This window comes from Microcaecilia unicolor, chromosome 3 (genome assembly GCF_901765095.1).
Source record: "Microcaecilia unicolor chromosome 3, aMicUni1.1, whole genome shotgun sequence".
Classification (NCBI taxonomy): Eukaryota; Metazoa; Chordata; class Amphibia; order Gymnophiona; family Siphonopidae; genus Microcaecilia; species Microcaecilia unicolor.
The window spans coordinates 244,597,883-245,160,672 of NC_044033.1; the positions used below are offsets into that span (position 1 = coordinate 244,597,883).

At 44.6% G+C, this 562,790-nt stretch overlaps 7 protein-coding genes, 2 long non-coding RNA genes and 1 pseudogene across 9 annotated transcripts; 1 reads left to right on the forward strand and 9 right to left on the reverse strand.

Annotated features, from left to right (window-relative positions):
- Nucleotides 1–1,033: 1,033 nt before the first annotated feature.
- On the reverse strand, nucleotides 1,034–75,645 carry LOC115464539 (vomeronasal type-2 receptor 116-like). The gene is made up of 6 exons (XM_030194905.1): nucleotides 75,241–75,645; nucleotides 45,941–46,107; nucleotides 36,334–36,625; nucleotides 34,158–34,952; nucleotides 15,965–16,091; nucleotides 1,034–3,318 (listed from the first exon to the last, which is right to left on the reverse strand). Exons 1-6 carry the CDS (start codon nucleotides 75,643–75,645, stop codon nucleotides 2,420–2,422), a joined length of 2,685 nt encoding a protein of 894 aa, XP_030050765.1. The 3' UTR covers nucleotides 1,034–2,419.
- A 6,482-nt stretch (nucleotides 75,646–82,127) lies between these two features.
- Nucleotides 82,128–97,612, reverse strand: LOC115466408 (gastrula zinc finger protein XlCGF57.1-like). The gene is made up of 6 exons (XM_030197611.1): nucleotides 97,586–97,612; nucleotides 96,804–96,806; nucleotides 90,793–90,906; nucleotides 86,580–86,687; nucleotides 85,037–85,144; nucleotides 82,128–84,067 (listed from the first exon to the last, which is right to left on the reverse strand). The coding sequence occupies exons 3-6, from the start codon at nucleotides 90,821–90,823 to the stop codon at nucleotides 82,617–82,619; spliced, it is 1,698 nt and encodes a 565-aa protein (XP_030053471.1). The 5' UTR covers nucleotides 90,824–90,906; nucleotides 96,804–96,806; nucleotides 97,586–97,612; the 3' UTR covers nucleotides 82,128–82,616.
- A 66,487-nt stretch (nucleotides 97,613–164,099) lies between these two features.
- Nucleotides 164,100–382,940, reverse strand: LOC115466391 (zinc finger protein 585A-like). Its single transcript, XM_030197588.1, has 8 exons — nucleotides 382,905–382,940; nucleotides 381,907–381,942; nucleotides 371,694–371,820; nucleotides 367,928–368,041; nucleotides 187,140–187,253; nucleotides 181,104–181,211; nucleotides 169,165–169,272; nucleotides 164,100–167,310 (listed from the first exon to the last, which is right to left on the reverse strand). The coding sequence occupies exons 3-8, from the start codon at nucleotides 371,701–371,703 to the stop codon at nucleotides 164,405–164,407; spliced, it is 3,360 nt and encodes a 1,119-aa protein (XP_030053448.1). The 5' UTR covers nucleotides 371,704–371,820; nucleotides 381,907–381,942; nucleotides 382,905–382,940; the 3' UTR covers nucleotides 164,100–164,404.
- LOC115466396 lies at nucleotides 242,595–248,713 on the forward strand (annotated as a pseudogene).
- LOC115466433 lies at nucleotides 281,551–284,359 on the reverse strand. The gene is made up of 3 exons (XR_003941550.1): nucleotides 284,325–284,359; nucleotides 284,122–284,235; nucleotides 281,551–281,944 (listed from the first exon to the last, which is right to left on the reverse strand). It is a non-coding gene; the product is annotated as an uncharacterized LOC115466433 (long non-coding RNA).
- LOC115466431 lies at nucleotides 306,022–310,398 on the reverse strand. The gene is made up of 2 exons (XR_003941548.1): nucleotides 310,136–310,398; nucleotides 306,022–306,105 (listed from the first exon to the last, which is right to left on the reverse strand). It is a non-coding gene; the product is annotated as an uncharacterized LOC115466431 (long non-coding RNA).
- A 102,781-nt stretch (nucleotides 382,941–485,721) lies between the features above and the next one.
- Nucleotides 485,722–498,729, reverse strand: LOC115464540 (zinc finger protein 398-like). Its single transcript, XM_030194906.1, has 5 exons — nucleotides 498,664–498,729; nucleotides 494,840–494,979; nucleotides 486,747–486,873; nucleotides 486,005–486,115; nucleotides 485,722–485,870 (listed from the first exon to the last, which is right to left on the reverse strand). The coding sequence occupies exons 1-5, from the start codon at nucleotides 498,713–498,715 to the stop codon at nucleotides 485,722–485,724; spliced, it is 579 nt and encodes a 192-aa protein (XP_030050766.1). The 5' UTR covers nucleotides 498,716–498,729.
- A 9,268-nt stretch (nucleotides 498,730–507,997) lies between these two features.
- Nucleotides 507,998–515,822, reverse strand: LOC115464541 (zinc finger protein 493-like). Its single transcript, XM_030194907.1, has 4 exons — nucleotides 515,804–515,822; nucleotides 515,556–515,669; nucleotides 513,629–513,757; nucleotides 507,998–509,328 (listed from the first exon to the last, which is right to left on the reverse strand). Exons 1-4 carry the CDS (start codon nucleotides 515,820–515,822, stop codon nucleotides 508,529–508,531), a joined length of 1,062 nt encoding a protein of 353 aa, XP_030050767.1. The 3' UTR covers nucleotides 507,998–508,528.
- Nucleotides 515,823–543,087: 27,265 nt separating this feature from the next.
- LOC115464542 (gastrula zinc finger protein XlCGF71.1-like) lies at nucleotides 543,088–543,591 on the reverse strand. The gene has a single exon (XM_030194908.1). The coding sequence runs from the start codon at nucleotides 543,589–543,591 to the stop codon at nucleotides 543,088–543,090; it is 504 nt and encodes a 167-aa protein (XP_030050768.1).
- A 416-nt stretch (nucleotides 543,592–544,007) lies between these two features.
- LOC115464544 (gastrula zinc finger protein XlCGF7.1-like) lies at nucleotides 544,008–544,913 on the reverse strand. The gene has a single exon (XM_030194909.1). It carries the CDS (start codon nucleotides 544,911–544,913, stop codon nucleotides 544,008–544,010), a length of 906 nt encoding a protein of 301 aa, XP_030050769.1.
- Between the last annotated feature and the right edge of the window lie 17,877 nt (nucleotides 544,914–562,790).

The window sequence follows — 562,790 nt, forward strand, 5'->3', positions numbered from 1 at the left end:
TGATATAACTGAATAAAAAAACAGATCTGCTAATTCAGGAAAAGGACAATTTGTTTTATAGAAGTATTACCCATCGCCATATACAAACACGCTCATGTATTCGCTCTAGTACTCTTGCGACTCAGAACTTTTGCAGATTTTGTTTTCCAGTCTAAGATAAGTAAGCTCTTACATACTATTCCCCCCATGGAGCCTGCAGAAGTTACTGTTGGTTCAGATGCAGATGATATTTTGAATAATGTCCCTGTAGATCGTTCTTGGACTTTTTTTTTAATATGATAGACGTGAAGGATGTAAAGATCTTTGTAAATCAATTTGAAGGAGGGCATTGCTCTCTAGATCCATGTGCGGCAGATTTATTGAAATCTTCGCTAGACCAGATATATTGTTGGCTCACAAATTTGGTGAACTCTTTAAAGGAAAGGTGACTATTTGGAACAGCCATTTCCAACCCAGTCCTCGGGTCACACCTAGTCCTATCGTGTTTTCAGGATATCCACAGTGAATATGTATGAGAGAGATTTGTATGCACTGTCTCAATTGCATGCAAATCTAACTCATGAATATTCATTGTGGATATCCTGAAAACACAATGGGACTAGGTGTTCCCAGAGGACTGAGTTGGGAATGGCTGATTTGGAAGATATGGGACTTTTCACTCTTAAATCTGGAACTTAACTGCCCCGGTCACCTTTTTCCCCTTCCCATCTTCCTCATTACTTGTGTGAATGGTTTTTTACTGCCCTATCCGACATTGTAATTCCTTTCCTTTTTCAAAGCTCTTGTTTTTAAACTAGTATGTACACTGCTCTGCTCTGCCTGTTGTTAGAACGGCCTAGCAAATACAATTAAACTATAAATGGAAGACAAATTAGATATGTACAGTACTTGCAGAAGTGCTGATCATACACTTAGCTAGACTGTCAGCTAAACCATAGTATAGAACATCACCATGAAGACTCAGAACTCTTGAATCAAAACTTCTTTAATGCAAATCAAACAAAGGAAATATGACTTACAGTTTGTAGTGATACACAAGAGTCTCTGCCCTACAGGATTGGGAGTCTGTCCTCTACCAGCTTACCCTGTAACCAGGGAAGCCAGGAAACCTCAGCAGTGTCTTTTGAGCAGTTCCTGGAGGGAGACTGTAAGCCAGTCCTGGATTTCTGATAGCTTCATCATGGTGCATTATGGGACCTACTGCACTGATTTCAGTGGGTAGAATCAGGAGCTACAAATCCTATATTGCTTTAGGATGTAAGTTTAAATCCAGGACTGGTCAAAAGTCTCCCTCCAGGAACTGGGTAAGTTGGAAGCTCTGTTTAAGCTTCTGTGGGCACTCATACTTATTATTATTATTATTATTAGCATTTGTATAGCGCTACCAGACGCACGCAGCGCTGAACACCTGACACAGAGAGACAGTCCTTATGACCGAGTCAGTCTATCAGTACCTTTATTTTGGCTGATACATTTTGTCTCAAAAACACCTAGCTAGGAGAGGGGGTAGAAGGGAGAAGTTACTAGACAGGTACTCCCAAGGCTTGAATACTAGACAAGAAATATACAAAAATTACAATTGTTCAAGGTAAGTTTAATGTCACTGTGCCCCCAAGAAGTGCATCCAACACAAAAGGGCAAAACAAGGATTACTGAAAATGAAGAGCTTGAAAAGAAACTGGAATCATGAGGCATCAGGAAGCAAGGAAAAAAACAGGAACCAAATGTATGGTTGGACAAGTAAATGAGACTGAAGCGTCCAGAGGAGGAGCAGGAATGATCTCTGCTGGGCCAATCAGGAAACAGAAACTAAGATTACTAGAAATTCAAGATACAGCTAGGAATGGGCTAGCTATGGGTAGATCCCCAGGAAGCAAAACACCTCCTTCTGGAACACAGGTTCTTTTTAACCCAAGTGTTGTTACTGATCTGAGGCTAGCTCATTCCTAGCAGTTATTAACAAAACTGAGGAGGAAAAAACCCTGAAATTTAACAATACTGGAAAAAAAATTGAGATTTCAGAGTTTTTGTCATCTTGGGTTAGAAATAACATGAAACATGTGAAATGTTGTTTATATTTCCTATGTCCTTTCAAATGAATGCATATCCTTAGTAAATAGCCCCCAAATTCTTCTGCACGGTTTCCTCATTGACAATGAACTGAGAATAACTCTGAACAGCTTGTCATTTGTATAACGTTATACCAGTACAAAAGGATCACTGACAACTTCTCTGTTGACCCATATATCTATTTTAATTTTATGTTTAAATAGTGTACAAAAACTCATTTTAACTATAATTTTTAAAAAAATGTGAAATTGAGAATGGCCACAACCAACAATTCGGTCTCATTCAACTTGGATTGGTCCAGCAAATTATAACGTTGATATTTGTATGAATGATGGATTAATTTAATAATCTATCCAGTTTTTGTTAGGTATTTTCTACTGTTCCTGTCAGGTCTCAGCAAAATAATGTAGCATTTAGGGAGAAAGATACAGCCCAGAAGTCCAGCACTGGAGGCCAGGATAGCAAATATCTCCACTGCCACCATGTACTTGCCCTTGGTGCTCAGGTACGTTGGGATGAAGGAGATCCAGACGCTGCAGAACATCAACATGCTGAAGGTGATGTACTTGGCCTCATTGAAACTGTCAGGCAGATTTCTTGCCAAGAAAGCTATAATTAAGCTGATAGCAGCAAGAAATCCTAGGTAACCCAGAACACAGTAAAATGCAACTACTGACCCTTCATTACATTCAATTAGTATTGTTCCAGCCTCTGATTGCATGTTAAAATATGGAAATGGGGGAGCAGTGAACAACCAGACAAGGCAAAGAAGAACTTGAAGAAGGGAACAGGAAAGAACTACAGAGTTAGAGACTCTGGAACCCATCCATTTCCGGAGCTTGCTCCCAGGCATGGTTGCTTGAAAGGCCATAACCACAGTGATGGTTTTTGCCAGTATAGAGGAAATCGAAATGGAGAAAGTGATGCCAAAGGCGGTCTGTCGGAGAATACAGGTCACCTTTTCAGGATGGCCAATGAACACCAACGAGCAGAGGAAGCAGAGCATAAGTGAGATAAGGAGAATGTAGCTGAGATCCCGGTTGTTGGCTTTCACTATGGGACTGTATTGGTAACGAGTGAAGATTCCTAGAATGGCAGCATTAATAAGAAATAACAAAGTACAGATGCAAGTCAGAGCTCTCCCCAAAGGCTCTTCATAAGATAAGAAGGTTATCACTTTTGGGATGCAGGCATCTCTCTTCTGGTTGGGCCATTGGTCCTCTGGGCATGTCATACAGGTATCTGTATCTGAGAGTGAAAAATATTATCTCACAAATAGCATCACTTAATTATTAGACTGCAAATTAATGATTTTCCTTTATAGTAAGGCTTGTTTCAAAATTTAATTCTAGGACAAACAGTAAGGGTAAGGGTAATGCAATTGATATACACTACAGCCTTTCTGTGGTACATCCAAAGTGGTTTACATATTATATACAGGTAACAAACATTAAACTAGTAACTGATGATGAGCTTACTGTTCATCATCAGTTAAAGCATACGTTATTTTTTTAATTTAATTTTTTCTCATTACTTATCTACATTAAACTTAGGCAGATTACAATAAAAACATACAATCTAAAAACAGATTAAAAAACATAAAAATCAACCTCCTCCACCACAGTATCAGCAATTTGTCCTTTTTATTTACTGGCTTACCCAAAGGCCTGCATGAAAAGATATGTTTTTAGCTGTTTCTTAAACCTAGAATTGTCACTGGTATGAAGAAGGAGATAAGGGAACAGAGGGGGGGGGGGGGGTTACCGGTGGAGGAGAAGATAAGGCCCAGAGGAGGGGACAACCCAGATTCTTAGCTCAAGGAGTTCCACATGTCAGGAGAAGGCATAGATCATTTCCCCCAGAGGGCTGGAGGCAGGGTAAAAACTATGATTCCCAGCAGCCCTTGAGGAGGTCTTACAACAGAATCAAAGACTTCCTATCCCAGCAGCCCCCAGTGGAGCCCAAGGGAAAGGCAGGTAAAGGTAAAACCCAAGACACAGTCGGGAGGCCAGGAATGGAGGGGGAGCCTCTAAGCAGAACTAATCAGGGGGAGGAGGATCAGCTGGAGAATGAGTGGGGTGAGGAATCCATGGAATGGAAGGGGGAAGAAAGGGAGGAGGAAGTGAGGCAAGAGGAACCAATGGATATTGCAGCTCTGGCAAGATCCAAAGGTGGAAAGTTCAAACAGCAGGTAACCACTTGGTGCAGGGTCTTGGTAAAAAAAGGAAGGCAGTGGCCTGCAAATTGGTGGGAAAATGTGGGATACAAATGCTACTACTACTACTACTAATAATAATAATAATCTTGGAGGAGCCAGGAAGTGACGGGGTCAAGTGGGAGGAAGCCAGGAGATAGAGCTGGCCAGAGAAGGGTGGGACCCCTGGAGGCTCTCTCCCTCTGAACTGCTGGTGGGATTTTTAAACTGCTTGTTTTTGAACTGCCTGTTTGGAAGTGCTTGTTTTCTTTGAACTGCTTGTTTTTTGGAACTGCTTATTTTGAATTGCATCATTGTGACTGCTGAGATTCATGCCCTGTTTGTTTTTGGAACTGCAGTATTGAAGCTGTTGAGATTCCTGAACTGTTTTGCTTTTGGAACTGCAGTATTGAAACTGCTGGAGTTATTTTCCTGACTGTATATTTTGGGAGCTGTGCTGAAATAGTGCTGCTGACGTACCCCAGGTCGGAGGGCACATCTGCGGATTACAGGGTGTTGTATCCCGGTGGATTATCATATATAAAACTTGAACCAGAGGCCAAAGTTTCCCTTAAAGGAGCAGAGGGATCCTTCATACTGGTCAAATACAAATACCCGGGCAGCTTATTCCACAGCAAAGGACTCATGATTTGGGTTTCTGCCAGGTACTTGTGACCTGGCTTGGCCACTGTTTGGAAAACAGGATACTGGGATAGATAGATCATTGGTCTGACCCAATATGACTACTCTTATGTTTGTTTCACAATGGAGAAGGCATCTTTCCTCGTATTGCAAAGTGTAACCTCACCAAAGATGAGAGTGAAAGCTGTCGTACCCCATCCTACTTCAATGCCTCAGAGGACTGGTAGATTTTCAATACTAGTTAGAAACATATTGTAAATCCCTCCCCTACTCCTGGGTTAAGCTGGAATTACCAACTTGTTCTGGTTTAGGTTGCAAATGAAGTCTGGACCGGATGGTATCACCCAGAAGCGGAGAAGAGGTACAAATAAAACTAGTGAGATGGAACTAGTAAAAAAAAAAAATTATTTAAGACAATCAATAATACTTCCAATTGAACCCCTATGTATACCCTGTTACATTCTTTTCTATAACAACAACTTAATAAACATTTAGAAGAGATACAAAATTAGTAATTATGTTTCTATTTCCCGGATATTACTTTGTTAACATTAGCAAACCCTTGTACTTTTCCTTCCCTTGTTTCTAGACAGAATCACCCACACGCAACAGAAGCTTCTCCCCAGTATCAGATACATATTCTTCGGTTATAATACTTATTAATAACACCCCTTTCCTCTTCTCCTTTCCAAAGAATTTGATTCTTTGTGTTCACTTGCATTTCATGGTTACTTAGCTGTGGTCAAGTAAATTATTCTCCAGATGAAAGCTGAGGTGTAGAACTCTTTCTTGCGTGGGGGCCCAACAGAATTTATCTTCTATTTCAGGTAGAGGCTCACAATTCTCTCCTTCTTTTCCTTGTAGATCTGCTCCCTAAACCTATCTTAACCAAATTAAATTTGGAGAGAAAACCCTATCTTCCTGTCACTGTTCCAGGAACTGTGCTAGGTGTCATTAAATGAATATACAAACACTGTGGCCAATCAAACTAGTGAAAATAAAAGTAATTGAAAAATTCCTTCACTTCCCGGCAGGCTACCTTTACTTTACTTTCCCTAAACTAAAATGGGCAGAAGCAATGACATATACCACCACTCTGAAACACAGCCAACACTCCAACCAAAACTCTAAGTTACATACCTCACTGCTAGTCCCACCATCACTTTCTCCACAAAGATACAGAGACACTCCCAATGGTACACCCCTTACACACTTCCCAAATTTGGCCAGCGTACTTTTACACTTTTTCTATCAAGCTTCACTCACCTAATCACTCACACACCAATTAAATCAGCATACAGTCTCTCTCTAACTGAGAGCTGTTCATCAGGGGAAACACCAACACTTGTTACAAAGTTATTATTTCCCTGTTTAACCTTTGAATTTCCTTTCAAATACTCCTTAAATACCTCCACTTTTATTTCAGCCACAGACACACTCACTGGGCTTCTCTCCTCAGCTGCCTCTGCCCTTTCCTCAACTGCCCAGCAAGCTGTTGTCAAGGCAACCAGGTCTCTGCTTGCTCAGCTGTTGTCCCAGAGTGATGTCACTGAATAGAACCCTTATTTTTTTTTCCTTCTGGAGGAGCTCAGGTAAGATTATTTTAACCCCTAGGGTTACAATATCTTCTAAGGGATACCATATTTCTTGCACAATGTGGGGTGATTAGTTTTGCTGACAAGTGGGCAGCTGCTAGTCGTGGATTAGACATAGGGAATTCCATGAAAGTACCTCATGAATGATTCCAGAGAAAACTGGAAAGTCATGGGATTGGAGGTAGTGTTCTATCGTGGATTAAAAACTGGTGAAAAGATAGAGAGTACGGCTGAATGGTCAGTATTCTCAATGGAGAAGGATAGATAGTGGGGTTCCACAGGGGTTTTTACCGGGACCACTACTTTTTAACATATTTATAAATGATCTAGAGATGGGAGTAACTACTGAGGTAATTAAATTTGCTGATGACACAAAGTTATTAAATTGCAAGAGGAAGATTTCAGTGTATTATCTACAACAACATCCCGATCCTATAGGATGTTATAGGATAGGGTGTAGGACAGATGCTCGTGTTACTCCTAATTACTGGCAATTAAGTGTCAAACAACTATAATTAAATCCAATAATTGATTGTTAGTGTGTCCAAATTTGGGCAGTCGACCTTGGGTGACCTAGATAGAATCTGGGGGATAGTTCATAAAATAAAAATCTACTTGTGTATTGCCCTTCAAAATGCTTATTCTAACTTTATCCAGACAGTGGACTGAATATCACCACTATCCATATAACAGAGCTGGTCACTCCTGAATCAGGATATTAAGCACCTGCCCAGGGGCAACCACTACTACTAATACTACTTAGCATTTCTATAGCGCTACAAGGGTTACGCAGCGCTGTACAAGTTAAAACATGGGGAAGGACAGTCCCTGCTCAAGAGAGCTTACAATCTAAAGGCAGGAATAAGATGCCCCCTTTCCCTCGCCCGGTCTACCTTATATTTTTTTTCAGAAAAGGTGGCATTGGCTGTGATTCCCATAGGCTTCCCTGCCGCCAGCACCAGCCTCTTCGCTACTACGTCCCACCTCTGAGGAAATAGGAAGTTACCTGAAGAGGTGGGCCACAGTAGGAGAAGAGGTTGGTGCCGGCGGCAGGACAACCTATGGGAATCGCTGCCACTGCTGTCTTTTTGGAAATGAAACAAATAAGGTAAAGGGTTGAGGAGGAAGGGGAGGGTGTCACTCCTGGAACAAAGCCGCCTGAGGTCCTCACCTCAGGTGGCCTAATGGTAGGGCCACCACTGCACCTACCACTATGTGGATTCTAGCGCTAAATAACTGGGTCGGCATTAAAAAAAAAACCACACATTGAATGGTAAGACTGAATATGTGCCTGATAGTGAATACGAAGAATGGAGTAGCCCAGTCAACAGAACTCTTCCAGAAAAAAAAGCCACGTGGGCGACAATGAAGTGTCAAATTCAAGTTTATTGCATAAAAGGACTCAACATGGCACCGTGTTTCGGCTAGTGTGCCTGCATCAGGAGTCTCATATACTTGTAAGTAATTATGGAGTAGCTTGTAATTCTGAACATGAGCTTCTCTTAAGCGAGCTTTAGAAAGACTCTAGAAGTTAAAGATGCTCCAAATTGGAGCATCTTTAACTTCTAGAGTCTTTCTAAAGCCTGCTTAAGAGAAGCTTATGTTCAGAATTACAAGCTACTTTACAATTACCTAAAAGCGTATTTTTTTCTGAAAGTTCTGTTGACTGTGCTACTCCATTTCTTTTGGTCCACTGTTCGTAGCAGTTCACGTTCTTCCACTTTGTGGTTGTGCTGATAGTGAATAACTTCCACAGTATAGCTGTATATGCCATCCTATGCTTGGCCTATGCCTAAGGCCTGTACTGTCAGTTTGGTTCTCACAAGTTAGCCTACTAACTCAGCATCTTGTGTAACAATCATTGCTTTCTTAGGAGCTGAGAACTGACACTTCATAACATTTGTTTGCAGCTGAGTATGTTTTTGATATAAGGTGGATGTAACCTTGATAGTTGCTAAGGGACTGAGGACACAGTGAAGCCTACCAGTATGTTGCATTTGTGGAGAGAGACAGAGAGAGGACACAAGGGTATTGTTCTGACTGTGCACGCAGAACAGATAATTGACTAGCCAATAAGTATCGATTTTGCACGTGAACTCCCATCAGGAGAGACTGATAGAATACAGGAACAATCCATATATGGTAGAAAGCAACCTAATGGTGCTAGTTTATGGGAAATCACATGATTTATGAGAAATGGAATTTGCAACAGTATATATGTGATGTCCGGGAGGTGTTAGGGGGGGCAGTTTGTTTTTCAGGACTGACAACCTACTCCAAGAGAGAGAACTATTATTTGTATTTTTTTGGCTCTGTGACAAGCTAATAAAGGTAATTTCCTGACTGCACCTAATGGAGTCTAAGTTCTCTTTCTTATCTGTGTTTTCCCTCCATGGGGGGGGGGGGGGGGGCTAAGAGATAGAAATACACATTTTTGGTGCTCTCGAACAGGGGCTGATTACCCTGTGTAATTTGCTTTAATAGCCCTCTAAACTAATCAAAGGAAAAGAAAAAAAAGGGAAAAAGAGAAAAAAAAAAGTCTGAGCTATTTCTGCAGCTGGACTGTGGAAAGTTTTGTTTTTTACTCCGGAGTTCAGTTGAGTTAAGAGCCTGCAGGGTTGAGAAATCTCACTGCACAGGGCAAAGTGGTGGCTGCGGTCTCTAGCATAAGTGCAGGTGAGCTGGGTGTGGACGCGTCGGCTGCACAAGGGTGCATGTCTGGAATTTTGATAGACGTCTGTAAGTATATATATATATATTTTTTTTAATGTTGATTTTGAGTTCTCAAATACTTTCATGGAGGGTAGGAAATAGATTGTGTCTTTTAAAATAGTGTGCGCCACTGATTCCTTAGTGCAGAAAGTCCTTGTAAGTAATTGTTAATGTTGGAGCAGGATAACAACTCAGTATCTGTAGTTTGCTTTGTTTTGGAATGCAGTGAAAAGAACAAAAAAGTGTTGGAGTGGTTTTCCAGTGAGACTTTCTCATGTAGTAGAAAAAAAAAGAGGATTTTATTTTAGTTGCAGTCGAATTTCTCATTGTAGCCCTGTTTACTTACTGTTTCTTAGGATAACTGTTTTGTGTCCTTACACTTTTGGTTAAACATAGCTGTATTTTTTTTTTCTCCTCCCTAAAGTTGTGGCAGAGGTTGTGCTGTTATTTCAAGCAACGTTTCCTCTTTCTGTTGCTGTCTGTCATCAATGTGTGTGTGCGTGAATGCAGACTGGCCAGTTTGTGTGGGAATGTGTGCATAACATTTTTTTTCCAGGAAAAATTCAGCTGCTTGTAACTTTATTGTACGCAGATTAATTGTGTTTCCTGCCTTTCTGCTACGTTATTTTCACTGTGCAGAGTCATTTGCCACCATTAATTATGTCCTGTTTACTTTACTCAAGTCTTACGGCTGTCGTTAATTGCATTTTATCTTTCAGCTGCGTTATGGTTCAAGGGCCCTGATTCATAGGGCAGACAAATATTTAAAATGCAATACAATTTGGTATGTTTCTTCGCTAGCTAACAAGCTCATGCCAGCAGACTGCTGTTCCCAAGGTCTACCTTTAAAAAAAAACAACCTTTACAGTTTATGAACATTGTACTCCTTGTATGACTGGGTTTGACTTGAAAAAGTTTATGATTATCTTAAAAGTCATGTGTTATCTCACATAACCCTTATGGTCGGCAATAAAGAAATTACTTTCCTGTGTAATGCATTTGATGAGGCAAAATTAATTTCTTTATCCTCTGACACTATTATATAGCAAAGAATGCAGATGCTGCTATATTACAAGAGCCATTGTAAAATCATGCCCACTATTGCATTTCTATAGCATAATCTAAATTATAACCTCTTAATTCCTTGACTTTCAATTCTTCATCTGTCTCTATGCGGTTCTTTTTTTTTCCTCGCAGGAGAACCGATAAATATTTAGGTGCTCTCCATTTCACTTACACTGCTATTTGGCAGCACATATACTAAAATTGGAACCCTAATTTTTGTGATGTTCTCTTATTTCTGTATACTAAAATTTGACTGTAAGGCGTATATCAAAACAAAACCAGGAATTGTTGTTGTTAAGCTTTTTTATATACCTTACAGTACAGTATTTCATGCTCTTACAGTGCTTTTCTAGGCAACTGCCTAAGTTTGCTCTTATTTGTTTAACTTACCCTCATAAGTTATTGTTTTAAACTTTTTCCCCTTCCTTACAAATAGCCACATGTCATTAATGAGCAAAACAAAAGGGAATAATAGTCACATCAGTATTCGATTTTCAAACGTGCAAATTAATGACATGTGTCTGTCTAATGATTTTTAAGCAGCAGCTTGTTGGTAACATAGCTCATTACCCAGTTAAGCAATTGTGCACACATTATGTGAATTGTTACTTGGGGCCTAGACAGAGGCCCTCATTGTCCTACTCTGTTTAATTGATTTTTTGTTTGCAGTTTTTTTTTTCCAGGTTCGTAAAATTGTCCTTTCACCTTCATTGACACCTTCCAGTACAAGTAGGACATTACATCATTTGAACCCTGACTATGTGACCACTGCTCGTACTAGTCTTCGCTGAAATTATGTCCTGATGTTTTTTTTCCCGTTTATGTTTTCTTTTAGGGAACATATTTAGCCATGTTCTTCTGATAATTGCCTTGTTTTCATTAATTCTTTTCAATCCTCCATGGTATGTGGCGCATATGTAATACAGGCTGTAAAATCATTCATTTATTTCTATAGTCTGGATCCAATTCCAAATGGCCCATCTTATTGTACCACATACTATACTCATACATTAAAGCCTGATTCTTTGTATGGGACAGCATTCTTAAAGCTGAAACAGTGTCGGATACCTATTTTGAAAATGTATTGGGATGACAAAGGGTTTTGTGCAGCCCTGTCTAAATTGATACCATCGATCATGGTGGTGCCGCCCACAGTATACCTGACAGAGTTTGCATGTTGCTAATTCATATTTCTGATGGCATGCTAATTTTTGTAATGCAGTTTTCTTATTTCCAGCTGGTTTCATTCCTCCTACTAACATTGTACGCAACTGCCTTTAACTTTCTTACATTGGTTTCAAAACTTAACATTCACTGTTGGATTTTGATTTACAAGGATACATTTAGGATAAATTTTACATTCACTGGGAGATTTACTGTAAAGTTCCTCCCTGTTTTTTTTTTTTCTTTCTCTGTTGTGTCCACATACTAAATGCTTTAAAACTTTGTCCTGCAGTTCCTGTTTTACTTAAAGTGTTTAGTTCATTAATATTTGTATCACTGTACCTTAAGTAGCTCAGATTCAAGAGAAACTGCTTCACAGGCCCAGTAAATCTAGATGAATGTTTAGATCAAGAAGAAGTTAACATATTTTGTGTACCCTGCAACTTGAAATGTTTTGTACTGCCCCAGAACAAGGACAGCACCTAATTTGCCCCAATTGGTTTAAATTCCCTTCTCTTTACATTTTGTTACAATACATGTCTGTCAACTGCAATATTAAATGTGTTTAATTCTCATGATAGTGTTATGCCTATGTATGTTCTGTATCCTAGGTCGCTGAGGTTTCACAGACATCCCTCCCAGGAATATTGGACCTAAACGAGCATTTACATCATGACGTTGTTTAGTTTTTTATGTACCTTGCCTGAAACTAATTTGTGCTGCTCTTATTTGCCTTCTATTTCACTGCATAATAGATAACCTGTTACCATTAATTGCACACTTTCCCACTTTGTTTTATATTATTTGAATTTGAAAACTTTTTCTCCTACTTGTGACTGGACAGAATTACTTTCCTCCCCTGAGAAATCGCTAGAGGAATTAAAGAATGATACTTTTTAAAATTTGCAATTCCTATATGATGATCTATTACGATTGTGTATTGTGGCAGATAAAGTATGAGTGGCCCATTTTTAAAGGGATTTTTTTTTGTTGAAATCAAGAACATATTGTGAATCACAACAAGTAGTTTAAGCCACCCGATACTCATGTCAAAAATGGTATGTTGGGGTAACTAAACATAAGATTAAATATCGAATTGCTCAACATTTAAGCAATCTTAGAGTTCAGCACTTTGAGACCACCCTTGGTAGACAGACCACTGGATCATGGCTAACCATCAAGATGAAGATCTTAGGTTTATAGTGATATTGCAGATCAATAATCCCAGGAGAGGCAATGTTAAGAAACTATTAGTAGCTAAAGAGTACTGTTTTCCTACTTATTTTAGCCACCAGAGGGAGCTACCATAATAATGATTTACAGTTATGTTTTGCATTGCAGGAAGTTTAATTGCGATATCGATGGATGAAAATTTCCCATTGCTTTTTGGGTAATTCTGTGAAAGCTTATAGGGATGTTCCACTTAATAATGAATGAGACATGGTTAAAGTTGTTTGCTGCCAGTTGAATGTATTGTTAGAAAGCCACCTGGCAGCATATCTCGAAAGAACACTGTACGTTGTTTAAGAAAGTCTGAGTTAAGTGCATAAATGTGTGGACGTATGTTTTCACCAGGGAAATGTACTTGAACTGGTATGCTCTGTTACAATACAATAGGTTACAGATTTATTCTTCCAAATTAACTTCAACTAGATTTGCATTTAGTATCAAACCTTGTGCTAATGCTATTTTCTGCTAATGTCATTATTGTTTAAGAACTGCCCAGATCTTCAGTAAATTGTTTCACTTGTTAGGAACTGTGCCTTTATCATCTCATGTCTATAAACTTCTATTAAGTTGTAAGTGCTCTGCTCTGTTTACTTGGTTTATTGTCTTCCTTCAAAGCACCCTTATTTACTCTACGTTGGCATCCTTCTGAAGCATGCTGTGAGACTAGTCTGAAAACAGTGACACCTACAGCTGCTTTGCTGGATGGAAAATTTCATTGGACTCATTAGTGTAATTTCATACCTGCTCTAATTTGTTTTTATCTGGAACTTGATCTACTGCATGAACTGTTGACCTCTACCCCAGTGATTTCTGTTCCATTTTTAGTTATAATGCTTACTAGCTGTACACTCATATGTTTCCACATGTTTTTGTTTCTCATTTTCTGTATATGCCTTCTTATCCTTCAACTACTGGCTGCTATGACAGTCTTTTGCAGATAGATAAAGAAGTACCCTTCCTGGATCTGGCACTCCACAAGAGGGATGGTAACAAGAATATTCACAGCATACGAGTTTTCCCAATACTGTATTTTCCCAATACTGTAAATTAAAGAAGTTTCTTTGTCTAATGTCATTCCAGATCAGCTTAAAGATCCTACACACACATAACTTGGAAGCAAATTGAGGCCTTGCCATCCACAGCTGTAAAGCTGCAAAATCATACTTCCTGATTCAGGTATCTGAAATCTACTACAAAACTTGACTCAGCCATACTCCATAGTGGATGATTGGGGACTTATGGTTCTAGAGTTTTCATTTATTTCATTGTTTGTCATTATTCTCACTGCCTTGTTTGCAACAGTTTTATTGATCAAAAGAGGATTTACATTCTGTATTACTCCACTATTTGTGAAAGACCTGTTATAACATTTTAACCCTCTCGTGTCTGTTTTGAGTTAGGATCCTGGTCAAAATGATAACGCTGCCTGGAGTCCTTACCTCAGGTTTTCTATATTGTGTGAACCTTTACTTGACAGGTGGACTACAGGCCCAGGGACTTTTATTTTAGAAACAATTGACCTCTGTGGGACTGTCCTACTTAAACTTGACCTACACCTACCACTGGAGAATTGGTACACTTTTGGCTGATCTCGTATAAGATCCCAGATAGAGAGTGGCACCCTTGGTTCTTCTTTAGGCAAAGGGGAGATAGTTTTGAGCTGCTTGAAATTGTACACACACAAACCCACTGGGGGGGCCATCCTTTTACTGCCTCCATCCTGTTTTTCATTTTCTGTTGTTGGTCACTAGTATCCACAGATCCTGAACCTATTGAGCTCGGCAAGGTCCACGCAGGAGACTGGGTCCTTATCCAGGTTATCAAGAGGGAAAATTGCGCTTCGCCTCTCTGGCAAGGTCCATACCAATTACTCCTGAGTACCCCCACAGCTGTAAATCACACTACAAGAAGGTAGCAGACCCAGGTGCTGACATTAAGCAACCAGATTTGACCAACTTCTCGCCAGGGTAAGCCCGGCTGCACAGGGGAGGTGCTTCAATAGGAAGAATAACCCAAGCGAGAATTTAGGGTCTAATCCACATGACACTGCTCTTGTCTAATCAGGACTCTTACCCCAACATCATCTTTCCTTGGAGGAGATTCTTCCTGGAACCATCTATCTGATCTTCGCCCTTCACCTACTGTTTTGTCTGAAACTTGAGAAGGATTTGTTAATTTTGGACTTTGCGTTCTGGACTTTTACCATAATGAAGTATTTACCATAATGATGACTTTGGTTTTTTTTTTATTCTTCCAACTCTTTGTTGTTCTATTCTTGTTGCTCACTCCCCACCCTTTGTTTCTCTTCTTAATCTGTCTGCTTGGTTTCATATGGTTTCTGCTGCTACTATGCATGTTAACTATTTATTTTAATTCCATTTGTACTGTTTTTTTTCCTTTTGTGGATCTTTCCTGGCACTGTTCCACATACTTATAACTATATGTTCCTGGGACTACTTCTGATATCTGAACACTTGCCCACTTGATTTTCTATGCCTGCTTGATTTTCTATTTCTGTTGAAATTTTGTTTATTTTCTAACACTGATCTTGCTGCAGTTTCTTTTTCACTCTTAGTTTGCAGGCCGCTACTTATGCTAAGTGGCTTTAGAAATTTTGATATTACATGTTGCAATTTATAATTTAGTGTATATCTGCTCATCCTGTTGTTTTTTTCTGTTGATGATTGTTTTTCAGGTTTCTGTCCTGGTGTAAGACATATGCCACCATAGTTTTAATGGTTAATGGCCCATTTTTACTCAAGATACTATACCATTGCTTTATGTTTCCCTTTACACATATCATTCTCTCCTGGACCCCATTTTTGTCCTTAAATTCTATTTTTGTTTTAATTATTAGTTGTTTTTTTTAGCACAATCATCCCTTGTGACCTTTTCTCTCTGAGGCACTTCCAGTATTGGCTCTGAAGAACCCAGTCCTTCATATTTACCACCACTATCTGTGCTCCTTGTGTGTGAAAGGCTTCATGCTTCTCGCTATTCAGCCTTTCAAGAGGGAAATGTGTATGTGAACATGAGCTTCTCTTAAGCGAGCTTTAGAAAGACGCTAGAAGTTAAAGATGCTTCTAGAGTCTTTCTAAAGCCCACTTAAGAGAAGCTCATGTTCAGAATTACAAGCTACTTTACAATTACCTAAAAGCATGTTTTTTTTCTGAAAGTTCTGTTTGTGCTACTCCATTTCTTTTGGTTCACTGTTCGTAGCAGTTCATGTTCTTCCACTTTGTGGTTGTGCTGATAGTGAATAACTTCCACAGTATAGCGTTATATTACTTACCAGTCTGGTTTGAGAACTCTCCCTCTGGACAGGGAATACAGTCATAGCAGCAGATGGGTTCTCTTTCCCTGGTTAATTTCCTGAAGCCTGGAAGACAGCTTGCACTGCATTTGGACTGTGGAGGGATCTACATATTGAAGAAAAAAATCTGAATACTTTTGAGGTAACACCGGGCTATGACTTTTTTCAAATGCAGCATTACATTTCTGTGTAAATATGTGCCATTTCAGTCCATTTTTGCCCTTAGCACACCCTTACGCAAGTTTTTCTTGTGTGCTAGGGCCCTTTATACCACAGCTGTCAAATGGACAATTTTCCTTTTTTTTTTTTTGTATTGGAACATAAGAGTAGCCATACTAGGTCAGACCAGTGGTCCATCAAGCCCAGTATCCTGTTTTCCAAACAGTGGCCAAGCCAGGTCACAAGTACCTGGCAGAAACCTAAGTCGTGGCAACCCCAAAGAATAGCAAGATTCCGGAATCCTAAAGAGTGACAAGATTCTATGTAGAACCTGGCAGAAACCCAAATTGTGTCAATCGCAGGGCAAGCAGTTGTTTCCCATGTCTGTCTCAATAGCAGACTATGAACTTTTCCTCCAGGAATTTGTCCAAACCTTCTTTAAACCCGATACACTAATCGCTGTTACCACATCCTCCAGAAAAGAATTCCAGAGCTTAACTTTTTTGAGTGAAAAAATATTTCGTCCTATTTGTTTTAAAAGTATTTCCATGTAACTTCCTCAAGTGTCCCCTAGTCTTTGTACTTTTGGAACGAGTAAAAAAATCGATTTAATTCTACTCACTTTACATCACTCAGGATTTTGTAGACCTCAATCATATCTCCCCTCATCCATCTCTTTTCCAAGCTGAAGAGCCCTAACCTCTTTAGCCTTTCCTCATACGAGAGGAGTTTCTTTCCCTTTATCATTTTGGTCGCTCTTCTTTGAACCTTTTCGAATTCTGCTAGATCTTTTCTGAGATACGGCAACCAGAACTGAACACAGTGCTCAAGGTGCGGATGCACCATGGAGCGATACAAAGGCATTATAGTATTTTTGGTCTTATTCACCATCCCTTTCCTAAGAATTCCTGGCCGCCACTACACACTGAGCAGAAGATTTCAGTGTATTATCTACAACGACACCCAGATCTGTTTCTTGAGTACTGATACCCATGCGCTAATGTTGTCAATGCATAGTCACCCATTTTATAGGCAGTAAGGGCTTGTGTGGTATTCCTGTGCTAACTGGTTAGCGTGTGGTAATGAAGCTGCACGCCCCTCAAAAAATAAAAATATTATTTAGCATGCGTTTTGCGCACGCTAATTTGGCAGTTACGGTAGGAAGTGTGAGCGAATCCCCACAGTATGCCACTTTAATGCATCTTAATAAAAGGGAGTGGAGGAGTCGCCTAGTGATTACTGCACCAGGCTTTGATCCTGGGGAACTGGGTTCTAACTCCTTTTACTCTCTTGCCTATCTATATGTTCCGTCTTTGCTTATACCCTACACTGTTCTCCCCCGAGTTTGTGCTTATTTTACATAAAGCCTTCATGCTGAAAAGAGCTCTGCCGCAGGTGTCTGACACTGTGTTGCTACCTGGTCCCCCTCCGACTGATGATGGCCCAGGGCTGATGTCAGACGTGGATTCCCCTGAGTGTTGGATGCATAGACGGGTAAATTCCCCATCAGAGAGTGGCGCACCCCCCCTTCCCCCCCCCTGTGGTCGGGCTGTGGGGACTCTGAGGGATCTGGCAGGCCTTTGTGGTCTGAGGAGCCAGAGGAAGGTGCCAGTTTGCCACTGGATCTGGATGATCCCAATGCGGTTCGGATAGTCCACCGCGATGAGCTGCCAGCACTTATCTCTGATACCTTACAGGCCCTCTCTATTGATGATCCTGTTAAAGGTGAGGCCTCCTCTGGTAATCTGAGGATGGCGAGTACTAAGAAGAAAATGGAGAAGGGAACCGACTGAAGACAATAAGATAAAGCATAAGGAATGTCAAGCCAAATGCAAAAAGGAGATACGGAGGGCTAAGAAGGCCTTTGAAAAAATGTTAGCATTAGAAGCGAAAACACATAGCAAAAATTGTTTTAGGTAAAGGGGTGATCAGGGAAGACAAAGCTGTAGCAGAGAAATTAAATGAATTCTTTGCTTTGGTCTTCACCGAGGAGGATTTGGGAGGGATACCGGTGCCGGAAAAGGTATTTGAAGCGGACAAGTCAGAAAGACTAAATGATTTCTCTGTAAACTTGGAGAATGTAATGGGACAGTTCTGCAAACTAAAAAGTAGTAAATCACCGGGACTGGATGGTATTCATCCCAGAGTATTAATAGAGCTGAAAAACGAACTTGTGGAGCTACTGTTAGTAATATGCAATTTATCCCTAAAATCAGATGTGGTACCGGAAGATTGGAGGGTGGCCAATATAACGCCGATTTTTAAAAAGGGTTCCAAAGGAGATCCGGGAAATTATAGACTGGTGAGTCTGACGTCGGTGCCGGAAAAAATGGTGGAGGCTATTATTAAGAATAAAATTACAGAGCACATACAAAAGCATGGGCTACTGAGACAAAGTCAGCACGGATTTAGTGAAGGGAAGTCTTGCCTCACAAATCTACTGCATTTTTTCGAGGGGGTGAACAAACATGTGGACAAAGGGGAGCCGGTCGATATTGTATATCTAGATTTTCAGAAGGCGTTTGACAAAGTGCCTCATGAAAGACTCCAAAGGAAACTGGAGAGTCATGGGATCAGAGGCAGTGTATTATTATGGATTAAGAGCTGGTTAAAAGATAGGAAGCAGAGAGTAGGGTTGAATGGTCATTATTCTCGATGGAGAAGGGTAGTTAGTGGGGTCCCTCAGGGGTCTGTGCTGGGATCGCTGCTTTTTAACATATTTATAAATGACCTTGAGATGGGAGTAACTAGTGAGGTAATTACATTCGCAGATGACACAAAGTTATCCAGGGTCGTCTCGTCGCGGGAGGAGTGTGAAAGATTACAAGAGGACCTCGTGAGACTGGGGGGTTGGGCATCCAAATGGCAGATGAAGTTCAACGTTGACAAGTGCAAAGTGATGCACGTGGGAAGAAGGAACCCGAATTACAGCTATGTCATGCAAGGTTCAGCTTTAGGAGTTACGGACCAAGAAAGGGATCTGGGAGTCATCGTGGATAGGACATTGAAATCTTCCGCTCAATGTGCTGCGGCAGCCAAGAAGGCGAACAGAATGTTGAGTATTATTAGAAAAGGGATGGAAACCAAGCATGAGGATGTTATAATGCCGTTATATCGCTCCATGGTGTGACCGCGCCTGAAGTATTGTGTTCAGTTCTGGTCGCCTCATCTCAAAAAAGATATAAAGGAATTGGAGAAGGTGCAGTGAAGGGCGACGAAAATGATAAAAGGGATGGGACGACTACCTTATGAGGAGAGATTAAGAAAGCTAGGACTCTTTAGCCTGGAGAAAAGGCGGCTGAGGGGTGATATGATAGAGGTGTACAAAATAATGAGTGGGGTAGAGCAGACAGATGTGAAGCGTTTGTTTACGCTTTCTAACAATAATAGAACCAGGGGACACAAGATGAAATTAGAATGTGGTAGGTTTAAAACAAATTGGAGAAAGTTTTTCTTTACTCAGCACATGGTTAGACTCTGGAACTCATTGCCGGAGAAGGTAGTGACGGCAGCTGGCCTTGCTAAGTTTAAAGGGGGTCTGGACAGATTCCTGAAGGAAAAGTCCATTGATCGTTATTAAATTTTTGGGTTTTGCCAGGTTCTTGGGGCCTGGATTGGCCGCTGTCGGAGACGGAGTGCTCGGCTTGATGGACCTTTGGTCTTTTCCCAGCGTGGCAGTGCTTATGTACTTATGCTCGAGCCTTTCCTTTGCATGACTCCATCCAAGAGCTTATTTCTGCTCAATGGGTTGACACTGAGGGCCCTTGAAAGTGGCCAGGGCGATGGGGAATCTTTACCCTCTGAGTGAGGAGCTCTTGGCCCGTTTTGGGATGCCTAAAGTGGATGCCTTAGTCACGGCGGTGACAAAAAAGACCACCCTCCCAATAAAGAGAGGGGTCACCCTGAAGGACATTCAGGACCGGCGGCTGGAATCAGCGCTAAAATGGTCCTTTGAGATTTCGGGCCTAGCCTTAAGGGCATCTGTTTGCAGTTCCTATGTTGCTCGAGCCTGCCTCTCTTGGTTACAACAGGCAGTGGAACAGCCCGTGGATGGTGCGGAGTCCCTCGCTGAGGTTGCACCGCAAATGGAGTCGGCCTTGTCATTTTTAGTTGACGCCCTCTATGATCTGGTCAGAGCTTCGGCTAAACAGATGTCTGTGGCGGTGTCCGCCCGCCGCCTTCTATGGCTACGGCATTGGGCGGCTGACATGGCCTCTAAGCAAAGGCTGGTGAAGTTGCCCTTTCAGGGCCTTCTGTTATTTGGAGAGGAGTTGGAGAAGATTGTTAAAGACCTGGGGGATGCTAAACCCCAGAGGTTACCTGAGGATAGGACCAAGATTACCTCAGATCAGTGGGTCCTGACCTGATCAGAGAAGGTTACCGATTGGAATTCGGTGCCCCGGTGAGAGACGTGTTTGTGGAGTCCTGATGCGGCACTGCCGTCAAACGGGCGGCGGTAGTGGAGACCTTACAAGTCTTGTTGCACCTTGGAGTGGTGATCCCTGTGCCTCCCGCCGAACACGGCTACGGTCGTTACTCCATTTATTTTGTGTTGCCGCGAAAAGGCGGGTCTTATCAGCCCATTCTCGACTTAAAGAAAATCACCGAGTCACTAAGAGTGTGGCATTTTCACATGGAAACCCTGCGCTCCGTCATTGCGGCGGTTCAGCCAGGAGAGTTCCTCACATCTCTGGACCTGAAAGAAGCTTACTTGCACATTCCTATATGGCCCCCGCACCAACGGTTCCTCCAGTTTGCGGTGTTGGGAAAAACATTTCCAGTTTCGGGCCTTGCCTTTTGGCCTTGCCACAGCTCCCTGAACCTTTTCCAAGGTAATGGTGGTAGTAGCTGCCTTTCTCAGGTGAGAGGGTATCCGGGTTCACCCGTACCTCGGCGACTGGCTCATCAGAGCGGACTCTGCAGAAGAGAGTCGTTATGTAACCGTCAGAGTGGTCTCAGTACTGCAATCTCTGGGCTGGGTCGTCAATATACCTAAAAGTCACCTGACCCCCTCTCAATCTCTAGAATATTTGGGGGTCCGGTTCGACACGGCCTTGGGGTTTGTCTTTCTACCTGACCAAAGGCGGTGCAAGCTTCAGAATCAGGTCCGTCTGCTCCTGTGGATGCCTCGCCCACGAGCTTGGGACTTTGTTCAGCTGTTGGGGTCGATGACAGCCACCTTGGAAGTGGTGCCATGGGCAAGAGCACACATGAGACCTCTGCAGATTGCCCTGCTTCAACGATGGTCTCCTATGTCTCAGGATTATTAACGCAGACTCACATGGCTCCCTGCGGCCTGACTCAGTATGGAGTGGTGGTTCTCAGACAGCATGCTGCGGCGAGGAATGCCGCTAGCGCTTCCCGATTGGTGCCTGGTGGTAACGGATGCCAGCCTGAAAGGCTGGAGAGCATATTGCCAGGGAAGCTATGCCCAGGGTCTGTGGACACCCGAGGAAACGGGGTGGTCCATCAATCGCTTGGAACTGAGAGCGATATTCCAGGCTCTTCTGGCCTTTCACAAGACTCTGGAGGGTCTGGCTGTCAGAGTTCTGTCGGACAACATGACAGCAATGGCCTACATAAATCGTCAAGGAGGCACTCAGTGCCAAGCACTGGCCGCAGAGGCCGCTCAGATATGCTACTGGGCCGAGCTACATCTGCAGCTTCTGTCAGCAGCTCACATAGCAGGTCAGAGGAACGTGCAAGTCGATTTTCTAAGCAGGTATCAAATCGACCCTGCGGAGTGGGAACTGGCAGACGAAGTGTTCCTTCAGATCTGTGCCAAATGTGGAACGCCCGTAGCGGATCTTATGGCCTCAAGCACAAATGCCAAAGTCCCGCGCTTTTTCAGCAGACGGAGAGATCCTCGCTCGGCGGGGTTGGATGCCTTGGCTCAACCCTGGCCTCCGGGCCTCCTGTATGTGTTCCCTCCTTGGCCCTTAATAGGGTGACTCCTCCTGCGAATTCGGCTGCATCAAGGAGTGGTGATCCTCATTGCCCCGGATTGGCCCAGGCGGCCATGGTATGCGGACCTCCGGCGGATGCTGGTGGAGGCTCCCCTTCCCTTGCCTCTGGTACTGAACCTGTTGACGCAGAGCCCGGTGACCATGGAGGATCCATGCCGCTTTGGTCTTACGGCATGGCTATTGAGAGGGCGCAATTGAGAGACAAAGGCTATTCTAACAAGGTCATCTCCACTCTCTTGCAGGCCCGCAAGCGTTCCACTTCCGTGACCTATGCTCAGATCTGGCGCCAGTTTGAGGCTTGGTGTGCTTCTAAAGTGATCACACCCATGCGGGCTACAGTCTCGCCGATACTTGACTTTTTGCAGGCAGGGCCACCAAGAGGGGGGGACAGGGGGACAAAAGTCCCCGGGCCCGGGCCTCCGGGGGGGCCCAGCGCCGCTGCAGCCCGGCCCGCCCTCCGTAGCTCCCGAAACCAACCTGAAGCGCCTTCACGTTCGCATCGCAGCAAGCAGCAGCAGCAGCAGGGCGGGCCACTCCTTCCTTCCGTGTCCCACCCTCACCTGATGTAACGTCTGTGAGGGCGGGGCACAGAAGGAAGGAGAGGTCTGCCCTGCTGATGCTGCTGCTGCTTGCTGCAATGCAAACGTGAAGGCGCTTCAGGTTAGTTCGGAGGGCCCGGCAGCAGGTGGAGGGGGGCCCAGCAACTTCGGGTGGGGAGGGGCGCGACGCGACCTCGGGTGGAGGGGGGCCCGGCGACTTCAGGTGGGGGGGCGGGGCGTGACGCAACCTCGGGTGGGGGGGCCCGGGGGCGGTCTTGTCCCGGGCCCGGCCACGGCTCTCGGCGGCCCTGTTTGCAGGATGGTGTACAAAAAGGCTTGGCCTATAATTCCCTGCCTGTTCAAGTGGCAGCGTTGGCATGTTTTCAGGGGAAGGTCTTGGGCCTCTCCCTGGCTGCGCATCAGGGGTGCTTCGGCTCCGGCCTCCCGTGCAGGCCCCTTGTCCGACTTGGAACCTGGGGCTAGTATTAAAGGCTCTTCAGTGTTCGTCCTTCGAGCCACTGAGGCGAGCTTCGGAGAAGGATGTGACTCTAAAGACAGTCTTTTTGGTGGCCATTACATCGGCGAGATGGGTGTCTGAGCTCCAGGCGCTGTTCTGTTGAGACCCATTTCTGCAATTCTCAGAGTCCGGAGTTACGGTTCGGACCGTGCCTTCCTTCCTGCCTAAGGTGGTTTCAGCGTTTCACCTAAACCAGCCTATTTTTCTGCCCTCCTTTACTAGGGAGGAGTTTCCAGAATCTTTTGGGCAGGTGCACCTTCTGGATGTGCGCAGGGCTCTGTTGCAGTATCTGCAAATGTCAAATGCTTTCAGGACCTCTGATCATCTTTTTGTATTGTTGTCAGGTCCTCGCAGAGGGTCTCCAGCGTCTAAAGCCACTATAGCCCGTTGGCTTAAGGAAGCCATTTTTTCTGCATATCTGCTATCTGGCCGGCCTCCGCCTGACGCTTTTAAGGCACATTCCACAAGAGCGATTTCCTCCTCTTTGGCTGAGATAGGAGCACTCTCTCTTCAAGAGATCTGTAGTGCAGCTACTTGGGCTTCTAAGCTCTCTTTTGCCCATCATTACAGGCTGGATGTGGCTGCCAGGAGGGACGTGCTTTTTGGAGCACAAGTGCTTGCACGTGGTGTGGCTTGTTCCCGCCCTATCTAGAGATTGCTTTGATACATCCCATTCGTAATGGATTCATCTGCTGCTGATGACAAGGAAGGGAAAATTAGGTTCTTACCTTGGTAATTTTCTTTCCTTTAGTCACAGCAGATGAATCCATGATCCCTCCCCGATTGACTCTGTTTTGTGTTCAGTTTTTCCTGCAGACATGTTCCCTCATTGGGAGAAGTTGGAAAACAGTCTTCAGGATTTCTGTTCCACTACAGGAGGTTGAGTTCGTCCCTCCTTTGTGTTATTGCTCCTGTTCTGGGGTGTTCGTTCGCTGTGAGGAAAGTTCATGTTATGTTACTTTGCGGTTTAACACTGCTTTGGAAGCTTGAAAATACTGAGAGGCAGATGGAGCTAGCTGTCCTAGAGGCACTATGGTTTTCAGTGTTCTCTATCTCTCCCTGCTGATAGGTGGACACAACCCATTCGTAATGGATTCATTTGCTGTGACTAAAGGAAAGAAAATTACCAAGGTAAGAACCTAATTTTCCCTTTCTCCTAACTGCGCTAACAGTAAGCCACATAGACACAAACTTCTTTTTGGTTAATTGTGGGATATAAGAATGAATAAATAAATTGATTAACAAGCCAGTTAGCACCAATAATTGGGTGCAAATAATTCTATGTTCTAATTGGTATTAAAATTTAGGCGCACATTTTTAGTTAGCAGGATCCACATACGGCTCCAGAAAGGGGGCTCAGCCATGGGAGGGTCATGGACAGATAAGGGGCATTTCTACAATTTATGGGGTCCCCTTACCAAGCTGCAGGAAAAAGGGCCCTATGCTAGCGGTAGAAGCTGTTTCTCCTGCACGCCAGGGCCATTTGTTTTCTACAGCCGGTAAAAGCCATGAAAAATAAAATGGCCATGCAGTGAGAGAACTCTTACCACATGGCCATACAGTGGGGAGCCCTTACTGCCACCCATTGAGGTGGCAATAAGGGCTTCTGTGCTAACCCGGCGGTAACCGGGCAGCACGATACTCGATTACCACCGGGTTAGCGCCGTGCAAGCTGTTTCCAGGGGTTTTCTTTACCCCTCGGAAATATGTGTGCTCAGGGCAAGGGGTTTAGTTGGTCTACATCCCTTTGTGTAAAGATAGGCGCCGATCCCTGCACTAATCGCATTCTATAAACAACACCTAACTTTCAGCGCTGTTTATAGAATAGCGCTTAGAATGTTTTTTTTTTTTTGCACCGATCTTTCGGTGCTATTTATAGAATTTGGTACAATGCCCTGGATTCAATATTGCGTGCCTAGAGATCCACGCCGAAATCCAAGCATATTCTATAACAACGCGCATAACTTATTCATTTTATTTATTTATTTATTTATAGCATTTGTATCCCACATTTTCCCACCAATTTGCAGGCTCAATGTGGCTAACATTTGCCGTAATGGTGATTGCCATTTCCGATTAACAGAATTACAAATGGTATTGCATTAAGGTGCGTACATACATGGTAAAGAATAATACATTATGGTATTGCATATAGGTTCCTGAGTGGTAGATTGGATTGTAACATATGTTAAGCCATCAATTATAGAAAGATTGTTTTCGACATAAGGATTAAAGTGGTATTACATAAGGTGCGTACATACATGGTAAAGTAGAATACATTATGGTATTGCATATAAGTTCCTGAGTAATAGATTGGATTGTAACATATGTTAAGTCATCAGTTATAGAGAAAACATTTTAGACATTAGGATTAAAGTGGTAGCGCTTGCTCATTAATAGCAGTGAGGTTAGTCAGTCAAGTGATGAGTACTGTTCTGTCTAGTTCGTGATCAGTCTTGTTCAGGGGCGTAGCCAGCCTTCCGTGGGGGAGGGGTCCAGAGCCCGGGGGGAGGGGGCACATTTTAGCCCTCCCCCCGGTGCCGCCCCCCCACCGCCGACATTGCCCCCCCCCCCGCCGCGAACCCGCCGCCGCTGCAGCTTACCTTTACTTTTGCTGGCGGGGGATTCCACTCCCCGCCAGCCGACGTCTTCTTCTCAGTCGCTTCCTGCTCTTCAATTTGTTTGCTGATGTCCTGGGGATCCCACTCCCCGCCATTCTTCTCAGTCGCTTCCTGCTCTTCAATTTGTTTGCTGACGTCCTGCACGTTGTACGTGCAGGACGTCAGACTCAGAGAACTTCTGAGTCTGACATCCTGCACGTACAATTACTTGCAGGACGTCAGCAAACAAATTGAAGAGCAGGAAGGACTGAGAAGACGTCGGCTGGCGGGGAGTGGGATCCCCCGCCAGCAAAAGTAAAGGTAGGCGGGGGCGGGTTCGCCTGGAGGGGGGTCCTGGGGTGAATCTGCAGGGGCCCCGGCCCCCTCAGGCCCCACGTAGCTACGCCACTGGTCTTGTTATTTAGAAATTAGGATGGTTGTTTATGGTATGCCTTCTTGAACTGGTCAGTTTTCAGTAGCCTTCGGAAGATAGCTAGGTCTTGCGTTGTTTTTATGGCTTTCGGTAGTCCGTTCCATAGTTGTGTGCAGATGTAGGAGAAACTGGTTGCGTACGTGGACTTGTATTTTAGTCCTTTACAGTTGGGGTAGTGCAGATTGATTGGCTTAACAAGCTAATCGGCGTTGATAACAGCTCTTAACATGCAATAATGAGCCCTAATCAGCAGTAATTAGAATTTACGCACACAACTTACTAAGCACATTCTGTACTGCAGTGCACCTCACTTCTAATGTGTGCAGGCAAAAGTGGGCATGGTTATAGGCGGGAAAATGAGCATTTCATGGGCGGTCCAAAATTTACATGCATAGTTATAGAATATGGCCCAGTGCGCCTAGATCTACGCATCAGGATTTATGACACAGTTTCGTTGGTGTAAATGGAGGTGCATAGATTTAGGCACTGATAAATCAACTAAGCGTATTCTATATACTGTGCCTGTCACAACTGTGAGAAATGTTCTGGAGTAGTGAGCCCTTGGGCCGCTACCGAGGACCGGCAGCAGCAGGTGAATCACCCAAGCAGGAAGCAAGGATAAACACCAACAGGCTGGTACAAGATTCAGGACTCTCAAACAGACTTGGCTGGACAGAATTCTGGAATGGACTTAGCTTGGCTTGACTGGAGCCAGGTGCTGGAACGGACTTGGCTTGGCTTGGCTGGAAGCGGATGCAGGAACGGACTTGGCTTGGCTGGAACCAGATGCTGGAACGGGCTTGGCTGGAACCGGATTCTGGAACGGGCTTGGCTGGAACCGGATGCTGGAATGGACTTTGCTTGGCTGGAATCGGATTCAGGATACTGGAACCGGATTCAGGATACTGGAACAGGCTAGGCTGGAATGAAAGCTGAAAGCAAACAGGGCAGAAACAAGCAGGAAGGGAACTGAAGCTGAAGACAAACAGGGCAAGAACTAGCAGGGCAGGAACTTCAACAAGGACACACAGATGAAAACTCATCTGAAGACCTCTGTTGCAAAAGCAAGTCTGAAAGTTCCCAGGTGCTTAATAAAGGCAAGTACAGATGAGGTCACAGGTGAGGCTTGGCAGGAGAAACACCAGGGCAAGTCTGGAGTGCTGGAACATCAGGACTGGAATGAACTCTGGAACATGTCTGGGAAACAGGAAGAAGACAGTCCACAGCAGCCATAGGCCTGGTCACCCGGAGACGAGGTGAGTGTAGGCATGGAATACAGTCACAATTGTGACAGTGGCTAAATCTAGGCACTACTTATAGAATACGCTTAGTCAGTATTGCACTGATTATTTTTTTTAGGCACCATATATAGAATCTTCCCCCCCCCCCCCCCCCCCATTATGTGCATAGTTCAGTGTCTTCCATCTTGTTTTTCTATGTATCTGACCTGGATGAACATGTTCCCCCATATGATTTCCTTTTCATGGATGGTAAAATCCTTCCCCGGCTGTGCATAAGGGTTATAACTTCCAACAATTTCATTATTCCGAGTCCCATCGGGGAGATAGGCTGTATTAATAATATCGTATCCAATGGTAAGATCACCATTCTCGTCGAAATAAATCTCCTCTCCCAGAATGTTCTTAAAGTGGAGGTTCTTCAGGTAACGATGAAGCTAATTATAAAGCAAAACATTTTTATTACTGAAACTAACTACAGGAATACACTCTAGGTATAAAACCTGGAAGCTCAGAGCAGTCAATAAAGCCTTCACCTTTACATGGTTTAATTTTTTTGTCTTGCTAACCATATTGGGTTTAGCAAACCATTTACCTTTGCTGTTTCCTTGAAGTTCTGGAAGAGAAGGGAAAGTTGGAGAATTTGTGGGGTCTCAGTCACTGCATAAATTGAAAGGAGCTCTTACAGTATTTTACTATTTAAGAGCGCGACAGTTTCGTAAATTGCAGTACATGCTTCCATGGGAAGAAGATTTAGGAGAAGAATTGAGTGTTGCACAGTGAAGAAGGATTTGTGAAGACAATACGACTGTGTCCCCTTGTGTTTTCATCAAAGAAAATGCATATAAGGTTCTTACTCCACTTAAAGTAGTCAAATTCCTAGAGGAAAAGTTCATAGTCTGCTATTGAGATAGACATGGGAAGCAACTGCTTGCCCTGGGATTTGTAGTATGGAATGTTGCTACTCTTTGAGATTGTGCAAGGAATCTTGTCACTCTTTAGGATTCCAGAATCTCGCTATTCTTTGGGGTTCTACATGGAATGTTGCCACGATTTGGGTTTCTGTCAGGAAACTTGTGACCTGGCCTGGCCACTTTTTGGAAAACAGGATACAGGGCTAGATGGACCATTGGTCTGACCCAGTATGGCTACTCTTATGTTCTAAGAATTTTTAAGGGTGGGAGCCAAAAACCATAACAAACCCAAAAGCCCAACACTCCCTAAAAATAAAATTATAGAGGCAAGTTCTCAATATCCCTCCACGATGAACATTAATACTGGGGATACAGTACATTTTTACACGGAAGATGTCTAAAAAGACAAGCCATTTTCCAAAATGAAACGTCCAATTTATGAATGATGGGTCCAATTTAAAGATTGAAATATATTTTATGTAAGTTGGATTGAAAGAACAACATTTTGTATGAAGAATAAAATTTTACATAGTAGCATAGTAAATGACGGCAGATAAAGACCTGTACGGTCCATCTAGTCTGCCCAACAAGATAAACTCATTTTACATGGTATGCGATACTTTATTTGTATACCCGAGTTTGATTTGTCCTTGCCATTCTCAGGGTACAGACCGTAGAAGTCTGCCCAGCACTCTTCTTGTACTAAAAGTTCTGAAGCTAATGTTGAAGCCCCTTAAAATTTACACTCCAACCCATCCATATCTATTCAGTCACAATCAGGGCATAGACCGTAGAAGTCTGCCCAGCACTGGTTTTGCTTCCCAATTACCGATGTTACCACCCATTGGAGCCGACTCTGTGGGTGCTGTGGGTGCTTGAGCACCCCCAATATTGAGAAAATTCCTTGTATGTGTCCAGGGAGGGGTCATTTCCATTGGGCTTAGCACCCCCAATAATTTTGAAAAGTTGGCTCCTATGTTACCACCCAATCCCTGCTAAGATTCCATGGATTCATTCCTTCTAAACAGGATTCCTGTTTGAAATACATTACCGTTTTCATCTCCACCACCTCCTGCGGGAGGGCATTCCACGTATCCACCAGCCTCTCCATGAAAAAATACTACCTGACATTACTCCTGAGTCTGCCCCCCTTCAACCTCAATTCATGTCCTCTAGTTCTACCGCCTTCCCGTCTCCAGAAAAGGTTCATTTGTGATTAATACCTTTCCACCACCTCCTGCGGGAGGGCATTCCACGTATCCACCAGCCTCTCCGTGAAAAAATACTACCTGACATTACTCCTGAGTCTGCCCCCCTTCAACCTCAATTCATGTCCTCTAGTTCTACCGCCTTCCCGTCTCCAGAAAAGGTTCGTTTGTGATTAATACCTTTCAAATATTTGAAAGTCTGTATCGTATCACCCCTGTTTTTCCTTTCCTCCAAGGTACATATTCAGGTCAGCAAGTCTTTCCTTGTACGGTTTGCAACGCAAATCCCATACCATTTTCGTAGCTTTTATTTGCACCGCTTCCTGTCTTTTTTATGAGGAACTACATTGAATCCCCTGTATTAATGCTAATCATGGAGGGTTATTGAGAACTTGCCTCCACAATTCTATTTTTGTGGAGTGTTGGGCTTTTGGGTTTGTTATAAGGTTCTTACTAACATCAGAATGGTTAAAATGGTTATACCCGGAGATGTCCCCAGAATGCTGGAGGCAGTGTGGGTAAGTAGGTACTTTTGTTTTACATATTTAATGGATCTGCCCCTAAGGTTCAATGGTTTTAGAGGCAAGTGATTGATATTATGAAATATTGGGAGGGGGAGAGTAGTTTTGGATGAAAATCCCCTGCCTACTGGGTTGGATAAGGGGGGGGGGGGAAACAAAAGTGGGAACAATGTACACTGAGATTGGGAATAGCCCAGGAAATTTCTGCACATTGGAAGGAGAGCGAGAGTGTGGTGGTACCTGATGGAATAAACAGATTGCAGATGCTCGGAGAGACGGAGGTCCCAATATTCAGCAGGCAGAAGAGGCTTCTGATACTAAGTGTCGATATTCAGCAGACAGTGTGGCTGAATATGACCACAGACCACCCCTGCACTGTCCAGTTAGTGCTAGGGTGGTCTGTGGGCAGAACTTGGGCAGATCATGGCAGGAGCCGAGACCTCTGTTAGCAGCCATATTCAGACTACTAACCAGTTAGGTAAGTGATTAAATTTAGGACAGCAAAAAGGCTGTCCTAACTTAGCTACAAAGCTAACCAGGAACCAATCTGAATATTGGCCGATGCCTGGTTAGCTTCCATGTTCCTGTAACTAGCTGTCCTGCTGCCCCCTCCCTCCCCCATGACCCTGATCCCCCGTCTCTCCCATTCCACACATCTTAAGGCAAAAAAGGACAACGTTTTTATCTAGACTGGTGCTATGACTGACCAGTTGACCACTGGTAAGGGAAGATGATGGCTGGGGTGGAAGGAAGATGGCACCCGGCATCCCCGCCCTCTGGTAAGGTGGAGGGAGTCTCTTAACTGCATTCCCCTCCCCCCAATCCGTTTGTTCTTCACCAGCAGTGAGCAGGGACTGCTACCCATTGCTCGCATCAGCTCAAGCCTTCCCTCTGGTCCAACAAACAGGAAGTTACATCAGAAGGCGGGCTTGGGACTGGCAGCAGTGGCTAGGAGTCCCTTCTCATTGTTGACAAAGAATAGGAGGATTTAAAAGGTACTGGGGGGGGGAGGAGAGTGCAGTTAAGAACACCCCACCCATCACAGGGAGGAAGGAGGGAGAGAGAAGAGATGGGGGTAGTGTTTCCAATATTCAGGTGGGTGCCCACCCATGTAATAGTGATCATCACACCGTATGGTTTGAAATAAGAGCGACGGCGGAATGCGGACGCACAAAACTCAAAGTACTGTATTTCAGACGTACTGATTTTGATAAAATGGGGGAATACCTGAAGAAGGAGCTGTTGGCTTGGGAAGGCGCAGAAGATGTGGAAAAACAGTGGTCCAAGCTAAAGGCTGCTCTAAATATGGTGACTGATCTTTTCGTGAGGAAAGTAAACAAAAACAAGAGATATATGGTTCTCCAAACATGTTGCTGAAAAAATAAGAGCAAAAGAGGCTTTGTTTAAGAAATATGAAAGAACGCAACGAGACTACGAGAGGATCACGGAAAAGATTATCGGATTAAACTCAAAGAAGCGAAGAGGGAAATAAGGCTAGCGTAAGTGCGAGCGGAAATGGCTAAAGATGTAAAGAGAGGTGACAAGACCTTTTTCAGATATACTGGATAAAGGAGAAGAGATAGGAATGGAATTGCGAAACTGAATGATAATGAGAATGACTATGTGGAGAGTGATAAAGATAAAGCGAACATGCTAAACAATTACTTCTCTTCGATGTTCACAGAGGAAAATCCTGAAGAAGGACCGCTGTCAGCTGCCGAGGGAACGTCTGGGAACGGAGTGGATACTGCACCGCTTATGGAAGAAAGAGTTTATAAACAGCTTGAGAATCTGAAGGTGGACAAAGCTATGGGGTTGGATGGGATACATCCCAGCATACTGAGGGAGCTCAGGCAGGTCCTGGCGGGACCTCTTAAAGATTTATTTAATAGATCGTTAAAGACGGGAGAGGTTCCATGGGATTGGAGACGAGCAGATGTGGTCACAAAAGTGGAAATAGGGAAGAAGTGGGAAACTACAGACCGGTAAGTCTCACATCGGTGGTAGGAAAAATAATGGAGTCACTGCTGAAAGAAAGGATAGTTAACTTTCTAGAAGCCAACGGGTTACAGGACCCGAGGCAACATGGCTTTACCAAAGGAAAATCCTACCAAACAAATCTTATTGACTTCTTTGACTGGGTGACCAAAGAACTGGATGAAGGACGTGCGCTAGATGTAATCTACTTGGACTTCAGCAAAGGCTTTGATACAGTCCCCCACAGAAGACGCATGAATAAGCTGAAAGGGTTGAACTTAGGACCGAAAGTGGTGAACTGGATAAGAAACTGGTTGACCGACAGGTGGCAGAGGGTGGTAGTACATGGAATCCACTCGGAGGAAAGGAAGGTGAGCAGTGGAGTTCCTCATGGGTTGGTGCTGGGGCCTATTCTGTTTAATATATTTGTGGGAGATATTGCTGAAGGGTTGGAAGGAAAGGTTTGCCTTTTTGCGGATGACACAAAAATAGCCAATAGAGTGGATACCCTGGAGGGAGTAGAAACAATGAGAAGGGATCTCCGAACCTTAGAAGAATGGTCAAGGGTCTGGCAGTTAAAACAATGCCAAGAAGTGTAGAGTGATGCACTTGGGGTGCAGAAACCCGAAAGAGAGATACTGAATAGGAGGGGAGAGATTAGTAAGCTTGACTCAGGAGAGAGACCTTGGGGTGTTGGTGTCTGAGGATCTAAAGGTGAAGAAACAATGCAACAAGGTGATGGCCGTGGCCAGAAGGATGCTAGGCTGCGTAGAGAGGGGCATAACCAGCAGAAGAAAGGAGGTGTTGATGCCCCTGTACAAGTCGTTGGTGAGGCCCCACTTGGAGTATTGTGTTCAGTTTTGGAGGCCGTATCTTGCTAAAGATGTAAAAAGACTGGAAGCGGTGCAAAGAAAAGCTACAAAAATGGTATAGGATTTGCGTTGCAAATTGTACGAGGAGAGACTTGCTGACCTGAATATGTATACCTTAGAGGAAAGGAGAAACAGGGATGACATGATACAGATGGTCAAATATTTGAAAGGTATTAATCCACAAATGAACCTTTTTCAGAGACGGGAAGGCGGTAGAACTAGAGGACATGAATTGAGGTTGAAGGGACTAATGTCAGGAAGCATTTATTATTATTATTATTTATTGCATTTGTACCCGACATTATCCCACCTTTTTGCAGGCTCAATGTGGCTTACAGAGTGTTGTTATGATGCAGTCATTACATGATCTTAGATCTTTTTCATGGAGAGGGTGGTGGATATGTGGAATGCCCTCCTGCGGGAGGTGGTGGATATGAAAGCGGTAATGGAATTCAAACATGCGTGGGATAAACACAAAGGAATCCTGTTTAGAAGGAATGGTTCTGCGGAATCTTAGTGGAAATTGGGTGGCGATGCTGATAATTGGGAAACAAAATGGGAGCTGGGCAGACTTCTACGGTCTATGCCTTGATTGCGACTGAATAGATAGGGATGGGCTGGAGTGTAAATTTTAAGGGGCTTCGACGTTAGCTTCAGAACTTAGTACAAGAACAGTGCTGGGTAGACTTCTACGGTCTGTGCCCTGAGAAAGGCAAGGACAAATCAAACTCGGGTATACATATAAAGTATCACATACCATACAAATGAGTTTATCTTGTTGTACCATACAGGTCTTTATCTGCTGTCATTTACTATGTTATGTTACTATACTGGGAGTCTTCAGCTGGTGGGGCTTGGGAGATCCCCGCCAGCCACGTCACTGCTATGCTGCTGCTGCTGGATGGTATCCCTACTAAGACAGCACACGGGGTGCTCCGTTCTCCAACTTCCTCCCTTAATACTCTACTGAGACTGACGTTCTTGTTCCTGGCTTTTGGTGTTCATAAATTGGATGCTTCATTTTGGAAAATGGCTCGTCTTTTTAGACATCTTCTGTGTAAAAATGTACATCTTTTAGCTATTTTCAAAAGGGAAACAGATGCACATTTTGTTTTTTGACACAATGAGAAAAATGGCCATATTTGGACTTAGACAACTTATGGAAGATGCCCCTCCACATATCATCATCTCTTTTTGAAAATAACATTCTTCTAACAAATGATATTACCTCCCATGGCACAAAATCCAATAACCTCTGACTTTTTCCATTATGCACTGTGGAATTTCCAGAACCAGAAGTGACCAATCCGTGCAACGCGTGTGCCAGGGCATACACTGCGTTGTATACACTATAGCTGCTGCCAAAGTTTATGATGTCACAGTGTAAACGATAGGTAAATATTTCATTACTGCTGCAGGATCTTTGAATGCTCTTGAGGCACTGGTGGTTACACAGGTCACTCCACCACATCTCTGTGAATGAATCGTTTGGAAACAAGGCAGGATTCACATCCTGGACAAATCTGTGAAAGCTCAGAATAGTCTTCTTTACCACAGTGAAGGCCAAGGTATTTTTCGTAACGCCATCGTCCGAGGGATAGTGCGAGACAAATTCCCGGTCACCAGTGATGATCCAGATCTTCCCAGTTTCCTGCCAACTCTTTGATTGTTTTAGAACCTCCGTGTAATCTGTATTACAGTAGAAAATAATCACTTTAGTTGAAGATGCGTGGATGATCTTGGAAATGATAACCACATCTTGAAGGACGATAAAACTGGAGTGACTGAATGTTTCTATGAATTCAATGCAACCTCCGCTCTTCTCAATTCCTTCTCTCAGGATCTGCACGGCCCTCAAGCTGTTTTCCTCATCGGATGCAATGATACCGACCCAGGTCCAGCCAAAATGCTTCAGTAGCTTGACTATCCCAGCGCAGAGGTGCAGTTCGCTGGGGACAGTCCGGTAGAAATAAGGAAACTTAACTGTGTTGCTCATGATGAGATTCCCTGAGATGTAACTGATCTGTTGAAAGTAAAATATTGAAATCATAACATCTTTATCAAGATGAGATTACATTTCATTCATATTTCAAATATTTAGAACATAATTATGCTGTAATTATGCACATTATAAGCAGGTACTTTCTCTGTCCCTAGAGGGCTCACAATATTGGTTTTTGTACCTGAGGCAATGAAGGGTTAAAACACGCTCACGTTTTCAGTGAGCGTGCTAAATGTTAGAGACACCCATAGGAATGCATTGGCGTCTTTAACATTTAGCGCACCCACAATTTTAGCGCACGCTAAAAACGTGAGCGTGCCTTAGTAAAAGACGCCCTAAGTGTCGTCGTCATCGTCGATAATACACTGAAACCTTCTGCTCAGTGTGCTGCTGCGGCTAGGAAAGCGAATAGAATGTTGGGTATTAGGAAAGGTTTGGAAAACAGGTGTGAGGACGTTATAATGCCATTGTATCGCTCCATGGTGCGACCACACCTTGAGTATTGTGTTCAATTCTGGTCGCCGCATCTCAAGAAAGATATAGTAGAATTGGAAAAGGTGCAGCGAAGGGCGACTAAAATGATAGCGGGGGTGGGACGACTTCCCTATGAAGAAAGACTAAGCAGGCTAGGGCTTTTCAGCTTGGAGAAGAGACGGCTGAGGGGAGACATGATAGAGGTATATAAAATAATGAGTGGAGTGGAACAGGTGGATGTGAAGTGTCTGTTCATGCTTTCCAAAAATACTAGGACTAGGGGGCATGCCATGAAACTACAGTGTAGTAAATGTAAAACAAATCGGAGAAAACTTTTCTTCACCCAACGCATAATTAAACTCTGGAATTCGTTGTCAGAGAACGTGGTGAAGGTGGTTAGCTTGGCAGAGTTTAAAAAGGGGTTAGACGGTTTCCTAAAGGACAAGTCCATAAACCACTACTAAATGGACTTGGGAAAAATCCACAATTCCAGGAATAACATGTATAGAATGTTTGTACGTTTGGGAAGCTTTCCAGGTGCCCTTGGCCTGGATTGGCCGCTGTCATGGACAGGATGCTGGGCTCGATGGACCCTTGGTCTTTTCCCAGTATGGTATTACTTATGTACTTAAGTGACTTGCCCAGGGTCACAAGGAGCTGCAGTGGGAATTGAACCCAGGACGACAGGATCAAAGCCTGTAAAGTGACTTATTCAGTGTTCAAGGAACGGCAAGAGGGGAAGCTGGATTTGAACCCTCTGTACAGTTCACTGCTCTAACGACTAAATATTTGTCCAATTCTTTTTAGAATCAGTTTTCTCCATGTCATCATTTAAATCCTGCAGTTTGTCACAGTTAAGTGTGAGTGGTTAATAATTTGTTTCCATCTGTCTGCATGTAAAGAAAAGTAAAATCAAGATGCCTCTGACCTGTGGGGAGCGGTATAAACTGGCCAGGCTGGAAAGCTGACTCGATTGCTCAGTTGGAAGGCCTTCAATGATGGCAGCCAGTGGTCCAGAGGTTTTGCATCTGTAGTTTGGGATCCAGGTGTCCATTCTTGAAAATATTTTCATGGCCGCTCTATACATTAAGAATAAATTGGTGTAAGGATCATAAATGTGGAATCCCAGTGTGAGGTTCGGTAAGAGCTCCGAGCTGTTGTTAATCTCATTCACCGCAGAAACGAAGGCCAGGAAGTTGTAATAGTTCATTGGTACAGCTCTTTAAAAATAATAAATATCAGATAATATGAAATTAGCACCAAGCTAAAAGATACAGAAACATAGACATTGGTAGTAAACTTGAGTGCAGGGCCGGTCTTAGCAATTGCGGGGCCCTGTGCAAACCAGTTCAGTGGGCCCTGCGCCTGCACCCGCCCGCCACCATAAGCCATAATTTTTCAGTTTAAAAGGAGGTTTAGAGCTCTCGGAACCCCACCTCACCCCATACCTTGATATGCATCCACCACGTTCCAGTAGAGAGTGGCAGACAGCGGCAGCAATTTTCATATCCCGTCAGCTGCCGAGCCCAGAGCCTCCTTGCTGCTGCATCCCGCCCTTGTGGCAGCAGGAAGTGACATCAAAAGGGGGCAGGACGCAGCAGCAAGGAGGCTCTGGGCTCGACAGCTGACTGCCCAGAGCCTTCTCGCTGCTGCATCCCGCCCTTGCAGAAGCAGGAAGTGACATCAAAAGGGGGCAGGACGCAGCAGCAAGGAGGCTCTGGGCTTGGCAGCTGACTGCCCAGAGCCTCCTCGCTGCTGCATCCCGCCCTTGCGGAAGCAGGAAGTGACATCAAAAGGGGGCAGGATACTGCAGCAAGGAGGCTCTGGGCTCGGCAACTGACTGCCCAGAGCCTCCTCGCTGCTGCATCCCGCCCTTGCGGAAGCAGGAAGTGACATCAAAAGAGGGCGGGACGCAGCAGCAAGAAGACTCTGGGCTCAGCAGCTGATGGGATATGAAAATCGCTGCCGCTGCCTGATGCTCTCTACTGAAATGTGGATGCACATGAAGGTATTGAGCAGGGAGTTGTTCCGAGACAGGAGGACAGATGTGCCAGAGATGCGAGGCCCCTAGGAGCGCAGGGCCCTGTGCGACCGCCCCTGTTGCCCCTGCCTAAGGCTGACCCTGCTTGAGTGAAATGGATAGAGCCTGTTACAAACACCTTATACTGAGGAAAGTGCATAAACAGGCCTAAAATTTACATTAACAACCCTTTTGTTAAATCGTAGTGTACAAGAAGAAAATACCTCAGTAACAGCATGAGCTCTAACAAGCAGTGGCTCAACACACCTTACAAGTTTTAATCATCAGTCCAAAAAACTGCCTCATAGCACTACCATTTTTATTTAACGTTAAACGAATCATTTTTGGTTTTCTTTTTCAACCTTTTAAACCAAATAAATATTATTGTGAAACATCCTTATCAAACCATCAGGGCACAGATAATTGACTCAGGAACTTATATTATCACTGGCTGTACGGAGCCGCTCGTTTCACTCCAAAACAGCTCCTTCAGGACTTGGTTCCCGTCCCACAACTAATGTCGCACTTAGGGCCTCTTTTACAAAGGCACGCTAGCATTTTTAGTGCACGCTAAAAATCAGCGTGCGCGCTAAGATGCCACATTCTGATGGGCATCTTAGTATTTAGTACACGTGAATTTTTAGCACATGCTAAAAACACTAGCGCACCTTTGTAAAAGACCCCCTTAATGTGCTCTCGTATGTTCAAAAACCTCTTGCCCTGTGGATGTCCATGGGGCAAGAGGTTTTTGCTATATGTGAGTACGTTAAGGGCCTCTTTCACAAAGGCGCACTAACGTTTTTAACTCATGCTAAATAGTAGAATTTGTTAAATGCTAAGATGCCCATTATATTTCTATGGGCATCTTAGCATTGAGGGGGAGATTCAATATATGGCGCCTAAAAAATCAGTGCGGAAATCAATGCCGACTAAGCGTATTCTACAAGCAGTGCCTAGAGGTGCGCTATATAGAATATGCATAATTGATATGTCAGCGCCTAAATCTACTCATCTCTGTTTACATAAATGAAAATGTGGTGTAAATCCTGGTGTGTAGATTTAGGTGCACTGGGCTAAATTCTATGTGCATGTATTTATTTTATTTATTTGGATTTTGCTCACACTACTACTACTACTACTTAACATTTCTAAAGCGCTACTAGGGTTACGCAGCGCTGTACAATTTAACATAGAAGGACAATCCCTGCTCAAAGAGCTTACAATCTAAAGGACACATGAACAGTCAGTCTGATAGGGGCAGTCAAATTGGGGCAGTCTGGAATTCCTGAAAGGTAAGAGTTAGGTGCCGAACGCAGCATTGAAGAGGTGGGCTTTAAGCAGAGACTTGAAGATGGGCAGGGAGGGGGCTTGGCGTAAGGACTCGGGAAGGTTGTTCCAAGCATAGGGTGAGGTGAGGCAGAATGAGCGGAGCCTGGAGTTGGCGGTGGTGGAGAAGGGTAATGAGAGGAGGGATTTGTCCTGTGAACGGAGATTTCGGGCGGGAACATAAGGGGAGAGGAGGGTAGAGCAGGGGCGTAGCCACGGGTGGGCCTGGATGGGCCCAGGCCCACCCACTTTCCCTACAGGCCCACCCATCCACATTCTTCCTCGCTGGCTGCCTTTTCTCCCCAGGCTCCACTTCGCTGCATCGCTCTGCATTCTTCTTCTCACCTGTCACGCTGCACGCAGCGCTGCCATTCACACAGGCAGCTGCGCTCCCCCCTACCGCGTCTATCCGGCCCTAACAGGAAGTGCATCAGAGGACCAGATGGACGCGGCAAAGGGGAGCGCTGCTGCCTGTGTGAATGGCAGCGCTGCGTGCAGCGTGAAAGGCGAGAAGAAGAATGCAGGGAGCGACGATCATGCAGTGAAGCGGAGCCTGGGGAGAAGTGTGCATATCTACATTTTGGGCTCAGCCAAGGTACCGGGCAGAAGCGGAGCAGAGGGAGAAATCAGTTGTATATTGTGGGAGGAGAGGGAGAGGGGGATAGGGACAAGAGATATGGGGTGGATGGTGAAGGAGAAATGTTGCTTGGAGGGGGAGGGAGAACACAGGGAGAAATGTTGGACACAGAGGTGAAGGGGAGGGAGAGATGGTGCATGAGGGTGGAGGGGAGGAAGGGAGAGAGAGACAAAGGGGTAGAGGGGGGAAGAAAGGGAGAAATCTTGTATATGGGGGTGGAGGGGAGGGAGAGATGGTGCACGGAGAAGAGAGGGAGAAATGTTGGGCATGACAGTGGAGGGAGAGATGCTGTATGGGAGGAGGAGAAAGAGATATTGGACCTGGGGCACAAGGGAGGCGGAGACAGAGATGGTGGACAGTGGGACAGAGGCAGAAATGTTGGACAAGGTGCAGGAAGGAAGAGAATGCTGCATGGGAGGGAGGGGGAAGACAGATATTGGATCTGGGGTACAAGGGAGGGGGAAAGAAGGATGTGGACAATGGGAGAGAAGGGGAGATGTAGGACATGGGGTTGGATGAGAGGCAGAGGAGATTCATGGGAGAGAGGGAGATATTGGATCCAGGAGCAAATGAGAATGATGGAGAGATGCCAGACAATGGGAGTGAAGGAAGAGAGAGGGAGAAATGCTGGACCATGGGGGACAGGGGAGGAGAGAAGAGAAAGGACAGGTAGATGTTGGGCTACGAGAGCAGGGAGGGAAGAAAGAGGGAGTAGATACTGAGCTAGAAGGGTGGATGGAGGAAGATGCTGGGAATGGTGGAACCATGTGGAAGAGGGTGGCAAGAAAATGGATGAGAGGATAGTGATTACAGAGGATAGAAATATAGTAATGGGGAGTAGATTAAAGATGAAAGGGAATGGCTGGAGAAGGAGTGAGTTGGGTAATGGGAGAGGTAGTGGGTGAGAGAAGAAGATGACGATCTGATAGGCAGCTGTAAATTAAAAAGAAGGAGAAAGAGAGTAAAATTTGAGTTGACAGAGAGGCAGAAAATAAAAAAAATAAAAAAAAGAGGAAAGAGCTAAAAAGGAATGATCAGTATGTCAGAGGTAGATGTAGTGAGGGAATAGACAGTAGAGAGGAGAAAAGACAAATGGACAGCAGTCACTTGAAGGAGAATTAGTAGACGACAGACAGGAAATTAGAAGCAACATAATGGAAAAATAAAATGTCCAGACATCAAAGGTAGAAAAAAAGCATTTTATTTTGAATGTTTAAATGGAATATGTTAGCTTTGTGAAAAGTGCATAGCAAATGTCTTTGCATTGTGTTCAGTAGAAAGGAAATGCATTTTTGTTTTTATTTCTCCAGAGTTGTAGTATATGTTAATTTTAACTTCTTGGGGTTCTCAATTCAATTTTTGTGTAAATATTTTTATTTCTAACTTGTGATCCCTTGTTCTGTTTTTGGTGAGGGTCTGTCAGTGTGATAGTAATGGCAGGTACAGAAATCGGAAGGGAGGCAGGGAAGAGAGGGGATTGGAGAGAGTGCCCTCCTTTATTTTCTGACCTGGGCCAGAGCATGTCTAACACTGGCCCTTACCCTTGCTTTATAGCTGGTGGGGCTCCCCAAGCATCCCAGCTGAGGACCTCCTCCAAAGGCAGTCAGAACTCCCTTCTACCAAGCTCTGCAGTTGGCAACAGCATCTTTGAGTTACTGACAACTAAGGATGCAAGGGGTGCCAGCTTCGGTCGCTTAGGGATGTTGCTACTGCCTGCCAAGCTTGGTAAAAGGAAGTTCTGGCCACTTTCAGAGGAAGTCTTCAGCTGACAGAGTTTGAGGATCCTCATTAGCTAAAGTATTTATATTTTGAGTTGAAGGTAGGGCGAGGCAGAGAAACTTTTGTGCCACCCACTTTGGGCTCAGGCCCACCCAAAATTGGTTTTCTGGCTACGCCACTGGGGTAGAGAGTTAGTGAGGGGCAGCAGACTGAGTGCATTTGTAGGTAAGAAAGAGAAGCTTGAACTGAATGCAGTATCTGATTGGAAGCCAGTGAAGTGACCTGAGGAGAGGGGTGATATGAGTATATCGGTTCTGGTGGAATTTTTCAGTAGTAGCTCAATGTGAGTTACATTCAGCTACTCTGGATATTTCTCTGTCCCAGGAGGGCTCACAATCTAAGCTTGTACCTGAGACAATGGATGGTTAAGTGACTTGCCCAAGATCACAAGGAGCAGGAGCTGAACTGGCCACCTCTGGATTGCAAGACCAGTGCTCTAACCACTAGGCCACTCCTCCACTCCACTCCACTCATACAATGTGCTTAGCGAGTTCAGTGTGTAAATTCTAATTATTGTCAATTAGTGCTGCTTATTGCTTGTTAAGAGCTGTTTTCAATGCTGATTAGCTTCTTAAGCAAATTAAGTTACACGAGTCGTTATAGAATGTGCTTGCATTTCAGTGCTGATCTTTAAGCACGCTATATAGAATCCGGGGGTTAGCACACATGAATTTTTAGCACAAGCTAAAAACGCTAGTGTGCCTTTGTAAATGATCCCCTAAGTGCGACATCGGTTCTGAAATGGGAACCAGCTCCTGAAGGAGCTCCTTTTCAGTGAAACGGCCGCTCCGTACAGCCAGTGATAAGTTCCCGAGTCTAATATTTGTGTCCCGATAGTTTTGATAAGGATGTTTCCCACTAATATTTAATTTGCTTTAAAAAGGTTGGATAAGAAAAAGATAAATTTAATGTTAAATAAAATTGGTAGGTGCTAGGAGGAGGTTTTTTTAAACTGATGGTTGCAACTTGCAAGGTGTGCTGAGCCTTTGCTTGTTTGAGTTCATACCAACTCTGAAGTCTTTTCCTCTATGTCCACTATGATTTGACAAAAAGCATTGTTAATGTACGTTTGAGGCATGTTAAATAACTAGGGGGTCAGCCCAGTGGTAGCTCCCACCCCTAGCGCGCGTCCTATCCGGCGCTATAAAAATTGTTTTATTTTTATAGAGCCGGTGTCTACCTGGCGGTAATTGGACAGTGCCGTGGCAAAGAAGACATGTGTATGGCAGACATTGGTTCCCAGTTTGTTCATATAATGGCTTTACTCAATGAGAACAATTCTTTGGTGAAAGATATTCCCAGCGAATGGACAGATTTAATCATTTTGATGTATGAATGGAAGAGGCAGAAGATCAATGGTAGGTACACACAAACTTTATTCGTTGAGTAACAGTGTATTGCAATACACTGTTTGTTACTCAACGAATAAAGTTTGTGTGTACATAAGTATGGACATACTGGGACAGACCAAAGGTCCATCAAGCCCAGCATCCTGTTTCCAACAGTGGCCAATCCAGGTCACAAATACCTGGCAAGATCCCAGAAAACTCAATACATTTTATGCTGCTTATCCCAGAAATAAGCAGTGGATTTTCTCCAAGTCAATTTAATAATGGTCTATAGACTTTTCCTTTAGGAAGCCATCCAGACCCTTTTTAAACCCCGCTAAGCTAATCACCTTTACCACCATTGATCTGATCTTTTGATTTCCACATTGGAATTTGTGGATCGCCTGCCTTGTTGTTCACTGCCTCAGCACTCCATATCCTCTATCACTCCCTAGGACTCTTATGCCTTGACTATTGTAATGCCCTACTTCATGGACTCCCCAAAAAGGACATCCAGTGACTTCAACTAGTCCAAAATGCAGCAATACATCTTCTGTGTAGTGCATCATGCTACGATCATGTCACCCCTTCCCCTTCGTGAATAGCAGTGGTTACCTGTCTCTCGAACTTCCTGTAAGTTACTCCTTTTGGTGCACAAAGTCTACCACTCGGGTCAACCTTTTACACGACTCAAAACCTTCTCCCCTTCCACCCTTTGTGGGTCCTTCGCTCTTCTCGAGCTCACTTGCTCCACGTCCCCCCCCCCCCCCCGGCAAATCCATCTTCTGTGCGTAATCGTATACTTAGCGTAGCTGGACTTCGGCTCTGGAATTTTTCTTCGCTCAACGTGTAATTAAACTCTAGAATTTGTTGCCAGAGAATGTGGTAAAGGTGGTTAGCTTAGCGGAGTTAAAAAAAGGTTTGGGCGGCTTCCTAAAGGAGAAGTCCATAGACCATTATTAAATGGCTTGGGGAAAATCCACTACTTGTTGCCAGAGAATGTGGTAAAGGCGGTTAGCTTAGCAGAGTTTTAAAAAGGTTTGGATGGCTTCCTAAAGGAAAAGTCAATAGACCATTATTAAATGGACTTGGGGAAAATCCACTATTTCTGGGATAAGCAGTATAACATGTTTTATATTTTTTGGGGATCTTGTCAAGTATTTGTGACCTGGATTAGCCACTGTTGGAAACAGGATGCTGGGCTTGATGGACCTTTGGTCTGTCCCAGTATGGCAATACTTATGTACTTATGAATGCCGTTCCTCTAGTCCTTTGGCTCGAAACCTCTCTGCTGACTTTTTAAAGCCTAGCTCAAGACTCACAAAAACTGTCTGCTTTAAACTTTATACTTTTCATGACCAGCTAGCCTATGTTAGCGCGAGCCTTGATTTGTATCTGAGAAACAAAAAGAGCACAGAAATAACACTTTGCACCAGCTGCACTCAGAAAAAAAGACTGAGCCGATGAACGAAGTGCTATGCCACCCATCAGTGGTGGGTGTGGAAATTTCTGAGGGCACGCTTTTCTATACATGTGAATAATTTAGTATTAGCGTAGTACCTTTATCCTGGTTTTAGAGAAGGTCTGTTTCAGAATTTACCAGTGATAATCGGGATTTTTGCTTTGTTTAGTATTGTTAAACAATGTGTTGGCAGGGGAAGGAGTGTGGGTTTATTGCTAAGGTGATAATCACAATCTGAATATTTTTGTATGGTGAGCTTTTGGGGAATATGCAGTTTGTGATACAGAACTGGGGCTTCAGGGCTTATACTGATAATCTGACCAGTTCTGTAGAGAATCCACACTCCTCGGCATACAATAATTTATGGAATGATGCTGTACTTAAGTACATAAGTATTGCCATACTGGGACAGACCAAAAGGTTCATCAAGCCCAGCATCCTGTTTCCAACAGTGGCCAATCCAGGTCACAAGATCCCCCAAAAAGTACAAAAACATTTTATACTGCTTATCCCAGAAATAGTGGATTTTCCCCAAGTCCAGTTTAATAATGGTCTATGGACTTTTCCTTTAGGAAGCCGACCAAACCTTTTTTTAAACTCTGCTAAGCTAACCACCTTTACCACATTCTCTGGCAACGGATTCCAGAGTTTAATTACATGTTGAGTGAAGAAAAATTTTCTCTGATTTGTTTTAAATTTACTACTTTGTAGCTTCATCGCATGCCCCCTAGTCCTAGTATTTTTGGAAAGCGTAAACAGATGCTTCACATCTACCCTATCAGTTATAACAATGGTTTTATCAGCGCTGCGTATGTCTAGTAGCGCTTTAGAAATGATAAGTAGTAGTAGTAGCTGAATTTGGCTGGAGGGAGGATGGTTTCTGTGTGCATAGAAAGCCTTGGTGTCTTATATTTAAAAGTGGGAGGAAGGAGAAATATGATGTGTGGAAATGTTGCCACCCCAAATACTTTTGTCTAGTGATACCACTGCTCTCACTCCACCAACCCCCACTCTCTCCTGCAGGTCCAGAATCTTTCACTCTCCCCTTCCGCAGTTCAGCATTGCCCACCTCCCCTACCCCCTTCAAACTTGCTGGCTGGATGGTGGACCATCTCCCACCTCTTCTGATGCAACTGCCCGTTTCCAGCAGTGCAGAAGGTGGCAAAGGGAAGGCCACGAGCTGGTCAGTGGGAGGGTTGGCCACATAAAGCAAGCTTGGAGGACAGGAAGGGTGACCAATGCCAGACTGCGAGAGAGGGGAGTAAGAGATTCTGGGCCACTATTGCACAGAGCACAAAAGCTCATTACAAATGGTATTTTCAACAGAAAAAAAAAAAGATAGACATTTTGCATTTTGAAAATGGACATGTTTTCTATTCATATTTGGGACATTTAGCACAAAACATCCAAAGTCTGACGTCATATCGAAAATGCTCCTCTGCATATCTGGGGCAGTCTTTCATTTTTTTTACCTGGGCGGTGATGTCTTTTAATGATAAGTCATTTATTCACTGAGGACAAAGAACTCTCAAAGAATCATAACAAGATAATGTGATATTTCAAGTACACTTCCTACATCCAAAGAGTCCTCTCACAGAAATTCAAGATGAGCTCCTGTCTTTAACGACATGGAACAGCCTTTCCTGTGATAATACTCTCCCTTCCCTCTGTAAGTATTAAACTTGGACATTATGGAAGATGCTCTATGGATCTGATGAACTTATCTGAATATTTAAATTATTCAGTATTAAACTGCACTGAAATAGACCTCTGTATTCACACCCAAGGACAACGAATGGGTTCGATTCCCACTGCAGGCACAGGCAGCTCCTTGTGACTCTGGGCAAGTCACTTAACCCTCCATTGCCCCAGGTACAAATCAGTACCTGTATATAATATGTAAGCTGCATTGAACCTGCTATGAGTGGGAAAGCACGGGGTACAAATGTAATAAAAATACAATAAAAAAATGATGCTACTTACCCACTATATCCTTCAAATGAGGGAAGAGTCGTGAAGGTTGGTTCCAGATACGGGTAAAAGTTTTTCACGGGTAAGAGTCCCCCAATCACGATGTCCCCATCCTTGTGGAATCCTGGTTGCTGCTGTTTCCACGGATAGTTTCTAAGCGTACACTGACAGTCGGCAGTCTTTCCCAGAAGGTCACAAAGCGTGAATAAAATTGGAACTAGATGCGTTCTCATCGTTAATGTTGTGGAACAGTTCGTCTGCTGATACTTCTCCCCCTTCCCTCGCCACATATTAAACTCAGACACTGTGAGAGATGCTATATGGATTCCGGTGGTCTTACCCCGTTAAATATTTGAATGATGGTTCAGAAAATATTTGGTATTATTGCACTGAAGTAGACCTCTGCCTTCATACAGAAAGACAGTGAAATTGTAATGCTGAGAGTGAAGCGACAGCTTTATTTCTAGCTGTGAGGACACCACAGAGGTTCAGCCTTAAGGGATATCCACTCTTGACACTTGCACTTTCTATGAAATATAGGTTTCTTTTAAATATAACCTTATGGATCCCATGCCTTCATTAACACAGAGACAAATATTAATTTGTTTGGAATTGGTCAGAGACATGATATAGTAACGTAGCATTGCATCATAGGAAAGAGTGGTGGATGCAAGGAATGGCCTCCCAGTGGAGGTGGTGGAGACAGGAACCGTGCTGCTGATTTTCGGCAGACGGCCAACTCAGCATGGTTTAACCAGCAGGAAAAGAAGAAACAGCCCAACCACTTTGCACAGATTTTTTTTCTTTCCATACTGCCTTGGATACATCTGTGATTCCGCTCAGAGTACGACAGATGAAAAATATCTCCCCAGGAGTGTGAATGATGAAAAGTATCTCTCCTTCATATATTATTTCCTGTCCTTGGTAATCCATCAACTTGGCTAGTGTGGGATAAACACAAAGGAATCCTGTTTAGAAGGAATGGATCCACGGAATCTTAGCGGAGATTGGGTGGCAACACTAGTAATTGGGAAACAAAACCAGTGCTGGACAGACTTCGATGGTCTGTGCCCTGAGAAAGGCAAGGACAAATCAAACTCGGGTATAAAGTATCACATATCATGTAAAATGAGTATCTTGTTGGGAGACTGGATGGACCGTACAGGTCTCTATCTGCCATCATTTACAATGTTACTATGTAGCAGAACACATCTAATCCCCCCCTTAATTTAATACTGCACCCCATATTTCTTATGTCCAGCCACAAGGCTTTATAATTAGTATAATAAATGAGCAGGTTCAGTGCTGATTACAGTATAACGCCAATTATCCAGACTATTCTCTGCAGGGTGTGGTCTGGATAATCATAAATCCAGATAATTGGAAAAAAACCTTTGGAATATTAAAATTGCTCACCAGAAGGATGCGGCACTGTCTGTAGCTGCATTGAAAGAAGTCCCTACAGAGCACTGCCAAGTAGCACAAGCGTCATACTGATGCTCATGCATGTATATATGACCACGCAGGATTCGCGATACAGTGGAGCTTCGCGGGGGCTTCTTTCTATCCACCTCCGGATGCTTCCACATCCTTCTGGTGAGCAAGTTTTTAAAAACTTTTTCAACTATCTCTGGGATTGGAGACTGGGGGGGGGTGACAATTGGCCACCCGGATGATCAGCATTCAGATAATTGGCATTCTACTGTGTCAATATTGATAGTAGTGCTGAATGTACAGATTAAGTTAAAGGCCAGCACCAGCTTTTACCATAAGCCAGTCATCACCCCACTTGAATATTGACCCCAGGGGCCACACGACCATTAGGGCACCTGAGGTGGGGGCCTCAGGCGGCACTCTTCAGGAGCGGCATCTCCCCCTTCATGGCGTTCTACCTCATGGTGACATTTCAAACCCAGCAGCGATTCCCATACACTGCCCTGCTGTCGCCAGCACCCGCCTCTTCCCTTTACTGGAGCCACCTCTCTGATGTAACTTCCTGTTTCATCAGATGCTCAGGCAGCCGCAGTAAAGGGAAAAGATGGGTGCCGGCGACGGCAGGGCAGTGTATGGAAATCACTGCCAGGTTTGGAACATGATTAGGTAAATGTCGCCTGGGGGAGGGGTGGCATGCTAACTCTGCCTCAGGCAGCATCTTGCCTTGGGCCTTGACCCCATCTAAGTTTTAAAAGAGATAATGATGCAATGGTCAGGCTGCTTCTTTACCTTACCCCTATATCCACTGGGGACCTAGGGTCTGTCATTCTCCCCCCTTTCTCCCTCAGTTTCTTCATCTTTTATCATCTTTCTTGATTCCTCCAGCCATTGGCATTTCTTACCACATCTTCTTAGCTTGTATCGAAGGTATTCTAAAGTTCTGACTAATATCAGTAGGAGTCATGAGTAAAAATACCTCAACACTGGGAAGAACTATAGAATTTTTCCATCATATTGACTTCTGTCTGCTACTCGTGCGTCCCATATTTTCAAATCCAAATGATCCCATAAAGCAGCTTATACTAAAATTTCCCCATTAGTGCATGGCCATTAGCACGCAAGCAGTAACTGTTTTCTAGGTGAGAAGGGTTCACTGCTAATCATGCACTAATCCTTAGTTAATAGGAAAGTTATCTGGACACCACTTCTGAATATTGCATTGCACAGGTAACTCCAGGCTTTACCCGGACTAAACCGCTGGACCACCCCGGCAGTAACAGGACAGGGCTACAGTGCTCTTCCCAGATTCTGAGCAGAAATATCCAGGTATGGGCTGCTGAAAATACTGGTATAATTCAGTCAGCACTAAATCTTACAGAAACCCCCTCAGAAGCTTAGCAGAGATTGGGTGGTGTATATAATTGGCAATACAAAATGGAGAGAAAGAAAAGAAAATGGTTGCTGGAAAAGCAAGCTACAATTATAACTGACCTTGTACAGAAGGTGCAGGGCATGCAGAATGAACATGTGAGCATGACTCATAAAGAAAGAATTAACAGAGAACAGAGATTGGCAAGAGAACTAAATTTGTGGTTGTAACTTTAGCAGATAAGGGAAAAAGGAGTGAAAGGAAACTAGACGCCAGATGGCTTTTGTAAGATTCATGATTCACATAAAGAATAATGCATTGTGTGCAAAGAAGGAGAGGAGGAGAAGAGAAAAAAAAAAAAGAGTGTGTATATAAACCAGAGGAGAATTGTATTAGCAAGCAACTTTATCTCTGTACTGGATGAGATTGTTCTTTTATACTTGCTTCCTATGTAATATTCTTGCATAGCTCTGTCATGGCATTGGCAGTTGAATAAAAAGAAAAAAATTCTACAATTTTTGTTTCTCTGTATATACATTTATTGGGACTTATAACTTTATTGGGATTTGTTGAAAGATTTCAACATTGGTGCCCCATGTGAGGAGTCAGCGGCGGGACTGCTGACAAGTTATCTGTTTTTGGTTGATTGATCAACGGTGCATTGGTCTTACGATACTGGCCAGCTCGTGAGAGGTGCTCTGCAATCTTCTGATTCGTAGACGGGGACTGCTTGGTTTTTGTGAGTATTATTTTTTTTTTTTTTTACGTCATTCTCTCTTCTGTATTATATTTCATTACGCTGCTTGCAATCCTTCTTTTTTATTTTTTATTTTTTCTTGCACTTTTTGTTCTTTGCTATTATTTGCAATACTATTGTATTATATGTAAAATGGCTAATATTAATATTGATATTGAGGTTCCTATCTCTTCTACAGCAGACGGTGCAAGCTTTGTATATGCAGCACCAGGATTTCGTTGCTGGGGATAATGTTGTTTATCTTTCTTGAATCTGGTTGTTAAAAAGGGTATGACAATTCATGCTTTTCTTTAAGTCTTATGGGTATAGTATTACGGAGGTTAAATATAAAGCCTCCCTTCAGGAATGCAGCCTTGATTTTCCTCCAGCTGTTTTTGTCACGCTATGTTAAATTTCAACTTTGTGATTTACTGAAAGGTGCATGACGGCATTTTCTGAGGTTTAAAATAAATAAATAAATAAATAGGAATTATTTAGCTGAGTTTTGGATTGTGTAGTTATTACAAATTTTATATACCTTGTATACCAGGATTTTGTGCTATCCCAGTGCCCTTCTAGGCAACTGCCTGGGTTGCCTCACTTTGTTTCTCTTTTATTACATTAGATTTAATATTTGTATTCTTATAGCTCCATGCTGCACTTGGGTTCAAAGCACGGTGCATCTGTTGTAATTTACTGTGAGATTTATGGTATCGTGTTCATTTACTGACCATAGTCCCTAAAGAATGTAAAGAAAACCACAGAAGGTATCCCACACCCCAAAAGCTAAAACATTGGATTTTAAAACTCAGATTTGTAGCTTATGTCAAAGTTACCGAGACAGCTTGTTGCAGCTTGTTTCCTCCCCGCTTCTGCACAGATACATTAAACAAACCCTGCATTCGGAAAAAAAAAAAGGGGTCCAGTTTGTGCTTTTCTTCAGGGACATATCAGCTGCCTGTAGTCATGATTCATTTGCCTTTTATGCAAACCTTATGAGTCTCGTAGGCAGTGCAAATCACAGCTTAATTGTATTGCACTAAATTTGTTTTCCTCCACTGCAGGGGAGGGATGCAAATTCCTAAGTTATTCATGAGACTTGCAAACTATTTCTTGCCTATTCTCTGTACCTACCTCAGTAGGATTTGTACAATAAATGTCTAGTGAAATATCCCACGTGTATGTTCTGTACCCCAGGTAATTGAGATTTCAGAGAGATAAATTTTAGGTTTCATATGGATTTTCGTTGTTTCAGTGTTCAGTTGTTTGCTTATGATGTCACTCTTCTTTCTTTTATTGATGACTTGCTCCCTCTGCTGATCTTTGTGTGTATTACATGCACAAGTTGCTTTGGGAAAGAAAGAAAGAAGAAAAAAGAGACAGTCCCTGCCCAAAGGAGCTTGCGGTCTAAACCAGGGCAGACAGACAAGACTCACAATTACAGACTTTTGTTTTAATAATGTGATTTATGCAAGGAGCCGTTTGTCTACTAAACTACTTAATGTGTTTAATTCATCATGCTTGTGATAAATATATATCTGTGTTACTTTACCTTGGGCAATTGGGACTCCAGAGATATTGCCCCCTCCAGGGTAAAGGAATTTAGCTGAATGTTCAGATTAAGAAGTTGTTAATGTACCTTGAATGAGAATGCTTTGTGCTGCTATAGAACATTTCCTGGTTGTCCAGAGAGGTGAGGTGTACCATGATAAAGATCTAAATGTAAGTTTTAAATCATAGGGAATCACATTATGAAGAAGATGGAAGCAAGTTCCCATTCATTGAAAGGTTACTGAGATGTTTGAAGCTTGTAAAAGATATACTGCCAATGTGCAAGTTGTGTGAATAGTGTGAATAACCACATGGCAGGAGTACATGATTATGTGCTACGAAAGTACACTTGTAAGTTAGATAGAAGGGCTGTGAAAGTGGATATATGTGGAAGTGTTTGAACAGGACTATACTCTTTGGGACTATTTACACAGATAGCTCTTATGTTGTCAGTTCTTTACAGTATCATTTGTTAAAATGGAAAAGAAGGGGATTTCTTACTGCAGATGGAAAGCCTCTGCAACATGCCAAACTATGGGAACACTTGTTACATCTTTTGAGTGAAAGAGAAGGTAGAAGGTAGCCATAGTTTGGACACCTGCCCATACGGGCCAAAATTCATTTGAAGCAAGAGGAAATGATTTGGCAGATAGAGCAGCTAAAGAGGTATTACAGGTAATGATTAATACACGAGCACAAAGTCAACAGTGTGGTGACACACCCTATCCACCAGATGTCACTCAGACAAGGGAAAAACCTACTGAATCTGAAGAAATAAAATGGAAAAATTTGGAATGTAAAATGGATGCAGGAAAAACTAAATGGATACACCCGAGTGGAAAGATATGTATTTCTACTTCTGAATTGATAAATAATTTTTATAATTGGCATGTGACATTACATTTACCAGCCTCTGACATGAGTAAAGCTATGGAGGTCTCATTTTGGCATCCTAATATGCTTTCTTATGCCATGAGAATTGTACTAAACTGTTTAGTTTGTTCCAAAAATATAGTACATCGAGGACCAGTTATTTCTCCTGGATCCATTCCTATTCCAACAGGACCTGGAGTAGAATGGCATGTGGATTTCACGGATATGGTAACACTGGTAAAAGGTAAAAGGTATCTTTTAGTGTGGGTTGACGCATTTACAAAATGGGTGGAAGCATTTCCGTGTTCAAAGGAAACTGCTCAGGTAGTAATAGACACTTTTCTGAAGTACATACTACCTGCACATGGGTGCCCACAGAAATTGGTGACAGATAATGGAAGTCATTTTGTTAATTCCTTGGTTAAGGATATGACTGACCTGTGTGGAATACTGCATAGACGTGTGTCTGTTTATCGTCCTACTTCTAATGGCCTAGTGGAACGCTATAATGGCCTATTGAAAACTAGACTTAGAATTTTATTGGCCTCTTTGAATCAGGGCGAAAGAAAGAAATATACTTGGTTAGACTTATTGCCATTGGCTGTATTACAACTAAGATGTCATCCAAGTACAAAATTACAGATCACACCTTTTCAACTTCATACAGGGTGAGATCCCAGAGGGATACCTGTAAAAGAAATTGATACTGGCCATGATGGCATAACAAATTATTGGAAACAAATAAATCCAATAATAAATTTGACCAGAGATATGGCAATTTGTAAATCAAAGGAAGTTCCTAATATGACTTTTTCTTCATCTTTTTCAGTGGGTCAAAAGGTCCTTCGAAAGAACTTCACACATAAGACCTGGAAGGACCCAATTTACGTGGGACCATTTGAGATAAAAGAACTGACTCATACAGCAGCACGACTTGCTGATCACACAACATGGGTGCATTTATCAGATATACGTTCTCTAATAAAAGGATAATAATTAGACATGCCATGCAAAAGGTGAAAGATATGGCAAAATTATCAAGTAAAGATTATGAAAGTATATTGGATACCTCATGGTGGGACTCAGTAAAAGGATGGTTTGGAGGACTGGGCCCATGGTTAAAAGGTCTTGTAACATTTGCAATTGTTTTTATAATAGTTTTATTGCTACTGGCTTGTCTAATTCCTTGCTGTATGAAAATGTGTGGAAATATATTGACAAAAGTAACAACCACAACCATGATCTCACAAAAACAAAATGTAAATATAACCCAGATCAATCAGGAATTGATTGAGAAAAAAAGAAATACACAATTTGTATGCTAAAGTATCTGCAATGAGAAAACAGCACTTGACAGAAACTGTTTCCTAGTGACGACGGCCTTGTGAAAAAGAATAATGTGACATTCTATATCTTAAGCAAGCTCAAACATGCTAGTGAAACTATTAGTGCATAATATTGTGAACACTGTCAATAGTGTTCAAGGGGGGTTTGTATATAATTGGCAATACAAAATGGAGAGAAAGAAAAGAAAATGGTTGCTGGAAAAGCAAGCTACAATTATAACTGACCTTGTACAGAAGGTGCAGGGCATGCAGAATGAACATGTGAGCATGACTCATAAAGAAAGAATTAACAGAGAACAGAGATTGGCAAGAGAACTAAATTTGTGGTTGTAACTTTAGCAGATAAGGGAAAAAGGAGTGAAAGGAAACTAGACGCCAGATGGCTTTTGTAAGATTCATGATTCACATAAAGAATAATGCATTGTGTGCAAAGAAGGAGAGGAGGAGAAGAGAAAAAAAAAAAAGAGTGTGTATATAAACCAGAGGAGAATTGTATTAGCAAGCAACTTTATCTCTGTACTGGATGAGATTGTTCTTTTATACTTGCTTCCTATGTAATATTCTTGCATAGCTCTGTCATGGCATTGGCAGTTGAATAAAAAGAAAAAATTCTACAATTTTTGTTTCTCTGTATATACATTTATTGAGACTTATAACTTTATTGGGATTTGTTGAAAGATTTCAACAGTGGCAGTACCGGTGGTTGGGAGGTGGGGCACGTACTGGGCAGACTTCTACGGTCTATGCCCCGAAAATGGTAAGGATAAATCAAGGTCAGGTATACGTATAAAGTAGCACATATGAATTTATCTTGTTGGGCAGACTGGATGGACTGTACAGGTCTTTATCTGCCATCATCTACTATGTTACTATGTAGTTAGCACTGAATATTGGACTGCTAGTTTATATAATACATATCTATGTGAATGCTATATTTATCTGGATATGGGTTATCAATACTTAGATTTTTTTTTATAGTCATGGCCGCCAGTATTTTTAAACAGCGCTGCCTGCAAAGGCTGGATACAGGCTCAATGATGAATAACCAGTGCCCAGTGACATGTCTCAATATAAAATAATCACTCACCAGTTTGGTTGGAGATCTCGTCTTCTGAGCAGCAAATACAGTCATAACAGCAGATGGGCTTTCCTTCCCTGGTTAATTTCCAGAATCCAGGAAGGCAGCTCGGGCTGCATCCAGACTGCGGTGGTGCCTGAGGGTTGAGAAAATAATTTGAGAAAGTACAGATAATACCGGATTATGATTTTTCAGATGCAGTGATTTTTCGTCCTTTAAGTTTTTTTTCGTCAAGCTATTCGGTAGATTACGGGTTACGTATGAGCACTATTTTGATTGTAAATGTAGATAAATTATGAAACGTTTGACCTGGATCCAGTCATTCAGATTCACTGGGGAATACATTGAGGAATGTTCTTTTGCTGGTCACCCTTAATTAATATCTTGATTAAACAATATAATGAAATTCCTCTGTTTCCGCAATTAACTTTGAAAATTCTCTCTGCTCATAAGACTCAGACAGATAAGCTCTTTGTTTAAACTTGTTGCCTCATCAAATGGATCCATTTTGACCATATAAGTCAACATATATCTGAATAAGAGAGCAAGGTTGTTCCAGGAGCAGGTGTAAAATTCTATAGATAAAAACAATACTTATCTACTACCCATATAACTCTCCATATATAGCAAATTATACAGCAGGTCTAACTTTATATGGATAACTTATCTGTAGAAAGTTAGGTCAACCTATTCAGCAGACTTACCTGTATGGATATTACCACTGAATACAGCATGAAGATACTCAGATAAACGATCAGTCATTAAGAACATAAGAACTGCCCGAGCCCAATATCCTTTTCTAATAGTGGGCAATCCGGGCCAAAAGTACCTGGCAGGATCCCAAAACACAGCAAGATTCCATGCTATGTAAAAACAGGGTGTGAGTCCCCGAGCGGGGGTTGGGCGTGGCCAGAGGAAATAACAGCTGGACAGAAAGGGTGAAATGCAAAACTAAGTATTTATTTATTAGGATTTATTTATCGCCTTTTTGAAGGAATTCACTCAAGGCGGTGTACAGTAAGAACAGATCAAACATGAGCAATAGGCAATTAGAGCAGTAAAATATTCAAACAACAATACAAAGTATGGTATGGTATACAAGCAATGACAACACAATATGTACTAGAACATTATAATTGGTAGTGAAGGGTAAGGCAAAGTTGTAACATATAGATGAGTAAGAAAGTAGGAAGAATTAGAAAGTAAGGTGATTGATTTGAAGAAAGTTGCAAGTGAGGTCAGAGAGATGGTTAAATATTATGTCAGCTAGAGTAGGAGTGGATAAACATGTCCCGCTGCAGTATGTGCAGCCCGAGTCAATCCTTGTGTGTGAGTGAGACTAACAAGTTAGTTACTTCTTCCATTAAAGGCTCGGTTGAAGAGCCAAGCTTTCACCTGCTTCCTAAAGTAGAGGTATTTACAAGAACAGGAATCCCCAGGCCTGTTTCTTCACAGGGCCTGAGTCACAGCGAAGGAAACCTCTGTGGTTCAAGAACATTTAAAAATTCCTCCCCCCCCCCCCCCCAAAAGACATAAAATTGCTTGAAAATTTTTTTTATCTTAGACAACAGGTAAATGAAAACTAACTACTGTCTGCCCCCCAGTTCCTAATCCAAACTATAACTCGAGAAGACCTGGTTAAAGTTAGGAGCTGAAATTATGGGTGGCCTTGGGGGTGAATTTAATACGAAGAAAAAACAATTAGGAGCATAGCATGGAATTTCACCACAAAGTATCCAACTTGAGGGCAAAAATCTAGGCAAGTGAATAGTGGTCAAAATTATCTTAATATTGATTGCAGCTGATGTTGGTTTCTTGCCCTGGCCAGTATATTTCACTGAACCCATAGTACCTTGGGGCCACTTCTGATTATTCCCTCAAAAACACTTCTCAAAGTTGACAATGAAACTAAAGTCATGTAACAACCTGATCTGTCTCATGGTGCGTTGTTGTAATACATTATTTTATTATGTATGTAATTATGTTCCTCACTTACCGTTTTCATCTCCACCACCTCCCGAGGGAGGGCATTCCACATATCCACCACCCTCTCCATGAAAAAATACTTCCTGGCATTACTCCTGAGTCTGCCCCCCTTCAACCTCAATTCATGTCCTCTAGTTCTACCACCTTCCTGTCTCTGGAAAAGGTTTGTTTGCGGATTAATACCTTTCAAATATTTGAACGTCTGTATCATGTCACCCCTGCTTCTCCTTTCCTCCAAGGTATACATGTTCAGGTCGGCAAGTCTCTACTCGTACAGTTTGCAACACAAATCCCATACCATTTTTGTAGCTTTTCTTTGCACCACTTCCAGTCTTTTTTTTCATGTGCACACTGAGCTCAGTATTCCAGCAAAGGGCACATTTCTCCTTGCCAGTCTGGTCATCCATAATGCTCATCAGACGACATAGCACAAGAGCCCGATAATGTTGTTTGAAATTGGCTATTATGCCCTGATCCATAGGTTGGATCTGAGAGTTAGTGTTTGGTGGCAGGAAGACCACCTTGACATTAGACAGCCTGACATTATCGCTGCGTGCAGCACAATTATCACAAAGCAACAAAATCTGACGCTTTTGTGCCCGCATTCTAGTGTCTAACTTCTTTAGCCACTGCTTCCAAATTTCCCCAGTCATCCATGAATTTGCGTTAGCCTCATATGACACAGGAAGTCGCTTAACATTCTTGAAGCAACGGGGCTGTTTGCTCTTTCCAATGATGAGTGGTTCCAACTTCTCACTCCCATCCATATTGCAGCAAAGGAGGACCATCAGTCAGTCCTTCGACGTTTTACCTCCTGTAGTTTCGGCTTGTTTGAATGCAAGTGTTCCATCAGGAATCGCTCAACAGTAGAGACCATTTTCGTCAGCTTTGAAAATGTCATGAGGTGGAAACTCATTCAAGATGGTAGGAAGAACTGAAACAACCCAATTTTCAGCACCAAAGTCATCAGCGTCTTGTTTTTCACCATGCTGTTTCTTGAATTTTATGTTGTTCCTCTCCTTCCATCTTTCCAACCATCCAACAGTGGCTTTGAATTCAGTTAGTCCAAGACTATCAGCTAGCTGATTAGCTTTCTCCATAAGCAGTGGACCACTGACAGGAAACTGTCTGCTCCTGACTCGAGAAAACCATCGAAGAAGAGCATCTTCTACCTTCTCAGCTTTTCCCGCCCATTTTCGTTTCCATTGTGGATTTGTATTGTTTTGCCAGTCTTCCAGAAGCTGGTCTTTCTGCTTCAAGATACGTGAAATTTGACTGGGATTGACACCATATTCTTTAGCAATAGATGCTTGACTTTGTTTGTTTTCTAATTTTTTAAGAACTTCTATTCATTCAGCCAATGTTAAAGTCTTACAGTTGCGCAATGACGACTCCAACTCCAGTGTACACTCTAACAACATTCTTTTACTTATTCTGCCTGTGGCAGTTAAATAGGAGGTAAATTTGAAATCTCGTTGGTTGTCACGTGCCAATCGGCTTCCATATTCCATGCGAGCACTTATGCAGATTCTTTCCTGCAGAGGAGCGATCTTAAACCATGCATATAAGCGAATCTTGTACATATCAGTGGTGCGCTAAACCAAAGTTTGTCCCCATAGAAATTGATGGCGCCAAAAACGGGACTGAAGTACGGCATGCAGTTAAACAGAGCATGTGCTTATCCAACGTGCACTTAAATGGAGTGCACTGTATCCGTCTTGATCTGTCCTTGACAAATCTATAAGCTGAAAATTCCACCATATTTATATACCTCTTATTTTAAATTCAATTCAATATAATGTTCAACTTCTTTGAACAGTGAAGGTCCGTCTAGGCTGAGAAACACTGAGATCCCATGGAAAGAATACAGAGAGACAAAGGGAGTGAGAAATAGATCAGGCTGACCAGGAGCAAACGAGGAGACTTCTTTTTCAACTGTAGCAGAGAGGGCTCATTTCACGCCGGATTTCCAGTTTTCCAACAAAGGTCTTTCTCGAGACAACATTTTTACATCTGCTTGTACCAACGTTATTTATCCTTTGAAGGTCTAACATATGTCACATAAAGACTCCTGAAGCAGGCTTTATGCCGAAACACAGTGCTGTGTCGAGTCTTTACCAATAAACGCTTTATTACTACTACTACTACTACTAATAGCATTTATATAGTGCTACACGACGCACGCAGCACTGAACACTTGACATAGAGAGACAGTCCCTGCTCAAAGAGCTTACAATCTAGGTAAAACAGACAGACAAGACATTACAGGCAAGGGAATTACAGGGTAGAGAGGAACAGGGAGGAGGAGAGCAAATGAGTAGCAGTTAGGAGCCAAAGGCAGTAGTGAAAAGGTGAGCTTTCAGCATAGATTTAAAAACAGGTAAAGAAGGAGCTAGATGTATGGGTTCGGGAAGACAGTTCCAGGCATAAGGTGCCGCAAGACAAAAGGAACAAAGTCTGGAGTTAGCGGTGGAGGAGAAGGGGGACAACAAGAGAGATTTGTTCAGAGAGCAGAGGTCACAGGGAGGAATGTAGGGAGAGATGAGAGAGGAGAGGTAGTGAGGGGTCATAGAGTGGATGCATTTAAAGGTCAGCAAGAAGAGTTTGAACTGTATACGGAAGCGGACAGGGAGCCAATGAAGTGACTTGAGGAGTGGGCTAGTGTGGGCATAACGATTCTGGAGGAAAATAAGTTGAGCTGCAGCATTCTGGACAGATTGGAGAGGAGAAAGATGATTGAGGGAAAGACCAGTGAGAAGTAAATTGCAATACTCTAGGCGAGAAGTAATAAGGGTGTGAATAAGAGTTTTGGTGGCGTGTTCAGAAAGGAAGGGGCGAATTTTGCTAATGTTGAAGATAAAAAGCGACAGGTTTTGGCGATTTGTTGAATAAGAGCAGCGAAGGAGAGAGAGGAGTTGAAGATGACACCAAGGTTACGAGCTGAGGAGACAGGGAGGATATGAGAGCCATTAACACAGATAGAGAATGGGGGAAGAGGGTAGGAGGGTTTAGGGGGGGGGAAATGAGAAGTTCAGTTTTAGCCATATTTAATTTGAGATGGCGTTGAGACATCCAGGCAGCAATGTCAGACAAGCAGGCAGAGATTTTGTCCTGGATTAAGGTTGAGATTTAAGGGGTGGAGATGTAAATCTGAGAGTCATCAGCATAAAGATGGTAATGAAAACCATCGGATGAGATCAGGGCACCAAGGGAGGAGGTATAGATGGAGAAAAGGAGTGGTCCAAGGACAGAACCCTGAGGCACACCTACTGAAAGTGGGAGGGAAGTTGAAGAGGATCCACCAGAGTGAACACTGAAAGTACGGAGTGAGTGGTAGGAAGAAAACCAGGAAAGAACAGGGCCTTGGAATCCAAGCGAGGACAGCATATCGAGGAGTAGGGTGTGGTCAACAGTGTCGAAAGCAGCAGATAGGTCAAGAAGGATGAGGATGGAATAGAGATCTTTGGATTTAGCCAGAAGCAGATCATTAGAGACTTTAGTAAGTGCAGTTTCAGTAGAGTGAAGAGGGCGAAATCCGGATGATGGTAATCATTTGAAGTCTCCTTGTTTGTTCCTGGTCAATTTCCCACTCCCTTTGTCTCCAAGTTTTTTTTTTAGAACATCATAACTATTGGAAGAAAAAGACCTCAAATGTCTCGGCTTGGCAGCTAGTATAATATCTTAGTGCCAGCTTTTACTGGATTCCAGTCTTCTCATCGGTCTAAAAAAAACCTCCAAGTAGTAAATTTGCACTCTAACTTCTCCAAGTATCTTCAAACTTTGTAATTCAAGTGCTCATATAATATTGATTTGCCAATTCTTCATAAACTATTGCAATTTTAAGCAGTGAGGCACTTAGCTTAATTCTTGTGCCCAACGGGGATCTCTGTTTCACTATTTGATCAAACTTCATCAGGGGACTAAGTGCTCAAATCATTTCACCTAGAAAATATATAGCAACCTTTTAGTGCCTTCGATATACATTTCCAATAATAATCACATTTACTGTGCTGTAGTCCATACCAAACTTCAAACATGGCACTTGCTGGCTACAGGACGCCGACCTTTTCCTTAACCGGAAGCGGAGCTGAACCCTTTAAATAGCTTTTGACTTTCTGTCTTATCATGTTTAAATGTATTGCTCGATGAGCATTAGCCAAAAGGCAAAAGATATCATCCACAAAGTCCAAAGAGTACTGTTGATTTCAATCAACCAGAAGAGATCAGATAAAAGCTGTCCATTCAATTTGTGAATTTTGATCTGTCCTTTCAATTTCAGGGCACAGACCATAAAAGTCTGCCTGGCACTGTTCTTGTACTAAACTTTCTGAAGTTAACATCGAAGCCCCTTAACAGTTACACTCCAGCCCATCCCTATCTATTCAGTCATAATCAGGGCACAGACCGTAGAAGTCTGCCCAGCACTGGCTTTCCTTCCCAGTTACCAGTGTTGCCGCCCAATCTCCATTAAGATTCCATAGATCCATTCCTTCTAAATAGGATTCCTTTGTGCTTATCCCATGCATTTTTGAATTCCTTTACCATTTTTATCTCCACCACCTCCCGCGGGAGAGCATTCCAAGCATCTACCACCCTCTCCTTGAAAAAATACTTCCTGACATTATTCCTAAGTCTGCCTCCTTCAACCTCAATTCATGTCCTCTTCTACCGCCTTCTCGTCTTCCTTTCCCTGCTAGTGACCCACTTACTCGATTGCTACTTATTGGCTAGACCAATTGCCTTGACAGGTCTGCATCATCCTTCTGCCTCTCTTCCCCACCCCTCAACCATCCAGCATTGTCTCATCTCTCCCCCTTCTCCCAAATATGACCACCCTATTTGTCTCCCTTTTCTCTCCCCCTTCCCCCAAATATCAACACCCTGTCAATTTCCCTTTTCTCTCCCCCCTTCTCCCAAATATCACCACCCTATCTGTCTCCCTTTTCTCTCCCCCTTCTCCCAAATATCACCACCCTGTCAATCTCACTTTTCTCTCCCCCTTCTCCCAAATATCACCACCCTGTCAGTCTCCCTTTTCTCTCCCCCCTTCTCCCAAATATCAACACCCTATCTGTCTCTCTTTTCTCTCACCCTCCTACTTACTCACTTATTGGTCAACTGGACTGCAGCTTCCTGAGGTCAGCACAGCAGCAACAGCAACTGAAAACAGAAGGCAAGTATAGGGACATTGCCCTGTATGTGCCATTGATGGTCCCAGAAACAGCAAGTTACTTCAGAGCTGATGTAACTTCCTGTAGCTGTGGTGCACACAGCAGTAGTTTGCTTACAAATTCATAAAGCAACTCATTAACTTTCCTGAATGAAACAAACCAAAGTATCAGCTCAATTTAAACTTCCTGGAAACAAAGGTGAATTCCTCTAACTGAACCCAAGCCAAAAAGAGAATAAAATAAACAGCCATACAACCTTTACTGGCAAACAAGACATAGTAACATAGTAACATAGAAGATGAAGACACTCATTGTGAGAGGACTTTTTTGGATCCACTGTGTGTTTTGCCTTTCATTGGTTTTCCTGTGGAGAGTTCACCTTCTGTGGGTGTTTGCTTCGGCAGAAAAAGACCTGCATGGTCCATCCAGTCTGCCCAAGATAAACTTATGTGTATACCTTACCTTGATTTGTACCTGTCTTTCTCAGGGCACAGACCATATAAGTCTGCCCAGCAGTTTTTCCCGCCTCCCAACCACCTGTCCCGCCTCCCATCACCGGCTCTGGCACAGACCATATAAGTCTGCCCTTCCCTATTCTCGCCTCCAAACCACCAACCCCTCTTCCCCCCACCTGCTCCGCCACCCAATTTTAGCTAAGCTTCTGAGGATCCATTCCTTCTGCACAGGATTCCTTTATGCATATCCCACGCATGTTTGAATTCCGTTACCGTTTTCATCTCCACCACCTCCCGCGGGAGGGCATTCCAAGCATCCACCACCCTCTCCGTGAAAAAATACTTCCTGACATCTTTCCTGAGTCTGACCCCCTTCAATCTCATTTCATGTCCTCTCGTTCTACCATTTTCCCATCTCCGGAAAAGATTCGTTTGCGGATTAATACCTTTCAAATATTTAAACGTCTGTATCATATCACCCCTGTTCCTCCTTTCCTCCAGGGTATACATGTTCAGGTCAGCAAGTCTCTCTTCATACGTCTTGGAACGCAAATCCCATACCATTCTCGTAGCTTTTCTTTGCACTGCTTCCATTTTTTTGACATCCTTCGCAAGGTACGGCCTCCAAAACTGAACACAATACTCCAGGTGGGGCCTCACCAATGTCTTATACAGGGGCATTAAAACCTGCTTTCTTCTGCTGGTCACACCTCTCCCTATACAGCCTAGCAATCTTCTCGCTACGGCCACCGCCTTGTCGCACTGTTGGAATAGCTTTAATCAATTTTAAGAAATTCACCCCTTTCAGTTCATACCTAAGGTCCCTACTCCAAGCTTCCCTAAGAGGACCATACTTTCATGGAGGGAGAAGAGAAACCAAAGCTCTATGCAAACCTGATACAGAAATCTGTCCAAAAGCATCACCTTGTTAAAAATTTAGAAGTTTCTGTCCTAGCTTTGTTTGTACAGCCTCTTTATTTAAGCTAGTATAATAGCTGCCGATAAGCAAAGTAATGGTCGATATTGTATATCTGGATTTTCAAAGGCGTTTGAAAAAGTACCCCATGAAAGACTCCAGAGGAAACTGAAAAGTCATGGGATAGGAGGTAGTGTCCTATTGTGGATTAAAAACTGGTTAAAAGATAGAAAGCAGAGAGTAGGGTTAAATGGCCAGTATTCTCAATGGAGAAAGGTAGTTAGTGAGGTTCCCCAGGGGTCTGTGCTGGGATTGCTGCTTTTTAACATATTTATAAGTGATCTAGAGATGGGAGTAACTAGTGAGGTAATTAAATTTGCTGATGACACAAAGTTATTCAAAGTTGTTAAATTGCAAGAGGATTGTGAAAAATTAGAAGAGGACATTATGAGACTGGGCATCCAAATGGCAAATGATGTTTAATGTGAGCAAGTACAAAGTGATGCATGTGGGAAAGAGGAACCCGAACTATAGCTACAGTATGTAATGCAAGGTTCCACGTTAGAAGTCACTGACCAGGAAGGGATCTAGGTGTCATTGATGATACATTGAAACCCTCTGCTCAGTGTGCGGTGGCAGATAAGAAAGCAAATAAAATTATTATTAGGAAAGGAACGGAAAACAAAAATGAGGACATTATAATGCTTTTGTATCGCTCCATGGTGCGACCACACCTCGAATATTGTGTGCAGTTCTGGTCACTGCATCTCAAAAAAGATATGGTGGAATTAGAAAAAGTACAGAGAAGGGCAACGAAAATTATAAAGGGGATGTGATGACTTCCCTATGAGAAAAGGCTAAAGCAGCCAGGGCTCTTCAGCTTGGAGAAAAGATGGCTGAGGGGAGATATGACAGATATAAAATCTATAAAATAATGAGTGGAAAGAAACGGGTAGACTCGAATTGATTGTTCTCACTTTCCAAAAAAACTAGGACTAAGGGGCACGCAATGAAGCTACAAAGTAGTACATTTAAAATGAATCTGAGAAAGTATTTCTTCATTCAATGTGTAATTAGACTTTGGAATTCATTGCCAGAGAATGTAGTAAAAGCAGTTAGTTTAGCGGGGTCTAAAAAAAGGTTTGGCTAGATACCTAAAAGAGAAGTCTATAAGCCATTATTAAAATGGACATGGGGACAATCCACTGCTTATTTCCAGGATAAGCAGCATAAAATGTATTGTACTGTTTTGGGATCTTGCCAGATACTTGACTGTCCAGTGGATCCAGCTTCTTCCTATTTTCTCCATCCATGTGCAGTTTTTCTCCTCTCTTCCTTTTCTCTCATCTCCTTCCTCTCTCTTCCCTCCATGTCCAGCATTTCTCCTTTCTCCCCTCCATTCATGTTCACCTCCCTTCCTCTCTCTTCCCTCCCCTCCATCCAGCATTTCTTTCTCTCCCTTCCCCTCCATCCATGTGCATTCCTTCCTGTCTTCCCTCCCCTCCATCTATGTCCTGAAACTCTCCTCTCTCCCCTGCCCCCCCTCCATCCATCTATGTCCAGCGATCTCTCCCCATGCCCTCCCCTCCATCCATCCATGTCCAGCAATCTCTTCTCTCCCCATGCCCTCCCCTCCATCCATCCATGTCCAGCAATCTCTTCTCTCCCCATGCCCACCCCTCCATCCATCCATGTCCAGCAATCTCTTCTCACCCCCTGCCCTCCCCTCCATCCATGTCCAGCGATCTCTTCTCTCCCCATGCCCTCCGCTGCATCCATCCATGGCCAGCAATTCTCCTCTCTCCCCTGCCCTCCTCTCCATCTATCCATGGCCAGCAATTCTCCTCTCTCCCCTGCCTCCCCTCCTCTCCAGTGATCTGTTCTCTCCCCATGCCCTCCTCTCCATGTCCAGCGATCTGTTCTCTCCCCCTGCCCTCCCCTCCTCCCCAGCGATCTCTTCTCTTCTCTCCCCCCTGCCCTCCCCTCCATGTCCAGCGATTCTCCCTGCCCTCCCTCAGCTCCCTGACAAACCTCCTCTCCATTCCTTCCTGCCCCCCCCCAAGCATTTAACCCTTTTACTGTCCATGGCAGCGACATCAGTAAAGAAGGCACAGCAGGCTCGCCTCCAGCTTCTCCCTTCCCTCTTCAAACAGTGTCCCGCCCTCGTGGAAACAGGAAATGCATCATTGGAGAAGGCAGGACACTGTGTGAAGAGGGAAGGGAGAAGCTGGAGCAGGAGGCGAGCCTGCAGTGCCTTCTTCCTCACTGATGTCGCTGCCATGGAAGGTAAAACATGCGCGGGGGTGAATGGAGCTGAATCGGGCAGTCGGGGGGGGGGGAGGAATGGAGCTGAGTCAGGCTGCCGGTCGGGGAGCTGAGTTGGGAAGGAAGGAGCCCTGTGCTTGTGGGGGCAGCAGGGGAAGGTCACGGTTGGGCTCCCCAAGCCTCTTATACGGGGCGCCTATGACTGCCGGGTTGCGCCGCCCCTGGCTGAGCCGGCTTGCCTGCCAGAACAACCGGCTCGCAAGAGCTTTAAAAATTTAACAACCGGCTCTTGCGAGCCGGCTCCAGCACACCACTGTTTATATGTATACCTGAATTTGATTTGTCCTTGCCATTCTCAGGGTACAGATCGTAGAAGTCTGCCCAGCTCTCTTGTACTAAGTTCTGAAGCTAACGTCAAAGCCCCTTAAAATTTACACTCCAGTCCATCCCTATCTATTCAGTCACAATCAGGGAACAGACCGTAGAAGTCTGCCCAGCTCCCATATTGTTTCCCAATTACCGGCATCGACACCCAATCTTCGCTAAGATTCCACAGAACCATTCCTTCTAAACAGGATTCCTTTGTGTTTATCCCACACACATTTGAATTCCATTACCATTTTCATCTCCACCACCTCCCGCAGGAGGGTACTCCACATATCCATCACCCTCTCCGTGAAAAAATACTTCCTGACAATTGTCCTGAGTATGCCCCCCTTCAACCTGAATTCATGTCCTCTACCGCCTTCCTGTCTCCGAAAAAGGTTCATTTGTGGATTAATACCTTTCGAATATTTGAACGTCTGTATCATGTCACCCCTGTTTCTCCTTTCCTCCAAGGTATACATGTTCAGGTCAGCAAGTCTCTCCTTGTATGGTTTGCAACGCAAATCCCATACCATTTTTGTAGCTTTTGTTTTCACCGTTTCCAGTCTTAAGATACAGTCTCCAAAACTGAACACAATACTTCAAGTGGGGCCTCACCAACGACTTGTAGAAGGGCATCAACCGGATAAGTTATAAAGTACAGGCCTACCCACAGACTTCAGCCACAAACATTTCTACCAGCTTCTGAGAAGGTATATAAATATATGATGTCATATTATACCCACAATTCTAGCAGCTTTCATTCTGCTGTTTTATAAAGACATGTGGAGGGGCATTTTTGATAGTGTGTCTAAGTCGGACTTTGGATATTTTGCACTAAATGTACCAAATCCGATTAGGAAATATACCCATTTAAAAAAAAAAAAGCAAAACTTTTTTTCCAAAAATACCATTACGAACAAGGCTTTGTGATCTTTTGAGGCCATTTTTAAAAAAAGAACTGCACAAGTTAAAAACACACAAAATCAACCCGTTGAGGTGTAGGAGGGACCAGCATTTTTAGCAGACTGGTCCCCCATACACCCTAGGAGAGCAGTGGGGCACCCTAGGGGGCACTGCTGTGGACTTCATATAAATGCTCCTAGGTACATACCTCACCATTGCTCCCTTTTCTTGTCTGCTGAGTCCTCCAAAACCCACTATCCCCAACTGCACACCACAACAATAGCCCTTATGGGTGAAGGGGGCACCCATATGTGGGTACAGTAGGGTTTGGGTGAGTTTTGAAGGGCTCACAGTTTCCACCATAATTGTAACAGGTAGGGGGAGGTATGGGCCTGGGTCCACTTGTCTACAGTATACTGCACCCACCACTAGACTACTACAGGGACCTACATGATGCTTAATGGACCTGTCTATCACATATCAGGCTGTCATAGAGGTTGGTACTATTTTTATTCACATTTGTGAGGGGGTCAGTGACCACTGAGGGAGTAAGGGGGGAGTCATCTGGTCATTTATGGCACTTTTTTGTGTCTTATTCCTTAGAAAACAGGTCTAGACCAAAACATTGAAGATGTTGCCCTAGATGTTTTGGTTATGCTCCATTATGGCAGAAAAACATCTTAAGTGTTAGACATGCCCTAATCCTGCCTTCAAAAAGCCCACAGCACACCTGTTACAAAACACCTAGCCACCCACCTGGGGTTACCCTGTGGCCAATAAGTGGGTCTATCCCCAGCACAGTTCAGGTCCACCTGCACCTGCCGCTTGTGCTCTACACTAGCACCCTCCTCCCACTGTCTGGGTCACAACCACCTCTGGGTAAGTCTCCCGCTCTCAAATTATCCCCAGTGATTTCTAGGCTACTGGGGCCACACTCCCAGTAGTCCCACAGTTCCCAGAAAGCACTCAAAGACCTAACACACAAACCACCATGATTCTTTATCAGTTCAGACAGCAGAGTCAACAAACTGAAAATTTATTGTCTTAAAAATTGAACAGTGAAACATAAAAAGTGCAATCAGCAAACAATAACAGGTAGTTTTTTTTGTTCCAATATTTTTATTGTGTTTTGTAGTCAATAACAAATGGCTAAAATAAAAGTAAATAACCAGTATAACAGATTAACAATAACAAAGCATCAGCATACATGTTCAGACTAAGATTATACAAGAATTATTGCTATAACAAGTCATGATCATACATAAATTCAACTCTAAGAGAGGTTATTATGTAGTTGATCTAGTAAAGAAGTCCATATTTTATTGTATTTAACAAGTGAGTTATGTTTTTCAGCCGCAGCATATTCATATTTAGCTAATATACACACAGAATTCCACCAAGTTAAATACGTTACTTTGGTAAGGTCTTTCCAACAAAAGAAAAGGGTTCTTAAGGCTTGATGTATCATTATGTCTAATAATTGTGCTTGATATTTGTCTAGTGGTGATTGTATCATTAGGGATCCAAATATGACTTTGTTATATGTTAAAATATCTTGAATATTCAAGGTAGATGATATTGTGTTCCATACAGAGTTCCAATAATCTTGAACAAATGAACAAGAATAAATAATATGTTTGAGATTTCCAACATCCTTTTCACATGTCCAACATTTATTCATATTATTTTTGTTTTTTGTCGTATTCATTTTGGCAAGTTTAGCTGGAGTCCATAGGGCCCTGTGTGCTAGGTAGAACATGGATTGTGAAATGGACGTTGATTTGGTGGTATGAGTAGTTTTGAACCAGAATTTTTCCCATTGTTGTTCATTTATTTGGGTGTTTAGATCATGTTCCCATGATTGCATGGTACTAGTTGGTGAGCTGAATTTAGCTAATTGAAGTATTTTGTACCATGTAGATGCAACTTTTTTGGAAGATATAAATGATTTGCAGAGTTTCCAGCAAGTGGGGAACTCAGTAGTTAATTTACTTATATCTAATGTATTAGTTACACAATGTTTGAGTTGGATCCATTTATAGTGTTGAGAATTTGTGAGGCCAAATTTTATACATAATTGGGAAAAGGGAAGCCAAGAGTGATCTTTTATGACATCATTAAGGGACCAAATGCCAGCTCTTTTCCAAGCAGTCCAATTAATACAAGAGTTGTTAATTTTGAACTTTGGATTATTCCAGATTGGGATGTATATGGTATATGTTAAGGGGTGTGTAAGAACTGAATCAAGTTCTTTGAAAACTGTTTTAAGAGTTTTAAACAAAACATTGGAAGAGATTTTAGTCTGTTGAGACCAAGGAAAGAAATGTGTTGGTGTATCTGGTTGCTTTAGTAGTTCAAGATGGGACCATGGTGAAGTGATGTGTTGTTCCTTATCATACATATAAGCTAAGTTTTGTTTTAAAAGCAAGGATATGTGGTATTCATAAAAACTAGGGAAATTGACACCACCTTTTAGTGAGCAAGCTTTCAATTTTTTAACAGAAATTCTAGGTGTTTTATTACTCCATAAAAATTGTATTAGTTTAGCTTCAATTTTCTTATATGTTGAAGGATTCAGTAATACAGGGAGCATACTAAGAATGTAATTAATTTTTGGCACTATCATCATCTTTATAGTTTCTAGTCTACCCCACCAGTTGAGCCTTAAAGGGGACCACTTTTGAGTTAATGTTTCAGTGATTTTAATTATATTATCAGAATTATATTTAATAGTATCTTCAATAGTGGGGCCAAAAAGAACTCCCAGGTACTTAATTTGATTTTCATTCCATTGAAAATTATATTGTTTAATAACATGTTTCAAATGTACACAGTTTATAGGCAGAAGTTCAGTTTTTGTGGTATTTAATTTATAACCAGATATTTCAGCAAATTTAGAGATTAAACACAGGATGTGAGGTATTGAGGAAGGAGAAGTAAATAATAGAACATCGTCCGCGTATGCTGCTAATTTAATATTTTGTTGACCAATTTTAGCACCGTGTATAAGGGGATGTTGACGAATAGCTGTTAGTAATGGTTCTAGAGCTAAATTAAATAATAATGGTGACAATGGGCAACCCTGTCTAGTGCCTCTTGTTGGAGTGAAAGGTTTAAAGATTACATCATTTATTTGAATACTAGTAAAAATGGCCCGTTTCTGACACAAATGAAACGGGCGCTAGCAAGGTTTTCCTCGGAGTGTGTGTGAGAGTGACTGTGTGAGAGAGAGTGAATATGCGAGTGTGTGTGTGTGACAGAGAGAGTGCGACTGGGTGCGAGTGTGTCTGTGAGAGAGAGACTGTGTGTGTGAGAATGAGAGTGTGTGCCATGGGCCCCCCTCCCTCCCTCCCTTCCTCCCAGTTCCAGAGTCCCCCCTCCCTCCCTCCGAGTTCCAGGGTCATCCCCCCTCCCGCCCTCTCTCCCTCCGAGTTCCAGGGTCGTCCGTCCCCTCCCTCTCTCCGAGCTCCAGGGTCATCCCCTCCCTCCCTCTCTCTGAGTTCCAGGGTCATTCCCTCCCTCCCTCTGAGTTCCTGGGTCATCCCCTCCCTCCCTCTGAGTTCCAGGGTCAACCCCTCCCTCCCTCCCTCCGAGTTCCAGGGTCATCCCCTCCCTCCGAGTTTCAGGGTCCCCCCTCCCTCCCTCTCTCTGAGTTTCAGGGTCCCCCTCCCTCCTGGTTCCAGGATCCCCCCTCCCTCCCAGTTCCAGGGTTGTCATCCCTCCCTTTCTCCCTCCCTCCCTGCCAGTTCCAGCACCCCTCCCTACGAATTTTAGAAGTCATCTTCACTTACGAAGTCGAGGTTATGGCAGCCGTCAGCAGCGGTAAAAGGCGTGCAGGCTCGGCCCTTTTCTCTCTCTCAGCTCTGGTCCTACCCTCATTTCCTGTTTCCACAAGGGCGGGACCAGAGCTGAGAGAGAGAAAAGGGCCGAGCCTGCTCGCCTTTTACCACTGCTGCCGGCCGCTGTAAACCCGACTTGGTAAGTGAAGATGACTTTTAAAATTTGGAGGGAGGGGGCCTGGAACTGGAAGGGAGGGAGGGAGGGACGACGACACCCCCATGCGTGTGACGTCGCATTCCGTTGCCTGGCAACTCTGCAGCGTTCCCTTCGAGTTATTGGTCACTGCTGTTTGTGACGAACCTGGAAGTACGTGATGTCAATTCAGGAGATGGATACAGCAGGAGCACGAATGCTTCAAGGCTTCACTTTCACGGAGTCAGCTTCAGAATGTTGGAGGTGCTTTTTATTATATAGGATATGTAGTTGGGGAAGTATACAAGACCTTTATTATATTAATTGATTCATCAGATAAACCATACCATTTCAGTACTTTGAACAGATATGGCCATTCCACACGATCAAAAGCTTTTTCAGCATCAAGTCCTATTGCAACCAAAGGATCTGCGGTTTCTTGACCATGTATTAATATATTAGAGAAAATTCTTGTGTTATCTGAAGAGGATCTCCCATTCATAAAACCAGTTTGATCTGGGTGAATGAGTTTGGGTAAAAAATGTTGTATTCTCTCTGTAAGAATTTTGGCAAATATTTTGGCATCTAAGTTTATTAAAGATAATGGCCTATTATTTTGCACTAAACTGAGATCCTTATTAGGTTTCAGTAATACTATAATATTGGCTTCAGTGAAAGAGCCCTTGATGTTACCAGTTTCTATCATGTAGTTGAAATAATCACATAAAATTGGGGATAATATGGATTTGAACGCTGCATAAAATTCAATCGGTAATCCGTCTGGTCCAGGTGCCTTTTTTATCGCCATGCTTTGAATAGCAAGATTAATCTCATTAACTGTGATCTTTTTTGAGAACATCTCATTATCTTCTTCTGAAACAGTGGGATGATCTAATTTTTCTAAGAAATCGTAATTTAATGACTCAGCATCAATGTCTGAGGTATATAAATCTTTGTAGAAAGATTGGAATCTATTTGCTATGTTTATATTATTTGTTAAGGGGACATTGTTCTCATCTTTGATTAAAGAGATGGTGTTTTTCCTCTTTACGGGCTTTCAAATAATTGGCTAGAAGATGTCCAGCTTTATTGCCTTCATAGTAATATAATGCATTGTTTTTGAAAATATCCTTGTTAGCTTTAGTTCCTAATAGAGTATTATATTTGAGTTTGGATGCTTTAAGTTTTTCTAGTGTAAATAAATTGCTAGTATCACTTATATGTGCTAGTTCTAAAGATTTTATTGTATTTTCTAATTCCAATATTTCTTTGTTTAATTCTTTATTTTTAGAGGCTATAAATGTTATTATTTTCCCTCTGATAAATGCCTTAAAAGCATCCCAAAAATTATACCAAGAGGTATGACTTGGCAAGTTAAAGCTAAGATATTCACGCATCGCATTAGAGATATTTTCTATAAAACTAGGATTAGTTAACAGTGTAGAATTAAATCTCCATCGAGGATTATATATTGATGCTTGGGTTATGTTGAGCTGTAGTGTAATATGTGCGTGATCAGATAATAAAATATTACCAATATCAGTTTTAAGGACGTCAGGAATCAAAGATGTCGATATTAAAAAGTAATCTATCCTGGAGTATGAATTATGGGGATTTGCATAAAAGGTATAATCCTGTTCTGTCATGTGTGTTGCTCTCCATATATCACAAAGTTTAAATTGTGTTATTAAATCAAGAAGATTTTGTGTTGTTTTGGGTGGTTTATAATTATATTTAGATTTTCTATCAATAGAGGAATTTAATATGAGATTAAAGTCACCCCCTATAATATAAGGTGTGTCACCTACAGCTGCTAACATATCTGCTAGAGACAGAAAAAATTCAGGTGAATCTAAAGTTGGTGCGTAAATATTAACTAACGATATTATTTTGTTGCATATTTTTATATTAATGTTAGTCCATCTGCCCATGTTATCATTTTTATGGGAGAGTATCACTAAATCCTTATGGTTTTTTTATTAAAGTCATGACACCATTTTTGTTCCCAATTGCTGATGAAAAGATAGGAGGAAGGAAATTTTTTTATGGAAATCTTATTAGCTTCAGTATCTGATAGGTGGGTTTCTTGTAGCATAATTATATCAGGGTTTAATTTGGTGATATAGTTCAGGATTTTTTTTTCTTAATAGGATTTTTTAGACTCTTTACATTAAAAGAGATTATTTTAATTACCATAGAAATTATTTATGTAATATTCTCGACGACTTAGTCTGATGTAAACTCCTTGAGTTGTAAAGAAAGAGCGAGCAATATTTGATAATTGTGAGATAAAATAGTCTGAACATGTAATGATGCTAATCTTGTGCAAAAATAACAAGAATATAAGCTCAAGTGTAATGAAAAAGGATGATAAGCACATATTAAGGTGAGAGAAAGAATGTTACACCTATGAGACTCCCACCATTTGAAAAAGAGCATATTAATATGTAAAATAGTAATATTGGCGGTAAATATGTCTTTTTATCATATCTGATATCAGAGATTGTAGATAGGTCTACAATCTAGCCTGCCCCAATTTGACTGCCCTACTCTGCTGTTAAGGATGAATTAGGCAGTAAAATACCATTTAGCTGATCAGTACTGTATTTGTGTCTTATTGATAAAGTGTCATTAGCTCTGTATGTGATCTTAACAGCAAGTCCTGTTAAACAAGAAGGCAAGTTGGTAAGAGATAACATCTAGCTCAGATGATTAGCAAACAATTCTAGTTCCATTCATATGGAGACAGAGCAGAAAAAGGATTGTTAAATAATAGTTTTGTACTTGCTGTTGCGTTGTAAATCATCTGAGTTAATCTCTATTAAAGTTCTTTCTCTGAGGCTTAATAGCAATGTAGAGAGTGCAATAGAAAGTTAAACCACGTCTTTGAAGTTGTAATTGTTTTTGACTCAATTAGCAAAATCTTATATTTTAACAATTCACAGATAAGTTTGCACGCTATGTCATTTACTCAGCACAGAGAGAGGGAAAACTCCATTACCCATGCTGTTAAATTTGGTGAGATCTGTGATTATAATAGCAATAGTGTGATTTTTAGATCTAATATGGCAGTGCGGAAAGAAAAAAAAAAGCCGCCTAATGGCTGACTGTATAACACCACAAGCACTGTCCTCAAAGTGTAATTAAACCGCAAAAATAACGTTCTAATATAACATTACCTAGATCACATCTGATCTTAGACGAATCCTAGGTTTGTTTTGTATTGCAAACATCTTAATAATACACAGTGTAGTCCCAGTTTTCCATATAACACATTGTTGAATTTGATAGGCGCTGCAGTGCTAGAAAACAGCTCATTAGAAAAGATTTATAATATTATAAGCATTGCTATCAGAGGAAAGTGATTTTGACATCATAACACTTGTTCCTAATAACATGTAATATTCTCTGGCATGAGCACAAGCGCATGTTATTCAGGTTTAATAAGCACTGTATCTGTGTTAATATTAATATGAGTATGCTACCCTAAGCAATAGCGCGGGAAGAAATACCAAAAAAAAAATTATGATCCAAATAACACCATAAACTCTGTTAACAGGGTTTAAGTGAAACATTAAAGATAGCATATTAATACAGCATTACCTTATTCTCATCTAATTAGAAACATAGCATGTGCTTGTTTAGTATTGTGATCATTTACTGTAAATAAAGCGTAGTACAGTCTCAGTTCTTCAGATATCATGGCGATAGGTTTAACAATCGCTGCTGTGCTAGAGAGCAGCGTGGTAGCAGAATGTCATACTATTATGTACACAGCAACCAGAAAATATGATTTTGGCAGCATAGAAAACTGTCCCTAATAGCGTGTATTCTTCACTGGCAAGGACATAAATACTAGACTATTCGGTTTTGGTGAGCGCTTTAGATGTGTTAATATTTGTATGAATTCATGCTTCTTCAAAGAATAGCGCGGGAAAAGAGAGAAGAGTGCCGCCATGTTGTGGACTGCATAGTCCTGCTTGCACTGCCATCTTAGATCGTTACATTAAAATAAACAATAAACCTGGCATTACAACTTTTAAGTTTATGATAAATACATTTGACTTACAAATATATCGTCACTGAGTTGTGATTATATTTAAATCTCTTTATTAAATTCAAATTTAAACAAAGATACATCTCTTTGATTTGATACATCCATTTCAAACATCTAAATGAAACATATAAAGAACATTATTACAAAAATGTTAACCTTGAGAAATGGAATTATAGTCCACAAATAAATGGGAGATTCAAGATGGTATATAAGCCAAAGGAAGTTAGCATAACAATAAGTAGGTTAAAGGAATACAAGCAGCGGTTCCTAAATCTTTTCGGGATTCACCATTTGGACTAAAGCCTGGTTCTTCTTCTTATCAAGGAAGGACCGCAATTGTTCAGGTTCAAAAAATATATATTTTTCCTCCTTGAATATCAACATGCATTTACACGGAAATCGTAGCTGGAAAACCGCCCCAATAGCAAGAGATTCCTGTTTCATGTCCAGGAATTTTTTTCGCCTCTGCTGCGTCCATCTTGCAATATCTGGAAATATAGAGACCTTGCTTCCTTTGAAATCCGGATGGATGTTTTTAAAATAAAGTCTCATTAAAGATTCTTTATCTTGTAAGAAAACAAATGTTACTATCAAGGTTGCTCTAGTCTCTGTATTATCCATTGATTGCTCCAATAGGTTAGTTAAGTCCAACTTCTCAGATGAATTAACTTTAGAAATATCCTGTTGTGGGGTAGTTTTTATTTCCAGATAATGAATTTTTTGTAGTGGGGGTAAAGATTGTTCTGGGTATTTAAATACCTCTTTCAAGAATTTTGCAAACATATCTTTGGGAGAGACAAATTTAGACTTTGGAAAATTTAACAATCTTACATTCAGGTTTCTTGATTGATTTTCAAGGTTCTCTAGTTTCCTATGGATTAATAATCGATCCCCTGAAGTTAAGGCTTGATGTTGAGAAATTTTTCCTATTTGTCCTTCCAAGTCAGTTTGCTTTCTCAACAGCCCTTCAGTCTGAGTTTTTAAAGAGTTTATCTGCGTTGCATTATTCAGGGAGACGGTAATAAATGAGGTACAAACCTTGTGGAGAGATTCCAGGGCCGTCCATATCGTCTCCAGTGAAACCTCTTGGGGCTTAACCAGGGGCTGCATCGCCAAAACACAAGAAGTAATTTCCTCTTGTGTAGTTGTTAATGGCGGTTCCTCCACGGTTTCCCCCACTGTTGTTCCGGGCATTCGCTGGGTTCCCTGAGCCAGCCCTAAGAGTGTATCAGGCATCGCGATTACCCCGGGAGCACACCACTCCTTCGATTCCGCTCTACCTTCGGCGGTCGGAACAGTGCTTCCGGGTACACACGGTGGCATCGGGGTCAATGGTCCCAGTGGGCTGAGTGAGAGATCGCTCTCCTGAGCGGGGCTCTTCCTTTACCCGCTAGTAGAAATGCCCGCAGTTGGAGTGGAAGCCAAAAATGCTGACAGAGACTGCTGCCCGGGCAAGGAAGGGATCTGCTTCGGAAGGGGTGGTCCCCTCGGCTTCCCTTTCCTTTTCGGCATGGTTCCAGTGGAAAAAGGTACATTGCAAAAGTAAACCTCGGGAGCGTCTTAGTCGCACATCCTGCTAGATCGCCATCTTGAAAAGAGCCTGAGTTGTGATTATATGTAAATTTGTTTCCAAGAACCATGTAAGCAACCTCAAAGAAAATTTAAACAGCAATGCTGTTCTATTAAGTATAGTAGTAGACAATTCTAACTACAAATAAATGAAGGCAGAGCGGAGATAGAGTTGTTAGATAACAACTTGTCAGGATACTCATCCAGATAATTAGCCAGGTCTTCAGCTTCTTTGTGTTACTCTCAAAGTGAAAGATTTAGTTTGAAACCTGACTCCAAGAAAAAGTAAATCTTGTAAACATCGTTAACAGGAGCTCTATTCATTTAAACTGATCTGAAGTGTGAGAAAAACAACTGGCCCACGGCTCTGACTCTGTTCACATGTAAGCAGGGGAGAAGGATTGAAACTTGATTAACAACTTATCAAGATGCATCAATCTTGCTTGGGGATATTTCATCCAGGAAATTGGCCAGATTGTCAGCTTCTGTGAAATCCTTGGTTTTGTTATTGATCGTGACTCTCATACGTGCAGGATAAAAAATGCCAAATCTAGCATTTAACTCTTTCAGCTTGGGATGAAAGGCCAAGAGGGATTTTCTTTGCTTGATGGTGTTCTTGCTGAGGTCTGGAAGGAAATGCAAGGTCGATCCTTCATATTTTATAGGAGCTTTGATTTTTGCTTGTTGCATTATCTCAGATACTTGATTATATCTGAGAACTTTGAGCACTACTTGCCTCGGGTATCTGTCATGAGGGCTCCGGTAAGTCGGCACTCTATGTGCTCTTTCAATTTCAAAGTCTTTATTGAATTTTATATTTAGTATTTCAGGTATAAATTTTTCCAGGAACAAAGACATATTAGAACCTTCAATTGTTTCAGGTAAACCAAGTATACGAATATTATTTCGTCTTGCTCTGTTATTACCATCTTCCAGTTCACGTTCTAATACAGTGATTCTCTTGTATTGACGCTGAAGTGTTTTGATGTTCTCTTCAGCTGCTTTAGCTTTGTTTTCAAGAATTTTGACTCCATTGTTGAATCTCAGTAATTCCAATTTAAGGGTGGAAACATCCTCTTTAATTTCTGTGACATCACCTTTGGTTTCACACTTGAGTTCTTTTAAGAAGCGTATTTCTTCCAGTATAGCTGCTGCATTTTCATCAGAATCAATGGCGGTATTCTTTTGTGGAGATGCAGGCTCTGTTCTGTTCCTTTTACCTGCTTTATTTGAAGTCATCTTTTATAATCACACTATCAGTGTTGATTATTGTACAGTATTGTACAGAATAAGAAAGAAAAAATAGAGTTCCTTTTTCTTTTTTTATTTTCTTCAGTTATATTGACTTAGGTGGGAGCTCGGTTAACACACGTCCTTCTCACATGGTGCTCAGCAGCGCCCCCCCTAACAGGTAGTTTTATAATTGACCCATATTTCAATTATCTAAATATTTATTTACTTTCTAAAAATTACCTGAGAAGATCAGGAATATAACTGTTTACAGAGCCTCAGCAAAGAGATCCTACACTCTTTTCTTCCTGGCAAAGACTGGGAAAAAAGTCAGTAAAATCCAAATGAAATGAGCTCCTGGGCCAATAAGAGCCCAGAACAGCAATCTTTGAAAGTATACTGCAGACTGCCTTTCCAAAAGGCTTAAACAAATAAAAATAGCCTTAGGGGGTCTTTTATGTAGGCCCACTGCCGTTTTTAGTGCGCATTAAAAATAGGCATGCGCTAAACACTAAAGACACCCATAGGAATACATAGGCGTCTTTAGCGTTTAGTGCATGCCTATTTTTAATGCGCACTAAAAATGCCAGCGTGCCTACGTAAAAGACCTCCTTAGTTCTGCAGCAGCTTCAAAACATAAACATGCACCACCTGCTGGCCAAACTAGAGAAATACACCAGGAAATAAGGCAATTTATAGGCTTAAAACAAACTGTTCTGTCACAACTTCCTCCTCAAGAGAGAGACCCTGGACTGCGGCCTCCACAGACCATTGATTGGGTCTTGATAGTCCTGTGTCAGGGTGCTTCTGGCTCTTCCTTTCTGGACAGGCCATCAGCGTTACCATGTTCATTGCCCTTCTGGTGCTTATAACTGAAGCTTTTACCACACTCGGTACATGTTAAGTTTTAATCTTGCATGCTTCATTTTGTGAATAGTGAGGAGTATCTTCTGAGAAAAGCTTTTACCACATTCAGCAGATATGAATGGTTTTACTCCTGTGTGGATTCTCTAGTGCTTTCTTAGCTGTAATTTATGAATAAAGCTTTTTCTACATTCAGTGCACGTAAACGGTTTCATTCCTGAATAGATTCTATGCTGCTTTGACAATAATTTCCCTCAACTGAAACTTTTCTTACACTCTGTACTTGAAATTGGCCTCTCTCCTGGGTGAAATTTTGCATTTCTTGTGGAGCTTTCGTCCCTGGTTGAAGCTACTGTCATTATTAGGACATGAAGATATTCTATTATCAGTGTTTTTCTGATATTCTGTAATGTTTGCTTTATTGATACAGCTTTTCCCATATTCTATACTTGTATGTAATCCAGTTTCTTTACTATTTTTCAAGTGCTGCATTAGATCCTTTTCTATACTAAAATCTTTCTCACGCTTACAGCATGTAAAACAGGGGCGTAGCTACGGGTGGGCCTGGGTGGGCCCAGGCCCACCCATTCTCAGCTCAGGCCCGCCCATTTGGTTGTCCTCCAATCGGAGGCGGGGGGGCTGTACGGGGGTTTGGCCGGCGTGGCCTACATGCTCTACGGCCTCAGCCTGCACCTGTTCTTCGCTCCCCGCCACTCGCGCCACCTGCACGCCGCCTCCTGGAAGTCCTGTTGCGAGCGGCCGACGTCAAGCCCGAGACCCGTGCCGCCTTCCTGCTGGGCAGGGCCGGCGTGTGCACGGTGGCAGCGCTGGTGCACACGGCGCTGGAGCAACCTTACCAGAGGTGGCCGAGCTGGCCCTTGAGCGCTTCCGGCAGCTGGGCCCCGTCTGCGCACCCTCCTCAGATCTACTCCGCGGCTCCGACAAGCTCTTCGTGGGCCGTAGTGGGTATCTGTGCGCCGCCCTGGAGCTGAAGCAGAGGCTGGGACAGGAGGTAGGATGGTGTGGAAGAGGGGAACGGTTAGTGCTGCACGGCAGGTGAATGAATGGGGAGAGAGGGAGAAAGAAACAGGTGCTGGGTTGGGTCTTGCTGTTGCTGGAGGCAAGGGGAGAGAGCAACAGGGCAAGGATGGGAGAGGCAGTGGGTCCGGGGAAGGATTCGATTGGGACTGGGGAGGCCTTTATTCAGGGCCGGACTCAACTAATCTGGGATTGGGCCCTGCCTCACCACCAATCACCACCACCCTCAGCCCAAAGTCTCCTCAGGTAAAACAAATGTGTCATTGTGGGCTTTTGGGTGAGGGTGGGCTCTTTGCTACAGTGCCGGGGGGGAGGGGGGCAGGTGTGGAGGTATGTTAGTGGGTTAGGTTTGGAGGTATGTTGGTGGGTTTCTGGGCAGGGATGGGTTCAGTGCCCAGGTTAAAATAATAATTTTAAAAAGGTGTTTTATGTTGGCTTTTGGGTGGGGGTCGTGTCTGCAGTGCCCAAGCATGAAAAATTAAAATGTTTTACATTTAATGCTGATTGCTGATGAGCTTAAGGGTGGAGGGAGGGGGAGATTGGGAAGAATAGGGGAGATGCCAGACTATGGGGGGGGGGGGGGGGGGGGACAGGTAGACAGTAGTACAGGGCTGATGCTAGGCTACAGGGAGGGTGGGGGGAGCTAGGGTAGAAGTGATGCCTAGCTGCGGGATAGATGATGGGGAAGGGATGGATAGGGCTAATGCTGGGCTATGGGGATGGATGAGGGTTAAAAAAGGGAAGGGCAGGGAAGGGCTGATGCCGGGCTACAGGACAGTTTGTAATTTTTGGTCCTCTATTCTGTAATTCATGAAGGTTGGTATGTGTTCTGCATGTGACCAAGGTGAGAGAATCTGCTGGCATGTGGTTTGTGTGGTGTCCTTACAGTGTTATGAGCCTGACTTGCCTGAATTTTCCAATGGAATGCAAATTCCTGCTATGTATATTCACTGCTGTCTTTATAAAAGTACTGTTGTTGGTATTCGTGTTCAGAATTGGTGTTAAGAAGCTTCTTTGCAGGCTTTAGTGTTACTTCACAAAGCACCTGGCAGTGAAGAAATTTTGTATTGCTATTATTGAGGTGCCACCAGAATCTGAATATATTTTTCCTATGTAATTATATTGCAGAATCCTGCCATGTGTGTTGAGAAGTTTGCCGTTGTAATAGACATACGTATGATCAATTGTAAGGTATGGGATAATGTAATTATATTAAAAAATATCAATTTTTCCATTAAGTATGTATGTGGTTATACTGATGCAGGGCAGCTATTGGGCAGACTACTTAGAAATCCATCATCAAGTGAATTCTAAGGCATTATTTTGTAGGATCCCAACAGACACTACTCATACGTATATACACAGTGTGTGCCCACCCATATTAGGTCTGGGCCCACCCAAAATCTCAGTTCTGGCTACGCTACTGATGTAAAATGCGTGTCTTTTATACGTTTCCTGTTTCCTTGTGGTTCTCCCTTTTGACTGAAGAGCTTTCCACAATCTGTACATTTAGATTGTCTCTCTTTAGTGTCAGATCGCTCTGGTAATGTCTAAGAGGTCAGGTATGGGATCACTATCCTGACATGCCTGGTGAGCTGCACACAGCTAACACTATAGCTATACGGTCTGCATAGGCCTTTAACATATTTACATGAAAGGTATGCTGCTTTCTGTCTTGAGAGTCCATAAATATAACATAATTTGTATAATTCAGGCAACTTATAACCTAAGTCCTGCCCAAATAACCTGAAGTTTATTCTGACGTACGGGAACTAAAACAAGTACCTGCTGGCCCGTATAAAACTCTCTATTTTGGGCCTTACAATCATAACAGGTCTTTTGCTTAGTCTGAGCTGCCTGCAAGTTACCTCTGACAAAGCCCACAAGTTATTCTAGTCTCTGTCGCATATTAACTACATATTTAATTACAGGGGTGTCGGAGGTATCAACTTTTCCCTCCCAATTTTCTCGCATTAGGTCAAGAGGCCCTCTCACCCTCCAGCCATAAAACAACTCAAATGGGGAGAACCCTGTAGACTCCTGAGGTACTTCTCTGTATGCAAACAGTAGGTAGGGAAAGTATTTCTCCCATGCTGGGGCGACGGAACCTGCTTTGAGGAGGAGCGCTGACTCAATTTCCAGCATTCAATAAATGTGGTTGGTCCATCTGTAATCATGGGTCAAAAAAACCTCCCTCGAAAAGTTAATGTTTAGTGGATCAAAAACAATTTTCAATTTTATTATGCAATTCACCTCCACTAAATCGAACAAAAAGGTTTTTGAACTTAGCTTAATTTGAAGTGCACAGCTGATTTTCCATACGGCTGAGGTCCAACAGGGACCCGTTTCGCAGCAGCTTCTTCTTGAGACTCAAGTCAAGAAATGTCTAATGCTATGCGTTCATGTTATGGCAAGCTTTCAGCAACCCTTGAGTCAGCAAAGTGTGTGGGTTTGGGGCATTATGAGGTCTTTTCCACCCTATTTTTTAATGGATTGTACTCTGGAGAAACAGTTCTTTTGAAATTAGACTTGGTTCCTGCAATTGTGCAATAAAAGTATATTATCTATATTGATACCATTGGCAAATTTAGACAGGTTCTACTTAATTTTTCACAGACTATGACAGTAAAAAAACGTCACTCTAAAACCAGGGTATATGGTGTACGATTTCAGTCTCTCAAATTTACTGCAAACCCCAAGATGTAATACTTGCATCATGCCAAACAGAGCTTCTTTCTCAAGTTCATACAATGTAGCTTGGGCTTCATTTCGATTACAATTTTTAATTGCAATTAATCAAACAACTAAAGATATTTTATTTATTTATTTATTTATTTATCATTGCAGCTCCTTGTGACTCTGGGCAAATCACTTAACCCTCCATTGCCCCATGGACAAAATAAGTAGCCGTATATAATACATAAACCGCTTTGACTATAGATTGTAAGCTCTTTTGAGCAGGGACTGTCTTTTCTTCATGTTCAATTGTGAAGCACTGCGTACGACTGGCAGCACTGTAGAAATGATTTGTAGTAGTAGTAGTAGTAGACTGTAACCACAGAAAGGCAGTATATCAAATCCCATCTTCATTCCCTTCCCTAAAAGATTGATAATCTCCCTCTCTCAGATCCCTAGCCGCTATAGAAATGCTAAGTAGTAGTAGTAGTAGATCCAACATCTCTCCCTTTCTCTTCCTTCCCTCCATCTCCTCTTTCCCCAGGTCCGTTATCTCTTTCTTTCCTGGGGTTCATTCTCTCTCTCTCTCTCTCCTCTTCCCCCCACTCTAACACAGGAGTTCGGCAAATGCCTCTCTCCTCAATCCCCTCCTTCTAGCGCTGGTCCACATCAAAGTTGGTCTTATATTGATCCCCAGCAGTGGTATTGTTGCAAATACGCTGCTTGCAGCATGCTCTGAAGCTTTCCCTGTGTCCCATCTGTGCATTATTTCATAAATTATGAGGATATTTTACTGACTGAAGCTTTTACGACATTTCAGAACATTTATATTATCCAGTGTGGATTCTTTCACGAATTAAACGTTTCTCTCTAGTGTGGATTCTTTCGTGAATTCTGAGGTGATAGTTTTGAGTAAAGCATTTATCACAATCAGAACATTTAAAAGGTTTCTCTCCAGTGTGGATTCTTTCATGAATTCTGAGGTTATCTTTTCGAGTGAAGCTTTTATCACATTCAGAACATTTAAACCTGTTTTCTCCAGTGTGGATTTTTTCATGAATTTTGAGGTTGTCTTTTCGAGTGAAGCTTTTATCACATTCAGAACATTTAAATCCTTTTTCTCTAGTGTGGATTTTTTCATGAATTCTGAGGTTATCTTTTCGATTGAAGTTTTTACCACATTCAGAACATTTAAAACCTTTTTCTCCAGTGTGGACTCTTTCATGAATACTGAGCTTATGTTTTCGATTGAAGCTTTTATCACATTCAGAACATTTAAAACCATTTTCTCCAGTGTGGAGGTTATCTTTTTGATGGACACTTCTACCACATTCAGAATATGTAAATCCTTTTTCTCTGGTGTGGGTTCTTTCATGAGTGTTCAGGTGATCTTTTCGATTGAAATTTTTATCACATTCAGAGCATTTAAATGGTTTCTCTGCAGTGTGGACTCTTTCATGCCTTCTCAGCTTTGATTTGGCATAAAAACATTTATCACACTCAGAACATTTAAAATATTTCTCTCCACTGTGGATTATTTCATGAATTCTGAGGTAACTATTTTGAGTGAAGCTTTTATCACACTGAGAACATTTAAAAGGTCTATCACCAGTGTGGATTCTTTCATGCTTTCTTAGATCTGATTTGGAAGGGAAACATTTATCACATTCAGCACATTTAAAGGGTTTTTCTCCAGTGTGGATTCTTTCATGAATTGTGAGTGCATATTTTTGATGGAATCTTTTATCACATTCAGAACATTTATATAGTTTCCCTCTAGTGTGGTTTCTTTCATGTATTCTAAGCTTATTGTTTTGACTGAAATTTTTATCACATACTGAACAGATGAATAGCTCCACGCCCTTGAAGTTCATTTTATGTATTTCCTTCTTTCTTGTGTTGATTAATTCATATTTTCTCCGTTCAGATATCTGACTATCATGTACAGAACAGACTTGCTTGTCTTCTCTGTGAATTTTCTTTTGTTCTGTCGTGTTTGTCTTCCCAATGAACCTTTCCTCAAATACACTGCTCTGAAGAAGTGTCTCTCCACTGATTCTTTGATTTTGCTTGAGAATTGCGCAGTGGGTGGAATTCCTTTCTTGTTCAATGCATACATCGGTTCTCTCTCCTTTTAGGGCACTTTCTTTCATGCTAGGAGGTATTAGCTTATCAGTCCCTTCCAGACGATCAGCTGAAGGATCTGGGCTGTCCTTGTGTTTCCATTCTTCCCTCTGCTGTTCATCGAACTCTCTCATTATCTTGTTCCCAAACCCATCATCTATAGGATAAAAATGAAAGTATGTATATAAATTATACAGCCACTGAGTAAAACATATATATATGCCATTTGCTCGGCTAAAGCTTATGTCACATGACAGGAAAAGGTGTTTCTTGTAGACAGGTGCAAATGGGATTGACACAAACAGGCAGAAACAGACAATCCTGATGTCATCTGCTGGCTCTGGACATCTCATCCTCACTTCAGTCTCTGTAGTGATTCCCTTTAATTATATTCACCCACTAAAAACACCCTGCTGGAGACACAAATCTCACACACCTGGTAGCTTAAAAGAAGCTGAATTCTAATTACTAAGAAATAAAAATGTAACTGAAAATCACTAGTAACCTTCACCATCTATGTGAAAATCAGAGCCTGACAATGTGAATCTGCATCCAAAAATGATGGCTCTGTTGTGGCTGAAGCTGAAGTCCAAAATGAAAATAGCCTTGCCCCTCCCATCAAGAAAAAGCCTCCTTCCCAGAACTGTCGGCTGCAGCCCCTCTTTTGGGCCTGCTGAATTGTTCTTGGCTAGAGGGGGCAGAAGGCTAGGCACAGTTCCTGTATCAAAATGGTTGCCGAGACCTAATTTCCTCCTGCCTGTGTAAGCTCAAAATGGTTGCCGGGATCTCATTTCCCCCTGCCCGTGTTGGCTTCAATCTCAAAATGACTGCCTCTGGAGGTCCCGGCAGCCATTTTGATGCAGAAGCCGGTGTGGGCAGGAGCAAGCGGAGACCACTCTGCTGATGGCAGAATCAGGGAGGGGAATCTTTCTGGTTGGGAGGAGGGAGGAGGGATTTGGGGCTGGGCAGTACCTGTATTTTCATCTGAAACTGACACATGGCTAAACACAAATTTCAGGCTGGTTTTGACATTGAAACAGAAACCAAAATGTGGTTGGCCTCTAGTGAAAATGCAGAAATTCTCCACAGCACATAGGATTTTATTATAAACTAATTTTTGGCTCACTGCTCCTGGTATCCGTATCATCCTCGCCATTTTCCAGCTGGTCACTGACGGTATCCTCTTCAATTTTCAGGATCTCAACTGTGGGCTCAGTAGTGTAACTTTGGCTGCCTGTAAGAAGAGTAGAAAAATAACTTCAGGTTTTAAAGGGAAGCTTAAGCTCCAAGAAAAGCAACACTTGGCTAAAACTGATGAGAATGTTATGAGCTTTGAAAATATAAGTATCCTGCTGGAAGGACCCTCTGTAGTTCTGAAAAGAAACCATGACCTTCAAATGATATGTACTCTGGTAATAGAAACTGCTGCATAATATGTCATTTGTTATAGAATCTCACCTCTCACCTCTCTCCAACCTGGTGCCACCAATGTGAGTCTTCCTGTCTTCCTCCCCCTTCAACTGCCAGTGGGTGGGTTACTCAACCTTCCTCTCTCCTAATATGGATACAGGTGGTCACCTTCCTTTTCCCCTCCTGCTCCTTCCTCTGGGGGTCTAACTGCTTCTATCCCTTGCTTCCATTGAAGGGGGTGGGGGGGGGGGGGGTCACTTGGCTTTCCCCTTCTTCTATTCCTTTCTTCATCCATCCATCCTGCTCATGTCATGTTAAGCCATTCTGCCTCACTCCCACCTCCTACTCCTTCCTCATTCTTCCTGCTGATCCCAGTGGAGGTGGTTTTTCCTCCTTTCCTCCAGCTTCTTCTAGTAAAACCATCCTGCTTGCCTCTCTCCATCTAGCTGCACTTTGTGGTGCACAGAGAATAAAACCCACAACCTGCTGGGTGGGAGGAAGGTTCAGCAGCTTGGAGCACCACTGAGAGAGGTTAGAAATAGTGAAAGATTATTAAAACTGATAATGAATTAGAAACAGTAGGTGTTGAAAAAAAGAAGGGAAGAGACAGAGAGGCATGGGGAACTGGTGGATGAAAATAAGAGAAAGAGAAGAAATGAAAGGCTAAAAATGCAGAGCAGATCATGAAAGGAGAAAAGAAGAAATAAGGGAAATGGAACAAACATTATGTATTTATTTGTTACATTTGTATCCCGCATTTTCCCCACCTATTTGCAGGCTCAATGTGGCTTACATAATATCGTAAAGGCGATCGCCAAGCCCGGTATGGAAACAAACACACTTTGATATTAGGGTTGGGTATATTCAAGTACATAGGGATCGAAGACAGGAAGGAAAATATAGTGTCCAATACAATCTATGGTTTTGCTGGAATGCACTGCCAAAGAGTTGAGGCATCTAAATTATGTCGGTGGGGAATGCTTTTCTGAATAAGTAGGTCTTTAATGATCTCCTAAAGTTTAGATGGTCATAGATTGTTTTCACAGTCTTTGGCAGTGCATTCCACAATTATGTGCCTATGTAGGAGAAGTTGGATGCACAGGTTGGAAAACAAAGGTTAGAAGCAGCAGCCGCAACTATAACACCTAATTTTCACTGTGCCTGATCCAGAGGAGTCCTTTTTCATGTAAGAAAAGTTTGTATCACCTCATTACAAGCTTTAATTCAAGCTACATCACATGCTTCATGCAGTTCCTCACATGTGCCTGCAGTGGTCAGATTTCCTCTTTCCTCGGATCCTTGAGGTTCAGTCCCAAATCCCTTTTTCTCAAATCGGATTAAAACATCAGGCTTGATATTGTAGAAGCCTGTTATAGGAAAAAGACAGTACAATATCTTTAAAACAAGTTACCAAAGAACCTGTGTAAGTGATCAGAATTATGCTGTTTTCATAGGCACTGCACCAGAATAGAGCAAGAGGGGTGCTGCTGTCCTGATCATCATCAGAAATATAGTCTAGCAATATCATGAACATATTCCTCAAGAGCTACAAACAGCTCCGTGGTGGATACTGCTACTGCGAAAATATAATGGATATCTCTCTCAGCAGGAGGGGGCATTTATTGATGGATCCTCTTAATTCTTTAGGAGCACTGCTGGATAGTTTTTCTGAATATAGAGATGTTGCGGGCTTTAGGCTAAATTTACAGAAATTGGTGGCATTTACCATCTGACGTCACAGTTCGGAGACTCTGGGGGCCACAGTTTCCTCTTCGTTGGGCAACTGGTACATTTCGCTATCTAGGTATACAGTTGGGAATAGATTCTCAGGATCTGTATTCAGTCAATGTCATAAAATGTTTGGAGGAGACGCAATGCCAACTGGAGGCTTGGTGCACGTTGCCTTTGTCCTTAATAGGCAGGATAAGTACATAAGTATTGCCACACTAGGACAGACCAAAGGTCCACCAAGCCCAGCATCCTGTTTCCACCAACGGCCAATCCAGGTCAGAAATACCTGGCAAGATCCCAAAAAAGTTCAATAATTTTATGCTGCTTATGCTAGAAATAGGAGGTAGATTTTCCCCACGTCAATTTAATAATGGTCTATGGACTTTTCCTTCAGGAAGCCAGCCAGGCCTATTTTAAACCCCACTAAGCTAACCGCGTCCGGCAATGAATTCCAGAGTTTAATTACACATTGAGTGAAGACAACTTTTCTCCGATTCGTATTAAAGTGAAGATGATCTTGTTTCCTAAATGGCGCTATCTACTTCAAACTCTTACTTTGCGTTTATTAATAAAGGATCTCGCGCTAAACTTTGGTATATTTCTGAAATGGAAAAACTTTGGGCAATACGTTGTCATGCCCAGGTTCAATGGGAAGCTATCTGGGAACCGTTCTTGAAGCACTGTTCTTGTTAATGGTTTTTGGCCTTAGAGGGTCCTATCGGGAGTGTTCTTATTTTGACTAAGGGTGGGTGGGAGGGAGAGGGGGCAGGGGTTTTTTTTGTTTTAATTCTTCAGGTGGGGTAGGTTTTGAGAGTGCCTTAGAGAGGGCAGGAGGTGTATTAAAGGGAGGGGAAAATCTTTTCAAAAATGTTAAGACATATACACTCTGTTGTGTTATAATTAACACTGAGAATACTTACACTTTGTCATAGGAACAGTGAATTCATGTACTGGTATTACTTATTATTATTTTGATATGGGCTTTCCTAAATGTAGTCACAAACAGAAGGAAAATACTCTACTAAAAGGGGGCACCAAAAAATGGATAAAGTAGAGTAACAAAAACTCCTCACAGTTGATGTTCCAACAAAATTTATTCAGAGTTCTTCTAAAACATGGACAACCCGACACAACTCATGTTTCGGCCTAAATGTAAACTCTTGGTTTGTTATGTTTCTCAAATTTCAATAAAGACTTCTAAAAAATTTTTAAAAATCTCACTCGTTTGAATAGGTTAATGGCCAGATTCTGTTGGGCCGGAAAGAAGACAAAAATCCGCCTTCCCTGGTTGATAGGTGGCTGGAGGATGGGTGGCCTAGGTTTACCTAACAATAGGCTTTATAATATAGCATGTCTTTTACGCCATCTAAATGACTGGATCTCTGGTAGTGAAGATTAAATGCCTATTTCCTATGAAATGGCTCTGTTTTCCCCTTATCATTTTCTCTCCCTACTCCATGCTTCGTATCGGACTCTCCCAAGGCCTTGGGGCTCCAGTGTGCTTTTTCGCCCCATACGAGATGCTAGGAAGTTTTTGGTTGCACTCCTGGGAGGGAACCCATTAGAAACAGATCAATTGTAATGGCGGAATATCAAGATCTAACTCTAAATTTATTTATTTTTTTAAGAAAATCACAAAGCTTGTAAATTTGGATTGTTCTTAGATGAACATAAAGATCTACAGGGAAGATCTGAGTCCCCTGATTTACAATCCACTGAACTAACCCCTAGGCCTACTCCCTCTGTTCTGCAGGGATGTCTGTGTGGCCATTTTAATAAGAATAATGTCAGACAAACGTACCTGTGCCTTGTTTTCCCGTTTATAATTTAAAAGTTTCAGTTTGCAAGATGGCTGTTCAGGATGGACATCTCCAGCATAACGTTTTCCTGTTTGAAAATGGCTGTGAGATGGTCGTTTTTACTAGATATTATGAGGACATCTCAGTTCTGACTTGTTGTTTCAAAAATGCCCCCACCATGAGCCAGAGTGGAAGAAGTCTCGGCCCCCACTAGAGGGCACCGAAGACAAAGCATTCTTAGAAGGGGGAGGACAACTACAATGCAACAAAAAGCACCGCCACCCCCCCCCCCCCCCCCCACGCACACAGCAGTGAGAGAAGGAGCCTCCTACTCAGGGTACAAGAAGGTATTGTCCATTTACCCCCTATGTCTGTGACCTCCATTCAATGCCCATGAGTGAGTGTCAGGTCCTATGAACACCTAGGGTGCGCATCTTTGTCATAGTGAGTTTTCTGTTATTTTGGAGTCTCTGGGGATCATTAGGAAGATGAAAGCCAGAGATCTCTTTGCAGGAGAAGAGACGCTGGGGATCTGCTGGATGGATTGTTAAGGTGTTATGGCCTGAACGCTGCAGAAAGAGCTCAGGGTGTCTACAGTCACGCCAATTAAATTCCGATTGAATCCAGTAGTTTTGCTTCCAGTCAAAACCAAATTCACGTCTGACATTTGCTGCTCAGTTTCGGCTGGAACCAGAACCGTGGTCCCGCCTGCTGCTGCAAGCCCATTCCCCCGACCGAAAACCCATTCCCCGATTAGCAAAACTTTAATGAGCTAAGCTAAATGCAAAACGATACATCACTGCAAACTACATTATGTACAGTGATTTGCACTAACCCATGGCTAAGTCATAGAGCATTCATCCATCCTGTTTCCCCCTTCCCCCTGGAACAACAGAGATGCCTCTCCACTCCCACCAGCCCTTTAGAACAATACAGATTTCTCAACGCCATGAAACTTTAGGATGAAAGGTTTCACAAGCCTGATTCTAATCCCCAGGACACCCACCTCCAGCAGGTGCCTCACAGTCTACTCTATCCGAAGTAGAAAACAGACAGTGGAAGGAGGAGGAGAGACGCAGGAGCGTAGCCAAGGGTGGGCCCGCGTGGGCCTAGGTCCACCCAGTAGCAGCCTATGATGTGACTGGCAGGGATCCCCAAGCCCCTCCAGCTGAAAACTCCCAACAACTGTCCCTCCTGCATACCTTGTAAATAACAGATCTTCACCTGCAGCGAGCAGCGACTGATACATACTGTTCACACCGGCCCCTCTGATGTATTCCCATTTATGCGGAAACAGGAAGTTGCATCAGAGGGAAGGCTGTGGGGCCAACATGAGCAGTGTATATTAGTTGCTGCTCGATGCCAGTGAAAATCTACTCTTTAAAAGGTAAGTGGGGGAGGGGGATGTTTGACAGACCATATGGCATGCAGGCGAGAGGGGGAGAGACCACATCACTTGTGGGACAGGGCGGAGTTCTTTTGCCCACCCATATTGGGCCCAGGCCCCTGGGAGAGAGGGTGGCGGCCTATACTTCACTCAGACCACTTTGGCGGACCCCAGAAGTATATCATGTGACTTTAGATTTTCAACATTAGCTTTGTTTCTTGCATTAAAAACCAGAAAACATTTTCTCTCTTTATACTTGACCTTGGAAACATCATCTCATTACACCATAAGCCTCTTGACGCAGGTGTTTTGCCGCCGAAACACAGCAGCTGTGTCGACTCGTTTGGTACTTTTCAATAAAGATGTGGAATTGTACAAAGGTCTCCCTCGCAGCTTACCCTACTCCTTTTTTTCTCTCTTGATTGACTCTCGTAGGGATTGAGTGCACCTCCGCTTTTTGTGGGTTCTCTTTTCCTCTTATCCCACCACACCTGAATTCCTGAATGCTCCCGGCTGACCTTGGTAAAGATGTGCAGAAATAATTTGTTTACTTACTTGTTAAAGAAGGGAGGGTCTGTTCAGACATCTCTGATTCAGGATGATCCACGAAGGGGAGATCTTCCTCTCGTTTAACACTCAGTGAGAACACAGATGTTACAACTGGAAGGCCTATTAGGAAAAAGCATGTTTAAAAGGATTCGCCAATGATCAGATAATATTAAATTACTAACTCTACTATACTCTGCTACTAAGGTTTTGCATCCTACTAAATCCCATTACTTCAGGTTCAGAGCTGGTTTACAGCAAGAAAAAACTTACATACAGTACATTAATATAATACATGTTTTATCATATGTCTCCTATAATTATTTACTTATAACATTTATACCCCACATTTTCCCACCTACCAGCAGGCTCAATGTGGCTAACATCAGACCATAAAGGCAATCGCCAATCCGGTAAGCAAACAAACGAAGTAAAGTAAGGTGAACAGCAAGGATTGTAATTACAAGGGATGAGGGAAAAGAGGGGGAGGGTAATAGAGTCCATGAGGTCCATAAATTAATTGTTCTAGGAATTATGGATTTAAGACAGGCCCATTAAGGTAAGCCTTTCCACATAAGCTGGTCATAAGAGGTTTTTTGAAGTTCAGATGATCATGAATAGTTGTTACAGATTTGGGTTGTGCATTCCATAGTTGAGTGCTAATAAAGGAGACGGTGGAAGCGTAAGTGGATTTATATTTGAGACCATTACAGGTAGGATGATGTAGGTTTAAATATGAGCGAGATGATCTGGAAGAATTCCTAGGTGGCAGATTGATAAGGGTGGCCATGTAACCTTGGGCTTCACCATAAAGAATTTTATGGACCAGGGTGCAAATTTTAAAAGTAATTCATTCCTTTACTGGAAGCCAATGTAGTTTCACACGAAGGGGTCTAGAACTGTCGAATTTTGATTTTCCAAAGATTAATCTTGCTGCTGTATTCTGGGCGGTTTGGAGTTTCTTAAGAAGTTGTTCTTTGCATCCTGCGTATATTCCATTACAAAAGTCTAGGTGGCTTAATACCATTGATTGAACTAGGTTACGAAATATTTCTCTTGGGAAATAAGGTTTTATCCGTTTGAGTTTCCATAGAGAAAAGAATATTTTCTTGGTGGTGGAGTTTGTTTGATTGACGAGTGATAAGTTACGATCAACAATTACACCAAGTATTTTTAGACACTCAGAGACCGGAAGGGTAAGATCAGAAGTTATTAAGGTTGAGGGTTTGAATTTGTTATAGGGAGAAGAGAGGATAAGGCTATGAGTTTTCTCAGTATTAAGTTTTAATTTGAATGAATTTGCCCAAGTGACCATGGTGTGTAATCCAAGCTTAATTTCATTGGAGATTTCAGATAAATCATTTCTGAAAGGAATGTAGATAGTGACGTCATCGGCATAGATGAATGGGTTAAGACCAAGCTTGGGTAGGGACTTGGCCAAAGGAATCAGCATTATGTTGAAGAGTGTAAGGGAAAGAGGTGAGCCTTGAGGGACGCCACAGTCAGCTTTCCATGGCGGTGATAAAATTGATCTGGATTTAACTTGGTAAGTTCTGGAGGTTAAAAAGCCCTTCAACCATTGTAGTACATTTCCGCCAGTCCCAAAGTAATCAAGAAGTTTTAGAAGTTTAGAATTAGATAGCACATATCCATGAATACTGATTGTTCTGAAAACTCACAAATGCAGTCAGTTCAAAAAATACAATCACTTTTATTGCACTTTTATTTTGAGCACGGAGGTTTTTGACCAATGATTACGTTCCATCTGCTGGCTTGGATAGGTTGAAGAAATAATTAAAATCCACCACAGATTTCTGAGGTCTTTTCCTCCATACAATATTTTGATTGATTGATTGTATTTTTTGAAGCGACTACATTTGTGAGTTTTCAAAACAATCAGCATTCATGTTTTTTGGGGGGTGCTTTCATGGCAGTTTGTACCGCATTAAGACGATGTTTCACCATTCTAAGAGAGTGCATTAATAACTCTCTGAGTATTACCTTTCAAGCAACAGCTTATATTAAGTACATGTGTACATAAGTATTGCCACACTGGGACAGACCAAAGATCCATCAAGCCCAGCATCCTGTTTCCAACAGTGGCCAATCCAGGTCACAAATACCTGGCAAGATCCCCAAAAAGTACAAAACATTTTATGCTGCTTATCCACCGTGTTGAGTCGGTGGCTCAACACAGTGGAACCAGAGGGTCTCAATACATATTTGCAGTGGGGCTGTTTTTTGTAAAGCACCAGTCCCGTTGATTAGATGAGGATATGAGATATAGCTGTTTCCGGTTACATTGGTAGTTAAAGGGCGTTGTAGTCGCCATTTTTTGAGCATACAGCGATCAACCATGATGAGACACACAACAGTAAGTCTGTTACTTTGAGATAAGTTTTTGAAGAAACATGTATGTTTGATGTCTAATCTAAGACACGTTTATAATATTTTTTAGGCTAGACGGTGTGAGAGTCCCCTTTGACGAAGCGTTGCGAAACAGGCATCTGTCAGGGCACACAGGCACACTGGTTATAAAGGAGCGCAAGTCCGCTAAGCTAAGTGTCTTGTATATACCCTACAGTAGATTAATTTTATTGTAGTGTGAATTAAGCATAGGACGGTGGAGGTACGAGTCAATGATTATATTTTGATGCACGAGTATAGATTCACCACGGGAGTGATGTGAATAGTAGCCGTGTTTAAAGGTATGAGACTCTACCTCGCATACGTTATTAAGTGTTTCTGAAAATATTCTCCTATATATATTTTGTGTATCCTAGAAATAAGCAGTGAATTTTCCCCAAGTCAATTTAATAATGGTCTATGGACTTTTCCTTTAGGAAGCTGTATAGACCTTTTTAAAACCCTGATAAGCTAATTGCCTTTACCACATTCTCTGGCAACAAATTCCAGAGTTTAATTACACGTTGAGTGAAGAAATATTTTCTCCGATTTGTATTAAATTCCCTACTTTGTAACTTCATAGTTGTGCTGTCCTGTTGAATTGACCCCTGAGGCAGGCGCTGTTCAATGCCGAAACACGGCCCGGGTCGGGTCACTCATAAAGCACACTTGTACCTTTTCTTGCTGAAAGACATCTCATTCATAGAACCTTGAGTTAAGTGATTCATAATACCAAATAATTTCTTTAAGCCTGGACACTTCAAACCCATCGATCTGGAGTACCCTCTTTTAGATTTCAAAATTATATTGTAACTATACTCTTCTCCGTTTATCTTTAAGCTCAGGATCTCCTGATTTCCTGTTTTTACTGTGTAATCCGCATAGTTGTAGGTGGAATAGACATTTTTAAATAAATTAAATAAATAAATACATTTTCTCTGTGCACATTCTAACGACACTCCCTTCTAAACAATTTCAAAGCATCAGAGTACCAAAGATTATTCATATTAGTTAGAACCCGTTTAGTTTTATATGGTACTATTTCATTTAAAGTAACCATAATACTCTCCAACCAATTTTCCTTTAATAGATCAGGGTCTAAATCATGTTTCTTCAAAGATAAACACACCTTTCTCCAAAATATTTGTGAATCCATTTTTCCTGTACTAGTAATCATCCTTTTCTTATAGAATTGAGATACCCGAGTTAGTAAAAGGTTTAAAGTAAAATTACAGAGAAAATGGCCGGACAGCGGTACAGGCTGCCATACACGGCGAGAAACTGAACATCTGCCCGCTTTAAGAACTGTACCTAAGGCATAGCCGTTCGTGAGTAGCCGAGAAATTTGAAATGGAAAATTACTTTAAAAATCTAGAAAATCAGTTACATCCTCATCTAGTTCGTTTTCCAGATGAATAGTAAAATCTCCTAAAAGTAATCAAGAAGAATATGATAAAACAGCATCCGTGATACACTCATACAACTTAGACGAGCTCTTAGACTAAGATCCTGGTGGGCTATAAACCAAAAGTAATCCTAAAGGCTGTATAATAGGATCACCTTTAAAATGACAATAAGGAACTTATATAGTAATATATATATATATATATATATATATATATATATATATATATATATATATATAGTAAATGACGGCAGATAAAGACCTGAACGGTCCATCCAGTCTGCCCAACGAGATACTCATTTTACATGGTAAGTGATTATTTTATATGTATACCCGAGTTTGATTTGTCCTTGTCTTTCTCAGGGCACAGACCGTAGAAGTCTGCCTAGCACTGGTTTTGCTTCCCAATTACAGGTGTTGCAACCCAATCTCCTCTAAGATTTCCATAGGTTCATTCCTTCTAAACAGGATACCTTTGTGTTTACCACGCATGTTTGGAATTCCATTACCATTTTAATCTCCACCACCTCCTGTAGCAGAGCATTCCATGTATCCACCACCCTTTCCATGAAAAAATACTTCCTGGAATTACTCCTGAGTCTGCCCCCCTTCAAACTCAATTCATGTCCTCTAGTTCTATCACCTTCCCGTCTCCGAAAAAGGTTAATTTTCAGCATAATACCTTTCAAATATTTGAACGTCTGTATCATGTCACCCCTGTTTCTCCTTTTCTCTAAGGTATAGATGTTCAGGTCAGCAAGTCTCTCCTCGTACGGTTTGCAATGCCAATCCCATACCATTTTTGTAGCTTTTCTTTGCACTGCTTCCAGTCTTTTTACATCCTTAGCTAGATATTGTGATAAACACAGGTTTGCCCTACCCTGAGGAGGCCGCCAGAGGGCGCTCTCCAACAGAAAACATAAAAAATGCCCACTCTGGTCACTAGAGGGAGCCAAGAGAGGTATGTCCCCGTAATGACCTGGAAGGACAGCTAGGGGGTGCTCAGGATACAGGACCTGTTTTTTCCGGAAGGGGCCACTAGGGCAGTGGTCAGAGTTGGGGAGACAGGTGAAGAGATTTATGGGCCTGGACCTTTCTGGAACCAGGGGGAGGGGCCTAAAGAGGTGGGGTGGATTATTGGCCACCCTATAAAGAGTGCCCTCTAAGATAAGAGAGGAAGAGGAGATGTGGGGCCTGAAGCCAGTTGGAGGAGCCTGAAGCCTAAAGGAGGAGATGGGGATCTGGAATGGATGAAGTCTGAAGTCAGAAGGTGAAAGTGAAGGAAGAGACCTGCTGGAGGAGAATTGGAAGCTGAGAGAGAAGGTTCCCTCAATAAACCCAGAAGGTACTTACCTGACTATGGACATGTTATTAATGATACTGTGGATTATTTGAAATGGACTAACAGCCGTGGGGTGGAGGATAGGACTGTAGACTTAAGGAGAGTGAAGAAAGTCCCATCTAGGGAAGGTGGCTGTTTTACACTGAGACCCATGTCTCTTCAGTAAGTGGGCTCAGTGGAGAAGAAACCAATTGGCTAATAAGCTGGAAAGAAGGTGTTCCCTTTAAGACTGGAGCAGTGTGAATAAAGTGTATTTGCATCTACTGGGGCTAATTTGCAGATTTGTGAAAGCGGAAAAACCAGGGCTATATTCCCCAAACAAGGTGTCAAGGGGCACTGCCGGAGTACCAGAAGGGTAACCGGTTACCAGGGAAGGATTCAAAGCAGCGGTGATAACTGGGGGAGAACAGTCACCCTGAGTGAAGGAGGAGCCCCAGTCCTTGAGGTTCGGAGTAGAAGCAGCCAATCCATAGAGAAGAACTGTCTGAGTCCTTCTCAGAAGCCAGGTGCTAGTGAGGCCGGGCAGAGAGCATGTGAGACTGGACAGGAGCCACAAGAGGGCGCTCAGCACGCAGAAGCACCCCTGGGGATTTACAATATGGCCTCCAAAACTGAACACAATACTCCAAGTGGGGCCTCACCAGCGACTTGCAGATTCCCAGTATGAGCTCACCTTTGCAATATCTATAGAATCGTGTATAAAATAATTGCTAAACCTCCACCTTTCTCTTTCCTGTTCACACACAATACTTTGAAGCCTGGAGGATGTAGTTCTGGCAATACAGTTTCTGAATTATCCAGTAAACATGTCTCCACAATAAAAGTAATGCCTAAATCAGACTCACCAATCATATCGCTTATGAGCACCGTCTTATTACAGACTGATCTTGAATTCATATAGCAACATGGAACGGGAGTTGGAGTAAGTTCTACAGAAGATGAATTCACGTGTACTTGCTTCAAACAATAACGCTCAGTCTCTGATCTACCTCTATCATGAGCAGATCTTTTAACTCCTAACCCTTGCTCACTTGTTCAGAACCCTTATTTTATGATCCTCACTTTAATATTCCCTTATCTCTTGTTTGTCCTGTTTCTGTCCTAATTAGATTGTAAGCTCTGTCGAGCAGAGACTGTCTCTTCATGTTACAGCGCTGCGTACGTCTAGTAGCGCTATAGAAATGATAAGTAGTAGTAGTAGTACTTCTACTAACAATCATTTCAATAGAATGCTCCATTTTTTTCTGAGCAATCTATCAAGTATCTCTCCTGCTGAAAACCTACATAATGTGATATAAAAATTGGAATTTCTATCTCAGCTCCCAAATACATACTTATTTTATAATTTATTTCCAGACATTTGATATACCGCAAATTGAGCCTGTACAGGCAAGAAAGCAGTTTACAACAATAAAAACAATTCCTCTCATTTTGAACTGCGGATGGAGGCGCAAGGGGGAAGGGGAAGGAGAGGACGAAGGGAAAAGGACAATTATGTAGAAGGAAAAAAAGTCATAAAAGGATAATTAATGCCCTCTGCGTACTGAATTAAAAAGATGATGATCTTAGCAAATCGATGCAAGTGTCCCATTTCCCATTTCCTGTGATCTGAAAAGGCCGAGCCCTTTACATCAAAAACGTTTACTTACTGTTGATGCAGTCATCTGGATTTTTTTTCCCCTCCCAGTCAGATTGTTGAGTTAAATATTTCTCATCTTCTTTTTTAATCTTGAATATAACATCAGGATTAACAATTGAATAACCTGTCAATAAGAAGTAGGAAAACAATATTTAAAAAGAAGCAGTGAATAAGTGTGGGTTACTGTGTGTGTGTGTGTGTGTGTGTGAATATATGTATATATGTATATCTTTGGCTGTTTATTTTGCTTGGCAAGAGGAGGGAGCTGCAACCTGCCACTTCATTAAGATTAAACATTGGAGGTTTGCTAGCCTATTCCTGACCCCTGTTACTATCTAAAGGGGGTAACACATTGCACAGTACAGGTGACTAGTGTACAGATGACATGTCACGCCCTTAACACAGAAGTAGCAGTTCTCAGCAAGAAATCTGACAGGCAAATCCTCCCTCTGGTCTTCAGTGCCAAATTTTTGCTGTTTAGAAAATGGAGACAGACTCCAGCTGGTTTCATGTGAAGCCTCTAGTTTAAGCTATATATTTTACCTTACAGCACAGAGCAGCACCTTTTGCAAAGCCTGCAGTGGTAGCTGTTTCACTAGCTCTTGTTGGCTATGGGGTGGCATCAGAAGCCAGGATCTAAATTTCAGGTGCCCATGAGACCAGGAACCTGTGATTTTTATACCACTGAGTCCATAATGTGCCTGTGTAGTATATGATACAGAAGACATATATTTACCTCGTGACATGAGGATGTCATGAATCTCCTTGATGACCTTCTTGTACAGCTCCTTCTGCCATTCGCCCAGAAGGTCCCACTCCACTTCCAAGAAATAACCAGCAACATCCTTGAAAGTGACCAATGCCTAGAACAGCAAACAGGACACCATCAGCAACAGTTTCATTATGATGTTTGTGTCACAGACTTTGTTATATGACCTCTGTCAGTGATAGGAGCGTAGTTAGACACCCAAATTTGAGCGGGGATGAGCCCAAAGTGAGTGGGAACGACAACCCCGCCCCTTGCCTGGCATCTGTCCCTCCACCCCCCCCTCAGGAGATTGGAGGGTCACTTAACTCCATTCCCCTGACCCTCCCCGATACCTTTAAATCCTTTAGGTCTTCACTGGCAGCGAGCAGTAACTCGCTCAGTCGCTCTCCTCGCTCCGAGCCTTCCCTCTAATGCAACTTCCTGGTCCTGCAAACAGGAAGTTTGCATCCCAGGAAAGGCTCGGGCTGGTGCAATGAGGAGGAATGTATTGCTGCCAGCGAGGAACTAAAGGATTTAAAGGTACAGGAAGGGTGACTGGGGGAGTGGAGTCAAGTGACACCCCCCCCCCCCCCCCCCCCAATCTCCTGGAGGGAGAGATGCTGGGAGTCTATTGGGCTCATTTTTGAAAGAGAAGGATACCCATCTTTCAATACAAATCGGAAAATGGACGTCCTTCTCACAGAAACGTCCAAATCGGTATAATTGAAAGCCAGATTTGGATGTCCCCAACTGCACTCCGTCACAGGAACGGCCAAAGTTCAAGGGGGCGTGTCGGAGGCTTAGCAAAGGAGGGACTTAGGCGTGCCTAGCACTTGGACATCCTTGACCCATAATGGGAAAAAAGGACGTCCCTGACGAGCACTTGGACGTTTTCACCCAGACCTGTTTTTCTTATGACTAAGGCACAAAAAGGTGCCCAAAATGACCAGATGACTACCAGAGAGAATCGGGGATGACCTCCTGTCTCTCCCCCAGTGGTCACTAACCCTCTCCTGCCCTCAAAAAAACATTTTTTAAAAGTATTTTGTGCCAGCCTCTATGCCAGCTTCAGATGTCATACTCAGGTCCATGACAGCAGTATGCAGGTCCCTGGAGCAGTTTTAGTGGGTGCAGTGCACTTCAGACAGGCGGGCCCAGGCCCATCCCCCCCCCCCCCACCTGTTACATTTGTGGAGGAAACAGCGAGCCCTCCAAAACCCACCACAAACCCACTGTATCCACATCTAGGTGCCCCCCTTCACCTGTAAGGGCTATGGTAGTGGTGTACAGTTGTGGGTAGTGGGTTTTGGGGGGGCTCAGCACACAAGTAAGGGAGCTATGTTCCTGGGAGCATTTTATGAAGTCCACTGCAGTGCCCCCTAGGGTGCCCGGTTGGTGTCCTGGCATGTCAGGGGAGACCAGTGCACTACAAATGCTGGCTCCACCCATGACCAAATGGCTTGCATTTGGTCGTTTCTGAGATGGATGTCTATGGTTTCGAAAATAGCCAAAAAATCAGAAACATCCATGTCTAGGGATGACCAAATTTAAGGATTTGGACATCCCTGACGGTATTTTCAAAATGAAAGACAGACATCCATTTTGTTTCGAAAATACGGGTTTCCCCACCCCTGGACCGGGACGTTTTGCGAGGACATCCAAATCAAAACTTGGGCGTCCCTTTCGATGATGCCCCTCCACGCCAGCCACATCGCCGCTGTGCCACTGCTAGGTGGGCCTCAGTCCAAAGTGGGTGGGCCTGTGCCCACCCCGGCCTAGTGAGATCAGATCTCCTGTAGATTATAGGAGCTAGTGTTGTGCTGGTAAATGTTTAAATGTACTTATCTGTACTATATATTCTACTGGTACAAATGATATGCGCAGGCAGCAACCAATTTACAAATAATATTAAAACATTCAATATTCTTTACTGTAAATTCCAAATGCCCACCTGATTTTCATAGAATGCTCTGCTTGATTTTTGTCACTCTCTTGTACCTGTAGCCAACCTAGGGGACCTGATTCCTAAGACGCATTAGTGGTTTTAACACGCCTACAATTAGCACGACCATGTTAACTGTGTAACTACACAGTTAACATGCATTAAAAACAATAACGTGTTTATAACGCAGCTTAGTAAACAGATCCCTATGTTTGCTATTCATTCAGATCTGCAGAGAGATCTGGCTGAAAACACATAAAAGATGAGAGTAAGGGGGAAGTATTGTTGGCAGAAAACTTTAACCTATAGAACATGGATTCTAGCATCCTGTCTGCAGGTTAGGCAACCCCACAGTGATTTTACATGTGTCAGTGCAGCCAAGAATATCACACATTCCTGACCACATAAATGCATAATGACAGGTCCTGATCCTGGGTCTATAGTCTATTAAAGGGGCCACGTGGATGAAATAAAAGAGGCAGCTCTCTTTCCCTCCATGCATTCTCCTAAAATTATCAGAAATCCCCCAGACCAAATCCCCGCTGGACTATAAATTCTTCAGACAGGATGTTGCAATTCACTTCTTTGGGTTAAAGTCTTCTACCAACACCACTAGGTTACTGCTTTAGTCCCAAAAAGAGAAACAAGGAAACAGAAGGGAAGGCTGGAACAACTGCATAGGGACACTTTTTCCTTTTATTTATTTATTGTGCTTGATAAACAAACATCTATGCGGTTTACATAGAATAAATTAAAAATCCAAGAAGAGAGAAAGACAAGAGAAAGAATAAGGAGATTTGGGGGGGGGAGAGAGAGAAAGGTTTAAGTAGCAGAGGAGCAGAGTGGAGGAGTGGCCTAGTGGTTAGGGTGGTGGACTTTGGTCCTGGGGAACTGAGGAACTGAGTTCGATTCCCGGCCCAGGCAGCTCCTTGTGACTTTGGGCAAATCACTTAACCCTCCGTTGCCTGCCATGAGTGGGAAAAAGTGCGGGGTACAAATAAAAAAAAAGCCAAAGATCTCAGAGAAAAGGTGGGCTTTAAGGTGCTTTTTGAATAACATAATAAAATAGTAAACGACAGCAGATAAAGACCTGAACGGTCCATCCAGTCTGCCCAACAAGATAAACTCATTTTAAATGGTATGTGGTACTTTATATTTCAACATTTTTATTGAAGGTATATCAAAATAAACCGTCAACAAGCTCCAGATACAACATATTACCAAACCACAATATCTGAGTAGGAGCACCTGCAAAGAGGTGGGAAAATGTGGGATACAAGTGCAATAAATAAAATAAATAAATAATTATCATATCATCAACCTCGTAACATTGTGCTTCCTATCCTGTCCCTTCCCATAGCCCACACTTCCCTCAGGATTGTAAACAGCTAAATCTGTTTAGTGAGGTAACGGTACATAAAACATATGCAATCACATTTCAAGGCGATCATATCCTATATAATAAAACTCACCCTCAACGTTCTGAGGATACTGACGTCACTGTCAGGTCCTCCGGGCACTTCCGGTTCGAAGCCTTTGTGGTGGTGAAGCCACCGAAAACACTGTATTGGGGCCCCGCCCTCGCGTCAAATGTGATGACGTCGAGGGCGAAGCAATGTCAACAGATTGACGGTGGCAACGTGCCGAGGTCCGCAACAATGGCGGACGAAAGCTGACGGGGTGAGTAGGGAGGGGGGGAGGTCCGGGCGCAGCAATGTCAGCAGATTGATGGTGGCGTGCCGAGGTCCGCAACAATGGCGGACAAAAGCCGACGGGGTTAGTACGGAGGGGGGGAGGTCCGGATGGAAAACGTGCTAGTGCCCATTTCATTGCCGCAAGAAACGGGAATGTTTTACTAGTAATCTGATAACAAAGGAGTCATAATTCTGTGTAACCATACATGTCACACAATATTTGAAAGTCCAGCTAAGAGACCAGGCAAGAGGCTTTGTTTCTTATAGCCTCCCATCTCCCAGCTAAACCGTTTATATATTTCAACATTTTTATTGAAGATTCAACATATCAGACGTAATCATCAAGTGAATTGCATAACAATGTTGAGTTGCCGACTGTAAACAATAAAAAAATGAAAAAAAATCCAACCTTCATCACCGTTTTTCCTATTTTCGTTCCCCTCCCCTCCCTCAGTCTACCCCCTTTCCCCTACTAACCGATATCATGAAACAAGTAGCCTACCCCACAATACAATCCCCCAAAGTGCAACCCAAATCCCACTACCCCTTCCCCCTCCTATTCCACCCCCCCCCCCAACGCACGCGAAGGTATGTGATACTTTATATGTATACCCGAGTTTGATTTGTCCTTGCCATTCTCAGGGTACAGACCGTAGAAGTCTGCCCAGCACTCTTCTTGTACTAAAAGTTCTGAAGCTAATGTTGAATCCCCTTAAAATTTACACTCCAGCCCATCCATATCTATGCAGTCAAGATCAGGGTGTAGACCATAGAGGTTTGCCCTGCACTGGTTTTGCTTCCCAATTACCGGCGTCGCCACCTAATCTCCGCTAAGAATGCTGTGAGGGTGTAATGTGGAGGGAGAGTGAGCTCCACAGCTGGGGTTAAGTGTTGGTGGCCTGACTTTCTCTTCATGTTCCTCACTGGCCATCTGTTCTACCTCTGGCTTGAACTGGTGGGGTCCTAATGCAAATGTATGCAGCACACCATTAAAATATATTTGGCAAACTTTTTTGGGGCTCCATCTGAGCAATTCAGACAATGAATATTGTCAGATTCCTAAATGTCCTTTCTATGATTGATCAGGTACTGAGGTGAGCCCTGTTGTACGTTCCTCTGCTGGATTCTGTGCTGCCACTATGGGGGGGCATTAGCTACCTCTTTGTGGGTATTTCCCTGTCACCTGTGCTGCACCCTGTGGACAGGAGGAGAAAGAAAAATTTCTTACCTGATCAGAAACCAAGGCAGACATTTCCTTCTCAACTGAATTCTGCAGCTGCTGGAAAGATGAATAAGACAGAAGCAGACTGGGCTGATTCCAGGTCTCAGATATGATCCCTCCTCTCCCCCTCTGCAGATCTGGGACTGGGGCTTGCAGGGATTTTCAGGTTGGAGAAGATGGAAAGTTTTTGTTTTTATTCTGAGTCTTTCCAGCCTTTCAGTTTCAGACACTAGAGAAAGAAAACCCAGAGAGAGCATGCTCACATTGCTCAGAGATCTTCGCCCCTCCCCTTTGGTGACATCACTTTGGGCTAGCCCACCTCCTTAAGGTGGGTCTCTAGAAATAAGAGCTAGAAGCAACAGGCCCCGCCCCCACAGTGGAAGAACAGAAGAGCAACTGGAGAGGAGGGGAATACAACCGAAGGTAACGACCATCATCATGCCATGTATTGCTGGAGACGGCATGACATCAAAAAACTGAAACCAGAGCATGCTCACGTTGCTCAGAGATCTTCACCCCTCCCCTTTGGTGACATCACTTAGGGCTAGCCCACCTCCTTAAGGTGGGTCTCTAGAAATAAGAGATAGAAGCAACAGGTCCCACAGAAACAGTGGAAGAACAGAAGAGCAAGACTGGAGAGGAGGGGAGTACAACTGGAAGGTAACCACCATCTTGCCATGTATTGCTAATCCAGGAAGTTGGATTAAGAGAGGAGACGACATGACATCAAAAAGCTGAAGCCGTAGGCGCTGCCCCTGGAGCTGCCATATTGGTAAACGCAAAACAAACTATCCACTGCCGAATCCTTGTTGGTAGCATTTATATTAAGTCTCAGTTATTGAAACATGTTGGCTTGTGCAGCATAAGATGTATTTATGTATTTATTTTTTCATTTCTATCCCACCTTTACCCAAAGCGAGTAGCAAAAGAAAATACGTAGAATTTAATAAAACCAGCAGAACACAGCAAACAACTAATCATACAGCAATTACTACTACTACTTATCATTTCTAAAGCGCTACTAGACATACGCAGCGCTGTACACTTGAACATGAAGAGACAGTCACAGTCCCTGCTCTCGACAGAGCTTACAATCTAATTAGGACACGACAGACAAACAGGACAAACAAGAGATAAGGGAATATTAAAGTGAGGAGGATAAAATAAGGGTTCTGAACAAGTGAATAAGGGTTAGGAGTTAAAAGCTGCATCAAAAAGGTGGGCTTTTAGCTTAGATTTGAAGACAGCCAGAGATGGAGCTTGACGTACCGGCTCAGGAAGTCTATTCCAGGCATATGGTGCAGCAAGATAAAAGGAACGGAGTCTGGAGTTAGCAGTGGAGGAGAAGAAGGGTGCAGATAAGAGAGATTTACCCAGTGAACGGAGTTCACGGGGAGGAATGTAGGGAGAGATGAGAGTGGAGAGATACTGAGGAGCTGCAAAGTGAATGCACTTATCTATATAAATAATTCTCACCTCCAATTCTGAAGCTCACTGTGTGGCAGGGAAACACTGAAACCCTGTACTGTTCTAGGCTGTCAGCACCACTCACTCTCACTCTCAGGCATAGACCCGCCCTCAGCCACGCCCCATCCAGACATAATTCACAACCCCAATGTTCTAATGAAGCCCAAAGCTCCACCCACTTCCATAGTTATGTAGACCGCTGTTCCCCCATGAGTGTGTGCCCCGCCCTCACGTCACAACATTATGATGTCAAGGGCGTAGCACTGACAGTCACCCAATGGGCTGCAGTGTATCTCCGCCCTCACGTCAACACGCGATGATGTTGATAGCAGGGCAGGGAAGGCAGAAGGCATACAAAACTGTGACGGACGCAGGGGGAGGAGCAGGAATACAAAACCACACAAAACCACGACGCACGCAGGGGGACGACCGTGACGGATGCAGGGGGAGGAGCAGGAATACAAAACCGTGACGCACGCAGGGGGAGGAGTAGGGAAACACGCGCAGCGTGTTTCCTTACTCCTACCCTGCCCCCCCTCCTCGGTGCATCACCCAACCCCCTCCCCCCCAAGCACATACCTCCCAAGGAATCGCCATGCTGCCCACAGGGAAAGCAGCTTGCCAGACAGCATGGAAGAACTGTGAAGGGAGGGAACCTACAGAGATAGGCAGGAAGGGACAGCCCATTGCCACAGAGCCTCACAGAAACACTGAAGAATCATTTCTAAACAGAACCGAAGCACCTCTGTCTCACACAGAAGGAAACAGCAGGAAGGTATGTGCAACATACAGAGGGATAGAAAGTGTGACAGCCTGCATCAAGATAGCTCAGGGACCTCAGGGCACAGATGGCAAATAGCCTGGCACAGCCAGGCTCCCGGGAAAATCCCCTCAACTACAGAAACCAGGATTAAGAGAGCCTGAGGAGCGCCTGCCTGACAGAGAAGAAGCTGTTTGACGATCCCGAATTCCCCGTCTCTCACACACTCTATCTGTCACACTGTATCACATTCACTATGTGCCACACAGTCACTCACACACTCTCTTGGTCTCATACACTCAGTCTCACAGACAGTCTGTGTGTCATACACACTCTGTCTCGCACACACTGAGGTATATTTTCAAAGCACTTAGCCTTCCAAAGTTCCATAGGTTTCTATGGAACTTTGGAAGGCTAAGTGCTTTGAAAATATGCCTCACTGTATCTGGGTGAAACACAGTCTTTCTCTCTCACACTGTGTCTCACACACGCACTTGCACACACTCATTCTCACACACACACTCTCTCTCACAGACAGACTCGCACACAGACTCAGTCTCTCTCACACACACACACATTCGCACATTCACTCTCTCTCTCACACATAGTCACTCTCACATACACTCTCACAAACATACACACTCCGAGGAAAACTTGCTAGCGCCCATTTCATTTGTGACAGAAACAAGCCTTTTTTACTAGTAGGTCAATAAGACGAGTTTGAACTGTATGCGGAAACGGATAGGAAACCAGTGAAGTGACTTGAGGAGAGGGCTAATATGAGCATAATGACACTGGCGGAATATTAGTCGTGCAGCAGAATTTTGAACAGATTGAAGAGGAGAGAGATGGCTAAGTGGGAGACCTGTGAGAAGCAAGTTGCAATAGTCTAAGCGAGAGGTGATGAGATTGTGGATGAGGGTTCTGGTATTGTGCTCAGAAAGGAAAGGGTGAATTTTGCTGATATTATAGAGAAAGAAACGACAGGTTTTAGCAGTGTGCTAAATATGTGCAGAGAAGGAGAAGGAGGAGTCGAAGATGACCCCAAGGTTACGAGCTGATGAGACAGGAAGGATGAGATTGTTATCCACAGAAATAGAGAATGGGGGAGGAGGAGAGGTTGGTTTAGGCGGAAAGATGAGAAGCTCAGTCTTGGTCATGTTTAGTTTCAGATGGCGCTGAGACATCCAGGCAGCAATGTCAGACAGGCAGGCTGATACTTTGGCCTGGATTTCGGCTGAGATTTCTGGTGTGGAGAGGTAGATCTGGGAGTCATCAGCGTAAAGATGATATTGAAAACCATGGGATGAGATCAGAGTACCAAGGGAAGAAGTATAGATGGAGAAAAGAAGAGGTCCCAGGACGGATCTCTGAGGTACACCAACTGACAGTGGGATAGAAGTAGAGGAGGATCCACTAGAGTATACACTAAAGGTACGCTGGGAGAGATAAGAAGAAAACCAGGAAAGAACAGAGCCCTGAAATCCAAGTGAGGACAGCATATCAAGGAGTAGGCTGTGATCAACAGTATCAAAAGCAGCAGATAGATCGAGAAGGATGAGGATAGAATAGAGACCTTTGGATCTGGCCAGGAACAGATCATTGGAGACTTTAGCAAGCGCTGTTTCAGTTGAATGAAGGGGGCGAAAGCCAGATTGAAGTGGATCAAGAATAGCTTGAGATGAAAGAAAGTCAAGGCAACGGCAGTGAACAGCACGTTCAAGTATCTTGGATAGGAAAGGGAGGAGGGAGATGGGGCGATAGTTGGAAGGACAGGTAGGGTCCAATGAAGGTTTTTTAAGGAGTGGTGTGACTATGGCATGTTTGAAGGCATCAGGAACAGTCGCAGTGGACAGTGAAAGATTGAGGATATGACAGATAAAAGGGATGACAGTAGGAGAGATAGTGTTAAGTAGATGAGTGGGAATAAGATCAGAGGAACAGATAGTTAGTTTTGAGGAGGAAAGAAGATGTGTAGTTTCCTCTTCAGTGATTTCAGAAAAAGAAGAAAAGGAGGCAGGGGTTGGAGGGTTGAGAGAATGGACTAAGGGAAGGAGAGTTGGAGATGACCTGGTTGAGAATTCAAGTTTAATCTTGTGAACCTTATCATGAAAGAACTCAGCCAGAATCTGGGGAGAAAGTGAAGGGGGGAGTTGGAGGTGAAGGCACTTTGAGGAGAGAGTTCAGTGTGGCAAAGAGATGTCGAGGGTTTGAGCCAAGAGAATTTGTCAACTGGATGTAATAGTCCTGTTTGGCAAGTAAAAGAGCAGACTGGAAGGAGGTCAGCAAGAATTTGAAATGTATGAAGTCAGCATGGGCACGGGATTTCAGCCAAAGGCATTCTGCAGAGCGGGCACAGGAACGTAGGTAGCGGATTCTAGAGGTCAGCCAAGGCTGGGGTTTGGTATGTTTTACAGAACGGAGAATGGGAGGAGCGAGAGTATCCAGAGCAGAGGACAGAATAGTATTATAGGAAGAGACAGCCTCATTGACAGACTTGGATAACATAGTGGTAGAGAGGAGATTTGAAACATTGGAGGACAGAGTAGAAGGGTCAATAGCCTGAAGATTCCTAAATGTATTGGTTAAGATTGGACGGGACTGGGGAGTAGGGTGTTTAAGTGTGAAAGTTATCAAATGATGGTCAGAGAGGGGAAGAGTTGAGGCACAGAAACTGGAGAGTGAGCAGTTTGAGAAGAAGATAAGATCAAGACAGTGGCCATTCTGGTGAGTGGGGGCAGTGGAGCACAGCTGAAGATTGAAAGAGGATGTTAAAGCAAGGAACTGTGAAGCATAAGAGTCAGAGGGATCATTAGCATGAATGTTAAAATCCCCAAGAATGAGGGAAGGAGATGAAGGTTCAAGAAAGAAGGAAAGCCAAGCATCAAAGTCAGTGAGAAAGGAAGAAAGGGACTTATCAGGGGGTCGATAAATGACTGCTACTCGGAGAGGCAGAGGAGCAAATAGACGGATGGAGTTGACTTCGAAGGAAGAAAAACAGTGAGACTGAGGTAGAAGTAACTGTACACAGAAAGTCAAATACGTTAGCGTTTAACTTTTAAAAAGGAGACTATGATAAAATGAGAAGAACGGGGCAACTGAGAGAGTAAAAACTGTACAACAGGCGTGGACGCTGTTCAAAAATACCATCCTGGAGGCCCAGGCCATACATATTCCGCGAATTAGAAAAGAAGGACGGAAGTCCAAAAGACAGCCGGCGTGGTTGAAAAGTGAGGTGAAGGAAGCTATTAGGGCTAAAAGAAACGCCTTCAGAAAATGGAAGAAGGAACCATCTGAAAATAACAAGAAGTAGCATAAGGAGTGTCAAAGCAAATGCAAGGCGCAGATAAAGAAGGCCAAGAGGGATTACGAAAAAAAGATAGCATTAGAGGCAAAAAACATAGTAAAAAAAATTTTCGGTATATTAAAAGCAGGAAGCCGGCAAAAGAATCGGTTGGGCCGCTGGATGACCGAGGGGTAAAAGGGGCGATCAAGGAAGACAAAGACGTAGCGGAGAGACTGAATGAATTCTTTGCTTCGGTCTTCACCGAGGAAGATTTGGGTGGGATACCGGTGTCGGAAATGGTATTTCAAGCGGACGAGTCGGAGAAACTTACTGACTTCACGGTAAACCTGGAGGACGTAATGGGGCAGTTCAGCAAACTGAAGAGTAGCAAATCTCCTGGACCAGATGGTATTCACCCTAGAGTACTGATAGAACTGAAAAATGAGCTTGCGGAGCTACTGCTAGTGATATGTAACTTATCCTTAAAATCGAGCGTGGTACCGGAAGATTGGAGGGTGGCCAATGTAACGCCGATTTTTTAAAAAGGCTCCAGGGGAGATCCGGGAAATTATAGACCGGTGAGTCTGACGTCAGTGCCGGGGAAAATGGTAGAGGCTATTATTAAAAACAAAATTACAGAGCACATCCGAGGACATAGATTACTGAGACCGAGTCAGCACGGCTTTTGTGTGGGGAAATCTTGCCTGACCAATTTACTTCAATTCTTTGAACAAGTAAACAAACATGTGGACAAAAGGGAACCGGTTGATATTGTGTATCTGGATTTTCAAAAGGCGTTTGACAAGGTACCTCATGAAAGGCTACAGAGGAAATTGGAGGGTCATGGGATAGGAGGAAATGACCTATTGTGGATTAAAAACTGGTTGAAGGATAGGAAACAGAGAGTGGGGTTAAATGGGCAGTATTCACAATGGAGAAGGGTAGTTGGTGGGGTTCCTCAGGGGTCTGTGCTAGGACCGCTGCTTTTTAATATATTTATAAATGCTTTAGAGATGGGAGTAACTAGCGAGGTAATTAAATTTGCTGATGACACAAAGTTATTCAAAGTTGTTAAATCGCGACAGGATTGTGAAAAATTACAAGAGGACCTTACGAGACTGGGAGACTGGGCAGCTAAATGGCAGATGACGTTTAATGTAAGCAAGTGCAAGGTGATGCATGTGGGAAAAAAGAACCTGAATTATAGCTACGTCATGCAAGGTTCCACGTTAGGAGTTACGGACCAAGAAAGGGATCTGGGTGTCGTTGTCGATAATACACTGAAACCTTCTGCTCAGTGTGCTGCTGCGGCTAGGAAAGCGAATAGAATGTTGGGTATTATTAGGAAAGGTATGGAAAACAGGTGTGAGGATGTTATAATGCCGTTGTATCGCTCCATGTTGCGACCACACCTTGAGTATTGTGTTCAATTCTGGTCGCCGCATCTCAAGAAAGATATAGTAGAATTGGAAAAGGTGCACCGAAGGGCGACTAAAATGATAGCGGGGATGGGACGACTTCCCTATGAAGAAAGATTAAGGAGGCTAGGGCTATTCAGCTTGGAGAAGAGACGGCTGAGGGGAGACATGATAGAGGTATATAAAATAATGAGTGGAGTGGAGCAGGTGGATGTGAAGCGTCTGTTCACGCTTTCCAAAAATACTAGGACTAGGGGGCATGCGATGAAACTACAGTGTAGTAAATTTAAAACAAATCGGAGAAACTTTGTCTTCACCCAACGTATAATTAAACTCTGGAATTCGTTGCCGGAGAAAGTGGTGAAGGCGGTTAGCTTAGCAGAGTTTAAAAAGGGGTTGGACGGTTTCCTAAAGGACAAGTCCATAAACCGCTACTAAATGGACTTGGGAAAAATCCACAATTCCAGGAATAACATGTATAGAATGTTTGTACGTTTGGGAAGCTTGCCAGGTGCCCTTGGCCTGGATTGGCCGCTGTCGTGGACAGGATGCTGGGCTCGATGGACCCTTGGTCTTTTCCCAGTATGGCAATACTTATGTACTTATGTAAGAAGAGGTTGAAATCTACAAGAGGGTGAAAGTAGTAGCCCGACACCACCTCCGCGGCCAACCGGGCGAGGAGTATGGGAGAAAAGATAATCTCCATGGCATAGGGCCGGGACTGAAGCAGAGTCTTCAGGGTAAAGCCATGTTTCAGTTAGGGCAAGCAGATGGAGAGTACAAGAGATAAAGAGGTCATGGATGTAGGAAAGTTACATCAACACATTTTCAAACAGTTAGATAAAGCAAAACAGTCACTTCTATTTGCTATACCATATGGTGCTCGATTTTATAGCAATGTGACAAAACTTAGGGACAGGGAAATAAAAAAGGGAAAAAACTGAGAGGTTGATATTCAAAGAATTTATGCTCCTGATTTTGAGAGTTAGACTCCTAAATTGATCTCTTTGAAAACTGACTAGGGCTGAGTTTCTAAATTTACTCCCAGAATTTCACTGAACTCCTACATTTTGCAACATAAAAAGTGGATGGGATCAGAGACAAATTTAGAGCAGGGGAAAAATTAGGAGCTTAACCTTAGCAGCACTAGGCTCATACATCTAGAAGAATAAAGATCCACAAGATCCTCTACGGAGAATCTCCAAGTTACATGACCAATCTGATCGACCTCCCAGCCAGGAACGGATCCAAGTCTTCTCGAACATATCTCAATCTACACCTCCCCAATTGCAGAGGTCTCAAATACAGAACCTACTATGAATCCAATTTCTCCATTATAGGCAGGCGACTTTGGAACGCCATACCAAGACACATCCGAACAACCAACGAGCACCTACCATTCCGAAAGCTGCTGAAAACTTACCTCTTCAAACAAGCCTATCCAAACGACCCAACTTAGTTTACAACCCAAATCACACCACTAATATTACCCATACTTCAATCTTACCACTCACATCTCTTCCTCTTGTTCTACTCTATACAACGATGTTATCTTTGTGATACTTTGTACCCATACATTGTAAGCCGCACTGAACCTGCTATCGAGCGGGAAAGAGCGGGGTATAAATGCTACAAATAATAATAATAAATGGGGTCTAAATTTATAAGCATAACTATTTTTTTTAATCATGAAAATTTCAAATTACATCCAAGCAAATAGGTGTCAGACCATTCCATCATCTGGATACAGTTGCAGGGATCAAGGGATGGGGGAGGAAGGGGGGGTGGAGATTTCCCTTTGAGTTATTTTGGGACCCACAATTTAAGGCCTATATAAGTGAAAAATGGAGGGAGTATGCGGACCATAATAAGCAACATCAGTGCCAACCTAGTTTGTATTGGGAACAGTGGCGTAGCCAGACCTGACATTTTGGGTGGGCCCAGAGCTAATATGGGTGGGCACTATGTATACAGGTTTGAATAGTGTTTCTTAGAATACTACAAACTAATGCCTTAGAGTGCACTTGATGGGTTTCTAAGCCTGCCCAACTGCTGACCTGCATCAAAATAAACCACATACTTACTTAATGGAAAAAAAAACCCAATATTTTAATATACAATTACATGATGCCATATCTTAAACTTGACCAGACATAAGGCCACTATAATGGATCTTGCAATATAATCAGAGCAATGAAATTTATCTGTTTCCCAGTATCAGCCTTGCCCTACCCTACCCCCCAGGAAAGCTTGGTGCACACCCACATTATCTCCCTCGTTTGCCACCAATACCTGTTTTTTCTATCTTCCAGACAAGAAGCAAACCAGGAAAAAACAGTCCCCCCACTTCCAACTGGTGTCATCTAATCAATTCAAACCTGGGCCACTCACTTCCTCTTGTAGTCGTCGCGCTCCCTCTTCACTTTGGCCAGCACGTTGTAGAGCGCCCGGATCTCGGGCGTGATGGTGTCGATCTGGATGCCCACTCCATCCGGGTGGGTCCAGGTGACTCCGGGGCCTTGCATGGTCTCCAGGCTGTCTCCGGTGCGCCGCACGTGGGTGTAGCTCCAGATGGAGCTGGGCAGGCTGGAGTCAGTTGCCGGGGTCGGGCTCCGTCTGCGAGCTCTGCTCCCGGTAGTAGGTGCGGAAGCAGCTGCTCAGCTGCTTCTGTAGGAGGCGGTTGCGGCGCTCCAACTCATGCACCTTGGCCAGGAAGCAGCGGAAGCGCATGTTCAGCGTCTTCAGCAGGTGGATGTTGGAGCCCAGGTCGTGGCGCAGCGCGAGGGTAACGGCCGAGCCGGGAGAGGGGGGAGGGGAGGCAGCAGCCAGCTCGGCGAACAGCATCGAGTTCATCATCCCGACGGCGCAAACGACGTCCACAGACAACAGCAGCGAGACCAACAGAAAAAGTCATCACTACTCCACAGCATGCAGGGACCGGGGGAGGACAAGAATTTCCGTTGCGGCTGGAGAAAAGGCAGGACCGACATGCAAGGGATGTGGGGTGGGCGGGCGGGCCTGGAGGGAAAGTGGGTGGGCCTGGGCCCACCCAGGCCCACCCGTGGCTACGCCCCTGATTGGGAAACATCCAAGGCGGTGATACGGGGAGAGATAATTGCATACAGGGCTCAAGCTAAGAAGATGAGAGATAAGGAGATCATTAGATTGGAGAAGAAAGTCCGCTCTCAGAGGCTTAGGTGTGGGGTACACATGACACCAGAGGAGAAAGGAGCATTACTAGCCACTCAGAAAGCGCTGAACGAATTATTGCACCAGAAGGCGGTAAAGTCCCATAAGTACTATAAATATCAATATTTCATTCATGGCAATAAAGCTGGGGCGTTGCTGGGGAGATTGGTACGCGGAAAACGGGGCTGGAGGGGAATTTTGGAAGTCAAAGATGAGGGTGGCCGGCCTCTCAGGGAATCAAAGGACATTGCAAATTGTTTTAAGAGGTATTATGAAACATTATATGGGGAGCCTACAGATATAATGCACGATAGTATGCTCTACTTAATCAAGCCCTGCCGCAGATTTCAGATTCCCAGAAAGAGTACCTAAATGGCCCCATTACGGAAGGCGAGTTGATGCTGGCGCTTCAGCAGAGCAATATACAAAAAGCACTGGGGCCTGATGGGTACACCATAGCCTACTACAAGTTAGTTCAAGAACAGGTGACACTTCCCTTGTTAAATCTTTACAATGACATGGCTACCTCCGGGGTAATGTCCGATACATTGAACATGGCAAAAGTGATAGTGCTACTGAAGCCGGGGAAGGATGGGACTGAAGTAGGGTCATACAGGCCCATTTCCCTATTAAATTGCGACGTAAAAATCTACGCCAAGATCTTGGCCAACCGTCTGGCCAGGGTTCTGCCAGATTTGATTGCGTCCCCACAGGTGGGATTTATGAAGGGAACATCGTTTGGGAGCAACGTTCGAGCGCTCTTGGCATCCCTGGAGATTGTGGAGAGGCGGAAAAGGCCTTCTCTGTTTGTCAGTTTTGACACAGAGAAGGCCTGTGATCATGTAGTTTGGAATTTTATGTTCACGGTAATGGAAAAGGTTGGAGTGGATGGTCGATTTCGTGCAGCAGTGGGGGCACTCTACTCAAACCAGCAGGCATTCATGTGGGTCAATGGGGAGCAATCGGCACTGTTCAAGATCAGAAGAGGCACCCGTCAAGGGTGTCCATTGTCCCCATTGTTGTTTGTGCTCGCTCTGGACCCATTGATTAGGGAAATCGTGACCCACCCAGAAGTGGAGGGGGTGAAGTGGGACACCTTCTTGTTTAAGGTTTCCGCGTTTGCGGACGACATATTAGTACATCTTACTCACCCCGGTTGATCGTTGCGTGCTCTGTTGGAATTGTTCCAGGAGTACGGCGACTTTGCAGGGCTCAAAATAAATTATTCTAAATCCTTGGCATTGACAGCCCATGCAAGTGTAAAGACAGAATGGGGAGCAGGATTCCCGCTCAAGTGGGCATCGGACTTCATTCCGTATTTGGGGGTGAATATCTCTATGAGAACATCCATGTTGTACCAACTAAATTTCACTAACCTGCTGGACAAAATGAAGGGTAGACTGAGTATGTGGGGGACACTGCCACTTACATTGCATGGGCGGCTACATTTGTTTCGAATGGTCGAATTTCCGAGGTGGTTTTATACATTCCAGGTGCTGCCCCTGCGGCTCAAACGCACAGATCTCGATCAGTTGTACCGACATCTGAGGAGGTTTGTATGGAGAAATGCTAAGCCGAAAATTCCACTGACATTACTTATGGGCCCATGGAGGGAGGGAGGCATGGGACTTCCAAATGTCCGCAGATATAATCATGCCTGTCTGTTGAGATACCTGGGGGACTGGCTGTTAGGGAGGCAGGATTATACACCACGGAGCATGGAGTATGAGTTTTTTAAGCCGTTCCATCCGCATTATCTGCTGCATTGTGATAGGAGAGCGATACCGGCCCATATTCGTCACAGTGTACTCTTGGGCCCCTTGAGAGAGGTGTGGAGAGATTTGAACAAGACATGGGGCTTGAAAGCAGATGTCTCGGACTTACTGCCGTTGCAGGATAACCCAACCAGGGTCCCAGAGCAAATTTGGGGGGAGGCCAGGCCCCCGTTGCCCCACCTAGCTACACCACTGTGCTAGGGAGGAGGTGTAGAGAGTGGTCATCGTCCTTCACACAGCCATCATGACGTACTGGCCGATAGACACCAGACCGACATATGAGCCGGTGCACTGTTGCCCTCAGATCTCCGCGAGCTTTGGGAAGCGGACGTGCAGGCGCTTTATTCGTCAGGTAAGGGCGGGCGCTCTAAAGGACGAGCCTGCCTCTGTAAAATAAAAGTGCTGTAGCCTGGTGCCGGTTGCGATCTTGGGAGCGAGTAAGAATTTGGTCTGTGTATCTGGCAAGACATGCTGCAAAGCCCCTCCTCAGAAAGGGACTTTTGCTCTTTTTTACTGTAGTGAGGTGCTGAGGTCCCTTGACAGCTGCCTGACTCAGGCCACTTTGCCAATGTGGTAAGGTTTTTTTTTTTTTACCGTAATACCGTACAACTCGACGGCGCCCTTGCCCCCCTGCGGCACTTACCATGTTGTAATGGCCCTGGCCCTACCAGACATGAGCACAAAAAGAAAGAGCTATTCCGTCGAGTACAAGAAAGGAATCGTGGAAGACTCTTGGGGCAAAAATCTTACTGCTTTCTGCAAAGAGAAGATGTTGAGTATCCGATTGGTCCGAAAATGGCAAGCAGATTACGGTAACCTCAGTCAACAAGTGGACAACGGAAATGCTAAAAAGCGCAAGTGTGGATCAGGCCGGCAACCATTATTTTCCGAACTGGAAGACCTGATCTGTGATTGGGTTGTTGACAGGAGAGCAAAGGCTTTGGTTGTGAATAGGGCTCAGATTCAAGAATTTGCCCTTGCAATGGCACCACAGTTCGAAATAGCCCCTGAAGAATTCAAAGCATCACAACAGTGGCTGGATAGTTTCCTTCAGCGAAGTGAACTGTCTTTAAGAAGATCCACAACACTGTTTAGGCTGGAAGATGCTGAAATTATTACCGGTAAGCGTGCATTTGCATTCAAGTCCTTTATTGATGACGCTGACTTGTCTAAATACAATCTTTCCAACATGATTGCTATGGATGAAACTGCAGTGTTTATGGGCCAAGCATCTCAAACAACAATTGAACAGCGGGGTGCCTCCTCAGTGTACATTCCCTCCACTGCTTACGAAAGTGCACGTGTTACCTGTATTTTGGCAATTCGTCTGTATGGCACTAAAGTCCCAGCTTTAATAATTTCTAAGGGCAAGAAGGGTAAGATCGAACGTGTTTCAGGCATTTTTATTCTTGAAACTGAAAAAGCCTGGGCCACACAAGCAGTTATAAGGAAGTGGGTCGATTTAATGCTGCTACTTGTTACGCAAGGGAGCCAAAGAGGTCTGCTAGTCTGGGATGCAGCCAGCACACACCGCGCTAAAGACATGAAGAAATTTCTTCACGAAAGAAAAATAGATCAAATAATGATTCCCGCAGGAATGACGGCCCATCTCCAGACTCTTGATATTGCAATAAACAAGCCATTCAAGGACAATTTGCGCATGGAAATTAATGACTACATTGAAAATAGAATGGAGAGAAATCAATGTGGAAACTTTGTGAAGCCTAAACTGCAAGAGGTTGTGACTTGGGTGAAGAATTCATGGGAGAAAATCACTGACAGTTGCATTGCAAATGCACTACAAGCAGGCTACCTTGACAAGAAGTACTCATTTAAGGACAGTGCTATTGCTACACATGAGAGATATGGGCCAATGATCCTGAAAGAAATTGAGTCACAAGAAATTCACCAGGAAATTCAGGGTTTGGATTGTTTTGATGATGTTCCAGAAGATGATGACATTATTGTCACTGAATAAATCTTCCTATCGGGATCGGTAAAGTAAATGTACCATCACAGTTTGTCTGGTTATGCTGGTTTGTGATGACAACAGTATGTAATAAATGTTCATTTTTTTTGTTCAACAATAAATGTGAATTCTTCTTCATGAAAAAATAAGGCCTCCCCTGAAAATAAGACCTACCACATATTTGGGAGCAAAAATTAATATAAGACACTGTCTTATTTTCGGCGAAACAGGGTATGAGCCTTTACCCTATGTTGATCGGGTGGCAGGACCGAGGAGATAATGTTGACATAGTACAGCGCTATCAGCAATGGCTGTCCACAATCGCCTTTTGTCAACTGAGGAATACCCATCCTGGCCATGTGACATTCACATAAACCCAGGCCACTTTCTCCCACGGCTTAGTGACAGAAAGCGATTACTCTCAGCATACAATCTTCCTAGTCCACCATTTCCTTAAAGAGGAAACTTCTCTGCTTGATGACAAGACGCCAGTGTCCGTAGCGCAAACCATATATGGTGTGCATGTAAGATAGCGCCAACATGACCACATCATCGGTGTAGATGGTGGAGATCCCCAAGACCCTACAAGCTGAAGAACCCCTGGGGCTGTCTGTACACTTTTGTAGTTGAAGGTCACACTCCCAGCCACCAATGCCACTGCTCCCGTGCATGCTCCGTTCTCATGAAAGAACTGAGCACATGCGGAGTGCCAACATCAGTAGCCAGGTGCATGGCTATCGACTGCCACTGTGGTCAGTTGGCCCAAGGGTTCCAGCAGAGGTCTTCAACTGACGGTGCTTGGGGATCCCCACCAGTTAAGGTATTGATTTTTTTTTTATTTGGTGGGTGGGCAGGCAGGGGACACACACAATAAGAGCAATTTTTTAAAGCCATTTATCCAGGTAAATGGCTATTGCTCTTGGTCAAGGGGCTATTTGAAAATTGCCCACCTCCCTTTGGGTAAAAGTATGCATTGATAGTTCTTTGACTGCAGCTGCTCATTGATGCCCCACAGGAATTGCCATGGTAGGCGACTGCCAATCTCTCCTGCTCCTCAAACCTGTTCTTACTAGGGTGAAGGTTGAACTAAGACCCAATCAAAGTGGAAGCAGCAATTTTGGACTGTAAAAGTTGGTTGAACAATCAATGCATGCTCCTTTTCCTGGGCCTGCATCCCAGGAAGAAAACAGCAAGCGTTGCCTGTATACGACTCCATCACTGTGAACTATAATCTGATGTCTAGTAGTCTCTCAAGACCTAGCAGCCCCGTGTAACTTAGTAAAGACAGAAACAAATAGAGAAGGACCTGAATGTCGATGAGCAACATTGCTATCCTGCTTCTCCATGTGGAACACCTCCACAGCACAGGGCCTGGGGCAGTAATCCTGTTCAACCCCCTAGTCGCCCACCAAGGATGGACCTATAAATATACCACATGCCTATTCTACTGTGGCTATCCTAAAAATCAGATGGACATGGTGGCCCCAGAGAGCCTGTTAACCACATCTGCTAGGGTCTTCTGCCTGACTCAAGCCTACCTTGAAAGGAGTTAAAACAAGTTTTACTCCGCTGGCATCCATGGACATATAGTTTCAGTTTTGCTCAGAAAACCAGGAATAACTGCCAACCAGGAGACAACCAGGCCTGAATCAGCTTTTTAATAGGGCCGATCTGAATTCTGTGGCAAGTCTAAGATCCTTCTCACCACCTCTTCTTCATATTTGGAAACACTTCCCCTCATCCTGGCAGTGTGGATGTCAGCAGCTGCTTTTAGTCCAAGTTGAGTGAGGTCAGTCTTCAACCAGGCTAATTTACCTGGGTAAATAAAGTTGAAAATTGGCCTTTCACCTTACATAATAATTTTCGAGTCCTTTTGCAAAAGTGTGCTAGCATTTTTAGCTCACGCTAAAAATAAGTGTGCACTAAACGCTAGAGATGCCCAAATATTCCTATGGGTGTCTCTAGCGTTTAGCACACGCTAAAAACGCTACCATGTCTTTGTAAAAGACCCCCTCTCAGAGGTGACTCACGGGATATGCCGAGGGCTGCAGGGCAATGTGCAGATCAATGCACGGCTTCATTTGCATAAATCAGAGGGCCACGTGTGAAAAACAAACTGAATGGCAGGCTGATTATTCACAGATAACAGTCACCACACAGGTGTACATGAGAATATATTTATGTTTCAATCATTTTTATTCACGGTACATAGCATAATGCTCCCTCCATATCATATAATCGGTTAAATCCACACCAAAACAGCTGAGCAGGTATTAACATGACATCAACATTTTAACATTTTCTCCCCCCCCCCTTTCCCCTCCCACTCTTGACCCCCCTTTCATTTATGGTTCCTCCCTACAAACTACTAACACAGTACATATCTATCTATGATACCTTTCACCTATCGTTACAACGTGTCATCAACTCCCCCCTCCCCCCCAACTAGAACTCTACCCTCTCACCACTAAAGGTCCAGATCTTGGGACTTTGTGTCTTAACAATTCAACAGATGGCTACGAGCAGCTGGTGAGAGCGTTTCCCAAAATGGGCCCCAGCATAATTGAAACTTCTTTCCGGCCTCAGAGTTCCAACTCTTAACTCCCATCCTCTCTAGACGCATTAGTGACAGCATCTTTCCTCTCCACTGCTGCCCTGTAGGCGGACAATGCGAAATCCATTCAGTCAGTATGGTGTGCTTCGCAGTTATGATAGACTTGTGTGCGAAGTCAGTGAATCCTCTGGGGCTGGGCACCCCCAGCTTGAGATGGCCAAACAAAAGGGTTACATCGTAAGTTCATTTTAACTTCCAAATCTTAGATACAGTAGCAAGGACTCCTCTCCAGAACTGTTCCACTTTCGTGCAGCTCCAGAACATATGTCCAAGTGTCGCTCCTTCATGACCACACTTCAGGCAAGGGCCCCACGGGGACACTCCCATATGGAAGGCACACCTGGGGGCTATATATAAGCGCAACGCAAATTTATACTGAAGCTCCCAGTGACTTGCCGCTTGAGATAGACGTCTAATAGATAGTACATGAGATTGTAATTGTGAGCTCTCTATAGTCCCCGGGAGGTCAGCGCTCCATTGCTGTGCCAGTTTGTTGTAGTCCAGTTCTGCCGCCGTATCTCTTAAGTGTCTGGAATGGAAAGTAAGCGGCACCTCCTGTTGCGCTGCCAGCGAAAACGCCTTGGACAGTTCCTCCTGCACATCTTCCGTTAGGGATTTCCACTCCAAGGAGTCTATCCAGCTTATAATCGAAAGTGAAAGACGCCCATATTTTGACCCAAATTGGGAGATGGGCGTCTTTCTCACAAAAACGCCCAAATAGGTATAATCGAAAGCCGATTTTGGGCGCCTTCAACTGCACTCCGTCGCGGGAACGAATAAAGTTGACGGGGGCGTGTCGGAGGTGTGGTGAAGGCGGGACTGGGGCATGGTTATCGGCCAAGGAGAGATGGGCGCACTCGGCCGATAATGGAAAAAAGAAAGGCGTTTTTAGCAAGAATTTAGGTCACTTTTTTTTTGACCCATTTTTTTTCACGAACAAGTCCCAAAAATGTGCCCTAAATGACCAGATGACCACCGGAGGGAATCAGAGATGACCACCCTTGACTCCCCCAGTGGTCACTAACCTCCTCCGACCAAAAAAAAAAAACTTTAAAAACTTTTTTTCCCAGCCTATATGCCAGCCTCAAATGCCATACCCAGCTCCATCACAGCAGTATGCAGGTCCCTGGAGCAGTTGTTAATGGGTGAAGTGCACTTCAGTCAGGTGGACCCAGGCCCATCCCCCTCCACCTGTTACACTTGTGCTGGTAAATGGGAGCGCTCCAAAGCGTCCCCAAAACCCACTGTACCCACATCTAGGTGTCCCCCTTCAGCCATAAGTGCTATGGTAATGGTGTAGAGTTGTGGGCAGTGGGTTTTGGGGGGGGGGGGGATTTGGGGGGCTCAGCACCCAAGGGAAGGGAGCTATGGACTTGGAAGGTATTGTACTTTTTTTATTTTTGTTACAAGTGCCCCCTACGGTGCCCGGTTGGTGTCCTGGCATGTGAGGGAGACCAGTGCACTACCAATCCTGGCCCCTCCCATGACCAAATGCCTTGGATTTGTTCGTTTTTGAGCTGGGTGTCTTTAGTTTCCATTATCGCTGAAAAACGATACCGCCCAGCTCAAATCCGCACAAATCCTAGGCATTTGCCGGCACAAACCGTATTATCGAAAAAAAAGATGGACGCCCATCTTTTTCGAAAATACGGTCTGTTCCGCCCCTTCACATACCCGTTCTCGGAGATAGACGCCCATGGAGATGGGCGTTCGCGTTCGATTATGCCCCTCCACATAATGTTTAAGTTGCATGTAAATGAATTCCTCCTTTTTGGGTAATCCAAATTCCAATTGAAGGTCTGAGAAGGCCTTAATTCGTCCCTCTGTAGTCAACACATGAGCTAGATATATTACTCCTTTAGATTTCCACCTCTGGAATGCCGAATACATCCTTCCAGGGTCAAAGTTCACATTCCCACAGATGGACCAGTCCGGTGTTGTCTTTGCATAGAATTTATGTAAACGGCACACCCAGCACCATACTGCTTTTGCCAATGGCATTATCATGGAATATTTTAATATTCCTGAGATCGGCGCTCCTCCCACGTGCAAGTAGTTGGTGAAATGAATGTTAAGTTCTACCTGCAACTCCAGCTCTGTATTGGAAAAGTCTTTTGTACCTCTGAACCAGTCATTAATATGACGCATTCCACATGCCACTGACATTTGTTTCACACTCAGCACTCCCAGACCTCCATATTCCACAGGGATGGCTAATGTAGACTTAGGGAGGTGCGCCTTTTTCCCTTTCCAGAGGAAACGCTGGACCAATTTATTCAATTTCTTCTCATTCGCTCTCCTTAGGTGTAGAGGTAGCGTTTGGAAGACATATAGCCATTTGGGAATAATGCACATGTTATATATTGCAATTCGTCCGAACAATGTTACAGGCAGGGAACCCCACATGCTCAGCCTCTCTTCTGTCACTCTTACAGCCATTCTACATTTTCTTTATATAACATACCCAGGTCAGCTGGGATCTTTATTCCTAGATATTTTATTGGCCCTAATGTCCAGATCAGTTGTTGCTGGCCCCTCCACCTCCCCACACTGTCCGCCGCTACCGGGAGAATAAATGATTTTGTGTAATTTAATTTAAAGCCCGAAAATCCCCCAAACTGGGCCACTTCCTCTAACATAGCCTCCAGGGAGCCTACGAGGTTCGTTATGATTGATAGGAGGTCATCTGCACAGGCAAACACCTTGAGTTGACAATTCGCCACTGTTACCCCCTGTATCTCCCGTTTCTCCTTCATAGCCCTCAGCAGGGGCTCCATGGCTAATACAAACAACAGCGGGGAGAGTGAGCATCCCTGCCTCGTGCCTCTGCTTATCAAGAATTCATTCTCTTTTTCTCCATTAACGATCACACTGGCCCTGGGATCCTTATATAGTGTCTTCACTGCCTGCATATACCACCCTGAGATTCCCATTGAAACAGGTACGCCCAGTTAACCTGGTCAAAAGCTTTCCCTGCGTCTAAGCTCACAACCCATGCAGGCACCTCCCTTGTCTTACACGTTGCCATTGCCAGCAAAAGTTTCCTCACATTATGTACTGCTCTCCGTTGTCGTATAAAGCCTATTTGTTCAGGGCCCACTAGGTCCAGCAGGCATCTCGCCAACTGTTCCGTAAGAATTTTCGCCAGTAGTTTTACTTCTACATTTAAGAGTGAAATTGGTCTTTATGACTCAGGGCTTTCTGGTGGCTTACCCGCTTTCGGAATATATAAGCCCTATTGGCGTGGGCGGGGAAGCTTTTGTAGATGGGGTATTAAAAAAAATAAATAAAATGCTGGATGTCCCCTGTAAAAGAGCCATCCTGGGTGTGCTAGGGCTGCCCAGGGGTCTGCTGGCACTTTGGGGGGTTTTACATGCAAATGATGTGAAATGGTGCCTGTTTATGGTTTAAAAAATGTAAAACATAGATTGGATTCAGGAAAATGTGGCCTGGATGATGGTATAATTCTAATTAAAGTGTAATGTAAGTTATCTTGTCTTTTGTATGGAAATCCATTTTCTCCATACACTTTAATGGGAAAATTTGATTTCAAAATGGAGTTTGTGGAAAAGTTTACAAACTATAAAAGTTAGTTCACCTGCCACAAGCTAGCGTCTGATTGGTGCTGCTAGGTCAGATGGCCTAGCTGCAGTCCTGTTGCTAGGGGGAGGCAGAGCTGGATCAGTGTTGCCAGGTGGGCGGTTTTACCGCCCAATTGGGCGGTTTTCCGCGACCCGCTGCGGGAAATTTTTGCCCGCGGCGGGTCGCGGTTTTTTGGGCTTCTTTTTTTTCTTTTCCGCGGTTTTTTGGGCGGTTTTTTCGGCCACGGGGGCGGGGTTAGTGACGTTTTGGGCGGGGTTAGTGACGTTCTGGGCGGGGCCGGTGACGGGGGAGGCAGGGCCGATGACGGGGGAGGCGGGGCCGGTGACGGGGGAGGCGGGGCCGATGACAGCGGGGGCGGGGTTGATGACGGCGGGGGCTGGGGTGATGACGTGGGGGTGGGGGTGTCAGGGGCGGGGTTTGAGTTTGGGCGGGTTTTGGGCTGTTTTTAGGCTGGATTGGGTGGGAAAAAAATTTTCCACCTGGCAACCCTGAGCTGGATACTATCAGAGGAACTGAAGACACAGGAGAAGACAGACCTGTGTGTGTGGAAGGTGCTGTGCCTGTGTATGTGTTAAGAGTTGATTTATACAGGAGAGAGAGCTTAAATAAAGAGTTGTCTGATACAAGGTGAGAGGAACTGAAGACACAGGAGAGACAGGACCGGTATGAGAGGTGCTCTGTCTTTGTGCTTGGAAAATTGAGTGTGGATGAGGAGGAAAACCTCAATACAGTATAATTTGACTGTATCAGGACACCTGGTGGTATAGAGAGAGTGGAATTCAGTAAAGCAGAGAGACTGAAGGTACAGGGGCGATATACCTGCATGAAAGATGTTCTGCCCGTATATGTACAGTATAAGAGACAAGCTGACAACCACAGCACACCTGACTGGCACTGAGGGAGTGCATATGTGTTAATTTACTAAGTGGTTATACAGAAAGGCTTGCCTGAGTTGAAATAGGCTATAAGCTGTATAATAGCCTGCTGGTAACAAGTGAAGGTGGCTAGTGACAGTGAGTGTGCAGGAAAACTGTTGTGTTTCCGCTGATCTGTCTCAGAGCAGAGTTGAGGCCACAGTGCATTTGACTGACATTTTGAGTGCAATGCATATGTGTTAATGGGTGGTTGTACTGAGGGGTCTGCCTGAGTTTGGAGGGACTACAAATTGTGTAGAAGCCTGTTGGTGAAGGGTGAGTGTGCAAATCTGGTGTGTTCCTACTGACCTGCCACGAAGCAGGGTTGTGATCACCTTGCACCGGTCTGCAGTGAGAATTGGTGCTGATTAAAAATTGAAACAGGACTGTTGTCCTTAGCTGAACTGCTGTGTATGAGGGCAGTGAGGTATGAAATGTGTGACTGGTTACAAGGTGTGATTAACATACTGTACATGGAAGGGTGTTCCTCATTAGGCAGGGAAAAGTAATAAGGCAGGTCCTGCAATAGGGAACATTAATTATCTATTGATTTACTCTAGATAGGTTGGCCACAGTTTTGATAACAAAAATCCCTATAAAAATTCCCACAGGATAGGGAGACAGGGTTTCAATTTCTTTTGGTTAACCAGAGTACAGGTACAGAGGCTGTTGGGCAACGCAGGAGGACCATCGCAGGAGTGACACGTGCACCAACTACCACAAAAGACCAAAGTTACCATCATACAAGAAAGTTCAACTCAAGCAGCTAAGTACAAAAATCACCACCTACACCGTTTCAAATACTTTAAACTTACACGTCAGTGGCGTAGCCAGACTGCCAATTTTGGATGGACCTGAACCTAAAGTGGGTGGGCACAAAATTTTCTCTCTATTCCCCTTCCCCAGCAAAATTTAGTCACACTAATCAGATGCATTTGTCACATAGGGGTAAAGTGCTGCTTTTCAGTGCATCAGGTTTCAGAAAATGTATTTAAAAGCCTAACACCCTTTTCAATGAGCTTTCAGAGGCCAAAACCTCCTGCCTTAGGTCAGCATAACGCTGTTATGGTATCCTCTCCTGATCTAAGGAAGGAAGTATTGGTCTCTGAAACGTTATTAACACAGGTACCATATTACTTTATCCTAAATTAAAAATAAAATTATTTTCTTTATCTTTGTTGTATGGCCATTTACTTTTTCTCATTGTGTTGCTCCCAGTCTCTAGATTCTGCTTTCCTTCGTCTTTCTCTTGCCAGGGTTTCCTGTCCATTCATCACCTATGGCTTTTCATCTTTTCCTCACCCTTGTTCTCCACATGCCCCTTCCTCTTATTCTCCAGTCTTTCCCTACTCTGTCCTCTCCCTCTTTCCATCCAGCAGCTCCCCTCTTTCTTTTGCATCCAGCGTCTCCTTTTTCTCCCTACCCTTCCATCCAGTGTCTTCCCTCTTTCTCTCCTGATCCTTCCACCCATCTACCCTCTCTCCTGATCCTTCCATCTAGTGTCTCTATCTCTCTACCCTTTTCTGTTCAGTCTCCTCTCTCTCTCTCTCCACATCCTTCCAGTCTCTCCCCTTTCTCTCTGCATCCTTCCATCCATCTCCCCTCTTTCTCTCCCTATCCTCCCATGTCCAGCAGCTCTCCCTTCCCTCCAGTCCCTTCTTCCTCTCCTTCCCATGTCCAGTAGCTCTCTCCCTTCCCTCCAGCCCCTTCCTCCTCTCCTTCCCATGTCGCAGCAGCTCAGCCATTTTTCCTCCAGGTCCGCCCATCCGCATCCTTCGCGCGCTGTCTCTATCCCTTTTGTCCCACGGAGGCAGCGCTTCCTTCCTGCCCTGTCTTCTCCCCAAGCTCCGCTGCATCAGTCCCTCCCTGCAAGTGGAATCCTCCTTCGCCGGTCGCGCTGCACTGCCATGCACATGCAGCTTCGCTCCTCCCCCTGCCGCGTTCATCCAGCCCTAAACAGGAAGTGCATCACAGAGGGCCAGATAGACGCGGCAGGGGGAGGAGCGTAGCTGCATGTGCATGGCAGCGCAGCGTGACCGGCGAAGGAGGATTCCACTTGCAGGGAGGGACCGATGCAGTGGAGCTTGGGGAGAAGACAGGGCAGGAAGGAAGCGCTGCCTCCGTGGGACAAAAGGGATAGAGACAGCGCACGAAAGATGCGGATGGGCGGGCCTGGAGGGAAAATGGTTGGGCCTGGGCCCGTCCAGGCCCACCCGTGGCTACGCCCCTGTTACACGTAAATACCTGGAGGTTTATGCTGAGATTCAGTTACATTGCAAAGTGAAGGAAGTGGACATCTGTAAGAAAGCAATTGACACAAAGAATCAATTTTCTTGTTAAAATTTCATAGTTAAAGTAAATTCTGAGTAACAGAGAAAGTAATTATTTGTACTACTTATCTGATTTGTGGTGTTGAGAATTTCAGAGGAAAATTTATTGATTGAAAGTTGATACATTTTCTGAAAAATTAAAAAGAAACATCTTGTGCAATAAATTATTATAAATTAAACGTTAGTGTGCAATATTGTCATCATTAAAATTTTGTAACATCTAGGGAAATTCGCTTAACATCTTGAATTGCACACTGTATAATATACAAAATACAGAATTTCCCCACCTTTCTTTGTACCTTCCCTAAGTGGTGAGAGTTTAGCGTGGGACCCTACACCGTGATTTTACCATTGTACCACCCTCTTTAAAAAAAACCTCACCCATAGGGGATCTACACTTCCATCCGCCAGCACCTCCTCAAAGTAACTGAGCAGATGTACCAGCGTTTTGGGGTGCAGTATTTTATAGTACTCTCCCGAGAGGCAATCCGGGCCTGGTGCCGATCTTAGTTTCAACATTTTGACTGCTTTCTGCAATTCCTCCATTGTTAACGGCGCATTTAAGCCCTCTAGGTGCTGGCGAGACACCTTAGACAGGTTAGCTTCCCGTAAATAAGTTGCTATGGTTCCCCTTGGGGATGTCCCCTGACTTTTATATAAGGAGGCAAAGAATTCAGTAAAAATCTTGCCAATCTCCTTATTATCGTTGGTTAATTAACCCTTTGTGTCTCTAAGCACTACCACCGTTCTCGACCCACCCCAGTCCTTTATCACCCTTGCTAACAGGCGCCCTGTTCGGTTCTGAAGAAAAGGATGCCGCCACTTTTGTAGAGAAGGCTAGACGATATTTAATATTTAATATAAACAGTGTATTTACAATTTTTCTGCATAACTCAATGGGCTAGTGCAGGAAGCATTTCTTGATAAGCGATATACAAGCCAGAATGAATGATTAAAACAAAGCAATGTAAAGCAAAGAAATCAGCATGCTATAGACAGACAAAGAAATTAGAATGCTCAAGGTAAATCGAAATGCTTAATACCTCTTTTGTTTCACTCTGTTTTTATACCGTCCTTCTTTGGCATCTAACCAATTCTCTCATACAACATTCCTGTGCAAGTCTCTGAATACCACAAAGCTGTTAATCATGGGCAGAACATGCTACATCTGTTTTCCCTTATCGGCCCCCCTTTCTTGCCAGACTTTCTGGAGCCGTGCCTTTTTGGCTGATGTGGGCCTCATGTCTCAGGAGATTTAGTGTTGAAACAGCTTGCTCTGCTGTTCTTTGAAGCTTTCCACTTCTATTTTTCATAGTTTTGTTCAACAAATCCTCCCTTTTTTGAGGACTGATTGTTTCAGGCCTCAAACATCTGTTTCAGCTCCAGTCTGTTGTTTCCTTACCTCCCTTCTAAATCTCCTCCCCCCTTGTTTGTGGCATTCAGTTTCTGCACGCTTTTTCAATATTTTTGGCTGACATATTAAAGTTCTATTTATTCTGAATTTCAGTTATCATTGTTATTTTAAAAACATCCTGGCACATCTTTGCAAACATGCTAATACACATGTTACACAGCATTAAACAGATTCAATTGTACTAGGGTACAAAATTTATATCTCTTGAGGTATATAATTTATAGGACAGTGAGCTTCATCAAAGGGAAGTACACTGTCATTCATTCTTACTTTTCATTAGCTGATGTGGCATTAACAATTACACAAATTAAAAGCATAACATTCATTGAATCAGTTGTTACAACATTCTGCGTGTAAGTGCACTTTATCGGGGGAATGTGTTCAGTTGTCATACTATTAATCAGACACCAACATGATGTCTGTGGGTACTTGTCCATAAGCAAGGCTTGCTTATAAATAGTCTCATTTGTCCAATGAAGGTTTTCATCATCTCTTACACAGGTATTATTGGGATAACAGACATGATTTTATCATTGTAGTCCCATATATCATAGTTGGCAAGGACAAGGATGATGTCAGTCAGTGGGCACATATGATACAATCAGTCAAATTCAACATCTTGGCCACTGTAACAAGTCTATTCTCATATGTGTTCATTGTCCATTAACAAACAACAACAGTCCAATACCATCATGTTTAGGGACATGATGTTTGTTTATTCTTTGTCCATTTCAATGTTATTAATTCGTCGAATATCTGCTAAATGTATCCAAGAAGTATGACCTTCCAGACAGGCAGCGGTCTGAGTAAGGGCCGTAATAGCAAAAGGCCCTACATACACAGGATCCTTCCATGTTTTATGTGTAAAGTTCTTTCGTAGCACTAGGTCACCTACTTTAAAAGCACAAACATCATTAGTAGTCCCTGCTTGTGATGCTACATTTGTTCGGATCATATCACTTGTCAGGTTCAACATAGGTTGTAGCTTTTGCCAGTACTGAGTTGTGCTATCAGTACTTGCTGTCTGCATCGGGAAGAAATGACGTCCTGTCTGAATTTGGAATGGGGTCAATTTAGTACGCCCATTAGGTTGGGCCCTTATAACCATCAAAGCTAATGGTAACAAATCAAGCCAGGTATATGGTTTACCTGCTGTTTCCTTGTTTAAAGCCTTCAGTAATACTCTCAATTTAGTTTTTAAAATACCATTGTAGCGTTCCACCAAACCATTGGAGGTGGGGCGATACACTGATACTTTTCTGTGTGTTAAACCCATAATCGTTGCCATTTCTTTCAAAACACTGTTATTAAAATGTGTCCCGTTATCAGAAATTATTCTAGATGGACACCCATGTCTTGGCATAATATGAGTTACCAGGCATTGTACCACTTCATGTGCTGTCTCCCTTTTACATGGAAATGCTTCTACCCACCTTGAGAAAGCATCCACCCAAACTAACAAATACCTTTTTCCCTGCACTGGAACAATCATATCAGTGAAATCCATATACCATTCTTTTGCTGGGCCTTCTGGTATTGGAAGTGTCCCAGGTGATATTTTAGGACCTCGCTTAGGTATGTTAATATTGCATACCATGCAATTCTGCACAACCTGTTGAACCAAGTTATCAATTTTCAAAGTCCAAAATCTTTGCTCAAACTGTTGTTTCATTGTATCTTTATTCCAATGCATGGTTGCATGCCACTCAGCCAATACCTTAATCGCCTGGCTCATTGGCATACAAGGTAATCCTTCTTCTGCATTAAACCATTCACTTCCCAATTTCGTACATCCTCTCTTCAACCATTTTTCACTTTCCTGTCCCTCTGGCTGCCACAATTCAATCTTATCTACATTCGTAAGTGGCCCTTCCTGTGTCTGTCTAGTATTATACAAAATCTTTTCACTTTGCTTAACCACCTCCGTTGCTGCTGCATCAGCCATTGCATTACCTAGTGCCTCAAAGGTTGGCTTTTCAGTGTGGGCCGGGGTCCACACAACTGCAGTTTTTCTACCTTCACGTTCCCTTCTTGCCAAAATTTCAAACAGCAATTTCCAATATGTGTAATGTTGTAGATTTTTACCTGCACTGGTTATCATCCCCCTACGCTGCCATTTTAATATATGATACTGTAGTGAACTTGCAACATAACCACTATCAGTATATATAGTGACATTTTGAGTCATATCAGTGTGTTGTAAGGCCGTAATAACGGCTAAAAGTTCAGCATGCTGTGCAGTATGGTCAGGAGGGGTTTTATATTGTACTTGCATTATCTTTCTTAGATTCTCATCTACCTGCACGCAGGCAAAGCCTGCAACAGTCCTTTCACAAGCTCCATCTGTAAACCATATTAATCCATCAGATAAGGGTTCAAAAGTAAGACAGTGAAATGTAGGGATTTCTATAGTATCGATCTCACCCTCTTGATCGACAGGAAAAAGCAGATCTATCTTATTTCTCTGTTCTTTAGTTAATGGTATTATTCTTATATCTTGTCCTAAAAGTACTGCTTGATATTTTCCAAATCTAGTGGCTGTCAATGCCGTCTGGCTAGGGCTCAACAGCGTTTTAATCGTGTGGTTGGTATGTATTACAATAGGAACAAAAGGCATTTGTGCTCTCCATTTACCTACTGCAGCCACTATAGCTGTCAGTAACTTTGGTATTTCTTTCATTCCCTTCTCCACATGATTAAAAGAGCCTGACAAAAAAGCTACTGGTGCATTTACTTCATTATTTTGATTAATCATAGCTGCCCAACTATTTCCCATGTCTTTTACCCATAGATGCACAGGTGATTGGATATCTATTACTGCTAACGGTCCTGGAGATAACAAATCCCTCACAATCTTAGCCAGTACCATCTTATCCTGCTCTTCCAATACAATGAGTGTATTCTTTGGTGTAGCTGCGGGCAGTTTCAAATGTTTATACAGTCTCATTACTTTTTGTGTATAATTTGGTATCCATTGTCTGCAGTAATTTAACATTCCCAAAACAGCACGTAACTGGGTAACTGTTTGCGGTACCGGAGTTTCATTTAAAATAGATATAACTTCTGGTATAATGACCTTATGTTCTGCTGAAACATTTTGTCCTAAAAAGGTGACAGTAGACTGAGCTATAACACATTTTTCCCTGTTACATTTATATCCTAACTCTCCTAATAACAAAAATAATTTTGTAGTCCAATCTAGGCATTCTGCTTCAGTCTCAGCAGACAGTAGAATATCATCTACATAGACAAACAATGACACCGTGTCAGGCAATTGACTCCTGAAATCCTTTAAATCCATCATTAGTTGTTTTGAGAATACCGATGGACTGTCAGTAAAGCCTTGAGGCATCCTAGTCCACCTGTATGCCTCATTCTGTACTATAAATGACGTCAAATCCCTAGACTCTGGATGAAGAGGTATTGAAAAGAATGCATTAGACAAGTCAATAACAGTGTTATATGCATATATATTCTGAGTGTGCAAAAGTGTAGCAGGATTTGCACAAATTGGAAATTGATTTTTTGTAACCTCATTTAGCTCTCTTAAATCATGTACTATCCTTACATTGTTTTCCCCTTTTGGGACAGGAAACAATGGGGTATTGTACGGGGATACTGAAGGTTCAATAATACCACATTTCAATAATTTATCAATGTGCTCCAGGGTTTTGGATACTAATTTAGGTCGTATGGGGTAAGGGTCTTGCTTCGGCCCCTTTGCCCCTTCTATTAATTCTATCTTATGGGGTTTTGCATTTATGGCTAGTCCATATGGTAAATCACTTGTACTCCAAATATGTTGTGGTAATTCTTCCATAACCCTTACTTTATTTTCATTATTCAACTGTTGAACCATGGTGAGCAAACTTGGTAATTCTTTATTTCCAAAATCTAAACACAATCCTAATTGAGACAATAAGTCTCTACCACACAAATTTACTGGGCAATCAGGTGCCACTAAGAAGGGTACCACAGCCTCCCTTGAACCGTGCGGTTGGTATTCCAAGCGCACCAGAGTGGGTTCTGTTAGCCTTTTTCTTTGTTCTATCCCCGTAAATCCCACTGTTGTTCTATACTGATTTGAAAGCTTAACTCCCAGTGGTTTTGCACACAACACAGAGGTACTCGCCCCTGTATCTATCAAAAATCTCACAGGAGTTCCATATTTGCCAATTGTCAATGTAATAAAGGGTTCCCTTGTGTCTAATCTGAAAATCATTCCCTCCTCCTGACACTGGTCTGCTTCCAGTCAATAGCATTGGTCTGGAGTATTCTGCCAAGTTGGAAAAGCATTTACAGTACCCTGTCTCTGTACTGCCGCTCCTGGTCCCTGTGATTGCGTCGCTGGCTGCTGTATTGCAGTCTGCGGGGCACTCGCAGGTATCCCTACTACTTGTGGCATTAATCCTTGCTGCGTCTGCATTTGTACTTGGGGCATTCCTGCATTCTGATAACATTCTGAAGCATAGTGACCAAATTGCTGACATCCCCAACATTGTACATGTGCCCTCCTGTTAGGTGATAGTCCTGATCCTTGCATCCCTCGACCTCTACCCCTGCCTCTAACCATACCTCGTCCCCTTGGTTGGTACGGCCGGCTATATCCCTGTTGTACATAGTAAATGACCTGTGGAGGTGAGGCAGAGGGTGTTACAATTGTTTCTTGTTTTTTATTTCTATCCTGTTCCTTGCTTTCCAAATCCTTTAACTGCATAGTCATTAACTTAGAAGTTAATTTTGCCTGTTCTTTCTGTGGGGTCTCTATCAGTTTACGATGCACATTACTAAAATGCATCAAAGTCTGTCTTATTTCTGGCCATGGTTTTGAAGACAGAGCAATAACAGCATCCAAATTTTTACGCATATTACCAGGCAAGGTAGACATAAAAAGATGCAAAAACACGGCAACATTATGAGCTACATCCGCATCCTGTCCTGTCTGTGCTTTATACAAGGTCAAACACTGCGTTAAGTGGGCTGCAAAATCAGTCTTTGGATCCCACTTACTACCGGTAATGGCTGAAAAATCAATTGGGGTTGGGTACATAATATGCAACGCTGCAGAAAGCTGCGCCTTAATTTGTCCCGCGTAGATATCCCCGTCGCCCGTATATAACGTATATAACGTATAACGTATATAACTGCCAATTGAGAAATATTAATGCCCGAGGCTGCACACAAAGCTTTAAAATCACCTATAGTCAATAGAGTGCCTGCTGTGACCTGTTCTATCCCTTCTAACCACATGCGGGCTCCTTTCACTATACTGGGAATTTTTGCAACTAAAGTTGTAACATCTACGGGGGTGTATGGCTTGTAATGTTGTATTCGATTGCCAGCTGCGTCTAAGCGCGTCATAACTGGCATGTGTAAAGCACTACTATCTAAAGCACTGCAAATCTCCTGTTTACCTTCCTCTTCCACCTCTTCTTCAGCCTGTTTCATTTTGTAAAACCAATCGTCCCAGTACTCCAGCCCTGCTTTAATAAAGTCCAGGCTTCCCGCCTTGGGGCAATATTTATTTATTACGTTTGTCAAACTCTGTACGTCCTCATGTGAGGTAGGTCCTCCCTTATCACAGGGGAAAAGGAGGTTTTTAACTTCCAACAGGTTCTTAGTAACTCCCCACCATTCTGCCCCATATTTAGTTTTATCCAATCTCACAAGTTCTGCAGCTACATAGGTTTCCTTAAAAATTGCCTTTGACGGTCTGGGTGTCAATTTGGGCGGTGTTTCCCTGATTTTAAACGTGGGTGTCTGAGGATCCACTCTACGGGAAGGTTCAGGGGGTGACTCGGTACATAGCCGAAGCCGTCCCTCAATTTCAAATTGTGTTGCCAGGTCATATTGTTCTGATGTAATTAGGGTTTTCAAATCAGGGTAAGTGCCTGATTCTGCACTAGATTTTCCTTTTTCTTTCTGTCTCACCCGTTTTTTCTCCTTTTTCTGTTCCCTAGTCCCCACATCACTGTCCTCATTATCCCCTCCCTTTTCACTTTCTGACTCACTGGGGGGGTCATCAAGAGCCGAATACCCAGCGCATGGCACAGGGCGCTTTGCCTTTGATTCCTTCATTTTATCAGTCGCCCTTAGGGGGCACAACGTGTCCCTACTAGATTCATATGACGGGGGATTATTTCTTTCTGCCTCTTTTTGTATCCTATCTACATCAGCATGAAACAGATCTGCTGCTAAAGAAAATAAATTCCAAATTGTAAGATGCTTCTCTAAGCTTTTCTTCTGCCTAGTTTTATTTTTATTCTCTTGTAAGTAGCTCAGGAGAGATAATAATTTTGGACGATCAAACGATCCATCCTGAGACCAGCTCAAAACAGAATCTTTTCCTTCATATTTGACCCATTTCTCATGTATTTTTTCAATCTGTTTTTTTTCTAATGGGAATAATTCTATGACATGCTGCAAAGGGGAGCATTTTTTTGAACTATCTAAATCTAAATACATAGCATATACAGGAGGCTTTTCTTTCTTATCTGCCCCTTTCCCTTTCATTTTATTCTGACTATTACAATTTCTCCTATAGAGCCACAACCTACAAAAATATACTACTGCACCTAAACCAAGAAAATATACAAAACAGAAAACTACAAAGCTAAACAAATATACCAGTAATAAGGCCACAGTGTAAGCTTACTCACGCGTCTTCTTATTTCTCTTTTTAGCAAGCCCAGGAGTTATCACCTGTATGTCCACGTCAGTAGTTTGATCAATCCCACATCAGTGGAGCACAGAAATCATCAGGTTTAAACAACGCTTGCTCTCTCTCAAAATCCTGTAAAAAAACTTCATTAACAACACACACTTATCGTCTCGCCTTCTCTTTTCCGTGTGCGGCCTACTCCTACTCCTACTCCTGGCTGGCTCGCCACTTTGAAGAAAAGGATGCCGCCACTTTTGTAGAGAAGGCTAGACGATATTTAATATTTAATATAAACAGTGTATTTACAATTTTTCTGCATAACTCAATGGGCTAGTGCAGGAAGCATTTCTTGATAAGCGATATACAAGCCAGAATGAATGATTAAAACAAAGCAATGTAAAGCAAAGAAATCAGCATGCTATAGACAGACAAAGAAATTAGAATGCTCAAGGTAAATCGAAATGCTTAATACCTCTTTTGTTTCACTCTGTTTTTATACCGTCCTTCTTTGGCATCTAACCAATTCTCTCATACAACATTCCTGTGCAAGTCTCTGAATACCACAAAGCTGTTAATCATGGGCAGAACATGCTACATCTGTTTTCCCTTATCGGCCCCCCTTTCTTGCCAGACTTTCTGGAGCCGTGCCTTTTTGGCTGATGTGGGCCTCATGTCTCAGGAGATTTAGTGTTGAAACAGCTTGCTCTGCTGTTCTTTGAAGCTTTCCACTTCTATTTTTCATAGTTTTGTTCAACAGTTCCCAAATCTATGGAGTTTATACTTGTAGTTCAGCGCTGACCTAGATTCAATTTCATGTAGCATGGAATTTAAAGTAATTTGTATGGACTGCAAATTATCTAAGTTCATCTTTTTTGGCTTCTGCTCATAGACCTTTTGGGCTTTTTAAAGTCTCAATTCCAGCAATAAAACTCCCGCTGCCCTTTGCTTATTGCATTTGCTACAGTATGCTATAATTTCGCCTCTTAAGACAGCTTTTGACACCTCCCAGAAGAGAACCGGCCATGCCTGGGCGTACTTGATGTTATTTTTAGCGTACTCGTCCCATTTCTTCCTTAAGTGATTTTGAAATTTAAGGTCAGCAAACAAGTAAGCCGGGAATCTCCACCCCCTCCCCTGCCCTCTTCCCGCCTGTAACTCCAGATCTACCCATACTGTCAAATGATCAGAGATTTCCTCCGGCCCAATTTCCGCCCCTAGCAGACAGGGAAAGATCGAACAGTCCACTAAGATGTAATCCAACCTAGTCTGGGTACCATGAGCCCTAGACCTATGCATGTACTCCTGGCCCTAAGGATGGAGTGCCCGCCAGGTGTCTATTAAGTTAAGTGCTCTGGCGAATGTTGTCAGTTCCCTGGCCCTTTGTCCTGCAGCGTGTGCCGAAGTTCAGTGGGAGCAATCTATTTGTGGATTGTATACCAAATTAAAGTCGCCCACTACTACTACTCTGGTGTTATTATTTCCCAAGCACTTACCCACTATGGATCGGAGAAATGCCGGGTCATAGACATTGGGCCTGTACAGCACTACCAGTATTAATTCTATTCCTGATATCCAGATTTTCAAAATTATGTACCTACCATCCTCCCCTGTTGCCACCCTTGAAGCCTTGTACGCAAGCCCTTTCCGAATAAGGACTGCTATCCCACCTTTCTTCCCTTTGGCCTCTACTGAAAACACTTCCCCCACCCACCTTTTCTGCAGTTTAGTATGTTCTATGTCTGACAAGTGTGACATGCTATATCTGCGTTACGTCTTTTCAGAGCAGTTAAGATCTTTGCTCTTTTTATTGGGGAGCTTATGCCCCCAACATTCCAAATTAGTATTCTAATTAGTGCCATTTCCTATAGGATTCTAGGTCAACTGCAGGCCCGGGAGTGTCTAATCCCTCTCCCAACCCTTCTCCCATATCTTCCGTTATCTGTAGTGGTGCGGATGTAAGATTCCCTTCTAGCCTACCCTTCCCCCCTCCCTCCCGTTCATCTGGACCTAATATGCCGATGAACTGCCCTTCCCCCTGTCTTCCCTTAGCCAACCCCAACTCTTTAAACCCCCTTCTACTTCTCGGACTGTCTGATGAAGTAGTGCGTGGACCTCCTGAGCACACGGGGCTCCTGCCCTTCAACCAAAGTTAACTCGGTTGTCTTTATATCTGGAGTCCCTGCTGAATTTAATTGTTACCTGCTTCTATCTGTCAAGTAAGCCTGCTTCCAGCACCGCTGCCTTCGCTTCAGCCACAGTTTTAAACAGTTTCCAATTGCCTTGTATTAGGATCCGGAGGTGTGCTGGGAACTGTAATGAAAATCTTATTTCTTTGTTAATTAATGTGGAACAGAGTGGGTGGTCTCTGCTGCTGTACTTCCGACTAGAAGCCCTGAAAGATTAACACTTTACTTCCTTCACAGGTCAGGGAGTCTCGACATATCTTGAAGCCTTGCAATATTTCTACTTTATGCCTGAAGTTAAGTAGTCTGGCTATTATCACGCAGGGACGTGTCTGTTTCTCCATTTTATGCCCCACGCGATGGGCCCTTTCAATTATGATCGGGCCCATAGTGTCTGTCAGGGCCAGTTCTTTGGCCAGCCAGTTCTCCAGCCAACATGCTAGGTTCCTTTCCGGGACACTTTCCGGTAACCCTACTATGTGGATATTGTTCCGCCGGGAGCGGTTTTCGAGGTCTTCCAGCTTCTCGTGATAGTCTTTTATCCTTTGAGTAAGATTAGCAATGTCGGGGCCGTACCCGTGCCCGTCATCCTCTAGGGCTGAGACCCTCGTTTCCAGGTCCCCTACCCTGGTTCCCACTCCGTCCATCTGCGTGGCTAAATCACCAAGTTTACACTCCACCTCGGCCCACTTTGGCTCCCAGGCTTTTGCAACCGCAGCCGTGATTTGCAAGCTTCAGAGAACCCTCCAGAAGGCGCGGCGTTTTCCTCCGCCATTTTAGTTTCCACACCAGTCGTCTTTGCTTTTTCCTTTTTCGCCGACCTCTGCGCCATCGCCTCCAGAGATCTCCTGAGGTATTTTTCTATACAGCAGGCTATTTTTCGTAGCGGGACTGGGTCAGGGCACTTCTCAAGTTAATTGGTAATGGGCAGGGTTCCCGGAGCTCCTACAGCACACTGCTGCCTAGCTCATGTCCCCACCGGAAGTCGAATATATTTAATGCAACTGATGGAAACGGGTGGACAAGCCAACGATGAGGGCCAATGACCCTTGGCTAATGTCAATGCCTGGCCTAACCTTGAGCTTCAAAAAAGAGAACAAGCCAAAAGAGGAATAAGGGGGGGGGGGGGGAACATCAGGTGCGCTCAGGCAGAAAAAAAAGTTATTAATTAGTTCTCACTCTCTGGATCTAGCTCTGCTTTAATTACGCTGATTATACCCTTTGATAATTACATTGATCTGCTGTAAAAGCAATCCATTTGACAACATGCAGGCTACAGTTTCATTCTGTCTCTTGACCATATTATTTTTAACAATCTGGGTTATCCTGAATTCCACTGTGCTTTCTTTTTACTGTTCTGTTGAATTATACACACGGATTGACCTTGCTTTTTTCCCTCCTGTCTCTTTCTCCTCAGCTGTACCCTATACCTCCAGCTCTTACCCCAATTTGCCCGCCCTTCTCTCCCTTCTACCCTCAACAGTTTCTGTATATTAAGTACTTGAGAAATTTTATCTGGTTACTTTTGGTCAGTTTTAGAATGAAAATTCTCCTAAATTTACATAGAGGGGCATAATTGAACGAAAACGCCTATCTCCATGGGCGTTTATCTCCAAGAACGGGTCCGTGAAGGGGCGGACCGAACCGTATTTTGGGAAAAAATAGACGCCCATGTTTTATTCAACAATGTGTGAGCTGGGCGTTTTTGTTTTTCAGCGATAATGGAAAATGAAAGCGCCCAGCTCAAAAACGAATAAATCCAAGGCATTTGTTTGTGTGAGGGGCCAGGATTCGTAGTGCACTGGTCCCCCTCACATGCCAGGACACCAACCGGGCACCCTAGGGGGCACTTTTACAAAAACAAAAAAAAAGGTAAAAGAGCTCCCAGGTGCATAGCACCCTTCCCTTGTGTGTTGAGCCCCCCAAATCCCCCTCAAAACCCACTGCCCACAAGTCTACACCATTACTATAGCCCTAAGGGGTGAAGGGGGGCACCTACATGTGGGTACAGTGGGTTTGGGGGGGTTGGACGACTAATAAGCATTAAGCAGCACAATTGTAACAGGTAGGGGGGATGGGCCTGGGTCCACCTGCCTGAAGTCCACTGCACCCCCTAACAACTCCTCCAGTGACCTGCATACTGCTGTCAGGGAGCTGGGTATGACATTTGAGGGTGAAAATAAAAAGTTGAGAAACTCATTTTTTGTGGTGGGAGGGGATTAGTGACCACTGGGGGAGTCAGGGGAGGTCATCCCCGATTCCCTCCAGTGGTCATCTGGTCATTTAGGGCACTTTTTGGGGCCTTATTCGTGAAAAAACAGGGTCCAGGAAAAGTGTCCTAAATTCTAGCTAAAAACGCATACTTTTTTCCCATTATCGGTGAAATGCGCCCATCTCTGTTCGGCAGATAACCACGCCCCAGTTCCGCCTTCGCCACACCTCTGACACGCCCCCATCAACTTTGTCCGCATCCGCGACGGATTGCAGTTGAAAACGTCCAAAAATCGGCTTTCGATTATACCGCTTTATTCGTTTTTGTGAGATAAACGTCCATCTCCCGATTTAGGTCGGAACTTGGGCGTTATTCTCATTCGATTATAAGCAGGATAGTAACATAACATAGTAGATGACGGCAAAAAAAGACCTGCATGGTCCATCCAGTCTGCCCAACAAGATAAACTCATATGTGCTACTTTTTGTGTATACCTTACCTTGATTTGTACCTGTCCTTTTCAGGGCACAGACCGTGTAAGTCTGCCCAGCACTATCCCCGCCTCCCATCACCGGCTCTGGCACTGACCATATAAGTCTGCCCAGCACTATCCCCGCCTCCCGCCACCAGCTGTGCCACCCAATCTCGGCTAAGCTCCTTAGGATCTATTCCTTCTGAACAGGATTCCTTTATGTTTATCCCACGCGTGCTTGAATTCTGCTACCGTTTTCATTTCCACCACTTCCCGCGGGATACATAATTTGGATACGTAAACTGCGTCTGATGTTAGCTGGTTTTACTAGAATAACCTTAGGTATCTGGCTCTGTCCATTAAAAAATTACCCTCCTGCTCATCCAGTTTTTGCCTACTTTCTTCTGCTTCAGCTACAGATATGCCCTTTTATTCTCATGCTGAATAATGGTAATGCGCCAAAACGCTATGTAGTCAACAAGATAAACTCATTTTACATGGTATGTGATACATTATATGCAGTGGTGTGCTGGTAAATGTTTAACAACAGGCTCTCTCCCCGGTCCACCTCTGCACCCCCTCCCCTCCAATTGCAGAGCTGGCTATAGCCGGGGAGAGAGCCTGGGGGGGCGGCAATGCATTACTCTCGCCAGGAAAAAAATAAAATGCACCCAGGTTCCAATCTAATTCATGTTTAATGTGGAAATGCCATAAATAAATAAATAAATATAAACTTTTAACGTTGAGAACCTGATTCTCACAACATGATGACTGTTTTAGAAGCGCTTTACAAGGAAAAAAAATCTCTGCAGTATACCCAAAATGACACAAACCAAATTAGCATACAGACCAGGAATTAGGAGAACAGTCTTGCCAATTCTGAAAAACAATGTGTTATCAAAATCTCAGAACCTAACAAACAGATCCCTATTCAGACACTTGGCCTTGCAGTCATACATGCAGAACAGAGATAGCCCTTATTAAAATTCTTCAAAAATTAACCTGAAATCCTAAGAAGCACAATACCAGAAAAACAGAAAGAAACACGTTGCTATACACTGCAAAATATGATAGCAGATGTAAATTCCCAAAGTGGACATATTCCAAACACTAAAATGAAAATAATTTTTTCTACTTTTGTTGTCTGGTGACTTTGTTTTTCTCATCATGCTGGCCCTTTACCTGGTGGAGGAGTGGCCTAGTGGTTAGGGTGGTGGACTTTGGTCCTGAGGAACTGAGTTCAATTCCCACATCAGGCACAGGTAGCTCCTTGTGACTCTGGGCAAGTCACTTAACCCTCCATTGCCCCATGTAAGCCGCATTGAGCCTGCCATGAGTGGGAAAGTGCGGGGTACAAAAATAAATAAATAAATTTTGCTGCTCTCTAGCTGTTCCCTTGACTTCGTTTCCAGAGCTTCCTTTCCATTTATTTCTTTTCTTTCCTCCTTTCTTCTTCATTTCTGGTCCTCCGCAGACTTGACTGTCCAGTGGATCCAGCTGCTTCCTATTTTCTCCATCCATGTGCAGTTTTTCTCCTCTCTTCCTTTTCCCTCATCTCATCTGCTTCCTCTCTCTTCCCTCCATGTTCAGCATTTCTCCTTTCTCCCCTCCATTCATGTTCATCTCACTTCCTCTCACTTCCCTCCCCTCCCCTCCATCGATGTCCAGCATTTCTTCTTTCTCTCCCTTCTCCTCCATCCATGTGCATCTTCTTCCTGTCTTACCTCCCCTCCATCTATGTCCTGAAACTCTCCTCTCTCCCCTGCCCTCCCGTCCATCCATCCATGTCCAGCGATCTCTTCTCTCTGCCTGCCCTCCCCTCCATCCATCCATGTCCAGCAATATCTTCTCTCCCCCTGCCCTCCATCCATCCATTTCCAGCAATCTCTTCTCTCCCCCTGCCCTCCCCTATATCCATCCATGGCCAGCAATTCTCCTCTCTCCCTTGCCCTCCCCTACATCCATCCATGGCCAGCAATTTTCCTCTCTCCCCTGCCCTCCCCTCCTCTCCAGCGATCTTTCTCTCCCCCTGCCCTCCCCTTCTCTCCATGTCCAGCTATCTCTTCTCTCTCCCTGCCCTCCCCCTGCCCTCCCCTTCTCTCCATGTCCAGCGATTTGTTCTCTCCCCATGCCCTCCCCTCCAGTGATCTCTTCTTTTCTCTCCCCCTGCCCTCCCCTCCCCTCCATGTCCAGCGCTTCTCCCTGCCCCCCTCAGCTCCCCAACAAACCTCCTCTCCATTCCTTCCTGCCCCCCCAAGCGTTTAACCCTTTTACTGTCCGTGGCAGCAACGTCAGTAAAGAAGGCACTACAGGCTTGTCTCCAGCCTCTCCTTTCTGTCAGGTTCTCAAGGATTTTGGACACTGGACTGACGTGAGCCCTTGGGCTGCTGATGAGGAGCGGCAGCAGCAGGCAAAAACCATCCAACTAGGACTGGACAGGATACAGGAACAGGACTTCACCTGCGCTTGACCACCGTTCCCTAGGGGTTGGGCCCCTAGGTGCAGGCAGCCGGCAGGACTGAGTGGATTGAAACAAACTCGACTAGACAGGGTTCAGGATACAGAGTCTCAAAACAGGTAGGAATCAAACACAAGCTTGACTAGAACAGGGTTCATGGTACAGGGTCTCAAGACAGGAAGGAATCAAACACAAGCTTGGCTAGAACAGGGTTCAAGGTACAGGGTCACAAGACAGGCAGGATACAAGGTTCACAACCAGAAGGGAAAGGAAGCCAAAAGCAGACAGGGAAGGAGCAATCAGGACTGGATTCAAGACAGGATACAGGAGAATCAACAGGCAAGGAATACAGACTAGGGACACTGACTAAGAAACAAGGCAAGACAAGGCAGAAGTGCAACTGCACAAACACCAACTTGGACCTTTGGCATTGCAAAGGCAAAGCAGAAAGTTTCTAGGTGGCTAATAAGCCCATCAGCAGCTGAGGCTCAGCTGCAGCCATCTCAAGGCAGCTAAGTGTGAGGCTAGCTGCCAAATTTCCAAGCAAGACTGGAAGGCTAAAATATCTGGACCGGACTGAAAAGAGAGTCTGGAAAGTCTATGGCAGCCACCGGTTCTGGCCACCAGAGGACGAAAGGAGCATAAACTAAGAAAAAAGTCACAAACGTGATACATTCCCTCTTCAAACAGTGTCCCACCCTCGGGGAAACAGGAAATGTGTCATCGGAGAAGGCAGGACACTGTGTGAAGAGGGAAGGGAGAAGCTGGAGCAGGAGGCGAGCCTGCAGTGCCTTCTTCCTCACTGACGTCGCTGCCACGGAAGGTAAAACACGTGCGGGGGTGAACGGAGCTGAGTCGGGGGGAGGGAGAACGAGCTAAGTCAGGCTGCTGGTCGGGGAACTGAGTTGGGAGGGAAGGAGCCTTGCGCTTGTGGGGGCAGCAGGGGCCCTGCGCTTGTGGGGGCAGCAGGGGAAGGTCACGGTTGGGCTGGGGAGGCTTAGCCTCCCCAAGCCTCTTATACGGGGCGCCTATGACCGCCGGGTTGCACCGCCCCTGGCCGAGCCGGCTCGCCTGCCAGAACAACTGGCTCACAAGAGCTTTAAAAATTTAACAACCGGCTCTTGCGAGCCGGCTCCAGCACACCACTGTTTATATGTATACCCGAATTTGATTTGTCCTTGCCATTCTCAGGGTACAGGCCGTAGAAGTCTGCCCAGCACTCTTCTTGTACTAAGTTCTGAAGCTAACGTCGAAGCCCCTTAAAATTTACACTCCAGTCCATCCCTATCTATTCAGTCACGATCAGGGCGTAGACCGTAGAAGTCTGCCCAGCTCCCATTTTGTTTCCCAATTACCGGCATCAACACCCAATCTCCGCTAAGATTCCACAGTGTAACCAGGTACCTCTCTTGTTCAGCCAAGGATAGAACAATCTCCTCCAGCCACAGGCTCCCGGTACAATGAAGAAATAGATGTCCACCAGTAACTTCAATCTTAAGGACTTTTATTCCATGCAGGTTTCTAGTATACAGTTCCAACAGCAGCATAGCACATACCAGGATTCAATACAGGCTTACAGGCTCCAGTCTGGGCTCTTTATCCAGTGCACAATAAATTCAATTCCCAAGACAAACAGTTCTTTCAGTTCATCATCACAGTTCAGTCCCCAAGCAGCATTTTCTACCTTCTATCCTCTTTACCTTCAGGAGAGTTCAATATTTTAGGGACTCTTTCTACCCAAGGGTTTTCCCCTGCATCAGCTTCACAGAGAATCCAATACTTTTGGGACTTCCTCTCACCCAAGGAATTTCAGCCTGCTTCAGTACTTTAGGGACCTCCCTGCCCAAGGGTTTTCAGCCTGCAACTGCCAGTACTTTAGGGACCTCCTTGCTCAAGGGTTTTCAGCCTGCAACTGCTTCTCTCCTTCTGATCTGAACTCCTGGGACTCCTTCCAGAGCGTAGCTACGGCCCAATCATGGCTCAGGCCCACCCAGTTTTGCTTCTCTCGCCCCAACGCCGATCGTAAGTCAGGTGCCTGCCTTGCTTGCCTTACCCATTCCCCGCAGCATGCAGACCGTTGCCACAACGAAATTTCTGTCACCAGTGTTGCAGCTCGGCTGGAGGACACCCAGTGGTTTGCTGGCTCCGGTTCGCAACGCGGCGCAGCTCGCCAGAGCTGTTTGTTATTTTTTAAAGAATTTTGGGAGCCGGTTGTTAAAGTTTAACAACCGGCTCCCAAAATTTGGGTTGGGGTGGCTCAGGTCCCTTCCTGGCAGCGTGAGCTCCAGCTGCCCTGTGGCGGGACGTCTCACTCCGAATCCGACCCTCGCAGTCACAGCAAAACTAAAAACAATATGAAACTGTGCGCGGGGCCTGTAGCACTGCACGCGCCGCTGCCGGCTCCCTTCCTCCTCCCTCTCCAAAATGGGAAGTTACATCCTGAGGGGAAGGAGGAGGAAGGAAGCCGGCAGCGGCGCGTGCAGGGCTACGGGCCCCGCGCACAGTTTCATACTGTTTTTAGTTTTGCCTGCCATAAGCATGAGGATCGCAGGCAGCTCAAGGTTCTTACTGTTCAGGCCACCGAAGTACCGGCCCGGGAGAAGAAAGGAAGCCGGCAACAAATAGTGAATGGAGGGCTGCAGCTCAAAGAGGTTAGATTGAGAAAAGAAGAGTCAAGATTCCTCAGAGGTTTGTCTGTCTCTTTCCCCTACCCTGCGCAGCCATCATCCCAAACAAAGCAAACAGTCGTTTGAGCTGCTGCATCCATGTTGGCGTTCTTTAATGTTGGTAGCTTGTTTAATCTCACTTATATTTTCAAACATGCCAGCTTTTCATAGGTAGAGTAGTAAATTGTTATAAATCGTAATTAGTGTGTCATTTGGAGGAGGGGCTGGTTATAGGGACACTCTAGCACCTATTGTTTTCATGCAGAGATTTTTTTTTCTCCTGGAAAGAGCCACTAAAACAGATATCATATTATGAAAATCAGGTTCTCAACATCCAGAGTTTCTATCTATTTATTTACTCATTTTAAGTTATTTATGACATTTATATTCCTACATTAAACATGGATTAGGTTGAAACCTGGGAGCATTTAAAATCTTTTTTTTTTCTTCCTGTGCCTAGATCAAAAGAGAAAGATAGTCGGCATCCCTGCCAGCAAAGGTATGCCTTGCATGCTCGCATGGGGAGCGGAGGGGAGAGTGAGGAGTGCGTTGCCCTCCAATCCACCTCGGCCTCCCCCCTCCCCCCTACACCCCACACACACATTGTACGGCTGGCTATGCCCAGAGAGAGAGCCTGTGCTTAAGGTTTGCAACATAGACTCTAAGAAGCTTCTTTGCAGGATTTTCTGTTACTTCACAAAGTACCTGGAGGTGAAGGGATTTTGTGTTGTTATTATTGAGGTGCTACCCGAATTGAAATATGTTTTTCCTATGGAAAGCTATAAGAGGAAACATTCTAGCTATGTTCTCTATATGCGACAAATTCCATAGTAGGTAGAAAAGGAAGAAGTTTTCAAAGGTATATTTACCAAATTTTAAATGTTTGAGTAATACAGCTTAGTAAGGCATATATATTTATTATAATGTGAAGTTGAAGGATATGTACCGAACCGTGGTCATTTTATTTTGTCAGCATCAGAAGGGAGATAGAGTAGAACTAGAGGAAGTGAAAAAGACTTCAACGTTTACTTAATCAGGCATTTGTTATAAAGCAAAGTTTGAAGGATATATGCTATTTCTGTAATTATATTGCAGGATCCTGCCATGTGTATTGAGATGTTTGCCATTATTGCAGACTTATGTCTGGTCAAGTTTAAGATATGGGATAATGTAACTGTATTACAAATATCTGTTTCTCTATTAAGTATACATGTAGTTTATATTGATGCAGGGCGGCTGTTGGGCAGACTACTTAGAAATCCATCATTAAGTGCTGCTCATACCTATATACATAGTGCCCACCCATATTAGCTCCAGGCCCACCCAAAATGTCAGGTCTGGCTACGCCACTGCTTCCCACCTGCCTAATCAATCCCTGGCTTCAGCTACCACCACCAATCATTCTCCTTCCATTAGCTTCCTCACACCCAAACCAGCTGAGTTAAGCATTAGACTAATGAGACCAATGATGAGCTCCTGCACACAGGGTTTCCTAACTCTCTTTCTGCCTAGTGGCAGCCACTCTACACAACCTGCCAGCTTACACCCATGTCTTCCCTGATTGCAGCTAGGAGTCCAGTCCGGGTTCTTCATCTCACCCTCTGGCGCCTTACCTGCAATGCCTTCTGGGACTTGTATTTCAGACTGAAACTGCCTTAACCCAACTATCCTGGAGGTGACTTTATCACAACAGAACCATTCCTTCTAAACAGGATTCCTTTGTGTTTATCCCACACACGTTTGAATTCCATTACCATTTTCATCTCCACCACCTCCCGCAGGAGGGCACTCCACATATCCACCACCCTCTCCGTGAAAAAATACTTCCTGACAATTGTCCTGAGTATGCCCCCCTTCAACCTGAATTCATGTCCTCTACCGCCTTCCCATCTCCGAAAAAGGTTCATTTGTGGATTAATACCTTTCGAATATTTGAATGTCTGTATCATGTCACCCCTGTTTCTCCTTTCCTCCAAGGTATACATGTTCAGGTCAGCAAGTCTCTCCTTGTATGGTTTGCAACGCAAATCCCATACCATTTTTGTAGCATTTGTTTTCACCGTTTCCAGTCTTAAGATACAGTCTCCAAAACTGAACACAATACTTCAAGTGGGGCCTCACCAACGACTTGTAGAAGGGCATCAACCAGATAAGTTATAAAGTACAGGCCTACCCACAGACTTCAGCCACAAACATTTCTACCAGCTGCTGAGAAGGTATATAAATATATGATGTCATATTATGCCCACAATTCCAGCAGCTTTCATTCTGCTGTTTTATAAAGACATGTGGAGGGGCATTTTTGATAGTGTGTCTAAGTCGGACTTTGGATATTTTGCACTAAATGTACCAAATCCGATTAGGAAATATACCCATTTAAAAAAAAAAAAGCAAAACTTTTTTTCCAAAAATACCATTTCGAACAAGGCTTTGTGATCTTTCGAGGCCATTTAAAAAAAAAAAAGAACTTCACAAGTTAAAAACGCACAAAATCACCCCGTTGGGGTGTAGGAGGGACCAGCATTTTTAGCAGACTGGTCCCCCAGACACCCTAGGAGAGCAGTGGGCCATCCTAGGGGGCACTGATGTGGACTTCATATAAATGCTCCTAGGTACATACCTCACCGTTGCTCCCTTTTCTTGTCTGCTGAGTCCTCCAAAACCCACTATCCCCAACTGCACACCACAACAATAGCCCTTATGGGTGAAGGGGGCACCCATATGTGGGTACAGTAGGGTTTGGGTGAGTTTTGAAGGGCTCACAGTTTCCACCATAATTGTAACAGGTAGGGGGAGGTATGGGCCTGGGTCCACTTGTCTACAGTGCACTGCACCCACCACTAGACTACTACAGGGACCTACATGATGCTCTAATGGACCTGTCTATCACATATCAGGCTGTCATAGAGGTTGGTACTATTTTTATTCACATTTGTGAGGGGGTCAGTGACCACTGAGGGAGTAAGGGGGGGACATCTGGTCATTTATGGCACTTTTTTGTGTCTTATTCCTTAGGAAACAGGTCTAGACCAAAACATTGAAGATTTTGCCCTAGATGTTTTGGTTATGCTCCATTATGGTAGAAAAACATCTTAAGTGTTAGACATGTCCTAATCCTGCCTTCAAAAAGCCCACAGCACACCTGTTACAAAACACCTAGCCACCCGCCTGGGGTTACCCTGTGGCCAATAAGTGGGTCTATCCCCAACACAGTTCAGGTCCACCTGCACCTGCCGCTTGTGCTCTACACTAGCACCCTCCTCCCACTGTCTGGGTCACAACCACCTCTGGGTAAGTCTCCCGCTCTCAAATTATCCCCAGTGATTTCTAGGCTACTGGGGCCACACTCCCAGTAGTCCCACAGTTCCCACAAACCACCAGGATTCTTTATCAGTTCAGACAGCAGAGTCAACAAACTGAAAATTTATTGTCTTAAAAATTGAACAGTGAAACATAAAAAGTGCAATCAGCAAACAATAATAGGTAGTTTTGTAATTGATCCATATTTCAATTATCTAAATACTAGTTAAAAAGGCCCATTTCGAAACACAATGAAACGGGCGCTAGCAAGGTAAATTCCCACCCATCCTCCCTCCCTGGCGAGTTGCAGACCCCCTCCCTCCCTTGTGAGTTCCAGAGCCCCCTCCCTCCCAGTTCAAGGCCCCCTTGAAGCCCCTCCCACCGAATTGCAAACTCCCCCCTCCCTTCGATTTGAACCCCCCCTTCGCATTACTGCCTGCCCCCCCGGCGTGATCCTGTGGACACCACCTTTCCTCCGTAAAACCTCCCCCCGAAGCGTCTGCATACAACTGCTGACGGAGGCGAACTTCTGTCTTCTGCCTTCCCCGCCCCCGACGTCATCGCGTTTTGACGCGAAGGCGGAACTGTACTATAATAAAACGCACCCTCATTCTGAAGCCCTACTGTTCCGCCCTCTACGTCATCACGATGTGACGCGAGGGCGGGGCAGAAAGACATGTTCAGTTTGCTGGCTTCACCACCACGAACCCTTCATGAAGTAAGTGATGTCAGAGGGCTTCAGAACGTTGAGGGTGCTTTTTATTATAGTAGATTTGTTTACTTTCTGAAAAGTACCTGGGAAGATCAGAAATATAACTGTTCACAGAGCCTCAGCAAAGAGATCCTACACTCTTTTCTTTCTGGCAAAGACTGGGGAAAAAGTCAGTAAAATCCAAATGAAATGAGCTCCTGGGCCAATAAGAGCCCAGAACAACAATCTTTGAAAGTATACTGCAGACTGCCTTTCCAAAAGGCTTAAACAAATAAAAATAGCCTTAGGGGGTCTTTTATGTAGGCACACTGCAGTTTTTAGTGCACATTAAAAATAGGTGCGCGCTAAACACTGAAGACGCACATAGCAATACATAGGCGTCTTTAGCATTTAGTGCTATAGAAATGATTTGTAGTAGTAGTAGTGCGTGCCTATTTTTAATGCGCACTAAAAATACCAGCGCGCCTACGTAAAAGACCTCCTTAGTTCTGCAGCAGCTTCAAAACATAAACATGCACCACCTGCTGGCCAAACTAGAGAAATACACCAGGAAATAAGGCAATTTATAGGCTTAAAACAAACTGTTCTGTCACAACTTCCTCCTCAAGAGAGAGACCCCGGACTGCGGCCTCCACAGACCATTGAGTGGGTTTTGATAGTCCCGTGTCAGGGTGCTTCTGGCTCTTCCCTTCTGGACAGGCCATCAGCGTTACCATGTTCATTGCCCTTCTGGTGCTTATAACCGAAGCTTTTACCACACTCGGTACATGTTAAGTTTTAATCTTGCATGCTTCATTTTGTGAATAGTGAGGAGTATCTTCTGAGAAAAGCTTTTACCACATTCAGCAGATATGAATGGTTTTACTCCTGTGTGGATTCTCTAGTGCTTTCTTAGCTGTAATTTATGAATAAAGCTTTTTCTACATTCAGTGCACGTAAACGGTTTCATTCCTGAATAGATTCTATGCTGCTTTGACAATAATTTCCCTCAACTGAAACTTTTCTTACACTCTGTACTTGAAATTGGCCTCTCTCCTGGGTGAAATTTTGCATTTCTTGTGGAGCTTTCTTCCCTGGTTGAAGCTACTGTCATTATTAGGACATGAAGATATTCTATTATCAGTGTTTTTCTGATATTCTGTAATGTTTGCTTTATTGATACAGCTTTTCCCATATTCTATACTTGTATGTAATCCAGTTTCTTTACTATTTTTCAAGTGCTGCATTAGATCCTTTTCTATACTAAAATCTTTCTCATGCTTACAGCATGTAAAATGCGTGTCTTTTATACATGTTTCCTGTTGTTCTTGTGGTTCTCCCTTTTGACTGAAGTGTTTTCCACAATCTGTACATTTAGATTGTCTCTCTTTAGTGTCAGATCGCTCTGGTAATGTCTCTTCTAAGAGGTCAGGTATGGGATCACTATCTTGTGAGATGCACACAGCTAACACTATAGCTATACGGTCTGCATAGGCCTTTAACATATTTACATGAAAGTATGCTGCTTTCTGTCTTGAAAGTCCATAAATATAACATAATTTGTATCATTCAGGCAACTTATAACCTAAGTCCTGCCCAAATAACCTGAAGTTTATTCTGACGTACGGGAACTAAAACAAGTACCTGATGGCCCGTATAAAACTCTCTATTTTGGGCCTTACAATCATAACAGGTCTTTTGCTTAGTCTGAGCTGCCTGCAAGTTATCTCTGACAAAGCCCACAAGTTATTCTAGTCTCTGTCGCATATTAACTACATATTTAATTACAGGGGTGTCAGAGGTATCAACTTTTCCCTCCCAATTTTCTCGCATTAGGTCAAGAGGCCCTCTCACCCTCCAGCCATAAAACAACTCAAATGGGGAGAACCCTGTAGACTCCTGTGGTACTTCTCTGTATGCAAACAGTAGGTAGGGAAAGTATTTCTTCCATGCTGGGGCGACGGAACCTGCTTTGGGGAGGAGCGCTGACTCAATTTCCAGCATTCAATAAATGTGGTTGGTCCATCTGTAATCATGGGTCAAAAAAACCTCCCTCAAAAAGTTAATGTTTAGTGGATCCAAAACAATTTTCAATTTTATTATGCAATTCACCTCCACTAAATCGAACAAAAAGTTTTTTGAACTTAGCTTAATTTGAAGTGCACAGCTGATTTTCCATACGGCTGAGGTCCAACAGGGACCCGTTTCGCAGCAGCTTCTTCTTGAGACTCAAGTCAAGAAATGTCTAATGCTGTGCGTTCATGTTATGGCTAGCTTTCAGCAACCCTTGAGTCAGCAAAGTGTGTGGGTTTGGGGCATTATGAGGTCTTTTCCACCCTATTTTTTAATGGATTGTACTCTGGAGAAACAGTTCATTTGAAATTAGACTTGGTTCCTGCAATTGTGCAATGAAAGTATATTATCTATATTGATACCATTGGCAAATTTAGACAGGTTCTACTTAATTTTTCACAGACTATGACAGTAAAAAACTTCACTCTAAAACCAGGGTATATGGTATACGCTTTCAGTCTCTCAAATTTACTGCAAACCCCAAGATGTAATACTTGCATCATGCCAAACAGAGCTTCCTTCTCAAGTTCATACAATGTAGCTAGGGCTTCATTTCGATTACAATTTTTAATTGCAATTAATCAAACAACTAGGACTTCCGGTGGAGCCGAACAGCAAGATGGCTGCCACGCTATGAGCGCCGCGCCTCGCACGAAGCCCCGATCCCGACAGCACCGGACCTGCCGCCGAAGGAACAAGCTCATGTCGGAGAGCGGCGGTAGCAGGGAGACACCCCAGAACGATTCCCACTACAGCCCGTAACAGCACAAGGACTGCTGAATGCACAGTACCTGGATCCCGACCCAAGATGGCGGCCTAAGGCGGGCAGCGACACCAGAGCGGGACACGAACTGAATGGTGAGCAGGGGAGCCAGAGAGAGAACGGGAAGGAGAGTGGCAGCGGAGACCAGGAAGCGGGGAGAGAGGGAAGAACACGCCAGGCTGGATAAGTCCCCGAAACGAGAAGATACCAGGGCAGGTGAGAAGGCCATGCCGGGCGCAGCATAAGTAAACAGCGGGGAACAGAGCTGGAAGTAAAGTGGGAAACGGGAGGGGAATGCTTACTGGCAGAGGAGACTACAGATTGAAAGAGACCCACAATGAACAACTGCTAGTGTAGCGGTTGCGGTACAGGGGAAAGGAACTGCAAAGTACACAAGGTGGGATACACCCCTCCCCCCCTCACTAAGTCTGACTGGAAGCACAGGGGTATGAAACAAATACTGGACCCCTATTATAGAACTTCAGTGACCAGAAAATAAGTGCTTGTGTATCAGCTACAGAAACTGGGACATCCTGATTAGAATCGGCACCTAAAGAAATTTGAACCAAGCATACAGTTGAACCGCCTGCTGCAGCGCAAAAGTTGCATGCAGACAAAGTTAGAGTGTGCATGGAACAATTTCTGAAACCTATGCCCTCCGGAACTACCCGTAGAGGTACGAAATTTGACAAAGAAAAAACATCACCGCCAAAAACCGGCAACAAAATGGCTGAGGCAAAAGGCGGAGGCGCAGGAGAATTCACTGAAAAACAACTGGCGCAGATAACAGCAGCTGTGAGCGCTGCATTAAGTCCGAGATTCGATTTGTTGGCGGGGCAGCTGAAAAACTTGGAGTCCTCCGGCGCTGATACGGAAAAAAGAGTGGGGGAAGTGGAAAATCGGATCTCAGCAGTAGAGGACTCTACCGCACATTACACACAGGAGATCGCACGCCTGAGGGAACAGCTCAAGTTACAACAGGATAAAATGGAAGACATGGAAAACCGAGCACGAAGATGCAATCTGCGATTAGCTGGCCTCCCGGAGAAGATTCCTGAGAAAACGCTAGGACATCACCTAGAACAATGGCTGAAAAAGGAAATGGCCCTCTCGGAGAGTCATGGAGAGCTCTGTATTGAACGAGCCCACAGATTGGGACACTGGCAACAGGGCATGCAAAGGCCGAGAATAGTCATCATAAAGGTGCTCAACTACCTGCACAAAGAAGAAATTTTATGGGGTTTCAGACTGAAGCGTGAATCCCTTACGTATGATTATTCGGCAGGAGTACAAGAGCAAAGACGCAGATTCCATCCTATATGTACTGCGCTGGTCAACAGGAACACTAGTTTCATGTTACTATACCCAGCGATCCTGAAGATTCAACACGAGAACCAATGGCATGCCTTCCATACAGCCCAGGATGCCCAACAGTTCCTGGACGCAGAACTGAAAGAACCAGACCCATAAACCCTATCCGAACAGGAGATCGGAAAATTGCTTCAGCGGAACTCCCCCCACAGTAGGGGGAGGCCGAAAGACTGGTAAATGAGGAATAGTGTCATGGTAAAGATTCAGATTTACACTCTGTGCTTAATATAATGTTCTTTAAAGAGAATTAACGTAAGGGGGGGGGATCGGGGATTGTTACACCAAACACCGGGGCTACAGGTTTCCCTAGATGCCTGATATAAGTTATATGAGCAGAGCCACGAAGGGAGGAGGATAGAAACCGTTACCAAACCGAAATGGATAAGTCAGGGGCTCGTTGCAGGCGATAGAAGTCTATGGGTAAGAGGGAAATTTTGGAATGGGCGAGAGGGGTGAGGAGGGAGGGTAGGGTGGTGGGGTGGGGCAGAAGGGAGAAAAGGTTGAGACAGCAATATAGATGGGATTTAGAGAGGGAGGGTTTTCTGCACCTAAGAGAAAGCTCCTACAGGAAGGGTATCACTAAAAATCTATACAGGTCAAAACATGAGAGGATAAGGAACTGTGTTAAAGGGGCAAGGTATGCAGCATGGCCACCGGGTAGGGGTAGGGACCCGGGGACCGCAAAATTAGCAGTAGCTTTAGAATATTTTGAAACCGATATGGGTAACGCACTGTAACCTAGTAACATGGAATGTGGGGGGCATCACCTCCCCCATTAAAAGGAAAAAGATATTAGCGCATTTAAAGCATTTAAATGCTGATATTGCATGCTTACAGGAAACAAAATTGATGGATATAGAACACGAAAAACTTCGCCAAGCTTGGATTGGACAGATACTATATGCATCATCCGAGGGACGAAAAGGGGGAGTAGCGATTTGTTTCCATAAGCGTTTGACATATTCTGTAGAAAAGGTCTTGCAGGACCCTGCAGGGCGGTTCCTTCTGGTTAAATTATGGCTACAAGGCAGGGAATTATATATACTAAACGTATATGCCCCTACACCGCCAGAGCGATCCTTTTTCCCCAGATTGCTGAGACAGCTGTTACCGTACCAAGGAAAAAACTTGATTATAGTAGGAGACATGAATAGCTTGATGAACCCAAAGACAGATTGTACAGGAGCCAGAGGGCAGACACACGAGGGTCAAAAGGTAGGGAAAATACTGCATGAGTTTGGGAACTCTCTCTCTGTGGTAGATGTATGGAGAAACCTGCATCCAAAGACACGAGAATACACGCACAGATCGAGAGCTCACAGAACGTGGGGAAGGATAGATTATATGTTTATTTCAGAGGACCTCTTCCACTGCGTGAGAGATTCTAAGATAGAGGAGATATTAATTTCCGATCATAGTCCCGTCTGGTTCACCTTGGACGCCCCTTGTAGCTTCCAATCGACCAAACGTTGGAGATTTCCTAGCCACCTAGTTCAGGATAAAGCATTTCAGAAATTCTTAGCGGCAAAGTGGGAGGACTTTGCACAAAATAACAAAGAACACCAATCCAACCCACAACTATTTTGGTGCACAGGGAAAGCAGTGTTACGGGGCGACCTGATTGCGTATGTAGCTGTAAGACGAAAGAAGTCTGCCCGTGGACTTGTTAATTTAAATAGACAATTACAGAAGGCAAGCGTCGACACATAGCACAACGGTCAGAAAAGAACAAAGACCATTATCTAGCTATACAGGCTGCAATTAACTCATTGTTGCATGAACGAATGCTTCGAAACCAGACCCTTCAAAAGTACAGGTTTCACAGATTTGGAAATAGGGCAGGGGGCCTACTAGCTAGACTAGTCCAGAGAACGGGAGGTAATCGAACAATTCCAGCGATGAAAGATAAAAAGGGGGATCTGACCAATAGACCGGATGAGATATGTAGTATCTTACAGGAGCACTTTACAAAATTATATGCGCCGGGACAGTCGGGAGGAGAGAGGGAGAGGAGAGAGTTGTTTTTAAAAGCCCAAATGCCAAAATTAGGGGAGTTGGATGTGGCATTACTGGATTCCCCGTTACATCCTAAGAGCTACAGGGGGGCGATCAAAGGTCTAAAATCCTTTTCGGCACCTGGGTGGGATGGATACTCAGGAGAGTTCTACAAAATGATGCAAAACTCTGTGATAGGCCCCCTGTTCAAATATCATCAGGCAGTCATCCAAGAAGGGTGGTTCCCTATGCATGAAAATACTGCATTTATATCCCTCTTATTGAAGCCAGGAAAGGCTCAGGAGGAATCAGAATCCTATAGACCAACTTCATTAATTAACGTAGATATTAAACTTTTGGCAAAGATTCTGGCAGAACGCTTAAAGAAATGCCTCCCCAGCATTATTGGGCCAGCGCAGGTGGGATTTGTCCCCATGAGGCACTCGGTGTTGCATGTAAGGAGAACATTATTAGCAATGGCCAAATGTAGATGTCAGAAAATTCCAGGGATAATAGTAAGTTTGGATGCTGCCAAAGCATTTGACCAGGTGGGATGGGATTTCCTGTTTGCCACAATGGAGTGGGTGGGACTGCCCGAGGGGATCCTATGGACCATCAAGACCCTGTATACTGACATGAAAGCACATGTGGTGGTCAATGGAGGAAAGTCGGAAGGCTTTCCAATAGGCCGGGGAACAAGACAGGGTTGCCCCCTCTCCCCCTTACTATTGATTTAACCTTAGAACCATTGCTTCGGCTTTTAAATTCAGACCCGAGCATCAGCGACGTATATATAGGAGATCAGGAGGTTAGGGCTTTAGCATACGCGGATGACATTCTGCTAGTGCTTACCGAGCCTCAGAGATCACTGCTACTACTACTACTATTTAACACTATTTAGCATTTCTATAGCACTACAAGGCGTACGCAGCGCTGCACAAACATAGAAGAAAGACAGTCCCTGCTCAAAGAGCTTACAATCTAATAGACAAAAAATAAAGTAAGCAAATCAAATCAATTAATGTGAACGGGAAGGAAGAGAGGAGGGTAGGTGGAGGCGAGTGGTTACAAGTGGTTACGAGTCAAAAGCAATGTTAAAGAGGTGGGCTTTCAGTCTAGATTTAAAGGTGGCCAAGGATGGGGCAAGACGTAGGGGCTCAGGAAGTTTATTCCAGGCGTAGGGTGTAGCGAGACAGAAGGCGCGAAGTCTAGAGTTGGCAGTAGTGGAGAAGGGAACAGGTAAGAAGGATTTATCCATGGAGCGGAGTGCACGGGAAGGGGTGTAGGGAAGGACGAGTGTGGAGAGATACTGGGGAGCAGCAGAGTGAGTACATTTATAGGTTAGTAGAAGAAGTTTGAACAGGATGCGAAAACGGATAGGGAGCCAGTGAAGGGTCTTGAGGAGAGGGGTAGTATGAGTAAAGCGACCCTGGCGGAAGATGAGACGGGCAGCAGAGTTTTGAACCGACTGGAGAGGGGAGAGGTGACTAAGTGGAAGGCCAGCAAGAAGCAGATTGCAGTAGTCTAAACGAGAGGTGACAAGGGTGTGGATGAGGGTTTTGGTAGAGTGCTCGGAAAGAAAGGGGCGGATTTTACGGATGTTGTAAAGAAAGAAACGACAGGTCTTGGCAATCTGCTGGATATGAGCAGAGAAGGAGAGAGAAGAGTCAAAGATGACCCCAAGGTTTCGAGCTGAGGAGACAGGGAGAATGAGAGAGAGCCATCAACAGAAATAGAAAACGGGGGGAGTGGGGAGGTGGGTTTGGGGGGGGGGGAAATGAGAAGCTCGGTTTTGGTCATATTTAATTTCAGGTAGCGTTGAGACATTCAGACAGCAATGTCAGACAAGCACGCTGAAACTTTGGTTTGGATGCAAGGTGAGATATCAGGGGTAGAAAGGTAGATTTGGGAGTCATCAGCATAGAGATGGTAGGAAAAGCCATGGGATGAGATTAATGAACCAAGGGAAGAAGTGTAGATAGAAAAGAGGAGGGGACCAAGAACAGAACCCTGAGGTACGCCGACAGGCAGAGGGATAGAAGTAGAAGAGGATCCACCAGAGTGAACACTAAAGGTGCGGAGGGAAAGGTAGGAAGAGAACCAGGAAAGGACAGAGCCCTGGAATCCAAGTGAGGACAGGGTATCGAGAAGTATGCTGTGATCGACAGTGACAAAAGCAGCGGAAAGATCAAGAAGAATGAGGATGGAATATTGACCTCTGGATTTAGCCAGTAATAGGTCATTGGAGACTTTAGTAAGAGCAGTTTCGGTTGAGTGGAGAGGGCGAAAACCAGATTGTAGTGGGTCAATGATAGCATGTGAGGAGAGAAAATCAAGGCAGCGGCGGTGAACAGCACGCTCAAGTAATTTGGAGAGAAAAGGAAGGAGGGAGATGGGTCGGTAATTAGAGGGACAAGTAGGGTCGAGTGAAGGCTTCTTAAGGAGAGGTGTGACCACAGCATGTTTAAAGGCAGCAGGGACAGTCGCAGTGGAAAGTGAGAGGTTGAGAATGTGACAGATAAAAGGAATAAGAGCGGGAGAGATGGCATTAAGAAGGTGGGTGGGAATGGGATCAGAGGAACAGGTGGTACATTTTGAGGAAGAAAGGAGAAGTGTAGTTTCTTCAATAGTAACTTCAGGAAAGGAGGAAAGGGAATGAGGGGAAGGAGAGAGAGGGGAACGGACTAGTGGAGGGAGAGGTGGTGAGGTAGAGAAAGCAAGGTTTATCTTTTGAACCTTGTTGTGAAAGAATTCAGCAAGGGTCTGAGGAGATAATGAAGGGGGAGTTGGGGGAGGGGGCACCTTGAGGAGAGAGTTCAATGTGGTGAAGAGAAGTCGAGGATTAGAGCCAAGAGAGTTGGTCAGTTGGATATAATAATCCTGTTTGGCACGTAAAAGAGCAGATTGGAAGGAGGTCAGCATGAACTTAAAGTGTAAGAAATCAGCAAGTGCCCGAGATTTCCGCCAGAGGCATTCGGCGGAGCGGGTACAGGAACGTAGGTAGCAGATATTAGAAGTCAGCCAAGGTTGGGGTTTTGTACGCCTTACAGGGCGGGTCATCAAAGGTGCAAGAGTGTCTAAGGCAGAGGATAGAGTATTGTTGTAAGAAGAAACAGCCTCGTTGACAGACGTGGATGGTGCCACAGTAGAGAGGAGGTTTGAAACATGGGAGGATAGAGATGAAGGGTCAATATCGTGAAGATTCCTAGATAAATTAGATAAGATAGGACGGGACTGGGAGGGAGGAGATTTAAGTGTGAAAGTTATAAGATGGTGATCAGAGGAGGGAAGATCAGAGGCAAGGAAACTAGAGGGTGAACAGTTGGAGGAGAAGATGAGATCAAGACAGTGACCATTTCGATGAGTGGGGGAGGTGGAGCATAGTTGGAGATTAAAGGAGGACGTTAAAGCGAGTAACTTGGAAATATAAGAGTTGGAAGGATCATTAGCAGGAATATTAAAGTCACCAAGGATGAGAGAGGGGGAGGAAGGATCATGGAAGAAGGCAAGCCAGGCGTCAAAGTCACTGAGAAAGGATGAAAGGGACTTATCAGGGGGACGATAAATGACCGCTATTCGAAGAGGCAGAGGAGAGAAAAGGCGGATAGAGTGGACTTCAAAGGAGGAAAAACAGTGAGATTGAGGTGGAAGAAGGGGTTGAAATCTGGAGGAGGGAGAGAGAAGTAGTCCAACACCGCCCCCACGGCCAGCAGGACGAGGAGTATGTGAAAATAGATAACCGCCATGGCATAGGGCTGCGACTGAAGCAGAGTCATCAGGGCAGAGCCAGGTTTCTGTTATGGCGAGCAGATGGAGGTGACGTGAGATAAAGAGGTCCTGGATATAGGCGAGTTTGTTACAGATAGAGCGGGCATTCCATAGGGCGAAAGAGAAGGGCAGAGAAGAGGAGGGGAGTAGAGAAATAGAGATTAGGTTAGAGAGGTCGCGGTGAGATCTGTAGAGTTGGGATAATAGTTGATGAGGGGGGCCAGGATTGGGTTTGATGTCACCGGCTGAGAGTAAGAGAAGGAGTAAAAGAGAGCGGAGGAGAGTAGGAGAGGTGTGGCGTCGAAGGCGAGAGGTATTTAGGTGGAATGGGGAAGGCAAAATGGACGGAAGAAAGAGGCGGAGATTAAAAGCCAAGAGGGAGGAAGAGGGTAGGAGAGAAGGTGAGGTGATGAAGTCGATGGATGGGCAGTGAGTTCCTGTAGCGGAGAGCGGTAGGGGGTGAGGGAAAAGATTAGGAAGGGACAGGGCTAGGAAGAGAATGTGAATAGGGGCCATAAATGACTGAGGTACTTTAGCAACTGGGAAGAAGATTAGATGTAAAGAGAAAATGCCCCGGTGTGTGGCACCTAGAGTGGAGGCCCTGAGTGGATCGGAGTGGACCTGGGTGTCACCCCGGAGAAGGCTGTAAGGATATGCAGATGAGCTGCAAGTCCTCCACAGCACCTGAAAGGCAGCCGGTGGTAGAGCTGGGCACCTCTCAGCTGAGGAAAGGCTTACCAGGGGTTAGGCCAAAGCCAGCATTCCTCCCCCTGAGGGTCGCCTGATCCTAGCCAAAAAGCACCTGGAAACTCTGTGCACTTGGAGCGAGGGCCCTGGGAAGATCGGGGTGGAACTGGAGTCACCCCGGATACAGCTGTGAGGAAATGCAGAAGGGCTGCAAGTCCTCCACAGCACCTGGTGGGAGCGCTGGGCACCTAGAGCGGAGGCCCTGAGTGGATCGGAGTGGACCTGGGTGACACCCCGGAGAAGGCTGTAAGGATATGCAGATGAGCTGCAAGTCCTCCACAGCACCTGAAAGGCAGCCGGTGGTAGAGCTGGGCACCTCTCAGCTGAGGAAAGGCTTACCAGGGGTTAGGCCGAAGCCAGCATTCCTCCCCCTGAGGGTCGCCTGATCCTAGCCACTTGAGGCTGCACTGAAGGTGATCCAGGACTACGGTCAATTATCAGGATTTACCCTTAATTATAACAAATCGGGTGCAATGCCCCTAGATGGTAGTGTACGAACAAAATGGAAAGGGAAATTCCCCATCAAATGGATAGACTCTAAATTGAAATACTTGGGGGGTGATTATTACAACCAATCAATCCTCTTTATATAAGGAGAACGTTGGCCCGTTATTAGACATGACAATGTAAACTATCCATATGGCAAGAGTTACCGCTTACCATCTGGGGCCGAATAGCACTTTTCAATATGATGATTGCTCCTAGATGGCTTTACATATTCCAACAGCTGCCCCTCTTTTTAAAGTATAGAGATGAAAAGGTGTTGATAAGATTAATACAGGGATACCTATGGCAAGGGAAAAAACCCAGAATACCATATCAACAAATTGCAACCCCACGAGAGGCAGGGGGCATGGGCCTCTTAAACATTAAGTTTTTAACAATAGCCTGCTCAATGAGGCACATTAACGACTGGTACCGTGGGACATCGGATTTTTCTCTGACACCCGTGGAGATCTCCCGGTTCCCGGGAATCCATTTTAGTTCACTATTGCATACTGGGGGAGGCATGCCTAGAGACGCTTTTAAAATACACCCACTGTTGAAAGCCCTCAGGGAAACCTGGAGATGGATATGTAGACATCATCATTTTTCGGCCCGGGTGTCCCCCTGGCTATCCATCTGCGGCAACCCAGCTTTCCCACCAGGTCAAGAGGGTGGTATATTTAGCAGATGGGCAAAACAAGGAATGGTCTGTCTATCTAGCACATATAGTGACAGATGAGGGGAAGATGTATTCCTATCTAGAGCTACAATTAAAATTTAAGATCTCAGGGGGGAAATTACTTTGCCTATCATCAACTAAGACATTATGTAGCTTCTCTGAACTGGACAGATTTGACTGAGGATGTGGTAGAGGTCCTTTCAGAGGATTTTACATTGGGAGCGCAAGTATCTGTACCCCTGAAATTTTACCACCAGCAGCTTAAAGACACGACCGAAGAACCGGATTTTGTTAGTCTGGCCAAGGAGTGGTCTTGAGATCTTAATTGCGAGGTATCGGCCGAGGTATGCAGGACGTTCCTGAAATCTCTGTACAGGCAGAGGCTTTCGGTACCACAGAGAGGTTATATAGATGGGTATTGAGAACGCACATATCCCCACGCAGAGCACTGAGGGCAGGGTTTTCAACAAATGGGGAGTGCCCCAAGTGTAAGCACAAATTGGCCTCATTGGGACATATGTTTTGGAGCTGCAAATACATTGAAAGGTTTTGGCAAAGGGTGGGGCGAGAGATAGATCAGATGTGGCAGTGTACTTTTATAAGGGACCCTCAGATACTATTCAACATCTTTACCTATTCGGCAGAACCCCCGGAGGGTTTCAAGGCGTTTGCCAAGATGGGTATATATTTTGGAATAACTTCTATTTTACAATTCTGGAGATCCAGAGAGGAACCGTCATTGCAGGTGTGGCGAGCACAAATGATAAAGCAAATGCGGATAGATAAATACGGGGTCAGCGATATAGATAGCATACCGGGTCAACGATTTAAGGCACAGTGGGAACCCTTGTGGGCCACCCTCCCTCCTAGAGGGAGAAGTCTGCTATTAAATTTCTAGAGTATCTCAGTTACTGTATACCTTCTTAAGGCTTAACAGTGAGGAGAGGAAAATCCAGAGTAATGGCAACCGGGAGTCCTGACATACACACTAGTTGACCCTACACTCACTCCCCCCAGGTGCCACAGCATAAAGGTTGCAAGGAGACTAAAGAGGAAATTAGTACCCACATACTCATTTACACTGAAACCCAGGACATGGACCGGCAGTAGCCTGCTATGGGGTAAGAGAGACAGGGGGGAGGAAGGGAAGTGGAGATTGGGCGAGGAGGAACATACACTCTATTTGTCACTGCCACGCTGGAGGGATAGAATGTTATCAAGCTGGTCCCCTGGGGGATGTGAAAAGAGGAGACCGTGGACTCCTGCTGCCTTGCCCAGAAGACAGATATCTTGATTGTAGTAGGTGCAGACCGGTGGGGGGGATAGGAAGGGAAGAAAGTGGGGGGGGGGGGGGGGGGGGGGGAGTTCAATAAGGATTGCAGGATAGACAGTGGAATTTTGTCGTACTTATGTTATGTTCATTGTAAAGTTTTGTATAAGTGGCCTAAGTTATTGTGCCTAGGGACAGATCACATACTTAAAAGAAGAGGGCCATCAGAAACCAGGCGCTCTGAAGCTCGGTGGAATGCTGATGATCAAAGATAGTGATCGCAAGGGTGAGTTTACTGGCCCATATTATGCTCAAAATGTTACTAAGAAGGTCCAACCAACTTATGAAGGGACAGGGGATGGGTGATGGGGAAACAGAGAGGAGAAACGTAAAAACATTGATGATAAGACTATCACTATGAATGTATTCTGTTCTTATTGTTTTACTTGGTTAAGTTCTGTGAAGGCTGAATGTTGAGTTTGTTATATCATCAATAAAAATTATTGAACCTTTAATCAAACAACTAAAGATATTTTATTTATTTACCATTGCAGCTCCTTGTGACTCTGGGCAAATCACTTAACCCTCCATTGCCCCATGAACAAAATAAGTAGCCATATATAATACATAAACCGCTTTGACTATAACCACAGAAAGGCAGTATATCAAATCCTATCCTCATTCCCTTAACTAAAAGATTGATAAACTCCCTCTCTCAGATCCAACATCTCTCCCTTTCTCTTCCTTCCCTCCATCTCCTCTTTCCCCAGGTCCATTATCTCTTTCTTTCCTGGGGTTTATTCTCTCTTTCCCTCTCTCTCCTCTTCCCCCCACTCTAACACTGGAGTTCGGCATATGCCCCTCTCCTCAATCCCCTCCTCTTAGCGCTGGTCCACATCAAAGTTGGTCTTATATTGATCTCCAGCAGTGGTATTGTTGCAAATATGCTGCTTACAGCATGCTCTGAAGCTTTCCCTGTGACCCATCTGTGCATTATTTCATAAATTATGAGGAGAGGTGTGGTAACCGTGTTAGTTCACTTTTAAAGGTGATCAATAGAAATCAAACAAAATAAAACATGGAAAAGAAAATAAGATGATACCTTTTTTATTGGACATAACTTAATACACTTCTTGATTAGCTTTCGAAGGTTGCCCTTCTTCGTCAGATTGGAAATAAGCAAATGTGGTAGCTGACAGTATATAGAAGTGAAGCATCCAAGCCTTTCATTGACAGTCTAACTGGGTGGGTAGGAGGCATGCATGGGGACATCAAAGCATTCATAGTAACATAGTAGATGACGGCAGAAAAAGACCTGCACGGTCCATCCAGTCTGCCCAAGAAATGTGCCACTTTTTTGTGTATACCTTACCTTGATTTGTACCTGTCTTTTTCAGGGCACAGACCGTACAAGTCTGCCCAGCACTATCCCTGCCTCCCACCATCGGCTCTGGCACAGACCATATAAGTCTGCCCAGCACTATCCCCACCTCCCACTACCGGCTCTGTTATCTGTTATTCAATTGATAGTCTAACAGGATGGGTGTGGATAGGGTGATAAACAGAGAAATACAACTTTACGGTTTATAATGGGCTAGAAAACTCAGATCCTTGTTAAGTAATGTCTGTTGGGTGTCAAAATATTCAATCATTCTGACTTCAAAGGTCTTACGTTCCTGTATTGTTTTAAAGTTACCTTTCAGGATTCTTACTATGAAATCACTGGTAGTGTTCTGGTCCTGTAAAGTGCTGACCAACAGGGGTGGGAACCCTACTGGCACCAGTATTGTTCATGTGATGTCTATGTAAATTAAATCTTGTCTTTAGCATCTGGCCTGTTTCTCCAATATTGCATCCTTTGTTACATTTTTTACACTGAATGATATATAACACATTGGAAGATGAGCATGTGAACGATTCCTTTAAGTTGAATATCTTTCCTTTGTGAATGACTGTGGGGTCCTGTGAAATGTTTTGGCATAGCTTGCAGCTGGATATATTACAGGGAAGGTTTGTGGATTTTGGGTAGCATGTAGAATGTGCCCACCGACGGTTGGTTTGGTATGAGTTTCTTCAGGTGTGGCTGTACTTGTTTAGGAAATGTTCTGATAAGGTCTTTTAGCTGCTTTGTATAATCCTGTGTGAGGTCCTCAGTTAGTTTCCTGTAGTATTTATTGTCTGAGAGCTGTCTGTGTCCTTCTTCAATGTATTTTTGTGTGTCCATAATTACCACTGCACCTCCTTTGTCTGCGGGTTTGATGGTAATGCATTCGTTAGTTTGTAGAGGTCTTATGGCCCCTCTTTCTGGTGGGGTAAGATTGTACAGAATTCTCTTTTGTTTGTTGTAAAATTGTGATTTTACCCTATGTCTGAAGTTTTCTATGTAGTTGTCCAGTTTGTAGTTTTGTCCCTCCTGTGGGGTGAAATAAGTGTTCTTTTGTTTAAGACTGTATTCCGGTTTGTTGGGGGTCCCTTTATTGTAGAAATGTGTTTTCAGGCGCATTTTTCTAAAGAATTCTTCTAGGTCTGAATATAGTTGGATTTCATCCAGTTTGCTGGATGGGCAAAATGAAAGTCCTTTGGAGAGCACAGAGACTTCATGCTGTGATAATTGATGGTTTGAGAGGTTTATTAAATTATGAGGATATTTTACTGACTGAAGCTTCTACGACATTTCGGAACATTTATATTATCCAGTGTGGATTTTTTCACGAATTAAACGTTTCTCTCTAGTGTGGATTCTTTCATGAATTCTGAGCTTATCTTTTCGACTGAAGCTTTTATCACATTCAGAACATTTAAACCTGTTTTCTCCAGTGTGGATTTTTTCATGAATTTTGAGGCTGTCTTTTCGACTGAAGCTTTTATCACATTCAGAACATTTAAAACCTTTTTCTCCAGTGTGGATTTTTTCATGATTTCTGAGGTTATCTTTTCGATTGAAGCTTTTATCACATTCAGAACATTTAAAACCTTTTTCTCCAGTGTGGATTCTTTCATGAATGCTGAGCTTATCTTTTCGATTGAAGCTTTTATCACATTCAGAACATTTAAAACCTTTTTCTCCAGTGTGGAGGTTATATTTTTGATGGAAACTTCTACCACATTCAGAATATTTAAAACCTTTTTCTTTGGTGTGGATTCTTTCATGAATTCTGAGGTGATATTTTTGAGTAAAGCATTTATCACAATCAGAACATTTAAAAGGTTTCTCTCCAGTGTGGCTTCTTTCATGAATTCGGAGGTTATCTTTTCGACTGAAGCTTTTATCACATTCAGAACATTTAAACCTGTTTTCTCCAGTGTGGATTTTTTCATGAATTTTGAGATTGTCTTTTCGAGTGAAGCTTTTATCACATTCAGAACATTTAAAACCTTTTTCTCCAGTGTGGATTTTTTCATGAATTCTGAGGTTATCTTTTCGATTGAAGCTTTTATCACATTCAGAACATTTAAAACCTTTTTCTCCAGTGTGGACTCTTTCATGAATGCTGAGGTGATATTTTCGATTGAAGCTTTTATCACATTCAGAACATTTAAAACCTTTTTCGCCAGTCTGGAGGTTATCTTTTTGATGGAAACTTCTTCCACATTCAGAATATTTAAAACCTTTTTCTCCAGTGTGGATTCTTTCATGAATGTTCAGGTGATCTTTTCGATTGAAGCTTTTATCACATTCAGAACATTTAAAACTTTTTTCTCCAGTGTGGATTCTTTCATGAATGCTGAGCTTATCTTTTCGATTGAAACTTTTATCACATTCAGAACATTTAAAACCTTTTTCTCCAGTGTGGATTCTTTCATGAATGCTGAGCTTATCTTTTCGAGTGAAGCTTTTATCACATTCAGAACATTTAAAACCTTCTCCAGAGTGGAGTTTTTCATGAATTCTGAGGTTATCTTTTCGACTGAAGCTTTTGTCACATTCAGAACATTTAAAACCTTTTTCTCCAGTGTGGAGGTTCTCTTTTTGATGGAAACTTCTACCACATTCAGAATATTTAAAACCTTTTTCTCCAGTGTGGATTCTTTCATGAATGCTGAGCTTATCTTTTCGATTGAAGCTTTTATCACATTCAGAACATTTAAAACCTTTTTCTCCAGTGTGGATTCTTTCATGAATTCTGAGGTTATCTTTTCGATTGAAGCTTTTATCACATTCAGAACATTTAAAACCCTTTTCTCCAGTGTGGATTTTTTCATGAATTCTGAGGTTATCTTTTCGATTGAAGCTTTTACCACATTCAGAACATTTAAAACCTTTTTCTCCAGTGTGGACTCTTTCATGAATGCTGAGGTGATATTTTCGATTGAAGCTTTTACCACATTCAGAACATTTAAAACCTTTCGCTCCAGTGTGGATTCTTTCATGAATGCTGAGCTTATCTTTTCGACTGAACCTTTTATCACATTCAGAACATTTAAAACCCTTTTCTCCAGTGTGGATTTTTTCATGAATTCGGAGGTTATCTTTTCGACTGAAGCTTTTATCACATTCAGAACATTTAAAACCCTTTTCTCCAGTGTGGATTTTTTCATGAATTTGGAGGTTATCTTTTCGATTGAAGCTTTTATCACATTCAGAACATTTAAAACCTTTTTCTCCAGTGTGGACGTTATCTTTTTGATGGAAACTTCTACCACATTCAGAATATTTAAAACCTTTTTCTCCAGTGTGGATTCTTTCATGAATGTTCAGGTGATCTTTTCGATTGAAACTTTTATCACATTCAGAACATTTAAAACCTTTTTCTCCAGTGTGGATTCTCTCATGAATGCTGAGCTTATCTTTTCGATTGAATCTTTTATCACATTCAGAACATTTAAATGGTTTCTCTGCAGTGTGGACTCTTTCATGCCTTCTCAGCTTTGATTTGACATAAAAACATTTATCACACTGAGAACATTTAAAATATTTCTCTCCACTGTGGTTTATTTCATGAATTCTGAGGTATCTATTTTGAGTGAAGCTTTTATCACACTGAGAACATTTAAAAGGTCTATCACCAGTGTGGATTCTTTCATGAATCCTGAGTGCATATTTTTGATGGAATCTTTTATCACATTCAGAACATTTATATAGTTTCCCTCTGGTGTGGTTTCTTTCATGTATTCTAAGCTTATTGTTTTGACTGAAATTTTTATCACGTACTGAACAGTTGAATAGCTCCACGCCCTTGAAGTTCATTTTATGTATTTCCTTCTTTCTTGTGTTGATTAATTCATATCTTCTCCGTTCAGATATCTGACTATCATGTACAGAACGGAATGGCTTGTCTTCTCTGTGAATTTTCTTTTGTTCTGTCGTGTTTGTCTTCCCAATGAACCTTTCCTCAAATACACTGCTCTGAAGAAGTGTCTCTCCACTGATTCTTTCATTTTGCTTTAGAATTGCGCAGTGGGTGGAATTCCTTTCTTGTTCAATGCATACATCGGTTTTCTCTCCTTTTGGGGCACTTTCTTTCATGCTAGGAGGTATTAGCTTATCAGTCCCTTCCAGACGATCAGCTGAAGGATCTGGGCTGTCCTTGTGTTTCCATTCTTCCCTCTGCTGCTCATCGAACTCTCTCATTATCTTGTTCCCAAACCCATCATCTATAGGATAAAAATGAGAGTATGTATATAAATTATACAGCCACTGAGTAAAACATATACATATACATACATACATATATATATATATATATATATATATATATATATATATATATATACAGAAAATCAGGAGATTCTAAACAGGAAGCTTAGGTACGTGAAAAGAAAAAAGCATTCAATCTTTAGATATCAGAAGATATTATATATTTAATTAGAGGAAAGGCCTCAAGAAGCCCCCAGCGTGAGTTTTACCTTCGGGGGCTGGACTTCTTCATCATCGGCCAAAAACCTCTTAGAGCCTTTAATTCTCGTAAATCTCATAAATCTTCAGCTCCATATAATTTTAAATTCTTATGGGTGCACATTACAAATTACTTAGCTTGTCTGCTGTTTTTTTTCTCTGCGGGTCCTCCCTACACCTAGATATCTGACCACGGCCTACGATGGCCAACGTTTCGGTGACCTGCTTCAGGGTCCTGTGGTCCGCGTGTTACCTCCGCACTGGTGAATTGTAGGAAGACGCTGGCCATCGTAGGCTGTAGTCAGATATCCAGGTGTAGGAAGGACCCGCACAGAAGAAAACAGCAGACAAGCTAAGTAATTTGTAATGTGCACCCATAAGAATTTAAAATTATATGGAGCTGAAGATTTATGAGATTTACGAGAATTAAAGGCTCTAAGAGGTTTTTGGCCGATGATGAAGTCTAGCCCCCGAAGTTAAACTCACGCTGGGGGCTTCTTGAGGCCTTTCCTCTAAATAAATATATAATATCTTCTGATATCTAAAGATTGAATGCTTTTGTTTTGACATACCTAAGCTTCCTGTTTAGAATCTCCTGGGTTTCTAGATTTAGAGCAAACTCTAAAGGAGATCACCTCTGATAGTGTTTATAGTTTATAACATATATATATGCCATTTGCTTGGCTAAAGCTCATGTCACATGACAGGAAAAGGTGTTTCTTGTAGACAGGTGCAAATGGGATTGACACAAACAGGCAGAAACAGACAATCCTGATATCATCTGCTGGCTCTGGACATCTCATCTTCACTTCAGTCTCTGTAGTGATACCCATTAATTATATTCACCCACTAAAAACACCCTGCTGGAGACGCAAATCTCACACACCTGGTAGCTTAAAAGAAGCTGAATTCTAATTACTAAGAAATAAAAATGTAACTGAAAATCACTAGTAACCTTCACCATCTATGTGAAAATCAGAGCCTGACAATGTGAATCTGCATCCAAAAATGGTGGCTTTGTTGTGGCTGAAGCTGAAGTCCAAAATGAAAATAGCCTTGCCCCTCCCATCAAGAAAAAGCCTCCCTCCCAGAACTGTCGGCTGCAACCCCTCTTTTGGGCCTGCTGAATTGTTCTTGGCTACAGAGGGCAGAAGGCTAGGCACAGTTCCTGTATCAAAATGGTTGCCGAGACCTAATTTCCTCCTGCCTGTGTAAGCTCAAAATGGTTGCTGGGACCTCATTTCCTCCTGCCTGTGTCAGCTCAAAATGGTTGCTGGGACCTCATTTCCTCCTGCCCGTGTTGGCTCCAATCTCAAAATGACTGCCTCTGGAGGTCCCGGCAGCCATTTTGATGCAGGAGCCGGTGTGGGCAGGAGCAAGCGGAGACCACTCTGCTGATGGCAGAATCAGGGAGGGGAATCTTTCTGGTTGGGAGGAGGGATTTGGGGCTGGGCAGTACCTGTATTTTCATCTGAAACTGACACATGGCTAAACACAAATTTCAGGCTGGTTTTGACATTGAAACAGAAACCAAAATGTGGTTGGCTTCTAGTGAAAATGCAGAAATTCTCCACAGCACATAGGATTTTATTATAAACTAATTTTTGGCTCACTGCTCCTGGTATCCGTATCATCCTCTCCATTTTCCAGCTGGTCACTGACGATATCCTCTTCAATTTTCAGGATCTCAACTGTGGGCTCAGTAGTGTAACTTTGGCTGCCTGTAAGAAGAGTAGAAAAATAACTTCAGGTTTTAAAGGGAAGCTTAAGCTCCAAGAAAAGCAACACTTGGCTAAAACTGATGAGAATGTTATGAGCTTTGAAAATATAAGTATCCTGCTGGAAGGACCCTCTGTAGTTCTGAAAAGAAACTGAGGCAGCGGGCAAAGAAAGTGTTAACTCTGAGAAATGATATTAAAAGCTTGAAGTTAGAATTCTAACTTTTTACTTTGCAACTAAAGTGAAGGTATGCCAGATGGTTCAGATTATATTGAACTCTAGCCGTCGAGCAAAAGGGTTAAAAAGGTCAGAGAAAGGAATTTCTTTCACCCTTGTGAATTGCCAATGCTAGCTGGCACATCTGTATACTATTAAATCTTGAGGGGATATTATTATGAATGGACAAAGGAATGAGCCAGATATATTGTAGTTTAAGATTAGATAGAAATACTGTTTAGAGAGAGGCAATAGATTAGTATTTACAAGTTTTTGATATTTAGAATATGTGTTATAAGGATGCTTACTTTAGAATATGTTGTATTCTGTGTAAATTAATAATTCTGTGTGGAATGTTTGTTCAACTCTCTGTCTGACGTTCTGAGTAGGGCTACAGTGAAGGGGGGCCAACATGTGTTTTGAGTTATTCTGCAGTCCTAGCTGGTTCAATGTATAAGCTGAAGGTGAAAAAGGTCAGAACTAGTCAGCTCTCTTCTCCTTGATTAATTATAGGTAACTGTAGGAATAGTCCTGAAAGTATAGCAGTATGCCATTAAGTAAGACTAGCCTTTGACCCCTTTAATGAATGCCAGAGTTCAGTTAGCAGTTAGTATGAATCAGACTAGGAATATGAGAATAATTAATGTTAGATGGGGCCTCTTAGTCTCTAAGGGAATCCAGTTTAAGCCATAGATGAGAAATCAATCATAATGAGAAATGTAAGAGTTCTGGAGACCAAATGTCTGGCTTGAGGGGCCCCAGGTCACAGGTCAGTTTAGGATGTCTGGAACCTATGTAACTGATATTTCAAAAGTAATGATTGGTTGAGGCAAGGTAGCCAATCTAATTTCTTAACCAATTGGGAGTAAAGGGGGCTAGGCTAGGAGGAGGGCTTAGGACCCTATTTAAGTAGGAGCAGAAGCAGTTTACGTCAGAAGGAGCTCAGAAGAAAGAGAAGGACAGAAGGAACAGACAGAAGAAGGAGAAGACAGCATAAGAAGAGAAGCAGCTGAGACAAAGACACAGAGAGCTGAGAGAAAGAGAAGAGAGCTAGAACTGATGTCTTGCTTTGTTTGCTGGCAAATAAAGAAGATTTTTCTCTCATACTGGTGTGTGCTGTCTGACTCCTGAAGCATCACAAATTCATGCATCCATTCCTGCAACAATTCTTGGTGGCAGCGGTGGGATAAATCCTGCATTAATCCCAGCACCCAACTGACTGGAGAACATTCGCCGGGTATGTATCCTGTATTTTGTATTGTAATCCTAGCTAGGAAGTTGTAAAACCAGCCCCTCAAGAAGGAGGGAAGGAGAATCTGATCAATTCTCAGCGAAGGCCCTAGTACCTTCTAGTCGTGGGGACTAGAAGCGAAAACGCTTGAGCTTATCTGTATCTGAGAAATTTGAAATTGTTGGGTGGGATTTTCTGTATGGAATGTGTGATGCGTGAATGATTAACTGAGTGCGGACTTCTTATAGCTGCATTTCCAATTAACGCGAGTTCAATTGGTCAGCAACGGAAGGAAGCGATTGCTGTCTGTCTACCTAGTGTCTCGAGAGTGCAGACCCCTTACTGCATTCTCAAAAATTCCCCCCCTCTTTGTGTGTTGTAACTGTAAGCATTATGGGTGGGACATCATCTAGACAAATTGCTACCCCCCTAGACTGTATGCTTAAGAACTTCAAAAAAGGCTTTTTAATTAATGACTATGGACAGACTTTAAGCTCAAGTACTTTAAGAACCTTGTGTGAAGTTGAGTGGCCATCTATGGGAGTGGGGTGGCCCCCTAGTGGCAGCTTAGATATTGAAGTAATCCGGAAGGTCTACAGCATAGTAGTAGGAGGACCAGAATATTCTGAACAACTCCCTTATATAGATTCCTGGGACAGCCTTGTGACTGACCCTCCCTCGTGGTTGAAAACTTATATGGGATCCCCAGTAAAATTCATGTTAGGCCGTGTTCAAAGAAAGATTAGAAAATCTAGACTAGAAGAGGGAAAGAGCCCTAGGAAGCCTACCACCCAATCGGTGGCTTCCGCCCCTACCCTGTCCGAGAAACCCATACTCTCTGATGACCCCTCAGACCTTGAGCCACCACCTTATGGCCCATTGTTGGGGTTCCGTGCCACCCCCAGAGATCCACGCCGCCCAGCTCAAGCCTCTCCAGCACAGGCTTCTCCGGATAGTTCTTCCCCTCCTGTGCCAAACCTGCCACACCCTAGGTTGGACTTTTCACCTGGCCTCTACCCTTCTGTGCCAAATCCTCTCCTGTTAACCTCTGAAGACCCGTTTTGGGTTCCACTCCCTGACTCCTCAACTCCCGACAGCCCAGCCTCTCCCTCTAATACCCCTACCCACTCATCAGGGGCCCGGCATCCCTTTCAATGGACTGACTCACCTGTGACCACCTCTCAGTCTATGAGTACCCCTCCCCATCCCTCAGGATTTCAACCTACCTCTACTGAATGGGTTAGACCCGCTGCAATTACCTTTGAGCATGATAGGAGGGTAGCTCCTAGCTCTACCTCAGGTTCCATTCCCACCTCCTCGAGAGTTCTGCCACTTCGTCAGGTAACTACCACTCGACCGGATCCTAATAATCAGGGTCAGGTTATACAGGCACAGGCCTATCAGTATGTACCCTTCACAACCACCGATCTCCTGAATTGGAAGACGCATTATCCCTCTTATACTGAAAAGCCTCAGGCAGTGGTGGACCTAGTGGCTAGCATTATGGCCACCCATAACCCAACCTGGACTGATTGTCAACAACTTCTCCTGACCCTCTTCACAACTGAGGAGAGGCGGAAGATTTTGCAAAATGCTGAGGCCATCACGCGAGAGCGTGTCCCCGGGGGGACACAGGACCCAGAGGGATGGGTTAGAGCTCGGTTTCCTCGCGCAGCTCCAGATTGGGATCCAAATGATGGGCAGCACTATGAACTGTTGTCTGGCTATTGCCGGGACTTACTGGAAGGTATGAGGAAAGGCATAAAGAGGCCCATTAATTTGGCAAAGGTCTCTGAAATTCTCCAAGGGGCAACTGAATCCCCTGGGGCCTTTCTAGAGCGACTAATTGAAGCCTACAGAACATACACCCCATTTGACCCTGAAGCCCAAGAAAACCAGAGAATGGTGAATAGCGCATTGGTGGCCCAGAGTATGCCAGATATCCGGAAGAAGTTGCAGCGTCAGGAGGGATTCGCAGGGATGAATACCACCCAGCTAATTGAGATCGCAACCAAGGTTTTCATTAATAGAGATCAGGAGGTGCGCCGAGAGGCTGACCGGAAGATGCAGAAGAAGGCCGACCTTTTAGCGGCAGCCATTACTAATTCCACCCTTAACCGAGGTCGACCTCTAGCTAATGGGAAGCCAAAGTGGGACCCCGGACCACCAGCCAGGCCCCGAGATTCCTTCAATCAATCCCGGCCAAGGGGGGAGAATCCCAGACCAAGATTGGAGAGGGATCAGTGTGCCTATTGTAAGGAAAGAGGGCACTGGAAAGATGAATGCCCCCAGAGGCGCCAGGGACTGAGAAGGGGACCAGGAGATCGAGGAAGCCGAGGCCGAGTTCGAGAGGGAAGATATGAGCCTGCTGAATCTGACATCATCGGGATAGCCGAGATGGCAGAATGGGACGAATAGGACAGACCGGGTTCCTACAAACTGGGCTCCCAGGAACCTATGGTCAAGCTAACTATAGGGAGCCGCTCAATTCCATTCATGATTGATACAGGAGCTGAACATTCTGTTGTGACGGAGCGATTAGCGCCTGTGTCTGGAAAAACTGTCCGAGTGGTGGGAGCCACGGGGGTGCAGAACCGGAGGCCCTTTCTGACAACCCGTAGATGCCAATTAGGCTCACACATAGTCACTCATGAATTCCTGTATATGCCAGACTGTCCAATCCCTTTGTTAGGTCGAGACCTGCTGTCCAAGCTTAGGGCCCAAATTTCCTTTGACTCTGATGGCCAGACTTCAGTCTCCTTTTGGCCCCCGACCTCCAGCCCTAAGGGTATATTGAGTTTCTGCTGCCCTCTTGAAGAAGAATGGCGGCTGCATCAGTCACATAGCCAAGTTGACCTACCCCTGGCAGACAGCTTTCAGGTCAGTGGGGTATGGGCAGAAGATAATCCCCCAGGGTTGGCCCGAAATATTCCTCCTGTACATGTAGATTTACTTCCAAGTGCCCGGCCAATCCATCTTCGTCAATACCCAATTCCCAGAAAGGCTCTGGAAGGGATTCAAGCACATTTGAATCGTCTGTTATCCCATGGAATTATTCGTCCTTGCCAGTCTCCATGGAATACGCCACTATTGCCAGTTCAGAAGCCAGGGACTGAGGACTACCGGCCAGTCCAAGACTTACGAGTGGTTAACAAATCCACTATTTCATTACACCCTGTAGTGCCTAATCCATATGTCCTGTTAGGATTGATACCTTCTGGGGCTACCCATTTCACAACACTAGACCTAAAAGATGCCTTCTTTTGTATTCGGGTGGCCCCCGCCAGTCAACTGCTTTTTGCCTTTCAATGGGAAAACCCAGTAACAGGAAGGAAGCTTCAGTATACATGGACCCGCCTGCCACAGGGGTTCAAGAATTCCCCCACCATTTTTGGGACAGCCCTAGGGCAAGACCTTAAGACTTTTAAATCTGAGCCTTCCAGGCGAGTTTTACTCCAGTATGTAGATGACCTCCTGATTGCAGCAGTGACCCAGGAAGAGTGTTTTGAGGCTACTAGAGAATTGCTGGAGCTACTCTTGGATGCAGGCTATAAGGTCTCACGCTCAAAGGCCCAACTCTGTCAGTCAGAAGTGAAGTATCTGGGCTTTTGCATTTCCCAGGGAAGTCGGAGACTGGATGCTAGTAGGAAGCAAGCGGTAGCTGCAATTCCCCAACCCAAGTCCAGAAGAGAAGTTAGGGAATTTCTGGGAGCAGCCGGATTCTGCAGAATTTGGATTCCAAATTTTGCATTGATGGCGAAACCCCTTTACCAGGCCACAAAGGGGGGTGAAAAGGAACCATTTGAATGGGGACCTACTGCTCAACAATCCTTCATTGCCATAAAGAAAGCCCTACTTCAAGCCCCTGCGTTAGGCCTTCCTGATGTGGAGAAACCTTTCTCATTGTATGTCCATGAGCGACAGGGGGTTGCTCTGGGTGTGCTGACCCAGATGATGGGATCCTGGCAGAGGCCTGTTGCATACCTGTCTAAACAGCTGGATGGAGTGGCTAAAGGATGGCCAGCCTGCATGAGGGCCATTGCAGCAACAGCCTTACTGGTCCAGGAAGCTGATAAGTTGACCTTGGGGCAAGAACTGGTTGTTAAAGTCCCCCATGCAGTTCTCACCCTCATGGAGTATAAGGGCAACCACTGGTTTACAAATAACCGCATGGTTAAGTACCAAGCTAGCTTGTGTGAGAATCCACGGATACACCTGGAAACAGTGGCTACATTCAATCCTGCCACTCTTTTGCCAGCATCTGAGGGACCACCGGATCATGACTGTATCCAAACCATGGATGAAGTGTATTCCAGTCGACCAGATCTTAAAGATGTTCCGTGGAGGGACCCAGATGTAATTTATTTTACAGATGGAAGCAGTTATGTGGAGAACTCCAAGCGATTGGCAGGCTATGCTGTGGTGACAGAGGACAAGGTGATAGAAGCAAGAGCCCTGCCCCAAGGAACTTCAGCCCAGAAAGCAGAACTTGTGGCCCTCATACGAGCTCTGGAGTTAGCAGCAGGACTGGTAACCAACATTTATACTGATTCCAAATATGCCTTCACAACTCTACATGCTCATGGAGCTTTGTATAAGGAAAAGGGACTCATAAATGCTGCAGGCCAACCTGTTAAGTATGGACCTGAAATACTTCAGCTGCTAGAGGCTGTGTGGGCCCCTAAGAAGGTAGCTGTTATTCACTGCAGGGGACACCAAAGAATAGATACTCCAGTGGCCCGAGGGAACCGCCATGCTGATCGGGTGGCCAAGGAAGCTGCTCGAGGACCCCCAGCAAGTACTGTGACCCCCCTGTTCCAAATCCGACTGCAAGAATGGACACCTATATATACCCAAGTGGAAGAGAAATGGGCTCAAGAAGAAGGTGCAGTAAGGAGACCTGATGGCTGGTTACATCTCCCTGATACCAGAGTTCTGGTGCCACGCCACCTAGCTTGGCCTGTAGTGTCTCAAGCTCATGACCTATCACACTTAGGGAAAACAGCACTAGCCCGCCTACTCAATCGAGTAGTGGTGCTGGAAGGATTGGATAGTCTGGTTGCCACTGCCTCTGCCCGATGTACTCTCTGTGCCCAGAATAATGCTCGTCAGGGACCCCGTATTCCACCAGGAGTTCAGTCTAGAGGACTAACACCCTTTGAGTCCCTAGTTATAGACTTCACAGAAATGCCCAGGAGTGGTAGGCTCCGATACCTCTTGGTCATGGTCTGTACCTTTTCTGGGTGGGTGGAAGCATATCCTACAGTCACTGAGAAAGCCACAGAAGTAGCTCGAGCCCTCCTTAGGGATGTCATCCCCAGGTATGGACTGCCCCTTGCCATAGGTTCAGATAATGGTCCCGCCTTTGTTGAAGCTACACTTCAGGCCCTGTCCCGCGCATTGCGCATTACCTGGAAATTGCATTGTGCCTATCGTCCCCAGAGTTCAGGGCAGGTTGAGCGAGCAAACAGAACCTTGAAAAATAGCCTAGCAAAGATTTGTCAGGAAACCCAATTGAAATGGCCACAGGCATTGCCACTAGCCCTCTTCCGCCTCCGATGCACTCCAACTAAAGGAACAGCCCTCTCTCCCTTTGAAATTGTGTATGGGAAGCCCCCAGCCATTTTGCAGGGAATTAAGGGAGACATAGGGATTTTAGGGTCTGCCCAGGTGCAGGAGCAGGTAGCCCTCCTGGGAAAGATAATTTCTGAGCTTCAGTCTTATGTGAGAGAAATAAACCCTGTCCCCTTCCAGGCTCAGGTACATTCCTTCCTGCCAGGGGATAGAGTTTGGGTAAAAGACTGGAAGCTCCAGCCTTTGGGGCCCCGATGGAAAGGACCTTTTACTGTTTTGCTTTCTACCCCTGCAGCTGTGAAGGTTGCAGGGATAACTCCATGGGTCCATTGGTCTCGAATTAAGTCTGCTGACCAGACTGAGCCCAGCACGGATCAGACGGAGCCTAAACAGTGGAGAGCAGAAAGAGATCCAGCGGAGCCATTGAAGTTGCGCTTGACCCGAACCAAAGAATCTACTAGCTGAAAAGAAGGGTCAACTGCATACTGCAGGAGCGGCTGAACTTCGGCTTCACACTGAGACTCTTTCTTGCCTGATTCTGGCTTTCCTGGAATTTGAAAGCTTGATCCTTGTCAGTTGAGGGTCTATCCCAACTGGTATAAGAACTCAAAGACTGAGAACACTATATGAGAGTAATCTGTGATTAGCACAGACTGTTGAAATATTATTGCTTAATTAGTTTGCTGTATTTGTTTTAGATTAGGAAGAAAGAAAATGTTAGTAGTTTGGATGCTTTTGTTGTTTTCTACTCCTTGCCTCCTTGTTCCTAATACCCCAACTCGCTCCAACCTTTGGTTACACTCTGTCCAGGAACTAATTAGCCAGGCAAAGATTACTTCCCCTTGTATTGTGTGTTCCCGATTTTCTCCTTATACCACAGATGTCCCAGCTGTTCCTGTCCCTGTGCAACTCCCAGCTCTTATACCTCCCTACTTTTCGAGTTCAGGCCCTTGGAGCCAGGATTATACTTGGTGGTCCTTTTATAATGCTACTTCCCCCTCTGAATCTTCTCTAAGGCCAGTTTTTACGTCTCCCTATCCAGCCTCTGGAGTGTTTTGTTTAACAAGAAGCATCTCAACTGTTCTTCCCATTCCCTGTAACTATACTAATGTTCTCCCAGAAAAAGGAGAATCTGTGTGGGTAGTTTCTCCAGGTACTCCTATGTGCCCTGCTACCATACCTGTAGATTATGACCCAGGTGATTATCTGGCTCCTAAGCGTACCACTGAGAAGACTATAGTGTCCAAGCTTATTTTCTACTTTCATAAGTCCCCGGGGTATGAAGAGTTATTAACAAATGAGCAGCCTGTCACAATTGGGGATTGGCGCCTATGGTGTGCAAAGTCTCCATTTCGTCTTCGTTCCCCCTGGGATAGGGGCTCGCATTATGGGCACCCTAAGTACCCTGTCCAGCCTGAGCCAACATTTATTGGGAACTTTCCTCACCCTCTCCTTGGTCATTACTGGCTCTGTGATAATGTCCTCCACATGATTCTTCCCTCCACATATGATTTTTGTGTATTGGTAACCTTGAATTATTTTCCTAAAGTTATTCCTCTTAAGCCACTATCCCCGCACCGCTCTAAGCGAGAGGCTTTGTCCTTACCCTCCTCCGTTGCCACAGAGGATGAGGCGATTGAATTAGCCCTCCAGTATATCAATTCTACTTATCCTCTGACTAAAAAGAGACTTGTAGCCCTTTCTGCCACAGCCTGGATTCCAATTGGAGGCCCGGTAGCGGGTATTACTGAACTAGGTATGGCTACCCGGAGACTTCAATCCCTACTCCATGTTTTAGTTCATGAGCTGAACGTGGTAGTCAATGCATTGCAGGATCAAATTAATGAATTAAGTATAGTTTCTCGGTATAATCGTATGGGCCTTGACTATCTCTTTGCAGCTCAGGGTGGCCTCTGCACAGTGTTAAATTCTTCAGAGTGCTGTACTATTGTCATAAATAGGACGCATGTAGTTAGGCATGCCATGGATAAAGTCCTACAGTTGGCCAGCCTTAATGTGGAGGATTATCGAGGAGGATTAGACCTTACCTCTTGGTGGTGGTCATTGACCTCCTGGATACGTCCTTTGTTCATTTCCCTAATAGTCTTAGTTTTAGCAGGGTTTTTGTTTTGTTTCCTGGCCTCATGTGCTTCGGCAGTATGCCGTCGAACCTTAACAAGTAGGGTAATGGTGGTTCATAAGTCTATTCCCAGTTAGGATCACTATAATCTCCAGAGTTTGAGTTGTGAGACTTATCTCTGCATAAGCTGATTTTAGTCTCAAAGGGGGGAATGAGGCAGCGGGCAAAGAAAGTGTTAACTCTGAGAAATGATATTAAAAGCTTGAAGTTAGAATTCTAACTTTTTACTTTGCAACTAAAGTGAAGGTATGCCAGATGGTTCAGATTATATTGAACTCTAGCCGTCGAGCAAAAGGGTTAAAAAGGTCAGAGAAAGGAATTTCTTTCACCCTTGTGAATTGCCAATGCTAGCTGGCACATCTGTATACTATTAAATCTTGAGGGGATATTATTATGAATGGACAAAGGAATGAGCCAGATATATTGTAGTTTAAGATTAGATAGAAATACTGTTTAGAGAGAGGCAATAGATTAGTATTTACAAGTTTTTGATATTTAGAATATGTGTTATAAGGATGCTTACTTTAGAATATGTTGTATTCTGTGTAAATTAATAATTCTGTGTGGAATGTTTGTTCAACTCTCTGTCTGACGTTCTGAGTAGGGCTACAGTGAAGGGGGGCCAACATGTGTTTTGAGTTATTCTGCAGTCCTAGCTGGTTCAATGTATAAGCTGAAGGTGAAAAAGGTCAGAACTAGTCAGCTCTCTTCTCCTTGATTAATTATAGGTAACTGTAGGAATAGTCCTGAAAGTATAGCAGTATGCCATTAAGTAAGACTAGCCTTTGACCCCTTTAATGAATGCCAGAGTTCAGTTAGCAGTTAGTATGAATCAGACTAGGAATATGAGAATAATTAATGTTAGATGGGGCCTCTTAGTCTCTAAGGGAATCCAGTTTAAGCCATAGATGAGAAATCAATCATAATGAGAAATGTAAGAGTTCTGGAGACCAAATGTCTGGCTTGAGGGGCCCCAGGTCACAGGTCAGTTTAGGATGTCTGGAACCTATGTAACTGATATTTCAAAAGTAATGATTGGTTGAGGCAAGGTAGCCAATCTAATTTCTTAACCAATTGGGAGTAAAGGGGGCTAGGCTAGGAGGAGGGCTTAGGACCCTATTTAAGTAGGAGCAGAAGCAGTTTACGTCAGAAGGAGCTCAGAAGAAAGAGAAGGACAGAAGGAACAGACAGAAGAAGGAGAAGACAGCATAAGAAGAGAAGCAGCTGAGACAAAGACACAGAGAGCTGAGAGAAAGAGAAGAGAGCTAGAACTGATGTCTTGCTTTGTTTGCTGGCAAATAAAGAAGATTTTTCTCTCATACTGGTGTGTGCTGTCTGACTCCTGAAGCATCACAAATTCATGCATCCATTCCTGCAACAAAACCATGACCTTCAAATGATAGGTACTCTGGTAATAGAAACTGCTGCATAATATGTCATTTGTTATAGAATCTTACCTCTCACCTCTCTCCAACCTGGTGCCACCAATGTGAGTCTTCCTGTCTTCCTCCCCCTTCAACTGCCAGTGGGTGGGTTACTCAACCTTCCTCTCTCCTAATATGGATACAGGTGGTCACCTTCCTTTTCCCCTCCTGCTCCTTCCTCTGGGGGTCTAACTGCTTCTATCCCTTGCTTCCATTGAAGGGGGTGGGGGGGGGGTCACTTGGCTTTCCCCTTCTTCTATTCCTTTCTTCATCCATCCATCCTGCTCATGTCATGTTAAGCCATTCTGCCTCACTCCCACCTCCTACTCCTTCCTCATTCTTCCTGCTGATCCCAGTGGAGGTGGTTTTTCCTCCTTTCCTCCAGCTTCTTCTAGTAAAACCATCCTGCTTGCCTCTCTCCATCTAGCTGCACTTTGTGGTGCACAGAGAATAAAACCCACAACCTGCTGGGTGGGAGGAAGGTTCAGCAGCTTGGAGCACCACTGAGAGAGGTTAGAAATAGTGAAAGATTATTAAAACTGATAATGAATTAGAAACAGTAGGTGTTGAAAAAAAGAAGGGAAGAGAAAGAGAGGCATGGGGAACTGGTGGATGAAAATAAGAGAAAGAGAAGAAATGAAAGGCTAAAAATGCAGAGCAGATCATGAAAGGAGAAAAGAAGAAATAAGGGAAATGGAACAAACATTATGTATTTATTTGTTACATTTGTATCCCGCATTTTCCCACCTATTTGCAGGCTCAATGTGGCTTACATAATATCGTAAAGGCGATCGCCAAGCCCGGTATGGAAACAAACACACTTTGATATTAGGGTTGGGTAAGGTCAGTATATTCAAGTACATAGGGATCGAAGACAGGAAGGAAAATATAGTGTCCAATACAATCTATGGTTTTGCTGGAATGCACTGCCAAAGAGTTGAGGCATCTAAATTATGTCGGTGGGGAATGCTTTTCTGAATAAGTAGGTCTTTAATGATCTCCTAAAGTTTAGATGGTCATAGATTGTTTTCACAGTCTTTGGCAGTGCATTCCACAATTATGTGCCTATGTAGGAGAAGTTGGATGCACAGGTTGGAAAACAAAGGTTAGAAGCAGCAGCCGCAACTATAACACCTAATTTTCACTGTGCCTGATCCAGAGGAGTCCTTTTTCATGTAAGAAAAGTTTGTATCACCTCATTACAAGCTTTAATTCAAGCTACATCACATGCTTCATGCAGTTCCTCACATGTGCCTGCAGTGGTCAGATTTCCTCTTTCCTCGGATCCTTGAGGTTCAGTCCCAAATCCCTTTTTCTCAAATCGGATTAAAACATCAGGCTTGATATTGTAGAAGCCTGTTATAGGAAAAAGACAGTACAATATCTTTAAAACAAGTTACCAAAGAACCTGTGTAAGTGATCAGAATTATGCTGTTTTCATAGGCACTGCACCAGAATAGAGCAAGAGGGGTGCTGCTGTCCTGATCATCATCAGAAATATAGTCTAGCAATATCATGAACATATTCCTCTAGAGCTACAAACAGCTCCGTGGCGGATACTGCTACTGCGAAAATATAATGGATATTTCTGTCAGCAGGAGGGGGCATTTATTGATGGATCCACTTGTTGTCTTTTCAACGCCTGAAGCACCTTTGTCTGCTTTATCGGGGATGACACTCCCCCAATATTCCAAGAGACTATTTTAAGTGACCCCAATACACCAGAAATCTAATAACATCATAAAAAGAGTTATACATTTAAACAAAAGAAGAGAAACCCTCCCAGCCCATAGGGCTTCCCTCTTCAATCCCCTTGAATTCTGTCCCTGAAACCAAAGCTCTGTCAGATACCTCCCTCCCTCTTTAGCCTTCCCACCCCCCATCCCTACCCCCACCCTAGAACCACTCGACCATTCCCTCACGGCTAAGATCATGTGAGCTCCCCCCTCCCCACACCCTCTTCTGATTTTGTATCTAGTATAGTACCTCCTACAATCTTTCCCCCCTCCTTATATAATCCCTAGACCCATCGCTATTGGGGCTATCCCCCCACGAGAACCCACAATTACACTGTGAAATCCTCTATTCCAAAAGAAAACCTAGCTAACCTTTGTAATCCCTAATAGGGAACTTATACTATCAGATGTTAGGGAGCAAATTGTAAAACAATGCCCCTCTTCTTCAAAGTAGGGTTCTGCGGTCCCCCACAAACAAAGAACATTTGAAACAGCAACAGCAAACATAACATGCCCCATGTACCCTCTTTATAATCAGTTACAGATAGGTACGTTCTGGGTTATAAAATTACCAAACTGTGTCCCGATAGCTCGGTATGAGCGCACCACTGTAGCTCTTAAGGATCACCATCTGAATCAAACCAGCCAGGCTTCCTTGGGCGTTCCTTCAAGCCGGATCCTCAGGGGTCAGGTCTCGCTGCACAAACTTCAACGCCTCTGCCGCCGATGAGAACATGGAGTGTTTCCCATTATGCCAGATCTTTAGACGGGCAGGATAAAGTAAAGCAAATTGAATTTTCTTTTCAAATAATTGTTGGCACACTCCACGAAATGCTCTTCGCTGTAAAGAAACTCCGGTCGAGAAGTCCTGGAAGCAGCGTACTGTATGGTTTTCGTATTGTATGGTCCCAGCCTTTCTGAACACCCTAAAAATTTCTTGTTTGTGGTCAAAATTCAGTACTTTGAAAATGACGATTCTTGGGCGGGGGTCCTTCGAGTTTCCAGGCCCCAGCCGGTGAGCGCGCTCTATTCTTAAAGGCCCAGCAGACAGTTGTAAAGGTAGAATTTTTGGTAGCCAGTTTTCTAGAAAGTCTCTTAATTCTGAGTCTTTGATCTTCTCAGGCAACCCAATCATTCTGATGTTACTCCTGCAAGCTCTATTTTCTAGGTCCTCCAGCTTACTCTCCAGCCGTTCCACCTTGCTCTCCAGGTCTTTTTGTGTTGTCTCATGCTGCTGCACGCGATCTTCCACATCAGATAACCGCTGCTTATATTGAGAGAACTCTGACTGGATGGTTTCCAGCTTCGCATCGATGCCACCTAATTGTTCCTTGATCGCTTGTAATTTTTGATACACCGACGCACCCAACATGGCAGAGACCTCCGCTGCCACCTCCATGGCCCAGGCAGAGCTCACCGACCTCGGGCCTTCTCCATCTCCGTCCGCCATCTTAGATTCCATTGTACGGGTCCGCATGTTCTCTTTTTTGGGGGGTTTAGCCGCCATCGCACCTCTGCCAATCTCCGTTTTAGGAAACAAGATGGCAAGCGATCCGCAAAATCCAACGTGGAGACAAACAAAGCAGATCAATCAGTGATATGGTTCAAAACTTTATTTTCAGAGATTCGCCCGACACAGACTGTGTTTCGCCCACAAGGGCTGCGTCAGGGGCTAATAGTCCAAGCAGGACATGAGATTGAAACGTAAAAAACCAGCAGGGTGCTTTCCTCAGTCAAGATGAGGACATCAGCTCAATGCACAGGGTAAGTCTCTGGTCGCATCTCTCAGCCCTTGTGGGCGAAACACAGTCTGTGTCGGGCGAATCTCTGAAAATAAAGTTTTGAACCATATCACTGATTGATCTGCTTTGTTAATCTCCGTTTTAGTACTCCGCGATGCCCCGACGTTTCGGATCGCCGTTGTTGTTATCCTCACTTTTTAAAGCGGCGAAATGAGGTATTTAATTGAAAAAAAAACCGGTGCAGGGAAGGCGGGAGCTCAGCACGACGACACCTACTCTCTAGCCGTGCATCACGTGACCCCTTGATGGATCCTTTTAATTCTTTAGGAGCACTGTAGGACAGTTTTTCTGAATATAGAGATGTTGCGGGCTTTAGGCTGGATTTACAGAAATTGGTGGCATTACCATCTGACGTCACAGTTCGGAGACTCTGGGGGCCTCAGTTTCCTCTTCGTTGGGCAACAGGTACATTTCGCTATCTAGGTATAAATTGGGAATAGATTCTCAGGATCTGTATTCAGTCAATGTCATAAAATGTTTGGAGGAGACGCAATGCCAACTGGAGGCTTGGTGCACGTTGCTTTTATAAGTATTGCCACACTAGGACAGACCAAAGGTCCACCAAGCCCAGCATCCTTTTTCCAACAGCGGCCAATCCAGGTCAGAAATACCTGGCAAGATCCCAAAAAAGTTCAATAATTTTATGCTGCTTACGCTAGAAATAGGAGGTAGATTTTCCTCCCCAAGTCAATTTAATAATGGTCTATGGACTTTTCCTTCAGGAAGCCAGCCAGGCCTATTTTAAACCCCGCTAAGCTAACCGCATCCGGCAATGAATTCCAGAGTTTAATTACATGTTGAGCGAAGACAACTTTTCTCCGATTCGTATTAAAGTGAAGATGATCTTGTTTCCTAAATGGCACTATCAACTTCAAACTCTTCCTTTGCATTTATTAAAAAAGGATCTTGCTCTAAACTTTGGTATATTTCTGAAATGGAAAAACTTTGGGCAATACATTGCCATGCCCAGGTTCAATGGGAAGCTATCTGGGAACCGTTCTTGAAGCACTGTTCTTGTTAATGGTTTTTGCCCTTCGAGGGTCCTATCTGGAGTGTTCTTATTCTGACTAATGGTGGGTGGGAAGGAGAGAGGGCAGGGTTTTTTAAAAAAAATTCTTCAGTTGGGGTAGGTTTTGAGAGTGCCTTAGAGAGGGCAGGAGGTGTATTAAAGGGAGGGGAAAATCTTTTCAAAAATGTTAAGACATATACGCTCTGTTGTGTTATAATTAACACTGAGAATACTTACACTTTGTCATAGGAACAGTGAATTCATGTACTGGTATTACTTATTATTATTTTGATATGGGCTTTCCTAAATGTAGTCACAAACAGAAGGAAAATACTCTACTAAAAGGGGGCACCAAAAAATGGATAAAGTAGAGTAACAAAAACTCCTCACAGTTGATGTTCCAACAAAATTTATTCAGAGTTCTTCTAAAACATGGACGACCCGACACAACTCATGTTTCGGCCTAAATGTAAACTCTTGGTATGTTATGTTTCTCAAATTTCAATAAATGTTAAAAATCTCACTCGTTTGAATAGGTTAATGGCCAGATTCTGTTGGGCCGGAAAGAAGACAAAAATCCGCCTTCCCTGGTTGATAGGTGGCTGGAGGATGGGTGGCCTAGGTTTACCTAACAATAGGCTTTATAATATAGCATGTCTTTTACGCCATCTAAATGACTGGATCTCTGGTAGTGAAGATTAAATGCCTATTTCCTATGAAATGGCTCTGTTTTCCCCTTATCATTTTCTCTCCCTACTCCATGCTTCGTATCGGACTGTCCCAAGGCCTTGGGGCTCCAGTGTGCTTCTTCGCCCCAAACGAGATGCTAGGAAGTTTTTGGTTGCACTCCTGGGAGGGAACCCATTAGAAACAGATCAATTGTAATGGCGGAATATCAAGATCTAACTCTAGATTTTTTTTTTTTTAAGAAAATCACAAAGCTTGTAAATTTGGATTGTTCTTAGATGAACATAAAGATCTACAGGGAAGATCTGAGTCCCCTGATTTACAATCCACTGAACTAACCCCTAGGCCTACTCCCTCTGTTCTGCAGGGATGTCTGTGTGGCCATTTTAATAAGAATAATGTCAGACAAACGTACCTGTGCCTTGTTTTTCCGTTTATAATTTAAAAGTTTCAGTTTGCAAGATGGCTGTTCAGGATGGACGTCTCCAGCATAACGTTTTCCTGTTTGAAAATGGCTGTGAGATGGTCGTTTTTACTGGACATTATGAGAAGGACATCTCAGTTCTGACTTGTTCTTTCAAAAATGCCCCCACCATGAGCCAGAGTGGAAGAAGTCTCGGCCCCCACTAGAGGGCACCGAAGACAAAGCATTCTTAGAAGGGGGAGGACAACTACAATGCAACAAAAAGCACCGCCACCCCCCCCCCCCCCCCCACGCACACAGCAGTGAGAGAAGGAGCCTCCTACTCAGAGTACAAGAAGGTATTGTCCATTTACCCCCTATGTCTGTGACCTCCATTCAATACCCATGAGTGAGTGTCAGGTCCTATGAACACCTAGGGTGGGCATCTTTGTCATAGTGAGTTTTGTGTTATTTTGCATCACTGTAAACTACATTATGTACAGTGATTTGCACTAACCCATGGCTAAGTCATAGAGCATTCATCCATCCTGTTCCCCCCCCCCCCCCCCCCCCCCCCCCGGAACAACAGAGATGCCTCTCCACTCCCACCAGCCCTTTAGAACAATACAGATTTCTCAACACCATGAAACTTTAGGATGAAAGGTTTCACAAGCCTGATTCTAATCCCCAGGACACCCACCTCCAGCAGGTGCCTCGCAGTCTACTCTATCCAAAGTAGAAAACAGACAGTGGAAGGAGGAGGAGGAGAGACGCAGGAGCGTAGCCAAGGGTGGGCCCGCATGGGCCTAGGTTCACCCAGTAGCAGCACACCTATGATGTGACTGGCAGGGATCCCCAAGCCCCTCCAGCTGAAAACTCCCAACAACTGTCCCTCCTGCATACCTTGTAAATAGCAGATCTTCACCTGCAGCTAGCAGCGACTGATACATACTGTTCGCACCGGCCCCTCTGATGTATTCCCACTTATGCGGAAACAGGAAGTTGCATCAGAGGGAAGGCTGTGGGGCCAACACGAGCAGTGTATATTAGTTGCTGCTCGATGCCAGTGAAAATCTACTCTTTAAAAGGTAAGTGGGGGAGGGGGGATGTTTGACAGACCATATGGCATGCAGGCGAGAGGGGGAGAGACCACATCACTTGTGGGACAGGGCGGAGTTCTTTTGCCCACCCATATTGGGCCCAGGCCCCTGGGAGAGAGGGTGGCGGCCTATACTTCACTCAGACCACTTTGGCGGACGCCAGAAGTATATCATGTGACTTTAGATTTTCAACATTAGCTTTGTTTTTTGCATTAAAAACCAGAAAACATTTTCTCTCTCTTTATACTTGACCTTGAAAACATCATCTCATTACACCATAAGCCTCTTGACGCAGGTGTTTTGCCGCCGAAACACAGCAGCTGTGTCGACTCGTTTGGTATTTTTCAATAAAGATGTGGAATTGTACAAAGGTCTCCCTCGCAGCTTACCCTACTCCTTTTTTTTCTCTCTTGATTGACTCTCGTAGGGATTGAGTGCACCTCCGCTTTTTGTGGGTTCTCTTTTCCTCTTATCCCACCACACCTGAATTCCTGAATGCTCCCGGCTGACCTTGGTAAAGATGTGCAGAAATAATTTGTTTACTTACTTGTTACAGAAGGGAGGGTCTGTTCATACATCTCTGATTCAGGATGATCCACGAAGGGGAGATCTTCCTCTCGTTTAACACTCAGTGAGAACACAGATGTTACAACTGGAAGGCCTATTATGAAAAAGCATGTTTAAAAGGATTCGCCAATGATCAGATATTAAATTACTAACTCTACTATACTCTGCTATTAAGTTTTGCAACCTACTAAATTTTATTACTTCGGGTTCAGAGCAGGTTTACAGCAAGAAAAAAATTACATACAGTAGATTAATATAATACATGTTTTATCATATGTCTCCTATAATTATTTATTTATAACATTTATACCCCACATTTTCCCACCTACCAGCAGGCTCAATCTGGCTAACATCAGACCGTAAAGGCAATCGCCAATCCGGTAAGCAAACAAACGAAGTAAAGTAAGGTGAACAGCAAGGATTGTAATTGCAAGGGATGAGGGAAGAGAGGGGAAGGGTAATAGAGTCCATGAGGTCCATAAATTAATTGTTCCAGGAATTATGGATTTAAGACGGATCCATTAAGGTAAGCCTTTCCAAATAAGCTGGTCTTAAGAGATTTTTTGAAGTTCAGATGATCATGAATAGTTGTCACAGATTTGGGTTGTGCATTCCATAGTTGAGTGCTAATAAAGGAGAAGGTGGAAGCGTAAGTGGAATTATATTTATTTATTTATTTAATTTATTTCTTGCATTTGTATCCCACATTTTCCCACCTCTTTGCAGGCTCAATGTGGCTTACAATACATCATGAGTGATGGAAATATATTAGAAAATAGACATTTAGTGTTACAGAAAGATCTTGGGCAACAAGATGATAAAACATAATATATGAATAAACAAGCCGATACTACTTACTTACTTACTTATTACTTAACATTTCTAGAGCGCTACTAGGGTTATGCAGCGCTGTACAGTTTAACAAAGAAGGACAGTCCCTGCTCAATGGAGCTTACAATCTAAAGGACGAAATGCCAAGTTGGGGCATTTCCTGAATAGAGGTATCGTGGTTAGGTGCTGAAGGCAACATTGAAGAGGTGGGCTTTGAGCAAGGATTTGAAGATGGGCAGGGAGGGGGCCTGGCGAATGGGCTCAGGGAGTTTATTCCAAGCATGGGGTGAGGCGAGGCAGAAAGGGCGGAGCCTGGAGTTGGCAGTGATGGAGAAGGGTACTGAAAGGAGGGATTTGTCTTGAGAGAGGAGGTTACGGATAGGAACGTAGGGGGAGATGAGGGTAGAGAGGTAGGGAGGAGCAGCAGATCGAGTGCATTTGTAGGTTAGTAGGAGAAGCTTGAACTGTATGCGGTACCTAATCGGAAGCCAGTGCAGTGACTTGAGGAGAGGGGTGATATGAGTATATATGAATATATGTGGGGGGGGGGGGTTGTGTATATTCACATTGGTTGGTCTTTGTAGTATGCCTTGTTAAAGAGATGGGTCTTCAGTAGTTTGCGAAAGTTCGTTAGTTCGTAGATCATTTTTAAGTTGCGCGGCAGTGTGTTCCATAACTGTGTGCTGAAGTAGGTAAAGTTTGACGCGTACATTAATTTGTATTTTAGACCTTTGCAGTTAGGGACGTGCAGATCAAGGAATTTGTGGGATGATCTTTTGGCATTCCTGGGTGGTAAGTCTGTCAGGTCTGACATATAGGCTGGTGCTTCCCTGTGAATGATTTTCAGAACTAGGGAGCAGATTTTGAACGTGATGCGTTCTTTAAGTGGGAGCCAGTGTAATTTTTCTCATAGGGGCTTAGCACTTTCATATTTTGTTTTGCCGAATATGAGTCTTGCTGCGGTGTTCTGGGCTGTCTGAAGTTTCTTGATTATCTGCTCTTTGCAGTCAGCGTAGAGTGCGTTACAGTAATCCAGATGACTGAGCACCATTGATTGTACCAAATTGCGGAAAACAGTCCTTGGGAAGAAAGGTCTTACTCTTTTTAGTTTCCACATTGAGTGGAACATCATCTTGTTTGTGTTTTTCGCGTGGTTCTCGAGTGTTATATGTCGATCGATGGTAACTCCAAGAATTTTTAAAGTATCTGAAATTGGAAGGTTCAGATTTGGTGTGTTAATGGCTGTAAATTTTTTCTTGTTATGTTGAGAGGTGAGTATTAGGCATTGGGTTTTTTCTGCATTGAGTTTCAGCCAAAATGCATCCGCCCAGGAATGCATGATATAGAGAATTTGGTTGATTTCGTTGGAAATTTCCTGTAGATCTTGTTTAAATGGGATGTAGATTGTTACATCGTCTGCGTATATGTATAGGTTGAGGTTTTGGTTTGTTAATAGTTTGGCCATGGGTATCATCATTTAGTTGAATAGAGTCGGCGAGAGGGGGGATCCCTGTGGGACTCCGCATTCAGGTATCCATGTGGCTGAGGTGGACGAGTTAGATGTCACTTGGTAAGATCGTGTGGTTAGGAATCCCTTGAACCATCTGAGAACGTTGCCTCCAATTCCGAAGTACTCAAGGATGTGTAGTAGTATTCCATGATCAACCATGTCGAAAGCGCTTGACATGTCGAATTGTAGAAGTAGTATGTTCTTTCCAGTTGCAATCATTTGTTTGAATTTACTCATGAGAGTGACTAGTACTGTTTCAGTACTGTGGTTGGACCGAAATCCTGACTGGGAGTCGTGGAGTATTGAAAATTTATTTAAGTAGTTTGTGAGTTGTTTGGTCGCCAACCCTGCCATTAGTTTGGTTATTAAGGGAATGGATGCTACTGGTCTGTAGCTGGTTAGTTCGTTGGCACTTTTCTTTGCGTCTTTGGGTATGGGGTTGAGTAGAATGTTTCCTTTCTCCTTTGGGAAGATTCCGTTTTGTAGCATATAGTTCAGGTGTTTCGTTATATCTGTTATAAATTGTTGAGGAGCAGATGTCATAAGGTTGTTTGGACATATATCTAGTTTGCAGTGAGATTTGGCAAATCTTTTGAGCGTTTGGGAGATAATATCCTCTGATAGTGTCTCGAAATCGGTCCAGGTACTGTCTGCTGGGTAAACGCCAGGGTCTGGGTCTAGACAGTCAAGGAGTTCAGCATAGTTGATGGTACTGACAGGTATCTTACTTCGTAATTGTATGATTTTCTCGTTGAAGTATCTCGTGACATTGTCTGCTCCTGGTGCGTCTTTGCTGTTGGTTGTAACTGGTGTAGTATCTATTAGTTTATTCACGAGTTGGAAGAGTTTGTGTGTCCTTGTAGTTTGGTCCGATTACAGTTTTGTAATATAATCTTTCAGTTTGTCTTATGGTATATTTGTATTTTCTCTGGAGTTGTTTTCAGGCATTAAGTGTGGGGTCGTTTTTCTTTTTATTCCATGCTCGTTCTAACCTTCTAACTTGTGTTTTAAGTTTTTTCAGCTCTTCGTTGAACCATGGTATTGAATTCTTTCTTTGTGAGGTTCTGGTTTGGATTGGAGCAATATTGTCTAATGTCTAATATGGATCTACATCTGTCGTCCCATTCGAGAGGAATTGGATTGTATCTGCTTTAATTGTCCATTTGTTGTAGTAGATCTCTGTTGCCAGAATATTACCGGGTCTATTTTTCCTCTCGTTGTGTAGGTTTTCCGTTCTTGTTCATTCGCTGAGCCTTTCATTCGCCATTGGAGGGAGATGTTTGCTTTATAGTGGTCAAACCATGGTGCGGGTGTCCATTTTGTGTCTGTTAGTATAAGGTTTGAGTTGGGGTCAAATTTGTGTGTGACAATGTCTAGTGTGTGTCTTTTGATATGAGTTGGCTGCGTGTTTGTCCTGTGAAGATCCCATAGTTGTAGGAACTCTTCGCATTCTTGGGTGCTTGTTGAGTTGAGATCTTCAAGGTGCAGGTTGATATCTCCTATTATGATGAGGTTTGAGGTAGAGACAGAAATATTCGAGATAAAGTCCATGAAGTGTGTTTGGGAGTCTTGCCAGTTGCCTGGCGGTCTGTAGAGCAGGACTGTGTTAAGGTGTTCCTATAAGTTAGGGTGATTAATTCTTACCGAGGCAATTTCAAGTTGTGGCAGGATGGATTCGGCTGTGGCTGTGATGGTAAACTCTGCTTTGTATATTATGGCTACTCCTCCTCCTCTTTTTCCGTTTCTTGTTCAGTGGGTGATTTTATATCCTGGTGGACATAAATCTACGATTATGGGGTCTTTAAGGTCGTGGATCCAGGTTTCGGTGATGAATAGGAGGTCAAGGTTGTCTGTGGTGATACAATCTGTTATGATCTCTGTTTTATTTACTACTGATCTGGCGTTTACGTATCCGATTTGGATTGGTCGGTAAGGTTCAGTTTGGGACGTGGATGTGTTAATTTTTATTATTTGCCTGCTTTCTTGGTATTTGGTTCTGTTGTGTCCTTTCTGCCCTTTATGTTGGTTGTTTCCGAATGTATTTGTTTTTCCTTTTTGTTGGTTGTTATTCTTTTGGACCGGTGAGCTGTAATTGGGTTGTCTGTAGGGTTTATGTGTTGTGGGTAGATTGTTGTTTATATTGGGAGTGGTCCATGCGTGGTAGATTAGGGGAAGGAAGTAGATTATCATGAGGAGTTTGTTGGTATTCATGTTGTCTCTATTTAGTAATGGTTGGTGATGCCTGGTGGTGTTAGTAAACAAAATTTTGTGTGAACATCAAGCAGTATCAGCATTAAGCATATCTAGCATACATAAGCATATATTAAGCAATTGTGTGAACATCAAGCGGTATCAACATTGAGCATATATAAGCATATATTAGCAGTTTTGTGTTAACATCAAGCAGTATCAACATTAGGCATCTATTGTGTGGACATCAGGCTGTGTCAACATTGAGCATATATAAGCATCTATAAGCATATATTAAGCAATTTTGTGCGTAGATCAAGCAGTATTAGCATTAAGCATGTACTTTGACCAGTAAGGGTAAGATCAGAAGTGATTAAGGTTGAGGGTTTGAATTTGTTATAGGGAGAAGAGAGGTTAAGGCAATGAGTTTTCTCAATATTAAGTTTTAATTTGAATGAATTTGCTCAAGTGACCATGGTGTGTAATCCAAGCTTAATTTCACGGGAGATTTCAGATAAATCATTTCTGAAAGGAATGTAGATAGTGACGTCATCGGCATAGATGAACAGGTTAAGGCCAAGCTTGGATAGGGACTTGGCCAAAGGAATCAGCATTATGTTGAAGAGTGTAAGGGAAAGAGGCAAGCCTTGAGGGACGCCACAGTCAGCTTTCCATAGCAGTGATAAAATTGAGTTGGATTTAACTTGGTAAGTTCTGGAGGTTAAAAAGCCCTTCAACCATTGTAGTACATTTCCGCCAGTCCTGAAGTAATCAATAAGTTTTAGAAGTTTAGAATTAGATAACACATATCCATGAATGCTGATTGTTCTGAAAACTCACAAATACAGTCAGTTCAAAAAATACAATCACTTTTATTGCACTTTTATTTTGAGCACGGAGGTTTTTGACCAATGATTACGTTCCATCTGCTGGCTTGGACAGGTTGAAGAAATAATTAAAATCCACCACAGGTTTCTGAGGTCTTTTCCTCCATACAATATTTTGATTGATTGATTGTATTGTTTGAAGCGACTACATTTGTGAGTTTTCAAAACAATCAGCATTCATGGTTTTGTGTTAGTTTTTTTGGGGGGTGCTTTCATGGCGGTTTGTACCACATTAAGACGATGTTTCACCATTCTAAGACAGCGGATTAATAACTCTCTGAGTATTACCTTTTGTTACGATTGTGGCCGTGACCTCTCCCAGACTTACCTTATTCTGGTGGTCAGCTTCTGTGCTGGCTTCTGTTTCTTCTTTCTGTGTTGCTAGAGCTGGCTCTGTGTCTATGGGCTGGCTGCTCCCAGCATGAGTCAAATTGCTTTACTATACTGCAGCTGTGTGTGTTATCTGAGCTAGCTGCCTCTGTGTGCTGGTTGCTTCCAGCGTGGCTCTAATTGCTCTGCTATACTGCAGCTGTGGGGGTTAGCCTGAGTTAGCTCTAGCTCTGTTTCGTTATGCTGCCTGCCTGTGTCTGGTAGTGGTGACATCATCAGGCAGGGCCTTGATAGGGAAGTGGTGTTCTTCCCTTCAGGGCCTTTGCAACGTTGGCATTTGCGCTTGCTATAGGGCCAGGTCAGTGTTAGTGCAGTGTGCACTTTTGACTCTTGTGTTTAGCTTTCCTGCTTTTCCCTTGTAGCTCCCCTGCTTTCCCTTTTGGTGCTTTAGAAGCACTTCTGTGTTTGGGGCTTTGGAAGCTCTTCTGTGTTTGGGGCTTTGGAAGCTCTTCTGTGTTTGGGGCTTTGGAAGCTCTTCTGTGTTTGGGGCTTTGGGAGCTCTTCTGTGTTTGGGGCTTTGGAAGCTCTTCTGTGTTTGGGGCTTTGGAAGCTCTTCTGTGTTTGGTGCTTTAGAAGCACTTCTGTGTTTGGTGCTTTAGAAGCACTTCTGTGTTTGGGGCTTTGGAAGCTCTTCTGTGTTTGGGGCTTTAGAAGCACTTCTGTGTTTGGTGCTTTAGAAGCAGTTCTGTGTTTGGGGCTTTGGAAGCTCTTCTGTGTTTGGGGCTTTGGGAGCTCTTCTGTGTTTGGGGCTTTGGGAGCTCTTCTGTGTTTGGGGCTTTGGAAGCTCTTCTGTGTTTGGGGCTTTGGAAGCTCTTCTGGGTTTGGTGCTTTCTGTGTTTGGTGCTTTGGAAGCACTTCTGACTTCTGTGTTTAGCTTCCCTGTTTTTTCCCTTGTGGCTCCCCTGTCTTCCCTTTTAGTGCTAGGAACTCTTCTGGTTGTTTGGTGCTTAGGAGCACCTTAGTTAGTTTAGGGTTATAGAGCTTCTGTAGCTTGGTGCTCAGAGCACCTGTGTTAGGTTAGTGCTGTAGAGCACGGCTGAAGTTTGGTGCTTAGGAAGCACCTTTGTTAGTTTGCGTGTATAGGTTCCCTACTCTTTCCCTGTGTCTCCCCTGCTTCCCCTAGTAGTGCTTAGGAGCACTCCTGTTAGTATAGGGCTTTGGAAGTCCTTCTGTTTGTGTAGTGCTTAGTAGCACAGCTGTTAGTGTAGCGCTTAGTAGCACTGCTGTTAGTGTAGCACTTAGTAGCGCTGCTGTTAGTTTAGTGCTTGGGTCTGTTAGTTTACTGTTAGGAACACTTAGTTGCAAGCTTGTTCAAGTATCCTGGTCCCTGTGTTATCCGGTATCCGGTAAGTCCTGCCGGCCACTCGAACCCAAGGGCTCAACCCTTGGGGGGCAGTGGCTAAGTGCAGGTGAAGCTGTACGGACCAGTCCAGGGTGCTCCAGTCCGGTGTATTCCGGTCTGATCTGTTCCAGTCCGGAGTGTTCCAGTCCTGTGTCCTCCAGTCCGGGGGATTCCAGTCCATGTGTTCCAGCTCGCTGGGCGGTGCCTGCCGGTGTGCTTGACCAGCTTTGGTTGGTGGGTTTTGCCTGCTGCTGTCGCTCCTTGTCAGCAGCCCAAGGGCTCACGTTTGCTCCAGAGCCCAGCCCAGCAGGCTCTGAATCTGAGAACCTGACACCTTTCAAGCAACAGCTTATATTAAGTACATGTGTACATAAGTATTGCCACACTGGGACAGACCAAAGATCCATCAAGCCCAGCATCCTGTTTCCAACAGTGGCCAATCCAGGTCACAAATACCTTGCAATATCCCTAAAAAGTACAAAACATTTTATGCTGCTTATCCTAGAAATAAGCAGTGGATTTTCCCCAAGTCAATTTAATAATGGTCTATGGACTTTTCCTTTAGGAAGCCGTATAGACCTTTTTAAAACCCTACTAAGCTAACTGCCTTTACCACATTCTCTGGCAACAAATTTCGGTGGTGGGAGGCGGGGCTGGTGGTTGGGAGGCGGGAATAGTGCTGGCCAGACTTATACGGTCTGTGCCCTGAAGAGGACAGGTACAAATAAAAAGTAGCACATATGAATTTATCTTGTTGGGCAGACTGGATGGACCGTGCAGGTCTTTTTCTGCCGTCATCTACTATGTTACTATGTTACACATTGAGTGAAGAAATATTTTCTCCGATTCGTATTAAATTCCCTACTTTGTAGCTTCATAGTTGTGCTGTCCTGTTGAATTGACCCCTGAGGCAGGCGCTGTTCAATGCCGAAACATGGCCCGGGTCGCTCATAAAGCACACTTGTACCTTTTCTTGCTGAAAGACATCTCATTCATAGAACCTTGAGTTAAGTGATTCATAATACCAAATAATTTCTTTAAGCCTGGACACTTCAAACCCGTCGATCTGGAGTACCCTCTTTTAGATTTCAAAATTATATTGTGACTATACTCTTCTCCGTTTATCTTTCAGGATCTCCTGATTTCCTGTTTTTACTGTGTAATCCGCATAGTTGTAGGTGGAATAGACATTTTTTTAATAAATTAAATAAATAAATATATTTCCTCTGTGCACATTCTGACGACACTCCCTTCTTAACAATTTCAAAGCATCAGAGTACCAAAGATTCTTCATATTAGTTGGAACCCGTTTAGTTTTATATGGTACTATTTCATTTAAAGTAACCATAATACTCTCCAACCAATTTTCCTTTAATAGATTAGGGTCTAAATCATGTTTCTTCAAAGATAAACACACCTTTCTCCAAAATATTTGTGAATCCATTTTTCCTGTACTAGTAATCATCCTTTTCTTATAGAATTGAGATACCCGAGTTAGTAAAAGGTTTAAAGTAAAATTACAGAGAAAATGGCTGGACCGCGGTACAGGCTGCCATACACGGCGAGAAACTGAACATCTGCCCGTTTTAAGAACTGTACCTAAGGCATAGCTGTTCGTGAGTAGCCGAGAAATTTGAAATGGAAAATTACTTTAAAAATCTAGAAAATCAGTTACATCGTCATCTAGTTCGTTTTCCAGATGAATAGTAAAATCTCCTAAAAGTAATCAAGAAGAATATGATAAAACAGCATCCGTGATACACTCATACAACTTAGACGAGCTCTTAGACTAAGATCCTGGTGGGCTATAAACCAAAAGTAATCCTAAAGGCTGTATAATAGGATCACCTTTAAAATGACAATAAGGAACTTATATAGTAACATCTTACTATATAAATGAAGAGTGACCGACATGCCGCGCATGTGCGGCATGTCACAGATCTGTTCTGACGTTCGTAGAGGCTCTACCTTTCTGCAGCCGCGCTATTGTGCGCATGTGCGGCACGTCAAAGATCTGTTCCGGCATTGATAGAGGCTATAACTTTCTGCAGCCAGTTTCTCAGTCCCAGCTCCCCTCCTTAGTTGCGTAACACCGCACGGCGCAACGATTAGTACGGTGGCTACGTGGGTGCACATGGTGCACGGTTAGAAGCGGAAGGTGCGCTGTCGTGCTACAGGTAGACTGGGGTGAGGGGGTATTAATGCATGCCGAGCCCACCCCCGGAGACACGCCCCCCTCAGTCGCCCCCCACGCACCACCTCCACATTGCCGCTGCTCCCCCCCCCCCCCCCCCACACACACACACACTCTCTCTCACACACACCAACTGCTTAGGGTTACACAACATGGCAGGCAGAGTATGGGAAGCATAATATCTACAAAACAGAAAGAAAAAAAGCACACACAGACACTGAACTCGCTGTCACACACTCTCACACACAACTCGCACACAGTCTGTGTCTCACACACACACACAGACACACACTCTGTCTCTCTCCAGCACACCAATTGCTTTCGGTTACACAACATGAGAGCCGGAGTCTGTGAAGCATAATATGTAAAAAACAACAACAACAACAAAAACACAGACTGAACTCATTGTCACACACTCTCTCAATTGCTTTGGGTTACACAACATGACAGGTGGAGACTGGGAAGCATAATATAAAAAAAAAAAAAACAACACAGACACTGATCTCACTGTCACACACTCTCTCTCTCTCACACACACACACACAGTCTCTCTAGCACACCAATTACTTACGATATCACAGCACATTTCTCCTTAATGGCTCTGTCTCACACACATACACACTTTTTCTCTCTCTCTCACACTCTCACACACTCTCTCTCTCTCTCATTCACACACAATATTAGAACAATAAACAAATGCATATAAGGAGCAACTGACCCTCCACTGTCACACGGACTCCTACCAGCTCTCTCTCTCTCAACTCACTCTCACACTCTCTCTTTCACACAGATGCACACACAGACACTTTCTCTCTCTCTCTCTCTCTCTCTCTCTCTCTCTCACACACACTCACACAATATTAGAACAATAAGGGACATGGGAAATCACATAAGTCAAACAATAACAAGGTTCAAATTCTGAAGGATCTAATGCTGATTACACCAAAAACAAAGTATATACAAGTGTACTGTAGACAACAACTGACATTACCATTACGTTCATTAACTAATAAATTACATTTCTAAAACACAAAACAGTGACCGCTTGGCTATTTCATTACATACTACAGAAATGGCGCCTGTTGTAACGGGCTTTACGGCTTGTATATATATATAGTAAATGACGGCAGATAAAGACCGGAACGGTCCATCCAGTCTGCCCGAGATACTCATTTTACATGGTAAGTGATTATTTTATATGTATACCCGAGTTTGATTTGTCCTTGCCTTTCTCATGGCACAGACCGTACAAGTCTGCCCAGCACTGGTTTTGCTTCCCAATCTCTTCTAAGATTTCCATAGGTCCATTCCTTGTAAATAGGATTCCTTTGTGTTTATCCCACGCATGTTTGAATTCCATTACCATTTTCATCTCCACCACCCAGGGGCGTAGCTAGGTGGGGCCACGGGGGCATGGGCCCCCACAGATTTAGCCCTGGTCCCCTCTATTTTCAACCCCCACCCCTCCACCAACCCTCCACTGCCAGGTACCTTTGCGGACTCCACCAGCCAAAGTCCTCTTCAGCGCCGGTCTCCGGCGCATTCGTTGATCTGTTTCTGAGTCTTGACTCCTGACGTCCTGCATGTAGGAACGTGCAGGACGTCAGGACTCACAGAAACAGATCAGTGGCGGAGGTGGGGGGCGAAAGTGGCGGGGGAGGGGCGGCGGCGCGGGGGTAGGGCTAATATGTGCCCCCTCACCTCAGGCTCTGGACCCCCTCCTGCCGAGGTCTGGCTACGCCCATGCCACCACCTCCTGCAGCAGAGCATTCCATGTATCCACCACCCTTTCCATGAAAAAATACTTCCTGGCATTACTCCTGAGTCTGCCCCCCTTCAACCTCAATTCATGTCCTCTAGTTCTATCGTCTTCCCGTCTCCGAAAAAGGTCAATTTTCAGATTAATACCTTTCAAATATTTGAACGTTTGTATCATGTCACCCCTGTTTCTCCTTTTCTCTAAGGTATACATGTTCAGGTCAGCAAGTCTCTCCTCGTACGGTTTGCAACACCAATCCCATACCATTTTTGTAGCTTTTCTTTGCACCACTTCCAGTCTTTTTACATCCTTAGCTAGATATGGCCTTCAAAACTGAACACAATACTCCAAGTGGGGCCTCACCAGCGATATGAGCTCACCTTCGCAATATCTACAAAATCATGTATAAAATAATTGCTAAACCTCCACCTCTCTCTTTCCTGTTCACACACAATACTTTGAACTACTACTACTACTACTTATCATTTCTATAGCGCTACTAGACGTACGCAGCGCTGTACACTTGAACATGAAGAGACAGACAAACAGGACAAACAAGAGATAAGGGAATATTAAGGTGAGGATGATAAAATAAGAGTTCTGAACAAGTGAATAAGGGTTAGGAGTTAAAAGCAGCATCAAAAAGGTGGGCTTTTAGGTTAGACTTGAAGACAGCCAGAGAAGGAGCTTGACGTACCGGCCCAGGAAGTCTATTCCAGGCATATGGTGCAGCAAGATAAAAGGACCGGCGTCTGGAGTTAGCAGTGGTGGAGAAGGGTGCAGATAAGAGAGATTTACCCAGTGAACGGAGTTCCCGGGGAGGAATGTAGGGAGAGATGAGAGTGAAGAGGTACTGAGGAGCTGCAGAGTGAATGCACTTATAGGTCAATAAGAGGAGTTTGAACTGTGTGCGAAAACGGATAGGAAGCCAGTGAAGTGACTTGAGGAGAGGGCTAATATGAGCATAACGACCCTGGCAGAATATTAGTCGTGCAGCAGAATTTTGAACAGATTGAAGAGGAGAGAGGTGGCTCAGTGGGAGACCTGTGAGAAGCAAGTTGCAATAGTCTAAACGAGAGGTGATAAGAGCATGGATGAGGGTTCTGGTAGTGTGCTCAGAAAGGAAAGGGCGAATTTTGCTGATATTATAGAGAAAGAAACGACAGGTTTTAGCAGTCTGTTGAATATGTGCAGAGAAGGAGAGGGAGGAGTCGAAGATGACCCCCAAGGTTACGAGCTGATGAGACAGGAAGGATGAGAGTGTTATCCACAGAAATAGAGAATGGGGGAGGAGGAGAGGTTGGTTTAGGGGGAAAGATAAGAAGCTCAATCTTGGTCATGTTTAGTTTCAGATGGCGCTGAGACATCCAGGCAGCAATGTCAGACAGGCAGGCTGATACTTTGGCCTGGGTTTCAGCTGAGATTTCTGGTGTGGAGAGGTAGATCTGGGAGTCATCAGCGTAAAGATGATACTGAAAACCATGGGATGAGATCAGAGTACCAAGGGAAGAAGTATAGATGGAGAAGAGAAGAGGTCCCAGGACAGAACCCTGAGGTACACCAACTGACAGTGGGATAGAAGTAGAAGAGGATTCACTAGAGTATACACTAAAGGTACGCTGGGAGAGATAAGAAGAAAACCAGGAAAGAACAGAGCCCTGAAATCCAAGTGAGGACAGCGTATCAAGGAGCAGGCTGTGATCAACAGTGTCAAAAGCAGCAGATAGATCGAGAAGGATGAGGATAGAATAGAGACCTTTGGATCTGGATAAGAACAGATCACTAGAGACTTTAGCCTGTAGGACATAGTTCTGGCAATAAAGTTTCTGAATTATCCAGTAAACATGTCTCCACAATAAAAAGTAATGTCTAAATCAGACTCACCAATCATACTATAATATTTTGTACTATTCCCATACCGGACTTGGCGAATGCCTTCACGGTATTATGTAAGCCACATTGAGCCTGCAGATATGTGGGAAAATGTGGGATACAAATGTAACAAATAAATAAATAAAAATATTGCTTATGAGCACCGTCTTATTACAGACTGATCTTGAATTCATATAGCAACATGGAACGGGAGTTGGAGTAAGTTCTACAGAAGATGAATTCATGTGTACTTGCTTCAAACAATAACACCCAGTCTCTGATCTACCTCTATCATGGGCAGATCTTTTAACTCCTAACCCTTGTTCACTTGTTCAGAACCCTTATTTTATCATCCTCACTTTAATATTCCCTTATCTCTTGTTTGTCCTGTTTGTCTGTCCTAATTAGATTGTAAGCTCTGTCGAGCAGAGACTGTCTCTTCATGTTCAAGTGTACAGCGCTGCGTACATCTAGTAGCGCTATAGAAATGATAAGTAAGTAGGAGGAAGTGACGTCAGCACTAAGAGATAGCTGCCTGAAAACAGAGCTCTGATATTACCAGAGAAAAGAAGCGCTGCACCCCCGAAAATCACAGAAATAGCACGAGTGGCGAGGTTCACAAAGTAGCCAGGAGCATGGCAGCGAGGAAAAGACTTACAAAGTTCAAATATTTGCCGGATACGCCGGGAATGGGGAAGAGTGCTGGAACCCGAGAAGCGTCGCGAGGAGCCAAGATGGCCGCCGGCGACTCGGAATCGGACCCAGAACTTGAGGAACCAACAGAGCAGAAAACTGACTTTGGTAAGCCAGATTTCATTCGTTTTTTTTTTTTTGTTACATTCGTACCCCGCGCTTTCCCACTCATGGCAAGCTCAATGCGGCTTACATAGGGCAATGGAGGGTTAAGTGACTTGCCCAGAGTCACAAGGAGCTCCCTATGCCTGAAGTGGGAATCGAACTCAGTTCCTCAGGACCAAAGTCCACCACCCTAACCACTAGGCCACTCCTCTGGTTTAAAGAATTGAAAGCTGAGATGATAGCAACAAGGACTAGCATTCAGACAGCAGTGGAAGCAATGCACGAGGAACTGAAAGAAATTGGGAACCGTGTGGCAGAAACGGAGGAGAGGGTGGAAAATATGGCGGAGGAGGTGCGGGACCTACAAAAAGACCTTAAAAAAGAGCAGCAACTGAGAGGAGACCTAGAACTGCAGCTGGAGGACCTGGAAAATAGGTCCCGTAGATGCAATCTGCGTTTTAAAGGTATCACAGAAGAGGAAGAATTTAAGGACGCGGTGAAAGTAGTCCAAGAACTCTGTGACTTTAACATGGGCCCGGGAAATACAGGAGGAGACCAGCAAAACCTCAAACGTTTTAAAATTGATAGGGCTCATAGAAGCCTAGGCCCCCAAAGGGGAAGACAACCTAGAGACATTGTGGTCTGCTTTCATGAGTTTGGAGTCAAGGAGGCAGTCTGGAGAAAAGCCCGGGGATGGGGTGAGATTGCATGAAAAATTGCAAGCTTGCAGGTGTTCCAAGACTTGGCCAGAAAGACATTGCAGAGAAGGAGAGAGTTTAAGGAGATAACCAGATATCTACAAAAAGCGGGACTGAGATATAAGTGGCTTTATCCATTAGGAATGCAAGTCACAGTGGGAAGTAGGACCCGGAGGCTCCTGTCTGCGGAAGGGGCATGGAAGGTACTGAAGGACATGGGCTGCACAGATTTGCCAAACACAGCGCAGCAAACACACAGACAGCGGACACAAAGCCCCAAGACCAGCAAAGAGGGATGGAATAAAGTGCGGGGAGTGAAGGGGCGAGGCCCCCGAAAGCGGATGGTCACAGACATGATGTGAGCGGAGTGGACTGAGAATGGTGGCAGAGCTACAAAGATGATAATGCCATTTATAGACTGAATGTTGATAACCGTAAGGGGGTGGTGGAAGGGTAAGAGACTATAACAGGAGGCATTGAAGCAAGGGGGCAGCTCTCTGGCGTGGGCTCAATTCCTCAGGGATAGATCTGGCTGAGAGAGAAAAGAGTCGGATACAGGGAGGGAGGGGGGAGGGGAGAAGGGATAAGGGAAAGGGGGGCAGGGTTGCAGGTAGGAACATGGAATGTCAATGGTCTGAATAACCCCGGGAAATGGAGCATTATATTTAAAGAGTTAAAACGGTTGCAGTGGGATGTGATTATGCTACAGGAAACCCATATTAGGAAGCAAGATGAACCCTTGATAAGGTTTAAACAACTGGGGGAATGCTTTCTTTTGGCAGACCCCCAAGGGGGGGGAAATGGGGGGACTAGCCATTTTTGTAAAAGCACACTTAAGATTTGTCCAGGAGGAAATATTTAAAGGGAAAGAGGGAAGATGCTTAGTGGTCAAAGGGAAAATTGGGAACCAATTTGTCACACTCATTAATATGTATGCCCCCAATAATGGACAAGGGGACTTCTTTGAAACCATAAGGCCGGAACTAGGCTTATTTGGGAGGGGACAGATAGTAATGGGGGGTGATTTCAACTTTACACGGCCTCACACTTAGATCACTCTATGGGACGGGCTGAGGGAACCAGACAGCACAGGGGTAAATTTCTCAAATTAATGACTGAATTAGACCTAGTGGATGTCTGGAGACTACAGCACCCTAGACAGAAGACATATTCGTTTTACTCACATGCACAGCAATCAAACACCAGGATTGACGAAATATGGTGCAGTCGGTCACTGTGGGGGGGCAATAAAGGAAACCGAGATTGAAAGTATACATGCGTCTGACCATGCCCCCGTGTGGGTCATAGTGGGTAAATTGGGAAAAGAGATAAGGGGTAGAGTAAGGAGGCTAAATGAAACTTTGATAGCAGAAAGAAAGGACTGTTAATAGGTGTGGAACATAATAAAAGACTATTTACAAGTTAATGATAATGGGGAGGTGACGGAGGGGATTTTATGGGATGCCCTCAAGGCGGTAGTCAGAGATTATCTCATACGAATGGGAGCCCAAAAAAAAGAGGGGGGGGGGGGGTTTGCCGGGTTTTTGAAGCCTGGATTGGCTGCTGTCAGAGACAGGATGCTGGGCTTGATGGATCCTTGGTCTTTCCCAGTATGGCGGTGCTTATGTACTTATGTACCTGAGTTGCTAACAAGACAGACACTGGCACAGTTGGAGGCTAAGCACCAAGAAAAAGGGGACCCACAGGCATTTAAAGACTTGTTAGACTGTAGAACAGAACTGCAAAAAATACAACTGAGAAAGATGGAATACAATAGGAGATTGATGAAACAAAAGTTTTTTGAATTTAGCAATAAAGTGGGTACAATGTTAGCGAGAAGCTTGAGACAAAGCGAATGCTACATACCTGTAGAAGGTATTCTCCGAGGACAGCAGGCTGATTGTTCTCACTGATGGGTTGACGTCCTCGGCAGCCCCCTCCATCGGAAAGTTTACTAGCAAAGGCCTTTGCTAGTCCTCGCGCGGCCGTCTTCCCGCCCGAAACCGGCTCGAGCCGGCCAGTCCAGTATGTAGCAAGACAATACACTTCAAGGGAAGACTCAACTCCAAAGGGGAGGCGGGCGGGTTTGTGAGAACAATCAGCCTGCTGTCCTCGGAGAATACCTTCTACAGGTATGTAGCATTCGCTTTCTCCGAGGACAAGCAGGCTGCTTGTTCTCACTGATGGGGTATCCCTAGCCCCCAGGCTCACTCAAAACAAGAACCATGGTCAATTGGGCCTCGCAACGGCGAGGACATAAATGAGATTGACCTAAAAAATTTACCAACTAACTGAGAGTGCAGCCTGGAACAGAACAAACAGGGCCCTCGGGGGGTGGAGTTGGATCCTAAAGCCCAAACAGGTTCTGAAGAACTGACTGCCCGAACCGACTATCGCGTCGGGTGTCCTGCTGCAGGCAGTAATGAGATGTGAATGTGTGGACAGATGACCACGTCGCAGCTTTGCAAATTTCTTCAATGGAGGCTGACTTCAAGTGGGCTACCGACGCAGCCATGGCTCTAACATTATGAGCCGTGACATGACCCTCAAGAGCCAGCCCCGCCTGGGCGTAAGTGAAGGAAATGCAATCTGCTAGCCAATTGGATATGGTGCGTTTCCCTACAGCCACTCCCCTCCTATTGGGATCAAAAGAAACAAACAATTGGGCGGACTGTCTGTGGGGCTGTGTCCGCTCCAGGTAGAAGGCCAATGCTCTCTTGCAGTCCAATGTGTGCAGCTGACGTTCAGCAGGGCAGGAATGAGGACGGGGAAAAAATGTTGGCAAGACAATTGACTGGTTCAGATGGAACTCCGACACGACCTTTGGCAAGAACTTAGGGTGAGTGCGGAGGACTACTCTGTTATGATGAAATTTGGTGTAAGGGGCCTGGGCTACCAGGGCCTGAAGCTCACTGACTCTACGAGCCGAAGTAACTGCCACCAAGAAAATGACCTTCCAGGTCAAGTACTTCAGATGGCAGGAATTCAGTGGCTCAAAAGGAGGTTTCATCAGCTGGGTGAGAACGACAATGAGATCCCATGACACTGTAGGAGGCTTGACAGGGGGCTTTGACAAAAGCAAACCTCTCATGAAGCGAACAACTAAAGGCTGTCCTGAGATCGGCTTACCTTCCACACGGTAATGGTATGCACTGATTGCACTAAGGTGAACCCTTACAGAGTTGGTCTTGAGACCAGACTCAGACAAGTGCAGAAGGTATTCAAGCAGGGTCTGTGTAGGACAAGAGCGAGGATCTAGGGCCTTGCTGTCACACCAGACGGCAAACCTCCTCCAAAGGAAGAAGTAACTTCTCTTAGTGGAGTCTTTCCTGGAAGCTAGCAAGATGCGGGAGACACCCTCTGACAGACCCAAAGAGGCAAAGTCTACACCCTCAACATCCAGGCCGTGAGAGCCAGAGACTGGAGGTTGGGATGCAGAAGCGCCCCCTCGTCCTGTGTGATGAGGGTCGGAAAACACTCCAATCTCCACGGTTCTTCGGAGGATAACTCCAGAAGAAGGGGGAACCAGATCTGACGCGGCCAAAAAGGAGCAATCAGAATCATGGTGCCTCGGTCTTGCTTGAGTTTCAACAAAGTCTTCCCCACCAGAGGGATGGGAGGATAAGCATACAGCAGGCCCTCCCCCCAATCCAGGAGGAAGGCATCCGATGCTAGTCTGCCGGGGGCCTGAAGCCTGGAACAGAACTGAGGGACTTTGTGGTTCGCTCGAGATGCGAAGAGATCCACCAAGGGGGTGCCCCACGCTTGGAAGATCTGTCGCACTACCCTGGAACTGAGCGACCACTCGTGAGGTTGCATAATCCTGCTCAACCTGTCGGCCAGACTGTTGTTTACGCCTGCCAGATATGTGGCTTGGAGCACCATGCCGAGACGGCGAGCCCAGAGCCACATGCTGACGGCTTCCTGACACAGGGGGCGAGATCCGGTGCCCCCCTGCTTGTTGACATAGTACATGGCAACCTGGTTGTCTGTCTGAATTTGGACAATTTGGTGGGACAGCCGATCTCTGAAAGCCTTCAGAGCGTTCCAGATCGCTCGCAACTCCAGAAGATTGATCTGTAGATCGCGTTCTTGGAGGGACCAACTTCCTTGGGTGTGAAGCCCATCGACATGAGCTCCCCATCCCAGGAGAGACGCATCCGTGGTCAGCACTTTTTGTGGCTGAGGAATTTGGAAGGGACGTCCCAGAGTCAAATTGGAGCAAATCGTCCACCAATACAGGGATTCGAGAAAACTCGTGGACAGGTGGATCACGTCCTCTAGTCCCCCAGCGGCCTGATACCACTGGGAGGCTAGGGTCCATTGAGCAGATCGCATGTGAAGACGGGCCATGGGAGTCACATGAACTGTGGAGGCCATGTGGCCCAGCAATCTCAACATCTGCCGAGCTGTGATCTGCTGGGACGCTCGCACCCGCGAGACGAGGGACAACAAGTTGTTGGCTCTCGCCTCTGGGAGATAGGCGCGAGCCGTCTGAGAATCCAGCAGGGCTCCTATGAATTTGAGTTTCTGCACTGGGGAAAGATGGGACTTTGGGTAATTTATCAAAAACCCCAGTAGCTCCAGGAGGCGAATAGTCATCTGCATGGACTGCAGGGCTCCTGCCTCGGATGTGTTCTTCACCAGCCAATCGTCGAGATATGGGAACACGTGCACCCCCAGCCTGCGAAGTGCCGCTGCTACCACAGCTAGGCACATTGTGAACACCCTGGGCGCAGAGGCGAGCCCAAAGGGTAGCACACAGTACTGGAAGTGGCGTGTGCCCAACTGAAATCGCAGATACTGTCTGTGAGCTGGCAGTATCGGGATGTGTGTGTAGGCATCCTTCAAGTCCAGAGAGCATAGCCAATCGTTTTGCTGAATCATGGGGAGAAGGGTGCCCAGGGAAAGCATCCTGAACTTTTCTTTTACGAGATATTTGTTCAGGGCCCTTAGGTCTAGGATGGGACGCATCCCCCCTGTTTTCATTTCCACAAGGAAGTACCTGGAATAGAATCCCAGCCCTTCTTGCCCGGATGGCACGGGCTCGACCGCATTGGCGCTGAGAAGGGCGGAGAGTTCCTCTGCAAGTACCTGCTTGTGCTGGAAGCTGTAAGACTGAGCTCCCGGTGGACAATTTGGAGGTTTTGAGGCCAAATTGAGGGTGTATCCTTGCCGGACTATTTGGAGAACCCACTGATCGGAGGTTATGAGAGGCCACCTTTGGTGAAAAGCTTTCAACCTCCCCCCGACTGGCAGGTCGCCCGGCACTGACACTTGGATGTCGGCTATGCTCTGCTGGAGCCAGTCAAAAGCTCGCCCCTTGCTTTTGCTGGGGAGCCGCGGGGCCTTGCTGAGGCGCACGCTGCTGACGAGAGCGAGCGCGCTGGGGCTTAGCCTGGGCCGCAGGCTGTCGAGAAGGAGGATTGTACCTACGCTTACCAGAAGCATAGGGACCAGTCTTCCTTCCCCCGAAAAATCTTCTACCTGTAGAGGTAGAGGCTGAAGGCTGCCGGCGGGAGAACTTGTTGAATGCGGTGTCCCGCTGGTGGAGAGACTCTACCACCTGCTCGACTTTTTCTCCAAAAATGTTGTCCGCACGGCAAGGCGAGTCCGCAATCCGCTGCTGGAGTCTATTCTCCAGGTCGGCGGCACGCAGCCATGAGAGCCTGCGCATCACCACACCTTGAGCAGCGGCCCTGGACGCAACATCAAAAGTGTCATAAACTCCTCTGGCCAGGAATTTTCTGCACGCCTTCAGCTGCCTGACCACCTCCTGAAAAGGCTTGGCTTGCTCAGGGGGAAGAGCATCAACCAAGCCCGCCAACTGCCGCACATTGTTCCGCATGTGTATGCTCGTGTAGAGCTGGTAAGACTGGATCTTGGCCACGAGCATAGAAGAATGGTAGGCCTTCCTCCCAAAGGAGTCTAAGGTTCTAGGGTCTTTGCCCGGGGGCGCCGAAGCATGCTCCCTAGAACTCTTAGCCTTCTTTAGGGCCAAATCCACAACTCCAGAGTCATGAGGCAACTGGGTGCGCATCAGCTCTGGGTCCCCATGGATCCGGTACTGGGACTCGATCTTCTTGGGAATGTGGGGATTACTTAGTGGCTTGGTCCAGTTCGCAAGCAATGTCTTTTTCAGGACATGGTGCAAGGGAACAGTGGACGCTTCCTTAGGTGTAGAAGGATAGTCCAGGAGCTCAAACATTTCAGCCCTGGGCTCGTCCTCCACAACCACCGGGAAGGGGATGGCCGTAGACATCTCCCGGACAAAGGAAGCAAAAGACAGACTCTCGGGAGGAGAAAGCTGTCTTTCAGGAGAGGGAGTGGGATCAGAAGGAAGACCCTCAGACTCCTCGTCAGAGAAATATCTGGGGTCCTCCTCTTCCTCCCACGAGGCCTCACCCTCGGTGTCAGACACAAGTTCACGGACCTGTGTCTGCAACCTCGCCCTGCTCGACTCGGTGGAACCCCGTCCACGGTGGGGGCGTCGAGAGGTAGACTCCCTCGCCCGCATCGGCGAAGCTCCCTCCGCCGACGTAGTCGGGGAGCCTTCCTGGGAGGTGGCCGCGGTCGGCACCGCACGCGGTACCGACGTCGGGGACCTCAACCTGGGTGATGGGCCAGCCGGCGCCACGCTCGACGGTACCGGAGGCGCAAGCACCGCTGGTACCGGAGGGGTAGGGCGCAACAGCTCTCCCAGAATCTCTGGGAGAACGGCCCGGAGGCTCTCGTTTAGAGCGGCTGCAGAGAAAGGCTGAGGGGTCGATGCAGGCGTCGACGCCAGAACCTGTTCCGGGCGAGGAGGCTGTTCCGGGCTGTCCAGAGTGGAGCGCATCGACACCTCCTGAACAGAGGGTGAGCGGTCCTCTCGGTGCCAATGCCTGCTGGGTGCCGAATCCCTCGGCGACCCAGAGCTCTCGGTGCCGACACAGGGAGGAGACCGGTGTCGATGCTTCTTCGACTTCTTCCGAAGCATGTCACCGGAGCTCCCCGGCACCGACGAGGAGGACGTAGAATCCATCCGTCGCTTCCTCGGGGCCGAGACCGAAGAGGGTCGATCCCGGGGGGGCTGTACCGCAGGAGCCCTCAGGGTAGGAGGAGACCCACCCGAAGGCTCACCGCCACCAGCAGGGGAATGGACAGCCCTCACCTGCACTCCTGACGATGCACCTCCGTCCGACGACATCAGCAGACGAAGTCTCGGTACCACCGACGTCGATACAGTCGCCCGATGCCTCGGCGCCGATGCAGAGGTCCGATGCCTCGATGCAGTCGATGGAACGGCAGCCAAGGAAGATGGTCCGGACGCTGACGACGTCGATGCACTCGATGCCTCCGGTGCCGATGCCGACGAAGAGCCCGAGAACAAAACGTTCCACTGGGCTAATCTCGCTACCTGAGTCCGCCTTTGTAACAGGGAACACAGACTGCAGTTCTGAGGGCGGTGCTGGGCCCCTAGACACTGAAGACACGCAGAGTGCCTATCAGTGAGCGAGATTACCCGGGCGCACTGGGTGCACTTCTTGAAGCCGCTGGAAGGCTTCGATGTCATGGGCGGAAAAATCACGCCGGCGAAATCAAAAGCCGAAATGGCGAAAATTGAAGCACCAAAATTTAGAGGGAGAAAAATCTCGACCGAGGCCAAAAGAGGCCTACCCCGACAACGAAAGAAAACTTACGGGGCAAAAACTGGAAATACGGGAAGGGCAGAAAACCCGAAAGGGTCTTCCGGAATACTACCGGAGCACTTCCCGAACTTTTGCAAGGTAAAAAAAAGGACAAAAACACGTCGAAAAGGACGCGCGAGGTCGACTCTCTGGGGCACGAACAGCGTAACACGACCGTACCGAGTGCGGACGAAAGAAGACTGGCCGGCTCGAGCCGGTTTCGGGCGGGAAGACGGCCGCGCATGCGCGGTGCGCATGGGCGCGCAAGGACTAGCAAAGGCCTTTGCTAGTAAACTTTCCGATGGAGGGGGCTGCCGAGGACGTCAACCCATCAGTGAGAACAAGCAGCCTGCTTGTCCTCGGAGAAAGACAGGTACAAAACACGATCACAAAAATTAAAAGTACTCGGGACAAAATATTACACCAAGATAGTGATATACGTAAGCAATTTGTACATTTCTACACGAAATTGTACTCCAAAGGGGAGGTGGCTTCCCAAGGAGAGATGCAAGAATATCTACAAGAGTTAGATATCCAGAGAATTACAAGTACACACAAAGCAGAGTTGGAGGCAGAAATAACAATACAGGAGGTCCTCAGGGTCATTAAAGGATTAAAGCCAGGAAAGGCCCCGGGCCTCGATGGATATACAGGAAAATATTATAAAATCTTTGGGAAAGAACTGGCACCCTTGTTAGTAAGAGTGGGCAATGCAAATTTTGGGGGGGGGAATGGAGTGCCGCCAAGTATGCGTGAAGCGGGGATTTTGTTCCTTCTAAAACCAGGGAGAGATCCAGCAGTGTGCGGATCATACAGACCGATATCCTTACTGAATATTGATGTAAAAATTCTACCTAAGGTTATGGCGGACCGTTTGGGGAGAGTAATGCCCCATCTTATCCACGAGGACCAATCAGGGTTTATAGCCCATAGACATGTGGCAGACAATATTAGACACACTTTGAATATTACATGGGGGGCACAGAGAAGAGGAGACTCATTGACATTATTAGCGGTAGATGCGGAGAAAGCATTTGCAAACATAAGCAACCAATCCATTTACTGGTTCATCTAATCATTAACAACAATGGCTCAGAAATTACCTCCTACCAATCTTCTTACCCTCCATGCTCTTCCCCTACCTCTTCTTCATCGCTCCACGTCCTTACCTATCCTTTCTCTCATACCTCTTTTATCCCATTTACCCTTGTTCATTTGTCCTACCACATACCTCCTTTGTTGATTCAGATACTACAGATTTATTCTCGTTACTATGTAAGCCGCATTGAGCCTGCGATGAGCGGGAAAGTGCGGGATACAAATGTAATAAATAAATAATTTGACAGGGTGGAGTGGGAATATCTGTGGGAAGTGATGAGGGCTATGGGAATGGGGGGTGCATTCATAGAATGGGTGAAGGGCATGTATACACTCCCAGTTGCTAGAATAAAAGTGAATGGAGGTTATTCGGAGTATTTCCCAATAGAAAGGGGAATGAGACAGGGGGGCCCACTGTCCCCCCTGTTATTTGCTATTTCTATTGAACCTTTGGCACTGAGAATAAGAACTCTTAGAAACATCAGAGGAGTCCGATTGGGGGGTCATGAACACAAAATAGCCTTGTTTGCTGATGACATCCTTTTTTATGTCTCCCAACCAATATTGACGCTGCCTATTATAATAAGAGAATTAGACCTATATGGAAAAGTGGCGGGGTCTGCAGTAAACTATGATAAATCTGAGATGATGGGGATCACTAACACGGAGGTAGAGTTAGAACAATGAAACAAGCCTTCCCTTTTAAAATGACGGATCACAGCTTCCGGTATTTGGGTATCATAATACCAAAAGATCTGAATATCCTCTATTCCTTAAATTATACACCTCTCCTCAGAGATGTGAGACGGGACTTGAATAAATGGAAGAATAATTGGTTATCATGGTGGGGGAGAATAGCAGTAGTAAAAATGAATATCCTGCCCAGACTACTCTTTTTATTCCAGACACTCCCAATACTAGTCCCCAGAAGGGAAATATTAAAGTTACAGTCAGACATAGGGACCTTTGTGTGGGCGGGCAGACCAGCTAGGTTGTCAAAAAAAATTATGTGGGGGAAGATTGAAGAGGGGGAGAGAGGAATGTCAAATGTACAATGGTATTATTGGGCGGCACAACTAAAGCAGATAGCAGAGTGGAGTAAGGTAGACTTATCTCTAATAACAAGGCTGGAGCAAATTTTTGTCAGGGAAGGACAGCTAGATGGTCTGCTGTGGGCCTCACTACCAGAGCAGACATACAAGGGATTAACGTTGAACCCTTTCGTATCACACCTCCTAACAGTGTGGGGAATGTTAAAAAGGAAGGTGAGGGGGACAGGGAATAGATCCACATATGCATGGCTCATACAGGAACCAGGGTTCCCGGGGGGGGAAGGAAGAGTAAAGTGTTTCAAACATGGTTTCAAAAAGGGTTAATACGGTTCCACGAGCTCCTGGATGAGAGAAGAATTAGGACGTTCGGGGAATTACAGGAAATGTATGGGATACCAGAGTCTGACTCATATGCATACCTGCAGGTCAAACATTTTATTATAACAGAGAAATGGGCAAGGGAGGAAACTAAGGAACACGAGGCATTTGAAAAAGTATTGGGGGAAAGGAATCTCAAGGATATATGTAGGCATATTTTCAAAACACTTAGCCTCCCAAAGTTCCATAGAAACCTATGGAACTTAGCCTCCCAAAGTGCTTTGAAAATATGCCTCATGGCCACCTAAGGAGTCAGAGATTTATGAAACTGTCCTATATGGAGGCATGGGAAAAGGACTTGAATCAGGGAGTAACTGAGGCAGAATGGAGGAGGGTATGTCTGGAAGTTAAGAAGGCCTCGATGTGTGTGCTAATTAAAGAAAATGCATATAAAGTATTGAGCAGATGGTATTATACACCTGATGGAATAAAAAAAATGTTTCCCGGGGCTTCTGATGGATGTTGAAGGTGTGGAAGGGAGACGGGAACATTTTTTCATATCTGGTGGGAGTGCAGTTTGATTCAATCCTATTGGAAGGACATAACGGACAAGTTGTCAGAGGCTTTAGAAGGTACATTTCCATGTGATCCTAAATGGTGTCTCCTGGGGTGGGGGAACCAGAGAGGAAGGAGATGGCAACAGAGATTTAAACGAATGGGGTTAGCAGCAGCAAAACCCACCATAGCGATGCATTGGAAGAAGACTACAGGACCAACAATCTATAACTGGTTGGATAAATTTAGAACCATCATAGAACTGGAAAAATTGACAGACAAACGCAGGGGTAGATATAATCCTGCAGCGCCAGAATGGACACATCTAGCAGAGATAGAGGGGACAAAGGGTGCGGGAAACAAAGAGTAGGGGGTATTCGGGCTGTTGGGGAAAGAGTTAAAGAGGGAATAGAGGGGTTGGAGGGGGGGATAAAAGGGTTTGAAAGAAAATGTTCAGAAAATGACAAGCTGTAATGTGTTAGGAGCCACAGGCTCGATGTTGTACCTGAGATGTTGTTTTAATAAAAAAATTTATAAGTAAAAAAAAATAAAGAAATGATAAGTAGTAGTTCTACTAACAATCATTTCAATAGGATCTATTTCTACTAACAATCATTTCAATAGGATGCTCCATTTTTTTCTGAGCAATCTATCAAGTATCTCTCCTGCTGAAAACTTACAGAATGTGATATAAAAATTGGAATTCCTATCGCAGCTCCCAAATACATACTTATTTTATAATTTATTTCCAGACATTTGATATACCGCAAATTGAGCCTGTACAGGCAAGAAAGCAGTTTACAACAATAAAAACAATTCCTCTCATTTTGACCTGCGGATGGAGGCGGAAGGGGAAGGAGAGGACGAAGAGAAAAGGACAATTATGTAGAAGGAAAAAAAGTCATAAAAGGATAATTAATGCCCTCTGCGTACTGAATTAAAAAGATGATGATCTTAGCAAATCGATTTTAAGTCTCCAAACATTCGATGCAAGTGTCCCATTTCCTGTGATCTGAAAAGGCCGAGCCCTTTACATCAAAAACATTTACTTACTGTTGGTGCAGTCATCTGGATTTGTTTTCCCCTCCCAGTCAGATTGTTGAGTTAAATATTTCTCATCTTCTTTTTTAATCTTGAATATAACATCAGGATTAACAATTGAATAACCTGTCAATAAGAAGTAGGAAAACTTATTTAAAATGAAGCAGTGAATAAGTGTGGGTTAGTGTGTGTGTGTATGTATGTATGAATCTTTGGCTGTTTATTTTGCTTGGCGAGAGGAGGGAGCTGCAACCTGCCAATTCATTAAGATTAAACATTGGAGGTTTGCTAGCCTATTCTTGACCCCTGCAGGTGGAGGCACTACAGATGTCAATCTTCTCTGTGACATCTGTTACTATCTAAAGGGGGTAACACATTGCACAGTACAGGTGACTCAGTGTATAGATGACATGCCATGCCCTTAACACAGAAGTTGCAGTTCTCAGCAAGAAATCTGACAGGCAAATTCTCCCTCTGGTCTTCAGTGCCAAATTTTTGCTGTATAGAAAATGGAGACAGACTCCAGCTGGTTTCATGTGAAGCCTCTAGTTTAAGCTATATATTTTATCTTACAGCACAGAGCAGCACCTTTTGCAAAGCCTGCAGTGGTAGCTGTTTCACTAGCTCTTGTTGGCTATGGGGTGAAATCAGAAGCCAGGATCTAAATTTCAGGTGCCCATGAAACCAGGAACCTGTGATTTTTATACCACTGATTCGATAATGTGCTTGTGTGGTACACGATACAGAAGACATAGAGGGGCATAATTGAACGAAAACGTCTATCTCCATGGGCGTTTATCTCCAAGAACGGGTCCGTGAAGGGGCGGACCGAACCGTATTTTCGGAAAAAATAGACGTCCATGTTTTATTCGACAATTTGTGAGCTGGGCGTTTTTGTTTTTCAGTGATAATGGAAAATGAAAGCGCCCAGCTCAAAAACAAATAAATCCAAGGCATTTGTTCGTGGGAGGGGCCAGGAGTCGTAGTGCACTGGTCCCCCTCACATGCCAGGACACCAACCGGGCACCCTAAGGGGCACTTTTACAAAAACAAAAAAAAAAGGTAAAAGAGCTCCCAGGTGCATAGCACCCTTCCCTTGTGTGTTGAGCCCCCCCAAATCCCCCTCAAAACCCACTGCCCACAAGTCTACACCATTATTATAGCCCTAAGGGGTGAAGGGGGGCACCTACATGTGGGTACAGTGGGTTTGGGGGGGGGGTTGGACGACTAATAAGCATTAAGCAGCACAATTGTAACAGGTAGGGGGGGGATGGGCCTGGGTCCACCTGCCTGAAGTCCACTGCACCCCCTAACAACTGCTCCAGGGACCTGCATACTGCTGCCAGGGAGGTGGGTATGACATTTGAGGGTGAAAATAAAAAGTTGTGAAACATCATTTTTTTTGTGGTGGGAGGGGGTTAGTGACCACTGGGGGAGTCAGGGGAGGTCATCCAGGGCACTTTTTGGGGCCTTATTCGTGAAAAAACAGGGTCCAGGAAAAGTGCCCTAAATTCTAGCTACAAACGCATACTTTTTTTCCATTATCGGCGAAAGGCGCCCATTTCTGTTCGGGTGATAACTACGCCCCAGTCCCGCCTTCACCACGCCTCTGACACGCCCCCGTCAACTTTGTACGCTTCCGCGATGGAGTGCAGTTGAAAACGGCCAAAATCGCCTTTCCATTATACCGATTTATTCGTTTTTGTGAGATAAACGTCTATCTCCCAATTTGGGTCGAAATCTAGGCGTTTTTCTCTTTCAATTATAAGGTGGATATTTACCTCGTGACATGAGGATGTCATGAATCTCCTTGATGACCTTCTTGTACAGCTCCTTCTGCCATTCGCCCAGAAGGTCCCACTCCACTTCCAAGAAATAAGCAGCAACATCCTTGAAAGTGACCAATACCTAGAACAGCAAACAGGACACCATCAGCAACAGTTTCATTATGATGTTTGTGTCATAGACTTTGTTATATGACCTCTGTCAGTGATAGGAGCATAGTTAAATACCCAAATTTGAGCAGGGCTGAGCCCAAAGTAAGTGGGAACGACAACCCCGCCCCTTGCCTGGCATCTCTCCCTCCACCCCTCCTCAGGAGATTGGAGGGTCACAACTCCATTTCCCTGACCCTCCCCGATACTTTTAAATCCTTTTAGGTCTTCGCTGGCAGCGAGCAGTAACTTGCTCAGTCGCTCTCCTTGCTCTTGCTGGCTCCGAGCCTTCCCTCTAATGCAACTTCCTGGTCCTGCAAACAGGATGTTGCATCACAGAAAAGGCTTGGGCCGGTGCAATGAGGAGGAATGTATTGCTGCTTGCTGCCGGCGAGGAAATAAAGGATTTAAAGGTACCGGAAGGGGGATTGGGGGAGTGAAGTCAAGTGACACCCCCCCCCCCCAAATCTCCTGGAGGGAGAGATGCTGGGAGTCTATTGGGCTCATTTTTGAAAGAGAAGGATGCCCATCTTTCGACACAAATCGGAAGATGGACGTCCTTCTCACAGAAACGTCCAATTCGGTATAATCGAAAGCCAATTTTGGACGTCCCCAACTGCACTCCGTCACAGGGATAGACAAAGTTCAAGGGGGCGTGTCGGAGGCTTAGCGAAGGCAGGACTTGGGCGTGCCTAGCACTTGGACATCCCTGACGAGCACTTGGACGTTTTCACCTGGACCTGTTTTTCTTACGACTAAGGCACAAAAAGGTGCCCAAAATGACCAGATGACTACTGGAGAGAATCGGGGATGACCTCCCGTTACTCCCCCAGTGGTCACTAACCCTCTCCTGCCCTCAAAAAACATTTTTTTTAAGTATTTTGTGCCAGCCTCTATGCCAGCCTCAGATGTCATACTCAGGTCCATGATAGCAGTATGCAGGTCCCTGGAGCAGTTTTAGTGGGTGCAGTGCACTTCAGACACGTGGGCCCGGGCCCAGGCCCAGGCCCATCCCCCCCCCCCCCACCTGTTACGTTTGTGGAGGAAACAGCGAGCCCTCCAAAACCTACCACAAACCCACTGTACCCACATCTAGGTGCCCCCTTCACCTGTAAGGGCTATGGTAGTGATGTGCAGTTGTGGGAAGTGGGATTTGGGGGGCTAAGCACACAAGGTAAGGGAGCTATGTTCCTGGGAGCATTTTATGAAGTCCACTGCAGTGCCCCCTAGGGTGCCCTGTTGGTGTCCAGGCATGTAAGGGGGGACCAGTGCACTACAAATGCTGGCTCCTCCCAAGACCAAATGGCTTGCATTTGGTCATTTCTGAGATGGACGTCCTTGGTTTCGAAAATCGCCGAAAATCAGAAACGTCCATGTCTAGGGATATCAAATTTAAGGATTTGGACGTCCCCAACGGTATTTTTGAAATGAAAGATAGACGTCCAACAAAATGAAAAACACCCTGTAGATATGTACTTATCTGTATTATACATTCTACTGGTACAAATGATATGCGCAGGCAGCAACCAATTTACAAATAAATATTCTTTACTGTAAATTCCAAATGCCCAACTGATTTTCGCAGAATGCTCTCTTGTACCTGTAGCCAACCTAGGGGCCCTGATTCCTAAGACGCATTAGTGGTTTTAACACGCCTACAATTAGCACACGCGTGCTAACCGTGTAACTACACGGTTAATGTGCATTAAAAACAATAATGTGCTTATAACGCAGCTTAGTAAACAGATACCTATGTTTGCTATTCATCCAAGATGTTAGTTATTCATTCTGATCTGCAGAGAGATCTGGCTGAAAACACATAAAAGGTGAGAGTAAGGGGGAAGTACTGTTGGTAGAAGACTTTAACCTATAGGACATGGATTCTAGCATCCTGTCTGCAGGTTAGGGAATCCCACAGTAATTTTACATGTGTCAGTGCAGCCAAGAATATCACACATTCCTGACCACATAAATGCACAATGACAGGTCCTGATCCTGGGTCTATAGTCTATTAAAAGGGCCACGTGGATGAAATAAAAGAGGCAGCTCTCTTTCCCTCCATGCATTCTCCTAAAATTATCAGAAATCCCCCAGATTTCGCCCTTTCCTGTCTGAGCACACCACCCGAACTCTCGTCCACTCTCTCATTATCTCTCGCCTTGACTACTGCAACCTACTCCTCACTGGCCTCCCACTTAGCCATCTATCCCCCCTTCAGTCCGTTCAGAACTCGGCTGCACGTCTTATCTTCCACCTGGACCGATATACTCTTATCACCCCTCTCCTCAAGTCACCTCACTGGCTTCCGATCAGGTACCGCATACAGTTCAAGCTTCTCATACTAACCTACAAATGCACTCGGTCTGCAGCCCCTCCTTACCTCTCTACCCTCATCTCCCCTTACGTTCCTACCCGTAACCTCTGCTCTCAAGACAAATCCCTCCTCTCAGTACCCTTCTCCACCACCGCCAACTCCAGGCTCCGCCCTTTCTGCCTCGCCTCACCCCATGCTTGGAATAAACTCCCTGAGCCCATACACCAGGCCCCCTCCCTGCCTATCTTCAAATCCTTGCTCAAAGCCCACCTCTTCAATGTCACCTTCGGCACCTAACCACTACACCTCTATTCAGGAAATCTTGACTGCCCCAACTTGACATTTCGTCCGTTAGATTGTAAGCTCCTTCGAGCAGGCACTGTCCTTCTTTGTTAAACTGTACAGCGCTGCGTAACCCTAGTAGCGCTCTAGAAATGTTAAGTAGTAGTAGACCAAATCCCCACTGGACTATAAATTCTTCAGCCAACATGTTGCAATTTATTTATTTGCTGCATTTGTACCCCACATTTTCCCACCTATTTGCAGGCTCAATGTCTTCTACCAACACCACTAGGTTACTGCTCTAGTCCCAAAAAAACAATGAAACAGAAGGGAAGGCTGGAACAACTGCACAGGAACACTTTTTCCTTTTTTTTATTTATTTATTTATTTATTTATTTATTTACTGTGCTTAATAAACAAACATCTATGCGGTTTACATAGAATAAATTAAAAATCCAAGAAGAGAGAAAGACAAGAGAAAGAATGAGATTTGGTGAGGGGAGGGTGGGGGAGAGAGAGAGAGGTTTAAGTAGCAGAGGAGCCAAAGATCTCAAGAGAAAAGGTGGGCTTTAAGGTGCTTTTTGAATAACATAATAACATAGTAAATGACATAAGTACATAAGTAATGCCACACTGGGAAAAGACCAAGGGTCCATCGAGCCCAGCATCCTGCCCACAACAGCAGCCAATCCAGGCCAAGGGCACCTGGCAAGCTTCCCAAACATACAAACATTCTATACATGTTATTCCTGGAATTGTGGATTTTTCCCAAGTCCATTTAGTAGTGGTTTATGGACTTGTCCTTTAGGAAACCGTCTAACCCCTTTTTAAACTCTGTCAAGCTAACCGCCTTCACCATATTCTCCGGCAACAAATTCCAAACTTTTTTTCGGTATATTAAAAGCAGGAAGCCGGCAAAAGAATCGGTTGGGCCGCTGGATGACCGAGCGGTAAAAGGGGCGATCAAGGAAGACAAAGACGTAGCGGAGAGATTGAATGAATTCTTTGCTTCGGTCTTCACCGAGGAAGATTTGGGTGGGATACCGGTGTCGGAAATGGTATTTCAAGCGGATGAGTCGGAGAAACTTACTGACTTCACGGTAAACCTGGAGGACGTAATGGGGCAGTTCAGCAAACTGAAGAGTAGCAAATCTCCTGGACCGGATGGTATTCATCCTAGAGTACTGATAGAACTGAAAAATGAGCTTGCGGAGCTACTGTTAGTGATATGCAATTTATCCTTAAAATCAAGCGTGGTACCGGAAGATTGGAGGGTGGCCAATGTAACGCCGATTTTTAAAAAAGGTTTCAGGGGAGATCTGAGAAATTATAGACCAGTGAGTCTGACGTCGGTGCCGGGGAAAATGGTACAGGCTATTATTAAAAACAAAATTACAGAGCACATCCAAGGACATGGATTACTGAGACCAAGTCAGCACGGCTTTTGTGTGGGGAAATCTTGCCTGACCAATTTACTTCAATTCTTTGAAGGAGTAAACAAACATTTGGACAAAGGGGAGCCGGTTGATATTTTCAAAAGGCGTTTGACAAGGTACCTCATGAAAGGCTACAGAGGAAACTGGAGGGTCATGGAATAGGAGGAAATGTCCTATTGTGGATTAAAAACTGGCTGAAGGATGGGAAACAGAGTGGGATTAAATGGGCAGTATTCACAATGGAGAAGGGTAGCTAGTGGGGTTCCTCAGGGGTCTGTGCTAGGACCGCTGCTTTTTAATATATTTATAAATGATTTAGAGATGGGAGTAACTAGCGAGGTAATTAAATTTGCTGATGACACAAAGTTATTCAAAGTCGTTAACTCGCGACAGGAATGTGAAAAATTACAGAAGGACCTTACGAGACTGGGAGACTGGGCAGCTAAATGGCAGATGACGTTTAATGTGAGCAAGTGCAAGGTGATGCATGTGGGAAAAAAGAACCCGAATTATAGCTACGACATGCAAGGCTCCACGTTAGGAGTTATGGACCAAGAAAGGGATCTGGGTGTCGTCATCAATAATACACTGAAACCTGCTCAGTGTGCTGCTGCGGCTAGAAAAGCTAATAGAATGTTGGGTATTATTAGGAAAAGTATGGAAAACAGGTGTGAGGATGTTATAATGCCGTTGTATCGCTGCATGGTGCGACCACACCTTGAGTATTGTGTTCAATTCTGGTCGCCGCATCTCAAGAAAGATATAGTAGAATTGGAAAAGGTGCAGCGAAGGGCGACTAAAATGATAGCGGGGATGGGACGACTTCCCTATGAAGAAAGACTAAGGAGGCTAGGGCTTTTCAGCTTGGAGAAGAGACGGCTGAGGGGAGACATGATAGAGGTATATAAAATAATGAGTGGAGTGGAACAGGTGGATGTGAAGCGTCTGTTCACGCTTTCCAAAAATACTAGGACTAGGGGTCATGCGATGAAACTACAGTGTAGTAAATTTAAGACAAATCGAAGAAAATTTTTCTTCACCCAACGCATAATTAAACTCTGGAATTTGTTGCCGGACAACGTGGTGAAGGCAGTTAGCTTGGCATAGTTTAAAAAGGGGTTAGACGATTTCCTAAAGGACAAGTCCATAAACCACTACTAAATGGACTTGGGGAAAAATCCACAATTCCAGGAATAACATGTATAGAATGTTTGTACGTTTGGGAAGCTTGCCAGGTGCCCTTAGCCTGGATTGGCCGCTGTCGTGGACAGGATGCTGGGCTCGATGGACCCTTGGTCTTTTCCCAGTGTGGCATTACTTATGTACTTATGCACAATATCTGAGTAGGAGCAGGATAATTATCATATCATCAACCTTGTAACATTGTGCTTCCTATCCTGTCCCATAGCGCATCCTTCCCTCAGGATTGTAAACGACTAAATCTATTTAGTGAAGTAATGGTACATAAAACGTATGCAATCACATTTCAAGGCGATCATATAATCTAATAACAAAGGAGTCATAATTCAGTGTAGCCATATATGTCATACAATATTTGAAAGTCCAGCTAAGAGACCAGGCAAGAGGCTTTGTTTCTTATAGCCTCCCATCTCCCAGCTAAACCGTTTATATATTTCAACATTTTTATTGAAGATTCAACATATCAGACATAACCATCAAGTGACTTGCATAACAATGTTGAGTTGCCGACTGTACACAATATAAAAATTAAAAACAATCCAACCTTCATCACCGTTTTTCCTATTTTCGTTCCCCTCCCCTCCCTCAATCTACCCCCTTTCCCCTACTAACTGATATCATGAAACAAGTAGCCTACCCCCAGAATCTCCAAAAGTGCAACCCAAATCCCACTACCCCCTTCCCCCTCCTACTCCATCCCTCAAACGCAGAAGGTATGTGATACTTTATATGTATACCCAAGTTTGATTTGTCCTTGCCATTCTCAGGGTACAGACCGTAGAAGTCTGCCCAGCACTCTTCTTGTACTAAAAGTTCTGAAGCTAATGTTGAAGCCCCTTAAAATTTACACTCCAGCCCACCCATATCTATGCAGTCAAGATCAGGGTGTAGACTATAGAGGTTTGCCCAGCACTGGTTTTGCTTCCCAATTACAGGCGTCGCCACCTAATCTCCGCTAAGAATGCTGTGAGGGTGTAATGTGGAGGGAGAGTGAGCTCCACAGCTGGGGTTAAGTGTTGGTGGCCTGACTTTCTCTTCATGTTCCTCACTGGCCATCTGTTCTACCTCTGGCTTGAACTGGTGGGGTCCTAATGCAAATGTATGCAGCACACCATTAAAATATATTTGGAAAACTTTTTTGGGGCTCCATCTGAGCAATTCAGACAATGAATATTGTCAGATTCCTAAATGTCCTTTCTATGATTGATCAGGTACTGGGGTGAGCCCTGTTGTACGTTCCTCTGCTGGATTCTGTGCTGCCACTATGGGGGGCATTAGCTACCTCTTTGTGGGTATTTCCCTGTCACCTGTGCTGCACCCTGTGGACAGGAGGAGAAAGAAAAATTTCTTACCTGATCAGAAATCAGGGGGGCAGACATTTCCTTCTCAACTGAATTCTGCAACTGCTGGATAGATGAATAAGACAGGAGCAGACTGGGCTGATTCCAGGTCTCAGATATGATCCCTCCTCTCCCCCTCTGCAGATCTGGGACTGGGGCTTGCAGCTGCAGGGATTTTCAGGTTGGAGAAGATGGAAAGTTTTTGTTTTTATTCTGAGTCTTTCCAGACTTTCAGACGCTAGAGAAAGAAACCCCAGAGAGAGCATGCTCACATTGCTCAGAGACCTTCGCCCCTCCCCTTTGGTGACATCACTTTGGGCTAGCCCACCTCCTTAAGGTGGGTCTCTAGAAATAAGAGATAGAAGCAACAGGCCCCACAGTGGAAGAACAGAAGAGCAAGACTGGAGAGGAGGGGAATACAACCGGAAGGTAATGACCATCATGCCATGTATTGCTAATCCAGGAAGTTGGATTAAGAAAGGAGACGGCATGACATCAAAAAGCTGAAGCCGTCAGCCCTGCCCCCTGAGCTGCCATATTGGTAAACGCAAAACAAACTATCCACTGCCCATCCTTGTTGGAGTTGGTACGGTAGCATTAAGTCTCAGTTATAGAAACATGTTGGCTTATGCAGCATACAGATGTATTTATGTATTTATTTTTTTCATTTCTATCCCACCTTTACCCAAAGCGAGTAACAAAAGAAAATACATAGAATTTAATAAAATCAGCAGAACACAGCAAACAACAGTAATCATACAGCAATTAATACATCAACACATTTCCAAACAGATAAAGCAAAACAGTCACTTCTATTTGCTATATCATATGGTGTTCGATTTTATAGCAATGTGGCAAAACTTAGGGACAGGGAAATAAAAAAGGGAAAAAAACTAAGAGGTTGGTATTCAAAGAATTTCTGCTCCTGATTTTGAGAGTTAGACTCCTACATTGATCTCTTTGAAAACTGACTAGGGCTGAGTTTCTAAATTTACTCCTGAACTCCTACATTTTGCAACATAAAAAGTGGATGGTATCAGAGACAAATTTAGAGCAGGGGAAAATTTAGGAGCTTAACCTTAGCAGCACTAGGCTCATACATCTAGAAGAATAAATGGGGTCTAAATTTATAAGCATAACTTTTTTTTAATCATTAAAATTTCAAATTACATCCAAGCAAATACTTGTACAGAAAAGTGATATAAAACAACAACAAGAAAATTGCAAGAAAAAAACTATCACACCTGTGTCAATTGACTCAGAAATAAGAAATATCACTCAAGTCCTCAATTTTAGATCCAAGATTACACATCTAGAAGGGAGCAAACAAGCAATATTCAAAAGAAATTATACCTGAAGTCAGTGGTGTGCTGGTAAATTTTTAACAACAGGCTCTCTCCCCGGTCCACCTCGGCGCCCCCCCCCCCCCCCCCCCGTCCACCTCTGCGCCCCCCCAAATTGCACAGCTGGCTATAGCCGGGGGGGGGGGGGGCAATGCATTACTCTCTCCAGGGAAAAAAAATTAAATTATCCCAGGTTCCAATCTAATTCATGTTTAATATGGGATAAAATGCCATAAATAAGTAAATAAATATAAACTTTTAACGTTCAGCACGTGATTCTCAAAGTGGACATATGCCAAACACTATAATGAAAATTAAAAAAAAATTTCTACCTTTGTTGTCTGGTGACTTTGTTTCTCTGATCATGCTGGCTCAGTATCTGATTCTGCTGCTCTCTATCTGTTCCCTTGACTCCATTTCCAGGGCTTCCTTTCCATTTATTTCTTTACTTTCCTCCTTTCTTCTTCATTTCTGTTCCTCCGCAGACTTGACTGTACAGTGGATCCAGCTTCTGCCTATTTTCTCCATCCATGTGCAGTTTCTCTCCTCACTTCCTTTTCTCTTATCTAATCTCCTTCCTCTATCTTCCCTCTGTGTCCAGCATTTCTTATCTCTCCCTTGTCCCTTCCCTCCCCTCCATCCATGTCCAGAATTTCTCTTGCCCTCCCCTCCATGTCCTGAAACTCTCCTCTCTCCCCTGCCCCCCCTACCCATCCCTGCCCAGCAATTGGCTTCTCTCCTCTGCCCCCTCTACCCATCCCTGCCCAGCAATTGGCTTCTCTCCGCTGCCCCCTCTACTCATCCCTGCCCAGCAATTGGCTTCTCTCCCCTGCCCCCCTCTACCCATCCCTGCCCAGCAATTGACTTCTCTCCGCTGCCCCCCTCTACCCATCCCTGCCCAGCAATTGGCTTCTCTCCGCTGCCCCCCTCTACCCATCCCTGCCCAGCAATTGGCTTCTCTCCGCTGCCCCCCTCTACCCATCCCTGCCCAGCAATTGGCTTCTCTCCCCTGCCCCTTCTACCCATCCCTACCCAGCAATTGGCTTCTCTCCCCTGCCCCCCTCTACCCATCCCTGCCCAGCAATTGGTTTCTCTCCCCTGCCCCCCTCTACCCATCCCTGCCCAGCAATTGGCTTCTCTTCCCTGCCCCCCTCTACCCATCCCTGCCCAGCAATTGGCTTCTCTCCCCTGCCCCCCCTACCCATCTCTGCCCAGCAATTGGCTTCTCTTCCCTGCCCCCCTCTACCCATCCCTGCCCAGCAATTGGCTTCTCTCCCCTGCCCCCCTCTACCCATCCCTGCCCAGCAATTGGCTTCTCTCCGCTGCCCCCCTCTACCCATCCCTGCCCAGCAATTGGCTTCTCTCCCCTGCCCCCTTCTACCCATCCCTGCCCAGCAATTGGCTTCTCTCCCCTGCCCCCCTACCCATCTCTGCCCAGCAATTGGCTTCTCTCCCCTGCCCCCCTCTACCCATCCCTGCCCAGCAATTGGCTTCTATCCACTGCCCCCCTCTACCCATCCCTGCCCAGCAATTGGCTTCTCTCCCCTGCCCCCCTACCCATCCCTGCCCAGCAATTGGCTTCTCTCCCCTGCCCCCCTCTACCCATCCCTGCCCAGCAATTGGCTTCTCTCCCTGCCCCCCTCTACCCATCCCTGCCCAGCAATTGGCTTCTCTCCTCTGCCCCCCTCTACCCATCCCTGCCCAGCAATTCTCTTCCCTCCCCTGCCCTCCCCTCCTGTTCCCAAACATGTGCAGCGATTTTCCTTCGCCCCCCACCGTCCCCTCCGGCTCCCATCCATCTTGTTTAGTACCTCTCCGTTGAAGCACCGCCTTATTTAAGCCCTGCTGCGTCTCCAGCCTTCCCTCCCTCCTTCCTTCGATGAGTTTGTTCATGCCCTTAGTCCTGCCTTCTGACGTCATACGTCAGAAGGCGGGATTAAGGGCACAACGAACGAACTCATCGAAGCAAGCAGGGAGGGAAGGCTGGAGACGCAGCAGGGCTTAAATAAGGCGGAGCTTAAACAGAGAGGTACTAAACAAGATGGATGGGAGCAGGAGGGGACGGTGGGGGGGCGAAGGAAAATCGCTGCACATGTTTGGGAGCGGGAGGGGAGGTAAGCATGGCACCCTCCTGCTATGCTTACCTCTGTAATGGAGCCGGCAAGCCCCAAACAACAACCGGCTCGCAAGAGCTGTCAAAAATTAACAAGCGGCTCTTGCGAGCCGGACAGAGCCGGCTCCAGCACACCACTGCCTGAAGTGCTAAAGGTCACATCAACACATTCAGGGCTTCTTTTACTAAGCGGCGATAAGCCCAGCAGTACTTCACACCCCTAGTGCGCCATTATTTCCGGCGCTACAAACATTTATTTATTTTTGTAGCGCTGGGTAATCAGGCAGTACCACATACAGCCCAGTTACCACTGGATTAACACGGAAGCCCTTACCCTGTCCCCCCCGAAATGGATGCGCGGCAAGTGCTCTACTTGCCACCTCGTCATTTCCTGTAGGAAAGCAAAACTTCCCTTTTACCAGCTGCGGTAAAAGGGGTCTTATTAAGTAGCAACCTGGCTAGCCACTGTGGAGCAGATTCTACATATGGCACCTAGATTTCTATGCGGAATACATGCGTTACTTAATTGAGATAATAAGCCAATTTATTTTTAACATAACATAGTAGGTGATGGCAGAAAAAGACCTGTACGGTCCATCCACAATTTATGCGCGGAAATCGCTAAGCGTATTCTATAAAGAACTGCACCTAAATTGTAAAGCGCACAGTTCAAAGTAAACGCCTGTAGTTTAAAAGGGGCGTGTTTACGGGTGTTTCGTGGGCGCTTGAAAGGTTCTGTGCGTAATTACAGAATATGGGTCAGTGCGCCTAAATCTACACGCATGGATTTACACCAGGCTTTTATTGGAGTACATAGCCCGCATAGATTTAGGCACTACGGTATCGACTAATGCGTATTCTATAGACTGCACCTAAATTCTAGAGAATACGCTTAGTTCCAAGCAGATTTTTGGGCGCCATATATAGATAATCTGGCCCTATATTCTTTGCCACTAAGAAGGCCGAAAGATGAGAAGGTTCAAAGAAAATAAATTTTGTAGATTGGTGTACCTGACCACACATTTACAGGGATATGCAAGAAAAAAGGTGGCACCAACTTGGATCCCACCTGGTTTCAGCAGTAAAAACTGCCTTCGCCTCTTTTCAGTATCCCTGGAAACATCTGGAAAGATTCGTACCTTAAGGCCTAGAAAGGTCTTGTCCTTATTTTTAAAGAACATTTTAAATAGCCAGTTCTTGTCAGGAGATAACAATGTAGAAGCCGTTGCCAGTTCTTCATCTGATAACTCCAGCACAGCAGACACATCAAGAGGATCATCAGTTTGGTCAACATTGTCAGGTCTCCCTGAAGTAGTAGAAGGCAAATATTTGAGAGAAAGGGGGTAAAGATTCTTCAGGAACCCCTAAAACCTCTTTCAAGTATCTCCTGAGCATTCTCTAGGTGTCACAGTTTCTATATGAGGAAATTTTAGAAAATGCAGGTTATTAGACCTAATATAATTCTCAAAAGATTCGGATTTATTCCTTAGGTTTCCAAGATCTTTAATCAGGGCTTCTTGGGCCTTCTGATAACCTCACACGGCGTTGCACATTGAAAAGAAGTAATTTGTGGTATCCGTACCTGTAAAACTGAAGAACGCGGTAATTTCTCGAGTGGTTCTTGAATCCTCCCCGATAGAAGTTGACACTGGCACCATCTCTCCTGGAGGAGTTAAAGACATTACAACCGCCACCTCCGTCGCAGCTGCTGGATTAATTGGATCATCACACAGAACAATGTCTACTACACTTCCTGGTCATGATGCTGACGGTTTCAGCAGCTGTTCGACTGGGGATGAGGGGCACAAGGGTCGAAAGTGAATGTGGTATTGAGCCCAGGAGATGCCATGGGCTCCCCTCCTTGCCCAGGCATTTCAAGCAGCTACCTTCCGACCTATCTGGCAACCCCTACATCCGAAGAAAGGTATCCATTGGATGGGCAGAAGGTGCAACAACAGGCAGGGAGGCTCTGGCAGTGGGCCTACCCCGTTGCTTCGGCATAGTAGAGAAAAAAGCAAGAACAAACCTTGGAGCACTAGAAGCATGTCGGACCATTTTTTCTTGTAAGATGCAAAATTAGAATAAATTATTTCATTTTCCGTGATGTTTGCTGTTCTGCCTCTGCTGCCAGTGACCGGGAGGGCAGGTTTTGTAGCAGAGAGTCCAGGCGGGGAGGAGGTGTGCACAGGTGTCCCATTTCAGAAGCTCGTGAGCGGACGGCTCTGGCTTCTTCTGGCTCCATGTAGGGAATGGAAAAAGAAGCCAAAACACTGCAGCATGAGGCCAAGAAAAGCATCACGCTGATGCAGAAATATGGGTGTGAACTGCGGCATGTGCGTGATAGAGTCCGGGGACTAGGGTACGCTCAGCATCTGGGAACTCCAGGGGTTGTAGCAAGTGGGTCAGTGGCCCATGGTTGGCTGGAACTGACATGGACAGCGCTTGGGAGCTCCAGGGGTGCGCAGAGTAGTCGTGATTTGGGAATGTTTCTTGTCATGAGCTCTTCAGTCAGCACATCCGTTTGCTCCCCTTCCATCCTTTGAAACTTTCTCTTTTGGAGGGGGAGGAGGTTAAGCAGCTATTCGTGATGACAATACAAACGACTTTCATACACACAGCTCATATGAATGTACGACAAACATGCATAGTGGAACTGTTCTGAGCATGCACATAGTAGCCACATTTTCTGTACCTGAGCTGCACGATAAAAGTCCATGCAGCTCATTTGCATGCAGTTTCTTTTGTGAATCGCTCACTATTTCCACCTCAGTAATTTTTACTGAGCTGGAAATAGCCAGCAAACATCTCTTTCCAGGGACTTCTGTGCATCAGGCCCTAAATCATTTCCCTGATGTGTTCTCCCTGTTTAGGAGGACCCACTGCCTGTTATCTACTTCCTACAGATCCACTTTAAGGAGGTGGGAAATCTCAGAATGACCTCACCCAAGGAGGTTTGATTGAGCGTGCATGACCCATTATCTGACCTGATGTCAGTATGCAGAGCTTGTCATCCTATCAAGTACATTGTTTTGGGTGTACCAAGATGGTGGTGGCTCATTGGGGAGAATGAAAACTTCTATGGGTGAAGTGGCTTCAGCCGTGTGTCATCATGTCATCTCCTGTTAATCATAGTTCCTTGACCACACCAGGGGGAGGAGCTCTGAACATGCTCTCTGTCTGTTCTTTCTTTATCTAGTATCTGCAACAAGAGCTGCAAAGAGGGAAAAGACTCAAATAAAAGCAGAAACTTTCTGTCTTTGGGGCCTGGAAATTCCTGCAAGACCCAGTCTCAGATCTGCAGAGGGAATTTTGCTCAACCTCCTCCTATTTTATTCATCTGTCCAGGAAAAGGGAAATCTCCAGCCTGAATCAATCCCAGTAGCTGCAGAATTCAGAGGGGAAGCAGCAGGGAAATATCTGCCCTGGTTTCTGATCAGGTAAGAAATTATTCTCTCTCCTTTTGTGCACAGGGTTCCAGCACTAAAAGGAAACATTTTTGTACAGCTTTTCCAGCTTTCTTTTCTCTCTCCTTTTTTTGTCTGTGTTGGAGTGAAGCAGTGGGTCTAATTTATGTTTATTAAAACAATATATTATGTTACTATGTTACAGTCCCATAAACAGTATTCAGATCTGCCTCTACTATGTGTGTACAAATTTGGAATTTTATTTCTTGAACTAAAAGCATCTGTGCCCATAGCCTTCCAGCTATTTCTTCTTTGCTATCTATGCTCTCTACAGCCTCATATCTGCTGCTTTCATATACCCAGTTACTCAAGAATTCAGTACAGAGGTCCTCTGTGTTTTTCCTTACATCAGTCATTTGCTGCTGCCAGGAAGGACTACCCTGTGATTTCAATAGTGTGCACTTCAAATAGTGAATTTTAAAACAGTATATTCCATTCAAAATTACTCAACAGTGTACAAACCAAAGATCTACTGTTCATATGACAAAACAGAATCTTCCAAATGATGCAACTGTGCTCACTCAACTGACTACATCAGCTCATGTAAGGGTGCTTTTACTAAGCTGTGGTAAAAGGTTGCCTTTTTTTCTCATCAAGAAATGGCCATACTGCGAAGGTAAAAGATTAAAGCTGTCACAACTTTCTGTTGCCATGTGGGAAGGAGGCAGCAGAGGGAAAGCTTCAGGCCTGCTGGAGAGAGAGCAAGTCTGCTGACCTTACCTTCCAATGCTGCAGGCCTGTGAGGAGGGGGGCAGTGGGAGGTAGGAAGGCATGTGGGACCCCTAAGGGGGAACAGGGTGGGGGTCAGAAGGTGCACATGGATGGAAGGGAGAGGGGAAGATTCTGCATATGGATGGAAGGGAAGTGAAAGTGGGGATCCACATGAAGGAAAAGAAAGAGGAGGGGGGAAATGCACATGGAAGAGAAGGGAAGTGAGAATTTAAATGGAAGGAAGGGAAGGGAGAGGAGACAATTTTGAGGATAGAAGGAAAGTGTGTGTAGAAGAGAAGGCAGAGGGAAAAATGCTTATGGATGGAAGGGAGAGGGGGAAATGCACATGAACGTTGTCATAGTGGGAAAGTGTTGCCAGACTGGGACAGTATCATACCCAGTATCCTATTTTCCAACAGTAGCTAGTCCAGGTTACATGTACCTGGCAAGATCCCAAAACAGTAAAATAGATTTTATGTTTGTTATCCTAGAAATAAGCAGTGGATTTTTCCCAAATCCATCTTAATAATGGCTTATGGACTTTTTTCTTTCTGGAAGTTATCGAAACCTTTTTTAAAACCTTGCTAAGCTAACTGCTTTTACCACATTCTCTTTCAGTGAATGCTAGAGTTTAATTACACATTGAGGGCCAGATGCACTAAACTTAATGAGCCATTAATGAGCAAGTAGTAAACTATGGCATGCACAAAAGACTTCTCTGAGCCATTTTCCGATCACGGTAACAGCTAACAAAAACGGAATGCAGATGAGCAAATTAGTATTATAATGTGTAGAAATCGTATTGTAATGAGATGCACTACCGTTTTCCGTGAAAAATCTAATGGGAGGTCTGTACCTCTCGTTGGGGCTGCGCGGGATTTATTCGTCCCTAAAAACTTTTATAAATTTAACCAAAAAAAAAAAAATTGGGAAAAAAAACGTCCAAGTGCTCGTCAGGGACATACATCCTTTATGGATGTCCTTCACTCAAAAAAAACAAAAAAAAAAAAGCAACCAGCTGGAAACCTTTGCCTAGCCACATCCAAGTGCTCGTCAGGGCCGTCCTTCTAAAGTGCCTAACATGGATGTCCTTCACTAAAACAAACAAAAAAAGGACATCCCTGACAAGCACTTGGACGTTTCCCCCCCAGGTTTTGTTGTGAGGGGTGCCCTTCTAGTGCCTGTAATGACCACCGCCAGAGAGAATCGGGACTTGCGAGGACGTCCAAATCAAAAAACTATTTGGACGTCTCTTTCGATTATGCCCCTCCTCCAGGTCTCTCTCAGCCAATCACAGCGCATTTAGCTGACACCAGTGACAGCTAAACGTGCTGTGATTGGCTGAGAGAGACCTGGAGGAGGGGCATAAAAGTAGAAAAAGTGCGTCCAAGAAGGACGCCTATCAAAAAATCTGCAGGGGAAAAAAAAAGTCCCGTCAGGGACGTCCTTTTTTTGTTGTTTGTTTGAGTGAGGCAGCCTGTGTCTAGTCCTGCACTGCTGTTCCAGCACGGGCGACTCGCGAGAGGGTCGGGCTCATCTCCTTATTAGCCATGGCTCCTTCCCCACCTCTTGGTGCACTGAAAGGAACGTGCAGGTTGTCAGGAATGCCCTCACACGGGAGATGGTGGAGATGAAAACGGTAACGGAATTCAAAAATGCGTGGGATAAACATAAAGGAATCCTGTTCAGAAGGAATGGACCCTCAGAAGCTTAGCAGAGATTGGGTGGCAGAGCCAGTGGTGGAAGGCGGGGCTAGTGCTGGGCAGACTTCTACGGTCTGTGCCCTGAAATGGCAGATACACATCAAGATAAAGTATACACATAAAGTAGCACATATGAGTTTATCTTGTTGGGCAGACTGGATGGACCGTGCAGGTCTTTCTCTGCCGTCATCTACTATGTTACTATCCAGCTCATTTTCGAAAGAGAAGGGCGGGACACTGAGAGGGAAGGCAAGGGAAGGCTGGAGGTGACGCGAGCCGAGCCTGCCGCCGAAGCGACCTCAGGTAAGGAGGGGAGGGGAGGATTGCTGGACATGGATGAGATGGGATGGGAGGGCAGAGGAGGGGAGGGGAGAATCACTGGGGAGGGGAGGGCAGGGGAGACAGATGAGAAAACGCTTAGATGATAGCCTTCCTAGGGCCTGTTTCATTTGTTCCGAAACTGACTTTTTTTGCTTGTGAATTAATGAATGTAGAAAAGAACGCCAACATTTTTAACAGGAAAGCAACGATCAGACTGCAAACTGGATAACAACAGTCACCAGAACAAGCCAACCGACTCAAGTCATGTGCCAAAAGCAATTTCAAAAAAATGAGCCTGGAGTAAAATTTGAAACTTCCGATGAGATGGTTTGGAGCAGATACATCCTGGCCTATCATTCCATAATTTAAGGGCGACAAAAACAGAAAGCCCAATGACGTGTTGTCTCATAATGGGCCTGCTTGGGTCCGAATAAATCGAATCTGCCAGGCATTGATCATCTGGGGTTAATTCAGCCTGTGGTTCCAACCAGCTAAAAACTGCTGAGTGCCTCAAATTGAATATATACCTCATAACGATTTAGCAGTTTTCTAATTGTTGGTGTCCAGCAGAATCTGATTTTTACAGAAGCTAGATGGAAAATAGTCTGTGTCAAAGAAACAAAAACCCTCCTGATGACAGATATCTACCACGGAGCTGTTTGTAGCTGTTGAGAAAGGAGTTTGCTCGTCACAGTATGAAAATATCAGGGTATTTCTAGAATAAATTTCTGATAATGATCAGTACAGCAGTACCCTTCTTTTTATTGATTCTGTACCAGTGGAGGTGCGTGTGATAACAACATAATTCTATATATTACGCTGAGATTTCCGAGTGTAAATCAGAGCGTATTGCATAACAATGCACATAACTTAATTAGTTAAGGTAATTAGTGATGATAATTGGATGTTAACAAGCAATTAGCACTTGGCATTAATTGGAATTTACACACGCAATTCTATAAAGTGCTGTGCGTAATTTCTAATGCTTGCTGCTGAAAAGTGGGCATGGAATGGGTGGCTTGTAGACAGTCTGTGTATTTATATGCATTGTAGAATTTGCATGATCTGCACATATTTTAGGTGTGGGCATTTACTCCAGGTTTTAGTTGGCGTAAATGGCTGCGCTTAAATTTAGTTGCAGCACTGGCCGCTTAAGTGTATTCTAAAACTGCACCTAAGTTAAGCGCCTTCTAAAAACCGTGCCTAAGTTAAGAGCTTTCTAAAAACCATGCCTAAGTTAAGCACTTTGTAAAAACCGCGCCTAAGTTAAACGCTTTCTAAAAACTGCGCCTAAGTTAAGCACAGTCTAAAAACTGCGTCTAAGTTAAAGGCTTTCTAAAAACCATGCCTAAGTTAAGCGCTTTCTAGAAACCGCACCTAAATTAAACACTTTCTAAAAACTGAGCCTAAGTTAAGCACATTCTAAAAACCGCGCCTACGTTAAGGGCTTTCTAAAAACCATGCCTAAGTTAAACACTTTCTAAAAACCGCGCCTAAGTTAAGGGCTTTCTAAAAACCATGCCTAAGTTAAACGCTTTCTAAAAACTGCGCCTGTTAAATGCTTTCTAAAAACCACGCCTAAGTTAAGTGCTTTCTAAAAGCTTTAAACGTTTATAGAGTAGCACTACTGCACTTAGTTTTGGTGTTGATTTTTCAGGCACCGTATATGGAATCTGACCCATTGTGCTGTCTTTTTCCCATGATAGGTTCCCACGATGTCAAGCCGGTTTGAGCAAGAGGAATTCAAGACTGAGCCTCAGGGATCTGAGGAAACAGGAAATCTGACCACCACAGGCACATGTGAGGAACTGCCTGAAGCATGTGATGAAGCTACGATTAAAGCTAGTAATGAGGTGATACAAACTTTTCCTGTGAGAAAAATGCCTACTTTGCACCAGAGGTAGTGAGAATGAGGAGTTATAATCACAGCCTCTGATTTCTTACTTTTGTTGTGTAGATTATGTGTTTGCTCTATTTTTACTTTCTCCTTTCTTTTGTATTCTTTTTTTTTTTTTTAATTCTTCTCTTTCTGTTATTTTCCCCCACCTTTAGCACATGTTGCTCTGTCTCTTCTTTTCATCTTCTTTAGTATCTATTGTCTCTCATCCTTTATTAAATTGTATAATCTTTCCTGTATCTCTCACTATTTCTGACCTCTCCCTATCCACTTTGCAATCTGTTTCCTGCTAAATTTTTATTCTGTTTCATTCAGTTTCCTCGTTAACATATAGCACTGCTACCCTCCAGTTTAATCCACTCTATCATGGTGATATAATTTGGACCCTGATATCAGAGTCTTCCATTGGTTGTCTTCCGTCCACAGATCTCTGAGATGCCTGTTATATCTATCTTTTCATTTAGTGCAATATACTCTTATTGTTGAAACTGACCAAAAATAAACCAAATATTTAAGAGCCGGTCACCAGAAATGGGCTGGCATTGAATATCCAGGCTCAGCACTGACCGCAGGATGCATTCTGACTACCTCCCACGGTCTGAATATCAGGCCCTCTGTCTTTCACACACAGTTACACGCCTTCTCTTTTCTGTAGGGTTGACTCCAGCACTCTCTGTTTTCCTGATTTTAGACAGTAATCAACCAGCGTCTCCCTCCGCCACCTGTTCAGCTGCTGTTGCCTCTTCCTTCATCCACCCTGTTCAGGCCAAAATCTCTGGTCCACATGTGCTAATTCCTGTTGCTCCTCCTTCCAGCTGCTGAATTATCCAGCACGAGAGATTTCCGCAGTGTCACTGGGAACCAAGTAATCTATAGAAAACACCAGGTAGTTAAAGGAACAGGGCTCTCATCGTACTAAAATCTCCTGTAGATCTGATTTCACTGATACAGATCATATAGCAAAGCTTATTTCCGCAGGAGGTGGTGGAGATGAAAACGGTAATGGAATTCAAATGTGTAGGATAAATACAAAGGAATCCTGTTTAGAAGGAATGGATCCATGGAATCTTAGCGGTGATTGGGTAGCGACACCGGTAATTGGGAAGCAAAACCAGTGCTGGACAGACTTCTACAGTCTACACCCTGATCTTAACTGAATATAGATGGGCTGGAGTGTAAATTTAAGGGGCTTTGACGTTAGCTTCAGAACTTTTAGTACAAGAAGAGTGCTGGGCAGACTTCTACTGTCTGTGCCCTTAGAATGGCAAGGACAAATCAAACTCGGGTATACATATAAAGTATCACATACCATGTAAAATGAGTTTATTTTGTTAGGCAGACTGGATGGACCATTCAGGTTTTTATCTGCCGTCATTTACTATGTTACTATATGTTATTACACAAACATTTGTTTGTTGGCATCTCAGCTGCTTTTGATTTGGTATTAGCTCAGGTCCTCTTAAAATGTGCTTATAAAGATATAAGTATAGATGGGGACAGTTTTATAATGGTTTTCCTCCTTTTTACAAGGTTGTCTCCATTTCATTTTTCATTTCTCTACTACCACTCTAGCTAAGTCTGTCAATGAAGCTGTTTCCTCCTATAATACTATTCTCTCCTCTGCACTGGACACTCTTGCCCCTCCCATGCCCCGTCCTACTAGGTGTACCAAACCCCAGCCTTGGCTGACCTCTAAAATCCGCTACTTTCGTTCCTGTACCCGCTCTGCTGAACGTTCTTGGCTTAAATCCCGCACCCTTGCCAACTTCATTCATTTCAAATTCATGCTTAACTCCTTCCAGTCTGCCCTTTCACTTGCCAAACAGGATTACTTCACCCAATTGACAAATTCCCTTGGCTCCAACCCTCGACTTCTCTTCGCCACACTGAACTCTCTTCTCAAGGTACCTCCATCCCCAATTCCCCCATCTCTTTCTCCTCAGACCCTAGCTGACCACTTCCATGGTAAAATTTTCATCCAAACCTTCCCCACCTGTCTCTCCCTTAGTCCTCACCCCCTACTCTCCTTCTTTTTCCTCCTTCTCAGAAGTTTCTACTGAAGAAACTGCCCTTCTTTCCTCCTCTAAATGTACTACCTGTTCCTCTGATCCCATCCCCACTTATCTACGTAACACTATCTCTCCTACTATCATCCCAGTCATCTGTCACATCCTTAATCTTTCACTCTCCACTGCAACTGTTCCTATGGCCTTCAAACACGCTGTTGTCACTCCACTCCTTAAAAAACCCTCACTTGACCCTACCTGTCCCTCCAACTATTGCCCCATCTCCCTCCTCCTTTTCCTCTCCAAATTACTTGAACGTGTCGTTCACCGCCGTTGTCTTGACTTTCTTTCTTCACAACCTATTCTTGACCCACTCCAATCTGGTTTTCGCCCTCTTCACTCTACTGAAACTGCACTTACCAAAGTCTCTAATGATCTGCTACTGGCTAAATCCAGAGGTCTCTATTCTATCCTTATCCTTCTTGACTTATCTGCTGCTTTTGACACTGTTGACCACACTATACTTCTGGATACGCTGTCCTCGCTTGGATTCCAGGGCCCTGTTCTTTCCTGGTTCTCCTCTTACCTCTCACTTCATTCTTTCAGTGTTCACTCTGGTGGATCCTCTTCAACTTCCATCCCACTTTCTGTTGGTGTGCCTCAGGGTTCTGTCCTTGGACCCCTCCTTTTCTCCATCTATACCTCTTCCCTTGGTACCCTGATTTCATCCCATGGCTTTCAATACCATCTTTACGCTGATGACTCTCAGATCTATATCTCCACCCCTGAAATCTCAACCTCTATCCAAGACAAAATCTCAGCCTGCTTGTCCGACATTGCTGCTTGGATGTCCCAACGCCATCTAAAGCTAAACATGACCAAAACTGAACTTCTCATTTTTCCCCCTAAACCCACCTCCCCTCTTCCTCCTTTCTCTATCTCTGTTAATAGCTCTCACATCCTCCCTGTCTCCTCGGCTCGTAACCTTGGAGTCATCTTTGATTCCTCTCTCTCCTTCTCTGCACATATTCAACAGATCGCCAAAACCTGTCGTTTCTTTATCTACAACATTAGCAAAATTCGCCCCTTCCTTTCTGAATACGCCACGAGAACCCTTATCCAAACCCTTGTCACCTCTCGCTTAGACTATTGTAATTTACTTCTCACTGGTCTTCCGCTCAACCATCTCCCTCCTCTCCAATCTGTCCAAAATTCTGCGGCACGACTTATTTTCCGTCAGAATCGTTATACCCACATTAGCCCACTCCTCAAGTCACTTCACTGGCTCCCTGTCCGCTTCCGCATACAGTTTAAACTTCTCGTACTGACTTTTAAATGCATCCACTCTGCAGCCCCCCATTACCTCTCCACTCTCATCTCTCCCTACATTCCTCCCCGTGAACTCTGCTCACTGGACAAATCTCTCTTGTTGTCCCCCTTCTCCTCCACTGCTAACTCCAGACTTCGTTCCTTTTCTCTCGCGGCACCTTATGCCTGGAATAGACTTCCTGGACCTATACGTCTAGCTTCATCTCTACCTGTTTTCAAATCTATGCTGAAAACCCACGTTTTCACTATTGCTTTTAGCTCCTAGCCACTACTCAATTGCCCTCCCCCTTGTCCCTTCCTTCCTTCTCACCTTTACTTCCCTCACCCGTAACTGTCTCATCTGTCTGTATTATTTAGATTGTAAGCTCTTTTGAGCAGGGACTGTCTCTCTTTATGTCAGGTGTTCAGCGCTGCGTGCGTCTGGTAGCGCTATACAAATAATAATAATAATTTCACTTACTATAATCTGCCTTTGCTAACTAGCAGAGGAAGCCACTTCTCAGTCTAAAAGTACAAAACAAAATAATTGGAAAGGAACTACAATAAGGAAAGGTAAACTCATACATACATACAGGGAGCATCCTAAAGAGAAACAGTGTGAATGGAAAGGTCTCGGCGGGCGGCAAGGAGAACCATAGGGTGGGGAGAAGGGCAAAGGAAAGGGTCAACCAGGTAGACCGGCACAATGCCCCTCAAGTAGGCTTGAAAGCGATAGTAAAAAGCCATGTCTTTTAGATTTATTTTGAACTGTTTCAAAGATTGTTCAGCACGGAGCGTCAAAGGCATAGAGTACCAGAGAAAAGGTGTAGCGAAAAAGAAAGCTCGATGTCTGGTTGATTTTAAAACTGGAAAGAAGGGGGGGGGGGGGGTCCACACCTTCCACAGAAACGCAAGCAAAGCAAACCAAGACTGGAAAAAACCAAGTCCAAATGACCAGCCCAAACAAGGGAATAAGAGCTTCAGGATAAGTTTATTTGGACCCAACACAGTCCATGGAAGAGGTCAGAACTCTGAACGATCCAAGAGAAAAGAGGAGAACCAAGGAAGAACTGTGCTGGAGTATGTTTTCTTTTTTTTTTCAGAGAGAGTCGCAGTGGTTTAGTAGGGGGGGGTCTTTCTCAGGGTTCTGTGTTTTCTGCTATATATTTTGACCTCTATATGTCCACTTTATGTAATCTTTTGTGACAGAGTATTGTTTTTCAGTTTTTGTGCTGACGCATTATTAGCAATTACACCTTTTTCTAAGTCTTTTGGTTCTCATCAGTTACATGCTTAGTCCTGCCAATGACTTCCTCATGCTCTGTTGCTCCCTTGCAAGTGCACGCTATGTAAGTGGGTATTTGCAGAAAAGCGCTTAGGCACCCTGCTAGCAGTAATGTAGGTACCAGGACACATACACGCTGAAATTCTGGTATTCTAGACATTTACGTATGCAACACCTAGATTATAGAATTGCCCATTTAATGCCTAGTTCTTCCATTCTGAGGGAGTTGCATTGGAAAACTGTAAAATGTCGCATACAACGTAAACGTCTTCCTTCTAGAAACCTTTGTTCTTCTTGGCAGTGCTGTGGGTTTTAAAACTTTTATGTGAGCTATTACATGTTTCTTGTAAACCATCTAGAAGTATGTTGATAGGTGTACATATAAAAAAATAAAATAGATGGGTGTATATTTAAAATAAAATGAAAAAATAATGACACTTTGATGTAGGATGTTCTGCTTGCTGTTCTAGGCGTTGGTCACATTCAAGGATGTTGCTGCTTATTTCTTGGAAGCGGACTGGGACCTTCTTGGAGAATGGCAGAAGGAGCTGTACAAGAAGGTCATCGAGGAGATTCATGACATCCTCTTCTCACGAGGTAAATATGTGTTTTCTGTCATCTACCACACAAGCACATAAAAATCACAGGAACTAGATACCATGGGCACCTAAAATTTAGATCCTGGCTTCTGATGCCATCCCATATTCAATAGGAGCCTGTGAAAGACTCCACTGCTACAGGATCTGCAAAAGATGCTACTCTCTGTTGTAAGATAAGATGTAGACCTTAGAGACTTCACACAACACCAGCTGGAGTCTCTCTCCCATTCCTATACAGAAGACCAGAGAGAGATTTCCTCTTCTGAATAAGGTCATGACATATCAGCTGCACACTAGTTAACTATATTGTACAATATGTAACCCTTCTAAATGGGAACCGGAAGACTGGCCCCTGCAATGCCTCCACCTACGAGAGCTATGAAGAGAAATCTCTGTACCAGAAAACCTCTGTGATATAATCTAATTAAGTACATAAGTAATGCCACACTGGGAAAAGACCAAGGGCCCATCGAGCCCAGCATCCTGTCCACGACAGCGGCCAATCCAGGCCAAGGGCACCTGGCAAGCTTCTCAAACGTACAAACATTCTATACATGTAATTCCTGGAATTGTGGATTTTTCCCAAGTCCATTTAGTAGTGGTTTATGGACTTGTCCTTTAGGAAACCGTCTAACCCCTTTTTAAACTCTGCCAAGCTAACCGCCTCACCACGTTCTCCGGCAACGAATTCCAGAGTTTGATTATGCGTTGGGTGAAGAAAACTTTTCTCCAATTTGTTTTGAATTTACTACACTGTAGTTTCATCACATGCCCCCTAGTCCTAGTCTTTCTTCATAGGGAACTCGTCCCATCCCTGCTATCATTTTAGTCGCCCTTCGCTGCACCTTTTCCAATTCTACTATATCTTTCTTGAGATGCGGCAACCAGAATTGAACACAATACTCAAGGTGCGGTCGCACCATGGAGCGATACAACAACATTATAACATCCTCACACCTGTTTTCCATACCTTTCCTAATAATACCCAACATTCTATTTGCTACTACTACTACTATTTAGCATTTCTATAGCGCTACAAGGCATACGCGGCGCTGCACAAACATAGAAGAAAGACAGTCCCTGCTCAAAGAGCTTACAATCTAATAGACAAAAAATAAAGTAATCAAATCAATTAATGTGAACGGGAAGGAAGAGAGGAGGGTAGGTGGAGGCGAGTGGTTACGAGTCAAAAGCAATGTTAAAGAGGTGGACTTTCAGTCTAGATTTAAAGGTGGCCAAGGATGGGGCAAGACGTAGGGGTTCAGGAAGTTTATTCCAGGCGTAGGGTGCAGCGAGACAGAAGGCGCGAAGTCTGGAGTTGGCAGTAGTGGAGAAGGGAACAGATAAGAAGGATTAATCCATGGAGCGGAGTGCACGGGAAGGGGTGTAGGGAAGGACGAGTGTGGAGAGATACTGGGGAGCAGCAGAGTGAGTACATTTATAGGTTAGTAGAAGAAGTTTGAACAGGATGTGAAAGCGGATAGGGAGCCAGTGAAGGGTCTTGAGGAGAGGGGTAGTATGAGTAAAGCGACCCTGGCGGAAGATGAGACGGGCAGCAGAGTTTTGAATCGACTGGAGAGGGGAGAGGTGACTAAGTGGGAGGCCAGCAAGAAGCAGATTGCAGTAGTCTAAACGAGAGGTGACAAGGGTGTGGATGAGGGTTTTGGTAGAGTGCTCGGAATGAAACATTCTATTTGCTTTCCTAGCCGCAGCAGCACACTGAGCAGAAGGTTTCAGTGTATTATCGATGATGACACCCAGATTCCTTTCTTGGTCCGTAACTCCTAACATGGAACCTTGCATGACGTAGCTATAATTCAGGTTCTTTTTTCCCACATGCATCACCTTGCACTTGCTCACATTAAATGTCATCTGCCATTTAGCCGCCCAGTCTCCCAGTCTCGTAAGGTCCTTCTGTAATTTTTCACAATCCTATCACGAGTTAACGACTTTGAATAACTTTGTGTCATCAGCAAATTTAATTACCTCGCTAGGTACTCCCATCTCTAAATCATTTATAAATATATTAAAAAGCAGCGGTCCTAGCACAGACCCCTGAGGAACCCCACTAACTACCCTTCTCCATTGTGAATACTGCCCATTTAACCCCCATCTCTGTTTCCTATCTTTCAACCAGTTTTTAATCCACAATAGGACATTTCCTCCTATCCCATGACCCTCCAATTTCCTCTGTAGCCTTTCATGAGGCACCTTATCCAACGCCTTTTGAAAATCCAGATACACAATATCAACTGGCTCCCCTTTGTCCACATGTTTGTTTACTCCTTCAAAGAATTGAAGTAAATTGGTCAGGCAAGATTTCCCCACACAAAAGCCATGCTGACTTGGTCGCAGTAATCCATGTCCTCGGATGTGCTCTGTAGTTTTGTTTTTAATAGTAGTCTCTACCATTTTCCCTGACACCAACGTCAGACTCACCGGTCTATAATTTCCCGGATCTCCCCTGGAACCTTTTTTAAAAATCGGCGTTACATTGGCCACCCTCCAGTCTACCGGTACCACGCTCGATTTTAAGGATAAATTGCATATCACTAGCAGTAGCTCCGCAAGCTCATTTTTCAGTTCTATCAGTACTCTAGGATGAATACCATCTGGTCCAGGAGATTTGCTACTCTTCAGTTTGCTGAACTGCCCCATTACGTCCTCCAGGTTTACCGTGAAGTCAGTAAGTTTCTCCGACTCGTCCGCTTGAAATACCATTTCAAACACCGGTATCCCACCCAAATCTTCCTCGGTGAAGACCGAAGCAAAGAATTCACTCAATCTCTCCGCTACGTCTTTGTCTTCCTTGATCGCTCCTTTTACACCTCGGTCATCCAGCGACCCAACCGATTCTTTTGCTGCCTTCCTGCTTTGAATATACCGAAAAAATATTTTGCTATGTTTTTTTGCCTCTAATGCTATCTTTTTTTCGTAATCCCTCTTGGCCTTCTTTATCTGCGCCTTGCATTTGATTTGACACTCCTTATGCTGCTTCTTTTTATTTTCAGACGGTTCCTTCTTCCATTTTCTGAGGGCGTTTCTTTTAGCCCTAATAGCTTCCTTCACCTCACTTTTCAACCACGCCGGCTGTTTTTTGGACTTCCGTCTTTCTTTTCTAATTTGCAGAATATGTTTGGCCTGGGCCTCCAGGATGGTATTTTTGAACAGCGTCCATGCCTGTTGTACAGTTTTTACCCTCTCAGTTGCCCCCCTAAGTTTTTTTTTCACCGTTCTTCTCATTTTATCATAGTCTCCTTTTTTAAAGTTAAACGCTAACGTATTTGACTTCCTGTGTATAAGATTGATATCAATCTTACTTCAAGATTGATATCAAAACTGATCATATTATGATCACTGTTATCAAGGGGCCCCAGTACCATAACATCCCTCACCAGATCATGCGCTCCACTAAGGACCAAGTCTAGAATTTTTCCTTCTCTCGTTGGCTCCTGCACCAGCTGCTCCATAAAGCTGTCCTTGATTTTATCAAGTAATTGTACCTCTCTAGCGTGTCCCGATGTTACATTACCCAGTCTACATTTGGATAATTGAAGTCACCCATTATCACATTGCCAATTTTGTTTGCGCCTCTGATTTCTTTTATCATTTCTGCGTCTACCTGCTCATCCTGGCGAGGCGGACGGTAGTACACTCCTATCACTGTCCTTTTCCACTGCTCTCCAAGCTTTGTCAGACAAATACACACGTGTCAAGATATATAGACACAGAACTCCATAAACACATCACACACTGCTCCATCAAAACATGAAGCAGAGGGAACCTCCCAAGGGATTCTACAAATACAATTTAAATGTAATTTTCATACTTCTTATCAACAGGTTACTCAATTTTTAATCCTGATATTATATTCAAGATTAAAAAGGAAGATGAGAATTATTTCACTCAACAATGTGAGTGGGAGGGAAAAGAAAATCCAAATGACTCCACCAATGGTAAGTAAATGTTTTGGATTTAATGGGCTTTGCATTTTTAGATCACAGAAGATGGGTCAATAACATCAAACATTTCCTAATTTAGTATTATCAGATACTTGGTGAATCCTTGCAAATTTTTTTTCTCATCACAGACCTTCCAGTTGTAACATCTGTGTTCTCACTGAGTATTAAACAAGAGGAAGATCTCCCCTTCATGGATAATTCTGAATCAGAGATGTCTGAACACACTCATCCTTCTATAACAAGTAAGTATAAAATTCCTCCTGCACATCTTTCCTGAAGTCAGCTGGGATCATTTAGGAATTCAACGTTGCTGGGATAAAGGTTTGTCATCTCCTCTTCTCCTTCCACTGTCTATTTCCCTACTTTGGAGGGATTAAACTGCCTGTGGAGATGGAGGAGGCACGGATAGAGGTGGGTATCCCAGGGGTGGGATCAGGTCTGTGAATGGGAGGGAAAAGAAAACAGGAATGGCCCCAGCAGAAGTAGAAGTAAGTGAATGTTTTGGAATTAAAAGTCTTTGCATTTTCAGATCACAGGAGATGGGTCTTCAAAATCAAAGATGTGGATACTTAACCTTATATTAGAAAACAGATTTTATCAGGGTTCGCTGAATACCCTTATTTTCTCATCACAGGCTTCCCAACTGTAACGTCTGTGTTCTCAATGAGCATTAAACAAGAGGAAGATCTCCCCTTCATGGATCATCCTGAATCAGAGACATCTGAACAGGTTCACTCTCCTGTAACAGGCAAGTATAACATGTACATTTTATTTTATCTCTTCTTCATGTTTATTAAACTGCCTTATGAATTCCAAATAAAAGATAGAACACAGAACATGAAACGTAAATATTATCCAACAATTACAGTATAATAAAGACAATTAAGAACAAGAAGACCAAGAAGATCAGCAAAATCCATGTAACAGATACTAGAAAGAAATTTAAAATTGATTCAACAGGACAATAAAAAGAAATTCTATAAGGGTGAAGACAGATATCAATAATCAGGTCTTATCAAAGGGCCCTTTTACTAAATTTTGGTAAGATTTTGCACTTAGAGCAAAGGCTTGGTGGTAACTGTCGGGGGGGGGGGGGGGGGGGGTCCCAGCATGTCCTTTGCAGTTATTGTACTGAAATGTTCTTTACCACACATCAAGACCATTTGTGATTAGCACAGATGAACGTAATATCGCCTTGTGAGGATGCAGTGAGTAACACCTCTAACTGCACATGTGACAGTGTGCGTACTTCTACCGTCTACCCATTGGATAGCATTCTCCTTTCTTTGACCCTCTAAATGTTCATGACTTAACAAACACGCATGCTCTCTATTACAGGGAGACCGAATTTCGGTTTTGGTTAAGGCGTCTAAAGCAGCTCAAATCCTTTTGTGACCTGATTTCGGTTTTGGCCAAAAATGACTGCAGAAAATTTTTGTTTTGTCCCCTTGTTTCCCTTCCCCACCCAGGAGCAGGAATTCCCTCCCTCCCAGCCCCCCTTCCAGGCCTACCTTACAATCCCTGGCGGTCTAGGGGTGCAGTCAGGGCAGGAGTAATTTAAAGTCACTCCTGCCCATGCTGGTTCTGCTCTCAAAATGGCTGCTGTGACTTCCTGTCTTTCATTCTTCTCTCTTCAACTCAGGGGTGTAACTAGGTGGGGCCAAGGGGGCATGGGCCCCTGCAGATTTAGAGCTGGCCCCCCTGCTTTCACCCACCCCCACCGCCGACCCCCGCCACATTCGACTCCCCCCTCCCGCCGCCGCCGCCAACCCTCCCCCACCAACCCTACCCCGCCGTCAGGTACCTTTGCAGGCGGGGGTCCCCAACGTGCAGGACGTCAGGACTCACAGAAACAGAATCCAGATCAGCGACCGGCGCTGAAGGGGACTTCGGCTGGCGGGGGTTGGGGACCCCCGCCAGCAAATGTACCTGGCGGTGGTAGGGGAGGATTGGCAGCAACGGGAGGGGGGGTCAAAAGGGACGAGGGAGGGGCGTCATCGGGGGGGGGGGGCTAAAATGTGCCCCCTCACCTCAGGCTTTGGACCCCCCTCCCACCGAAGTCTGGATATGCCCCTGCTTCAACTCCCACAGTTCTGTGACTACCTGCCCATCTCACCCAAAATATCTTCCCTCTTTTGAAGTCTCATCTTTCTCACTTTTTTCCTCCTTTCTTCCCATGTCTCTCTGTGATTTCCCTTCAACTTCTTTTATTACACTGGGGAGTCCTTTTACTAAGGTGCCCTAATGGATTTAGCATGTGCTAAATAATAAGATGCCCATTATATTCCTATGGGCATATTATCATTTACCGTGTGCTAATAATTAGTGTGTGCTAAATCTGTTAGCGCATCTTAGTAAAAGGACCCGTGTCTCTAATCCTCTGTGTGAGTTTTTCCAACCTTGCTTCCATTCCTCACTAGTTCTGACCTCTCAGTGCTGCTGAAAGATGCCAATCCTACCTCTTACCCAGCAGTTTGTGTTTTATTTTTAATTTTATTTTTATTTATTCTTTCAAAATAACAAGTGAATGATCCGTTAAAAATTAGAACAATCCTTTGACACATTTATTAATGTGCTACCGTTCCTTAATGAATTCTTAACCTGGCACTCTGATAAGCTACACGTACTTGGCACTACTAACTCTCTCTTTAAGAGCCCTTCAACTGTAACTACTCCCCTAACACGGCTCATATATGGGTTTAACCTCCACCTTAACCATATATCATATAGAAATCATTCATATGTTTTTTATGTTTTTTATTGCCTCAGCAGTGCACATGACCAACTTCACTCTTTTATTGGACATTCAACAGCACCAAATCCTCACTGGCGATAATATTTTATTAAACTGTTTCTTCATTTACTTATTTAACTGTTCATTTTACTTTTTAATCTCTAAGTTACTTATAAGCAATACTTAACTTGCACTGAACGGTCAGACCAGGGGTTCAACAATGCCCGACATGCATGTTTCGCCCTAAAAGGCTGTGTCAAGGGCTCCCCTAAAAAATACATAAATATAAGTGCATTAAAACATCGTCTTTAAGGAGGCAGTACAGGTCGCGTATTTTACAATTGCCGAGCTGTCTCCCCAAACTATACCCCATATTTTATTCTAAACCATACTTCCAACCTACCCTTAGCCGTTCTTAGTACCAGCCTCGCAATGTTTTCTTTCTGGATTTCCTCCTGCTAAGATGGCGACAGCTTCCTACTCTGTCCTTTTAGCTTCTCCTTCTCCTATTGATGTCTCCACCCCCTGAGTCCGATGGACCAATCACAATTCCCCACTACATTAAGGTAGCTCCTTATATTAAGGTAGCTCATTCTAACTCAGCATTAAGTCCCTGTGGGGTCACTGTTTTCAAGAAATATATATACCAAGTAAATGAGGGGACTCTGATAAGCTAAACACCTCTGCAGGGGTGTTTACAGATCGATTTGTAGATAATAATAAATAACACATCTAGGGAATAGGCACACAGAACACAGCACAGGTGATGAAAGAAATGGCCAGACGATGCACTTAAAGTTCAGACATTCATTTATTAGCATCCAAGACCTGACACGAGCCTTGTTTCGGCCCAAGAGGTTATGCAGGTGCCAGCGAGCTCACACACAACATCAGGCTGGCAGCTGCATAACTTTGTTTTTATAAATTTGGACACCCTGAGCCCCCTCCAGCCCTCCTGACAAAGCTCCCTTCTTTCCTCCCCACCCCCCAGGTTCTACCGTCTATCCCAGGTGCTCCAGTGGGTTTTCTGGGGAAGGAGCACAACCTCCTCACTCCTGCCCCTTGCCTTAGGTATGTTGTTAATGATCGTACTCTTATTTTTTACACAACAGATGATGGATTTGGGAATGAGAGTGAAAGAGTGAGAATGTGCGATAAGCAGCAGAAAGAGGAATGGAAATGCAAAGCCTCCTCCAGAGATGGCACAGATCCTTCAGCAGACTGTGAAGGAGGTATCAGTAGCATAATACCAACCGGTGAGAAAGCAGCAGCCCAGAAAGGAGAAAGATTAGAGAGCCAAAAGAGAAACTGCAGCTCTTGTCCAAAACTTTTACAACCTGGAAGTGCTGATATTTGTGAAACTTTTACCACTAACTCAGCTTTTATTGAGCACCACATAAGCAGGCTTAGGACTGAAGCTCATGCCTGCCAAGGTATACACAAAACTAACCCATCTGGATACTCTGGGACCTCTGAAAACAAAATTAAAAGTTCTCAATGTGCTAAATGTTTCAGTGAGAAAAGGAACCTACAGCTGCATAACATGGCTCACACAGAACATAAACCATTTAAATATTTTGAAAGTGATAAAAGTTTCAGAAGCGAAGCCTATCTTAAATTCCATGAAATGAATCACACAGGAAATAAACCATTTAAATATTCTAAATGCGATAAAAGATTCAGTCAAAAAAGGAGTCTGCAACGGCATAAAATAGCTCACATAGGGCATAGACCATTTAAATGTTCAGAATGTGATAAATATTTCAAAAGGAAGGCTGAGCTGAAACAGCAGGAACAGAGTCATATGGGGGAGAGATTATGTAACTCTTCAGAATGTGTTAAATCTTTCACTCAAAAAGTGAATCTGCAAAAGAATACAAGGAATCATATGGAAGATAGACTATTTAAATGTTCAAAATGTGATAGATGTCTTAGAAGCAAGGCTGAGCTGAAAGAGAATACAAGGATTCATATGGGGAAAAAACCTTTTATATGTTCAGAATGTGATAAATGTTTTAAAAGCAAGGCAGAGCTAAAAGTACACACAATGATTCATAAGGGAGAGAAACCATTTAAATGTTCAGAATGTGATAAATCTTTCAATCAAACAGTACATCTGCAAAACCATGAAAGGACTCATACAGGAGAAAAACCATATAAGTGTTCAGAATGTGAAAAAGGTTTTATAAATAAGGCTGAGCTTAAATATCATGAAAGGAGTCATACGGGAGAGAAACCTTTTCAATGTTTAGAATGTAATAAATGTTTCAACAGAATGGCCCATTTGAAACAGCACAAAAGGAGTCATACAAGAGAGAAACCATTTAACTGTTCAGAATGTGGCAAATGTTTTAAAAGCAAGGCAGCGCTAAAACTACACACAATGATTCATAAGGGAGAGAAACCATTTAAGTGTTCAGAATGTGATAAATCTTTCAAAAGCAAGGCTGAACTAAAACAGCATGAAAGGACCCATACAGGAGAAAAACCATTCAAATGTTCAGAATGTGATAAATGTTTCAAAGGGCAGGGCAATCTAACACGGCATAAAAGCATTCATACAGGAGAGAAACCATTTAAATGTTCAGAGTGTGCTAAATGTTTTAGAAACAAGGCTGAGCTGAAACATCATGAATGGACTCATACAGGAGAAAAACCTTTTATATGTTCAGAATGCGATAAATGTTTTAAAAGCAAGGCCCAGCTGAAACAACACGAAAGGACTTATACATTAGAGAAACCATTTAACTGTTCAGAATGTGGCAAATGTTTTAAAAGCAAGGCAGAGCTAAAACTACACACAATGATTCATAAGGGAGGGAAACCATTTAAATGTTCAGAATGTGATAAATCTTTCAATCGAAAAGTACATCTTCAAAACCATGAAAGGACTCATACAGGAGAAAAACCATATAAGTGTTCAGAATGTGAAAAAGGTTTTATAAATAAGGCTGAGCCTAAATATCATGAAAGGAGTCATACAGGAGAGAAACCTTTTCAATGTTTAAGAATGTAATAAATGTTTCAACAGAATGGCCCATTTGAAACAGCACAAAAGGACTCATACAGGAGAGAAACCATTTAAATGTTCAGAATGTGAAAAATGTTTCACAGGGAAGGGCAATCTAACACGGCATAATAGGATTCATACTGGAGAGAAACCATTTAAGTGTGCAGAATGTGATAAATGTTTCAAGAGCAAAGCTGAGCTGAAACAGCACGAAAGGATTCATACAGGAGAAAAAAACATTTAAATGTTCAGAATGTGACAACTGTTTCAAAAGTAAGGTTGAGATGCAACGGCATGAATTGAATTATACAAGAGACAAACCAATTAAAATCTTCTGAACGTGATAAGAGTTTCATTCAGAAAAGTAACCTAGAACTACATAAACTGGCTCACCCAGAACTAAACAGCACCACGGGCCTTTAAAAATGGAACACAGTTCTTTAATGAATGAGCCTTGACAAAAAGACCCGACACGGGCCGTGTTTCGGTGACTAGCACCTGCGTCAGGGGTCTACATAGAATACAAAACATAGAAATAATATATTTTTAAAAAATTTTTTAAATATAATGAGTAAAACCAAAGATTAATATTTAGACTCATCAAGCATACATATATAAGCCTATATAAACACCTAAAGCATATGAGAATGTTAAAATATTAAATGCTTTAGGTGTTTATATAGGCTTATATATGTATGCTTGATGAGTCTAAATATTAATCTTTGGTTTTACTCATTATATTTAAAAAAATTTTTTTAAATATATTATTTCTATGTTTTGTATTCTATGTAGACCCCTGACGCAGGTGTGTTCCATTTTTAAAGGCCCGTGGTGCTGTTTTTTTTGTTTGGACTTTTTTTTTTTTTTTTTGGACTTTAGTTTGTACTTTGTTCCCTCTCTTTTGTTTCACCCAGAACTAAAACCATTTAAATGTTCAGAATGTGATAAATATTTTAAAAGCAGGCCACGTTGCAATGGCATGAAGTGAAATCATACAGGAGATAAACCAGTTAAATGTTCAGAATGTCATAAATAATTCGAAAGCAAATCTGAGATGCAAATGGCATATAACAAATCATACATGAAAGAAACCATTTTAAATGTCCCTGAATGCTATAATTATTTTAAAAGTAAGGTCAAGCTGCAATTACATAAAATGGTTCATACAATAAACCAGCTAAATATTCTAAATGTGATAAATGTTTCAGAAGTGAAGCCCAGCTGCAATGGCATATAGGACTCACATGAGACAAAAATGATTTAAATAATGTGAAAAGGGCCATTTGCAAATGCATAAAGGGGCCCTTTTAGTAAAGTGCGGTAAGCCAGCGTTGCCACATGGCAATTCAGAACTTCCGCTGGCCTTTAAGGTGTGTTAAGCCACTGACCTTCAAGGCTTATGCCACTACTGAGATATTTTTTCCATTGTTATATATAGATAAAGTGTGTTGATTTGGGTGCATATGTATTTTTATTTGTAAATATTCAAAGAAGGGTAGTCATTAAAAGTGTTCCTCACTCAGGTTTCTGTTTGGTTATTCCTAATTTTTTTGTGGGGACATTTCATCATCTTGTTGTATAATTTTCACATAGGCTATAAACCAGTTAAATGTTCTAAATATGATAACTCTTTCAAAAGAAAAACTGAACTGAAATGACGACATGATGTTACTCACACAGCATTTGGAGGCAGCCACCGAGAAGGTTTCTCTTTTAGGTGTTTGTAATCTCTTTCCTATTATTTTTCTGCAGTTCCTTTCCTGATTTTATTGATTTTACTTGAACTGTAAACCACTTTGAATTGCTTGACAACTAGAAGCGGAATATAAAACAAATAATAATAGCTGAGGTGGAGAATAAAATGGGCCCTGCTGCAGATAACTCGAGCTAAGCTTTAGTAAAAGATTCCGTTAAGTGCTTCTGTTGACAATGAGTAAAGTAAATTTCCAGGTATTTGTTGTGACGATGTGTGCTTGTTCCCTACATGAAACCATAATATATTCTCTCCTGCTGGCCGACTAAATGTGATCTCTAGTGTGTCATATTATACAGTTTCTGGCAGGGGCGTAGTCAGACCTTGTGGTGGGAGGGGGCCAGAGCCTGAGATGGGGGGCACATTTTAGTCTGCCGCCCCCCCCCCACCGCACCCCAAGCAGCAAATACCTTTGCTGGCAGGGGTCCCCAACCCCCACCAGCTGAAGCCTTCTCCAGTGCCGGTCTCCAGTGCGGCTGCGTTGCCTGCTCTGCTCGCTCTTCCTCCTCACGTCCTGCACACTTCTTTAAGTGAAACTGAGCAACGTGGGGGGGGGGGGGGGGCGGTTGTGGGTATACAAAAATTGTGAAATCAGAAACGAGAGATATCAAAATAAAATATCTAGAGAAAACCCTAACAATTCTACAGGGAACTGGGAAAGAGTATCTGTCCAGTGAAGACACTCCCAACCAGGGGCATAGCTATGGCGGGCCATGGGGGCCTGGGCCCCTGCAAATTTTGTCCGGGCCCCTGGTTTGGCTGTCGGGGATCTCCAACCCCTGCCAGCCAAAGCCTTCTTTCTTCTTGCTCCTCCTGAGCCCCTGCTCCCAACTAAAGCTGAGACAGAAACATTCTAGAGAAAGTTACATGAGGTCCCTGTAGAGCATAACTGAGATACAGAATGGCCACCCTCTGCTCTGCTGATGTACTCTTTCCTGCTTATCCCCCTCACCCCTCCTGAGATCCGTTCTTATTCTCCCGCACAACACAAACGGTTAAAGAGGTAGGGCTCTTCAGCTTGGGAAAGAGACAGATAAGGGGAGATATGATTGAAGTCTACAAAATCCTGAGTGGTGTAGAATGAGTAGAAGTGAATCGATGTTTTACTCATTCCAAAAGTACAAAGACTAGGGGACACTCGAGGAAGTTACATGGAAATACTTTTAAAACAAATAGGAGGAAATATTTTTTCACTCAACGAATAGTTCAGCTCTGGAACTCTTTGCCAGAGGATATAGTAATAGCGGTTAGCGTATCTGTGTTTAAAAAAGGTTTGGACAAGTTCCTGGAGGAAAAGTCCAGTCAACTATTCAGACAGACATGGGAAGCAACTGGTTGACCTGGGATTGGTAGAATGAAATACTGCTGCTAATTGGGTTTCTGCCAGGTACTTGTGACCTGGCTTGGCCACTGTTGGAAACAGGATACAGGGCTAGATGGACCATTGGTCTGACCCAGTATGACTCTGCTCTTATGTTCCTTTCACTTTCTCCATTCAACCCATTTTCAGCCTCTGTCAGTGTATTCCAAGCCTTATTTTGGTGCTCCAATAGCCTCTCTTACTGTATTTCAAGCCTCATTCTGGGGCTCCAATCAAGGAGGTTAGATAACAGGAGATGGGATGACATAAAAACGTTGAAGCCAATTAGATTGGTTTGTTTCCTCTTCCCACCCCACCCCACCCTTCTTCCATGTACACTCAAAACAAAGTAAACAAACCTATGAGCTGCTGCATCCATGTTGTCGTTCTTTATTGTTAGTAACATTTTTATTTGATCTCACATATTTTTAAACTTGCTGGTTTGCGCAGCATGCAGATATACACAGAGGAAGTATTGGTTTCTTTGGTTAGAGTAGTAATTGGTGCTAAATTTTAAATCATTGTATCATTTGGAGGGGCTGGTTATATGGACTCTCTGTATTTATGCAGAGATGTTTTCACCTAGTAAAGGGCCAATAAAACAGACATCATGTTATAAGACTCAGGTGCTTAACAATAAGACTTACTATTTATTAGTACATTTTTTAAAAACATTAATTAGGTTGAAACCTGGGAGCATTTAACATTGTTTTTTTTCCCCCTGTGCCAACATCAAAAGAGAAAAATGGCCTGTAAGAATGCTCCTTTTGTTTTGTGGAATGCAGTGGTATATTATAAAAATACACTTGCCTTTTCTGTTACTACTATTTCATAGGGGGTATTGAATAATGAGGATAGGACTTCCTTTGTGTAGTAGTTTTGTCCAGAGTTAGTCTAAATGTGCCAGCATTGTCCAGTTCAGCACACTATTAGCTGCCAAGATCATACAAAGTTAATTATGTTCTGAGGAAAATAAATCTGTTGGCTCAGGCTGCTTGCTATGTGAATATTCCATCACTGTTTCATTATTGCTACCAAGTATTACATATTAAGGGCATTTGCTTTAAACTTATTTGAATTCGTCCTTACAAGCACATGGTTTTGCTTTTTAAACCCAAAGGTAAGTCCTAAGGGTGGTGAACAATTAAGTATAAACTTTGTTGTTTCTGACTTGTTTTGGACTGCTTTGGGTCCTGCTGATCTGTACATCTATCTGGAATTTGGAAGATGATAAAATAACAATAAGTTTAGGATGTACTTTGTAGAAGTTGTTGTTTACTTTTGCAGTATGTGTATGGATGCCTGTTCAAAACAGTACTTTCTCAAAAACAAATTAAAAAATAGACGTTTCACATTTTTGAAAATGACCTTTCCTTGTCATCACCAGCAGATGAATCCATTAACTGATGGGTTGTATCCGCCTACAAGCAGGTGGAGATAGAGAACACTGAAAGCACATGGTGTTCCTGGACGCCCAGCCCCCTCTGCCTTCAGTATATCTCTATCTCCCAGCAGGTGTGGATGTCGCTTTCTCAGCTCCTGAATTTCTGCCTGGGGTGGCTCCTGTACTTTGCCAGTAGAGTGGGGGGTGTTGTGGCTGGTGGTGCCCACTTTAAAGGCATACTTGGTTTTCTCTGTACCTGCCTTACTCCATTCCCCCTCCTCCCGGAGTTCCTCTGTGGCTGCCTGCATCTAACTTTCCTTGCAGTAATAAAAAAAAAAAAAGAGGCTTTTTCCAGAGCTCCTGGTTCGGTGCAGCTTGACCGAAGCTCTTTTCACTCAGTCTCCTGAGGTGAGAGTGGTGTCCAGCTCCTCTGGGGAGGTTCCTGCTGACAGCGCTCTGTGCGGGGTAAGTTTTGGCGCGAAGGCGCCATTTTGTTTTCTGTATTTGATGGCTGCTGAAGGGGTTAAGCGCTGCTCCCACTGTGGGAAACAAAGATCAGCAGCGGGGCTTTGCAGCACATGCTGCCTAGATGCTAATGCTGGCACGAGCATGGCGGGCGGTGATTCTTCACGCTCGACAGAGTTGGCAGCGGGCGCCATTTTGGAGGCGCCAAGTGACTCGACCCTCGCGGTTGCGGAGGAGTCTGAGTGGAGGGGGATGCCTCATTTCGAGGTTTCTAGAGGAGCTATTGCCTCTGCTTCCCCCAATGTGGGGGCGGATGTACAGGGTGAGTTTTTCTCCCCTGAATTTGTGCTGCTGATGCATAAGGCCTTTATGTTAAAAAGAGCACTGCCTGAGGTTCCTGACAATTCCTTTCGGACTGGGTTGCCTCCAGTTCTTGATAGCCTAGCATCTGCTGGAGACTTTATTTCTTTCCCCGAGCTTTTGGCTGACGCTAAGTGTAGATGAGTGAATACCCCGTCTGAGGGGGACTCTTCACCCTGTTCTCCCCCATGGTCTAGTTTCGGGGAGTCTGAGGGGTCTGGCAGGCCCTCACGGACTGATGATCCAGACAAGGGTGGCTGCTTGCCACAGGAGTTGGATGACCCTAAAGAGGTTCGGATTTTCCACCGTGACGAGCTGCCATCTCTCGTTTCTGATGCCTTACAGGCCCTTTGTATTGAAGATCCTGACGAGGGTGCTGCCTCTTCTATTAATCCTAGGATGGCTAGTACTAAGAAGCCTTCTCGGGCTTTTCCCGTGCATGCTTCCATCCAAGAGCTTATTTCAGCTCAATGGTCTGACCCTGATGGTCCCTTGAAGGTGGCCAGGGCTATGTGTCACCTTTACCCTCTGAGTGAAAGTCAGTTGGCCCTCTTTGGGATGCCTAAAGTGGATGCGTTAGTCATGGCTGTGACTAAAAAAACTACTCTCCCGGTGGAGGGAGGGGTCGCTTTGAAAGATATGCAGGACCGGCGGCTTGAATCCACACTGAAGCGGTCCTTTGAAATCTCGGGCCATTCCTTACGGGCGGCTATTTGCAGTTCCTGTGCAGCCCGTGCCTGCCTTTCCTGGTTGCAGCAGGCAGTTGAGCAGCCCGCTGATGGAGCGGGTTCCCTCGCTGAGGTCAGCCCGCATATGGAGTCTGCCCTGTCTTTTTTGGCTGATGCCCTTTATGATCTGTTCAGAGCTTCGGCTAAGCAGATGTCGGTGGCGGTTGCTGCCCACCGCCTTCTTTGGCTCCAGCATTGGGTGACCGATATGGCCTCTAAACAAAAGCTGGTGAGGTTACCCTTTCGGGGCCTTCTTTTATTTGGGGAGGATTTGGAGAAGATTGTTAAGGACCTAGGGGACTCTGTCCCAACGGTTGCCTGAGGATAGGCCAAGGCCTTCTTCCAAAAGTCCTTCTTTTCCCTCCTCTTCCAGGCCACGTTTTCACGAAGCTCGCAGGTATCACCAGGGGTGCTCTGCGGGGTTTGTTCAACGTACCTGTTTCCAGCAGAGGAACTCCATTCGTTCGGACAAATGTGCTGCGGCGTCCGGGCAAAGTCCAGGAGTTCAGGGGCATCCTCCACAATGATGGGGCGCGGTCCACTCATCAGTTCCTGCAGTAGGGGGTTGTCTCTCCCTCTTTCTCGAGGAGTGGACCAAGATTACTTTGGATCAGTGGGTCCTGGACCTGATCAGAGAAAGTTACCAACTAGAATTCGCTGCCCCGGTGGGAGACGCGTTTTTGGAGTCCCGATGCGGCACTGCCGTCAAGCAGGCAGCAGTAAACGAAACCTTGCAGGTGTTGCTGAAGCTCGGAGCGTTGGTTTCGGTTCCTCCCGCCGAACGCGGCTGCGGTCGCTACTCCATCTATTTTCTAGTGCCTCGAAAAGGCGGTTTGTTCAGACCTATCCTCGACTTACACAGAATGAACGGGGCCTTAGGAGTGCAACACTTCCACATGGAAACCCTGCGCTCTGTCATTGCGGTGGTACAGCCAGGAGAGTTTCTCACGTCTCTGGACCTCAAGGAAGCATATTTGCATATTCCCATCTGGCCACCGCATCAGCAGTTTCTCCGGTTTGCGGTATTAAGCCAACATTTCCAGTTTCCCACCTTGCCTTTTGGCCTGGAAACTGCCCCTTGGACTTTTTCGAAGGTGATGGTAGTGGTGGCTGCCTTTCTCAGGCGAGAGGGTATCAGAGTTCACCCTTATCTCGACGACTGGCTCATCAGAGTGGATTTGGCAGACGAAAGCCGACTTGCTACAGCCAGAGTTGTTACAGTTCTTCAGGCTCTGGGCTGGATAGTCAATATGCCCAAAAGTCACTTGACCCCCTGTCAGTCTCTCGAGTATTTGGGAGTCCGGTTCGACACAGCTTCGGGGTTTGTTTTTCTTCCCAACAATAGGCGTCTCAAGCTTCAGAATCAGGTCCGCCTGCTCTGGCGGATGCCTCGCCCTCGAGCTTGGGACTTTGTTCAGCTCCTGGGATCGATGACGGCCACCATAGAGGTGGTTCCCTGGGCGAGAGCTCACATGAGACCGCTGCAGCTTGCTCTGCTCCAGCAATGGTCTCCGATTTCCCAGGAATACCAATGCAGATTAAGGTGGCTTCCTGCGGCCCAGCGCAGTATGGATTGGTGGATTTCCTACACCATGCTGCGGCAGGGGATGCCACTGACTCTTCCTTTTTGATGTCTGGTGATAAAGGATGCCAGCCTTTCAGGCTGGGGAGCTCATTGCCGGGGATGCTATGCTCAGGGTTTGTGGTCCACCGCGGAAGCGGGATGGTCCATCAATCGCTTGGAACTGAGAGCGATATTCCATGCTCTTCTGGCCTTCCACAGGACGCTGAAGGGTCTTCCTGTCTGAGTTCTGTCGGACAACACGACAGCAGTGGCCTACATCAATCATCAGGGCAGCACTCAGTGCAGAGCCCTTGCTGCGGAGGTGTCTCAGATCTGCGACTGGGCCGAGCGCCACTTAGAGCTGCTGTCCGCGGCTCATATAGCCGGTCAGAGCAACGTACAAGCCGATTTCTTCAGCAGACATCAAATTGACCCGGCGGAATGGGAACTGTCACAAGAAGTTTTTCTTCAGATTTGTGCCAAATGGGGAACTCCAGGCTTGGACCTCATGGCCTCAAGCGTAAACACCAAAATCCCTCGCTTTTTCAGCAGGACAGATCCTCGCTCGGCAGGGTTGGATGCCCTGGCTCAACCTTGGCCCTCGGGCCTCCTGTATGTGTTCCCTCCTTGGCCCTTGATAGGGTGAATGCTACTTCGGATTTGCCTGCACTGAGGATTGGTGATCCTCATCGCCCCGGAATGGCCAAGGCGCCCATGGTACGTGGATCTCCGGCAGATGCTGGTGGACGCGCCTCTTCCTTTGCCTCGGGTTCCAAACTTGTTAGTTCAGGGTCCGGTGACCATGGAAGATCCTTGCCGCTTTGGTCTTACGGCCTAGCTCTTGAGAGGGCACAATTGAGGGACAAGGGCTATTCTAATAAGGTTATTGCCATGATCTTGCAGGTTAACACGCGGTCTACCTCTGCGACGTATGCTCGGATCTGGCGCACTTTTGAGGCGTGGTGTACTCCAAAGTCTTTCACACCGACTCTGGCGACAGTCTCGCTTTTGCTGGACTTTTTGCAGGATGGGCTACAAAAGGGCCTGGCCTACAATTCCCTTCAAGTTCAAGTGGCAGTGTTGGCCTGCTTCTGGGGGAAAGTCTCCGGCTTGTCCCTTGCTGCTCATCCGGATATTGTCCGATTTCTCAGAGGGGCGCTTCGTCTCCGTCCTCCTTTGCAGTCACCCTGTCCGGCTTGGAACCTGGGGCTCGTGTTGAAGGCGTTCCAGCGATCTCCGTTTGAGCCTCTTAAATGGGCTTCTGAGAAGGCTGTGACTCTCAAGACAGTCTTTTTAGTGGCAATGACATCGGCAACAAGAGTGTTTGAGCTTCAGGCTCTTTCCTGTCTGGATCCTTTTCTACAGTTCTCGGAATCCGGGGTAACTGTTCGTTCGGTGCCTTCCTTTCTGCCTAAGGTGGTTTCAGCTTTTCACCTGAACCAGCCCATTTTTCTTCCTTCCTTCCTTCTGTAAGCAGGAGTTTCCGGACTCCTTTGGGCAATTGCGCCTTTTGGATGTCCGCAGGGCTCTGTGGCTGAGTTTAGGAATTCTGATCATTTATTTGTTCTGTTGGCAGGTCCCCGACGGGGATATCCAGCATCTAAGCCCACTATAGCCCGCTGGCTTAAGGAACTCATTTTTTTCTGCTTATCTGCTTTTAGGGTGGTCACTGCCTGAAGCGTTTAAAGTGCACTCTAGGAGGGCAATGTCCTCTTCATGGACTGAAATGGGTGTCTTTTCTCTTCAACAGATCTGTCATGCAGCTACCTGGGCTTCTCAGCTCTCTTTTGTACGGCATTACAGGTTGGATGTGGCAGCGTGGCAGGATGCGCATTTTGGAGCGCAAGTGCTTGCTCGCGGAGTTGCTTGTTCCCACCTACTTAGGGAGTGCTTTGGTACATCCCATCCCATCACTTAATGGATTCATCTGCTGTTGATGAAAAGGAAGGGAAAATTAGGTTCTTACCCTGAAAATTTTCTTTCCTTTAGTCACAGCAGATGAATCCATGATCCCTCCCTGTCTGACTTAATTTTTGTACAGATGTTGCATATGGACATTGTGCCTCATCAGGAGTACTTGAAGACAAGCTATCAGAGTTACTACATGCTGTTTTTATTGCAGGAGGTTGATAATGTCCCTCCTTTGTTTGGTTATTGCTCCAGTTCAGGGGCGTTTGTTCTCTGTGAGGAAAGTTTATGTTATTTTGCCTTTCTTATTCACTCTGCTTTGGCAATGTCATATACTGAATGCAGAGGGGGCTGTGCATCCAGGAACACCATGTGCTTTCAGTGTTCTCTATCTCCACCTGCTGGTAGGCGGATACAACCCATCAGTTAATGGATTCATCTGCTGTGACTAAAGGAAAGAAAATTATCAAGGTGAGAACCTAATTTTCCCTTTTCCTATTCAGATTGTGGACATTTTTCGGACTTAGACTTTGCCACACTGAGCCCGCAAATAGGTGGGAAAATGTGGGATACAAATGCAATAAATAAATAAATAAATATCGAAAATACCCCTCCACATGATTGAAATGATAAATTCCCCTTTTATACCAATCACACCAATAGGGGGGATGGGGTAAAATTGGGTTCACAAAAATGATGATAGTCTTTCTTGGTTATATCTCTGTTGAGGAATTTGCATTATGAATGTTGCATTCTGTTATCTGATATGTTAACGATAAAATGGCAATTAAAACCAACTTAATATAAATAATAAAAGCAATAATTAATATTCAGATTTTTTTACATGGACCATCAGGGTTTTTAAATTTTTTTTAAAGGTTTTCAAAGCTGTTTTGGAGATTTTAGAAGCCCACAAAAATTGTGATAACAATTTATCGATCTGTTGGTATACATTGGTAGTGAAAAATTTGGAAATATACTTAGGATGAAGTAAATTTTTGGCATTATAATAATAATAATAATAATACAATTTTATTTATAGCCCACTATATATACAAATGTCTAAGTGGGGAACAAATTACATACAAAATATAAAAGAACAAAACAATAAAAGTTATTTCTTTGCTCAACAAACTATACAAAAATTACTATGTTACTCTAAAATTAAAACATACAACAGACTAAAATTTTTCATTGTATTAAAATAATATCATACATCAGAGGAACCAAAAGCCTGAAAAAATTAATGTGTTTTCAATGCTTTTTTAAACTGGTCCATATTTTGTATTGAACGAAGTTCAATGGGCAATGCATTCCATAATATCGGACCTTTGGTGTAGAAAGTAGATGATCTGCATTCTTCCAAATAAACGTGATGAAATGAAGGCACATCAAGTAGCTGTTTCTGAGATGATCTGAGAGAGCGAGTACAAAAGTATACAAGTATTGCCATACTGGGACAGACCAAAGGTCCATGAAGCCTAGCATTCTGTTTCCAACAGTGGCCAATCCAGGTCACAAATATCTGGCAAGATCCTAAAAAAGCTCAATACATTTTATGCTGCTTATCCCAGAAATAAGCAGTGAATTTTCCCCAAGTCAATTTAATAATAGTCTATGGATTTTTCCTTTAAGAAGCTGTCCAGATCTTTTTAAAACCCCGCTAAGCTAACCGCCTTTACTGCATTCTCCAGCAACGAATTCCACAGATTAATTACATGTTGAGTGAAGAAAAAGTTTATCTGATTCATTTTAATTTTACTACTTTGTAGCTTCATCGCATGCCCCTTAGTCCTAGTATTTTTGGAAAAAAGAGTAAACAAACGATCAAGGAAGATAAAGACGTAGCGGAGAGATTGAATGAATTCTTTGCTTTGGTCTTCACCGAGGAAGATTTGGGTGGGATACCGGTGTCGGAAATGGTATTTCAAGCGGACGAGTCGGAGAAACTTACTCACTTCACGGTAAACCTGGAAGACGTAATGGGGCAGTTCAGCAAACAGAAGAGTAGCAAATCTCTTGGACCGGATGGTATTCATCCTAGAGTACTGATAGAACTGAAAAATGAGCTTGTGGAGCTACTGTTAGTGGTACCGGAAGATTGGAGGGTGGCCAATGTAACGCCCATTTTTAAAAAAGGATCCAGGGGAGATCCGGGAAATTATAGACCGGTGAGTCTGACGTTGGTGCCAGGGAAAATGGTAGAGGCTATTATCAAAAACAAAATTACTGTGCACATCCGAGGACATTGATTACTGAGACCAAGTCAGCACGGCTTTTGTGGGGGGAAATCTTGTCTGACCAATTTACTTCAATTCTTTGAAGGAGTAAACAAGCATGTGGACAAAGGGGAGCCAGTTGATATAGTGTAACTGGATTTTCAAAAGGTGTTTGACAAGGTACCTCATGAAAGGCTACAGAGGAAATTGGAGGGTCATGGGATAGGAAGAAATGTCCTATTGTGGATTAAAAACTGGTTGAAGGATAGGAAACAGAGAGTGGGGTTAAATGGGCAGTATTCACAATGGAGAAGGGTAGTTAGTGGGGTTCCTCAGGGTCTGTGCTAGGACCACTGCTTTTTAACATATTTATAGATGATTTAGAGATGGGAGTAACTAGCGAGGTAATTAAATTTGCTGATGACACAAAGTTATTCAAAGTCGTTAACTCATGACAGGATTGTGAAAAGTTACAGAAGGACCTTACGAGACTGGGCGGCTAAATGGCAGATGACGTTTAATGTGAGCAAGTGCAAGGTGATGCATGTGGGAAAAAAGAACCCGAATTATAGCTATGACATGCAAGGTTCCACGTTAGGAGTTACGGACCAAGAAAGGAGGCAGAAGGTGGAGATGTTGGACGGGGGGTCTAGAAAGAAGGGAGGGAGAGATGTCAGATGGGAATGGGGTAATGGAAGGGAAAGATGTCAGATTTGAGGGGGAGAGATGGTCTCAGAGAGAGCGGGAAGGGAGGGGAAGGAAGAGGATGTCAGACTTAGGATGGGAGGAGTGGCGGAAGGGTGGGAAGGAGAGATGAGGCTTCAAGCATGTGGAGGGGGGAGAAAGAATGAGATACTGAGTTACAAGGGTGGAGCAAGGGTTAAGGAGGGGGAGATGCTAGGAATGCTGTATCCATGTAGGAGAGGCCATTGAAGGGTTGTCAATGGAATGAGTAACAGGAGGATAGCGAGTGCAGAGGGTTAAAATGTGGTACTAGGGAGCAGATAAAAGATAAAAGGGAATAGAAGAATGGAAAATGAGTGACACAGAAAGTTAAGTAGATGGAAAGTGCCTTTTAAATCTGCAAGATCATTAGAAGCAGTGGCTGTGTTACAAAAAAAAAAAGGTTGGTACTATACAGCCTAGATTTTTATGACAAAAGACCAAACAAAATGCCCGACTAACCCTCCCCAGGCACAGTGCTCCATTACACACATTTCATTGCTGATCTCCCTTTCAAACAGATCTGACCAAGGGAGAAGGTGGTTTAGAGTTGGCTTACATCTCTTTCCTGTAGTAGCTTATGGTGAGATTACATTAAGGTATAGCAGGGATCCCTCCCCCATCCCCAGAGAGTCCACAATTAAGTCTGTACTAAGGGCAATGGAGAGTCAAGCACCCATCCAAGGTCACAAGTATATAATTGTAACCTTTTTCCTTGACTCCTTAACTCCCCAGAGTGGTGCACACACTCTGAGCAATACAGAAGACAATAATCAGAAGGAAACCGCGAGTATGAGAAATCAGCTCTCAAGTTTTATTAATACTCACCAAGGCAGTTATAACAAGATCATTAGTAAGCGCAATCAAAGGACATTTCTCATAGGGTGAATCAAATTGGTGTCACAGGTACTGAGAACTCCACAAGACTGCTCTGTCAGTATTTTATACCCTTTTGTTCTATCTTCTACATTACTGGCAGTTTTGGCTCACAATTAGTAAATCTATTTAGCAATTATTAGTTTCGACCACCATGACAATTCTTGTCCCTCAAGTTTCGGTCAGCCCTTTTCATAGTTCTGTTTTCTTGCACCTGGCTAACTGTAAATCTATCTTTTGCAAAATATCTCTGCCCGTAGGTTCTCGTCATGGCCTTGTCCAGCTGTCATTTTTGTTTCTTCATCAGTTCTGCTATCCTTTGCACCCTTGCCAAGTTTCACTTGCCCTGCAGGCTGTCACAATTCTGTGTTGCAGCAATTCTGTGAAATTCTGGGTCAGACATAGTTTATGATTTTAGAGGTCTAGTTGGTAGCTGTAGACCTGTATTTCACTGGAAGCAAGTGATATCAATTTTCTACACAAGAAGCCACAGTGGAGCTTGAATTCTGGACTCCCTGGCCCAGATGCATCAACCGTACGTAAAAAATTATAAAACGCTAAAGAAGTTACCGAATGTAAAAAAACGAAGAATGCACGAAGGATAGGGAATGCAAATGAGCTGTTCGTTGCAGCTCACTTGCATTCACTAACCCTTCGGTAAAAACGTCCGTAATCGGCCCGTAAGGCATGCGCAGAGCAGCCAAGCGTTATGCTGGCTGCTCTGCGCATGTCCCAAAACGTCAAAACAAAAAAAACAAAAAAACTCCAAAACATGTGTGTTTCAGGAGGGGGCAAAGGCGCTCGTCAGGAGCGTCCTTTATGAGCGTCCTTACCCCCCCCCCCCCACTGCCCAAGGTCGCCGCTGTTCCCCACTGCTCCCTGCTTGCCAAAAATCCAAAGTTCAAGCTGCCCCGGCTTGCCCCTCCCTTCCTCTCTTCTCTTTCTTCCCAGTTCCGCCTCCCGCTATTCTCCACCCCGTGCCCCGCCCCCCTCCCTGAAGTCGTTGCCGCTGTTCCCGCCTCCACCGGTGCCCCCCTCGTTACCGGGCCATGCAGCACCTCTCACCTCTGTGTGAGGGTGCTGCACGGGGAAGAACAGCTGATCGTCTCCTCTGCAGTCTCCGACGTCCCTCCTCCCTCCTGGGCCCGCCCTCCTCTGCTGTAACCAGACGAGGGTGGGCCCAGGAGGGAGGAGGGACGCCGGAGACTGCAGAGGAGACGATCAGCTGTTCTTCCCCATGCAGCGCCCTCACACAGAGGTGAGAGGCGCTGCACGGCCCGGTAACAAGGAGGGTGGCACCGGTGGAGGGGGGAACGGTGGCGACGACTTCAGGGAGGGTGGCGGGGCGGAGAATAGCGGGAGGCGGAACTGGGAAGAAAGAGAAGAGAGGAAGGGAGGGGTGAGCCGGGGCAGCTTAAACTTTGGATTTTTGGCAAGTGGGGAGCAGCGGCGACCTCGGGCGGTGGGGGGGGGCAAGGACGCTCCTCATGAGCGCCTTTGACCCATCCCGATCCTTTTTTTACCCCTATTTTTTTAAATGCAGGGGGAGCGGGGAGCAGCAGGGACCTCAGGCGTCAATAAAGGATGCTCCTGACACCCGTTTTTTTCCCCCTCCCTCCCGATTTTTTTCTTCATTACATTTTGGCAGCTGGGCAGCTCTAACGAGAGGTACAGACCTCTCATTAGATTTCTCGGCATTTCGTTTGGTTTTCCTGCGTTAAACAAATCGGAAAAGGTTAGTGCATGTCATTTCAATAGGGTTTCTACACTAATTGCTCATCTGCATTCCGTTTTCGTTAGCTGCTACCATCGTCGGGAAATGGGCTTTAGTGCATGCAACGGTTTGAAAATTCTTCCTTAAAGGCTCATTTTTGGCTCGTTAAAGCTTAGTGCATCTGGCTCCCTGTCTGCTGCTCTAACCACTAAGATATTGTTTTTACTCAAAACATGGATGAAACACGATTCTTTGCCTTCAGAGTTTTAATACTGTCATTTTTTCTTGCATTTCAACTATGCATTTTATTCTGTTTGCTGGTATACAGAATAATCTTCGGCCTCTCACCGGGCTATCTGACCAACCTAATATCTGCACCAAAACCTGAAATACACTTCCAAAAGACCTAAAACTGAAAGAAAACTATCTAAGTTTCCGAAAACATCTGAAGGCCCACTTTTTCATAAAACACATCCCCAGTGAACCTCCTAAATATAAAGACTAGGGGACACTCGAGGAAGTTACATGGAAATACTTTTAAAACAAATAAGAGAAAATATTTTTTCACTCAACGAATAGTTAAGCTCTGGAACTCTTTGCTGGAGGATGTCGTAAAAGCGGTTAGTGTATCTGGTTTTAAAATAGGTTTGGACAAATTCCTGGAGGAAAAGCCCATAGTCTGCTATTGAGACAGACATGGGAAGCAACTGCTTGTCTTGGGATTTGTAGTATGGAATGTTGCTACTCTTTGAGATTTTGCATGGCATCTTGTTACTCTTTAGGATTCCAGAATCTTGCTATTCCTTTGGTTTCTTTATGGAATGTTGCCATGATTTGGGTTTCTGCCAGGTACTTGTGACCTGGCTTGGCCACTGTTTGGAAAACAGGATACTGGACTAGATGGACCACTGGTCTGACCCAGTATGGCTACTCTTATGTTCTTATGGCTCAATACTATCCGCGAGAAAGCTCTAGACTCTCTTTGTCTCTCTCAAACTGTTACCTTGGTTTCTGTCCTGTGTGAGTCATTTTATGCTGTTGTAGATTTGCTCTTCGACTGAAACTTTTATCACATTCAGAACATTTAAATGGTTTGTGTCGGGGGCAATTTCTCCACATGGGTTAGATTTGCACATATTATAACAGGAATGAACCTCACTCCTAAGCCAAGGTAGTGGAATATGATCTTAGTCTCTCAAATTTACTGCTAAAGCTCGGCGTAATACTTCCATTTTACAAAAGAGAGCTTCTTTCTGGAATTCATAAGATATAATATGTACAGGCAGCTTATCCAGGTGTGCTTTAAAGTTCTTATTAATCAAGCCTGTGGCACCCAAAATGATGGAAATATTTCCATAACTTTCTGCCATATGTTCTTAGTTTTGGACTGTATTTCTTGGTACTTGAGGATCTTCCCTCTCTCCATACGATTCACCAAGTAATCTCTTAGAACCAACAATTCTACAATCAACGCCATTCTGACGGTTTTGTATTTTATGCTGTTGCAAGGTGCTTTTTTGACTGAAACATTTATCATATTTGGAACATTTAAATTCTGTGTCCTGTGTGAGTCATTTCATGCTGTTGTAGATTTGTTCTTTAACTGAAACTTATATCACATTCAGAACGTTTAAATGCAAATGTGCCCTGTGTGAGTCATCATATGTTGTTGCAATTTAGCTTTAAAACTGAAACATTTATCACATTTGGAACATTTAAATGGTTTGTGTCCTGTGTGAGTCATTTTATGCTGTTGCAAAGTACCTTTTTGACTGAAATATTTATCACATTCAGAACATTTAAATGGTTTGTATCCTGTGTGAGTCATGTTATGCCATTTCAAAGCACCTTTTTGACTGAAACATTTACCACATTCAGAACATTTAAATGGTTTGTGTCCTGTGTGAGTCACTTTATGCTGTTGTAGATTTGCTCTTTGACTGAAACATTTATCACATTCAGAACATTTAAATGGTTTGTGTCCTGTGTGAGTCACTTTATGCTGTTGTAGATTTGCTCTTTGACTGAAACATTTATCACATTCAGAACATTTAAATGGTTTGTATCCTGTGTGAGCCATTTTATGCTGTTTCAAAGTACCTTTTCGACTGAAACATTTATCACATTCAGAACATTTAAATGGTCTGTGTCCTGTGTGAGTCATCATATGTTGTTGCAAGTTAGCTTTAAAACTGAAAAATTTATCACATTCAGAACATTTAAATGGTTTGTATCCTGTATGAGTCACTTTATGCTGTTCTAGAATTGCTCTTCGACTGAAACTTTTATCACAATCAGAACATTTAAATGGTTTGTGTCCTGTGTGAGCCATTTTATGCCTTTGCAAAGTACATTTATGACTGAAACATTTATCACATTCAGAACATTTGAATGGTTTGTGTCCTGTGTGAGTCATTTTATGCACTTGTAGATTTGCTCTTTGACTGCAACATTTATCACATTCAGAACATTTGAATGGTTTGTGTCCTGTGTGAGTCATTTTATGCACTTGTAGATTTGCTCTTTGACTGCAACATTTATCAGATTCAGAACATTTAAATGATTTGTGTCCTGTGTGAGTCACTTTATGCTGTTGTAGTTTTGCTTTTTGACTGAAACTTTTATCACATTCAGAACATTTGAATGGTTTGTGTCCTGTGTGAGTCATTTTATGCTTTTGTAGATTTCCTCTATGACTGAAACTTTTATCACATTCAGAACATTTAAATGGTTTGTGTCCTGTGTGAGTCATTTTATGTTGTTGTAGATTTCCTCTACGACTGAAACTTTTATCACATTCAGAACATTTAAATGGTTTGTGTCCTGTATGAGTCACTTTATGCTGCTGTAGTATTGCTCTTCGACTGAAACTTTTACCACATTCACAACATTTAAATGGTTTGTGTCCTGTGTGAGTCATTTCATGTCTTTGCAAAGTACCTTTATGACTGAAACTTTTATCACATTCGGGACATTTAAATGGTTTATATCCTGTGTGAGTCACTTTGTGCTGTTGTAGTTTTGCTCTTTGACTGAAACTTTTATCACATTCAGAGCATTTAAATGGTTTGTGTCTTGTGTGAGTCATTTTATGCTTTTGTAGATTTCCTCTATGACTGAAACTTTTATCACATTCAGAACATTTAAATGGTTTGTGTCCTGTGTGAGTCATTTTATGTTGTTGAAGATTTCCTCTACGACTGAAACTTTTATCACATTCAGAACATTTGAATGGTTTGTGTCCTGTATGAGTCACTTTATGCTGCTGTAGAATTGCTCTTCGACTGAAACATTTATCACATTCAGAACATTTAAATGGTTTGTCTCCTGTGTGAGTCATTTCATGTCTTTGCAAAGTACCTTTATGACTGAAACTTTTATCACATTCAGAACATTTGAATTGTTTGTGTCCTGTGTGAGTCACTTTATGCTGTTGTACATTGATTCGTTGACTGAAACATGTATCATATTCAGAACATTTAAACAGTTTTCTTTGGGTGGCAGTGTATACAATTTTGTCAGTTCTGCTTATAGTATGAGAGTAAGGAACCTTGGGCTTATGCAAGATTATGTCTTTTTCAACAAAATGACAGTCTGTGCTTACATTTTCCTGAGTATCAGCACTTTTAAAAGGTCTCTCACTTTCTTTTCGTCCCTGAGTTTGTACAAGGCTTTGGCAGCAGTTGGAATTTCTATCTCGTGAATTTGATCTTTCTCTGTTTTCAGCTCTATCTTTCACCCTGGGTGCTGTTATTCTACTGCTGCTGCCTTCACACTCAGCTGAAGAATCTGGGCTATCTCTGGAGGGGTCTTTCTGTTTGCATTCCTCCCTCTGCTGTCCATTGCACAATCTCAGTTTTTTACTATTATTCCTATATCCATGATCTGTTGGAGAAAAATGAAAGTACGATCATTAATTTTACATCTATGGAGAAGCACATATATAGGCAGCTACCACCATGTGATTATTTAAAGAAGATCTGGAGATCCAGAATTCATTCAATCCAAGCCACATCACCTGTTTCATGCAGGTCTTCACATGTGCCTCTATTGGGAAGATTTCCTCTTTCCTTAGATCCCTGGGTCTCGGTCCTGAATTCCTGTTTCTTAAATTGGATTAAGATATCAGGTCTGACGCTGGGGGAGCCTGTTTTAGAAAATTATAGTAACAATTGGGTCAGTTTTTAAAGCTGGTAATTTTTGTAAATGCAGAACACACAGTTAAATAAATACATACACTATATTGATTCCACTATACTGATGCCATCTGTACAGGCAAGTTCGAAAGTGTGCCAGGGAAGGGGGGGATGGAGAATAAGATGCCAGAAACACGAGGCCTGCAGGAAACAAAAAAGCTGCCAGGGCATGTAAGGGAGTTGAGGGGGGAGGACAGAAAAAGAATTGCTAAGCTGAATGTGTGGGTGTCTGCAATCTTTTGGATTTTTTTCCTTGTTACTGTTTGTTGAACTTTTTCTGCTTCCTCCAAATCATGGACTGGATTAGATGGTACAAGAGTTTTATTTTTTCTTTTCATTACTTTTCATCGTATGGACCTTTTGAAGACCTTTTTTTTTAATGCTATTTCTTATAATCAAATCAGTGCACACAAAATGTTTTGCAGCATCCTAATGCACTAAGGGGAATGTTTGTTAAGCAGCAAGTGTGGTTTTTACCGTACAGGAACGGATGCGTAGGTACCCGCACAAAACTATCACTACACCGCAAAACCAGTCAGCGGGGTAAGAGTCCCAAGTTAGCTGCTGACTTTGGGTGGGGGCAGAATCCAGGCATGTTATGAACAGCGCAATGGTCTGGCCAGTCCCGCTTACCAGCTGTCACAATTACGGAAGGCCCAGCTGCACTTAACACCTCTAGAGAAGAGAGACGGGAGGAGATGGAGTCTAAACTTTAGGCTGGAGGCCTTACGCTAGCTAAACAGCGCTGGTGTAAATGGACGTGCCTAACTGTAGACGGCATTCTCTAACACGTGTACAAGTTTCGGGAATGCACCTGACCCGCTCATGCTCCTTTGCAGTTGTCACTATGGATTCTGCGCACATGTTTTATAGAATACCAACTAAGGGCATTTGAGTACAGAACTAATTAGTGCTAATTTGCACAAATTATCACTAGTAAGTAGTTGTTTTAAAACTTGGGAGCGTGACGTTGCATGCTAACCCCAAAATTTGATATATGGCGCACAATTTAATTTGTAAATGAGCCAATTGGTGCCGATAATTAGGTGCTAACAATTAGAGGCGCTAATCAGCATCAATTTCAATTTACGTACATATTTTTAGGTGCCAGGATCTGCGTGTAAGGGGGCGGGGCTATGGGAGGAGCACATGGACCAGGGGCGTTGCTGCAGTTGTGCAATGTTAGAGAGAAAAAATGAGATTCGCATTTAATTTTGGCGCCTGGATTTATATCAGGTTTTAGTTGGTGTAAATCGTCCCCAAAATTTGGCACACATCTCGGCGCTATTCTATAAATGGTGCCCAACTGTTAACGCCATTTACAGAACAGCACTTGGTGCAAAATTTTATCAGCACCGTATATAGAATTTTGGCCTAAGCGCCAAGCTGGATGGCAAGTTTATAGCAAGAAGAATAAATGCAACTTCGTTAACTGTGAATATTCGCAATCAGGGTCCCATATTTAGACATCGTATATCCAGTTTCAGATTTATTTCATTTACCACCTATTAGAAAAATATTTAAGCAGTTCACATACAATCAGTAAGAAATTAAAACAAAATTTTTAAAAACAATTCTAGAAAAATTTACAATCCTCAAAAGGACTGGGAAAGGAATAAAGCCCTGCTGTTGTAAGTGTCAGGGTCCAGATGCATTACTCTAAGTACATGAACGTCTTCGAGAGCAAGTAGTTTCCAGGTGGGCCCATACATGGACAGAGTCTGGGCAGAGGCACTCAATTTCTCACATAATGTATCTCCAGAATCTACTCAATGGCTGGCTTAAGTGCTCTTACTTCAGGCTCTTGTTAGCTGCACCTTTATAGAATTGACCCCAATGTCAGGTAAAGAATTTTTCAGTACAATAACTTCAAAGAATATGATGGGCACATCCCAAACAGTCTTTGCACTTATTAGTTGCTGTTAAGGAATGGGACTTGATATACCACCTTTCTGTGGTTTTTGCAACTACATTCAAAGTGGTTTGTTTACACAGTATATACAAGGACTTATTTGGAGGATTATGTGACTTGCCCAAGGAGCTGTAGTGGGAATTGAACCCAATTCCCCAGGATCAAAGTCCGCTGCACTAACCACTAGGCTACTCCTCCACTAGCAACATTCCGTGTAGATAGACGTTTTTCTTTTTTGAAAATGACCTTCTTTCCCAGTGGCGCTCCTGGGGGGGGGGGGGGGGGGCGGTCCGCCCCAGGTGCACGCCGCTGGGGGGGTGCCACGTGCCTGTCGGCGCCACTCGTTCCGTGCTCCCTGTGCCCCGGAACAGGTTACTTCCTGTTCCGGGGCAGAGGGAGCATGGAACGAGCAACGCCGACAGGCGCGCGGCACCCCCCCCCCCCAGCAGGTAAAAATGCACCCGGGGGGGGGGGGGTGTTGCTTCGCCGGGGGGGGGGGGGGGGAGAGAAGGTATAGTTTCGCCAGGAGGGGGGGGGGGCGCATCGCCGATCCGCCCCGGGTGTCAGCCGCCCTAGGAACACCACTGTTCTTTCCTATTTAGATTTTGGACTTTTTGTTAAATGTCCAACGTCAGACGTAGATGCCATATCGAAAATGCCCCTCCACGTCTCCTTCACTTTCAAGAAATGTTTCAAAGAGGTGGCATGAAGGATAGTTTATTTCCTAGAACGCTTGTAGGAGACGATATGTTTTAGGGCAAGTATGCTTGCAGACTGAGTCTTTCATCTGTCTGCACAATACTGAATGCTTCCTTGGGAGAACCTTCCAATGGGTTCACTAGCTAACTTCTATGTAAGTCATTCTTTTCCTTGTGTAGCTCAGTGTTTGGCAGTGGCAAAGAAAGCAAATAGAATGTTAGGTATTATTAGGAAAGGAATGGAAAATAAAAATGAGGAGTTATAATGCCTTTGTATTGCTCCACGGTGCGACCGCACATGGAATATTGTGTGCAATTTTGGTCACCGCATCTCAAAAAAGATATGGTGGAATTAGAAAAGGTACAGAGAAGGGCGACAGAAATGATAAAGGGGATGGGATGACTTCCCTAGGAGGCAAGGATAAAGCAGCTAGGGCTCTTCAGCTTGGAGAAAAGATGGCCGAGGGGAGATATCATCAGGGCTGTGCTGATGCAGTAAGCAAGGTAAGCGCCGCAGGGGGGCGCCACTGCCCTGCCGTCCGTCTGCTCACTTGCAAAATCTTTCACCTGAACTTGTGATTCTCCTATCTCCGCTGCCCTCCCCTTTTCATGCAAAGGAGCAGTATTAATTGAGGCAGGCACGCTCTTCAAGTTACGTGAGAATACAACCAGATTGCTATTTATGCTTCAGTTTGGGGCTAGCTCCTCAGTCAGGGTGAGTTTCAGAGCTTGAAACAGCATTCAAATTAAAGAGAACCTGAAATTTTAAAAGTGCTAAAAATAAGTTTTAAAAGTATTTGCCTTAAATCTAATTGCAGAATTCAGGTGCTGGGAGTCTGTACTTGGTTGTCATATGCTCAGATTTGTTTAAATCATATGCAAATTAGTCCGGTGTTTTTCACTAAACATTCCCATGAGTGTCTGTATGTTAATCTGCATTCAAATAGAGCTCTCTGATTGGATGATCAGCTTCTGTTAAGAAATCTGCCCGGGAAGCAGGGGCGTAGCCACGGGTGGGCCTGGACGGGCCCAGGCCCACCCATTTTCCCTCCAGGCCCGCCCATCCTTCGCACGCTGTCGCTGCTGCGGAGGCAGCGTTCAGCGTTTCCTTCCTGCCCTGTCTTTTCCCCAAGCTCCGCTGCATCGCCCCAAGTGGAATCCTTCTTCTTTTCGGCCGTCATGCTGCGCTGCCGTTCACGCAGGCAGCTTCGCTCCTCCCCCACCGCGTTCATCCGGCCCTAACAGGAAGTGCATCAGAGAGGGCTAGAATGGACGTGGGGAGGAGCGAAGCTGCCTGTGTGAACGGCAGCGCAGCGTGACGGCCGAAAAGAAGAAGGATTCCACTTGGGGCGATGCAGCGGAGCTTGGGGAAGACAGGGCAGGAAGGAAACGCTGCCTCCGCGGGACAAAAGGGCAGCGGGAAGGTTGTGGATGGGCGGGCTGGAGGGAAAATGGCTGAGCTGCTGGGACATGGGAGAGAGCTACTGGGACATGGGAGGGAGAGGAATAAGGGACTGGAGGGAAGGGAGAGAGCTGCTGGACATGGGATGAAGAGGAGGAGGGGATTGGATGGGAGAGAGCTACTGGACATGGGAGGGAGAGGGACTGGAGGGAAGGGAGAGAGCCGCTGGGACATGGGAGGGAGAGGAAGAAGGGACTGGCGGGAAGGGAGAGAGCCGCAGGGACATGGGAGGGAGAGGAAGAAGGGACTGGAGGGAAGGGAGAGAGCGTCTGGGACATGGGAGGGAGAGGAAGAAGGGACTTGAGGGAAGGGAGAGAGCTACTGGACATGGGAGGGAGAGGAATAAGGGACTGGAGGGAAGGGAGAGAGCTGCTGGACATGGGATGGAGAGGAGGAGGGGATTGGATGGGAGAGAGCTACTGGACATGGGAGGGAGAGGAGGAGGGGATTGGATGGGAGAGAGCTACTGGACATGGGAGGGAGAGGAAGAAGGGACTGGAGGGAAGGGAGAGAGCTGCTAGACATGGGATGGAGAGGAGGAGGGGATTGGATGGGAGAGAGCTACTGGACATGGGAGGGAGAGGAAGAAGGGACTGGAGGGAAGGGAGAGAGCTGCTGGGACATGGGAGGGAGAGGAAGAAGGGACTGGAGGGAAGGGAGAGAGCGTCTGGGACATGGGAGGGAGAGGAAGAAGGGACTGACGGGAAGGGAGAGCTGCTGGGACATGGGAGGGACTGGCGGGAAGGGAGAGAGCTACTGGACATGGGAGGGAGAGGAGGAAGGGGCTGGAGAGCTGCTGGACAAGGAAGGAAGAGGAAGAAGGGACTAGAGGGAAGAGAGCTGCTGGACATGGGAGGATAGGGAGAGAAAGAGGGGAGATGGATGATAGGATGCAGAGAGAAAGGGGAGAAACTAGAAGGATGTGGAGAAAGGGAGGAGACTGAACAGAAAAGGGTAGAGCGATAGACACTGGATAGAAGGAGAGGGGAAATAGAGACACTAGATGGAAGGATCAGGAGAGAGGGTAGATGAGTGGAAGGATAAGGAGAGAAAGAGGGAAGACACTGGATGGAAGGGTAGGGAGAAAAAGGAGACGCTGGATGCAAAAGAAAGAGGGGAGACACTGGAAGGATGGGGAGAGAAAGAGGGGAGCTGCTGGATGGAAAGAGGGAGAGGACAGAGTAGGGAAAGACTGGAGAATAAGAGGAAGGGGCATGTGGAGAACAAGGGTGAGGAAAAGATGAAAAGCCATAGGTGATGAACGGACAGGAAAACCCTGGCAAGAGAAAGACGAAGGAAATCAGAATCTAGAGACTGGGAGCAACACAATGAGAAAAAGTAAATGGCCATACAACAAAGGTAAAGAAAATAATTTTATTTTTAATTTAGGATAAAGTAATATGGTACCTGTATTAATAAAGTTTCAGAGACCAATACTTCCTTCCTTAGGTCAGGAGAGGATATCGTAACAGCATTATACTGACCTGAGGCAGGAGGTTTTGGCCTCTGAAAGCTCACTGAAAAGTGTGACTAAATTTTGCTGGGGGAGGGGGGTAGAGAGAAAATTTTGTGCCCACCCACTTTGGGTTCAGGCCCACCCAAAATTGGCAGTCTGGCTACGCCACTGCCGGGAAGTGAACAGAGTGAGAGCTGTCCTTTGCCAAGAGAGACATCCAGCTGTGACTTCCTGTGTTTGTTGACTGAAGTTATAAAAGAGTGCCTGATTGTGGTAAATGAGAAAATATAAGTGAAAAGAGATTGGTGGCGATTGAAGTTTCTCTAGTGAGAAAAGGATCTGAATATTTCAGGATTACTTGAAGTTTATGAAGAATAGAAAAGGGTGAATTTCAGTTTAAGAGTGTTTAAATCTACTACTACTACTACTACTTAACATTTCTAGAGCGCTACTAGGGTTACGCAGCGCTGTACAAATTAACAAATAAGGACAGTCCCTGCTCAGGAGAGCTTACAATCTAAAGGACGAAATGTCAAGTTGGGGTAGTTTAGATTTCCTGAGAAAATGTGTAGTGATTAGGTGCCGAAGGCGACATTGAAGAGGTGGGCTTTGAGCAATGATTTGAAGATGGGTAGGGAGGGGGCCCGGCGTATGGGCTCAGGGAGTTTGTTCCAAGCATGGGGTGAAGCGAGGCAGAAAGGGCGAAGCCTAGAGTTGGCGGTGGTGGAGAAGGGTACTGAAAGGAGGGATTTGTCAAGAGAGCGGAGGTTACGGGTGGGGACATAAGGGGAGATGAGAGTAGAGAGATAAGGAGGGGCTGCAGATCGAGTGCATTTGTAGGTGAGTAGAAGCTTGAACTGTATGCGGTATCTGATCGGAAGCCAGTGAAGTGACTTGAGGAGAGGGGTGATATGAGTATATCGGTTGAGGCGGAAGATAAGACGTGCGGCCGAGTTCTGGATGGACTGAAGGGGGGATAGATGGCTAAGTGGGAGGCCGGTGAGGAGTAGGTTGCAGTAGTCAAGGCGAGAGGTAATGAGAGAGTGGATGAGAGTTCCAGTGGTGTGCTCGGAGAGGAGGGGCGAATTTTGCTAATGTTATAGAGGAAGAAGCGACAGGTCTTGGCTATCTGCTGGATATGCGCAGAGAAGGAGAGGGAGGAGTCGAAGATGACACCAAGGTTGCGGGCAGATGAGACAGGGACGATGAGGGTGTTATCAATTGAGATAGAGAGTGAAGGGAGAGGAGAAGTGGGTTTGGGTGGGAACACAATAAGTTCCGTCTTGGCCATGTTCAGTTTCAGGTGACGGTTGGACATCCAGGCAGCAATGTCGGATAGGCAGGCCAGTACTTTGGCCTGGGTTTCCGCAGTGATTTCTGGTGTGGAGAGATAAAGCTGGGTGTTGTCAGCATAAAGATGATAGTGGAAACCATGAGAAGAGATTAGGGAGCCTAAGGAAGAGGTGTAGATTGAAAAAAGAAGGGGCCCAAGGACAGAACCCTGGGGAACTCCGACAGAGAGCGGGATAGGGGAGGAGGATGAGCCATGAGAGTGCACTCTGAAGGTACGATGGGAGAGATAAGAGGAGAACCAGGAGAGGACAGAGCCCTGGAACCCAAAGGAGGACAGTGTGTCGAGAAGTAGGTTGTGATTGACAGTGTCAAAAGCGGCGGATAGGTCGAGGAGGATGAGGATTGAATAGTGACCTTTAGATTTGGCGAGGAACAGGTCATTGCAGACTTTAGATAGTGCTGTTTCTGTCGAGTGTAGGGGGCGAAAGCCGGATTGAAGTGGATCGAGGATGGCATGAGAGGAGAGGAAATCAATGCAGCGGCTGTGAATGGCACGTTCAAGTATCTTGGAGAGGAAGGGTAGGAGGGAAATGGGGCGGTAGTTGGAGGGACAGGTAGGGTCAAGTGATGGTTTTTTGAGGAGTGGTGTAACCACGCCATGCTTGAAGGTGTCTGGGACAGTTGCAGTGGAGAGAGAGAGGTTGAGGATATGACAGATGGTGGGGGTGATAGTAGGAGTGACAGTGTTAAGTAAGTTGGTGGGGATGGGGTCTGAGGAACAGGTGGTGGATTTTGAGGAGGAGAGGAGATGGGCGGTTTCCTCTTCGGTGATAGCAGGAAAAGAGGAGAAGGAGGCCTGGGTAGGTTGGTTGAGAGAGTGGGTTATAGGAGGAAGAGAAGGTTTAGTGGTGAATTCAAGATTGATCTTCTGGACCTTGTCACGGAAGTAGTCGGCCAGAGATTGCGGAGAGAGTGAGGGGGGAGTGGGAGCGGAAGGCACTTTGAGGAGGGAGTTGAGGGTGGCAAAGAGACGACGAGGGTTAGAGCTGAGGGAATTAGTCAATTGGGTGTAATAGTCCTGTTTAGCGAGGAATAGGGAGGATTGGAAGGAGGATAGCATGAATTTGAAATGAATGAAGTCATTATGGGCGCGAGATTTCCTCCAGTGGCGTTCAGCCGAATGGGCGCAGGAGCGAAGGTATCGGGTGCAAGGGGTCAGCCAGGGCTGGGGATTGGTACGCCTTGTGGGACGGGAGATGGGTGGCGCAAGGGTGTCAAGAGCAGAGGAGAGAGTGGCATTGTAAATGGAGACAGCTTTGTCAACAGATTTGGAGGACAAGATGGAAGGGAGGAGGTCAGAGATACAAGAGGATAAGGTGGGGGGGTCAACAGCCTGGAGATTTCTGGACGTAGTAGTTAGTGTGGGGCGAGATTGAGGGGGAGGGTGCTGAAGTGTGAATGTGATTAGGTGATGGTCAGAGAGAGGAAGAGTTGAAACGCAGAAATTGGAGGGAGAGCAGGTGGAAGAGAGGACGAGATCAAGACAGTGGCCAGATTTATGAGTAGGGGTGGTGGGGCTCAGTTGGAGGTTGAAGGAGGAGGTAAGAGTGAGGAACTGAGAAACATATGAGTCGGATGGGTTATCAGTGTGAATATTGAAGTCACCAAGAATGAGGGATGGGGATGAGGGCTCGAGAAAAACGGTGAGCCAGGCATCGAAGTCGGTAAGGAAGGAATGGAGGGATTTATCGGGGGGGGGCGGTAAATGACTGCAACTCTGAGTGGCAGTGGGTGGAATAGACGGATGGAGTGAACTTCAAAGGATGAGAAGCAGTGAGACTGAGGTAGGGGGAGAGGTTGAAAACTGCAGGAGGGCGAAAGTAGTAGCCCGACGCCGCCACCGCGGCCAGCTGGGCGGGAAGAATGGGAGAAAAGATATCCACCGTGGCATAGGGCTGCGATTGAGGCAGAATTGTCGGGGGTGAGCCAGGTTTCAGTTAGGGCAAGCAGTTGAAGGGAATGGGAGATGAAGAGATCGTGGGTAAAGGGAAGTTTGTTGCAGATGGAGTGGGCGTTCCACAGGGCGCACGAGAAGGGGAGGGAGGAGGGGGGAGGAGGGGGATAGAGATGAGATTGGAGCTATCGCGGGAACGGTTGCTTAGATGAGGTGAGGGCGAGGACAAGTGTGGGGGACCTGGGTTGGGATTGATGTCTCCCGCGGATAGCAGGAGAAGGAGCAAGACAGTGCGGAGAAGGGTGGGAGAGGAAGGTCGACGAAGGCGACGAAGACGGGATGCGCTTAGGAAGAAAGGGGAAGGGTTCATGGCAGGAAGGAGGTGTTGAAGGTTGAGAGCTAGGAAGGAGGAGGAAGACAGTAGGGATGGTGAGGTGGTGGGAGACAGGGGTAGGTAGGGTACTGGAGTAGCGAGGAGGACGGAAGAGGACAGGGATGGGTAGTGAGATCGTGTGGTAGATGGCGGTTGGAGGGGGAAAAGATTGGGGAGGGACAGGGCAAGGAATAGGATGTGGATGGGGGCCATGGGTAGTGACTGAGGTGTTCACAGGGCAGGTCGGTGGGCTGGGAGACAGGCAGGTGGTGAGGGTGATCAGTCGGGGAAGGGAGTGATGAGCTGGTGGGGAGATGGGCTGGGAGGCGGTATTCTGTCAGGTGAGTGGCTAGTAGGTAGGTTGAGTGACAGGAGCAGGTGGATTGGGTATCAGGCAGGAAGGAGCAGGTGAGTGCGGACAGGTTACGGGGTGGATTGGGTAACAGGCGGTGAGTGGGGTGGAGGGCACGGCAGTAGTGCTGGAACAAGCTGGAATGGTTTGAAGCAGGAGCTGGCGGACTACACAAGCTGAAACAGACAGACTGGAACAGGCTAAACAATCCTATAAGCTATGTAAAGGCTAGGTAGATTTAAGTGACTGTAAGCAAGGAAACCTTAATATTTGATCTGAGATAGTTGATCAGAGATAAATGTTTGATCTGAATTATATCCTTTGGTGCAAAGGAGATTAGAATGCAATAGAGTATTTCTTTCTGTTTACCAGTACAGTCAAATAATTCCATTCCACTTAAATAATTTTTTGTTATATATATGAGGGAGTAGTATCTGGATTTATTGTAAATCAAATTGATTCCATTCACAGGAATTCATATTCACCTTCATGCATTCATCCGATATTATCTTTTAAGGATGAAGTTTTATTTTATGTTCACTCTGTCTCTTGTGAGCTGAGCACAGTTAGTTTCCTCGGCTGGCACGACTACATATTAGAGGTATTTTGATACTGTGTGAAATTTTACCACAGACGGGTGACATATATAAAACATTCTCCTTGGATAGGATGTGATATGTGAAAATACATTTTGCTTTAATGAAATTGCTAAACTTTAGAGTCAGAGACTTATCAATGAGGGATACATACAGTGCTATTTTTTCCTGAGGTCCGGCTTACTTGCCTGCTCCCTTCTGTTCCTGCTCTGCTGGACGGGGGGGGGGGGGGGGGGGGGGGGGGGCGCCAACCGATAGTCTGCAGGGGGGCACCAGAGACCCTAGGCACGGCCCTGGATATCATAGAGGTCTATAAAATAATGAGTAGAGTGGAAGGGGTAGACGTGAATCGCTTCTTTATTCTTCCAAAAATACTAGGACTAGGGGGGCATGGAATGAAGCTAAAAAGTAGTAAATTTCAACAAATCGGAGAAAATATTTCTTTAATCACTGGAATTAAACTCTGGAATTCAACAGCAGAGAATATGGGAAAAGCAGTTAGCTTAGCAGGGTTTAAAAAAAAGTTTGGCTATCTTCCTAAAAGGAAAGTCCATAAGCCGTTATTAAGATGGCCTTGGGAAAATCCATGGCATATTTGTAGGATAAGCAGCATAAAATGTATTGTACTGTTTTGGGATCTTGCCAGGTACTTGTAGCCTGGATTGGCCACTGTTGGAAACAGGATAGTAGGCTTGAGTCTGTCCCAGTCTGGCAACACTTATGTACTGATAAGAATTTACCCTGTCTTTTAGACTCAAGGGATACTAGGGAATTTTCATGGTTTAGTATGAAGGTAGATAATATTCCATCTTCTGTTCAACTTTTAGATGGTACGATTTTTAATGTGGAAACTGTCTAGGATATTGGTGTGTTATTGGATTCTTCTTTGACCTTTGAACCACAGGTGAATGTGGTATTTAAAAAGTCTTTTTTTCAAACTGAAGCAATTGTGACTTCTACGATCACATTTTTATCGGGAACATTTCAGAGTGGTGGTCAGGCAGTGATTTTATCACTGTTGAATTATAGTAATGTGTTATATGAAGGACTGTCTTCTAAATTGCTGAGAAAGTTATGTTGGATTCAAAACATGGCAGCGAAATTGATTTATCTAAATTTGACCATGTGTCCCCTCTGCTTTTAAAATTGCATTGGCTGATGGTTGATGCATGAGTTACATTTAAAATTTGTTGTTTAATTTTTAAAACTTTAATTGGTGATGTTTCGGAAATTTTTCCTTTAATTAAGAAGTTAGCAGGATCTTTGTTACAGAATCCCACCTTTCTGCAACCTGGTGCCACCAATATGGATCTTCCTGTCTCCCTTCCCCCTCCTACCGCCAGTGGGTGGCTACTCAATTTTCCTCTCTCCCAGTATGGAAACTGGTGGTCACTTTCCCTTTCCACCTCCTGCTGCTTTGATCAGGGGAGCCTATCTGCCTTCATCACTTTTTTTTTTTTTTACTTCTATTAGGGCAGGGGGTCTTTGCTTCCCCTCTTCTGTTCCTTTCTGCCTCTCTCCATCCTGCTGATGCCAGGTTCAGTCATCCTGTCTCATTCCTTCCTCCTACTGCTGTCAGTCTGGTCCTTCCTGCCTCCTTCCTTCCTTGTACCGCCAATTTGACCATCCTTCCTCGCTCTTCCTGCTAATCCCAGTGGGGGTCTGTTTTCCTCCTTTCCTCCAGCCTCTTCCAAAAAAGATCCTGTCTGCCTCTCTCCAACTAACAGCACTACGTTACTCATATAGAACAAAACTCAAACTTCTGGGTGGGAGGAAAGTTTAGCATCTTGGAGCAGCACTGAGACAGGTCAGAAACTGAAAAAAAAGATGAGAGAAAATGGGCATTGAAGAAGATGAAGAGAAGGGAAAAGGACTTGAAAATGATAGGGGAGAATAACAGAAAGAGAAGGAATGAAAAGCAAAAGGATAACCTGAAAATGAAAGGAGAAAAGTAGAAATAAGGAAAATAGAACACATAATCCCTACAGCAAAAGCTAGAAGCAGGGACCTTGATTATAACACCCTCATTCTCACTGTGCCTGGTCCATAGGAAAATCCCCTCATTCCTAGTCAAACTATATCACCTGGTTCATGCATTTCCTCACATGTGCCTGTGGTGGTCGGATTTCCTCTTTCCTCAGATCCCAGAGGCTCAGTCTTGAATCCCTCTTGCTCAAATCGGATTAAAATACCAGGCTTGACATTATGAGAGCCTATTATAGGACAAAGACAGTATAATATGAAGTTACCCCAGAACCTGATCATTTTAGTACTGAAGTGGGCAGCTCCTTTCCTGAAGAGTTACAAATAGCTTTGTTGTGGATGCTGTTACTGTATAAACATAGAAACATGACGGCAGATAAAGGCTATATGACCCATCCAGTCTGCCCATCCTCTGTAACCCCTAATTCTTCCTGTTCCTAAGCGATCCCACATGCTTATCCCATGCCTTTTTAAACTCTGGAAAAGTCCTCGACTCCACCACCTCCACCGGGAGGACATTCCACGCCTCCTTCACCCTTTCTGTGAAATAATACTTCCTTAGGTTACTCCTAAGCCTATTCCCTCTTAACTTTGTCATATGCCCCCTCATTCCCCAGCTCTCCTTCATTTGAAAAAGGCTCTCTTCCTGTACATAAAAGCCCTTGAGATATTTAAACGTTTCTATCATGTCTCCTCTCTCCCTCCTCTCTTCCAGCGTATACATGTTGAGGTTCATAAGCCTGTCCCTATAATTTTTGCATTCAAGACCGCTTACTAATTTCGTAGCCGCCCTCTGGACCCACTCCATCCTGTTTATATCTTTTCGTAGGTGCGGTCTCCAGAACTGCACGCAGTACTCCAAATGGGGCCTCACAAGAGATTTATACAACAGCACTATCACCTCCTTTTTCTTGCTAGTCATGCCTCTCTTTATGCACCCAAGCATCCTTCTGGTTTTGACATAATGGAAGGTTCTGTCATCAGGAGTGTTTTTTCTTAATTTTTTTTTTTTTATTATACAGAATGTTTTCCATCTAGTTGCTATAGATCAGAAATCTGATTCTGCCTGACACCACCAACTGGAAATGTGCTAAATCATCATTCTGTGAGCCAATTGGTCTTCAGCACCCAGTAACTCCAAGTGTTGGTTTACAATTACAATCATAGGACCCATTTTACCAAGCTGCGGCAAAGGGGGCCTGTGCTGGCATCAGCGCGTGTTTTTTACATGTTCCGAGGCCCCCTTTTACCGCCGTTGGACTTACTGCAGCTTAGTAAAAGGGGCCCTTGATAAAAAAATAAAATCAGTAGTGAAAAAGAGTAAGATAGGAAAGAATCAATGTCACAATTATATCACAGAGGCATTAGAGAGAATTAAGGCAAAGGGGTGAATATTCAACCTGTGGAGGTCGGCGTTTTTCTAAACACTGACATCATGAGCTGAATTGAGCCCTGTTATTTTGTTCTGGCATCTGCACTGAATATTCAAGCTTTTTGCTGCTCCCCAAAATTACTCGATTAGCTAACTGGATAGCAGACTGAATAGTGCCGCTACCCACTTAAATTCTGGGAACCCCCCCTGAGGCTACCTGGATAGTGGCAAAGAATAAAAGGAGAAAACCTCTGCACAAACAGCGAATCCAAGGAAGACAGCAGAGGTGGTCCAGGAAACAAGGAAATAACCAAGGGTTCATGAACAGACTTTTAGGGACGGGTGACCCTACTTGGCCAAGTTATGGAAATTTGTGGCTAATTAGCTAATTGTGAGAGCAAGGTAGTCGACCTGGGAGGGAAGATGGGTCAGGGTAATAAATCTTGTAAAACTTTTATTAAAGGGAATCTGGTGACAGCTAATACAGAGGAAAGGAAGTGGGAAGTGAGCCAATGAATCAAGAGACCAGGACAACAGACTATTATTCAGTGGTTTATTGTTAAAAATAGTTCACTGGTTTGACTTTACTCTTTCTTGCGTTTCAATAAGCTCTCTAAGTAGTATATCATTTTTCAGCTGTTTTAGCTGACTCTCACCAAAGTGCAATACCAAACTTCCTTCTACAGTTTTAATTAATTCACGCAATCAACAAAGACTCCTGAGGCAGGCCTGTAGCCGAAACACCGCAGCCGAAACACAGATCTGTGGCGAGTCTGCAATAAACCACAGTGAATAATAGTCTGTTGTCCTGGTTTCTTGAGTCATTGGACATCTTCCTACTTCCTTTCCTCTGTGGACTTCATGTGGGGTTTTGGCATTCATCCACTTCGGTGGACTTCTTCACCATATCCTGACGGCTAATACAATGCAGAAAATGGATAATGTTATTCGCTATAATAATTTAAGTTTCCTAAATTTCCCCTTGTGTAAATTGATATTCACCAAGGAAATGCATAAAAGTTCCTTTCTTGAGGTTTTACATATGAATCCTAAGCCCATAACTGTATTAAACTGTAATTATATTCCTAAAAGTGTCTTTACTTGTTGGTGAAGAGGCTCTAGATCATTTTGATAGACGTAATCTAAGTACTTTTTTGGAGTCACTGGCAGATGAGGCCAATAATAAACGACCACTTCGGTGGTGAATACGTGAAATGCCCTCCCGCGGGAGGTGGTGGAGATGAAAATGGTAATGGAATTCAAACATGCATGGGATAAACACAAAGGAATCCTGTTTAGAAGGAATGGTTCCATGGAATGTTAGCGGAGATTGGGTGGCGACGTCAGTAATTGGGAAACAAAACAGGAGCTGGGCAGACTTCTACGGTCTACGCCCTGATCGTGAATGAATAGATAGGGATGGGCTGAAGTGTAAATTTTAAGAGGCTTCGACGTTAGCTTCAGAACTTAGTACAAGAACAGTACTGGGCAGACTTCTACGGTCTGTGCCCTGAGAAAGGCAGGGACAAATAAAACTCGGGTATATGTATAAAGTATCACCTACCATGTAAAATGAGTTTATCTTGTTGGGCAGACTGGATGGACCTTACAGGTCTTTATCTGCCATCATTTACAATGTTACTATCAGGCTGGGCATCTTCCGACATAAATCACCGAGCCGGCGAAAGTTCAAGGGGGCGTGTCGGCGGAGTAGCAAAGGCGGGACATGGGCGGGCATGAGAGTGGCTACCAGATGGCTGGCTTTCACGGATAATGGAAAAAAAAAGCGGCATTAATCAGTATTTCACCGGGTTTACTTGGTCCTTTTATTTTCACGACCAAGCCTCAAAAAGGTGCCCCAACTCACCAGATGACCACTGGAGGGAATGGGGGATGACCTCCCCATACTCCCCCAGTGGTCACCAACCCCCTCCCACTCTAAAAACATAAAAATAAAAACCTTTTTTGCCAGCCTGTATGCCAGCCTCAAATGTCGTACCCAGCTCCCTGACAGCAATATGCAAGTCCCTGGATCAGTTTTTAATGGGTGCAGTGCACTTCAGGCAGGCAGACCCAGGTCCATCCCCCCCTACCTGTTACACTTGTGGTGCTAAGTGTTGAGCCCTCCAAACCCCCGCAAAACCCACTGTACCCACATGCAGGTGCCCCCCTTCACCCATAAGGGCTATGGTAATGGTGTAGAGTTGTGGGGAGTGGGTTTGGGGGGATTTGGGGGGCTCAGCACCCAAGGTAAGGGAGCTATGCACCTGGGAGCTATTTGCATATATATATATATATTTCTTTAGAAGTGCCCCCTAGGGTGCCCGGTTGGTGTCCTGGCATGTCAAGGGGACCAGTGCACTACAAATGCTGACTCCTCCCACGAGCAAATACCTTGGATTTAGCCGGGCATGAGATGGCCGCTTTTTGTTTCCATTATCACTGAAAAACAAAACTGGCCATCTCAAACCCGGTGAAATCTGGCATTTGGCCGGGCCAAACCGTATTATCGAAAAAAAAAGATGGCCGGCCATATTTTTCGATAATACAGTTACGGCCAGCTGTTGCGCCGGCGATCTATTTCGCCGGCACCGTTCGATTATGCCCCTCTATGTTACTTTTTTGCAGGCCTCTGAAAGAGATTTAGGGGTCATTTTACTAAGCCGCGATAAGCACTAACACGTGCTCATGACAGGTCAAAATGGCGTACGTGGGATACACCGAAGAATCCAATTATAATCTTTGAATGTGTGCATGCAAACCACACGCTAAAATATGTAAAAATGTTTTTGCAAAGAGTAGACGTGTCTGACGCTAATCAGTTAACACAGCTACATTGCAACACGTGAGCCCCTTACAAAAGAGGTGTCGACAAGGGTTAACGAGCTAATCGACATTGCTGTATTGTTTCCCTTTTACAATTTCAGAATTTGTTGGGAAATTATTGAAAAATGTATAAATAGCAAATTTTTAAAAAAATGTGATACAAAATAAGATACAATAAAACACAATGCCCTTTTATCCCACCATTTCTGAATTCCGAATGGTCCCAGCTCACCTTAGTAAAGATGTGCAGAAAGAGTTTTCTACTTACTTGTTACAGAAGGGGGAGTCTGTTCGGACATCTCTGATTCAGAATTTTCTATGAAGGGGAGATCTTCCTCTTGTTTAACACTCAGTGAAAACACAGATGTTACAATTGGGAGGCCTGTGATAAGAAAACACATTTACAAGGGTTCAACAAGTCTCCCGTGATCTAACAATGCAAAGCCCATTAAATCCAAAACATTTACTTACAGTTGGAGTCATTTGGATTTTCTTTTCCCTCCCACTCACATTGCTGAGTGAAATATTTCTCATCTTCATTTTTAATCCTGAATATAACATCAGGATTAAGAATTGAATAACCTGTTGATAAGAAGTAGGAAAATGACATTTAAATTGTATTTGTAGAATCCCTTGGGAGGTTCCCTCTGCTTCATGTTTTGATGGAGCAGTGCACGATTTGTGCTTGGAGGTCTGTGTATAGATATCTTGAGACGTGTGTATCTGTCTGACAAAGCCTGCAGAGAAGAGGCAACTGTGGCCTGACACTTGATTAAGATTATATCATAGAGGTTTTCTGGTATAGAGATTTCTCTTCATAGCCTTCCTTGGTGGAGGCATTGCAGGTGTCAACCTTCTGGTTACTATTTGGAGGGGCTACATATTGTACAATACAGTTGACTAGTCTGCAGCTGACATATAATCACCTTATGCAGATGTTAATAGTTCTCGTGTGAAAGGTAAATCCTCTCTCTGGTTTTCTATACCGAAGTATTTGTATACAGAAAAGGGAGACAGACTTCAGTTGGTCTTGTGAGAAGCTTGAAGTTTAAGGTTTACATTTTATCTTACAGAACAGAGCTGCATTTTCTTTCACTGGCTCTTGTTGGATATGAAATGGCATCAGAAGCCAGGTTCTAAATTTCAGAGGCCCATGGTATCTGTGATTTTTACACCGCTGATTCCATGATGTGCCTGGGTGGTACATGAGAGAGAAGACATTTACCCCGTGACATAAGGATGTCATGAATCTCCTTGATGACCTTCTTGTACAGCTCCTTCTGCCATTCTCCCAGAAGGTCCCAGTCCACTTCCAGGAAATAAGCAGAAACATCCTTGAATGTGACCAATGCCTAGAACAGCAAACAAGGCACCCTACGTCAAAGTGTCATTTTTTAATTTAATTTTATTAAATATACATCTATCGACATACTTCTAGATAGTTTACAATAAACATATTTAAAAGTTCACACAAAAGGAAAATCAAATAATGCTACACACACAGTAATTTCAAGGGTAAACTGTTCCAGTTGTGTACGTCATAGTGAAAACATACACTGTCTCATAGATGTTTTATAAAACACAGCACTGCTAAGAAGAACGAAGATGTCCAATGCAACCCCCTCAGAATGGAAAAACTAGGCATTAACCCCAGGATACTAGATATGGTGACTAAAAAATCAGTGCTGAAAAAGTTAGGAGTCATTTACAGATTAGTGCGTAGTGACAGAGAGCGTGACTAACTTTACATCAACTGAAATGTGGTTCAAATTCTCACACCTAAATTAGATGCAGATCCCCTGTATGCTGTAAATATGCGCATAACTTAAAGGAACGCCCCCAATCCACCCATGACCTGCCCATTTCCGTGCCTCCTTTTTTGACTAATGTACGCACGAGGTCCTTTTACTAATCTGCGGTAAAAAGTAGCCTATGGTAGTGCGAACGTGTCTTTTGGATGCGCGCTGAGCCTTTTTTTTTACCGTGTCTAGGAAAAAGGGTCTTGTTTTTAAGGGACCGGAAAATTGAAATGCTCTAACATTGAAACTAGTGTGTGTCCTTTTTCGGCCTGACACCTTACCGCCAGCCACTGACCTAGCGGTAAGGTCTCACGCGCTACTTGCGTGCCAACTGCTGTTTACTGTCGGGTAAGCAGCCCGCGGCAGGATTCAGTGCACGCCAAATTCAGAAATACTGCCCGGCTCATGCACTAGCTGGGCGGTAGAGCCGATTTTGCGCACGCTGTATGCACGTAGGCCGTTACGCAGCTTAGTAAAAGAGCCTCCTAAATTGTAATGCCAATTAGCACCAATAATTACTTGTTAAAATACCAATTATCAGTGCTAATTAGCTCTTTATTCAATTAAATTGATTTTTTTATAGAGTTCGGGGGTAATCCAGGTGATGCATATGTAAATACTAGCATTTCAGTGTATGTGTGCAAATACCAACTTACATAGCGTGTATTTGCAAGGGAAAGTACAAAGGGACAGAGCATGGGCAAGACATGGACAGGATTACCTCTTAAACATGTAGCATATAGAAAACCATAAATTTTGCATTTAGGTGTCTGCACTTACGCCAGCTCTATGGCTGGTAACACTGAGCTTCTAAATGTGAGTCACGCCGATCTCAGGTTAAGTCAGTATTCTATAATGGATCCCAGTCACTGTTATGGAAAAGGATCCTACTGCATGTCCTTGGGGCACCTACATGGAGGCTCCCAGTTGTAGAATTGCCTCCAAATTGTCCACATCCAGAAATCAGATGTTGCAAAAGCCTAAGCAAACCTAAATATACAATATTACAATAATCAAATTTAAGTAAAAATCAGCAATTCAGTAACATGAAAAAATCATCTGACATACTGAAGATGAAGCAGTAAAGTAAAAAAAAAAATACATAACAAAACCTGTGGCCAAAATGTCAGCAGAGTTGAGAACTATTCCTAGATAACAGATTTGATGCTGATTTGGAATAGGTTCAAGAAAGGAGGGTAAAAACAAAAATGCAGTTGATCAGTGGGTACCACCATCATCTCAGTCTTTTAGGCCATTCTGACCACACTGTGCTGAAATCTCACTAAAATCCTCAACTATCTGTGACTGATCAGAACCAGGAGACTTGCTGACCAGTTAAGTTGAAACCTCTCAAAGATATTCAAGCTAGTCACGTGACCAAATATGGCTGCCAAACTGGCGCTAAAGCGAATGCTACATACCTGTAGAAGGTATTCTCCGAGGACAGCAGGCTGATTGTTCTCACGAATGGGTGACGTCCACGGCAGCCCATCCGATCAGAGATCTTCACTAGCAACAGCATTTGCTAGCCTTCACGTGCGCATGCACCGTGCGCATGTGCGACCGTCTTCCCGCCCGAACGCGCTCGTGTTCGTCAGTCCAGTACACAGCAAAGACATAGACAAGGAAAGACACAACTCCAAAGGGGAGGCGGGCGGGTTGGTGAGAATAATCAGCCTGCTGTCCTCGGAGAATACCTTCTACAGGTATGTAGCATTCGCTTTCTCCGAGGACAAGCAGGCTGCTTGTTCTCATGAATGGGGTATCCCTAGCCCCCAGGCTCACTCAAAACAACAAACAGGGTCAATTGGGCCTCGCAACAGCGAGGACATAACTGAGATTGACCTAAACTTATCCAACTAACTGAGAGTGCAGCCTGGAACAGAATAAAAATGGGCCTAGGGGGGTGGAGTTGGATTCTAAACCCCAAACAGATTCTGCAGCACCGACTGCCCGAACTGACTGTCACATCGGGTATCCTGCTGAAGGCAGTAATGAGATGTGAATGTGTGGACGGATGACCACGTCGTAGCCTTGCAAATCTCTTCAATAGTGGCTGACTTCAAGTGGGACACTGATGCTGCCATGGCTCTAACACTATGAGCCGTGACAGGACCCTCAAGAGTCAGCCTAAACTGGGCATAAGCGAAGGAAATGCAATCTGCTAGCCAATTGGATATGGTGCGTTTCCCGACTGTCTGTGGGGCTGTGTCCGCTCCAGATAGAAGGCCAATGCTCGTTTGCAGTCCAATGTGTGCAGCTGGCATTCAGCAGGGCGGGTATGAGGACGGGGAAAGAATGTTGGCAAGACAATTGACTGGTTCAGATAGAACTCCGACACCACCTTCGGCAAGAACCTAGGGTGGGTACGGAGGACTACTCTGTTATGATGAAATTTGGTATAAGGAGCATAAGCTACAAAGGCTTGAAGCTCACTGACTCTGCGAGCTGAAGTAACTGCCAACAAGAAAATGACCTTCCAGGTCAAGTACTTCAGATGGCATGAATTCAGTGGCTCGAAAGGAGGGTTCATCAGCTGGGAGAGAACGACATTGAGATCCCATGACACTGTAGGAGGTTTGATGGGGGGCTTTGACAAAAGCAAATCTCTCATGAAGTGAACAACTTAAGGCTGTCCCGAAATCGGCTTACCTTCCACACGGTAATGGTATGCACTAATCGCACTAAGATGAACTCTTACAGAGTTGGTCTTAAGACCAGACTCAGACAAGTGCAGAAGGTATTCAAGCAGGGTCTGTGTAGGACAAGAGCGAGGATCTAGGGCCTTGCTGTCACACCAGACGGCAAACCTCCACCATAGAAAGAAGTAACTCTTTTTAGTGGAATCTTTCCTGGAAGCACGCAAGACCTGGGAGACACCCTCTGAGAGACCCAAGGAGGCAAAATCTACGCTCTCAACATCCAGGCCATGAGAGCCAGAGACCGGAGGTTGGGATGCAGTAGCGCCCCCTCGTTCTGAGTAATGAGGGTCAGAAAACAATCCAATCTCCACGGTTCTTCGGAGGACAACTCCAGAAGAAGAGGGAACCAGATCTGACGCGGCTAGAAAGGAGCGATCAGAATCATCGTGCCTTGGTCTTGCCTGAGTTTCAGCAAAGTCTTCCCCACCAAAGGTATGGGAGGAAAAGCATACAGGAGGCCTTCCCCCCAATCCAGAAGAAAGGCATCCGACGCTAGTATGCCGTGGGCCTGAAGTCTGGAACAGAACTGAGGGACCTTGTGGTTGGCTCAGGTAGCAAAGAGATCCACCAAGGGGGTGCCCCACGCTTGGAAGATCTCGTGTACCACTTTGGAATTGAGCGACCACTCGTGAGGTTGCATGATCCTGCTCAACCTGTTGGTCAGACTGTTGTTTACGTCTGCCAGATATGTGGCCTGAAGACACATGCCGTATCGGCGAGCCCAAAGCCACATTCTGACGGCCTCCTGACACAGAGGAAGAGATCTGGTGCCCCCCTGCTTGTTGATGTAGTACATGGCAACCTGGTTGTCTGTCTGAATTTTAATAATTTGGTGGGACAGCCGATCCCTGAAAGCCCTTAGAGCATTCCAGACCGCTCGTAACTCCAGGAGATTGATCTGTAGACCTTGTTCCTGAAGGGACCAACTCTCTTGGGTGTGAAGCCCATCGACATGAGCTCCCCATCCCAGGAGAGACGCATCCGTTGTCAGCACTTTTTGCGGCTGAGGAATTTGGAAGGGACGTCCCAGAGTCAAATTGGACCAAATTGTCCACCACTGCAGGGACTGAAGAAAACTGGTGGACAGCTGGACTACATCCTCTAGATCCCCAGCAGCTTGGTACCACTGGGAAGCTAGGGTCCATTGAGCTGAACTCATGTGAAGACGGGCCATGGGAGTCACATGAACTGTGGAGGCCATGTGGCCGAGCAATCTCAACATCTGCCGAGCTGTGATCTGCTGAGACGCCTGCACCCAGGAAACGAGGGACAGAATATTGTCGGCCCTTGCTTCCGGAAGGTAGGCACGAGCTGTCTGAGAATCCAGCAGAGCTCCTATGAATTTGAGTTGTTGAACTGGAAGAAGGTGGGACTTTGGATAATTTATCACAAACCCTAGTAGCTCCAGGAGTCGAATAGTCATCTGCATGGACTGTAGAGCTCCTGCCTCAGAGGTGTTCTTCACCAGCCAATAGTCGAGGTAAGGGAACACGTGCACTCCCAGTCTGCGTAGAGACGCCGCTACGACAGCCAGGCATTTTGTGAACACCCTGGGCGCAGAGGCGAGAACAAAGGGTAGCACACAATATTGAAAGTGCCGTGTTCCCAGACGGAATCAAAGATACTGTCTGTGAGCTGGAAGTATCGGGATATGAGTGTAAGCATCCTTTAAGTCCAGAGAGCATAGCCAATTGTTTTCCTGAATCATGGGGAGAAGGGTGCCCAAGGAAAGCATCCTGAACTTTTCTCGGACCAGATATTTGTTCAGGGCCCTTAGGTCTAGGATGGGACGCATCCCCCCTGTTTTCTTTTCCACAAGGAAGTACCTGGAATAGAATCCCAGCCCTTCTTGCCCCGGTGGCACGGGCTTGACCGCATTGGTGCTGAGAAGGGCGGAGAGTTCCTCTGCAAGTACCTGCTTGTGCTGGAAGCTGAAGGACTGAGCTCCCGGTGGGCAATTTGGAGGCTTTGTGACCAAGTTGAGGGAGTATCCTAGCCGGACTATTTGAAGAACCCACTGGTCGGAGGTTATGAGAGGCCACCTTAGGTGAAAAAATTTTAACTTCCCCCCGACCGGTAGATCGTCTGGCACGGACACTTTGATTGCGGCTATGCTCTGCTGGAGCCAGCCAAAAGCCCGTCCCTTGCTTTTGCTGGGGAGCTGCAGGGGCCTGTGGAGGCGCACACTGTTGACGAGAACGAGCGAGCTGGGGTTTGGCCTGGGCAGCAGGCTGGCGAGAGGCAGGATTGTACCTAAGCTTATTAGAAGAACAGGTAACAGTCTGCCTTCCCCCATAAAAACGTCTACCAGTTGAGGTAGATGCTGAAGGCGTCCGGTGGGAGAATTTGTCGAAAGCGGTGTCCCGCTGGTGGAGCTGTTCTACCACCTGTTCGACTTTTTCTCCAAAAATATTATCCCCCCCCAGCAAGGAGAATCCGCTATCCGCTGCTGGAGCCTATTCTCCAGGTCTGAGGCGCGCAGCCATGAGAGTCTGCGCATCACCACACCTTGAGCAGCGGCCCTGGACGCGACATCAAAAGTATCGTAAACACCCCTGGCCAGGAATTTACGACACGCCTTCAGCTGCCTGACCACCTGCTGAAAAGGCTTGGCTTGCTCAGAGGGGAGCTTGTCCACCAAGTCCGCCAACTGCTGCACATTGTTCCGCATATGAATGCTCGTGTAGAGCTGGTAGGACTGAATTTTGGAAATGAGCATTGAAGAATGGTAGGCCTTCCTCCCAAAAGAATCCAAGGTTCTAGAGTCTTTGCCCAGGGGCGCCAAAGCATACTCTCTAGAACTCTTGACCTTCTTAAGGGCCAGATCCACCACACTAGAGTCGTGAGGCAACTGAGTCCGCATCAACTCTGGGTCCCCATGGATCCGATACTGGGATTTGATCTTCTTGGGAATGTGGGGATTAGTTAGCAGCTTCGCCCAGTTTGCCAGCAATGCATGGGTACTTTGGACGATTCCTTAGGTAGCGAAAGATAGTCCAAAAGCTCAAACATTTCAGCTCTTGGCTCATCCTCCGTAACCACAGGGAAGGGAATGGCCGTAGACATTTCCTGGACAAAGGCCGCGAAAGATAGACTCTCGGGAGGAGAAAGCTGTCTTTCAGAGGAGGGAGTGGGATCAGAAGAAAGACCGTCAGACTTCTCATCTGAGAAATATCTGATGTCTTCCTCTGCCTCCTATGAGGCCTCACCATCGGTGTCGGACACCAGTTCATGAACTTCTGTCCGAAGCCGTGCCCGCCTCGACTCCGTAGGAACATGACCACGGTGGAAGCGTCGAGAGGAAGACTCCCGTACCGGCGGCGATGGAGCTCCCTCCATCGATGTTGTCAAGGAGTCCGCCTGGGAGGCAGTCGATGCCAGTACCGCAAGCGGTACCGGTACAGGAGACCTCACCACGGACGAGGGCCCAGCTGTCGCCTCAGTCGTCGGTACCGGCGGCACAAGCACCCCCGGCACTGGAGGAGAAGGGCGCAACAGCTCTTCCAGGATCCCTGGAAGGATGGCCCTGAGGCTCTCATTCAGAGAGGCTGTCGAGAGAGGCAAGGAGTCCGGTACCAGCGACGAGCTGCAAATCTGTCCAGAACACGGAGGCGGTACCAGGCTGTCCACAGGGGAGCGTATCGACACCTCCTGAATGGAGGGTGAGCGGTCCTCCCAATCTCGACACTTGGGTGCCGGTGGCACCGGCGACATAGAGCTCTCGGTACCACGTGTGGAAGGCGATCAATGACGATGCTTCTTTGCCTTCACACGAAGCACATCACCGGTACCTCCCGGTACCGAAGAGGAGGACGTCGAATCCACATGTCTCCTGTGGGCCGGGTCCGAAAGAGGTCGATCCCAGGGGGTCTGTACCGCAGGAGCCCTCAAGGCAGGCGGAGACCTACTCGAGGGCTCACCGCCACCAGCAGGGGAATGGACAGCCCTCACCTGCACTCCGGAAGACAAAGCACCCTCCGATGACATCGATACCACCGATGACCTCGGTATCGTAGACGCTGGATCACCGGCAGAAGAGCTGGGTACCGCAGACGTCGACGCACCGGACGATTACCTCGGTACTGAAGACGTTGAAGCACCGGACAAGGCCCTGAACAAAAGGTTCCACTGGGCCAATCTCGCCGCCTGAGTTCGCTTCTTCAAGAGAAGACAGAGAGTACAGGCCTGGGGGCGATGCCCGGCCCCCAGACACTGAAGACACGAAACGTGCCTGTCAGTGAGGGAGATAGTCCGGCTGTACTGGGTGCACTTTTTGAAGCCGCTGGCAGGCTTCGAGAACACGGGCGGAAAAATCACGCCGGCGAAGTCAAAATTCCTGATGATGGCTAATGGCACCAAAAAAGTTAGAAAAAAACCCCCATACGGGTGGCGAAAAAGGCCGCGCCTGACAATGAAAGGAAACTTACGGGAAAAACTCGAAATGAGGGAAGTTTTTTTTTTTTCAAACTAAGAGGCACACAACGGAAAAGACAAAAAACGGACACTTCTGAACGGAAGAACGCGGCGAAAAGACACAAGGGGTCTCCTTGGGGCGTAGACCGACCGAAAAACAGCCGTCCTGAACCGCGGAAAAAAGAAGACTGACGAACATGAGCGCATTCGGGCGGGAAGACGATCGTGCATGCATACGCGAGGGCTAGCAAACGCTGTTGCTAGTGAAGATCTCTGATCGGAGGGGCTGCCGTGGACGTCACCCATTCGTGAGAACAAGCAGCCTGCTTGTCCTCGGAGAAAAATCTATATAAATTAATATCCCAATCAATATATATAAATGGCGACTGTCGTACTCACTCGCAAATGCGCAGTAGAGACCCTCTCTGCCCCGCCCCCGCTTCAATATGTGATGACGGGGGCGGAACAGAGAGGGTCTCTACTGCGCATTTGCAAGGGACACCGCCATCGCTAACGCTCCCCCCACCCGGAGTCGCCGCCGCCACCCACCTTCCACCCAGTCGGGCCCTCGCTCCGCTATTGAAACAGCGAGGGCACGCAGCACACAGCTCTACTGAGCTGCCGTCGGCCTTCCTTCTTCTTCTCTGCCTGTCCCGCCCTCGATGACGTTACGTCACACGAGGGCGGGACACAGGCAGAGAAGAAGAAGAAAGGCCACGGCAGCTCAGCAGTAGAGCTGTGTGCTGCGTGCCCTCGCTGTTTCAATAGCGGAGTGAGGGCCCGACCGGGTGGAAGGTGGGTGGCGACGGCTCCGGGGGGGGGGGGGGCAACTCGGAGGGGGAGCGGCAGCGGCGAACTCGGCGGCGGGGTGGGGGGCCTTTCAACCCCCCCCCTTCCTATACTAGCCCGTTTTTACGGGCTGAACGGCTAGTAAATAAATATTGTGCAAAATAACCAGCTAGCTGCTAACTTTCAGTGAGTCATGGCCGGCCAAGTTCTGCTGAAAATTTACAGATAGCTGGTTACTGGGCATTTAACCAGCCAGTTGCCGATCCTGGCCAGATCAATGCTTTTGAGTATCAGGGCAAGAGAGTCTAAGTGTGCGAGTGCCTGTATTGTTGCTATTACCAGTCTTAAATCTGTTTAGGAAGGACAGAGATGGCAGAAAAGGGGGAGGTATTTGTCACCACAGGGTATGTTCACAGGCAAATCATTCACCCTATACAACAATTAATTTCAAGTCCAGTGAGAAAAAACACAAAATAAAAGCATAAAATACCAAATAATCTTAAGGCCCTTTATATTACTTTAGGTAGCCTTACTCCCTTAGCATGTTCGAATAACTAAACAATTCACCAATACTGAGATGCAAACAGCAGTCTAGCAGTAAGATGTGGCACTTAATTCAAAAGACTAGATAGCTCCCATATATTTTTTATCTCCCAGCTGGTGAGAGATCACACGTGTGTACTCAATGCAAAGAGCTCCTGGTTCTCAAAGAAAATGAAGATACATACCTGTAGCAGGTAGTCTCCGAGGACAGCAGGCTGATTGTTCTCACGACTGGGTGACGTCCACGGCAGCCCCCCCGAACGGAAATCTTCCTAGCAACAAAGCTTGCTAGAGCCTTCGAGCGTGTGCGGGCACGCACACTGCGCATGCGCAGCCATCTTCCCGCCCGTCGCGCAAGAGTCCCAACAGTTTGATATCAAGCAAACAAGGACAAAGACAACTTCAAAGGGGAGGTGGGCAGGTATGTGAGAACAATCAGCCTGCTGTCCTTGGAGAATACCTGCTACAGGTATGTATCTTCATTTTCTCCGAGGACAAGCAGGCTGCTTGTTCTCACAACTGGGCTATCCCTAGCCCCCAGGCTCACTCAAAACAACAAAGAAAGGTCAATTGGGCTTCGCAACGGCGAGGACATAACAAGGATTGACCTACGAAGAAACATCTAACAGAGTGCAGCCTGGAACAGAATAAAAATGGGCATAGGGGGGTGGAGTTGGATTCTAAACCCCAAACAGATTCTGCAGCACCGATTGCCCAAACCGACTGTCGCATCAGGTATCCTGCTACAGGCAGTAATGAGATGTGAATGTGTAGATTGAAGACCACGTCGCAGCCTTGCAAATCTCCTCTATAGTGGCTGACTTCAAGTGGGCCACTGACGCCGCCACGGCTCGAACACTATGAGCCCTGACATGACCCTCAAGAGTCAGCCCAGCTTGGGCATAAGTGAAGGAAATGCAATCTGCTAGCCAATTGGAAATGGTGCGTTTCCCGACAGCAACTCCCTTCCTTTTGGGATTGAAAGAAACAAACAATTAGGCGGACTGTCTGTGGGGCTGTGTCTGCTCCAGGTAGAAGGCCAATGCTCTCTTGCAGTCCAATGTGTGCAACTGACGTTCAGCAGGGCGGGTATGAGGCCTGGGAAAGAATGTTGGCAAGACAATTGACTGGTTCAGATGAAACTCCGACACCACCTTCGGCAAGAACTTAGGGTGCGTGCGGAGGACTACTCTGTTATGATGAAACTTAGTAAAGGCAGCATGAGCTACCAAGGCTTGAAGCTCACTGACTCTACGAGTTGAAGTAACAGCCACCAAGAAAATGACCTTCCAGGTCAAATACTTCAGATGGCAGGAATCCAGTGGCTCAAAAGGAGGTTTCATCAGCTGGGTGAGGATGACATTGAGATCCCATGACACTGGTGGAGGTTTGACAGGGGGCTTTGACAAAAGCAAACCTCTCATGAAGTGAACAACTAAAGGCTGTCCAGAGATAGGCTTACCCTCTACACGATAATGAAAAGCACTAATTGCACTAAGATGAACTCTTACGGAGTTGGTCTTAAGACCAGACTCTGATAAGTGCAGAAGGTATTCAAGCAGGGTCTGTGTAGGACAAGAGCGAGGATCTAGGGCCTTGCAATCACACCAGACAGCAAACCTCCTCCATTTGAAAGAGTAACACCTCTTCGTTGAATCTTTCCTGGAAGCAAGCAAGACTTGGGAGACACCCTCAGAAAGACCCAAGGAGGCGAAGTCTACGCCCTCAACATCCAGGCCGTGAGAGCCAGAGACTGGAGGTTGGGATGCAGAAGCGCCCCCTCATTCTGAGTAATGAGGATTGGAAAACAGTCCAATCTCCACGGTTCTTCGGAGAACAACTCCCAAAGAAGAGGGAACCAAATCTGATGCGGCCAAAAGGGCGCAATCAGAATCATGGTCCTCCCGTCTTGCGTGAGTTTCAGCAAAGTCTTCCCCATCAGAGGTATGGGAGGATACGCATACAGAAGGCCCTTCCCCCAATACAGGAGAAAGGCATTCAACGCTAGTCTGCCGTGGGCCTGAAGTCTAGAACAGAACTGAGGGACCTTGCGATTGAGCTGAGTGGCAAAAAAATCCACCGAGGGGGTGCCCCACTCTCGGAAGATCTTGCGTACGACGCCCGAGTTGAGCGACCACTCGTGAGGTTGCATTATACTGCTCAATCTGTCGGCCAGACTGTTGTTTACGCCTGCCAGATAAGTGGCTTGGAGAAGCATGCCGTGCTGGTGTGCCCAAAGCCACATCTGGATGGCTTCCCAACACAGGGGGCGAGATCTGGTGCCCCCCCCCTGCTTGTTGATGTAGTACATGGCAACCTGATTGTCTGTCCGAATTTGAATGATTTGATAGGACAGCCGATCTCTGAAAGCCTTTAGAGCGTTCCAGACCGCTCGCAACTCCAGGAGGTTGATTTGAAGACCTCTTTCCTGGAGGGACCAAACTCCTTGAGTGTGAAGCCTATCGACATGGGCTCCCCACCCAAAAAGGGATGCATCCGTTGTCAGCACATTTTGTGGCTGAGGAATTTGGAAAGGACGTCCCAAGACCAAATTGGATCGAATCATCCACCATTGCAGGGAATTGTGAAAAGCGGTGGACAGCTGGATCGCATCCTCTAGATCCCTCGTGGCTTGATACCACTGAGAGGCTAGGGGTCCATTGAGCTGATCTCATGTGAAGACAAGCCATGGGAGTCACATGAACTGTGAAGGCCATATGACCTAGAAGTCTCAACATCTGCCGAGCTGTGATCTGCTGAGACGCTCTGGCCATGGAGACAAGAAACAGAAGATTGTCTGCCCTCGCCTCTGGGAGATAGACATGAGCCATCTGTGAGTCCAGCAGAGCTCCTATGAATTCTAGTTTCTGAACTGGAAGGAGATCGGACTTTGGGTAATTTATGACAAATCCGAGTAGCTCCAGGAGTTGAATAGTCATCTGCATAGACTGTAGAGCTCCTGCCTCCGAGGTGTTCTTCACCAGCCAATCGTCGAGGTAAGGGAACACGTGCACTCCCAGTCTGATTAGCAACGCTGCAACCACCGTCAGGCATTTTGTAAACACCCTGGGCGCAGAGGTGAGCCCAAAGGGCAGCACACAATACTGGAAGTGTCGAGTTCCCAGACGAAATCGAAGATACTTCTTGTGAGCTGGAAGTATCGGGATGTGTGTATAAGCATCCTTTAAGTCCAGAGAGCATAGCCAATCATTTTTCTGAATCATGGGAAGAAGGGTGCCCAGGGAAACCATCCTGAACTTTTCTCGGACCATGAATTTGTTCAGGGCCCTTAGGTCTAGGATGGAACGCATCCCCCCCGTTTTCTTTTGCACAAGGAAGTACCTGGAATAGAATCCCAGCCCTTCTTGCCCTGGTGGAACAGGCTCAACCGCACTGGCGCTGAGAAGGGCGGAGAGTTCTTCTGCAAGTACCTGCCTGTGCTGGAAGCTGAAGGACTGAGCTCCCGGTGGGCAATTCGGAGGTCTGGAGATCAAATGGAGGGAGTACCAGCGTCGGAGACCGCACCACAGGCACAGAGCCAGCCACCGCTTCCATCAACAGTACCGAGGGCGCAAGCACCCCCGGTACCGGAACAGACTGATGCAGCAGGCTTTCCAGGAGACCTGGGAGAATGGCTCGGAGGCGCTCGTCCAGAGTCTCTGCCGGGAAAGGCTCTGGGTCCGGTGCAGGAGCTGGAGGCAGAATCTGCAAGGGATGAGGAGGCGGTACCGGGCTGTCCAATGACAGACGCACCGACACCTCTTGAATGGAGGGTGAGCGGTCCTCCCAGCGTCGACGCTTCCCGGGCGCTGAATCCTTCGACGCCCCGGAGCTCTCGGTACCATGTCTAGAAGGAGACCGATGGCGATGCTTCTTAGTCTTTGCTCGAGGCACGACATTGGTACTCCTCAGTACCGACGAGGAGGACGTGGAATCCACACGCCTCCTCGGGGTCGGGTCCGAAAGAGGTCAGTCCTGGTGGGCCTGCACAGCAAGAGTCTTCGAGGCAGGTGGAGACCCACTCGATGGCTCACTGCTCCCAGTGTGTGGTGGTCTCTGGGCAGCCATTACCTGCACTCCCGATGTCGATGCCATCTCCGGTGCCGACATCAACGCCGCCGACCTCGGTACCACTGTCGACGCTGAAGAACCAGGCAAAGCTCTAAGCAGATAGTCCCGCTGAGCTAATCTCGACGCCTGTGTCCGCTTTTTAAGGCCAAGACACAACTTACACACGTCTGGGTGATGGTCGGGCCCAAAGCACTGAATACACCATGTGGGGATCGGTACCTGAGATTGCCCGGTTGCATCGACCGCACTTCTTGAAGCTGCTGGGAATCCTTGATGTCATGGACAGAAAATTAGCGGCGGCGAAGTCAAAGTTGTCGATGGTGCCAAAAGAAGGGCACAAAAAGGAGAAACGCGTACATGCGGCCTAAGAGGGTCACGACGGAAACGAAAGGAAACTTAAGAGGGAATACACTAAGAAATAAGGATTTTTTTGTTTGTTTGTTTTTCAAAAGAAACAGCTCCACAGAGCAAAAAACTGAAAGAAAAAAGCGGAAAAAGACCACGAACGAAAGCTCTTTTCAGGGGCACACGGAGAAAGGCCGCAGGCAGTCTCTCCCTTACTGCGGAAAGAAAAGAACTGGGGGACTCTTGCGCGACGGGCAGGAAGATGGCCGCTTATGCGCGGTGCGTGCGCTCGAAGGCTCTAGCAAGCTTTGTTGCTAGGAAGATTTCCGTTCGTGGAGGCTGCCATGGACGTCAACCAGTCATGAGAACAAGCAGCCTGCTTGTCCTTGGAGAATGACTCTGATTTGTCAAGGCTAGAGTACCAGATTTGGAAGCACTGAAGCAGACAGAGAGGTATATAGAGGAGACCAAGCACAAGCATAGTAGAGAAGTCCCATCTCTAGTCTGGCAGCCTCTGTACTATCTTGGTAGAGAGATCATCTAAAAAGGAAAGCATCACTTTGGTGAGGCAGAAATGATCCAATAACCAGGATCTAGCCTCCAAAGAAGTATTATCCTCTCGCACTGAGGATGTGTCTTCAGGAGCTTCTGCTAGGGAGGGAAGGGAAAGGATGGCCTGAAGGAGGCAGATCTCACACATCACCTAGATAAGATTTTAAACAGTGCTGGGGAGGACTCAGCTGTCTTAGTACATGTGGGTACCAAAAATATAGGGAAGTCCTGGAAGCCAAATTTAGACTCTTAGATAGAAAGCTGAAATCCAGAAGCTCCAGAGTAACATTCTCAGAAATACTCCCTGTTCCACAAGCAAAACCCAAGAGATAGCCAGAGCTCCAGAGTTTCAAAGTGCGGGTGAGACAATGGTACAGGGAAGGATTTAGATGTGTTAGGGAACGGCCAACACTCTGGGGAAGGAGAAGCATGTTCCAAAAAGATATGCTGCACCTTAACCAGGGCAGAATCAGGCTGCTGGCACTAGTGTTATTATTATTATTATTTGTAGCATTTGTATCCCACATTTTCCTACCAATCTGCAGGCTCAATGTGGCTTACATTTGCCGTAATGGCGGTTGCCATTTCCGGATAACGAATTACAATTGGTAATGCATACGTGGAACAGATAATGGTACACCTACATACATGGTAACATACAAGTATACCTACATACATGGTAACATGCAAGTAGCATAGCATATTTGGAACAGAGAGGTAATCAGTCAAGTGGTAAGATTCTATTTGTGTCTATGTCATGTAAAGTCAGTGGCGTAGGAAGGGGGGCGGGGGGGCGGTCCACCCCGGGTGCACGCCGCTGGGGGGTGTCGGCTCCACGCTGGTGCACTGCCCTCTCTGCCCCGGAACAGACAGAGAGAGCAGTGAACCAGCGCGGAGCCGACACACCCCAGCAACGTGCAGTTGGGGCGGATCAGCCCTCCCGCCCGTCCCTCGCTGCAGGTATGCGCTCCGGGGGGGGGTGCGCTCCAGTGCGAGGGTGCGCCGTGCTGCACTTGGGGGGGGGGGTGCGCAGCGGCGACCTGCCCCGGGTGTCAGCTCACCTGGCTACGGCTCTGTGTAAAGTCTTGTTATTTAGTATTTAAGATGGATGTTTATGGTATGCCTTCTTGAACAGATCTGTTTTCAGTAGCCTCCGGAAGATAGTTAGGTCTTGCGTTATTTTTATGGCCTTCGGTAGTGTGTTCCATAGCTGAGTGCAGATGTATGAGAAACTGGTCACGCATGTGGATTTATATTTTAGTCCTTTTTATTTATTTATTATTTATTGCATTTGTATCCCACCTTTTCCCACCTATTTGTAGGCTCAAAGTGGCTTACAGAGTGTGGTTATGACATAATCATTTCGTGTTGACAGGTACATTTCTTATAGTTAGAATGTTGGTAAGAGAAGATAAGCATAGTCGTTTCATGATGACAAGTACCATTCTTGCTGTTTAAAGATTGGGTAGGGGAGGATAGGCGGGAAGTGTTAGGTAAGTTAGAGGTGAGCTGTGGTAAATGTGTGATTTGTTGAAGTAGTTTGTAGGCTATGTATTTTCCTTGTAGGCCTTTTGGAAGAGATGAGTTTTCAGAGATTTGCGGAAGTTAGTTAATTTGTCAATATCTTTCAGGTCTGTCGGTAGATCATTCCACAGCTGCGTGCTCAAGTAGGAGAAGGTGGTGGCGTGTGTCAGTTTGTATTTCAGTCCTTTGCAGCTGGGGAAGTGCAGATTGAGATAGTTGCGGAATGATCTTACAGTGTTTCTGGGAGGCAGGTCCACAAGGTTTAGCATATAGATTGGGGCATCTGCGTGTATAATTTTGTGTACTATCGTGCAGATCTTGAACTCAACACGTTCTTTGAGTGGGAGCCAATGGAGTTTCTCTCTTAAGGGTTTAGCACTTTCATATTTATTTTTTCCAAATATGAGTCTGGCGGCTGTATTCTGGGCTGTTTGGAGTTTTTTGATAGTTTGTTCTTTGCAGCCGGCGTACAGTGCATTACAGTAGTCCAAGTGACTTATTACCATTGGCTGTACCAGGGTGCGGAAGATATGTCTTGGGAAGAAAGGTTTTACTCTTTTGAGTTTCCACATTGAGTGGAACATTCTCTTTGTTGTATTCTTCACATGAGTATCAAGTGTGAGGTTTCGGTCGATAGTCACTCCAAGAATTTTTAGGTTTTGCGCGACAGGAAGAGAACAGTATGGTGTGGTAATTTTGGAGTAGGTGTTTTTGTTGTGTTGTGAGGTTAGTACAAGACATTGTGTTTTCTCTGCGTTGAGTTTCAGTTTGAACGCATTGGCCCAGGAGTGCATGGTTTGGAGGCTTTGATTGATCTCGTTGGTGATTTCGTTTAGATCGTGACATCGTCTGCATATATGTAGGGATTGAGGTTTTGATTGGCTAGGAGTTTGGCTATTGGTATCATCATTAGGTTGAAGAGATTTGGTGATAGGGGGGATCCTTGGGGAACTCTGCATTCAGGTGTCCATTGGGATGATGTGTCCGCGTTGATTGTGACTTGGTATGATCTTGTGGTCAGGAATCCTTTGAACCATTTGAGAACTGTGCCTCCTACTCCGAAGTATTCTAGTATCTGTAACAGTATTTCATGGTTGACCATGTCGAAGGCGCTGGACATGTCGAATTGTAAGAGGAGTATATTGTTGCCAGTTGCAATTGCTTGTTTGAAAGCGTTCATTGCAGACACTAGTACCGTTTCGGTACTGTGATTTGTCCGGAATCCTGACTGCAATTCGTGGAGAATTGAATGTTCGGTTAGGTACTCAGAGAGTTGTTTCGTCACTATGCCCTCCATGAGTTTAGTTATGAGTGGGATAGATGCTACTGGGCGATAGTTAGTTAGGTCCGTTGTGTTTTTCTTCGCATCTTTTGGCAGTGGGGTAAGTAGGATGTTTCCTTTCTCCGTGGCAAAGAGGCCGTTTTGAAGCCTGTAGTTTATGTGCTTCGTGAGGTCTTTTTTTAATTGTTTGGGGGCTGATTTTATTAGGCTATTGGGGCAGAATTCCAATTTGCATTGTGACTTAGCGTATTTTCCAAGCCATTTTGAGAATTCATCAGAAGATATCATGTCAAACTTGGTCTATGATCGATCTGCTGGGCATTCCCCTAGTTTTACAGTTAGGGTAATGGAGATTGAGGAATGTGCGTGCTAATTTTTTTGCATTCCTGATAGGCAAGTCTATAAGGTTTGACATACAGGTCGGGGCTTCCCCGTGAATGATTTTGTGGACCAGGGTGCAGACTTTGAACGCAATGCGTTTAGTGGGAGCCAGTGTAGTTTCTCTCTTAGGGGTTTGGCGCTTTCGTATTTCGCTTTCCCAAATATGAGTCTGGCTGCTGTATTTTGAGCGGTTTTAAAAGGAGATACAACAACTTTTAAACTAGAACATGAGGGAACGTTGACAGTCACTCAGGAGCAGATTTACTGGGATTAGGTATCTTTAAAGGATACTATCAGAACAGGGAAGTAAGGGCATCCCGATAGGGAAATTGCAACACAGGCAGAAGTAGGCCAGATGCCTTCAAAGGAAAAGCAGATGGAGAGTGAAGACTGCTAACTATCCCTGTCAACTACTAAGCAAGCTGTACATACAGTATAGAGAAAAAAAACACACTTTGAAATGTCTGTATACAAATCCTAGAAGCCTGAAAAATAAGAAGGGAGAGTTAGAGTATATTGCAATTAGGGGCCCTTTTACTATGCTGCGATTAGGCTACTGGGGCAATGGCGTACGGCAATCCAGCTCTATCATCGGGAACACCATTTCCAGGCCGGACTATTTTTGGGGGTGGAGCTGCGAGGGCAGTGGTAAAAGAAGGTCTCGGCACATGGCAAACCACAGGGCCCCTGATCTGTGAAGGAAGATAACCAATGGAACACTCTGAAATCAGGGTCCAAATTATATCACCATGGATTAAACTGGAGGGTGGTAGCGCTATATGTTAACGAGGAAATTGAGTGAAACAAAATAAAAATTCAACAGGAAACAGATTGCAAAGAGAGAGAGGTCAGAAAGAATGAGAGATATAGGAAAGATTATAAAACTTGGTAAAGGATGAGAAATAGTAGATACTAAAGAAGATAAAGGGAAGAGAGAGCGACATGGGAAAAGGATGGGGGAGAATAAGAGAAAGATGAAAAAAAAAAGAGTACACAAATGAAAGAAGAAAAGTAAAAATAAGAAAAATAGAACAAACATATTAACTACACAACAAGAGTTAGAAGTCAGAGGCTGTGATTATAACACCTCATTCTCACTATCCCTGGTCCAGAGGAGGCATCTTTCTTATAGGAAAACTTTGTATTACCTCATTACTAGCTTTCATCGAAGCTTCATCACATGCTTCAGGCAGTTCCTCACATCTGCCTGTTGTGGTCAGATTTCCTGTTTCCTCAGATCCCTGAGGCTCAATCCTGAATCCTTCTTGTTCAAATCGGATTAAAATGTCAGGCTTGACATTGTAGGAGCCTATTATAGGAAAAAGACAGCAAAATATGTTTTCTTTTAAACGTTACCACAGAATTATTCACAGGCACCTCAAAGGGTACTGCTGTACTGATCATCATTAGAAATGAATTCTAGAAATACCCCAATATTTTCATACTGTGGTGAGCAACTCCTTTCTCAACAGCTACAAACAGATGCGTTATCCACAATAATACTGCATAAACATAATGGAAATGTCTGTCATCACAAGTATTGGTTTTTTACACAGTTTTCCATCCAGTTTCTATATAAATCAGATTCTGCTGGACAATGACAATTGGAAAACTGGTAAATCATTCTGAAGTAGATATTCAGATCGAGGCAGTCAGGGGTTTTTAGCCGCTTAAACCCACAGGCTGAATTAACACCAGGCCATGTCCAGACACCAGGATTGAATATACAGGTAAGTGCCCTGTAATCTCGGCACATAAAGTTAGGACAGCAGAGGGGATATTCAGCGATACTATCTGGGAATGACCAGCTCAGTGTGGTTTAACTGGGCAGGAGCCTCTCCTGTCCAGTTAATAAACCTTTTTTAAAATTGGGACTTAAGAGTCTATAAGACAGAGTGGGAGAGGTCTTCAGCCCTGTTTTTTTTTCCTCTCCATCCCTATGCATCTCCTTCCTCTCTCCCACCCCTCCATCCATGTCCACCATTTCTCCTCTCTCCTCCCATGCTCTTCATCCATGTGCAGCACTTCTCCTGTCTCCTCTTCCCTCCCTTTCAACAATATCCAGCATTTCTACTCTCTCCCACCCGCCCTTCAACCTCACCCACTTTCTCTATTTCCTCACCTCCTTCACTTCAACCCCCCCGCCAACCCATCTAGTATTTCTCTTCAAGTCTTCCTCCCTCTCCTGCTGCCTACCTTAGAGAGTCTGGGCCGCCGGCAGTAATCAGACAGTACTAGGCCCGGCACCAGTGCTAACTTGCAGTGAGGAGCCTTCGCGCACACTCGCTCGGGAAGGTCCTGTTGGTTCCACCCTCTTGGACACATATGGATCAGAGCAGTGGTACCAATAGGGACTCCAGGAGCAGAAAGGCTTGAAGGCTCTTCACTGCTGAAGTTAGTGCTGGTGCCAGGCCTAGTACTGTCTGATTACTGCCAGCAGCCCAGACTGTCAGGCAGGCAGTGGAGGGAAAAGGGATCTGCCTCACAGTGACGCCAACAGGGGAGCAATAAAAAAGGTTCTGATACACAGTACTGGTGCGTATCGGCACAAATAAAGCCCCGATTATTTTACTGTTAACCCCAGTTATTAATAAATAAACCAGAACCAAAGAAGAAGACAACATGATATAGAATAAAAGGCCAGTGTACAGTGCTGTGTACATCTAGTAACCCTATAGAAATGATACGTAGTAGTACTAGTAGTAATAGCAATGCTGCTCAGTTACACAACCTGGCAGTATCTGCTCTACAGAGAGGATAATGGCTTCTTATCCCACCAGCTCTCAATTCTTAATAATCCCAGCTGACTTTATTAAGATGTGCAGGAGGAAGTTTATACTTACTTGTTACAGGAGGATGAGTCTGTTCAGATGTCTCTGATTTAGGAGGATCCATCAAGGGGAGATCTTCCTCTTGTTTAACACCGAGTGAGATCACAGACGTTACAATTGGAAGGCCTGTTAATACAAAACGCATTAGAAGAATTCACCAAGGATACGATAATACTAAATTAGGAAATGGATTTTAAGTCTCCAAATGTCTGGAGACTTTGATCTGAAAAACATCTACTTACTCTTCATGGGATCATCTGGGTTTTCTTTTTCCTCCCACTCAAAATGTTGAGTGAAATATTTCTCATCTTCCTTCTTAATCTTGAATATAACATCAGGATTAACAATTGAATAACCTATAAGTAAGCAGGAAAATAGCATTTAAATATATATGTATAAGCCCTGGGGAGGTTCCATCTGTTTCCTGTTGTGAACAAGCAGTGCACAAAAGTGTGTGTGTGTGTGTAAACACAGGACTAAGTTCTGTATATGGTGCCAAAAAATTGATGCTGATAAAAACTACAGCTAATCCCTATTCTAATAACGGTTCTCAGAGTTAGGCGCTGTTTATAGAATAGTGTTTTGCTCCGGGATCCGTGACCAGTTTTGAACGTGATGATTTACACCCACTGAAACCTGGATTATATTCTTACATAGAAGTTGTAGTTCTCAGCAAGAGGGGTCAAATTTTTGTTGTACGGAAAAGGGAAAAAGACTGCAGCTGGTCTTGTATGAAGCCTCAAGTTTAAGGTAAACATTTTATCTTTTACAACAGAAGCCAGGTCTCAATTTCAAGTGCCCCTGGGACCTGGGATTTTTGCAGCTCTGATAAAATAATAGCACCCATTCCATTAATTTGCATATGTGGTAGATGATGAACAAGACACATTTACCTCGTGATGTAAGGATGTCATGAATCTCCTTGATGACCTTCTCGTACAGCTCCTTCTGCCATTCTCCCAGAATGTCCCAGTCCACTTCCAAGAAATAAGCAGAAACGTCCTTGAATGTGACCAAGGCCTGGAAAAGCAGACAAGACACCGTCAGTCACAGTTTTATTATCATATTTATTTAATTTATTTATTGCATTTGTATCCCACATTTTCCCACCTATTTGCAGGCTCAATGTGGCTTACATGGTAACCGTGATGGCTATTGCCAATTCCGGTATAACAGATACAGAGTGACATTGTAGAAGGTTCGTGTATGACAGACACATTAGGCCAGGGAATAAGGAGGAAGGGTTGAGTTGTGTCCAGTTCGAGTATTAGTTTCGTTGTGTTGCAGGATCGAGGCCCGTTCATTTATGAGGTACATAAGACAGCACATAATACACAAATAGTGATGAAGAAACTTCAAAACATTCTTAATCAAGGCTGTCTGAGGCTTTTTCCATCCATGATTAAGGAGTTGTTTTTTTTTAAGTTTCAGCATCATTATTTTGATAGTTTGGCTTCTGAAAAATAGCAGGTGCTAATGGAGTTTTTGTTTTCATTTGGTTGCTTATAGAAATTTGGCAGGGAATGTTATTCCTAGAAACCTCATCCCTCAGGCTGCCATGCAAATGGGAACGCTAGCTTCCTTAGTCATCTTATCTTATGTTTGAGTAATAGACTTTGTTACATGACCTCAGTCAGTAAGATCAAAGCTCCAGTACATTATAGTATGAAGTACAAGTTCTGTCCCCTTAAATCTCCAATATTTTTAACAGACTTCCTGGTCCTTACACTGGATATCTCTCATGTTGACTGATGTAGCAGTTGGAAGGAGGAGGCAGCAACAACTGAAGAGGTGGGAGATAAAGAGGCTGGTGGGTTAGTGTAAGAAAGTTGGAGAAAGAACAGGAGATGATATGACATCACAAAGCTGAAACTGGTTTCCCCCCGTAGCTGCCATATTGGTACACCCAAAACAAAGTAAACAAACTATCAGCTGCTGTATCCACATTGTCATTGTAAATTGTTATTTTATCTCAGCTATATTTAGCAACAGGACGGTGTGTGCAGCATATGTACACAGAGGAGCTGTCACAACGGAATAAGCTTTCATCAGTGGTTAGAGTAGTAATTTGTCTTAAATCGCTATCATTGGGTTATTTTGAGGGGTTGTATTGGTGCTGAGATTTTTTCACCTAGTAAAGGGGCACCAAAACAGATATTATGTTATGAGAATCAGGTGCTCAACATTCACAGTTTTTTTTTATTTCTAAGTGCAAAGGGTCTTTTCAACTTTAATTAGGGGGTGGTGGCTTGCCTGAGGCAATAGTGTGAGGTGGAGCTGCCCGTTGCCAACTTACAGAGGGAGGAGCCCTCCTGTAAGGGAGAGTCGGTGCTGATTTCAACAGGCACCCTATCGGGCACCCGCAGATATCAAGGGTCCTGTTGCCTTGAAAAGAGTTGCGCCACAGATGTGAGGCCACAGGGCATGGCAAAAGGGGTGTGCCTTAAGATGCACACCCTGCCCCTTGGGAGTTTTTACTCTATACTATAATTCTCAAATAGGAAGCGTAAAGTGAAGCCGAAGACAGCGACTCCAAGTGTCCTGGGTCCTATGGACAAACACCTGATTTCTTCTGGACCATCAGTTAATCAGGTATTCTCTCCTCTTGGAGCTACTTTGAGCTCTCCAGAGCAGACCCCACCTCTCCCTCCCTTTTCCTGTCAGATAAGGGCTTCCCAGGTGGTGCCCCTTCCTCAGGCTGGAGGTTGAGTTGGAAGAAGCAGTTTCATCATTAACTTTTGTCAAGTTGCCAACAGCTATTCAGGCACCTACCCCAATTCAGCAGCCTTCAGCAATTCAGGACCAGCAGGAAATGACGTTAAGAGATTTGTGGGATTCAATTCAACGTGTGGAGAATATGTTCAAGTCCACTGTTTCTCAGATTGCAGTTTTTCTCAAGTGGTGGTAAATAAACAGGAGAATGTAGATTCTAATATGCAATGTTTTGATAAGAGTATATCTAATGTTGAGAAGCAAATAGAATGTTAGGTATTTATTAGGAAAGGAATGGAAACCGAAAATGAGAATGTTATAATGCCTTTGTATCACTCCACAGTGCGACCGCATCTCGAATACTGTTTGCAATTCTGGTCACCGCATCTCAAAAAAGATACAGCGGAATTAGAAAAGCTACCGAGAAAGGTGACGAAAAAGATAACAGGGATGGGACCAATCCCCTATAAGGAAAGGCAAAAGTGGCTAAGGATCTTCAGCTTGGAGAAGAGGAAGCTGAGGGGAGATATGACAGAGGTCAATAAAATAATGAGTGGAATAGAATGGGTGGACGTGAATCACTTGTTTACTCTTTCTAGAAATACTGCCACTAGGGGGCACTCAATTAAGCTATTAAGTAGTAAATTTAAAACTAATCGGAAAAAATATATTTCTTCACTCAATGTGTAATTAAACTCTGAAATTCATTGAAAGAAAATGTGGTAAAAGCAGTTAGCTTAGCGAGGTTTTAAAAAAAGGTTTGGATAACTTCCTAAAAGAAAAAAGTCCATAAGCCATTATTACGTTGGACTTGGGGAAAATCCACTGCTTATTTCTAGGATAAGCACATAAAATCTGTTTTACTGTTTTGGGATCTTGCCAGGTACTTGTAAACTGGATTAGGTACTGTTAGAAAACAGGATACTGGGCATGATGGACCTTCATTCTGTCCCAGCCTGGCAACACTTTCCCACTATCACAATGTTCATGTGCATTTCCCCCTCTCCCTTCCCTTCCTTCCATATGTATTTTTCCCTCTGCCTTCTCTTCTACACACACTTTCCTTCAATCCTCAAAATTGTCTCCTCTCCCTTTCCTTCCATGTGCATTTCTCCTTCACCTCTTTCTTTTCCTCCATGTGGATCCCCCACTTCCCTTCCATCCACATGCAGAATTTCCCCCTCTCCCTTCCATCGATATGCAGTTTCTTGTCCTCCCCTGATCCACCTTAGGGGTCCCACATGCCTTCCTACCACCCACTGCCCCCCTCCTCACAGGCCTACAGATTTGCAGCACTGGAAGGTAGGGTCAGCAGCAGTCTTGCTCTCTCCAGGCTGGCCTGAAGCTTTCCCTCTGCTGCCTCCTTTCCACATGGCAACAGAGGGAAGGACCCTGGGGCTGGCTGTAAACAGCCTTAATCTTTTGTTTACCTTAGCAATATATTGTTTTAATAAACATAAACTAGACCTACTGCTTCACTGGACACAGACAAATAATAATAATTATTATTTGTTACATTTGTATCCCACATTTTCCCACCTTTTGCAGGCTCAATGTGGCTTACATATAACCGTTAACAGCATTAGCCGATTACAGTCTGAACAAATACATGGTATGAATGAATACAAAGTGATATTGTGGTAGAATGAGGTACATGTATGGTAGGTACAGTTGGGGGGGAATTTAGAGAGAAAAAGGGGGAAGAAGAGTCAGGTAATGTTCGTTACGGTCTTTGGTTTCATTGTGTCGCAAGTGAACAGGCATTTTCATGTTGGGTCGGTGGGGTATGCTCTTCTGAACAGGTTTGTCCTTACTACTACTAATCATCATTTCTATAGCGCTACAAGGCATACGTAGCGCTGTACACCATACACAAAAAAGACAGTCCCTGCTCAAAGAGCTTACAATCTAGATAAGACAGGCAGACAGACAGAACAATTAAGGGTAAGGGAATAACGAGGTGAGGATAAAAGGACAGGGCAAGCGAGCAGTGGTTAGGAATCAAAAGCAGTGGTAAAGAGGTGGGCTTTAAGTTTGGACTTGAAAACGGCCAAAGAGGAGGCTAGATATAAAGGCTCGGGAAGTTTTAGTGCTTTCCGAAAATTTAGGTGGTCGAGCGTAGTTTTTACTGCTTTTGGCAATGCATTCCATAGTTGTGCGCTTAGGAAGGAAAAGCTGGTTGCATAGGTGGATTTGTATTTTGAGTCCTTTGCTGCATGGGTTGTGGAGGTTTAGGTATGATCGTGCAGAGAAGAGAAAGCTGGAAAAGCTGCACAGAAATATTTTCCTTTTATTGCTGGAACCCTGGGTACCAGGGAAGAGAGACTAAATTTCTTACCTGATCAGGAACCAGGGCAGACATTTCCCTGCTGTTTTCCCTCTGAATCCTGCAGCTGCTGGGATGGATTCAGGCTAGAGATTTCCCTTTTCCTGGAAAGATGAATAAAACAGGAGGAGGTTGAGCTGATTCCAGGTCTCAGATAAATTTCCTCTGCAGATCTGAGACTGGGTCTTCCAGGAATTTCTAGGCCCCAAAGGCAGAAAGTTTCAGCTTTTGTTCTGAGTCTTTTCCCTCTTTGCAGTTCTTGTTGCACACTCTAGATAAAGAAAGAACAACAGACAGAGCTTGTGCAAAGCTCCTCCTCCTGGTGTACTGTGGACAAGGAACAATGATAAACAGGAGATGGCATGATGTCACATGACTGAAGCCACTTCACCCATAGAAGTTTTCATTCTCCACAATGAGCCGCCACCATCTCGGTACACCCAAAACAATGTACTTGAGAGGATGACAAGCTCCGCCTGCTGACTTCATGTCAGATAATGGGTCATGCAAGGAGGTTTAATGTTTTTTGGGTTTTTTTTTTTTAACTTATTGGACAGCTTTTTAATTTATTTGAAAGCTTCCCACAGGGACGTAGCCAGACCTCGCTGGGAGCGGGGGCCACAGCCCTAGGTGGGGGGGCACTGTTTAGCCCCCCCCTCCCGCCGCTGCCCCCCCAGCCGACGCCGACCCCACATTGAACCCCCCCCCCGACGATCCCCTTGAACCCCTCTCCCGCCACCAACCCTCCCCCGCCGTCGCCGCCTGCCCCGCTGCTTCAAATACCTTGTTGTTTGCAGTGTAGTAACTGGATGGTAAATCGTCTCTCCTTCTGGATTTCTATTTAACTCCTGGTTGTAAGCGAGTTGAAGCAGTATTGCCAAATCTGAAATACGATATTATGCGGTAACCCCCAAATTATTGTATTTTACAAAACATCATCTGTGCAGGTCATTTGTCCCCAGATGGATTACAACATCAGTATTAATATCCTTCTGTATGGAGCTGGTCCCTCATGCAGTGGGGCTGAGGGTGATCCAGGGGGTGGGTATACACATTTATTCTGATTAATCAGAATTTCTAAGTATATATTTTGCCTGTTCATATTGCAGCTGGTGAAGGAGGCTCTATGTGGAAGGATGCAAGTGACTGAGACAAGCATTAGAAGTGAAACAGAGAGACTGATAAAATCCCCAACTGTGCCTGAATCTAACTCACTTACAACTACTACACTATTAAAAAGGCATGAGCTAAATTTAAAAAAACCCAAACAACTCTAATAGCCCAGGGATAAGGTGTATTCTTTTCATGCTTTGCACAAAATTAACTTATTTGGATGCATCACCCCAGAAACTCCTGACAGCCATTCTCTGGGTTAGGTTCATATGGGTGCTGATGTGCCCAACACAGACTCTTCCTATCATTATTATACTGTATGTCTCGAGTCTGATATTAGAAAGAAAACTGAAGGGGTTGATATTTAAAAGGACTCATCAGGGAAGCAGCACTAGCCTACAGTAAGTTAGGATCCTAAGTTTTTTCCATTATTTTCATCCAAACTTAGGAGCATAAGTTTTCAGGTGAAAATTCTTCTGACTTTAGAAGTTTATGCTTTTGAGGAGATCCAAGATGGCCGCACTTGTCCGACATGCTGCTAGTGCTCCGAGGTTTCTTCTTGCTTTTTTCTCTATTATGCCGAAGCAACGGGGCAGACCTGCTGCCAGAGCCTCCTTGCATGTTGCTACCTCTTCTGCTGGTCTGATGGATACCTATCTTCGGATGTAGGGGTTGCCAGATAAGTTGGAAGGTAGTTCCGACCATAGTGCCCCTCTTCCCCAGCTGAGCAGCAGTAGTTCACCACTGCTGAAACCGTCAGCGTCATGACCAGGAAGTGTAATAGACGCTGATCTGTGTGATGCTCCAATTCATCCAGGAGCTGTGAAGGAGGTGGCAGTTGTAACTTCATTAACTCCTCCAGGGGAAATGGTGGCAGTGTCAACTTCTATTGGGGAGGATTCAAGAACTACTTGAGAAATGACCGAGGGAGCTTCTTCAGTTTTACAGGTACGGATTCCACAAATTGTTTCTTTTCAATGTGCGACGCCGTGTGAGGTTATCAGAAGGCCCGAGAAGCCCTGATTAAAGATCTTGGAAACCTAAGGAATAAAATCTTTTGAGAAGAGGAGGAAGTGAATTCACCGAGCAAAATGGTCGCTTGAAGTGAGAGCTCCCGTTTCTTCCCCACATAAAGTTTTTTGGCGTTACCCCATCTTTATGTGCAATCTATAGCGCGACTCTGGCACCCCCGATTAAGAACACTTAGCAGAGACATTAGGGCAATGAGCACGACCGTGAACCTCACTCAATTTGCCTTCTCAGGCAGCTTGGCAGTGATGGAACCGGCGGCTCTGGACCCAGAACCCCCCGGGGGATCTTTATCCCAAGATATGTTTCTGTCAGAAGGAGACCATGAAGATTCGGAACCCATAAAGTTTCCAGAGCTTAGAGACTGGCTTATGGAGATGCGGACGGATCTTAAAGCGGCCCACACAGATTTAGCAGCTTTGGGGGCGGACCTGCGAGGAGAAATCCGCGACCTGGGTAACCACGTAGAAGAGCTGGAAGGACGAGTGGAAGAGCAGGAGAGAGGGATAAATGCCCTAGATTGACAGATGGGGGAGTTGCACACAGGATTTCAGCAACTTACAGATAAGTTGGAGGACTTGGAAAATAGAAGCCGGAGACACAATCTCCGGTTTAGAGGTTTTCTGGAATCGCCAGCTTACATAGATTGTGAAGATGTGATGCAGAAAACGGTGAGCGCTTTGTTAACAGAAGCAGGTTCAGCAACTGATCCAAAAGAGGTTCTTTTGGAGCGGTCCCACAGGGCCTTGGGCATAGCGAGAAATAATTTGCCTAAAGATATAATTGTCTGCTTTCAAGATTTCAAGCTCAGGAAGCGAGTGTTGCAAGCGAGTCGAAAGCTTGACAACTTTAAGTGGGATACCTATTAGATAGAAGTATTTCAAGACTTGGCCTCAATTACTCTAAAAGGGAGAGCAGACCTGAAGCTGGTTACTGTGAGACTGTGTGAACTGGGCATTAGATACCGATAGAGACACCCATTTGCTCTGGCATTCTACAAAGATGGCTGTATACATCAAATTAAGTCTGTGGCTGAGGCACGTGAAATATTGCCAGATGGAGATCTAGATAAATCCTCAGCGATGTCAGGCAAAACTAGATCTGTCTCTATGTCGGCACACCCAAAGTGGCAGAGGGTGTCGAAAGGAAATAAGAGGTTGGAACGCCAGAAGTCTGCTGGTCAGCTAACCTGATGCGATGTCATTTCCAGATAGTTGAGTATGGGACACTATCAGGCTTATTTTCGAAAGAGAAGGACGCCCATCTTTCGACACAAATCGGAAGATGGGCGTCCTTCTCACAGGGTTGCCCAAATCGGCATAATCAAAAACCGATTTTGGGCGTCCCCAAATGCTTTCCGTCGCAGGGACAGCCAAAGTTCACAGGGGCGTGTCGGAGGCGTAGTGAAGGTGGGACTTTGGTGTGCCTAACACATGGGTGTCCTCAACCCATAATGGAAAAAAAAGGGAGTCCTTAATGAGCATTTGGACTTTACCTGGTCCAGTTTTTCTTACGACCAAGGCACAAAAAGGTGCCCAAACTGACCAGATTACCACCGGAGGGAATCGGGGATGATCTCCCCTTACTCCCCAAGTAGTCACTAACCCCATCCCACCCTCATAAAAGAACTTTAAAAATATTTTGTGCCAGTCTCAAATGTCATACTCAGGTCCATCGCAGCAGTATGCAGGTCCCTGGAGCCGTTTTAGTGGGTGCAGTGCACTTCAGGCAGGCGGACCCAGGCCCATCCCCCCCTACCTGTTACGTTTGTGGTGGTAAATGTGAGCCCCTCAAAACCCACCACAAACCCACTGTACCCACATCTAGGTGCCCCCCTTCACCCGTAAGGGCTATGGTAGTGGTGTACAGTTCTGGGTAGTGGGTTTTGGGGGAGTTTGGGGGGGCTCAGCATACAAGGTAAGGGAGCTATGTACCTGGGAGCTTTTTCTGAAGTCCACTGCAGTGCCCCCTAGGGTGCCCGGTTGATGTCCTGGCATGTCAGGGGGACCAGTGCACTACGAATGCTGGGTCCTCCCACGACCAAAGGGCTTGCATTTGGACATTTCTGAGATGGGCGTCCTTAGTTTCCATTATCACCGAAAATCAGAAACAACCAAGTCTAAGGACGACCATCTCTAGGGACGACCTAAATGTCAAGATTTGGGCATCCCCGACCGTATCATTGAAATGAAAGATGGACGCCCATCTTGTTTCGATAATACGGGTTTTCGTGGAATGGGTTGAAGGCGGTAATGCAGGGTCACCTTATTGCATTGAAGGCCTATGTTCGAAGACAGCGGGGTCAGGCGGAAGATTCATTGTGTAGATGACTACTAGAGGTAGAGAGACGCTTAAGCCAACAGCCGGCCCAATAGTCAGCCCAGCTGACAGATCAAGGTCATAGACTCCGTCAGGAATTACGCAAATTACAATTAGAGGATCTATCAGAGCAACTTCAGCGGGTTCGGCAGTCTCATTTTGAGTTTGGCAATAAGGCTAGCAAACCTTTAGCTCATAAACTTAGGCAGCAAACTACACGCAATCACATTGTCAATCTGAAAGATGAAAATGGGGTGTTGACTTCAGACCACCTGCACATACAGTGGATATTTTGGCAGTTTTATGAGAGACTTTACACGCCAGATATTGCCCCCTCAGAGAGGGATATATCTGCCTTTTTAGAACAAATTCACCAACCTAGGCTTACTCCCGGGCAGGGGCATAGCTACAGGTGGGCCTGGGTAGGCCCAGGCCCAACCATTTTTGGTTCAGGCCCACCCAGTTTCAGTGATCACCAATCAGGTGCCAGCTGCCCTGCACATCACGCTGCTCCAATCGCTTAGCTCAGTCAGCTGTGTGTAGAAAGTAGTGAAACAAATCTTGTGAGCTGAGCCTTGCAGCTCTGGTGTTATTATTATTTTTTTTAATTTACCAGCACTACAACAGACTTTCAGCAAGCAAAGTAGCAGCCCTCCTGCTGCACTGCCCTGTTTGCTACTTTGCTTTGCTTTGCTCTGCTCTGGACTGCATGGGGGTCTTTGTTAGTTCGCTCCCTGCTGTGCTCTTAAAATGCTTACCTCCCTGCTCTGCTTCCATTCCTAATGGGCAAAAGGTAAAAAAACAGCAATTCCTTTTAGTGTTTGCTCACTGTTTGTTTGCTGGATCCTGCACAGCTCAGGTCTCAGGCAGCCCCTGCCAGGACACAAACCTGCTGCAAAGTCAGGGAGTCAGAAGTCCCGGAGGCCTGTGCTGCACTGAACTTAGCAGCTGGGGAAATCTGGGCACTCATTATCCTCCAGCCCAGTGGCGTACCAAGGGGGGAGCATGGGGGAGGTCCGCCCTGGGTGCACATCGCTGGGGGGGTGCTGCGGCGTGCGCCTTGTTGGCTGCGAGTTCAAATCACTACGCTAAATTCTCTCGTTCGCTGCAGCTCCCTCCCTCTGCCCCGGAACAGGTTACTTTCTGTTCCGGGGCAGAGGGAGGGAGCAGCAGCGAACGAGAGAATTTAGCGTAGCGATTCGAATTTGCAGCCGACAGGCGCGTGCCGTGCCACACCCCCCCCTCTTAGCGGCGTGCACCAAGGGGGGGGTGTCATTTCGCCGGGGGGGGGGGGGGTGCATCGGCGATCCGCCCCGGGTGTCGTCGACGCTAGGAACGCCACTGCTCCAGCCCCAGGCACCAGGAGTGAGTCAGTAGCCACTGTATCTGCATTGGATTGAAGTCTACTCCCCCCATTGCCAACCTCAGCCACTGCTAGGAGCCAACTTGGGCCTTCTCCCCAACACTGAACCACGTGCATACACTGATCGGGGCTATAGACTTCTCTGAAATCTATAGGACACTTTCTCTGCACTGGACTCCGGTAAAAAAAGAAAAACGAAAAACAGTTTTATATTTAATGGTGATGGGCTTCTGGGTGCATGTGGTCTTCACAATGTTCAGTTTAAAGAAAAGCTGTATATTTCCTGTTGGTGGGCTTCTGTGTGGGGGTGAGCTCTGCAGTGGCCAGGTAAAAAAAAAAATATATATATATATATACAGTGGGGGAAATAAGTATTTGATCCCTTGCTGATTTTGTAAGTTTGTCCACTGACAAAGACATGAGCAGCCCATAATTGAAGGGTAGGTTATTGGTAACAGTGAGAGATAGCACATCACAAATTAAATCCGGAAAATCACATTGTGGAAAGTATATGAATTTATTTGCATTCTGCAGAGGGAAATAAGTATTTGATCCCTCTGGCAAACAAGACCTAATACTTGGTGGCAAAACCCTTGTTGGCAAGCACAGCGGTCAGACGTCTTCTGTAGTTGATGATGAGGTTTGCACACATGTCAGGAGGAATTTTGGTCCACTCCTCTTTGCAGATCATCTCTAAATCATTAAGAGTTCTGGGCTGTCGCTTGGCAACTCGCAGCTTCAGCTCCCTCCATAAGTTTTCAATGGGATTAAGGTCTGGTGACTGGCTAGGCCACTCCATGACCCTAATGTGCTTCTTCCTGAGCCACTCCTTTGTTGCCTTGGCTGTATGTTTTGGGTCATTGTCGTGCTGGAAGACCCAGCCACGACCCATTTTTAAGGCCCTGGCGGAGGGAAGGAGGTTGTCACTCAGAATTGTACGGTACATGGCCCCATCCATTCTCCCATTGATGCGGTGAAGTAGTCCTGTGCCCTTAGCAGAGAAACACCCCCAAAACATAACATTTCCACCTCCATGCTTGACAGTGGGGACGGTGTTCTTTGGGTCATAGGCAGCATTTCTCTTCCTCCAAACACGGCGAGTTGAGTTCATGCCAAAGAGCTCAATTTTTGTCTCATCTGACCACAGCACCTTCTCCCAATCACTCTCGGCATCATCCAGGTGTTCACTGGCAAACTTCAGACGGGCCGTCACATGTGCCTTCCGGAGCAGGGGGACCTTGCGGGCACTGCAGGATTGCAATCCGTTATGTCGTAATGTGTTACCAATGGTTTTCGTGGTGACAGTGGTCCCAGCTGCCTTGAGATCATTGACAAGTTCCCCCCTTGTAGTTGTAGGCTGATTTCTAACCTTCCTCATGATCAAGGATACCCCACGAGGTGAGATTTTGCGTGGAGCCCCAGATCTTTGTCGATTGACAGTCATTTTGTACTTCTTCCATTTTCTTACTATGGCACCAACAGTTGTCTCCTTCTCGCCCAGCGTCTTACTGATGGTTTTGTAACCCATTCCAGCCTTGTGCAGGTGTATGATCTTGTCCCTGACATCCTTAGACAGCTCCTTGCTCTTGGCCATTTTGTAGAGGTTAGAGTCTGACTGATTCACTGAGTCTGTGGACAGGTGTCTTTCATACAGGTGACCATTGCCGACAGCTGTCTGTCATGCAGGTAACGAGTTGATTTGGAGCATCTACCTGGTCTGTAGGGGCCAGATCTCTTACTGGTTGGTGGGGGATCAAATACTTATTTCCCTCTGCAGAATGCAAATAAATTCATATACTTTCCACAATGTGATTTTCCGGATTTAATTTGTGATGTGCTATCTCTCACTGTTACCAATAACCTACCCTTCAATTATGGGCTGCTCATGTCTTTGTCAGTGGGCAAACTTACAAAATCAGCAAGGGATCAAATACTTATTTCCCCCACTGTATATATATATATATATATTTTTTTTTTTTTTTTTAATGTTGGGCTTCTGGGTGGGGGTGGGTGATTGGGAAGGGAAAAGATGATGTTAGATTATGGGGGAAGAGAGAGGGAAGGGCAGGACTATTTTCAGACTATGAGGAGTAGATAGAGGTGGGCTGATGCTGAGCTATGGGGGGAGGGGGAGGGGAAGGACAGGGCTGATGCTGAGCTACAAGGAGGGATGGGGAAAGGAGTAGTCAAGGGTAGGGCTGATGCTGGGGTATGAAGGGTAGGGAATGGCAGGGCTGCAGAGATGCCAAGTTATCCAGTTTCAGGCTGGAGATTTTGGGGCAGTCCTGGTTTTGAACTTATATCCCAAAACAGTATGGGATTTGTAGTGCCCATTGAGTGCTTCGAGTCCCATAATGCAACAGAATGGAGTGGACAGAAATGCAGGGCAGTCCCAAAATTTCCAGCCTGGAACTGGGTAACTTGGCATGTCGGGGGCTGATGCTGGGCTACGGGACAATTCCTAATTTTTGATCCTTTATTTTGTAATTGGTGAGAGTTGTTCTGTGTTCTGGCATGTGCTTTATGTGGGGACCTATATCAATCTGTCTTGTCTGGCTTTTACAATGGGACATATGTTGCTGTTGTGTATATTCACTGCTGCCTTTTTAAAGGTACTGTTATTGATACAGTATTTGTGTGTTCAGAATTGATGGTGTTAAGGTTTGCTACATAGGCTCTAAGAAGCTTCATAAGATTTAATGTTACTTCACAAAGAATCTGGAAGGGATTTTGACAATGTTGCTATTACTGAGGTCCTACCAGAATTTGAATACACTTTTTTTCAGTGGAAAACTGTAAGAGGAAACATCTTAGCTGTGGACTATGACAGATCTGCCAAATATTTTTAGGCCAGTGTCCAATTTGCCATTTTTATCTAAAGTTTTTAAAAAGGTGGTTTTAACACAGTTTAATCAGGCATTTACATTTTTTATAAAGCAAAGTTTGATGAATATGTGCCATTGCTATAATTATTTTGCAGGATACTGTGATGTGTGTTGAGATGTTTGCCATTATAGTAGACTTATGTCTGGTCAAGTTTAAGTGTTGTTTGTCTAGTAATTGCCTAGAATTGTGGGATAGTGCAGGATAGAAATTTTTAAAATAAATTTAAAATGGTGGTGTTCCATAAAGTATATACACGGTTTATGTTGACACAGGACAACTGTTGGGCAGATTATTTACTTATCCTTCATCAAGTGCACTCTAAGGCATTATTTTGTAATATCCCATGAAACACTACTCATACCTGTATACATAGTGCCCACCTATATTAGCTCTGGGCCCACCCAAAATGTCAGGTCTGGCTACGCCACTGGTGTAGCATGATGTTGTGTTGGATCAGATACATATATATACACCAATATATTTGTGCAGCTTTTAAAAATATATATTTGACACTGCAGCAGAACTGGCTTTCATTCCAAAAGCCCTCTTCCCTCTCCCTTTGGGGAACATTTAAAAGACATTTAAGAGACAAAAGGGTACTGTGCTTCAAAGAGAAATAAAACTCTCTCTGCCCTCCCACCTTAAAAGACTGAACAAAAGCATGACTAAGGTGGATACTTGAAGAATCACATAGACATCTCCACCAGCAGACAGATAGTCTGGAAAAGACATAACTCCAGCTATTGATAACAAAGACTTCAGAGGGGAAACCATAAACAACACATTTGCTTGTCAAATGTATACCTGCCCCCTCCCATCAGCTTTCAGACATGTGCAGAAAGAAAGGATTTATAATGTGTATCTGGTCCAGAGACTGAGCAGGAAGCCTTTTCACATCAAAAGACCATTTGTCAGCAAGATCCAGACAGCAAGTCTTGTGATGTCATAAGACATGAGACCAAGATACCACAATGCTTTGCAAATGCCCAAGGGCCGTGTGCAAACCAGGAAACCAAGACAAAGAACCACATGGCATGTCTTCCTGCAGCTTGCAAGAGTATAAAAGATAGAAGATCTTCCAGACAAGCAGATGCTTCCCTTCAACTGCAACACAGATTCTTCTCTTCCTGGGACCTGTAGCCCACCTGCCTGCTATGAGGACCTCTTCTGCAAACATGTGCTTACCTCATGCTGTTCATACTATGTAACAAGTACTTGTAAGTAACATAACTTTTGATCTAGACCTGCTACTTTACTTAAGCACAGATTATCTGTAAAGATCTCTTTAAAAACCTACCTCTTGTGTGCAATTGTATATTAAATCAACCTTTTTGAAGCTAAAAATACAGTCTCTTTGTGTTCTGAGTATATGGTATCTTTTATATATACTTAATTTATTTAATTTATTGCAATTATCACCTTTGGTGATTGGTGGAGAAATTAATATCCTAAAACTTATAAATACAGCGCCTGCTCTTAAATTATAAACAGTAGCGAGTGCTCTAGAGCTCTTTTCCCCAAGATAAATCATTTCTTGTAACACTAACTGTACTCTGCATAAGACAAGTGATAAGTTTTCACAATAATTATTAGGAAATCAGTTGTGATTTGTATAATCACTCCCTTTAGTTAGTCTGTTAGGATGATATATTGTATTATCTATTCTGGTGATCATCTATTTTTATAGCAAGTATTTTTGTATTTATATATATATTTGTATATATATATATATTGTGATATCCCCCTTCTCACTCAGGGTGACCTGGTTCTCAGTATGCAGATCATATGCATATTAGTGTGCTACCCCTTCTCGCTCAGGGTGACCTGGTTCCCACTAAGCAAATTAAACAGGTCTCACCAACTGCATATTTCTCAGGCAACTCTTTATTCCAGCCCCTGGGCACACTTCTTCTAACTTAATACTTCCATAGATCTTCACACTGAGCCTCCCCACACAGATACATGGGCTCAGTACTACACCAATACTTTGGGGACTCTCAACCCCAGGCTTTGCAGCTTGCTTCTCTCAGTACTTTGGACACACAGTCCCCCCTTTGAACCCACAGTTCTGGACACACAGTCTTTTCTTCTTTGGACACACAGTCCCCTCTTTGAACACACAGTTCCGGACACACAGTCTTTTCTTCTTTGGACACACAGTCCCTCCACTGAACACACAGTTCCTATAAGTACTGAGGACACACAGTCAAACACTAATGCTTTAGGGACTTCTTACCCCAGGATTTTCAGCCTGCTAATCTCATTTGGACACCCAGTCCACCCCAAGTCCATAAGGTTAGCCAGTATCTTTCAGGGGCTCTCTCTTCTTCTGCTGCTAGCTCACTTCCCTTCCTTTCACCTCTCAGGTGGGGTATAAAGTGGTTAATTAGCTACACAGGACCCAGCCCATAACCGCCTGCACCTGTGGACCTCCCAGGGCTCTCCCCGGTCCTAGCGACCTCCACCTTCTTCTAGCGCCCTCTAATGGCCTACACCCTATAGGACACCCTCTTACTTATCACAATATATATATATATATTCTTTATAATAAAGCCTAATATATTCCAGCTGTGCCTATGGTTCCTTTTTCCAGCTAGTTTAGCTTTTTAGTAGGCTCATAAGAATATAACAATAGCCATACTGGGCCAGACCAGTGATCCATCTAGCCTCTTCATCTCTGAGCACTCTACCAAAACTCTTATTACCTCTCGCCTAGATTACTGCAACCTGCTTCTCACCGGCCTCCCACTTAGCCATCTCTCTCCTCTTCAATCAATCCAAAACTCTGCTGTGTGACTCATTTTCCGCCAAAGTCGCTATGCTCACATTAGCCCTCTCCTCAAGTCACTTCACTGGCTCCCTAACCGTTTTCACATTCAATTCAAACTTCTCTTACTGACCTATAAGTGCATTCACTCTGCCGCTCCCCAGTACCTCTCCACTCTTCTCTCCCTACGCCCCCCCCCCTCGGATACTCCGCTCTGTAGATAAATCTCTCTTGTCTGTCCCCTTCTCCTCTACTGCTAATTCCAGACTCCGTTCCTTTTATCTCGCTGCACCTCACGCCTGGAATAGACTTCCCGAGCCTGTATGTCTAGCACCGTCTTTGGCCGTTTTCAAGTCCAGGCTAAAAGCCCACCTCTTTGGCATTGCTTTTGACTCCTAACCTTTACTCACTTGCCCTGTATCCCACCTCTTTAATTCCCTTACCTCTTAGTTGTTCTGTCTTATTTAGATTGTGAGCTGTTTGAGCAGGGACTGTCTTTTCGTGTATGATGTACAGCACTGCATATGCCTGTAGCGCTATAGAAGTGATAAGTAGTAGTAGCCTCGTATCCTGTTTCCAACAGTGGCCAATCCAGGTCACAAATACCTGGCAAGATCCCAAAAAAGCTCAATACATTTTATGCTGCTTATCCCAGAAATAAGCAGTTGATTTCCCCCAAGTCCATTTTAATAATGGTCTATGGACTTTTCCTTTAGGAAGCTGTCCAGACCTTTTTTAAACCCCACTAACCTAACCGCCTTTACCATATACTCTAGCAACAAATTCCAGAGTTTAATTACACGGTGAGTGAAGAAAAATGTTCTCTGATTCGTATTAAATGTACTACTTTGTAGCTTCATTGAGAGAGGCAGGTTGAATAACCCACCTCCCTGGCAGTAGCAGGTGGAAGAAAAACAGGAAGATCCACATTGGTAGCATTAGGTTGAAGTCGAAGAGAGGTTTTCATTACCATAATATTGGAGAAACCTCTTTGTGGTGAATGTCACAACTAATTTTCAGATCGACAAAGGGTCCTTAACTCCTTCCAGGAGGATATTTTCAGAGCTCATAAAATTCTCATCTCAGCTTTTACCAAGTTTTCCTTTTCATAGGTCTTTAAGTTTTTTCCTGTTACATCCTGAAGTTATTTTTCTGCTCTTCTTACAGGCAGCCAAAGTCACGCTGCTGAGCCCACAATAGAGAGCCTGAAAGTGGAAGAGGTTCTTGTCGGTGACCCCAAGAGCAGTGAGCCAAGAATTCCTTTATAATAATATAAAATCATTTCCGTGTGCCGTGGAGTATTTACTCCTGGGGGAATTCTGCGCACAATATTTTAAAATTCTGCAAAGTTCTGTATTATTTCAACATAGTGTTTTTGCACAGAATTTCCCTGTCTTAAGGTCTGAAATTCTCTCCTGCCTTTTCCCTTTTCAGACTCCAGCCTCCCCAGTTCCATCTGTCACTCTAGCTGCAGTTCTCTCTCCCTCTAACTTCCAGCAAGACCCCTACTTCCGTCTGCCCCCTAGAGTCCCTCCCCACCTTTCATTGTTCCTCCCTCAGGCACTCCTCCTCTCCCCAGCTATCATTTTATCTCTTCCCCACTCCCCCCCCCCCCATGGCACACCACATCCTCAGCTTTCTCTGTCCCTCTCCCATCCCTGTGATACACTTTCAGGTTTCTCTCCCCCCTCCCAATCCCCACTTCCTCCTCCTCCTGCCATGCAATCTTTGCAGGAGAGGGGGAGAGAAACTGAGGAGAGACCCAATGGCCACACCTTCACTGAATTCTGCACATTAGCCCCCGAATTCAATAGATGTGATACCTAAGGTTTTGTGCAGAAATCAGCGCGCAGAGCTCATTTGCACATCACCTTAATTGTTTAACAAGCTAATAAGCGCTAATATTTGGATGCTAATGGGCAATTGGCACTAATTAGGATTTACGCACGCAGCTTTCTAAGCGTATTCTGTAAATTCTAACGCGTGGATCACAAAAGGGGGTGTAGCCATGGGAGGAGCCTTCTCTGGAATACGGAGCTGGTGATCTTGCATGTGTTCCCTCATCTCTGGACGACAGCGCTGAAGAAACTGCTCCAGGACCATCAGGGCTTAAACTGAAAAAAGGAAAGACTTTTCTGCAACAGCCTTAAAACAGAAAACAAACACCACCTGCTGACTAAACAAGAGAAATATACTGCATGAAAAAATTAATACAGTTTACAGGTTTGAACCCCCCCCCCCTTTAAAATTTAGACCAGTATTGCCATTGCCACTTTGAGTGCTGCTGATAGAGCTACCTCTATCCTACAGACAGAATGCAGATGATATTCTGATTTTCTTTCTGTTTACAAAGGACCTTAAATGTGTGCATATGTTCCAAGATTGGCTTTTCACATAGAAATATATGATATTCGCCCACATATGTCTTACTTGATAGCTGTATAATTTATGTGCACTCTGATTTTTATCCAACAGATGATGGATTTGGGAACAAAAGTAAGAGAATGCAAGTGTGCAGTGGGCAGCAATGGGAGGAATGGAAACACAAAGACTCCTCCAGAAACAGCCCCCATTCTTCAGTGTCACGTTTTCCAAAAACAGGAACTAGGTTTGTGAGCCCTTGGGCCACTGCCAAGGAGCGGTAGTGGCAGGCAAAACCACCCTACACCAGAGACAGGGCGGAACTCTGACAAAGTTAGGCTTCACCTGCACATGGCCACCTTTCACCAGGAGTTGAGCCCCTGGCTGCAGGCGGCCGGCAGGACTTATAGGACAGGGCAGGATCCCAACTAGGCTGACCAGGGACTGAGGGTCAGAGGGGAAAGGAATATACAGGGGCAGCAAGGCAGGGAAAGGATAAGCTAAAGGACAGGACTGAAAGCTGCAAGCAGCCACTAAAACATGGAACAAAACACTGATTAACAAGACACAGAACTGAAAGCTGCAGAGCAGCCACAAAGACACAAACAGACAAAGACTAAACACAAAACCATAACCCAGAGACAGGACTAGCAAACAAACAACAACCGAATCTAACTACCCACTGACTAACTAAAACAGACAAGAATCACGGCAAGGAACCAGACTGAGCAGAAGTGCAAACAGCACCCCAACAAACCTCAGGGCCTTAGGCGATGCAAAGGCAAAGCAGAAAGGTTTCCAAATGGCTAATAAGCCCAGCAGCAGCTGAGGCTCAGCTGCAGCAATCACCAGGCAACTAAGGGTGCTGTGCAGGTTCAAACAAAAAGAACAAGTCTGTCAGTCTGGAAGATCCGGACCGGACTGGGCTGAAATCTGGAATGGGTGACAGTAACCAGACAGTCCATAGCAGCCACCAGGTCTGGCCACCAGGTGGCAAGAAGAAGGAGAGCACGAAACATGGGCACAACCGTGACATTCAGCTTATAATGTGAGAGGTATAAGTAGCCTACGACCCCCTGGCGTGAAAGAAAATGCTCAAAAAGGAGAGAGATCCAATGTACGTAGGGAACAAGAGAGAAATTCTACCAAGTGTCCAAATCTCAAGCAAAATCAAAGAATTGCCACTGCATGTGAGAAAAGGTTTACTGGGAAGTCAAACCTCACAGGACAAAAAAAACATTTCCAGAAAAGCCAAGCTATTCTGGTGTACTGAATGTGAAAAAATGTTTGCATGCAAATCACAGCTTACAATTCATCAGAAAATTCACAAAGGACGAAAACAATCAAAATGTTCTTTACCTGATAAAAGCTTCATTCAGATATCTGAACTAAGCGGACATGCATTAATCAATACTAGCAAGGAGAAAGTGCATAAAATGAACCTCAGGGAAGCAGAGCTATTGAAATGTTTATTATGTGATAAAAACTTCAATAAGAAAAACAAACTCAGAATTCATGAAAGAATCCACACTGGAGAAAAACCTTTTAAATGTTCTGAATGTGATAAAAGTTTCATTCAAAAACGTAAACTCGAAATTCATGAAAGGATCCACACTGGAGAAAAACCTTTTATATTGAAATCTGTTTATTATGGAACAAGGCATAACATAACACATCAGAGAAAACATCCACCAATTCAAGCGTACATTGTTGCGATAGTTACAGAACTTTCAGCTGTCTATACAATAATCATCCTGTTCCATACGTTTTCCTATTCCCCCCCTCCATCTAGCACCCCCTTCCCCCCCACTTCTTCCCTAACCCTCCCACCCACCCTCCCGTACCCTCCGAGACTACTATTACACAATATTCCTCTGTCCTCCTCCCTTGACATTGTTATAAATTTAACAGGTGTCCCCTTGCTGCTGGCGTTAGCGTTTGCCAGAATGGTGCCCATCTCCGTTCAAACTGCTGTCCTCTTTTATTGTCCAACTGCACTATATCGAATCTCTCCATTCGCATTAAAGTTATCATCTGGGTCCTCCACTGTTGTAGAGTTGGAGCTTTCGATGCCATCCATTCCAGCAGAATCACCTTCTTGGCTGCAATGACCACCCTGTTTGTGAATTCTTTAAGTCCTTTAGGTTTGGGGGCCACAATTTTGACGTGGCCAAACAATAATTTGTAATCCAGAATCCAGCGAATATCCCACATCTGTGATATATTTGTTAAAAGTTGCCTCCAGAATTGTACAATATGTGGGCATGTCCAAAACATATGTCCCAACGTGGCCCCAACATGATTGCATTTGGGGCATTCCCCTGCCGGGGACAAGCCCATGTGGAATGCCCGTCTGGAGGCTATATGCATTCGGACTGCAAACTTATATTGTAATTCCCAGCACCAAACAAAGCCTGTAGACTTCTTCAAGTTCAAGACATGGATTTTGAAGATATCTGTTGATAGGGTCGCCCCCAATTCATCTGACCATGCCTGAGCTAGCCTTTCATAAGGCAGTTCTGCTGCAGTATCCCGGATATGTCTATGGTAGAACGATAAGGGAACTTTTTGTTGAGCAGATAGGGAATATGCTGCTGCCAGTTCTTCCTGTACATCTTCAGTCAAGTTTTGCCATTTCAAGCTATCAATGTAATGCTTCAACTGACTATAATGAAAGAGATCTGTATTTGGGAGAGAATATTTATCTTGCAGTTCCTTGAATGGTAACAAGCGTCCCTGTTCATTCAAAATCTGATACACATAATGAATTCCTCGCTGTTGCCATTTCTTGATGATATATATCTCCAGCTGGAAAAGCTGGGTTTCTGCTTATGGATAAAAATGGGGTTGCTTTCGCATTAAATCTATGAAGTTTGCAGATCCATCGCCAAACTTTCTTCGCTGTAGGCATTATCATTGATCGTCCAAGTTCATAAGGCAGGGCTCTCCCTGTTTCATGTAATATACAACTAAAATGTACATTGTCAGTCAGAGCCAACTCCAGCGGGGTGGCCGAGAAATCCTGCGTGTTCTTATACCAGTCTGCTATATGTCTCATCCCACTTGCAATTGTCATTTGCCTAATACTTAATAGGCCCAAGCCTCCATGCTCAACAGGCACCTGCAATGTCTCCAAGGGGAGTCTAGATCTTTTCCCATTCCACAAAAACTTTTGCAGCTGCCTGTTGAGTTGCTTCTCATCCCTATATTTCAAATACAATGGCAGAACCTGAAAAACATATAACCAGCGAGGTACTATTGCCATGTTATATAAGGCAATTCTGCCCATTAATGACAATGGGTATCCCTGCCATGTAGTCAGTCTATCTTTTGTATCCCGTAACAGCTTTTGAACATTACTGTCATAAAGATAAGTTAAGTTCTGTGGGATATATACTCCTAAGTACTTCAAAGGTGCCCCCTCTGGTAACACTGGTATCTCCCCTCCTCCCCTTTCAGGTGGTATCCCATATACTGGAAGTGCCTGTGACTTCTGCTTGTTCAGCACAAACCCAGAGAACCTCCCGTAGGATTCTATCTCCTGTAGTAGTGCCGGTACTGAGGATCTAGAGTTCTTAAGAAGGACTAGTAAATCATCTGCAAATGCTAGCGTTTTAATTATAGTACCTCCCACGTCCACTCCCAAAATATCTGTCCTGAGGCGTAGCCTCCTCAACAACGGTTCTAGGGACAATATAAATAAGAGTGGGGTGAGTGGACAGCCTTGGCGTGTCCCCCTACCTATGTGAAATGATGGTGTTTTAACCCCATTAACTAACACTGCGGCTGTTGGATCTGTGTATAATACTTGGAGTGCTCGAACAAACCAGCCCTGGAATCCCATAATCTGTAGGGTGGCAAACAAATAGTCCCAGTGCAGCTTGTCAAAAGCTTTTTCTGCATCTAGGCTGATTGCCAAGGATTGTTGTTCATATCTTTGGTATGAGGCCATTCCTATTAGAAGTCTTCGGACATTTCCTACGGTTTGCCGCCCTTTAACAAAGCCCACCTGTTCTGTACTTATTACCCGGGGTAATATCCTAGAAAGGCGGTTTGCCATTATCTTTGATAATATTTTTAAATCTACATTTATTAAGGATATCGGCCTATATGAGTCTGGGAGTTCCTCTGCTCTGCCTGGTTTCTTTATGAGAACTATCAGGGCTTCGTTGGCATGATCCGCCACCTGTCCCCGCTGCACTGCCTGCTCGTAATTTAATATCAATGGCTTAACTAACTTAGCACTTAACAATTTGTAGAACTCTCCCGACAGTCCATCCGGGCCGGGCGCTGAATTTAGTTTTAAGAACTTTATGCATTCCTGTACTTCCCTGCCAGTGATTGGACTGTTCAAAGACTCCAGCTCCTGTTGAGTTAGTTCTGGCAGATGGGCCTGGCTCAAGTATTGATTTATTGCTCCTACATCACTCTTACTTGGGGTTGAATATATCCCAGAGAAATGATGTCTGAGAATTTCTGCAATCTTTTCACTCGTATGGTGTAGTTTCCCTTGGTCGTCCTTCAGTGCTGTTATTACCTGGTGGTTCCCCCATGCCTTGACCATCCCCGCTAGCATTGGGCCCGTCCTATTCCCAAATCTCTGGAGTCTGTATTTGTTATATAAGAGTCCCCTTGTAGCTCTCTCGTGCAAGAGGGAATTAAGTGTTACTTGCACCGACTGCATATTGTCTCTATTTACCCCTGTTGGTGATCTTATAACTTTTCTTTTAGCTATCCGAAGTTTCAATTCTAGGTCTATAATAGCTTTAGAGATTTTCTTATTTCTACCATTTACATATGCGATCACCTCACCTCTCATCACTGCTTTTGCCGTAGCCCAGAACAAGGCGGGGTTATCTCTATGTTGTCCATTAAATTGCTCATATTCATCCCACTTTGCCTGTATGTATTTTACAAAATCCTGATTTTTATAGAGATAGGCCGGGAACCTCCATCCCCTTCCTCGCTGTTGGTAGTGTTTTGGCGCTTCTAAGTCCAACCAAACCATGGCGTGATCTGATATGTCTGCAACCCCTATTTCCACTGAGGCCACACTCGGAAACAATGAGCGAGCCACTAGGACATAGTCTAACCTGGAATACGTCCCGTGAGCTCTCGACAAATGAGTGAAATCTTTCTGCCCCGGATGCAGAGTTCTCCAAGAGTCAACTAGGCTCAAGGCTCGCATGAATGATGGTAATGTCCTAGCCCTTGGCCTCCTCTATGAGCCCTATTTGGATCCGAACAATCTTCCATAGGTCACGCTACCAAATTAAAATCTCCCATGACCATAAGCTCCAGAGATCTGTACGGCCTACATAATTGTATCAAGTGGTAATAAAAGTTTTTGTCATACGTATTAGGCCCATAGAGGGCTAGCAGTAGCAGTTCTCTGCCCTGCAGCCATATATGTAATAATACATATCTGCCCTTCGAGTCTACCGTTATTAGTTCTGATTTTGATACTAGTCCTTTTCGTATGAGAACAGTTACACCCCCCTTTCGACCCTCTGCAGGAGAGGCATATACTTCGCCCACCCAGTTCCTTTTTAATTTCTGGTTTTCTACTTGGGACAGGCGGGTTTCTTGGATGCATGCTATATCTGTTTGCTTCCTGCATAGCGCTGTCAGCACTTTAGTGCGTTTGACAGGAGAGGTAATACCTCCTACATTCCAGGTATTAAATCTAACGGTTTTAGCCATTAACATCCTTTATTAGATTCCTGTTTGAGAAAGTTCTGTAATGGAGGATCGGGCGCCCAGCTTCGCCCTGATCCTTTCTGTATTGTTTTGCCTGATCTGAGGACATCGGTTTGTATTGTGCACCTAAGGTGTTGTCTGAAGGACAGAGCATTCCCTGCTCACATGGATTCTTTCCCTGATCAATTAAATGTAGTCCCTGCCCTCCCTGAGCCCCACCCCCTCCACTCTTTTCCCATCCCTTCCCCATCCCTCTCTCTGAGCTCCCTCCCCTTCCCCCCATAAGTACCCCGAGTCTTCCCCTACGCCCCTCTTTACCCTTCTCATCTCCCCATAGATCTTGGGTGAACATAGGTCACTGTGATAACCCCCCCGGTCCTCCCCCCAATCCTTATGCTCTCATCATATGATCTTTGACATTTATAGACATTTTGCAATTGCTCATAGTTAAACATGCTAACTTATCAAACACTTTCATGTAACTCAAACCTTTGAAAACCCTTAGCTTGTTTCATTTACAGTCTCGGCCCTTTTGCTCAGAGTGGTATTATGTTCCACCACCTCCCAAACCTGGTTTGCGGTGGGGATGGCTGTGAACATGTCCAAATATAGCTGCCTGGCACCATCCACACTCCTGGCCGCTACATCTTAGACTCATGGTCCTCCTCCGTTTACTGTAATCCGCATGGTCTCCTTTTCCAGGGTACTATGATCGTGGATCCTATTTTAGTCTTGGTGAGATTCTGCTTTTAAATGCTTTGCTTTTTGAAAAACTGCTGCTTCTTTAGGTGTTATGAAAGCATGCCACTTCCCATTATGATGGATCTTTAATGTAGCTGGGTATACCAACATGAATTTATCTTTTTTGGCGTGTAGCGCACTGCAGATAGGATTAAATTCTCGACGACGCTGTTGTAATGCCCAGGAGTAATCCTGGAATATCTTCACAGTATGGCCCTCATATTGAAGATCGTCCTTTCTCTGCCTTGCGCCCCGGAGGATTTCCACTTTATGTAAAAAATTGTGGATCTTCACTATTATCACTCTGGGGCGCTGCGGTCCTTCTTGTTTACGGCCGAGTCTATGGGCCCGCTCCAGGCATAATTTTCCTATGCTGTCCGTCAATGCCAGTTTGGCATTTATCCAGCGCTCCAGAACCGCTGACAAATTTTGGTCCGGAACGGACTCCGGGAAGCCCACAAGTCTGATGTTCGATCTGCGCGAGCGATTCTCCAGTTCGTCTATCAGTTGGCCCTGTTCCCTTACCAACTTTTGCAGGGCCTGCACTGATGACGCCATTGTTGTCTCTCGATCTTCCGTCTCGGCCACTCTGCTTTCTAATTCTCCTGTGCACCGCACTGTTTCCTCCAGCGTTTTGTCCATTACTGACATTTGTTGTGTCAAAAGCGCGAATTGTGGTTCCGTCGCGCTCTTAACTGCGGCTATTATTTGCTGCAGTTGAGGCTCACTGAATAATGGCGGTTCGGCCCTGGGGCTCCGCGCCATCTTGGCCTCGGGAGGCCCGCGTGGCTTCGCTGTTTCTTTTTTCCCTGCCTTGCTTGGCATGCCCGCCTCTGCGCGAATTAAGAAAGGATCCATATACTAGCAAGATGCTAAGCTTAATGTTTCTTCCTTTCCAGTCGCTCTTCGCATTATTTAAGTTGAAGAACCGGGAAGGGGCTCAGGAGGAAAGACAACTTGCTGCTGCTCTCCTCTACGCCATCACGTGACCTCTCGAAAAACCTTTTAAATGTTCTGAATGTGATAAAAGCTTCACTCAGAAAGGTAACCTCACAGTTCATGAAATAAGCCATACTGGAGAGAAACCATATAAATGTTCTAAATGTGATAAAAGTTTCATTCAAAAACGTAAACTCGCAATTCATGAAAGAATCCATACTTGTGAGAAACTATATGAATGTGATAAAAGCATCAATCAAAAAAAAAAAAAGAACAACGGAATTTATGAAACAATCCGCATGGGACAAAAACAGTATAAATGTTCTGAATGTGATAAAAGCTTCACTCAGAAAGGTAACCTCACAGTTCATGAAATAAGCCATACTGGAGAGAAACCATATAAATGTTCTAAATGTGATAAAAGTTTCATTCAAAAACGTAAACTCGCAATTCATGAAAGAATCCACACTTGTGAGAAACTATATGAATGTGATAAAAGCATCAATCAAAAAAAAAAAAAGAACAACGGAATTTATGAAACAATCCGCATAGGACAAAAACAGTATAAATATTCTGAATGTGATAAAAGTTTCAGTCAAATATCTCAGAATTCAGGAAAGAATCCACACTGGAGAAAAACCCTTTATGTGTTGTGAGTGTGATAAAAGTTTCCGCATCAAATATTGTCTAAGAATTCATGAAAAAATCCACATGGGTGAGAAGCAATATAAATGTTTTGAATGTGATAAAAGCTTCACTCAAAAAAGTAAACTCATAATTCATGAAAGGAGCCACACTGGAGAGAAACCATATAAATGTTCTGAATGTGCTAAAATCTTTACTCAAAAATATACTTACAATTCATGAAAGAATCCACACTGGAGAGAAGCCATATAAATGTTCTGAATGTGGAAAAAGCTTCAATCAAACAAATAACCTCAAAATTCATGAAAGAATCCACACTGGAGAGAAGCCATATAAATGTTCTGAATTTGGTAAAAGCTTCAATCAAAAAGGTGACCTCAGAATTAATGAAAGAATTCACACTGAAGATAAACTATTTAAGTATTCTGAATATAATAAAAGCTTCCATCACAAATAAAAAAAAGTATATCTAACTTCAGTATTCATGAAAGAATCTACACTGGAGAATAAATTGTCTTGAAATGTTCAATTCTAAATAGGTTGAGTACATTAACTTTGCCATGAAAATGTGGCAGGGGGAGCGGTCAGGTATGGACATTCTTGGTGGGGGTAGAGAGTGGGCATTTTGGGGATTGGTCTGGAAATGATTATTGGAGTGGGTGGGGATTGGGCATGGCAGAGGGTTCAGTCAGGTAGTGACATTATTGGAGTGGGTGTGATGAAGTTGGGGAGAGGGTGTGATGGGGATCAGTCTAGTAATGATATCAGAGGGGGTGGGAAGTGGGTGTGATGGGGTGGGGAGTGGGCATGGCAGGAGGTTCGGTCAGGTACTGATATTGGAGGGGGTGGGGAGGGTTTGAAGGGGTGGAGAATGGGCATGGTGGGGGTGGGGAGTGGGCATGCTGGGGGTCGGTCGGGTAGTGACGGGTGGGGGTGGGGATGATGGGGGTGGGGAATGGGCAGATGGGGTTCAGTTGGGAGTGACATTGAAGGGGTAGGGAGTGGGTGTGTTGAGGTGGAGAGTGGGCATGGCAAGAGGTTCGGTCAGGTAATGACATTATTGGAGGGGGAGGGGAGTGGGTGTCATGTGGTCGAGGATTGTGGGCAGTGAGCATGCTGGGGATTCAGTCAGGTAGTGACTATTGGAGGGGTGGCAGGGTGTTCGGTCAGGCAGTGACATTATTATTGGAGGGGGTGGAAAGTGAGCATGGTGGGGGTAGAGTGTGGGCATACTGGAGATTTGGTCTGTTAGTGACATTATTAGAGTGATGGTGATGGGGTGGGGAGTGCGCATGCTGGGGATGGGTCTTGCACTGAGAATTAGAGCGGGTGGGGAGTGAGTGTGATGGGTTTAGCGAGTGGGTATGATGAGGGTGTGGACTTGGAGTGATGGAGATCGGTCTGGTAATGATGTTATCAGAGGGAGTGGGGAGTGGGCATGGCAGGAGTGGGAAGTGCATGTGATAGGTGTTCGGTCAGGTAGTCACATTATTGGAGGGGGTAATGAATGGGTATGGTGGAGTAGGGAGTGGATGTGATGGGGACTGGTAAGGTAATGATGTTAGACGGGGTGGGGAGTGGGTGTCATAGGGTAGGGAGTGGGCATGGCAGGCAGTTCAGTCAGGTAGTGACAGTGGAGGGGTTGGGAGTAGGGAGTGGTTGTGATGGGGGTGGGTATGGTGGGGGTGCGGAGTAGGCATGCTGGAGGTTCGGTCGGGTAGTGACATTATTCAAGCGGGTGGGGAGTTGTCCTGCAGTGGGTTTGGTCAGGTAGTGACATAATTGGAATGGGTGGGGAGTGGGTATGACATGGTGGGGAGGAGTAGGCATGCTGGGGATTGGTCTGGCAATCATTGGAGTGGGAGGGGAGTGGCTGTGATGGGGGTGGGGAGTGGCCATGGAGGGGGTGAGGAGTTGTGCTGGGGATCAGTGGGTGTGAGGTGATGAGAGGGCATGCAGGGGATTCGGTCATGTAGTGACATTATTGGAGGGGTGGGGAGTGGGTCTGATGGAGCTGGGGAGTGGGCACGGTAGGGGTGGGGAATGCACTTGCTGGGGAATCAGTCTGGTAATAGCTATTGGAGTGGGTGGGGTGTAGGCATGGTGGGGTGAGGAGTGTGCGTTCTGGGGGTCAGTATGTTAATGAGTATTGGAGCAGGAGGGGAGTGGCCATGCTGAGGGTTCAGTCGGGTAGTGATATTGTTGGAGTGGGTGGTGAATGGGCCTGCTGGGAGTTTGGAGGGGATGGAGAGAGGGCATGGTGGAGGTGGGGTGTGGGCATGCTGGGGATCGATCTGGTACTAAGAATTAGAGTGGGTGGGGAGTGGGTGTGATGAGGATAGGGAATGGGTATGATGAGGGTGGGGAGTGGGTGTGATGGGGATTGGTCTGAAAATGATGTTATCAGAGGGAGTGGGGGTGGGGAATGGGCATGGCAGGGGGATTAGTCAGGCAGTGACAATACTGGATTGCATGGGGAGTGGGTATGCTGGAGATTGGTCTGGTAATGACTACTGAAGTGGGAGGGGAGTGGTTGTGATGGAGGTGGGAAGGGCATGGTGGGTGGGGAGTGTGCATGCTGGGGATCAGTGGGTGTGATGGGGTGGGCATGCTGGGGGTTTGGTCGGGTACTGACTTTATTGGAGTGGGAAGGGAATGGGTGTGACGGCTGGGGAATGCATGTGCTGGGGATCAGTGGGTTTGATGGGGGTGGGGAGTGCGCATGGTGGGGTGGGGAGTAGGTGTGATGGAGGTGGGGAGTGCGTGTGCTGGGGATCAGTGGGTGTGATGGAGGTGGGGGAGTGGGCATGGTGGGGGTGGGGAATGCATGTGCTGGGGATCAGTGGGTGTGATGGGGTGGGGAATGGGCATGGTGGGGGTGGGGAGTGCATGTGCTGGGGATCAGTGCATGTAATGGGGTGGGGAGTAGGGGGGGTGGGTTTGTTGTGGGTGGGGAGTGGGCAAGGCAGGGTGTTCAGTCAGGTAGTGATATTATTGGAGGGGGTGTGGAGCAGGCATGGTGGAGGTGGGGATTTGGTTGTGCTGGGGATCGGTTTTGCAATGGCTAGTGATCTCCTTCTCTGGCCAGCACGGACCATATTAGGTCAGGGTTTTTTCCTTGCATATTTCTAACTAGACTTGGCAGCAACTACAACTCTGTGTGACATAAATTCTCCTTAAAGTAGACTTGAGAAAATCCACTGTTTAGTCCTGAGGATGGAGGTGCATCAGTGGTAGAACAGTGGGAGTCTGTTGCTATCATTTGTCCCAGGGCCGGTCTTAGCAAATGCGGGGCCCTGTGCAGACCAATTCAGTGGGGCCCCCCATCCACGTCCGCTGCTGGTGCCCACCACCACCACAAGCCATAATTTATCAGTTTAAAAGGAGGTTTAGAGCTCTCAGAACCCCACCTCACCCTGTTCCTTCATATGCATCCACCACATTTCAGTAGAGAGCGGCAGACAGCAGCAGCCATTTTCATATCCAATCAGTTGCCAAGCCCGGAGCCTCCTTGCTGCTGCATCCCGTCCTTGCTGAAGCAGGAAGTGATATCAAAAGGAGGCAGGATGCAGCAGCGAGGAGGCTCTGGGCTCGGCAGCTGACGGAATATGAAAAATCGCTGCCACTGCCTGATGCTTTCTACTGAAATGTGGATGCACATTAAGGTACAGAGCAGGGAGCTGTTCCGAGACAGGAGGAAATACGTGCCAGAGATGTGGTGCCCCTAGGAGTGCAGGGCCCTGTTTTGTCCTGTAACTACACCAACTTCAAGCCCTCATCCCCTGCCCATTGTGGAGGAGTAGCATAGTGGTTAGTGCAGTGGACCTTGATCCTGGGGAACTGAGTTCAATTCCCACTGCAGCTCCTTGTGACTCTGGGCAAGTCACTTAAACCTCAATTGCCCCTGGTACAAAATAAGTACCTGAATATATGTAAACCGCTTTGAATGTAATTGCAAAAACCTCAGAAAGGTGGTATATCAAGTCCCATTTCCCTTTTCCTGCTCCAGGTGTGAAACAGTTCAGAATTTGAGTTGACCTCTCTTTAAGACTTAAAGAAACACAAGCAAATTAGTGAGACTGAGGGGCATAGTTATTAAACATGGGCTACTGTTAAGATGAGATCTAGTCACTAATAGCTGGACTTAACAGTAAAATACATTTTAAACTGTAGCTGACATTGATAACTTCCCCCTGTGTTAAAGTCAGGTCATTGCTCCTGATTTTCATATAATGACACAAAGAACAATGCATAAAAATATTTGAGAAAGCACCACAGACTGGGTTGCAGTTATGAATTTATATATTAGGTTTTGATTTTAGATTTTTAGTTTCAACAATTTTTATTGATGATACATCTCATAAAACACTCGCCAATTCCAATATGCAATTCAACGATACTTTGGAACAAAGCCTTCCATGTGCAAGTCAATCAATGGTTGGATCATCACATATTTCCAAGCATTAACCCACCCCTTTCCCCCCACCCCTCCCGCCCTTCCCTCACAACTATATATTAACAGTATTTTAACAGTGTTTAACAGTGTTTATTATATCATGGCTATACTCATATGCCTCCTATCCCATAGAACTCCCTCTCCCGAACAAAACAACTCCCTGAACCATCCCATGTTCCCCTGTGGCCACCCTATCCATCAATTATTTCCCTTTATCCCATGTCCCCCTACCCACTCTTGCTATCCCCCTCTTCTCCCCGCCACCCATTACTCATCACTCATCCTCAAAAAAAAGGGGGGGCGGGAGGGGGGAAACGGGGAGGGGGGAGGTCCACCGGCCAACTTTCCTGAAGCACGGTTCCTGCCTGATTCCCTCCTTTGACTACAGCGGAGCATCCCCATCCTGCCTCTTCAACCGGAGTTCAGCAACAAACTCCTAGCTCTATGTGTGAGGGAGTCAAAATACACGCCCCACACCGCTTGGAATTGCTTTAGCCTTTTCGGCATATGTCTAGCATATTGACACTCCATAGTCATCAGGGCATGCAATCTATTCCTCCACGCCCAGAATGATGGTGCTTCATCTCCGAGCCAGACCCCTAATATCACTTTCTTCCCCAGTATCCCTGCCTTCCTAGCAAGTAGAGTATGTGATTTATTGTTTAAGTGGTACTCCTCATAGTTGTCTAACAGTATTGCTGTCGGGCACAGTGATATTACTTTTCCTATTAATCTTTCCAGATACCCAAACACCGCCTTCCAAAAGGCCTGGGTTTTGTGGCATTCCCACAGTGAGTGGAAGAAAGAGTTCAATCCCTGCTTACACTTCTGACACACCGGCGTGTCTATTGCCCCTACCTTAAACAGACGATCTTGAGTAAAATACGCCCTATGTATAATTCGAAATTGACATTCCCTCAATGCAGCATTAACTGAAATCTCAGGAATTCTCTTTATTAGTTTTAATGGTTCTATATCTTGTCCTATCTCCTTAGCCCACCGCCTAGTAAGATCTGTGAATATCCTCTCCTGAGAATTCAATGGTATAGCCTTGTACAGTCCTGATATCGAATGGCCTCCATCCCTAAACTTATCAAAAAACACCTGAATCTTCTCTCCCAAAGATGGAGTGAAGGCATTCCTCTCCAGTGAGGTCACTTAGTGTCGTAATTGCACATATGCCATCCTATCTCTCTGATCTACCTTCCCTATTTCCAGGAGAGCCTCCCATGGTTTCAATCTACTCTCTGCATTCAACACATGCTGTAATAATATGAATCATTTTGCAGCCCATCGAGTAAAACTTGCATTGTCATTCCCGGGTACAAATTGCACATTGCCCCTAAGTGGAAGTTGATCTGACATGTCCCCCCGACCTCCTATCAACAATGTCAAAAATCTCCAAGTCTTGACACAGCGCTCTTAAAAACACACTCTTCCTCAGCCATCCCAGAAGTGCGCCCTGTGAACAATGTAATAAGGAGTTTCTCATGCCAGGGAGAGTACTACTACTACTACTACTTAACATTTCTAAAGCGCCACTAGGGTTACGCAGCGCTGCACAGTTTAACAGAGAAGGACAGTCCCTGCTCAAGGAGCTTACAATCTAAAGGACAAGTGTACAGTCAGTCAAATAGGGCAGTCAAATTGAGGCAGTCTAGATTACCTGAATAGAGGCATAAGGGTTAGGTGCTGAAGGCAACATTGAAGAGGTGGGCTTTGAGCAAAGATTTGAAGATGGGCAGGGAGGGGGCTTGGCGAATGGGCTCAGGAAGTTTATTCCAAGCTTAGGGTGAGGTGAGGCAGAAAGGGTGGAGCCTGGAGTTGGCGGTGGTGGAGAAGGGTACTGAGAGGAGGGATTTGTCCTGTGAGCGGAGGTTTTGGGTGGGAACGTAAGGGGAGATGAGGGTAGAGAGGTAATGAGGGGCTGTGGTCTGAGTGCATTTGTAGGTTAGAAGGGGAAGCTTGAACTGTATGCGGTACCTGATCGGAAGCCAGTGAAGTGACTTGAGGAGAGGGGCGATATGAGCATATCGGTCCAGGCGGAATATAAGACGTGCAGCAGAGTTCTGGATGGACTGAAGGGGGGATAGATGGCTAAGTGGGAGGCCAGTGAGGAGTAGGTTGCAGTAGTCAAGGCGAGAGGTAATGAGAGAGTGGACGAGAGTTCGGGTGGTGTGCTCAGAGAGGAAGGGGCGAATCTTGCTGATGTTAAAGAGAAAGAAGCGACAGGTCTTGGCTATCTGCTGGATATGCGCAGAGAAGGAGAGGGAGGAGTCGAAGATGACTCCGAGGTTGCGGGCAGATGAGACGGGGAGGATGAGGGTGTTATTGACTGAGATAGAGGTTGGAGGAAGAGGAGAAGTGGGTTTTGGTGGAAAGACGATAAGCTCGGTCTTGGCCTTGTTCAGTTTCAGGTGGCGGTTGGACATCCAGGCAGCAATGTCGGATAAGCAGGCCGATACTTTGGCCTGGGTTTCCGCAGTGATGTCTGGTGTGGAGAGATAAAGCTGGGTGTCGTCAGCATAAAGATGATATTGGAAACCATGCAATGAGATCAGCGAGCCCAGGGAAGAGGTGTAGATTGAAAAAAGAAGGGGTCCAAGGACAGATCCCTGAGGAACTCCAACAGAGAGCGGGATGGGGGTGGAGGACGATCCCTGAGAATATACTCTGAAGGTACGGTGGGAGAGATAAGAGGAGAACGAGGAGAGAACAGAGCCCTGGAACCCAAATGAGGACAGTGTGGCAAGAAGTAACTCATGGTTGACAGTGTCAAAAGCGGCGGATAGATCGAGGAGGATGAGGATGGAGTAGTGACCTTTGGATTTGGCAAGGAACAGGTCATTACAGACTTTAGAGAGTGCCGTTTCTGTCGAGTGTAGAGGGCGAAAACCGGATTGAAGCGGATCGAGGATGGCATGAGAGAAAATCAAGGCAGCGGCTGTGAACGGCACGTTCAAGTATCTTGGAGAGGAAGGGTAGGAGGGAGATGGGGCGGTAGTTGGAGGGACAGGTAGGGTCTAGTGATTGTTTTTTGAGGAGTGGTGTGACTACGGTGTGCTTGAAGGTGTCAGGGACAGTTGCAGTGGAGAGAGAGAGGTTGAGGATATGACAGATGGGGGGGGGGGTGCTGATAGTGGGAGAGATGGTGTTAAGTAAGCTGGTGGGGATGGGGTCAGAGGAACAAGTGGTGCATTTCGAGGAGGAAAGAAGGTAGGCGGTTTCCTCTTCGCTGATATCAGGAAAAGAGGAGAAGGAGGCCTGGGTTGGTTGGTTGAGGGAGTGGGTTGAAGGGAGAAGAGGAGGAGGTGGCTTGGTGGTGAACTCAAGGTTGATCTTCTGCACCTTTTGGCGGAAGTAGTCAGCCAGTGATTGAGGAGAGAGTGGGGGTGGGGGGGTGGGAGCGGAGGGCACTTTGAGGAGGGAGTTAAGGGTGGTGAAGAGACGACGGGGGTTGGAGCTGAGAGAATTAGTCAATTGGGTGTAATAGTCCTGTTTGGCAATGAATAGGGAGGACTGGAAGGAGGAAAGCATGAATTTGTAATGAAGGAAATCAGTATGGGTGCGAGATTTCCTCCAGAGGCGTTCAGCGGATCGGGCACAGGAGCAAAGGTATTGGATGCAAGGGGTCAGCCTGGGCTGGGGATTAGTACGCCTTGTGGGACGGGGGGTGGATGGTGCGAGGGTGTCCAGAGCAGAGGAGAGAGTGGTATTGTAAGCGGAGACAGCCTTGTCGACAGACTCGGAGGACATGATGGAGGGGAGGAGATTAGAAATACTAGAGGATAAGGTGGAAGGGTCGATAGCCTGGAGATTCCTGGAAGTAGTGGTTAGTGTTAGGCGGGGCTGAGGGGGGGTGATGAAGTGTGAAGGTGATCAGGTGATGATCAGAGAGAGGAAGAGCTGAGGCGTAGAAATTGGAGGGTGAGCAGGTAGAGGAGAGGACGAGGTCAAGACAATGGCCAGTTTGGTGAGTAGGGGTGGTGGGGCACAGCTGGAGGATGTCAGAGTGAGGAACTGAGAAGCGAAAGAGTCGGATGGGTCGTCAACGTGTATGTTAAAGTCTCCAAGAATGAGGGACGGGGATGAGGGTTCAAGAAAAACGGAGAGCCAGGCATTGAAGTCAGTAAGGAAGGAAGAGGGGGACTTATCAGGGGGATGGTAAATGACTGCAACTCTGAGTGGCAGCGGGTAGAATAGACGGATGGAGTGGACTTCAAAGGATGAGAAGCAGTGAGACTGCGGTAGGAGGAGGGGTTAGAAACTACAGGAGGGCGAGAGTAGTAAGCCGACGCCTCCTCCGCGGCCAACTGGGCGGGGGGTGTGGGAGAAAAGATAACCTCCATGGCATAGGGCCGCGACTGAGGCAGAGACATCAGGGGTGAGCCAGGTTTCAGTTAGGGCAATCATTTGAAGGGAGCAGGAGATGAAGAGTAAAATGCCTTCTCATAACCTCTGGGGGTATATCTACTTTCTTCCATTACCCAATCTCCCAGATGCTGAAGCAAACAGGCATAGTTATACAGTGATAGGTCTGGGACTCCTAGCCTGCCAAACCTCCAGGATCCCAACAAATGCTTGAACTGCATTCTCGGCTTCTTGCCTCCCCAATAAAAACAAGAGATCGTCCTCTGTAATCTCCTAATGTCTTTCTTCAACATTCTAATTGGCAGCAGTTGTATAATATAGAACCATTTTGGGAAGAGCACCATGTTGAACAGTTGAACTCTACCATGCATTGAGAGAGGGAAGTTTTGCCAGTTTGCTAAAGTTGATTTACAATGGTCCAACAAATTATCTATATTCACTTTATAAAGCATGGCAGTGCTACGGGGTAATTGAATTCTCAGATACCAGAATGAAACAGACTCCCATTTTACCGGGAAAGAACCCACCCAACTTGTCCTCCCTGCTGACTCCGTGGGCATTGCTATGGATTTATCTAGATTCAATTTAAACCCAGAGTAATCCCCGTACTCTGCTAAGCTATCCATGAACGTTGGGAACGACACCTGAGGGTCCACCACATGTACCAGTAGATCATCCGCGAATGCCGAAATCTTAAATATATGAGCGCCTATCTCTACTCCTTTGATGTCTGGATTGTTCATGATCTCTCTTATCAAGGGGTCCATCGTTAAAATAAAAAGCATGGGTGACAGCGGGCAACCCTGCCGAGTACCATGGAATATTTCAAATTCCGAGGATATTACTCTGTTTACCTGGATCCTAGCCCTAGGTAGTTTATACAACGTCTGTAGTGCCTCTAAAAAAAATCCCGAAAATCCATATCGCCTTAGGACCACAAAAAGAAATTCCCAGTATACTCGATCGAATGCCTTTTTGGCGTCAAAACTTACCAACAACGAGGGTACCTTTACCTTTTCCACATATTCCATAGAAATCAACAGCCTTCTCACATTATGCGCTATCGTACACCCAGCCACAAATCCGACCTGCTGCTCTGAAATCAACTTCGGCAGCACTTTTGCAAAGAATTTCGTTTCCATGTTCAACAGCGAGATTGGCCTATATGAGAATGGTTTTTCAGGGTCCCTACCCAATTTTAACAACAACACTATCTGGGCCAGCTGAAGCGATTGTGGGCACTTCCCGTCCGCTACAAACTGTGAGAAGTAGGATTGCAGAATAGGCAATATTGAGGGGGATTAACAATTTATAAAATTTGGCTCTAAAACCATCTGGTCCTGATGGTTGCTTGATGACTAGGTCTACTTCCTCGATCGTTATGGGTCTATTAAGTTTATGAATTTCCCTGTCACTTAACTTTGGCAATTGCAGATTATCTAAATATAAGTCTCCCTCCATTGGCTCGTCTATCGGCCTCCCATACAACTGTTGGTAATAATGGCGAAATACTGCCACTATTTCCCGGTCTGTTCTCACTTTCCCACCCCCTTCTTGTTCTACTTGGACTATGGCACGTGATCCCCCATCTCGTTTTATCAAATGCGACAAAAGTTTCCCTGCTTTATTAACCATGCAGAAATAACTGATATTGAAAATATTTGACTGACCTCATTGCTCATTCATGCAACAACTCATTTAGAGTTGTCAGGAGCGTAAGTAAAAGACTACGCCCCTGAGGCGTATATAAGTATTGCCATACTGGGAAAGACCAAAGGTCCATCGAGCCCAGCATCCTGTTTCCAACAGTGGCCAATCCAGGTCACAAATACCTGGCAAGATCCCAAAAATGTACAAAACATTTTATACTGCGTATCCCAGAAATAGTGGCTTTTCCCCAGTCCATTTAATAATGGTCTATGGACTTTTCCTTTAGGAAGCCGTCCAAACCTTTTTAAAACTCTGCTAAGCTAACCGACTTTACCACATTCTCTAGCAATGAATTCCAGAGTTTAATTACATGTTGAGTGAAGAAAAATTTTCTCCGATTCGTTTTAAATTTACTACATTGTAGCTTCATCGCATACCCCCTAGTCCTAGTATTTTTGGAAAGCGTGAACAGAAGCTTCACATCCACCCGTTCAACTCCACTCATTATTTTATAGAACTCTATCATATCTCCCCTCAGCTGCCTTTTCTCCAAGCTGAAGAGCCCTAGCCGCTTTAGCCTTTCCTCATAGGGAAGTCGTCCAATCCCCTTTATCATTTTTGTCGCCCTTCTCTGCACCTTTTCTAATTCTACTATATCTTTTTTTAGATTTGGCGACCAGAATTGAACACAATATTCGAGGTGTGGTCACACCATGGAGCGATACAAAGGCATTATGACATCCTCATTTTTGTTTTCCATTCCTTTCCTAATAATACCTAACATTCTATTTGCTTTCTTAGATGCAGCAGCACACTGAGCAGAAGGTTTCAACGTATCATCAACGACGACACCTAGATCCCTTTCTTGGTCCGTGACTCCTAACATGGAACCTTGTGTGTATTTCTGTCCCTTAGCCCCGACAGGGAGAGAAAGCACTACAGCCCCAACAGCTGGAAAAATAAGAAAGAGAGACTCCGTTAGGCGCAGCCAGTAATTACCTTTATTATCACAGAGTCAAAAAATACAAACAATAGTTCTCTCCCTGAAGCAGGTTGTCAGTCAGCAAATGCGCATCCTGAAAGACAAGGACTGCTCAGCTAACATCTCCCAGACATCACATATATACTGTTGCAAATTCCATTTCTCAAAAATCATGTGATTTCCCATAAACTGACACCATTAGGTTGCCTTCTACCATATATGGATTGTTCCTGTATTCTATCAGTCTCTCCTGATGTGTTTGCACGTGAACAGTCTGTGGCCATTGGCTAGTCAATTATCAGTATAGCGTGCATTTAGTCACAGAGCAAAAAATTACATAGAACAATACCCTTGTGTCCTCTCTCTTCTGTCTCTCTCCACAAATGCAACATACTGGTAGGCTTCACTGTGTCCTCAGTCCCTTAGCAACTATCAAGGTTACATCCACCTTATATGAAAAACATACTCAGCTGCAAACAAATGTTATGAAGTGTCAGTTCTCAGCTCCTGAGAAGGCAATGATTGTTACACAAGATGCTGAGTTAGTAGGCTAACTTTTGAGAACCAAACTGACAGTACAGGCCTTAGGCCTAGCCCTTAGTCATAGGCCAAGCATAGGAAGGCATATACACTTGCATGACGTAGCTATAATTCGGGTTCCTCTTTCCCACATGCATCATTTTGCACTTGCTCACATTAAACATCATCTGCCATTTAGACACCCAGTCTCGCAGTCTCGTAAGGTCCTCTTGTAATTTTTCACAATCCTCCCGCGATTTAACGACTTTGAATAACTTTGTGTCATCAGAAAATTTAATTACCTCACTAGTTTACTCCCATCTCTAGGTCATTTATATATATGTTAAAAAGCAGCGGTCCCAGCACAGACCCCTTGGGAACCCCACTAACTACCCTTCTCCATTGAGAATACTGACCATTTAACCCTACTCTCTGTTTTCTGTCTTTTAACCAGTTTTTAATCCACAATAGAACACTACCTCCTATCCCGTGACTCTCCAATTTCCTCTGGAGTCTTTCATGAGATACTTTGTCAAACACCTTCTGAAAATCCAGATACACAATATCAACCGGCTCACCTTTATCCACATGTTTGTTCACCCCTTCAAAGAAATGTAGTAGATTGGTGAGGCAAGATTTCCCTTCACTAAATCTATGTTGACTTTGTCTCATTAATTCACGCTTTTGAATATGCTCTGTAATTTTGTTCTTAATAATAGTCTCTACCATTTTGCCCGGCACCGACGTCAGACTCTTCCCATACTGAACTCTTATTTTACCCACCTGTGTCTCTTGCTTTCTTTTTAAATGAGGAGTATGCAAGTATCTCGCCCCTCAGTACAGCCTTGGCCGCTTCCCAAAACAGTATCAGTTGCTGCTTGAATTCTTCATTATGGAATTGGTATTCCTCCCACTTTTTCAAAAGATGCTCCCGAAACAAAGGGTCTCTATATAATTTCTGGGGGAAGCGCCACACAAATTGCTGACCCCCCGTGTCTCCGTACTCAAAAGAGCACCACACTAACGTGTGGTCAGATATACTGTATGGTCCAATTCCCGCCTCTACCACTTGTGAAAACAAACTTCTAGACAGTAACCAGTAATCTATCCTAGACTGTGTTCCGTGGGCCCTAGATAGATGGGTGTAATCCCTCTCTATGGGGTGCAATGTTCTCCACACATCTAACAACTCCAATCCTGAGCATAACAGTGTAGCGCTATAGAAGTAGTAGAAATGCCTTTATCTGATTTATTACCACCCCTTGTGTCCCCCCTAGATCTATCCTGAGAGGGATCATGTACCATGTTGAAATCTCCCCCTAGCATCAGAGGCAACTCCCCTTTACTTGTGACCGTGCTGATTAATCCCCTCACCCACGTATGACTGTATATGTTAGGTCCGTATACATTACATAATAATAATGGTTTTTTATTAAGGAGCACTTGAAGTATCAAAAATCTGCCCTGGGGATCTTTCCATGTCTGCTGCACCACTAAGTCTAACCCCCTCGGTGCCAACACCAACAACCCGGCTTTACGCCCCATAGCAGGCACCTCCGCAATCTGACCCACCCACCAGCACCCAAAAGTGTTCAGTCGTTGATAGGTGGGTCTCCTGCAGAAATGCAATGTCCGCCCCATGCCTATTCAAATCCTGCAGAATTTCTTTCCTCTTAATAGGTGAGGACACTCCGCATACATTCCAGGATATAAATTTAACCTTTTTCATAATATGTAGCCCAAAATAATCTGTGCCAGCTCCAGTGTATTTCGGCTGCCCAAGAGCTGTCCCAGCCAGCAGCTCTCCAGCCCATTACCTGCTCCTCTAGTTGTTTGCCATGCAACCCCCCCCCCCCCCAACCTCAAAGGAGTAACCAAAACCACAAAAAACATCAAAAATAGCCAACCTATACATTAAATGACGACTGACTTTTCCCTCTTTCTCTTCTCCCTGTTCTCCCTCTCTACCGTGCTTACAATTAAACGTATCTTCCCCCCCTTCCCTACCCCCCCCCCATCCCTCAGCCCCTTCTCCCCAATCCTGTCCATTCCTCTTAATGGACTGAGGTCCGTGTGAAAGATCTCCCAGCTCCAATCACCTCTCTCCACCTCCAGCAGATTACCCACATTGTACCCCAACAAACATTATGTGCATCCAAATTCCCAATTCTTATACAACTCTATACATAAGCAGAGCAGCATCCCCGTATTCACCGCATTTCATAACATTTTTGTCCCTCCCGGCGAGAAGCCCCTCCCTCGCCTCTTCCCTCCCCCCTTCCAAACCGATCTCCCCTTCTCCCCTCTCTTCAGTCATACCCTTCCGTACCTCATTCACCCCCCCTTCCCCTACACGCCCCCATTCTCCCCCACTCATCTATTCCCCACCCGTTTGGACAAACCAAACAAAAAAACAAAACACTATTTACCTCCAGTGAGGATTCCGAACAACACACTATCTCTCCATTCCATAGTCACGCATCCATCTCCATTTCACACACCCTTCCATATCCCGTTTCTTAACCCCTGTTCTACTTCCTTCATTCCTTCCTCCACTCATTCAGCCTAACCCATCCATACCCTTGCCCCCGGGTAAGTTTGTAACCAACGTCCTTAGTCTATTATGCCGGTTCTGCTGTGCTCCACCTCTCTGTACAGTTAGGCACAATTTCAGCTGGGCTCACGCCTCTCGATCCGGCCTCCTCATCGAACTTCCAACTGTCCGCTCCGGACCCGGTCTTAGTCAAATCAGTTCCTTTACCCTTCTCCGTCTCCAGGTCTTACTCCCTCGGTCCTGCTCCCAGCCTGCTGGGTCCATAAAGTCATTGTATGACATATCGCTATTGACTAGCAAGACTGGGCAGCCCCTGCATGAAAGTTTTTGCTGCTTCCGGCGAATCGTACAATTTCGCCTTACCTTCCTGAAAAACTTTAAGGCGTGCTGGATATAATAAAGCAAACTGTATTTGCCGCTGATGAAGTTCTGTACAAACTGGCTCGTACGCTTTCCGCATGCTAGAAACTTGCGCCGAAAAATCCTGAAAGCATAAGATTGTTTTGTTATTGTGCTTTAAGGGTCCCTTCGCTCTGATGGCTCGAAGAATTTCTAACTTGTGAGCATAATTCAGGATTTTGCAGATGACCCGAGGACGGTCATTCGCTGATCTTTGAGGTCCCAGACGATGCGCCCTTTCAATTCTTAAAGGCCCCGCTGCTGGCTGCAACCGTTGTGCCGATGTCAGCCATTCTTCCAAAAATTTCCTTAACTCGGCCTCTGGAATTGATTCGGGCAAACCCACCAGCCTTAAATTCCCTCTTCAAGAGCAATTTTCCATGTCATCCGACTTGTCCTCCAAACTTTTCACTTTATCTTGTAGAGTCGTCGTCAGCGTTACCAGCTGCTGCACTTTGTCTTCTAGGTCAGATACCCACTGAGCATAGGCAGAGAATTCTCCTTTCAAAGCCTCTAAGTTGCCATCCAAATTATCTAGTTTAGCTGATAGTGTTTGCATTCTTTTATCTAGTGAGGCATCGATAGCTTGGGTCACTTCGGAGACTATCTCGGCCACCCACGCGGAACTAACCGAAGAGGGGCTGCCTTCACTGCCGGTCGCCATCTTGGACTTGCTCTTTGCAGACTTTTCTTTCTCTCCGTAGGTCATTTTTGTGGTCATCTGTGCGAGCAACTGGTACCTCAAATGCAGCAACGTTTCCCCCTGAGGTTCTTCTGCCTTCCTTCACTTAGGGCTTTTCAACAATAGCGGTCAGTGGTAAAGATTAGCAATTCAAGTCGGGAGCTTTCCCCACCGACGTCTGCTTGCTCAGCACGACATCACGTGACCCCCTCAAGTATTCAGGTTTTGATTTTAGATTTAATTACTTCTTCATGAAATTATAGCTCAGGTGCTGGGGTTTTGCACTTGGAATGGTGGGGGTACAGTGGCTTGGCTGGGAATGCTGGGGGGGGGGGGGGCATCAGTAGGGAAAGGCTTGGACCCTGACTTTCCTAGTGTTCTTTGTTACCCTATTAGGTTATATCCTCCTGCTAGAATGTAAAATACTAGAAAAGTCCCTTGTCGTAACTGTCACTCAATGCATGGACATATTTCTAATTGTGTATTATCACAGAAAAAAAGAAAAGATAAAGAACTAGAAAACTGTGTGGAAAAAATAGTTTGTAAACCAAGAACATGAAAAAAAAAAGCACTAGACAATAAAAATCCTGCTTCATCCATGTTTTGAATGATACATTAGCCTAGTGGTTAGAGCAGAATTCAAATCCCACTGTGGCTCCTTGTGACCTTGAGTGAGTTGCTTGGGTCTCCATTGTCTCTGGGGATGGGGGGATCCCTCCTGTACCTCAATATAATCTCACCATAAGTTACTACAGGAAAGAGATGTAAGTCAAATCCAAACCACCCTTCTCCCTTGGCCAGATCTGTAAGAAGGGGGGGGGGGGGATCAGTACTGAAATGTATCTAATGGAGCACTCTACTTGGGGAGGGTTAGTCGGGCATTTTGTTGAAATGAGAAATGAATTGACTTTTGTTTTTTGTTATAAAACTCTAGTTATAAAACTCTACTCTTTTTTTTTTTTTTAACTCTCACAGCCACTGCTTCTACTGATAGTCTTGCAGGATTAAAAGTCAGCGTCGGCTGTGAGATTTTAAGTTGCTGACAGAGGAGAAACTGGGTATTGGCTTACTTGAGACAAGTGTAGCTGCTGTTGTGTGAAACGTGAGGGGTGGCATTAGCAGAATGGAGGTAATGTCTGAAGTAGGTTGCAATATGTGGTCAAAATCTCCTGCTTAAATATTACCCCCTCCCTCTAGGATTGGGAGAGCTGGCCATGGAAGCACTCATTCATATCATCTGACAACATGCCAGATCACCTGATACAGCTCTTATTACCAAAGAAGGGGGGGAGGGGAGCCGGGCACTCACAAAACCAGGGGTATTCAATGTCGGTCCTTGAGGGTGGCAACTGAATCAAATTTTCAGGATTTGCATGAGATCTATTTGCATACATTGCCTCCATTGTATGCAAATAGACCTCTATCATTTTGGTCGCTCTTCTTTGAACCTTTTCTAATTCCGCTATATCTTTTTTGAGATACTCAAGGTGAGGTGAGCGATACAGAGGCATTATAATATTCTTGGTCTTATTCTGCATCCCTTTCCTATTAATTCCTAGCATCCTGTTTGCTTTTTTGGCCACCGCCACACACTGGGCAGAAGATTTCAGTGTATTTGTCTACAACGACACCCAGATGTTTCTCATGAGTGCTGTGAATTTAAGAAGTATTTTCACACCATCTGGTGGACATCAAGTCATGTCACTGATACGAATGGTGCTCTGATTGCTGGTAGGTACCTTTATCCATTAGAGGCGGTGTTTAAAAACTGCTAAAGTAATGTGTGCATCTTAATGAAGACTAGAAGTTTCTGACTGATGGACAATAAGTAGTAGAGCTTTCCCTGACGCAAATGCTTTCATCCAAAACACAGCACAAAGTAATCGACAGGAACAATTTTATTGAAGCTTATTTTATTTATTTCATGAGATTTTGCATACTACTCTTTACAAAAAATATCAGAGAGGTTTACAGGATTACATTATAAACAGTTTCTGATAGGAAAAGACGAGAGGAATGCAAACAGCATAACAAAAGGAAGAATAAAAGAGACAACATAACAGAGAAACATGACGGCAGATAAGAGCCAAATGGCCCATCCAAAGCAACCACTACCTCCTCCTTTCCCTAAGAGGTCCCACGTGCCAGTCCCACACCCTCTTAAATTCAGACACAGTCCTCCACCGGGAGGAGACTCTACGCATCCAGCACACTTTCTGTGAAAAAGTATTTCCTTAGATTACTAAAGGAATAACAATTTATAACCAATGCTAAGAAACAAGGTGAAATTAGATCTTACCTGCTAATTTTCTTTCCTCTAGACCCTCCAGACCGGTCAAGACGCATGGGTTATGTCCTCCTACCAGCAGAGGGAGACTGAGAAACACTGAACTTTTGAATACTGTATATATAACCTGTGCAGTACATTCACTAGCCAGTATAACCCTGACAAAGCAGAGAAAACAACAACACCAACTAGAACTAATAACCCCGTACGTGGTAATTGTCAATTGGACACTTTCTTCATATCCTTCATTGTGTCCTTCAGATAGTGTGTGCTTCCACAGGTGGACGAACAAACACGGTCACACCTGACCAGACTTATACAAACCAAGTCTGAAACCATAGAAATCACACTCAACAGCTGCCAAGATAGAACAACAGAGTACAGACCTCTTGGCCTACAGTACAGACAGGGCGGGCCTTGACCGGTCTGGAGGGTCTAGAGGAAAGAAAATTAGCAGGTAAGATCTAATTTCACCTTCCTCCACGACCCTCCAGACCGGTCAAGACGCATGGGACGTACCCAAGCAGTAATATCTTAAGGGCGGGAACCCCGTAGGCCCGAGGTCAACACCGCAGCCCCAAACCCTGCCTCTTCCTTGGCATGCACATCAATCCTGTAATGTTTAACAAAGGAATGCAAAGACGACCAAACCGCCGCTCGACAAATATCCACCGGAGGAATCAAACTACTCTCCGCCCAGGAGGCCGCCATACTCCTGGTAGAATGAGCCGAAAATTCCTTAGGGACCACGCGGCCCTTCAGCAAATACGCCGAAGCAATTGACTCCTTCAACCATCTAGCTATCGTAGCTTTGGAAGCTGCCGCGCCCTTCCTTGCCCCACCATGGAGAATGAACAAACGATCAGAAAGCCTATAGTGACGAGTTCTGGAAATGTAACAGCGCAAGACTCTTTGCACATCCAACTTGGCCAGTCGACGCTGCTCTGCATCCCCGGCCAAGTCACCCAAAACTGGCAAGGAAATCACTTGATTCACATGAAACTCTGAGACCACCTTGGGCACAAAGGACGGCACCGGGCGCAACGAAACTCTTTCCTTGGAAAAGGACAAAAAGGGCTCTCTACAAGACAAAGCCTGAAGTTCTGACACTCGCCGAGCTGAAGTAATAGCCACCAAGAACACCGTCTTTAGGGACAGATCCTTATCTGAAACAGAAACCAAAGGCTCAAACGGCGGCCTCACCAAAGTATCCAAAACGAGATTCAAATCCCACGAAGGTACCATCCGCCGCCGTGGCGGGCGCAGTAACTTAACACCCTTCAAAAATCGAACCACGTCCGGACTAGAAGCTAACGACTTTCCCTGGAGCTTCCCACGGAAACACGACAAAGCCGCTACCTGCACCTTCAAAGAAGACAAGGCCAAACCCCTGTCCATACCATCCTGTAAAAACTCCAAGACATCTGTCACCGAAGCCCGAAAGGGCAGAACCTGCCTACATGCACACCAATGCTCAAAAACTCGCCAGACCCGGACATACGCCAACGAAGTGGACCGCTTACGCGAACTCAACATCGTATCGATAACTCTGGCCGAAAAACCTTTCCTCCTTAACCTGTGCCTCTCAAGAGCCAGGCCGTAAGCGAGAACCGATCCGGATCTGGCATAACTATCGGTCCCTGACACAACACCCCTGAACCTGACAACGGCAGAGGATCCGCTATCGCCAACCGCACCAGATCTCCGTACCACGGCCGACGCGGCCAATTCGGGGCTAACAGAATCACTTGTCCGGGGTGTCGAGCGATGCGCTGAATCACCCGACCGACCAACGGCCATGGGGGAAACACATACAGCAACTCCTGCGGCCACGGCATTAGAAGCGCATCTATGCCTTCCGTTCGAGGATCTCTCCGGCGACTGAAAAACCTCTGAACCTGAGTATTGCGGGCCGTTGCCATGAGATCCAACACGGGAAGACCCCAGACCGACACAATGCGATTGAACACCGACCGACAAAGCGACCACTCTCCGGGGTCTAGAGCATGCCTGCTTAGGTAATCTGCCTCCACGTTGTCTACCCCGGCCACATGTGCCGCGGAGAGCGCTAGCAGATGAACCTCCGCCCATTGACACAACAGCGCCGCCTCCTCCGCGACCGCCTGACTCTTTGTGCCCCCCTGACGGTTGACATAAGCCACGGCGGTGGCGTTGTCGCAAAACACCCGGACTGCTTTCCGCACCAGCACACTCTGAAACGCCTGAAGCGCTAGACGAATGGCCCGGGTTTCCAAACGATTGATGGACCACTGAGCTTCTACCTGAGACCAGCGCCCTTGAGCTACCTGCCCGAGACAATGAGCTCCCCAGCCCTGAAGACTGGCGTCTGTGACGAGAATCACCCACTGCGGAGCCTCCAACGGCATTCCCTTTTTCAGATTGCCTGGGTCTAACCACCACTGGAGACTGAGGCGTGGGCCTACCGGCAGCTGAAGGCGTACATCCAACTCCTGCGACAGAGGCGCCCACCGACTGAGAAGAGCTGACTGCAACTGTCGCATATGCGCCCGGGCCCACGGAACTACCTCTATGGTGGCCGCCATTAACCCCAGGACTTGCAGATACTCCCGGGCCGTCGGAGCCGCCTCCGACAGAAATAGCCGAATCTGACTCTGCAACTTGCGAATCCGAAGGCCCGGCAGGAAGACCCGACCGTTCCTGGTATCGAATAGAACTCCCAGGTACTCCAGCGACTGCGACGGCACCAGGTGACTCTTGCCGAAGTTCACTACCCAGCCCAGCGACTGAAGAAACTGCACCACTCGAGCAGTGGACTCCTCGCTCTCCGACTGGGACTTGGCCCGCACCAACCAATCGTCCAGATACGGGTGCACCAGAACCCCCTGCTTCCGCAAGGCCGCCGCCACTACCACCATGATCTTGGAAAAGGTTCGAGGAGCCGTAGCTAACCCGAAAGGCAGAGCACAAAACTGAAAATGCTTCCCTAAAACCGCAAAGCGCAGGAATCGCTGATGAGCGGCCCGAATGGGGATGTGCAGATAAGCCTCCATCAGATCCAAAGACGTGAGAAACTCCCCTTCCCGCACCGCGACAATGACCGACCTCAATGTCTCCATGCGGAAAGAGGGTACTCTGAGAGCTGCATTGACTGCTTTCAGATCTAAGATAGGTCGAAAGGCATCCTCCTTCTTTGGGACCACAAAATAGATTGAATAGCAGCCCAAGCGGCGCTGAGCGGCTGGAACAGGCACTACCGCCCCCAGACTGATCAGCCGCGCCAACGTGTCTCGCACCGCCGCCCGCTTGAGCCTCGAATGACAAGGGGACTCCAGGAACCTTTCGGGAGGCGAGCCGTCGAACTCCAGAGCGTACCCGTCTCGCACCACTTCGAGCACCCACTGATCCGATGTGATTTGGGCCCAGTCCTGGTAAAACTGACTCAGCCGAGCCCCTACCCGAACCAGGGCCTGGACCCGCACACCTTCATTGTGAATTACGCCCCGAAACCTGTCCTCCCGCGGCGAAATCACGGCCTCCTCGCCGATTCCCCCGAAAGGACTGTGTTCGCTGGAAGAACCGACCTCTAAAGGCCCCACCAGTCCTCCCGGGCCTATACCGGCGAGCCTCCTTAAACCGACCTCGGGAGGAAGAACCCCTAAACGCCGCCTTAGGACGTAAATCCGGAAGACGAGGGGCCTTGGCATCGCTGAGACCTTTCACCAACTTATCCAAATCCTCACCAAAGAGCATGGACCCCTTAAAGGGAAGCGAACAAAGCTTAGCTTTGGAGGCCGCATCTGCGACCCAACCTCGCAACCACAGTGCCCTCCGTGCCCCCACCAGCATAGCCATATTCTTGGCCGAGGCACGGAGCAAATCATAAAGCGCATCAGACAAAAAGGAGGATCCCATTTCCAATTTGGCTAATTCCTGTACCCCGGAGGTCCCAACCTCCACCGAATCATCAAGCAGCTTCTCGGCCCAACGGAAACACGCCCTCGCAACCAGCCCCCCACAAATTGAGGCCTGCAGGGCCAGAGCCGACAAATCAAAACTCCGCCTGAGGAAAGCCTCAAGCCTCCTATCCTGGGGATCCCGGAGAGCAGTCCCCCCGTCCACCGGGATAGCCGTGGCTTTTGTCACTGCTGTCACCACCGCATCCACTGTGGGAGCCCTAAAGGAATCCCTATCTTCCTGTGGGAGTGGGTACAGCCTCGACATCGCTTTAGACACTTTACAGGGAGAATCCGGCGAATGCCACTCTTGAAACACCATATCCCGGATGTCCTTATTCATGGGAAAAGACCTAGCCTGCCGCTGAATCCCCTTAACCAAGGGGTCCACCTGCCTAGCCTCCCCCAAAACCGCCTCTGGCTGTTCAAACTTAAGGGTGGAAGAGACCTGCTCAATGAGCTCCGCAAGCTCCTCCCTGTGAAAAATTCTTACTACAGAAGGATCCTCTCCAGGGACCACCAACTCCTGATCCTGAGGACCCTCAAACCCCTCAGGATCCGCGATATCACTCAAAACACCTTCCGATCCTACAGGGGAGAAGGCCTCCTCGTCGTCCCACTCAAAGCGAGGCTTCTTAGCCAGAGCCGCACTAGCCCCCTCCCCCAAAGGTGGGGGTCCCGCCTTCCAGGCTTGAAACAGGGTCCATACAAAATCCGGAGGAAACCCAACGCCTCCTGGACCCTCCGACGCTACCTTTGGAGCCGATCCGGGAGCAGCAGGGCCAAAAACAGCTGATTCCGCGGGACGCGCGGAATCCAAAATGGCGGACGTTCCCGCCAAAACTGAACTCGTCGGAACCGGCCCTGCCGACGCTGCCGCTACTCCCGACACCCCCGAACTAGCTGGGGCCTCCGGTATTAAAACCGGGGGTGCCGCCACCGGCGAGGCCTGCTTCGGTTCGCCGCACAAGCGGCACTGACCTCCCGGCGCCTCTACACCTCGGCGCGAACACGCGCGACAGCGGAGAAGTTTGCCCGCCATTACTTCAAAGCGCTGACCGATGCAAACACTCTGTCTCCCAGCTTTCCCCACAATTATCCGCTCTGCTCTCTCTCTCTCTCTCGTTATTAATAGCAACGGACCTTCCGTCCGTTCCTATGTAAAACAAGACTGCAGACGGCTCTTAAAGAGATATTACCAACAAAGCTGCAGACGGCTCTTAAAGAGATATTCTCAATTTCTTTTTGGCAGCTGAAAAGTGGGGGCTCTCAAGGCTACAATCATAGAAAGCAGCCGAGGCACAAGCTGCCAGCGTCTCCAAAGAGAGCAGCACAGGGGGAGGGACCTGAAAACAGGTGTAACACCCCAGGGGGAAAAACTGGGCCCCACCGGACCCAGGGCCCCGAAGCACTTTTTTTTTTTTTTTTTTTTTTATACCACGTACAGGGAACACTCCAAACCAATAAATATGGGAATAAGAGGAGAAAACCCCCTTAACTGTATAATCAAACTACCTCACCAGACTATTGAAGACTGCACAGGCTGTCCATCTACCTCTGCTGAGACTGAGAAAATACTGGCTAGTGAATGTACTGCACAGGTTATATATACAGTATTCAAAAGTTCAGTGTTTCTCAGTCTCCCTCTGCTGGTAGGAGGACATAACCCATGCGTCTTGACCGGTCTGGAGGGTCGTGGAGGAAGAGGAGCATTCTTGTCTTAAATAAATCCGGAGTGTATTCCAGAGCTGAAGAGCAAGACAGCAAAATGCAGAGCGATGCGAGTTATGTAACCTGAGTTTAGTGTGTGGGGCTGGGGAATAGTTAAGAGATGAACTTGTAATGATCAAAGAGTTTGTATTGGGTAATAGGGAATCATTACTTTTGTATGAAATATGCAATGTACCAGGATCAAGATCTTCAGTTTAATTTGGGCCATGATTGTTCTTCTCACAGCAAGGACAGGTCGAGAGGCATTTTTCAAAATGACGTCTAAATCTGATTTTACACGTTTTGCGAAAAACATCCAAAACTCCAGCGTGGAACGTGGCCATTTTGAAACCAGAAAAACGTCCAACTTTCTGTTTGGAAAATGGCCATTTGCTAGACGTTTTTGTGCGCAGTGCGTCTATCGTTTAGAAAACACACAAAAACAAGCCATTGGGATAGAGGGGGGAGCCAGCATTCTTAGTAGATTGGCCACACAGACATCCCAGCAGAGCAATGGGGCACCCGAGGGGACACTACAGTGGAGGACTTTCACATAAAAAAGCTACACATCTCACCGTTACCTCCCCATATTGTATGGGCAGGCCCTACAAAACTCACCAAAAACCTACTGTTTTTCTATCGCTTTTCCAATTACCTAGTGTCCCATCCCCCTTTTCCCCCAACCCTCTCATTCCTACTTTTCCCTACTATTTTTCTTGTAGAAAGCTACTATGTTTGATTGCCTCTTGAATTCTGTAATTCCTTTCCTGCTTTGAAATTTTGTTATGAGTCTGTAAACCACTTAGATCTGAATGTTATTAAACCATAAACCATACTGTACCCAACTGTACATCACTACAATAGCCCTTATGGCTGCAGGTATCACCTATATGGGGGTACAGTAGGTTTTGGGTGGGGTTTTTTTTTTTGTTACATTTGTACCCCGCGCTTTCCCACTCATAGCAGGCTCAATGCGGCTTACATGGGGCAATGGAGGGTTAAGTGACTTGCCCAGAGTCACAAGGAGCTGCCTGTGCCGGGAATCAAACTCAGTTCCTCAGTTCCCCAGGACCAAAGTCCACCACCCTAACCACTAGGCCACTCCTCCACTTTCCACCACAAGTGTAACAGTTAGAGTGAATTATAGGCCTGGGTCCCCTTCTTTCCAGTCCACTATACCAACCACTAGGCTACTCCAGGTTCCTGCTTTCTGCTCTAACTGGACTGGCCATAACATCTGAAGCTATTACAGAGCCTGGTATGTACTGTTTCTTTCACATCTTTGGGGCATGGGAGGTGGGTCACTGACAAGTGGCGGATCTACCGTTAGGCCAAGTGAGGTGGGGGCCTCAGGCAGCACTCTCCATGAAGCGCATCTCTCCCCCTTTCTTCTTCACCCCTCTTCCCTGATTTTACCTTTTCCAAAGGGCGGCAGCAGCAGTAGCAGCAGCAATTCTCATCGGCTGCCTCATCTTCTACTGCAGCTTGACTCTTGAGTAACTTCCTGTTTCCTCAGAGGCGGGACGCAGTAGAACGAAGAGGCTGGTGAAACTGCCGCCTTTTGGAAAAGGGAATAACAGAAGGTGAACGTGGGGAAAAGGATTGAGGAAGGAAGATGCCAGACCATGGCTGGGCAGGGGCAGCATTTCATCCCTGCCTCAGGTGGCCGATTGCCTTGGGCTGCCTCTGTCAGTGACCACTGGGGGAGTAAGGGGGTTTATGCCTTAATCCCACCAGTGCTCATTTTGGTCACCTATTTGTGATTGAAACAGGTCTAGCCAAAAATGTCTTCATTTCGGCCCTGAACGTTTTCATTTTGTTCCATTATTGCTCAAAAACATCTTTTGGTGCTGCCCAAAATACCCCAACAAGCCCCCTTGAAATTTTGATGAAGAGCAAAACGTCTAAAATCAGGGTGTCGAAAATTGCAACTTGGAAAACGTCCTTCTGCCACCTTATGCCCTTGTTTGGACATGTTTTCATTTTAAAAATGAGCCTCAATGTGATCTGATTGGATGCTGATGTTATTCTCACAGCAGGGAGGTAAAGTGATCTGATCTTTTTTTGCTTTATAAAGTAGTGTAATAGCAGTATTTTGTACAGGTGAAAATCATTTTGTTGTTTATATGCTACATATATGCCTATTATCTTATTATTACATTGTTTACTAATGCTTTTTTGAACTGTAGCCTACCCTACGGTTCTGTGTAAGCCACATTGAGCCTACAACTAGCGGGAAAATGTGTGGTATAAATGTATTAAATAAATAAATAAATAAACATTTTACAATCATTACAATAATTAAGGCGGTTTAACACTAGAGTGAGAATCAATATCTTTAAAGGTCTTTGATCAAGATTCCTCGGAGCAATAGAGTTGAATGATGCAAGAGATGTTAGGAGCAAATGATAAGTTTACTGTCCAACTTTACACCCAGAGAGATGATAAATTCCTGAATCTGGATGGGTTTATTAAAAAATCTGAGCCTGGATGGCATGAGGCTCAGTTCTTAAAAACTATACTTCTGAGTGTTACAAATCAATGTGGAGGATTTCAGCCAGTTCCAGTGTGCACTCGGTTTAAACATTTTGGATGTTTAAAAGCTAGGTTTCATCGTTTATGGACCACAAGGATCTGTATATTATCTGTACAGATAAATGCTAAGGTAAGGTCTATTAATGTAGCTAAAGGTGAGATATATACATTGAATACAGTGGGTAGAAGAACTGTCCTTGAGGAACATTGTATTTGAGAGGGGAGGTCCCAGATGAGACTCTGTCAATGGACACATTTGGATTTTGCTATACCTACTCGGTGCAAAAAAACCAAGAACAAAACCAATTAAGCTCTGTTCCAACAATGCCAATCTCTGAAAGTCTAGAGGAGCAGGCTGTGATCTATGGCATCAGAAGCATAGTTTGAAGTGCACTGTTTATATTTTAGGATTCTTATTAGAACAACATAAGAACAGCCATATTGGGTCAGACCGATGGTCCATCTAGCCCAGCAGTGGCCAACCCAGGTCACAAGTACCTGGCAGAAACCCAATTAGTAGCAATATTCCACACTACCAATCCCGGGGCAAGCAGTGGCTTCCCCCATGTCTTTCTCAATAACAGACTATGGACTTTTTCTCCAGGAACTTGTCCAAACCTTTTTTAAAACCTAGTATGAACATAATATAAAAGTAGCCTTACTGGGTCAGATCAAAGATCTATCTAGCTCAGTATCCTATTTCCAACAATGGCCAATAAAGGCCACCTGGCAAAGTCCAAAAAAGTAGCAACATTCTCTGCTGCTTAACCCCCTAATGGTTTCTGCAGAGACCTGAGAACCAGGGGAACCAGGTTGGATTCTTTGTGACTCTGGGCAACACACTTAACCTTCCATTGCCCCAGGTACAAAATACATATCTGTACTATAAACCACTTTGATTGTAACCACAGAACGGAGTACATCAAATCCCATTACTCTCCCTTTCCCAGGGATAACCAGTAGCTTTCCTCAGGTCTACCTACGAATTTATCCTCCAGAAATCCGTTAAAATCTTTTTTAAAACTCAGCTACGTGACCTGTATTTACCACTTGGTCCAGCAACGAGTTCCAGAGCCTAAATATATGTGGAATGGAAAAAAATGATTTTTTTCCTATTTGTTTTAAATGTGCTGTTATGTAACTTCATGGACTGTTCCCTAGTCATTCCACTTTTTGAAAAGGTAAATCACTGATTTGCATTTACCCGTCCCACTCCATTCAGGACTTTTTAGACATCTGTCACATCTTCCCTTAGCCGTATCTTCTCCAACTGAACAGCCCTAACCTCTTTAGCCTTTCCTCATATGAAAATTCAGGTGTTCCATCCACTTGGAGGAGTTGCCTAGTGGTTAGTGCAGTGGACTTTGATCCTGGGGAACTGAGTTCAATTCCCACTGCAGCTCCTTGTGACTCTGGGCAAGTCACTTAACTCTCCATTGCCCCTGGTACAAAATAAGTACCTGAATATATGTAAACCGCTTTGAATGTAGTTGCAAAAACCTCAGAAAGGTGGTATATCAAGTCCCATTTCCCTTTCCCCTTAATCATTTTGGCCACCCTTCTCTGTATCTTTTCCAGTTCTATTATATTTTTTAACATATGGTGCCCAGAATTACACAGAATACTACTCAAGGTGGGGGTCTCACCATGAAGCAATACTGAGTCGTTATAACATTCTTTGTTTTATTCTCTATTCCTTTTCTTATAATTCCTAACCATTCTGTCTGCTTTGAGTAAAAGATTTCAACGTGGTGACTCCTAAGATGGAACCTTGCATCATGTACCTATAATTTGGACTATTTTCCCAAATGTGCATTACTTTGCAATTATTCATATTATATATCTTCTGCTGTTTGGATTCCAGTCTTCCAATTTTCTACATTCCTCCTGTAATTTCTCACATTCCATATGCAATTTAACAATGTTGAACAGTTTTCTGTCATCTGAAAATCGATCATCTCACTGTTTCCATTTCCAGATCATTTATAAATATGTTAAAAAGCACCAATCTCAACACAGATCCTTGGGGCACGCCACTATTTACCTTCCTCCATTATGAAAACTGGCCAATTTAACCCTAATCTCTGTATTTCTATCTTTTAACTAGGTCCTAATCTAGAAGAGAAAACTGCCTCCTGTCCCATGGCTTTTAATTTTCTCAGGAGTTTCTCATGAGAGATTTGTCAAAAACTTTCTGAAAATCTCGATACACTACATCAACTGGCTCACCTTTATCCACGTTTATTCAGACCGTCAAAAGAAATGTTGCAGCTTGGTGAGGCAAGACTTCCCTTTGCTGAATCCATGTTGACCTTGTCCCATTAGACCACATTTGTCTAGGTGTTCAATAATTTTGTTCTTTATACAGTACTCCCTTAAGGGACCTCTTGTTTTGTTACATGCACACGGAGCTAAATGGATTGGCAATTAAGAAGGCTATTTTGAATCAAATTTATGTTTTGTCGCAATAGTCTCTGATGGCAATAGTAACACAGGATCCCTAACACAAGCACATATTGAAATACGGCTGTGTCAGTTTGCCTGGTTCTTAATAAAGTTGCATCTACATAACGCAACTCCTGTGGCCATTTGTTTCACCATCCGTGGCTATTTGTGATCCATTCTTCTCCATCTGTGATCTGCGGAGTGGGGTTCTTCTGTTGTTTGGTTTTGTCTCGGAAGCAATTTCTCCCATGTGAGTCATTTTATGCTGTTGCAAGCTTAGTTTCCACCTGAAACATTTATCACATTCAGAACACTGAAATGGTTTGCATTGCGTGTGAATCACTTTATGCTTTTGCAGGTTGCTTTTCTGACTGAAATATTTATCACATTCAGCACACTTAAACGGTTTGTCTCCTGTGTGAGTCATTTTATGCAATTGCAAGCTTAGTTTCCACCTGAAACATTTATCACATTCAGAGCACTGAAAAGGTTTGTGTTGGGTATGAATCACTTTATGTTTTTGCAGGTTGCTTTTTTGTCTGAAACATTTATCACACTCAGAACATTTAAATGGTTTGTCTCTTATGTGAGTCATTTTATGCTGTTGCAGGTTGCCTTTCTGACTAAAACATTTATCACATTCAGAACACTGAAATGGTTTGTGTCTCGTGTGAATCATTTTATGCAGCTGTAGGTTAGATTTCCTTTTGAAGCATTTATCACATTCCGAACACTTAAACGGTCTGTCTTCTGCATGAGCCATTTTATGCTGTTGCAAATTACCTTTCTGACTAAAACATTTATCACATTCAGTACATTTAAATGGTTTGTCTCCTGTGTGGGCCATTTTATGTTGCTGCAGGTTGGATTTCTGACTGAAACATTTATCACATTCAGAACATTTAAATGGTTTGTCTCCCGTGTGATTCATTTTATGCAGTTGCAGGTGGGATTTCCGTTTGAAACATTTATCACATTCAGAACATATAAATACTTTTTCACAGTGGCCAGTGTCTCCGAATTGGTTACTTTTGAGTGCGTCTGGACAGTCATGAACCTCAGTCCTAAACCTGGGTATGTGGTGCTCAACCAAACGTGTGTCTGTGGTGAAGTTTTCCCCAGTATCAGTACTTTTAAGAAGTCTCTCACCTTCAAGTCCTCCAGTTTGTAGACGTTTTGAGGCATGCCTGAAATTTCTCTCTTGTGTGTGTGATCTTTCTTCTTTTAGGACTATTTCTTTTACTCTGATTGGTGTTATGCCACCGATACCTCCTTCAAAGTCAGCTGACGGATCTGGGCTGTCTCTCGAGGGGTCTTTGTGTTTCCATTTCTCTCTCTGCTGTCCATCGCATTCTCTAATTCTTTTATTATTATTCTTAAATCCATTATCTGTTGGATAAAAATGAGAGTATGATCCTTAATTTTACCATTACAGAGAAGGACATATTTAAGGAATTATCCCCATATGATTATTTAAAGAGATTTGCTTGGCTAAGATTCCAAATGACACATCACCGAAAATGGTGCTGCTTTTATACAGGAACAGGTGGATAACAGCACATGAACGGAAGGAAGCAGACCATTAGTGATCCCATCCTGTCGGTTCTGTGCATCTCATCCCCACCTCCAGTCTCTGCAAAGCTTTCCTTCACTCTGATTACATTTACAAATTACAAACCAAAAGCTCTGCAATGCCTGGTGGCAGGGGTGTAGCCAGACTTCGGCGGGAGGGGGGTCTAGAGCCCGAGGTGAGGGGGCACATTTTAGCCCCGCCCTAGTGCAGCTGACCTCCCCACCGGCGCCGCCACCACCACCAACTTTGACCACTCCCCCTGCCGCCGACCCTCTCGACCCCCCCTCCCGCCAACAACCCTCCCCCGCCGCTGCCGTCACCTACCTTTGCTGACGGGGGACCCCAACCCCGCCAGTCAAGGCCCTCTTCTTCCTGCGCATGGCTTCGTTCTGTTTCTGTAAGTCTGACGTCTTGCACGTACAACGAAGCCTTGCGCCGGAAGAAGAGGACCTTGGCTGGCGGGGGTTGGGGTCCCCCGCCAGCAAAGGTAGGCAACGGCAGCGGAGGGGGAGGGTTGGCGGCGGGAGGGGGGTCGAGAGGGTCGTCGGCAGGGGGGTCCAGGGCCAAATCTACGGGGGCCCAAGCCCCCGTGGCCCCACATAGCTACGCCACTGCCTGGTGGAGACTGGCATTCATTTGGCATCTGGGTCCCAGAAGAACAGACTTGTCAGATTAAAGCAACTGATTTCTAATGATAAAGAAATAAACTGAAAGCCAATAGTAAGACTCCCTCAGTATGGGGGTAAAGTGTGAATTCTATATCAGCAATTACGTGTATAATTCCCATTAATATGTCAGTGCTTATGCGCCAATGTTTAGGCTTGGCTGCTTATGCCACATCAACGGCTAGTGTAAACGACTACGACTAAATATTGCAATTGCAAGCACAGGGCCGGTGCAACCCGGTAAGCGTGGTAAGCACGGCAGGGGGGCGCTGAATTCTGGAGGGCACCACAAGTCATGCCCCAGCCCCAGCTTCTGGTCCCCGCCTGCTCGCCCTCAGTTCCCGTGACAGCACCCTTTTTGCTCCTGCCGCCCTGCATTTAAATCTCTTTTACCTTAAATTGGCAGCGTCAGTGAGGGAAGCAGGCTGCCTTAGGCCTTCCTGCACTGTGTCCTGCCCTCCCCTGATGTAATTTCCTGTTTCTGTGAGGGTGGACCCCTGAGGTAGGCAGTTCTGATCGCTGAAACACAGCCCCGTGTCAGGTCTTTGTTTGCTGCAATAAAGGAATTGTGACAGACAATCCCCATGTTGAAGCTTGTGTCAAACAACTCCACTTCTTCATTTTACATGTGTCCCTGTCTGCACTTAATGGCCTAAGTGCGAGATACGTTTGTAATCTATAATGAATCCTAGGCGTCCAGGTTCCCTTATAGAATAGGCTCCTACTGAACAGAATTTCCCCAGAGGGCCAGATTCCATATACGGAACCTGAACGATCTGACCAGAAATGATTTCCAACTAAGCGTATTCTATAAGCGGAGCCTAGATTTAGACGCGGTATATAGAACACGCTTAGTTGAAATCCCAGTGCCCAACACTACGCGTCTCCATTTACACCGACGAAAATGTGGCGTAAATCCCAGCGTGTAGAGTTTAGACTAGAAGGGCCACATTCTATAACTACGTGCGTAAATTTTGGAATGCCCACAAAACATTCATTTCCCCGCCCTATTTTGTTTGCACGCATTAAAATTTAGGCGCAGTGTAGTACAGAATACTCTTAGGGAGTTATGCGCGTAAATTCTAATTATTGCCAATTAGTGCTCATTATTGCTTGTTAAGTGCTGTTAACGCCAACTGGCTTGTTAAACCAATTAAGTTACACACGCTGTTATAGAATATGCCTGGATTTTGAGCAGAACGCTAAGCACGCTAGTCAGAATCCGGAGAATAGTGTCTATACAATTCTAGCATAAATCTAGCACAAATCCTGCAGAAATCACAAGTAAAACGAACCTGAATTCAATAACGCACAAACACATGTATTTTACAACGCAAGTTACACACGCTGTTATAGAATACGCCTGGATTTTGAGAATGCTAAGCACGCTATTCAGAATCCGGGGAATAGTGTCTATACAATTCTAGCATACCACTAACACAAATCCTGCAGAAATCACAAGTAAAACGAACCTGAATTCAATAACGCACAACATAACAGCATAAACCATGACTCCGCCCACCCTCTGCTCAAGCCCCACCCAGAACAAGCCCACGCTAAAGTCACGCACAGAATCACATATATTGTACACCCAGGGTAATTTAAAAGGAGGCGGGTATACTGCCTTATCCACGTGAAAATGCCTTCGCAAAATTATACCCATGTGTAAAGCTGGAGGCCATCCATGGCGCACAGCAAGGATTTTAATGTAATGGGAATCTTTCCTCACCGCTCTTGGTGTCAGTATCCTCCTCTCCTCCATCTGGCAGGATCCTGACATGAGGCTCTTCTATTTTTAGGGTCTGTATCACGGTGCCAGGTATGTAACCTTGGTTGCCTGTTAGAAAACGCAGTCAATATTTACTTAAGAAAAGAAACACTTGGCTAAAAGTAAGATGATGGGAATCTTGTAAATATCCTTGCAGAAGTACTTAGAAGAACTCTCTGTATCTATCAAAATGATTTATGTAGACAAAAACTGAATCGAGAACCCCAAGAAGTCAATCTAGGCTTGTACCACAACTTGGCAGAAATAAAAACCCTGTGATGTCAGCTACGATGTCAGCTGGGGGGGAGGAGAAACAAGCAGTGTGAATTTGGATGGGAAAAGCCCCTATGATGTCAGCTGGGGGGTGGAGAAGCAAGCAAACAACCAATTGGCGGGGGGGGGGGGGCAGGAAAAACAAGCAGTGTGAATTTAGCTTGGAAAAGCCCCTATGATGTCAGCTGGGGGGGGGGGGGGGGGCAAAGAAACAAGCAGTGTGAATTTGGCTGGGAAAAGCCCCTATGATGTCAGCTGAGGGGTAGCGAAACAAGCAAACAGCCAATTGGCTGGGGGCAGCCCCTGTGATGTCAGCTACGATGTCAGCTGGGGGGGAGGAGAAACAAGCAGTGTGAATTTGGATGGGAAAAGCCCCTATGATGTCAGCTGGGGGGTGGAGAAGCAAGCAAACAACCAATTGGCGGGGGGGGGGGGGGGCAGGAAAAACAAGCAGTGTGAATTTAGCTTGGAAAAGCCCCTATGATGTCAGCTGGGGGGGGGGGGGCAAAGAAACAAGCAGTGTGAATTTGGCTGGGAAAAGCCCCTATGATGTCAGCTGAGGGGTAGCGAAACAAGCAAACAGCCAATTGGCTGGGGGCAGCCCCTGTGATGTCAGCTATGATGTCAGCTGGGGGGCGACGAAACAAGCAGTGTGAATTTGGCGGGGAAAAGCCCCTATGATGTCAGCTGGGGGTGTGGAGAAACAAGCAAATAGCCAATTGGCTGGGGGCAGCCCCTGTGATGTCAGCTATGATGTCAGCTAGGAGGGGTAGAGAAACAAGCAGATAGCCAATCGACTGGGGAAAGCCCTTATGATGTCAGCAGGCAAGGAAGAGATTCCGAAATGAAACTGTGGACAGAGGGAAGGCAAGTAAGCTGCAGGACGAAGGTGGAGCCAGCACCAGAGCACTGCAGGGGAAAGGAGATGGGTACAGTGGAGCCTGCAAGTACCACAGGGGAAAGAGTAGACCAGCCCTAGCACATGACAGGGACACTTACCGAGAGGCTGCTCTGCGCATGTGCTAGGCCAGTGGTTCCCAAACCTGGTCCTAGGGGCACCCCAGCCAGTCAGGTTTTCAGGATACCCACAATGAATATTCATGACAGAGATTTGCATGCACTGCCTCCACTATATGCAAACCTCGCTCCTGAATATTCATTGTGGGTATCCTGAAAACATGACTAGCTGGGGTGCCCCTAGGGACCAGGTTTGGGAACCGCCGTGCTAGTCACTTTCCCTACCAAGCTGCTTGCTGAGATTGCGTGCAGCTCATTTGCATGCGATTTCCTTTGAGCATCGCTCACTATTTCCAAATTGGTAAGTTCTACCGAGGATCTAAACGCACGTGTTTTTTAACGAGGACTTTTGTGCATCGGGTCCTAGGTGAGCAATGAAGGGAAGTGACAGAGCGATACGGTGGGGGGGGGGGGGGGGGGGGGGGGGAGGGACAAAAAAGGTAAGAAAGATGAGAAGAAGAAAGATTGGAGGGGGCAGAGAGGATTTCCTTTTGGCAAGAAAGTGACGTCACAGAACTGTGATGGAGGAGAGGGAAACTGAGATGAAGAAACTGCAAAATCGAAGAGAGAATGGGAAAAGAAAAAGATAAAAGACAAAGAGATAATAAAAATAAAAGGGAAATGGCAGAAATAAGAAAAGAGAACAAAGATCAGAGCTCTGGAGTCTTGAGGCTTCATTCGCGCTGGGTCTGGTCCACAGGCTGCATCTTCCTTATAAGAAATATTTCAGTCAACCATTAGTAAATTCAGTCCAAGCTACATCACCTGTTTCATGCGGATCTTCACATGTGCCCGTGTTGGGCAGGTTTCCTCTGTCCTCCATCCTGGATCCCTCTTCCTTAAATCGGATTAAAATGTCTGGTTTGATACTTGGGGAGCCTGCTATAGAAAAATACAGTTACAGTTGTGTTAATTTTTAACACACTGACCACAATGTTTAAAAAATATATATGTGTTCAGCGCCTCTATCCATATTCACTACTGACATATTTGGCTGCTACACATAGAGACAAGGAGTTTTATTTCAGAAGTGCAATACATAATAAATGGTGTCAGCTGGGAGGGGTACAAAAGTGTTGCCGGACTGGGACAGACCAAAGGTCCATCAAGCCCAGCATCCTGTTTCCAACAGTGGCCAATCCCAAAACAGTACATTTTATGTTGCTAATCCCAGAAATAAGCAGTGGATTTTCCCCAAGTCCATCTTAATATTGGCTTATGGACTTTTCTTTTAGGAAGCTAACTACACCTTTTTTTAAACCCCGCTAAACTAACTGCATTTACCATATTCTCTGGCAATGAATTCCAGAGTTTAATTACAAGTTGAGTGAAGAAATATTTTCTCCGATTTGTTTTAAATTTACTACTTTGTAGCTTCATTGCATGCCCCCTAGTCCTAGTATTTATGGAAAGAGTAAACAAATAATTCATGTCTACCAGTTCCACTCCACTCATTATTTTATAGACCTCTATCATATCTCTCCCCTCAGCTGTCTTTTCTCCAAGCTGGAGCCTTAGTCGCTGTAACCTTTCCTCATAGGGAAGTCATCCCACCCCCTTCATCATTTTCATCACCCTTCTCTGTACCTTTTCTAATTCCACTACATCTTTTTTAGATGCGGTGACCAGAATTGCACACAGAATTTGAGGTGCGGTCGCACTATGGAGCGATACAAAGGCATTATAACGTCCTTATTTTTGTTTACCATTCGGTATATCAAATCCCATCCTTTTTCCCTTATTACACTGTAAATTGTTGGATATTATTGCTATTTCATGTTCTGTGTTCTATCATAAGGCAATTTTATAAATATGAATAATAAATAAAATAAAAAGTGAATTTTACGCTTGCCCGTTACAGGAGGGTGGATTTGTTCAGACATCTCCGATTCAGGATGATCCACGTAGAGGAGATCTTCCTCTTGTTTAATACTCAATGAGAACACAGATGTTACAATCGGAAGGCCTGTGATAAGCAAATTAACGTGTTCAGAAAGGTTCACCGAGGCCCTTGTAATATTACATTAGAAACCAATTTTAAATTTACACATTTGATGTCAGCGACCCCTCCCCTGCGATCTGAAAACACAAAGCCCTTTAACTCCAAAACATTTACTTACTCGTACTGGGGTCATTCATGTTTTCTTTCCCCTCCAGCTCACAGGTTTGAGTGAAATATTTCTCATCTTCCTTTTTAATCTTGAAGATAACGTCAGGATTAAGAATGGAATAGCCTGTCAATAACAAATAGGAAAATTACACTGTAAATTATATTTGTACATACCTCTCTCTTTCCTCTTCTGATGGGGATTGTGTCAGCGTGTGTATGTAGGTGAGTATTTTTCTGACAAATGCCCCGATGCACAAAGTCAGCCATAAAATACGGCTGCCTCGGTAAAATTTAGCGAATCGCTAACAGCCAGCAATGCACAAAGGGGATCGCATGCAGATAAGCTGCATGGATCCCCCTTTGTCCAACCTCGCTGTTTGCAAGCTCGAGTTGTCAAACGGATTTGACACTGCATTTGACAGTTCTGATGCACTGGACCTTTCCATTTCTTTTTAAAATTTACCCTGGTGGTCCAGTGGACCCTGCTTCCCCCCTCCCCCCCCCCCACACCAATCTTTCTTTAAACTTTCCCTGGTGGTCCAGTGGACCATGACTGCCCCTCTCCCCCCCTCCCCCGGAACCTCTTTTTAAAATTTTCCCTGGTGGTCCAGTGGACCACGACTGCCCCCCACCTACCCCATGACCCTGGAACCTTTTTTAAAAATTTTCCATGGTGGTCCAGTGGACGACGACACCCCCCGGTCTAAAGCAAACATTAATAGCAAGGTAAGCTTTGTGCATCTGGCTCAAAGACTGGCGAGAAGAGATGGCTACAGCCTGCCACTCAATTAAGATTAAACTTTGGAGGGTTTCTGGTATTCCTCATTTCTGTTCGTGATTAGAGGCACTGCAGGTGCTAATAATCTCTGTAAGCGAAAAGAATCGACCCTACGTAAAAATCACAGGAAAAGCAGACAAAGTTAGGTGGTGGACTTTGGTCCTGGGGAACTGAGTTCGATTCCCACTTCAGGCACAGGCAGCTCCTTGTGACTCTGGGCAAGTCACTTAACTCTCCATTGCCCCATGTAAGCCGCATTGAGCCTGCCACGAGTGGGAAAGCGCGGGGTACAAATGTAACAAAAAACAAAACAATAAAAAGACTCAACACGGAGCTGTGTTTCAGCATGAAAATGCCTGCTTCAGGAGTCATCCAATCCAGTATAAGCTTTCCAGTTCCTGAAGCAGGCATTTTCACACAGAAACACGGCTCTGTGTCGAGACTTTTTTTCTTGTTGGTGCTTTAATAAATGTCTTGACTGCTAGTTTGCCTCTGGAGTCTTCTGCTACTTTTTGGAAAGGCCATTTGTCCGTCCGTACTTTATCTGATCATCGCATCTCAAAAAAGATATAGTGGAATTAGAAAAGGTACGGAGAAGGGCAACAAAAATTATAAGGGGATGGGACAACTTCCCTATGAGGAAAGGCTGAAACGTCTAGGGCTGAGGGGAAATATGATAGAGGTCTATAAAATAATGAGTGGAGTGGAACCGGTAAACATGAAGCATCTGTTTACTCTTTCCAAAAATACTAGGACTAGGGGGCATGCGATGAAGCTACAAAATAGTAAATATAAAACGAATCAGAGAAAATATTTCTTTGCTCAAAGTGGAATTCGTTGCGAGAGAATGTGGTAAAGACGGTTAGCTTAGCAGGGTTTAAAAAAGGGTTTGGCTGGCTTCCTAAAGGAAAAGTCCATAGACCGTTATTAAAATGGACTTGGGGAAAATCCACTGCTTATTTCTACTCCACTCTCAATAAGCTGAAGAAGCAATACACTTGTATTCATGTGTGTTTAAATATTTTGTTATATTTCTAGGATAAGCAGCATAAAATGTATTGAACTTTTTGGGGATCTTGCCAGGTATTTGTGACCTCGATCGGCCACTGTTGCAAACAGGATGCTGGGCTTGACGGACTTATGTCCGTTTTTCTCTGTAAACATGAACCTTCCTCATGTGGAGATGGAGTCTCAGCTTCTTACAAAAAGGACCCTGGGATTTAAAGATAACTCTACCTGGAGGACATGAGAGGGGAAAGAGAATATTTGGTCTGTGATACCTTAGCATACCTGTGTTAGCAGGAGGGGTAATTAAAGAGGTACATCCCCCTGCCTGTAATCCTGTACCATAGGTAAAAGCATCCAAATGTCATGCATGAAACCTCTAGTTTAACGCACAGCAGCATTTTTTGCCAGATCTGCAGCAGTAATGCCTTTCGTTGAGTCCCAGTAGCTCTTTGTGGATATTATCAGAAGTCCTAAATTTTAGGGACCTGGCATCCGATAGTAAATGATATGAATAATACATCTCTCAGAAGTGATACCCTGCTAAGGATACCGAAAGAGACATTGATGTAACCACAGCTGAAAAATTCAGGTTTACACCCTAATCTCTTAAAAACGACCCGGCCTAGCACAACTCAAAGCAAGAATACATATAAATGAATAAATAAATTCTGCAATTAATAAATAAATTTCTGCAAGAAATATACTAGATTCCGCAAAATCCTCAAATCGTTCCTATTCAAACAAACCCTCACAAAGAACAACCATATCTCAAACAACTAATTATTACCTGAATTATTATTATTTTATTATTATTTGTTGCATTTGTATCCCACAATTTTCCCACCTCTTTGCAGGCTCAATGTGGCTTACAATACATCATGAATAGTAGAGGTACATTGGTTATCAACTTTCTCTTTACTCCATGAACAATGTCTCATTCATAACAGATTTTCTAAACGTTAACATCCATAGTTATTCCAGTACGTTTATGATACTGTATTGAAAAATTGGATTCTTACAACAAATTACTTTTTTCTGCATTATTCTTTATGTATCCTATACTGTTTATTGGAAGCCACACTGAACTCAAACTTGGTTGGGATAATGTGGGATATAAATGTCACAAATAAATAAATCAATCTGTCTCTGGGGAGTAGGTGACAGATAAGCATATTGTTGTCCCGCACCTATCTCAATCTACACTTTCCTAATTGCAGAAACTTGAGATACAAGCTACTTTTTGCCTCCTCTTTTAGCTTTATGAGTCCCCGTTATTGGAACACATTACCACTATCATTAAGAGAGAGATCCGATCACAGCCTGTTCAAGAAGTCCCTAAAGACCTACCTATGTGATGGATCATACTCCTCTGCTGCTTGACCTCCTGCAATTCAAGCTTCTCCTATTGACCTTCAAGTGCACTCAATCTGCAGCCGCCCATTACCTCTCTACCCTCCTTTCCCCCTATGTTCCCACCCGTAACCTCCGCTCTCAGGACAAATCACTCCTATCTGTACCCTTCTCCACCACCGCTAACTCCAGACTCCGCCCCTTCTGCCTCACCTCACCTTATGCCTGGAACAGACTTCCTGAGCCCATACGCCGTGCGCCCTCCCTGCCCATTTTCAAGTCCTTACTCAAGGCCCATCTCTTCTCTCTTGCTTTTGGCGCCTAACCACCTTCCCCATTCCAGATACATACACTGACTACATAGCTTATTACCTTTAGATTGTAAGCTCTCTTGAGCAGGGACTGTCCTTCCCCTTGTCTAAACTTGTACAGCGCTGCGTAACCCTGGCAGCGCTATAGAAATGCTAAGTAGTAGTAATTCCTCATCCCTTTATCCTTTTGTTTCCCTCCCTTCCCCTCTTCTGCCTTATTCTCTGTTGCGAATTACTATGTTACTATTTTACTTGAATGCTGTAAGCCACATGGAGCCTGCCTCAGTGGGATTTTGTGGGATATAAGTGTTCACAATAAATAAATTTACCTCGTGACATCAGGAAGCTGTGAATCTCCTTGATTATCTTCTTGTACAGCTCCTTCTGCCATTCTCCCAGAATCTCCCACTCCACTTCCAAGAAATAAGCAGCGACATCACCGAACGTGACTGATGCCTGTGTAAAGATAGCAAAGTTATCATGGTTAGTAGAGATTAAGCCCATTTGTTTAATAGTCTGCTATAGTTCAAAAACAAAAATGGCCGAGCAGTAAATTTGCATTTGCCACACAGCCATTTCGAAGGGGAGCAACTGAAACTCAACAAAGAAAAAAAACACACTGTCTCGTTGTCTCATCTCAACATAGCGTGGACAACCCCACAATTATCAACACTCCAGACCACACCCTCCCTATCTCAGACAGCCTGAAAATCCTCGGCGTCACAATAGACCACTACCTAACACTAGAGAACCAAGTGGCATCCACAACGATGAAAATGTTTCACGCAATGTGGAAACTCAAACACGTGAAACAATACTTCCTGAGGGAAACATTTCGCAATCTGATACAATCAATAGTACTAAGCCATTTAGACTACTGCAATGGAATATATGCGGGATGTAAAGAACAAACCTTAAAGAGACTCCAGATTGCTCAGAATACGGCAGCCAGACTTATCTTCGGAAAAACCCGATACGATAGCGCAAAACCCCTCAGCGAAAAACTACATTGGCTCCCAATTAAAGAACGCATTGCTTTCAAGATCTGCACAATGGTTCACAAAATTATCTAAGGTGAAGCCCCAGGATACATGACAGACTTGATCGACCTACCTATGAGAAACACATCCAAATCATCACAAACGTACCTAAACCTGCACTACCCAAACTGCAAAGGACTCAAATACAAATCAACCTACGCATCAGACTTTTCCTACATAAGCACCCAATTGTGGAACGCATTACCAAAAGCCATGAAAACCTCGTACGACCACCTACACTTCCAGAGAACACTAAAAACTTATCTTTTTAAAAAGGCATACCCTACCAACCCAACAAATGCCTGATCTCTGCAACACAATAACACTAGAATGCAAAATGCACAAAACACAACTCTCCCACTGTTCAACGACCTTATGTGGCTGTCCCACGTGAACCTTATCTCATCTCAACATCACTCTGTATTTGGAAACCCCGGAGTCTGTGAACGCCTCTCCGGTACAATGGAAGCTACATTGAGCCTGTAAATAGGTGGGATAATATGGGATGCAAATGCAACAAATAAATAAATAAATAAATTTACCACCACCCACTGAGGTGGCAGAGAGGGCTCCGGTGCTAACCCGGAGGTAAAAATACAAGAATTAATTTCCGTAGCGCCACAAATGGTGTGTGCTGAGGACAGAATTACCACCGGGCAGATGCAGCAGCCCGGAGGTACTTTCGGATTGGCGTGTGACAAGCCTATTGCCATAAGCACATAAGTATTGCCATACTGGGACAGACCAAAGGTCCATTAAGCCCAGTAACCTGTTTCCAACAGCGGCAAATCCAGGTCACAAGTACCTACCTAGCAAGATCCTAAAACAGTACAATACAGTTTATGCTGCTTATGCCAGAAATAAGTAGTAGATTTTCCCAAGTCCATTTTACTAATGACTTATGGACTTTTTTTTTCAGGAAGCTATCCAAAGTTTTTTAGAACCCTGCTATGCTAACCTGCCATGTGCCAACCCTTTAGTAAAAGGACCCCTTAGACAGTAGAAGCTACAAACTGCAGAGACCTGTTTACCAGAACCAGAAGTAGCCTGGTTGTTGTTCCTAAGACGCTTTATGAGCCATACAGAGAATTTTAAACTTGATCTGATAATATACAGGTAACCAGTGAAAAGATTTTTTTAAAAGGTGTGATATAATCAAACCTCAGCATTCCAACAGCTGAAAACGTGAAGCCAGACCAAATGGGCAATTGGAAAAAAAACACATTTAGGAGACAAAGACTGAAAGCATTATAAATTTGGAACTTTTATTATGGACAGTATATCAGATTCAAATAAATGATAAAATGTATTTATTCACATTTGCTATACCACTTTTGCTAACTGGCAGCTCAAAGCGGTTTGCAATCTAAAAATACAAATAGAGGCAGAAAGGAACCACACTAACGGATAGGAAATGACATTGAAGTCAGTCATCCAAAATATGAAAAGTTATAAAGAGAACACGGCACAAAAGGACAGAAGAGGACGAGGAACAGGACGGGGAGGGAAGGAAAGGAATCCTAGAGCATAACAGAGCTAATCAACAGCGAAGGATGAAGGCCGCACTTCGCTTAGGGGATGGGGAAGGCCTGGTGAAAAAGCCACGCTTTCAGGGCAGGCTTAAGGGGGTCTTTTACTAAGGTGCTACTCTTTAGGGTTCCAGAATCTTGCTACTCTTTGAAATTCTTCATGGAATCTTGCTATTCGTTATGATTCCGGAATCTTGTTACTCTTTTGGGGTTCTGGAATGTTGCCACGATTTGGGTTTCTGCCTGGTACTTGTGACCTGGCTTGGCCACTGTTTGGAAAAAAGGATACTGGGCTAGATGGACCATTGGTCTGACCCAGTATGGCTATGTATATGCATGGTTGTTACTAACTTCAGTGTGAAAATGTGCTTGTGTGAGAGGGTATTTGTATTCATGTGTGTGAAAATAAACATGAAACAGTTGAACATATATGCACATTGTTACTATCTACACAGGTATGTGAGATAGATTGTGTGCACTCTTCTTTAGTGTGAAAATGTGCTCGTGCGACAGAGTGTTTGCATGCATGTGTGTGAAAATAAACATAAAACAGTTGAGCATATATGCACGATTGTTACTATCTACACAGGTATGTGAGATAGATTGTGTGCACTCTTCTTTAGTGTGAAAATGTGCTCGTGCGAGAGAGTGTTTGCATGCATGTGTGTGAAAATAAACCTGAAACAGTTGAATATATATGCATGGTTGTTACTATCTGCACAGGTATAGTGAGACAGAGATTATGTGCTTACCTGTGAGAACACAAATGTAAGTACATGTATAGGAAGGAGAGAGTGTGTGCGTGTACACAACTGTGAAATGAATTGGTAAATAAGGGCAGAGGAGAATTTCTTACCTGGACAGACATTTCACTAATTTTCCTGCCAGGAAAGACTGATGCTCGAGATTTCACTGTTTCTGGAAGGATGAAGAAGACAGGAGGAGCCTGAGGGCCTTCACCACCTCTGCAGATCTTGCTACCCTTGCTGCAGGGATTTCCAGTCCTGTCCAGGCAGAACCTTTCTGCTTAGATTCGGAGATTTTCCTTCTATTTACAGTCCTGCAGATTTCAGAGAAAGAGAAAGCAGCAGAGAGAGCATGCGCAGAGCTTCCTGCTGGAAGTCACAGTGTGGCACCGCCTCCTTAAGGTGGATCTGCACAGATAGGAGGGCAGTGCAGGGTGACCCTAGTGCATCACAGACATGTCATCTTGCTGGATTTAGAGAAGTCATTACAGGCCAGCAGAGTAGATCCATCGAAAATGATGGGTTCAAAAAAGCAGCGAAGCAGCCTTTCTCTGTCTCACACATGCAGTCATTCTATCAAGTGCACTTAGCGTTACCATATTTGGTCCCCCCAAAAAGAGGACACATGCCCCGCCACACCCCCTTTCACACCACGCATTGCCCCTGTCACATATCACCCTCAGTGGCGTACCAAGGGGGGGCGGTGGGTGCGGTCCGCCCCAGGTGCACGCCGCTGGGGGGGTGCCGCGCGCCTGTCCGCTACATTCGTTCTGTGCTCCCTCTGCCCCGGAACAGGTTACTTCCTGTTCCGGGGCAGAGGGAGCATGGAAACAAATGAAGCAGACAGGCGCTCAGCACCCCCCCCCCCCCCCGCGGCGTACACCCGGGGGGGGTTCTTTCACCGGGGGGGGGGTCGCGCTGCACCCGGGGGGCGGGGCGCATCAGCGATCCGCCCTGGGTGTCAGCCCCCCTAGGAACGCCACTGATCACCCCACCCCTTTCACCCTCCCGTCACACGCCCCTAAGGGTGTCCTAGCCTCTCCTCCCCTTACTCTACTGCCCTGGTGGTCTAGTGACCTCTTCGGAGCAGGAAAGAGCCCCCTCTTCTTTCCTGCCCGGAGCGCTGCCCTGCATTCTGTTCCCCTTGCAATGCTGAGTGCTGATGACGGTCCCGGCGCTGATTCAACATGGTCGCCAAGAGTTGAAGCGGCCTCGTGAGGCTCAGCATTGCAAGGGGAACAGGATGCAGGGCAGCGCTCTGGGCAGGAAAAAGGGGGCTCTTTCCTGCCCCGAAGAGGTCACTAGACCACCAGGGCAGTATACAAATGTTAATAGTAGTAGTAGTAGTAGAGTAAGGTAACGGGAGGGGAGGCTAGGACACCCTTGCTAGAATTATCTGATAAAATGCATGGAGCAACTATATGATCACTGATGCATGTAATTAATAAGAAATATTTAATTTTTTCTTTCTTCTCATGTACATATATTCACACTGAACATACATGTCCTATTTATGTATTTTATACTTTTTTTTAAATATTTGATTTTATGCTTGCTATATTTTATGTACTGCATCGTATTAATTATTTATGTTTAATAAGAGACCTTTATGTATATATTCTTTCTTTACCGTGGTCATGTCGGGTAATTGTTCAATAAACCACTTCTCTTTTTATTATTATTGATCTGCTTTTTTGTTTGTACATTATCTAAGAGCAGATCTTAGCCTCTTTCTGTTTGCTTTAAAGATTTTTTTTTTCATGCAGTGTACAATTAAGCTGTGAAATCTCTTGTCAGAGGATGTGGTCAAGGTGACGTACAAAGCAAGATTCAAAAGAGGTTTGAACAAGTTCCTGGAAGAAAAATCCATAACAAATTATTAGCCAGAGAGACTTGGGAAAGCAATTGCTCATCCATGTAAATGAGCTCATGATAAACAGATCTGCCTCTTGGGATTTGCTGGGTGCTTGTGATGTGGACTGGCCACTGCCAGAGACAGGATGCTGGACCTCAGTAGACCTTTTCTTATATTCTTACGTTCCCCTGCCAACTTGTGGCTGGCTCTCCTCATGTTCCTGTTGGTTCCTCTGGATCCTGCTGCCTCTCCTGGCTGCTGTCAGTTTTCTGAGCCCCTGTTGGTTTCCTGGCTGGTTCCTCTGGAGGTTAACCACTTTCAGCCTCAGGCTCATTCATGTTCCCTCTGTTCTGGCCAACCATATGTGCAAGCATAGTATGGGACTGTAGGTCCTGCCCAGTTCTAAGTACATAAGTATTGCCATAGAAACATAGAAACATGATGGCAGATAAAGGCCATATGACCCATCCAGTCTGCCCATCCTCTGTAACCCCTAATTCTTCCTGTTCCTAAGCGATCCCACATGCTTATCCTATGCCTTTTTAAATTCTGGAACAGTCCTCGGCTCCACCACCTCCACCGGGAGGCCATTCCATGCCTCCACCACCCTTTCTGTGAAATAATATTTCCTTAGATTACTCCTAAGCCTGTTTCATCTTAACTTTGTCATATGCCCCCTCGTTCCAGAGCTCTCCATTTGAAAAAGGCTCACTTCCTGTACATAAATGCCCTTGAGATATTTAAACATTTCTATCATGTCTCCTCTCTCCCAGCATATACATGTTGAGGTTCATAAGCCTGTCCCTATAATTTTTGCATTCAAGACCGTTTACTAATTTCGTAGCTGCCCTCTGGACAGACTCCATCCTGTTTAGGTCTTTCCATAGGTGCAGTCTCCAGAACTGCACGCAGTACTCCAAATGAGGCCTCACCAGAGACTTATACAACAGCACTATCACCTCCTTTTTTCTGCTGGTCATGCCTCTCTTTATGCACCCAAGCATCCTTCTGGCTTTGGCCGTTGCTTTTTCTACCTGTTTGAAAGCTTTAAGGTCATCAGACACAATCACCCCCAAGTCCCGCTCTTCCTTCACACATTTAAAGCACTTCACCCCCTATACTGTACTGTTCCCTCAGATTTTTGCGACCCAAGTGCATGACCCTGCATTTTTTTTCCTTTTTAAAGAGTTTATTGAATTGAAACAGAACATACAAATAAACTGCAGATATACATCTGAATGTGTTTCAAATACATATTATAACATTTTCTGCTTGACATGAACCCTCTATAGGTTTCCCCCTCCCCCCTCCCTCTCCCATTCTCCTAAAGAGTTAGCAAAGCAGGGTCAGGCTGCACCAACCATTCTGTATAGGGATCCCAAACCTGATGGTAGGGGATCAGATGGCCCAATCACATTGCAGTCAACTTAGACATCAACTAGATGTAGTCCAGTTTCCTCAGGATCGCCCGTAGCCCCGGTAAGGTCTGTTGTTTCCATGCCGCTGCCAGCACCAATTTGCTGGCTACCAATATCTGTGTGGCCAGTTGAAACCCATGTTTTTTGCTTCCTTGAGGCCGCACATGTAAAAGGCAATGTTCAATTTTCATGGGAAAAACACATTTCGTTATGCTAACAATCAATATCACAACTCTGGTCCAGTATTGTTGAGCCTGTGGACACGCCCACCAGATGTGCGCCATATCCCCTTCCATTCCGCATTGATGCCAGCAAAGGGGAGACCCCCCATTAAACATTTTGGCTAGTCTCTGTGGAGTGTAGTACCAGCAGAATAATATTTTGTATCCATTTTCTACAAGAGCATTAGAAACTGACACCTTAAGCAAGGACGCAAACACCCTCTCCCACATGCAATATTCATAGGAGCCCCCTATTATGCTTTCCCACTTGTGTGTATAGTATAGAATGGGCCGTGATTGTAGCAAGAGTGCCTTGTATAGTCTAGATATCTCACCTCTACCACCACCACCACTAGCCATTGCTCGCTCTAATTGTGTTTCCTCTAGGCACAACTCATCTTTTGCTCGACGTAAGAGAAAATCTCTTAGTTGGCGATATTGGAAAGCATTGGAGGTTGGAATCCCATACTCCTCTTGCACTTCCTCAAAGGTGAGAAGTTCCCCATCCTCCCACACCTGTCCATGACCCTGCATTTTTTGGGATTAAAGCTTAGTTGCCAAATATCGGTCCATTCCTCTAGCTTCGCTAGGTCCTTCCTCATGTCATTCACACCCTCCAGGGTGTCCACCCTGTTGCAGAATTTAGTATCATCCGCAAAGAGACAAACCTTACCAGACAGCCCTTCCGCAATATCGCTCACAAAGACGTTAAAAAGAGCCGGCCCTAGGAACAGACCAAAGGTCCTTTAAGCCCAGCATCCTGTGTCCAACAGTGGCCAGTCCAGGACACAAATACCTGGCAAGAACCCAAAAAAGTTCAATACATTTTATGCTGCTCATCCTAGAAATAAGCAGTGGATTCTCCCCAAGTCAGTTTAATAATGGTCCATGGACTTTTCCTTTAGGAAGCCGTCCAAACCTTTTTAAAACTCCGCTAAGCTAACTGCCTTTACCACATTCTCTGGCAACGAATTCCAGAGTTTAATTACACGTTGAGTGAAGAAAAATTTTCTCCGATTTGTTTTAAATATACTACATTATAGCTTCATCGCATGCCCCCTAGTCTTAGTATTTTTGGAAAGCGTAAACAGACGCTTCATATCTACCCGTTCCACTCCACTCATTATTTTATAGACCTCTATCATATCTCCCCTCAGCCACCTTTTCTCCAGGCTGAAGAGCCCTAGCTGCTTTAGCCTTTCCTCATAGGAAAGTCGTCCCATCCCCTTTATCATTTTCGTCACCCTTCTCTGTACTTTTTCTAATTCCACTATATCTTTTTTGAGATGTGGCAACCAGAATTGAACACAATATTCGAGGTGTGGTCGCACCATGGAGCGATACAAAGGCATTATAACGTCATCTTTTTTGTTTTCCATTCCTTTCCTAATAATACCTAACATTGTATTTGCTTTCTTAGGCGCCGCAGCATACTGAGCAGAGGGTTTCAACGTATCATCAACAACAACGCCGAGATCCCTTTCTTGGTTGATGACTCCTAACATGGAACCTTGCATGATGTAGCTATAGTTTGGGTTCCTCTTTCCCACATGCATCACTTTGCACTTGCTCACATTAAACGTCATCTGCCATTTAGATGCCCAGTTTCTAAAGGTCCTCTTGTAATTTTTCACAATCCTCCCGCGATTTAACGACTTTGAATAACTTTGTGTCATCAGCAGTGGAGGAGTGGCCTAGTGGTTAGAGTGGTGGACTTTGGTCCTGGGGAACTGGGTTCAATTCCCACTGCAGGCACAGGCAGCTCCTTGTGACTCTGGGCAAGTCACTTAACCCTCCATTGCCCCAGGTACAAATAAGTACCTGTATATAATATGTAAGCCGCATTGAGCCTACCATGAGTGGGAAAGCACAGGGTACAAATGTAACAAAAAAAAAAATTACCTCACTAATTACTCCCATCTCTAGATCATTTATAAATATGTTAAAAAGCAGCAGTCCCAGCACAGACCCCTGGGGAACCCCACTAACTACCCTTCTCCATTGAGAATACTGACCATTTAACCCTACTCTCTGTTTTCTATCTTTTAACCAGATTTTAATCCACACAAGAACATTACCTCCTATCCCATGACTCTCCAATTTCCTCTGGAGTCTTTCATGAGGTACTTTGTCAAACGCCTGAAAATCCAGATACACAATATCGACCGGCTCACCTTTATCTAAGTAACATCTGGAGCTGACTCTCAACAGTTACTGTCCTGCCAACAAACACTGTGCTTTTTCTGGTAAGAGTCTGGGCTGGGACTGGGACCCCGGCTGTGGCTACAATTGCAAATCACAGTTCTAAGGGGCCCTTTTACTAAGCTGTGTAAGCATCTACGCATGCCAAAAATGGAGTTACCGCACGGCTACCGTATGGCCCTTGCGGTAATTTCATTTTTGGCGCACGTCTGATACATGCGGCTGAAAAGTCATTTTTATTTTCAGATGCGCACATTGGACCCCCCTAAATGTCAATAAGGAAAAGAAAAGAACTCCCTCTCTTAACAGGAAGCACCTGCCAGAAGAGGCAGCGGAGCAGGGGAACAGATAATAGGGGAGGGGGAAAGGATAGGGTGTTACCTGCAAGAAGAGCCAACCAGAAAAGGTGATCTTTAGGTAGGTCCCTAAACCTTACCTAGGACTGTTCTGCCCAGAGGGAAACAGGGAGATGGAGCTGTACAAAAGAAACACACAGTGCCTCAGACTCAAGGCAAGAGAAAAAACCTGGTGACAGTGAGAAGGTGCTCAGTAGAGGAAGGGGGGGTATATGGAAAATTAAAGAGGACAGATTGGGGGGTTGCTGAGTGGAGAACCTTATGGGTTATGGTCAAAATCTTGTAAGTGAATAAAATTCAATAATTCCAGTATGTGTTTCTCATCCTAGTTCCCAGGACATACCTTGGCATTCTGGGTTTTACAACATCCATCGTGGATGCAATACGTGCAAATATCTCTTGTGTACTCACTGTGGATATTCAGAGAACTGGATTGTCATTGTCACGAGGACTAGGTGAGGAAATAGATCAGAATGGAAACATCCCCCCCCCCCCCACCTCCATTTGGCATAGCAGCATCCATCCCTCTGCCCTGTAAAAATCTCTCTTCCTCTGCTTTACTGCCCCCCCACCAAATGCATTTACTTTTCCTCCCCAGGAACATTCTTTGTCCTTCCATCTTCCCTCCCAGCCTCCTGCCCCAGAACATTTTCCTCTTTTCTCTCGCTTTCCTTCCCCTCAGCCCCCAAATATTTCCTCCTCTTTTACAAGCTTTTGTCCCCCCCAGCCCCCCAAATAGTTTATTTTTCCTCCAGCTTTTGTCCCCCCTGAATATTTTACTCCTCTTTTCCTAGCTTTAAAGTCCCACCCATTTTTCTTCTTTATTTTCCCTGCTTTTCTCCTGTCACCCCAATGCCCTGACTTGTTCTTTAGTTTCAACAAGCCCAGCTCTCTAGAAACCTTTAGCCTTAATTTTCAAAGTTCACCCCCCAACCCACCACAGCAATTTCCCCAGTTCAACCTTCACCCCTTCCCCACCTCAGCAGTCAGCCAGATTCCCAATCCCCCCCCCCCCCCCCCCATAGCAGTTTTCTCAATTTCTCCCTCACCCCATCTCAGCAATCAGCAGATTCTTGATTGCTCCCTCATGCTCCATCAATCTCCCCCCCCCCCACAACAATTTCCACAATTCCACCCCCCCCCCCCATGACTTAGACCAAGACTGGGCCCCTTACCTGGCTTAAAACGCTGGAAATTGCCTCCACAAAATGCTGTTCAGATCCAGGAAGCAGGGTGACAGGTGGCAGTGACAGGCCAAAAAAAGAACAGGTGCAGTTTAAATGCTTCAGTTAAATACTCACTCAGCTCATTGATGAATATCACAGGGTCCTGCTTACCAATCCGCACCATAGGCGCGCAAACGTTTTAGCACATGCTAAAAATTAGCATGCACTAACGCTAGAGACACCCATAGGAATGGGTGTCTCTATCGTTAGCGCACGTTAAAAGTTAGCAGACCTACAGTGCAACTTAGTAAACAAGACCCACAGTATTTTATTGAGACATACGGTTTCGAGGGTTCCCCATACATTAAAAGGGGTAACGGTGAGATGTGTATCTGGGAGCTTTGATGTGAAGTCCACTGCAATGTCCCCTCGGGTGACCCACTGCTCTGCTGGGATGTCTGTGTGGCCAGTCTACTAAGAATGCTGGCTCCTCCTACATCCCAATGGCTTGTTTTTGTGTGTTTTCCCCTTGGATTTTTAAAAAAATGGTTCTAAACAATAGACGCACTGCGCACAAAAAGGTTTAGCAAACGGCCATTTTCCAAACAAAAAGTTGGACGTTTTTCTGGTTTCAAAATGGCCACGTTCCACGAAGATGGTCTTAAAAGATAGACACACTGAGCAGAAAAACATCTAGCAAATGGCCATTTCCAAAGGAAAAAAATGGACATTTTTCTGGTCTGAAAATGGCCATGTTTGCTGTTCGCTATTGGATTTCTGGATGTTTTTCGTAAAACATCCAAAATCGGATTTTTAGACGTCATATCGAAAATGCCCCTCTGTATTATTCATTAGTGGAAAAAGTAACGATTAGTTATTCCATTACATTTGTACGAAAGTAGTTGTTACAATTACTTGTTACTTTTAAAAGTAATAGATTACCCAGTGCTGATTTATGCAGGTACTTTCTCTGTCCCTGGTGGGCTCACAATCTAATTTTTTTGTACCTGGTGCAAAGAAGGTTTCAGTGACTTGCACGGGGTCACCAGGAGCTGCAGTAGGAAGTGAGCCCAATTCCCCCGGTTCTCAGCCCACTGCACCAGTGGCGTATTTATTCAAGGTGTGTGTGTGGCATACACACCTCCTGTCAGACCCACCTCCACCCATTTTTGCCTGGGCAGCAGCATTCATAGGCTGTCTGCAGCTGGACTTTCTCTCCAAACCGTCCTGCCCCTTCTGATGCAACTCCCTATTTTATGAAGACCGGAAAGACCCCGGTGCACTTTTTGAGTGTCACTGCTACTGCCCGAGCAAAGACTGGAGTGGAAGTGATTTTACGGTACCGGGGGCGTGTCTCCTGTTAAAAATTCCTGCTTATGGCACAACACTACACTACACTACCCATAAGGCTACTTTTCCACCCCCACAACACTATGCACATAATTGCAAGGTGTAAGCTAAATCCAAATCCATACCTCAATCCCCAAGAACATCTTTTCTCACTGCCGGCAAAGCTATGCAGATAAAGCTCGATTTGTGTAAGGCATATAAAGGAGTGATTTTCAAACAGACCACATCTGTGGGGAAAGCACTGTTTCATTCATGGCTTTCAAAATATACCCATCTTCTTCCTGCACCCAAATTGGCACACCTGAAATCTACATGACACCCTGCTTTTCACTTTCTTGGTCCCAAGCTCCGGAATGATCTGCTCCCTTTTATCTGCTCTGAACCATCTTTTTAAGAAATGTAAATCTCTACTCAAATCTCATCTGTTGCTTTTAAGTACATAAGTATTGCCACTGTGGGACAGGCCAAAGGTCCATCCAGCCCACTGTTTCCAACAGTGGCCAATCCAGGTCACAAATACCTGGCAAGATCCCAAAAACGTTCAATACATTTTATGCTGCTTATCCCAGAAATAAGCAGTAGATTTTCCCCCAAATCAATGTAATAATGGTCTATGGACTTTTCCTTTAGGACACCGACCAAACCTTTTTAAAACTCCGCTAAGCTAACTGCCTTTAGCACATTCTCTGGCAACAAATTCCAGAGTTTAATTACATGTTGAATGAAGAAAAGTGAAGAAAAAGTTTGCACCTGGTGAGATTTTTCTTGACTAGGGTTCCACCTATTATGTATTTGTAAATGCTGAATGATCTTGGTTGGTGTCTTCTCTTTCCCATCATAATGGAATTCTGTTTTGTTTTGTTTTGAAGTGTTTTAGCTTTCTATGTAAACTTGTTTTGCTCAAAAAGGGAAGTATAGCAAATTTTAGTAAACAAACATATTTCATGCAGAAGAAAGCAAAATAAGCTACTGAAAGAAAAGAATCCCTAACAGGCTTATTTTCTAAAGAGAAGGGCGCCCATCTTTCGATAAAAATCAGGAGATGGGCGTCCTTCTCCCAGGGTCGCCCAAATCGGCATAATCGAAAGCCAATTTTGGGTATCCTCAACTGCTTTCCTTCGCAGGGATGACCAAAGTTCACGGGGGTGTGTCGGAAGCATAGCGAAGGCGGGACTGGGGCGTGCTTAACACATGGGCGTCCTCGGCCGATCATGGGAAAAAGAAGGGTGTCCCTGATAAACACTTGGCCGACTTTACTTGGTCCTTTTTTTATGACCAAGCCACAAAAATGTGTCCTAAATAACCAGATGACCACCAGAGGGAATGGGGGAGGACCTCCCCCTACTCCCCCCAGTGGTCACTAACCCCCTCCCACCCTAAAAAAAATGAAAATATTTTCTCCAGCCTCTACGCCAGCCTCAAATATCATACCCAGCTCCATGACTGCAGTATGCAGGTCCCTGGAGCAGTTTTAGTGAGTACTGCAGTGCACTTCAGGCAGGCGGACCCAGGCCCATCCCCCCCCCCCCACCTGTTACACTTGTGGTGGTAAATGTGAGCCCTCCAAAACCCACCACAAACCCACTGTACCCACATCTAGGTGCCCCCCTTCATCCCTAAGGGCTATGGTAGTGGTGTACAGTTGTGGGGAGTGGGTTTTGAGCTATGCACCTGCGAGCTTTTTCTGAAGTCCACTGCAGTGCCCCCTAGAGTGCCTGGTTGGTGTCCTGGCATGTGAGGGGGACCAGTGCACTACGAATGCTGGCTCCTCCCACGACCAAATGGCTTGGATTTGGTCATTTCTGAGATGGGCGTCCTCGGTTTCCATTATCACCAAAAATCGGGGACGACCATCTCTAAGGACGACTAAGGTTGACCTAAATGTTGAGATTTGGGCATCCCTGACCATATTATTCAAACGAAAGATGGCCGCCCATCTTGCTTCAATAATACGGGTTTCCCCGCCCCTTCGCGGGGACGGCCTGTGAGGACGCGCAATGGAAGTAAAACCCGGCTGGCTCAATCCGTCCTCCTTTTTCTGGAGCCATATGGTAACCCTACGCCCTCAGGAAAACTTGGGCGCCCCGTTCGATTATGCCCCTCATCAAAAAAAAGAGAAAAAGAAGGCAAAAGGTAGAAAAATAGGGAAAACCAAACAACATCTGGATTGAAAGGGGAAAACAGGCTTGGCAATGCTTCCTAAAGCATAATTGGGTTTTCTGATACCATTTTAGCGACATCTGAAAACCAATGATGTCATCCCATAAAAGTAATATTACCTTAGGACTTTGCTCTCTGTAGGATGTTATCTAGGAGGGAAAAAAAACTTCCCCAGAAGGCGATTTGAGTGCTGGAAGGAATGACGATCACCTCTTAGCTCCTTAATTTATTTAGGACCCTGTTTACTAAGCTGCACTACCGTTTTTAGCACGCCTACAGTGCGGCTTAGTAAACAGTGTCTGTGCGGATTACAGATGAACGCTTTTCTGTTATTAAGGCTCAATATTTTATATAATGCAGTCTTCTAGAATTCATTGAACAGAGTAGGAGTTGGGCTCACAGCTGCCGAGAGGGGGGCAGGGGGGGCAAAATTCCCCGGGCCTCCAGGGGGGCCCGGTGCAGGGGTCTCTCCCTCCTGCTCCTGATGGGACCCGGGTGATCGTGTCCCAACAGGAGCAGGAGAGCGAAAACTCCGGCGCTGAGACCCCCATTGCATTGCCTGCCTAGTAGCTGCTGGGCCCTAAGTTTTGAGACTGAGGCATGTGCGACCTGAGGAAAGCAGCCACAGGGGCAGGCAATGTTGGGCAGCGGCGGTGATGACGATTTCTTTTTTGGGGGGGGGGGGGAGCGGCGATGACAATTCTGCCCCAGGCCCGGCTCAGTCTCTCGGCAGCCCTGGTTGGGCTGAAAAGTGAAAGAATGTGAGAGTGGAAAAGGTTAGTCCAGCAAGAAGGACCATTTCTGCCCCTACATCTCTCAGGACCCCCCCCCCCCCTCCCCCAAGGAGAGGTCTCTCCCTCCACTTCAGGAAGCAGGTGAAAGATTGGCTCTTCAACCAAGCCTTTAATGGAAGAAGTAACTAACTTGTTAGTCTCACTCACACACACAAGGATTGACTCGGGCAGGCTGCACATACTGCAGCGGGACATGTTTATCCACTCCTACTCTAGCTGAGATAATATTTAACCACCTTTCTGACCTCACATGCAACTTTCTTCAAATCAATCACATTACTTTCTAATTCTTCCTACTTTCTTACTCATCTATATGTTACAACTTTGCCTTACCCCTCACTACCAATTATAATGTTCTAGTACATGTGTGTGTTGTCATTGCAAGTAGTTTACCATAATATTAAACAGGAGAAAAACAAACTCTATTGGAATATTCTAACTTTCTAAAAGGAGTTTGCAAAGTTTATATATAGTTAGTTTGTGAGTGTCCCTTTAATTGTGGAAAAACCTCTACTTTAAATATATTACAAAACAATTGAAACCTCAAACCTCCAAACAGGAAAAATACAAAAGTATTTATTATATCCTTATTTTATCAGGAGTAGGTTAATACCATTGGTTCCCTAAGAAGGAAAAAGAGAAAAAAAATACCAGACGCAAAAAACTCACATTTAGTGAGAAAAAGCAAATGAGATGAAAAAGTTTATCTTCTTTTATTATAACTAATAAAGGGGCACTCACCCAAAACTAAACTATCACAGACTAATCCCAGCCCAAAACATGCAAAAAAAGGCTGCCTACGGAAAACAACCCCTACCGGAGGGCACAGCAATCCTTACAGTTCATTAAACAGGCATTGTGTTAAACATCCTCATACTAGCTTTTACTATCAAACAGCAAACTAGCCCCTAAATGGCTGGTACTTAGCTTTGGTTAAGCAGACAGTCTCTAATCCACAAATCTTGAGGACATCTGCTGCTGTAAATTACTATAAACAGCTCTGAGCTGCAAATCGCTGAGAGTTCCTGTGAGCTGCTGTGAATGCTGAAAACCGGCTCTCCTCCTGGGGGCTCCGGAGCCCTACAAAAAATCTTTCCACCAACGAAGAAGACGTCAGCCCATGCCATACTTTGTATTGTTGTTCGAATATTTTTACTGCTCTAATTGCCTATTGCTCATGTTTGATCTAGTGAATTCCTTCAAAAAGGTGGTAAATAAATCCTAACAACAACAACAACAATAATAATAATAATAATTTAACAATCTGTCAGTCTCTGGAGCTGCAGTGTAGAGTCACCTTTCCATGCCATACCTGAGATCCCTTCTCCCCACCCAGAATGCAAACCCAAAAAGAAAGGTGGAAAGACTTTATTCTACATTAATGCAAGAATGATTTTTAGATTTTATTAGGTTATCAATAGAAATCAAACACTTTAGATTTTATTACAAATTTGTAGCCCACCTTCATCCAAGGCAGATAGGATAACAGCAATACACACATAATTAACCGAAGGTGCACCTTTCACATTTGACCGTAAAGAAGCCAGCCTGAAGGACACCAGTAAACATCTCCAAATTCAACTTTTAGGAAGATTATTTTTGCTAGGGCGAAATGGGAAGCTTTTCTCACATATATTTCTGTAACAATATTGGGAGAAAATGGGGAGATTTTTTTTTAAGGATTCAGGTACAGTAGATAAATCCAACAATCTAAGTTTATACTGAGGTGATGGAGGGTTGGGTGATTTGCTCACGGTCACAAGGACTGGCAGTGGGATTTGGACCTTGGGTTCCCAGGTTCTCAAGCTGCTGCTCTAACCATCAAAGGTGTAGCAGCAACCCATTAGGGGGGACTTGGGAAAATTCCACTGCTTATTTCTGGGATAAGCAGCATAAAATGTTTTGTACTTTTGGGGGGATCTTGCCAGGTATTTATGACCTGGATTGGCCACTGTTGGACCTTTGATCTGTCCCAGTATGGCAACACCTATGTACTTATGTGGTAAAAGCAGTTAGCTTAGCGGGGTTTAAAAAAGGTTTGGATGGCTTCCTAAAGGAAAAATTAAGTCCTAAAGGAAAAAGTCCATAGACTTTTAATTTTTCAGACCATAATCAGCTAACGCCATTAACGGTTATATGTAAGCCACATTGAGCCTGCAAAAAGGTGGGAAAATGTGGGATACAAATGTAACAAATAATAATAATAATAGACCATTATTAAATGGACTTGGGGAACAGGGCCGGTCTTAGGCAGAGGCGACCGAGGTGGCTGCATAGGGCCTCGCGCTTAAGGGGGCCCCGCGCGGTGCGCCTCAAGTCTGCCTCTGCCTTTCTCTGCCTCCTCCCCTCCCACGCGAGTCTTGCACCTTCCCCTGCTCACGCCCATCTGCGTTGTCGCTCGTTTTTAAAGCCCCAAGGCGTTCTCCCTCTGAGTCCGACACGCTGGCGATTCACACAGCCTGCCTTCTGCCAGCGTCGGGGCGGGGCCTCCCTCAGACGCGTCCCACCTCTGCGCAAGACAGGAAGTTGCATTGAGGAGGTGGGACGCGTCTGAGGAGAGGCTCCGACGCTGGCAGAAGGCAGGCTGTGTGAATCGCCGGAGGAAGAATGCCTGTGTGTCGGAGGAAGAATGCCTCAGGACTTTAAAAACGACGACCATGCGGATGGGTGAGAGCGGGCGGAAGAAACAGGACCCGGAGGGGGAGGGGGAGAAAGCTGCCCAACTTGGTATGAATCACTGGAGGGGGTGGGCAGGGGAGAAGAGAGTCGCTGCTGGGTAAGGATGGATGGTGGGGCGGGCAGGGAGGAGAGGAGGGTTGCTGGACATGGATGGAGGAAGGGGAGGAGGGTTGCTGGACATGGATGGAGGGGAGGGGAGGAGGGTTGCTGGACATGGGTGTAGGGGAGGGGAGGGTTGCTGGACATGGGTGGATGAAGGGGAGGGGAGGGTTGCTGGACATGGGTGGATGAAGGGGAGGGCAGGGGAGGGGAGGAGGGTTGCTGGACATGAGGGGAGGGGAGGGTTGCTGGACATGGGTGGATGAAGGGGAGGGGAGGGTTGCTGGACATGGGTGGGTGGATGAAGGGAAGGGCAGGGGAGGGGAGGAGGGTTGCTGGACTTGGGTGGATGGAGGGGAGAACAGGGGGAGAGGAGGGTTGCTGGACATGGGCAGATGGAGGGGAGGGAAGACTGGAAGGAGATGCACATGGATGAAGGGGAGGGAAGAGAGGAAAAATCTGGACATAGATGGAGTGGAGAGCAGGGAAGAGAGGAGAAATGTTGGGCAGGAATGGAGGGAAGGAAAGACGAAGGAGATGCACAAGGATGGAAGGGAAGGGAGAGAGGAGAAATGCTGGACATGGATGAAGGGGAGGGGAGGAAAGTAGATGCACATGGATGGAGGGGATGAGGAGAAATGCTGGATATGGATGGAGGGAAAATTGCTGAATTTAAGGGCTGGATCGGAACACTTTGAAGGCAGATGCTGAAACTGGAGAAAGGATAGGGACAGGGCTACAGATGGTAGACAGGACACATAAGGACACAGACAACAAAGGTAGAAAAATTATTTTATTCAGAATTTATTAATTGGAATATGTCAGCTTTTGGAAATGTGCATCTGTGATATTTTGCATGTAAGTTTCAATTTTTCTAGTATTGCTGCATGCTGAGTCTGACTTCTTGAGGTAACTTTCCACAGTTCAGTATTTTGCCTTCGTATCTGTTATATCATGTGTTTTTCATGTGTGATCAAGGTGCAGTACTCTGCTAGTGTGTAGTATTTGCAGCCCTTTTTTTTGTTTCACTAGGTTGTATACTGGTGTTTTAGAGCCTGGTGTAATTACAGTGCTGCCTTTCCACGCATAAGGTTGTAGCTCGTCCTGTCCTTGGAATTAGTTCTGTTATGGTTTGGTAAGGTTATGAGTGTGTTTTTGCACAAATTTGTGCATAGTGTTTTGCAGTTGAGCAATTGTGGTTAGTATATGCTTTGAGCAACCACTTTATTCTTTGTCATATGATACATATCTAATATCTAAATTTAATTAAAAGTCTATCTCTAATATAGCTGATTTATGGAAACATTTGGTACCGTAAATGTGTTGTGGGTTTTTTTTTTAGTGGGAACCTATGCACTTACATCTTTTTTGGCTACTTGGGGTTGGGGATCTCTGTGTTGCCTCTCTGATTTGATGGGTTACAGAGCAATAGGGGAATTTGAAAGTACTGAATCTTTTCTTAATATTTTTCCTTTATTCTCCTTTGTTATGCGAATTGGAACTACTAATTGTAGTGGACTTGAACTGAATAATTTCTGTGGAGGGGGGGGGGGGGGTTCATGATAGCATTGTGCTCATTATTTCAATCAGTTTTTCTGTACAAGTTTAGCTTCATTTGTGTTTATTTGAAATTTCATAAATAAAAATTTTCTAAAAATTGAATAATCTTATCAATGAGGTGGAGCTAGGGTGGGGGCGGGGCTAGGATGGGGCCCCACCAACTTGGTCTGCACAGGGCCCCGCACTTGCTAAGACCGGCCCTGCCTGGTTCTTTCATGTCTTGCAAGGCGAGGGCCAGGCAAGACCATTCGATTGTCATTAAGGGAACGAAAAACAAGAGCGGTGAACAGGGAGCAGTGAGGGAAGCAAGATAGGAGGACAGCCAGTACGAAAGGTCAATAGAAGTACCTTATAATGTACTTGAAAAGTGAGAGGCAGCCAGTGGTGTGTTTTGAGAAGGGGAGATACGCAATCATATTTGCTGGCATGGCAAAGAATTCATATAGCGGTGTATTGCAAGGATTGTAGTTTCTTGACTACCACTTGTGTAACTCCAGCAAAGACAATATTACAGTAATCAATTTTAGATATGATGAGTGAGAGGATAAGTGTGTGAAAGGCATCGTGAGGTGAAAAATCTGTGCACCGAACATAATTGCCTCAGAGTAAACAAACAAGATTTAATTCATGATTATTATTATTTATTGCATTTGTATCCCACATTTTCCCACCTCTTTGCAGGCTCAATGTGGCTTACAATAATCATGAACAGTGGAAATATATTAGAAAATAGACATTTAGGGGGTCACGTGATGCAGCGCTGCTGAGCGGACGTCCGAAGATCGACTCCGCTCCAGCCTCCTTCTAAGTCTTAAAAGTTAACCCGCATAGACCCCGTCAACTGGCACAGAAAATACCTGTAACAGTAGCGGAAACCAAGGGCTCTCGTCTGCGGTGGTTGCAATTCCAGTGTGCAGGTAGATGGCTGGTATGCCAGCGAAAAATCAGCGCCCACAAAAACCACGTGTGTTGGACGGAAGCCCCAAGATGGCGGCGGCGAAAGAGATCGCGGGGGTGACGAGCCAATCTGCAGATACAATGCAGGGGCTCATCCAACAGGTCACGGCTATACTGGAAGAGAAGCTCTCCAAGTTTCAAGCCTCAGTGGAGCAGATTCGTGAGTCGGTGGAGCGGCAAAGCACGAGGCTGCAGCAGGCTGAAGAAAGAGTGTCCCTGCAAGAGGACAAGATGGAGACCGCGGAGGCCCGAATTGCTTGTACTGGAACAGAATGCCAGAGGCTGGCACAGCAGGTAGATGACCCAAGAAAATAGAAGCAGGAGGAGCAACATTCGCATTGTTGCATCCCTGAATCAGTTAAGGACAGAGATTAAGGCCAGGGCCGCGAGAGACTGGGCCGGGCCCGGGACAAGGCCGCCCTGGGCCCCCCCCCCCCCACCCCCACTGCCGGGCCCCTTGCACTATATGTAGATCCTTCAAGAGGTAGTGTGTCATGATTTAGGCTCTACACCTTTTCTGATGTTTGGTGCCACCTCAGTAAAGCCAAAACACAATCTCTCCACTGCAAAACACTATACACAAACTTGTGCAAAAACCCACTCATAACCTTACCAAACCATAACAGCACTAATTCCAAGGACAGGACGAACTACAACCTTATGCGTGGAAAGGCAGCACTATAATTACACCGGGCTCTAAAACACCAGTACACAACCTAATAAAAAACAAAACAAAAAGGGCTGCAAATACTACACACTAGCAGAATACTGTACCTTGATCACACATGAAAAACACATGGCAACAGATATGACATAAGGAACTAGAAATAAAAAAATATGAAGGCAAAATACTGAACTAGAAAGTTACCTCAAGAAGTCAGACTCAGCATGCAGCAATACTAGAAAAATTGAAACCTGCATGAAAAATATCACAGATACACATTTCCAAAAGCTGACATATTCCAATTAATAAATTCTGAATAAAATACTTTTTTCTACCTTTGTTGTCTGATCATAGTTTTTCTATTCGCTTTGGTCCCAACTTCTGTTTTATGCAGTGTCTTCTTTCCATTTGATATTTTTTCTCTCACCATCCTCCTGTGTCCTTATGCGTCCTGTCTACCATCTGTAGCCCTGTCCCTATCCTTCCTCAAGTTTCGGCATCTGTCCTGAAGTGTTCCGATCCAGCCCTTAAATTGAGCATTTCTCCTCACTCTCCTCCCCTCCATCCATGTGCATGTATTTCCTGTCTTCCCTCCCCTCCATCCATATCCAGCATTTCTCCTCTCTTCCTTTTCCCTCCATCCGTGTGCATCTCCTTCCTTTGTCTTTCCTTCCCTTCATCCTTGTCCATCATTTCTTCTCTCTTCCCTGCCCTCCACTCCATCCATCCATGTTCAGCTTTTCTTCTCTCTTCCCTTCCCTCCATCCATGTGCATCTCCTTCCTGACTTCCCTCCCCTCCATCTATCCATGTCCAGCAACTCCTCATTCTCTCCTGGCCTCTCCTCCATCCAACCATATCCAGTAAATTTCCTCTCTCCCCTGCCCCCTCCAATCATCCATCCATGTTCAGCAGTTCTTCTCTCCCCTCTGCCCTGCCCAGCAATCTCTTCTCTCTCCCCCCTGCCCTTTTGTCCAGCAATCTCTTCTCTCTCCCCAATGCCCTCTTGTCCAGCGATCTCTTCTCTCTCCCCAATGCCCTCTTGTCCAGCGATCTCTCTCTCTCCCCCTGCCCTCTTGTCCAGCAATCTCTTCTCTCTCCCCCTGCCTCTTGTCCAGCAATCTCTTCTCTCTCCCCCCTGCCTGCCCTCTTGTCAGCAATATCTTCTCTCTCTCCCCCTGCCCTCTTGTCCAGCAATCTCTTCTCTCTCCCCCTGCCCTCTTGTCCAGCAATCTCTTCTCTCTCCCCCTCCCCTCTTGTCCCAGCATCTCTTCTCTCTCCCCCTGCCTCTTGTCCAGCCATCTCTTCTCTCTCCCCCCCTGCCCTGCCCTCTTGTCCAGCAATTCTCTCTCTCTCCCCCTGCCCCTCTTGTCCAGCAATCTCTTCTCTCTCCCCCCTGCCCTGCCCCTCTTGTCCAGCAATCTCTTCTCTCTCCCCCTGCCATCTTGTCCAGCATCTCTCTCTCTCCCCCCTGCCCTATTGTCCAGCAATCTCTTCTCTCTCCCCCTGCCCTCTTGTCCAGCAATCTCTTCTCTCTCCCCCTGCCCTGCCCTCTTGTCCAGCAATCTCTTCTCTCTCTCCCCCTGCCCTCTTGTCCAGCAATCTCTTCTCTCTCCCCCCTGCCTCTTGTCCAGCAATCTCTTCTCTCTCCCCCTGCCCTCTTGTCCAGCAATCTCTTCTCTCTCCCCCCCTGCCCTGCCCTCTTGTCCAGCAATCTCTTCTCTCTCCCCCTGCCCTCTTGTCCAGCAATCTCTTCTCTCTCCCCCTGCCCTCTTGTCCAGCAATCTCTTCTCTCTCCCCCCTGCCCTGCCCTCTTGTCCAGCAATCTCTTCTCTCTCCCCCCCTGCCCTCTGTCCAGCAATCTTTCTCTCTCCCCCCTGCCCTCTTGTCCAGCCACTCTCTTCTCTCTCCCCTGCCCTCTGTCCAGCAATCTCTTCTCTATCCCCCCTGCCCTGCCCTCTTGTCCAGCAATCTCTTCTCTCTCTCCCCCTGCCCTCTGTCCAGCAATCTCTTCTCTCTCCCCCTGCCCTGCCCTCTTGTCCAGCAAATCTCTTCTTTCTCCCCCCTCTGAGATCCAAGGCCTGCCCCCCCCCCCCGAGATCCAAGGCCTCCCCCTCCCTCCAAGATCCAAGGCCCTTCTACTACCTGCTTATCATTTCTATAGCGCTACTAAACTCCCTCCCTCCCTCCCAGATCCAAGGCCCCCCTCTCCTTCCATCCATCCGACTGAATTCCAAGGCCCCCCTCCGTCCCTCCCTCCGAATGCAAAGCGATCTTGTTCTTACTTCGTTGGGGTTGGCGAGAGCAGCATGCAGAAGAGAACGCAGGAAAAGCGTGCAGGCTCCCGCTTCAGCCTTCCCTCGTTGTCTGTGGTCCCGCCCTCAAAGGCGGGACCAGAGCTGAGAGACAGACAACGAGGGAAGGCTGAAGCGGAGCCTGCATGCTTTTTACTGCGTCTGCGTGCTGCTCTCGCCGTAACCCCCGACGAAGTAAGAACTGAACAAGATCGCTTTTGCAATTCGGAGGGAGGGAGGGACGGAGGGACCTAGGAGTCGGACGGAGGGGCGACCACCCACGGACTCGGCGCCGGGCCCCCCTGGAGGCCCGGGCCCGGGGACTTTTGTCCCCCCTGTCCCCCCCTCTCGGCGGCCCTGTTTAAGGCAATTAGTGGAACAATGGCTACCGGAGCAGCTGGAGCTTCAAATGGCTGAGGGTGCTCTGAAGATTGAGAGGGTTCACAGAATAGGTGTGTTGAAGGAAGGAGAAAAGCAGCCCAGGACAGTGATTGTGAAGGTACTTAATTATGCAGAGAAAGAACTGATCCTGCAGGCTTTTAGAAAGAAGAAAAGCTTGGAGTATGAGGGGCATAAATTGATGCTTTTTCAGGACTACTCAGCAGCAGTCTCGGAACAGAGAAAGAAGATGGGACAGCACTGCAAAAGGCTCTTTGACAGAGGGGTGAAATTTGCCTTGATGTTTCCTGCTAAAGTGCGGATTGTACAGGATAATAAAGTACTCTTCTTTACTGACCCCAAAGAGCTGGCAGAGTTTGTGGGAGAAGCTATAAAAGCAGAGGATTTGATCAGTGTATGAGGGTGGGACTGTGGACCTTTGTAAGTTGTGAGGCGCCTGAGGTGTATAAACGGTACAAGTGAAGAAGAGGAAACGCGCATAGGTTAAAGGATCAGAAAGGACCGGGGATGTTGTCGTTGAAAGAGATGGTGGATCCTGAGTACAGATGGAGCATGGACACCAGAGGTGGATGCAGAAGACCGGGTGGGACTGCTGGAGATAGCATTCATAAGCTATGATCTCAAATCGGTCCCCAGCAGAGGTTACACAGACAAAGCTCCATACTGTTGAAGTTGCGTTAGTTGTTCTGTATGCAATGTTACAATTCTGATTAATATTCCCTTTTTTTTTTTTTCTTCTTGTCTCTTTCTTTTCCTCATTTCTATCTTCTTTTGATGTACTGCAATGGTTGTGGTCTAGTTTGAGCTACTCAGTAGTTTAGAGCATGAGGTAAGGAAGAGTAAGGGCACACATAGGTTAGTGTCAGAAGAGGGGTACATACTCTACGGGAGGGGAGGTGGATGCGGGGGTAATAGAGTTGGTAATGATGGGTTGGGGGGAAAGAGGTGCATGGCTGTGGGTCTGGATGATGGAACAATGGAATATGATGTGTGCAGAGGGGAGGGCAGGGGAAGGGAGGGAAGAGGGGTTTGGGGGTTGGAGAAAGGGGTAGGGAGGCGGGTAGGGGGAGGACTGAGCAGGGGGGGAAGGGGGAGAGGGTGGGAGGGCGGGTTTATTACTGGATGTTTCTTTGGTTAACTCTAGGACTGAAGGAGTGGCAAATGTATGAGAGGTACGAGGATGGTATGAGGCACGGGGGGGGGGGGGGGGAGAGGGCAAGAGCAATGTCTCTGGTTACCGAGGGCTCAGCCACACGAGAAATACACTCTCACGCTGCTTGGAGACAAGGGAGATGCATGGCTAATATTAAATTATATCATTGAATGTAGATGGAGTACACTCTCCAGTAAAGAGAACAAAAAATTTTGCAGGCTCTGAAACGTCAGAAAGCTGACGTGGCCATGATTCAAGAGACTCACCTCAGCAGGTTAGAACACCTGAAATTGAAGAAGGACTGGGTTGGGGACATATATTATGCATCATACAATGGGCGAAAGCGGGGGGTGGCTATTCTAATCAGAAAATCTATTGCTTTGACTTACATACAATGTATCAGGATCCAGAAGGGCGATTTTTGATAGTAGCAGGAGTGCTACAGGGGATTAAGGTGGGGGCTTTGTAATGTATATGCTCCAAATGTGTATTGTCATAAATTTTTCACCTTGTTGGCAGCTAGGTTGATGTCTCTAGACAATTACCAACTTGTTGTAGGGGGGACTTTAACATTACCAGTGACCCGTCAATAGATTGCAAACCCCCAAGGAAAGCAGAAAAGGATTACGAAGATAAAGGGGTGAACTTTCTCATGAGAGAATTAGATTTGGTGGATGTTTGGAGGCAACAACACTTAGAAGATACTGATTACACATTTTTTTCCCACCCTCATGGAGCCCACTCCCGTCTTGACTACCTGCTTGTCTCCCACTCGGTAGGTTTGGCATCGGTGAGGTCGGGAATTGGAGAGCCAGATGTGTCTGATCACGCCCCCGTTTGGGCAGAGTGGGCATGGGGGAGCAGGGAGGGTCCAGCCCGCTGGAGGTTGAACCCGGCTTTATATCAGAGTAGGGAATTTTGCTCTTATTTAAGGAAGAGCTGGCTGGAATATAAAACCGATAATGAAGAGCAATCTGTGAGCCCGAGGATATTCTGGGAGGCGGCGAAGGCCGTGTTGCGAGGGAAAATTATTTCATACGTGGCCTCGAAAAATAAAAAACGAGGGATGAAACTTAAAGATTTAACCATGAAGCTGCGGGAGGCGCGAAGGGCCCTTATTGGTTGCTCCTCTATAGGTAAACGGCAGGCTTACATGGAGTGTAGGAAAGAAATACAGGAGGTCCTGGACGAGGAGGCGATTTACAATGTCAATTTGTATAAATACAAGTTACATAGGTGGGGCAACAAAACAGGTAAGATGTTAGCGTCTCTAGTAAACCAGAGGCCTGCCAGGAAATTTATCAGTAAAATTAGAGACAAGAATGGGCAGATTTGTGCTACACTTCCGGCTATTAAAAGGGAGTTTGTAAATTTTTTCTCAGCGCTATACAAGGAAGGGTCATTCTCTGAGGATAAATGCAGGGAATTCTGGAGGGGGTGGGACTGCCTACTGTATCAGAGGAGCAACAGAGGATGCTGAGCGCTCCAATACGAGGGAAGGAAGTTCAGATTGTAATTAAGCGCATCCCGTTGGCAAAGGCACCGGGTCCAGACGGGCTGGGAGGGGAATATTATAAAATCCTTCAGGATATGATAGTAGATCCATTTATTGCTATGTGTGAGGACATCAGAGAGCAGAGTAGTCTGGGACCAGTGTTGAATCATGCACACATAGTGGTACTCCCCAAGCCAGGGAAAGACGGGGAGTTGGTGGGCTCGTACAGACCAATCTCCCTCTTGAACCAAGATGTAAAGATTTTGACATCGGTGTTGGCGGACCGATTGGGACGGGTGGTCCCCTGTCTGGTGCATCCAGATCAGGTGGGCTTTGTTAAGGGTAGATTTGCGTCGGCAAACATATTGAAAGTGAGTCGGATCCTAATGGAGGGGAAAGGACGGACGGGGGACGCGGTTTTTGGCTAGCCTGGATGCCGAGAAAGCGTTTGATAAGGTGGTGTGGAAATATATGTTCTGGATTTTGGAGCGCTTCGGCATCCAGGGGGAGTTTCTGGCATGGGTCCGAGCTATGTATAGCTCACCGACAGCTCAAATTCTTATAAATGGCTCTTTGACAGAGGTTTTCTCTTGGGGGGGGCGGAACCAGGCAGGGATGCCCGTTGTCACCGTTATTATTCATTTTAACGCTGGAGCCTCTGGCAGCTAGAATTAGACAAGAGGCGAGTCTCAAAGGCATAAGATTGGGAGGAGAGGAATACAAAATAAATTTATTTGCAGACGATATGCTATTATTAATGGATGAGGCGACTAGAACTCTACCTTTGGCGATGCAACTTAACCGGGCCTTTGGGACCTTTTCGGGTCTCAGCATCAACTTTGAGAAATCAGAAGCGCTTCCCGTAAGCGGTCGATGTCGGTGTAGAGACTCGCAGAACTTCCCATTACGATGGGCCACGGATGGTATTAAATATTTAGGGGTATATCTTAGTGCGGATCAGGCCTGGGTGTATAAAAAAAATCTGGTAAGCCGGCTGGAAGAACTAGAAAAATTATGTCAAAAATGGAGAGACTTGCCTTTAAATTTCATGGGAAGGATAGCGCTGGTTAAGATGGTGCTACTGCCTAAGCTTTTATACCCATTACAAACGCTCCCGCTGTGGGTGCGAAGGGGAGAGGAGAAAAAGTATCGCAGTATTGTTGGTACTTTTATCTGGCATGCCAAATGCCCTAGGATTGCCTTTGCTAAGTTGATACAGGGCAGAGCACAAGGAGGACTTAGACTTCCGGATTTGAGGAGATATAACGTAGCAGCGTTAATGCGGTGGATACATGAACTGATGTCGGGAGAGGGACACTATGCCTTACAAGGTTTCTGGGAGAGTTGGTGTAGGCCGAACGATCCTTTTGCGGTCTTAGAATCTTGGGCATTGCGGGGGGCGAGGAAGTTAGTGGAAAACCCATATGTGGCTGCGTTACAACGGGCTTGGAGATGGTGGAGAGGGCATGGGGATGCAGACAAGGGGACTAGCCCATTTATGCCATTAGTGGGGAACATGGACTTCCCGGCAGGAATGGGAATGTCGGTATTTACCAGGTGGCGGGAAAAAGGCTGTAGATTTATAGGCCAACTTAAAAGAGAGGAGGATGGAGTTTTCCAAACGTTTGAAACAGTTAAAAATGAACTGCAGCTTGCTGGCTCCCAATCCTTTGCATACCTACAGGTGCGAGATTATGTGCTGAGTGAGGAGCGCAGGAGTCGGACGGTAGTTCGGTTTACTAAATTAGATCACCTTTTTCTACAAACAAGTTCGCCATGTAATGGGCTGGCAAGGTGGCATCAAATGATTAGAGATCATCAGAAAGCATCACATATGACACATTTAGCGGAGACATGGAGCAGGGAGGTAGTAGAAGACATCACAGCGGAACGCCTGGGAGTAGTCTTTAATAATTTGAGAAGGATCACCCCGAACGCTTCCCTTCAGGACATACAGTATAGAACTCTCCATAGGGTACATATCACTAAATCCAGAGGGAAGGTGTTGGGGATGTGGCAAGATGACATGTGTAATAAGTGTAAGGGGAGTGCGGGCACTTTTCTACACTCCTTTATGGAATGTCCTTCACTGCATGCTCTGTGGGTCGGGGTGTTGGGATTGGTAGAAGAAATTTTGCAACGTACAGTGGAGTGGAAGTATTCGGTTACTTTGATGGGCTGCGGGGATTCGCTCCGAGAACAAGGGTTGGGAAGTGCTCAGTCCCAATTTGTACTGTTGACCATGATCATACTGAAGAAATGCATATTAAAAAAATGGGTCGATGAGGAGCCCCCGGATCTAGCAATGTGGAAGAACTGCATGTTAGATATGTGTTATTGGGTAGGCATATCACTTAAATCTGCTGTTTCCCTGAGGAATCGCCAATATCGAGATCTGTGGGGGAGAACTCGTACCTTGCTCTGCCAGAAGAGTACTGGTCTAGGTTCCTAGAGTAAGCGTGTAAATAAGAGAAACATCCATTTGGGGGGGGAGAGGGGAGGATAGGGGGCGGGAGGAGAGGGGGGGAGGGGGGGTGGGATGGGAGGGGATATAAACATAAAATTGTTATGGAGGTCATTGTGGTTTTTTCTGGGAAGGGGGCAAGCTGTATTTGAAGACGTTGTTTTCATGAAAGTGTTATGTTTGTGTAAATGGAACAAGTTGTAATGTTAATGGCACCATACATTAATAAAAATATTTCAAAAAAAAAAAAAAAGAAAATAGACATTTAGTGTTACAGAAGTACAGTGGCGTAGCAAAGGCGGGGCGGTCCGCCCCGGGTACCAGCGGGTGGAGGGTGCTCCTTCTTCTGCCACCACCCTGCCTTTTTTTTTTTTAATCCATGCAGCCAGCGATGCAGGCAGCGCTTCCCGTCTGCCCTACATGCTGTGAAGGCAGAAAATCATCTCGCTGGCGTCGGACCTTCCCTCACTGTGTCCCGCCCCCTTCTGAGGTAACTTTCTATTTCCTCGAGGGCGGGACACAGCGAGGGAAGGCCCGACTCCAGCGAGATGATTTTCTGCCTTCACAGCATGCAGGGCAGACGGGAAGCGCTGCCTGCATCGCTGGCTGCATGGATTTTTTAAAAAAAGGCAGGGTGGTGGCAGAAGACGAGAGCTGTCGGCTCTCGACGAGGGGGGGCTCAGATGGGAGAGGGGGAGCTCACAGGGGAGTGGGGTGGCGTGGGGAAGCTCAGAGGGGAGAAGGGGATTGGGGAGCTCAGAGGGGAGAAGGGGATTGGGGTGCTCAGAGGGGAGAAGGGGATTGGGGTGGGGGAGCCCAGAGGGATTCTCAGAAGGGAGAAGGGGATTGGGGAGCTCAGAGGGGAGAAGGGGATTGGGGTGCTCAGAGGGGAGAAGGGGATTGGGGAGCTCAGAGGGGGATTGGGGTGCTCAGAGGGGAGAAGGGGATTGGGGAGCTCAGAGGGGAGAAGGGGATTGGGGTGGGGGAGCTCAGAGAGATTCTCAGAAGGGAGAAGGGGATTGGGGAGCTCAGAGGGGAGAAGGGGATTGGGGTGGGAGAGCTCAGAGGGATTCTCAGAAGGGAGAAGGGGATTGGGGAGGGTGGGGTGCTCAGAGGGGAGAAGGGGACTGGGGAGGGGAGTGCTCAGATGGGAGAAGGGGTCTGAAGCTGGAACTGGGGTCTGACAAGGGGGCAGGATGGAAAATGGGTCCATGCCTGGGGCACGTGGGAGAATGGGTCTGGGGCTGAAAAGGGGGGATGCAAGGCTGTGGTGGATGAAGGGGGCTGGAACTGGGGGCTGAAAAGGAGGGTAGTTGGGATAAGGGGGCTAGTACTGGAACTGGGGGCTGAAAAGGGGCAGAGGCTGAAACTGTGGTGACTGGGGCAGGGCCGTGCCTAGGGTCTCTGGTGCCCCCCTGCAGACTATCAGTTGGTGGCAGTGGCAGCAGCCCCCCCCCCCCCCCCCGTGAAAATGATCACTCACCACTTGCCACACTGACAGGAATTGTCAGCAATATTCTTAGAAACAAATTGCTATACATTGCAAAATAAGATAGCAGATGTAAATTCTCAAAGTGGACATATTCCAAACACTAAAATGAAAATAAAATGATTTTTTTTCTACCTTTGTTGTCTGGTGACTTTCTTTTTCTGATCATGCTGGCCCAGTATCTGATTCTGCTGCTATCTGTCCTCTTAACTCCGTTTCCAGGGCTTCCTTTCCATTTATTTCTTTCCTTTCCTTCTTTCTTCTTCATTTCTGGTCCTCAGCTTCTGCCTATTTTCTTCATCCATGTGCAGTTTTCCTCCTCTCTTCCTTTTCCCTCATTTCATCTCCTTCATCTCTCTTCCCTCCCCTCTATGTCCAGCAATTTCTCCTCTCTCCCTGAGCCCTGCCCTCCCATCCATGCTCCTCAGTCCCCTGCCCCCTCCATTCATCTTTTTCCAGCAATTCCCCTCTCTCCCTGAGCCCTGCCCTCCCAATCCATGCCCATCCATGCTCCTCTGTCCCCTGCCCCCTCCATTCATCCTTTTCCAGCAATTCCCCTCTCTCCTTGAGCCCTGCCCCTCCCATCCATGCTCCTCTGTCACCCTCCATTAATCCCTATCCAGCAATTCCCCTCTCTCCCTTCCATGACCCCCCTCGCATCCATGCTCCTCTCTCTCCTCTCGCTCCCATGTCCCATCATGTCCCAGTTGGCCTGGCCTGGCCTGGCCCGCCCTCTTCTCCCCTCCCCCTTGCATCCATGCTCTTGTCTCTCCTCTGCCCTCCCGCTCCCATTGTTCATCTGCCCGCCCTCTTCTCTCCGCCCAACATCCCTTTTCTTTTTTTTTCTTTTTAAATTTACCTCCTTCGCGGTTCTGGCAGCGCAGCATCAGTGAAGGAGGCGGCGCTCCCGATGCCTCTAGCCTTCCCTTCGCTGTGTTCCGCCTTCTTCTAACGTCAAGGAAATGACATCAGAAGAAGGCGGAACACAGCGAAGGGAAGGCTAGAGACGTCGGGAGCGCCGCCTCCTTCACTGATGCTGCGCTGCCGGAACCGTCACGGAGGTAAATTTAAAAAGGAAAAAAAAAGAAAAGGGATGTTGGGGGGGGAGAAGAGGGCGGGCAGTTGAACAATGGGAGTGGGAGGGCGAGCGAGGTGAGCATGGTGCGGCGGCGCCCCCCAGAGGGAGGCGCCCCCCTGCCATGCTTACCTGGCTTACCGTGTTGGCACGGCCCTGGACTGGGGGCTTTAAAGGGGACAGAGAGAACTGGCTGGGGCTGAAGCTCGGGACTGGTGGAGAACTGGCTGGGGGCTGAAAAGAGGGGGCAGAGAGAGAGGGGGGACAGACCCTGGATGGAAGGGAGAGGGGGGGGCAGATGGATTTAAGGGGCAGAGAGAAAGGGCAGATATTGATGGAAGGGGGGAGAGAGATGGCAGACTCGGGCAGATGGTGGATGGAAGGGGCAGAAATAGAGGGCAGATGTGGATGGAAGGTGCAGAGAGAGAGGGCAGACAGTGGATAGAAGGGACATTAGAGAGGGCAGACACTGGATGGCAGAGAGAGAGAGCGAAGACAGATGCTGGATGGAAGGAAGACAGTGAAAAGAAGATGAGGAAAGCAGAAACCAGAGACAACAAACTGTAAATAAAATATATATTTTTATTTTCTTGCTTTATGATATAGTATTGTAGCTGTGTTAATAAATGTTTATAAATAGAACATGTAAATAAGGTAATCTTTTTATTGGACTAATTTTAATACATTTTGACTTAACTTTCAGAGAACAAAACCCCCTTCCTCAGCTCAGGCTAGGATACTGTAACAGCACTATACTGTATTGACCTGAGGAAGGAGATTTTGGCCTCTGGAATCTAAATGTATTAGTCCAATAAAATGATATTATTTTATTTTCTGTATTTGTTTTATTTCTATTTGTTAATTTGTAAAGTGGTGATTGGTATTTGTTAGTTTTTTCAAATTTACATCTGTTGTCTTTATATTTTGCACAGTACTAGGGGACATTTTCTGTTTCTGTGGTGTTGCATTGTATGCAGAGTCTGGCATCGGGGGTTCAGTTTATTTTTTGTCTAAATAGAAAGTTTATGATTACTTATTCTCCAGTGGATTAGGGTGTATCTGTGTTTGTGAAAAAGACATGGCTTTCGGTTGGCATTGACTGTGTAGGATCGGCGATCTGTACTAATCTGTCTGTTTTCGTTTTACAATAGGTGAATTGATATTCTAGTGCTCGCTGTAGTGTTTAAGATGCTTTCCTTTTCCTTGTGTGACTCGTACAAATTACTGCTTATGGTATGGTAGAATTGCTCTATAGGTCCTGAGTGTTTTGTATTCTCGGTATGCCTAGTACTGGATTTGGGTGGGGGAGGGGGTGTTAAAAAAATGACCGGCCCCGGGTGTCAACTACCCTAGCTACGCCACTGCCCAGCCCCCTTCTCCCCTCTAAGCTCCCCAATCCCCTTCTCCCCTCTGAGCACCCCTCTGAGCACCCCCACCCTCCCCAATCCCCTTCTCCCTTCTGAGAATCCCTCTGAGTTCCCCCACCCCAATCCCCTTCTCCCCTCTGAGCTCTCCAATCCCCTTCTCCCCTCTGAGCACCCCACCCTCCCCAATCCCCTTCTCCCTTCTGAGAATCCCTCTGAGCTCCCCCACCCCAATCCCCTTCTCCCCTCTGAGCTCCCCAATCCCCTTCTCCCTTCTGAGAATCCCTCTGAGCTCCCCCACCCCAATCCCCTTCTCCCCTCTGAGCACCCCAATCCCCTTCTCCCCTCTGAGCTCCCCAATCCCCTTCTCCCTTCTGAGAATCCCTCTGAGCTCCCCCACCCCAATCCCCTTCTCCCCTCTGAACTCCCCAATCCCCTTCTCCCTTCTGAGAATCCCTCTGAGCTCCCCCACCCCAATCCCCTTCTCCCCTCTGAGCTTCCCCACCCTACCCCACTCCCCTGTGAGCTCCCCCTCTCCCATCTGAGCCCCCCCTCCGTTGAGAGCCAACAGCTCTCGTCTTCTGCCACCAACCTGCCTTTTTTTTTAATCCATGCAGCCAGCGACGCAGGCAGCGCTTCCCGTCTGCCCTGCGTGCTGTGAAGGCAGAAAATCATCTCGCTGGAGTTGGGCCTTCCCTCGCTGTGTCCCACCCTCGAGGAAATAGGAAGTTACCTCAGAAGGGGGCGGGACACAGCGAGGGAAGGTCCGACGTCAGCGAGAAGATTTTCTGCCTTCACAGCACACAGGGCAGACGGGAAGCGCTGCCTGCGTCGCTGGCTGCATGGACTTAAAAAAAAAAGGCAGGGTGGTGGCAGAAGATGGAGCACCCCCCACCTGCTGGCACCCGGGGCAGACCGCCCCCACCACCCCGCCCTTGCTACGTCACTGGCGGGACACAATGAGGGAAGGCCCGATGAGGCGATTTGCTTCTTTTACACGCAGAGCAGACGCGAGGCGCTGCACTGCCGCTTCACAGATTTTTTTTAAAGGCAGGGTGCCAGGTGGCAGGAGAAGAGGGCTGTCATCTGTTCACGGAGCTGAGGGTAGGCAGGTGGGGACTGGGTCGGGGAGGGAGAGGGCTCAGATGGGAGAAGGGAACTGGGTCTGGAAGGGGGGTGCTCAGATAGGAGAAGGGGCCTGCAGCTGAAACTGGGGTCTGAGAAGGGGGCAGGAGGGAGAATGGGGCCATGCCTGGGGCAGGTGGGAGAATGGGTCTGGGGCTGAAAAGGGGGGGCCCTAATGCAAGGTATGTGGATGAAGGGGACTTGAACTGGGGGCTGAAAAGGAGAGTAGGTGGGATAAGGGGGTTTGTACTGGAACTGGGGGCTGAAAAGGGGCAGGGGCTGAAACTGTGGGGACTGGGGGCTGAAGCTTGGGAGTGGTGGGAGAAAAGGGCTGGGGCTGAAACTGAGGACTGGTGGGATAGTGAGGCTGAAACTGGGGGCTGAAAAGGGGGGCAGGTGGGAGATGTGGATTAGGGCTGGAACTAGGGGCAGGTGGGATAATGGGGCTGGAATTGGGGGCCGAAAAGAGGGAGCAGAGAGAGAGAGAGAGGGGACAGATCCTGGATGGAAGGGGAAGCGAGAGGGAGGGCAGACCCTGGATAGATGGGAAAGGGAGGGCAAATGGTGGATGGAAGGGGCAGGGAGAGAGAGCAGACATTGGATGGAGGGGACAGCAGGGAGGACAGTTACTGGATGGCAGAGAGAGAGAGAGAGAGCGAAGATAGATGCTGGATGGAAGGAAGACAGTGAAAAGAAGATGAGGAAAGAAGAAACCTGAGACAACAAACTGTAAATAAAATATATTTTTTTATTTTTTTGCTTTAGGATAAAGTTGTATTGTAGCTTTGTTAATAAATGTTTATAAATAGAACATGTAAATAAGGTAATCTTTTTATTGGACTAATTTTAATACATTTTGACTAACGTTCGGAAAACAAACACCCCTTCCTCAGGTCAGGATAGGATACTGTAACAGCACTATACTATAGTGACCTGAGAAAGGAGGTTTTGGCTTCTGAAAGCATTAGTCCAATAAAATGATATTATTTTATTTTCTATATTTGTATTTCTATTTCTTAATTTGTAAAGTGGTGATTGGTATTTGCTAGTTTTTTCAAATTTACATCTGCTGTCTTTATATTTTGCACAGTACTAGGGGACATTTTCTGTTTCTGTGGTGTTCCATTGTATGCAGAGTCTGGCATCTTGGAGGTTCAGTTTAATTTTTATCTAAATAGAAAGTTTATGATTACTTATTCTATAGTGGATTGGGGTGTATCTGTGTTTGTGAAAAAGATATGAGTTTCAGTTGGCATTGAATGTGCAGGATCGACGACGATCTGTACTATTCTGTCTGGTTTCGTTTTACAATAGGTGAATTGATGTTCTAGTGCTCACTGCAGTTTTTAAGATGCTTTCCTTTTCCTTGTGTGACTCGTAGAAATGACTGATTATGGTATGGTAGAATTGCTCTACAGGTCCTGAGTGTTTTGTATTCTCGGTATGCCTAGTACTCAGGGCCATGCCTAGGGTCTCTGGTGCCCCCTGCAGACTATCAGTTGGCGCCCCCCCCCCCCCCCCCCCCCCCCGTGTGGCAGAAGATGCAAAGGAAATAGGAGCTGAAAGATGGAGTGCATCTTTGTAGGATTGCTGAACAAATAGAGGGTTTACAACCACAGGGCCATGCCAAGGGTCTCTGGCGCCCCCCCTGCAGACTATCAGTTGGCGCCCCCCCCCCCCCCCCGGTGAAAATGATCGCTCACCACTTGCCACACTGACAGGAATTGTCAGCAATATTCTTAGAAACAAATTGCTATACATTGCAAAATAAGATAGCAGATGTAAATTCTCAAAGTGGACATATTCCAAACACTAAAATGAAAATAAAATGACTTTTTTCTACCTTTGTTGTCTGGTGACTTTCTTTTTCTGATCATGCTGGCCCAGTATCTGATTCTGTGGCTATCTGTCCTCTTAACTCTGTTTCCAGGGCTTCCTTTCCATTTATTTCTTTCCTTTCCTCCTTTCTTCTTCATTTCTGATCCTCAGCTTCTGCCTATTTTCTTCATCCATGTGCAGTTTTTCTCCTCTCTTCCTTTTCCCTCATTTCATCTCCTTCATCTCTCTTCCCTCCCCTTTATGTCCAGCAATTTCTCCTCTCTCCCTGAGCCCTGCCCTGCAATCCATATCCATCCATGCCCATCTGTCCCCTGCCCCTCCATTCATCCCTATCCAGCAATTCCCCTCTCTCCCTGAGCCCTACCCTCCCATCAATCCATGCCCATCTGTCCCTTGCCCCCTCCATTCATCTCTGACCCTATCCAGCAATTCCCCTCTCTCCCTGAGCCCTGCCCTCCCAATCCATTCCCATCCATGCTCCTCTGTCCCCTGCCCCCTCCATTCATCCCTATCCAGCAATTCCCCTCTCTCCCTGAGCCCTGCCCTGCAATCCATATCCATCCATGCCCCTCTGTCCCCTGCCCCCTCCATTCATCCCTATCCAACAATTCCCCTCTCTCCCTGAGCCCTACCCTCCCATCAATCCATGCCCATCTGTCCCTTGCCCCCTCCATTCATCCCTGACCCTATCCAGCAATTCCTCTCTCCCTTCCATGAACCCTGCCCTCGCATGCTCCTCTTTCCCCTGCTCTCCCGCTCCCATGTCCCAGCTGCCCGCCCTCTTCTACCCCCCCTTCCAACATCCCTTTCTTTTTTTTTCTTTTAAATTTACCTCAATCCAGCAGCGCAGGTGCAGCATCAGTGAAGGAGGCGGTGCTCCCGACGTGTCTAGCCTTCACTTTGCTCATGTTCTGCCTTCTTCTGACGTCAAGGAAATGATGTCAGAAGAAGGCGGAACATGAGCGAAGGGGAAGGCTAGACAGTAGACACGTCAGGAGCGCCGCCTCCTTCTCTGATGCTGAGCTGCCGGACAGAGGTAAAATTAAAAGAAAAAAAAAGGAAAGGGATCTTCTTGCTGCGGGAGCGGGAGGGCGAGGTAAGCATGGTGCGGCGGCACCCCCCAAAGGACGGTGCCCCCTGCCATGCTTACCCCGCTTACCGTATTGGCACGGCCCTGTACAACCACTTAGCTTTTCATGCTTTCATGTTCACGAAATTAGTAATTAAATCTTTGATATCTAACTGGGCACATATATCATTCTCAATAGCAATCATGGCAAGGCTTACAAGCCTTTCTTGCAAAATACTTGATCGCAAATAATTTTTTATGATTTTTAACCGTGAAAATGATCGCTCACCACTTGCTACACTGACAGGAAATGTCAGCAATATTCTTAGAAACAAATTGCTATACATTGCAAAATAAGATAGCAGAAGTAAATTCTCAAAGTGGACATATTCCAAACACTAAAATGAAAATAAAATGATTTTTTCTACCTTTGTTGTCTGGTGACTTGATCATGCTGGCCCAGTGATGAATTGTCTCAGTGGTGAAATGTCCCAGTGATGAAACATCTCAGTGGTGAAATGTCCTAGTGATGAAACGTCCCGGTGATGAAACGTCCCGGTGATGAATTGTCCCAGTGATGAAATGTCCCAGTGATGAATTGTCCCAGTGATGAATTGTCTCAGTGGTGAAATGTCCTAGTGATGAAACGTCCCGGTGATGAAACGTCCCAGTGATGAAATGTCCTAGTGGTTAAATGTCCCAGTGATGAAACATCCCAGTGATGAATTGTCCCAGTGGTGAAACGTCCCAGTGATGAATTGTCCTAGTGGTGAATTGTCCCAGTGATGAATTGTCTCAGTGATGAAATGTCCTAGTGATGAATTGTCCTGGTGGTGAAATGTCCCAGTGATGAAATGTCCTAGTGGTGAAATGTCCCAGTGATGAGTTGTCTCAGTGGTGAAATGTCCTAGTGATGAAATATCCTAGTGGTGAAATGTCCCAGTGATGAAGTGTCTCAATGATGAAGTGTCCCAGTGATGATACTGCACACATATATGGTACAGAGATCCACACTACAGTCAATAATGATGTGTCCTATTGATTCAAGTATTGAAAACATTACTTTGATCACTGCATAGGTTTCATAATCAATCAAATAAAGCAAGTCAAGTTATCAATGTGGGCTACTGTTAAGATGGATTATTTTACCGCATCATACTATTTTAGCACAGTGTCCCTGTGCTAGGATAGTATTTTGCTTGTGGTAAAATAACTCATATTAACGGCAGCGCACACTAACTCTCCCCCCCCCCCCCCCCCCCCCCACGTCTAAAGTATGCCCTGCATTATGATTAGGGCCTGATGCAATCTGAGTAAAACCTAAAGATAATCACATATAAAGAAAACAATAAAAGACAAATTAAAAGTCCCCATCAGAGTAGAGCATGAGTTGTTATTCTGGTATGCAATGACGCCCTCATTCTATAATCTTAGGGGAGGGAATTCTGTAATTGGTGCTCAAAAAAAATCAGCACTAAGCAAGATTCTATGAAGGGCACACACGGTTAATAGAATCACTCTTAGCACCAATTCCTCTGCTTAACTTATACACACTGAAACTACTACTACTACTATAAATCACTTATATAGCACTACCAGTCGTACGCAGCGCTTTACAATTGAACATGAAGAAAGACAGTCCCTGCTCAAAAGAGCTTACTATCTAAATCAGTACAAACAGACAGGACCAAAAAGGAGAAGGGAAGGAGACAGAAGGACACATAAGGATAAGATAAAAATTACAAGTCAGGAGTCGAAAGCAGCATCAAACAAGTAGGCCTTTAGCACGGATTTGAAGGCAGCCAGGGATGGAGCTAGACGTAATGGCTCAGGAAGCCTATTCCAGGCATAAGGTGCGGCGCGATAGAAGGAGCGGAGTCTGGAGTTAGCGATGGAGGAGAAGGGTGCAATTAGGAGAGATTTGCCTAGTGAAACCTGGTGAAACGTGGTGTAAATGCTGGTGCCCAAGGGGCCCTTTTGCTAAGTTGTGGTAAAAAGTGGCCTGTGGTTGTGTGAAATTGGTGTTATCTGGGCCATTTTTTTTTTACTGCGGCTGAGAAAAAAGGCTTTTTTTCTAAGAGGGCAGTAAATGACCAAGCATTAACATTTAAGGTAGCTCATGGCTGTTTACTACCTGAACCCTTACCATCACCCATTAACCTAGCAGTATGAGCTCACGCGCTACTCGCACAGTAATCATGCAGCACACGCCAATGTGGGAGCGCTGCTGATTACTGCCCCTTTCTTTCTGAACACTCTACCAGAACCCTCATCCACACCCTTGTCACCTCTCGTTTAGACTACTGCAATCTGCTTCTTGCTGGCCTCCCACTTAGTCACCTCTCCCCTCTCCAGTCGGTTCAAAACTCTGCTGCCCGTCTCATCTTCCGCCAGGGTCGCTTTACTCATACTACCCCTCTCCTCAGGTCGCTTCACTGGCTCCCTATCCGTTTTCACATCCTGTTTAAACTTCTTCTACTAACCTATAAATGTATTCACTCTGCTGCTCCCCAGTATCTCTCCACACTCGTCCTTCCCTACTCCCCTTCCCGTGCACTCCGATCCATGGATAAATCCTTCTTATCTGTTCCCTTCTCCACTACTGCCAACTCCAGACTTCACTCCTTCTGTCTCGCTGCACCCTATGCCTGGAATAAACTTCCTGAGCCCCTACGTCTTGCCCCATCCTTGACCACCTTTAAATCTAGATTGAAAGCCCACCTCTTTAATATTGCTTTTGACTTGTAACCACTTGTAACCTCTCGCTTCCACTTACCCTCCTCTCCTCTTTCCTCTACACATCAATTGATTTGCTTGCTTTATTTTTTGTCTATTAGATTGTAAGCTCTTTGAGCAGGGGCTGTCTTTCTTCTATGTTTGTGCAGCGCTGCGTACGCTTTGTAGCGCTATATAAATGCTAAATAGTAGTAGTAGTAGAATGCCCCTGTGGTAGAAAATAGAAAGTTACTTTCTACTGCGGGAAACAGCGCATACCAACTTTGGAATAATTGCTGGGCGCTGATTTGGCACGCGGTACTACTACTACTACTGCTTAACATTTCTAGAGCGCTACTAGGGTTACGCAGCGCTGTACAGTTTAACAAAGAAGGGCAGTCCCTGCTCAAAGAAGCTTACGTTAGCCCTACCGCTGCTTGGTAAACAGGCCCCCAAGTTAGGCGCTCTGAGGCAGTATTCTATAACTACCTGCATGACTTTTTAAAACGCCCCTGACACGCCCCGGCCACACTCCCTTTTCAGTTACACACTAGCTGAGCTAGGAACCATGCCTTATAGAATAGTGTGCAGCCAGATACGTATGGAAATTTTAATGAGTGCCAATTAGTGTCAATAATTGGTTGTTAGCAGAGCCGGTCTTAGGCAGGGGCGACAGGGGTGGTCGCACAGGGCCTCGTGCTCCTAGAGGCCCCGCATCTCTGTCCTCCTGTCTCAGAACACCTCCCTGCTCCATACCTTAATGTGCATCCACATTTCAGTACAAAGCATCAGGCAGTGGCAGCGACTTTCATATCCTCTCAGTTGCCGAGCCCAGAGCCTCCTCACTTTTGATGTCATTGCAGCTGCTAGGAGGCTCTCGACAGCTGATGGGATATGAAAATTGCTGCTGCTGTCAGCTGCTTTCTACTGAAACGTGGTGGATGCATATCAAGGTATGGGGTGAGGTGGAGTTCCGAGAGCTCTAACCCTCCTTTTAAGCTGATAAATTATGGCTTATGGTGGCGAGTGGGGAGGGGGCAGGGCTCGTTAAGGGCGCATTACTACTACTACTACTACTTGACATTTCTAAAGCACTACTAGGGTTACGCAGCACTGTACAATTTAACATAGAAGGACAGTCCCTGCTCAAAGGAGCTTACAATCTAAAGGACAAATGTACAGTCAGTCAAATAGGGGCAATTTGTGCATGCATCTTGGGTGCACAGGCAAATCTGGGCGCCATATATAGAATCCAGGAATAGCGCCTAAATGCAAGCTTCATTTGCATGCTAAGATTCTAGAATACATGTGAAAGTAAGTGCTGGTTGGGTGGTAAGCAGTGGAGTAGCCACGGGTGGGCCTGGGTGGGCCAGGGCCCACCTACTTAGGGCTTAGGCCCACCCAACAGTAGCACAAGTTTAGCGGTAGCTGGTGAAGACTTCTGCCTAATGGTAACAAAAACGCTACTCTCAACGATACCGGAACCTTTTCAGCGCATGCCTTGGCAGACTGTCAAGGTGGAAAGAAGCGTTTTCCTGCCAGCTTTGATATTTTTTTGGTGGGGGGGGGGGGGGGGGAGAACATTTGGTGCCCACCCACTTCTTGCCTAGGCCCACCCACAGTCTGGTGTCTGGCTACGCCCCTGGTGCTAAGCAGTATTCTGCAAACTTGGTACACAGCCTGCACAGCGTGTGACTGCAAGGGCATGTACACATGGGGGGGAAGATCAGATACTTATTTGCATAACTTTTTTTTACTCATTTATTTATAATTTTTCATTTTACAAGGGTCACTTGCAAACAGTAATACAGAGATGACTGCACATTAATACAAGATAAGAAGAAAACAATCTTCTTAGACCACAAAGTGAAGAAAAATAGGGAGAGTGAAATAAGACAAGGAGATCAATTAAACAGTAAACAGGACAAAGAAAACATGGTATTAACCTGATTATCCCCAGATATTACTCATCTAATGCATTATTCAACATTGATCATCTGGTTGGCTTCCTCAAGACCAAATACGGCGTATAGTCAATTCATTTCATTGAGAACATACTTATTATCCACGTTTTAGTTAGAAATAATACATCTGATTACTTTCTCTCTCTTTTAAAAACCAGAAATTATTTAACGATACATATACTGAAGTCTCTAATTCAAATCCCACTGATTAAAGCAATCCCAGTTTTCACAGGCTTCACTCCTTTTGAAGTAATAATTAAGGAAATATTTCTGAGGAAAACTTTAGGAGTCATACCTGGAACTCTGGGAAAAACAATAATCTCGACATTAATCATCCACAATAACATCCACCTTATTATTCAAAGTTTCTAGTCTGTTATCATTTTCAAGATCATAACCGCTTCTTGCTTGTGCAGAACTTCATCTATCATATCAAATTTTCACTCTCAAAGGGTTCAATCAAATTGTCTGTGCAACTCTCCAGTAAGATCATATCTGAAACAAAGTTATTTACTACCGCCGTTAGGTCCCGAAGCGCCTTCCAGATGGTATTCAATGTAACCTCCATGGAAGCCAAAAACTCCAAGATGATTTCTCTTGAGGTATTTAGGAGTGGTTCCGCCTATTTGGCTGCTGTAAACGTCCTCCGTTTCAGCATATGCCTCTAACTCACTCCTCCACTCCTTTGGACATGGTGGTTGAATAATTTGGGAGCGATGGAGTTGTTTTTCCAGGTCCAAGAGCATTGACGCTCCTTCGCCGGTGCTAATCAAAGGACTCGCCAACCCTTTCATCTGTGGGCAGTTCGATGTGCAGCGGTCCCGCACTTGCTGCTCAGGGGACAAAACGCTGGCCATCAGCGGCTGACCACCGGTTGTTCCCTTCCTCTCAGTTAAGGAAAGTGCAATTGCAGAGAGGAAATTTACATAAAAAAGACAGACCCTCAGAGGGCAGCTGGGCCGTTGGGCATACGAACTCCAGGTCACCATTTCACCACTCTCCCACTTATTTGCATAACTTATAGACTACGAAAAGTTATGCGCTGAAGTGAAACATTTACACACTCATGTTTATGCCTATCTTTTGCATGGAGTGCATTTAGTACCTAAATGCGAAATTTGGCTCTATTCCATAACAGAATCAGGGCACCCATGTGTCATTTTAGAATTTGTACTCAGCGCCCCCACATTTTGGTTTCCAAATCTGGGCGACCTTTATAGACTTGCCCCCTAACCCCCGGATTCTATATAAAGCGTGGCAAGTAGCGTGCATTAAATTGTGTGGTGTCAATTTACAAGTGCTATTCAATTGGGTAACAAAGCAATTAGTGATGATAATTGGCCAATAATAACCAATTATCATAATTAACTGGCAATAATTGGAATTTACCTGCTCTTCTTTTTACAAAGAGGTGCGTGTAAATTCCACACACCTCTTTTTAAAAAGAAGAGCAGGTAAATTCCAACACACTTAGCTGAAAAGGGGGTGTGGCTATGGGAGGAGTGTGGGCATGTCAGGGATGTCAATTACATTTATGCGTATTGTTGTAGTGCAGTCATTTACGCCACTGAAAACCTGGTATAAATGCCTGTGCCTAAAGGTATGTGTGTTCCCCCAAATTCTACAACAATACGCATAAATGTAATTGACATCCCTGACATGCCCAAACATACCTTTAGGCGCAGGCATTTATACCAGGTTTTCAGTGGCGTAAATGACTGCACCTAGATGTACATGTGTTCACCTAGCCTATACACTATTCTATAAACGTGTCTTGCTGTAAATGTGGTTTACAGAAGAACACTACTCACGTTATTCCAACGTACCTACATTTTGGATGCCATATTCAGAATCTAGCCCTAAATGTCTCAGTTAATGGTGAAAAATCAGAATAAAGCAGAGGAGAACAATAAACTAAATAGAAAACAAACATGGAGTTTAGAAATAACATTTCATAAGGAGAATCCTTATTTAAATCATTTTCCATTATGAAAAATTGAAAAATAATCTTTATACGTCTCTAAAATTCCTCCACCCTGTTTCCTAGAGCGTGGCATTGATTTAGTCAAATAAGTAGGGGGACATAATTGATTAATTAACACCGTCTGTCTCTAGTAACTATGACTAAGTGATACAGAGGGTATGAACAATAAAATCAAACAAAACTGAACTCTTGTGACAGATCTAGCATTAATCAGGAACACTACAACACTACCTGTAACTTCTAAATGATAACACCAGCTTTTAATACAGCAACTGCAGTTAAAATTTGTGTAGCCTGTGGAACCCGATAACAAGACTAGATAGGCCCATAATCTCTCCTTCCTAATGTAACTGGGATAGGTAAAAATTCACCAATCATATCCATTTCACCACTCAAAAACTCATCAAGAAAAAAAAGTAAAGCTGTAGAAGCTGTAGTCTTCCCCAAGTCCTCCAAGGGCCACACAAAGGAGAACACTAAGGGTTCATCCAAAACCCCCAAGTTATGCCCCTTCGTCAATGAAATGGAGATGTACTTCGCCTCCGGCGTGAGTGCCTGTGGTGTCTGCCTGAGTTCTTCACTGCACACCCTAGTGACATCACCAGGGGGCAGAACTAGTTGTGTCTCAGCCTATAGGTGGCATTGCTTGATGCAGATGTCACAATGGCAAATTGGAGCAGACGGTAAGCTCAGAAGACACAGCAGTCACAAAGCTTTTCTTCTTTTATTTATTAACTTCTATTTTTGATTTGTTATTGGGAATGTAGGGTGCTGTCTCCCAGATTCTACTTAGCTCATCCAAATTTGGGCCCATAGAGCAGATGTGTGTGCAAATTAATTAGTTAATAAGGCATTAATCATCAATAATTGGAGTTAATTGGCAGCAGTTTGCGTTTACGTGTGCATCTGCCCCATGCATTATTCTATAACAACTGTGCCTAAATTTTCCAGCACGCAATTCAAAAGGGGTGTGGCCATGGGAAAGGTATGGGCAGATCAGGGGGTGTTCCTAGAAGTTAGACATGATGTTATAGAATACTGTGATTTGTGCACCCAACTGTCGAAAATTAGGCGCCAGCGTTTACACTACGTTTCAGCAGGCATAAATGCTGGCGCCTAAAGTTGGGCACAAGAATCCACTCTAAGCAATATACTGTAAAGGGCACTCTTCGTGGAGCACCCTTTATGGAATACAAGTAAAGTGCAGATCTTTCCTGGGCCTGATTTTCAACGCCATTTACTGAATCTGGCCCTGTATGTTAGACGTTTAACCCCCGGATTCTATATATGGCGCCTTCAAAATCATCACCGTTAAAAATACATCTAGGTGTATTTTGTAAACCACACCTAATGTTTATAGAATCCGCGCAACTAAATCTAGTCATGGGAATTTATGCCAAGTAAATTCTTGCGACTAACCCTCCTGTTTAGTAAGCCAAGCTAGCGGCTACGGTGTGTTAATGCCAACACAGCTCATTCACTTTGAATGGGTTGTGTCGGCATTGTCGCACAGCTTAGTAAACAGGGAGGTAAGTTAGGCATGGAGCAGGTGTATTCTATAACAGTGTGATTTACACCAAGTTTTAGTTGGCATAAATGGTCACATCTAAATTTTAGCCATGGGAACAGGCGCTACCATAGGCGCCCAGTATAAGAGGCTTGGGGAGGCTAAGCCTCCCCAGCCACAGGATCGTTGGATCATGATTACAGGTCGGACCAACCACGACGATGCCGACACCACGACACGCCATCAGCCCCCAGAGTTCCGCCCACCCGGGGCTCGCTGCAAGAATCAGGATCATTTCTGTTTCGGACCGACGTGACCACCACAACGCCGAGCCCGAGCCGACACGCCTCGCCATCCCAAATTCAGCCCACCCAGGCAGTTGAGTTCCGAATCCGCCCGCCCACCCGGCCCGCTCGGGCTCTCACACCGGCGTGCATGGTCCTGTGTGCCTGCAGTGCAATGCTACCTGCTTCATCTTTCTTAAATTCTTTGTCTCGCGCCCTCGCCCTGCCTCAGCTCAGGCAGCCAGAGCCAGTCAGTCAGCCTTGAGCCTTCTAGCGCTTGCTCCCGTCCCGTGTACTTCTGTTCCAAACGCAAGGGAGGGGCACGTAGGGAAGGCAAGAAGAGAAGAGACAGAGAGTCCGAAAGATGTTCCCTCCCACTTCCTTTCACATCCACACCCAGAAATTTGCACATACGTTGGATTTCAGCCTGGAGACAGAGGTAGGTGCTGCTGACTGACTCTGAAGCAGGTTTTAAAACAAAACAAGTAAAAAAAAAAATGAATATTTTGTTTCATGCACATCTCTTTTGTTTAAACATACCTAAATAGGCTATAAGACCCTAATGCTTTTGGTTTTCCTATATTTTGTTTGTGATGACTTATACTGTGCCACAATTGAAATTTGAAAACTGTTCTCTATCTGGTCATTAATAAAAGGAGCTCATTGTGAATTTCCACCTTAAAAGGATGTTTTGTGGCTGTACATGAGAATTGTGATATGATCCCATGTTTCATATTGTTGACGTTCTATGATGTTGTCTGTTTGGGTGGTATATGGTGTGTTAGGGTCTGCCCAGTGTAATATTTATGGTACAGTAAGGTTCTGAGTGTGTTTTTGCACAACGTTGTGCATAGTGTTTTGGAATTGAGCGATTGTGGTTAGTATATGCTTTGAGCAACCACTTTATTCTTTGACATATGATACATATCTAATATCTAAATTTAATAAAAGGTATTAATTGTGACTATTTTATTTTTTCTTATTTTTTTGTGTGTGTTGTCAGACAATTATGGATGTAAACTCCACCCCTGCCCCACCCCTAACCCCACCCCCTTTAGCCTCCCCAAACAGTTGGGCCACCGACCGCCTATGGGTGCTACGCATATTCTATAAACTGTGCCTAACTTTAGGTGAGGTTTATAGAATAGCGCTAAGCTTAGGTTTTTTCAGCATTGATTTTTTTGGTGCAATATATAGAATTCAAATCTTTATGCTATTTCATTGGGGAACTCAGGGAGCTCACACTGAATGCTAGATGATGGTCTTCTTTCTTGGACTCTTATTTTTATTTATTTTTCGTTGTCTTGCCATATCAGGTCAGAACATGTGAAAAATATTTTCTAGAAACTGAAACAAGAGTCAGTGAAGAGTCCCTATCCTACAAAATACATGAGAATGGGTATAAATTTTTAGTTAAGCACTCAATGTAAAATCTGCTGCTCTCAGAAAAGTTGTGTGAATCAATTATCGCTCGTCACTTATCACAGCTCATCTTCACACTCCATCATCGGACCAAACTAATACGTGTATTTTTTCAAATTGTGTATACTAAATAATAATAGTTTAATAAGGTGTACTATAAAAGATGTGGGTGCAACCATGTCATAAAGAGCAACAACAATGTACTGTAGTGGAGATACAGGGGGATTACAGTAGCTCCGGTAGTGACAGTGGAGAAGCCACGGGTTGATCTAAGTCCCCTATTAACACTAATTTTTAAGCAGAGGGTTGGGGGGGTGACAATCGCAGAAGGTCAAGTGGCAGTCACTGATACCCAATACCCCCAAGGGACAACCAAAGATCAACAACAACAACAATGGAAATGGCCCAACTCCAGAATACAAAGATTTATTGACGGTCAATATATCTGGGATAACTTTAACTCCTCAGCAAATAAGAGTGTTAAACAAAGGATTATCTTTTGTTCCGACAGCAAAATTTGACTCATTTCTCATCCAAAATTAAATTGTTATTTTCTAAACATCCTTACACTGAGAACAATTCTATTATGCGCATGAATTCCAACTGGGTCCCTCCAGGTCTGATGCTATGAGATATAACTAATTTGGAACAACAATTTCCTAAAAAACATTTTGTGAATATGACCGAATCAGAATTTTGAGCACTCATGCAATTACAGTGGGACCCCCGTTTGGTTATTAATCCTGCTGATAAGGGGGATTCCACTGTGGTTTTGAATACTGAACAATACAATCAGGAGGTATTTAAACACCTGGATTACAGAGATCATTTTAATCTTCTGGATGTGGACCCATCTGATAATTTTAAGACTGCCATTCAGGGTCTGGTCCAACAAGCTCACCAAAGCAGAATCTAAATTGTTGAGTAGACCACTTTCACATATGCCAAGTTTTCATATTGTACCTAAGGTGCACAAATTGTTGCAGGAACCTTCAGGCTGTCTGATTGTCTCCTTGAGAGGCATTATCTTGGAGCCTTTGTCTCGCTTCATTGACCACTTTTTGAAACCAACAGTACTCACTTGTATCCCACAATAATGCAATTTGGTACCCCCAAAACCAGGAAAAATCCTGCCAACTACACCAATTTTGTGACTCCCCCCCCCCCCCCCCATCTGTTCCGTTCTGGCTAGGTGTAGTATAGCAGGAGACCCAGAGTACTCGCAATCAGCAGTTGGCCGTTACCCTGGGTTAACTCCGGGAACAGGGAGAGGAGCAGCAAAATACACTAACCTCGTCTTCCACTCCGGGAGTGGAAGAGGAAAAAAACTAAGTTAGAATAAATCCTGAATTCAGATGACACCACACTGGAAACCAAACATAATAATGTTTATTTAGTTTAAAGATGTGAACTATATAAAGATATATTTCTTTCAACTTTTATACCCAATCGTAATGTAATTATCTCATTTGCATTTACCCGTGTGTCTTGTTTCCCAATACTACAATTCTCATGACATTCTAATATGAGCCCAACCTTTATGCATGGATCTGGTATCACACATATATTACAGTTTTTAATTAACTTTCTTTTTCTTTACAGGATCACTTTCCAGCACCGGCTATCAGGAATATTATCAGATAAGTATCAGTTCTTATCAATTTCTAATATTCCACTTCTTTTCTAAATTTTCAAGGTTGTTTTAGTTAAAATGAACTGATACTTTGTGTTGCCTTTTTGTTCTTCCTCTCACAGAACTTCAATAAACCCAACCTCAACTCAGGTAAGTATGTTTCCCCTTGTCCTGTAACCAGTTGCAACTTAGCTGAATTTTAATTTCAATGCCGTCTTCCACAGTCTTTCTTGCGTAGGGGCCCAGAGGTTTTCTTCTGGGTGCACGATTTTCAGGGGTCCTCCTCAGGACCAGTCTTCTCCCTTCACCTTTCTTAAAAAAAACTAAAAGGAAGCAAGACCCTATCTTCCTTTCTTAATCGAATGTCCCTCACTTGGTGACACTTATGATTTAACTTTATCAATACTTTGGCCAAAACTAACTCAAACTAAAAATAACCAAAATACCCTTCCTTTAGACCTTATGCTATTTTCTGTGTACCCTGTTCTACAGAAGGAGTGTTTCGAGGAGTACAGAAACCCAAACACCCAAAACACTTTCACACCAAATTCTATCCTTACAGTTATTTCCTAATTTCTATTGATACTATATAATCTCTTCCTTACCCAAAACCAGTTACAATTTTAATACACAAATTTGGCAGTGATAGACTACTCACCCTTTTTAAGCCCAATTAACCATTAATACAGTCCCAACCCCTATTCATTCCATGAACTACCTAAAAAACCTTTATTCCCAAAAACAGCAAGATAATCACCCTTCCCCCTTTAATATCCCCTCTCTAGACACTCACTCATAGGTACCCCTTTCCCAATCCTAACTCAGCATATATATATATATATATATATATATATATATATATATATCTTTCTACACCTCAATCAGCACCAGCCTCACCCACACACAACCTCTCTCACCGCAACACCAACTCCTTCTGGCCACTCTCACACTCAAAAATACATATACTCTCTTCATCTGTTTCTGCCCAACTTTCAACTGACCAGCAAGCTGTCGCCAAGGCAATCAGGTCTCAGCTTGCTCAGCTGTTTTTCCAGAGTGATGTCACTATAGAACTCTTTTTTCTTTTCCCTCTGGAGGAGCCCAGCTAAGATTATTTTAACCCCTAGGTTACATATAGTGCTACCAGTCGTATGCAGCACTTCACAACTGAACATGAAGAAAAGACAGTCCCTGCTCAAAAGAGCTTACAATCTAAATCAGGACAGACAGACAGGACCAATAAGGCTAAGGGTAGGACAGACAGAAGGACACATAGGGAAGGGACTATTAAAGAGAGGAAGACAAGATAAAGGTGACGAGCAAGTGACAAGTTAGGAGTCAAAAGCAGCATCAAACAGGTAGGCCTTTAGCCCAGATTTGAAGGCGGCCAGGGATGGAGTTAGACGTAATGGCTCAGGAAGCCCATTCCAGGCATAAGGTATGGCGAGACAAAAGGAACGGAGTCTGGAGTTAGCGATGGAGGAGAAGGGTGCAACTAGGAGAGATTTGCCTAGTGAACGGAGTCAAAAGTCAGTAGGCAGGCAACAGGTCAAGAGAGTAATCCAGGTATAGGCAAAGTCAGTAGGTAGACAGCAGGCAAGAGAGTAATCCAGGCACAGGCAAAGTCAGCAATGAGGGACAAAGTAGAGAAGAAGCACACTACTGAGCAAGTAACACCTACCAAAGTAGAAGCCAAAGCATGGAGTCCAGGAAGAGCTCAGCTGATAAAGTGCTGGCGTCTGACATCAGCAGGGACCAGCAGGGAGAAGGCGCACAGCCAATAGAAGAGAAGCAAGGGAAGCCAGGCAGAGAGAGAGCAGAGCCAGGTGCATGGAAGCAAAGCAATCAAGGAGCCTGCAGCCAAAGAAGAACTACACACACATGGCTCAGGGCTGTACCAGTCAAGTGTGTGTGTCAACGGGACCCTGCGCAGCCTGAGGACGCCGCTTGTGTTAAGGTAGGGGACATGATATAAGTCCACAGAAATGAGGCAGCAGGAGAGAATAGCTGCAGGCTGATAAAATGACAGGCCCTAAAAAGAGAAGAACTGGTAGGATTAAGCCTCCTATTCCATACTTATGCCAAGGAATCTAGAAGGAGAAGAATTGTTGGAAGGTAAGCACAGCTGGCTTGCAGCTTTCTACTGGGAGTTTTGGAATTGTGACCATTGAGGTGAGGTTCTTTGAGGATCACTGGAGGGATTCTATTATGTAAACAAGTGGTTCCCAAACTTGGTCCTAGAGGCACCCCAGCCAGTCAGGTTTTCAGGATATCCACAATGAATATTCACGAGAGAGATTTATATGCAGTGGAGGCAGTGGATGCAAATCTCTTTCATGAACTTTCCTTGTGGATATCCTGAAAACCTGACTGGCTGGGGTACCGCCAGGACCAGGTTTGGGAATCACTGATGTAAACAGTTCACCTCAAGTTAACAAAACAGGTGATCCAGTCCTGGTTTTCCCCTATTGTATACAAGGAGTTAGAAATCCATTTAGAACTAGATCAGCATCTTCAGTTGATATGGAGTAAGTTGGGGGATGGGGGAAGGCTGTGGATGGTGTTCCTGTGCACACATTGTACACAGAGTGTGTGTACTTTATTGGGGGATTGATCATGTGTATGGGGCAACATATGTGTGTTGGCAGACTAAGGAGTTGGCTGTGGCCCAGTGGAGGATAAAGGGTACTCCCCTCTTGTACCCCCCTCAATGTCACCAGCAGGGCTGAAGCCTGCACTGTTGCTGTTACTGCAGTTAGCTGTTGAAAGCAGGACAGGGGAGGAGAAGGGAAGCATCAGGTACAGGGCCGCCGAGAGACTGAACCGGGCCTGGCACAAGGACGCCGCCAGGCCCCCCCCCCCCCCCAGGATCGTCGCTGCCGCCGGGCCCCCCCCCCCCCCCAGGATCATCATCGCTACCAGGCCCTCCAAGGATCGTCGTCGTCATGGCAACTGCCCCCAATCGCTACTGCTGTTGTTGCCCCGGCACCCCCCCCCCCATCGCTGCTGCCGCTGCACCCCCCTCTGTGGCCACTGCTCCACCCTCCGCGATCGCTGCTGCCACCCGCCTGCCGTAACTGTTAAGTACCTTGGCTGGCAGGGATCCCAAGACCCTGCCAGCAGAAGAGTTCGTCCTCCAGCGCTGTTCTTTTTCCTTCTGTCGGGGGAGCCTTCCCCTGCGGCTGCTTTTTCTCTCTGGTCACGCATGAGTGGCCTGAGGGGAAAAGCAGCCGCAGGGGAAGGCAATGCGGCAGACTGTGAAGAAGAGCAGCCTGCTGTGTCTGTTCCTCCAGGTCCTCCCCAGCCTCGAAGAGGGGCCCAGCACCGGAGTTTTCTCCCTCATGCTCCTGTTGGGACATGATCACCCGGGTCCCGTCAGGAGCAGGAGAGAGAAAGAGACCTCGGTGCCGGGCCCAGGGAATTTTGCCCCCCCTGCCCCTCCCTCTCGGTGGCCCTGATCAGGTGTGAGGTTTTTCTCTTTCAAAATGTTTGCAACCCTGTGTGCAAGCGTGGAGCTGCCACTGCCCTTTTTCATATCCTATTTTCTCTACCCCATCTCCTCTTCTTGCTCTTCACTTAGCGTTGTATGACTGGAATTTCATACTTTCCTATCAAAAATTTTGTAGTTCTTTTTTCCTAATTGTGTTCTGTTTTTAAATTGTAAACCACTTTGATCTGCTAGTTAGCTAAGGCGGTACAGCAAACCTGAAAAAAATAAACTGGCCTGGAATTTGTGAGTACCAGAAGTGCTGCAGGGAATGGCAGAAGTAGAAGCAACATCAGAAAACAGACATATGCCTTGGCTCAGGCAGGAAGAATAGAACAGGAAAATCATTCATGTGTGTGGATGTTGGGGAATGATAAACTGAGAGATGGGTTAAACCTGCCACTGAAGGGAAGCCTCACTGCTGAGAAAGGGTGCCGTGGTAGAATTGATGAAGGTAGGGAGGGGAGAGAAACTAACAAGGAGTTGAGAGAAGATGGAAGAGAAAAGAGGTGGATTTGAGAGGTTCTGGCAAGATGGGGGAAGAGAATTTTGTTGTAGATGGGCTAAGGAAATGATTCCCAAGCCTATCCTGGGGGAACCCCAGCCAGTCAGATTTTCAGGATATCTACAATGAATATTCATGAGACCAATTTGTACACACTGCCTCCTTGGTATGCAAGTCTATCTCATGCATATTCATTGTGGTTATCCTGAAAACCTGACTAGCTGGGATTCCCCCAGGACAGGTTTGGGAACTCCTGGGCTAAGGGAAAGAGAGAAACTTTTGAATCAGCCATTCCCAACCCAATTCTTGGGGCACACCTAGTCCCATCGGATTTTCAGGATATCCACAATGAATATTCATGAGTTAGATTTACATGTAATTGAGGCAGTGCATGCAAGTCTATCTCATGCATATGCATTGTGGATAGTCTGAAAACCTTAAGGAAGTAGGTGTGCCCCAAGGGCTGGACTGGGAATGGCTGTTTTGAGGTCTGGCTGCATGGGAAATCATGGTATAGATGGCTGGAGGGGACTGAGAATATGGTGTGGACAGGTTGCAGAAGGTGAAAGGATGTGAGATACTAGTAGCTATGGTTGGGGGAAAGTAATGATTAACAAGACTTTGAGTACCAGTTTTCCACTCCCTCCCGGGTGTCCACTCTGTTACAAATCTTAGTATCATCCACAAAAAGGCAAACTTTACCTTCTAACCCTTCGGCAATGTCACTCACAAATATATTGAACAGAATTGTCCCCAGCACCAATCCCTGAGGCACTCCACTACTCACCTTTCCCTCATCCGAGCGAATTCCATTAACCACCACCCTCTGGCATCTGTCCGTCAACCAGTTCCTAATCCAGTTCACCATGTTGGGTCCTATCTTCAGTCTGTCAAGTTTATTCAAGAGCCTCCTGTGGGGAACCATGTCAAAAGCTTTGCTGAAATCTAAGTAGATTACATCTATAGCACGTCCATGATTCAATTCTCCGGTCACCCAATCAAAGAATTCAATGAGATTCGTTAGGCACGATTTACCTTTGGTAAAACCATGTTGTCTCTGATCTTGCAACTTATTGGCTTCCAGGAAATTCACTATCCTTTCCTTCAGCATCGCTTCCATTACTTTTCCAATAACAGAAGTGAGGCTTACCGGCCTGTAGTTTCCAGCTTCTTCCCTATCACCACTTTTGTGAAGAGGGACCACATCCGCCATTCTCCAATCCCACGGAACATCTCCCTTCTCCAAGGATATTAAACAAATCTTTAAGAGGACCCGCTAGAACCTCTCTGAGCTCCCTCAATATCCTGGGGTGGATCCTGTCCGGTCCCAAGGCTTTGTCCACCTTTAGATTTTCAAGTTGTTCATACACACTCTCTTCCGTGCACAGTGCTATATCCGCTCCATCCACTCCATTCTCATTAGTACTTTTGCCAGTCAATCGCGGTCCTTTTCCAGGATTTTCTTCCGTGAAAACAGAACAAAAGTATCTATTTAGCAAATTTGCTTTTTCTTCATCATTATCTATATAGCGGTTCTCAGCATCTTTCAGTCTCACAAGTCCCTTTTTAGTCTTCCTCCTTTCACTAATATACCTGAAGAAATTTTTGTCACCCCTCCTTACATTTCTTATATCAACTTCCCTGCTTTATTCCACCAGCGAAAAATATTGTATTTATACATATTTATATCTTGGGCCGCTCTCGCATTCAAAATGTCATTAATTCGCCTGCGTGTCGCCCAATATTCTTTTTTCGTCTCCTCATCTCTCTGACGCGCACATCTCCCCCTAAGCTGTTGCAACTGACTAGATAAAATTATCAATTGACTATTCCGCTCCCTATTCATTTTTGCTGTATACGTTATAATGTGTCCCCTCAGCAATGCCTTCCCCGCTTCCCAATATGTAATAGGGTCTGCAAACTCAGGTTCTTTTTAGATAAGTACTTATCCCAAGCTTGCGACAAAAAAATGCAAAATTCAGGGTCTAAATACAATGTTGGATTAATTCGCCACATCCGCGCCTCACTTCCCTGCCTCCATATCCACCCATACCAGACAATGGTCTGATACCGCCCCATCCACTATATCCATCGCACTTGTCTTCAAAAGAAGGGATGAATCTATCAGTAAATAGTCGAGTCGCGCATACACCCCATGCACCTGGGAAAAAAAAGTGTAGTCATAGGACTCCGGGTGCAGCACCCTCCAAATATCCAGCAGTCCCAGCTCCCGCACCAGAAAATGTACCCCCTTATCCCTCCAGGCCGAAGGTCGTGGCTTTGCTGACTTGCAATCTATCAGGGAGTCTGCAGTAACATTAAAATCTCCCCCTAATACCAATTTGTACCCACTAATGGACACCAGCTGCGCCAAAAGACCAGAGAAAAAAGAATGGGACTATATATTGGGTGCATATATGGAACAAAGGGCTACTCTCTGGCCTGCTACCTCCCCCAACCATATAATATACTGACCCTCCGGATCCTGAACTATTTTATGTGTACTGACATGGTGCTTTTTGTGAAACAAAATGACAACTCCCCTTTGCCTACTATTAAATGACGAAGATACTAATTCCACAACCCATCCTCGTTGTAATTTTTGGTGTTCCTGTTGTGTGAGATGTGCCTCCTGCAAAAACAGCACATCAATTTTCATCTTGGCACAGTAAGACAAAATCTTGGTGCTCTTAACAGGTGAATGAATTCCATCAACATTCAGGGACCCAATTTTCAAACTACCCATGTGGCTGTATGGATCTAGTGAGCATGCTGACTACCCAAAATCCAGAGGTGATGTCCCAGCTCACCCCCCCTCTTGTTTTCAGAACACATTTTCCACACCATTCTTCACTTCTAGACTAAATCCTCAGTTCTCCAGGAGCGTCCCTCCCTTCCCCCCCTTCCCAACCCCCACCCCCCCTCCAAACCCTCCCCTTCCCCTCTCCCCTCCCCATCTGCCACAGTCACACTCCATAAACCATTCGCATTCCCCATTCACACACCAATCACCCCCCTCTTACACTCCCCCTCCCACACTCCCTCACTTGTATGCCCCCCACACACCCTTCATCTCCCTCTCCCCTAGAACACCCAGTGCTACAACCCCTTTCCAAGAAAGCTGCTCCCCTCTCTGTTCTGCCTCTACTTACTCCTCTACTGCACACATTATATATTTACATTAAGCATTATATTCCTACCACTCATCAAACCCCCAAACACATGTACCCCTAATGATTCCCAAAGCAAGTTATGCCATACATAGTGTAATTAACTTATTACTACCCCCCCCCCCCCCCACGAGACTCTTACATCTCTTCATGCTTAACCGTCTAAGCGTAGGGGGTCAGATACACGCAAACCTGTACGTATAGCAAGATGCAGTCATAGTCCAGGGTAGTGGAATGTGGGGAACTCCCTCGATAGTACGGCATCACTCATTCTTAGAGCCAGATATCACCAGGGTAATTTCCACAGTCCCGCATACAGTGGTTAAGTCTTCTCTGCCGGTACTCCCGCCAAAACTTCAAGCACCTCCTCCTTCCCGTGCAGCGTCTCAAATCTGTTATTTCTACTACCCTGGGTTAACGCCGTCTGCACTGAATGAGTGGCCCCTCCGCCGCAAAGTAATCAGTACCAATCTCAGTAGTTTGGGGCACATTCCACCTCATTATTCCCCTCTTCCTTGCAATGTAACAACATTCTAAGTCTCAAACTAGCCCACTGTTGGTCTGCTTCCCTGGCGATCTTCTGATTCAACACAGCCTTTCCACAAACGCTTGAAGCTCCTCCGGTTTCTCCATAAACAGAACATGCCCCTCATGCAACACTCTCACTTTTGCTGGGTATTGGAGTGAAAACTTGATCCCCTTATTATAAGGCTGGGAGCAATATGGAGACAGGCGTTTTCGAAGCTCCGACACTTTCGGCGAGAAATCCTGAAACATCAGCACTGTGGCCCCTTGATATGCCAGGTTTCTACGCTGTCAGTATTTGTCCATCAGATGTGCCTTGTCAGCATAATTGAGGATTCGGGCAATCATTGGGCGCGGCCTGCTGTTCTGGTCTTTAAGGGCTCCGACGCGGTGCACCCGTTCTGCTCTCACACGCTGCCCCTCCAGCTCTAGGCCTAACTCCTTCGGTAGCCAGGTTTCCACCAAGTCCCACATTTCCTTCTCTTTTACAGTTTCTGGCAATCCTACCAGCCAAATATTATTAAGTCTGCTCCTATTCTCCTGGTCCTCCACTCTGTCTTCCAGTATCTTGCATCTCTTTTCCATTGCAGCCAGCTGAGAGTCTATACCATTTACTAGATCTTCTTGATGGGAGATTCGCTCCTCCACGAGCTGTATGCGATTGCTATGTGCTGTCATATTTTCTTTCAGCTCGTCCATGAAGGCATGCAAAGTGTGAAGAATAAGGGGCTGTCCTATTCTGGGTAGGCCATTAGATGGCGCTGTTCCCATAGAAATGGGGGAAAATGTCCAGGATGAGTCACTAGAGGGAGGCAGTAGGGGAATGTCCAGGCGGAGGTTGCTAGGACCAAGGAGAGTCCTGGGCTGGAAACAGGTGTAGGTGGCTATGGGCTGGGTCCTGCCTGGAATTAGGAGGAAGAGCCTAAAGAGGTGGAGAAGCTAATTAGCCACCTTATACCTGCCTGTGTGGTGAAAGAGAAGAGAGGAGCTGGAGACCTGGCAGCTGGAGGAAGAAGATCCCCTTTGAAGGTACTGGAAGAACTCTGTGGACTTTTGAAGCTCTCTGCTGAAATGGTGACAGCTGCACTGCCCTCTGAGAAAGAAAAGTAAATGCTTTTGTTTGGCTGTTTGAATTGTGAAAGTTTGAGGAACTGCTTTAAATGTTTGAATTGAAGAAGAAATGTTTAAGTTAATGAAGGAATAAGCCATGAAGATTATGTTAAATGGCGAGGGGGGAAGTGACGTCAGCGGAGCAAATGGCTGCCTAAACGCTGAGCTCCAGCACACCCGCGATCGAAAAAGCACTTTCTCTCCTCCCTACAGTGGCGAGTCTGCAGTCAATTTGTGTGGAAGTGTTACCCCGATCGTTGTACGGAGGAAGCAGGATGCAGGTGAGTGGAGGAACAGTTAACCTCACTCAATTCGCGTTTGAGAGCAGCGCGACACAGAAAAAAAAAAGGTGGCGGACCAACCAGCGGCGGCCTCGTGCACACAAGACTCGGCGACGGAGCTATTCTCCTCTCAGGAGCAAACGGACCGGCTGGGAGAGATCCTGCCTGAGCTACGCGATTGGCTACAGGAGATAAGATTCGACTTGAAAGCGGTCCGGGAGGAACTCACGACCCTGGGAGCTAGCCTGCGAGGAGAAATCGCGGCGGTAGGCCAAAGAGTAGAAGAAGTTGAAACGTGGGTGGAGGACCACACGGAAGCTCTGACTGCTCTCGATATACAGGTCTCTGACATCAGACTGGGTCAACAGCAAATAAATGATAAGCTAGAGGACCTAGAGAATCGGAGCAGGCGATGCAACTTACGTTTTCGAGGCCTCCCGGAGACTCCAGCCTACCAAGATGCTGAGACAGTAATACAAAAAGTGGCGGGCGCCCTCCTATCGGCAGATGGAACTGAGGTGAATCCAGAAGATATTAAGCTGGAGAGGGCGCACAGGGCATTGGGCCCGACAAGGCAAAATTTGCCTAAGGACATAATTGTGTGCTTCCACGAGTACACGATGAAGGAGAAAGTTTTGCAAGCAGCCCGCAAGCTCACAGATTTTAAATGGGATGGTCACCGCATAGAGGTATATCAAGACCTGGTGGCTGCGACATTAAAGCGGAGAGCTGAACTGAAACCGGTTACAGCCAAGCTACGCGAGATGGGCCTGCGCTACAGATGGAGACACCCCTTCGCGTTGGTGTTTTACAAGGAGGGCAAACTACAGCAGATCTGCTCGTTGGCGGAGGAGCAGAAAATCCTTCCAGAGGGACCAGCAGAGGTATCATTGATGGCGGGAGTTAGAAGAGGAGCCTCGGGAGTGATGACCACCCAGCCAAAATGGCAGCGAGCCGGGCGCAAAAGGCTGCAGCGACAACAATCAGCAAGTCGACTGACATGAGGTCCCCGAGGCTGGAGAGGTCTGGATTGGTTAGCGGAGGTCTAAATCTCCGGTGCCTGTTGACTGGGTTGGAATGATGGCTGATTGGTACAAGAAGTTGAGGACTGTTGAGTTGTGTGGGAGGAGAGGTGTTGTGCTTAAGTTTAAATCTCTCATGTATATAGTTGGGGATATGTGTTGTTGTCAGAAAAGGAGGCAATGGGGTGTGGGGGGGGTCACTTCCTTCACGGGTAGCACCTGTCAAACACAGGAGGAGGGAGGTGCTTATGATGTCCGAGGGTGGGTGGGAGGGAGGAGTGGGAGGGGAGAGGGTGGGGGGAGAAGTCAGATATACTATAATAAAAACTTGGGTGTTATTGTTAGGATTGCATGGTGGTGACTTGGTATGCGAACAATACGAGACTAGATACCATGGATCTTAACTGTGTAACTTTGAACGTGAGAGGCCTTAACACTCCGCAAAAACACAGTCAGATGTTCAGAGAGATGATACGCTTGAAAGCAGATGTCATATTTCTCCAGGAGACGCACTTGAAGCGTGGACACGAAAACTGGTCTGGCATAAGAGATATCCCTTAATATATTATGCATCCAATATTGCAGGGACCAAAAATAAGGGTGTCCTAATAGCGCTTTCCAGTGCGTGCCCGTGGAATGTACAAGAAATGACACGAGACCCTGGAGGGAGGTACTTGGTTCTTGTGGCCTCACTGTGTAATGTGCAATATACTCTGATAAATGTATATGCTCCTAACGAGGATCAAAGGGGGTTCATAAAAGAATTAGAAGGGGTAATCCAGAAGAAAGCTAAAGGCCATCTTTTGATTGGCGGCGACTTTAACATCACCTTAAATCCGCATGTAGATAACTCTGGGAGGACAGCGGGGTATGCCCAGAAGGATAGAGCCACAGTGTGTGAATGGATGACACGTGAGGGGCTTGTAGATATCTGGAGGGAAGTTCATGGGACTGAAAGGGATTACACATATTACTCACCTAAATATAAAACATATTTGCGAATAGACTATTGGTTAGGGGAGGAAGCCTTCAGAGGTAAAATCCGCAGGGTCAGGATTGAGCCATGTTCCTGGACAGATCACTGCTCGGTTAGTCTGGAGATCAATCTTAAGAGGGAACAGAGGGGCCCTAGGAATTGGCGTATGAATGAAGCAATATTGCTAGACCCCCAGCATGCACGAGCAATTGAAAAGTGTATTGAGGAGTACATTATGATGAATGATAATGGAGAGGCCCGACCTGTGAGTGTATGGGAAGGTATGAAAGCGGTTGTGCAAGGCCATATTATTGCCTTGCAATCCCATCTAGATAAGGAAAAGAAAGATAAGGAAGCCGCACTACGCCAGCAACTAGATAACCTAGAAAAGGCCCATAAGGCAGACCCTACTGACAGCACACGAGAGGGCGCGATACAACAACTACGTAGACAACTTAATGACTTACAGCTGGCTGAGATTGCAATCCAGCTACAGGCAGCTCAGCAGGAACACTTTGAATTCGGGAATAAAGCTAGCAGAATGCTGGCCCGTAAATTGCAAAAGCGAGCCCAACGCAATTCTATAGCTGCTATAAAATCTGCAGAGGGTGAATTGTTCACCTCCTCAGAGACTATACAAAAGGCTTTTTGGGACTTTTATAGTCAACTTTATAGGGGGGAGCAAACAGATAATAGGGAAGAACTGGAAGGCTATATAGATGCCCTAGGTGTACAGGGGGTTTCCGAGAAGGAACGAGAAGGCATTTCAGCACCAATAACAGTAGAGGAAGTTGAAGAGGCGATTGCAGGAATGCCTACGCATAAGGCACCAGGCCCAGATGGCTTCCCAATAAGATTTTACAAGATGTTTAGGAAGTGGCTCGCCCCCCTGTTATTAAGGGCGATCACGTCCTTTGATGAGGAAAATACACTGCCATATTCCTGGAGAGTGGCGGAGGTAGTGTTGATATTGAAGCCAGGGAAAGACCCACAACATTGTGCGTCATATCGGCCCATATCCCTAATAAATAATGATTATAAGATCTTCACTAAAATCTTGGCCAATAGATTGGGGGGGCTGATGCCTCGCCTGATCCATCAGGATCAGACTGGGTTTATTGAGGGACGTCAAGGCAGTGATAATATTAGAACTCTGCTGCATGTGATCCAGCAGGTTGAGGAGGAAGGGAGCCCGGTGTTGTTACTCTCGGTAGACGCGGAGACCGGGTGGACTGGGCCTTCCTGCAGTCCCTGGTGGGGAAACTGGAAGTGGGAGATAGATTTTGTAAATGGATGCACCTAATATATGATAAGCCTCTAGCTCTATTAAAAAATCAATGGTGGGCTATCCAATCCGGTCCAACTTTATAGAGGCACAAGACAGGGATGTGCCCTCTCCCCCTTGCTGTTCGCACTGACTATAGAACCCCTGGCCAGGAAAATTAGAGAACATGCAGGTATCAGAGGAGTGATTAGGGGCACACGCGAGCACAAGATAATGCTCTTCGCCGATGATATTTTGTTGACCATCTCGGACCCGGTCGTATCGCTGCAGGGGGTGATGGAGGTGTTTGCGCAGTATGGGAGGATATCAGGATTCAAGATTAATATGGCAAAATCTGAAATCCTGAATTTGTCAGTAGCCCAAAAAGAAGTGCAAGAGATACAACAGAGTTACCCATTTATTTGGGCACAAAAATCTATCAAATATTTGGGAGTGCAGATAACAGCTAAAATAGACCAGCTCTATCAGGCAAACTACCCCCTTAAAGTTAAAGAATTTTTTCTGGAATTGGATAGGTGGGAAGCTATGACGGTGTCCTGGTCGGGCAGAATCAATGCAATAAAAATGATTATACTGCCCAAGCTATTGTATATGTTTACGGCCCTCCCAGTGCCAATACCGCGCTCCTTCTTCCAGCGACTACATAGAAAAGTGTTTGCTTATATCTGGAAAAAGAAGCCGCCGAGGGTCCGTAGGGGAGCAATGCACCAGCCATCAACGGTGGGGGGGATGGGCGTCCCTGATTTATTTTTATACTATCAAGCAGCCCAGTTGAAAATCTTGGCTGAATGGCAGCCCAGTAATAATAAGAAGTGGCTTCACTGGGAAAGAGCATGGATGGGCACTAAGTTTTTAGGTAACGTGCTCTGGGGGTCAAGACAACAGATTTTGGCAGCAGTACGCAGGCTGCCGGTGGGGATGGCCCATCTACTTACCACATGGCTACAAATTAGAACTAAAGTGTTTCCTGAGCGACAATATTTTTTGCAAACAGCTATAAGTGATGCCCCGGGTTTCTCACTAGGGGCAGAGGAAAAAACCTTCCAGATGTGGGCCCGTAAGAGGCTATACAGGTTGGGACAACTGTGGGAGGAGGGAGAGGTTAAAGGTTTTGAAACAGTGAGAGAAGAGTACAATCTGTCTGACAAGGACCTTGTTTATTACCACTGTGTGAGAAACTACATGCAGAGGAAAGCAAGGGATGAGCTTGAGCTCACAGAGACGGGCTTAGAGCGGGCACTAAGGGAGGGGGGAGGGAAGGGATGCATATCTAGACTTTATAAAGCACTATTGCTCCTGTCCTCCCCTCTAGAATTTTATACAGACAGATGGGAGAAAGCGATGCAAAAGAACTACTCCACAAGTTGGTGGGCCAGTAGTCTTAGGTTTTTATTGCGCTCATCGATCACTCAGCCGGTGGCTGAAAACGGATATAAGATGTTATACTGATGGTACTATACGCCAATGCGCCTTCATAAGATCTATCCAAATGTATCTAGGAACTGCTGGCGAAATTGTGGGGGTCAGGGAACATTTTTACACATATGGTGGGAATGCCCCAAGGTGTGTACGTTCTGGGAACAGATAGTGGGAGTGGTTAACAGCCTGGGTACGGGGGGCTACACACGCTAGATAGAATATTGCCTACTTCACGCCCGCCCAAAAAAAACGCGGGTGCAGGAACATAAGCTAGTGGTTCAAATATTTGCTGCGGCCAAAATGCAGCTGGCGAGGGCTTGGAAGTCATTGGAGACACCCCTCTTGCAGAGGGTAGGCTACAAAGTAGAGTATATTTATCAGATGGCTAAATTGACTGCAGTACGGAAAGGCTTACTAGCGATGTTTCAAAAAATTTGGGACCCATATGAGAAGAAACGAGAGGGAATCTGGCTGCCAGTGGGGGGAGATGGAAAAGAGAGGGGGGGAGGGGGGAGGGGAAATCTGGAAAAGATGTGAAGGTGGAAATTTATATTGCTTGTTTGTTATGATAAGTGACGACATGTTGTTGTAAGCAAGTTCTTATTGGACTGTATGGTCATAGCTGTTTCCAGTTTTTTGTAAAATAAAAATCAATAAAGTATGTTAAAAAAAAATAAATTAAAGATTATGTTAAATGGCAACAAATAAAACCTTGAGTTATAAGAAGCCTGGTGTCGGTGGACATTTGTGAAAGGTGAAGAGGAGGCAGAGAACTCCCCTGTGTTTGAGGCACAGCCCTGGGGAATTACCTAGAAATATGGAGCCCAACCGTGACTGTGTGTGTGAAGAAAGCTAAGCAGGGCCAGCCCTGGCCAGGTCCTGGAAGGGTGACCAGCTCACAAAAGTCAACAGTTTATCATCCAGTACTGCTGCCATATGCTTCATGATCTCTTGGATCGCCGCCTCCTGCAGTGCAATTACCGGTGGAGCCTGCTCTCCTGTCTCCTTCCTGGTCGCCATTTTGGCCGTGTGTTGCACTCCGCGTCCTTTCTGTGCTCGCGGAGTCTTTGTCGGCATTCCCTTGCTTCCGCACCCAGATGTTGGATCGGCCTTAATTGCTTCTTCGCTCGATCCGCTGACTTTTTAGGGGTCAAATCGGGGCGTATAATGTGATAAAAGGCTGTTTTGTTAGCTATAGAGAGGCGAGCAGCCATGGGACGTCCGCCTAGGTTCCTGCCATCACGTGACCTCCCCACGCTCGATTTTAAAGATAAATGACATATTACTAACAATAGTTCCGCCAGTTCATTTTTCAATTCTAACAGTACTCTGGGATGAATACCATCTGGTCTGGGAGATTTGCTACTCTTCAATTGGTCAAATTGCTCCATTACATCCACTAGGTTTATAGAGATTTCATTCAGTTTCTCCGACTCGTCAGCTTTGAATACCATTTCTGGCATCGGTATTTCTCCCAAATCTTCCTCGGTGAAGACCGAAGCAAAGAATTCATTTTAATCTCTCCGCTATGGCTTGTCTTCCCTGATCGCCCCTTTTACCCCTTTGTTGTCTGGACATTTTATTTTTCCATCTTGCTGGTTTCAATTTCTCTTTCCTGCTTTCCTGTTTGTCATCTGCTAATTCCTTTTTCAAGCGGCTGCAGTCCATTTGTCTTTTCTCCTCTCTCCTGTCTGTTCCCTCACTACACCTGCCTCTGACATATTGATCATTCCTTTTTAGCTCTTTTCTGCCCCTCTCTCACCCTATTTCTCCTTCCCCAGCCCTACATTCTCTTTCATCTTTTTTTTTTTTTTTATTTGTACGAAGTCTTTATTGATAGACAATACAGCAATCCAGTAAAGTATGACAAGATAGGCCTTATATCCTAATACATAAAACTGAACACAGATCAGAAAGAACATAATGAAAAATACATTATTCAGTTAACATCGCATTGCTATCTCCATAGGCCCTATCGCGGCTACTGGAAGAACTAAGAAACCTGAACAGCGAAGCCATCACAAACTTCAAATTTTATAAAACTTTTGTCAAAAGATAACAAGACCCAAGCCTCTACCCCCCTTATTCCCCCCTCCCTCCCAATCCGGACTTGCATCACTAATTCCCACACCTTCATCATGTGTGAGTATAGCGGAGATAAGCATCCCACGTTGAGCGCCACCTAGGCATTAGATTTCGTCTCTCAGCCATGAGCCGCTCCATCTCACAAACATACCCCATCTTTCGGAGCCATCTATCCAGCGGTGGGACCACTGGTAGTTTCCAACAGGCCGCTATTACAATTCTAGCTGCACATGTGGCATAGCGCAAAAGAGCTTGTTGGGTGGGAGAAAATCCCGCCACTCTTGCTGAGAAAAGGAAAATGGTTGGATGCCAGGGAATCGTCCCTCCCAGCCAAATCTGCAGTCTACTTCGGACCATTTTCCAAAAGGCTCTAATCTTCCTACAGTGCCACCAGATATGACCCATGGATCCCTTGAGACCACAGCCCCTCCAGCACAAACCCGACAAGGCAAGGTAAATGCGCTGAAGATGCTCCGGTGACATATACCACCGAAACAGTACTTTAATAGCATTTTCTTTGAAAGGTACATGAGACGACACCTCCGCCGCAGCCCGCTCCATTCTCTCCCATGCCGCCTCCTCTAGTTCTATACCCAGCTCTCTCTGCCAGCTCTTCCTATGTATGGTATGACGAGGTATAGACTGATTAAGAATGTGGTGCAATCGGGATATTAACCCACCTGTCATGATCTGTCCCTCACAAAGTTTCTCTAAAGTTGAGTGTTCCCTCTGTATCACCTCCCGGACTGCCCGTGTCTTAAGGAAATGAGTCAATTGAAAGTATGCATATTCGTCTGTCCCCACTACCGGGAATTGCTCTCGGGCCGTCGGGTATGGCATAAGGGACTCCCCCTCAAATAATTGACCCCATGTTTGCAAACCACCCTCATACCACCTAGTAAATGGTCCTACTTCAGTTCCCGGGTAAAACAAAGGATTGTATGCTATCGAGGACAGGCGAGATAGTGTACACTGACGCTTTGGAAAAAGACTATCCCAGTTGGTAAAGGTAACATATATAGAAGGACACAAACCCTCCCCCAAAGACCGAAGAGAACTCGGCATCCACATAAGCGCCCTCAAGGGCCGAGTACCCACTGTAGATTGTTCTATATGCACCCACTGCCTGTCTGGGTAATCCTGATACCATTCCACCGCCGCACGCGCCTGCACTGCCCGATAGTACCGAGCCAAGTTGGGGACCCCAAGTCCTCCCCTACTCTTCTCCTGATACAGAAAAGCCCTTGCTAGCCTGGGGCGCTTACCTGCCCAAATGAACCGCACAATACGATCTTGCAGCGCAGCTAAAAATTTGCGGGGCATCTCTATTGGGAGGGCCTGGAACAGGTACAGCAGGCGCGGCAAGATATTCATCTTAATGGCGGCTATACGGCCAAACCAAGAAAGCCCAATATCTCCCCAACTCTCCATATCCTCAGCAAGTACCCGAGACAAACCCATATAATTTGCAGTAAAGAGTTCCGAAAGCTGAACAGTGATATTCACTCCCAGATAACGAAGACTCCGATTAGCCCACCGAAAAGCATACAGCGATTGGACTTCATCCACAGTTCCTACAGGAAGAGTCACATTTAAGGCTTCAGTTTTTGACATATTTACTTTAAACCCTGAAACTGCAGAATACTCTTCAATGTCCCTCAAGAGCCCAGGGAAGGTAGTTAGAGGTCTAGGGACAAACAACAGCACATCGTCTGCAAATAAAGACAGCTTATGTTCTCTCCCCCCTATGGTTATGCCAGTGAACCCTGGGTTAGATCGGACCCTTGATGCAAACGGTTCCATAACCATGGCGAACAATAGCGGAGAGAGAGGGCACCCCTGCCTTGTACCCCTGTGTAGGGCAAACATATCAGAGTTACCTCCATTCACTCTAATACACGCTTTGGGTGAGCTATAAAACGCTTGAATCCACCCTCGAAACTGCGGCCCTATCCCAAAGGTCTCCAACACTTTATACATGAAGGGCCAGTGCACCCTATCGAAAGCTTTTTCAGCGTCCAGACTTAGAAGACATAGAGGCCTACCTAGTTTTTTAGCTAAATACATGATATCGAGTACTCTCCGCGTATTGTCTGTTGCCTTGCGGTTTGAGGCAAAGCCCACCTGATCAGGATGGATTATCGCAGGGAGTAGAGGGCCCAGCCTATTAGCCAAGACCTTAGCTAATATTTTGGCATCAGCATTCAAAACCGAAATAGGGCGGTACGAGCCACAATCCGCATGGTCTTTGTCAGGCTTAGGTAGCACAGCTATCCATGCCTCCAGCATAGAGGAGGGAAGCGACTCCCCCTTCCCAATTTGATTAAACAACTCAGCCAGAAGTGGTGCTAATTCGGGGGCAAATTTCTTGTAAAATTCGTTCGGGAGGCCGTCCAACCCTGGGGACTTACAGGATGGCAAATGTTGGATAGCTTGCTGAATTTCAACCGAGGAAACAGGTTCATCCAAAGTTGCTCTCTGTTGAGATGTCAAAGAGGCAAGGTCACTCTCCGCTAAGTATTCTGTAATGGAGTCTGCAGAAGGGTTAATCTCCCTAGCATACAACTCCTGATAAAATTCAGCGAAACGCCGCTGTACGGCCTCCGAAGTGTTCAGTATATCCCCCCGCTTCCCCCGGATATGTGTGACCGCACGCAACACCTTTTGCTTGCGCAACCATAGGGCCAAGAGTCTGCCTGCCTTATTAGTAAATTCATACGCCCGGGCCGTCATTTTAGATTGAAGCTGGCATAAGTGGTCTGAGTAAATAGAGTCTAGCTGAAGTCGCTGATTACGCAGTTCTTCCAGAGTAGCCTGGGAACCACATGCCTTATGTCTCGCCTCTAGTGCCCGAATCTTGTCCAAACATTGTGCCAATTGTTTCCTACGTATCCTAGCACGTTGACTAGCTATCTTTAAAAAGTAGCCCCTGGACACGGCTTTCATTGTATCCCACACAATACTAAGGGAGGGTCCCGACTCTTTGTTCAATTCCAAGTATTCCTTCAACACCCTCCTATAATCCTCCACTACCTCTCCCTCCTGCAGCACACTGGCATTAAGCGCCCATCTCTGGTCTTTAACCTCCACCTTAATAGAAGGCAACGTCACCCAGACAGGCGCATGGTCAGAAATCGTCACATTCCCAATGCCTGCCCTCGGGCCCCGCTCTGAGAGCGTTACATCGAGGAAGATATGGTCAATACGGGAGTAAGAAGCATGTACTGAAGAAAAGTAAGTATAATCCCTCACATGTGGATAACTGAGCCTCCATACATCCAGGGTTCCCAAAGAGAGGGCCAGTGATCCTAAGGCCAAAGAGTCCCTATTCCCCACGGGCTGGGCATTTCCAGACCGGTCTAATACCGGATCCATGACCCCATTAAAGTCACCCCCCAGAATCAGAGAACCCCGGGCGAATGTGGCTAGGAGATTCTTCACCTTAGTGTAAAATGCCCCTTGGTGGTCATTAGGTGCGTATATTGAGGCTAAAGTTATGTCCACTTGATCTATGGTTATGTGTAAAAACAAAAAACACCCCCCAGGGTCCCGTTTAATTTTAACTATTTGGGCAGATATCTGTTTGTGAATCAAGACCGCCACACCCCTTTTCTTAGAACCATCCACAGAGGAGGCAAAAAAAAACCTTAGGGTATTGTGGCTGGGATAGGAGTCTCTCGTCCCGCTGACGGAGGTGCGTCTCCTGCAACAGTACTATATGAGGCTTCAAGTGCTGGAGCTCTTTAAATAGTTTTTGCCGTTTTTGGGGCATGTTCAAGCCTTTTACATTATAGGATAAAACCTTTATATCTGCACTCATAGCTGATATCTAAGACTGGGCGAACATTCCAACGTAGCCCACTGCATGCTTCTACGTTCTTCAACTCTCACTTTATGCAAGTCCGGACCTCCCCCCCTCCCCCACCCCATCCGTACACCAGTCAGGGAAACAAGTCCCCTAAATGGGAAAAAAGAAGAAGAGAAAATAACCCACCACATGCCAGGCAGCCCACCTCCCCCCCCCCCCCCCCGCTCCCTCAGCCACCTCCCAAATACCATCAGTTTCCCAGGCCCATTTGAACATTTCCACTCTGAACAGCTCTCATACATACCCCACTTGTTTCCCACTTCTCTGTGCCACACTAAACATTACCCACCCGCCGTTTCACATTAAACACCATCACATCTTAGGATCCCCTCTAATTTAAGTTCTCCCTAACGGCTAAACATACAGTGGGGGAAATAAGTATTTGATCCCTTGCTGATTTTGTAAGTTTGCCCACTGACAAAGACATGAGCAGCCCATAATTGAAGGGTAGGTTATTGGTAACAGTGAGAGTTAGCACATCACAAATTAAATCCGGAAAATCACATTGTGGAAAGTATATGAATTTATTTGCATTCTGCAGAGGGAAATAAGTATTTAATCCCTCTGGCAAACAAGACCTAATACTTGGTGGCAAAACCCTTGTTGGCAAGCACAGCGGTCAGACGTCTTCTCTAGTTGATGATGAGGTTTGCACACATGTCAGGAGGAATTTTGGTCCACTCCTCTTTGCAGATCATCTCTAAATCATTAAGAGTTCTGGGCTGTCGCTTGGCAACTCGCATCTTCAGCTCCCTCCATAAGTTTTCATGGGATTAAGGTCTGGTGACTGGCTAGGCCCACTCCATGACCCTAATGTGCTTCTTCCTGAGCCACTCCTTTTGTTGCCTTGGCTGTATGTTTTGGGTCATTGTCGTGCTGGAAGACCCAGCCACGACCCATTTTTAAGGCCCTGGCGGAGGGAAGGAGGTTGTCACTCAGAATTGTACGGTACATGGCCCCATCCATTCTCCCATTGATGCGGTGAAGTAGTCCTGTGCCCTTAGCAGAGAAACACCCCCAAAACATAACATTTCCACCTCCATGCTTGACAGTGGGGACGGTGTTTCTCTGGGTCATAGGCAGCATTTCTCTTCCTCCAAACACGGCGAGTTGAGTTCATGCCAAAGAGCTCAATTTTTGTCTCATCTGACCACAGCACCTTCTCCCAATCACTCTCGGCATCATCCAGGTGTTCACTGGCAAACTTCAGACGGGCCGTCACATGTGCCTCTGGAGCAGGGGGACCTTGCGGGCACTGCAGGATTGCAATCCGTTATGTCGTAATGTGTTACCAATGGTTTTCGTGGTGACAGTGGTCCCAGCTGCCTTGAGATCATTGACAAGTTCCCCCCTTGTAGTTGTAGGCTGATTTCTAACCTTCCTCATGATCAAGGATACCCCACGAGGTGAGATTTTGCGTGGAGCCCCAGATCTTTGTCGATTGACAGTCATTTTGTACTTCTTCCATTTTCTTACTATGGCACCAACAGTTGTCTCCTTCTCGCCCAGCGTCTTACTGATGGTTTTGTAGCCCATTCCAGCCTTGTGCAGGTGTATGATCTGTCCCTGACATCCTTAGACAGCTCCTTGCTCTTGGCCATTTGTAGAGGTTAGAGTCTGACTGATTCACTGAGTCTGTGGACAGGTGTCTTTCATACAGGTGACCATTGCCGACAGCTGTCTGTCATGCAGGTAACGAGTTGATTTGGAGCATCTACCTGGTCTGTAGGGGCCAGATCTCTTACTGGTTGGTGGGGGATCAAATACTTATTTCCCTCTGCAGAATGCAAATAAATTCATATACTTTCCACAATGTGATTTTCCGGATTTAATTTGTGATGTGCTATCTCTCACTGTTACCAATAACCTACCCTTCAATTATGGGCTGCTCATGTCTTTGTCAGTGGGCAAACTTACAAAATCAGCAAGGGATCAAATACTTATTTCCCCCACTGTATATACATACGGGTCCCAAGTTAGAACCTCCTCAGGACCAATAGATGCAAAAGAGTGAAGAAAGAAAAGAAAAACTTCTAGACTTAATAGCCACAGTCATTTATACACCACCATTTCACCCCTTGTTCATCTCGTCCTCTCAGTTGCAAAGTCAAGCACTGCAACCCCCAAATGAGTTACTTCACCAAAGTTCAGGTTCCCTCTGCTGCAGCCCGCCGCTTCGAGTTGTTCTTCTTGTTGGATTCGGGGATCCGTTGCCACTTTTGCAGTTTCGCTTTAGTGGCGGGTGCCACCGCTCCCGGAGGTGTGCCTGAATTCACCAGCCCCGCTGCATGCAGGGACGCCCAGGCGTCTGGCAATGAGCAAGCTCTATGCTTAGTCCCTTTGATTGTAAAGATCACCGAAAAGGGGAAGCCCCATCTATATGCAATACGTTCCTTTATGAGGACATCCAGAGCGGGCTTCAGCAACCTTCTCTGTTGCAAAGTGAACTGGGACAAATCTTGATAGACAGAGACCCTTGCCCTGCCAAATTCCAAGTCCTGTGTTTTCCGGGCACAAATTAGTATCTGCTCCTTAACTTCAAACTTATGGAACCGAACAATGATGTCTCGCGCTTTATTATCTTGTCGCGGGCCCAGGGCTCTGTGCGCCCTGTCCAACTCAATGGACGCTGCATCGGCCGCCTCATCACCCAGCAAAGAAGCACACAAGGTATGCACAATTCGAGAAACATCCTCCGTATCGCCTCCTTCGGGGACTCCACGAAAGCGGAGATTATTTCTCCTGCCCCGGTTTTCAAGGTCATCAATTTTGTAGGTTAATTCCTGGGTTTTACGGTCTATTTCTTGTAATTTTGCCTTGTGGGAAACCAGGGATTCCGCATGCTCTTCCAGTCTCACTTCCACATCCTCCACTCTGCCCCCCAGTTCTTTAAGGTCAGAGCTCAGAACCTCCATTCGTTCCAGTATTTCATCTTTTGATTTTTGAATATTTTCCTGAATACCGGATAGAATCTGCCGAAGTTCAGCCGAGACTCCCTTTTTTGCGGGTGGCTTACGCGATTCCGCCAACGAAAGCGCCGAATCTGAATCCGATGGTGAGCCCGGCGCCATTACCTCGTGGCGCTTTGATGCCCGACTGGAACCGCCGCCTGCGGGCTTCTCCGGATCTTTATTTCGCGTCAACTGTGCTTTGCTCATTTCGGATGGTGGTCAGTGTCCGTGGGAACGTGCTATTCGCCGTTCAAAACACCCGATGGCTGCTATTTATTGCTTTTTATGGCCTCGAGGATCGGGAGCTGTCGAGCTAAGCCGCCATTAACAGCGGTGATGTCACTTCCTCCTGACTTTTATTTTTTTTCCATTCTCTTTCATCTTTAATCTACTCCCCATTTCTACCATCTATAATCACTATCCTCTCATTCAATTCCTTGCCACCCCTACTGGCTGTCACGGTTGTGGCCGTGCCCTTATGTTCAGACTTTCTGTTTCTCTGTATCTAGCTCTGTGACCTCTCCAGTCTGCCTTTTTCCCTATTGTTGTTCTTCCTGTAAGCCAAGCCTCGCTTTGGTCTCCCTGCTTCTGCTTCATTTCCTGTTGTTGTTCTTCCTGTTAGCCAAGCCTTGCTTTGGTGTCCCTGAAGCCAAGCCTCGCTTTCGTCTCCCTGCTTCTGCTTCATTTCCTATTTGTGACATCATCAGCCTTCTGCTTTATAAGGACCTAGGGAGCTTTCCTAAGTTGCCTTTGCAAGAGGTCTCTTAATCTTGTGTTACCTGTTTAGATCATTTCCCTGCTTGGCTTTGTTCCTGAGAATCTTTATTTTTGTTTCATTTGTATCCCACATTTTCCCACCTATTTGCGGGCTCAATGTGGTTTACATCTTACCATAAGGCGATCGCCAAGACCGGTATGGAAACAAATATAATTTGATATTAGGGTCAGGTAAAGTCAGTATATTCAGGTGCCTAGGGATCGAAGATAGGAAGTAATATATAATGTCCAATACAATCTATGGTTTTGCTGTGTTGCAGATTAGAGGCATCTAGGTTAGGTCGGTGGGGAATGCTTTTCTGAATAGGTACGTCTTTAATGATCTCCTGAAGTTTAGATGGTTGTAGATTGATTTCACAGTCTTTGGCAGTGTATTCCACAATTGTGTGCCTATGTAGGAGAAGTTGGATGCATAGGTTAATTTGTATCTGAGTCCTTTGCAGCTTGGGTAGTGGAGATTCAAGTAGGTACGTGATGCTTTGGTTCTGTTTCTGGTTGGGAGATCAATCAGGTCGACCATATATCCTGGGACTTCACCATAGATAATCTTGTGGACCAAGGTGCAGATTTTGAAGGTGATACGTTCCTTGATTGGGAGCCAGTGCAGTTTTTCTCAAAGGGGTTTGGCACTTTCGAAACATGATTTACCGAATATCAGTCTGGCTGCCGTGTTTCGGGCTGTCTGGAGTTTCTTTGTGAGTTGTTCTTTACATCCAGCATATATTCCATTGCAGTAATCTGCGTGACTCATTACCATTGATTGTATCAGGTTGCGGAAAATTTCCCTCGGGAAGAAAGGTTTTATACGTTTAAGCTTCCACATTGAATGAAACATTTTCTTTATAGTGGAATTTACTTGGCTCTCAAGTGTAAGATTGTGATCAATTGTAACGCCTAGTATTTTAAGGCTATCTGAGATAGGGAGGGTGTGATCTGGGGTGTTTAAGGTTGTGGGTTTATAATTATTATGTTGGGATGAGAGGCAGTGTTTTTTTTTCAGTGTTTAATTTCAATTGGAATGAATTTGCCCATGAGTCCATGATGTCCAATCCGCACTTGATTTCATTGGTAATTTCTGTTAGATCATATTTGAAAGGGATGCAAATTGTGACGTCATCTGCATATATGAACAGGTGAAGGTTTTGGTTGGATAGGGATTTGGCCAGGGGGGTCATCATTATATTGAAGAATATTGGTGAGAGTGGAGATCCTTGAGGTACTCCGCAATCTGCTTTCCATGGTGTTGATATGTTTGTTTTTGATCAATTGGATCAAGGAAACCCTTGATCCAATTGAGTGTATTTCCTCCAATCCCGAAATGGTCTAGGAGGTGTACAAGTACGTTGTGGTTTACCATGTAGACTGCACTCGACATGTCGAATTGGAGGAGGAGTATGCTTTTACCTGAGGCAATTTCCTGCTTGAATTTGGCCAGGAGAGTGACTAGTACAGTTTCTGTGCTATGGGAGGGCCAGAATCCTGATTGTGATTCATGCAATAATGAGAACTTGTCCAGGTATTCCATAAGCTGTTTTGTCACCCTACTCTCCATTAATTTGACTACTAGTGGGATGGATGCGACTGGGCGGTAATTGGTAAGGTCATTCGTTTTTTTCTTTGTGTCTTTCGGTAGTGGGGTGAGTAGTATGTTGCCGTGTTCCTTGGGAAAGAGACCTTGTTGGAGCATGCAGTTTAGGTAGGATGTAAGGTCTTCAATGAAGCGATTGGGTGCTGATTTAAGTAAGTAGCTGGGGCAGGTGTCCAGTTTACAATGAGTACTGAAAAATCTGTGAATCGCTTGGGTAACCGATTCGATGGAGAGAAGAGCAAATTTTGACCAGATGCAGTCTGAGGGGTATTCTTCATAATTTGAGTCCAGTAGAATGAAGAATTGTTCGATATCGGTGTTCTGTTGAGGAAGTGTATTGCATAGTGTTATTATTTTTTTCCTTGAAGTAGTTGGCAAGATCATCTGCAGATGGGATATCAGTGTTGGCTGTACTGATAGGAGTGGTATCTAGGAGTGTGTTTACGAGTTGGAATAGTTTCTTCAGGCCTTGTAGTCTGGTCCTATTTTAGTTTTGTAGTAGGATCTTTTGGTTTGTCTTATTGCATATTTGTATTTTCTTTGTGTTTGTTTCCATGCATTAAGTGTGTGCTCATCTTTCATTTTTTTCCATGCTCGTTCGAGTTTCCTGGTTTGTGTTTTGAGTTTTTTTTAGTTCGTCATTGAACCATGGGGTCAAATTCTGTCTCATGATATTCTTGTTCTTAGGGGTGCTATTTCATCTAGTACGCTCTTGCATCTTTCATCCCAGTCAGAGAGGTAATGTGTGGAATCTTTTCGAGCGTTCCATTCATTGTTATTTATCTGTTGCCAAAATTCTGTTGGGTCAATTTTGCCTCTTGTGCTGTAGGTTGTGTGGTCTGGTGTTTGGTATGATCCCTTTTTTCGCCAATTTAGTGATAGGTACAGTTTGTAATGATTGGACCAAGGGATATCTGACCATTTAATATCTGTTATTGATATGTTGTGGTTTGTGGATAGTTTGTAGGAGAGGAGGTCTAGTGTGTGCCCTTTAATGTGGGTAGCTTGCATTTGTGGAAATTTGAGATCCCATGAGTGGAGGGAATCCTTAAAGTCTCGTGAATTGGTAGAGTTAATGTCTTCAAGGTGGAGATTTATGTCACCTAGTACTAGTGTGTTAGGATTGGATACACAGCTGTTCGAGATAAAGTCCATAAGGTTAAGCTGGCAATTGTTCCAGCTACCAGGAGGTCTGTAGAATAAGATGCAGTTTAGGTGATCAGCCAGGGATTTGTTGTATATTCTGATTGAGACAGTTTCTAATTGGGTTGTTATGGACTCGGCAGTAGTTTCGGTGATGAAATGGGAGTGATAGAGCTAGGCCACCACCTCTCTTTTCCTTTCTGGTCCAATGAATGATTTTATAACCTGGAGGGCAGAGGTCAAGGATTATGGGATCTTTCCGATCGTGGATCCAAGTTTTGTTGATGAAAAATAGGTCAAGGTTATCTGATGTGATCCAGTCTATTGTTGTTGTTTTGTTTACTACAGATCTGGCATTAATGTAGCCCACATGAATATTGTGGAGTGGGGCTTCTATATTTGGAGAGGTGTGAATTTTCATAAGTTGTCGTTCCCTGGTCAGTTTGTGTGTTTTGACCTTTCATTCTGTTTTGTTGGTGTAGTCCAAGTGTGGGTGTTCTTCCTTTAATATGGTAGTTTGTGTATGTCAGTTTATGTATGTTTTGACCTTTCATTCTGTTTTGTTGGTGTAGTCCAAGTGTGTGTGTACTTCCTTTAATATGGTGGTTGTTGATTTGGTGAGAGGTGTTTGATTAGTCTTTGGTGGTTTAGTATGGTGGGTATGATATTTTTATCTGCAAGTGGGATGAAAAATGGTAGTTGGAACAGTGATAGGGAGTATATTGCTAGTAGTGATTTAGATATACTCATTCTGGTGCCGGATTGGAGGTTGGTGGATAGATCTCAGTCCCATGAACAGGAGTGACGCCCTGGGGCTTGGGTTCCATGGTTTTAGGTACAGAGCTATTGGTCAGAGTGCAAGTGTGGGAGATTTTGGTAGATTTTTTGGAAATGGGTGAAAAGGATAAAGAGAGTGAGTTACTCACAGTCATTTGTGGTGGTCTGCCCTTGTTATTCCTTGGGTTTCTTGTGGCTCCTTTGTTGTTAAGTCACTCTCATTGAGGTCGTGGGTCTGGTCTCCGTCTAGTTATTGAAACTCGTTATGGATGGATCTCCCACTGTGTACCTCTCCAGGGTCACGGGTGAGCCGGTTTCAGCATAACCACTTGGGCTGGGTAGTGAAGTAGGTCCAAATGGGCACAGTCCTTTCATTCCCTCATGGTTCCTCCAACACTCGATCCTCACATATGTTCTTGCCGTCTCCTTCTGTCTTGCTGCTCAGCCTGTGCGGCGCACCGCTTGCTCCGCCGCAGTCAGTGCCTCTCGCAGTCTTCAACGCAGGCAGCCTCGCTAGATGATCCACCACCTAGAGGTAGGTGCTGGTGAGCGGACTGCAGTCAGCACAGGTGGTGTTCGTCGGCATCTGGTGGTCGGCGGTGGTCCTGAATCTTGCTTCTGAAGGTCTGTTCTGTGTATCTTTGAGTCTTGTGTTTCAATGCTTTGCTTTGTTTCTGTGTGTTTGCTTTTGTACCTTGAACCTGAAAGCCTGGCTCTAGAGCCACACCCTGCCCTTGGTGTCTGTATGTGTTTGACTCTACCCTTGGCTCCTGCTTTTAGTCTAGCCATGCTTTAGACTCTTGCTATAGTTAAGCTCTGTGTTTAAGCCAATCTCTGTGTTTAGCCAAGCTCTGTTCTTGTTTTCCCTGTTCTGTTTCCTGTGTGTGTAGTTCTTGTCTGTGAATTCTGAGAGTCTGTAGAAGCCAGCATCGTCCTTGATTATTTCACTGCTATGCACCTGTATCTGCTGCCTCTCAGTCTGCCTGGTCTTTCCCTTTCCAGCTGTGGGTGCTGGTAAGCACATTGCTTCGTTTGTTTGTCTTCTCTTAGTCTGCTTAATCCTTTGCCTGCTATGTTTGCTTCCTGGCTCTTGAGCTCTGTTTCTGCCAAGTTCTGTTCCTGTTGTGTGTTTGAGCCATGTTCTGCTCCCGCTCTATGTTTGAGCTAGTTCTGTCCCAGTTCCCTGCTAAGCCAAGTTCCTTTCAGTATCCAGTTCCAGCCAAGCCAAGTCCCTTTCAGTATTCTGTTCCAGTCAAGCCAAGCCAAGTCTGTTCCAGTATCCTTTTCCAGTCAAGCCAAGCCAAGCCCATTCCAGAATCCTGTTCCAGTCAAGCCAGCCCGTTTCAGAATCCTGTTCCAGCCAAGCCAAGCCCGTTCCAGAATTCTGTTCCAGCCAAGCCTGTTTGAGAATCCTGAATCCTGTTCCAGCCAAACCTGTTTCAGAATCCTGAATACTGTTTCAGAATCCTGAATCCTGTTCCAGCCAAGCCTGTTCGAGAATCCTGAATCCTGTTTGAGAATCCCGAATCTTGTTCCAGCCAAGCCTGTTCGAGAATCCTGAATCCTGTTTGAGAATCCCGAATCTTGTTCCAGCCAAGCCTGTTCGAGAATCCTGAATCCTGTTCCAGCCAAGCCTGTTCATAGACCGCTACTAAATGGACTTGGGAAAAATCCACAATTACGGGAATAGCATGTATAAAATGCTTGTAAGTTTGGGTAGCTTGCCAGGTGCCCTTGACCTGGATTGGCCGCTGTCGGGGACAGGATGCTGGGCTTGATGGACCTTTGTTTTTTTCCCAGTATGGCATTACTTATGTACTTAGAATCCTGAATCCTGTTTGAGAATCCTGAATCCTGTTCCAGCCAAGCCTGTTCAAGAATCCTGAATCCTGTTTGAGAATCCTGAATCTTGTTACAGCCAAGCCTGTTCGAGAATCCTGAATCCTGTTTGAGAATCCTGAATCCTGTTCCAGCCAAGCCTGTTTGAGAATCCGAATCCTGTTTGAGAATCCTGAATCCTGTCCCTACTACTACTACTAATAGCATTTAAATAGCGCTACCAGACGCACGCAGCGCTGAGCACTTGACATAGAGAGACAGTCCTTGCTCAAAGAGCTTACAATCTAGGTAAAACAGACAGATAAGACATTACGGGCAAGGAAATTACAGGGTAGAGAGGAACAGGGAGGAGGAGGGCAAATGAGTAGCGGTTAGGAGCCAAAAAAGGCAGTAGTGAAAAGGTGTGCTTTCAGCATAGATTTAAAAACAGGTAAGGAAGGAGCTAGACGTATGGGTTCGGGGAGACGGTTCCAGGCATAAGGTGCTGCAAGACAAAAGGAACAAAGTCTGGAGTTAGCGGTGGAGGAGAAGGGGGACAACAAGAGAGATTTATTCAGAGAGCGGAGCTCACGGAGAGGAATGTAGGGAGAGATGAGGGAGGAGAGGTAGTGAGGGGTCATAGAGTGGATGCATTTAAAGGTCAGCAAGAGGAGTTTGAACTGTATACGGAAGCGGACAGGGAGCCAGTGAAGTGACTTGAGGAGTGGGCTAGTATGGGCATAGCGATTCTGATGGAAAATAAGTCGAGCAGCAGAATTCTGGACAGATTGGAGAGAAGAAAGATGATTGAGCGGAAGACCAGTGAGAAGTAAATTGCAATAGTCTAAGCGAGAAGTAACAAGAGTGTGAATAAGGGTTTTGGTGGCGTGTTCAGAAAGGAAGGGATAAATTTTGCTAATGTTGAAGATAAAAAAAAGCGACAGGCTTTGGCGATTTGTTGAATATGAGCAGAGAAGGAGAGAGAGGAGTCAAAGATGACTCCAAGGTTACGAGCTGAGGAGACAAGGAGGATATGAGAGCCATTAACAGAGATAGAGAATGGGGGAGGAGGGTTTAGGGGGAAAAATGAGAAGTTCAGTTTTAGCCATGTTTAATTTGAGATGGTGTTGAGACATCCAGGTAGCAATGTCAGACAAGCAGGCAGAGATTTTGTCCTGGATTAAGGTTGAGATTTCAGGGGTGGAGATGAAGATCTGAGAGTCATCAGCATAAAGATGGTAATGGAAACCATGGGATGAGATCAGGGCACCAAGGGAGGAGGTATAGATGGAGAAAAGGAGGGGTCCAAGGACAGAACCTTGAGGCACACCTACTGAAAGCGGTAGGGAAGTTGAAGAGGATCCACCAGAGTGAACACTGAAAGTACGGAGTGAGAGGTAGGAAGAGAACCAGGAAAGAACAGGGCCCTGGAATCCAAGCGAGGACAGCGTATCGAGGAGTAAGGTGTGGTCAACAGTGTCAAACGCAGCAGATAGGTCAAGAAGGATGAGGATGGAATAGAGACCTTTGGATTTAGCCAGAAGAAGATCGTTAGAGACTAGTAAGTGCAGTTTCAGTAGAGTGAAGAGGGCGAAAACCGGATTGAAGTGGGTCAAGAATAGGTTGAGAAGAGAGAAAGTCTAAGCAACGGCGGTGAACGACGCGTTCAAGTAAATTGTCCCTGCCTTGTTTATTGTCTTGCTTCTGTTATTCTTGTTGCCTAGCTCCTACCCTGTCTTGCCTGTCTAGTTGTGCTTTGTCTTGTCTCTTTCAGTCTAGTCCTGTCCAGATCCAGTCCTTGCCTCGTCCTTGTCTTGCCCTTTTCTGGACCCAGTTTTAATCTACTTCCGTGTTTTGCCTTGTCTTACATTTCTGGGTCCCAGTTTTAATCCAGTTCAGAGTCTTGCCTTGTCCTGTCTGGGTTCCAGTTCTGGCCCTTTGCCTTCTTTTGCTTGCCTTGTCTGGATCCAGTTCTTGTGTTGTCCATTGTGTTTAGTTACCTCTGTCCTGCCTTGTTGAGTCTATTAGTTTATCCTAGTCCAGTCTCTTCTGATTCCTGCCTGTGCCAGCCCCAGTGATTTGTCTGCCAAAGCTCCGGCTTTGGTCCAAGGGCTCACCATTCCTGACAGTTGTGACACTGGCTTCTCCCACAAGGTTCCACCATTCTCATGGTCTTTCTTCCTTCACCCTTCTAGCTAGCATCTGATCCCTCTTCTTCCTTCCCCACACCATCCTCGTAGCCTGACATTTTCCTGTCCCTTCTCTTTTCCCCCTCCTGCTCTCTCTCCCATGGTCCAGTATTTTTCTCTCATTCTCTCCTCACCACCAGCTCCTGTGTACCTCTCCCTCCTTCTCATCCACCCCATGTCCAACATCTCCCCCTCTCATTCCCACTGTCCACTATCTCTCTCTCCCCCTCCCTTTTGTTCTGGGTCCAACATCTCTCTCCCCTTCCCATGCAGCATCTCTCCCTTCCTCCCCTCTACCATCATGTCCAACATTTCTCCCTTCCCTCCACCCCTATTAAACATTTCTTTCTCCCTCCATATATATAATTTCTTCCCCCTCTCCATCCCTATGTTCAACATTTCTCCCTCTCTTGCCACCTATTTCCTTTCTATGCAGTATGTCTCCCTACCTTCCATCTCATATGCAAGATTTCTCCCTTTCTCACCCCTCCCCCCTTTGCTGCATATCTCCCTTCTTCACTAAGCAGCATCTTTCCCCATGTTTCCTCCCCCCTTGCAGCATCTTTCCCCCATGTTCCCTCCCCCATGCAGCATCTTTCCCCTATCTTCCTTCACCCCAAGCAGCATCTATCATCCCCTTCCTTTCTCTTTCATACCCACAACTCTCCTCGTTCTTCCATGGGTTGCTGGCCGGCAGCGACAGTGATTTCTACACGCTGCCTTCTGCTCAACAATCTCCTTGCAGCTGCTAAGCTTTAACCTGGAAGCCTCTCCTCTGCTGCATCTTGACTGGGCAGAAACCAGAAGATGCAGCAGGGAAGAGGCTTCCGGGTTGAGCAGCAGGCAGCACGTGGGAATCGCTGCGAACCTGCAGCCAGCAGAAGGCAGCAGCTACTTAAGGGACACTGCTGCTGTGTGGGCCCGACACCAAACCGGGTGGGCCCAGGCCCACCCATGGTTATGCTCCTGGCTGTGTGAGTCATTTCATGTCATTTCCGTTCAGCTTTTCTTTTCTTTTTTTTTAATTTATAAAGGTCTTTATTTAGCATTAACAAAATAAGACATCAAACATATAAACTGCAAGTGACCGACTCACCTGCAAATGTGCACTAGAGTCGGAACGGCTGAAAGTGTAGAAGTCCAAGCCCCGCCTCCACCAGCAGTACAGCCCAATAGGGAGGAGGGCTTGGACATGGGCGTGGAAATCGGAGGAGGAGGGAAACAGACGCTGGGGGGAGGGCAGGGGAGAGAGCAGGGTTGGGGGGGGGAGGCCATAGGAAAACAAAAAACTAGCCCATTGTTATGGGCTTAACGGGTAGTCATTCAATAATCCAACATTGGTAATTCAGAACATAATACATGGTATACACCGACCAGTAACATAAAGCATAATAGCTAAAAACATCCACCAAAACAGTAATCAATGCTGCAATAATTACCCATTGAACCTCAAATTTTTACAATTTATGTTTTGTTGTATTTGTGTTCTCCTACCCGTCGACTCCCCCCACCCACAATCACTTCCAACCCCCCCCCCCCCCCATCCCTGCCCAACATTCGTCCATAGTCAAACCAAATGTCATATCAACCACCATCAGTCACACTGAGCAGGCTAACACAAAAGGATTCCACACCTGCTCCCACTTAGACATTGTTTTCTTTTTCTCCGTAGTCAAGCGCTCCATCTCACATATATACCAGACCTTAGATATCCACTTCACTACCGAAGGAACCAACTCTGCGCCAAATTAATACGGGCAGCATTTAAGCCTCCCATAAGCAATCTAAATTGAGGATCTGTAAAGCCAGCCAGTCGCAGCCCCAGCAAGAAGACTGCAGGATGCCACTGCACAGTTCTACCCACCCAAACCTGGATCCGAGATTGAACCCCTCTCCAATAAGCTTTCGCCCTAGGGCAGGTCCACCAAATATGACCCATAGTCCCCAACCCCCCACAACCTCTCCAGCACCTAGCCGATGTCGTGCCAAACATATGGTGTAATTTCACCGGTGTAAGATACCACCTATAAAATACCTTAATAGCATTTTCCTTCAAAGCAACTGATAAAGAGGATTTCAAAAGACTTCGTTCTAGTTGCAACCAAGAGGCCTCCGATAGAGTAAAGTCCAATTCTGTTTCCCAGTTCTTCCCATGCAAAGTATAAGGTTGGAGACACAGCACCAAACGTCCATACAAAGTTGTTATCATTCCCCTAGTGCTCCTATTGTCCACACACATCTCTTCCAAAAGAGTAACATCTCGAGTTAAAGCCTCTTTATGAGCCGGGAGCTGCAATAAGTGTTTCAATTGTAAATAAGCATAGCGATCACTCAGCGGGATCCTATAAGATTCTACTAACATCTCAAAGGAGACCAACTCATCGCCCTCGTATAGCTGCTCCCATAAATCCAATCCCAAAGCCGCCCAACGCTGAAAAACAGTGTTACCAATCCCTGGCTCAAACAAGGGGTTATCCCCTATGGGCGCGAGCCTAGACAACAAAGGCTGTCGGGCCGGAAATAAAAGATTCCAATAATAAAATGTAGCCTGCACTGTAGGTGGAAACCACTCTACCCAACCTCTACACTTTGATGGGAGCCACATCAAATGCCCCAATGGACGAGTACCAACCAAGTCTTGTTCAATATGCACCCACAACTTATGATCCTCCTTCCGAAACCACTCTATTGCCGATCGTGACTGCGCCGCACAATAGTACCAAAAGAGATTTGGCACTCCCAACCCCCCGTCTCGTTTAGACTTATACAAAAAGGTTTGCGGTAATCGTGGTCGCGTTTGATTCCAAATAAAACGGACCAATCTATCTTACAAACTAGAAAGATAAGACCGTGTCAAACGTAATGGTAGTACCTGAAACAAATACAATAAACGAGGGAGGATGTTCATTTTAAGCGCCGTGATCCTCCCAAACCAAGAGAGACCCATAGAATTCCAGCGATCCAAATCCTTACAAATTGCCTGCTGAAGTGGCAAATAATTAACTGCAAACAACTCTGAGAGCTGCCAGGGAATCTGAACCCCAAGATACCTAATATCTCTTGCAGACCACTTGAATGCAAAAAATTTCGTCAAGATATCCATCAGCTTAGGTTGCATCCGAACCGCCATCCCTATGGACCTACTCACATTCAGCTTATAACCAGACACAGCTGAGTACACCTCAATTTCCTTCAATAAGTTTGGAAGAGATACCCATGGTTTGGTCAAAGACAAAAGAACATCATCCGCAAAGAGAGCAATCTTAAACTCCTTCCCTCTCACCAACACACCTGTAATATCCACATTATCCTGGATAGCGGCTGCCAGGGGCTCCATCGCCAAAGCAAAAAGAAGAGGCAACAGCAGGCATCCCTGCCTAGTACCGCGTTCCAACTTAAAAAGACCCGAGTGACCCCCATTGATTCTAATGCAGGCTGTAGGAGAGGCATAAAAAGCTCTAATCCAAGATGAGTAGTATGGACCCACGCCAAATTTATTCAAAACCTTATCAAGATACCCCCAATGGACCCTATCAAAGGCCTTTTCCGCATCTAATCCTAACAAAACAACCAGTAGTTCTTTCACTTGTAATACATAAAGTAAATCCAAGGTCCTCCTGATGTTATCCATAGCCTGCCTGTTAGCCACAAACCCTACTTGGTCCAGATGAATCAGCGTGGGAAGCACAAGCGCCAATCGATTAGCAAGCACTTTCGCCCAAATTTTCAAGTCAGTGTTCAAAATAGAAATCGGACGATAGGAGGCACACATAGTCTTATCCTTTCCCAGCTTAGGAATGACAGCCAACCAAGCCTCCATCATTGATGGTGGCAAGAGTGCCCCCTCACGCACTGAGTTAATTACCATAACCAGATATGGGGCCAATTCCCTCGCATAGGTCTTGTAAAACTCATTCGTAAACCCATCTAGGCCAGGAACTTTACCTGCTGGCAATTCTTTAATGACTTTCAATACCTCCCCAACTGTCACCGAGGCTTCCAACTCCTCTCTCTGACACTCCGACAACCCCGGCAAATCTCTCTCTGCTAAATAATTATCAATCTCCTCATCTTGTACAGTGGCATCCTGCATGTATAACTTCTTATAATACTGTGCAAAACATTCCTGAATTTGAGTAGAGCTATGTACCTGTCCTCCACCTGTTTCCCGCACTCGCAGTATATGCCTATCAGCTCTCATCTGTCTCAATTTAGTCGCCAATAAATGACCAGGTTTGTTAGTGCATTCATAATGAACTTGCTTCAAACGTGCATGCACAAATTTCAGACTCTCATCATGCAACGCAGCCAGTTTCAACCTGACAGCCTGGAGTTTCTGACGAATAGACACCGACCCAGTAGCCTTATATCCTGCCTCCAAAACTCCCAGTCTCTCCATACATTCTTTCAAACGCACCTTTTGGTCTCGAGTTCGTTTACGCGCACATTTTATAAAATATCCCCTAGATACTGCCTTAAAAGTATCCCACACCATACTCAACGATGGTCCCGACTCAAGGTTCATGTCAACGTACTCATTTAGAATAGGAACAAACCAGGAGTAGACTTTTAAACTTCTAGATATTGCCCTGTACCCTGCGTTATTATGTTCATTTGATGCCATAGCAAGGGAAAAGGGGGTGGGGGGGTGGTGGGAGGGAAGGTTAAATTCTATTTGTTGGGGTAGAAGTACTATGTGTTAGTTTAGCCACATGGGGAGAAAATATCAGACGTTCATACATGATGATGTTAACTTTTCTTCTTAATTTTTGAATAAAAATGATTGAAACATAGAATAGGAACAAAATTCTTAACAAGCTCTGGATCTTGTAACAAGCAATTGTTAAATGACCATCTCCGATCCTTAATCTCCTCTCTCAACGATGGGATAATAACCCATACTGGTGCATGGTCCGAAATAGTTATATGCCCAATGAAAGAATCACCTCCACCCTCTGACAGAGTTTTTTTTTTTAATTTTATTTGCAAAAGCTTTTATTAACAACTCAAGATAACAAATTCAGAGAGACTTAGCCTCTTGTAATATACAAAAGCTGAAACATCCACATATAAACTCCCCCTTGATCTGATTTTTCCTTTTATTTCCCCCCCTTCCCCCTCCCCTCACTTTATCCCCCCCCCTGTCATTCCCAACCCCCCCTCCTCCCTCCCACAGTGTTCCTCATGTAGCTGTATCCTTTATTTCTTGTCCGCCCCCTCCCAAAACCCTTTCTAGGTGTAGCCATTCTTCTGCCTTTGGATTATAGTGTCCCCGGCGTCTATCAGTTAGTTTTTCTAAACCCATCATCATATGCAATTTTGATTTCCAGTCTTGACCTGTGGGCCCCTGCTTCTGTTTCCATTTCGCTGCTATGGTTGATTTTGCTGCTGCTAAGCATAATCGTTTGAGGCTACATTGCCATTTCTTCCCTTTCCTATTCTCGTAGCCCAGTAAACAACACTTGGGATTGTGTAAAAACTGAACCCCTGTTGCTAAGGTTATATGTTCTGAGATCAATTTCCAAAACTCCTGTATTTTCGGACATTCCCACCATATGTGATAGTATGTCCCCCTCCCTCCCTCACAGCGCCAACATGTATCTAGCGTTCCTGGGTACATAGCTCTTATTCTATCTGGGGTATAGTACCATCTGCTCATGACCTTATAGGCATTTTCTTTGATTAGTACACATACTGATGCTTTTTTAACCTCCAGGCACATTTTCTTCCACTCCCCCTCACTGAACTCTGTATTAAGATCTTGCTCCCATGCTTTCATATAAGACAACTTTACAAATTCAGTTCCTCTGATGTGCTCATACAGTTTGGAGATTCCTTTACTTCCCCAGATTATGCTCTCCCATAAATTCTCAAATTTTTCATTCTCTAGCCAATTACCTTTATGCCAGCTGGCCTTCACCATATAGCTTTTGACTTGGAGGTAAGCATACCGGTCAGTTTCAGGTAGATTGTATTCCTGCCTAAGTACCTCAAATGTCTTAAGTTGTCCCTCTGTTGTTAGTTCCCAAAATCTGATCAGACCCTTATCAAACCATGATTTAAATATCTTATTCTCTTGCCCTCCTGAAAACCCGGGCTCTTGTGTTAACCATGCGTAAGTGGATTTATGTTGTGACCCTCTTAATTTCTGTTTGAGTCTCCCCCATAGTAAGAGCAAGTGAGAGAGAAATGGATTTAATGTCAAATTCTTATAATCGTTTTCTAGGTAGGCGCCCCATAGTAGTGCATCTAATCTCCCTTTTTGAACAAAAATCTGCTCAAGTCTGGTCGCGGGAGAGAGGTCGACCTTGCTCCAGACTCCAATTTGCCTAAGTTGAGCCGCCCAGTAATACCATAAAATGTTAGGCATTCCTCTCCCTCCCTGCTCTACCGTCCCCCACATTATTTTCCGGGACAGTCGTGCCTGCTTTCCTCCCCAAATAAATTCTCCCAGTTCTGTCTGTATTTTCTGCAGCTCCCCCTTAGGGACGTTAATTGGCAATGTCTGAAAGAGAAACAACAATCGAGGTAGTATGTTCATTTTGACTGCCGCTATGCGGCCCCACCACGATAGCCACCCTGTTTTCCACTTGCTAAGATCCTTCCGGATTGCTGCTATAAGTGGGACACAGTTCAGCTGATATAAAGTGTCAAGGTCTCTCGGGATCTGTATGCCCAGATAGCGAAAACTGGAGTCTGTCCATCTGAAAACAGATCTCCCCCTCAGTTGTTCTGTCTCCTGACCCGTTACTGTTATGCCCATGAGCTCAGATTTATCAAAATTCACTCTAAATCCAGACATTTTCCCAAAGAAATTCAGTTCCTGAATAAGCACCGGTAAAGTTGTCAGGGGTGATCCAATATAAAACAATAAGTCATCGGCAAATAAGGCAATTTTATGCTCTCTCCCTCCCATTTTGACTCCTTTCACCTCTCCTAAGTCTCTAATTCGCTGTGCTAGGGGTTCGATGGATATGGCAAACAGTAACGGGGATAGGGGACACCCCTGTCTCGTTCCCCGCTGAATATTGAGTGTATTTGACCAGCCCCCATTAACCTTTATCTTTGCCACTAGCTTTTCATATAACCCTTTCACCCAAGTTATAAAGGGCCGCCCCAATCCCATTTCCGTCATGACTTCCCATAAATACTCCCATTCCACTCTATCGAACGCCTTTTCAGCGTCTATCGTCAAGAGCGTCATAGAGTCCCCTCGTCTCTGGGCCCCCCACATCAGGTTTAAAGTCCGCCTAATATTGTCTGCCACCTGCCTATTTTGGATAAAGCCCGATTGGTCTTCATGAATGAGTGATGGCAAAATCCCACTTAACCTATCCGCCATAACTTTGGCTAATATTTTCACATCTACATTCAACAAGGATATCGGGCGATAAGAGTCACATAAGGTAGGATCTCTCCCCAGTTTTAATAGTACTGTAATCCCTGCTTCCTGCATACTAGATGGGAGTCCCCTGTCAGCAAAACAAGCATTGCCCAACCTGACTAATAGCGGGCCCAATTCTTGGTGGAAGATTTTATAATATTTGGCTGTATAACCATCTACTCCTGGTGATTTCCCCCCTTTCAAGCCTTTAATAACTTCTACTACTTCCTTCAGCGTTATAGGGGCTTCCAACGTCTCCCTCTGTGGAACCAAGACTCGTTTTAGGCCTAGGTTCTGTAGATGTGCTCTAATCTCCTCTACAGGAGCTGCTGATTCCTTTGTGTATAAGGTCCTGTAGAAACTCATAAATTGTTCCCTAATCTCCCCGTCTTGATGAAATAACAAATCTTTTGGTCCTTTTATTTTAGTAATTGTGCTTGCTATCCTTCTTTCTCGGAGCCCCCTAGCTAATAGGTTACCTGCCTTATTGCTGAACTCAAAAAATTTCTGTTGCATTAATTGTCTATGATACTCCATTGTTTTCATTTGGATCTCTTGTAATTTTGCTCTCCACTGTTTGAGCTCCATTAGTTGTTGCGACTTCCCTTCCCTTTGATGTAATGCCTCTAATCTAGCCAACTGTCTCCGCACTTCGAGTTCATGGGCTGCCCTTTTCTTTTTCTTATAGGCTCCTTTCCTAATAAGCACCCCCCTCACTACCGCCTTTAAAGCATCCCACAATATCCCCTCGGTTACATCACCTGTGTCATTTAATAGAAGATATTCTTTAATAGTGTTCAGCACCTCCTCACAATCAGCCTTCTCATCTAAAAGCGATTCATTAAGTCTCCATAGGTGCCCCCTCCTTTGTTTACCTAGCCCATCTAATTGGACCTATACAGCTGCGTGATCGGAGGCATGTATATTTTCAATCTCTGCCTCCCTTATGTCCTCCCACATTCCCCGACTACACCAAATTGCATCTATTCTTGCATAGGTTCCCTGTACGTGTGCAAAGTGTGTATATTGCCTCTGGCCTGGATGCTGCATTCTCCATATGTCTATCAGGTCCAGCTCTCGCATCATTCTGAGATATTGTCGCCCACCATATCTATCCCCTCTCCTCTGACTTGCTGAATGGTCTAGTGATCCCATCGGTTGGTTGAAGTCGCCCCCCATTATCACCACTCCCTCTACAAAAGGTATTAATCTCTTTCGGATCGTGTCAAAATATTTTTCTTGCCCAGTGTTTGGGGCATACACATTTATAAGAGTAATGTTGCGGTTATTCATTTGTCCCTTAATTGCAAGACATCTCCCCTCCTTATCCTGATAGACAGCCATTTTTTGAAACTGCAAGTGTTCTTTCATATATATTACCAGCCCTCCAGTTTTATTCCCCCTGGAGTCGGCCAATGCTGTCCCTTCGCCCAATCCTTTATTCAGGATTAGAGACTCCTTCTGTTTTCTAATATGGGTCTCTTGCAGCATAACAATATCACATTTCATTTTACGAATCTCCCGAAATATGATACTTCTTTTACCCGGGTTGTTTAATCCATTGACATTCCATGACCCAATTCTTAAACCCCCCACCCCCCTCTTCCCTGGATCCCCCCTCCCCCCCCCCATTCTTTTCCCCCCTCTACTCCCCCCACCAACTGGCTGACTAATGTGCTTGCCAGTTTGATCTAGAAGGAAGCTTGTCACCCTCAGAGCAATGACATCCCATCTCACAACTTTAAGAACAAAACTCTCCCCCCTTATCAACTTAAACAACAACATTTTCTCCCTTATGTTTGATTTCCCTTTGAACCCAACTCTTTTTGCACTTCAACCTTCTACTCGCTTAGTGCAAAGAATACTCGATTTAAGTCCATACTCAGTTCTTCGCTGCTTCAAGTACCATCGTCCTCTCCCATTTCTTCCCTCTCTGCACAGGGTGATAGGCGATTTTTTCTCCCTTCCACCGTCTGCCAGCCGCTCGTCTCCTTCCTCCTTGAACTGCGCTGGGATTGATGTTCTGCCTCTTCTGCTCCTGGGATATCTGCGCAGCCCATCTCTCTTAGTATTTTCCACACACCCTGTAATTTGTACTCCAAACGGGAAAAGCCATCGATATCGCAGTCCCGCTTTCTGAAGATATGCAGTGACTTCCTTGAAGTCTCTCCGTCTTTGCAGCATTTTCCGTGCTAAATCCTGGAAAATCTTAATTTTCATCGTTTTCCAATTGATCTCTCCCGTCTCTCGCGCTCTCTTCCAGACTTTCTCTTTGGTGGAAAATTTGTGAAAGCAGGCCACTATGTCATGTGGAAGCCCACCTTTTGGCGATCCTAAGCTTCTATGTGCCCTCTCCAGTTCAACCGGGGCTTGCACCTGGCCTTCTGTTATGTTGGGATCTTGCTGTAGTAAAAAGGCACAAATCTCCTTTACTACCTGTCCAGAGTTCTGATATTGCTCTTCTTCTGGAATGCCTCGGAAGCGCAGATTACACCTTCTTGTGCGGTTCTCCAGGTCCTCCAGCATTAATTCTAAATTTGCCTTGGATTGCTGCTCTGTTTTAAAACAGCCTTGGAGTTCCCGCAGTTCTGACGAGAGCGTCTCGGTCTTTTCTTCGTTCTCCGCCAGTCGGGTGCCTATTTCTTTAATTTCATCATGCAGTTCTGCTACAGCAGATTGAATACTCCGGCGAGTGGACACCATTTCCGCCTTGAGGTCCTTAAACCATCTTATAAAGTCCCTTTTGCTGAGTTCGTTTTCATTTTCCAGCTGCTCCTCAGGGTCTATGTCCGACTCGCTCTCTTCAGCCGCCATCTTTGCTCCGCGTGTCCTTAGACCCGCTCCGGCGTTAGTGGTCGTCTTTTCAGCTGCGAATTTAAATTTCGCCAGTTTTTTCTTCGCTGCCATTGTAAGCGCTAGCGGTATGTTGCGTTAGGGAGAAATTTACGCTCAATTATATGAGGGAAAGCTTGTTTTTGCTCTCGAGATAGCGGAGCTCACCGATTAGGCTGCCATCTCCACTGCTGACGTCACTTCCTCCCCCCCCCTCTGACAGAGTTTTGTCTAATAGCACATAATCCAATTGGGAGTGGGATAGATGAACATGAGAATAAAAGGTGTAATCTCTAACCCTCAGGTGCCCAGTTCGCCATGTATCATAGAGACCCATTGAGCCCACAAATCTCCCCAAAGCATTAGAAATCTTATAGTCAGTCGAAACAGGAGAAGCTGATTTATCCATCGTAGGCTGCATAGAGGCATTAAAATCCCCTGTTACCATCAACTTGCCCCGAACAAAATTCTGTAAAGCCCTCTGAAGCCGAACAAAAAACTGTTCCTGCCTCTCATTTGGGGCATAAACACACACCAAGGTAAACTCCTCCTGCTCCAAAAGGACATGCAGGAACAAATAACAACCTTCAGGATCTCTCTTTAAGTGCAAAAGTTGTACCTGCACATCCCTATGGAACATAATGGCCACCCCCCTCTTTTTTGCTCCCTGAGCATAAGAGGCAAAATACACACAGGGGTTCTGCGGGGAAAACAATAAACCTTCCGCCTTCCTTAATAAATGGGTCTCCTGCAAGAAAACTACATGGGGATGAACCAATCTCAATTCTGTAAACAGGGAGTGTCTTTTGTAGGGTGTGTTTAAGCCTTTAACATTATAAGACAAGATCTTGGACTTCCGGTGATGCGGTGAGCGGAGCAGCAGCAGCTGAACTCGGCTCCGAGGTCTCCCGCCCCTGAAAGCGAAATTAACCGCATTTAAATAGTCTTAAACCGACTAAAAACACAAATGTGCGACGAATAATACATGGAAAAGTTTTTACAAAAAACTCCACCTGGGATGGCACAGAAATCAGCGCGGAAAGAGCGGAACAAGACAGGAGTCGGCGAATCCAAAATGGCGGACATCGCCACGCCGCCGACTTCGATTTTCACCGACGCTCAGTTGGAGCAGCTAACCGCGGCAGTGATAAAAGCGCTAGACCCGCGATGGAGCGCGCTCTCACAGCAAGTGGAGGAAATTAAGACCGGCCTCGACGGGCTGGGAATTCGGACAGGGGACCTGGAGACGAGAGTAACAGCACTCGAGGATGATGTCCGTTCACAGGCCCCTGACATAGTGAGCCTTAAAAAACAAGTGGCAGCACAAGCAATAAAATTGGAGGACTTGGAGAATCGCTCCCGAAGGAGCAACATTCGAATAGTGGGTGTCCCGGAGAGAATTCCGGAACAAAACTTGGAGTCATGGCTGGAGGCGTGGCTGGCAAAAGAACTAGCATTGACAGACTCCGGGAACCCGCTGGTAATCGAAAGAGCGCACCGCGTGGGTCGGAAAGAGGAAACCAAAAATCGCCCCAGAGTAATAGTAGCAAAAATCCTCAATTTCAGACATAAAGTGGAAATTATGAGGGGCTTTCGGGTAAAAAGAGAGGAGCTCAGATATGATGGACACAAAATCTTAATTTTTCAGGACTATTCACAATCCGTCCAAGAACAGCGCAGAAGCTTCCACCCAGTGTGCACCTGGCTAATTAAAAAGAACATAAAATTTGCCCTAATGTTCCCAGCCCGCTTGAAAATTTTACACCAGGAGAAATGGCACCATTTTACAACAGTGGCTGAGGTGAAATCCTTTTTAAAAGATAAAGGGTATGAAGTTGAAAGCTGAAGGGTTTGATGATTGTGGTTGTTCGTTGCCATGTTAAAGATTTACCTGTTTAAAAGTACTGTTGGTTTAGACAAAAATGTCATTGGAGGGATACGGGGGTGGGAGCCTCTAGCCTCTAAAGGGAGCGGTCATTTCACGAGTAGCATCGCGAAATGAGAGGGGTGATAGAGGAGGGAATGAGAAAGGGATAAGGGTTGTAGGGGGGTGGCCCGAAATAGAAAAAGAAATAAAAGGTAAGGAAAGTTTAGAGATACTGACGAGGGAGGGCGGGGGCGGGGGGCAGTTAGGGGGGTGGGTTGGGAAGGGAAGAGGCAGGGAGGATTGTCGGAAAAGGAAAAACAAGAAAGGGGTGGATAAGGGGACAGAAGTAACCTTGCACCATTCAGAGCAATATGAAGGAAGTTTAGGAACCATGGAAATACTTGCGGATGGTAACACTTGGGGGAGAGGAGGGACCCATGAGAGAAGGTTTAAAGGTTGGGGACTATTGATAAAATATAAACACAGCTTAAATGACACAAATTTAAAAAATCCGTTTCACTTCGTGGAATGTGGGGGGGAATCACATCGCCTATAAAGCGGGCAAAAATCTTATCGGCTTTACGCCGCCAAGGGACTGATATAGCATGTATACAAGAGACCCGCCTTTCTGAGCTGGAACATGGAAAACTAAAAAGGTCATGGGTAGGGGAGGTCTTTTCAGCATCAGCAAATGGGCGGAGACGGGGAGTGGCGATATTGATAGGACGGGGGGTGGCAGCTAAGGCTGAACTACTCTCCAAAGACCCACAGGGAAGATATGTGCTTGTGCGGCTATGGCTCCAGGGGAGGCAATTGGTGTTATTGGGCGTATACGGCCCAAATGTATATGACCCGGGGTTTTATCAGTCCCTTGTACGGAAATGTGCAGTGTTAAAACATCCACTGATAGTGATGGGCGACTTTAACTTAGTGGCGGACCCAACACAAGATTGTTCGAGACCGATCGGAGACCAGAGGGGTGGCCAAAGAGTGCGGGCCTTAAATACGTTTATGCGCACCTTGGGGGTCCTGGATACGTGGCGTACATTACACCTGGGTGAGAGGGACTTCACTCACGTGTCCAGGGCCCATGGGACCCTGTCAAGGATTGACTACATCATGGTTAGTAGAGAGGTATTTGCAGAAATAATACGAGCAGAGATAGGCCCAGAAGAGATATCCGACCACAGCCCGGTATGGGTGGATATGGAGGCCCCCAGTTATTATCAAGTGGGCAGGGGATGGAGGTTTCCGGGGTACCTATATAGAGACAAAAAATTCTCACAATATTTAAATCAAAAATGGGAAACCTATGCAGCATCTAATGCACAGCATATAGATAACCCCAGTCTATATTGGATGACTGCAAAGGCAGTTATAAGAGGTGATGTGATAGCGTATGTGGCAGCACGAAATAAAAAGATAGCCAGAGTCATTACACAATTAGAAAAACAATTTCAGAGAGCCAAACGGCAGTATGTGAGCAACCCAAATAAAAAGACATGGGAACGGCTCAAAACGACACAAGTAGCTCTTAACTCCCACATTCATGAGAAAACTACTAGAGCGATGTTTTACCATAGATACAAGCTGCATAGGTATGGAAACAAAGTGGGTTCAATGTTGGCAAAGTTGGTATCGAATTGGAAACCTCATAGGGTGATCACAGCGGTGAAAGATAGGCAAGGGAAAGTGAGGACGAAAAATGAAGAGATAAAGCAGATATTCGCTCAATACTATTCCCAATTGTATAAGAAACAGCAGGGGCCCAGAGGGACATCATTACACGATTACCTGCGGGAGGTGGGCACCATGCATTTGACAGACCAGGAGATACAAAGTTTGAATGAACCTATCCAAGGGAAAGAGCTTCAAGGGGTGGTTCGAGGGCTGGCACTACACTCGGCGCCGGGCCCAGATGGGTTCTCCGGGGAGTTTTATAAGTTGCTACCAGCGTCCTTTATGGGAACTTTGGGAGCTTACTTTGACAGTGTGGTTCAGACTAAGAGCTTCCCCCGATATGCAAACGCGGCACTCATAACCCTATTGCCGAAGCCCGGAAAGCCAGAGGACCAAGCGGAGGCATATCGGCCTATTTCTTTATTAAATGTAGACAATAAGATCCTGGCAAAAATCCTAGCAAATAGGCTATCGAACATATTGCCTAGGCTGATAGGAGAAGAACAAACGGGGTTTGTGAGGCAGAGGCAGGCAGGAGGGAACGTCCGTAAATTACTATTGGCAATAGCTCGGAGCAAAGCAGAAAATGTAACAACATTACTCCTCAGTCTTGATGCCGAAAAAGCTTTCGATAAAGTAGATTGGGAGTTTATGTTCGGCACACTGCAACATATGGGATTTCACGGGTGGTTTTATGATGCCATAAGGGCCCTCTACACTGAGCCAACAGCTGAAATCCTTATCAATGGGGTGAAAAGCGAAAAATTTGAGATTTGTAGAGGAACGCGCCAGGGATGCCCCCTCTCGCCTTTGTTATTCATTTTGTCCTTAGAGCCCTTGCTTAGAGCGATAAAGATGGAAGAGGGGATACAAGGGGTTAGGTTGGGAACACAGGACATAAGAGCGTTGGCATTTGCAGATGACTTGCTGATCCTAATCACGAATCCAGATAGCTCCCTACCAAATGTACTAAACTTAATCGACAAGTACAGTAAGTTATCGGGTTTCACATTAAACTTCACAAAATCAATAGCTATGATGGTGCAAGGGGAAGGGGCCGAATGGCAAAAAACTCTCAAGATGACCTGGGCGGAGGAAGAATTTAAGTATCTTGGGGTCCGGGTACCAAAGGATTTATCACAACTATACACATTAAATGTCACTAGGTTACTGGGAGACACATGTGCTAGGTTACAGCTTTGGCAGGCATACCCACTTTCTTTAATGGGACGTATTGCCATAATAAATATGATGATAGTGCCAAGATGGCTCTACGCATTCCAGGTATTGCCTCTATATCTCTCCATTAAAGATGAGAAAATACTAAACAAAGCCATTAGTAGATTCCTTTGGCGAGGGAAAAAGCCCCGAATGCCCCTGTCGATTTTACATACACCAGTGGAATATGGTGGCCTGGGACTCCAGAATATAAGACATCTGACGGTGGCAAGTGGTATGCGCCACATAAATGACTGGCTGAGGGGCACGATTTATTTCTCAGCCACCATGTTGGAACAGGCAGCGCTACAAAACATGCACTTTGGATACTTACTACATGCACCACGGTCAAGGGTTCCAAAGGAGTTTGTGGATACAGGTATTTTCACAACAGCACGTGCAGTCTGGAGATGGATTTGTAGGCTGCACCGATTTTCAGCAAGGACAACACCATACCTGCCCATTTGTGGGAATTTAGATTTTCAGCCAGGACAACTACACAAGGCCTACCGGAGATGGAAACAACAGGGCTTGGTGTATTTGGTACAGGTGCTGACAGAGGATGGGAAAATTAAACCCTTTCATCAATTACAATCAAAATATCACCTACTGTCGTCTGATCTGTTTTACTACTATCAGCTGAAGCATTACATAACTAGCTTACCATGGGATTCCTTAACTGAAGATGTTCAGGAGGAATTGGCGGAAGCATTTACTATCAGATCACAACAGAAAGTACCACTCACCTTCCACCATAGATATATAAAAGACACAATTCCTGAACTGGACTATAAGAAGTTAGCAGAGGTATGGAGTGGAGAACTGGATGGGACTATAATGGCAGCAACTTTGAAAGATCACATCCTAGGGTTGAGACGGATGACTGCAATGGCGGGGCATTGGGAGCTTCAGTACCGGATGGTGATGCGAGCCCATATACCACCGAGGAGGGCCTTTCATATGGGGCTCTCCCCAGATGGAGCATGCCCAAAGTGTGGAGCTGAGGGAGCTACACTTGGGCACATGTTCTGGACATGCCCAGCCACGCGAATCTTCTGGGAGAAACTGTTACGATGGACCTCAAGTATGTGGCAACTCGAGTGGAGCCCTGGACCGGAAATGTTGTTCGGGAAATTACAAATGCACGGTCCGGTGGTCCCGGGCATTCGGGAGTTTGCGGCTCGGGCCATCATTGTGGCCAAAAAAACTATACTCGCGGCTTGGTTGTCCCCAAAGCCCCCTCAAAACCAATACTGGAGAGGGGAGATGATACAGCTGATGAGATTTGAGAGACTAGAAATTAATCGCCGGCCCCCAGATGGAGAACTGAGATTTCAACGCAGATGGGGCCCCTTTCTAGACTCTATGACACCTGCGGCCAGAGGACAATTATTGAATATGTAAATAAAGCAAATGCAAAAGAATGTATATAAAAGGACAGTGGGACCTGCCTCTATAGGGGGGGGGGGGAAGGGAGGGGGGATGGGTAGTAGACCTAGGGGGGAGGGGTAGGGATGCTAATTCAAGGGAGTGGGAGTTATAAAATTCAGTTGTTAAGATAATCCAGTCACTGATAATACATATAGAAAAGACTGTATTAGTGGAATATATTGTCTGGAAAATTGCATTGCAATATGTTGTGCTGAGAGAACAACTAATAAAAATCAGTTAAACATAAGACAAGATCTTAAAGTCAGCCATGTAATGTTTTCCAGGTATGATAGACGAACATTGGAAAGAGCCCCCCTCCCCCTTCAGCCATATCCAACTCTCCTACAGATAACCCAATCCCTCCCCCCACCTATCCCAAAACTCCCCACCCATGCCACCCCCCCCCTCTTTACCCCCAAACAAACCTAACTACCCACCCAGTGTTCCCTCCGCTCCCCATCCCCTTCACCCACCAAATCAAGATATCCCCCCCACCCTCGATATAACCCCCCACCAGACAGTATCCTAAGGCCCTGAATGGGACAGAAAAAGCAGGAAGAGCACCCCGTAAACCAAATAGACCCTCCTCCCACTTACCCATTACCCCCTACACTTACCCCACACACATTTAGATAACTTCAATTATATCATCCATCCACTAACCAAGACCCACTTATGACAGCTCCTAACCCACTGACAGCAACCCACACAGTCTTAATCATTATCACCTCCACCCCAGATGCTCTCTTTAATGCCAAACATGGCCCAGAACCCACAAAAATAGAACATAGCTAGTCTCATTTCTTTTTATCCTTCAATGGGACTCGTTTCCACTTCTGTAACTGAGCCCTCGTTGCAGGAGCCAAGGCGCCTGGTGGAACAGTCGCTGTTGTCAGACCAGCCTCGTGTAACAGCTTCCAAACTTCCGCCATCTTACAGCACCAATACTGCTTTCCATTTAGTGCAAAACACAAGGCAAACGGAAATGACCATCTATATGCGATTTTTTCCTTCAGTAAAATGTCCAGAGCAGGCTTCATCGCCCTCCTTTGCGCCAAGGTAAACAAAGGCAAGTCTTGATAAACCGACACCCTTGCTTCGTTGTACTCTATTGGTGGTTGTTGGCAAGCTTTCACCCACAGCTTATCCTTGAAAGCGTATGAAGTAAATCGCACGATAATATCTCGGAGTCTATTGTCTCTCAAACTACCAATTGCCCTGTGTGCCCGATCCATCTCTATTGCACCAGAGTCTAGGGTTCCTCCCAGGATTTTTTCACATAACACATGGACCACCGCTGGCATATCCTCTTTGTTGTCATTTTCTGGTGCCCCGCGGAACCGGAGATTATTCCGTCTTCCGCGGTTCTCCAGATCGTCCATTTTGTACTGAAGCTCTTCTGTCTGATCCAATAACTTTTGAATCCGGGAATCAATCTCTGTAAAGCCCTCAGCCTGTTCTTCCACTCGCTCTTCCAAACTCTTGACCCGGCCTCCCAGCTCTCGCAAGTCACAGCTTATAGCGTCCATATGTTCCAAGACCTCCAATTTAGAAGCATTAATCTCTGCTCGTATTTCTTCAAGGCATTTAGTTAGAGCCTTTGGAGAGCTTCTTTTAGAGATCGGGCGCCCGAGATCAACTTGCGAAGCCGCCGACTCCGAGCCAGAAGAGTGGTCTGGAGCGAGTGACACGTGGCGGGTAGAACCTCTCGCCAGCTTTCGCGCCAAACTGCGCTCTCCCTCTCGGGGCTACGAAGCCAAATACTTACTCATTTTGAGCCCCCGAATTCCACACACCACACTGGTTGAATTAAATCGAAATTGGGTCCCGATATCAGCAGATTTGGCAATTAATGTGCAGGGAAGTGCAAGAGCTAAAAGCTCAGACATCCATTTAGCCTCGTGACGTCTTTTGAAAGAGTTATCATATTTAGAACATTTAAATGGTTTATGTCCCATGTGACAATTACACAAAAAAACTAGGAATACCCAAATACAAATAGGAATGAGGAACACCTTAATTATTATCTTACTACAAATCAAAATGCACCCAAATCAACACACTTTATCTATGGTAATGGAGGAAAAAAAGACTTCAGGAGCAGTAGAAGCTCTGAAGATCAGTGGCTTAACACATCTTACAGACCAGCGGCAGTTCCGAATTGCCATGCAGCAAGCCTGCAATAGGCTTGCTGCACTTCAGTAAAATGGTCCCTTTATACATTTACAAATGGGTCTTTTAGACTATTTAAACCATTTTTCTCTCCGGAGAGACCCTATAGGCCATTGCAGCTAGGCTTCACTTCTAAAATATTTGGAACATTTAACTGGTTTATTGTATAAGTCATTTCATGTCGTTGCAGCTTGATATGGAATTCAGGAACATTTAAATGGTTTCTCTTTCGTATGATTCATTATATGTCATTAGCATCTCGGCCTTTGTAACCAGCCCACTGTACACTCATTGTGAGGTTTAACCGCTTCACACCACATCTGTGATGGGGAAGTCTTACCCCCAAAGTTCTCACACATCCAGCTGTCAAATTCAGCAAGATTCTCTTTATTTTTCTTACTTCAAGCAGCAGACAAAAATCATAAGCAAGGGCAGAGTGCAAGCAGCTACTTACTGAAACATAAAAGAGAAAGATCAGGAGGGGAGCTCAGCTAGGGAAGATAAGATTTCCCTCAAGCTAAGGGTGGATCCCCCTTTTATAAGTCTCCTATCTGTCTGTCCTCTCCTCATTTGCCTGTCTTTTTCACCTCTCTCACCTAGCTTCCATCCCTCCAATATTCCATAACCATCTTTCCCATCTAATAACTTGTTTCTGTGTCATGTCCAGCTACAGTTTTTTCTCTAAATTCCTAACTTCACAGAGACAGTGTGCTCCTGGTACCTTATCCTATATAATAATTTGCACCTCCAACGTTCTACGTCTGGATGCCTGGGTTCGTAACACAATTCCCATTGGTCCGCCCTCGCATATAAACGTGATGACGTCAGAGGGCAGATCAGTGAGAGGGAAGGGAAGCCAGCAACAGCCAGCCACAGAATGTTGGAAGTGAGGACAGAATTGCGGGAGAATCACTCCCTTCCTCCCTCCCCCCCGTCCTCCGAGTTCCAGGCCCCTCCCTCCCTCTCCTCCGAATTTCAGACCCCCCGCGCCTCCCTCCCTCTCTCTGCCCTCCGAGTGGCAGCCCGATCTGTGTTGGCTGCCCTCTTCTCCCAGTCCTACACCTGCCCCTCGCCTTCCTGCGTGCCACCCAGAATGTAAATGTTCTTACCTCGGGGTCCGGTGGCAGCAGTGAAAGGCGAGCAGGCACGGCGCTTCAGCCTGCCTTCCCTTCTGTCTCAGCTCTGCCTCTGGTCCCGCCCTCATTTCCTGTTTCCGGAAGGGCAGCACACAGGAAGGTGAGGGGCAGGCGTAGGACTGGGAGAAGAGGGCGGCAAACGCAGGTCGGGCTGCCACTCAGAGGGGAGAGAGAGAGGGAGGGAGGTGTGGGGGTCTGGAACTTGGAGGAGAGGGGGGCATGGAACTCTGAGGAGAGGGAGGGGACCTGGAACTCGGATGAGAGGGAGAGAGGGGGGCCAGGCTGGGAGGGAGGGAAGGGGCCTGGAATTTAGAGGAGAGGGGGGCCTGGAACTCGGAGGAGAGGGGGGCCTGGAACTCGGAGGACAGAGAGGGGGGCCTGGAAATCGGAGGAGAGAGAGGGAGGCCTGGAACTCGAAGGATAACCTTGCTAGTGCCCGTTTCATTTGTGTGAGAAGCGAGCCTTTTTTACTAGTCTGTTTAGAATACAAGCTTAGAGGCAGTAGTAAAAATGAACAGAATAAATGTTGAAGTACATATCTCCATACAGGCTAATATAATTCTTATTTTTTCTACTGTAATTGCCTATTGCTCATGTTTGATCTATTCTTACTGTACAACGCCTTGAGTGAATTCTTTCAAAAAGGGGATAAATAAATATGTAATTCCCTTTCCAGAAGAGCATAAGTTACTATTTTTACAATGATTAAAGTGCACTGAACTCCTGCACACCCTCTCCTGCACTGCCACACAGTTCACACATACTAGTCCATGATCCTTGTTCTTAAGCATTTCTGTCCTGTATGAATCTTTTCATGTTGTTTCAGATGCCCTTTGAAACTAAAGGATTTATCACATTCTGAACATTGAAATGATTTCCCTCCTATATAAGTATTTTCGTGATTATTCAAGTGGGTCTTGCATTTGAAGCATTTATCGCATTCTGAACATTTAAATGGTTTCTCTCCTTTATGAGTCTTTCCATGAAGTTTCAACTCAGCCTTAGTTCTGAAACATTTTCCACATTCTGAACATTTAAATGGTTTCTCTCCGGTATGAGTCTTTTTGTGAATATACAGGTGGGCTTGCATTTGAAACATTTATCACATTATGAACACTGAAATGGTTTCACTCCTGTACGAGTCCTTTTGTGGCTTACAAGGCGTATACACCTTGGTTCTGAAACATATATCATATTCTGAACATTTAAATGGTTTCTTTGCTGTATTTATTTATTTATTTATTTTATTTATTTGTTACATTTGCATCCACATTTTCCCACCTATTTGCAGGCTCAATGTGGCTTACATTGTACCGTAGAGGCAGATGCCATGTCCGGTAGAAAAACAAATACAAAGAGTTGTTGTGGTCGAATAAGGTTCATGTGTTATAGACAAATTGGGGAATCGTAGAGAGGAAGAGTTATGCAGAGTCTATTACAAGCTTTGGTTTCGTTCTGTTGCACAGTTTAGGCCCAGATGATCAAAAGCAAATGCTGGTGCTGGTGGCTGTTAGCGTCATACTAGTGCCGGTGTTTGCTAACGCCCCATGATTAGAGCCCTCTTGCGCGTGAAACAACGTGCTCGAGGGCTCTTTGCACAAGTAGCATGCAAATGCATGCTAAACAGGGCATTAGGTATTCCTCCCCAATGATCAGCGGCCAGCGCGCCAAAATTTGGGTTGCTAGCCGCGGCAAACCCTACGCCAGCTCCAAGCTGGTGTTAGGGTTCACCGATCATTGGGGAGGAATGGTGAGCCCTGTCCAGCATGCAGCTGCATGCTGGCAGGCCCCCGTTCCCCCCCAAATCAAACCTGCCACCTGCCTTTCAAGCTCTATCTTGGATGTGAAGCATTTATCGCATTCTGAACATTTAAATCGTTTCTCTCCTGTATGAGTTATTTTGTGTTTTTTCAGCTTAGTCTTGGTTCTGAACCATTTATCACATTCTGAACATTGAAATGGTTTCTCTCCTGTATGAATCATTTTGTGCCTTTTTAGACTCCGTTTGAAGCTAAAGGATTTTTCACATTCTGAACAATGACACGGTTTCTCTCCTGTATGAGTCCTGTGGTGACGTTCAAGATCTTTCTTGCATGTGAAGCATTTATCACATTCTGAACATTTAAATGGTTTATCTCCACTATGAGTCATTTTGTGCCATTTTAGACTCTGTTTGAAGGTAAACGATTTATCACATTCTGAACAATGAAATGGTTTATCTCCTGTATGAGTCCTGTGGTGACTTTCAAGATGTCTCTTGACTGTGAAGGATTTTTTACATTCTGAACATTTAAATGGTTTCTCTCCCATATGAGTTGTTTTGTGCTCTTTCAGTTGGTCCTTCCTATGGAAACATTTATCACATTCTGAACAGTTAAATGCTTTCTCTCCTGTATGAATCCTTTCATGCCGCTTCAGATTCGTTTTAGCGCTAAAGGATTTATCACATTCTGAACATTTAAATGGTTTCTCTCCTGTATGAATCCTTTTGTGATATTCCAGCTGGGACTTTATTCCAAACCATTTACCACATTCTAAACATTTAAATGGTTTCTCTCCTGTATGAGTCATTTCGTGACGTTTCACCTCACCCATGTTTCTGAACAATTTATCACATTCTGAACATTGAAATGGTTTCTCTCCTGTATGTGTCCTGTGGTGTCTTTCAAGAACTATCTTGAATTTGAAGCATTTATCACATTCTGAACATTGAAATGGTTTCTTTCCTGTATGAGTCATTTTGTGCCTTTTTAGACTCCGTTTGAAGCTAAAGGATTTTTCACATTCTGAACAATGAAATGGTTTCTCTCCTGTATGAGTCCTGTGGTGACCTTCAAGACTACTCTTGGATCTGAAGTATTTATCACATTCTGAACATTTAAATGGCTTCTCACCTGTATGAGTAATTTTGTGGGTTTCCAGGTTTGCCTTGGTTCTGTACCATTTATCACATTCTGAACATTTAAATGGTTTCTCTCCTGTATGAGTCCTGTGGTGATCTTCAAAACCACTCTTGTATGTGAAGCATTTATCACATTCTGAACACTTAAATGGTTTCTCTCCAGTATGAGTCCTTTTGTGGTATTCCAGGTTTCCCTTGGTTCTGTAGCATTTATCACATTCTGAACATTGAAATGGTTTCGCTCCTGTATGTGTCCTGTAGTGCCTTTTAAGAATTATCGTAGATGTGAAGCATTTATCACATTCTGAACATTGAAATGGTTTCTCTCCTGTATGTGTCCTGTGGTGCCTTTCAAGATCTATCTTGGATGTGAAACATTTATCAGATTCTGAACAGTTAAATGGTTTATGTTCCATGTGCCCTATTTGATGCAGTTGTAGTAGGTTCCTTTTCTCATTGAAACATTTATCACATTCAGAACGTTTACATGGTTTTTCACAGTTTCCAGAGTATCCAGATGGGTTAGTTTTGTGCATTCTTTGACAGTCATGAACTTCAATACTAAGCCCACTTATACTGTGGTCAATAAAATTGGAGTCCGTAGTAAAGGTTTCCCAAACATCAGCAGCACACTGAGCAGAAGGTTTCAGCGTATCATCGACGACGACACCCAGATCCCTTTCTTGATCCGTAACTCCTAACGCGGAACCTTGCAAGACGTAGCTATAATTCGGGTTCCTCTTACCCACATGCATCACTTTGCTGTTATTCTTATAAAGATAATGTAACTTTACAACATAACTTGTCCTACATATTTACTTTATCAAAAACCTCTCCCCCCCCTTTCCCAACCCCCCTCCCACCTCCCCTCCCTCCCCAAATATCAACCCTCCCCCTCTCCTTCCCCCCTCCCTCCCTCCCTCTCGTCCTCTGTTTTAAGACTCTATAAGTTCAAGAGGTAACTCCTGGCCGGAGCTGACAAAGTGTTCCAGAAGGGGGACCATATCTGTTGTAATTCTTCGCCTGCACTCGAGTTCATGTCCTTGATTCCTATTCGTTCAATACGCATCAAGTGTATCATCTGTGTGCGCCATTGTGTCACTGTGGGATATTTGTGCGTCAGCCATTCTTTCAGTATGACTTGTCTGGCGACCACAACAGCTTTATTAATGAAGTTTTTATATCCTTTTGGAATCGGGTGTCTAATTTTAAATTGACCAAATAATAACATTGGCTCACAGTCCCACTGCTTTCTCCATAAAGTGGATATATTCTGTACCATATCTTTCCAAAATTTTTGTATTCCTTTACAGGACCAAAACATGTGGCCCAATGTTGCGCCTTCTGATCTGCATTTGGGGCATTCTCCCCATGGCGAGAGTCCCATATAGAAAGCTCTTCGGGGTGGTATATAAATACGGAAAGCAAATTTATATTGTTGTTCCCAGTGTCCCACCCAGACCGAGCGTTTGGGAATGGACAAGACAAATGTCTTAATTGTTTCAGTTGTTATGTTAACTTTCAAGTCTTGTTGCCAGTCAGCCTCCAATTTTTTATAGTTTGGTTCTGGCATTGTATCTCTGATGTGTTTATGATAAAAGGATAAAGGCACTTTCTGTTGCGATTCCAGCGAAAGGGCTGCCGAGAGTTCTTCCTGAACATCCTCTGCCAAATGCTCCCAACGTAATGATGTCACATAGTGTTTTAATTGTGCATAATAAAAAAACTCTGTATCTGGCAATGTAAATTCCTCCTTCAAAACTGAGAAGGGTTTCATGCGTCCCTCTTCTGTGACCACTTGCAATACATACTTTATTCCCCTTCTCTCCCACCTGCGAAAGACTGAGTACTGTTGCCCTGGGATAAATGCCATATTATCACATATAGGGAGGAATGGGGTTACTTTTGGGGCAAATTTGTGCATATGACAGACCCATTTCCATGCTGCTCGGGCCGTCTGCACAATACCAGTTTCTCTCAATATGGCTGGAATAAGGGCTCCGGTCCCGTGCAAGTAATTACTAAAATGTACCCCCGGCATTAGTTGCAATTCTAAATCTGTGTTGGAATATTCATGGGTGGACCTGAACCAATCATTTATGTGTCTCATGCCGCATGCCACATTGAAATATCTTATACTAAGCAGTCCCAGCCCCCCATATTCCACCGGGATCTGCAATGACTCTATTGAAAGGCGTGCCCTCTTTCCCTGCCACAGGAATCGCTGTATCAGTGCATTTAATTTTTTCTCATCTGACCTTCTTAAATATACTGGTATTGTCTGTAAGACATACAGCCATCTAGGAATAACCACCATATTATATAATGCGATTCTTCCCCTCAGAGAGAGTGGCAATGAAGCCCAAGTTGCAAGACTTAACTCAGTGTCTTTGACCATTCTACGTATGTTTTGTTCATATAGTTTTGTGAGGTCTGAAGGAATGCGCACTCCTAAGTATTTAATTGTTTCTGTTGCCTTCTGCAGTGGCATAGTCCCGCCCACAACTGATGGCGTTTCTGGGCCTAATGTGAGAACATAGGACTTAGCTTTATTTAATTTGAACCCCGATAACTGGCCATATTGATCTATGTTTTCCAACAGCACTTCTAATGATTGATCTGGATTTGTTAGAGTTATCATCAGATCGTCTGCATAGGCTAAGATCTTCACCTCCTGATTTGCTACCTTTACACCCTCAATTTTCTTTACAGCTTTCACCACTCTTAACAGCGGCTCCAGCGCCAATATAAAGAGCAAGGGCGACAACGGGCAACCTTGCCGTGTTCCTTTCTCGATTGTAAACTCCTCTTCACTGATCCCATTCACTATCACCTTCGCCCTTGGGTTGCAATATAGAGCCTTCACAGCTTGTACAAACCAGCCCTGTATACCCATACTTTCTAAAGTTGAGAATAGGAAGTCCCACCTCACAAGGTCAAATGCCTTTTCTGCATCCAAACTAATCACCATAGCAGACTCTCCCATGTTGTGGCAGGAGGCTATTGCAAGCAGTAACTTCCTAACATTATGTGTTGCCTGTCGCCTCCGCACAAACCCCACCTGTTCTGGGCCTATTAGCATGGGTAGCCACTGGGCCAATCTCTCAGCCAGAATCTTAGCTAGCAACTTCACGTCTAAATTTAGCAGTGAAATTGGCCTGTAAGAGCCTACTTCGTCAGCCGGTTTACCGGGTTTGGGTATCATTGTGATAAGCGCCGTATTTGTATGTAAGGGAAATTCCCCGGTGTTTACTATCTCTTCTTGATATTCCAAAAGGGATGCCAGCGCGTCTGGGGGTAACATTTTGTAGTATTCCCCAGAATACCCATCTGGGCCCGGTGCTGAGTGTCGTTTTAGGGATTTCACCGCCTTCTGCAGCTCTGACAATGTTATTGGACTGTTTAACCCATCTAATCCTTCTTGGGGTATCTGATCTAATCCTGCATTCTTGAGGTACTCAGAGAGGTGTTTGTTCGCCGGCCCCTGCTCTACCGAGTATAGCTTAGCAAAGTACTCAGTGAACATCTTCCCGATTCCTTTCCTATCTGTAATTATGTTCCCACGCGTGTCCTTTAATGCCGCTACTGACCTAGGTCCCCCCCAGTTTTTAACCAGCCGTGCTAATAGTCTCCCTGGCCGGTTCCCGAATCTCTGCAACTTATATTTGTAATACAGTGCAGATTTGTTCTCTCTCTCATGTATAAGTGAATTAAGTGCCACTTGTGCAGCTTTCAAGTTTTCTAGCGTTACTTGGGTCGGGTGCTGTATATGTTTTTGTTTGGCTCTTTTCATTTGCTCCTCCAAATTTAGTATGGCTTGTGCCCCTATCTTCCGCTTACGGCTACAAAAGGCGATAATCTCCCCCCTTAGTACTGCCTTCGAGGCAGACCAAAACAGTGTGGGTTGGCTATGCGCATGTACTTTATTATTCTCTGCATAGTCCTCCCATTTCTCTTTTAAATGCTTTTGAAATTGGGGGTCTGTGGCCAGATGAGCTGGGAAGCGCCATCCCCTCCCTCCCCTCTCGTTGGCCAATACTTCCAAGTCTATCCATATTAACGCATGGTCAGAAATCACCTCAGGACCAATAGTTGCAGTTCTTACCTGAGGAAACATTGTGCGTTCTACTAAAATGTAGTCTAGTCGGGCTAATGTGCCGTGAGCTCTGGACCTATGTGTAAAATCCTTTTCCCCAGGATGCAATGTTCTCCAAACATCTATGAGGTCAAGAGCTTGAGAGAGGGCCCGAAACTCCTGAACTCTATTTCCCGCATAATGCTGGGATGTGGGGTTCGTGCAGTCAATCTCGGGATCTGCTACCATGTTAAGGTCTCCCATTATGACCATTTGCTTATTGTGATTCCCCAAACATTGACCTATAATTGTTTTATAAAACTGTGGGTCATGTGTCGTTGGCCCATAAATTCCCACCAGGATGAATTCAATGCCCTGCAACCACACCTGCAGCATTATGTAGTTTCCTTGCACCCCTTTAGCCAGCATTTGAGCTTTATAATTTAGCCCCTTCCTAAACAGTACTGCCACTCCCCTTCTCCTGCCTTGTGGAGTCGCCGCAAAGCTCTCCCCCACCCAGGATCTCTTTAATTTAGCATGCTCTACCTCTGTGAGTCGGGTTTCTTGTAGGCACACTATGTCTGCTTTGTGTCGCTTTAATTCTGTCAATATTTTTGATCTTTTTATGGGGGAACTAATGCCCCCCACATTCCAGGACACTAATCTGACTGGCATAATGCTGCTTGTTGAATATAAAGTGGATTGTCACCCTCTCTGGGTTTTCTGTTTAATTTACTCTCAGCCCTGCCCAGGGTTTTTATCACTTGGGCTATTCTATGTAGTATCATGATCTTTACTGTTCTCCTAGTCCCACCATGCCACCTCAGTCTTTCGCTTTGTATCACCCCCTTTTTACATCTACTTCTTCTTACCCACAACCAGGTCCCCTCTCTGCTATACCAATACATGGACGAGTTCCCCCCCCTTTCCCCCATCCTCACCCTTTCCTACGGTCTCCCTTCTCTCTTCTTCCCCTTCCTGTTCCGCAAGCTACTTACGGATCTGGTATTCCGGATTTTGCAGAGGGAGTCCCCACTCTCCTCCAAACAATCAAATTATTACCAGTCACCTTTTATCCAATCATATAGTGCTGTTTCTTTTTCTTCAGCCCTCCATTAATGTCACTCATGGTTTTTTACCAAGTTTTTGGTCATTTGTAAAGGCCTGAGCCTCTGCCACGCTTTGAAAGTGCTTCCACGTGTCCTGATGTCGTATCTTCAAATGCGCGGGATACATCAACGCAAATTTTACGCTCTTTTGCGCCAATTCCGCGCATAGCGGGTGAAACGCCCGTCTCTGCTCTTGCACTTTCTGAGAGAAGTCTTGAAAAATCATTATCTTCTGCCCCTCAAAGCGTAAAGTCTCTCTTTTCTGGCGGAATCCTTGTAATATTTCCACTTTGTGTCGAAAATTCATGAGTTTTGCCACTACTACTCTGGGGCGCTGGGAATTTTCCATTCGGCGCCCTACTCTGTGGGCCCTCTCGATAACCAAGTGGCCTGTGGAATCAGTCAGTGCTAGCTCTTTTGATAGCCAATTCTCCAGCCAGTCCGACAAATTTCTATCTTGTATCCGCTCTGGGATCCCCACTATCCTTATGTTGTTCCTCCTGGACCTGTTTTCTAGGTCTTCCAGCTTAGCGGCATGTTCCGCCAGCTGCTGTTGTAGTTGAGCAATATCGGGGCCCTGTGCACGTGTGTCATCTTCGAGCGCCGCAACTCTCACCTCAATGTCTCCCGCTCTAGTCTCCAGTCCGTCGAGCCCAGTTTGAATGGCCTCCAGACGTTTAGACAGTGCATCCCAGCGCGGATCCATCGCGCGAACCACCGCTGCTGTTAGTTGTTCGAGCTGCATCTCTGTGAATGCCGTCCGCCATTTTATTTTCTCCACCTCCGACTTTTCCCCTCGTTTTCGTGCCGGTTTTCTGCGCCATTTCAGTGGGGGATTTATGGACGAACTTGTCCATGCAGTCAGTCACTTAGGAGGGCGTTTTGTACGCGATGTGACTTTTTATTTATTCGATTTAGAGCGGGGGTTCCCGGAGCTTCAAACAGCTGCTGCCGCTTCGCTCACTGCATAACCGGAAGTCTTAAGAAAATTATAAAACAATCCACACGAAAGAGAGACCAATGATTACCATAAACAACCCCAGTTAAAGACGTGAAAACTATTATTAGCGTCTGGGTGTGTTGAGGTCTGCATCTTGTTTAACTTCAAGAAGATTTCTATGTATCTTATTGAAGTATTGGACTCTTCAATTGTTGAGGTATGATGAAAGAGGGAAACAGCTGGAGAGAAGGAAGCAGGTGGCCAGTGTTTCAATCAGCACTATATTATGGCTGGAGGGTGTCCTACTTTAGGTGTGCTGTACTGCCTCCCATCCCCCTCTTTCTTTTCTGTATCTGGCTGTTGGGCTCTGCTGATAGCCACATGCAGGAATGCAGACTTCCTGGCTCATCACAAGCGGTGATAAGCTTTCGTTACCACAGCAGCCCACTGTCTTCAATACACACATCTTTCTTCAGTGTACCACGGCAGCCCACTGTCTTCAATACACACATCTTTCTTCAGTTACAAGATGGTAAGGACAAATGTACCAATAGGGTGTTGGCAGGACACCTATGCAACCTTCGATTGGTGTAGGTGGAGAGGGGAGAGGTGACAACATCATTTTTACTATAAGAATACCTGCAGACAAATCTTCAGAATAAGCCATTTTGCAAGAGACGAGTTTTCTGTCCTGATTCAGGGCATCATCATTGCTAATTGGCTATTCTCCAGGAAATATATTTCCCTTTCTTTATTTCGGCTTGCTTCGGGTAAGAACTATTTCTTTATAACAGAGTACTATCCTCTTTTCTCTTTATATTTTATTTCACTTCAGGATCCATGATATTTCCTGCTAGTGGTCTCTCTCTCTAAGGAAGCATGCTCTGTTTTCTCTCTCATGTTCGTTTGTCTCCTTACAACTACTTCTTCATCAAATTAGTCTGATTGCTTATTATTATTACCTGAGTTATTGATATTAGAGTCTATAAATGTGATATTAGTTTTCCATAACTTCCAACTGAGATTCTGTAAATGTGATATTATTTTTCCATGACTTTCAAACTGATATCTGAAGCTGTGCTGGTAAGAATATACACGACTTTTAATTCTCTGATTCCTTTAAACTTTTTCTATGGTACTTTTTATGATATTTTGGTAAAAGTTGAATAGCATATAAACGTAGCCTAATACAAGGGTTATGGAGGGAATAGGGCAGGCGAGAGAGAAAAGATGGAACAGTAAAACAACTGGTTCCAGAGAACGTCACCTGGAGGAGTGGCCTAGTGGTTAGGGAAGTGGACTCTGGTCCTGGGGAACTGAGTTCGATTCCCACTTCAGGCACAGGCAGCTCCTTGTGACTCTGGGCAAGACTCTGGGCAAGTCACTTAACCCTCCATTGCCCCAGGCATTGAGCCTGCCATGAGTGGGAAAGCATGGGGTACAAATGTAACAAAAAAAAACAAAAACATGACCCCTTACCTTCTATAACTGCCATAAGAAGTTCTAACAAGAATAGGCCCAATTGGGACCCAGGAAATGCATCTTTTATGTGCCTTCTCAATCAAAAATAAAATGACATTTTACAGGACCAACTTCTTTGAATTCTAAGCTAAGAGAAATTGTATATAAGTCTCTTGTAAGGAAGGGGCAAGAAGACCACTGACCAACTCTCACTTGTTGGTCTCACCTAACAATTAGATATAGGTGTTCCTCCTGCCAGCTTCTCCCTTTTGCCTGTGTAGCCCAATTACCCTGCGTTATTTTTGCTGCAAAATACTTTCTTATTTTAACTTTGGTAAGAACAAAACAGAGAGAGAGAGAGTAAAGATGAAAAATGGCAGGGGGCACAGAAAGAGAGAAGGCTGCATGGCAGGGGGAACAGAGAAGAATGAGGGAGAGAAGAGACATTGCATGGGACAGAAAGAGAGAGAAAGAGACAGAAGAGGCTGGATGGCAATGGGTATAGAGAGAGAGAAGAAGCAGCTTTACTGCAGGGGCAGAGAGAGAGAGAGAGAGAGAGTGAGAGTGAGTGAAGAGGCTGCATTGCAACGGACACAGGGAGATTGAGAAGAGGCTAGGGTGGAAGTGCAGAGGAAAGAAGGGGAGGAATGGGACTGGGGAGGAATGGGCACACAGAAGGCAGATACTGAACATGGGAATAGGGACAGGGACACAGAGGAAATGATGGTGGACATGGAGAAAGACAAAAGTCAAACAGACAAGAAATACTGGAAAGCAGAAAATGGATGGAACTGGTGTGTGGGGGGAGGAAGGAAGGAGCAGAAAAGGGATAGGGTGGGGAGAGGAGCAGAAGGCAGATGGGGGCTAGGGGTTGGAACAGGAGATAGGGCTAGGGGGTGTGGGTGGGGAAGGGAACAGAGCAGAAGATGGATGGGACTGGGGGAAGGAGCAGGAGTTAGATGGGGCTAGAGGGTATAGGTAGAGGGGAGGGGAACAGAGTAAAAGTGATGGGCAGACTCTTCAAGTGGCCGCAGGGTAAACCCAGGCAGGTGCTATGTGTTTCAAGATACAGACATACTGATTTGGGTAAAATGGGGGAATATCTGAAGAAGGAGCTGTTGGCATGGGTCAGGATAGGTGAAGAGGAAATGCAGTGGTCCAAGCTGAAAACTGCTATAAATAGGGCAACCAATCTTCACACAAGGAAAGTAAACAAAAACAAGAGAAACAGGAAGCCTATGTGGTTCTCCAAACAAGTAGCTGAAAAAATAAGAGCAAAAGAGGCTTTGTTCAAGAAATACAAAAGAACGCAACGAGAGGATCACAGAAAAGATTATCGGAATAAACTTAAAGAAGCCAAGAAGAAAATACAGCTAGTGACAGCACAGGCAGAAGAAAAATGGCTAAAGATGTAAAGAGAGGTGGCAAGACCTTTTTTTTTTAGATATATTGGGGAAAGGAGAATAGGAACGGAATTGCAAGACTGAAAGACGCTGAAAATAGCTACGTGGAGAGTGATGAGGATAAAGTGAATGCGCTAAACAAATACTTCTCTTCAGTGTTCATGGAAGGAAATTCTGGAGGATCATAGTCGGTTGAGGAGGGAATATCTGAGAATGGAGTGGATCCTGCGTTGTTCACAGAAGAAAGCATTTATAAACGGCTTGAAAACCTGAAAGTGGAAAAAGCTACGGAGCTGGACAGGATACATCCCAGTGAGGGAGTGTTTTCTGCCTCTCTGTCACTCCCTCCCTCACGGCCCACTATAATTAACCCTGATCAGGTAGGATTTATTACTGGAAGGCAAGCAGCAGATGGTAGAAGAGTACTTTCCATCTACAAAGGGTGAAATACAAAAGAGGTGTATAGACTCTTTGCTTTCATATCAGACTGCTAACATAGACAAGGAAATTTCTTCCTGGATAGTTCAGGCATCAAGCTCAAAACAGATTTGTTTCAGAATTATGGAAGGAAATGTACATATTAGTTTTAATTCATGATAATGTTATGCTGTAATTTCTGGTTTGTCTAGTCTCGTTGTATGTAACCCATATAGAACTGCAAGGTATTGCGGACTATAAAAACAAAGTGTTATTGTCATGGAACGCCTAGCGCCCATCTGGGGTTAACCCTGTGGCCACCTGGAGGGTCTGTCTCCAACATTGCTCAGGACCGCCTGCACCTGGGCATGTGCTCTATACTAAGCACCCTCCTCCCACTGACTGTGTCCTGCTTGCCTCCAACTCTCAGATTATTCTCTGGTGATTTCTAGGACACTGGGGCCACACTCCAGGAATTCCACAGTTTCTAGAAAGCAAACCCCAAAACACAAACCAGGATTCTTAGTCAGTCCAGGTCGGCAGAACTCATAAACTATAGGTTTATTATCATGAAAATGAACAGTGAATGTTTGAAAAACCAGATGAAAAAGTACAGCAAGCAATAACAGATAACCACCAAAACAAGGGCCAACATTAAAACTATCTAACACTTGTTACTACCTGGGTAGCACCTGGGGAGTTCAGGAACTTAACTGTTCACAAGACATGAAGAGGATCTCAGAACACAGATGTTCCTCCTCTGTAAACCCACACTGAAAATAAAGAAAAATCCAGTACCTCCTGGCTAGTTTGAAGTCCAGGGCTAATCAGAGCCCCAGGGCATCAACTTTGAAAGTATCTGGCCAATGACTGCAGACTGCCTTTCCATAAGCTTACAGTGGAAAAGAGAAAGTCTTTTTTTCTGCTACAGCTTTAAAACTCAAAACAAAGGCCATCTGCTGGCCAACTAGTAGAACAACATTTCATGAATTAATACAGTTTTCAGGCTTAGAAACCCAGTGTTTCGTCACAGTTATATTATGTTATCTTTTGGAAGGCACATCAAGAGTGGATATCTATGATAGCAGTAGCAGTGTTGCCCCTGTTGCTTGCCTTGGTGGTAGAACCTCTGGCACAAAAGTTTAGGGAAATTAAAGGACTTATAATAGGAGGTAAGGAACATAGAGTGTCCTTGTTTGCAGATGATCTTTTGATATTGGAGCAAATGGCAGAATGTGGAAGCTTGTTGGGATTCAGAGCTAACCCCACTAAGACAGAGATTTTGAATATATTCCTTCCAAAAGGGGAAGAGACGAATCTTAGGAAACTTGGGGCGGACTGGGAGACCTTCTTTAGTTGGTACCGAGATTTAAAGAGGTGGGATTAATTAATACTGTCCAGGATAGGAAGGATGGAGGCACTGAGAATGATGCTGCTCCTTAAATTTTTATATTTATTCCAAGTTCTCCCTGTTGAACTAACTCATAGAAATATATTTTGCTTTATATAGGGAAGGAAGAGATCCAGAGTAGCCTGGGAGGCTGTGTTCCAATCTAAAGGGAATGGGGCGATGGATATACCCAATCTGGAAAAATACTACCAAGCTGCACAACCTAAGGCAGTGTTAGAGTAGCAGGTACCCCCAACCCAATCCAAACAATGGGTGCTAGCAGAACAAGAGGCTAGTACGTTTCAGTTGAAGTTTCTCTCCTGGGCAGCTAGCATGCTCAAACACATTCAAGAGGTCCAAAACCCGTTTACGAGGACCACTATGAACCTATGGCTCAAGACACATCCCCATTTATTGAAGAATAAGATATGGGACATATGGATAAGTGTGTACCCGAGCTTGGCAATAGCTTGTTTCAAAGATGGGAAAGAGAAAGACATGGTCAATTTATAGGAGATAACCAAATTCTACATTTTGGAACATTACAAGTTCACTATCAACTGGCAGCTAGAGATGTTAATACCTTACCTTCAAGATAAACATTTCACTCATGTAGATCAACTAATAGCAGGGGGTGGAGGCCTGAAGTCGGCTTTTGAAACTTTAGTGTGTAGACAAGTAGGTAGAGGTTAAATATCTTTTGTTTATGGGCTCCTCAACACCTTAGATAAATGGAAGGCTACCTACAGGGGGGCATGGGAGAGGGATCTAGAGAGTTTGCTGAGGAGGAATGGGAAAATGTCTCAATGCGATCTCATAAATTGTCACATGCACCTCAGATTATTGAGAATGGTCTTAAGGTACTGGTGAGATGGCATTACTCTCCATCTAGACTGCAAGCCATTATGAGGAAAGGGGATGGTTTATGTTGGAGAGGGTGTAGTCGGAGGGGAACATATATTCACGCCTGGTGGGAATGTCCTAAGGACCAGAAATTATGGAAGGAGGTATCTGCATATGGGCAACAGTTACTCGAGACTCGTAAAGCATGTACTATGGAAAATGCCCTACTAAGTGGGCGAGTGGAGGGATAATGGGAGCTATGGATACATTAATGCTATTGGTTTTTACAGCAGTTCGACTGCTGATTGCCTCACATTGGCATACATGGGCCATGCCAAAACAGGCTGTATATTATATGCAAACGATATAGATTGACTACCTTAAAATCTAATAAATGCAAATATCAAGAAATGTGGGGCGATTCTGAGTTTTGGGGAAGGGGAGACATAAGGGATGGGAAAGGTTACTTTTAGTTTTTCATTATTTGAGGTAGCAGTTTGTTGTGTAACAAAATGTACACTTGTTCTTAATTTTTTCTGTTATGCTGTTAGTTATTTTGCTAGAAAATTAATTAACATAAAGCTAGAAATGGCAGTCGCGACTTCCTGTGGCAGCCTGCATGAGGTTGTGTCCACCATTTTGTAATTGGGAAGGGCATGAGCAGGCTGCCATTTTGGAATTGAGAATGGCATCATTACAATAAACTGCATTATATACTATGATTTGCATTAACCTATCAGCAACACAAAATGTCCATGACTAAGTCAAACTGAGCCATGTTCATCAGTCATGTCCCTCCACAACAGTGCTGAAGCCTCTCCACTTCCAGCAGCCCTTTCAAGAGTACAGATTTCTCAACCCAAGACACTCTAGGATGAAGGGTTTTGCAGACCTGATCCCACCCCTGGGATACCCACCTCTATCCGTGCCTCCTCCATCTCCACAGGAAGTTTAATCTGTCCAAAGTAGGGAAATAGACAGTGGAAGGAGAAGAGGAGATGACAAACTTTTATCCCAGCAGCATTGAATTCCTAAATGATCCCAGCTGACTTCAGTAAAGATGTGCAGGAGGAATTTTATACTTACTTGTTATAGAAGGATGAGTCTGTTCAGACATCTCTGATTCAGGATTATCCATGAAGGGGAGATCTTCCTCTTGTTTAATACTCAGTGAGAACACAGATGTTACAACTGGAAGGTCTGTGATGAGAAAAAAAAATTGCAAGGATTCACCAAGTATCTGATAATACTAAATTAGGAAATGTTTGATGTTATTGACCCATCTTCTGTGATCTAAAAATGCAAAGCCCATTAAATCCAAAACATTTACTTACTGTTGAAGTCATTTGGATTTTCTTTTCCCTCCCACTCAAATTGTTGAGTGAAATATTTCTCGTCTTCCTTTTTTATCTTGAATATAACATCAGGATTAACAATTGAATAACCTGTTAATAAGAAGTAGGAAAATTACATTGAAATTGTATTTGTAGAATCCCTCGGGAGGTTCCCCCTGCTTCATGTTTTCATGGAGCAGTGTGTATGATGTGTGCATAGATATCTTGAGATGTGTGTATTTGTCTGACAAAGCTTGGAGAGAAGAGGCAGCAGTGGTCTGACACTTGATTAAGATTATATCATAGAAGTTTTCTGGTATAGAGATTTCTCTTCATTTCACTCCTAGGTGGAGGCATTGCAGCCACCAATCTTGGTTACCACTTGGAGAGGTTATATGTTGTACAGTATAGTTGACTTGTGTGTAGCTGATATGTCATGACCTTATGCAAAAGTCTCAGAAGAAATCCGAGAGATAAATCCTCTCTCTGGTCTTCTGTATAGGAATGGGAAAGAGACTCCAGCTGGTGTTATGTGAAACCTCTAGTTTAAGTTGTATATTTTATCTTACAACTGAGAGTAGCATCCTTTGCAGATCTTGTAGCAGTGGAGTCTTTCACAGGCTCCTATTGAATATGGGATGGTATCTAAATTTCAGGTGCCCATGGTATCTAGTTCCTGTGATTTCTATACCACTGATTCCATAATGTGCTTGTGTGGTAGATGAAAGAGAAACATATTTACCTCGTGAGATGAGGATGGCATGAAACTCCTCGATGACCTTCTTGTACAGCTCCTTCTGCCATTCTCCCAGAAGGTCCCAGTCCACTTCCAAGAAATAAGCAGCAACATCCTTGAATGTGACCAACGCCTAGAACAGCAAACAGGACACCCTACATCAAAGTGTCATTATTTTTTCATTTCATTTTATTAAATATACTGTAACCAGGTACCTCTATGTGCAGCCGAGGATAGAACAATCTCCTCCAACAGGCTCCCGGTAAAGTCAAGAAATAAATGTTCACCAGCAACTTCAATCTTAAGGACTTTATTCCATGCAGGTTTCTAGTAGACCTGATACACAGTTCCAACAGCAGCATTCACCTTCAATCTTAAGCATGTATAAGCCACCTGAAAGTGTGTGGCAAATAGTCCCCTTTAAGCTGTAGGCTATCAGCAAATACCAGGATTCAATACAGGCTCATGGTCAGCTCCAGTCTGGGCTCTTTATCCAGTGCACAGTAACAGTAGTTCATTTCCAAATAAAACCAGTTCATTCAGCTCATCGTCACAGTTAAATCACAAAGCAGCAGTTTCTACCTTCTACTCTCTTTACCTTCAGGAGAGTTCAATACTTTAGGGACTCCTCATACCCAAGGGATTTCACCCTGCATCAGCTTCACTGGTACATTCAATACTTTAGGGACCTCCCTTACCCAAGGATTTTCAGCCTGCAAATACTTTTGGGACTTCTTCACACCCAAGGGATTTCAGCCTGCTTCAGTACTTTAGGGACCTCTCTTACCCAAGGGTTTCAGCCTGCAACTGCCTCTCTCCTTCTGCTTCTCTCTTCTGGGACTCCTTCCCACCTGCCTAATCAATCCCTGGCTTCTGCTCTCACAACCAATCATTCTCCTTCCATTAGCTTCCCCCACACCCATACCAGCTGAGTTAAGCATTGGACTAATGATGAGCTCCTGCACACAGGGTTTCCTAACTCTCTTTCCCCCTAGTGGCAGCCCATCTACACGTCCTGCCACCTTACACCCATGTCTTCCCCCATTGCAGCTAGGAGCCCAGTCCAGGTTCCTCATCTCAACTCCTGGCTCCTTGCCTGCAATGCCTTCTGGGACTTGTATTTCAAACTGACACTGCCTTAACCCAACTATCCTGGATGTGACTTTATCACAATACACCTATCAACATATTTCTAGATGATTTACAACAAAAACATGTAACAGTTCACATAAAAAGAATAGAAACAGAAAATCAATCAAAATAAAATGGGAAAGTAGAAAAAAGCAGTCAAGCCTTTTATATTTTTTCAAATCATCAAATAATGCTACACACACACCACTTCAACGGTAAATTGTTCCAGTTGTGTACGTCATAACGAAGACGCACATTGTCTCATGGAAGTTTTATAAACCACAGCACTGCTAAGAAGAACAAAGGTTTCTAGAAGGAAGACATTTAAGTAGTGTGCAATATTTTACAGGTGTCCAATGCAACTCCCTCAGAATGAAAGAACTAGGCATTAAATGGGCAACTCTATAATCTAGGTGCCGCATACGTAAATGCCTAGAATACTAGCATTTCAGCGTGTATGTGTGCTTGTACTTGCATTACTGCTAGCAGGGAGCCTAAGTGCTATTCTGAAAATACCAAATTACATAGCGTGTACTTGCAAGGGAGCAACACAGCAACAGACAGAACTAAGCACATGACTTACAGAAAACCTCATTTAGGTGTCTGCACTTACGCCAGCTCCATGGCTGGTAACACTGGGCATCTAGATGCGAGTCGTGCCGATCTCAGGTTAAGCCAGGTTAAGTCTATAACAGATCCCAGTCACTTAGAATCTGTTATGGAAAAGGATCCTACTGCACAGCCTTGGGGCACCTACATGGAGGCTCCCAGTTGTAGAACTGTCTCCAAATTGTCCACATCCAGAAATCAGATTTAAGTAAAAATCATCAATTCAGTCAACATAAAAAAATCATCTGACATTCTGAAGATGAACCAGCAAAGTTAAAAAAAATACATAACAAAACCTGTGGCCAAAATGTCAGCAGAGTTGAGAACTATTCCTAGATAACAGATTTGATGCAGAATTGGAATAGTTTCAAGAAAGGAGGGTAAAGACAAAAATGCAGCTGATCAGTAGGTACCACCATCATCTCAGTCTTTTAGGCCATTCTGACCACACTGTGCTGAGATCTCACTAAAATGCTCAACTATCTGTGACTGATGACAACCAGGAGACTTAGAAAAAAGTGCAATCAATAATAAAAAAAAAACCTGACAATCAGTACTCTGTCACAAAAGATCACATAAAGAGGACAAATAGATGTCAAATAATACAGCAGAAAACACAGAACCCCCCCCCCCCCCCCACATACTAAATCACTGCAACTCTCCCTGGGGGGGAAAAACATACTTGATGGAGACAATTTTCTAAAAAGAAGGAAAACCACTGTAAAACTGTCCACCCCCTATACTTGTGTCTTCTAAGCATTTTAAGAGGACCTGATCTAATACTGAATCAAAAGCAGCTGAGATCCCAAGAAACACGTTTGTGTGATAAACTTTGCTATATGATCTCTATCAGTGAAATCAGATCTACAGGAAATTTTAGTATGAAGAGAGCCCTGCTCCTTCAACTATTTGGTGTTTTGGATAGATTGCTTGGTTCCCAGTAACACAGTGGAAATCTCTCATGCTGGATAATTCAGCAGCTGGAAGGAGGAGCAACAGGAATCAGCACATGTGGATAAGAGATTTTAGCTTGTACAAGGTGGGATCTCAGCGTCGTTGTTGATGATACGTTGAAACCCTCTGCTCAGTGTGCTGCGGCGACTAAGAAAGCAAACAGGATGTTAGGTATTATTAGGAAAGGAATGGAAAACAAAAATGAGGGTGTTATAATGCCTTTGTATTGCTCCATGGTGCGACCGCACCTCGACTATTGTGTTCGATTCTGGTCGCTGAATCTCAAAAAAGATATAGTGGAATTAGAAAAAGTACAGAGAAGGGGGATAAAGGGGATGGGATGACTTCCCTGTGAGGAAAGGCTGAAGCGTCTAGGGCTCTTCAGCTTGGAGAAGAGACGGCTGAGGGGAGATATGATAGAGGTCTATAAAATAATGAGTGGAATGGAACGGGTAATCGTTTATTTATTCTTTTCAAAAATACTAGGACTGGGGGGCATGCAATGAAGCTACAAAATAATAAATTTAATACGAATCGGAGAAAATTCTTCACTCAACGTGTAATTAAACTCGAATTCGTTGCCAGAGAATGTGGTAAAGGTGGTTGGCTTAGCGGGGTTTTAAAAGGGTCTGGACGGCTTCCTAAAAGAAAAGTCCATAGCTCATTATTAAATTGACTTGGGAAAATCCACTGCTTATTTCTAGGATAAGCAGCATAAAATCTGTTCTACTGCTCTAGGATCTTGCCAGGGACTTGTGACCTGGATTGGCCACTGTTGGAAACAGGATATTGGGCTTGATGGACCTTTGGTCTGTCCCAGTGTGGTAATACTTATGTACTTACTAGTAAAAAAGGCCCGTTTCGTAAACAAATGAAACGGGCGCTAGCAAGGCTATAGAGAGAGTGAGAGTGTGTATATGTATGTGTGTCTGTGTGTGTATAACACAGAGAAAGTGTGTGTGTGTGTCTCTGTGTGAAAGAGAGTGTGCACAGGTAGGGTGAAAATGAAGAGACAGCAGTGAAATTTTACATAGGACAGCTGAACCATTTGAGGCGTGTTTGTGTGTCTGTGTGAGAGAGTATGTATATATGTGTGTGTGAGATAGAGACAGTGTAAGTGTGTGTGTGTGCGCGTCTGTGTGAAAGAGAGTGTGAAAGGGTAGGGTCAAAATGAAGAGACAGCATTATAATTGTACATAGCACAGCACAAACATTTGAGGCAGTTATTGCCTTATCTCCCCTGCCACCCCCTCCATACCCAACGATTTGTTCCTTGTCTTCCATTCCCTCTGTGTCCCATGTGTATGTGTGTGAGAGAGAGAGAGAGAGAGAGAGAGAGAGAGGCTAGCAGTCCCTGTGATAGTGGCAGGTCAGTTGCTCATTATAGCCAGTTAAAAGTGAGAGTGTGTGTGTATGTGCTGGTTTTTTTCCTTCCCTCATATGCCCTCTGTGTCTGTTGTTTGTGTGGAGAGCAGAGATCTATATGGTCCTTTTAGCGTTGCTGTTGACGTCGCGTAGCAACTGTTGCTGCTGGTTTTCATTGTTCCACGATGTGTCTTATGTCACGTTCCGTCGCTTAGTAACGGGTTCGCGATGCGATTGGTTGAGTGTCACTGGTCCGCCCTCGACGTCATGACGTTTTACGTGGGGGCGGGGCCAACACTCATGGGTGAATTCCTGGTTTCACCACCATGCATTTAGAACGTTGGGACTTGTGGAGGCTTCAGAACGTTGGAGGTGCGTTTTATATAGAGAGATGATGAACAGAGAGACAGCAGCAGCTGAACAGGTAGGGGAAAGAGAAGCTGGTTGAATACTGTCTAAAGGCAGGAAAGTGGAGAGTGCTGGGGTCAACCCTGCAGAAAAGAGAGTGAGTATAATTGTGTGTGAGTGACAGAGGGCCTGATATTCAGCCCCTGGGAAATAGCCAGGCTGCCTCTCGCAGTCAGTGTTGAGCCTGGATAGTCAATACCTGGCCGTTTCCAATGACCGACATTGAATATCCTGTTTATTTTCAGCAGGTTTCAACTTAATCGTCCAAGCCAATATTCAGCGTTGGCTTGTTACTACTACTTAACATTTCTAGAGCGCTACCAGGGTTACGCAGCGCTGTACAATTTAACAAAGAGAGACAGTCCCTGCTCAAAGAGCTTACGATCTAATAGACAAGTGAACGGTCGGTCCGATAGGGGCAGTCAAATTGGGGCAGTCTGGATTCACTGAATGGTAAGGGTTAGGTGCCGAACGCAGCATTGAAGAGGTGGGCTTTAAGCAAAGACTTGAAGATAGGCTTGTTAAGCTGAAACCGGCCAAAGATATTCCAGCTATTAACTTGGCCAAATATGGCCGCCAAACCAGTGCTGGAAATCGGCAGCTAGCCAGTTATATACCACTAAATGGGGGCTCATTTTCAAAGAGCTTAGACTTACAAAGTTCTATAGGTTAATATAGAACTTAGTAAGTTTAAGTGCTTTAAAAATACGCCTCCACATATGTGTACTCAGTGCAAAGAGCTCCTGGTTCTCAAAGAATGAGTCTGTTTTGATGGGGACATAGTAGAGAAGTCCCATCTCTTATCTGGAAGCCTCTGTACTATAAGAACATAAGCATTGCCATACTGGGACAGACCGAACGTCATCATGCCCAGTATCTTGTTTTCAACAGTGGCCAATCCAGGTTGCGAGTACCTGGCAAGATCCCAAAACAGTACAATACATTTTATGCTGCTTATCCTAAAAATAAGCAATCCATTTTCCTAAGTCCATTTTAATAATGACTTATGGACTTTTCTTTTAGGAAATTATTCAAACCTTTTTTTAAACCCTGCTAAGCTAAATGCTTTTACCACATTCTCTGGCATGAAATTCCAGAGTTTAATTACATATTGAAAGAATAAACACTCTCTCCAGTTTGTTTTAAATCTACTACATAGTAGCTTCTTTGCATGCCCCCTAATTCTAGTATTTTTGGAAAAAGTAAACAAGCGATTCACATCTACCTGTTCCACTCCACTCAGTATTTTATAGACCTCTATCTTGGAAGAGAGATCATCTAAAAGGAAAGCATCATTTTGGTGAGCCAGAAGTGATCCAATACTCAGGATCTAGCCTCCAAAGGAAGTAATATTCTCTCGCACTGAGGATGTGTCTCCAGAAGCTTCTGCTAGGAAGGGATGGATAAGGATGGTAAAGGAGGCAGATCTCACACATCACCTAGATAAGATTTTAAACAGTGCTGGGGAGGAGCCAACTGTCTTGGTATATGCATAGGAGCCAACTTTCCCAAAATGATTGGGGGTGTTGAATTTTTTTTTTATTTTTTTTTTTACAGGTGGTGCATTTCCCCCCTCCCCATCTCCTCTCCCTCCCCTTCTCCTCCGAGTTTCAGGCCCCCCTCCCTCTCCTCCGAGTTCTAGGCCCCCCCCACCCTCTCCCTCTCCTCCGAGTGCCAGTCCCAACCCAAGCCCGACCTCTTCTACTACTACTACTACTACTATTTAACATTTCTAGAGCGCTACAAAGTGTACGCAGCGCTGTACAAACACAGAAGAAAGACAGTCCCTGCTCAAAGAGCTTACAATCTAATAGACAAAAAGTAAAGCATTTAAATTTAAAATATTTAAGCAGTCAAGCACAAGAGAACAGTCACAGAAGGACAGAAGATGTTGAAGGGTGGTCAGTGTGATTAGGTGTAACTCTGGTTGGAGTAGTGGGAGAAGGTGATAGAAGAATAGAAATGGGTGAGGTAAAGTAATGAGTGGGTTGATAGGGAGGTTATATAAGACATGTCACTCTAGGGGTGGGTGGGTAGAGGGGTAGGGTGGGTGGAAGCAGGAGAAGGTATTCTCTGCAGCCTATCTGTGAGATGGAAAATGCTCTCTGAAGCTGCTGCTATAAGTTGTTAGTTTTCTCTCCCTGAAAGAGATCCAAGCCACACCCACGAAGTTCAAACTGTCAGTGGGGAGGGTGAGGGGAGGAAATGGCAGTGCTTGATGAAAAAGAGAGCTCAGTTTGATAGGAGATATACTATACTCTTCTCCCACAACAGTCCTCCGGCGGCAGCAGTGAAAGGCAAGCAGGCTCAGAGCTTCAGCCTTCCCTTCTCTCTCAGCCCTCATTTCCTGTTTCTGCAAGGGCGGGACCAGAGCTGAGAGAGAAAGGAAGGCTGAAGCGCCAAGCCTGCTCGCCTTTCACTGCTGCTGGGACCGAGGTAAGATGAGTTTTAAATTCTGGGCAGCAGGAAGGCCGTCAAGGAGTGGACGGAGGACTGTTCAGGCTGAGGGCGGGCAGGGCGGGCTGGCAACTTCCGGCAGGTTAAAATATTGGGGGTGCTCGAGCACCCACAGCACCCATGTAGTCGGCACTTATGGGTATATGTGGGTACCAAAACCATAAGGAAGTTTGTAAGGGAAGTCCTGGAAGCCAAATTTAGGCTCTTAGATAGAAAGCTGAAATCCAGAAGCTCCAGAGTAACATTCTCAGAAACACTCCCTGTTTCACATGCAGGACCCAAGAGACAGCCAGAGCTCCAGAATTTCAATATGTGGGTGAGACAATGGTACAGGGAAGGATTTAGATGTGTTAGGAACCGGATAACATTCTGGGGAAGGAGAAGCATGTTCCAAAAAGATGTGCCACACCTTAACCAGGGCAGAATCAGGCTGCTGGAACTAGTGTTTAAAAAGAGAACAACCTTTAAACTAGAACATGGGGGAAAATTGACAGTTGCTCAGGAGCAGATGGACCGAGATTAGGTATCTTTAAAGGAACAGGGAAGAAAGGGCATCCCGATACCTAAGGCAGAGGTAGGCCAGGTGCCTTCAAAGGATGAGCAGATGGAGAGTGAAGACTGCTAACTATCCCTGTCAACTACTAAGCAAGCTGTAAATACAGTAGAGACAAAAAACACACTTTGAAATGTCTGTATACAAATCCTAGAAGCCTGAAAAATAAGATGGGAGAGTAGTTCGAATTTGTTGCACTAAATGAAAAGGTAGATAGAATAGGCATCTCAGAGATCTGTGAAAGGAAGACAACCAATAAAACACTGAAATATCAGGGTACAAATGATATCACCATGATAGAGTGGATTAAACTGGAGGGTGGTAGCTCTATATGTTAAAGAGGAAATTGGGTGAAACAGGATAAAAATTCAGCAAGAAACAGATTGCAAAGTGGATAGAGAGTGGTTAGAAATAGTGAGATAATGGTGGGTAAGAATAAGAGAAAGAGAAGCAATGAAAGGTAAAAAAAAAAAAAAGTCAATGAAAGGAGAAAAGTAAAAATAAGAAAAACAGAACACATTATCTATACAACAACGGTTAGAAGTCAATGGCTGTGATTATAACACCTCATTCTCACTATCCCTGGTCCAGAGATCTTTCTTAGAGGAAAAGTCTGTATTACCTCTTTATTAGCTTTAATCGAAGCTTCCTCACATGTGCCTGTGGTGGTCAGATTTCCTCTTTCCTCAGATCCCAGATGCTCAGTCTTGAATCCTTCTTGCTCAAATCGGATTAAAATGTCGGGCTTGACATTGTGGGAACCTATTATAGGGGAAAAAAAACAGCAAAATATGTTTTTGGGGTTTTTTTAAAAGTTACCACCGAATTATTTACAGGCACCTCCACTGGTACAGAATCAATAAAAAGAATGGTACTGCTGTACTGATCATCATCAGAATGCATTCTAGAAATACCCTGATATTTTTATACTGTGGTAAGCAACTCCTTTCTCAACAGCTACAAATAGCTCTGTTGTTGATATGTCATCAGGAGGGTTTTTTTTTTCTTTTTCTTGACACAGGCTGTTTTCCATCTAATTTCTGTATAAGTCAGATTCTGCTGGACACCAACAATTGGAAAACTGCTAACTCATTCTGAGGCAGATATTGAGCTCGAGGCAGTCAGGAGTTTTTAGATGCTTACAACCACAGGCTGAATTAACCCCAGATAGTCGAATATACAGTGAAGTTAATAGGGAACTGGACAATATTCAGACCAGTACCCAGTAATTTTGGCAGATAAAGTTAGGACAGCCTTTCTGTTATCCATGTACGTAGCAGGTTAGTGAACTGACTATCAGTGTTAACCTGTGAAGTGCTGACTTTGGCCAAGCTCCACCCTCACACTATCTGGTAAATTCACTGGCAGTCAGAGGGGATATTCAGTGAAACCAGACTCTACATGCAACAAAATAGAAAAGATTGCATTTCCTTATGTACAGTGCAAAATATACAGATAGCAGATGTTAGTTCTCAAAACTGACACATTGCAATCAATAAATGGAAAATGAAAAAAATACAAATAAATTATTTTTTTTCTAACTTTATGCCTGGTAATTTGATTTTTCTAAGCTCTTCCTTATCTCTAGATCGCTGTCCAGGGCCTCCTGCCCATTTGCCATGTTTTCCTCTCCTCCTATCTTTCCTGTCTTCCCTTCCTTCTTGCTCACCATCTCTTCTTCCTTCTTTTCCCTTCCACCTTCCCTCCTCTCCAACACCATCCCCTGATCTTTCCTTCCACCTTCACTTCTCTGTGACCAGAATGTCACCTTAATCTCCCTTTCCACTCTCCTCCATGCCCAGCATATCCCACAATCTCCCTTTTCACCATGATCCCCGGATCTCGCTTTCCACCCTCCATACCCAGAATGCTCCCCAATCTCTCCTCCCCCATTCCTCTGTACCCAACGTGCCCTCAAGCTCCACTTCCACCATATCCAGCATGTTCCCCCCGATCTCCATTCCCACTTTTCTTCTAGCTAATCTCTCCTCCCACCTTCCTCTGTATCTAGAATGTCTCACCCTGATCTCCCATTCCCACCTTCCTCCTTGCCCAATATGTTCCTCTAATCTCCCTTACCACCTTCTTCCATGTCCAGCATGTCCTCCAATCTCCCCTTTTACCCTCCTTTCACCTCTGCTCCACTTTGTTTTGTTTTTAGCTTAGTTTTTTTCACAGCTCTCCCTGCTTCTCAGCCTGCTTTTTTTTTTTTACAGCCAGACCTCCGTCCTCCCAGCTCAGCTCCACATTGTTTTTTTTTAAGCTTAGTTAGGCTTCAGAGGAAGATTATTTTGGGGGAAGGGCAGCTCTAAGCTGATTGTCTGAGACTGAAGGGAGGGGGCCTTAAAACTCCACAGCACACAGGCTTAGCAGCATTTAGTAGGTCCTTCTGTTCAGGGAGGGGGGGGATGATAAATTTGACAAGGGAAAGTAACTATAATTTGTCAACTGGTAGCCAGCTACTTCTCTTCAGTGCTGGGAGGTTCCCATGCCTCCTTACCATCAGTGAGGCAGCTAAGAAAAACTCCTCTACTCCCCCCCCCCCCCCCCCCCACCTCCGATGACTGACTGCACTCTTGTGCTCGATAGCTGGCATGCCTCAGCCACAGAGTATCATGTGCGGGAGACAGAGTGCACCTGCGCAGTTGTCCTGGAAGGTGAGGCGACATCAGAAGCTGGCTTGCATCTGATTGGGCCCGAACTTCCGGTCCTAGCTCAGCTGTTTTTGGGGTTGACGCTTGGGCCCAATCAGCTGCAAGCCCTGAGGGGGAGCAGAGGTAAGGAAGAATATATATATATTTTTTTAAACTTTCATAACTTGTACTTTGTTACTCTGTACAAAAGTACAGCTCATTTGTAATGAGTTACAAGTAAAAGTATTGGAAAAAAATGTAACTTGTTATAAGTAAAAAGTACTGACAATTGTACTTAAGTACTGTAATGAAGTACAAGTACTTTGTTACTATCCATCTCTGGTAGAACAGGGACTGTCTCTTCCATGTCTGTGTACAGTGCTGTGTACATCTAGTAACACTATAGAAATAATATGTAGTAGTAGGCGTTTGACAAAGTGCCGCACGAAAGACTCCTGAAGAAATTGCAGAGCCATGGAATCGGAGGTAGGGTATTATTATGGATTAAGAACTGGTTGAAAGATAGGAAGCAGAGAGTAGGATTGCGTGGCCAGTATTCTCAGTGGAGGAGGGTAGTTAGTGGGGTCCCGCAGGGGTCTGTGCTGGGTCCGTTGCTTTTTAATGTATTTATAAATGACCTAGAGATGGGAATAACTAGTGAGGTAATTAAATTCGCCGATGACACAAAATTATTCAGGGTCGTCAAGTCGCAGGAGGAATGTGAACGATTACAGGAGGACCTTGCGAGACTGGGAGAATGGGCGTGCAAGTGGCAGATGAAGTTCAATGTTGACAAGTGCAAAGTGATGCATGTGGGTAAGAGGAACCCGAATTATAGCTACGTCTTGCAAGGTTCCGCGTTAGGAGTTACGGATCAAGAAAGGGATCTGGGTGTCGTCGTCGATGATACGCTGAAACCTTCTGCTCAGTGTGCTGCTGCGGCTAGGAAAGCGAATAGAATGTTGGGTGTTATTAGGAAGGGTATGGAGTCCAGGTGTGCGGATGTTATAATGCCGTTGTATCGCTCCATGGTGCGACCGCACCTGGAGTATTGTGTTCAGTACTGGTCTCCGTATCTCAAAAAAGATATAGTAGAATTGGAAAAGGTACAGCGAAGGGCGACGAAAATGATAGTGGGGATGGGACGACTTTCCTATGAAGAGAGGCTGAGAAGGCTAGGGCTTTTCAGCTTGGAGAAGAGACGGCTGAGGGGAGATATGATAGAAGTGTATAAAATAATGAGTGGAATGGATCGGGTGGATGTGAAGCGACTGTTCACGCTATCCAAAAATACTAGGACTAGAGGGCATGAGTTGAAGCTACAGTGTGGTAAATTTAAAACGAATCGGAGAAAATTTTTCTTCACCCAACGTGTAATTAGACTCTGGAATTCGTTGCCGGAGAACGTGGTACGGGCGGTTAGCTTGACGGAGTTTAAAAAGGGGTTAGATAGATTCCTAAAGGACAAGTCCATAGACCGCTATTAAATGGACTTGGAAAAATTCTGCATTTTTAGGTATAACTTGTCTGGAATGTTTTTACGTTTGGGGAGCGTGCCAGGTGCCCTTGACCTGGATTGGCCACTGTCGGTGACAGGATGCTGGGCTAGATGGACCTTTGGTCTTTCCCAGTATGGCACTACTTATGTACTTATGTACTTATGTAGTACTAGTAGTAATAATGCTGCTCAATCACACACCCCAGCAGTATCTGCTTTACAGAGAGGATAATGGCTTCTTATCCCACCAGATCTGAATTCCTAAATAATCCCTGCTGACTTTAGTAGGAGGTGCAAGAGGAATTTTATACTTACTTGTTACAGGAGGGTGAGTCTGTTCAGACGTCTCTGATTCAGGAGGATCCATCAAGGGAAGATCTTCCTCTTCTTTAACACTCATTGAGAACACAGACGTGAAAATCGGAAGGCCTGTTAAGAGAAAACACATCTAGATGGATAATACTAAATTAGGAAATGGATTTTAAGTCTCCAAATGTCTGGAGACTTTGATCTGAAAAACATCTACTTACTCTTCATGGGCTCATCAGGGTTTTCTTTTCCCTCCCACTCAAAATGTGGAGTGAAATATTTCTCATCTTCCTTTTTAATCTTGAATATAACATCAGGCTTAACAATTGAATAACCTGTAAATAAGTAGAGAAATAACATTTAAATTTATATGTAGAAGCCTTAGGGAGGTTCCATCAGTTTCCTGTTAATGGCTCTCACATCCTCCCTGTCTCCTCCGCTCGTAACCTTGGAGTCTTCTTTGATTCTTCTCTCTCCTTCTCTGCACATATTCAACAGATCACCAAAACCTGTTGCTTCTTTCTCTACAACATTAGCAAACTCCGCTCCTTCCTTTCTGAATACGCTACCAGAACCCTTGCCCAACCCTTGTCACCTCTCGTTTGGATTATTGCAATTTACTTCTCACTGGTCTTCCTCTCAGCCATCTCGCTCCTCTCCAGTCTGTCCAAAATTCTGCAGCACAACTTATCTTCCGCCAAAATTGTTATACCTACACTAGCCCACTCCTCAAGTCACTTCACTGGCTCCCTGTCCGCTTCCGCATACAATTCAAACTTCTCTTACTGACCTTTAAATGCATCCATTCTGCAGCTCCCCATTACCTCTCCACTCTCATCTCTCCCTACATTCCTCCCCGTGAACTCCGCTCACTGGACAAATCTCTCTTGTTGTCCCCCTTCTCCTCCACTGCTAACTCCAGGCTTTGTTCCTTTTCTCTCGCAGCACCTTATGCCTGGAATAGACTTCCTGAGCCTGTACGTCTAGCTCCATCTCTACCTGCTTTCAAATCTATGCTGAAAACCCACCTTTTCACCACTGCTCTTGGCTCCTAGCTACTACTCAATTGCCTCCCCTTGTTCCTTCTCACCCAGTACTTCCCTCACCCTTAACTGTCTTGTCTGTTTGTATTATTTTTAGATTGTAAGCTCTTTTGAGCAGGGACTGTCTCTCTATGTCAGGTGTTCAGCACTGCGTGCATCTGGTAGCGCTATACAAATGTTAATAATAATAATAATCAGTTTCCTGTTCTGAACAAGCAGTGCATGAAAGTGTGTGTGTGGTGTGTGTGTACAGATAGGACTAAGTTCTTTAAATGGCACCAAATACCAGAGCTGATAAAAAGTGGTGCTAAATGGTATTCTACAAATGATGCACAGAGTTAGGTGCACTTTATAGAATACCATTTGCACCAGGATCCATAACCAACTGCAACCTGTTGTATATTTTCGTGCCTGAATTAGGCGCGGATCTCCCTTACTCTGTAACACTGTGTGTAAATTCCAGGAACGCCCCTGATCCACCCATGCACCTCCTATGTCCGAACTCCCTTTCTGAATCCACGTGTAAGTTTATTTTAACTAAAGTATCCAGTTACACAAAAATAGAACAATAATCAACACTGGGAACAGCTGTACAACAATCAAGCAAAATCACAGAGGGGCTTTGTGTCTTATAGCCCCCCTGAAAGACAAAGAGCTTCTGTCCACATATAAATTTAAATTAATGCCAATCAGCACTGATAATTGATCATTAGCGCCCATGTATCAGTGGTAATTGGATTCTTATGCAATTAATTTGCATACACGTAATTTTGAGCGCCATATATAGACTTAGATTGACACTGTACATCGTGGGCTGTGTGTATTGGCCTGAGAAGGATTGGAGAAAAGAGGGAGCTGTAGTTTGCTGCCTGATTTATACAAAATGTTGGAGGTTTCTGGTGCCTCATTTCTATTCAGGAACCTCTAAGCTGAAGTCACGGCAGGTGTCAAACTGCTCTGTGATATCTGGTTACCATCTGAAGGGGTTACACATTATACAGAAATTGTAGTTCTCAGCAAGAAGGGTCAGAATTTTGTTGTACAGAAAAGGGAGACAGACTGCAGCTGGTCTTGTATGAAGCCTCCAGTTTAAGGTAAGCATTTTTTCTTACAGCACAGAGCAGCATCTTTTGCATCAGAAGCCAGGTCTCAATTTCAGGTGCCCCTGGGACCTGGGATTGTTCCAGCTCTGACAAAATAACAGCACCCATTCCATTAATGTGCCTGTGTGGTAAATGATAAAGAAGACATATTTACCTCGTGATGTGAGGATGTCATGAACCTCCTTGATGACCTTCTTGTACAGCTCCTTTTGCCATTCTCCCAGAATGTCCCAGTCCACTTCCAAAAAATAAGCAGCAACATCCTTGAATATGACCAAGGCCTGGAACAGAAGACAGGACACCGTCAGTCACAGTTTCATTATCATGTTTATCTTGTCGGGCAGACTGGATGGACCATGCAGGTCTTTATCTGCCGTCATCTACTATGCCATTTAGACTACTGCAATGGAATCTATGCAGGATGTAAAGAACAAACTCCAGACCGCTCAGAATAGGCAGCCAGACTTATCTTCAGAAAAAGCCGATACGATAGCGCAAAACCCCTCAGCGAAAAACTACATTGGCTCCCAATTTAAAAATTCATTGCTTTCAAGATCTGCACAATGGTTCACAAGATTATCTATGGTGAAGCCCCGGGATACATGACAGACTTGATCGACCTACCTACGAGAAACACATTTGAATCATCACGAATGTACCTAAACCTGCACTACCCAAGCTGCAAAGGACTCAAATACAAATCAACCTACGCATCCAACTTTTCCTACATAAGCACCCAATTGTGGAACGCATTACCAAAAGCCATGAAAACCTCGTACGACCACCTACACTTCCAGAGAACACTAAAAACTTATCTTTTTAAAAAGGCATACCCTACCAACCCAACAAATGCCTGATCTCTGCAACACAACACTAGAATGCAAAATGCACAAAACACAACTCTCCCACTGTTCAACGACCTTATGTGGCTGTCTCACATGAACTTTATCTCATCTTAACATCACTCTGTATTTGGAAACACCGGAGTCTGCGAATGCCTCTCCGGTACTATGCACGCCACATTGAGCCTGCAAATAGGTGGGAAAATGTGGGATACAAATAATTAACTAAAATAAATGTTACTATGTTTCTGTAACAGACTTTGTTATATGACCTCAGTCAGTAAGATCAGAGCTCCAGTACATTATAGAAGTATATAGTACGAGTTCTGTCCCCTTAATCTCCAATATTTTGAACAGACTTCCTGGTCCTTACACTGGAAATCTCTCATGTTGACTGATACAGCAGTTGGAAGAAGGAGGAACAAATGAAGAGGTGGGAAGTAAAGAGACTGGTGGGTTAGTATAAGAAGGTCAGAGAAAGCACAGGAAACGTCATGACATCACAAAGCTGAAGCTGGGTTTCCCCAGCAGCAGCCCTATTGATCTTGTCAGGTACTTGTAACCTGGATCGGCCACTGTCGGAAAAGAAGACACTAGGCTCGATGGACCTCTGCCTTCCCTCCCATCCATGTGCATTTCCCCTCTTTTCTCACTCCTCCACGGCCCCCCAATTTGTTTATGTGTTTTAAGTTTACTGTAAACAGCTGTGATATTTTGTTTAGCTATTAAATGTTTTAATAAACATAAACTAGACCTACTGCTTCACTCAACAGAGACAAATAGAGAAGCGAAAGCTGGAAAAACTGCACAGAAATAGTCTCCTTTTAGTGCTGGAACCATGGGTACAAGAGGAGAGAGAATAATTTCTTACCCGATCAGGAACCAGGGCAGACATTTCCCTGCTGTTTCCCCTCTGAATTCTGCAGCTGCTGCTGGAATAGATTCAAGCTGGAGATTTCCCTTTTTCTGGAAAGATAAATAAAACAGGAGGAGGTTGAGCTGATTCCAGGTCTCAGATCAATTCTCTCTGCAGATCTGAGACTGGGTCTTGCAGGGATTTCCAGGCCCCAAAGGCAGAAAGTTTCTGCTTTTCTCTTTTCCCCATTTGCAGCTCTGCAGACACTTTAAATAAAGAAAGGACAGAGACTGTCAGAGCTCCGCCCCCAGATGAGGTCAAGGAACTGTGATTAACAGGATGGCATGATGTCACACAGCTGAAGCCACATCACCCAAGGAAGTTTTCATTCTCCCCAATGAGCTACCACCATCTTGGTACACCCAAACAATGTACTTCATAGGGTGACAAGCTCCGCCTACTAACTTCAGGTAAAAATAATGGGTCATGCACGCTCAATCAAACCTCCTTGGGTGAGGTAATTCTGAGATTTCCCACCTCCTTAAATTGGATCTGTAATGTATAGGAAGTAGATAACAGGCAGTGGGTCCTACACAGGGAGAACACATCAGGGAAATGATTTAGGGCCTGATGCACAAAAGTCCCTGGAAACAGAAGCTCACTGTTTTAATAGCAAACAATTCACAACAGAAACTGCATGGACTAGTGGCGTAGCCAGTGCCACAGGTGGCCCTGGGTGGGCCAGAGCCCACCCACTTAGGGCTCAGGCCCACCCAACAGTAGCACATGTTTAGCAGTAGCTGGTAGGGATCCCAAGCTTTGCAAACAGAAGACTCCCCCCTGATGGTAATGAAAACTCTACTCTCCACGATACCGGCATAGGCGCCGACTCAGTGGGTGCTGTGGGTGCTCGAGCACCCCCAATATTCCACCCACCGGAAGTAGTTTGTTCCCTCCCTCCGAGTTCCAGGGTTGTCATCCTTCCCTTCCTTAGCTGAAATTGGGTGGCGGAGCAGGTGGGGGAAGAGAGGTTGGTGGTTGGGAGGCGAGGATAGTGAAGGGCAGACTTGTACGGTCTGTGCCCTGAAAAAGGCAAGTACAAATCAAGGTAAGGTATACACATATGAGTTTATCTTGTTGGGCAGACTGGATGGACCATGCAGGTCTTTTTCTGCCGTCATCTACTATGTTACTCCCTCCCTCCCTCCTTCCCTTCGAGTTCCAGGCCCCCTCCCTTCCTCCCTCCAAATTTTAAAAGTCATCTCTTGACTTGTCTTGACTTACCTCGTCGGGGCCGGGTTACGGCGGCCGGCAGTGAAATGCATGCAGGCTCGGCCCTTCTCCCTCTCTGTCTCTCAGCTCTGGTCCCTCCCTCGCAAGGGCAGAACCAGGGCATAAACCGTAGAAGTCTGCAAAGCACTGGTTTTGCTTCCCAATTACTGGCGTTGCCACCCAATCTCCGCTAATATTCCCTGGATCCATTCCTTCTAAACAGGATTCCTGTTTGAAATCCATTACTGTTTTCATCTCTACCACCTCCAGCGGGAGGGCATTCCATGTATCCACCACCCTTTTCGTGAAAAAATACTTCCTGATGTTACTCCTGCCCCCCTTCAACCTCAATTCATGTCCTCTAGTTCTACCGCCTTCCCATCTCCAGAAAAGGTTTGTTTGTGGAGTAATACTTTTCAAATATTTAAACGTCTGTATCATGTCACCCCTGTTTCTCCTTTCCTCCAAGGTATACATGTTCAGGTCGGCAAGTCTCTCCTCATATGGTTTGCAATGCAAATCCCATACAATTTTTGTAGGTTTTTCTTTGTACCGCTTCCAGTCTTTTTACATCTTTAGCAAGATACGGCCTCCAAAACTGAACACAATACTCCAAATGAGGTTTCACCAATGACTTGTAGAGGGACATCAACACCTCCTCTCTGTGCAGCCTAGCATCCTTCTGGACACCAACACCCTCTGCCACCTATTGGTCAACCAATTTCCTATCCAGTTCACCAATTTTGGTCCTACGTTCAACCCTTTCAGCTTATTCACGAGTCTTCTGTGGGGGACCATGTCAAAGGATGTGCTAAAATCCAAGTAGATTACATCTAGCACATGTCCTTCACCCTGTTCTTTGATCACCCAGTCAAAGAAGTCAATAAGATTTGTTTGAAAGGATTTTTGTTTGGTAAAGCCATGTTGCCTGGGTCCTGTAACCCGTTGGTTTCTAGAAAGTTAACTATCCTTTCTTTCAGCAGCGACTCCATTATTTTTCCTACCACCGCGTGGGACTTACCAGTCTGTAGTTTCCCACTTCTTCCCTGTCTCCACATTTGTGAATAGGGACCACATCTGCTCGTCCCCGGTCTCGGGGACCCTCTCCTGTCTCTAAAGATCTATTAAATAAATCTTTAAGAGGTCCCGCCAGGACCTCTCTGAGCTCCCTCAGTGTCCTGGGATGTATCCCCTCCGGCCTCATAGTTTTGTCCACCTTCAGATTCTCAAGCTGTTTATAAACTCTTTCTTCCATAAATGGTGCATTATCCACTCCATTCCCAGATGTTCCCTCGGCAGCCGACCGCAGTCCTTCACCAGGATTTTCCTCCGTGAACACCGAAGAGAAGTAATTGTTTAGCATGTTTGCTTTATCCTTATCACTCTCCACAGCCATTCTCGTTATCTTTCAGTCTTGCAATTCCATTCCTATCTTTTCTCCTTTCTCCAATATATCTGAAAACGGTCTTGTCACCACTTTTTACATCTTTTGCCATTTTTTCTTCCGCTTGCCCTTTCGCTAGCCATATTTCCCTCTTCGCTTCTTTTGAGTTTAATCCGATAATCTTTTCTGTGATCCTCTCATTGCGTTCTTTTGTATTTCTTGAACAAAGCCTCTTTTGCTCTTACGTTTTCAGCTACTTGTTTGGAGAACCACATAGGCTTCCTGCTTCTCGTTTTTCTTTACTTTCTTTGTATAGGACGGAGGGGGAGCAAACAGATGCGCTGACTGAAGAGCTCATGAAAAGAAACATCCCAGACTACTCTGCGCACCCCTGGAGCTCCCAAGTGCTGTGCATGTCAGTCCCAGACAACCAGACGCCACTGACCCACTTGCTTCAAACCCTGGAGTTCTCAGCTGCCGAGCTTACTTTAGTCCATGGACTCCACTGCGCACCTGCCACAGCTCACACCCATAATTTTGCGCCACCCTGATGCTTTCCATGGCTTCATGCAGCAGTGTTTTGGTTTCTTTTTCCATCCTCCACATGGAGCCAGGAGAAGCCGGAGCCGTCCGCTCGCGAGCTTCCGAAACAGGACACCTGTGCACACCTCCTCCCCGCCTGGCCTCTCTGCTACAAGACCCGCCCTCCCAGTCACTGGCAGTGGAGGCAGAAGAGCAAACATCAAGGAAAATTAAATGCATCTTACAAGAAAACATTATATGCAGCCGGGATGCCGCCAGCATGCCATGACTTAATTTTTTTCTGACAATGGTACTCACAGATGGACATTTTGTTCATGAAAACATCTCGTTCAAAGCCATAATTGAACCAGAAATTTAGACGGTTTTCTGGTTCAATTATGGCTCTGGGCCAGACATTTAAAAAAAAATGTTTTCAGCAAAACTTCTCAATTCGGATTCAGACGTCACATCGAAAATGTGCCTCTATGAAACTGCATGTAAGACAGCATGTTAATAGCATGTGTGCCAGAACCTTACCAAGCCCTGTGCAAGAGGTGTGGCTTCACAGGGCATAAAACCTACTCCCAGACCCCACCCCATTTCTCTTCATTTGCAGTGGTGAAGTGGGTAAAGAAGGAAACACCAGTGGGCGAGTTGTACTGGGTATAACTATAGCTCGGTATGATCCTTGTAAGCTCACATTAATGCAGTAGTGTATATTAGTAACTCCAGCTGTAAGCAATGGCGTAGCTAGGTGGGGCCACAGGGGCCTGGGCCCCCCTAAAATTTGCTCTGGGCCCCTGGTTGGCTGGCGGCTGAAGACTCCATCTAGCGCTGGTCTGCGGTGGCGGTGCCGCATTGCCTGCCCTGCTCTCTCATCCCCTCACGTCAAGCATGACGGACGTGAGGGGAAGAGAAAGCAGGGCAGGCATTGAGGTGGTGCCGGAGACTAGCGCTGGATGAAGTCTTCAGCTGGCGGGGGTTGGGTACCTGTAATACGGCAGAGAGAGGGAGCAAAGTACAAACAGGAGTCCAAACAACAAAAAAACAGCACCAGGGGGCTTAAAAATGGGGACACAGTTCTTTTAATTGTACACCTTTATAAAACAGTCTTTGAAAAAGACCCGACATGGGCCATGTTTCGGCGCACAGCACCTGCGTCAGGGCTCACGATGATAGCAAGAATGTGCAGATTAACTCAGCAGAAATATTGGAAGCTACATGTGGCAACAGTATATATTCCTCCACACACGTAGTAAAGTAGTAACGCTCTCCTTCGAAATTTATCCCTTAGCATTACAGAAGCTGAATCTGATCATCCCACCCAAAACCGGTAATTTATTAATGGGACTCGAACTGATTTATTTAAAACATTTATATTCCACTCATTCCACAGTTCGCAGCAAATCACAACTTCAAAATCACAAAAAGGATACAGCGCGACAACAACATGAAATATATATAAAATTCACATCATGACACTACAAGACACTATAAAACAATAAAGCAATTAACAATGAAATAGAAAATTACAGTGAAACGAGAACCTACTGACAACTCAAATACAATTGAAGTAACTCTCTCATCATTTCCTTCCCACCAGGTATGGTGCCTGGTCCTTTTCATCAATGGACTGTGCTGGGGCTAGAGAGATGGGGTCCATTGTTGGATGATGATACATTATTAAGCTTTGATCAGTCGGTCAATATTTCTCATATCCCACAGAATCATTTTTATGGTTACCAACAGCTGAAGCACCATTGAGACCAATTAAAGAGCAGTTAACCGGGGACAATACATTCCTACAGGAAGTATCTGAGGACCTTCAGGGTAATACGTTTCTTAGAGACAGAGGACCTAAAGGTAAAGGCAGTTAGCTTAGCAGGGTTTAAAAAAAGGTTTGGACAGCTTCCTAAAGGAAAATCCATAGACCATTATTAAAATGACTTGGGGAAAATCCACTGCTTATTTCTGGGATAAGCTGCATAAAATGTATTGAGCTTTTGGGGGGGGGGGGGGGGGGGTCTTGCCAGGTATTTGTGACCTGGATTGGCCACTGTTGCAAACAGGATGCTGGGCTTGATGGACCTTTGGTGTGGCAATACTTATGTACTTGGCATCAGGAGAGCTGGAAGGTGGAGCATGGTCTGCACCAAATGAAGTTGGCCTTGGTGAAGGTTTCTGAGGCCATAAATTTTAGGGAGAATAACACCAAATAATAAACAGATGATATACGACACCAGTTCACCTTTACCCTCTTTTCCAAAAGACTCCCCTCTGCGTTGGAGGGAATGTGATGGAAAAGGGATGATGAGGCCTATCTGTTGATGTGATGGAACCCCTTCAGACTTCTAAGCTTTCACCAAAACCACCTTGGCTGCATTAAAGCAATGTTGGTTTTGGTGAAAGCTTAGAAGTCTGAAGGGGTTCCATCACATCAACAGCTGCTGGGGAAATTGTGATGTATTTATGACAAGGAAAAGTTTTTAGCAGGCAAGAGAGGTGCTCTCCATAAATGGGAAAAGTTTTGGAAGCCGCTGATCCAAATGCAATCAATCATCTGTGGGTACTGTATAGCAATAGCTCACTTAAACGGGGGAATGGTTCTGGGAGATATTATAACAACTGATGCGGGGAGGGGGGGGTTGGAGAAAATGGGGTAAAAAGTTACAGTTATGGGAAGTGCATGAAGCTTGTTGTAGATACCACAGCTGAATACTGTTTGGTTGTTGTTTGTTGTCTTGTTTGCATTCAATAAAGCTTTTCTATAAAATCTCACAGGTTGCTATTTTGTTCTAAAACACTTATCACATTCAGAACATTCAACAAGTTGTTTTTTTTTGTGTGAGTTATTTTATGCAGTCGCAAGCATTTTTCCACCCAAAACATTTATCACACTCAGAATATTTAAATGGCTTCTGCCCCATGTGAGTCATTTTATGTTGTTGCAGGTCAGATTTTTTTCTGAAACATTTATCACATTGAGAACATTGAAATGGCCTCTCTCCCGTGTGTGTCATGTTATGCAATTGCAGGCTACCTTTCTGAGTGAAACACTTATCACACTCTGAACATTTAAATGGTTTCTCCTCCATATGGATAATCTTATGCCGTTGCAAACTTTGTTTCCACTTGAGCCACTTATCACATTCAGAACATTTAAACAGTTTCTCTTCCATGTGTGTCATTTTATGCTGTCGTAGATAGGCTTTCTTTTTGAAACATTTCTGGCATTCAGAACACTTAAATGGTTTTTCATGGGAGGCACAGTCTCCAAATGGGTTAGTTTTGATTATATTTTGATGATCGTGAACCTCAGTTCTAATCCTGGGTATGTGGTGCTCGAGAAAATGTGAGTCTGTGTTGAAATTTTCCCAAATATCAGCACTTTTAAAACGTCTCTTGTCATTTTTGAGTCTCTGAGTTGGTACAAGTTTTGGGCACTGGTTGGAATTTCTATCTTCTCTGACTGATCTCTCTTCTTTACAGACTATTTCTTTTACTCTGGTTGGTGTTATGCTACCAATACCTTCCTCACAGTTAGCAGAAAGATCCGGTTTATCTCTGGAGCCGTCTTTGTGTTTCCATTCCTCTTTCCAGTGTCCATCGCATTTTCGCATTCTTTTACTATCAGTCTTAAATCCTTCACCTGTTGGAAAAAAATCACAGTAAGATCATCAATTTTGCAGCTATAGAGGATATATAGAAACATGATAGCAGATAAAGGCCAAATGACCCATCCAGTCTGCCCATCCCTGTAACCCCTAACTCTGTCTTTTCCTAAGCGATCCCACATGCTTAGCCCATGCCTTTTTAAATCCTAGAACAATCCTCAACTCCACAACCTCCACCGTGAGGCCATTCCACGCCTCCACCACCCTTTCCCTGAAATAATACTTTCTTAGATTACTCCTAAGCCTGTTCCTTCTCAACTTCATTGTATGCCCCCTCGTTCCAGAGCTCTCCTTCAGTTGAAAAAGGCTCACTTCCTGTACATTAATGCCCTTGAGATATTTAAACATCTCTATCATGTCTCCTCTCTCCCTCCTCTCTTCTATATAGGGAACTATCCCCATATGACTATTTAAAAAGAGATTTGCTTGGCTATGTTTTCATATGACACACTGCAGAAAGCAGTGCCGCCTGAAGACAGATACAGGTGAGCAATGGCACATGAACAGAGGGGAACAGACCATGGCTGATCTCATCCTGTAGGTTCTATGCACCTCATCCTCATTGTCAGTCTCTGCAACGATTCCCTTCGCTCTGATTATATTCACTAACCAAAAACTGCAACACCCTGGGATTCATTTGGGATCTGGATCTCAGAAGCTCAGACAGTTCAGCTTAGATCGACTGAATTCTAATGACTTAGAAATAAACTGAACACTGATGGTAAGATTAGCCTTCTATGAGGACAACTGCAATAAAAAAAGAAAACCAATGAGAAAATGACGAAGAACAATCCTCCGCAACCTCCCAAGAGTACCAAACACAGCAGAGGCAATGAAATTACAACACGCAAGGTGTCAATCAAATCTTTTATTAGATGGCAAATCAAGACTCGAGTCGTGTTTCGGCCACTAGGCCTTCATCAGGAGTCTGAATGTAACCTGCTTGTATCTCTTAAAACGGCACCTCTCACAGTAAATGAAAGCTGTTCTACACTGAGACGACACAAACTAATACACTGATATCATTCATAAGAACATAAGAATAGTCATACTGGGTCAGACCGAAGATCCATCATGCCCAGTATCCTGTTTTCCAAACAGTGGCCAAGCCAGGTCGCAAGTACCTGGCAGAAACCCAATTAGTAGCACCATTCCATGCTATTGGTCCTGGGGAAAGCAGTGGCATCCCCTTGTCTGTCTCAATAGCAGACTATGGACTTTTCCACCAGGAATTTGTCCAAACCTTTTTTAAACCCAGATACACTAATTGCTGTTACCACATCCTCTGGCAAAGAGTTCCAGAGCTTAACTATTCGTTGAGTGAAAAAAAATATTTCCTCCTATTTGTTTTAAAAGTATTTCCATGTAACTTCCTCGAGTGTTCCCTAGTCTTTATACTTTTGGAACGAGTAAAAAATCGATTTACTTCTACTTGTTCTACACCACTTAGGATTTTGTAGACCTGAATCATATCTCCCTTTTTCCAAGCCAAAGAGCCCTAACTACTTTAGCCTTTCCTCATACGAGAGGAGTTCCATCCCCTTTATCATTTTGGTCACTCTTCTTTGAATCTTTTCTAATTCTGCTATATCTTTTTTGACATACGGCAACCAGAACTGGTCTCTGTTTTGTTTTATTCTATTTATTACCTTTAGAAGTGGATAACACTGCGACCATATCACTCTACTCAATGCTGTTGTAGACAGCACCAGACTTCTCCGTTCCATGGATAAATCCTTCTTATCTGTTCCCTTCTCCACTACTGCCAACTCCAGACTTCGCGCCTTCTGTCTCGCTGCACCCTATGCCTGGAATAAACTTCCTGAGCCCCTACGTCTTGCCCCATCCTTGGCCAACTTTAAATCTAGACTGAAAGCCCACCTCTTTAACATTGCTTTTGACTCGTAACCACTTGTAACCACTCGCCTCCACCTACCCTCCTCTCCTCCTTCCTGTACACATTAATTGATTTGATTACTTTATTTTTGTCTATTAGATTGTAAGTTCTTTGAGCAGGGACTGTCTTTCTTCTATGTTTGTGCAGCGCTAAGTGCGCCTTGTAGCGCTATAAAAATGCTAAATAGTAGTAGTAGTAGTTTGCCATGTGAAAAAGGTGCATGCAACCAGGGATGAAAGACATTGTGGTGGAATGTCAATCAAATATCAATAAGCCAAGCCATAGCAAGTCACCTCCACTTGCTGATCACCTCCCTCTATCTGCCGCTTCTCAGCAGACTAACAGCTTTCCTGTTTACCCTTTCCAAGGATACTGGGACTGGGGGGCACGCAATGAAGCTATTAAGCAGTAAATTAAAAAAACAGAGAAAATATTTATCCACTCAACGTGTAATTAAACCCTGAAATTCATTACCAGAGAATGTGGTGAAAGCAGTTAGCTTAGCAGGGTTTAAAAAAAAGGTTTGGCTAATTTCCTGAAAGAAAAGTCCATAAGCCATTATTAAGATGGATTTGGGGAAAAACCCACTGCATATTCTAGGATAAGCAGCATAAAATCTATATTATTCTTGGGATCTTGCTAAGTACTTGTGACCTGGATTGGCCACAGTTAGAAACAAAATGCTGGGCTTGATGGACCTTCAGTCTGTCTCAGTATGGAAATGTTTATGTTCTTAAATGTCACCCCCTCGGTAGATTTCTTGGTACTGATTTATGTTGAGATACCAAGCTTGCCCTTTCTGGAATTCACCCTATTTCGACCTGTCTCTGATTGGTCTCGATACACTTTTCAGAAGCGCTATTCACGTTTTAGACATCCCTAATTCGACATTTATTTAATTTATTTATTTATTTGTTACATTTGTATCCCACATTTTCCCACCTATTTGCAGGCTCAATGTGGTTTACATAGTACCGTAGAGGCAAGCGCCAATACCGGTTTGAACAAATACAGAGTGAGGTAGTGATAGAGCAAAGGTCAATGTGTGATTGGGAATCGTAAGGAGGAAGCGTTAAATTATGTCCAATTCTAGCTTTGGTTTCATCATGCCGCCAAGTTAAGGCATTTAAGTTGGATCGTTAGGGTATGCCTTTTTGAACAAGTTAGTTTTTAGTAGTTTCCGGAAGTTTAGGTGGTCATATGTTGTTTTCAAGGCGCTTGGTAATGCATTCCATAGTTGTGTGCTTATATAGGAGAAGCTAGACGCATAGGTTGATTTGTATTTGAGTCCTTTGCAGTTTGGGTGATGGAGATTTAGATATGTTCTTGTTGATCTAAATGTGTTTCTGGTTGGTAGAGCTATGAGGTCAGTCATGTATCCTAGGGCTTTTATGCAGTATGGATATTTAGATGTCCATACTGCATAGACCTCCAAATGCCAATTCTGCAATGCCAAGTTATGGCCATCCAAACCTGCAGAATGTCCATGTCCTGGGCATATTTTGGGTAGGACTAGGGAAAGGATGACACTTGAACGTCCAGGTTCCAGCCATTCCCTAATTTAAACGGGGAAGGGAAATCCATGTACACAAACATGGATGCTGATATTTAGCTCTCTGGAATGTCATGGAAAGCTGCTTGGATTAAGCAGTGCAGTGCTTCAATGGAAGAAACTGGGGGGGGGGGGGGGGTCCACCCCCATAATCTCCACATGGTTCTGGTCCTTCAAGAAAATGAAATAAGTGAAAAAAAGAAAAACCAGGGCAATGTCTTAACTCAAGGAACAATGGACATTCATAGTACTAAAATGGCCGATATGAATGTTTGTCTCCCAGCACATGGGCATTCTTGTGGTCACTTTAGAACACGATTGTTCATGTTGCCGTCAAAGTTCTGGTTCTGCTACGTCCATAGTTTGGACAGTTCATTCTAGACAAACTCACTCTTCTTGGCAAATTTGGAATTGGACGACTTTTCTAAAATGATGCTCTAGGTGAGAAAAGAAGATGAAAAGAAGTGACAGAGAGACACAGGAAAATGTAAGAATAAAGGTGAGAAAGATGAGACATTATAAGGGAGAAGAGTAAAGACTGGAGGGGAAGACGGGGCTTTGCTTTTGGGAAGAGAATTTATCGCAGAACTGTAAGAAAGAGGGAAACTGAGAAGTCTTAAAGGCAAAACCAAGGAGGGAATGGGAAAAGAACGAGATGAAAGACAAAGACCTAAAAATGAAAGAAAAATGTGAAAATAAAGACAAGAGAACAAAAAGATATCCGCACAAAGGTTAAAGGTCAAGGTCCTTGATGCTTTATATCTGTCTGGTCCAGAAGCTGCATCTTCCTGGTAAGAAATACTTTGATCAATCCAAGCTAGGTCACCTGCTTCATACTGTTCGTCGTATGTGTCCCCTTCAGGAAGGTTTCCTCGTTTCTCAGATCCCTGGAGCTCAGTCCTGAATCTTTCGTCCTTAAATCGGATTAAAATGTCAGGTCTGACACTGGGGCAGCCTGTTAAAGACAAATATAGTTACAGTATAGGGCAATTTTTAAAGCTGGCCTGGCAGTCAGCATAATCTTTTAAACACTAATCGCAACATAAAAATATGTGTTTTCTGTGCCACTATCTAGACAGTCTACAGTGCTGAATATCTATGTTTGCTACTGACGGCCAGCTACTACTTATACAGTGACAATATTTAGCTACTATATGCATAGTCTGGGAGTTCCCCCTCTACATCAGTCTTAATTCTATCTAGACATCTTCTAGATTCTATATAGCGCACCTACTTTTCCGCATCAAAATCCAAGCAGATTCTACAACAGCGTGCGTAACTTAATTAGCTTAACAAGGCAAACAGCGTTAACAGCACTTAAAAAGCAATAATGAGCACAAATTGGCATTAATTGGAGTGGAGGAGTAGCCTAGTGGTTAGTGTAGTGGACTTTGATCCTGGGGAACTGAGTTCAATTCCCACTGCAGCTCCTTGTGACTCTGGGCAAGTCACTTAACCCTCCATTGCACCTGGTACAAAATAAGTACCTGAATATATGTAAACTGTTTTGAATGTAGTTGAAAAAAACTCAGAAAGGTGGTATATCAAGTCCCATTTCCCTTAATTAGAATTTATGCGCACAAATCACTAAGCGTGTTCTGTAACGCAGAGCGCCTAAATTTTCATGTGTGCAGGCAAAAAGGGGCGTGGTTACAGGCGGGGAAGTGGGCATTTCATGGGTGTTCCAAAATGTATGTGCGCAGTTATAGAATATGACCCTCTGCGCCTAAACCTATGTGCTAGGATTTACGCCGTCTTTTCATTGGTGTAAATGAAGGCGCGTGGATTTAGGCGCTGGGATATCAAGTAAATGTATGTCACAAAACGCCTAGCCACCCGCCTGGGGCTACCCCTCAGCCATTTAGAGGGTCTAACCCCAGCACAGCTCAGATCCTCCCGCACCTGCCGCTTGTGCTCTACACTAGTACCCTCCTCCCACCGACTGGGTCACAACCGCCTCTGGGTGTTCCCCAGTGATTTCTAGGTTACCGGGGCCACACTCCCAGTAGTCCCACAATTCCTAGAAAGCACTCAGAAACCCAACACACAAGCCACTAGGGTTCTTAGTTATTCCTGACAAGCAGAGGCAATAAACTAAAAATGTTTATTGTCAAAAAAAATTAGAACAATGAACAGAAAGGGTGCAATTAGCAAACAGTAATAAGTAACTGAATACGGATCAGTTATAAAACTATCTAAATGTTTATTATCTAAATAGTACCTGCGGAAGTTCAGCTGCTCATGGGTTACCAAATATTGCTGTTCACAGGGCATCAGTAAAGAGATCTTCTCTCTTCCCTCCCAATCTAAGACTGGGGCAAAAGCCAGTACATCCTAGATGAATTTGAGCTCCTGGGCCAATCAGAGCCCAGAACAACAAGCTTTCAAAAGTATACTGCATCTAACTTGTCGATTTGGCTCAGTACGTCTTCCAGGTTCACCGAGATTTCTTTCAGCTCCTCTGCATCGTCACCCTTGATTTGTAGGAGCTGATTATTCTCATCTGCCTTCACCTATATAGAACTTGTTCTGTTGAATCAGTTTTGGTTTTTCTTTGAATTCTATTATCTGTTACATGGTTTTTGTTGATCTTAAATTTTATTTTCTCTTCTTGGTCTGGCTGTTATTTATTGTTTTTATTACTTGATGGATATTATTTATGTTTCACAATCTCTGTTTTGTCATTTTGCCTGGTGTTCATAGTTTTATAAATATGAATGATAAATAAAATTAAAAATAAATGTAATACTTGCCTGTTTCAGGAGAGTGAACCTGTACAGATGTCTCTGATTCAGGATGATCCATGAAGGGAAGATCTTCCTCTTGTTTAATGCTCAGTGAGAACACAGATGTTACAATTGGGAAGCCTGTGATGAGAAAATAAGGGGTATTCAGTGAGCCCTGATAAAATCTGTTTTCTAATATAAGATTAAATTTTGCATCTTTGATTTCAAGACCAATCTCCAAGACCAAGCCCTTTAACTCCAAAACATTCACTTACTCTTGCTGGGGTCATTCATGTTTTCTTTTCCCTCCAATTCACAGTGTTGAGTGAAATATTTCTCATCTTCCTTTTTAATCTTGAATATAACATCAGGATTTAGAATTGAGTAGCCTGTGGATAAAAAAAAAATTCAATTTTTAAAACTGTATTAGTAGAAGTCTCCAGCAGTTTCATCTCGTTCCAGTTCCTATGGGGCAGTGTGTTTATTTTTGTGACAAGGCTTGCTGAGAAGAGATGGATGCAGCCTGCCACTTGATTAAAATTAAGCCTTGTTGGGCAGATTGGATGGACCGTACAGGTCTTTATCTGCCGTCATCTACTATGTTTACTATGTAATGAGTTACAGTAGCTACCGTTGGACTTGAAATAGTATCAGAAGTCGCGGGCATCTGGGATTTTTCCAGCCCTGGTGAAATAGCCGTACCTATTAGTAAATATTATGAATAATACATCCCTTAGAACAGATTTGCTGCCAGTAATACTGAAAGAGATGCCGCTGTGAAACCACTGCTGAAATATTCAGGTTTAGACCTTAATCTCTTGGAAAATAAGAAAAATCATGCTGAGTCAGACTAAAATGCTAGGTCTGATGGATCTTTGGTCTGATTCAACATGGCACATATGTTACGTGATCAAGGCAAGATTAAATATTCAATCCTGCAATGTGTCTATGGTTGCAGGGTTCAGATGGGAGGAGAAGAGGGTAGATGACAGATAAGCATTTTTACCTTGTGACATCAGGAAGCCGTGAATCTCCTTGATTATCTTCTGGTACAGCTCCTTCTGCCATTCTCCCAGAAGGTCCCACTCCACTTCCAAGAAATAAGCAGCGACATCACTGAATGCGACCGATGCCTGTGGAAAGATGAAAAAGATATTGCAGTTAGTAGAATAATGTACTAGTCTCCTATTTTTCCGGAAGCTTCTATATTCCGTCTTTTAAGACTGTTTACTTGGACGAATATAGAAATTCAATTTTTCGATATCGCAGGACCAAGGCTGTGAAACTCCTCGCCTACCGAGGTCGAGCTTACAATCTTCAAGTCCAGTGTACAGCGCTGCGTACATCCAGTAGCGCTACTGAAATGATAAGTATGTGAGGAAAACTGTGTGCATGCTTTCAAAGCATGCACACAGTTTTCCTCACATACTGCTTTGGTGAGAGTGTGCATGCATTGTGAGAACACAAATGTGTGCACCTGAATAGGAAGGAGAGAGCGTGGGTAAGTGTGAACATGATAAAAGAATCCTGTGCAGAAGGAATGGATCCTCGGAAGCTTAGCCGAAATTGGGTGGCAGAGCAGGTGGGGGGAAGAGGGGTTGGTGGTTGGGAGGCGAGGATAGTGGAGGGCAGACTTATAGGGTCTGTGCCAGAGCCGGTGATGGGAGGCGGGACTGGGGGTTGGGAGGTGGGGAATCCTGCTGGGCAGACTTATACGGTCTGTGCCCTGAAAAAGACAGGTACAAATCAAGGTAAGGTATACACATATGAGTTTATCTTGTTGGGCAGACTGGATGGACCATGCAGGTCTTTTTCTGCCGTCATCTACTATGTGATAAGAGCATCTCCTGCTACCTGAGGATGCAGAAGGATTTCTTACCTGATCAGAAAGCAGGGCAGACATTTCCCTTTGAGTTCTGCAGCTGCTGGGAGGGATTCTGGCTGGAGAGAGAGTCCCCTGTTTCTGGAAAACTGAGCAGAACAGGAGGAGGCAGGGCTGACTCTGATCAAATCCCTCCTCTCCCCCTCTGCAGTGCTGGGGTTTACCCCGGTTTCCACTTGGGGGGAAGCAGAAAGTTCAGAGTTTTTCCTGCTCTTCAGTCCTGCAGGCAGGCACTAGAAAAAGCAGCTGAGCTGAGCATGCCCAAAACTTCCTGGTTGAAGTCACAGACAGTGAGGAGATCCCGCCTTCTTAAGGCGGACCTGTAGAGATAGCAGAAAGGCCAAGGAACTAGCAAGGTTGCAGATAAAAGGAGTGATTAGGGGGCTGGAACTCCTCTAGCATGAGGAAAGGCTGAAGAGGTTAGGGCTCTTTAGCTTGGAAAAGAGACAGATGAGGTGAGATATGATTGAGATCTATACATCCCTGGCAGGGGCGTAGCCAGACACCCAATTTTGGGTGGGCCTGGGCCTAAGATGGGTGGGCAGAAGAACTCTGCCTTGTCCCACAAGTGATTTGGGCTCTCCCTCTCTTGCTTGCATGCCATATGGTCTCTCAAACATCCTCCCCTCCCCTGCATACCTTTTAAATAGCAGATTTTCATCGACAGCCTTCCCGCTGATGAAACTTCCTGTTTTCGCATAGGTGGGAATACATCAGAGGGAAGGCTGTGGGGCCGATGCAAGCAGTATGTATCAGTCGCTGCTCACTGCAGGTGAAGATCTGCTATTTACAAGGTATGCAGGAGGGACAGTTGTTGGGAGTTTTCAGCTGGTGGAGTTTGGGAATCCCTGCCAACCACATCATAGGTGTGCTGCTACTGGGTGGGCCCGAGCCCAAAGTGGGTGAGCCTGGACCCACCAGGCCCACCCTTGGCTACGCCACTGATTCCTGGGTAAAAGTGAATTGATTTCTCACTCTTTCATAAAGTACGAAGACTAGTGGACACTCAATGAAATTACATGGAAACACTTTTAAAACAAATAGGAAGAAGTCATTTTTCACTGAAAGGCAGATGATTGAAGCCACATTGAGCCTGCAAAAAGGTGGGATAATGTGGGGTACAAATGCAATAAATAAATAAATGATCAAAAGCCCCGCACTGTTCCAAACAGCACTCTAAACTAGCACTGGAACAGCACGGGGCTTTACCGCACCGATGATCAGAGATAATGCATGCAAATTTAAGCAGCGCAATTATCTCTGATCATGGGGTAGAAGTGCGGGCAAATTGTGCCGAGCATGCGCTCAGCACAATCCTCCCGCACTTGACAGGTCTGGGCTGTCAAAATCCCAAACCTGTCAAACACAGGGGCTGGAGGTCCATGGGACCACCAGGCATGACTACCCCTGCCCCGAGCAATGGGGGCTGGAGGTCCGGCAGACTTCGGGTCCCCCCCCCCCCCCGACGATCCCACCCCCCCCCCCCAGGTTCAGGGAGGGCTGGAGATCCGGTAGGTCTCCAGCCCCCCCAAACCCCCAGAAAAAGACTCCCTGGTGGTCCGGTGGCCGCTGGTCAACCCCCCCTCCCTCCCAGCGAGCGACAGGGGTGGGCGGACCTCCAGCCCACCCCAACTCCCAGAACTGTCTGCCGCCGAATCCCTGGTAAAAATAACCCCGAACCCCCTCCTGGCCCCCCTACCTTAGTTGGAGGAGGGACGCAGCCTGCCTCCCTCCTCTTCCTTCGACGCCGCAAAATGGCGGCGCCCAGCCCTGCTCAATGCATCCTGGGATGCGCTGGGCGTGGCTACACACCATATAAAGGAATACTTAAGCTCTGGAACTCGCTGCTGGAGGATGTGGAAAGGGCAGTAAAAGGGTTGGACAAGTTGCTAGAGGAAAAGTCCATGGTCTGCTATTGAGAAAGACAAGGAGGAAGCCACTGCCTGCCCTGGGATTGGTAGCATGGAGCGTTGCTACTATTTGGGTTTCTGTCAGGCACTTGTGACCTGGATTGTCTACTTCTGGATGCAGGATTCTGGGCTAGATGGACCAGACCTAGTATGGCTATTCTTATGTTCTTATGACCCACCGATGACAAACCCCTCCTCCTCCAGTCAAGCCCCTAAACCTACTTCCTTCAACTGATTACTTTTGAACATACCCTCCAATCAAATCCCTTCTATCCATTTCCTTCCTCCCACCTGATCAGTACCCTCACCTTCCAGAAAGTGACGGCCCCCACTCATTACCACCAATACATACTCTCCAGAGCAGAACTCCCTGACATACATAGGATCTGACTTTGTGGGTCCTGTGGGTGCTTGAGCACCCCTAGTATTGAGAGAATTCCTTGCATGTGTCCAGGGAGGAGTTATTTCCATTGGGCTTAGCACCCCCGATAATTCTGAAAAGTTGTAGAGAGGCAGTCTTTTTGTGGCTACTATGCTGACTTACATCCCCCATAAGATCAAGCTCCACCAAGTAAAACTTCTCCTCTCCCAAGGCAACCCCCTTGACCATATCCCAACTCTCCATTACTCCCCTGACCCCCCCCTCCCCCAATACTCACCTGAGGATTCTGTTAGTCTAGAGACACAAAGTGGGAGCAGTTCCAGGTTTCAGCAGAGTCATCACTTGGGGGTCATACTTGGGGGGAGGGGGTTGGTGTCAATGCATATAATATGATGCCCATGAGGTAAATGTCTGCCTCGTAGTGTGAAAACTTACCATATTTTAGTAAAAGTGTCCCTTAACCCTCCATTGTTTCAGGTACAAAATTAGTACGTAAGCCACCTGGCACCAGGGAAACATCTAATATATCTGAATGTAACTCACCTTGAACTACTACTAATATATATATATATATTTATTATACTGTCCATCTTCTCTCCTTCAAACTTACTACCTGTTCCTCTGACCCAATTCCCACCCGGCTTCTCAGCTCTCTCTCCACTACATCCTTTCCACTGCACCTGTTCACTTTGCCTTCAAACATGCTGTGATCGCTCTTCAAAAATCCCTCACTGGACACCCCCCCCCCCCCCCCCCAGCCAGCTATTTGCCCATCTCCCTCAACTTACAATTACAATAACAATTTATGATCTATAATAAAAAAAAATTCCAAGTTGTTTACAACAAACATTATCCAGAAAAGAACTCCAACACCAATCAAGCTGCTCCAATGTACTTGGTGGAGGAGTAGCCTAGTGGTTAGTGCAGTAGACTGGAGAACTGAGTTCAATTTCCACTGCAGCTCCTTGTGACTCTGGGCAAGTCACTTAACCCTCCATTGCCCCTGGTACAAAATAAGTACCTGAATATATGTAAACTGCTTTGAATGTAGTTGCAAAAACCTCAGAAAAGCAGTATATCAAGTCCCATTTCCCTTTCCCTTTTATTCCACTATCTTGATTTCTTTTCAAGCTATTCTAAGCCATCACAATCTGATTTTTTTCCCATTTAAATTGCACAGAAACAATCCTGGCCAAATTTAGCAGTGACCTGTTCTTGGCAAAAGCTCAGTCATAATCGTCCTTAACCTGATACTTTTGGACTGCTGAACACCGATTGCTCCTGGATATGCTGCCAATATCCTGTGTAACATAGTAGATGACAGCAGATAAAGACCTGTACGGCCTATCCAGTCTGCCCAACAAGATAAACTCATTGCATATGGTATGTGGTACTTCATATGTATACCTGATCTTGATTTGTCCTTGCCATTTTCAGGGCACAGACCATAGAAGTTAACGTCAAAGCCCCTGAAGTGTTCCAGTCCATCCCATCCAAATCTATTCAGCCATGATCAGGGCAGAGACTGTAGTAGTCTGCCCAGCACTGAGCTTGTTCTAAAACTTCTGAAGTTGTCATCAAGGCCCTTGAAAAGCTCCAGTCCATCCAAATCCACAAGACCTAGAGTGTGGATAGTGGAAAATAGCTCCTTTCCCCTTTTAGTTTGTCTTTAAATGCAATCACACACACAAGGAGTGTCTCGGGCTGTACATACTGCAACAGGACATGTTTATCCACTCCTACTCTAGCTGAGATAACATTTAACCATTTCTCTGACCTCATGTGCAACTTTCTTTAAATCAATCACCTTACTTTCTAACTCTTCCTACTTTCTTACTCTTCTATATGTTACATCTTTGCTTTACCCTTCGCTATCACCTATAATGTTCTATTACGTATTGTGTTGACATTGTAAATAGTATACCAATACTTTGTATTGTTTTTTAATATTTTTACTGCTGTAATTGTCTATTGCTCATGCGTGGTCTATTGGATTTTTCATAGGTCCCTACGGGGTGAAGCTTGAATATTTAGAGTAATTTCATCAACTATCCCATCCTATCTTCCAGCAGAGAAAAGTGAGAGTTGGTCTTATGGAGCCGATGTTTACAAAGGGGTTAGTTTTACAGATTTCATAACAGTAATGGAGTGTGGTAGCCGTGTTAGTCCACTCTTAAGGTTATCAATAGAAATCAAACAAAATAAAACATGGAAAAGAAAATAAGATGATACCTTTTTTATTGGACATAACTTAATACATTTCTTGATTAGCTTTCAAAGGTTGCCCTTCTTCGTCAGATCGGAAATAAGCAAATGTGCTAGCTAACAGTGTATATATGTGAAAACATTCAAGCATTACTATGACAGTCTGACAGGGTGGGAGGATGGGGGTGGGTCGGAGGTATGCATGGGGACATCAAAGCATATCATTGATATTCTAACAGGATGGGTGTGGATAGGTGAGGGGTGGGGTGATCAACAGAGACATACAGCTTTATGGTTTATAATGGGCTAGGAACCCCAGATCCTTGTTAAGTCCTTTCTGTTGGGTGTTAAAATATTCAATCATTCTGACTTCAAAGGTCTTACGTTCTTGTATGGTTTTAAAGTTACCTTTCAGTATTCTCACTGTGAAACCACTGGTATAGTGTCCTGGTTCTGTGAAGTGCTGTCCCACCGGGGTGGGGGCCCTACTGGCTGTATTGTTCATGTGATGTCTATGTAAATTGAATCTTGTCTTAAGCATCTGGCCTGTTTCTCCAATATAGCATCCTTCGTTACATTTTTTACACTGAATGATATATATGTGGTATATATCATTCAGTGTAAAAAATGTAACGAAGGATGCTATATTGGAGAAACAGGCCAGATGCTTAAGACAAGATTCAATTTACATAGACATCACATGAACAATACAGCCAGTAGGGCCCCCACCCCGGTGGGACAGCACTTCACAGAACCAGGACACTATACCAGTGGTTTCACAGTGAGAATACTGAAAGGTAACTTTAAAACCATACAAGAACGTAAGACCTTTGAAGTCAGAATGATTGAATATTTTAACACCCAACAGAAAGGACTTAACAAGGATCTGGGGTTCCTAGCCCATTATAAACCATAAAGCTGTATGTCTCTGTTGATCACCCCACCCCTCACCTATCCACACCCATCCTGTTAGAATATCAATGATATGCTTTGATGTCCCCATGCATACCTCCGACCCACTGTATATAATTGGCAATACAAAATGGAGAGCAAGAAAAGAAAATGGTTGCTGGAAAAGTAAGTTACAATTATAACTGACCTTGTACAGAAAGTACAGGGCATGCAGAATGAACGTGTGAGCATGACTCGTAAGAAAAAGATTTACAGAGAACAAAGATTGGCTAGAGAACTAAACTTGTGGTTGTAACTAACAGATAAGGGAAAAAGGAGTGAAAGGAACCTAGACGCCAGATGGCTTCTGTAACATTAAAGAATTACATAAAGAATAAAGCATTGTGTGCAAAGAAGGAGAGGAGGAGAAAAGAAAAAAAGTGTATATAAGCTAGAGGAGAACTGTATTAGTAAGCAACTTTATCTCTGTACTGGATGAGATTGTTCCTGTATACTTGCTTCCTATGTAAAAGTTCTTTACATAGCTCTGTCATGGCATTGGCAGTTGAATAAAAAGAAAAAATTCTACAATTTTGTTTCTCTGTATATAACTTTATTGGGATTTGTTGAAAGAATTCAACAATTGGTGCCCCGTGTGAGGATGTGTGTGAGGCTGTGTGTGAGGCTGTGTGTGAGGCATCAGCAGCAGGACTGCTGACAAGTTATCTGTTTTTAGTTGATTGATCAACGGTGCATCGGTCTTACGATACTGATCAGCTCGTGAGAGGTGCTCTGCAATCTTCTGATTAGTAGACGGGGACTGCTTGGTTTTTGTGAGTATTAGTTTTTTTTTTTACGTCATTCTCTCTTCTGTATTATATTTCATTACGCTGCTTGCAATCCTTCTTTTTTATATTTTATTTTTTCTTGCACTTTTTGTTCTTTGCTATTATTTGCAATACTATTGTACTATATGTAAAATGGCTAATATTAATATTGATATTGAGGTTCCTGTCTCTTCTACAGCAGACGGTGCAAGCTTTGTATATGCAGCACCAGGATTTCGTTGCTGGGGATAATGTTGTTTATCTTTCTTGAATCTGGTTGTTAAAAAGGGTATGACAATTCATGTTTTTCTTTAAGTCTTATGGGTATAGTATTACGGAGGTTAAATATAAAGCCTCCCTTCAGGAATGCAGCCTTGATTTTCCTCCAGCTGTTTTTGTCACGCTATGTTAACTTTCAACTTTGTGATTTACTGAAAGGTGCATGACGGCATTTTCTGAGGTTTAAAATAAATAAATAAATAAATAAATAAATAGGAATTATTTAGCTGAGTTTTGGATTGTGTAGTTATTACAAATTTTATATACCTTGTATACCAGGATTTTGTGCTATCCCAGTGCCCTTCTAGGCAACTGCCTGGGTTGCCTCACTTTGTTTCTCTTTTATTACATTAGATTTAATATTTGTATTCTTATAGCTCCATGCTGCACTTGGGTTCAAAGCACGGTGCATCTGTTGTAATTTACTGTGAGATTTATGGTATCGTGTTCATTTACTGACCATAGTCCCTAAAGAATGTAAAGAAAACCACAGAAGGTATCCCACACCCCAAAAGCTAAAACATTGGATTTTAAAACTCAGATTTGTAGCTTATGTCAAAGTTACCGAGACAGCTTGTTGCAGCTTGTTTCCTCCCCGCTTCTGCACAGATACATTAAACAAACCCTGCATTCGGGAAAAAAAAAAGGGTCCAGTTTGTGCTTTTCTTCAGGGACATATCAGCTGCCTGTAGCCATGATTCATTTGCCTTTTATGCAAACCTTATGAGTCTCGTAGGCAGTGCAAATTACAGCTGCTTAATTGTATTGCACTAAATTTGTTTTCCTCCACTGCAGGGGAGGGATGCAAATTCCTAAGTTATTCATGAGATTTGCAGACTATTTCTTGCCTATTCTCTGTACCTACCTCAGTAGGATTTGTACAATAAATGTCTAGTGAAATATCCCACGTGTATGTTCTGTACCCCAGGTAATTGAGATTTCAGAGAGATAAGTTTTAGGTTTCATGTGGATTTTCGTTGTTTCAGTGTTCAGTTGTTTGCTTATGATGTCACTCTTCTTTCTTTTATTGATGACTTGCTCCCTCTGCTGATCTTTGTGTGTATTACATGCACAAGTTGCTTTGGGAAAGAAAAAAAGAAAAAAAGAGACAGTCCCTGCCCAAAGGAGCTTGCGGTCTAAACCAGGGCAGACAGACAAGACTCACAATTACAGACTTTTGTTTTAATAATGTGATTTATGCAAGGAGCCGTTTGTCTACTAAACTACTTAATGTGTTTAATTCATCATGCTTGTGATACATATATATCTGTGTTACTTTACCTTGGGCAATTGGGACTCCAGAGATATTGCCCCCTCCAGGGTAAAGGAATTTAGCTGAATGTTCAGATTAAGAAGTTGTTAATGTACCTTGAATGAGAATGCTTTGTGCTGCTATAGAACATTTCTAGGCACCTGCCTACTTTGCTGACATCATCCTTGTTCTAACTTTTTTCCATAAATCATATGTCTCATGATTTTAGCTGGACGCTTAAACCTGGTTGTCCAGAGAGGTGAGGTGTACCATGATAAAGATCTAAATGTAAGTTTTAAATCATAGGGAATCACATTGTGAAGAAGATGGAAGCAAGTTCCCATTCATTGAAAGGTTACTGAGATGTTTGAAGCTTGTAAAAGATATACTGCCAATGTGCAAGTTGTGTGAATAGTGTGAATAACCACATGGCAGGAGTACATGATTATGTGCTACGAAAGTACACTTGTAAGTTAGATAGAAGGGTTGTGGAAGTGGATATATGTGGAAGTGTTTCAACAGGACTATACTGTTTGGGGATAGGCCAGAATAGCAATTCATTTTATTCTGTATTACCTATCAAAAGAAGCATGAAATTTGAGTATAGAATTAAGCTAATGGCATTTTGTTAAGGGTTTGACCAGATATTGAGTGAATTATTATCATTTATGCCCTGAGGCCTACATAGAGGCCCTGTTCTGATTTATTGGCATGTGACATTACATTTACCAGCCTCTGACATGAGTAAAGCTATGGAGGTCTCGTTTTGGCATCCTAATATGCTTTCTTATGCCATGAGAATTGTACTAAACTGTTTAGTTTGTTCCAAAAATATAGTACATCGAGGACCAGTTATTTCTCCTGGATCCATTCCTATTCCAACAGGACCTGGAGTAGAATGGCATGTGGACTTTAAAAGTGGGTCAAAAGGTCCTTCGAAAGAACTTCACACATAAGACCTGGAAGGACCCAATTTACGTGGGACCATTTGAAATAAAAGAGCTAACTCACACTGCAAAATTGTCAGACCATACCACCTGGATACATCTATCTGATTTACGCAAGGCTCATGATCCAGGACCACCTGAGCTAATAGAAACCACCATTGTACCCCCAGAAGGCATTCATTAGTAACATCATCAGTGCAAAAGAATTATGAAGGTTTTCGTAATCTGTTTGCTGGTAGGACTTACTTATGGACTCAATACATACGTTGAGAGAATTCAACATGCCTCAATGACTCTTAATCTGACTAACTGTATTATTTGCACTCCACTTGTCACTTCTGTAACTACCATTCCAGCACATATTCACCCTTATTCTATGATTAAGTTGCAAGGTCTTCATAACTGTTTCAGTAATGGTACCTGCTACTTGGGTTTGGATCACGAGCACAGGCAATATTGGACCAATGTTACTGCTCAACGCCTGCCTTCTTTGTTTGCTCATACTATTCCTGCACTAAACTATTGGTGCCTGATAAACTCTAGTTCACTTAAGGGTAAGATGCCTAATGTTTTATGTAATTATACTTATGACATACAATCCCGAAATTGGACTGTGTTACAGGGATCCTATGTTATAAATCAGACTGCAACATCTATAGCCTGTGCTAACAAAAGAACTTATAATCGGACACTGACAACCTCTTATGTGACCTCTACTAACCTTACTCTCACAAATTTGACTTTCTTCTTTTCATTATGTCAATTTAATGTCTCTTCTATACAAGCCATTACTGCTGTGCCTACTGCTTGTTCTTCAGTTAAAGAACCAAATAATCCTATTTTTCCTTTTTCTCAAACCTATGCTTTATATCATAACCTAACTTCTCTACAGTCTTTACGGTTAGGGGATTATTTGTTATGTGATAATATCCTGTACACTTATCTTCCATCATGTTATAAGTTCTGCACTCTTGTTCAACTAAATTTATTTGATTTGATCATTCCATTAAATGGCACATCACATAGTTCTAATAGTCAGAGACGACGTAAAAGGGATGTTTCCAGTACCTCCTTTAGTGCTTTAACAGGAGATGATCAAGCTTTACAATTAGCATTAGATTATATTAACAGTACCTATCCTATGACCAAGAAACGTTTAGATGCCTTGTCAGCCACTGGATGGATTCCATTTGCAGGATCTGCCATCGCAGCTGAAATGGGTATGTCAATCAGACGCTTACAATCACTATTACATGTTGTAACACATGAATTAGACATAGCTATAGCAGCACTTCAAGAGGAAATTGATGATACAGCGAGATATGCAATGCACACACGCATGGTGGTTGATTTTATGTTGGCCCAATCTGGAGGAGTATGCGGCATAGTGAATGATACATCGTGTTGTTCAGTTATTAGAAATCAATCAATAATTGTAAGAAATGCAATGAAACGTATTGTTGACTTAGCAAAATTATCAAGTCAAGATTATGAAAGTATATTGGATACCTCATGGTGGGAATCAGTAAAAGGATGGTTTGGAGGACTGGGCCCATGGTTAAAAGGTCTTGTAACATTTGCAATTGTATTTATAATAGTTTTATTAATACTGGCTTGTCTAATTCCTTGCTGTATGAAAATGTGTGGAAATATACTGACAAAAGTAACAACCACAACCATGATCTCACAAAAACAAAATGTAAATATAACCCAGATCAATCAGGAATTGATTGAGACAAAGGAAATACACAATTTGTATGCTAAAGTATCTGCAATGAAAAAACAGCACTTGACAGAAACTGTTTCCTAGTGACGACGGCCTTGTGAAAAAGAATAATGTGACATTCTATATCTTAAGCAAGCTCAAACATGCTAGAGAAACTATTAGTGCATAATATTGTGAACACTGTCAACAGTGTTCAAGAGGGGTATGTATATAATTGGCAATACAAAATGGAGAGCAAGAAAAGAAAATGGTTGCTGGAAAAGTAAGTTACAATTATAACTGACCTTGTACAGAAAGTACAGGGCATGCAGAATGAACGTGTGAGCATGACTCGTAAGAAAAAGATTTACAGAGAACAAAGATTGGCTAGAGAACTAAACTTGTGGTTGTAACTAACAGATAAGGGAAAAAGGAGTGAAAGGAACCTAGACGCCAGATGGCTTCTGTAACATTAAAGAATTACATAAAGAATAAAGCATTGTGTGCAAAGAAGGAGAGGAGGAGAAAAGAAAAAAAGTGTATATAAGCTAGAGGAGAACTGTATTAGTAAGCAACTTTATCTCTGTACTGGATGAGATTGTTCCTGTATACTTGCTTCCTATGTAAAAGTTCTTTACATAGCTCTGTCATGGCATTGGCAGTTGAATAAAAAGAAAAAATTCTACAATTTTGTTTCTCTGTATATAACTTTATTGGGATTTGTTGAAAGAATTCAACACCACCCCCATCCTCCCAACCTGTCAGACTGTCATAGTAATGCTTGAATGTTTTCACTTATATACACTGTCAGCTAGCACATTTGCTTATTTCCGATCTGACGAAGAAGGGCAACCTTCGAAAGCTAATCAAGAAATGTATTGAGTTATGTCCAATAAAAAAGGTATCATCTTATTTTCTTTTCCATGTTTTATTTTGTTTGATTTCTATTGATAACCATAACAGTAATGAAGCTCACTCCTAACACAATGTATATGCAGTACTCAAATTTACTATTAAAGCTCACGTTATGCTGAAAAGAGCTTCCTTCTGGAGTGCATAAGATGTCATGTGTACAGGCAACTTATTCAGGTGTGTTTGAAAATTCCTTTTAATCAGGCCTGTGCCATTCAAAACAACGGAGCATATTTCTATCTCTTTCCGACACATTTTCTTAGTGTCCGACTGGACTTCTTGATACTTGACGATCTTTTCTCTCTCTACACAATTCACAGAGAAATCACTTGGGACTGACACTTCCATGATCAACATAATTCTGGTATTTTTCTGTTTTACCGTTATGCAGAGTTTCCTCAAATCTATATTTTTATCGGTCCTATATGCTCATAATCTCTTTACTCTCCATTATTCTTTTAGGTCCATGACCCAAGTGCTTTCCTGGTACAGCAATGTTGCCATATTTACAAAGTTTCCAATGGGTGAGACTTGCCACCTCGTTGTGCCTTTCTGTAAACAAATTCTGGGTCCCAAAAAACAACAAGGCAAACGATCTGCAAAATCCAATATGGAAAAAGAAGCCAGCAGATCAATATAACATCAGAAAGATTTTATTGAAGATACCATATGTAAACAAATTGCCCGACACAGGCCGTGTTTGACAGCAGTGCATCTGCTTGCGTTGTGTTAAGAGTCACATCATTTTAGGCATCTGCTGTATGAGCTGGTTTTTTCCAATCTACTATACACCACAAGTTTTCCGTTTTTAGAGTTGCTCCTTTCAGAAGGTGTCACGTTTTCAAAGCTGGAAACTGGTTTGTCAGGCAAAACCACCCGGCAGAGCTTAATGAACAGTTAGGCACCTGCACCTGGCCACTTTTCACCAAGGGTTGTGCCCTTGGCTTCAGGTGGCCGGCAGGACTTGTAGGACAGGGCAGGAACAGGATCCCAACTAGACTGAACAGGGACTGAGGGTCAGAGGGGAAAGGAACATACAGGGACAGCAGGGCAAGGAAAGGGTAAATAAAGGACAGACTGAAAGCTGTAAACAGCCACTAAAACAGGGAGCAAAACACTGACTAACAAGACACAAAACTAAAAGCTGCAGAGCAGCCACTAAGATACAAACAGACAAGGACTACACACAAAACTATAACCCAGAGACAAGACAAGCAAACAAACAACAATCTAATCTAACTATCCACAGACTAGCAAGAACAGACAAGAATCAAGGCAGGAAACCAAATTAGAACTGGACTCAGCAGAAGTGCACCAGCATCCCAACATACCAGGGCCTTAGATGATGCAAAGGCAAGCAGAAATGTTCCAAGATGGCTAATAAGCCCAGAAGCAGTTGAGACTCAGCTGCTGCAATCACCAGGCAGCTACGGGTGCTGTGCAGGCTCAAACAACACAAGCAAACCTGGCAGCCTGGAAGATCCGGACCGGACTAAGCTAAAATCTGGAACGGGTGATGGTCCATAGCAGCCACCCATTCTGGCCACCAGAGGGCAAGGAAAGCACAGTCGTAACAGAAGGTTTCAAATTAGCACCTGATGCAGCCCTTGGTGGGCGAAACACGTCTGTGTCGGGCAATTTGTTTACATACGGTATCTTCAATAAAATCTTTCTGATGTTATATTGATCTGCTGGCTTCTTTTTCCATGTAAACAAATTCTTCCATCAAAACTTTGCAGCTAGATATGAAATGAATGACTGTTTCCATCTCTTTTTGTCAGAATCTACAAATGTCTGTTGTACCAGGTTTTAAAAATGTTTCTTGTAAACCTTCTTGTCCTGGACTGCAAATAGCACTTGCTGATCCTTAGGTTTCTGTTCTATTTAACCATTCATGTATCTGATTTTGATCGACAAATGGCTCCTGGAGTAACACTTTGTATTTCTCACAGTACTTTACTTTTCCTCATCTGCTGATGTAATTCCTTGAAGAGTTTCTTTCTCTTCATTTGTAGATTCCGTTGCTTTCTTCTCTTTTGGTACCGGTGAATTATTGCTCATTCCTTCTACTCATTGGAATACTTGTCTAAGTTTAATGATGGAGATGGATTCTGAATGTTTACTTTCGTATTTCAACACCTTTTCTGCATTTGGACCTGAAAATACTGTTAACCAAGTCTGAAGGCCTATAAGAATAGCTCAGTCATTATAATCTATTTCTGAAACCCATTCCTCTCTGACTCAGGGAATGTACAGTCTTGGCATCCACTGATTCTTATAAATTACCTTGTGGGGATGAAGGAGTTTTCTTGTTCATACATCCAGATGTTCAAGGACTTTAAGAGACCAGTTTACAATTCAAAAACTATATGAGTGTGCAGAATTTGCCAGCTGATTACTGGCTTGTGTCTTATCCTGTGATGGTAATACTCTCTTCAACATCAATTTTAGTCTGCTATAATATTATTTACTCATCTTTTCTCTCAGTGATTTATTCTTGTTTGCTGCTGCTCCTTCCTCATCTCCTAAATATTTTTATTACACCTTCCTTTTCAAGTTCCCCTATCTCACAGTCAAAGGGATATTTTCAGTTTTTCTCAACTTTGCCTCTAAGAAACTGCACATTTGTCCACACCAAAAGTCATCTTTGTGTCATCTGAAAAGTTTTTGACTACATGGAGTTGTTCTGCTAATTATTAGTCACTAGAATTGTATAGCTTTAGGTTATTTGCTATAACCTCTGGATCACTGCCATTTTTAGAATTAAAGGTAAACTCACAGGCCAAAGAATTAATAAGAGTATTCCGTTGATTAAAAGTGCCAAACAAAATAAAAACGATGGCAGGGAAACATTTTATGCAGTTCCAAGCTTTGTTTCAACCTCAAACATTTATCACATTCAGAACATTTAAATGATTTGTTTCCGTATGAACAAAAAAAACAGCACCACAGGCCTTTAAAAATGGAACACAGTTCTTTAATGAATGAGCCTTGACAAAAAGACCCGACACGGGCTGTGTTTCGGTGACTAGCACCTGCGTCAGGGGTCTACATAGAATACAAAACATAGAAATAATATATTTAAAATTTTTTTTTAACAAATAATGAATAAAACCAAAGATTAATATTTAGACTCATCAAGCATACATATATAAGCCTATATAAACACCTAAAGCATTTAATATTTTAACATTGCATTTAATATTTTAACATTCTCATATATTATTATATAGTAATTTGAAAATAAATGGATAATTAATCAAAACAAAAATGGTAACTCACCACAGTGATGACGTGGAAAACTTGGGGAATAACTCGAATATATTCCTCTACAATATATTATTCCTTACTTTTGGACAAAAATTTTTTTTCATATATTAATATTATATGTTTAAAACGCTTATTTTAATTATTTATAATATATTTTATAAAAAGGTCATACTATATAATACTGGCTATAACTAAATTTCATATTCATAAAAGCTTAAACTAACAGGTCAAAAATAATTTTTTTTAAAACATTTTCAAATATACAATAAATTTCAAACATTACACTGATAATATCATAAACCTTCAAAAACATTCAAATCAGCACAGAAATGAATAAATATATACATCTTCAAATATAAAAAAGCCAAAACTATAATATCTAGTGGCATTACTTGATCTTAATTTAAAAAAAACAACATTTTGTCACTATATATATATATAGTGACAAAATGTTGTTTTTTTTAAATTAAGATCAAGTAATGCCACTAGATATTATAGTTTTGGCTTTTTTATATATATATGTATATATATATATGTATATATACACACACACATACATATATATATATGTATATATACACACACACACATATATATATATATATATACACACATATATATATATGTATGTGTGTGTATGTATATATATATATATATTATAGCATTAACAGGGCTTCTATTATCTTTTGGAGCTCTGGGTATATTTGTTTCGTTATCTGCCAATTACAATTAATTATGTAAATTTTATTTGTAACTGCTAATGGTATTTTAGCTAGTGACAAAATACCTTTAAAATTTGCATTTATTTTGTTATCTGCCAATCACAATTAATTATACAAATGGCATCTTGAATAGTGACAAAGGGTTAACAGGGCTTTTATTCACATATATATGTTTCTCACATCAGCATTCATTTAATAAAATGTCTTCAATATTTCTTTTAGAACATAGCAAAAATGATTTTCATAAGCAATAAAATACTGACTTTCATTTTAACTCAAGTGTCAAAAGAAAAAAAATCTGTATACCTCAAACTGTATTGCCAAACAGAAGGGTTTCAATAAGTATAACAAACCATAATGCCACAGACATTACCAAGAGGATTGTGCAATTGATAAAAGTTGTCAAATCATGAGGCAGCAAATAGTATAGTGCCTAACTTAGAAACTTCCTACAATTTATTGTCATAACAAAAACTTACCCCCACGTCTCATATAGTAAAAGATACAAAGCACCAAGGCACTTTCACTTTCTGTATCCAAATGGATGAAAAGCTGTGCTCTCAAAAGGCTCTGCTTTTAATACCACGTCACACAGGGTGGAAAAGTTTTTTAATTAACTTAAGTGAAAACACCTGATCTTCACAAAGCATTAACCTTTATCCTATCAAATGAATTTAGGTGGTTACTGGGTCTAAAAGCCTGCCAGATATGCAGGAATCATTTACTAGGTCCTAAAGCCTACATTGTTAAAATATCCATTTGTTTAAAATATATATAAAATGACAGGATATTGAGTAATTATCAAAACAATTAACTAACTATATTGCAATTTTAATCTATTTAGCAACTCTATAAATTGTGTCTTCAATTAACTGTTCATATGCCAATTTGTTATCTACTCTTAAATTGAATATTTATCAAATATTAAATGACCAAATTTAAAAAGATTTTCTGAACAAATATGAACTTACCATACCCCAATTTTAATCTATTTACTAAGTCTATTAATTATATTTTAAATTTAACTGTTCATATACTATTTTATTATATCATTAAAAAAGCTTATAAATGCTAAAATTGAGCTTAAACAGCACTTCATTCTTATAATTGTATGTTTATATTGTGCCATTATTATCTACCTTATGAGTCTATAAATTGCATTTATAATTAATTATTAAATTCTAAATATAAACTTAAATAATACTACAAACATATGGTTTTATCATTAAATGTACCAATATATTCTAATGTATTTACTATATGAAATGATTATTTAAAAAATGAATTAAAATGAATTAAAAAATTAATGAAAAACATTTTTTGAAACCTTAAAAACATTAAAAACTAGAATGAAACGTGAGTGGCATTACAAATCTGTAGTTTTATCATAATGTTATGTTGAATATACCCATGCAATCAGGTGTTAAACTTAAATAAGTACATATATGAAACATTTGTTCATAAACCAAATGAGTACATGTGTGAAACATTTGTTCATAAATACATGACATCAAACAATCAAAAATATATGCTTTAAACCAAGCATATCATACATCCATTAGTCACATATATAAATGTTCCTTAAAATAAACTGCAAAGAACATCCTTCCAATGTTTAAAAAGAAAGAAAACAACATATTGTCTAAATATTCATTGAAAAACAGACAAGTCTATCTCTAGATTAAGTCCTGCAGGAGTTACTGTATTAAATTCAAAAATAGTTCTTTGTTCTCGTTGTAACAAAAGCAGATCAAGGTCACCACCACGCCACGGCTTTTTAACCACTTGATAGACAAAAAACCGGAGATCAGACGGGGAATGCGATTGTTCCATATAATGTTGCACAAGTGGGGCAGTGAGATTACCCCGATTGATATTACTCCTATGCTCATTTATGCGCGTCTTGATTTTTCTCTTTGTTTTACCCACGTAAAGTAATGAGCAAGGGCACATAATAACATATACGGCATGTGTGGTATTGCAATTAGTGTGGTTCAGCAGTTTATAAATTTTGCCAGTCTGCGGATGTTCAAAGGAAACAATATCCATTGACAACTGACATACCGAACAACTCTTGCATGGATGATGGCCAGTAACAAAATGATCCAGTTCTAATCGTTGATCATTGTTAGTTTGAGGCAGTGAAGATGGGGCAATAATTTCTTTTAAATTCCTCCCTCTAGTGTGTGCAATTGTAACTTATATGTATGTGTGTGTGTGTATATATATATATATATATATATATATATATATATATATACACATACACATATAGTGACAAAATGTTGTTGTTTTTTTAATTAAGATCAAGTAATGCCACTAGATATTATAGTTTTGGCTTTTTTATATTTGAAGATGTATATATTTATTCATTTCTGTGCTGATTTGAATGTTTTTGAAGGTTTATGATATTATCAGTGTAATGTTTGAAATTTATTGTATATTTTAAAATGTTTTAAAAAAAATTATTTTTGACCTGTTAGTTTAAGCTTTTATGAATATGAAATTTAGTTATAGCCAGTATTATATAATATGACCTTTTTATAAAATATATTATAAATAATTAAAATAAGCGTTTTAAACATATAATATTAATATATGAAAAAAATTTTTGTCCAAAAGTAAGGAATAATATATTGTAGAGGAATATATTCGAGTTATTCCCCAAGTTTTCCACGTCATCACTGTGGTGAGTTACCGTTTTTGTTTTGATTAATTATCCATTTATTTTCAAATTACTATATAATAATATATGAGAATGTTAAAATATTAAATGCAATGTTAAAATATTAAATGCTTTAGGTGTTTATATAGGCTTATATATGTATGCTTGATGAGTCTAAATATTAATCTTTGGTTTTATTCATTATATGTTAAAAAAAATTTTAAAAATATATTATTTCTATGTTTTGTATTCTATGTAGACCCCTGACGCAGGTGCTAGTCACCGAAACACGGCCCGTGTCGGGTCTTTTTGTCAAGGCTCATTCATTAAAGAACTGTGTTACATTTTTAAAGGCCCGTGGTGCTGTTTTTTTTGTTTGGACTTTAGTTTGTACTTCGTTCCCTCTCTTTTGTTATATCCTTGTTTCCGTATGAACCATTTTATGCAGTTGCAGGCTAGCTTTCTGACAGAAACTTTTATCACATTCAAAACACTTAAATGGCTTCTCTCCTGTATGTTCAGAAGAATCCGCAGCCAAGCAGAGAACTCAAACGCCCCACGGGAAAACACAAGTATAAGTGAGAGTGGGATGTTTGACCACGGAAATACAAATCCTGGAGACAAGAGTCTTAAAAGGCTTGTTTATTGATGAAAAGACTCGACACAACTGTTGTGTTTCGGCCGTCAGGCCTGCATCAGGAGTCTATAAAACATACATATGCAAATAAAGAAAAATTAAGTAAAAAATACAGTATATATAAAACATATATGATAAGAAAAACCACAGTAAGCAATAACATATGGTAAAAAACAAATAAAATGAAAAGATAAAATGTGGGAATAACATCATTTGCTAAACGTCAAAAAATGTGTTCACATATACAATGTTCTCATAAAGTGCTAATATTGCAAGAGCAATGCGTACAATAGAATACATAGAAATAATGAATAGAATAGGTACTAAACATATAGAACATATGAATGAAATAGTATATTGGAAGGATATGCAATAATGTGTATAGTTACGAGCAGTAAGCTTATAATGAAAACTGAAAAGATTTTTACATAATTACATATTCCCATGTACAGTATTCCCATAGAATGCTAATGTTGCATGAAACATCTGTACAGTAAAATCTATATAAACACATGAAATAGGGACTAAGCATACAGGACATGTGTAGAAAGTTGTGTATTAAAAGGATATCCTATAATATATATAGTGTGCTGACATTTTTTTAAGACATAAATATATTTACATAAATATATATTCTCATGTGCAATGTTCTCATAGAATGCTAATACTGCATGAAACATCTGTACAATAAAATCCATATAAACGCACGAATAAAAAAAAGGAATAAATAAATGAATAAAATAGGAACTAGGCATACAGGACATATGAATGAAATTGTGTATTAAAAGAATATCCTATGATATGCAGTGTACTAACATTTTTTAAAAACATAATTGTACCTGTACCTATGCATACCTTGTATAACTGATTGGAAAAATGATTCAAACGTGGTGATGTGAGAACGTGAAAAAAGTTTTAAAAAGAGGGATTTGCAAAATGTTAGATGCATTGAAAATAATATTGAAAAAAGGAACCTGAAAGATAATAAAATAAAAAATGAAAATAATAATAAAAATAAAAGTAAAAAAGAATATGCTAGCAAAAATGGGAAGAGGGGAAGGAGAGAAGAAAGGGGGAGGGGAGAAGGAACGAGGAAGATGGAGTGGGGGGAGGGGAGGGGAGAAAAGAGGAAGGAAAAAGTGGAAAGGAAGAAAAAGAAAAGGGGGGAAGGAAAAAAGAAAATATAAGGGAATGAAAAAAATGTAGAGAAAGGAGGAAGAAGAAAAGAGAAGAGGAAGAATAGTAACATGAGGGGGGAATAGATGAACGTAAGAAGTATGGAACAGAGAAGCCATAAAATGGAATAGGAAAAAAAAAATAATAATAAAAAAATAAAAAGATAAAAAAATATAAAAAATGCATGAGACATCTGAATACTAGAATGAACTAGGATTGCATTAACAGGATATGCTTCTATGTATTGCGTATGGTGTTATCAATACCATGCATGCATTGTTATAGAAACAGGATATTGAGATGTTATGTCTAAGTACTAGAGGGGAACCAGGATTGAATAAGTGCTGAAACGAGACATGCTTCTATGTGTGTTAATGCTGTTATCGATAGCATGCATGCTTGGTTGTGGGCACCATGTTAGCTGGAAGCTAAAACCATACGTAGAGTGAAAAATATTACTGACCTTGCTCAATAACGTGTCGTTTATTGAGTCTGTAAATGCACAGGAGTGAAGAAATACATGTAAAAGTAAAAATAAAACACAATGAAAAGTGATTGAAGCAATGATCTATAAGGATATTGCACTAAGAGATATGCAAAACTGATTAGTGTTATACTAACCTCAGACGTGCCGGAAGAACAGCTGATATGTGCAGTAGGTAGCACGTGATGTGATGATCTGTTATACGCAGGGCTTTTTTTGTGGGGGTACTTGGGGGTACTGAGTACCGGCACCTTTTCCATTGTCTGCTAAAATTGACCCATGGACGCCAAGTTTTAATGAAAGAGCTCAGGCTCTACACACCAATTCTGCCTTGTCAAAGGTTCTGTGACTGGTTGCAGGGGGCCTGGCTATTGTGGGGTGGGTCCCTCAGTGATCACCCCACCCTTGAAGGGTAACATAGAGGGGCATAATCGACCAGAAACGCCTATCTCCATGGGCGTTTATCTCCGAGAACGGGTCCGTGAAGGGGCGGAGTGAACCGTATTTTCAAAAAAAATAGACGCCCATGTGTTATTCGCCAAGGTGTGAGCTGGGCGTTTTTGCTTTTCAGCGATAATGGAAAATGAAATCGCCCAGCTCAAAAACGAATAAATCCAAGGCATTTGTTCGTGGGAGGGGCCAGGATTCATAGTGCACTGGTCCCCCTCACATGCCAGGACACCAACCGGGCACCCTAGGGGGCACTTTTACAAAAACAAAAAAAAAGGTAAAAGAGCTCCCAGGTGCATAGCACCCTTCCCTTGGGTGTTGAGCCCCCCAAATCCCCCTCAAAACCTACTGCCCACAAGTTTACACCATTACTATAGCCCTAAGAGGTGAAGGGGGGCACCTACATGTGGGTACAGTGAGTTTGGGGGGGTTGGACGACTAAGCATTAAGCAGCACAATTGTAACAGGTAGGGGGGGGATGGGCCTGGGTCCACCTGCCTGACGTCCACTGCACCCCCTAACAACTGCTCCAGGGACCTGCATACTGCTGCTTGGGAGGAGGGTATGACATTTGAGGGTGAAAGTAAAAAGTTGTGAAACATCATTTTTTTGTGGTGGGAGGGGGTTAGTGACCACTGGGGGAGTCAGGGGAGGTCATCCCCGACTCCCTCTGGGGGTCATCTGGTCATTTAGGGCACTTTTTGGGGCCTTATTCGTGAAAAAACAGGGTCCAGGAAAAGTGCCCTAAATTCTAGCTACAAACGTATCCATTATCGGCGAAAGGCGCCCATCTCTGTTCGGGTGATAACCACGCCCCAGTTCCGCCTTCACCACGCCTCCGACACGCCCCCGTCAACTTTGTCCGCATCCGCGACGGAGTGCAGTTGAAAGCGTCCAAAGTTCGGCTTTCGATTATACCGCTTTATTTGTTTTTGTGAGAAAAACGCCCATCTCCCGATTTAGGTCGGCTCTTGGGCGTTTTTCTCTTTCGATTATAAGCAGGATAGTAACATAGTAGATGACGGCAGAAAAAGACCTGCACGGTCCATCCAGTCAGCCCAACAAGATAAACTCATATGTGCTACTTTTTGTGTATACCTTACCTTGATTTGTATCTGTCATTTTCAGGGAACAGACCGTATAAGTCTGCCCAGCACTATCCCTGCCTCCCAACCACCGGCTCTGGCACAGACCATATAAGTCTGCCCAGCACTATCCCCGCCTCCCAACCAGCCCCCCACCACCACCGGCTCTGCCACCCAATCTCGGCTAAGCTTCTGAGGATCCATTCCCTTGGAACAGGATTCCTTTATGTTTGAATTCCGTTACCGTTTTCCTCTCCACCACCTCCCGTGGGAGAGCATTCCAAGCATCTACCACTCTCTCTGTGAAAAAATACTTCTTAACATTTTTCTTGAGTCTGCCCCCCAGCCTTGCATTTGAGTACCGGCACCTTTTTTGCTAGAAAATTTGCACTGGTTGTACGGGTCTGTTAGCAACAAAAGAAGCGGTCGAATAGTTTAGAAACAATTGCAGGAAACGGCAGAGGAGCAGAAAGAAGGGAAAAATAAACACGGTGGAGCTTGAAAGTAAAGGCTCTCCTGCTGGTAGCTTAATGAAGAAAAGATGAGCGAGTCAATAATTTACCTTTAAAAACACCTTTGGTGATGAACTTTCTCTTAGACAAATCAAGTGTCGTAAAAAGCATGAAAGGAACTCTATTGCCTAGATGTTCCTTTAAAAAGCTTAAGCGGCGCCAAAAATGTCAGAAATGACGCCAGGGATGATTAAGTTAAAAAGTGAAACCTTAACAGTAAAATGAGAAATTAAATAGGAAAAAAGGGGGGGCACAGAACAAAGAACAAATTATAGTACTAGAATGTTGACGCGCTAGATTAAGAAAAAACGTGAAGTACTTCCTGGTTGATTCGCTGATTGAATGACATGATGTGTGGAGAAATGATGGTACCGAAAAGAAGAAAGAGAAACTATGTGTAGATGACGGCTCTTAGAAACTAGGAGTATATGAATGAGTGAAAAAAGCTGTCCCATGATTAAGAATGAAGAAAACAGTGATGATTGTAAAAGTGGGAAAAAAAGGGGAAGGGGTGAAAGATAACAAAAAATATGATAAAAAACGTAAAAAAATAATAGAATAATAAATTACCCTGTCAGTGACTCTAAAAATAAAAAATTCTAAAGATACATGGACAATCAGAAAAGATATGATGAAATGAACTATGAAAATAGAAAAAAGAATAGTATAATGAATGGTGTCAGGAAAAGGAAGAAGAGGATGAAAAAAAGGGAGGGGGGAAAGGTGGAAAGACAGAAAAAAGAAAAGAAAAAAGAAAGAAGAAAGGAGAAAAAAGGGGGGACTAAGGGGGTAAAAAATATGATACAAAATGAAACAAAAAACAAACAAACAAGAGCTTGATGCACTGTATGTGATAACTGAAAAATTAGTATAATAGAGGTGAGAGGGAAACTAAAGTGAAGAGATTACTGGAAAAAATAAAGAAACGAAAAAAAGGGGAAAAAGTGGAAGGTATATGATGAACAATAAAAAAGAAAAAATAAAAAAAAGGAAAAAATTAAAAGAAAAAATAATAAATGCAAAATAAATTCTTAAATGTAAGACGTATTTTGGACATGTCTCTGAGGTTGTGAACTTAACCAAAAAAAACAAAAAACAAAAAAAGATAATGAAGGGATGATGCATCCCAGGAAATTATATAGAGCAATAAAAGATAGATCTAATGGATTAATTGGAAAAGTCGGATGGATTAGTTTAAAAGATATGTATAGGGGACAATATGGTTTGCATAGGTAAAGACTTTAGCAGAAAAGGGAACTATTTAGGGGTATACTATGATATGGCTGAAAAACATTGACTACGTTAACAAAACATTAATTATATAAAAACTGGGTGAATTTGTGTTTACATGAATGTGAAAAGTGTTCAAATAAAAGGACGGAAATCAATTTCATTGTTTAAACCTTTAGGGATCAAAGTTTGGAACTCATAAATGAGCTTCTGTTCCTCGCGTAGTAGTTGAGCATCTAAATCGCCACCTCTCCATTTTTTCGTGAATGTTCTTAAAACTAAAAACTTAATGTCAGAGATCGAATGATTCGCTGAGACCCAGTGTTCAACTAATGGTGCCGATATTACTTTCCTTTTTATACAGCCGCGATGTTCAATGATTCTTGTTTTGATGGCCCTGATCGTTTTGCCAATGTACAGTAATTGGCATGGACACTGAATGATATATATTACAGATGTCGTGTTGCAGTCTGAGGTATGTGTGAGTTTATAGGGTTTGTTGGTGATTGGATGTGTGAAAATTGTTGTTACCATGCTGTGTGTACACACGCTGCAGTGTCCACACTTTCGATGTCGAAATAATGGAAGTGGTGTTATTGCATCTGGTAGTGTGGATGGAACCAAATGCTCCTTCAGGTTTTTATTGGGGGAATACGCGACAACCAGTTCTTTATTTCTGAAGCATTCCAAACCTTCTAAAATGTGCCAATGCCTGCGGATGGAACGTGTAATATGTTTGGATAGAAAAGAGTATCTGAGGGTGCATACCACGTCTGGTGTTTTCTTTGAATTGGTCGGCTGTAATGAATCCTCACGGTCCTTTTCTAGTACTTTATTCAGTCCACTTGAGATGTGTTTTGTGGATATCCTCTTGATGAAAATCTGTTGCTCATAGCTTGTGTTTGTTGTTTAAAGTCGTCATAATCCGAGCATAAGCGGCGCAGACGTAGAAATTGACTTAATGGAAGATTGCTCTTTAAATTGGAGTTATGGTAGCTGGTGTAGTGTAGAAAAGTGTTGCGATCTATCGGTTTCCTATATATGTTTGTCTTGAAAAAATAGTCATTCTTGGTAATGAGAAGATCTAGAAAGTGAATTTCTTCAGTATTGTATTCGATGGTGAATTTCAAATTTGGATTCCTACCGTTAAGCCAATGGTGGAAGGTTAACAGTGTTTCGACATCTCCCTGCCAGAGAATGAAAATATCGTCTATGTACCTACGGTAGATTTTAATGTTGTCGAAAAAAGGATGACTGGTAAGGTATTAATTTTCAAAATTACCGACGTATAGATTCGCCAAGTCAGGGGCCATGCTCGCGCCCATCGCTGTGCCCTTTACTTGTTCGTAAAAAGTGCCTTCAAAGGCAAAATAATTCTTGGTAGGAGCGATGGTGGCGCAGGTCAGTATCAAGTGATTGGGTATATGTCTGTGGGTGTTTCTCTCCTGAAGAATCTTCTCAACGATATGGATGGCTTCAAGTTGGGGTATATTAGTGTATAGGGATTCGATATCCATTGTAACCATAATTGTGTCTGTAAGTTGTCCGTCGTAATTTTGCAAAATATTAATCATGTGTGTAGTATCCTTTACATGAGATGATATTAATGGTACAAAAGGATGTAGAAAAAAATCAACAAATATAGACAGGGGTTCGAGTATAGATCCATTACCTGAGATGATAGGTCTGCCAGGTGGATTTTCTAATGATTTATGGATTTTTGGAAGTATGTAAATTGTGGGAATTACATATGTTCTGTATGTTTAGTCCCTATTCTATTCATTATTTATATGTATTCTATTGTACGCATTGCTCTTGCAATATTAGCTCTTTATGGCACATTGTATATGTGAACACATTTTTTGACGTTTAGCAAATGATGTTATTCCCACATTTTATCTTTTCATTTTATTTGTTTTTTACCATATGTTATTGCTTACTGTGTTTTTTTCTCATATCTGTTTTATATTTTTTTTTACTTGATTTTTCTTTATTTGCTTATGTATGTTTTATAGACTTCTGATGCAGGTCTGACGGCCGAAACACAACAGTTGTGTCGAGTCTTTTCATCAATAAACAAGCTTTTTAAGACTCTTGTCTCCAGGATTTGTATTTCCGTGGTCAAACATCCCACTCTCACTTATACTTCTCTCCTGTATGTGCCATTTTATGCAGTTGAAAACATTCAGAACATTTAAATGGTTTCTCTCCTTCATGTTTCATCTTATGCAGTTGCAAATGGGCTTTCCAATTGAAACTCCTATCACATTCAGAACACTTAAACGTTTTGTGACCCATGTGGATCATTTTATGTTTTCTCAGGTCACTTTTCCGACAAAAACATTTATCATATTCTGAACATTTGAAAGGTTTTTCTCCTGTGTGAATCATTTTATGTAGCTGAAGGTTAGCTTTTCTTCTGAAACATTTCTCATACTCAAAGCATTTAAATGATGTGCGCTTTGTATGAATCATTTTATGCTTTTGTAGATCACTATGCCGACGGAAACATTTATTACATTCTGAACATTTAAATGATTTTTCTCCTGTGTGAATCATTTTATGCAGTAGGAAGAAAAATGTTGTAAAACATTTCTCACATTCAGAGCACTTAAATGGTTTTTCTCCCGTATGATTCATGGTATGTATTGCAGATGAGTTTTCTGACTGAAACTTTTATCACATTCAGAACATTTAAATGGTTTGCATCCCATGTGAAATTTTTAATGCTTTTCCGGTTACTTTTCCAACGGAAAGGGATCACATTCAAAGCATTTAAACGGTTTTTCTCCAGTATGATTAATTTTATGTAGTTGAAAGTTGGCTTTTCTTCTGAAACATTTATCACATTCAGAGCATTGAAATGGTTTGTGCTCTGTGTGAATCATTTTATGCTTTTACAAGTTACTTTTCTGACAGAAACATTTATCACATTCTGAACATTTAAATGGTTTTTCTCCCATATGAATCATTTTATGCAGTTGGAGATTGGCTTTTGTATTGAAACATTTCTCACATTCAGCGCATTTAAAAGGTTTGTCTCCTGTGTGATTCATTTAAGGCACGTGCAGGTCAGCTTTCCTTTTGAAACATTTCTCACATTTAGAACATTTAAATTGCTTGTCTCCTGTGTGATTCATTTGATGCAGTTGTTGGTTTTCTTTCCTCCTGAAACATTTATCACATTCAGAGCATTTAAATGGTTTCTGCTTTGTGTGAATCATTTTATACTTTTGAAGGTCACTTTTCTGATGCAAACATTTATCACATTCTGAACATTTAAATGGGTTTTCTCCCATATGAATCATTTTATGCCAATGGAGATTGACTTTTGTTTTGAAACATTTCTCACATTCTGAACATTTAAATGATTTTTCTCTCATATGAATCATTTTATGCCGATGGAGATTGGCTTTTGTTTTGAAATATTTGTCACATTCAGAACATTTAAAGGGCTTGTCTCCTGTGTGATTCATTTGAAGCAGTTGTAGGTTTTCTTTCCTCTTGAAACATTTGTCACATTCAGAACATTTAAACAGTTTGTCTCCCAAGTGAGTCATTTTATCCTTAAGGAGGCTGCATTTCTCACTGAAACATTTATCATATTCAGAACATTTAAATTGGTTTTCATAGGGGATTGTATGTTGACAGTCGTGAACCTCAGTCTTAAGCCTGGGTAGATGGTGCTCAACAAAATGTGAGTCTGTGGAGAAATTTTCCCGAGTATGAGCATTTTTAAAATGTCTGTTACCTTCTTTGAGTCCTCCAGTTTGTAGATGACTTGGGCAGTAGCTGGAATTTCTTTCTTGTGTGTTTGATCTCTCTCTTTTATGAGGTATTTCTTTCACCTTGGTTGGAATTATGCCACTTATACCTCCCTTACACTCAGTTGAAGTATCTGGGCTGCCTCTGGAGGGGGGGTCTTTGTGTATCCATTCTTCTCTCCTCTGCTCACCACACATTTTCATTCTTTTACTATTATTCCCAAATCCATCATCTGGTGGATAAAAAAACAAGCAAGAGTATGATCCTTAATTTTACTGCTTTGGAGAAGAACATAAATATAGAACAGAAAATGCTGCTGCTTGTAGACAGATACAGCTGGTCAATGGCACATGAACCTAAGGAAACAGGGGATCTCACTGTTCTGACCTGGTTTTACAGCCTGCTTTACTAACACAGACTACTCAGTAATTACTGTGGATTCTTTTGGATTCGTATTAGGTAAATGAGACTTTTATTACTACTACTACTACTACTACTTAACATTTCTAAAGCGCTACTAGGGTTACGCAGCGCTGTACAATTTAACATAGAGGGACAGTCCCTGCTCAAAGAGCTTACAATCTAAAAGACAAGTGAACGATCAGTCCGATAGAGGCAGTCAAATTGGGGCCGTCTGGATTTGCTGAACGGTAGGAGTTAGGTGCCGAGCGCAGCATTGAAGAGGTGGGTTTTAAGCAAAGACTTGAAGATGGGCAGGGAGGGGGCTTGGCGTATGGGCTCAGGAAGGTTGTTCCAAGCATAGGGTGAGGCGAGGCAGAATGAGCGGAGCCTGGAGTTGGCGGTAGTGGAGAAGGGTACTGAGAGGAGGGATTTGTCCTGTGAACAGAGGTTACGGGCGGGAACGTAAGGGGAGATGAGGGTAGAAAGGTAGTGAGGGGCAGCAGACTGAGTGCATTTGTAGGTAAGAAGGAGACGCTTGAATTGAATGCGGTATCTGATTGGAAGCCAGTGAAGTGACCTGAGGAGAGGGGTGATATGAGTATATCGGTTCTGGAGGAATATAAGACGTGCAGCAGACTTCTGAACAGATTGAAGAGGGGATAGATGGTTAAGTGGGAGGCCGGTGAGGAGTAAGTTGCAGTAGTCAAGGCGAGAGGTAATGAGAGCGTGGACGAGAGTTCGGGTGGTGTGTTCAGAGAGGAAAGGACGAATTTTGCTGATGTTAAAAAGGAAGAAGCGACAGGTCTTGGCTATCTGTTGGATATGCGCGGAGAAGGAGAGGGAGGAGTCAAAGATGACTCCGAGGTTGCGGGCAGATGAGACGGGGAGGATGAGGGTGTTATCGACTGAGATAGAAAGTGGAGGAAGAGGAGAAGTGGGTTTTGGTGGAAAGACGATGAGCTCGGTCTTGGACATGTTCAGTTTCAGATGGCGGTTGGACATCCAGGCAGCAATGTCGTGTAAGCAGGCTGATACCTTTGCCTGGGTCGCCGCGGTGATGTCTGGTGTGGAGAGATACAGCTGGGTGTCATCAGCATAGAGATGATACTGGAAACCATAAGATGAGATCAGGGAGCCCAGGGAAGAGGTGTAGATTGAGAAGAGAAGGGGTCCAAGGACAGATCCCTGGGGAACACCAACAGATAGGGGGATGGGGGTGGAGGAAGATCCATGAGAATGAACTCTGAAGGTGCGGTGGGAGAGATAGGAGGAGAACCAGGAGAGGACAGAGCCCTGGAACCCAAATGAGGACAGTGTGGCAAGAAGTAAGTCATGATTGACAGTGTCAAAAGTGGCGGATAGATCGAGGAGGATGAGGATGGAGTACTGACCTCTGGATTTGGCAAGGAATAGGTCGTTACAGACTTTAGAGAGTGCCGTTTCTGTTGAGTGTAGAGAGCGAAAACTGGATTGAAGTGGATCGAGGATGGCATGAGAGGAGAGAAAATCAAGGCAGCGGCTGTGAACGGCACGCTCAAGTATTTTGGAGAGGAAGGGTAGGAGGGAGATGGGGGTGGTAGTTGGAGGGACAGGTAGGGTCAAGTGATGGTTTTTTGAGGAGAGGTGTGACTACGGCGTGCTTGAAGGTGTCAGGGACAGTTGCAGTGGAGAGAGAGAGGTTGAGGATATGACAGATGGAGGGGATGACAGTATGAGAGATGATGTTAAGTAAGTTGGTGGGGATGGGATCAGAAGAGCAGGTGGTGCATTTCGAGGAGGAAAGAAGGCGAGCGGTTTCCTCCTCGGTGATGACAGGAAAGGAGGAGAAAGAGGCCTGGGTTGGTTGGTTGAGGGAGAGGGTTGAAGGGTGAAGAGGAGGAGATGGCTTGGTAGAGAACTCAAGGTTGATCTTTTGCACCTTGTCGCGGAAGTAATCAGCCAGTGATTGAGGAGACAGCGAGGGGGGGGTAGGAGCGGAGGGCACTTTGAGGAGGGAGTTAAGGGTGGCGAAGAGACGACGGGGTTTGGAGCTGAGAGAATTGGTCAATTGGGTGTAATAGTCCTGTTTGGCAAGGAATAGGGAGGACTGGAAGGAGGATAGCATGAATTTGTAGTGGATGAAGTCTGAAAGGGTGCGAGATTTCCTCCAGAGGCGTTCAGCAGATTGGGTGCAGGAGCAAAGGTAACGGATGCAAGGGGTCAGCCAAGGCTGGAGATTAGTACGCTTAGTGGGACGGGAGGTGGATGGTGCGAGGGTGTCCAGAGCAGAGGAGAGAGTGGCATTGTAAGCAGAGACAGCCTTGTCGACAGACTCGGAGGACATGATGGAGGGGAGGAGATTAGAAATACTAGAGGATAGGGTGGGAGGGTTAATAGCCTGGAGATTCCTGGAGGTAGTGGTTAAGGTTGGACGGGGCTGAGGGGGGGGGGTGAAGAAGTGTGAAGGTGATTAGGTGATGATCGGAGAGAGGAAGGGCTGAAGCGAGGAAATTGGAGGGAGAGCCGGAAGAGGAGAGGATGAGGTCAAGACAATGGCTGTCTCGGTGAGTAGGGGTGGTGGAGCATAGCTGGAGGTTGAAGGAGGATGCTAGAGTGAGGAACTGAGAAGCGTGAGGGTCGGATTGGTCATCAACGTGTATGTTAAAGTCTCCGAGAATGAGGGACGGAGATGAGGGTTCAAGAAAAACGGAAAGCCAGGCATCGATGTCGGTGAGGAAGGAAGAGAGGGATTTATTAGGGGGGCGGTAAATGACTGCCACTCTGAGCGGCAATGGGTAGAATAGCCGGATGGAGTGTGCTTCAAATGATGAGAAGCAGTGAGACTGCGGTAGGAGGAGGGGTTGGAAGCTACAAGAGGGCGAAAGTAGTAGCCCGACGCCTCCACTGCGGCCAGCTGGGCGGGGAGTGTGGGAGAAGAGATAGCATCCATGACAAAGGGCCGTGACTGAGGCAGAGTCGTCAGGGGAGAGCCAGGTTTCAGTTAGGGCGAGTAGTTGAAGGCAGGGGCATAGCCAGACTACAGATTTTGGGCGGGCCTAGGCAAGAAGTGGGTGGGCACCAAGTGTTCTCCACCCCCCAAAAAAATATCTCAGCAGGTGGGAAACGCTTCTTTCCACCTTTTCAGTCTGCAGCAGGCATGTGTAGAAAACAGAGCATGAGCAGGTTCCAGTATCATGGAGAGTACTGTTTTCGTTACCATCAAGGGGAAGTCTTCAGCTGGCTGAGCTTGGGATCCCCACCAGCTACCACCAAATGTGTGCTACTGTTGGGTGGGCCTGAGCCCTAAGTTGGTGGGCGCTGGCCCACCCAGGCCCACCTGTGGCTACGCCACTGGTTGAAGGGAATGAGAGATGAAGAGATCGTGGGTGAAGGGCAGTTTGTTGCAGACCGAGTGGGCATTCCATAAGGTACATGAGAAGGGGAGGGAAGAGGGGGGGGAGGAGGGGAATAGAAACGAGATTGGAGACATCACAGAGTCGTTTGCATGGATAGGAGAAGGACAGGTGAGGGGGCCTGGATTTGGATTAATGTCTCCCGCGGAAAGCAGGAGGAGGAGCAAGAAAGTGCGGAGGAGGGTGGGGGTGGTCGGGCGACGAAGGCGACGAAGACGAGGTGCACTTAGGAGAAATGGTGATGGGTTAATGGCAGGAAGGAAGTGTTGAAGGTTAAGAGCTAGGAAGGAGGAGGGGGACAAGAGAGATGGTGAGGTGGTGAGGGATGGGGGTGAATAGGGTATTGCCGTAGCGAGCAGGACGGGAGGGGACATGGGTGGGCAATGAGTTCCGGCGGTAGATAGCGGTAGGGGGAGGGGAAAAAGATTAGGAAGGGACAGGGCAAGGAAGAGAATGTGGACAGGGGCCATAAGTAGTGATTGCGGTGTAACAGGTGTATGTGTAGTGACTGAGGTGAGAAGCAGATAGAGCGGAAAAGCTGGATTGGAGGCTTGGAATCGGAGGAATTGATGGACTGGAAAGCAGGTAAGTCAATGGCTGACAAGTTAGCAAGCAGGCAAGTGAGGCAGTGGCTGCCAAGCTAGCAGGCGGGTTGGAACAAGCTGGTGCAGATGGACAGGAATGAGCAGGGAGAAGCAGGGAGAAGCTGGGGGGCAGGTAAGTCAATGGCTGACAAGTCAGCAGGCAGGCAAGTAAATCAATGGCTGACAAGCTAGCAGGCGGGCTGGAGCATGCTGGTGCAGATGGACAGGAACGAGCAGGGAGAAGCTGGAGAGCAGGTAAGTCAATGGCTGACAAGTCAGCAGGCAGGCAAGTAAGTCAATGGCTGACAAGCTAGCGGGTGGGCTGGAACAAGCTGGTGCAGATGGACAGGAACGAGCAGGGAGAAGCTGAAGCAGCAGGCTGGAGCAGATGGACTGGAACAAGCAGGGAGAACAGGTTCAGGCGGACTGGAACACGCTGGAGCAGATGTACTGGAGCAAGCAGGCTGGAGCAGGTGTACTGGAGCAAGCAGGCTGGAGCAGATGGACTGGAACAAGCAGGGAGAAGCTGGAATAGGCGGACTGGAACACTGGAGCAAGCAGGGGAAGCTGGATTGGCGGACTGGAACAAGCTGGGATCGGGCAGACTGGAACAAGCTGGGATCATGCAGACTGGAACGAGCTCGGAGTAGGTGGATCAGGCAGACTGGAACACACTAGAGCATTAGGACTGGAATAAGCAGGCTGGAGCAGATGGACTGGAACAGGCAAGGGGAAGCTGGATTGGCGGACTGGAACAAGCTGGGATCAGGCGGACTGGAACAAGCTGGGATCAGGCAGACTCTACTTTATCTCCCTCAACAATATCTTTCTTGATATCGGGTGGGGGAGGTAACCTTACTTCATCAAATGGAACCTGACGCTCTGGTTGCCAGTTGTTCTCAAATACAACTGTGAGTGAATCTTCATGGACATCTTTAATAAATCCATTTTTACTGTTTGTCCATGCTAAATGGGTTAGTTCTGCACATCGAAGCTCATGTTTAAGCCAGGCCATTGGTCTCAAACAATTTGTATGCTCACTGTTGTATCCAGTTGTAACCATTATTAGAGGTTCTAAAATCTAACATATACAATGATTAGCTATATAACTGAAAAGATCTTATAATTAAACAATACCTATCTATAAACAATCATTACATCACTGGTCCCTACATCCAAGCAATGCTAGGAGTTCCTAGACCAGGAAAAGAAGCAATACACTAAAAAAAATCATCACTGGTCCTTAAATCATCCAGGCTCATCATCAGCTGGGGGTGGGGTGGGGTGGGGTGGGGTGGGGTGGGGTGGGGCCCTGTTCACAGCGAAAGCCAGGAGTTTCTTTGACCAGGAAATATGGTTCTCTGCGCAGTATGTACATTACCCACAGATGAGCTCCCAATTTCACTGACATTTCTCTCTCTCTCATGATTTACTCTTTTCTGCTTCTCCTCCTCACCCCTCCTGCGATCCATTCTTAGGCTCTCACAAGGCACGATCTTCTCACTTCCTCTAACTTCCTCCACTCCACTCAGTGGACAGTGGAGCCACTTTCTGCCACTGTTAATTTAGACAAGCCTCATTCTGGTGCTCCAATAGCCACCAAGCCTCATTCTGGTGCTCCAATAGCCTCTCTCATTGTCTCCAAGCCTGATTATGGGGCTCCAATAGCCTCTCTCACTGTATTCTAGTGCTCCAATAGCTTCTCTCACTGTATTCCAAGCATCATTCTGGTGCTCCAACAGCCTCTCTCTCTGTATTCCAAGCCTCATTCTGGTACTCTAATAACCTCTCTCACTGTATTCCAAGCATCATTCTGGTGCTCCACTACCCTCTCTCACTGTATTCCAAGCCTCATTCTGGTGCTCCAATAGCCTCTCTCACTGTATTCTAGTGCTCCAATAGCCTCTCTCACTGTATACTAAGCCTCATTGTGGTGCTCCAATAGCCTCTCTCACTGTATTCTAGTGCTCCAATAGCCTCTCCCACTGTATGCTACGCCTCATTCTGGTGCTCCAACAGCCTCTGTCACTGTATTCCAAGCCTCATTCTGGTGCTCCAATAGCCTCTCTCACTGTATTCCAAGCCTCATTCAGGTGCTCCAATAGCCTCTCTCACTGAATTCCAAGCATCATCATTCTGGTGCTCCTACAGCCTCGCGTCATTCTGGTGTTCTAATAACCTCTCTCACCGTATTACAAGCCTCATTCTGGTGCTCCAGCAGCCTCTCTCACTGTATTCCAAGCCTCATTCTGGGTCTCCAATAACCTCTCTCACTGTATTCTAAGCCTCGTTCTGGTGCTCCAATAATCCCTCTCACTGTATTCCTGTGGTGTTGCAATAGTCTCTCTCACTGTATTCCAAGCCTCATTCTGGTGCTGCAATAACCTCTCTCACTGTATTCCAAGCCTTAATCTGGTGCTACATTATTTATTTATTTATTTATTTATTTATTTATTTATTGCATTTGTATCCCACATTTTCCCCCACCTATTTGCAGACTCAATGTGGCTTCCAGAGTTTTGTTATGACATAGTCATTGCAGGATATCAGATACAATTAGTAATATACAGAGATTAAGAAAGGTGAGAGAGAAGGAAGGTGTTGGGCAGGATAGTATAGATGGTGGATTTTAATAACTGAGTGGGTTGGTGAGGTAGTTTTGTAAGGCTATGGGTTCTCTTTGTAGGCCTTATTGAAGAGATGTGTCTTCAAAGATTTGCGAAAGTTAGTTATTTCGTCAATGGTTCTCAGGGCGTAGGTAATGCATTCCACAACTGCATGCTCATGTAAGAGAAGGTGGTGGCGTGTATCAGCTTGTATTTTAGTCCTTTACAGCTGGGGAAGTGCAGATTGAGAAATTTGCGGGCTGATCTTATGGCGTTTCTGGGAGGCATGTCCACGAGGTTTAGCATGTAGATTGGGGCGTCTGCGTGAATGATTTTGTGTACAATCGTGCAGATCTTAAACGCAATGCGTTCCTTGAGTGGGATCCAGTGAAACTTCTCTCTTAGAGGTTTTGCACTTTCATATTTAGTTTTTCCAACTGGGCTGTTTGGAGTTTTTTGATAGTCTGTTCTTTGCAGCCAGCGTACAGTGCTTTGCAATAGTCCAGATGACTTATTACCATTGACTGTACCAGGGTACGGAAGATATGTCTCGGGAAGAAAGGTTTTACTCTTTTGAGTTTCCACATGGAGTGGAACATCTTTTTCGTCGTATTCTTCACGTGAGCATCGAGTGTGAGGTTTTGATCAATGGTAACTCCAAGAATTTTCAGATTTTGTGAGACGGGAAGAGAACAGTATGGTGTGGTTATGGTGGAGTAGCTGTTTGTGTTGTGTTGTGAGGTGAGTACTTGACATTGTGTTTTTTCTGCGTTGAGTTTCAGTTGGAATGCATCCGCCCAGGAGTGCATGATTTGGAGGCTTTGATTGATCTCATTGGTGATTTCTAGGGTTACCATTTGTCCGGATTTCCCCGGACATGTCCTCTTTTTGAGGACACTGTGGGGAGTCCGGGCGGATTTCTCAATTTGCTGGGTTTGTCCGGGTTTCTTCTCTGAGTCCTGACTCCTCCCCTCCGTCCTCCTGCCCTATGGTATAAACAGAGGCAGGAGACCTGCAGCGTCTGTGGCCAGCCCCAGTCAGCTGATTGCTGAGATCCTCCGTCCTTCCTCCTGCACGCAGGCGCCTTACTCCTGTAATAAATGTAAACTTTCCAGTCCCTCAGCCTTCCACAGGGACAATTAAATAGCAGCATTGACTAGTGGGCCTCTGAATGAATGAGCTATCCTTGCCCCTCAGCAGGCAGCTGCTAATTTCTGACCAGAATAAACAAAAAGAAAGCTGTGGGGGGGGGGGGGGGGGAGAGAGAGAGAAAAGGACCAGCCTTCTGCACTGCTGATGTCATGAAGCAGGGTTGATTTTTGCTTTTTTAAATGTTTTTTTTAATTCTGGAATTAAAAAATAATAATAAATAAATCCCAAGACAGTAGTCAATGGCTTCCTCTCTTATGCTGCTGTCTTCCTGCTTCTGACTTCCCTAAGCAATGGAAAAGAAAGGAAAAGAAACTTGTCTTCTCTGAAAGGTTTAAGCTGGTCTCCTTCTTTGGGAGCCTCTGGACTAGTGCAGGAAAACCCCACCAAAAGGTAAAAGGTTTGGGTGCCTTTCAGTACATTTGTATCCTGGGGAGGGGGAGGGAATTACAATTAATGATACGAAAACATTTCTGGCCATAAATTCCCTCGGGCAAACTTGATGCATTTCTTAAATACATGTAAGACATAAATAATGTACATTTGTTTGTTGACCTTCATTTCCATTCATATGGAAACCTACCAGCCAGGTTACTTTGTATTTTTTTTTTTGGGGGGGGGGGGGATAACTGAGGAGGTGAAATAGTTGAACCATGTCTGCGTTCGTTTCTCAAGGATTGCATTCCAGGATCTAATGTTTTGAAGCCAGGGAAAGGAAAGTTCTGTGTCAAACCTGAGTTCAGAAAAAAAAATAGTATACATCTATAGGATAAAACATTTCTGCAGCTGAGCTTTCTGAAAGCTGTTAAACCATTAGTTGAATTTTTGAGAAGCTTTTTGAGTGGTTTGGTCTGAGCGCTGTTTAACAACCTTACAGAAGAGGGAAGGGAGCTTTTAAGGTTAAATAAATATTGCCAGAGTGAATGAGAGCTTGTTTCAGGTCATTGAAAATACTTGGCTGCGCCAGCTCTCCTAACTGCCATTGGACCCCCTTGCTACTCCTGGGCTTACCCCATTGCATGCAAGAGACTTGTGGTTCTGAGATTTCCCCACTGGATTCCCTAAGAAATGTCCCCATTGGATTACCTAAGAAAAGCAAGGCTACAAGTCCTTCCTTGCATATGTAACCCAGTCCTACTATCCCGGGTTAGAAGGAGCTCTAGAAGCACTGCATGTTTTTTTCACTTACTTACTCACTCTAGTCCCATCAGCTTATCCACACAGGAATAGGGTTACCATACGTCCGGATTTACCTCTTTTTGAGCCCTGGTGGTCTAGTGACCTCTTCCGCCTTCGGGGCAGGAAAGAGCCCCCTCTTTCCTGCCTGGAGCACTGCCCTGCATGCATCCTTCCTGTTAGTGATCCTCGGCGCCGATTCAAAATGGCCACCAGGAGTTGAAGTCTCGCGAGGTCACTTCAACTCTCGGTGGCCATTTTGAATCGGCGCTGAGGATCACCAACAGGAAGGATGCATGCAGGGCAGTGCTCCGGGCAGGAAAGAGGGGGCTCTTTCCTGTCCTGAAGAGGTCACTAGACCACCAGGGCAGTATAAGGTGAGGGGGGGGGGGGGGTGACAGGGTATGTGACGGGGGTGGGGAAAACGTGACAGGGGCGGGGCAAGTGTCCTCCTTTTGGGGGGACAAAAAATGGTAACCCTAGTGATTTTGTTTAGATCACATTTGAACGGGATGTAAATCGTGACGTCGTCTGCATATATGTAGGGGTTGAGGTTTTGATTGGCTAGAAGTTTGGCTAGAAGTATCATCATTAGGTTAGAGAGTTGGTGAGAGGGGGGATCCTTGGTAGGGTTACCATCTGTCCGGATTTCCCCGGACATGTCCTCTTTTTGAGGGCGCTGTCGGGAGTCCGGGCGGATTTCTTCATTTGCTGGCTTTGTCCGGGTTTTCTCCGAGTCCTCCGCTCCTCCTCCTGAATCTCAGTCTCCTCCCCTCGTCCGACGTGCTGCGTCCGTGCGTGTGCCCGCCCCAGTCAGCTGATTAGTTGATCCATCCTCCGCCCTGCACGAATCAAGCACGCAGGCAGGCGCGCAGTGCAGCGCTTCAGTTCTACTGCCTGCTGCCTGCAGCCGTCGCCATATCGACGATGAGGAACACGAGGTCAATTTGTTTTTATCCGACTCTTCTGGGTCCGGGACCTGATCGGACGGAGACACTTTTTTTCGGATGTAGGTAACTTGGTAGTTGGTAGGTAGGCAGGTAGGCTGCCATGTTGTGGCCCATGTGGTTGCAGTGGGGACGTGGGGGGAAGGGAACGTAGAAGCGTGTAAGGGGGGCGAGAGAGCTGGCAAAGGTGGATGGAGAATGAATGTATGCTAATATTGATATTGGATTGAAGTAGAAAAATTAAAGTAGGTGGGTTTCTGCCTGAGAGAGGGGGGTGTGGGCCATACCCATGGAGAGAACATGGACCTTGCTGGGACTCAGCAATGGGAAGGAAGAGGTTTGGGAAGAGAATTTAAGAAGGTAGAAATGAATGCTGCAGCTAAAGTCTTTAGAACAGCTGACCAAAAAGGGGATGGAGGTCAGAGGAGAAGGAGAAAATTTTGGAGATTTGTTAAGAAGGAGGGGTAGAGAAAGCTGACTGAACTTAAGAAGGGGGAAGAGATACAAACTAAGAATTGGAGATGGAATTGAAGAGGGAAACTGCTGCTGTGGGGGGCGAGGGAGAAGAAGCCTGTTATAATATAATGGGAGTATTCTACACAAGAAAATTACAAAACAGGTGCACAATTATTATTCTTTTTTTTTTTTTGCATAGAATTCTCCTCCCCAGGACCCTTGAATATAATAGTAGTAACTGCTGCCATTAAACTGTAAGGTTTTGCAAAATGGGCCCCAGCCAGCCCATGTACTAATACGCTCGCTGACACTTGATTACTCGTAAATACGATACAGCTATCAAAGTGTTGCACGGATTATTTAATTTGTTAGTACTAGTGTATAGCATGTGGTGGACTTTGGTCCTGGGGAACTGGGTTCAATTCCCACTGCAGGCACAAGCAGCTCCCTGTGACTCTGGGCAAGTCACTTAACCCTCAAGTGTTGTTCATGTGTTTGCTGGGAATTGACTGTTTTTTTGTTGGGGGGGGGGGGGGAAGATGGTAGATGACAAAAAAAAGAAAAGAGCCCCTTCTTTCCTGCCCGGCACACCTACAGACTGTCTTGCTCCCTGTGCCATTTCAAAATTGCTGCTAACAGTTCAAGCGGCAGCTTCGCGAGACTTCCATTGAAGTCTTGCATAGGAGGCGGGGTAGGGGCGGGGAAGAGGTGTGTCAGGGGGCGGGGTATGTGTCCTCTTTTTTCTAAGGGCAAATATGGTAACCCTAATCCTTGGGGAACTCCACATTAACTTCTCATTCCAAGCCTCATTCTGTTGCTCCACTAGCCTCTCTCACTGTATTCCAAGCCTCATTCTGGTGCTCCAATAGCCTCTCTCACTGTATTCCTTGTGCTCCAGTAGCCTCTCTCACTGTATGCTAAGCCTCATTGTGGTGCTCCAATATGTAGATAGAATGTATTTGGATACAGGCAGCAGATGATGTTTTGTATATTCCTGAGAATCTAGCATGTGATGTTTTTGTTCTTTCCTGAGAAAGTAGCAGAATAGCAGGTGATGTTTGTACATTCCTGAGCAGGTTCACGAGCTGTTCATGTAGAGTTGTTCTTGTAAGCAATGCATGATCATGGTTGTGTAAGCAAAATGTAACCAATAGTAATGATAATACATGTAATATCCATGAATATTCATAGAGTATATAAGAAGGGGATTGACTCCCAAATAAAGAGTTTTTTGCCCAGACACACGAGAGGAGAGTTATTTTGCAACATCTGGTGATCCCCGACGTGATCGGTGAAAACGTGACGTACTTACTACGACTGGAACAGTCAGCGCGCCATTCCTTCTACGGAACACTGTAAGTATGGGGGGAAATTTAACATCATCACATAAACAACATGCACAGGAGCTATATACTATAACGCAAAGATATGGTTCCTCCCGAAATCCAATAACTCTTAAAGATATAGAGCGTTTAATTGAGGAAATAGTTTGTCAATGTCCCTGGTATCCAGAGAAGGGATCATTCGATCCTCAAACATGGGAAAAGATAGGGCAGCAGTTTCGTTTAGAGCCTAGAGTTTCGACTCCTATATTATTGACTTGGAGAGAGATATATTCTACTATAGTAATTCTCTCTTCTGGATTGACAGGCATTACTAACGAAAATATATCCAACAAATTGCCAGGCAAGACCTGGTCTCTTTTACCTCCCGCGACTCTTGGACCTACACCTTCTCCTCCTTCTTGTCGGCTGGCCACCGATATGGGAAGGGAAGAGCAAAACAAAACTCCTGACTTTACTACTACTACCCCTAATAAACCAATTGAAAATATCCAAAACAACAACGCTAATGATAGCGTTATTATTACCAAAACACCAAAGAGCGTAGAACGACCTAGTTTAATTCAATTAGGTATACAGCAAGCACGAAAAAATGGTGAATTCATTTGGAACGATGATCTATGGGATAATTCGGAACCTAATCCTAATTTATACCCAGTTACTAGAACTACAACAATAGAGGCAGGGAACGAAACACATCATGCAGAATGGACTGCTCTACCTTATCAAGTTTTGAGAGAATTACGTAGAGCTATCGTAGAATCAGGTTTAAAAAGTTCATTTGTTCAAGGCATGATAGAAGGGATTAGTAACGGTTACTTAATGACTCCAAAAGATTGGAAAGACCTTTTCCGTATGCTGTTAACTCCTGCGCAATATGTAGTGTGGGATAATGAATATAAGCAAGCAGCACAACTTATCACTGGGACTAATTTGGTGCCTGATCAAATTTATGGATCGGGACCATTTTCAACCCTTGATATGCAAATTCAACAAAACGATACCTGTTTTCAAGCCATAGGCACTTGTATCTTGCGAGCATTTAAAAGAACACCAGAAGGGAATAAACCAACAAAATCTTTTGCATCAATTAAACAGGGTGCAACCGAATCTTACCTTCAATTTGTTAATCGATTGCAGGAAGCTGTAACTAGGCAAATTGATAATCTTGATGCGCAAACAGAGTTATTGATTAAATTAGCCCAAGAAAATGCAAATTCAGATTGCAAAAAGGCATTGCAGACTGTAGCTCATCGCCCAGGAATTACTTTAGCAGATTTATTGAGCGCATGTGCAGATGTGGGGACTCATGGTTATTCTATGAATTTGTTAGCAGGAGCTATACAAAAAGGTAATAAGCCACAGGGGACGTGTTTTAATTGTAAGAAACCAGGACATTTTCGAGCTCAGTGTAGAGCCCCAGGAGGGGGTGCCAACTTTGCAAAAGGACCTTCTCGACCTTCTCGAAAATGTCCTCGATGTCAAAAAGGATATCATTGGGCCAATCAATGTCGCTCTAATCCAATTAATTCCACACCGCCACCCCCAAAAAACTTTGCTCCGGGTTAACTCCTAACCTCGGTCCAAAGGGAGTGCAAGGGTCTTTGCTCATAGTACTACTGCTACACAAGGTAGTGCAGGAATTGACCTTATTGCAGCGGAATGTAAAACTGCCATCTTACCTCATGAAGTTTTGGTATATAATACTACCTTTAAAGGACCCATTCCAGCGGCTACTGTAGGTTTAGTATTACCTCGCTCCTCTGCATCGAAGGCAGGTATTCATGTTATCCCTGGAGTTATTGATGCTGATTACACAGGCATTGTTAAAATTCAAGTATGGTCCTCATCACCTTTAACAATTTCTCCCGGGGACTCGTGGGCACAATTAATTATTTTACCATATTTTACAGCACCTATTCCTTCTACTGTCTCTCGTACAGGGGGCTTTGGATCTACGCGACAGGTAAGTGCAGTTTTAAAACCGGTTTCTAATGCACGACCCACTGCTCAATTTTTATTGCAACAAAAGCCCTTTGTTGGTATATTAGATACCGGGGCGGATGTTTCTGTCATAGCTTATAAACAATGGCCTGTGGAATGGCCCATTGAAGATACTTCACATGTGACAGGAATAGGGGGAACTCAGTCAGCCTCCCAAAGTTCTCAATGGTTATCTATTACATATCCTAACGATACCAAGGTTCTAGGACATATTAAGCCCTGTATTTTACAAGTACCCTTTAATTTATGGGGTCGTGACCTTTTGGAACAATTAGATGCATCATTGATCCTACCTGATTAACAGTTCATAAATATGTCTTTTTCTCTTCCTTTGGAATGGAAAACTGACAAACCTGTTTGGGTAGAGCAGTGGCCGATTACCAGAGAAAAACTGTTGATTTTACATCAATTGGTGGAAGAACAATTACAATTAAATCACATTGAGCCTACCAATTCTCCATATAATACTCCGGTATTTGTGATCAAGAAAAAATCCGGAAAATGGAGATTTTTACATGACCTACGAGCTATTAATGCGATTTTAGAACCAATGGGCCCGTTACAATGTGGTATTCCAAATCCTAATTTGATTCCTTATGATTATCAATTAGCTATTATAGATCTGAAGGATTGTTTTTTTTCAATTCCTCTCCAGGAAAAAGATTATAAATACTTTGCTTTTACTGTACCTGTTTACAATAATGCACACCCTACTACTAGGTATTGTTGGAAAGTTTTGCCCCAGGGAATGTTAAATTCACCCACTATTTGTCAATACTATGTTCATCAAGCCTTGCAACCATTTCGTGCCTATTTCCCTCAACTTTTGGTATATCATTATATGGATGATATACTAATTGCAGGGATAACTCTTCCCCCTTCTTGGAAATCTACTTTAATTTCTATCTTGGCCTCCTCAGGATTAACAATTGCCTCAGAGAAGGTTCAAGAAAAGGAACCCTATTTATATCTAGGTTTCCGTATGACTAAAGCTGCAGCCCAACCTGTCGCTCCTCATCTCAATTTACAGTCCCCACGACATTACATCAATTACAAGAGATTTTAGGAAATCTCAATTGGTTACGTCCCTACTTGAAACTTCCTACAGAATTTTTACAACCCCTGTTTCTCGCATTAAAAGGTCATAAAACACCTGCTGAATTAATTACACTCACTGCATCGCAACAAACAATTCTGTCACAATTGGATCAAATCTTACAAACAAAATGGACAGATAGACGAGATGCATTTGCCCTTTTTTGTTTTTGCGTTCTCAAAGACCCCACCCACCGACAACCGTTTGGTGTCTTATATCAAGATACAACTCCTCCGAAATTGATAGAATGGGTCTATTTACAGAATACTCTCCATTCTACTATTACACAATGGCCCCAGCAACTAGCCTTGCTGATTACTAAAGCTCGAGAGCGAGCAACATTCATGACTGGTTTCGACATTCTTAAACTCATCATTCCTCATTCTTTGTGGCAGTGGGAAAAAATGATTCAGTTCTCCGACGACTTGCAATTTATTTTAGCCACTTATGTTGGTATTATAGATTGCCACTATCCTAAAGACCCTCGCATACAGGGCACATCCATTTTGCCAATCACTCTTCATGATCCCATTTCTTTACGTCCACTCCCTACTGCTCTCACCGTCTTTACAGATGGTAGTCCCACTCGTGGGGTGGTTACTTGGTACAATCTGAACAAATGGCACGTCAAATTTACCTCTCCACAAACCTCTGCTCAACGTTCAGAGCTTGCTGCCATCATCCTGGCTCTTTCTTTATTTTCAGATCAACCACTGAATCTTATTGTTGACAGTCAATATTGTGCTAATCTTGTCCGTCGCATGCCCGACAGTTATGTATCATTCAAAATGGATGCCTCTTTTTATGCTTTACTGTTAACCCTCCAAGGTTACTTGGAGAATCGCCTTTCTTCTCTCTTTATAGGTCATATCCGCAGTCATCAACCTTTTCCTGGTGGTCTGTCTGAAGGGAATGCTCGAGCGGATCGCCATCTTCATTTTTTCTCCACAGCACACTGCAGTCATGAACTTCATCATCAAAATGCACCTAGCCTAGCTCGCCAGTTTCAAATTTCTTTAGAAGAAGCTAGAGCTATTATCAAAAATTGTCCACAATGTTCCTTTTCAGCTCCTACTACCTTTTTTCCTGGAGTTAATCCTCGTGGTCTGGAAGTTAATAGCCTCTGGCAAATGGACGTTACTCACTTTCCCCCTTTTGGTCAATGGTCTAAGCTTCATGTGGTTGTTGATACTCATTCTGGATTTTTGTGGGTCACTGCACAAAAAGGGGAAACTACATCTCATGTCCGCTCTCATCTTCTCCAAGCTTTTGCGGTCATGGGTGTTCCTAAAACTCTCAAGACAGACAATGCCCTGCTTATACTTCCACCTCCTTACAGGAGTTCCTGACCCTCTGGCATATTGAGCACCTTTTTGGTATCCCCTATAACTCCACTGGTCAAGCTATTGTTGAACGTGCTAATCGCACACTGAAAACTGCTTTAAGTAATCTGACTACAAAAAAAGACGGTATTCTCCGTCATAGAGTAAGCATTGATGAATGCTTAGCACAAATCCTTTACACACTGAATCATCTCAATCTCATCAATAATCCTGCTACAAAAACTTTTCTTCCAGATTTGAACAACATTTTCGTACTCCTGCCCCACCTTTATCTCGTCCTTTGGTCATATACCGACAACTACCTTCTGATCAGTGGAGTTCCCCTGTGCCTCTCCTTACCTGGGGTCGTGGTTACGCTGCTGTTCAAACAGATTCTGGCCCGGTGTGGATTCCAGCAAAGTGGGTGAAACCTCATGTCGTGGCATCAAGGTCTTCACAACCCAATTCCCAATTTCACACTCACCCTTCAAGGACCGCAGATGCAAACACGCAAACGGTCAGTGACTCGTCAACCTAATGCTCCTGTTACTTGGGGACAAATTAAAGCCTTGAGTCAACAAGCTACAGAGACTTTAGAAAAAGCTCATATTGAAAAGACTGATGATAACTTCGTAGTGGCTATTATTGCAGCGCTTAATGCTAATTCCATTACATTGCTTCTACTGTGTTGTTGTTTGTACATACCTTGTGGACAGTCACAATTACTTCCCACAAAAAATATTTGGGAAGCGTTTGCAATTTCACTGAACCAAACTGATTTCTGTCTTTCTCATCAAAAGGCAGTTGGAGAAGTTTTGGCAACTTGCCTGATTCCAGTATGTCATGATCCTAAAGATATGCAAAATGATACTTGGTTTTATTCACAGCTTCCTGTTAATTCATCCTATCGAAATGCTTCTTATGAATACCATAATTGGGGAACACAAACCCTGTTGCCGCCTACTTTGGCAATGCATGTGAGAACCAATCAAATAGCTAGTATCAATATGACATGTGCTCGTATGGTTAATTGTACCCGATCAAATTGTGTTAATTTTGGACCAACTTTGTTAAATTGTAGCTCCTACGAAAATGTTTCATATATTTATAAATTTACTCATTTACCCCCTGGCTGGTTTTGGTCATGTGGAATGTATACCTTTAATTATATTCCAGCTAATATATCTGATGGTACTACATGCTGTCTAAGTCGACTCACTATGGTACTTCCCAGTAAACATATTTTATTTTCTAACTCCTCACATATGCGATCCAAGCGTATGACCCTTGCTGCCAATTGCAATGATAATGTTAAATTCTGAGTCAAACTGAATATCTGGCACTTGCATTTTCATTAATAGGTGTCCCTGCATTGGCAGCGGCAAATGCAAAAAATATTCGTGAATTAGCCTGTTGGGCAATTAAATCAATCAATGCAACCTCCACTGCTATTAGTTTACTTAATGCTGAGCAACAGCAATTACGTCATGGAGTTTTACAAAATCGAGCAGCCATTGATTATCTTTTATTACTTAACCATCATGGTTGCGAAGAGTTTCAGGACATGTGCTGTTTTAATTTATCTGACAATTCAAAG

Bases quoted from the DNA above. Each gene is read 5' to 3' on its own strand.
- LOC115464539 (XM_030194905.1), bottom strand. From the start codon at position 75,645: ATGCCTGATACACTCTTAGGGCTGGCTCAGGGAACCCAGCGAATGCCC. The intron at 34,953-36,333 runs GTCAGAGGCATC...TACTTTCAACAG, and splicing joins GTTTATACCGCTCCCCACAG to ATCAGTTACATCTCAGGGAA. The intron at 16,092-34,157 runs GTAATATCATTT...TTCAATATGTAG, and splicing joins TGGATTTTGTGCCATGGGAG to ATCCCTCCACAGTCCAAATG.
- LOC115466408 (XM_030197611.1), bottom strand. From the start codon at position 90,823: ATGTCTGAACAGACCCTCCCTTCTTTAACAA. The intron at 85,145-86,579 runs GTGAGGAACTGC...CTCTTCTTACAG, and splicing joins TCTGACCACTGCAGGCACAT to GCAGCCAAAGTTACACTACT. The intron at 84,068-85,036 runs GTGAGCCAAAAA...TTTATCCTATAG, and splicing joins TGATACGGATACCAGGAGCA to ATGATGGGTTTGGGAACAAG.
- LOC115466391 (XM_030197588.1), bottom strand. The intron at 181,212-187,139 runs GTAAGTAAACAA...TTCCTATAACAG, and splicing joins GACCCTCCCTTCTGTAACAA to GCTTCTACAATATCAAGCCT. The intron at 169,273-181,103 runs GTGAGGAACTGC...CTCTTCTTACAG, and splicing joins TCTGACCACTGCAGGCACAT to GCAGCCAAAGTTACACTACT.
- LOC115464540 (XM_030194906.1), bottom strand. From the start codon at position 498,715: ATGGATCCTCCTGAATCAGAGACGTCTGAACAGACTCACCCTCCTGTA. The intron at 486,874-494,839 runs GTAATACAGACT...TTGCTGTTCTAG, and splicing joins CGATTAAAGCTAATAAAGAG to GCGTTGGTCACATTCAAGGA. The intron at 485,871-486,004 runs GTAAGTAAATGT...TTCTCATCACAG, and splicing joins AAATCCAAATGACTTCAACA to ACCTTCCAGTTGTAACATCT.
- LOC115464541 (XM_030194907.1), bottom strand. The intron at 513,758-515,555 runs GCAAGTATTACA...TGTCTTTAACAG, and splicing joins GGTTCACTCTCCTGAAACAG to GCTGCCCCAGTGTCAGACCT. The intron at 509,329-513,628 runs GTGACCTAGCTT...TTTTTCCAACAG, and splicing joins CGACGAACAGTATGAAGCAG to GTGAAGGATTTAAGACTGAT.
- LOC115464542 (XM_030194908.1), bottom strand. From the start codon at position 543,591: ATGAATCATACGGGAGAAAAACCATTTAAGTGCTCTGAATGTGAGAAA.
- LOC115464544 (XM_030194909.1), bottom strand. From the start codon at position 544,913: ATGTGTGGTGAGCAGAGGAGAGAAGAATGGATACACAAAGACCCCCCC.